General features: G+C 43.9%; 2 protein-coding genes, 6 long non-coding RNA genes and 1 pseudogene across 24 annotated transcripts, besides 41 other annotated features; 6 read left to right on the top strand and 3 right to left on the bottom strand.

The window, feature by feature from the left end:
- Positions 1-354: part of an enhancer, noted in NCBI's record as "MED14-independent group 3 enhancer chr2:238368147-238369346 (GRCh37/hg19 assembly coordinates)", that runs on past the window's edge. NCBI's record gives its function as "activates an origin of replication core promoter dependent on BRD2, BRD4, P300/CBP and CDK7 cofactors, and independent of MED14, by STARR-seq in HCT116 cells {active_cell/tissue: HCT116}" and the evidence as "EXISTENCE:reporter gene assay evidence [ECO:0000049][PMID:35650434]".
- Positions 3,969-4,028: an enhancer, noted in NCBI's record as "active region_17366". NCBI's record gives its function as "activates an Ori minimal core promoter by ATAC-STARR-seq in GM12878 lymphoblastoid cells {active_cell/tissue: GM12878}" and the evidence as "EXISTENCE:reporter gene assay evidence [ECO:0000049][PMID:35858748]".
- Positions 7,571-8,248: an enhancer, noted in NCBI's record as "H3K4me1 hESC enhancer chr2:238360253-238360930 (GRCh37/hg19 assembly coordinates)". NCBI's record gives its function as "activates a minimal SCP1, AML or CMV promoter by ChIP-STARR-seq in naive H9 embryonic stem cells {active_cell/tissue: H9 hESC(naive)}" and the evidence as "EXISTENCE:reporter gene assay evidence [ECO:0000049][PMID:30033119]".
- Positions 8,249-8,924: an enhancer, noted in NCBI's record as "H3K4me1 hESC enhancer chr2:238359577-238360252 (GRCh37/hg19 assembly coordinates)". NCBI's record gives its function as "activates a minimal SCP1, AML or CMV promoter by ChIP-STARR-seq in naive H9 embryonic stem cells {active_cell/tissue: H9 hESC(naive)}" and the evidence as "EXISTENCE:reporter gene assay evidence [ECO:0000049][PMID:30033119]".
- Positions 10,954-11,454: an enhancer, noted in NCBI's record as "H3K4me1 hESC enhancer chr2:238357047-238357547 (GRCh37/hg19 assembly coordinates)". NCBI's record gives its function as "activates a minimal SCP1, AML or CMV promoter by ChIP-STARR-seq in naive H9 embryonic stem cells {active_cell/tissue: H9 hESC(naive)}" and the evidence as "EXISTENCE:reporter gene assay evidence [ECO:0000049][PMID:30033119]".
- Positions 11,455-11,955: an enhancer, noted in NCBI's record as "H3K4me1 hESC enhancer chr2:238356546-238357046 (GRCh37/hg19 assembly coordinates)". NCBI's record gives its function as "activates a minimal SCP1, AML or CMV promoter by ChIP-STARR-seq in naive H9 embryonic stem cells {active_cell/tissue: H9 hESC(naive)}" and the evidence as "EXISTENCE:reporter gene assay evidence [ECO:0000049][PMID:30033119]".
- Positions 13,154-13,689: an enhancer, noted in NCBI's record as "H3K4me1 hESC enhancer chr2:238354812-238355347 (GRCh37/hg19 assembly coordinates)". NCBI's record gives its function as "activates a minimal SCP1, AML or CMV promoter by ChIP-STARR-seq in naive H9 embryonic stem cells {active_cell/tissue: H9 hESC(naive)}" and the evidence as "EXISTENCE:reporter gene assay evidence [ECO:0000049][PMID:30033119]".
- Positions 26,443-26,949: an enhancer, noted in NCBI's record as "H3K4me1 hESC enhancer chr2:238341552-238342058 (GRCh37/hg19 assembly coordinates)". NCBI's record gives its function as "activates a minimal SCP1, AML or CMV promoter by ChIP-STARR-seq in naive H9 embryonic stem cells {active_cell/tissue: H9 hESC(naive)}" and the evidence as "EXISTENCE:reporter gene assay evidence [ECO:0000049][PMID:30033119]".
- COL6A3 (collagen type VI alpha 3 chain) lies at positions 45,694-135,840 on the top strand. 5 transcript variants are annotated; one of them, NM_004369.4, is made up of 44 exons: positions 45,694-45,905; positions 63,011-63,131; positions 64,654-65,271; positions 71,674-72,276; positions 78,359-78,943; positions 80,623-81,222; positions 82,514-83,086; positions 84,838-85,446; positions 87,521-88,126; positions 90,681-91,295; positions 92,572-93,171; positions 93,823-94,160; positions 95,430-95,508; positions 96,460-96,605; positions 98,027-98,119; positions 98,684-98,737; positions 99,699-99,770; positions 100,470-100,496; positions 100,608-100,652; positions 100,770-100,823; positions 101,275-101,337; positions 101,976-102,041; positions 102,467-102,520; positions 104,924-104,959; positions 106,455-106,517; positions 107,274-107,336; positions 108,666-108,728; positions 109,649-109,711; positions 111,195-111,245; positions 111,474-111,509; positions 111,989-112,051; positions 113,293-113,355; positions 114,645-114,677; positions 114,764-114,800; positions 114,906-114,917; positions 115,015-115,508; positions 117,697-117,793; positions 118,708-119,406; positions 120,741-120,843; positions 123,326-123,723; positions 124,969-125,232; positions 126,310-126,408; positions 134,134-134,298; positions 135,044-135,840. In NM_004369.4, exons 2-44 carry the CDS (start codon positions 63,041-63,043, stop codon positions 135,082-135,084), a joined length of 9,534 nt encoding a protein of 3,177 aa, NP_004360.2. In that variant the 5' UTR covers positions 45,694-45,905; positions 63,011-63,040; the 3' UTR covers positions 135,085-135,840. The 5 variants fall into 5 exon arrangements, with proteins under 5 accessions (NP_004360.2, NP_476508.2, NP_476507.3 ...); NM_057167.4 differs by lacking the exon at positions 64,654-65,271; NM_057166.5 differs by lacking the exons at positions 64,654-65,271; positions 71,674-72,276; positions 80,623-81,222.
- Positions 92,515-93,014: an enhancer, noted in NCBI's record as "H3K4me1 hESC enhancer chr2:238275487-238275986 (GRCh37/hg19 assembly coordinates)". NCBI's record gives its function as "activates a minimal SCP1, AML or CMV promoter by ChIP-STARR-seq in naive H9 embryonic stem cells {active_cell/tissue: H9 hESC(naive)}" and the evidence as "EXISTENCE:reporter gene assay evidence [ECO:0000049][PMID:30033119]".
- Positions 100,338-100,632: a silencer, noted in NCBI's record as "tiled region #1020; HepG2 Repressive non-DNase unmatched - State 21:Repr, and K562 Repressive non-DNase unmatched - State 22:ReprW". NCBI's record gives its function as "represses a minimal TATA promoter and a strong SV40 promoter by Sharpr-MPRA in HepG2 and K562 cells {active_cell/tissue: HepG2 | K562}" and the evidence as "EXISTENCE:reporter gene assay evidence [ECO:0000049][PMID:27701403]".
- Positions 123,074-123,574: an enhancer, noted in NCBI's record as "H3K4me1 hESC enhancer chr2:238244927-238245427 (GRCh37/hg19 assembly coordinates)". NCBI's record gives its function as "activates a minimal SCP1, AML or CMV promoter by ChIP-STARR-seq in naive H9 embryonic stem cells {active_cell/tissue: H9 hESC(naive)}" and the evidence as "EXISTENCE:reporter gene assay evidence [ECO:0000049][PMID:30033119]".
- Positions 123,575-124,075: an enhancer, noted in NCBI's record as "H3K4me1 hESC enhancer chr2:238244426-238244926 (GRCh37/hg19 assembly coordinates)". NCBI's record gives its function as "activates a minimal SCP1, AML or CMV promoter by ChIP-STARR-seq in naive H9 embryonic stem cells {active_cell/tissue: H9 hESC(naive)}" and the evidence as "EXISTENCE:reporter gene assay evidence [ECO:0000049][PMID:30033119]".
- Positions 125,585-126,086: an enhancer, noted in NCBI's record as "H3K4me1 hESC enhancer chr2:238242415-238242916 (GRCh37/hg19 assembly coordinates)". NCBI's record gives its function as "activates a minimal SCP1, AML or CMV promoter by ChIP-STARR-seq in naive H9 embryonic stem cells {active_cell/tissue: H9 hESC(naive)}" and the evidence as "EXISTENCE:reporter gene assay evidence [ECO:0000049][PMID:30033119]".
- Positions 134,151-135,350: an enhancer, noted in NCBI's record as "CDK7 strongly-dependent group 2 enhancer chr2:238233151-238234350 (GRCh37/hg19 assembly coordinates)". NCBI's record gives its function as "activates an origin of replication core promoter dependent on BRD2, BRD4, P300/CBP, MED14 and CDK7 cofactors, with strong dependence on CDK7, by STARR-seq in HCT116 cells {active_cell/tissue: HCT116}" and the evidence as "EXISTENCE:reporter gene assay evidence [ECO:0000049][PMID:35650434]".
- Positions 143,228-146,681: an enhancer, noted in NCBI's record as "VISTA enhancer hs1951". NCBI's record gives its function as "enhancer in: somite[9/11] | heart[11/11]" and the evidence as "EXISTENCE:transgenic organism evidence [ECO:0001131][PMID:17130149]".
- Positions 144,028-144,628: an enhancer, noted in NCBI's record as "H3K27ac-H3K4me1 hESC enhancer chr2:238223873-238224473 (GRCh37/hg19 assembly coordinates)". NCBI's record gives its function as "activates a minimal SCP1, AML or CMV promoter by ChIP-STARR-seq in primed H9 embryonic stem cells {active_cell/tissue: H9 hESC(primed)}" and the evidence as "EXISTENCE:reporter gene assay evidence [ECO:0000049][PMID:30033119]".
- Positions 161,005-169,756, top strand: LOC105373954 (uncharacterized). 2 transcript variants are annotated; one of them, XR_924039.3, is made up of 4 exons: positions 161,005-162,016; positions 164,769-164,886; positions 165,110-165,222; positions 168,112-169,756. It is a non-coding gene; the product is annotated as an uncharacterized LOC105373954 (long non-coding RNA). The 2 variants fall into 2 exon arrangements; XR_001739961.2 differs by lacking the exon at positions 161,005-162,016 and having other exon boundaries at positions 163,447-164,886.
- A 32,425-nt stretch (positions 169,757-202,181) lies between these two features.
- Positions 202,182-246,552, bottom strand: LOC105373953 (uncharacterized). 4 transcript variants are annotated; one of them, XR_924035.3, is made up of 6 exons: positions 245,401-246,552; positions 237,590-237,698; positions 233,598-233,720; positions 224,579-224,750; positions 202,652-202,767; positions 202,182-202,428 (listed from the first exon to the last, which is right to left on the bottom strand). It is a non-coding gene; the product is annotated as an uncharacterized LOC105373953 (long non-coding RNA). The 4 variants fall into 4 exon arrangements; XR_924034.3 differs by lacking the exons at positions 224,579-224,750; positions 245,401-246,552 and adding an exon at positions 244,241-244,329; XR_001739959.2 differs by lacking the exons at positions 202,182-202,428; positions 202,652-202,767; positions 224,579-224,750 and adding an exon at positions 231,998-233,025.
- Positions 241,152-241,682: an enhancer, noted in NCBI's record as "H3K27ac-H3K4me1 hESC enhancer chr2:238126819-238127349 (GRCh37/hg19 assembly coordinates)". NCBI's record gives its function as "activates a minimal SCP1, AML or CMV promoter by ChIP-STARR-seq in naive H9 embryonic stem cells {active_cell/tissue: H9 hESC(naive)}" and the evidence as "EXISTENCE:reporter gene assay evidence [ECO:0000049][PMID:30033119]".
- Positions 250,144-250,644: an enhancer, noted in NCBI's record as "H3K4me1 hESC enhancer chr2:238117857-238118357 (GRCh37/hg19 assembly coordinates)". NCBI's record gives its function as "activates a minimal SCP1, AML or CMV promoter by ChIP-STARR-seq in primed H9 embryonic stem cells {active_cell/tissue: H9 hESC(primed)}" and the evidence as "EXISTENCE:reporter gene assay evidence [ECO:0000049][PMID:30033119]".
- Positions 250,645-251,145: an enhancer, noted in NCBI's record as "H3K4me1 hESC enhancer chr2:238117356-238117856 (GRCh37/hg19 assembly coordinates)". NCBI's record gives its function as "activates a minimal SCP1, AML or CMV promoter by ChIP-STARR-seq in primed H9 embryonic stem cells {active_cell/tissue: H9 hESC(primed)}" and the evidence as "EXISTENCE:reporter gene assay evidence [ECO:0000049][PMID:30033119]".
- Positions 258,443-259,114: an enhancer, noted in NCBI's record as "H3K27ac-H3K4me1 hESC enhancer chr2:238109387-238110058 (GRCh37/hg19 assembly coordinates)". NCBI's record gives its function as "activates a minimal SCP1, AML or CMV promoter by ChIP-STARR-seq in primed H9 embryonic stem cells {active_cell/tissue: H9 hESC(primed)}" and the evidence as "EXISTENCE:reporter gene assay evidence [ECO:0000049][PMID:30033119]".
- Positions 274,672-275,871: an enhancer, noted in NCBI's record as "P300/CBP strongly-dependent group 1 enhancer chr2:238092630-238093829 (GRCh37/hg19 assembly coordinates)". NCBI's record gives its function as "activates an origin of replication core promoter dependent on BRD2, BRD4, P300/CBP, MED14 and CDK7 cofactors, with strong dependence on P300/CBP, by STARR-seq in HCT116 cells {active_cell/tissue: HCT116}" and the evidence as "EXISTENCE:reporter gene assay evidence [ECO:0000049][PMID:35650434]".
- Positions 303,285-303,819: an enhancer, noted in NCBI's record as "H3K4me1 hESC enhancer chr2:238064682-238065216 (GRCh37/hg19 assembly coordinates)". NCBI's record gives its function as "activates a minimal SCP1, AML or CMV promoter by ChIP-STARR-seq in naive H9 embryonic stem cells {active_cell/tissue: H9 hESC(naive)}" and the evidence as "EXISTENCE:reporter gene assay evidence [ECO:0000049][PMID:30033119]".
- LOC124906127 (uncharacterized) lies at positions 312,482-326,050 on the top strand. Its single transcript, XR_007088143.1, has 2 exons — positions 312,482-316,138; positions 316,387-326,050. It is a non-coding gene; the product is annotated as an uncharacterized LOC124906127 (long non-coding RNA).
- Positions 321,236-321,738: an enhancer, noted in NCBI's record as "H3K4me1 hESC enhancer chr2:238046763-238047265 (GRCh37/hg19 assembly coordinates)". NCBI's record gives its function as "activates a minimal SCP1, AML or CMV promoter by ChIP-STARR-seq in primed H9 embryonic stem cells {active_cell/tissue: H9 hESC(primed)}" and the evidence as "EXISTENCE:reporter gene assay evidence [ECO:0000049][PMID:30033119]".
- Positions 321,739-322,242: an enhancer, noted in NCBI's record as "H3K4me1 hESC enhancer chr2:238046259-238046762 (GRCh37/hg19 assembly coordinates)". NCBI's record gives its function as "activates a minimal SCP1, AML or CMV promoter by ChIP-STARR-seq in primed H9 embryonic stem cells {active_cell/tissue: H9 hESC(primed)}" and the evidence as "EXISTENCE:reporter gene assay evidence [ECO:0000049][PMID:30033119]".
- Positions 331,197-331,756: an enhancer, noted in NCBI's record as "H3K27ac-H3K4me1 hESC enhancer chr2:238036745-238037304 (GRCh37/hg19 assembly coordinates)". NCBI's record gives its function as "activates a minimal SCP1, AML or CMV promoter by ChIP-STARR-seq in naive H9 embryonic stem cells {active_cell/tissue: H9 hESC(naive)}" and the evidence as "EXISTENCE:reporter gene assay evidence [ECO:0000049][PMID:30033119]".
- Positions 332,734-333,248: an enhancer, noted in NCBI's record as "H3K27ac-H3K4me1 hESC enhancer chr2:238035253-238035767 (GRCh37/hg19 assembly coordinates)". NCBI's record gives its function as "activates a minimal SCP1, AML or CMV promoter by ChIP-STARR-seq in primed H9 embryonic stem cells {active_cell/tissue: H9 hESC(primed)}" and the evidence as "EXISTENCE:reporter gene assay evidence [ECO:0000049][PMID:30033119]".
- Positions 333,249-333,764: an enhancer, noted in NCBI's record as "H3K27ac-H3K4me1 hESC enhancer chr2:238034737-238035252 (GRCh37/hg19 assembly coordinates)". NCBI's record gives its function as "activates a minimal SCP1, AML or CMV promoter by ChIP-STARR-seq in naive H9 embryonic stem cells {active_cell/tissue: H9 hESC(naive)}" and the evidence as "EXISTENCE:reporter gene assay evidence [ECO:0000049][PMID:30033119]".
- On the bottom strand, positions 359,384-373,969 carry COPS8 (COP9 signalosome subunit 8). Of its 2 annotated transcripts, NM_198189.3 has the most exons (9): positions 373,816-373,969; positions 373,062-373,126; positions 372,661-372,731; positions 371,205-371,253; positions 369,864-369,996; positions 365,661-365,768; positions 363,974-364,036; positions 362,989-363,036; positions 359,384-362,195 (listed from the first exon to the last, which is right to left on the bottom strand). In NM_198189.3, coding segments are annotated over exons 3-9 (483 nt in total). In that variant the 5' UTR covers positions 372,663-372,731; positions 373,062-373,126; positions 373,816-373,969; the 3' UTR covers positions 359,384-362,115. The 2 variants fall into 2 exon arrangements, with proteins under 2 accessions (NP_937832.1, NP_006701.1); NM_006710.5 differs by lacking the exon at positions 373,062-373,126.
- Positions 373,134-374,028: an enhancer, noted in NCBI's record as "H3K27ac hESC enhancer chr2:237994473-237995367 (GRCh37/hg19 assembly coordinates)". NCBI's record gives its function as "activates a minimal SCP1, AML or CMV promoter by ChIP-STARR-seq in naive and primed H9 embryonic stem cells {active_cell/tissue: H9 hESC(naive and primed)}" and the evidence as "EXISTENCE:reporter gene assay evidence [ECO:0000049][PMID:30033119]".
- Positions 373,134-374,923: a biological region, named in NCBI's record as "H3K27ac hESC enhancers GRCh37_chr2:237993578-237994472 and GRCh37_chr2:237994473-237995367".
- Positions 373,839-374,388: an enhancer, noted in NCBI's record as "active region_17365". NCBI's record gives its function as "activates an Ori minimal core promoter by ATAC-STARR-seq in GM12878 lymphoblastoid cells {active_cell/tissue: GM12878}" and the evidence as "EXISTENCE:reporter gene assay evidence [ECO:0000049][PMID:35858748]".
- Positions 374,029-374,923: an enhancer, noted in NCBI's record as "H3K27ac hESC enhancer chr2:237993578-237994472 (GRCh37/hg19 assembly coordinates)". NCBI's record gives its function as "activates a minimal SCP1, AML or CMV promoter by ChIP-STARR-seq in primed H9 embryonic stem cells {active_cell/tissue: H9 hESC(primed)}" and the evidence as "EXISTENCE:reporter gene assay evidence [ECO:0000049][PMID:30033119]".
- Positions 374,037-549,087, top strand: COPS8-DT (COPS8 divergent transcript). Of its 8 annotated transcripts, NR_187935.1 has the most exons (4): positions 374,037-375,702; positions 479,791-479,928; positions 505,875-505,953; positions 541,309-544,460. It is a non-coding gene; the product is annotated as a COPS8 divergent transcript (long non-coding RNA). The 8 variants fall into 8 exon arrangements; NR_187934.1 differs by lacking the exons at positions 479,791-479,928; positions 541,309-544,460 and adding an exon at positions 548,683-549,087 and having other exon boundaries at positions 505,875-507,237; NR_187936.1 differs by lacking the exon at positions 479,791-479,928.
- Positions 383,659-384,228: an enhancer, noted in NCBI's record as "H3K27ac-H3K4me1 hESC enhancer chr2:237984273-237984842 (GRCh37/hg19 assembly coordinates)". NCBI's record gives its function as "activates a minimal SCP1, AML or CMV promoter by ChIP-STARR-seq in naive H9 embryonic stem cells {active_cell/tissue: H9 hESC(naive)}" and the evidence as "EXISTENCE:reporter gene assay evidence [ECO:0000049][PMID:30033119]".
- Positions 393,042-423,184, bottom strand: LOC105373950 (uncharacterized). The gene is made up of 3 exons (XR_007088140.1): positions 395,070-423,184; positions 394,322-394,401; positions 393,042-393,469 (listed from the first exon to the last, which is right to left on the bottom strand). It is a non-coding gene; the product is annotated as an uncharacterized LOC105373950 (long non-coding RNA).
- Positions 398,781-398,830: an enhancer, noted in NCBI's record as "active region_17364". NCBI's record gives its function as "activates an Ori minimal core promoter by ATAC-STARR-seq in GM12878 lymphoblastoid cells {active_cell/tissue: GM12878}" and the evidence as "EXISTENCE:reporter gene assay evidence [ECO:0000049][PMID:35858748]".
- Positions 400,368-400,477: an enhancer, noted in NCBI's record as "active region_17363". NCBI's record gives its function as "activates an Ori minimal core promoter by ATAC-STARR-seq in GM12878 lymphoblastoid cells {active_cell/tissue: GM12878}" and the evidence as "EXISTENCE:reporter gene assay evidence [ECO:0000049][PMID:35858748]".
- Positions 402,753-403,252: an enhancer, noted in NCBI's record as "H3K4me1 hESC enhancer chr2:237965249-237965748 (GRCh37/hg19 assembly coordinates)". NCBI's record gives its function as "activates a minimal SCP1, AML or CMV promoter by ChIP-STARR-seq in primed H9 embryonic stem cells {active_cell/tissue: H9 hESC(primed)}" and the evidence as "EXISTENCE:reporter gene assay evidence [ECO:0000049][PMID:30033119]".
- Positions 403,691-411,259, top strand: LOC93463 (uncharacterized). Its single transcript, NR_135202.1, has 7 exons — positions 403,691-403,811; positions 404,132-404,469; positions 404,737-404,858; positions 405,367-405,511; positions 408,548-408,915; positions 409,678-410,446; positions 410,892-411,259. It is a non-coding gene; the product is annotated as an uncharacterized LOC93463 (long non-coding RNA).
- RNU6-1051P (RNA, U6 small nuclear 1051, pseudogene) lies at positions 444,553-444,654 on the top strand (annotated as a pseudogene).
- Positions 490,729-491,228: an enhancer, noted in NCBI's record as "H3K4me1 hESC enhancer chr2:237877273-237877772 (GRCh37/hg19 assembly coordinates)". NCBI's record gives its function as "activates a minimal SCP1, AML or CMV promoter by ChIP-STARR-seq in primed H9 embryonic stem cells {active_cell/tissue: H9 hESC(primed)}" and the evidence as "EXISTENCE:reporter gene assay evidence [ECO:0000049][PMID:30033119]".
- Positions 491,458-491,752: a silencer, noted in NCBI's record as "tiled region #9900; K562 Repressive non-DNase unmatched - State 22:ReprW". NCBI's record gives its function as "weakly represses a minimal TATA promoter and a strong SV40 promoter by Sharpr-MPRA in K562 cells {active_cell/tissue: K562}" and the evidence as "EXISTENCE:reporter gene assay evidence [ECO:0000049][PMID:27701403]".
- Positions 491,458-491,752: an enhancer, noted in NCBI's record as "tiled region #9900; HepG2 Activating DNase matched - State 1:Tss". NCBI's record gives its function as "activates a minimal TATA promoter and a strong SV40 promoter by Sharpr-MPRA in HepG2 cells {active_cell/tissue: HepG2}" and the evidence as "EXISTENCE:reporter gene assay evidence [ECO:0000049][PMID:27701403]".
- Positions 493,765-494,266: an enhancer, noted in NCBI's record as "NANOG hESC enhancer chr2:237874235-237874736 (GRCh37/hg19 assembly coordinates)". NCBI's record gives its function as "activates a minimal SCP1, AML or CMV promoter by ChIP-STARR-seq in primed H9 embryonic stem cells {active_cell/tissue: H9 hESC(primed)}" and the evidence as "EXISTENCE:reporter gene assay evidence [ECO:0000049][PMID:30033119]".
- Positions 540,978-541,272: a silencer, noted in NCBI's record as "tiled region #6837; HepG2 Repressive non-DNase unmatched - State 21:Repr". NCBI's record gives its function as "represses a minimal TATA promoter and a strong SV40 promoter by Sharpr-MPRA in HepG2 cells {active_cell/tissue: HepG2}" and the evidence as "EXISTENCE:reporter gene assay evidence [ECO:0000049][PMID:27701403]".
- Positions 549,751-550,250: an enhancer, noted in NCBI's record as "H3K4me1 hESC enhancer chr2:237818251-237818750 (GRCh37/hg19 assembly coordinates)". NCBI's record gives its function as "activates a minimal SCP1, AML or CMV promoter by ChIP-STARR-seq in naive H9 embryonic stem cells {active_cell/tissue: H9 hESC(naive)}" and the evidence as "EXISTENCE:reporter gene assay evidence [ECO:0000049][PMID:30033119]".

Below are 576,716 nucleotides of genomic sequence, written 5' to 3'. Positions count from 1 at the left end.
GTTCTCCTTCTTCACTAGGTGGGAACCAGCAGTTACTCAAGCAGCCTCCACCCTTCAGAGGAATGAATTCCTCTCCATTCCGGCCAACACCACAGAATACTCTGGAAACAAGATGAGAGGCTGGTGTTCTGATGTTACTAAGCCCTCGTTTTCTGGCTCAGTAATGCCCACTGACTTTTAGAGCTGGAAGGGCCCTGTACATGATGTATTCTCCAAACTCATCCTAGAGCAAGCAAGAAGGTGGGTTGGTCCTGCTGTCCTCCACGGGAGGCTGTCCCAGTTTACACTCCCACCAACAGAGTATGGGAATCTCTGCATATGCTGCGTTCGTCCCACAGAGGAAATAGATGAGGGAGCAGAGACACTTAAGGCCAACCAAATAGTCATCCACTCCTCTAACTTCCAAGCCTTCCTTGTCGTCAAGTGGGGATCACATGGTCATTCTGGTCAATGGAATGTGAGTGGAAGTGATATGTCACTTCTGGACAGAGGCATTTGAAAGTCATTGTACTTCCTCCAGCTCTCTCTCTTTGCCTCTGCTATGATGCCTTTGGAGACCACAGGATCCAAATGATGCTAGCTGTAAGATGGAGGAGGCCACTGGCCTGCCCAGAACTAACTTGAATGAGTATGGTAGCTGGTCTTCAAAGAGTGCCTCAATGAACCACATCTCTTGATATTCACAGCCTTGTATCATGCCCTCCTGTGTTGAATCTGAGCTGGTCCTCTGACTCCCTTGAAGCAATGGAATATGGCAAAAGGGGTGCTGTGCCAGTTATGGATCCAAGATGGATCCAAGCCCTAAGAAGACCTGGTAACTTTCACTTTTGGGAGCCTTAATCTGCCTCGTATGAAGTGTGGCTGAACTTACCAATTTGGAAGGGAGAAGCCCTGAGAGTACATGAAGAGAGAAGATGCTCAGCTATCTTAGTGTTCTTGCCATCTCTGTCAAGGTACCAAGTGTGTGAGTGAACCATCTTGGATTTTCCAGCCCAGCTGAGGTCTTAGGGGACTGCCTTACCAGCCAACATCCTGTGGAGCAGAAGAACCACAGAGCAGAACCTGCCTAACCCACAGAATCATGAGACATAATAGAATGGTGGTTGTTTTGTCCCAGTAAATCTTAGAATGTTTTGCTTATAGCAATAGACAACCAATGCAGTGAGAGAGTAGCTGGTGACATCTTGGCTACTATGACTTGGCAGTTTGTTGGGGCTGTTAGTGTCTATTTCCTTGAGGTAGCAGGTGACTAGTGCATTATATCGATCAAGAGATAGCCTTGAGCTCAGGCAAAGGTATAAAGACTGGGAGAATGTGCAGACACAACAGTTGCTCTCCTCATTTCCTGATTGAGTAGAAAAGGAGACTGAGAGCAGAGAAGTGACAGTGACTTTGAGAGTCCCAGCCTGTGACCATGAGAGGATTTATGGTTTTTAATGAGGGCTGGGGACCCAGGAACAGGAGTAGGTCTGCTTGAGGTAAGAAACAAGAAAAAGAGGGCATTCGAGTTTTGGATTTAAGGTGCTGATGGGCTCTCAATAGGAAAGTAACCATCAGGTAGAGGGAATTTAACTTTGCTGCTCAGACAAGAGGCCAAGGCTGGATATAAGAGGGGAAGTGAGAGCTGACTCCATGAGAGAATGACACCCATGGAGAGGGTGGAGGGAAAGGGAGAAGACAGAGGGATAGTCATGGAGAATGCTTCCATGGAACTGGCACCTGGGGAGCTAGCAATCAGGGAGGGAGACCAAAGAAGAGCTGAGACAAAGAGATGATTCCTCAGAGCCTGGGGTCAGAATTTTACTTAGTGAGAGGGAGTCAGTGGTATCAAAGCCTGTGGTAGTGCTAAGAGGGGCACTGACAGCAGAACCCCAGACTCAAGCCAGAGGCGATGGTGAGCAAAAAGTATTAGATCTTCATCTGTCCATCTGTCTATCCCTTCATTTGTCCATTCATTCACCCATTCACCCATTTACCCATTCACCCATCCACCCATCCATCCACCCATTCACCCACCCACTCATTCACCCATTCACTCATCCACCCATCCAACCACCCAGCCACCCAGCCACCCATCCACCCATTCACCCACCCACTCATTCACCCATTCACTCATCCACCCATCCATCCACCCATCCAACCCATCCACCCATTCACCCACTCATCCGTCCATCTATCCATCCATCCATTCATATATCCATCCATCCATCCATCCATCCATATATCCACCCATCCATCCATCCATTCATCCATCCATCCATCCACCCACCCATCAATCCATCCATCCATCCATCCATCCATTCATCCATCCATCCATCCACCCACCCATCAATCCATCCAATAAATCCTTGTCAGAGCCTGCCATGGGCCAGGAATGGGAATCGTATTAGGGTGCAAAGTAGATGTGGTTCTGTCCTTTGTTGAGAACATTTAATGGTTCCCCTCAAACCCTAAGATGCTCAGATTTCATGCTAAGTTCCCTCCTGCATATGAAAGGCAACAGTAAAGATAATAACCACCATTTGTAGAGCACTTGTTTGGGACCAACTACCATTCCTTGTGTGTTATATACATTGTACAACTTTATCCCCCCCACAACAGCAACATAAGGCGGAGACTATTTGGAGGTGAGGTGACAGAGTTGAGAGGTGACTGAGGCCAAGACATGGTGAGCATCTGATCAGAGCATGAGGTGGCCTTGGGAGTCACACTCATATTGTGGGTCTCCAAAGCTGATGGCCACTGCCTCATGTTCCTGTGAGTGCCTTACACCATCACCAGGCCCTCCTCACTGCCATTCACTGACAGGAGAAAGGGGCTCCCTTGTCCTGATCTGGACATCAGAATTTAACTTCTTAGGGAAGCAAAGCTATAGATGATGTTGAGGGGAACTGGAAAGGTGAAAATGGTAGTACATTTCAGATACTTTATTGAAGAAAGAGACATCTATGGGTTAACTTTATGACCAATGCACATAGTTTCTATGGGAAAATGAGTTTCAAACTCCAAACGACTGACTTGAAAACACAGTCCTGGAACTCAGCCTGCGTATAAATCAGGGTCTGTCTGTAACTGTAAAAATTGTTTATTTTGAAAGTGGACCTAACTGGGCTTTCCTTTCCTCACTCTTGTTCTTTCTCTTACGTTTTTTCTTTTCGTTATGCTATGCAAAGATCCCCAGACTTCCTCTTCTAGCTAATTGGCAAAAACCACATTGTCCCCTAGCTGAGTATACATTTTTGTAAATACCCCCTAGAGGTTCATTTCATCATGATGGAAAATGTAATTCTGTTTTCCTAAGTGACGGGATGTGTTTATCCAGGGACTCCAAGTGGGCTCGGGTGCTGGGGCCAGATGGCTCCAGATGTCCTCAGTGTAACCTGAGGAGCTGAGCCCGAAGGACCTCCCTGAGCCATGTGATGTGCAGTGAGGGCCAGTGTAGACAGAGCTGTCCACATGGTCCACATGGTTCTGCTCCATGGAGGCCTGAGATGGTGTTGCAGGCGGGGGAGGGCTTGCTCCCGCTGGAGCGGTGGTGGGGCCCTCCCAGCCAGATGTGAGTCATGCCTATGTTTAGCATTCCACTCACCCAGGTGGGCCCGGTGCCACCCAACTGCTCTCCAGATTCTATGTCTCTATTTCCAGTGTCGGAGGGCTAGACCAGTCAGGGATTTGGTGGCATTTTCCAGCCAATCCTTCTGTACGTGTGACTCTTAGCAGGGTTGGCAATGGAAAGAAGGAAAATTAGCCATTTTGGGAACTGGTGACATTATGAGAGTGACATTTGTTTTATGGCTCTCAGGGCTCAGTAAGCCAGGGGCTGGAGTAGGGATGAGAAGTAGCTGTGCACTTGCCACCACCCCAACTCTTCTACAGGGACAGAGGTGACTGACTGGTCACGATGCTCTTTCTTCCCTGTGTGTGAACACAGCTTCAGAAAGCACCATGGTCAATTAGACACGTCTGTCTCTGAGGGGTGGTGAGGAAATCCCCATGGCCACGCACTGCGAATGTGCCATCCTGGGTTGATGGGTGTTGAGACATGATTTACTTATTGTACAGAATTTACTTATCTCTGCCTTCTTGGCAGCAGTTTGTTAGTATGGACAGAATATCTTAATTTGGGGCTCCTCAGAAGCAGACTGAGACAAGAATTTGCGTTCAAATTTATTTGGGAGGTGATCCCAGGAGGACCTGAAAGTGGTCCAGTGAGACAGGGTGTGCAAACAGGCAGGTGGCCACTGTGGCCTGCTAGGGCTCAGTCTCATTGTGGAACTCATGGGGACTGGGTAGAGCATGGCCCAGAGTCGTCCCTCCCTAGGGCTGAGGAAGCGGGAGTCCCCATCTCCAGCCTGTCACTGAGTGAGGCTCCTGTGGCTGAGTAGCACCCTGGTGCTTTTGTCCTGTCTGCCTGGGGGCCATGCATGCTTCTGTGTCCAGAGAGAGCTCTCAGACTGAGCTGCAGGGGAGCCGGTGGGAAGCTAGGGAGAGGAGTTCCGGGTTCTGGGTGGGACACAAGAGTGTCTGCTATGGAAGGCCATTCATGACAGTGTCATGAAGTGGAGAGAGCACCCACTCTGGACTGCAAGAACTGGTTCATACCCCTGCCTCGCTGTGCCACAGTGGACAAGCCACTCAACCTCTCTGGCAGCTGTAATCCCTGCCCTGTTACCTCAAGGGGCTGCTGTGAAAATGTCACCAAACCAAACTTGGGATCTGCTCACCCAGGGCAGTAAGGCCACATGTCCACACTGAGGTTTTGCAGTGGGAGAACAGAGGGCGTTTATTTGCAGGACACCAAGCAAGGAGAATCAGACAGCTCACACTTAAGACCCTATGTCCTCAATGGCTTACAAGCAAGGGCTTTTAAAGGCAGGGGTAAATTTCAGGAAAGCAGAAATTACAGGCAAAATTGTAAATCAATACATGGAGGTTGATATGGTTTGGCTGTGTCCCCACCCAAATCTCATCTTGAATTCTAGATCCCACAATTCCCACATGTTGTGGGAGGGACCTGGTGGGAGGTAATTGAATCATGGGGGTGGGTCTTTCCTGTGCTGTTCTCATGATAGTGAATAAGTCTCACGAGATCTGATGGTTTTATAAAGGGGAGTTTCCCTGCACAAGTTCTCTCTCTTTACCTGCCACCACCCATGTAAGACGTGGCTTTGCTCCTCCTTGCCTTCCACCATGATTGTGAGGCCTCCCAGCCATGTGGAACTGTGAGTCCATTAAACCTCTCTCCTTAATAAATTACTCGGTCTCAGGTATGTGTTTATTAGTAGTGTGAGAATGGACTAATACAGAGGTTATACATTGGTTTGCCCTAAAAAGATGAATATCTTGAAACCTGGGGGCTTACAGTTCCTATAGGTGCATTCAAAAACTCTCTCATTTGCAACTGGTTAAGGAAGTGAAGCTTTGCCTAAAACCTTGGGGTCAGCAGAAAGGAACATTATGATCTGGCCCGTGGTCATGACTTTCTCCAGGTCTCTGTGGACAGAGTTCAGTCCTCACCTCCCCTCTTATCTGAGGCTGCATGCCAGCAGATCGATTTTGTGGGGATTTGGGCTTCTGAAAAAATAACTCAGAGACCTATGTTAAGATGCTGTCTTGATAGGAATCATACACCTTGTGGCTCTAAGTTTCTTGGTTATTGTTTTAAGTTGTTGTTACCTTCTTGCTCATCAGGTTGCTTATTTACTTCTGAGGGCCAGCTAGGTGCCTGCAAATTCCCTTGAAGGAACTCAAGATTTTCTTTTATTTCCATGCTTGGAGACACCTGGCAGACCCCTAAGAGGTGTCCCTGCTCTGTCTCAAGAATGAAATGAAGTAATGTCTATGAAAATGCTTTGTTAATTTTAGAGATCTCTGTAAACGTCTGGGTGAAGATAAATTTTGGCTGCCTGTTTAACTCCAGGGAAATGCTAATTATGATCTCTTACTTCCCACCTGCCACACAGGTGGCACATGGCCCAGCCTGGCCCAGTGGAGTGTTCCCTCCTCCCGACTGCAGTGGTCAGCTCAAGAGGAGCACGTGACCCATGCAGGGCCAACCAGGCTCTCCCTTGGGATGGATATGTGGGTCCTGGGAGACAGAAGACCTCTGTCCTTGCTGTAGGAGGCTGTAAGTATGGGGTTGCTGGTGGTCACTGTGTCACACTAGGGAGGCCTCCCTGGAGAATAAATCAAGGAGAGCCATGCAGGGCTGACTGGCAGAGAGAAAGACAGAGAGAGTCAGAGAGAGAGAGAAAGAAAGAGTGAGAAAGAGAGAGAGAGAAAGAGAGAGAACCCTAGCACAACCTTCACTGGGTCCCTGGTCCAGCTGTCACCAAATTTGGCACCATTCTCGAACTGTCCTGCTGGGTGAGTCTTTTTGCTTTCATCCATTCGAGCTGGGGTTTCTGTGATTCATGGCGGGAACCCTGTTAACTGAGGATAGAGACATTTGGAAGTGATGGGGAGCCTGCTGCACAGGTGCTGGGTTATATTTGCTGCTATTGAGGGATCTTAAGGCAGCTACTGCCTGGCCTGCATCAGGTGTGGAGTGGCTAGGGGTCCCACATTGACCAGATTTGCTCCAGGCACAGTGGGGATGCCCTTTCAACTTGTTGGCCAGGATTCTCCCCTCCCACCCCATCCCTGAGGGGCCATATCTACTTGGCCCCTGACCTACCCTTGGGCAGGTTCCTCAAGGCCCTTCCACTTTCCCTGCAGGGCCTCAAGGTTACTCAGTCTTGCTGGTGTCTGTGATTCACTCCCAGTTTTGAGGAAGAACTAGTGCCTGCTGTTGACTTAACAGGCAGCCTCTCTCTGGGGATGCATTCTCAGCTTTGTCGTAGAATCTGGTTTTCTTAGATTTTCCTCCCCAAGTATCTCCAGTTGGGGAGGACAGTGAATGAGCAGCCCAGACACCAGGGGTCGGGCTCGGTGGGCTGGGTGAAATCTCTCCACTGTCTTGACATTCATCCATAACAAGCAAGTGAAATTTGCTTTCTATGACATAATCTATCACCATTTTACTTACCATCAAATAATGTTTTCAATGACTTTAGTCTGCCACCCTCAACTTGGAGTTTAGCAACATTCCAGAGCGACGGGCGAGGTTTAGCCTGTGACCTCTCACCCTTCCTAGTTATGCTGGGGTACAAGGACCCTAGTGCCACACGCAGGGCCCATGTGAAAGGGCTAAACTGGGGTGGGGTCCCCGTGCCCTGGACGGTGTGTCCTGCCTCTCACTCCCTGCTCGTGCCTTTCCTCTCTCTTCTCCTGCTGCCATCTGATGTGCCTTCCTTCCGTCTCCTCTCAGAGGACACACTCCCCTTGGGGCCGTCTCAGGCACCAGCATCTCCCTCAGAATGTCCTAGTTTTCCTAAGGAGCCCTTACCCACATTCCCTCCGCCGCTGTCACGGGCATTGAGCTGTGGCCTGGCCATCTTTGGGGCCCAAGTTCCCGGGGAAAGGAAGGATGCAAGGTGTTGAATGCACCTCTGTCCCTGCAGCACAGAGCAGCCTGCTTGGCACATACATAGTAAGTGCTCACTAAGTGAGGCTGAGCGCCACTCCCTACGGGCCACCTCCCTCTCTCCTTTCTCTGCGTGGGACTGGTTTTCCTTTGTGATCCGAGAGGAAGCAGTTTGAAAAGGCCTTAGGGGAGAGAACCTCCCCGAGCATGGCCAGCAGGAACTGGGATGCTCAGGGGGAGATGGAACCAGCCATGTGAACTTGCCATTAACTCTGGGGAAGAGGTGGGGGTGGTGCAGTCCAAGAGCCTTGAGTGGGCTGTGTTTGGCGTGATGGTTCCCAGCTGTTTTTCATTTTCGCAGGGGACTGAAGAGGAAATGGGTCTCAGCTGCAGCAGGAAGGGTCTTGCATTTCAAAAGTAAGGGAGACGCTGTCATTCCAGAGACAGATTCTGGATGGGGCCCAAAATGCAGAGATGCATCTTTAGGGCCATATGATGTGGCTCTGGAGAGAGGGGTCAGGAGCCCCAGGGGTGCCGGAAGGAGCATGGTGCCTTATCCTCCGGCGGGAGTGAAGGAAAGTCAGCTCCGTCTTTCTCCCCACATGCCTCCCCGACTGGACCAGCAGAGGGGGCCTGCGTGGTGAGAGGGTGGTGATAGCAGGACATGCTAGTTTGGGCAGAGGTTTGGCCGGTTCCTTTTTTTGTTATGGAGGGCTTGTGTGTGCCTCCAAGGAGCTGCAGCGGCCACAGCGGGACTGGATGATGCCAGAAGAAACAGCCGTGGACTTGCTAAGGGTTCATCCGGGGCCCAGGGGAGCTCAGATTTTCTTTTGCGATGCGTGCTGTAGGGCTGCGTGCATCCCCGCATAGCAGGGTGAGCTAAGCACTCCACAGGTTCCTCGTGTCATTTGCCACAGCTCTGTGCGCTGTGCACGAACTTTGACGCAAATTTGCCGAACTGATTTTTGACAAAGGTGCAAAAGTCATCTTGTCAACAAATGGCGACGGAGCTCATGGCCATCTGCCGGCAAAAGAATAAACAGGCAATCTTATACAACATTAACTCAACAGGGATCATGAACTCGAATGCCAGGCATAAAGCTGTGAAGTGCTTAGGAAAAGCACAGGAGAGAATCTTTGGGAACCAGGAGGAGGTGAAGAGTTCTTGGACTTGGAATCAGAAGCACAACCCATAAAGTGAAAAAGTGATAAAGTGGGCTTCATCAAAATTAACAGCTTTTGCTCTGGAAAGACACTGTTTAAAAAAAATGAAAAGAACAGCTTCAGAGAAGGAGAAAACATTTGCAGATGGAAGATCCGACAAAGGACTAGTAACCAGAACATGGAAAGAACTCTCCATGCAGAATGTCGGTGGAGTGACCTCCCTAGAGGGCTGGGATGCCAGGCACTGCCCCTTCCTCTAGAACATTCTGCAGTGAAGGAAACATTTGCCGGCCCTGTTCACGGTGGTGGCCACCAGCCACATGTGCCTCTCCTCCCTGGTCACTGGGATTCGTCGAAGGTGGGCATGCAGCGCAGGCTGGCCCCTTACAGCACCTCCTTTTGCTGCCCTGTGGCCTTGGCCTGAGACCCAGGGTGGGGAGGTCCGTGCCCACCTGGCTGGGCATCACCACCTCCCATGCAGCTTGTGTGCCAGGCCGGGCAGCCCGGCGCCTTGCACCATTGGCCTTACTGCTGTGCTGCTGTTGTGCGTAGTTGGGGTGGACGAGCTGAACTGAGGAAAGGGTGAGGAGTGTGTGGGTGTTGAAAAGGTACTCGGCTCCTCGTCTCTCAGATGTGGGCTTTATCCCTCCCTCTGCAGGATGCGGAACGGGCTTGCTGGCCAGTCAGTCAGCCCCTGACCCGTGATTACAGCCAGACACCCCCTGGGGTCTGTTCAACGGTCGTTTATGCTTTTTCCCAACACCATGATGCCTGCTTTAAGAAAATGTTTTCAGCAAAAATGTATTGAGGAAACAGGCAGTATGAAAACTGCCTGAATTTGTTGGGACTTGGGGACATGGAAAGATACCACGTTATCCGCTGGAGGTCAGAACTCAGATGGCCACCACCACATCACATTGTCACGTGGTACACAGTCATCATGCACCGTAGGCCTGGCTGGGGAGCTCCTGCCTCCCTGGGCCTGCCTTTCCCTTGCTGGTGCCTCAACATGGGAATTGGAGCTGTCCCCCTGGACCAGGGTTGAACCTTGTCCTTACTGCCCATGAGCCCTGAGGCCTCTTCTCACACTCAGAGTGATGGCTGCAAGCTGGTTCCACTTTCCCACCTCACCTTCTAGAACTTTCTGTGTCATTTCTCTAGTCAGCCCTCCCTGGCCTCAGCCTCTCCCTCTAAAATGCCAGCCCTCCCCTCACACTTCCTCTGCCCCTCCTACTTGATTTTGTCCTAGCTCTTCTCACTTTAACACAACAGGGTCTCCCTTATGTATCTGGATCCCTCTCTAGAGTGGAACCTCCCTGAGGGCAGGAGCCTTAGCCTGTCTCCTGTCTCCCAGGGCATCAGAGAGCAGCATCCAACACAGGGAAGCTTCTCAACACAGGCTTGGTGAATAAACGATCAAATGGAGTGCCGTGCATATGACACCATGCAGTCATTTTTGGCACAAGAAGAACCAGTTGGATCCATAGCAGAAAGCAGGCAGGACGATGTGTTCCCTTGGCTGGAAAGCTACAGAGCAGCCAGTGCTCTAGTGAGTGACACACCAGACTGGCAGGGTTTGCAGGATCTGGTGTCATTTATGCAAACAGCATCAACAGCAGCAGCAGAGATGGACAAAAACCGTTAATGGCCTTTTCAATAAACGAACAAGAAGACCCTTGGACCGCACTTCCTTCTGAGCTGACTTCTGTAAACACATGCAGGTCAAGCCCGATTCCCTGCTCCCAGTTGGGGCGTTTCAGCCTGGCTTCTGCCAAACAGGAAACACTTGGGCTTCCTGAAAATACTTTTCTTATCTTTGACAAAAGTGCTAACTTAGAGGAGGTTGATGTGGGCATTGGGCAGTTGGGGGAGCTGTCAAGGATTCCACGGAGGCCCCTGGCACACAGGGCCTCTCTCCAGGCTCAGGTGCTGGAGAAAGGAGAGGGCACAGCATGCTTCCTGGCTGGGTCTGAGGGAGGATGGAACCAACTCGGTCCTCCCGGGAGTGGGGAGGGGAAGGGAGCGCGGTTGGGGGAGGCACTTGGAGAGGGTGAGGCCGCAGATCAGACTTGCCCTCACCCTGCTGTGGTGGGCAGAGAAATAACAATAAACAGTTGAATAAATAAAACTTTCCACTCAAAATGGGCCACAGACATATGTTTTTCCACTTTTTTTTTTTTTAGAATGAAGATAAATCTCTCCATCTTGGCATTCTGAAGGGGAATTTTATTTTCCTTCTTTTCTAAGTGGTCTCTTCCAGCTTGGTTAAAAACCTGCTCAGATCAGGAAATATTAAGGACCGTGGGTTTGCTTGTGCTCAGAACCTTCCAGATGTGAGGGAGGGGCTGCCTGGGCCTGGGCCTTTGTAGAGAGATGGGTTGGAGTCACTGTGGCCCGGCTGCTGGGCTTCTGCCCTTCCTCTTCACCTGAATTCTAACACGTCGGAGAGTTGGGGGTTGCTGGTGATGGACGAAGCTGTGATGGGGGCCCTGAGCACCTGGACTCAGCTCCCCTTCTCATTTTCTCAAGCACTTTCCTGGGTTGGCCTGGAAATACTTTACTAAAATGGCCCCTCTGCCAGCCCCGAGAGATCCATGTTTGCACCCTGTCTTCGAAATACTTTCTGGATTAGATGTGGGTCTTAAGCCCCTTGTCTCAGCACCCTCCTTGAGGAAGGACACCTGAAGGTCACAGCCTTAGGTCTCCAGCCCTCCGAGGAACTGGGACATGGCCTGGCAAGGAGCAGCTTGGGGTGCTCCCGCCTTTGGTGATGTCGCTCCATGAGCCCAGCGTGCTGTCCTCTGGGTCCTGCCCAGTCTTGAACCCCTCACTCAGCTTCAATCCCTGCCCAGGCAAATGGCACTGGGGACAGTGACTCAGAAGTTTCAGGTAACAGGACAACTGGCTGTCCTCAGGGGAGGGGTGGGCCCCTGGAGGGCAGGGAGAGTGAACGTCTTCTGGAGCTGGGGTGCAGGGGAGGACTGAGGCGTCCACCTCTGCCATGCCTGTGAGAGTGCAGGAGAGGTCGAGGGCTTGGGGTCTGATTCTTGTCACTTTCGAAGGGCAAGGATCTTGATCTATTTTGTCTCAGGCTGCGTCCTCAGGGCTGAGAACAGCTCAGGACTCATGGAATGAATGGGCAAACAATGAAAGTCCCAGCACCTCTAGTTCCAAAGTCTGGACTAAAAGAAAGCTGTGTGGATTACAGAAAAACCTTTGGAATCTCCAGATGTGGCTCAGATTTGGGCATTACTTCCTAGTGAGTTGTTGGATTCCAGGCCAATCTCTTGACTTTTCCAGCCTCAACTGCTTTATTGGAAAACGTGGGGACAGGCGGTGGAGCAAACGCTGTGGAAGGAGTGGCTGCCGGAGAGCATGGAAAACAGCCTGATGGGTTGGATGGGTTGCTTTTCACTGGGGAAGCCCTAGCTGGGGTATTTATTACAAGAGCAGGTTCCTTGCACATCATCCTCGAATTACCCAGGCCGCTGCTGTTTCTCCCTCTTTAAAAAACACTTGTTTCTTGGTGAGAAAGATGGTGTACACATGCCGCTGCTAGCAGAGCCTGGGAAGCAGCGTTTCTGGGAAAAATCTGAGAGGTCCGCAAAACCCACCTGAGGCAAGAGAGGCAAGAGCAGTGAAGGACCAGAGAGGCCTCGGAGCATCGCAGACAAGGTCTAGGGGAACCCTGGCCTCTACCAAATGCTGAAAATTAAACCAGCCACACGAGAGCGTCAGTGGTCCCCAGCATGGGAGCATCTTCTTGTTCTCATTGATTGGTAACCTGGTTCCTTCATTTTCATTTCAAAGGCTATTTTCATTTCCAGAAATGGGCTGTCTCCCCTCTGGAATAATGAATACACTGAAGTGTTAGGAAAAGGTCTTTGAATTTTGTTATAGTTACTAGCACTTGTATTTGAATTTTTTTGTTACTTGTTCATCAACTGAAATTAACTGTTCATCAAAACCATAATGTAATGCTGTCTTCATAGTAAGCCTTCTCGGGCTGTTTCTGATGACAACGGTTTTGGTTTTTCCTAATTAATCTGTTCCAAATATTTGTCTTTATATTTTGCTCTAGAGCGAAGAGGGCTGCTATGGTCAGAATGTTTGTGTTCCCCCAAATTCTTGTGTTGAAATTCTAACTCCCAAGGCGATGGTATAGGAGGTGGGGTCTTTGGGAAGGGGATTAGGTCATGAGGGCAGAACCCTCATGAATGGGATGAGTGTCCTTATGAAATGGGAGCTTGTTCATCCCTTCCACCACGTGAGGACACAGCGAGGAGGCGCCATCTATAAACCAGAGCGCGGGCCCTCACCACACCCCAGGTGCTGGTGTCTTGATCTTGGATTTCCAGCCCCAAGAACTGGGATGCACGGATGTCTGTGGTTTATGGGCCACCCAATTTATGGCATTTTGTTAGAACAGCCTGAAATAAGGGCTCTGTTTGTACAACACTATAAAGTGAAAGCAACTTGATAGCTGGGTTGAATACTCCTTGGTGTCTTTGGCAATTAATGTGCATTGATGTTAAACTTTCATCTACAAAAGTTGAATTCTACATTGTTAGCAAAAAAGATGGTTGCTTGACTCCATATTAAATCTCTTTGTCCCGCCTCTCTGATTAGGAAATGTTTTTATTTAGAAAGCCTAACACAGGCATAAAAATCACACCAGGACCGTTCCTCCTCCAACAGCAGACTCTGGCTGGGGGACTTCCCTTCTTGGAACTGCGCTGGAATCTGAGGCTCCTCCAACCAGGTCCTCAGGACTGGGAGTTGCTCAATATGTGGGAAAAATGCAGTTTTCTTCTCAAAATACGTGATCCACATGGCGGTCACCTGTCAGCATTCACTGAAGCCATGGGGAGGGCAGGACTGGAGTCAGCGCTGGGGCCGACCAGGCTCTCTCCGTCCTGCTCTGTCACTCTCCCTGTGCTAGTTTATCCCGCGAAGGCGCCACGCTCCCTGGCTTTCAAGCCTTTGCAGTGCGAGGCCCTCCCAGGAACCCCACCGGGGCAGGGATGGCGATGCCCCAGGCCATGCGGGAGGGGTCAGGCAAGGCCACGTTCCACAGGAAGCCTGGTGCCCAGAGAGCTGCCCGGCAAGGTGGGGCTAGCGGGAGCTGCCGCAGCTGGTAGGAACCCGGAAACCAGGCCCAAGGAGAGTGCCAGCCAATTCTCACCCAGCCATACCTGCCTGCTATGGGGCCATTGGGCCTACCCAGGTCGAGAGGGTTTTGTAAGCCCACCCACCCCTCAGGAGCTCTTTTCTTCATCGGGCACCTGAGTCAGCGCTGCCCACGACAAGCCTGGGTGGGAGGGCCCAGATGCAGCATCGCATTTATTGTTGGTGAGCGACCCTGGGGCTCTGTTCTTTGTGGCCACTAGCGCTTATGCCAGTGTCCCCGCCCTGGGGCTCCTGCACCTGAGCATGGCGCCAGGCTAGCCAGGGACTCTGCCCGGTGCCTGAGCCTGTGCCTCCCTGGGCTGAGAGGTCCTCCCCACCCAGACTCCTGGCGGGGTACATAGCTACTCCCACACAATAGCATAGATTTTGTTTCTCTGCAAAAAAGGAAAACCCCAATTGCTGGTGCTGGTGTGTGGAAAGAGATGAAAGTAAGGAGAGTTTTTTTAAAAAAAGGCTAGTTCTTTGAGAGAAAATTGCTTTATGAATCACTTTAATCTTGCATGCATTGATTATCATCTGAAGGCGCCGCTCAAATGTTCACTGAAGTTGTGTTTCATGTGATACAATGAATTATACGCTATATAATTACATGCACATTTTTGGGATTCGAGAAAAGTATCAGATGCAACACTTTAAATCTCCAGGGTGGAAAGCATCAACTTTTTATGTGTGTGAGTCTTCCTTTTCCCCAAGGGACCAAGTATCCCTTGAGGGGAGGAATTATTATTATTTTTTGAGACGAAGTCTCGCTCTGTCGCCCAGGCTGGAGTGCAATGGCGCAATCTCGGCTCACTGCAAGCTCTGCGAGGGGAGGAATTATTTTCTATGTCTTTGTGTCTTCACACCGTGCCTGACCCAGTGCTGAATATTTAGAGGTGCTTAATAAATGCTTATTAAGCGATTAAATCAGAAGCTACATGAGCCTTGGTTTTTGCTCTGCCTTCAGCATTCTGGGGGAGTGTTGGGACAGACAAAATGTACCCCCAGAAAACAAGATAAGAACATCTGGTACACAGCCACGTTAATAGTTGTAAAATATACCTGTGTTTCCTTACGCTATGGCATGTCCCAGCCACAGTGATTTTCTACCCACTCCACCAGCTCTGCTTCCTCCCAACCCTTCTCTCCCAGGTGCCCCAGATTCCCCAAGGCTGCTGCTGGCTGTATACATTGGGATGTGTGGGCTGGAGACTGAGCAAAGGGTCCAGGTGTCCTCTGGTTCCTTTGGTCTGTTCTCCAGGTGGGCATTGAGGCCTCCACTGGACACTGTCCCCTTCTTCACCAGCGTAGCCCTCTCCCGTGGACACTGTCGTCACTGTTGACCACACTGGCTGCCTCTGGCTGGAGACCCAGAATAGCGCTGCCATCTCTGGAGTCCCCAGGTGCCCCAGCCAAGCGGCCTTTCTAAGAGAAAAGGGATGGCGCCTCCTTTTTGGCTTTGGTATCTGTGCTTTGTCAATGAATGGCTGATTGTTCCTGTGGGGTGTGGTGACCCAGCCTGAGGAGGTAGCCCCCAGATGGTGAGGGGCGCAGGAGCCCCGAGGGGCCTGTGGAAGGGGTGGAGCAGGAGAGCTGCTGGGAGGGAGGCAGGCTGGGCAGCAGGCTCAAGAAGGCCTGAGAGTTAAGAGTATTCTTCCCTGGGCAGTTCTGAGAGACACAGGCGTGGACATTCCTGCTGCTTCCAACCATGTTTAGGCAGCTGGACTGTTTCTTTGGATGGGACTGTGTGTGGTATGGGGTGCAAGAGGAGGCTTCCAATCCTGTTTCAGAGGCAGGAGGACAACTGACTTTGAGGATAGCCATGCCCCAGGGGCTGGATCTCCGGAGGGAGCCAAGGGCAGGGTCAAGAGGAAAGAGGTAGGAAGCAATGAGAAAAGATAACAATTTGTAAACTTCACTATTGCAGTTTTAGAAATATAAACAATTTGGCTTGATTTCCAAAACACAATCTGAGAGGACTTAAGATAGCCATGCTCAAGCTTTAAGGCACAATGGTAAAGACTTCACATCAAGATGACAGATGGCTCAGTAGCTGTATCTAGTCTGTCTGCAGCTCCATTAAATGCAGTCAAGAAGTTTTTAATTTATAAACCCACAAAAAATAAAGAGATGGGAGAGGATCCTTCAAACAATGAGTGGGCCAGGTGTGGGGGCTCACGCCTGTAAGTCCAGCACTTTGGGAGGCTGAGGTGGGAGGATCGCTTGAGCCTAGGAGTTCGAGACCAGCATAGGCAACATGGTGAGACCCTGTATCAACAAAAAATACAAAAATTAGCCGGGTGTGGTGGTGTGTGCCTGTGGTCCCAGCTACTCAGGAGGCTGAGACAGAAGGATTGCCTGAGCCCAGTAGTTTGAAGCTGCAGTGAGCTATGATAATGCCTCTGTACTCAGCCTGGATGGCAGAGCAAGTTCCTGTCTCAAAACAAAAACAAAATAAAAACAAAAAAAAAACCCAACTCCCAACTCCCCATCTCCCCCCCCAAAAAAAAACAAACATAAAAAACACAACAAGCAATTTCAACAAATGTTGGGAAAGTGGAGAGCAGAAGAGGGTGTTTGGTGGAGGTGTCTCATATGAACACTTGCAGGGGGCAGAGCCCTGCAGAGCCCAGAGACGCCCAGAATTCTGAGTGCCAGGTGTGGAGAAAGCTGTGGGCCTGAAACAGGGGCACCACCCCATTCTCCTCTCCCTGGGGTACCTGGCATTTACCTATTCCTTCTCCCCAACCCCTGACTATCCCACCTTCCCCTGCAAATTCAACGAACCAACCAATCAACCAATTAACCAACAACCAGTTCAACCAACCAGTCCAACCAACCAACTAACTAAGCATTCTGCTCTAAGGAAATTTAATGGGTTATTTTGGGAGGTCTAGAAGTTATTTTGGAAGGCACCGGTATTCCGGAGCCAAGCCCTGTGCAGTTTGACATTTACTGACCCCTCCCCTGGACCCTGGTCCTGGGATCCTGAGCTGTTGTTTGCACAAGTGCCATCACCTGAAGTGAGATCTACCAGCTATTGGCCCCTCTCCCAGGCAGCTTCTATTACCTGCTCAAATAAATGAGCAGACAGCCAGGGACTGCCAGACACTTAAACTGGCAATGTGGAGGAGAACAGAGGAAAACACTCAGAAAGAAATGCAGAGGAAACGAGCATAAAGGCTGATGTGCCAGCCATGGAGGTGGGCCACTCCGATCTCCTTCCAAGGGAGCCTGCAGCTCACAGGCAGCTCTGACTGGGTGCCTTCAGGTTCCGCCCTGCTTCTGAGCCAAGACCACATGCTCTGCCAGCAGCCCCCAGCCAAAGATGGAGAACAGCGGTGGTACAAGGGCCACCCATCCCCGGCTCTGTGTTGTTTCTCTGAGGATATCATTGCACCAGAGCTCCCTGATGGGCTGGCAGAGGCTCTTCCCACCATCACAGTCCTTCCTCCCTCTCCCTACAGAGGTGTTACACCTACATCAATATCTAAAGATGTTATTTTTGCTTTTGTTTGCAGAGGACCTAAGAATTGGGTTTAGGAGCTGGATTTCCCACTGCCTGGTTGGCAAGGGAGACTTTATCCTAAGTGGTATGGGGCTAGGGATAGTCCCCAGCACAAGATAGTGGCCCAGCAGTAACAATTTTAATGGCGGTGACTTGCACAAATGTCCCACTCAAGAGGGAAAGCCCTGACGAGTGTGATGATTCGATCTTTTGAAACATACAGAGGCAACAGTGCACATGAGGAGAGTGAAAATGGCTGGCTATTACTGCATTGCATTTAATTCTGCATTCACTTCCCAGATATGTAACTGGGGTCAATATATTTGGCAGTGGGTTCAGCACCCATGCTGAATCTTGGAGTATGGAGTAAGAACAATTGTGATGAGGAAGACCAAGTAGAGTGCTCTGAAGTTCTACTCCCCACCCACCATGACAGTGAATCACAAATCCATACTCTGGAAGGGAGGAGGATGGATCAGGCTCAGCCTTGGGGATTTTAAGAGTGTAGGATTGGTGGTCAGACCCACCACATCATATAGCTGGGTGTGCCTGGGGAAGTCCATTTTCACATGGAAATGGCACAGCTGGCATGGAGCCTGAACAGGACCAGAGGACATAAGTGAGCTATACAAGCAGTGGTCCCAGATGACCACGTCCTCTGCCACGATGGGCCAGTGCCCTCCCCCAGCTAGCATCAACAGCCCTGTGGGTGGGTCTGATAGGCTCTGCCAGAGGAGAAACAAAAAGCTGAAGCCTGGTTTACAGATGGTTCAGCTCAGAATCTGGAGGCAGGCTGGAAAGCCTCCTTCTCCCTTTGATCTTAATCATCACAGGCTTTTCTGCCAACACATCTCATTCTCTCTGACTCTGTCTTCTTGTCTGCCTTGCAGATGACCCAATTCCCCCTCCCTCCTCCCACACATACACACAACCAGCAAGAACAACAATAAAAAAGAAATCAAACAAACCCTTAAACCCCATCTAAATGAGCAACTTAGATGAATTTTGTAAAAAGATAATTTACGAAGCGTGAATAGAGGGCTGTGAGAATAGGTCACCATGAGAAGGTGCAGCAAAATTAAAGTGTGGGAAAAATATCAGTACAAGTGTTGGAAGAGAAGTAGGAGAAATCTCCCAGAAAATAGTACAAAAAGACCAAGAAATAAAGAATATGGGAGAAAAGCCACAAAGGCTCAAGTCAAAAGCTCTGATGTTTGACTATCCGCAGTTTCAGAGACTACAATGTGGGGACAGCCTTTCTCTCTCCCTGATGTGGCACTCACACTTCCCTGCTCCTCTCCCAGATCTCTCTCCAGGAAGGGCCCTGTGACCCTTCTGATGGGTAAACGTTGGAAGGTTACTGGGCAGGGGCAGCTCTGTCTTTCTTCCTCTTCAGAGGGAACTGCCTCCTGCTAGGAGCATTTTCTACTCTGTCCCCCTGTCAGGAGGTCTGCTGTGACCCCAGTGCCACTGAAACTGGGTGGATGAGTCAACCCAGTTCTGGAGCTGTGTGATTTCTGAATCTGTCTTATTTCTAGAACTATAACATTTCTGGAGCTGTGCAATTTCTGGAGCTGTCTTATTTCTGGAGTTGTGTCATTTCCGGAGCTGTCTCATTTCTGGAGTTGTGTCATTTCTGGAGCTGTCTTGTTTCTGGAGCTGTCCTGTTTCTGAAGCTGTCCTGTTTCTGAAGCTGTCTCATTTGGTTTTCACCATGAGGCACATCCTCCAACTTGGCCTCCCCCAGTAATATAGGTGATGTTTTCTATCTCCCATCTGGCACTTCCTTGTTTTTCAATTTGTTTTAAATTTGTCTTCCCATGCCTCAAAAAGACAACAAGCAAGACCAGGCAGCATGGAGGGGAAGACATTTTCAATGACAGAAAGAGAGTGTGACAAAGATCACTCATGAAGAATTAAATACTAGGCTTCTCAGAATCCTCACCAGCAGCACTGGATGCTAGAAGCCAACGGAGCGAGTTCTAAAGGAAAAGGACTTTAGTTTATGACACCTTAAACTCAGTATTCAACATCCTTAAACTATTGCTCAAGTGTGAGGGAATAACAAAGATTTTTTCACGCGTGGACTAACTAAGCAAGTTTACCTCTCATGCATCTTTCCATGGGAGGTGAATGGAGGACATTCTCCCAAAAGAGAAGAAATTAAATCAAGAAAGAGCCAGACCTGACTTCTAGCAGTTGGTGCATTTGATTGTAAGAGCACCATACTCTCTGCAAGGATGGTGGCAGTGGGGCACAGGCTGGAGGGAAAGGCTGAGAGGAAGTCTCTGGGAAAGGAGGAAAGAGTAAAAGAGATAAAGCAATTGAGATCCTGGAGGGTCTTGCAAAGATATAAGGCAATTAGCAGAGTGCAAAAAGGACTCATGTCCAGAGACAATTCCTTTTTAGTTGCATTGTTGGCCTTCCAGAGAAGGAAATGCAACACCAGCACCCTACTCAGCTGTGCAGTGACACACATTTACATTGTGTGTGTGTGATATCTGTGTGTAGCAGTGATAGGTTTTTAACTTTCAGATTCAATTTTTGGATAATTTACTCCATATGGAAACAGCATTGAATGTTAATATTCCCAAATTTTTAAAAATAATAAAATAAGAGCAATGATTCCACAGAGTGGGGTGGTGGAAGGTGCTGAGGAGGGGCAGAGGGAAGATGAGGGCATCATGTCCTATTATAACATGGGATTCAAGAGGCATAGCAAGAGTTAATGGTTGGTTGTTTTAGGCCCTTTCTTTTTCCTTATATTTTCTTTTCTTTTTCTTTCTTTTCTTTTTTCTTTTTTGTTTGAGACAGGCTTTTGCTCTATCATCCAAGCTGGAGTGCAGTGGTCCAATCAAGGCTTATTGCAGCCTCGACCTCCTGGGCTCAAGAGATCCTCCAACCTTGGCCTCCCAAAGTTCTGGAATTACAGGTGTGAGCCACCTTGCCTGGCCACCCTTTCAATCTATTAATGCAAGTCGTTCAATTCTGGGAAGTTTTCTTGTGTTATTTCTTTAATAATTTCTTCTCTCCATTTTGAGGCTTCTGGAATAGATTGATCCTTTAATGGTCTTATCTTTTCCCTTCCATTGTAAATTCCTTTTATTTTTGTTCAGCCTTCTTGGAGATTTTCTCAACATTATTGTCTATCCTTTTTGCTATTTTTTTTTTTTTTTTGGTATGGAGTCCTGCTCTGTTGCCCATGCTAGAGTGCAGTGGAGTGATCTGGGCTCACTGCAACCTCTGCCTCCCAGGTTCAAGCAATTCTCCCTGCTTCAGCCTCCTAAGTAGCTGGGATTACAGGCTCCCACCACCACGCCTGGCTAATTTTTGTATTTTTTAGTAGAGACAGGGTTTCACCATTTTGGCCAGGCTGGTCTTGAATTCCTGACCTCAGGTGATCTGCCCACCTTGGCTTCCCAAAGTGCTGGGGTTACAGGTGTGAGCCACCGTGCCCGGCCTATTTTTTTTGCTTTTGATCCTTGTGTTTTTAACTAAAGTGGCAGTTAAATATTCTGCCTTTAAAAAAATTTAAAATAACATCCTGCTCTTGTTTTAAGAATGCATTATTTTTTCTTTCTTTGAGGTTATAAAATATAGTGTTTTTTGAAGTTTTATTCTGCTCTCTTTATTGCTTACTTTAACTCCTCCCCCTCCCCATTTGTTGATTGTCCTTGGTCTTTGACTTCTATGGCAGGCACATATGTAAATTTGGGGCCTCAGGATGATGGTAGGAGGGTTTCTAAACATGAGTAACTTGGGCTTTACTGCAGGGTGAGCTGCAGGCCAACTGGCTTGTTCATTAGGAACCCCCAGTGGTCAATCTCTGTGGCTGTTTTCTCTGGAGCAGTTTGGTTTCTGTAGAAAAGGACTCTCTGATTGCCAGCTGGGTTGGGGCAAGGGCTACTGGTGATCTGGGTGAGACGGCAGGACTGGGAATTTCCATGCTCGGCATGCACAATTTCCTGGCCCGCTGGGTTTCAGTCCAGCCACTCTTTTCTCCCAATGTGCCTGCAGGTTTGGTTCCTTTGGTTCACTTTCCCCAGAGAATAAACTTCCTGTCTCAGCATCTTGGGGCCACCTGGATGTGGAACCCAGGCCAGAGGGCTCCTTGTACAGATGTTTACACCATGCGCTATTTCCAGCAACCCCTGCCCTCGCCTCCTGGGTGGAGGATCTACAGGCTATGTCACCTGCAGTTACCTGCACAGGTACCTGTCACCTGCAGTTCCCAAGCCTTCCTGGATATGCTTCTCATTGTTCTCTCTCCCACCGGCCTTAAGTCCCGCCCTCTCTGGCCCTGCTGTAAGTTTCCCATTCATCTGCCTGCTTCCTGCTTTCACGTTGTGAACTGGGGTTATAAATATCTTTTGTGTCCCTATTTCCCTGTTCTCCTTGCTAAAATGTGCTTTTTGAGAAAAGTTGGGAGTGGAAAAGCTTCTACTCCAGTATCTTAAAACTAGGACTCCCCTGTGTATTTTTTTAAATTAGAAATTCAAAAATAAAATGTAACAGGGCATTCTCTGCACTCATGCCTGCTTTGAAGGGGTTTATCATGCAGCCTGGCCCCAGAGTTTAAGTACAGCAGCTCCTTTCTTCCTCAAATCCAGGCACAAAGTGGCCTGCGGGGCTGTGGGGTTGTCTCCCCGGGGTGCCTGAACAGTTAGGTCTGAGAGGCTCAGAGTGGATGGGGGCCTTGATGGGCTCACGTTGTGGATGGATGGTTGGCAGACACCATCTGGAGCTGGCAGCCTGCGGGTCACTCTGGTGATGACTGATGCCTTAGCAAGCTGTCCTGGACAGGTGCAGCACCCACCGGGCTCCTGGGTCCCCAAAAGCTATTCCATGGAGTGGCCTTTCTCTGGTCCACTGACCATGGCTGATTCTGGGGCTGCCCACAGAAATGGGCTCAGGTGCTTAGATCACCCCCAGCCAGTGCTGCTTCTCTGACCCTCCCCATGTCCTATTTGAGCTCCTGTCCTCACTGGGCAAGGTGCCATGGGACCCCTTCTAAGGGTGACATCCTCTCTTTGTTTCCTGTGGCTGCCATAACAAATCACCATGAACGTGATGGCTTAGAATGACAGAAATGTATTTTCTCACAGTTTTAGAGTCCAAAAGTCTGAGATCCAGGTGTGGGCAGGGCTGTGCTCCCTTCCAGAGGCTCTGGAGGAAAATTCTTCCTGCCTCTTCTGGTTCTGGTGGCTCTGGTGTTCCTCGGCCCCAATCTCTCCATTTTCACAGGACCTTCCCCTCCTGCTCCCCTTGCAAGTCTTCTCTCTTCCCCCTCTCTAAGGACACTATTTGTGGATTTAGGGCCCACCTAGGCAGTCCAGGATAATCTCATCTCAAAAATTTTTTTTTTTTTTGAGATAAAGTCTCTCTTTGTCACCCAGGCTGGAGTGCAGTGGCACGATCTTGGCTCACCGCAAACTCCTCCTCCTGGGTTCAAGTGAATCTTGGCCTCAGCCTCCCAAGTAGCTGGGATTACAGGCGTGTGCCACCACACCTGGCTAATTATTTGTGTTTTTAGTAGAGACGGGGTTTCACCATGTTGGCCTGGCTGGTCTCAAATTCCTGACCTCAGGCGATCCACCCGCCTCAGCCTCCCAAAGTGCTGGGATTACCTGCATGAGCCACCGCGCCTGGCCTCGAAATTCTTAATTACACCTGAAAGACCCATTTTCCAAATACGGCCATATTCTGAGGTTTAGGGATTAGAACATGGATATACCTTTCTGGGGCCACCATTCAACCCAGGGTACCCTGTAAACTCCTGACACATCCTCTTTTTGGCCTAATCCCTGCGGAGTGAGTTTTCTGCAGAGTCTTACTGATGACTATGAAGGAAACAGCCACCTTGTTGGATCTCCAGGTGACCATTCTGCTCCTGGGCCCTCACAGGTGGGATAGTCAACAGTATGAAGGGGTGACCTCTTCATTTGCGTTCATTTAGCAGACATTTACCCTCCATGTGGCACAGAGCAGGTGCAGTGGTGGAGCAGCTTCTCTTCGAGGTGTATCTGTTTTTCCCTTAGGATGGCGCCGCTGCCTGAACCAATCTTCAGGCTCATAAACCCTTGGCTGGACCCTACACTGCACTTGCTCCCTCCTGGGGCTGGCCTTCCTCCGGGGTTGACCAGCTATCTGGCATGGCCACACGCCCCACCCCATGAACGACTCTTTGAACACCCAGTCCCTGGTGACAAAGCAGGAATTCGGTGCCCCCTCCTGGGTGAGCATTTCAACAGGGCAGAACTGTACTCCAAGGAAGGGGCCAGCATGATAATTTTCAGCAGTGTGTAAAGTGAGAAGGGAGCATTTTGGCGAGGGGATATGTACTACTGAAGTTTAGTAAAAATACACACGAACTCTTAAAAGGAGTAGTAAAAATAAAAGAGCAAAGAAAGAGCAGAAACTAGATAAAGGAAAGGGGTGGGGAGAGAGTGTACCAGAAACACTATTTGTCCTCAAAAGTGCTAACATTTTCTGTTTGGAGCCTGTTGCCTAGTGAAATTCCACAACCAGGGTGTCATTCCTGCTGCGTGCAGGCTTCTCCAGAAGCCTCATGAGACCAAGGCCTTCTACTATTTTAATATATGGGTCAATGGAAAACAGTTGGAAATCAGGTAGTTGGTTAAAATTTCACTGGCCAGGCCCTTGTTTGAATAGACACATTTATAATTCAGTTAATGCTCTAGTAAAATTACACCGAGGTGGTTAGAAAATTTAAGGATTTTTTTTTTTATTTTGGAGAGGAGAAGAGGAGAGGTCAGAAATGTCCAGCTGGGAAGGCACTGAAAGACCCTGTGGCCCACCCCTCCCTTGTTGGTGAGCCAGGGGACAGAATTGAGACCTGTCCTCAGGTCTTCTGGCTCCAGCTTCTGTCCCACTTCCCTGGCAGAGGTCACGACTCTGCAAATGTGTTTTGCTTCAGAGAAAAAATTTGCTCCAACATGTAAAAATTCAAATCTCACAAAAAAGGTGGAATTTCTAGCTCCTTTGAGAATGCTGGAAGTTCTGCTGCCTGTGATGCTGTCCCTGTAAGGGTGGGCTGGCACAGCCATGCAGAAGCCAGGGGACCACCGTCCACCTGCTCTGGGGCCCCATGGGATTTGAGTCCTGTGGTGGCAGAGGAAAGCAGCTCACCCTTAGTTCAGCTGCACCTCACCCAGCAAAGACGGCCCCTACAGGTCCTAAAGGGGCAAGGGACGCAGCCAGGGAAGCTTCTTGCAGACTCTCTGAGGTCTCCGAAGTCATTGTTGACTCCCAGGGGCCTGACCCCCATGTGCACGCCTTCGTTTATTATCTCCTGGGGTGATGTGGGAGCACGTGGGGCATAAGGAAGGAGGGCTCGGGAGCACCCCTGAATATGGTCATTACTGGCATCGTGAGCCCCTCCCACCACTTCCTGCCACCCCCACTCGCTTTCTAGCCGTACGGAAATGTTTGTGGTTCTCTGCATCTACCACAGGGTTCCAGGGCCCACGTCGTGGCTCTCACAGTCCCCTGTGCTGGGATGTCCTGCCCCCGCACGGCTGCTCCATTTGAACAACTCCCACACATCCTTCCAGACCCAGATTAGGTGTCTTCTTCTCCAGGAAGGCTTTTATGACTCCAGCTGACTAGACTGAATTAGACCTTCAGGGGCGGAGCTAGGGAAGGGGTGGGGGATGGTGGTGGAGGGGAGCTAGCAGTTTTAATAAGCCCCCCAGTGGCTCTGACAGGCAGCCAGGCTTGCCAGCACTGCTCTGCTGGAAGCATCCTGCAAAAGCCGTGCTTATTTATTTGCTTTTGTGAGCTTCATCAGTTCTTCCAATTTTCACCCTGAAAATGATCCTTCAAACTCAGCCGCTGGATAAGACACCCTGAAATGGACATGCCTAATGTGAAACGTAGGTGCTTGATTGGGTTGGGCTGTGATCGTCTGTAGAAGGTTGACTAAATGGGTGTCCAGTGTCTTATTTGTAGCTCAGAGAGACAACCTTCTGGCTACAGTGGTAAGAACTGATGTCTCCTCCAGGTGCTTTTGATGGGCCAGGTGTGTTCCAATTACTTTAAGTGTTATGCACGCATGCACTCTGCACTGCACCCTTATGTGCAAGTGTGACTATTATCCTTATTTTACAGAGAAAGACAGTGAGATCTGGTGAGGTTGAGTACTTGGCCCCCGGTGACTTATCACACCTGGGATTTGATCCAGACCCTCTGGCTTACACCTGTCTTAGGTCTGGCTCCGTGGAAACAGTGCCTGAGACAAATTCTCAGTGCAAGTGACTGATCAAGGGATATGGATGCTGTGGGAGAAGCTAGCACAGGAGGGAGGGGAGCGGGAGAGGTCGGGGAGGAAGTGGGGCAAGGGGTGTGCAGGGGAAGTGCAGCCGAGCCGGCTCTCATGTTGCTCAGGGGCATTCATTAGATTTGCCCTGTAGTGCTTGGCAGCCTTCCCTTTGCCAGTCTTTGGCTTTGGGCCTTCTCTGGAGGGAGACATAGTTCTTGGGACCTCTGGGGAGGGGCCGCTGTTGCTTAGGGATGATTCTCCAGGGAAGGCTACCTGTGCGAGCGCTTAGCAGCACCTGCAGCAGCTGGGAGATGGGCTCTCCCGTGGACAATGAATCCTAGGGGCTGGAGGGGGAGTAGCCAATGATGTGGCCATCACCCATCACAGCCCTCATCCTTAGCCATGATACAGAGTGCAGAGCTGTAAGCCATCCGGGCAGCTCAGCCTGGCCCAGACAATTCTGGAAAGGGAAGGTTCCTGGGCTTTTTTCTCCTGTGCTCCGGGATCTCCACTGTGGTTGCCATCAATAGACATGATTACCAGGCACCTCTCTCTGGCGGCACCTGGATGGGCTTCCTTCCTTGGGAGTCTGAAGGTGGCAAAAGGGTGCAGAGGATGTCCTGAGAGTGCAAAGTCCTTCCCCTGCACTAAGAGTCACACGCAGCCATCTGTGTTCTGTACCTTCTGTACCTTTAGCCCATGGCACAGTCTGGCACATGGTAGCTCTCAGGGACAGCTTAGTGGCATGAATGAATGAGTAAAGCAATGATGCCATCAACCTTATTGCCACCAAGTTCCCGGCCATGCTGCTGTCCAGAAAGCCTATTGGGCAAACTTGAGGCCTTGTTATCTTCTCCTTCACTGTCTTTCTAAGAAACAGGCTTGCAGCCCACTCGCCACCCCTCCCAGAGTTTAGTTGGCAGATTTGATGCAGGTCTTGGGTGTCTGAGAAAGTGATCATGTGTGTTTCCTGGGGACGCAGACTGCCAACGTGCAGGTGAGAAGCTACGGGGCAGTTCTCCAATGCTCAGTGACCCCGCTCGGGGCTGGAGAGGTGAGTTGAGGAGACAGCGAGGTAGGGATGCTCATGCATGGTTACGGTTACTGTTTACAGCTTCTCGGCCATTCGTGGCTGCAGCCAGTGGAAAAAGGACTTCACCATTGCTTATAAACCATGAATCAGTGTCCGCCTTTGCTAACGGCTTCCTTGGTGAGTATCTCATTCACTTTGCCCCTGAGGGAGGATGGGGGGTAGCTGGAACAATGTGCGTCTGTGCCATTTCCTGTGAATGGCTGCCTGGCAGTCGTCTGCTCATCAACCCCAACGCAGTGCTCCGACCCCTCCCGGTCTGTGGCCGAGGTGGGCGGGCGGGAGGTGAGCCTGGCTCCTCTGCTGGCCTGCCTCCCCACTTACTCACTACCATGTCATCTACCCAGGCCTGTCCCCGCCCACTTGCCGATGGCATCCCGGACCTGGGACAGCCTGGCAGGGAGCCCATGTTCCTGTTCCTCCCTTCCCTTCCCCAGAACCTTCTTTATCTACCCCAGAGAGCCAGCATTCCTTCCTGCAGGGGCTCATCCTCCTGCAGTGCTGTGGTCAGCAGTGGGCTGGACACAGAGAGGTGAAAGCTCATGTCCTGTCTGCGAGAGGTGCATGGTCTTATCACAGTGTGCACAAGTGATGACACGGAGGTCGGGTACACTCCTGCTGGCAGCCCTGTTGCAGGAGGGCATCACTCTGTCTGGGTTGCCAAGGACGGCTGCACAGCAGAAGTGATTGTTAAGTGTCTGGGTGGAGAAGAGGGAGAGGATGTTCCAGGCAAAGAGAACAGTATGAATGGCTGTGAAGTTCCAAGGCTCTTTATTTGTTACATGTGCTAAAACATTCTGTGGCCTTTAATCTCTTCTACTTACTCCTCTCAACCAATCTCCATGATAACCCTGGGAGGCCGGAAAGATGAGGGCATTATTGTCATTTCACCACAGAGAAATTGGAGGTCAGATGGAGTAGCCAACAATCCACATCCTCTCCTTCAGACCAGTGACAGCCCCCAGCCTGCAGCCTGCCCCCCACTTCTCCATTGCTGGGTCAATGCACAAGATGCATGATTTCATTTCATCCTATTTCACTTCATCTCATCTCACTGTATTCCGCTTGCCTCCTGCTCCCCAGCTCTAGGCAACTACTGACCTTTCTGTCTTTACAGGTTTGGTTATTCAAACATTGCATAGGAATGGAATCATAGAACACATGATATTTTGTGACTGCCTTCTTTCACTTGGCGTAATGTTTCTGAGGTTCATCCACGTTGTAGCGTGTATCAATACTTCATTCTTTTTAATAGATGATTAATATTCCATTGCATGGATGTAATACATTTTGATCATTCATCACTTGATGGACATTTGGGTTGTTTCTACTTTTTGCCTATTAGGAATAATGCTACTAAAATAAACATTTTTTTTGTTTTGCTTTTGTGTGAACATTTGTTTTCAATCCTTTTGAGTGTATAGCTAGGGGTGGAATTGCTGGGTCATAGGATAACTCTATGTTGATCCTTTGGAGGAACTGCCAGAAAGTTTTTTTTTTTTGAGGTGGCTGCACCATTTTACATTCCCACCAGCAGTGTGTGGGAGTTCCAGTTTCTCTGTATTCTCATTAATACTTGTTATCTAAGTCATCCTAGTGAATTGGAAGTGGTAGTTCTTTGTGGTTTTGATTTGTCATTCTCTGATGACTGGTGACATTGGGCATCTTTTCATACACTTATTGGTCATTTGTACATCTCCTTTGGAGAAATGTCTATTTAGGCGCTTTGCCCATTTTACAGATTGGGTTTTTTTTATCTTTTATTGAGTTGTGAGAACTCATAATTTATTCTAGATACAAATCTCTCATGAGATATGTGATTTGCAAGTATTTTTTCCCATTCTGTGGGGTGTCTTTTCACTTTCTTAAAAGTGTCTTTTGAAACACAATAGTTTTAAAATTTGATGAAGTCCAATTTTTCTATTTTTCTATTTGTTGCTTTTTTTATGTGTCATATCTAAAAAAAAAACCATTGGCTAATCTAAGGTTGTGAAGATATACCCCTATATCTATTTCTAGGAGTTTTTATAGTTTTAGCTCTTATGGCTAGTTGTTTTTTTGTTTTTTTTTTTGAGACAGGATCTTGCTCCATGGTCCAGGCTGGAGTGCAGTGGTGTGATCACAGTGCAGCTTCAACCTCCTGGGCTCCAGCTCCTCCCACCTCAGCCTCCTGAGTAGCTGAAACTACAGTTGTGTGCTACCATGCATGGCTAATTTTTTAACTCTTTTGTAGAGACGTGGTCTCACTATGTTGCCCAGGCTGGTCTCAAACTTTTGGGCTCAAGTGATCCTCCCACCTTGGCCTCCAAAAGCATTAGGATTGTAGAAATGAGTCACTGCATCAAGCCACATTTAGGTCTTTGATTCATTTTGAGTTAATTTTTGTATATGAGGTGAGGTAGGGATCAAAGTTCATTCTTTTGGATGTGGATATCTTGTTTTCCCAAGAATGATGGAAAAGACAACTGTTTCCCTTGGAGTTGTTTTAGTGCTCTTGTTGAACATAAATGTAAAGGTTTAGTTATCAATTAAACATAAATGTAAGAGTCTATTGCTGGGCCTTTTTGGATTCATTAATCTATATGTCTATCCTTATGTAAGTCCCATGTGGTCTTGATTCCTGTTGGTTTGTAGTAAGTTTTGGAATCAGGAAGAGTGAGTCCTTCAGCTCTGCTCTACTTTTACATGATATTCTGGGTACCTTGTGAATTTTAGAATCAGTTTGTCAAGTTCTACCAAGAAGTTAGCTCTTTTTTTCCTTGTTATAGATCCAAATTTCTGACATCCTGATCATCTTAAGCCCAAGGAATAAGCTCAGAATGGCAATGGAAGAAGTGTTGAGAATGTCAGATGCTAGGTTGGGTGTGGTAGCTCATGCCAGTAATCCCAGCACTTTGAGAGGCTGAGGTGGGTGGATCACTTGAGCTCAGGAGTTTGAGACCAGCCTGGCCAACATGGTGAAACCCCGTCTCTACTAAAAATACAAAAAAATTAGCTGAGTGTGGTGACCCATGCCTGTAGTCCCAGCTACTCAAGAGGCTGAGGCAGGAGAATGGCTTGAATCCAGGAGGTGAAGACTGCAGTGAGCCAAGATTGTGCCACCACACTCCAGCCTGGGTGACAGAGTGAGATTTTGTCTAAAAAAATAAAAAAGTCAGATGCTATAGAGACAGAGTCACGGGAAGCATAGTCAAGAGGTGAGGGAGTGGTGCAAGCTGAGGGACTCCAGTGAGCATGGGCCCCGCCTCCTGGCTGGGTGCCTCCTTTCTGGGTTGTAAGTGGATTCAGGGCACCAACAATCCCCAGAGTCCCACAGGGCTGCTCAGCAGCCTTTGCAAAAAGTTCTCACCAAGCTAGGGACACACTTACGTTTATTTTGGGGCTAATAGGATAAAAGAATTTTGCCTTCAACCCTGTCTTTATTCTGCCTGTAATTTTTGTATCTGAAACTTGAGTTTCATATGTTTTCAGTATCTTGGAGACTTGTGATCTCAAGCAACTGTATAGAAGCTTCAACTGTTTGCATCTTGGATACAGGCTGAGGGCTGGAAAGCCAACAAGGACAAAAGGGCAGAAGAAGCCCGTTTCTTTCCCCATGAACATTGCAGGGATGTGACTCGGTGTCACTTAGGTGATGTGCATGACATGAGGGAAAAACCAAGGCTGATTTACAATAGGGAAGAAGCATCATTATAGTGTGTCTTCTACCAAAGATCAAAATAGTAAAAAAAAAAAAAAAAAAAAAAAAAAAAAAAAAAAGGAAAAACATGTTGACACTGAAAATATAGAGAAAAAGTCAATGTTCTCCTCAGGAAGTTTGTGGTTGAGGGTTAGAGAGTATGCAGCAGCCCACCTGGAGAACCACAGAAAGATGAGAAGGTCATCAAGAGAGCTGGGACTGGCAGGGAGCTGGAGGCTGAGGCTCTGCAGTGGATCTGCAGCTAGACCTTCCTGTGCCAGTCATGGTCTCTTCTTGCCTCAGTTTCCTCATCTGTAGGATGAAGATTTGCACTAGACGCTCTCTCAGGAGGCTTTTAATGATGAAATTTTTGAATTCTGTGGATTGACATATTTTGGTGTGACATGAAGCTCTCCTATTGCACCAGTGATTCAAAGAGACTCATGGGAAAGAGGAGGCTCAAGACACTCATCAGACAGAAGAATGAGTGGAGAACTCAGCACTTGCTTCCTTTGCCACCTGCCAACATCCAATCAAATTGTGAGGAGAAATGGTTTTGGTTGGCAAAGCATTTGTTCAATGCTAGGAATTGAGGAAGCTTGATTTTCTCCAGCTCCTTTACAGAATAATCCCAGTAAATGCCCTGATATTTTAAGAGGAGGGAGAGGGATGGAGAGTTGAGAGAGTTATGAATAGAGGAAGGATGCACAATGACTGCTTGAGGCTGTGGGGCTCTCTTCCCAGGCCCATCTAAATCTCAAGCACCTTTACGACTGAACTCTGGGTCTATTTGAAGTCTGTCTTCATCTTCCCCCCTTGGGAGTTTGTGCAGGGCTCAACTGTCTGGGTTCAAATCTCAGTTTTATCACTTATTAGAACAGTGAGCTTGGGCAGATTTCTTAACTGCTCCAAGCCTCATTTTCCTCATCTGTAGATGTCAATGGTGACAAGAGTGTCTCATGGTGTTGTGGTGAGGTTAGAGAAGGCAAAGCATGTGATGTTCCCACCATTGAGCCTGCACTCAGTGCTGATCATTGCCACTTGATGGAGGTGGCAGGGGCCCCCACAGAATGCACAGAGCCTATAGCAGATGAGGCTTCCTGACCTTGGGGCCACTTTCCAGAGAGTGGGGCTTCCCCATGATGATGAGTCAGGGAGGCACCTGGTGTCAGAGAAGGAGTTGGCATTGTTGGGTAGTGAAGAACATCAATACCAAAACCGAACCTCAAACCAGAAACAAGACCCGAAACTCAGCTTGCCTGCTGTCCTGCCATTAACGAAGCAGATCAGAGGGGACAGAACTGCATCTTTGCAGAGACTCACAGCCATGCAGGAACTTTACAGACTGAGATGGAGAGCCACCTTGCAGGAGATGAGGGTAGGACTTCACATCAAAGGGATGAACCAAAGCCACCCCAGAATGGCTGAGGGGCCACTGTGCTGCACTACATGGCCTTTCACAGCCAGAGTAGAGACACCACTGGAACCCAGTGGTAAGGCATGTGAGAGGGGCTGCTTGGCACAACCTCATAGACATCTGGAAGTACAAGTGTGGGGACTGACATTGACACTGATGAGGCATGAATTGGTGGTTTTCAGCTGCTGAGTCCTAACTCCCTTGGAGCTGCGTAATGTCCGTGTCTGAGAAGTGGGAGTGAACAACAATGATTCCTTGGTCTGCCCACCCCTCAGGACTCATAAAGCTCATCCCAATGTCCATCTTCAGGAGAATGAGGGCCAGTGAGGCATGACCTGGCCTCACATCTCTGAAGGATGGTTCTTGGAGCAAGCATGGCCTTACTCTCCTCCCCTTCCACAGGGATGGCCATGACTTTTGTATACTCTGGCCCATTTCTGTTTTGAAATTGTTAAATTTTATCAACAGCTACCTACAGAAGATTTGTTCATTATACATTTTCTTGGCCACCATATTTTTTAATGGCAAGTTAAATCAAAAGAAGTCTTAAATGGTATTGTGATTTGTTCCCTCCCTCCCTCTTTCTCTTCCTTCCTTTCTTTTTTCTTTTCTTTTCTCTCTTTCTTTCTTTCTTTCTCTTTCTTTCCTTCTTTCTTTCTTTCTTTCTTTCTTTCTTTCTTTCTTTCTTTCTTTCTTTCTTTCTTTCTTTCTCCTTCCTTCCTTCCTTCTTTAGATGGAGTTTCGTTCTTGTTGCCTAGGCTGGAGTGCAATGGCACAATCTCTGCTCACTGCAACCTCCGTCTCCTGGGTTCAAGCGATTCTCCATTTTCAGGCTCCCAAGTAGCTGGGATTACAGGCATGTGCCACCACATCTGGCTAATAGTGTTTGTTTTTTAGTAGAGACCGGGTTTCACCATGTTGGTCAGGCTGGTCTCGAACTCCTGACCTCAGGTGATCCACCCGCCTTGGCCTCCCAAAGTGCTGGGATTACAGGGATGAGCCACTGCGCCCAGCCCAAGTAGAATCATTTCTTTTAGAAAATAAGGGCTTTTACTAGACTTTTGGATTTAACTAGAAGTTTCAAAGAGCTCAATCCAGATCTTTGGGTACAGATTAAAAGTGAAGAGTAGAATTAGACCTTAAGAGGCGCAAGCCTGAATGTATTTTGGGAAAAGAGAGGATGTGGAAAGAGAAGATCCTTATGTTTTAGGAAACTATCTTCCACCATCTTTGCAGTACACAGCTGTTGCCATGGTACTACTAACCTGGTCTGTTAGTGAGCTCTGCTGTGATAACAAACAACCCCCAAATCTCAGTGACTTTGAACATTGAACATTTCTTTCTTCCTTATGTTACACAAAAAGTGGCCTTGGATTCGCTAACAGCTGGGCTGCTGCAGCTGGACTCTAGGAATCCAGTATCCTGGAAAAACAGCTCCTATTTCATATGTGCTCATTTTGTAGCATGTAGAAAGGAGAGTTGGGGGTTGCAGAAATTTGTGATGTGTTTCTCATATATCACATTTTCTCAAGTTCCATTGGCTCAAGCTAGTCACATAGTCAAGGCTGGCAGTGCGATGAAGAATTAAAATCTAGGCCGGGCACGGTGGCTCATGTCTGTAATCCCAGCACTTTGGGAGGCTAAGGCGGGTGGGGTGGTGGATCACCTGACGTCAGGAGTTCAAGACCAACCTGACCAACATGGTGAAACCCCGTCTCAGCTAAAAATACAAAATTAGCCAGGCGTGGGTGGCACATGCCTTTAATCCCAGATACTTGGGAGGCTGAGGCACGAGAATCGCTTGAACCTGGGAGGTGGAGGTTGCAATGAGCTAAGATCGCACCATTGCACTCCAGCTTGGGCAACAAGAGCGAAACTCTGTCTCAAAAAAAAAAAAAAAAAAGAATTAAAATCTGCATAAAGGTGGGTTCGGTAAATCAATGATGATTGGAGGGAATATATAATCTTCTACCAGGCAGGAGCACACATGGTAGAGGAACAATCATACCCTCCGCCACACCCAGCAGGTTGTCCTCTATTTCCTGTAAACAGGGGAAAAGTCACAGATATTGGAAATTTCAGATTGGCTTCGCATGGTGGATGGGACGCTCACCAGACTGCATCCCTACAGTTAATATAGTGCCTACTGCATAAAAGGTATGTTGAATGAGTTAAAGAATGATGGAACACAGACACAGTTGAGATGATCATGTGTCCTGTTCTTTAGTAGTTGTTTTATTTGTGCTGTCTCAGATTTTAAAACACAAAAGCCGCAGTTAATTTCATTCACAAAATATGGTACATCTGGGGAGCAACTCTCCAAATTATCTTTTGGATTTCCTTCCTAAGCAGGAAAATTTTCTGGGAACACAGAATGGCTGTTCATTTAGAATTAATGAAAAGCAGATATTTATAGTTTAGTCTTCAGAACCTTCCCTAACTAAGCCCCGTGTCTTAGAAGAATGATGAAAAACACGTTTGGAAGGCATATTGGCATGGCACAGCTAAAACTACCAGTACATGTAAATATCAGGAATGACCTGTGAACAGCATGGGTCTCCTTGGCAGGCAGTTCTAGTCCATAGGCACTGCCCCAAGCCACTCCAGAGTCTCTTCAAATCACCAAGGATGGGATATGCTTATCAGTTTGTGATAAGGTTGGAATCTGTTTCAGAAAACACAATCTATCTGTTTTACTTATGACCGAGGGACTCAGTAGAATAAGAACAGATGAGAAAAGGCATTTTAAAATAAATTTCTTCTTGCTTCGGCTTGCTATAGGGCAAATCCTTAAAACTGAGACACCAAGACAGAAAACTACACCTTGGAGACTGCACACAATTTCCTTCTACTGCTGTTTTGAAAGGTATGGTGGATTTCAAGAATGTGCCAATCCGTTGCTTTTCTTTCTTTCTGTTTTAAAATGGTAAAAAGGATATGTGTATATAAATTTATGTCAGAAAGTTTTAAACTTTAAGCCCAAAATTCCATCTCTCCAAATTGAAAAGTAGTGCTTGGGAACAAATAAACTTGATACTGTTGCTGGGACCCTTTTCCCCAATTTTCCACCCTTTAATCATCTTCAGAAATTTTGAAAACGAATTATTTGACAGGGAGCTACATTTAAAAAAATTTTTGTCTTGATTTTCTCTTTCTTTTTAAAAAGGGATTAAAAAAAATAAACCACAATCCAGCAACCCTCTGTCTTTCCTGAAGCCACTTTAACTCTTTTCACTTTTTCTTCTGTCATTTTCCTCCCTGTGAAATGCTTATCCTGTTCATCTCAGCTTCTCCAGTTATAAATATCTCTGACTTCCTTCTATGGGAATGAGCATTTCCTTGTCTTATGTCAGCCATTCCTCTCTCCCTGATAATTGTATCACAAGTGTTGTTTAAAGAATTCTTCAGTGTTTACATGATCACGAGAGCTAAAACAACCTCTTCTTTGGTTTGTTCGCTTGTGCATATATATATATTTCCCCCAAACTCTTCAATAATCATTAAATGCAACACTGATCCATCTGCTTTCTAAATTCATGGAGGCCTCCCTTTTGGGACCTCCCTATCCTCTTGCTCTGGGCCTGGCTCATTGATCTTGACCTTGTGCCCACTGCATTAGCAGTTGTTCTTTCTCATGTATTGGAAATGCACTGTCCCTGCGTCTTCTCTGGGATCCCTGTCTTCTAGAATCTTTGTTTTCCTTTTTCCTGATTTCTCTCTCAACTTGGTTTTACACATCCTTGGTGTAACACAGCCTTTAGTGAACTTCTGAGCAAAGATAATGGATAATAACTTTTGACATCTTACCTAGCAGTGAATTTGATTAATGGTTGGTTGTAAAATTTTAGGTTGGAAATATTTTCTTTCCAGGCTTTCAAAGGCATTGCTCCATGGGCTCTTTCCTTCCAGTGCTGCTGATGAGAATGTCTGATAGGCTTTCTGATTCCTGATGCTTTGTATAAACCCATGCAATCTTGTTTTTCTTTTTAGCTTTCTGTAAGTTGTTAGGATTTTCTCTTTATTATCAGTGTTGTGAAATGTGACAGGGATGTTTCCTCATGAGAATTCTTCTTCATTCACTGTTTCACTGTTCGATCGGGAAACTTACACTGTCCAATCCTGGGAATTTTTCCATATTATTTATTTGATCATTTCCTTCTTGTTGTTTTCTGTTCTTTCATTCTGTCACTTTTGTTTCTCAGATGTTGGACCTCCTGGATGAGCCTGTAATTTTCTAGGCTTCCCTGTTTTATTACCTCTCTTTGACTTTTTATTATACTTTCTCAGGGATTTTCTCAAGTTAATGTAAAAGCTTCTATTGACTTTTAATTTTTGCTATGGTATTTTTGATTTCTAAAAGATTTTTTTTTTTTTTTTGAGATGGAGTCTCACTCTATTGCACAGGCTGGAGTGCAGTGGCTTGAGCCTGACTCACTGCAACTTCAGCCTGCCAGGTTCAAGCGATTCTCCTGCCTCAGCCTCCCGAGTAGCTGGGATTGCAGGTGTCTGCCACCACGCCGGGCACAGTGGCTCATGCCTGTAATCCCAACACTTTAGGAGGCTGAGGTGCGTGGATTGCTTGAGGTCAGTTCTAGACTACCCTGGCCAACATGGTGAAACCACATCTCTACTAAAACTACAAAAAAGATTTCTTATTCTGTAAATGTTCTCATTTCAAAAGTAACATTCCTGTCTTGTTTCATGGATTATTATTTTTTCTTTGAGCCCTGTGAATATTGTTTCCCTGTAGAACAGTTTTCTCTTTTTTTCTGTGTTGTCTGTTTCCTCCAAGTCTGTTGGCCCTCCCTCCTGCTCTCCCTCCCTTTCTCTCTCTCTTTCTTCCTCCCTTCCTTCTCCCCTTCCTCCCTTCCTTCCCTCTTTTCTTTTTTTAGATGGAGTTTCACTCCTGCTGCCCAGGCTGGAGTGCAATGGCATAATAGCGGCTCACAAACCTTCGCCTCCCGGGTTCAAGCAATTCTCCTGCCTCAGCCTCCTGAGTACTTGGATTATAGGTGCCCACCACCATGCCCGGCTAATTTTTGTGTTTTTAGTAGAGATGGGGTCTCACCATGTTGGTCAGGCTGATCTTGAACTCCTGACCTCAGGTGATCTGCCCGCCTCACCCTCCCAAAGTGCTGGGATTACAGGCATGAGCCACCGTGCCCGGACTTCTTTCCCACTTTCATTTACATTTCTGCTGCTTATTTAGGGATATCCTTAGAGGGTGTGATTGACTGTTCATATTTGAGAATGAGTCCCTGAAAAGCTAGTCGGAGCTCTGTATTTATGGGTGGGACTTGGTGGGTAGTGAGTTTCCCAATGGCTGAAGACTTACCTATTTTTTTCAGGGTGGTGGTTGGGGGGAGACCTTATATATTAGCATCTTCTATCTTTCCTTTTGGTCCAGTCACTTTCTCCACGGAGGAACTTTGCCATTTCCGCTGGTAGAGTGGTACAGATTGAATTGTGTCCTCCCAGAAAGATTTGTTCAAGTTTTAGCCTCTAGTACCTCAGAATGTGACCTTATTTGGAAATGGGGTCATTGCAGATGTAATTATGTAGACGATGATGACGTCATGCTGGAGTGGGGTGCTTAATCAAATATGACCGGCGTCCTTACAGACGAGGAGAGACAGACACAGAGGAGAACGCCGTGTGAAGACAGACAAAGGGAGAAGCCTTATGGAGATGGAGGCTGAGATCAGAGTGAGGCAGCCACAAGCTAAGGGACTCTGGGGGAAGCAGAGAGGGAGCCTACCGTAGAAGCCTGGAGGGAGTGGGGCCCCGCCAACACCTTGATTTCAGACTCCCAGCCTCCAGAACAGTAAGAAATAAGTTTCTGTTGTTCTAGGTGACCCTGTTTGTAGCACGTTGTTACAGCAGCCCTAGCAAACTAACACAGAGAGTGTGTGTGCCCACTGCTGCCCAACATGCTGGCCAATGGGACAGGAGCTTGACGGGTAAGCACTTTCCCGAACCCCCTCCAGTTCCCGGGAAGAACTTTCCCGAACCTCCTCCACTTCTGGTGAAGCACTTTCCTGAACCCCCCCTCCACTTCTGCGCCTGCTGTAGGTCTCCCCGGGCCCTGTTCTGTGCTTGTTGTCCCCGGGTCTGGAGCTTCTCTGGTTTAATTGCTCTTGAAATTAATCCCAGGGTGAGGAGGGAGGAGAGGTCAGCGTGGGGTGGGGACCTAGGGGCCTAAGTCCTCCCTACTGAAACTCCCAACTCATCCCTGTGCTTTCAGCCTCAGCTCAGTCTTGGAAAATAACGGGAGCCTCCAGTTCCTGAGCGATCTGTTATCACTGCAGATCGGATTTCCAGTTTACACGTTCCTCAGGGCTTCCTGCCAGGTGGAAGTGAGGGCGCCCTCTTCTGGCGTCTCCAGCATCCTCCCGGCCCGTCTCGGCCGGCCCCTTAGCTCCGGTTCTCCGCGGGTCTGCAATGAGATCCTCGAGGTCCACGCCTGCTTCATTTTGGCGTCACCTCCACTTCCTAGGGCAGGGCTTCCCCACACAATAGCCCCTCAGTGCACATTTGTTGAGTAAGTGAAGGAATGAAGGAGTTGAGATGACTTTGAAGCTAAAATGAGTAGACATCTGACTTTGTGCCTAAGAGAAAATTCTTCCTAAGGCTAAGATTGTTAAATAAAGGAACTGGTCCACCCATCCTTTACACATGGAAATTTATATTTCAAACTGAAAAAGGCCAAATTGGCACTTTGGTGTCGTTCTATAATTATAAAACCAAACATCTCCTTGCTAAAATGTTTGCATTCCAATCAACTGCAAAAAGTTTCTTGGATCTTTTCACATTTGGGCTTGACATCCTTAAAATTAATCAGCTGAGCATGGTTTATAGCTCACAAAAATCTAGGGAAATTTTTTTTTTTTTTTTTTTTGAGGCGGAGTCTTGCTCTGTCACCCAGGCTGGAGTGCAGTGGTGCGATCTTGGCTCACTGCAACCTCCGCCTCCCGGGTTGAAGTGATTCTCCTGCCTCAGCCCTCCTGAGTAGCTGGGATTACAGGCACTCGCCACCACGCCCTGACTAATTTTTTTTTGTATTTTTAGTAGAGACGGGGTTTCACCACATTGGTCAGGCTGGTCTCGAACTCCTGACCTCATGATCTGCCCACCTCGGCCTCCCAAAGTGCTGGTATTACAGACGTGAGCCACCGCGCCCGGCCAGGAAAATGCTATATTTTTAACTGGGCAATTTTACACTGATTTTTCCTAGAGCCAGCTAAAAGCTGGCACATTCTCTTTAATGCAATCTTCTCATCCTCCCCAAATGTCCAGCTTCACATGTCCCCCCAAAATTAATCATTCAAGATGAATATAAAATTGTTTGTTAGACTTTCTTCACAAGAATGTTTATTTTCATAAGGTGTTTCCCATACACTCAAAGACTCACTTTAGGACCCCCAGTCCTCGCCCATATCTCCCTGGGTTGACGCTTTAGGACACATACTAGACATCTACTTTATATTTCAGGCTTTTGTGCTACTCAGAAACAAAGACTTCCCTTCCTGCCTGTTTCACTTATTTATTTATTTTTTTGAGACTGAGTTTTGCTCTTTTTGCCCAGGCTGCAGTGCAATGGCACAATCTCGGCTCACTGTAACCTCCACCTCCCGGGTTCAAGTGATTCTCCTGCCTCAGGATCCTGAGTAGCTGGGATTACAGGCGCCTGCCCCCACACCCAGCAACTTTTTGTATTTTTAGCAGAGACAGAGTTTCACCATGTTGGCTAGGCTGGTCTTGAACTCCTGACCTCAGGTGAGGTCCACCCATCTCGGCCTCCCAATCCTGCCTGTTTTGATGAGAAAAGTTTTTAAGAAAAGTCAAGGAAAATCAAGAATAGCTACACTTTTACCACAGCAGAAGAAATCATGGAATTACAGTGGGAATTAGTGTAATGGCTTGACTGATCTGCTAGTCCAGGACTTATTTCAGAAATGTGTCTTCTTCAAACAGATTGTATTAGTGCACCAGGCAGGACTTCTTTGGTTGTAAGTGTTGGGAACTTAACTTGAACTAGTATAGAAAGGATGTCTGAAATCAGAGAGCTGATTGCATTCTCTTTCTCTCCTCTCCACTTCTCTCTGCTTTGATCTCCCTGACTGGCTTCCTCCAAATGGTAGCAAATATGGCAGCTCCTGGTATTATCAGAGAGGGCTCAAGACTGGCTGGCTCTAAGATGTAAGCAGGCAGACCTGGGGATGAGCTTACCAACTCTGGATCACCTGGTAGAGGAGATGCTAGAAGGTTCTTCTGGAAGATGGCAGCTCTCATTTGAACCCCTGGTCAAAGTAGAGGATGGGCATTCCTGAAATAAGAGAAGTGTTGGTCTAGACACATGACCCAACAGCTTTCTGTGCATGGCTGGCACTACGTTTTCCTTCATAGCCTGGTGTGTTTTAGTAGCATAAAGTGAAGTGCTATTTGGTTTTAGACTCTCGAAAATCGCAGAAACAGCATCATTTGTGCAGTAGAATAGAGTAGGAAAAATTCACACCAACATGTCCATATGAAGTGTTTAGGGAATGGGGAGGGGCAGCTGGTCCATCTTTGTTCCTGAGCCCGGGTCTCAGTGGGACTGAATCTAGAGGTGGGAGCTTTGAAATGTGCAAATTGGGGCAGGGATAGAAGTTGAGGCTAGAAATGAGGCAGAGACGAATATGGCTGATGCAGCCCAGATCCCTGAGGGGTTATTGCTGGATGATTCTGGACATTATTGAGCACAGCTACCACTCACTCTGCAGAAGAGAAAACAGAGTTGCAGGAAGCTTAGTTGACGTGCCCAAAACCTGTGGTGAGTTAGTAGCAAAGAAGGCACTAGGGCCTCATTCCCAGAGATCCGCTCAACTTTCCACTCTGACACTCGAGGAGGCTTAAAACAGGCACAGGGATGGAATGAGAAACCCCAGCTGCCCTCTGGCTGTGGGGTCAGTGGAAGCCTCAAGTCCTCTTCCTTGATTGGGCTTCTAATCCTTCTTGTCTTGAAACAGGCCTAGTTGCCTCAGTGGAGCATTTTACTTTAAGCTGATTTTGGAATGTCACATACCTCCTCTTCAATAAGAGGAAACTCCAGCCTCACTGCAACAAGCAAATCTATTAACATGATTGCAGATCCATCACTGGGAGCTGGTTGGGAGGGTGAGAAGAGTGGACTTGAGCTGGCCCTCCAGGAATATCTCCCAGGATATCCCAGCATAAACCCTCTGGTCTATTCTGGGAGGCAGGGAAACAGGAGCCTGCCCCGGAGAGACTGAACTTAGGAACACACTGCACAGCCGCAATCCAGGGTTTACAGGACAAAGATCGAGGCACCCTTCAGCAGCTGTCTGGATGCTGGGATGCGGGGTGTGGCAGATGCTGCTGCTGTGGCTGCGACTTCCCTTTGAGTCCTGGAGACTGTGATGGAACTCGGATGCTTAGTCTGTTACACAGTCTGCCACTGCCTCTTAACATTCAGGGAGCTGGAGTCTTCATATTGGCTTCTCTATGACTGTGTGTATGTTCAAGTTCCTTCTAGCAGAGCCTGAGACAGGGTGTTGTGCAAGCGATTACTGAGGGAGAGCTCCCAGGGGAAACCTAGAAGGAAGGCAGGAAGAAGGATGAGGGCAGGAGAAGAAGCCAGGCAAGGAGTGGGTTCTGAGAAGTCAGGCTGGTCCCATGGCAGGTGTTCTGCAGTGAGAATCCTCTTGCCAAGTTTTTCTGGCCCAGAGGCAATGGACTGGAGTGTCACATCCCACATCAGACATCACTGGCTGTGGGCCACCCCAAGGGAGATGGGCTATAACCCTGTACTAGTTATCAACTGCTGTGTAACAAATTGTCACAAAACTAGCAATTTACGACAACATGCATTTAGTATCTTGGGTCAGGAGTTCAGGCTTGGCTTCACTGGGTCCTCTGCTGGGGTCTCAGAGGCTGAAACCTCCGTTTGGGAGACTACATTTCTTTCTGAAACACGGAGTCTTTTCAAAGCTCACGTAGATGTTGGCAGAAGTCAGGCCCTTGTGGTTGTCGAGTTGGGGTTCCTGCTTCCTTGCTTGTTAGGAGCTGCTCTCAGCTCCCAGAGGCCCCCACATTTCCTTGCCATTGGCCCTCACAGGATGGCGGCTCACTTTGTCAAGGCCAGTGTCTTAGTCCATTTGGATGGTTGTAACAAAATGTCTTAAACTTGGTGGCTTAAACAACAAAAATTGATTTCTCATGTTTGGGAGTTTGAGAAGCCCAAGATCAAAGTGCCCGCAGATTCGGTGTCTGGAGAGGTCCTGCTTCCTAACTCGTGCACTGCACCTTCCCTCTGTATCCTCACATGGTGGGAGGATGGAGCAGTCTCTCCATATCCTCTTTTATAAGGCACTGATCCCATTCATCAAGGCTTCTCCTCTACGACCCAATAACCTCCCAAAGGCCCCATCTCCCAATACCATCACTTTGGGGGTTAGAATTTCAACATATGGATTTTTGGGGGACATGACATCCAGACCCCAGCAGCCAGCAAGATAATCTCTCCCTGCCGTTTCCTAAGACAGAGTCTTCTGTGATCCCTGGGTGACTTCCCACGACCCAACTGTAACCTAATCCAGGAAGGGACACCATTCATTTTTGTCGTGTTCAAAGGCTGGAATCAGGGCTCAGCTTCCATTTGCACGCAAGGGGGGTGGATTACGCAAGGGCTTGACTCCTGGGGGTCATCTTGGAATTCCACCCACCTCACACACCCCAATGTGTCCAGAAGAGACAGATCCCAGCATCCACGAACAGTCCTCCAGGAAAGGGCGTGGGTGTGAACCACTAACATTTGACTCTCATCTGAGGGGAGTCTTGCAGAGGCACCCATGGGACCTTCCACACTGTCCTTGCCCGCAGGAGAAAGGGCAGCCAAAGTCTCAGAAAATCGCCATCCCTCAGGCCACCTTCCAATCCCATAGCCGTGTATCTGGATGGGGAGGCCCCATCCCCATCAGGGCCACAGCTACAAGGGAGCTTGGAAAATGGAGTTCTGAACTTGCTAACTTGTGTAGTTAAGGACAAGATAAGGGAAGAAAATGGGAAGAGGTGCCAAGAGCCAGTTCAAGCCTGCAGTGAAGGGGAAACAGAATTGAGATATTCCGTGACTTATGAGGTGAACTGAGAGATTCAGTGACTTATGAGGTCCCACCGATGGCCGGGCCTAGATCCAGGACTCAGGACGTTTAGGGCAGCTCAAACTTTTGAGGTTGTTTTCCTCCTGGGATCAGGTAGCAGAGAGGAACTGGAAATGTAAGTGGGAATCCACATAGTGGTGATTAAGGAAGAAAGCTGCCATAGAACCCAAATTCTCTCTTGTTAGCACAAGGGAGGTTTACCATGAGTTTCTGGAAGTTTCTAGAGCCATGGGCAGTGCTGAAGAGGATCTGGATCATCAATGAGTAGGTGCAGCTAAATATTAAAGATTATGGTTTCCTACTGAATGGGAGCTTTTATTTCTTTAAATCATGTTCTAAATGATTTCTTGCCCTTGCTGTTTAAATATAGCCATCCATTGGTATCCATGGGGGACTGATTCCAGGAACCTCCATGGATACCCAAATCCACAGAGGCCCCAATCCCTGAAGGAAGGTGGTGTAGTATTTGCACATAACCTATGCACATCCTTCTGTGTACTTCAAGCCATCTCTAGATTACTTATAATACCTAATACAGTGTAAATGCCATGTAAACAGTTGTTATACTGTGTCATTTAGAGAATGATGACAAGGAAAAACATCTGTACATGTTCAGTATATATGCAATCATCTACTTTAAAAAGCATTTTTGAACCACAGTTGGTTAAATCCATGGATGCAGAACCCATGGATACGAGGTCGACTGTAATAGAAACTTTCAATACCAAGGAATGCATCTGCCTAGCGATTTTGCGAAAAAGAGTGTATTTGTATTTGAAAGAAACCGTGGAGTGGAAACACCTAAAACGTGCTTGTTCAGTTAACCTCAGTTTGCTGAGCTGCTTGGAGCATGGGGTTGTAATCAAAGATTGTCTTCTTCGCAGCAGACAATGTTCTGGGAGAAATAGTCCTCCTTAGTGCTGAAGTTGCAGACTCTAACCAAGGGGGTGGCAGCAAGTATCCCCGGTCTCTGTAGGGGCTTGAGTCAACGCCTGCACTGTGCAGAGAGGATGAGGGCAGAGAATTGGATGCCGCTGGAGGGGCGTGTTGTCCTTCTACATGTCATGCAGGCAGCGCGGTTCTATACTCGGAGCCTCTGCTCAGCGTGTCTTCACCTAAGAACCCCATAATTCAGGTTCCATCCTTGTTCCCTACTCCAGTGCTCTGCAAGTGAGCCCTTTGGTTTAGAGATGGGTTGGGCTTCTTTATGGGAGAGGAAGGGAGCCCTGGAGCTGCAGAGGGGAGCAGGCATTCTCTCTGGGGTGCTGTCTCCTTTCTTCCCTAAATTGGAGGGAGATAATCCATGGAAAGGAGTTAATGATTTCTTTGCTCTTCAAACTTGGTTTGGAAGGATCTCTCAGTCAAAAAGAACCTTTCGGATGTCTCTTGATATTTCACATTAATGGACTTTTCATAAGGACCACATGATGGGAGAGCAGTGAGAAGTTTGGGGATGGCCAAAGCTGGGTTGTCATTTGAGCTCTGTTACTAACCCAGACTGGACAATGACGATGTCACTTACTCTCTCGGAACTTCTTTTCTTTTCTTCTTTTCTTTTCTTTTTTTCTTTTTTCTCTTCTCTTCTCTTCTCTTCTCTTCTCTTCTCTTCTTTTCTTTTCATTTCTTTTCTTTCTTTCCTTTTTCTCTTTTTTGGAGTCTCACTCTGTTGCCCAGGCTAGAGTGCAGTGGCGCCATCTCGGCTCACTGCAACCTCTGCCTCCTGGGTTCAAGCAATTGTCCTGCCTCAGCCTCCCAAATAGCTGGGACTACAAGCGCCTGCCACCATGCCTGGCTAATTTTTATATTTTTAGTAGAGATTTAGTAGGGGTTTCACCATGTTGGCCAGGCTGGTCTCCAACTCCTGACCTTGTGATCTGCCTGCCTTAGCCTCCCGAAGTGCTGAGATTACAGGCATAAGCCACCGTGCCCAGCCTGTTTCTTTCATCTGTAAAATGGGACCACAATTTCACCTAATAAAAGAAGACATCTTTCTATTTAAAAGGGCTTAGGGTGTTGATGTTTGTGATAAAGGAGAGAATGTATATTGAAGTGTTTTGAAATGTGCAAAGCTTTCTAGAAACAGAAGTTCTTACTCAAGTATTTTCCCGAAGCTTTGGCAAGATAACCATTTTTATTACCCCGTCTGTGCCTAGAATGGGCCTATAAGCGCCACAATCAGAATCATTAGATATAGAAATTAAGAGAAATGTAGCCTCCTTTTTTTTGCCGGTGAACAGAGCTTTGGTTAACAGAAAACCAAGGCGATTTTAATTGCTGGTTTTTCTATTTGAAGGGGGAAGTTATTAGTAGAAGTCTCAATTCAGAAACTTCAAGAAGAAATGGGAGGGTGTGGTGAGGGTAAGCGGGGGACTGCATTTCCTGTTTTCCTTTCAGATGGTGTTGGAAAACATTGCAGGAAAACCATGGATACCCACGAAGAAATTCCAAAATTTATTCTTTTTGACGCCAAGGGCCCAGCCCAAAAGGTGACGAGTAGGAGTGGTCAATTTTTTTTTTTAAGAGTTGGGGCTTGCAGGAGTCCAGCTAAACGCTTGTAGGGTGAAGACAGAATTCAGAGGGTGACATCAGCCTGAGCGGGGGCCAGAAGAAACAGAGTGGAGGAGTCTGGTTTCATTTACAGTTTTGGGTCAGTTCTGCAGTGAGGAGGGGGAGAGGAGGGGTCCGGGAGGGAGGAGGAGGAGGAGGAGGAGCTGGAGGAAGCCCTGACTGGTATCCCTGGCCCCAGTCCAGTTTGGAGCTCAGTCTTCCACCAAAGGCCGTTCAGTTCTCCTGGGCTCCAGCCTCCTGCAAGGACTGCAAGAGTTTTCCTCCGCAGCTCTGAGTCTCCACTTTTTTGGTGGAGAAAGGCTGCAAAAAGAAAAAGAGACGCAGTGAGTGGGAAAAGTATGCATCCTATTCAAACCTAATTGAATCGAGGAGCCCAGGGACACACGCCTTCAGGTTTGCTCAGGGGTAAGTGTGATTTCTCTTCTGTTTTTCCAGGTTTGGGGCTAGAAGGAAATGCTCTTAACCTGAAGTGATCCTTTCTAGGTAGCGTTAGTGGCTCTTACGTTCATGCTGATCGCCAGTTTTCTGTACATGTTTTAGGTCTCTGGAAGATTCCGCTGATTTTTCTTTCTCACTTTATGGCAATGGGATTTCCTTAAATTGGTTAAGGTCATGATTGCCTAAGAGTGTGAGCACTTTTCCACCGCGTGTCTGTGGCTGCTACACGCGCCCTGTGCATTCCGGGCGGCAGTGTGTTTCGGCCCATGATTTATTTAAGTTACTGCCGCCTTCTAAAACCCATTCGGGATCCGCTTTGTTTGCAGAAGCGTCTTTGCTGAGGACTAGCATAGCTCCCTGCCGGGCGGCTCCGCTGGGAGATGTTCTCTGAGCTCTCTGGGTGGTGACACTAGGTCAGGGTGCAACAACCTGCATGGGTTTTCTGCCCAGGGCCGCCCATGGGAAGGTCCTGGTGGAGCACATTTGCTGCTTTCACAAGATTGGAGTAACTCTGGTGCTCAGGATCAGGGCCAAGTAAAGGGTCGCTCAGTCATTGCCGTCAAGCTTTCGTCTTTCCAGGAACCTGAAGTCTCTATTGGAGACTTTGTCCCTTGGGGTTGCTTAAAGGAGTTGCAGGGGTCAGAGGAGAAGAAGGAATTGGGCATTTGGGCAGCATGCTGAGTGTCTAAGGCAGGGCCCCTGGGGCTGCAGGGCCAGCCCATGCTGCACAGAGGTGAGGCCAGTGCCGAGCTGGGAGGCCCCGAGGGCTGTTCTCTGGCCCGGAGGATGCAGGGTGGGGCTCGGGCCCTCTCTTGCTGAGGATGGACACGTTCGCTGACAGTGGCCAGCCTGTTTGGGGAACCTGTTTCAAGGGGCCTACTATGTTGGATAATGAACGGGTATTGAAGTATGGGTGGGGTCACTGGGAGGGACTAGGGAGTGGTTAAAGAAAAATCTGCTTCCACAGGAAGCCCCAGGAGCCAGTTTCGAGGCCGGTGCAGACCCCAGGAGCAAACCCCTCTGAGCACAGGGGAGTCTGCTGTGCTGGATGGGGAGGCAGGGCTGTGGCCCCGGCTGACTGGCTTCTCTCCCCACATACAGCTCACCCCGGCGAGGACCACAGGGTGCTAGAGCTGCAGGGTGCTCAGAGCTCACGGGGATGGTGGATGCTCAACCTGGGATCCCCCAGCTCCCCAGGGTCCCATTCTTAATGCTGTAAAAAACAACCGAAATGGCTTTAAAATCAAAGTTACATTGCTCCTAAGCAAAACTATATTGAAAACTGAGTGGGTGGCCGTTGATGACATTACTGGGACTTCTGAGGTTTTTGTTGGGCTAAAGATAATGGAAGAGATTTTTGGTCAGAAGCCACTGATGCAGTAGTTTCCTGGTTTTCAAAATGAGCAACCAGGGGCTCTGAGATGCGGAATTCCTTGCCCAGGCCAGGGAGCGAGTGCCTGAGATGGCAGTGAAATCCTTCCCCATTGAAGGAGAGCAGACAAGCCAGTGACGGAGGATCCCAAATAACTCACATCTCGTTGGGAAAACTGCTTTGGGCTCACTAAGACTCTACCAATGAACCGAGAAAGAAGGGAGGTGGACCGTGGGGCGGGGGCATCGGTTCCGTGACCGGAATACCGGGGCTGGCCGCCCTGCTCAGGCCACCTCCTGGGGGTGGAGGGCGCTGAAGGAGGGGACCTGTATGCTCTTCTTTCTGAAGTGGGCTTGTAGCTGAGGATGAAAGCCTGGGTGGGGAGGCGTGGCTTTTACAAAGATCAGGATGTAGGAACAGCTGCCTGTCTGGACTTCTTTGTTTAGGGGGTTTCTTGCTACCCAGAGGTTTAGTTCTCTCCTTTCCTCACTCATGGTCGAGAGAAGCCAGGAAGCAGACACTGAGTGGAGCAGAGGGCTTGGGAAGGAATTCCATGTTGGGGTGAAGTGAGGCTGTCCTGGCTTTTCCTATCCAGGCATTGGAGGGTGTGGCTACAGCACCTTTCTGGGAGGTGGCTGGGGAAGCCTCTAGAATGTTAGCCCTTGGCCCCGCTCTTTCCCTGCTTGGCAGGGAGCGTGTTCCACCCCACTATAGTTGTGGCCCACAGGTGAGGGGACATGTGGCAAATGTCCAAACCTGGGGTCTGAATGATATTTTTGATACGAGGTAGGCACCTTTCTGAAAAATTGTCTTTACTTCACACTTCATTTTATTTCTAAAGCATTCAGGACTCAGCAAATTGCACTGACTTTATCATCAGTGCCTTTTGTGATTTCCTATCCTAGAACTTAATACGTCCCCGATGAGAAAGTAGGAAGAAGCTCCTCTCTTCAGTCGATTGTTGATTTATGGTTCCAATGAGGCTGCTCATCCTGACCTTAGTTTCAGGAACGGAACCCATAGACCTGGATGCCTAAAGCCAGCTTGAAACAAGACCGCCTTCTTTGGAAGCTTTGGAAGCTGGCAGTGACTTTTTGCCAGCGAGGTTTCATTTGTTTCCTTGCTCAGAGTGTTCAGACAACTGGATCAAGCGTAGTCTTCACCAGCGGTTGATATCACCTCCCACTTATATGTGAAATTCCATGTTTAGGACTTAAAATTCACCGGCAAGTCGTGAATACTATTGCGTGACACTTCCTTGCAGGCGCAGTAACAGCTTTAGCAAAAATTTTTATTTGAAAGTTCAGTTTTGTCACTGCTCTTTTTGGAAGAAGCTGAAAATCTGCTATCTCTTGGGGGAAGGATTGCAGGCGGTTTCCATCTGACAGGGATGTTGTGTACCAGGCAGCTTTTCCACCCTGACTTACGGGAGCAAACTTTTCATGGTGTCCTGGCTGCAGCAAGCAGGCAGTAAAAAACACATCACTGCTACATAAATAGCTGACGATTTGAGGAGGGACCTGACATTTAAAGAAAATCCTATTAGCTCTAGCTAAGAAAATGAAAGCCGCAAACCCTCCAAATTTTAAAGTGGGGGAGCTTTAAAGTTTCCTACTAATTCAGACAGCCATGAACTAGACAAGAATGGTTATCTTCATTCTCCCGTTTCTAGATACAGCTTCTCTGTTTCCACTGTAAAACTTCAGTGGAATTCAGTGTAAAAATTCAGTGCAAAGAAAGGACAATCCTATTCTTTAAATAAAACATGTTGCTTGCCCCCTCTAATGTGTGGTCATGAATGTCTTATTTCCAGGGAGTATTCCACAGGTCCTGATTTTGCAGAGATATTCCCTTCAACAATTCACTTTGTTAATTTTGAAAAATATAATTTTTAATACATTCTGGTCTTATAGTCCATTTTGGGAAAGAGATGAAATTTTGAGGGCTGGGCACTGTGGCTCATCTCTGTAATCCCAGCACTTTGGGAGGCTGAGGTGGGCGGATCGCTTGAGCCCAGGAGTTTGAGACAAGCCTGGGCAACATAGGGAGACCTTGTCTCTACAAAAGCGTTTTAAAAAATTAACCAGGCATGGTGGCATGTGCCTGTAATCTCAGCTACGAGGCTGAGTTGGGAGGATCACTTGAGCCTGGGAGGTTGAGGCTGCAGTGAGCCGTGACTATGCCACTGCACTTCAGCGCCTGGGCGACAGAACCAGACCCTGTTTCAGAAAAAAAAAAAAAAAAAAAGAAAAGAAATTTTGAGTTAGCACGTTCATCCTGGTCTGTTTTTGAAAAGGCAGTTTGGTTTTCTTTCCTCTAGAGGGAGGTGTATCTCTGCGAGCTTCAGAAAAATCTCTGAAGTGGTGCCTGGAGTCTCCCAGGGTGGAGTTTCAGGGTTTGTAGTAACTCAGTGATGACCATCTCAGCAGAGCTTGCGGGCAGTTTTAGGACTGATATTTCAATACATGATTGTCATTATTATATTTATTGTGGCTGTTCATAATAACGGAAGTGTACATACGTTAGAGCTTTGTTTTTCTTCTCTGCTCAGGTGTAAGTGTATTGAGATGAAATTGTGCCATCAAAGGAGGCATCTTTGTTCCCAAACAATTGCATTACAAGGGTATTCAGCAAATAAGACATTTTATAGGAAGCATTTTACCCATATCTAATTACAGAGGTTTAAATGAACAGTCGGGTGCTTGAGAACCAAAGTAGGTTTGCATATTCATGCCATTGCGTATCCCTGTAGAATTACCGGATTTTAGAACTGTAAGGGTGCTCGTGACATGTCCTTTGATACTTTCCCCTAATAATGGACAATGGGTTTTAACATACTTTTAAAAATTCACACAAGCTATGATTATGAATGTCTCGTCTTGAATATTTATTAATACAAATATATATTACTGACTCTCAGATTTATGTCTGTTCGCTTGAGATAACCAGCATTAAGACTCTGAGGGAGACAATTCTAGCTCAGAGCAAAACAAACAAACAAACAAACAAACAAAAAAAACAAAAACCTAACCCTTTGGTTGGTCTTTGTGTTCTCATGTTTACTTAAGTTTAACAAGACCTATTGTGCATCATGGCCTTGAGCCCTGAGGTTCAGGGAGGGGATATATCCCTAATGCTAAATGACGAGTTGATGGGTCCAGCACACCAACATGGCACATGTATACATATGTAACAAACCTGCATGTTGTGCACATGTACCCTAAAACTTAAAGTATAATAATAATAAAATAATAAAAAAAGAGAATACATTCTTGGGGAATATTAAAAAAATGACTAAGACATAGCCCCCTCTCTTCTGGTTGGCAAACATATAATTTCTGTTTGGCTAATTGAAATATCAAAAAAACTACTACCTTGGTGGATGGTTTCTCCACGCCCTTTATGCTTCAGATGAAGAAAGAGAGCTCAGAGAGGTATGCCCAGTGACAGGGCCACAGAGCTAGTAGCAGAATTGTCTGATGTTTCCAATATGCAGACATCTTGGAATCTGGACATTTCAAGGGGGACAAGCCTTTAAGAGTGTATTTTAGGGTGCCATGTGGAGAAAGGTACTCTTCCCATTCCCAGTCTTCCTTGGAGTAGCCTCTTTTAAGTTGATTCAGCAGAGGAGTAACTGTTGCTTAAAAAAATCTGGAAAGAAAAAGGAGAGAAGAAAAAAACAAATACGAAAAGTTCTGCCAAACCTTCTCCCAAAGGCAAATTGTTAGTCTTGTAGGGGTCTGGCTGCATTCAGCATAGTATGATCCTACTGTTCTCCTGAAGTTTAAACTCATGAATTACAGAGAAACATTTGAGAATTGCAAGTGGCCAGGGAAAAGTACAATGGGAAATGTTTCTGTAAAACCCCCTGTGTGTGCTATACATTAGGTTTTCAGGAACCCAGAGCATCAGGAATTGGTCACTGGAAGGAAGAGCTCATGGCTCGGTTTAATTTCAAAATTAAAAATTGAACAGCAGCTGGAGTTGACTCAGATCTCAAGGGAAACCATTCCAGGAAACTGGTTTTTCACTTCTGGAATCTTCATTAGTTGATTCAGCAGCCCAGGGCCGGTACCCAGAGTTAGCGCCAACTCAGCTAAACCCACAGCCGGCCCGGCGGTGCACCAGGGTGCTCTGTTTCTAACTGGGGCTGCAGAAAACCCATCATTCATCAGAGCCCAGGGCAACAGATGGAAGAGAGCAGTCGCAGGACTATGGCCTGTTCGAGCAACAGGCAAGGAGCCTTCTTTTACACAAAAGGGAGGCTGGGAGAGATTGGCCGACCATTGCTGACAGAGGCAGTAAGGAAGTAGAATTTCCCAGGTTACTGCAATAAATCCAGCATGGATGATATTTTATCAGATGTTCCAACTTGATTTTTGAAAAGGTTTCTGTTTTCAAGAATGATTTTATCTTCTCTACTTGATTATAAATTAGACTAGAAAACAGACAAAATATCTAACTTTTCTCTTTACAAAGAGAGCACCTTTCAGCCACTTTAATCATTTACAGTGGAACACCACAGTTTTGGAAAGGTCAGTAGCACCTTAGTTCATTGCCAAGAAGGAAAAGACAGGAATAAGTGCCAAGCTCCAATTTGGATCCAGCAGCGTCACGTGGCAAGGAGTTGGAATGGAGTGGGCATTTGTGCAATATTTCTTGAAGCATTTTCTAATGCACCTTTCTTCTTTAATGTTGAAATGGAACTAGTCTCTGCCTGATGTTTATAATTAGCAGTATAAGTGCAGACAAAATCTTGTCTGGCTGCCGTATATTTCAGAATGTGGAATGTGTTTTACATTTGCATGGTGGCGTCTAGCTTTTCAAATCACACCAGATATGGAACTTTCTGCCTCATGGTTATTATCTGCAATGCTAGGAATATGTTTTAAAGTAATTTTTTCAAATATCTGGGTAATTAATCTGGAGTTTCTTAATTGCCTTTGTAATGGGAAGGAGACCCACCTCTGAGGAGCTTGGCCTAAGCCTGGCTGCAGGTCGGCATATTCTTACAGGTGCTCTCATTCACAGAGGGAGGGCATTGGTAGGGGATGTCCAGGCCTTCTCTTTCTGCATTGCTTTGTTATAATCCACAAGTTGCAGAACAGGTGTTGCTTTGTTAGATTTTACCAGGAAGAGTTGAAGATCTCGAATCCGCTACTCCATATCTAACAAGGACCCCCGTAAGTGACAAAGGACCCCAGTAGGTGACAAAGGAGGTCTAGTTACCCTGCCTGATGAGAAGAGTTTTAAAATGTTGCTATCACAGGATACACATTCAGTTTGAGTCAAACAGATTATTGTTCTAGAGTATTTTCATAGAATAGAAATTCAAAGGCCAGGTGTAGTGGCTCATGCCTATAATCCCAGCACATTGGGAGGCCAGGGCAGGAGGATCCCTTGAGCCCAAGAGTTTGAGACCAGCCTGGGCAATATAGTGAGATATTGTCTCTACCAAAATTCAAAAAAAATTAGCCAGGCGTGGTGGCGCACACCTGTAGTCCTAGCTACTTGGGAGGCTGAGGTGGGAGGATTGCTTGATCTCAGGAAGTTGAAGCTGCAGTAAGCTCTGATCATGCCACTGCATTCCAACCTGGACAACAGAGCTATACTCTGTCTCAAAAAAAAAAAAAAAAAAAAGGGAAAAAAGAAAGAAATGTGAAATCCAAGTTGTTAAATAAACAGTAAAAAAACAAAATTTGCTATATTTCTTTGGAGGTTTCTTGGAGCTCTTCCAAAACATTTTCTTTTGAGGATTCTCCTTTGGGTCTTTCAAACACCAAGAGCATATTAAATTCCACTCTCCTCCTACCCTAATTGCAGGACTTAATAAATCCTTTCTTAGCTTCCTCCCTGAGGAAAAGAACGGGGACTCCTTTCCCAGGATTCGTGCAAAAAGAGAGAGAAAGAGTGAGAAAAAGAGAAAGAAATGGGGCGCTCCTTCTTGCAGTCTAGGAATGGGCGTGGCAAAGGCAAGGGTGGATGAGTGCCTCAAATTTACTGAAATTTGACTTTCTATTTCACAGTCAGTGTGCACGGCTCTCCCACTGTGGTCTTTGACTATTTCCACTGCTCCCATTTTAAACAGGACAATTAGGAACTAACAGAAGTCCCAGAACTTGATAGGAGGGACAGGCTGATTTTAAAAAGCAGTGCTTGGAGAAAACCAAATAAATGACTTCAAAATGGAAGCTCTGGATTTATTTGAGTCTTTGTTTTCAAACTATTTCCTTGTGTGCATGCGTGTGTGTCTCTTTCTTAAAAAAGATTTCCAGACATGGAAAATGAAAAAGGTTTTGAGTAGGCTAAATGAAAACTAATTTACAGAATTGCAAAATAGCTTGGGAAATCATATTCATTGGAATATGATTGAATATGATTTCAGGTTGAAGGGCCATGTAGGGCAATCTTTCTGATGAAAGGTATCCTTTTAAATTTCAAAGGGATAGAAACTAAACGGAAAAAGGCACCTCAAATCCTTTTTAGAATGAGGCAGAGTAAACAAAAAGATGAATAATCCTAAACAGAAAGATGAGAATGAAAATGTGATGAATGTCTCTTATTGAATCTGTTTCCTTTAGGACACAGAATCTAGGATGAAGGAACAGACCCCTTCCAGCCCAAGGATCTCAAGCAGCCAATTCTGAGTCTTTTTTTCATATTTGAAAGAATGATAGTAGACAGCCGACTTCCATTGACATAGAATCTGTGGTGTGTCACCACCAAGGAAGTCTATTTTTTCCCCAAAAGGCATGGGGAGTTTCCTTGAGATCTGGGCCAAATCTGGCACAGCCTCTAGGGTTTCCCGGGGTTCTTCCCATGAGCTTTGGAAATGCTAACTTGGGTTAGGGTTCTGGTTCTATGTTGTTTTTATCTATGTAGCTTTGAACAATCACTTTGCCTTGCTGGGGTTTCAATTTCTCAGCTATAAAATGGAGGGAAATCAGCCATCGGATGGTTGGGAGGAGGGCGTGAAATCCCACCCACAAGACAGAAGCCCAGGAAACGTTACCAGCACTCTCCTCTCTCCTTCCTCCGGGAGGGTGGTGTCGGGGAATGAGCGCGGATGGCTGCCTCATTCCCTCTTGTTGAAGAGGGCGGGTGGTCATCTGGTGAGATGGTGTTTGACATCTTTTAATAATCTAAATGAAAAAGTTCTCCAAAATTTGCTGCCAGGGAATTTCGTTTTTTTATAAATGGAGACTCCAGGACATGACAAACAATAGAAGAGAGTTAATTGCAAACGAAAATATCAGCAAATATTCAACAGCTGGGCTAGGAGCCCACGAGCCACAAGACCTGCTTCCCGCATGATGGCAGGAAAGTGTGTGGGGCCAAAGGCGTTTTTCCCACCTGGGAATTCAGCTCAGTCAAACCATATGGGTTCTGAATCATCAGTGGAGCCTGGATAACGCATTGTCCTACAGGCATTATCTCCCGTCCTTTTCAGAGCTGGAAGGGCTCCTTTCCTTCTCTTCCCTCCCCTCCTCTTCCCTCAATATCTGGATATATTCTGGATAAAATAATTCCTGTGCACAGTGTATTTATCCCATTACTTTGTGTTCCAATGGGAAGTATCTCCACTGAGGGGGCTACTCCTCCAAAGATTCACATCTTGAAAATAAAAATCTTTACATATGATTTTCAATGAACTAAAAGTTCATTTTACTCAGAATGGTTGAAGTAAGTGAGTGATGTCTTAGACTTCCCGGATTTTATTTTGTAACTATTTAGATTGTATTGAGCACTCTGGAAGATGAGAAATGTAATTTTGGAATTGCTCCAGAGTGAGCCCACTCAATGCTTTATATGTGACAGAATCAGTGGATTCAAAGGCTTTCACTGTGTGAGGTATGGGAATGATTAAGAAAACCATTAGCAAAACCTGCTCAAGGCATAATTCACTTGTGCTCTTTGTCAATGCTCCCTGCACAGGTGTCTGCAGCTCTTCCCATCCCAGACTCAACAGTGAGGAGACAGCTCTCATCTTATCATGTCCTATTTTTTCCACCTGGATTACAAAGCCGAATGCTTTACAAAGAGCCTCTATAATACTCTTGTGTTCTCATTCACAAACAAAAATACCACTTAAAATCATGCCTCTTGAACATGGATTAAACATTTAAAGTAATCGAACTGGATCTTCCAGAAGATTTGCATTAAAATTTTTAATTGAAGCAGTGATGCTTAAACTTTTGGGGGGTGAGGAGTGGCACAACTGCCTTTTAGAATCACATACAAACATGGACCCTTATCTCCAGAAAAACCCTCATCCATAGATGCAATTTTGCACTCAACTGTGGGAGGATCATAGACTCTTTGAATCTGTTGATCCCGTATTAAAACATTGATCTGGACCAGTTACAATAATACAGGTTGTTTTGGAAAGAACAGGCCATTTTCTTAGAAAGAATCTAGCAGGAAGCTTACCTTTGCTAAAAAAAAATTGACGCTCAAGCTTGATAGAACGAATCAAGAATAGCACATATAAAATGTACTTTTATATTATTCTGAAGTGTATATCATTATTTAATTGAGGTCATACAAAAAATTAGATATTGCAATTGCTTTTTTTTTTTATTTGAAGAAACACTCAGGAATGGGTCTAACAGACTGTAGGGAAGAAAGGTAGAGCTTGGTGGAAAAGTCTGGAAGGTTCCCAGGGTTGCATGGGCTTGAGGGATTCCTAGAGAGTGAAGGGGCAAAGTTGGGGCTGTGGCACGGTGGGGGTAGGGTCAACCTAAGTGGAGGGAGGAGAACAGGCAGTCCAGCCTGTCGGGGGTCCCTGAGCCCTGCTGTGCTGCGACCGGGCTAAAGCTTGGGAGCATTATCAAACCACAGCACAAGCACTGGAGACTGCTCTTCTACATTGTGTTAACATATATCCATGTCCAAAAGGCAGTGACCATTGCAAGGGAAAAAAAATCGGGCTGAGCTTTTGCAATACTGCCGCTATCACCACTCATTGCTGTCACTTTGTTGCAGAAAAATATCTGTTCTGTTGATAACTGGCCTCCTGAGCATCATTAGAACAGCATTCCTTTCTCACTGTTGATGCATTTCCAAGAGACTGCTGTATTGACAGGTGGTTCTATTTTAGCTGCTGAGATCATGGCTTCAAGTTCTCAGAATCTGAATCACAGGGTACATTTGTTTCATCACAGGTGGTACTTTTTGTTGACTTTCTTTGGAAATCCAAAGCCACATGGGTCCTGGTGTTCATTCCCTTGTTTGTGGCTTCATCTGTCTCCATCTCACCAATTTTTGGCGGGTCAGGCCTAGGGCCCACACTGTGTTCCGTCTTCCTCATAGCTGGGCCGCAAGATTTGGACTCCAGCTTCTCCCTCTGGGCCTGACCTCAGGCAGGAGGAATTTCACGGCAAATCCACGGGACTGAGCTTCAGGTTTCCTTTGCACCCACTTAGCTCCTGTCCTTGACTGGCAGCCTCAATCACTCTCTGTGGCTCTCCCTGTACCTTTGCTAAGTGGTCCATCTGGACACTAGTCTGCTGCTCCATTCATGGCAAAGTTACATCACTCATCAGCCGGACAGACTCTCCTCTGCTATCAATCTTCAGGTGGCAAGGCTGAGAACATTAGATCATCCTCATCCCTGATTTCATTAGCTGTATGGGGAAAATGGAATTCCTGTGCTACACAACAGACAACCATGAAGACTTGCAGAGCCCATGGGGGCACCTGTGGAGAGAGGAAGATTAAGATAGAGATACAAAAGCTCAGGCCTTGGGTGGAGCCGATTCCAAAGCTCAGAGGATACTAGTCAAGGCAGAAGCCATGTTTGCACCAGGTCTGAATGTTCATATTAGATTCTTTCCCACTTTCATGAGACTCTGATCTTCTTTGCCAAACCCTAACATTTTGCATGACATATACTCTTTTCTTATTTCTTTCCAAATCTTATTTAGAAGTAAGGGCAAACATTGTGTTATTTGAATACAGCGGCATGTAGACACACTTTAGGATGTTTAGTTGTACTGTTTTTTCCTAGTAGCTCTTAAACTCTATCACACCTCAAAAAAGAGATGCTGCACTTACATCATTCCTGTTAAATTGATGGCTACATTTTAGGGGTAGTTACCCATGCTTTTAAAACCTGGCAAATGATATTTCCTGTCCTCATTTCTATTTTAATTGTGGTAAAAACCATATAACATAAAACATACTATCTTGACTATATTTAAGTGTACAGTACAGCAGTGTTAACTATACGCACCTTGTGCTACAACAAATATCTATAACTTTTTGATCTTGCAAAACAGAAGCTCTATACCTATGGGACAGTAACTACAACTGCCTCCCTCCTGACAGCCCATGGCCAACACCATTCTAGGTTCTTTTTCTAAGACTTTGACTACTTTAAATACCTTCACATAAATGGAATTATAAAGTAATGCATTTGTCTTTTAGTGACTGGCTTATTTCACTTAGCATAATATCCTCAAGATTCATCCATGTTGTAGTAGATAAAAGGATTTCATTCTTTTATAAAGCTGAATAATATTCCTTGTATGTGGCATGTATAAGACTTAGTATAATACAGTAGGCCGTGCACAGTGGCTCACGCCTGTAATCCCAGCACTTAGGAAGGCTAAGGTGGAAGGATCTCTTGAGCCCAGGAGTTCAAGACCAGCCTGGGCAACATGGCAAAACCCTGTCTCTACTAAAAATACAAAGCTTAGCTGGGTGGGGTGGTGTGTGCCTGCAGTCCCATTTACTCAGGAGGCTGAGAAGGAAGGATTGCTTGGGCCTGGGAGGTTGAGGCTGCAGTGAGCTGTGATCGTGACACTGCACTCCAGTCTGGGTGACAGAGGGAGACCCTGTCTCAAAAAAAAAAAATTACAGTATAAGTGGTGTAATAACAGTGCAAAGTCCTAGGAGAACTGTAGGAATAGCAGTTAATGAATTTAACAAATATTTATTATACACCTACAATGATACAGACAGGCATTTTGCCATACTCTGTGCTCAGAGTGTGGCTGAGCTTCACAGTCCTGGAAGACTCTTTGTTTATGATAAAGCAGCCTTGGAAATCTATAATCAATTTCATAATTGCAAAAAATTCCATTGTGTGTGTATATATACATATATATACTTAACCAAGGAAGAAAAAAACCTGTGCACTAAAAACTATAAAACACTGTTGAAATGAATTAATTTCTTTATTCATCTCATCTATTGATGGACTTTTAAGTTGTTTCCATCTTTTGGATATTACAAATAATGCTGAAATGAACATGGGTGTGCACATATATCTTTGAGATCCTGTTTTCACTTCTTTTGGATATACCCAAAAGTGGGATAGATGAATTATATGATAATTCTGTTTTCAGTTTTTTGAGGAACATTCATACGATGGAGGCTAGCCTTTCCCCACTGTGTAGCTTTGTTGAAGCTCAAAGATCATATACATGAGGTTTTATTTCTGGGCTCTCTATTCTGTTCCATTGGTTCATATGTCTGTCTTTAAGTCAGCATCATATTGATTTCATTACACCATTTTGTAATATGTTTTGAAATTATAAGTGTGAGGTCTCAAGCTTTGCTATTTTCCACCCCTTCATTCTGTTAATGTGGTGTATCACATTGATTGGTTTTCATACGTTGAAACATCCTTGCATTCTAGAAATAAGTTCCACTTGGTTAGAGTGTATAATCCTTTTAATGTGCTGTTGATTTGGTCAGCTAGTATTGTGTTGAGAATTTTTGCATCAGTGTTCATCAGGGATATTGGTCTGTATTTTTCTTTTCAATATTGGCCTTATAAAAATGAGTTTGGGGGTGTTCCTTTGTCTTTAATTTTTTTGAGAAAAGTTTGAGAAGGATTAGTGTTAATTCTTCCTTAAGTGTTTGGAAGAATTTTCCAGGAGAGACATCTGGTCCTGGGTTTTTTGTTTTTTTTTTATGGAAGGTTTTTGATTACCGATTCAACCCCATACTAATTTTAAGTCTGTTCAGAATTTTTTTTATTGCTTCATGATTCAGTCTTGGTGGATTGTATATTTCAAGCAAATATCTATTTTTTTTCTAGGTTATCCAGTTTCTTGGTGTGCTATTTTCCTCACTTCTTACAGATCTCATGTAGTCTTGTCAGTCTTTCCAAAGTCTTGTATAAACAATTTCACGTGCCTGATTTGCTCTCATTTCCCCTTGCTTTCTTCAGGGAATTGCCAAATTATTCCTGATGCAGGGGATATAAAACCAATCTGTAAGCATTTGGAGTTTTAGAATTATAAGATGAAAAAAGTCACATTTCAAAATCTGACATATACTTGATACCCAGAAAGATGTTTTTGATTTTCATTCACACTGATGCTGAATGCCTTTACATGCTGTAATCTGTGAAACAGACTTCTTTTTAACCTTCAAACCCTAACAGTGAAATGATGATGAAAACTCAATCTCCCTAGATTATATGTATTTCAGTTTCTTAAGTCAAATGGAATTTCTAATTTAACTGTAGTCTACACTATATCATTTCCAATATCAAATAATTCTTCCTGAAACTCAATATAAGAAAAAATGACAATATTAACTAGTGTCATGAAAGTTCATGCTGATAATGAGATTGAGTCTGGTCCTTCCCCTGGGCTTCTCCGGGGAAATGTCAGTCGTCTACCCATTCTAATTCTCTCACTTGGTCACAGGGAGGCAGTGAGCTCCACCATCAAGGGACATGGGTCCCACTTACAGTTAATGGAGTCCGAGAGAGCAGATATTTGCAAACCCAGTGATCTGGGCTCAGTGGAGGCCTGGGCAGGTGGAGATGCCTTTGGTTGCTGCTTCAGAGGAGTAAGAGCTTAGCAAAATTAGACATGGAGAGGAATAGCCCATGAAATGTGTTTGGGGAATTCTGGGTTAAATCAAGTACAGCAGGTTTCTTTACTTTATTTTTCAGAACTGCTATATATTAAGGTATATTGTAACTGTTCCAGAAGGAGGCTTGGTATTCAGCACTTTCCAAACTGCGTTGCTCATGGAATGCCTGTTTTTCCCCTTAGAACATCGAATGGAATGGGTGTTCCATGAAATGTGCTTTGGGAAATGCTGATGAATGAAACGTTGCTGGAGAATGGTAGTTAGAGTTCACTTACCATCCATTCCGCGTCAGGCATTTACCAAACAGGCTACCACATGCTCCTCACAGAGGGCTGGAAGAGAGGCATGGCTATCATTGTTCTGTGTTATAGAGGAGGAAATGGAGGCTTTGAGCAAGTATACCACCTGCCTGAGGTAGGGTATGGTGGATCCAGGATCCAGATTTATCTGATTCCAAGCACCTTGTCTTTCCCCAACATCTCTGGCTCCTTTTCTGATTCCTAAAAAGCCCAAATTCAGGCTGGTGAACTTGATTGAAAAGTTGCTATGGAATCGTGGGGTTTTCATGGAGAAATAAAAATGTTCTTCTTATCCTCTCATCTTATGAACCCTCAGTGTGGCAGGTGCTATTGAGCACCAAGGTGTCTGAATAGTTGTGCACCTTGGCCACTTATTCTCTGCACCCCCATTTTTTCCTGTAAGCATGAGGATCAGCATCTACCTCTAAGGATAATGTAAAGATAAATAACACACATTATGAAAAATTATGAAAAACTGCAATGATCACATAGTAGATGCTGAATAACTTTTGATAACATGGCACCCAAAACAGCGGTTTAATAACATCCTAGCCTACCTGTGTCGCCAATGGCCTTGTTCCCCAGTACTGTTACCCAAACCTCTGAAAAGGGAACCCCTGACCAGAGAGCTCCTAACTGGGGAACCCCTGGCCAGTCTGGGTAAGAAGAGTCACTGACATGCACATCATTGCAAAATGAAAATGAGCTTCTCGTTCAAATGTTTTAAGAATTCCAAGATAGCAACATCAAAGCATCAAACTGAGCATGGGGCCCTTCAGAGCACAGGGTCCTGTGGGCAGCCCCGTCTGTGGTCTAAGAAAAAGTTAAAGGAAACCAGAATCCTGCATTAAGGAGAGGAGAAAAAAGATGCTGTCCTGGCAAGGGGACTTCAGCCTAGACAGAAAGACCCTAGCTCTCTGGAGGGGTCTTAAGGGAGACCCCAGCCCCCAAGCTGATCTCTTAGATTGGAGATTGGAGAGTGAAGAGGCTGTCACAAGATCTTGTGGTAGGAAGAAAAGGTGTTGGCAGGGGAAAGGTCTGATGGCGCACGCTACTGAGCTGAAGTGAATGTGAACTTGGCTGGTGGGGCATCATGTGTGCGGCCCCCAGAGGCGCGTGGGTATGGGAGACTCTGCATCAGGGCAGTTAGCCTCCAGGTCTGGCTTCACAGTCTTACTAATTAAATCACCCCAGGCTCATTCCACTGTGAGATTGGAGGTTGGCATATGGCAGATTTTCCTTGGAGGAAAAGTGCTAAATATTAATAGAGAATATGGACAAGGCTTGACATGGTCCCAGCTGCTGTGGTTGGGTTGCATTTGGTGTAATTTGGGCAAAGCCCGTTCTCTCCATAAACTGAAACTTTCCTCTGAGGTTCTTTTAAACATGACTTACAAACTTAAGCTGGGTGTCAAAACCTGATGCCTTGTGCCTATGAGTGCTTTTACTCCTGACCCATTTCCATTCTGCTCTTTGCTTAGGAATATGCTATTTCCAAATTGCTGCGTACATCACTTAGGGAGGAAAAGAAGGTTTAATTGCATAGCTTTTTAGCTGTGGCCAAAGTAATAGTCACTAGATTCAAAAATTCTCATTTATATGTTTAATCAAAACTATCTTTCATAATGGATAAATTTTTCATTCATTAGTAATTTGAAAAAGAAAGAGAATATTTTCAGATTGTGGAGAAACTACTATGAATGCCTATTTTCTAAAAATGTAATTGTGTTCTTTGAACTATGTTTAAGAATGTCCAGAGAGGAGAGTGAGCAGTGCCATTACAGGTGACCTATGTTCTGCTAACAAGAAGAGGTCTGAGGTCCCTTTAGACAGAGAGCTCTGCCTATTCACTTCTCACTTACCTATTCTTTACCTTCCTCCCACCTTCCCACCTTGCCTCCTCCCTTCCTCCCTCCCTCCTTCCCTCTCTCCCTCCCTCCCTCCCTCTCTCTCTTTCTTTCTCTCTTTCTTTCTTTCCTTCTCTCTTTCTTTCTTTCCTTCTCTCCTCTTTGTTTTTCTTCTGCTTCTTTCTCTTCTTCTCCTTCCTTCCTTCCATCCTTCCTTCCTTCCCTCCTTCCCTCCCTCTCGCCTTCCTTTCTTTCCCTTCCTTTCCTTCCTTCACTTCTTCCTTCCTTCCCTTCTTTCACTTCTTCCTTCCTTCCCTTCCCTTCCTTCACTTCTTCCTTCCTTCCCTTCTTTCACTTCTTCCTTCCTTCCCTTCCCTTACCTTCCTTCTCTTCTCCCTTCCCTTCCCTTCTCTTCCCTTCCCTTCTCCTTCCTTCCTTCCCTCCCTCCCTCCTTCCTTCCTTTTATATATGCATATATGTGCGCATGTATGTATCTGTATAGATTTTTATCTATCTATCTATCTATCTATCTATCTATCTATCTATCATCTATCTAACTGTCTATCATCCATCCTTTTGCTGCTGGTTCAAAGAATGAATCAGATACAAAGTCTTCTTGGAAGTCTAAAAAGGACGTAGAAAGCATGGGATTTTGAGAGATTTTGCATAATGAGAGTCAAAAACTGATCATTCCCTTTGCCCTGTTTTCTCTTTTAGGTTCATATTTGGTGCTTAGACAAATTCAAAATGAGGAAACATCGGCACTTGCCCTTAGTGGCCGTCTTTTGCCTCTTTCTCTCAGGCTTTCCTACAACTCATGCCCAGCAGCAGCAAGCAGGTAAGAGCCAGAAACGTCCTTGATTTTGTAAAAAGGAATATCATTCTTTGATTTTAGATCTTAGACATCAGGCACTGACATAGAGCTTAGATATGTTCTTAAGGTAGCTAAGCCATTTATTATAGGATAGTCAGATAGGATAGTTCTAGGATTTATAGGCCTTTTCAGATACTCTTTATCCAGTGAGAGATGACCTATTTTTATTAAAACTTGGGTTTGGTATCTTGGAATTGGCTTGAAAATGATTTGTTTTTACATTGGATGTGAACGGAAAGTTTGTATCTCAAATGTTTTACCACCTGAAGGGACTTTCCACATTTCTGGCATTGGCTGGTCTCTGAGCACATAAAGTAGGGAGAAGTCAATGATTGAGAGTAAAAACTATTTTCCCTGAAAAATACAAAGATCACCCTCTCTCTCTAACTCCAGATGCAGGAAGGCATTTTTCATCTAGGATCCTTGAATCTTTAAGATTTCTGTTTCCCAAAACGAATTAAAAGCATGGGTTCTAATTAACTCTATTAAGAATTTGATTTCAGAGTTTTAGAAAAGTGGGAAATGCTTCATGCATTGCAAGCTGGAAAGGACTCAGGTGGGTCTCCCTCTCCTTGACCCAGAGAGCTTGGCCTCTGAGGGATTCTTCCTCCAGGCCAGGTTGCTCTTAGATGGAGGGAAGTCTAGTGTCACTTCAATGGAAGAAGAACGTGGGTTGGGGCATCAGGTCAGCCTGAGGTAAGTAGAGTCCAGCAGCAAGCCTGGCTCACAGCTGCAGAAGGGCACCTCCTGGGGCCACTGACAGCCTGATACCCTGAGCTCCCACCCTTGAGGGAGAACTGGGTTCATCTGGAAATGAGATAGATAATGTTTGACATCTATGGAGACTTTTCTGGCTCTGAAAAATATGCAGTAACTAATAGAGTACAGTTTGTTCATGCTCAAAAAATCTGGAAAAAATAAGTCTTTTCCCTTCTCTACATTTACACAAGTCCTCCTCGCTTAAAGAACATGTATTTATTATATTTATTTTTCACGCAAATTACCCAAAGCATTGGGGGTTAGTGAATGGAAAATAGCAATTTTTACTTTTCCTTTTTTGTCAAGGCCCGGTTTTGTATTCCAAACTAAAGAATGAATTTATAAAATGATGGTTGGTTGTCTGTGATAAGACTTCCTTCTGGTTTAATCAGGTGGGTCTTGGGGCTCAAACTGCCACAGGGAATCATACTTGAGTTAAAGACAGCCCAGGAAATTGTTTCCCCAATCTGGAGCATGCTACTGGCCCATTCATGATGGTCTCTGAGTATGGAACTTGGGCTAGTGACTGGGCACCAGCAGCTATTGAGTGCATGGGCTCAGGTCCCTGGTTCCCAGGTAAGTGAGTCTACCTTCCTGTATTATCAGTGAGGTGTGAAGTGTTTAGTAGCAGTATAGTGTAAACCAAATTTGTTTAGGAAGGCTTTGCATTGATAGGAAGTAATTGCTTACATAGTAGAAAAATCTAAACCAATGTCTTTTTTTAAAGATGTCAAAAATGGTGCGGCTGCTGATATAATATTTCTAGTGGATTCCTCTTGGACCATTGGAGAGGAACATTTCCAACTTGTTCGAGAGTTTCTATATGATGTTGTAAAATCCTTAGCTGTGGGAGAAAATGATTTCCATTTTGCTCTGGTCCAGTTCAACGGAAACCCACATACCGAGTTCCTGTTAAATACGTATCGTACTAAACAAGAAGTCCTTTCTCATATTTCCAACATGTCTTATATTGGGGGAACCAATCAGACTGGAAAAGGATTAGAATACATAATGCAAAGCCACCTCACCAAGGCTGCTGGAAGCCGGGCCGGTGACGGAGTCCCTCAGGTTATCGTAGTGTTAACTGATGGACACTCGAAGGATGGCCTTGCTCTGCCCTCAGCGGAACTTAAGTCTGCTGATGTTAACGTGTTTGCAATTGGAGTTGAGGATGCAGATGAAGGAGCGTTAAAAGAAATAGCAAGTGAACCGCTCAATATGCATATGTTCAACCTAGAGAATTTTACCTCACTTCATGACATAGTAGGAAACTTAGTGTCCTGTGTGCATTCATCCGTGAGTCCAGAAAGGGCTGGGGACACGGAAACCCTTAAAGACATCACAGGTAATGGCAACGCCACCAAGCTACGCCCTGCCCTGCTGTTCTTGGGAGATGAGCTTGGCAACTGCTGGCCTTAAAGCAACAGCTAGGATGGCGGGTGGGCCAGGGAAGAGATGAGTGTTCACAGGTTTAAAAACAAAGGTTTGATTTGGAATATTCTTCCATAGTCTTCTCCCCAAGTAGGGCATTCACCTACATACAAGAAGAGTCTTTTTTTAAACAACTAATATTTTCAGTCTAAAAAAACCCACATTCTAATATTATGATCCCACAAAATACCTCTGCCTTCCTTAGAAAAGAAAGCCTCAGAGTGGTGAGGTGTGCATCTGATCAAACTCCTCTATTTGGTGTTGGGATCTGTTTCCTTTAAGGAAAGCTCCCTGTTGGAGAGTGCGTGAACTGAGACGGGAGCGAGGGCATCTGTTTTTGTGTCCAGTGGACTAGCAGAGAGCTTCTCTCTTCTACTTTACGGAGTTAATTTAAGAGTGTTGGTAGAATCGGAATTACAAGAAACCTCAGCTATGATCCAGTCTAGATTGATTTTGGAAAAAATTTAGTCCTGAATGGTTAGTGACAGCCGGAGCTGGAGGCTGTGCATTTGGGCTGTGGGTCTGGTCTTCTTATTTCTTCTCCATGCGGTAATCATGGCTGTGCCCACAGAGACTCTTCTAATTCTAATGGAGTTGATGAGAACCACTCTGGAAGTATTGAGAGCACACGGACATTGCATCGATGTGTCATGTGCAGTTGCATGTACAGAGCTAATTGGCCGACAGGTTATTTAACCAGTTAAGCCTGTTAGCTCTCCTTCCAGGGCTAAGTGCCTAAATGGCCAATGGGGAAGGAATTTGACAAGTACAATTTCAAACTCTACCATACCACAGCAACTGTAATGAGTGCCCAGAGCTTACTCATCAGCGATGGGCAGAGCAGAGGGACCTCCCCTTGTTAGAAAATGAGTCCATGCAGCCATTTGATAGTTGGTAGCAGAGAATTCTGGGTGGAATGAGCAGGAAATGAGAGAGGAATCCAGGGGGAGAGTTGAGCTCCAGAAAGGAGACACACATGTTCTCTGAGATGGAGGGAAGGCATGAGAAAAGGGGCTGTGTTTCCAAGATATTCAGGTGGATAAGAGGCACATTGAGAGAGTTCAAGTTGAGTTGACATCCATCATCTCAATAAAGGAGGGAAGCAGTGGGGCTTGGGGGCTTGGAGGGATTGAAGTTATTTTTGATCAGCTGCTATAGGGATGTGAAGAGGGGTCACAAAACATTCAGGAAGCAACTGCTGATTTGAAGTGGCATCCAGTTGCTATCAGAGATTACAAGTCAGTGGGTGTCTCCATTAGTGTGGATCCCTGCCTTTCTGCAGATATCTCAGGCACTCCCAGGATCAAAGGAGTTCCCAGAACTGGAACTTGCAAAGAGGGAACAATAGAGAGGACAGAAGAAAATTTTCTCAGTAAGGAAATCCAGAGTGGTAGCTAGTAAATTCCTGAAACAGCCTGCCATGGTGTCCTAGCTGCATGGGGAGCTAATGAGAGCTGGAATGGGCCAGGAGACCTCTGAAGAGCCAGAGGATGAGAGGCCAGGTCTCGGAAGGAGAGTCCTGGAGACAGCTGAGTGTGCAAGTTGGAGACGCTGCTGGTGTGTAGACAGGGAGACCTCTGAGGGCCAATCGCGGGGCTGGAGGAGTTTCCAATGGTGCTCAGTGTGGTCCTCAGATGTGTAGGAACTATAGAGAGCCAGCCACTGCAGAAACCAGAGAGGGTGGTGCTCACAAAGGTTGTCCATACAGACCTTAAAGTCTGGAGATGACCACAGAGTCTGCAGTGTGAACGCAGGCTGAACATAATGTAACTAAATCATGTAGGAATGTTGGAGACTCTCTTCTGTGTATTTAGTAGGCATGAGGAAGTGGATAATTCTTTGAATCAAAAAAGAATGAGTGGGCAACCACATGGCATAGGGGAACTGATCATAGGAAGCAAGATTTATGAACAGATTTTTCTCCTACACTTTTAAAAATGGTTACCACCAAGATGGCCACTGGGACAGGAGGTAGGAGGTGAGGTGACTGATGGAGAGTCAGTCTCTTGTGAATACACATGGATGGTGGGGCAGGAAAAAGAGAGTTGAGGCTTGGAGGCACACATCACTCTACAGGACCACATCGGAGGGACAGCAGAAGAATTGCAAGATTGCAATCAGAATGCTGGAGCAGTTGCAGAGAAGCAGTACCAGATGTCAGTTTTTCATAACAAGGATTCAGAAAGCAGGAGCTGAAGAGAGATGACCCAACATCAGCAGAAAGGAACTAGCTGTCTTGAGCAGGCAGAACTTGATGAAGAAGAGGGTTTCAGAACTAGCCAGCTCCAGGGTGTTTCAGAAGTTTGTTCATAAAATGGTTTTCCCAGTGGTTACTCCTGATTTCAGCTTTAACGGGGCTGGCAGTGCTGATGCCCTTACCTGTGGGTCTGCTTCTCCATAGGAAAGAGTGAGAGGCAGTTCAAACACTGCAAAGTGTTCCCTGCTTCCAAATGACAGGCCTCACCCCTGGCATTACCACACAGGCATCAGTCCTGCCAAATGACAGGAAAAGCTGGGTGTCTCCAAGAGCACCCCAAACCAAACACTCAGGTTACCAGGAAATGACAAGAGGGTATCTACAATGAACTGCACTCCTCGCTACGATAGTCTCAGTATCATTAATTCCCTGATCCATCACATTTCGGAATATCGGGATAATAACAAAGACCTACCAAAAAATAGTGAAAGGGGCTCACGCCTATAATCCCAGCACTTTGGGAGGCTGAGACGGGAGGATCATCTGAGGTCAGGAGTTTGAGACCAGCCTGGTCAACATGGTGAAACCCCGTCTCTACCAAAAATACAAAAATTAGCCAGGTGTGGTGGTGGGCGTCTGTAATCCCGGGAGGCTGAGGCAGGAGAATCGCTTGAATCCAGGAGGTGGAGGTTGCAGTGAGCCAAATTTGTGACACTGCACTCCAGTCTGGGTGACAAGAGTGAAACTCTGTCTAAAACAAACAAACAAACAAACAAACAAACAAACAAACAAACAAACAGTGAAAGGGACCAGTAGAGAAATGGAACATCTTTTATTGACGTTTTGTTATACTCACAAAAATAGCTGAGTTTGCCTTTATGTTTAACCATTATGTAATGGACAAACAATGAGATTACCATAGTGAATGCTAAATGAAACTACCAACATCGTGTGTTTCCACACAGATGATAAAACCTTTGTTTTTATGCCAAGAAAGCATCTCTGTCTTCTAGTGTCCAAGCCACTAGCAGCACCAGGGCAGAAAATTAATCCATTCATGTGTCTTTTCTAATTAACATCACTCTGCAGTTCCTCCTAGTACCACGTCCCGCTGCATGTTCCACGGCAAAAACATAGGATAATAATCTTAGGAAGAACAGTACATCTCTGCTTATAGTTTTTTGGAAAGCCAGTTAGAAGAGCATTATAGAGATTGCTAATTAGTTAGGGCTGCCTCTTCTTACTACCTGTCTGCTGGGTAACTTCCCCATAGAGTGTTCTTGATTATAAAACACACATATGTGTAAAATATGAACGATCACCACTGTTGTCAATGAACTCTACTCAAATAATCAATCTCTAATGGTTGTGTTTTTAAAAATCCCTCTGTCATTCTTTAAAAAAATGAATATACCTGAGATATAAAACCTTTATTTTAAAACAAAAGCTAAAGGTGACAGGGAGGATTTTGGCATCAGCTTTCTTTTCTCTGTAAAGGATGAAGATTTTTAAAATTTGTAAAATATATATACAATTTTGTGTTTTACATAGGAAACAAGAATGGGAACTTGTTTTTCTTAATGAAAGGAGGCATCACATGAGCTAAGAAAGGCATTGTGCCCACACCAGTGAGCTCGGGAAAAGAGCTTCCAGGGATGTCAAAGGAAACTGTGAATTTTCCTTGGACACTGTAAAACTTTTCTGTAGAAAACACCACAGAGGATGTGATACATAAAGCATAGAAGCAGAAAACCAGACAATTTTAAAGCTTTTAAATTGTGCATAGATCTGATTCCTTGTAACATTAACATTGGTCATTGGTCCGCCTTGCTGTACACAAGCACACATGGCCCCTGTGTGCCCTTGAGGCTTCAGCTCTCTTGAATAACAAAGCATGCCCTTGTATGTCCCATTATTGTGTGTGTAAGAGGATAATGTTGTTATTCAGTGATGACAAATTATCCAACGTGTTTCTATGACTGGCCACTGTAGATGTTCAGTCTTTTACAAGAGAATGTTCAAGGATTTTCCCTCAGGGTCCATTTATCTTATTTGCATGACTATAAATTTCAACCCAAAAGTAAGTTACAAATGGAGAAGAAATAGTGTTATCCTGCGACTTAGGGATCATTTTTAAAAGCTTGACTGTATTGATCATATTTAATCCTTCTTTTAAACGTCTTGATATGCTGAGGAAGTGGCAAATCCTTCCGTGTCCTTTGAGGTCATTGGTTTAGGCCTGGGAAATGTTGAGGAATTTTGTGGAATTTGTGGAGCCTCTGTATTATGCAATGATGTAGGCCATTTCTATGGCCTTCTGTGTAATTCACACCCCCTGGCACCACACTCTCTTGAAGATCCTTCAGGAATCTTATATTTTGGCTGAACAGTGGCAAATGCTTTGGGCCCTAATCAAGGGCCTAGTCTTATATAAAACTTTTGTGTGGCAATTACTAAAAACACAAGATCTTAATTACTGTAGCACAACAATTATCCTACTCATTGTATCTTATAAGAAGGATTGTGATAGCAATGTTGCCAGGTTAATATATTTCCCTATGCAAAGAATTAATCTGCAAATATATTGTTAGGAACTTTCTTGTATATTAGGAAGGGAAGAGGGCAGTTCCGAACCTGGCAATCTCTGTTTCAGTTCACACAATGAGAAGAGCTTGGGTAAGAATGTAATTTCACTAGAGCAGAACTCTTCAATTTTGTGAGACAAGCTTTGGATCCTTTTCTACAGTGAGAACAAAAACAATTTTGTTGGCACAAGGAAACATTAATTTTAAATATAAAATGTTCACTGTCATTGAAAAGATCAGAGATCAGAGTGAATGGTCTTACCTATAATATTACCATCATTTAAAAATGATACCCTGAGTGTAGTTTTCTGGAATCCCAGAATATAAATAGATAAGCTCAAGCTCACATATAATCTCTTCTTGTCCCTAACACATACTCAAGTTATCAAAAACATCGACTAGAATAATTGTGCTCCTCCTTGAGTTTAAATCAGCCAAATTTAAACATTCGAACTGATGCTGTGAAATCTCTGGCCCTGACTTTTAGATTTCTCGATCCCTATTCCTCCCTCAGGGCTGCTATATAACCCCGTTCTCAGCATCAGGTTGGGAATTCTCTGTTTGCCATTATGGGGGAGAGAAGAGGTCTTGGTCAGCTGTTTTTCTGCCCTTTGTATAACCCCAGGCTAATTCTAATCAGGGTTTATTCGATGCTCATGGTCCTTCTAGGTAACTAGTTTAGGATGTCATAAAAACAAGGTTGGATAATTATGTCATGACCGGTTTCATATCACTCTGCTTAACATTGTTCTGCATTAAGTGACTGAATATAGAGGCAATGACAAAATAAATGAACAAAACATCCTGCCCAATCCCAGACCTGCATTTGAGTTTTATGCAACTAAACATCATTTGAGAAAAAAGAACAACAAAAATTTCATCAAAGTATTTTTTACATGAAAACTTTAAATGTAGTTTGAGTTCTGATTCACGAAGTTGCATGTACAAGGTCATTTTGGTTTTTAAAGAAAAGAGAAGAAACAATAGTTTCTGAAGGCATCCAGCAACATACTGGGTTGAGGAATCACCAAATCGTGACTCTGTTTTGTAGCTGTGGATTTGTATAAAAAATTATTCTAATCATTTGAGGAGGCAGGAGAAATGACCAAAAATTAGAAATCATCTCTAAAGTTTTGGTAACCTACTCATTGATTTTCCCTGGTAGGTTTGGTAGTGGACAATTCATGCTACTACTTTTCCCTCCAAATTTAGTGGAAATTTCTAGAATATGTACCCAAGATTGTCCCCTCAGAAAAGTGAATATGATGTTTGGAAATTTAACTATGAGGATGGCACAAATGAAAAATTGCTATAAATGTCCCTTTTTTACACCATGATTTCTAAGAGGTTGCCTCTTATCCATTCAGAATGCAGAACTGAAAGAGAATTTCACATTCCTTCATCAACATGTGTTTTGTTTGCCCATATTTCGTGTTTCTTATTGGTTTCCAAAGAAACATGTCAGAACACTGAATAATGCATGTGGTCACTTGTTCTAATGCTTTCACATTTTTTGCATTTCTTTCTTTTAAAGCACAAGACTCTGCTGACATTATTTTCCTTATTGATGGATCAAACAACACCGGAAGTGTCAATTTCGCAGTCATTCTCGACTTCCTTGTAAATCTCCTTGAGAAACTCCCAATTGGAACTCAGCAGATCCGAGTGGGGGTGGTCCAGTTTAGCGATGAGCCCAGAACCATGTTCTCCTTGGACACCTACTCCACCAAGGCCCAGGTTCTGGGTGCAGTGAAAGCCCTCGGGTTTGCTGGTGGGGAGTTGGCCAATATCGGCCTCGCCCTTGATTTCGTGGTGGAGAACCACTTCACCCGGGCAGGGGGCAGCCGCGTGGAGGAAGGGGTTCCCCAGGTGCTGGTCCTCATAAGTGCCGGGCCTTCTAGTGACGAGATTCGCTACGGGGTGGTAGCACTGAAGCAGGCTAGCGTGTTCTCATTCGGCCTTGGAGCCCAGGCCGCCTCCAGGGCAGAGCTTCAGCACATAGCTACCGATGACAACTTGGTGTTTACTGTCCCGGAATTCCGTAGCTTTGGGGACCTCCAGGAGAAATTACTGCCGTACATTGTTGGCGTGGCCCAAAGGCACATTGTCTTGAAACCGCCAACCATTGTCACACAAGGTATGTATCCTCTTCTCACCATCTGTGTGGGAGTGGGGTGTTGTGTGTGTTGGTTTACATAGACGTAAGGTGGGTACCAGCATGATTCGCCACGGGAGAAGCTGTAAGTACCCACAGTCCAGTCCTTCCCTGATGAGCTGGGTCCTGGATGTCATGTTTGTGATGTCATGTGTGCGGAAAAACTAAAGACCAATGAGTGAGTGAAAGCTCTTACGAGAGTATGAGTTGCTGAGAAAGCGTGCTTTTAAGGCTAATTCAACAAACCTGTTGCTTTGAGATTATTAAACATCACCGTATTAACTACTTATAATCCAGTCTTCCTAAAAATGGGCTTGAGGGGCTCATTACAGTTCTGAGAAAGTTACTCCAGGACTATGGCATTGAGCTCTAAAAGTCAGTGTTAGAAGTGTGCTCATAGACAGAGTATCTTTCCAAAAGCAAAGATGGAGTGAGGGTGTCTCCTCAAAGTCATTTTGTGCTAGGGTGCTGAGAGTTATACTTCTGAAGGTAAGAAATAACAGTGTAATCACTTGATGAAATATTTATGAAGTTTTTTTTTTCTTGTGCTTGTGAAGTGTAGGAGTAATTCTCCTGAGTGGCAATATTAGGATACAAGCTCAAATGGAGGGCCTTTGGCAAAACAGCCAATTGGAGTGGTTTAAAAAACAAAAAAACCAACCAAGTCACATAACAAATATGCACTTAACAAACATAGGAGGTATGGTGGGGGCATCAGGATGCATAGCCTCCTCTACCTTTTGAACTGTTTTCTGAGACATCAGTCACTTTTCAGACCTATCAATTTCATTACCTAGGTCAGGCCAATAGGATGCCATTTGGTAAATCAGGGACACAGTGGCCCCCAACAGTTTCCAGAAACACCCAACTCACTTCCAGTGTTGCTTACACACTGGGATGCTCTAATGAGATTAGTCCTTGACTATAAGACCTTATTCTTCATTTTCCTTCCAGAGTATGGGCTCAATGAAAATTGGTGAATGGATACCGAGGCTCCTATAAGACTCTGATTATCATCTGCAACCAATCATCTAAATTTTCTTGGGTGAAATAACACATTGTTACAACTCTTATTTGCTAACTTTATAAATAAAGTCTGGGTCTACAAGATAAATATTGTAATAAGATACTGCTTTACCCATTGTATCAATTACAATTGATCAAGGGAGGTTTTCCTTTGATAAAGGAGTGAAAATAATTTAAAAATAACCATTTTGGAGAATATGCCATTGTATGAAATTAAGAGTAGAAGATTTTAAAGTCTTAATTAAAAACATCACTATCTATTTATTTAAGGAGCTGACCTCTACTTAATAGTGCCTTGCTAATCATTAGTTCTAGTTGCTGCATTCATGTAAAGGCAACACACCACATTTCCTTACAAGGGTTACAAAATTCACACTGAGTTAGATTGAACTTGCCTCAAATGATTTTAAACCACAGCTTTTGTTGTAATAAAAATTACAGGTAGAAAGCTCAGGCTATGGCATCTCTACTTAATCTGTGCATTGGAACTGTGACCAGGTGATGTAGCAAGAAAAGTATATGTGAGTGTTGCCTTCTGGAGAAGGCTGTGTCTGGCATTTATTTAAGTTTGAAAGGTCAATTCTGTGTGGCTTAGCTTTTGCTGCATACAGTTTTCCAGCTTTTCCTCTCACTTGATGGGACCATAAAATTGGCCCAAATCCTCCAGATGAGCTAATAGAGAGACTAGAATTTTGAAAATAATGTTCTGAATGCAAATGGACATTGAGAAGCAATGGAAACAGTGTACAGGACTACATGCCCGGTGCCTGGAGCTGCTCATGCTCATTCCATCATGGTGCCGTTTTGTGACTCTGGCAATTAAGAAAACAATCAAGTGAAAATTTATGACCTGCTGAGGTTTCTCTGAGCTTGCATACTATTGGTGTGCATCCCAAAGTATAGAAGCCCAGAGATTTCCCTATGTTTTGCAGACACCGACGATGCAACATGGCTGTAGATGGGAAAGCTGGTCTCTGGTCTTGGGTCTTCTGTGGACCTGCCATGTGATCCTGGGCAGGTCATGCAACCTCTCTGGGTTTCGATTTCTTGAATTTATGACAAAGGAGTTGCACCAGATGAAGATATGTCTGTACCAGGAGAAGTTTCAACTTTTTAATGAAAATGGGCAGCACATGACCCTTGTTTCAGATTTTCCCTAGCCAAGTAGAGTTTCAACCCCTTGATTACAAACATCATGTTTAATATCAATGATTAACTTGTAAATATTCAACAAATATCCTTGACTATCTGGCATGTGCCAGACACTATGCCAAGCACTAGAGATATGGTGCTGTTTAATGAGACAGATGTGGCTGCTCGTCTGTTACAGGATAATGGGGAAAGAGACAATAATAATATAAACTAGTGACCAGGCAAAATATTCTGAGCATGATAAGTTGCATTGGGGCATTCAACAGGGCTGTGATAGGAAGACTGGGGAAGGGAATTTTAGATCAGGTGGATGGAAGGCCCTGAGAAGGTGTGGAACCGAAGGCAGATGAGCATGCGGAGAGCAGGGGGAAGAGTGGTCCAGGCAGAAGGAAGAGCAGGAGGGGTGGCCCTGCAACAAGAAGGCACTTAGTCCCTTCCCAGAACTGTCAGAAGGCAGTGTAGCTGGAGCACACTGGACAGGGAGCCTGAGGTTCAGACTCCCTGGATGCATGGAAGCTGGAGAAGCAGCTGCTGTAGGGGGATGAGAAGCCACAGGGAGTGGAGCCTGTGGGTTGGGAGCCAATGGCAGAGGAAGGTAGGCTGTGGGTTAGTGGTGGGGGCAGGGGCTCTCCTCTGAGGGCTTCTATTTTCTCAGAGACAGATGAGGAGGCCTTGGAGGCAGTGGCAGAGGGCTGAGCAGAGAGCACAGCCATGAGACAGTCATTCTGGAGGACAGGACAGCCAACTTCCCAAGGAGGCATGGGAGGATGGTGGGCAGGCACAGGTCTCCTGATGGGGGTCTGGAGTTCCGAGCGTGGCATGCAGGTACCTTGTTGTGTGGTCTTCTCCAGGAATGTCCACTGCTTGGGTGATGCATGAGGAAGACTGTGGGCCTGATGGAGGCTTTCAGGAGAGTCTGATGGAGGTGCAGGGATGAGGCATGGAGGAAAACAGAGAGAGGCGTGGGAGGAGGGCTGAAGAGGGTTGTGCCATGTTGGTGAGGAGTAGCAGGACCTTCAAGTTCATCTCCCAACAAGGCAGTGAAGTCAGGCCCTGCAGAGCCACATTAAAGAGATAAGACAGCTGTGTTTGGGTTGATATTTATGTCAAGTGGAAGGAAATGCGTATGCATCCCTGACGTGGCTCACAGAAGAGTCAGCTGTGAGAATCCCAAGGTTTTTATCACTGGGTCAGAGGAGATTCATGGTGCAGCCCCCAGAGAAATGAAATGATTCTGCAAAGCCTAGGTGAATTGCGTCAGAGTCATGAAGCAAACATAGGAATTCAGTTATTCTTCCAGTTACTCAATATTTTTCAGTGTTTACTATATTTGGCTAAGCATGGTTCTAGGCATATCATCTGTCATGAGCTCCCATGACTTGAATAAAAATCAAACGTAAATGACCTCTTACCTAATCAAAGGGGACTCTGGGACAGAGCCTCTGGGAACCAGAGGTGCATTTCAGGGTTCCCAGAGCTGAATCCTTGTTGGGTGCAAGGAGACTAGGCCACTTGTTTCATTAGATCTAGAAGGTATTCCTTCCCGCTGGCTCATCGGGAGAACTTTTAGTGATGCAGTGGTAGGGGGAGGGAAAACGTGGGAGGGTAGGGGATGATATTTATCTTCTCCCACCCCAAGAGTTGTGCCATTGCTGGTACTTATAAAGAAGAATATAACAATCTGGGCCACTTGGTATAGGAGCAAGTAGCTTCTCAGGTCATTGTTATATGAGTATTTGTCTATTTTTCTGTCATGTGTGATATACATAGTAAATACATGAGTGGTAGATTCATGGTATAGCATATATGGAATTTATATGTGTCTATATACGTGTATGTGTGTATCTATATACATATATATTCTCTCTAATGGTACAAAGGTATAAGTCTTCTAGAGATCTACACATTAGTTTTATCTGCAAAGATATTTTAAATCAAAATGAAGGGGTAGCCCAGAGAGACAGCATGTTCTAAATTAAATGAAGGAAGGAAAGCCCAGAATGGATGTTCATAACAATGACCATGAAATATTGAGAAAAGGTTCAATGATGTTCTGCACACATTGTTACACCAGTAGGCAACTGTGTTATTGTATTAAGGACGTTGGTGCATAACATGTTACCCTTCTCTTAGAACATAGACCTTGTCTTGATGCTACAGGTGAGCACCCAGATGAGGCACTGCTGTCTTCATTTGGCATGTATCAGCGATTCTCACCCCAGGCATCACGCTCCCAGCTTCTGGTCCAAACAACTAGAAATGAACTGCATTTCAAAAATGTGTTCTAGGCTGGATGTGGTGGCTCACCCTTGTAATCCCAGCACTGTGGGAGGCTGAGGCAGGTGGATCACTCAAGGTCAGGAGTTTGAGACCAGCCTGACCAGCATGGTGAAACCCCATCTCTACCAAACAAAACAAAACAAAACAAAAATTAGCCGGGCGTGGTCGTGCATACCTGTAATCCCAACTACTCAGGAGGCTGAGGTGGGAGAATCGCTTGAACCCAGGAAGCGGAGGTTGCAGTGAGCTGAGATCATGCCACTGCACTCCAGCCTGGGTGATAGAGTGAGATTCTGTCCTAAAATAAAAATAAAAATAAAAATATGTTCTAGAAGGTAGCTCTGATTCTTAGAAAGTTCTTCCTTACCTTCATCCCAAACTTTGTTTCCTTTGTCTGCTTTTACAAAATCAACTTGCCATGCAATCTATCTGATGGAATACAGTAACAGAGGACTCTTTTGCAAAACAGTCCATCTCAGGTTTAATCATTTATGTTCCTCTACTTCTTGGAATCTCTGTCAGGTTTTTGGGTTAGGTGTTGTGGTCTTAACAGAGTTCATGGTTCTTGCAATATGGGCAGGGTGCCTGCACATGGATACAGCAGTTCACAGTCACTGTGAGACAGTTATCTTATTGAGATGTTTTTGCTTTATGGTTTGCCTTTAAGTTATCACTGTCATATTACTTAGGATCTTTAAAAACAGGTTTTTTGTTTTTTTTTTGGAGATGAAATCTCACTCTATCACCCAGGCTGGAGTGCAGTGGTGCAATCCCGGCTTACTGGAACCTCCTCCTTCCAGGTTCAAGTGATTCTCATGCCTCATCCTCCTGAGTAGCTGGGATTACAGGTGTCTGCCCCCACGCTCGGCTAATTTTTGTATTTTTAGTAGTGATGGGGTTTCCCCTTGTTGGCCAGGCTGGTCTTGAGCTCCTGAACTCAGATGATCCACCTGCCTCAGCCTCCCAAAGTGCTGGGATTACAGGCGTGAGCCACTGTGCCTGGCCAAAACGCAGGTCTCTTAAGTGAAAAATGTTTGCGGCACTTGCTGGCTTTGATGCTGATTTCCTTTTTATACGTTTTATGTTAAGTAATTCTTTCGTCTGTCAAATGAAGACAGGGAATATAGAACTGAAGAGAACAGGGATGTGCAGGCTCTTTCAGCTTTTGCACTTGACAATGAGCATTTTGAAATGAAGACTGTGAGGCAAAGGGTTCTCTGAGCAGACATCAGTGGTTTCTTTAATTATTCAAGCAATGACTTCACTCTGGCCAAGTTGTGTATTTACGGCAGAAGAGAACTTATTGAATTTTCAGTGACAGCATACAAAACAGGTGGCTACTAAAACTAAATTTGTTTTTGTGCAACTATTTTGTAAAAAGTACTGACTGGGCAGGGTGGAAGGTGAGCCAGCTTTCCTCCAGCAGGTGGGGAGGCAACCATAACTTATGTGTTCATTAGGACAAATTCCCTTTGGGGTGGCCCTGTGGTCACGTTGGCCACAGTAAATGAGGGTGTCCTTTAAATGGAGTTAGCTTTGTTGAAAGTCATTGTTGATTGTGCTTGGTAAGGCCATTCTAATTGCCTTATAATGTTGCCACCTACAGTCATTGAAGTCAACAAGAGAGACATAGTCTTCCTGGTGGATGGCTCATCTGCACTGGGACTGGCCAACTTCAATGCCATCCGAGACTTCATTGCTAAAGTCATCCAGAGGCTGGAAATCGGACAGGATCTTATCCAGGTGGCAGTGGCCCAGTATGCAGACACTGTGAGGCCTGAATTTTATTTCAATACCCATCCAACAAAAAGGGAAGTCATAACCGCTGTGCGGAAAATGAAGCCCCTGGACGGCTCGGCCCTGTACACGGGCTCTGCTCTAGACTTTGTTCGTAACAACCTATTCACGAGTTCAGCCGGCTACCGGGCTGCCGAGGGGATTCCTAAGCTTTTGGTGCTGATCACAGGTGGTAAGTCCCTAGATGAAATCAGCCAGCCTGCCCAGGAGCTGAAGAGAAGCAGCATAATGGCCTTTGCCATTGGGAACAAGGGTGCCGATCAGGCTGAGCTGGAAGAGATCGCTTTCGACTCCTCCCTGGTGTTCATCCCAGCTGAGTTCCGAGCCGCCCCATTGCAAGGCATGCTGCCTGGCTTGCTGGCACCTCTCAGGACCCTCTCTGGAACCCCTGAAGGTATGGTGGTGATGGCTTCAGACACACAATGGGGTGGTCTCCAGGCAGGGCCTTTAAGAACAAAACAAAATGAAGTGTGTTTGTGTTTAGCTAAGAGACAACAAATGATGAAAACAGCAGCAACGAACATGATTTATTCCAGGTTTCCTTTTGCACTGGGTTCAGGATTGTATGGTTTACAATGTCATGCAATGAAATTTCATATAAGAACCATATGATTTAAACCACAGGACCATGGGCCACCACCTGTCTTTGAAGCTTCTGGCCGAGGAGGTCACATCTCAGTTCTTATCGCTTGTCAGATCCCTGTGTTCTTCTGTTTCTACTGGTGATTTCTGTCCAGTCTCCTCCTCATCACCAGGATGTAGCTTTCCTTTCCTGAGTTGTCCATCTACTTCTAAACAGCCCCAGTCTGAGCTGTTTAGGGCACAGTGTCCTCAGCTTTTAATCCCTCTCTTCTCTCTCGTTAAGGGATTACCCTCAATGGGAAAGCATATTGAATGGCTAAGTGTGGAGTTCAAACCTAGTGGTTCTTCAAATCCCTCATTTAATATGATTGCCAGTGGAGAGTTATTTTTAAAGACATTATACAGATCTATGAGCTAATGAGTTGAAGAAATACAATTCACTGCCCTTAATGAAGAGAAGATGAGCATCACAGAATGATGCTTTCCCACCTTGCAGACTCGATCACTAGAGGATTGCCTGATGCAGGCATGACCCATGCTGCCTGGATGCATGCTTTCTCTTCACACTCCCTGGTCTTCTATATCCATCTCTTTCTCTCTCTTTTAAAATTTTTCTTAAAACTTTTAATCCACACTTTCATAGCCAAAGTTCAACTTAGGATACAATTAGTTGTGAGGTCTAAATTACAGTAGGGCATCAGGGAAGAAATAAAAAATAAAATTTTAAAGGCACATGGTAAATGTGTTGGGTCAAATACACTATTTTGAGAATTATACTTTTTATTCTTGATGTGTATAAGTTTGGCCAAGCCTAGCAACTAGTCTCCTTCTATTTTGCTGTGTATTTACGGTCCCATCATCTCACTTTGGGGGAATTCCCCTGTTGGATGATTGCCTAGCAAGACTGTGACTTCCTAATAGGAGAAGAGTCCCAGTGGAGAATGACAAACGGGGAAGTCTGAAGAAGACTTCAATATGAGACCAGCCTACTTTTGCTATTTTTTTTAGCCTTAAGGAACTCGTTTTCTCAGGTTAGTGAGGGCTAACTGCTTCTGAGCTATGGATGGAAGACCCTCTGTTTGTGGGTAGAGGTGAGCCCCAGAGGATCCAGCCAGGCAAACTTAAACCTGGCTGGGATGAGTGATATGGACTGATGCAGCACCTTCATAGTATTCATTTTTAGGGAAGGAGTGTTTGGTTTCAAGGATTCTGATCACTTTTGTTGTCTGTAAACATTCTAACTTTGATGTTGTAGCTCTCTTTGAGCCAACTTGGTTTTGTAAACTCGGCTACCAATATGTCTCACAAACACCAGCCACCACCAGAGGAAAATATGCAGCCATCTGCCATATTTTACAAGATGGACATGCTTTGCCATGCTGACTTTCTCTGTGTTCTAAATGTTGGCATGTGTGCACGTGTTGTAGGCACACATGATAAAACTCTCCGTGGTTGTGTATGTCTCACTTTTTTTTCTGTGCTTCACTGCAGTTCACTCAAACAAAAGGGATATCATCTTTCTTTTGGATGGATCAGCCAACGTTGGAAAAACCAATTTCCCTTATGTGCGCGACTTTGTAATGAACCTAGTTAACAGCCTTGATATTGGAAATGACAATATTCGTGTTGGTTTAGTGCAATTTAGTGACACTCCTGTAACGGAGTTCTCTTTAAACACATACCAGACCAAGTCAGATATCCTTGGTCATCTGAGGCAGCTGCAGCTCCAGGGAGGTTCGGGCCTGAACACAGGCTCAGCCCTAAGCTATGTCTATGCCAACCACTTCACGGAAGCTGGCGGCAGCAGGATCCGTGAACACGTGCCGCAGCTCCTGCTTCTGCTCACAGCTGGGCAGTCTGAGGACTCCTATTTGCAAGCTGCCAACGCCTTGACACGCGCGGGCATCCTGACTTTTTGTGTGGGAGCTAGCCAGGCGAATAAGGCAGAGCTTGAGCAGATTGCTTTTAACCCAAGCCTGGTGTATCTCATGGATGATTTCAGCTCCCTGCCAGCTTTGCCTCAGCAGCTGATTCAGCCCCTAACCACATATGTTAGTGGAGGTGTGGAGGAAGTACCACTCGCTCAGCCAGGTAAACCTCCCCTGTTGCCGGGAACTCCCTCTCCTTCCTCAGACACCACCCTGGAGGGTAGTTTGCCAGTCTGAACTCAAGAGCACTGTGGACTGTACAAAGACAATTGGCTCCCTTCCATTGAAATAGTTTGAATGGGGACTTGAGACACTGTACCAGCAAGGCTGGACTCTGTCTAAAGGGTGTTCACGAAGGAAAGTCTAGAACATCCAGCTTATGTTCTGTCCATTTTGCCTCACCCTTTATTCAGAAGGATTTTTTTTCCTCTAATGACTGTGAGGATTCTGGAGTTCGAATCCAGATTTGGGGATCATGGGGTGGAGGGAGACAGAGAGAGATTTTTCTTACATGAATATGCCTTGGGATTATTTAAACGTTGAAATTGTATTTTTACATGATTTTTAAATGTTCAACATCTGCTGTATCTAGAAAATTATTTGTTATAAAACAAACAAAGGGTGCATCTTCATGCAATGGTAAAATGGTTTCTAGGGGAAGGCTAACTTATTATTATTATTGCAAATTATTATGGTGGTAAGATATGGTTGTATCAGATCTACCAGTCTGCTAACATCACACAGATGAATGGCAAGACTAAACCAATTGAAACCTAATCAAAATAGTTCTAAGAACTGTTTTAACTGAGAATGTTATTTACATTACACATTGCGGTGCCATAGGGCCTGTCATCTGTGTTTCCTATTGTCTCATTACAACAGATTGGGAAGCATTGACAAGGAGCCTGACCCACACAGCAGTAATGGGCACTATTGTGGGTCTTGGCCCGTAACCTCAAATTTAATGATTTGATCATTCAATTACAGCAGATTCATGGCAACCCAGTTATCTTTGAGTGGTTGACCCATATCAGCCCCCCCTTTTTTTTTCTAGAGATTGAGATCAATTTTTTTAAGCAAAGGTATATTAAGGGCCATGTTTTCAATACTTTTATTTGTAACAGTTTGAAACTGCTGTCTGTTTTCCTGGAGCGATTGCCACCTGATGTAAGAACACAACCCAGTGGGGCTTTTCCCTGGCTTGCTTTATTGAAGAAGCATGATGCTAGATGGGATAGGCTGTTCTAGTTACTAGCTTTGCAAATATGCACTGATTTGAAATAGGACATTTTCAAGACAAGTGGTATGAATTTGGGTTTTCTCTTCTCTTGCTGGCACAGTGGTCATCAGATGAGTTTCACCAACTCCTGTTGTCAAATGGTGCTGGGCTGAAGTCGCTTTGGTTCCTGTTATGCTCTCGTCCCTCATTGTATCCTAATCTACCTTCATTGCAGAGAGCAAGCGAGACATTCTGTTCCTCTTTGACGGCTCAGCCAATCTTGTGGGCCAGTTCCCTGTTGTCCGTGACTTTCTCTACAAGATTATCGATGAGCTCAATGTGAAGCCAGAGGGGACCCGAATTGCGGTGGCTCAGTACAGCGATGATGTCAAGGTGGAGTCCCGTTTTGATGAGCACCAGAGTAAGCCTGAGATCCTGAATCTTGTGAAGAGAATGAAGATCAAGACGGGCAAAGCCCTCAACCTGGGCTACGCGCTGGACTATGCACAGAGGTACATTTTTGTGAAGTCTGCTGGCAGCCGGATCGAGGATGGAGTGCTTCAGTTCCTGGTGCTGCTGGTCGCAGGAAGGTCATCTGACCGTGTGGATGGGCCAGCAAGTAACCTGAAGCAGAGTGGGGTTGTGCCTTTCATCTTCCAAGCCAAGAACGCAGACCCTGCTGAGTTAGAGCAGATCGTGCTGTCTCCAGCGTTTATCCTGGCTGCAGAGTCGCTTCCCAAGATTGGAGATCTTCATCCACAGATAGTGAATCTCTTAAAATCAGTGCACAACGGAGCACCAGCACCAGGTATGGTAGAGAAATGCTAGTTGCTCTGCCACTCAGTTCTCTAATGCATGAGTTGAGGGTAGGCTGCTGGCCACTGGTCCTTAGATAGAAGCCCTCCTTGAGTTTACAGGAAAGGTGGAAAATTAATCACCTGCTGGTTTCAGCAGGAACAATAGAATATGAGATGTCCCTCCTTACTTTGATTCTCTAGCTGCTCTCTCAGGAGAATGAGGGTGAGTATTTTTAAGGGCATTAGATTATTTCATAGTAAGACATGTTATAAAGATTTAGATATCAGTGGTTAAAATCCTTTTTTAAAAACAGTTTTTATGGTATGCATAATAAAAGCCATATCATATGGTTACATTGTACCTAAAACAGCCTTCATCTTCATATTCACCCAATGCCTTTATATTGTTATAATTCCTTCATTACATTCATTAAAAATTAAAGGAGTAGAAGAGGTAGATAACTTTCCACCATAAACTCTGCATTAAAATCCCCCAACTGCTAATTGACACTGCCATGACTTTTCATTTAACCCCTTTAATTTAGTGATAAAAATGCAGTGAAGAGAGTAATTTCCCCTGTATGCCTTTTGATGAAAAATGAAGACTCCAGAGCCTCTCCTTTGATTACTGGGCCCATTGGCCGTTGGCTTGGGATGGTAACTCCGACATCTGGGTTCCGTTTCCTCCCATTAACCCACTTGTGACTTGCAGCAACTCAATTGAAACCTCCCATCGATAAAATGCTAGTGGTTGTGCAGGTGCTGCCATCTCATGTCTCTCCTCCCATCCCAAGTTTTTTCTTGAATACATCTTTGAAAGCTAACAATACTCTTCAAGCATTGAAAAGTTCCAAAATAAAAGGGGTCCCTATATTGGTGTATTAGTTTCCCATTGCTGTTATAACAAAGTAACACAAATTTAGTGGCCAAAAACAAAACAGGCCGGGTGCGGTGGCTCACACCTGTAATCCCAGCACTCTGGGAGGCCAAGGCGGGCCCATTGCCTGAGGTCAGGAGTTGGAGACCAGCCTGACCAACATGGTGAAACCCTGTCTCTACCAAAAATACAAAAATTAGCTGGGTGTGGTGGCGGGTGCCTGTAATCCCAGCTACTCTGGAGGCTGAGGCAGAAGAATCACTTGAACCCGGGAGGCGGAGGTTGCAGTGAGCTGAGATTGCGCCACTGCACTCTAGCCTGGGCGACAAGAGCGAAATTCTGTCCACCCCCCGACCCCTCCACTGCAAAACAAAAACAAAAACAAAAACAAAAATCCTTATTATCTGACAGTTTTGAAGGCTGGAAATTGGAAACCAGTGTTGCTAAGCTAAAATCAAGGTGTCAACAGGCTGTGTTCTTTCTGCAGGTTCTAAGGGATTCTTCATCTGCTCACCTTTTCCAGCCTCCAGGGGCTGCCTGCATTCCTTGCCTCCTGGCCCCATCCTCCATCCTCATTGCCAGCAGCTTGGCACTTTCTCTCCTCTCTGACTTCTGTTTCCATCCTTACATCTTCTCTCTAACTCTGACCCTCTTACCCCCTCTTATAAGGACACTTGTGATTGATTACATTGGGCCCACCTGGCTAATTCCAGGGTAATCCCCCCATCCCCAAATCCTTACCTGAATCACATCTGCAAAGTCCTTTTCTCAAGTTCGGGGATTTGGACTTGGACATCCCTGTGATGCTCTTATGCAGCCCACCTCGTTGATATGAAATTGCTGCTCTGATGTCCTGTGTGAGTTACCAGGCTGTCCTCCTCCCAGTTTCAGGTGAAAAGGACGTGGTGTTTCTGCTTGATGGCTCTGAGGGCGTCAGGAGCGGCTTCCCTCTGTTGAAAGAGTTTGTCCAGAGAGTGGTGGAAAGCCTGGATGTGGGCCAGGACCGGGTCCGCGTGGCCGTGGTGCAGTACAGCGACCGGACCAGGCCCGAGTTCTACCTGAATTCATACATGAACAAGCAGGACGTCGTCAACGCTGTCCGCCAGCTGACCCTGCTGGGAGGGCCGACCCCCAACACCGGGGCCGCCCTGGAGTTTGTCCTGAGGAACATCCTGGTCAGCTCTGCGGGAAGCAGGATAACAGAAGGTGTGCCCCAGCTGCTGATCGTCCTCACGGCCGACAGGTCTGGGGATGATGTGCGGAACCCCTCCGTGGTCGTGAAGAGGGGTGGGGCTGTGCCCATTGGCATTGGCATCGGGAACGCTGACATCACAGAGATGCAGACCATCTCCTTCATCCCGGACTTTGCCGTGGCCATTCCCACCTTTCGCCAGCTGGGGACCGTCCAACAGGTCATCTCTGAGAGGGTGACCCAGCTCACCCGCGAGGAGCTGAGCAGGCTGCAGCCGGTGTTGCAGCCTCTACCGAGCCCAGGTACGCAGGGAACTCTTTGCATCCTCACTCAGTGTCATTGTCTGGGGCTACTTGTCTGGACTGTGGGCCACAAGGTGTTCTCAATTTTGCTTTTCCTGCCATGTGAAGTGAAAACTAAAATTACAGGAAAATTTAGGAACCCACATGCCCTTTTTGGCCTCGATGGGCAGAAATGGCAGAGGTTCAAGGGGGGAGATGCTAAGATTCATGTTTTGGGGCAAATTAAATTCTCCAAAAGGGACATATGTGCAGCTTGGAATTCAGGACTCCTTAACTTTGCATGAAAGCTTCTGTCTAGATATCCAAAGGGAGGGGCCGTCTAACTGATAACGCCTGTTGCGTATCAGTCCTGCGACCCCTGGTAGGTTTGGTCAGCAGCCTTCTGTGAGGCAGGAAGGAGTCTGACCAGGGACACTCTGCAAGCTGGGACATAGACTCTGAAATATTGGTATCTCCAGAGCCAAGGTGTGAAGATAATTTTGACTTTGCTTGGTGCTGAGAAGTGTCTTAACTGGCAGGAAGGCCACCTGGCTCTTATGACCATAGTTTATTCTATTTTCTTTTTCCTGTTCCCTCTTTCTAGGCCTGGTACAATAAACTAAAAAATGGTGGGAGCCCTGGTGCTGAGAAGGAAGGAGGAAAGATATATCTACCTCTCAATAAATGTCCTCCAAGGGCCACTCTCCCGGGTCACTCGGGTGGGGGGGGTTCACAGTGGCGAAGGAGGCAGATGCGGCCTTGCTCCCTCATATGCACTCACTTGCCTGCTCTTCCAAGAGGAGAGAAAAGAAGGAAAGTTGGGGAGGAGCGGAGGAAGGAGTAAAAGCAAGTGAAAGGAAATCACTGCAGGATACAGTGGGTGATGAGGGAGGTGAGGATGATTATTTGGGTGCAACTGAGAGGGGCTTGGTTTCTCCTCGCTGGTGCCTGGGGAAGAGAGCAGTGTGGCCCACCAGGTTTCTGTGGGATGTTCCTGAGCATTTATGATCAGGTAAATTTGGGCAACAGTGGGATAAACAAAGTGAAAGAGGCTTTCTTTCTTCCTAACTAAGGCGCTTTGTGTGTCTCCAACACAAGAAAGGAAATGCAACATTTCCAAAATGTATCTGCCTGCAGGAGGCCTCTGTGATGCTGTGTCTTGGCCCCAGATTGCCGAGGATGGACTTTGGGAATATTGTCACAGTGCGGGTGCAGCTTCTGTTGTCAGGAACGTACATTTCCACAACGCTGTGGCTCTTTGCCCACTCACTCTCCTGCGCTCCAGAACAGCCTCCCTCTTTCCCCCTTCTCCCCATTCGGAGGCTTCTCTCACACCTCTCCTGACCCACCTGACTCTCAGCTGGTAATCTTGAGTCCTATTTCTCCAAGAAAATGCAAGTAAACCCAAAGAGAGCTGTCCCCGGCCACGTCATCCCGTGGTTCCTTGGGTGGCCTGTCTCCGCTTCCTCAGCTCCCTTTCCTCTCACCTGCTCAGTGGCACCATCTGCAGTTCCCTTTCTTGCTCTTGTGTCACCCTTTCTCCACTGTGCTGGATGGTTCCATCCATGATAAAATGCATTGCTTCTTCTCTCTTAAACACCCTCTCTGATGCGCCACTTCCCCTGCCAGCAGCACCTGTCTCCTAAAGACTTATCTATACTCTAAAGTTCCTTTCCTCCCATCCTCTCTGAGCCCACCCTACTTTGTCATTCACCCTTGCTCCTCCCCCAAGTGCTCCAGTTGAGGTCACTCCATCTGACAAGGTCCCTGTCTCTGGCGAAGCCCAGTGGCTGACCCTCGGGTCCCTGAGCAGCACCTGATGCAGTGCAGGTCACGTCCTTCCCAAGTACCATCCTCGCTGGTGCTGATGAGGCTCTTCTGATTCTGCCTCCGTCGGGTTTTTCATCCTTTGCTCCCCTTCTCTTTGATGTGTAAACACTGAAATGCCCAGGACTCCCACTTCTTGGACTTTTAACAGTGGTGATTGGTGTTAGGATCCCCTGCCTGTGAATCCATGACAAACTGGGCGGTGGCTCATGAACGCTAAGAATTTGGTGACGATGAAGGTGAAGCCATGCTCACATTTGTTTCGCAGGTGTTGGTGGCAAGAGGGACGTGGTCTTTCTCATCGATGGGTCCCAAAGTGCCGGGCCTGAGTTCCAGTACGTTCGCACCCTCATAGAGAGGCTGGTTGACTACCTGGACGTGGGCTTTGACACCACCCGGGTGGCTGTCATCCAGTTCAGCGATGACCCCAAGGTGGAGTTCCTGCTGAACGCCCATTCCAGCAAGGATGAAGTGCAGAACGCGGTGCAGCGGCTGAGGCCCAAGGGAGGGCGGCAGATCAACGTGGGCAATGCCCTGGAGTACGTGTCCAGGAACATCTTCAAGAGGCCCCTGGGGAGCCGCATTGAAGAGGGCGTCCCGCAGTTCCTGGTCCTCATCTCGTCTGGAAAGTCTGACGATGAGGTGGACGACCCGGCGGTGGAGCTCAAGCAGTTTGGCGTGGCCCCTTTCACGATCGCCAGGAACGCAGACCAGGAGGAGCTGGTGAAGATCTCGCTGAGCCCCGAATATGTGTTCTCGGTGAGCACCTTCCGGGAGCTGCCCAGCCTGGAGCAGAAACTGCTGACGCCCATCACGACCCTGACCTCAGAGCAGATCCAGAAGCTCTTAGCCAGCACTCGCTATCCACCTCCAGGTGAGATGGGGGCGTCGGAGGTTCTCCTTGGAGCATTTTCCATATGAAAAATAACAGGCTCAAAGGCCATGGTACTCATAATAAATTAAATTAAAATAAAGGTTGTATGCCCTTACCTTTATGGTTTTTATTTTGAGACAGGGTCTGGCTCTGTCGTCCAGGCTGGAGTGCAGTGGCATGATCATAACTCATTTTAACCTCTGCCTTCTGGGATCCAGCCAACCTCCCACTTCAGCCTCCTCAGTAGCTAGGACTACAGGTTCATACCACCACGCCCGGCTAATTTTTTGTATTTTTTGTGGAGACGGGGTTTCACCATGTTGGCCAGGCTGGTCTCAAGCCCCTGAGCTCAAGTGATCCACCTGCTGCGGCCTCCCAAAGTGCTGGGATTACAGGCCTGAGACACCGCGCCCAGCACCTTTATGTTCTTCATGCCCACCAGCCAGACCCCACCAGGACACACCTGCGACTGAACAAGTTGGGTCTATTGCTCATGGCATCCAGGGAGAATGCATACCGTGGCAAAGCATGAGGGCATCTCCATAGGAGGGTGGCCGGAAGGACTGGGGGGACTTGAGCTAGTGGCAGGTCATTTTGTGGAAGGCTTAAAGAAATGGAACTGTGGCCTGGATTGGATGTTGTCAAGACGTGGAGGTGATTCTGTAGCTGTATCTTAAGTCTTACCTAGAAGCAGGATGGCCTTGGTATAGATTGGTAGAGAAGAGCAGTCACTCTTATTAACCAGGACAGGGAGTGTTTTTGTCCTTTTTGTGGTTTGCACCATGTTTTTCTTTTTGTCTGTGTTCAGATAGGGTTACAATGTGGTCTCATTTTCATCTTGCCCCATTGTGATCACAGAGTAGCCTTGTCTGTTGTGGGGGTCCTGTGAGATCATGTGTGCTCAACAGGAGAACCCCAAGGCCATGTGTGCTGGACCAGCTCCCCAATGCGGGGGCTGATTCTCTCTTTCTTAAACAGCTCCATCACAAGAGCTGCTCAGCTTCCACTATGCTGCATTTACACCGTAAATTGCCCAATTGTGTATGAGGCAAAGGGCAGGTTGAAATGTGTGGAGTAGCAACATACAAGTTTAATAAAATAGCATCTGAGGAGTACCTAAAATTCTAACTAATAGGAAAATGTGGCTCATCTTTCTCAGGATCTTTTGATTAATTTTATTGTTAAAAATGCACTAGGCTGGGCGTGGTGGCTCACGCCTGTAATCCCAGCACTTTGGGAGGCCGAGGTGGGCTGATCATGAGGCCAGGAGTTCGAGACCAGCCTGGTCAATATGGTGAAACCCCATCTCTACTCAAAATACAAAAATTAGCTGGGTGTGGTGGCACACACCTGTAGTCCCAGCTACTCGGGAGGCTGAGGCAGATGAATCACTTGAACCTGGGAGGCAGAGGTTGCAGTGAGCCGAGATTGCGCCACTGCACTCCAGCCTGGGCGACAGAGCAAGACTCCATCTAAAAAAAAAAAAAAAAATTAAACCAGTTATTTAATAGAATTAAATATTTTTAAAAATGCGCTAATGTAAAGAAAATGAGTCAGGGTGGGTGGGGGAAGCTGGGCATGGCGGCTCATGCCTATAATTCTAGCACTTTGGGAGGCTGAGGCAGGAGGATCACTTGGGCCCAGGAGTTCAAGACCAGCCTGGGCAACACAGTGAGACCCTCATCCAAAAAATTAAAAAAAAAAATTTTAATGAAATTTAAAAAATAAAGGCACAGGCATGGTGGTTCATGTCTGTAGTTCCAGCTACTTGGAGGATAAGGAGGGAGGATTGCTTGAGCCTGGGAGGTCAAGGCTGCAGTGAGCTGTGACTGTGCAACTGCACTCCAGCCTGGGAGATAGAAAGAGACCATGTCTCAGAAAAAAAAAAAAGAAAGAAAAGGAAATAGAGGAATAATAGTGAAAAATAAAAACTTCATATAAATGCTAGAGATGTGTGAGCAAAAAGGAAATACGAGGGCACAAATGCCTGGGGAGCATTAATGTGACCCCTTGGATATGGCACTGTGTTATACGTACCCTGCCCCCATGGGCTGAGATTGCGCAGCATGCTGGGATGGTGTTGGGCTCCTCAGGGGTCTCACTTGCTAAGTGATGGCCTTGGACAAGGCGAGAACCTTTGGCCTCAGCTGTTTCTCTTCTTGTACAACAAAGATATAGATCCCAGTGGCCTTGGTCTCTTCTGGTAGCAACAGTTCATGATTCTGTAGATTACGGTAGCCCAAGATTGATTTCTAAATGCTCCTTACATTTTAGAAATCAGTAGTAACCCAGACCACAATGCCAAAATTTAAATAGAGTAAATTCAGAAAGACACGTTTTGGATAACTTCAAATATTTCAAGGAGCAGAAATTGTTTTGGTGTAAAAGGTCCAATTTTTAACGGCTAATTTCAAAAAGCCCGAGATACAAACAACACAGGCATCTTGGGATATAATCTTAAGGTTGATTAGGATTATGGTGCAAGGTGCACACCAAACCTGGGTGAGGGCTACTTACACACTGAATGTTTCCCTTTTTCTTCTTTGATCTGCAGCAGTTGAGAGTGATGCTGCAGACATTGTCTTTCTGATCGACAGCTCTGAGGGAGTTAGGCCAGATGGCTTTGCACATATTCGAGATTTTGTTAGCAGGATTGTTCGAAGACTCAACATCGGCCCCAGTAAAGTGAGAGTTGGGGTCGTGCAGTTCAGCAATGATGTCTTCCCAGAATTCTATCTGAAAACCTACAGATCCCAGGCCCCGGTGCTGGACGCCATACGGCGCCTGAGGCTCAGAGGGGGGTCCCCACTGAACACTGGCAAGGCTCTCGAATTTGTGGCAAGAAACCTCTTTGTTAAGTCTGCGGGGAGTCGCATAGAAGACGGGGTGCCCCAACACCTGGTCCTGGTCCTGGGTGGAAAATCCCAGGACGATGTGTCCAGGTTCGCCCAGGTGATCCGTTCCTCGGGCATTGTGAGTTTAGGGGTAGGAGACCGGAACATCGACAGAACAGAGCTGCAGACCATCACCAATGACCCCAGACTGGTCTTCACAGTGCGAGAGTTCAGAGAGCTTCCCAACATAGAAGAAAGAATCATGAACTCGTTTGGACCCTCCGCAGCCACTCCTGCACCTCCAGGGGTGGACACCCCTCCTCCTTCACGGCCAGGTATGCACCGTGTGACCCATGACTACAGAGTGTGACATCAACATTTTTTTTTTAGTTAAAAAAGTAATCAGTAGTCATTTTTAATAATTTTCTTCTCTCTGGGTTGTTTCTTCAGATAATATTAGAAATTAAATACTGGAAAAGTAGTTCCATTGAAATTGCAGAAGGAAGCATATTATTGATCTTCCATCACTCCTGAGACTAATCATAGCCCCATTGAAAGGTTCTGCAGTGTTGCACTGAGATAATTACAAACTCATTGGCTCTCAGAATAGGATGGCATCTTTGAAATCAGCCAGTCCATGCCCCACTGAATGTGACTTTGAAGTTGGCCCATGCCTACTGGCCAGATGCCCAATATAGTCCAGGTCCCCTCATTCCTTGGCCTGGTGGGACCATCAGGGAGCACCTTCCTGGAAGACTTGCAGTCGTCCACCTCAGCTTCTACCCCGTGCTCCTGGTTCTCGTCTTTGGGGCTGCAAAAGCAAAGTGGATCTCTCCACCAGCCCATATTTTTCTTTGTCCCTCCTCCAAGTAATCGCCATGTAGACATCTGAAGCAAACCATTAGGGTTGGTTCTTCAAAGGGGAGCAGTATGCCTGTTTCCCTAGCTCACTGCTCCCTACCAGGCTGCCTGTGGCACATCTCACATCCCTCACACTGTCTCTCATCCTTTCTCCTCTCTATTCCAGTCTCAGTTGCTTAATTATAATCAAGAAATTACCCTCCACACCACTGATATTCAGCCAGCTCCTACAAAGCTCTCAGACCATCATCCAAAGGTTAAGGGGCCTCTTCCTATTTTCCAATCTGTTTCTCCTAGTCCTTCCTTGCTTTGCACCTCACACACATCTCTTCACTTCCAGGAACTATTTAAAATTCTTGACCACAAAGGAAACTTCTAGTGGCATTTCCTAAAACACTTGAGATCACAAATGTCAAAGCCAGGTCCCTATTGAATTCTTGTCACAATGCCATTTTGCACGGGATAACTGAAGTTCTCTGTCACTGAGTTTTCACAGAGTGTGACATCAAATAATTTTTCTCCTTTCCTTTTTGTTTAGAGGATTTATCATTCATCTTCTTGTATTTAGCATGTTTGGGAGCTGCAAATTCAGGAACTACAGGCTAAAGAGGCATGGATTTGAGTGAAGGTTTCACTGTGAATAAATTATTAGGAATGTCTTATTTCAGTTATTTAATTTTACCTTTTGTGTATTTATGTTCTGGGTCTGGAAACCTAATCTCTCCTTATTTTCACTTTAATCACTTCTAGAGAAGAAGAAAGCAGACATTGTGTTCCTGTTGGATGGTTCCATCAACTTCAGGAGGGACAGTTTCCAGGAAGTGCTTCGTTTTGTGTCTGAAATAGTGGACACAGTTTATGAAGATGGCGACTCCATCCAAGTGGGGCTTGTCCAGTACAACTCTGACCCCACTGACGAATTCTTCCTGAAGGACTTCTCTACCAAGAGGCAGATTATTGACGCCATCAACAAAGTGGTCTACAAAGGGGGAAGACACGCCAACACTAAGGTGGGCCTTGAGCACCTGCGGGTAAACCACTTTGTGCCTGAGGCAGGCAGCCGCCTGGACCAGCGGGTCCCTCAGATTGCCTTTGTGATCACGGGAGGAAAGTCGGTGGAAGATGCACAGGATGTGAGCCTGGCCCTCACCCAGAGGGGGGTCAAAGTGTTTGCTGTTGGAGTGAGGAATATCGACTCGGAGGAGGTTGGAAAGATAGCGTCCAACAGCGCCACAGCGTTCCGCGTGGGCAACGTCCAGGAGCTGTCCGAACTGAGCGAGCAAGTTTTGGAAACTTTGCATGATGCGATGCATGAAACCCTTTGCCCTGGTGTAACTGATGCTGCCAAAGGTAACTCCCATTATGTGCATATTTTCCATCCTTTCCTGTTGACATTTGTGCCTCTTTAGCTGTCTGGTCCCTGGTGCTGACCTCTGGAGTCCTTAGGCATTTGGTTGCTTCATACATTTACTTATACCCACTGGGACTGGTCCTGACACCCACCTCACCACTACCTAGGGCGTTCTTCCAAGACAAGAGTAGAAGTCTATCATATTTTGCTTTTATAAGATTTACTTTTCTCCCCTATTCCTTAATCCCTCAAACAATTCAGATTTATTGATTCCTGTGTCTAATTATAGATTTATTAGATCAAGTATTTGAGATCAGAATATTTGATTTTCAAGTGCTTTTAATTTAAAGCACAAACTTGGGGTGCATCTAAACACCAGTGGTGTATCATCACACCAAAGTTAATTAACACCACCAACAAAGCTGACTTTTTAAAATAGCTTACTATTTGGCACCTAACAGCTACCCTCATTTCTCTCTGTGAGAGGGGTGGATAGAATTGCTTCTCAAAGCTCACACACACAGGATCTCATTTTGCACTTGAGTGCGATGCCCTGGTCCTCTGCCTGGGTTGTCCCTACTGCTGGTATAAGTAGAGTTCGTCTCCTCAGCCCCAGCTGAGAACTCATCACCTGCATTTCTCCTTTCCAGCTTGTAATCTGGATGTGATTCTGGGGTTTGATGGTTCTAGAGACCAGAATGTTTTTGTGGCCCAGAAGGGCTTCGAGTCCAAGGTGGACGCCATCTTGAACAGAATCAGCCAGATGCACAGGGTCAGCTGCAGCGGTGGCCGCTCGCCCACCGTGCGTGTGTCAGTGGTGGCCAACACGCCCTCGGGCCCGGTGGAGGCCTTTGACTTTGACGAGTACCAGCCAGAGATGCTCGAGAAGTTCCGGAACATGCGCAGCCAGCACCCCTACGTCCTCACGGAGGACACCCTGAAGGTCTACCTGAACAAGTTCAGACAGTCCTCGCCGGACAGCGTGAAGGTCTGTGGGGCCAGTTGGTTCAGGTGCTCCCTGGGAAATTTCCAAATTTTTACTGGAAAGGAGGAAGCCCTTCCCCCAAGTTAAATCCTCTTCATGTTTCACTGGATTGTTAGTGTCTATATGGAAAATCCCTTAGTTATTAACTGATCTAATGTCATGTACTGTCTTCCTCATTTTGGTAGTCTTACGTAAGCTCTAAAAGAATCCTGGAAATCAGTAGTTTAACTTGAATGAGTTGAATTTGTGATTGATTTATGTTTAATTATAGTCCAGTCAGGTACGTTCTCCACTTTCATTTCTCTGTGTGTATGTGTGCATGCATGCATGTGTGTATATACATGCATATATATTGTGTAGACACACACACCATGTGAGTTTGCTAGGGATCATCATGAAGTACTACAGCCTGGCGGGCTTTTGGAACAGACATTTATTTTCTCACAGTCTTGGAGGCTTGACATCCTCGAGGTGTCGGCAGGGCTGTTTCTCCTGAGTCTTCTCTGCTTGGCTTGTAGGCAGGGGTCTTCTCCCTGTGTCTCCACATGGCTTTCTCTCTGTGCATGTCTGTGTCCAAATCTCCTCTTCTAAAAGGACATCAGTCATACTAGATTAAGGTTCACTCTAAAGATCTCATTAACCTTAATTACCTCTTTAAAGACCCTATCTCCAAATACAGTCCCATTCTTACGGTACTGGGGTTTAGGACTTAACATACAAATTTTGAGGGGACACAATTTAGCCCATAACACATGCACACATGCACACACGCACACACACCCACAGACATGCACCCACACACATGCACGCACATGCACCCATACACATGCACACACATACGCACCCACACACATGTACACCCACACACCCACACATGCACACACACGTGCACACACATGCACACACAATGCACCCATACACACACATATGTACCCACACACATGCACACACATGCACGCACACATGCATGCACACATATGCATATGATTCGCAGAAACTACATCTTAGAAATATGAGAATGAGATAAAAATTGTTTTTATTGTCATTGCTGCTTGTCTTTTTTAAAATAAATTAAGCACTCAAATATACTCCTCCATTTTAAGTGCAATATCAAAGTCTTGTGAACATGGGTAATCATTCCTCAACTTGGGCCCTCAGTTTCCTTAAGTGTAAAATGAAGGGCTTGAGACAGCGAGTCTCTCAGTTTTCTATCAGCAGTCTGCAACACTCCTTTTTAGTTTTCCTGGGATTTGACAGCTCTCTTATCTGCAGGTGGTCATTCATTTTACTGATGGAGCAGACGGAGATCTGGCTGATTTACACAGAGCATCTGAGAACCTCCGCCAAGAAGGTAGGTGCCAAGGCTTTCTAAATATGAGAAGTAAACCCTGGTGAGGCGGGGTGTACTGCTCTGCTGGAGAGAAACCTCTCTGCTAATGCAGCGCCCCAAGGGAGCAGCGTTGTCTTGGGAGACTCTTCCTCCCAGCGTTGTGGCCCTTCATCACCTGCTTGGAGCTGTGGGATGGAGCTAACAAAAATTCCTTCTGTACTTAGACAGCTTTACTGTTGTGTTGTGGCTGTTCAGGTGGTAGAATGTTCAGAAAGCATGATGCTTTTGCAAAAGATCATGACGTATTGATTCATTTAACTTCATCACATAAACTAGGAATTAGTTACTAATAAAAATACATTGCTCTATTTTTGGTTTGCAGTTATCACAGTTCAACATTTAATAACACTACACCCAAATAATACAAAGAAAATAATGTAAGCAATGACGTACCAAACATAAGGTGACAGCCATGCCTATTATCAGATGTGATCTTTGACTATTCACTTGCTTTGGCGTTTGGTAGCACTGACTATCAGAAAGTGGATGCCATTACAGAAGTGTAATTTATCCTAAGAACTTTCTATTTATTAGCTTACTTTTCCCAAGCAATGGAGATGAGGCTGCTATTATCTGATTTTGGAGGTGTTAGTATTTCAATACTTCCCACAGCATACTCGTGTTACAGAGGGCCTGAGTTTGAGAACTCATGCATGAATACACTTCATGGATGCCACTTCCTATATTTTTAGTAATAGGTTTAGTTATTGACATACCGGAAACAATTATTCAGCAGAGTCCAAAGTTTGAGTATTTCAACAATTCAGAGTAGCCAGTAAACTTGATTAAATATATTTAAGTTAAAAGCTAAATTTTACACTGAAGTTTTCTTTAAAAATGTAGTCAGGAAAAAAGGACATTGCATTTTCCACATGCCTAGGTGAGCTGTATTAAATGTGTCTTTCTTTGCAGGAGTCCGTGCCTTGATCCTGGTGGGCCTTGAACGAGTGGTCAACTTGGAGCGGCTAATGCATCTGGAGTTTGGGCGAGGGTTTATGTATGACAGGCCCCTGAGGCTTAACTTGCTGGACTTGGATTATGAACTAGCGGAGCAGCTTGTGAGTTTTTTTTATGTCTTTATACACAGACCAGTGTAGATACCACACCTTTTGGCATTTCAAGAGAATGAAGTTAATTATCAGCAGGTGAATGGAGGTGGGGGGGGGGCCTTGGTAGATAGTTAAATTTATTTAATTCACTTGGGAACTGCCTTGTTGCCATAACACATGTGAATCTGGAAATGGAGATAGCAAATCGCTGGAAATCCAGCGAGCTGGAAGGGGATCCTGGGCGCGCTGAGGTTGTGGCCTTAGCATTTTCTCTGCTCCCTTAGCAACGGCCTCTTTTAACACCATTGCAGGGATGCAAACCATCGAGATTGTCCATCCTCCAATTGGAAACTGTGTCAAGAGCATCTGAAATCTTGCATGATAAAAACAACATGCAGGAAAAGAAAGGCTGTTTCTGGGTGGAGAAGTGCTTTAATTGCCCTCCCTAGTTTCCCTCTGTGTCAATGAAGCTCCCTCTGAGGCTTCCTCATTCTCCCCAGGGCCAGCCTCTCTCAGCTGGAGGTGTGACCTCCTGGGTTTAGACTGGGGATGGAGCTTTTGGAAGATGTGGGGCTGAGCTGCGAACTCAGAGATTCTTTGATGGTAGCAACAGTGGACTGTGGCTATGAGAATGGGAGGAATGGACCTTCCTTTCTTCCATACTTCTTTGCAGGGTTAGAATCAGGATTTTTTTCCTAGTGGAAGTAGGTTGAGTTAGCTCACAAATCTGGGATATGGGAGAAAGGGAAAGCTCTTGGAAGCTCGTTGGAAGAAAGTGCATGTGCCCACCATTAGTTTAGCAGATGGAAATGTATTTGGGCATGCCCTTTCCCACATAAGGTCAGGGGCCAGATGGGATGAGAATGTAGAGGGTGTCTGTGTGACCTGGAGTTGAGAAGCTTTTGGCTCCGAGGCCAGGACCACTTGTGCCTGCTCCCACCATGGCTGCTCTGGAAGCCTCTTTCTGGGCTGGTACCATATCCCATGACTCTCACCCTGGTTCCAAGGAAGGGTGGTCATGGATATCTGTTCTGGAACCACCTTCAGTCTTGGCCATCTGCCATTTGCTTGGCTTTGCACTTTGGAACTGGAACATATGTAAGTTATAGTTAAGATCTGATGATGGAAACTTCTAGAAATAAGGTCCAGCCTGCAGTGATATTGTGGATAAGATCTATTTTACTTTGGTTGTTCTTTACTTTCCTATTGGTGACCTCCCATCTGCACCCCGACCGCCAGGAGCTGGGCCCTCCTGACTTCGCTGGCAATTTCTATCATATCGTCAGTCGTCCAGCAAATGTCACCTGGAGGGACTTCATCTCACACCGTGAAACCCCCACACATCCGATTTTGACCCTTAAAGCGCATTTATGATTTTCTGCTGGGCATTTCTTGAGATCTGAACATTTGGTTTCTCTTCCTTTCGGTAGGACAACATTGCCGAGAAAGCTTGCTGTGGGGTTCCCTGCAAGTGCTCTGGGCAGAGGGGAGACCGCGGGCCCATCGGCAGCATCGGGCCAAAGGTACGGTGGCTTTACCCTTGCCCACGCCTGAGATGAGGTGTCAGAAGCCCGACATTACTTTGGTGGGGTAATTTCTCTAACAGAAGAGTGTGGAGATGAAGGAGGAGACGAGAGACCATTTCTTATGTTAGAAGGAGGAGCTCTGAGGGGCAGACCTGCGTGCTGTTCTGCTGGGGCCTGTTCCAGTGAAGATGGTTCAGGCGGGACCCTCCTTTTGCACAGGATAAGGGGATCTGTGCTTTAACAGCTTGGTCCTTCATTTCATAAAATAATGTTAAAGGCAGCTGGCGTCCCTGACAGCAGCCTGGCTGCGAATGGCAGCTGGAACTCATAGCATTTGCTCTGAGTCAGTAGGAACTAACAGGCTTTCTTGGCAGAGCAGGAGCCTTAGAGATCCTGATAGAGAGAATCGTGACATGGTGTACTGAGGGGAAAAGCAGTAACAGGGAAAGCCATGCTGAGTTTTAGTGCTGCTCTGCCAAATGAAGGGGGACCACAGGGATTCTTACTGTAGAGCAAAGAAGACCACGGGATTAAACAGAGGACCCGATTACTTTGTTTCAGGGTATTCCTGGAGAAGACGGCTACCGAGGCTATCCTGGTGATGAGGGTGGACCCGTAAGTAAAAATTGTTTTAGTCCCTAAAATTTCACCCCCTCCTTGATCCTTACCCATTGGGATTGCATTGTGGATTTCATCATTTGTTCAGTTGCTGATGGCTTTCCCTTTGGGAGAAAAATTAATTTATACTTTTCTTAACAACTTTGCCTGGATGTCTAAGTACGATAATTGAAGTATGACAAATGTGGGCATGAAGGGTGGGATTTGTTCTTACTCTGTTTCAGAAGGAGGGATTAATTGGTTTCTGAGCCAGAGGGACACCGAATTTGCACACCCAGTATCTACTAGATTAAGACATGCAAGTAGAGATGGGAGTGAGCTGAGGGGCAGGGACACAGCAGGAGACCTCACCAGGGCTTTAGGGGTTACCCCGTTAAGGGTAGTCCCTGGAGGGGATGTTGCTGGATCAGATCATCAGTATCCGAGGGTCTTGGGGATGGACAGACCCCAGTAGCAGGGTCCATGGGAGCAATGCCCAAGACAGACACCTGTCTGGGGAGCTTTGGGACCCTAGATCAAGGTCCAGCCCTGGGATAGGGGACAGAGGGGCTCACGAGGAACAGTGTGGTCACCAGGGCCCAGCCGGCAGGGCTCGGCTAGAGAACTGGGAATCAAGCATCACTTGGAGGAGCTGTCAGCCCGGTGGGTCTTCCCGGGATTCAGCACCCACAGAGACACAGTGCTGGGGGCCACCCACCCTTGCCCCACAGGGCAGTGCTGTCTGCGCTGCTACCCTCCCAGATCTCATTCCCTTCAGGGAAACTGCAGGTTCCAGGCCAGGCCTCATGCAGGGGCCCAAGAGGCTCCCTGGCTCACGTAGCCTCGATCGGCGTTCCCCATGGTGAAATCTGCTTTCTGCTGCATGCTGTTCACAGTACCCTTTACGCTGCTGCAAGCCCGGCAGAGAAAGGGTGATGAAGGGCTCCAGCTTGCAAAATGCCTTTGTCTCTCACAACAGGGTGAGCGTGGTCCGCCTGGTGTGAACGGCACTCAAGGTTTCCAGGGCTGCCCGGGCCAGAGAGGAGTAAAGGTGAGGCGTGGGTGATGGGGTTGCTAGCGTGGGGAGGGGTCAGGTGACTCGCAGTTTCTCCAGATGCTGCCAGGGAGGGAGGCGCTGGTCCAGGCTTCTTGACCTCAGCATTCAGCAGCCCGTGACCTCTCATTGGAAGGCAGTTCTGAGCAGGGTGGGTTCAGGAGCAGGGGCTGCAGCTGGTGGGGAGCCTGAGAATGGAGAAATAGTTTCCTGTGGAAACATGAAGAAGCCAGGAAACCCTCACAAGGAGAGAACATGGGCCAGGGCGGAGGGTAGGCTGGTGCCCACGGCCCCGGCCCTGGACCGTGGGAGCAGTCAGGGAAGGGAGTGGAGTGAGAGGACAGCAGGTGGGTTGAAGGCTGGTGAACTTGCTTCTCTGTTTGCTGAAGTTTGAAGGCAGGTGCTGAAGGGAAGGGCTGCAAAGTTACAAAGTCAGCTCCTTGCCCTGGGTTTTGGGGTCCACCCCCGCCGGCCCAGGGAGCCAAGACCACCCAAGCATTCAGTTCTAGTTTTAGTTTTAAAACATCGCACGTGGTGGTGAGAGAGGAATCCAAAGGGGTAGGACTCTAATATTACATTTTCAGACACTGCAACATTCAAATGGGGTGGAGTGGGGGAACAGCCCTTGGCCTCTTCTGCCCGAGGGACCAGCCCTGCAGGAAAAGCTAATGCTTCCCCTATCGCCTTGCCTTCTAGGGCTCTCGGGGATTCCCAGGAGAGAAGGTATGCAAGCTTGGTTTTGTTTTACAAATGGAAAACTCTCCCAGTATTTCTCATTTCTTCCTTTGCCAGAATAGCTTTCTATACTTACCTGTCCGCCTTATTCCCTCTTAGGGCGAAGTAGGAGAAATTGGACTGGATGGTCTGGATGGTGAAGATGTAAGTGATTTTACTCTAAGTCCAAACTGCTTTTGGTTCTGAAGATTCCAGAAACTAACAACTCAGTCTGTGATAGAAATTGCAGCAGGTGTGACCTTTAATCCTTGTCTTTGGCAGGGAGACAAAGGATTGCCTGGTTCTTCTGGAGAGAAAGGGAATCCTGGAAGAAGGGTAGGTGTATTTCCACGGTGGTGCTATTATGGAAAGAATATCAACATTTCATTTAGGGAATAGTTATTTTCTTTCCTCATATACATCAAGCCCGCTTCCTCCAGGCAGCCTTCCCTGACCTCCCCTGTGAGTGCACCCATTACATCCCCTCTCAGCTCTGACACATTACAGTACATTTTCTTGTTTCGAGATCACATCCCATAGGGCAGGGACTGAGTTTGTTTTGTTATAAATAAATCTCCAGTGCCTGGCACAAAGTGGGTCCCCAATAAATATTCATGGATTTACTAAACGAATGAAAAATATGTGGAAGTGAATTTGCCTTCATGGTGAATGAGTAAATTGTAAACATTGTTCTAGTTAAGATTTATGAGTTGAAGAATGTGATTTTTAGGGTGAGATAAAAATGGAAACATCTAGTTTTTAGCATCCACTTGTGCTTTTTCTTTAGGGTGATAAAGGACCTCGAGGAGAGAAAGGAGAAAGAGGAGATGTTGGGATTCGAGGGGACCCGGTAAAGATTTCTTTATTGACGATTTCAGACCTGAGCCTGGGGAAGAGGGTTGTTGGGAAAGGGGGATGAAAGGAAGAATTCTACTTTTGAAATTGCTTTAAAACACGTTGATAAAATATGTGCTTTGTCTTTTTCTTGCAGTTTGGGGGTTTGGGGAGATGTGTTGGTTCTCTTGCTAACCAGATAATCATTTGCAAGTCCTGTTATACAAATATCTGAGAAGTTTCCAAAAATGTGGTATCAGGGCACTTCAAATTTGCTTTTGGAAAAGAGAAGAGTTTGCAGCTTTTCTCATTTTGTGTCTCTGTAAAACGTTTAAGCAAATGAGCAGTACAAGCTAGCCTCTTCTTCCAGTCCATCCTGCCTCTGTGGCCAAGGATAAGCAGGAGTGAGCCTGGGGCATCCTCCTCCCTGGGGAAGAACGATTGCACCTGTTTGGGGCTAAGAGTGCTTTGCTGATCCCGTGATTGGGTTTCGTAAGACCTGCATGGATGTTACCTGGATGGGTTGTGGCCGAAGGGCTTGTCCCTCGAAGCCTTGCATGCAGGTCCTTGCTAATATTTCCCTGACCATCCAGTCCAGTGGCAGCTGCTTTCCTTCCATATGTGGCTCATTTCCCTTTCCCATGTTGCTTTCAGGGTAACCCAGGACAAGACAGCCAGGAGAGAGGACCCAAAGGAGAAACCGGTGACCTCGGCCCCATGGTAAGGTGCTGCACATTCCTAGACTCTCCCTGTACTGAGGGCAAGAGAAAGGACACACTTCTCGGCTCATCAGCAGCCACAGAGGCCAAAGACGTGGCCTTTAACACTGCAACGTAGCCTAAGATTAGCAGCAGAGTCCCCGTGAAGGAAGTCTCCGTGGGGAACCAGAGTGACCCTTGCCAAGTGGGGCTTCTCAGCAGAATCTGTGCCTCTTAGATATTTACGGAAGGTGCTTGTTAAGCCAAAGGCTTGTAGAGGTGGGAGTGTACTGAAGTCCGGTGCATCCTGCAAAGTGTGCAACTGTCCTGCAGACGGGCTCTTCCTCTGTGAATCGACCCCTTTCCCTGCAATGTCTTGTGCAGCATTTCAGAGCTAGACATTCTTCTCTGCAGATGAGAATCTCATGCTAATTTTCCCCACACCAGGGTGTCCCAGGGAGAGATGGAGTACCTGGAGGACCTGGAGAAACTGGGAAGAATGTGAGTGCCATTAGGGCTTTGGGGGGCTCTGTGACAATTCTTAGTGCCATAAGATCTGCCCAACATGACCTGGTGCATGGTTAGTCCACAGCTCTGCAGTGAGTGAATGTAAAAGGATTTCTGAAACGGTTGTTACTCCAATCTATTTTCATTCTTATAATTTCCCTGGTGCTTCATCTCTTCTCTCTCCCCAATTCTTGCTCTCCCCAAAAACATACTGAACAGATACTTTTAAAAATAATATCTTTGCTACTTTCAAATATCGGGCCAGGTTTGATCCAACTAAATATTTAAGAGACCCAAATGGAAATCCTAATACTGGGGGAGGGAGGGAATAAGGGGCAAGAGGGCTGAGGGAGTTGTGGATTTGTTGTTTTTGTAATTATCTGTGGGTTTTTGGGGGGATGCTGTAAGTGAAATAAAAAAACTAGATTTCTTCTTTTTCTGGCGTATTGCATCTTGCAATTTCAAGACATTTCAGAAATGTCTGTAGCAGAATAGCTCCTTGTATGCCTAATCCTCAGTCTTGTTGAATAAATGCTAAAGTCAAAGTGATGTGAATGATCTTTCTGAAGCCAACCAAAAGCTTCCAAGGTCCTCGGGCACAGACAGCATCTGCCTTGTAGCTGGGAGAAGACCAGTGGTGTAGAAGTTTGTAACCTCTCAGAGGAAATTCAGGATGCTGGTGGGTGCCTAGGGGAGGTCTCTGCTCAGAAATGAACAGAGCACAAAGGCTGCAAGCTGGGGCTGGGTGCTGGGAACTGGGCCCTCAGCCACGCCCTGAGGGGCAGTGGCTCGTTCGGCCCGGCACTTGGGCCAGTAGAGTTCGCTGGGGTGAGGGGCTTTCAAAAGGAGCGACTCACCAAAATCAAATTGATGGACTATGGGCATCATTTTGCTTTGAAAATTCAGAAGAAAATAGAAATTTTGAAAATATCATTTTAAAATGTTTGAGCACTATTTATTTATTTATTTTTAATAAATTGTAAAGACCTGGATCAACTGCTTGGAAGTGAGCATTATTTTTGAATAATGCTATATAATGAAAAAGAAGCTATATAATGAAAAAGAAGAAATACTCATCAAATGTTACAATGGGCTATTACAACTCAGCGTGTGAGCAGAGCCAAAACTTGGTTTCATGAAATGACTTAAAATTGAGTAGTTCATACAATTAATTTCAATTCTACACACAAGGTAGAAACTGGATTTGAATTCGGTTTCAGTCACGGGCTCTTGAGGACTCAGTTCTTCCTTTTGTGGTCTAATGGCCTGCTATCCCTTCCCTTAGGACCACAGTGCCAGGCTCAGGCCAAGCTGAAATGTGTCCCTCCCACTGGGCTTCAGCATGCCTACATCCCCTTTCTAGAGTCTCCGCAGGCGGCCTCTGGCCTGAGCAATGTATCACTGAGTGCTGCTGGACTCTCATGGAACTCTAGCATGTCTCTTTTGGGAGGGGCCAGGCCAGATTGTTGGTTTGTAGAGGAGAACAGTGTCCCCTTGTCTCAAATTTTCCATGGAAGGTGGCCAAGATCTTCCGCTGAAGCAGGTGGCATTACAGCGAATAATGGCAAACTGGTCACCGCAGATCACTGGGCTGGTCCATTGGAAGTGGAGAGTGAGGTTCCTAGGTTGATGTAGCAGATGACTGAGCCCCACAACAGAGCTAGTCGGTCACAGCCTCTGCAACACCAACCCTAACTTTGCAAAGACCGCCTGGGACATTCATAAAGTCCCACCCCAAACCTTTCTACTGCTGAGGAAACAATTTTGAGGTGGAAATTAATGGATTACTTGTGAAGTAAGCCCACATGTTTGAACTAAAGGTCACCTCTGGAGCATCCAGGAAGATGTTGCCAAGTCGTGAGCCCTACCTAAGTACACGAGACGTTTAGGTGCACATGTGTGTGCTTCAGATATTTTACTTAACCGAGTGTGTGTTGTGTTTGGCCGGGATCACTTGGAGAACCTGGGACTCCCTTCCATTATAATTAATGTATTTCATGACTTCTCAGTACAGTTGGGAAGGTGGAAGAAAAATAGACAGGTTGACATTCCCTTTTCACATTCCTCATTTGAAACTGGCTGGGATCGTGCAGCCAAAAGGAGTCATTATTTTGCTTGGCAGGTCTGCAGTAATTCTCAAAACTTCCATTGGGTGATTAACAGGAGCAGCAAGGAAGCAAAACTTCACCCGGATGAGGGTGGAGGAAGGGTGTCTGTGTGTGCGAGTTTCCCCAGGGCTGATGAGGTGTGGTTTCTGGTTCTTGGCACGATGTGGGTGCTTGGGAAGATTCCCCTGAGTAACCGCAGAATAAGAGGGTGAAGTCTGAAAGAGCTCTAGGCCCCATGCCCAGCGTCCCATGCTCCCCCTCACAGTTTGTGGGACTTTTTCTTCCACAGGGTGGCTTTGGCCGAAGGGGACCCCCCGGAGCTAAGGTGAGCCTCATGCAGTGCCCCCTGGAGACTCTCTTCAAACAGCCCAGATGCCGCCCAGCCCAGGAGTGAAAAACACTCTCTCCTGTGAACCCAAAGCTTCGGAGACAGATACCAATCAATTTAGAAAGTTGATTTCGCCAAGGTTAAAGACATGCCCGTGACACAGCCTCAGAAGGCCCTGATGACACCTGCCCAAGGTGTTCGGGGCACAGCTTGGTTTTACACATTTTAGGGAGACATGAGACATCAATCAATATGTGTGAGATGTACATTGGTTCGGTCCAGAAAGGTGGGACAACTCGAGGCAGGGGAGGAGGCTTCCAGGTCATAGGTAGATAAGAGACAAAAGGTTGCATTCTTTTGAGTCTCTGATTAGCCTTTCACTGAATACACAGTTTACCAGAACAGTCACCTATGCCTTAGTTAGGCTTAGTGAAAAACAGGGCGAAGGAAGCAATTGGATATGCCTTTGTCTCCCATGAGCAGAGGGATGACTTTCAGTTCTGTCTGTCCTTTGTCCACAAGGAATTTCCCTGTGGGCAGAATGTGAGGGAGGTATTCAGCTTAAAAAAAAAAAAATCTGGCCAGGACGGTGGCTGATGCCTGTAATCCCAGCACTCTGGGAGGCTGAGACAGGCGGATCACCTGAGGTTGGGAGTTCGAGACTAGCCTGACCAATATGGAGAAACCCCGTCTCTACTAAAAATACAAAATAGCCAGGCGTGGTGGTGCATGCTTGTAAGCTTGTAATTCCAGCTACTCAGGAGCCTGAGGCAAGAGAATCACTTGAACCCGGGAGGCAGAGGTTGCAGTGAGCCAAGATCATGCCATTGCACTCCAGCCTGGGCAACTAGAGTGAAACTCCATCTCAAAAAAAAAAAAAAAAATTCTTTGTAGCTATCTTATTTAAGAATAGAATGGGAGGCAGCTCTGTCTGATGCAGTTCCCAGCTTGACTTTTCCCTTTGGCTTAGCGATTTTGGGGTTCTGAGATTTATTTTTCTTTCATCCTCCTTGGGCTGTTCTGGCTCCCGAGGCTCTGTCAGCCGTCTCCTTAAACAGCCTCTTCTGCAGAGTCTAGAGAAAATGGTGCCCAGTGGGGACTTGGGGTCCAAGTGCAGGAAACATGACTGAGGCAGTAGTGTCCCGGGCGGGCGCCTCTTCCAGAACGTGCTCACCTATCTGGCCATCAGCAACCCGCAACTTCCCGGTGTCTCGGTCCTCTGCTTTAGGTCTAAATGATCCCTGTTTCACAAAGCTGTCCGAGGAGAGGTGAGGCAAGAGTGAGGAACAATTGTAGAAGTGCAGGGAGACAGCTGGCTCCTGTGCTCAGTGTCTCACCTGGGGTTACCGCTTTGATCATCTGTTACCTCTGGAAGAGCTGAGTTTTCCCTGGTTGCTTTCCAAGTCCCTGGCCCAGAAATGACTGTAGAGCAAAGAGCTGACATTGACAGGAACCATCCTGACTCCTCCCTGCATCTTCTCTTATTTCAAAGGGCAACAAGGGCGGTCCTGGCCAGCCGGGCTTTGAGGGAGAGCAGGGGACCAGAGGTGCACAGGTGAGTGCTTCCGTGTGTGACTGTGTGCCCTCTGATATTTCACAAATCATTTAAAAAATGATTGGGTGGCATTTATATCCGGAAAGTTAACCATTTTAAAGTGAACAATCCAGTGGCATTTGGTACTTCCACAATGCTGTGCAATCATCACCTCTATCTAGGTTCAAAACACAGTCTCGAAGGAGACCTGTACCCATTAGCAGTCACTCCCCATCACCCTCCACCCCGAGTCCCTGGAAACCACTAATCTCTCTCTCTTTATGGATTTGCCCACTATGGATATTTTGTATAAATGGAATCATTTACTAGGCAGCTTTGTGTGTGTGGCTTGACGGAGCATCATGTTCTTGAGCTTCATCCACATTGCAGCATGTAGAAGCACTTCATTCCTTTACATGATGGAAGGATACTCTGTTGTGTGGCTACAGCACACTTTGTTTATCCACTCATTGGTTGATGGAGATTTAGGTTGTTGCCATCTTCTGGCAATTGTGAATGATGCTTCTGTGAAGATTCTCCTACACGTTTTTGTCTGAATGCTTGTTGCTTGTATACATTTTAAGCTCACTTGCCTATTCACGATCTGGATTGAGGCAGCTGCTACTGCAGCTAAGACAGGATAATTGTGGGTTTTGGTGGCCGTTTTTGGCCAGCAGAAGTGAGGTTCCAGGCCCTGTGGGATGGGCAGATGCCATGCAGAGGCTTCTCATGGAAAGTCACCTCATTAGCACTCACGATGGTCTTTTCCTTCCTCAGGGCCCAGCTGGTCCTGCTGGTCCTCCAGGGCTGATAGGAGAACAAGGCATTTCTGGACCTCGGGTAAGCCTGTCCTAATACCAGCCCCCTCTCTAGCTGAACAGAGGGCACATTGCCAAGCAGGCTGAGAGAGTTTCTCGGATGATGCTATTGTAGACAGACCTCCCTTTAGCTCTCCTCTTTGGCAACAAAAACCCCAGATTTAACCTCAGGCCTTGCAGTGACTGGCTACTTCACCCCAAGAAAGTAAGAGTTTCCTTTTTTGGTGCTCCATGGGCCTCTAAGTCTCAATTCTGCTCCTTCCAAGTGTCCCTGGGTGGAAATCAGGGGATATGCCTCAGGATGGAATCCTGGAAAATCTAAATCTACCAAAATGCTTAGATTCTGCAAGGTGTTTCCCCTTTGGTCCCTGGAGATAGCCCCTTGTGCTTATGTATTTTGTATAGTGAGTGCCTCAAGTTCACCCATGAGTTCAGCACAGAAGATGGCCCTTAAACTTGCTGTGACTGCAGATGTTATCTTGCAAAGCAGCTATCAGCAATGATGAGCAGAGACACACTGTCATTGCTGGGCTAGGATCAGGTGTCACGGAATTACGTATTCGGGTTTCCCTCATGGCTGAGATGATATTGAGGGAGGCATCCTATCATTTATTACCAAAAAATGACTAATAAACTGGTAACGAGCTCAATATGTTGCTACATAAATGTACAAAAATATTTTATGGTGGAAGCAGGCAAGAACTTGCTTAGAAAGTCCTTCTCTAGCTTGAAAGCTGATAAATACATATCTTTAGACGTTTTTAAAAAACATTTACTTAACTTGTAATTAATCAACAATTTAAGATGGTATAGATGCAAAGCTATTCAAATAGTTATCCAGTAGCTCCAGAAACATTTATTAATTTGCACTTTTTCACCATCTCTTTTATGTTATTTGTGGGTTGCGTAGACTGTACCACATTTTAAGAGTTAATTTCATCCATCAGTTTATTCATTCACCTAACAGGCTTTAACATGCCCATATGTACCAGGTGCTCACTGTGAGGGTGTGAAAAGGGAGGCAGAATAAAGTCACATAAAATCTGGGAGCTTGCCGTCCTGTCAGGAACCTAGGATATGTACATTAATAACTGCAACATGCATTAATTTGTGAAAACTGGCACTGAGAGGTAATACTCATGTTTTAAATTTGTGCATGCCATTTCTGTGCATGTTTATATTTGAGTCCGTAGCCCCGTGCTCAGAGCTGAGTGCTTGGGATTTGCAGGTGGGACAGGTTCCATGCCCCTGGCGGGCTCTGACTTCCATGCAGGGGAGAGTCAGGTTTCAGAGACCAATTTGCCTGGACGGTTGGCCACTTCACTGACACATTCCTCCCCTCCTGCTCCAGGGAAGCGGAGGTGCCGCTGGTGCTCCTGGAGAACGAGGCAGAACCGGTCCACTGGGAAGAAAGGTTTGTCTTTAGAAAGGTAGAGCTTTCCTGAGGACAGGGACCAGCCAGGCACACATGCCCCTCTCCCTCTTTGGTCAGTCTGTCTGTCCCTCCTCTTCAGTACTACTGGTTCCCACTCCAGCCTCCCCTGTTGATCGCGGCTTGGCCAGTGGAATCATTGTCCCCCAACAATCCCCACCATAATTCCCACCACCATCCCTGCCACCAACCATCTCTGCTCAGAGGGCTGGCTTTCTCCTGGCCACAGCCCTCCATCAGCTGCCAGGTTTTCTGCTCCTCTCTTGCTTGGCTTGTGCCAATAGTGCAGCACCCTCTGAGCCATCAGAGCAGCCGGGCAGTGCTTGGTACAGTTTCAGTATAATATGGAACGAGCAGTCTTTAAACATGGGCAGTGCACGCACAGTGGCTCAGCTAATCACATTTAGATCATCCAAGAGCCCCGACCCTGACTGTCCTGGATAACAGCAAGTCTGCTGTATGAAGGCTGCCTGAGAACCTCCTTTCTATCAGCTTTGAGATAAATTACAATTTGTCATAACCAGTCCGAAAAGACTGCATGTTCTCTGTAAAAGAAATGAGTTCCTGTGAATCCACGATGGTCTCTGCCTGGAGAGTGTTTTGGGGTTTTATGCTGGGCTCAATGCCCACCGCCTTCCGTGCCTTCTTCTCCCAGTTGTTACTCTCTCTTCTCATCAGCCCGTCCCCCATGCCACGCTGGTGAAAAGGACAAACAAAACCCTCCTGGATTCTTTTCCAGGAGTTTGCACATGAATGTTGCAATTTAGAAAATCATTCCACCGAAATCTCAAAGGTGAAGTCAGCATGTTGCAGCACCCTTACCTAGAGCAAAAGCATGGCTTGGCATCACACTGTAAGCCAGCCCCAGGCCACAGGGTCTCAGCCATGTTTCTCATGTCTAGGGTGAGCCCGGAGAGCCAGGACCAAAAGGAGGAATCGGGAACCGGGGCCCTCGTGGGGAGACGGTAAGGTCACAGCGCGCTTGGGGTCAGGCTGTCGCTGACTCTTTGCTGGAAGGTGCAGGAAGCCAGGAGAGGGTTCCAAATAAAGATGAGCCTTGCTTCTTGTATTATTGGGGATACGGCTGGAAATACTGAAACTTGCTCATCTGCGGCAAATTAATTTAACAAGTTTTATTTTATTGGCAGGGGTAGAGAGGTGGGGCGGGCCGTGGGGAGAGACATTTTTTCCCCTGTGTTTTTCCTGATACAAGAGAATGTAGAGGCTAATGAAGCTTAAACTACCTTCATCTTAGGTCCCGCAAATGCTTTGCAAGCATAACTAGATGAAGCTTTTCTGCAAAGAAGTAAATGTCATTTGGGTTAAAATGGAATTGGATTTGATTAGGTCTCAGTCCAGATGGAAACAATTTCTTTTGAATGAGACATCTTAGGAATAGAAATTATTACCTCAGTAACTCGTTTTTTAAATGCTATTTAAAAATGCCCCAAAAACTCACCAACAATAATTTTGTGATGTACATTTCTACGTTACAAAAGAATAAAGAAATCTACGGTCCATTGTGACTTTTTCCAAAAGGAGTCATGGCACCTAACACTGTATAAAAGGACCAGGTTGATCTGACTGTTTTAATTCCAAGCATCAAAATATTTTTCTGTCTTTCATTTTTGTCTTTTCAACTAACTGAAGTTTAAAAACGAATCTGTTTGTATTACTTTTAATCTCAGAAGCACAGGGAAAAAATCAGACTTCAAACCATTGAAGGAAATCTCTTCCTGATTCTGTTTCTAGTAATTTGGGTCAACAGATCTCTAGTTGTTGATATCTGTTGAAAACTGTAAATTAACTAAGTGGCAATTCCTACATATGTTAGAGATAGTAATGTACAATTCACACACGTTCTTCTGATTCTTCTGATTCATAATTAATGACGTCCAGTTCTGAATGCTCCTCATGAGAGAGCAACAGGAACAGATCTGAGCATGCTGGGGGGAGGTGTTGGAAAGGAGGGGGTCTAGGGGTGATGACTTGGAAGGAAGGGAAGGGATATGGGGAGGGGGAATATGACCTGGGCCTGAGAGATGGAGTTCAGTGTTTTGGTTTTGAAGTAGAATCAAAGACTTACGGATGCATAGAATCAAAGTAACCATCAAGATTCCTGTCAATTCTAAGATTCTTGGGGTTGACGAGTCTTTGATTCTACATCCAAACAGAATCTTTACCAAAAGCAACCAGCAGTTCTTTCTATGTTAGTCCGCCAGTGCCATTTTGCTACGGGAGTCCTTTGAGCCCACCGCCTACAGAAATGGTCTTGTTCACACTTGGAAGATAGGACAGGAGCAGGAAGTGTGCCTACTCCTGTACCTTAGTCTGCAAACATTTCAGGAGCTCAAGGATCCACTTCTCAGGGGCAGCGGCAGGGCAGAGACGGTGGTTATGGTGTGCCAGGCATGGCGACCTACAGTCACATCTCTTTCCCACTCTTAGGGAGATGACGGGAGAGACGGAGTTGGCAGTGAAGGACGCAGAGGCAAAAAAGTACGTATCTGCTGAGGATTATCCAAGCGTCCTTGCTGCCAGGAGGCTCCAAGGACAACTTCTGATGTGTTGTGTTTTAAAAGAATTATTTCTTTAAAAATTGTCTTTGTATTTGAGTGAGTGTTTTCGTTTGATGACTCAGCAGACATTTCTTTCTTTCAAGGTCAATTTATTTTAGATGAATTTAAATTAGAACCAAGTATTAAATAATCTATTTTTCCTTTATAGGGAGAAAGAGGATTCCCTGGATACCCAGGACCAAAGGTAAATAATCCCTGGTCGGTGAAGCATCATCATGATTTTGGGATGGCTCTGGTATGTCCATGGACTGAGAATCAGAATATCTTGGCATTAGTCTTGGGTCAGCCACTCAGTTAACTGGGCTACCCTGAGAAAGACCCTTCCTTCCCTAAAATACTCTCTCATCTGTCAAGTGGAGGTCATAATACGTACTTGTCCTGGTGTTTATGAGATTTAAATAAAATATGCTGCAATCAAAGTACTCTGTAAGCTGTGAAATGCTATAACCTACATGATAGTATCATTACTGATTAATTAAATTAAGACCATCTGCAAATACCACAAATATAGTAGTAACCCACTGGAAAAGTGAATCAAAACTAACCACTTGGCTGCCCGGGAAAAGTGTGACCCACACGTCTCCTGGATGTCTTACCCCACGGACCCTCAGTGAGATCTTCTGTTCCAAAGCTTACTGTGCCACTTCTCGGCTTTCTTCCCAGGGTAACCCAGGTGAACCTGGGCTAAATGGAACAACAGGACCCAAAGGCATCAGAGGCCGAAGGGTAAGTTTGCGTGGGCCTTGGCTGCAGGTGAGGAATGAGAACGTATGTCTCAATGTGATTAACTGCTGAGGCTTTGACAATTATCCTTCACTTGCACCCTGGCCAGGGATAGCACAGGGTGGAAGGAAGGGAATCCTGAGCCCCAGACCAATGTCCTCAGGGTGCCACCATGGCTGTGGTCCATGGCTCTCCTCCTGTAGGTGTATTCCTCTTCCTCCAACTCACCTCCAGGGTCGCCAGCCCAGCTCACTCCAGGCACAGCACCCACCTGCAGTCTCGAATCTCATTATGGGTGACTGGGAAGTCTGTGCAGTCACTTTGGGCCATGCCCACCCAGACGGCCAGGCAATGGGAGTGAATGAGGCATGGCAACTGCTTCTGAAGCCTCTAGGCTTGCAAGCGAGCCAGGCCAAGGCCATGGGCTCCTCAGACTACTGGTGCTGAGATTCCTCTTCCTTAAGCTACTTTTAGCCCTGATAGCTCTTTTCTTTTTATTCTTTGTGTGTGTGTGTGTGTGACAAGGTCTCACTCTGTTGCCAAGGTCTCAGTCTGTCATCTGGGCGGAGTGCAGTGGTGCCATCTTGGCTCACTGCAACCTCCATCTCCTGGGATCAAGCGATCCTCCCACCTCAGCCTCCCAAAGTGCTGGGATTACATGCATGAGACACCACACCTGGCCAGATTATTCTTCAATGGATGTTTACTCACCCTCTTAAAATGGCAGAGTCTTCAATTAGCAAATTGTGGCCTAGATCTGTGTAAAGGTTGCTAACAGTTATTTTCAGCCTGAAATGTAGTTTAAAAAGAAACATAATTATCTTATTAATTTGATCAGTGAAGACAGTCAAACTAGATCATTTAATATCCCAAAGAGCTTTAAAACATTGGATGATTATCTACACTGAACGCATTAGCTAATTCACTGTCTGTTACCTATTCTCCTGGGAGTCCTTAGTAATCATATTAGTGGTTCTTGGGAAAGCACCTGTCTTACCTTAGCCTGGCAGAGAACACAATATACAACACCTCTATAGTTGGTGGGGGACTCCCATTGGCTTTGTTGAGGTTGCTTGTCCCTAAACTTGAATTTAAGAGACATTTTAGCTCCCTTAAAGTGAGAGATTTTTCGTGGTGATGGAGTCCCTTGGGTTAGATCACTTTTACCGTACCTTCCAACTATAGGAGCCTTAAATTCTCCACTTTCTGACACAGTTGAACAATGTTTGTTCTGCTCCCTCTAGGGAAATTCGGGACCTCCAGGGATAGTTGGACAGAAGGGAGACCCTGGCTACCCAGGACCAGCTGTAAGTATTTATCCAGTTCTGACCCGGCCACCTGGGGCTGGGTGCTTTACACGTGGTCCCTGAAAACTTCCCACCATCTGCTTTGCTCACAAGAAAATGTGCTCTCTTTGTATTTGCTTGGTTGTCAAACCGCCTCTCTGACATCATGATGCAGCAAAGAGATTTTGAATTTTAGAGTAACAAGAAACTTTAAAAAAATAGGTTTCATGGGATATCCTGTCATCTAGGGAGTATTGTAATTTGCCTTTATAGTTTCCTGGCATAGGTGCATTTGAGGTTTGTGTAGAGGAGAAACCAAAGAGGGGAAATCTAAATACCTTTTGCTTGCATCTTGTAGAAGCAGTGTAATTATGCCAGGCCTTGGTTTGACAATGCTTCCTGTGGTCTATGAAATCCCCAAGGGAGCTCCTGATTTGTGGTTAAATCCCACTAGTCATGCTGCCACCAGGAGCCAGGAGGGCATCCTCCCACAGCCCTTCCAAACCTCTTTATTGCTAATACCTTTGTTTTCTTATTTGAATTTCTCCATATATTGTCCCTCAATATTGAAATTGGTGAGTTTCAAAAAATAATGGAAAAGATAATTCAGGAGTTGGAAAATCATTCCTAGAAGGAAAGGTTCAGGGCTTAGTTTGGTTGAATTAGGGAAAAGAAAGCTGGTCAGGTGGGTCTGATTGCTGTCTTTAAGTAGGTGAAGTGTTGGGGGGAGCACATTAAGCCAGTTCCTGCAGAAGACCAAGCAGGCAGAAATAGCCTCCTGGAAAGACAACTAATGGCCCATGAGATGCCTGCTGGGCTGTCAGGGTGGTGAGGTTTAGGCATGGGACACTGAGGGAAGCCACGAGTCAGTCCCTAGAGCTCCTCGGGGTGGAATTCAGCTGGGATGCTTTAGACACGGAGGGAGCCAGGGCAGCTCAATGATCTCTCACTGCCCCTTCGGCAGGGGACAGCGTATCAAGCGTGTGAAAGGGAGCTCTTTTCTCAAGAGAAGCAGAATCTAGACCCAGGTTCACTCGTGGGCTTTACATGGATTGGTGGTGAGCTTCCTGGTTTCAGAACATGAGACTATTTCAAAGGCCAAATGACCTCCCAGGGAAACACATTTGCTCCAGAATCTTCTCTTTTTTGCTTTGCAAGGGATAAGATCAGGTTTAGAGGGAGAGGCTGTAAACAATCAAGGTTATCCAGGGGCCCCTTTGTCTTGCTCTGTGTATTTCTGGGGGCCAAAGCCTGTTTATTCGAATTCCCCATCTGCTGTGCCTCTCACCTTTCGTTCCTTGGTTTTACAGGGTCCCAAGGGCAACAGGGGCGACTCCATCGATGTAAGTTGCATGTGTCCAGAATGACTCATTAACCTCATGAGCCTTTGATTTGCTCTCTTTACATATTCTTTTATTTTCTTTTAAAGCAATGTGCCCTCATCCAAAGCATCAAAGATAAATGCCGTAAGTACATGATTTTCTGTTGTCTCACAATGCATATTTTTACATTCGAAATTCTCACATGGTAGAGTAGTCTCTCACCCTTTCTTCTCTTTGCTTCTTTTCTAGCTTGCTGTTACGGTAAGTTGATTTTGGTGACTTTCTCCTAAGGAAAGGAAGCCTCCCTTTTGTAGTAAGTACAGTTTGTCTTTAACCCTCCACCCTCTACTTTCCACAGGGCCCCTGGAGTGCCCCGTCTTCCCAACAGAACTAGCCTTTGCTTTAGACACCTCTGAGGGAGTCAACCAAGACACTTTCGGCCGGATGCGAGATGTGGTCTTGAGTATTGTGAATGACCTGACCATTGCTGAGAGCAACTGCCCACGGGGGGCCCGGGTGGCTGTGGTCACCTACAACAACGAGGTGACCACGGAGATCCGGTTTGCTGACTCCAAGAGGAAGTCGGTCCTCCTGGACAAGATTAAGAACCTTCAGGTGGCTCTGACATCCAAACAGCAGAGTCTGGAGACTGCCATGTCGTTTGTGGCCAGGAACACATTTAAGCGTGTGAGGAACGGATTCCTAATGAGGAAAGTGGCTGTTTTCTTCAGCAACACACCCACAAGAGCATCCCCACAGCTCAGAGAGGCTGTGCTCAAGCTCTCAGATGCGGGGATCACCCCCTTGTTCCTTACAAGGCAGGAAGACCGGCAGCTCATCAACGCTTTGCAGGTCTGTGCTCTGTGCGTGCTGTTGGCATCTCCCTTTCTTCTGGGGCTCTGAGAAGGTTCTCAGACACGTCCATGCTCCTTTGTGGCTTCATGTCCCATAGCTCCTAAAACGTCCCCAATGAGGCCATCTGCCTGAGAACTTCTCTTGTGAGGTCTCCAGGACAACCTCGTGGCTCCAGCACTACAGGGACGCCTACATGCTTGTAGCACTGCCCCCAGGTCCCTCCTCACATGTTGACAGCTCTTGCCGGTTAGTGATGCTAGTGTTGGTGACACTCTCTATCTACTAACAAGGTGGTGTGACTTGTTTGCTTTATTCATGAGGACCTGGACGTTTGCATCCTTCCTGTCTCCTCCCAAGATGGCCCCCTGTGCACACTCTGAGCTGTGTCTTACTGTGTACTGGGCATTTGCTTCCCATAACTGGCTGGTGAGGTTTGTATCATCAGTCTCACCTCATGGATAGGAAGATCCTGCTGTTAGTGAGGTGCTCGTGAGAGGCTAGGACCCTAGTCCATTAGACTCTGAAACCCATGTGCTGATGATACCCATTCCAGTCTCCACTCTGTCCCAATCGGCCCTGAAGGTGAATATCCAGGGTGGCCCTGGAGGCCTGTAGTCTCTCAGTGAGGTCCCCAAAACTATGCCGACTCAGCACCCCCAATCTACACCACACCACTGTGCAAAGCTTTCTTCAGTGAGGCCCCAAGGGTCAGCCCACGGAGAGGCCAAGTGTCGCTTGTAATTCTATTAAATAACTGGTTTAATTGTGTGTTTTTTTTTTTTTTTTTTTTTTTTTTTTTTTTTTTTTTTTTTTTTTTTTTTTTTTTTTTTTTGAGACAGAGTCTTGCTCTGTCACCCAGGCTGGAGTGCAATGGCGTGATCTCGGCTCACTGCAACCTCCACCTTCCAGTTTTAAGTGATTCTCCTGCTTCAGCCTCCTGAGTAGCTGGGATTACAGGCACTCGCCACCATGCCTGGCTAATTTTTGTATTTTTCTTTCTTTTTTTTTTTTTTAGTAGAGACGGGGGTTTCACCATATTGGTCAGACTGGTCTCGAACTCCTGACCACGTGATCTGCCTGCCTCGGCCTCCCAAAGTGCTGGGGTTACAGGCGTAAGCCACCGCACCCAGACAACTAGTTTAATTCTTACATCAATTAATATTTATTCAGTGCAGTTCTGGCGATACTGTTCAAGACAGATGGGTGATGGGTAGGAAGGAGTCCACCCGGGAGTCAGGAGGCCTTGGCCTGGTTCCACACTCCCCCCACCCATTTAAAGTAATGTGCACGCCACTTAGCGTCCCTGCGTCTCAGATTTTTCACCTGTAAATTGAGACTGGGGCAGGATGATTGCTAATGTCTTTCCTTCCACATTGGATATTCTATGCTTTTACCACAGCCTGTGTCGGCGAAAGACATTGGGTCATCACTGCCATTCCTCAGGGCTTGTTCTGCCGAACACAGGATGATTTGTGCATAGAGCGCTGGGCTTGGGAATTCAGTGTTGAAGTTGGGCTACCGGCCATGTGCTCTTGATGGGGGGATTCATTCACATAAGTCTGTCCTTGTGTGGGCTGAGGGACCCAGAACCACGTGAGTTTCTTAGCATGGTTTCAACGAGATCAAAAAATTGTTCATTCATTAATTATTTGCTCATTCATTCATTCAAACTAGCTATTTGTTAAATGAATAATTACTAATCGTGTGCCAGGTACGGCGATAGACAGGACTCTTTGCACCCACTGGGAGTGATTTTGTTACTTGCTTTAACCACACCTGAGAGGGTGGGGAAGGGATGGAGCTCCCATATTGTTGCTAAAAATAACGATAAGATTAAGTTCCTACTATTTGCCAGAGGATACACCAGTTACTAACATTTATTATCTAATTTAACCCTCCAAATGACACCATTAGGAAGGTATTACCCCCCATTTTACAGCTGAAAAAAACTGAAACCCATTTGAACGGGATATGAACTCCAGCTCACCCTAGTAGAATAAAACCTATGTCTTTCTATTATACTCAGAGCCTAACCCCACCCCCAAATGAGAAGATATTCCCAATACTGCCCTATTGGGAAGTTAATCTATTTTATTGATGTAGCTTTGATTTACTCCTCTGCCATATTTTCAGATATTACTGATCATGTACGCCCCTACCAAAATTGTTCTTTTGTTTAAACCAGATCAATAACACAGCAGTGGGGCATGCGCTTGTCCTGCCTGCAGGGAGAGACCTCACAGACTTCCTGGAGAATGTCCTCACGTGTCATGTTTGCTTGGGTAAGCTGTTTCTCTAACAGGAAGATCTGCTCAGCTGCAATTGCAAAACATAATATCCATGGGAGAGTGAGAGAATAATGATGATCTGTAAAAAGAGCTTGAGTTCAATTGATTCACAAAGCCTCGTATTTACCAGAGTAAATACTACTGCAGCAGTTTCTATATTAAAAATGGACCTCCCAAAACAGAGCTTCTCTTTGATGGCGGATAATTCATTTTATAGGTAACAAAGGAGGAGGCAGTTTCTGCTTAAGTTTTGACATTAGAATCTAGAATGAAAACATTGGCACTAGTGACTTTCTAGAACATATTTCTTCAAAGAGTGGCAGAGAAGTAATATAATTTTTCATTTCTTTTAAAAATGCCAGCACATGGTATGCTACAAAGATTTTAGGTTAGTGATTTGTTTCATCTACTAAGTATTAGGTGATAGAAACTGAAATCTGGCCATAATCAAATCAAGGCAAGATATAAATTGGTTTTGGTTGTGATGTTTTTTTTTTTTTTTTTTTTTTTTTTTTAGACAGAGTCTTGCTCTTGTTGCCCAGGCTGGAGTGCAGTGGCACAATCTTGGCTCACTGCAACCTCTGCTTCCTGGGTTCAAGCGATTCTCCTGCCTCAGCCTCCAGAGTAGCCTAGATTACAGGCATGCGCCATCAGGCCCAGCTAATTTTTGTATTTTTAGTAGAGACAGGGTTTCACCATGTTGGCCAGGATGATCTCGATCTCTTGACCTCGTGATCCACCTGCCTCGGCCTCCCAAAGTGCTGGGATTACAGGCGTGAGCCACCGCTTCCGGCCCGCTTTTGATCTTATGTGATCATTTTAATCGCCCAAGTCTCCCAGCAGATTGATGAGCTGTGTATCCTGCTGTGGGTGTCACAGAACAAATAGGCTGCCATGCTTCTTTCTAGACATCTGCAACATCGACCCATCCTGTGGATTTGGCAGTTGGAGGCCTTCCTTCAGGGACAGGAGAGCGGCAGGGAGCGATGTGGACATCGACATGGCTTTCATCTTAGACAGCGCTGAGACCACCACCCTGTTCCAGTTCAATGAGATGAAGAAGTACATAGCGTACCTGGTCAGACAACTGGACATGAGCCCAGATCCCAAGGCCTCCCAGCACTTCGCCAGAGTGGCAGTTGTGCAGCACGCGCCCTCTGAGTCCGTGGACAATGCCAGCATGCCACCTGTGAAGGTGGAATTCTCCCTGACTGACTATGGCTCCAAGGAGAAGCTGGTGGACTTCCTCAGCAGGGGAATGACACAGTTGCAGGGAACCAGGGCCTTAGGCAGTGCCATTGAATACACCATAGAGAATGTCTTTGAAAGTGCCCCAAACCCACGGGACCTGAAAATTGTGGTCCTGATGCTGACGGGCGAGGTGCCGGAGCAGCAGCTGGAGGAGGCCCAGAGAGTCATCCTGCAGGCCAAATGCAAGGGCTACTTCTTCGTGGTCCTGGGCATTGGCAGGAAGGTGAACATCAAGGAGGTATACACCTTCGCCAGTGAGCCAAACGACGTCTTCTTCAAATTAGTGGACAAGTCCACCGAGCTCAACGAGGAGCCTTTGATGCGCTTCGGGAGGCTGTTGCCATCCTTCGTCAGCAGTAAGTCCTGCGTGGCACAGCATGTGCCCTGGCCTGGCTTTATGCTCGGGCCAGGAGAAGTGTAGGAACAGTCATGGAAAAGACAACCGATGTGTTGACAGGAACTGTTTCATTCATTGAACAGACATATATTGACACCTGCCATATGCCACAAATGCTTTTAGGAGCCAGAGTAAGCAGGGAACATGCAGACAGTATCCTTGTTCTCATTGATTCCTTTATTCCACCACATTTGACCAAGCGCCACCTAGTCATAAGGCACTCTTGGTGTCCTTAACAGTTTACAAATGGGTGGGCAAATGGATCAAATGCACATTTATTACGCATGACATAATAGGCTGGCATGTCGCGAGAGAAGTGATTTCTGTTAGGGGCACCGGGGAAAGCTTCTAGAAAGAGTTGCTTTGATCGGGGCTTAGCCACCAGCCCCGTGCTTGGATACCACTGGGTCTTTGCTCATGGGGCTCCCCCTCCCTGGAATGCTCTCCACCGCACTTCAGCAGCAAACCCATATTCATCTTCAAAGTTCAATTCCAATGGCTTCTGCTCGCCGTGGAAGCTGCTGCTCCCAAGGCCTGCTCATGGTTAATCCGGACACCCTATTTAGGGCATCTATTACCTGGCCTGTTGATCATTTATTTGTGGGTCTGTGGTCCCCTAGACTGCTCTTTGAGGAGGTGCAGCCTATTATAGTTTCCAGAGCCTGTGTACAGTGTGCAGCCCAGGGTCAGTACAGGCAAGGCTTGGAACAGATGAGGGGGATTTATAAAGTATAAATAAACATGTATATGCTAAATGTTTATTATTTAAGGCAATGTTGAGGTCTATGAAAACAGTATTCACATTTGTGAAGGTCTGGCCCCCAAAAGATTCAAAGAAAAATGTGAAGCAAAGGTAATCCCCCAGGTTCACCCACAGGTCACTGTTCCTGTCTTCCAAAGATTAAAAACAAAAGCTTTGTTCAACAAAGCATTGAGAAAATCTGAAAAGCAGTTGCATTATAATCTGATGTCCAAGAGTCTAGAACTTGTTGAACTCTCCACTTGATTTTTCTTCTATCCCTGTCTTCTCTCTCATGTTGGATAAATATATCTTTAACTTAATCACCCAAATATTGCCAAATAGAACATATTGGCTTACCATGTTTTATGGATCCAATGCCATCATACTTTATGTTTAAAATCACTGGACATAGTTTGTCTGATATAGTTAATTCAACAATAATTATGGGCTAAATAAATGTTATGTGATTCATTTAACTTGTTGACAGATTAATTTTAATTTTCATGTTATTAGCATGCGGTTCAATTGTTTTCTTTGTTTTTTTTCTTTAGGTGAAAATGCTTTTTACTTGTCCCCAGATATCAGGAAACAGTGTGATTGGTTCCAAGGGGACCAACCCACAAAGAACCTTGTGAAGTTTGGTCACAAACAAGTGTAAGTGATTATAATTATTGTCTTAAAAATTGTAGCGCTGCAGGGAATGCACAGGTCCTCCAACCACCTCCTGACTTTATGGGATGAGGACCTTGAAATCCAGAAAATGTGACTTCCCAAAGGTAATGTGGGTCATGCTTCTCAAATAATCTGTTTTATCAGTTAGCTTTTGCCATGTAACAAGCTACCCAAAACTTAGTGGCTTAAAACAACAACCACCTATTTATTTTCTTACTTAATTTATTTAGAGACAGAGTCTTGCTGTGTTGCCCAGGCTGGACTGCAGTTGTGCAATCTTGGCTCACTGTAACCTCTGCCTCCTGGATTCAAGCAATTCTCATGCTTCAGCCTCCCGAGTAGCTGGGACTACAGGTGCATGCAGCCATGCCTGGCTAATTTTTGTATTTTTTTTTCAGTAGAGATGGGGTTTCGCCATGTTGTCCAGCCTTGTCTAGAACTCCTGAACTCAAATGATCTGCCTGCCTCAGCCTCCCAAAGTGCTGGGATTATAAGCATGAGCCACTGGGCCTGGCCAACAACCACTTATTTAATTTGCAATTCTGTGGGTTAGCAATTTTTGTTTGGGCTCAACTGGGTGGTTCTTCTGTTTTCTCCTTGGATCCCTTATGTTTGTGGTCAGCTGCTTGTCAGCTATAGAGCTGCTGGTCTAGAGTGGTCTCAGATGGGCTGGCTCATCTCTGCTCCATGTGGTCTCTCATTCTCAGCAGGCTAGCTTGGGTTTGTTCACCAGGTGACCTGGCAGGGTTCCCTGAGAGAAGACAAGTGTGCAAGGCCTCTTGTGACCTAGGTTAGAACTGGCACACTGTTACTTCTGCCACGTTCTATTGACCAAAGCATGTCCAAAGGCTAACCTAGATTTAAGAATGGAAAACTAGGCTTGATGGAAGGACTTGCCACATTACATTGAAAGGGCATGGGCAGAGAGAAGGTAGATAATTGAGACCATAGTTCCAAACAATTTACCGTATCTGGTGTGAAATGATTACGTAAAAGAAGGATTGGATACATCAAAAAATAGACTCCATGTCTTCTTAAAATTATTAATGCTGTGATAACATGTAATGATGGTAATAATAGGAAGTCATGTGCATGTTCTATGAAGACTGACGGGAGGGGTGGGAGTGGGCAGGACTGTGGCACCCATGCCGATGCTGCTGCCTGGCCCATGTGCCGTGTTTCATGCCCTGCTCCATCTCGGGTGCCAACCCTAGGAGCAAAGAGGGCAGTGGGGGCATGTAACAGAGGGCTAGCTGGGGTGATGTGGCTGCAAGAACTGAGCCCCTGCAGCGTGTCAGCAATGTGTGCTCCTTAAGAGAATGTCACAGTGTGTCATGCTTTGGAGGGAAGTGCAGATTCTGCAGATTCTGAACTTCGTACACAGATGAGATGTGAACGCAAATGATCCTTGAAAAATGACTATCTGGCTTACGACTAGCTGACTCTCAAGATGGGGAAAGAGAGCCCATCTCTTCCTACTGCAGACCCTTCTGTCTATCACCACTTAAGTCCTTCAGCTCTTTCTTTTGACCTCAGAAGGAGTGGCTTTAAATCTCAGCATAGCAAGAATGAATATCATTGCTAAGGCCACTAGGACCCTTATCGTGGCACTGGATGCTTCATTTAGCTTTGTAGCCTCCATTTTTCTAGGCTCTAATGATTCGTATTTTTTCTCTGAAACCTTCCCTGAAATTGGCTCAACCTTTTTATCTTTAGGAAAACAGAATGAATGAAGTAACCTAGTATTTGAAGTCTTATGATATTAACTTGAAAATATATTAATACTTCCTAGGACAAGTAGCAAGATATGACTATAAAATAATATATTTTCTTCTAAGATCAAGAAAGCTATGAAGTGTGGGTCCTTGTTGTTATGTCTGTTTGATTAGGCTGCTATTCTCTCTAGATATTGGTAATAGATCAAGAAATTGTAAAAAAAAATACACATACACAAAAATTAAGAGAAATAAAAAATATATATACTCCCAGTAATAAGCCCTGGGAGCAAAATAGTACATGCTAACTTTATAATTTTCCAGCTCAACATAGCATTTGATTGAGTGGATATTTTCTTATAATGTAAGTAGCTAACTACTGATTTCATTTAATTTTTGGTGTATGTTTTGGTTGGTTAATTGCTATAATGAGAACATTGTTGGATATTATTCATTATTGTCTCTTATTTTCTCTCTGCCTTTATTTTAGAAATTGAAAGATGTTTTTGTAGAACAATATAAGCTTCATTTTTAATGGTTCTATTTTTCAATATGCTGTTCCATATCTTTTTTTAGGGAGGCACAGATCCTTAAAAGAAGGAATTTAATATATGCACTGCTATACATAATCTATAAAAACTATTGCATGCATTTTGCTAAAACAAATTTAATGTAGCTCATGGGGTTATGTCTTTATTTATTTTAGATAGCAGGTAAAAGTAGAGGTAATATTTAATTTGTCTTAACAGAAATGTTCCGAATAACGTTACTTCAAGTCCTACATCCAACCCAGTGACGACAACGAAGCCGGTGACTACGACGAAGCCGGTGACCACCACAACAAAGCCTGTAACCACCACAACAAAGCCTGTGACTATTATAAATCAGCCATCTGTGAAGCCAGCCGCTGCAAAGCCGGCCCCTGCGAAACCTGTGGCTGCCAAGCCTGTGGCCACAAAGATGGCCACTGTTAGACCCCCAGTGGCGGTGAAGCCAGCAACGGCAGCGAAGCCTGTAGCAGCAAAGCCAGCAGCTGTAAGACCCCCCGCTGCTGCTGCTGCAAAACCAGTGGCGACCAAGCCTGAGGTCCCTAGGCCACAGGCAGCCAAACCAGCTGCCACCAAGCCAGCCACCACTAAGCCCATGGGTAAGAAAGCCCTTGCTAGGGCTGCCATCTTGTGACATCCTCATTTCCTGCTCCAGGGTGTGTTCCTCAAAGCCTGCATGTAACACACTCAGAATACAGTCCTTGATCTGGGCTTGTACACCTGGATGATGTATTTTAAGAGGTGTTGGTTAGGGATTCCAGCCTCCCACTCCCCATCCTGTGCCCTCAATCCTGTCTTGCGATAGGGATGGGAAGCTCTCATTCTCTCTGGAATGTCAGTGGGGGCACAGTTCACCTCACCTGAAAATTGAGTTGTCTTAAACTAAAGGGAAAAGTTTCCGTGTTGAAATAAGGTTTTAGCTCCTATTTAGGGAGTGAGAGAGACAGAAAGAAAAACGCTGCAGTTGGTTCTTAGGCAGCAAGGCAGATGTTTCTGGGCTGGTGTATGGAGCCGGACTCGCCTACCTTAGAACATGCCTTGAAAAGGTCTGGGGGAGCCCTTTGCAACTGCAAACTTTGTCTCTGCCTCATACCCACAGAAAAGGGGCCCTAAGCTGTGTGCTGTGGCAATACTGGGTGTTCAGTCCAGCAGCTTGAAAAGTCAGAGCCTGGACCATCAGTCATTCCCCAAGGCTCAAATCTATGCTCATGCTGACCATGAGAAAAATATTGAAAGCAATGGCAAAAACCACAATGACTCTGCACCAACTTAATATATTTCAGACTGAATTAGATACAAAAGGTAGATGGCTTTAATGAGACCAAGAGTATGTTATTTTATCATTTTCCTAAAGAAGATACTGGAAGACACTACCGAATGTCACAAGCTGTAAAGGAAGGCTCATGATAAAATGGAAATTATCTTCATTTGATGAACAGTATGAGAGAGAAAGCAGAATTCCTTTAAAAGAATTTCATGTCATACCCTAAAATTTTATGACTTAATATATTTTAAATTATGGGGCTCATTTTGTAGCAAACACAACTTAGGATTAGTATGCTGCATTTCCAAAGTATCTTCTTAACAGGCGAGATTTTTAATAGAAAAAAAAGTTGATGAATAATGAGATTTTTCATTACTGTGAATTTCACATTTCATGTATGCTGATAGATTATAAGAGCAATGTTTTTTAGGGGCTTGAACAAGAAATTAGTTCCCCGCCTCAGCTAAATTTCAAGTCAATTTGTCTGTTAACACATCCCTTTCAGATTTCCTCTCTCGCTCATGCACTACAGTCATGGAGGATTTTATTTTTTATCTTCACGCTCTGATCTATCTTTCAGTTAAGATGTCCCGTGAAGTCCAGGTGTTTGAGATAACAGAGAACAGCGCCAAACTCCACTGGGAGAGGGCTGAGCCCCCCGGTCCTTATTTTTATGACCTCACCGTCACCTCAGCCCATGATCAGTCCCTGGTTCTGAAGCAGAACCTCACGGTCACGGACCGCGTCATTGGAGGCCTGCTCGCTGGGCAGACATACCATGTGGCTGTGGTCTGCTACCTGAGGTCTCAGGTCAGAGCCACCTACCACGGAAGTTTCAGTACAAGTAAGTACATGATCAGTACAAGTCGGTACCTGATTTCTATGTAGAGTATCAAATAGGACACAAAGGAGACACTTACTTATTGAATCTATTCTGAAATAACCACAAATTCAAAAAACAACAACAGCAACAACAACAAAACAACTCAGCCTGGGTGCTTTGGTGGCAGCCTAAGCTTATAAAACACAGAATGGAAATGGGATTCCATGTGGGATGCAGTCCTGCCCTCTGGGTCCTGGGCTACTTTTTGGAGGAAGCCAGATCCACGTCGCCTGAGCACAGCCCTTTCCAACATTGCACCCGGGAAAGATGGCCACGTCTCCCGGTGAGGGCTCCTGGTTGCCCACCACCCCGTCCAGGTTTCCATGTTCAGGAAAACACCAGCCAGTCACTGGCTCCTTAGGGAGTAATGGAGGTGTCCCTGAAGTCTCACCGCCCCGGGGGTGGAGGATGTCGATAGCTGAGTCTCCCTGCCCTGATCTCACCATAGTTGGGCTCTGCCCTTGGCTGGCTGTTGTCCCCAGGGGCCCCCCCATTTCACTGAGGCCTGCACTTGAGTGCTGTCACAGCTTTTCTTAATTATTCATGGTCCCCTCTCTCATCTTTCTAAATTCTTCTGGGTTCCCCCCTCCCATTCTTCTTGACCCCCACTGCTCCAGGAATGTGAAGGGAAGGCTCCTCTTTTCTTCAGGCCAATGCTATTCAGATCAAGGAACCAGCTTGAGGAAAGGGAATTCCCACCAGTGCCATGGATTAGGCCCATAGAGATATGAGTCCAAAGACCCAGTCAACCCTAGGGCTCTATTTTCCTGGACAGCAGCAGAAGAGGCTGTCTGGGAAGTGAGAGGATTTGTTCAGAAGTTCAGGGATCCCCTCCCGTCGCTTATTAGCTCATGGATCCAACTTGTAGCCCACAGCATAAGTCGTGGATGTAGAGGTGTCTTGGATCTGTGTCTTTCAATCACCACTCCCCAACATAAGACATTAATCACAGCAGGCAACCTTATATCAGTCACTAAGGATTCCCAAGCCCTCCTGTTTCTGATTTACCTACGAGTTGCATATATTTTTCTTTTATAGAGAAATCTCAGCCCCCACCTCCACAGCCAGCAAGGTCAGCTTCTAGTTCAACCATCAATCTAATGGTGAGCACAGAACCATTGGCTCTCACTGAAACAGGTGAGTTGTGAAACTATTAGGTCCATTAATGGCACTAAGAAAATACCCATCTTGATTCCAATTTAACTTCCTGGGTTCTAAGTCTTAGCCCAGGCATGACTTCTATGGGGGAAAAGGTCCACGTCAGCTCTGTGCAGCCCAACATCATCTTATTCTGCATAATCCCAGGTGTAAATGGAGTCTTACTTTACCTGTGATCAGACTCAGTGAAAATTTGATGGGAGGTGCTTTTGGGGCTATCACTAGAATTCACGTATCCATTAGACATTTCTCCTGTGCCTCATACTGGGACTCGAGTTGATTTGTGGTCTGTGATGCTGTGAAGATTGGCGTTTCATTTACTCAGTGATTTAATCTAATAAAAAAACTGCTTAGAAGAACACAAGACAAATTTGGCTGGAATCCATGAAATGCATGGGTTTGGATCTGACCCATGGGGTGTTCTGGTCCGGACATCCTAAGCACACACCCCAGCTTAGTGTGTGAGTCTGTGATACTGTCTCTCATGTGCTTGAACCCCAGAGTGTGTGCATAGTCTATGCTAAGTTAGTGACTGGTTAGGTGTAATTCAGGAACTGACAGCTGTTACTTGCTTTTGTTCTTGGGCAGTGAAACTCTGAGAGACCTGGAATCTCTCATTCAGCAGAATGTGGACTTGGCTTGTTCATCGGTGAGAAACTGATTATTAAAATAGTTGATAGGCTTTGCTTAAGAGTGTTCAGCAAAGAATGATGGTACTAACATAAAAAATGGAAATGCCATGGGAATTTAGATATAATACTGTTTTATACACCTGAAGCAAAAGCTTTCTGCTAACTAGGGGACAATTCATTATTTTTTGGTGTATCGTCTACTGTCAGGAGGAGGAAAGCATTTCTCTTCACAATGCTCATTTCTGTAATTGATTTTAAAGGTGTTTGTTGAGTGAGCCTGTTAGGCGACCCCACCATGGTGCTTGAGCTCAAAGAGAAGCCACAAAGAACACAGTAGATTTTCCCCAAAGGTGTGGGTCAGGACAGATTCAACTCTAACTTCAAAGTTGCTGAAATCTGTGTATGTCATTTCTCACTCATTGGTTAACTTCTCCCTGAATACAGTGTGGGAAATAGAAAAATTTTAGCCAATTTAGTGCTTCATTGAGAGAAAAAGACTTGGAGTAAACTAGAGATCAGAGATCAATAATGAGTAAACTAGACAGCAAGATTTGGGGATGTTTTTGATTCTCTTATGTGTGGTCCAAAAGGGACAAGATTGTATAAACAGTGCCTAATTCATATAAACAACAATGTCTTTCAGCAAGGGTCTGGCTGGGCTGTTTTGTTTTTCTTTTCATATATATATATATATATATATATATATATATATATATATATATATATGTAGAGAGAGAGAGAGAGATGGGGGGAGAGAGTTGTGAGGTTCAGAATTAAGAAGGTGCTTTTGATCCAGACCTTTAACACTGAGATCGCCTGTCTACCTGTGATAAAGAGAAAAGAGCTTTTGAAATTGGGGCTTGTGTTTCTTTCAAGGCTGCAAGTAGTTGATACAGATGAATCTAAATAAAACCTTTCTCCTTCATACTAATTGGGGCATAACCCTCAGACCCAGGATGTGAATGTCCTCTCACCATTTCATGTGTGTGTGTCTGTGTATGTATGTGTGTACACATGCATATGTGTGTTTTCCTTCCCAGGGTGAAGACATAAATTACCTTTTTTTTTTTTTAAAAAAAGAACAAGGCCCTGCATAATTGATCTCTGATCTCTTAAACTTAATGACTTCATAGTAACAAACAAGCACTTAACCTGCCTTGGCCTGATGAATATATGTTGGTGTACACACAGTTATGGCATTTTTGAGAGCTCTTTTTGAATTACTAGGTTGGTGCGAAAGCAATTGCAGTTTTGCCACTGACAGTAATGGCAACAACTGGAATTACTTTCGCACCGACCTAATAAATGGGACATTTACTTAAAAATGTCTAAAATTCAAAATGGATAACCAGAATTAGGAGAGGAATCCTTATCCTCCCCACCCCTACCAACCTCTCTCCCTCCCCTCCTCACCTTCTCCTATAATTGTCATTTTAACTATTTCCCCTGGGGTGGGGGGAAAATTTTTTAATGGTTTTTATATATTTGGATATAGGAAAAGGAGTGACAATGAACCACTCTTTATTAAATAACTAAAAAAAGATAATAACTGCATGCTTACTCAGTAGTTGCATGTATATTTTGCATCCAAATTCCAATGACCACGATATGCATTATTTCTCCAAATATACATTTTCTAGACCATTCAGGCAAAATGAAGTTTTAAAAATATATTTTTTATATTTACATGTGTCCATTTTCATTCCTCTTACTTTCTGCAGCATCCATTAATTAGAAACATGTTTACAGAGATGGGTCCCTTTCTTAGTATTAAATAGTAGATGCTACTGTTTGCTTTTTTACTTCTGTGAATAAAAGATGCTGTCTTAAGAATCTGTATTTTTCATAGTTTATCATGTTAGATTCTGGGAACCTGGTGACCTGTGTTTGAATCTGTGAAGGAATTTGTAGGTAGAAACACTCTGAAATGAAAAGGTTCCTAGTCCTGGGCACCTAAGGCAGGGGAAGAGGAGAGGACCAGTGTTACCATTGGTTTTCGTTTGCATATGTTAATGTTTGCCCATTTTGACAGTCACATTGAATAGATGCTTGTTTATCAGGAATGTGAGTCAGGCATGTAATGCGAGGGCAGTCTGGTTGGGGCATTTTTTGTCCTCCATAAGATCTGGCCCTGTTTGGTATGTGGCAGGGAGACTCTCGCCTTTGAGATGAAGGTTGATTCTGTTAACAGGCCTTGATTCCATTAATATACCTAGGGCATCGTTAGCAACCACTCAGGATTCCAGCTTTACAATATTACATGATTTGATTTTCAGTGGTTAATATTTGTATTTTTTTAAATAAAACCAAATGAACCCCCACAAAAACATCTCACTCCACTTTTTGCTTTGCTCGGCATCTAAAAGAATTATGCTCCAGCCACTTTTCTGTCACACATCTGCTGCCTGTAAATGGCAGTGAGCAGCAGTGGATCTTTCATTCGTTACCGTGGCCTCCTGAAAGCATGGGTGTGCTGGGCCTTTCTGCCACCTGCTTTGTCGCTGCTGATTTTGACAGTGCTACGTAGTTGCTAATTTTGGTTTCAGGCTTTTGTTACCACCTCCCTCTTCTCCCTTCTCATTTTTAGCTAAGGAAGCTTTGGATAGATATTTTCTATGCATATTACTATTAAAGCTAAGACTGTCTAGAATTTCTAAACAACAACAACAACAACAAAAATCTAACTTAAAATTTACTTTTTGCAGTATTGCAAAATGAATCCTAAATTATTGGCTTAATCACCTGTGTTAAAGAAGTTTCAATGCAGAAACTAGACAAAACAACTAACAAAATCACCATGTCCTTTATTATTTATTCTTGAAATTAGCAATCTGTAGAACTGATCACATTTTGTCCGAGTAGACATGACTGGGCCAATTGTATAGCCCTGAAGGAACCATCATTTTGTGTTTACTAACGTTTTACTTATTGATTCTAAGATGCACAATTTTCTTCTCATTGGGACACTTCTGAAACTGAAATGTGACTTAGAATTGACAATATATCATGGTTTATTGGTAGCATTTTGTGTTACTTAGTGGAACATAAAATAATGGTGCATCATAAAATTAAGAGCTCTTATATTGGATACAATACAGTATTTGGTTGGCCATGTTCCATGTGAATATATATCATCAATTAGCATAAAATGGTATATTTGGGGGAAATACCTGACTTTATGTTAATAATAATTTAAAGAACAAACTAATCCCACAGCTGAAGTAAGTTAAATAGCTACAGGGATTTAGGAAATGGTCCTCTCCAGGCTGTCTGTTGTTCATCGCTGTGTGAGGATGTTTTCTGGTTAGTTGTCATGTGTGGGTTATGATGAGCCCAAAGGAGTGTTTTTTATCTTGAAGTCTTAAAAAATAGAAGTCTGTTGGTCAAGATCTGAAAGAGTAAAATTTAACCACAGCTACATTTTAAAATAAAGTTAAAAATTGGCCGGGTGTGATGGCTCATGCCTATAATCCCTGCACTTTGGGAGGCTGAGGCAGGAGGATCACTTGAGGTCAGGAGTTCGAGACCAGCCTGGCCAACATGGTGAAACCCTGTCTCTACTAAAAATGCAAAAATTAGCCAAGCATGATGGCTCATGCCTGTAATCCAGCTACTGAGGAGGCTGAGGCAGGAGAGTCACTTGAACCTGGGAGGCAGAGGTTGCAGTGAGCTGAGATCATACCTCTTCATTCCAGCCTGGGCAACAGAGTGAGACTCAGTATCTAAATAAGTAAATAAATTAAGTAAGTTAAAAATTTGGTAAGTTTCCTTGGTACCCTTTGAACTGACCAATGCTCAAAATGTAGACGGCGGAAAGTGTTTTCATTCAGGCAAATCATACCTGCATCCAAGGTATGGAAGTACTTTATACTGTAACAACAATGCCGAGTGAGAAGGTGATTGAATTTTCTTGTTTTGGGGACCATTAAACTGATGAGGAACATGTTGATGATTGCAGCATAAACACCTCTCAGTCTGTCTTCCTTCAGTTTGCTCAAGGAAGTACTTACATCGTGATTTGGAAATCAATATGTTTGGGAAATGTCAAAGCTGATGCCTTTAAAAATGCATTGAAACACTATGGGAATATCAAACTATGAAAAAGACAAGATTTTCCAATCAATATGTTTTCCACTTTGAAGAATACATATATTTTTTGCTGATTATAAAGTTAACAGATATGCATTGTCAAGCATTCAGGAGGTACAGAGAAATATATTACACGATTCTCATTGTGACAGCATTGCTGGCTTTTGATGAAAACCAATAGTGACCCGATGCATAGCCTTCCTATTTTTTTCTATGAATATTATTGCTTGTGGGAAGGTGCATGCATCGCACATGCACATCCACTCCTGCACATCATTATTACAAAAATGGACTGTGGGGCTTAGGGTGCCTTGCGCCCCAGTGTTTTTGAATGGTTGTTTTTAGGATGTTCTAGGTAGGCACCTGTGGCTTCTGGGAACAGGTGGGATTCCCAGAACAGGGTTTTAACCTAACATTGTGCTTGCCTCCATTTCCTCTCTTCTATTTGGTTACTTTCCTGAAGCCCAGTGACCAATAGTAAGGAAGTTTCAGCAGACAGTGGTCTGAGTCAGGCAGCCTTTCCCCTCTCTGTTTTCCAAGCAAACTTAGTTACATTGGTATTCTAGGTTAGGAAGCCGGGGAAGGTTGTGGATAATTTTCAGTCCCCATTGTCTTTTAGGCTCCCACTAGGTTCTCAATAATAAAGAAGAGCAAATTAAGGAAGACTCAGCCATGCGCTCCTCTCACATAAAGAGAAGGCTCTAGCTTCCTACAGGTTATACCTGGGGGGCAGACTGATTTCAGAGGGAAAAGATGAACAACTATTGCATCCAAAGACGTGTCGTTCTAGGGAAAAGTCCAGGTTAAGTTCAACGAGGGCCAGCCATCTCCCTTGGTACTCCAGGACATTTAAATACTTTTTTTTTTTTTTGCTTTAAAACAGTTGCTTTAACATATGCACTCATAGCTGAGTAGAGTCCAGCCAAAACGACATGTCTCAGAAGTCAAGATTATGTGGAGTTTGCATTAGAAGCCTTCTTAAGAACATAAAATCCTCCGTTTTCATGCTTCAGAAGTAGAGAAGTACAGGTTTTTGTCTTTGAATAGTGCCGGGTTCTCACCTCACTAATATATTTCTCTTGGTTTTCCAAATATCTTCTTGTCCACAGTAACAGTGTCCTTATTTTCCACTAGTAAATCTTACAGGGTCTCAGTAGTGACTCTCACTGAAATAAGGGCAGAAAACACCAGTGCCGTGGTGTGGAACTGGAGGGCTAGGGTGGAGGGCCAAGGAAGCTGGAGAAGCCAATCAGACGGGGAGTGGAGTGTGCTGCTGTGAGGCCACTCATGGGCTGGGTGTCCGTGGCTCTGGGCAGACCTCTCGTGACTGGTTCAGCAGAGCCCAGGGGACTGGGAATTGAACAGCTAAACACAGATGGTCAGGACTGAAGTGCACTTGAAACAAATAAAATAGAGCAAATAGGGTCCATTGGCCAACGCTCTGGGAAGGAAGGAAGAATAGGGAGATCATTTGACGCCGGCCTCACGCTAACAGGGAAGCCACCAGTAAATGAGGAATAAATTTTGATGGTTAAATTACCTTGCCTTGTCAGTTCTCTCCAGGACCTTCCTTGACAGCCAGGCATTTTCCTTCAGTTATTGGCATATTTGAGAGAAAGAAGGTTGTTTTTGTAAATTGTCTTCATTTTATTCTGACTTCCTGGAGTCTTCAAAGGCTCTCGTGGGGACCACTGGCTTTCTGGGCCCTGAGAGCGTCTGCAACTAGGAGGTGTTGTAACTGTGGAGCCACCAGCCACCAGCCTGGAATTTGGGTGACAGCAGCAACCAGGAAATGTTTTAGACCAATTCTGAGCCTCAGTCCTGTGCACCTTTGAGTCTGGTCCATCGTGGGTGATCCAAGCTATGATTATCCACTGAAGACTTAGGTTTTCCTTGTCCTTTTTGGTATCTATCTGAAGCACAGATGCTCACCACCTCCGCAGCTGTGAGCAGCCTGCCTCGCTGGGGACAAAGGAGATGGAGAAGCATCTCTTTGTAGGGGAGAGCTGGATAATTCCAGCCTGTTAGCTACTCACAGGAACATGCAGAATTATTGGCTCCAGGGAGTTTTGGAGAAAGAAGGTTTACGTTTTCAAACTTACAGATAACAGTTGACATCAATGCTTCTCTTTCCCAGAACAATCTGGAGTTTGCCAGAAAACTCTGTAAACAGGAGTCGTGCTGTGTGTGAACTGTAAACTCTTCTCTCCAGGCGTCGAGGGGACCTTTGCTTTACTTTGCAGCTGGGCTACATCAGACGTGTGCATTGGAAACATAAACTTCCTTAACTGGGAAAAGAATGCTTCTCTGTCTTCAAAATAGTTCTGCTATGTGACATTTTTGCCATCATGAATTTTACATCAGTGCTAGCTCTTTGTTTTACGTGTTTCATTTGGCAGGTCACAAAGGCTCTTGGCTACCACACATACGTGCATACACACACACACACACACACACACACACTCATAAAGGATTTTCTTTTCTGCTTTACCTTTAATTTTCAGTCTACTTGGCTTGTAATGAAAGGTAGAGCCTTATTTTTGAACTATATCCCAACAGAATCGAATTTCCATTTTGCCAAGAATTATAAAACCCTGAGGTTTTAAAATTCAGTTTCTTTTCTGGGGATTTAACATGGAAGGACTTGGAGGGCAAATGGCCCAGTGATTGGAAAGGGGAAAAACAATTCATTTCATTTAAAATTATTCAATAACCATTGCCAGCATTTGGGATTCTGAGTGCTGTTTATGAAGCCCTTTCATTGATATAATTTCATCTATCTCTCACAAGGCTGTAAGCAATTCCTATGTCCATATGGCAGTGAGGAAATGGAGATTTGAGCAGGTTAAGGGAGTTTTCACCTGGAAGCTCTTCTTTTTTTTCCTTCTGCCACAGTAGGGTCATCAGACTGTCAGCCCCAGCACTGGGAGCCGAGTAACACGCATGTTCTCATTAATATCCTTTTCTCATGTTTTTATTAAAGATATATGCAAGTTGCCGAAAGACGAAGGAACTTGCAGGGATTTCATATTAAAATGGTACTATGATCCAAACACCAAAAGCTGTGCAAGATTCTGGTATGGAGGTTGTGGTGGAAACGAAAACAAATTTGGATCACAGAAAGAATGTGAAAAGGTTTGCGCTCCTGGTAAGTGATTCTTCCTTGTGTTTATGGCTTCTGCAAATAAGAGATTCAGGTCAATAAGTCACCTTGAAAAATATTAGAAGTGCAATGATTATGATACATGTGAAAAAGAAGATAAAGTGTATCCTCAGATAAGGAAGACGTTCAAATACAACCCATGAAATGTCTTTTTGAATTCCTATTTTGGGTTTCTAAAAACATATTGTCCCTTGTCATTCTTCAGAAATGTTACTAAGTTGCTGTTATTTGTAAAATATTGCACCAAAAATGATTCCTGGGAAGATAATATAATGAACAACTACAGATAACGCCAAAGATAAACAACCCCCACAAATTTATCTTTTAAATAGTTTTGCTTCCTATAAATAACAATGTTGTCACTGGGGCCATCCAGTATCTCCATTATATTGTGCAGTTCAACTGGTAATAAAATAAACACTTTGAACAGAGCCTGGGGTCAGTGCCAGAATGGGGAGAGTTCAGTTCGTATAAAGGCCTGGTAGATGGTGCAGGGCAAAAGAATGGGATCAGATTTCCCAGACATCCCTGGGCCCCGGGGCCCCAGGCCAAGAACGTCACAGAGGGCCTTTGATGGTACTGAGTAGAAAAGTGGGACAGGTGATGGAAACCAGAGGCTGCGGGACTGTGTCATGATAATGACAGTGCCCTTTTGGGTCAGTAATGTGGCTTTTCCTCTCTTCTCTCGGCTCCTCACCTCACCCCACCCACCCCCTCTCTCGACGCTCAGTGCTCGCCAAACCCGGAGTCATCAGTGTGATGGGAACCTAAGCGTGGGTGGCCAACATCATATACCTCTTGAAGAAGAAGGAGTCAGCCATCGCCAACTTGTCTCTGTAGAAGCTCCGGGTGTAGATTCCCTTGCACTGTATCATTTCATGCTTTGATTTACACTCGAACTCGGGAGGGAACATCCTGCTGCATGACCTATCAGTATGGTGCTAATGTGTCTGTGGACCCTCGCTCTCTGTCTCCAGGCAGTTCTCTCGAATACTTTGAATGTTGTGTAACAGTTAGCCACTGCTGGTGTTTATGTGAACATTCCTATCAATCCAAATTCCCTCTGGAGTTTCATGTTATGCCTGTTGCAGGCAAATGTAAAGTCTAGAAAATAATGCAAATGTCACGGCTACTCTATATACTTTTGCTTGGTTCATTTTTTTTCCCTTTTAGTTAAGCATGACTTTAGATGGGAAGCCTGTGTATCGTGGAGAAACAAGAGACCAACTTTTTCATTCCCTGCCCCCAATTTCCCAGACTAGATTTCAAGCTAATTTTCTTTTTCTGAAGCCTCTAACAAATGATCTAGTTCAGAAGGAAGCAAAATCCCTTAATCTATGTGCACCGTTGGGACCAATGCCTTAATTAAAGAATTTAAAAAAGTTGTAATAGAGAATATTTTTGGCATTCCTCTAATGTTGTGTGTTTTTTTTTTGTGTGTGCTGGAGGGAGGGGATTTAATTTTAATTTTAAAATGTTTAGGAAATTTATACAAAGAAACTTTTTAATAAAGTATATTGAAAGTTTCCTGGGTGTGACGTTCTTGGCAGTCTTGTTTCCATAGCAGCGATTGTCAGAATCACCCCTAGGCTGGGGAAACTGGGTTTGGTTCTGGCCCCATGGAGCTGTGCAACAGCCTTTCGTTTCCAGTGGAGGAGGCAAAAGAGCTTTATCAGCCAGTGTGCAAAGAGACCGGCTGGAGACAAGCATCCCCCGCTTTGTGGATTCAGCCCCACATGCTCCAGTGCTCCATGGCCGAGCGGAAGGTGTTCCTGCTGTTGGGTCCCGGCAGTGTTTCTGATTTTCAGAGTCAGGCTGGCTTCTATCTTTTCCTCTGACTCTTGGTTGGCCCTCAGAGCCTCAGCCTCCTCCTGTCTTCCTCTCCACAGTGATCCTTTCCCAGGGGGTTGATTTGCTTCCTCTCACAATGGCTGAGAGATTCAGTGTTGCCCCACGACCCCCAACCCCTTTTCTGGAGTCTCAAAGCACAAGGTCTTTCATTTTTTTGTTTTTCTTAAAGACTGTTTTTTTCTCTCTTCAGAAATAATACAAGAAACCAACAAATACATATTCAGGTGGCACTTGAGTTCCACTTACAAAGGAAACAACTTATTGGATAAAATACATATGTCCTGACAAGTGCTGAGGGTAGAATTACAGGAATCTTGGGTGTCAGCAGAAATGTTTTATGTAAAATCGGGATGAATTTGCCAGTTGGTCTATTGGGAAAGGAGAGAGGAGTGTGGCCCTCTTCAGAAGCGCCACTTAGTCCCCACAAGGTCGCCATGACCTCCTCCCCAGTCCTCTTCTATCTCGGCAGCTACCATGGGGTGCTCAGGTCAGTGTGCTCTGAGCTGTGACCCTTGGTGACCAACCCTGGGATCTGCCAGGCACCCAACACCAGCCTCTTGCAGGAACTTGCGGAGCAGAGAGCTGTGGGCCCAGCTCCCATAGCGGTGGGCTGAGTGCTCCACTTCCCAAGGGATCCCTGCCCCCGCCACCCCCATTGACTTGATCTGCTATGGACCTAAAATGAGCATCACAATCTGGTTTTACTTTTTGGGTTCCTCCGGAAGCAGCCCTTAGGACTAAGGATATGGGTGTGAGTAGTTTATTTGGGAGGTGAAGGAAGTCACTGAGTGGCTGAGAAGTGGGGAGTGAGACAAGCAAAGGGAGAGCACTGTTAAGAGGTGTATAGTCAGCGTCCACTGTGGGTGCCCAGAGCCCAATCCCTCGGGGAAACCCTGGGAGGTGCACCTGTGGCACTGCACCTCGTAGGCCAGCAGAGGGCTGAAGGAGTTTGGGTAGTCATACACCTGTTTCCACGGGTCACTGAGGCATTCATGCTCTGGTCCTCTTGGCTTGCAGGCACACTGGCAAAGGGGCCTTCTGTAGTGTAAGAAAATGTTCTTGGCAAAGACCTGCAGATACTCCCATGTGGAACTTGGGGGAGTAGTCAGGCCCAAGGTACAGGAGTAGGACACCAATATTTGTAACATACCTAGATGGTCTGCTCAAGGTGTGTTACAATAGACTGGGGCAGGGCCCATCACTAGGAGACTCACTTCCAAGGGCTCCAGAACCCTCTCTCCCTTTCCACCTCCTGTTGCCAGCATGCCCATCCCTGCCATTCTTGGTTCACTCTATCTATGCATTGCTTCTCTGTGTGTGTCCCTTGGCTGCTCAAGGTTGCTGGGACAATCACACCCACCATCTCACCTGACTCAGGAGAAGCAGGAAGTGATGTAAGTCCAGGTGAGTGGCTGGTTAAGCTGTGTGTGCTGCTAACTTAGGGTAAGGCAAGGTGCTCAGGTGGTGGATGGGCAGTTTCTCCCATTTATTCCCACAGAGCAAATAAAACAAAATCCTTTGTTACATTGTCTGTCCTAACTTAGGGTTCAGCAAAACATGATCTGAGCTGCAGGATTCCTGACCCCTTGACAGCTCGTGGATTTCTCTTCCCAAGACATTCTTCTGCCAGACTATGCCAAGGACTCTGTGTCCTTTCTTGAACCCTGACATGTCCCTGACCCTCATATCCACTCAGCTCTCTCTGGGGAAGCCTCCAGCCTGGCCCGTGGAAGGTGGCCTGCCAATAAAGAAAACCTGTTTTGGATTTTGTGACTAAGAAATAAACTTCTATTGAAGTAAGAGACTGAGGTCTTGGGCTGTTCTAGCAGCTGGTGTGACCGTAACGAACACAGCGCACCTTTATCCAGAAGCCTTTGTGGGTCAGGTGCTGTACTAGGTGTTTCACACACATCTTAGGTGGTGCCGTTCAGTAGCGGTCATTGTTCCAGTTTTAAAGATGATGAAACAGAGGGTCAGAGTGGTCCTTTTCACCCAGCTATGTTCTAATGGAGGATCTGGGCAAGTTATGGTGACCCAGAAGCCCTCTCAGAGTTCCAAGGTTGGCTCCTGTGGGACGCTCACTGCCATTCTCTAGATGTTTCTGGCTCTTTCTCTGGAAGTCAGATCTAAGCCATGTGTCTTTTCCCAGAACAAAGCATGCCCTCCACATGACCCTCCCCAAGACCTTCCGTCACTCTTTCTCAGACAGCAAGTCTCTATCCTTCTCCTTCCTTTCATTGTAGTCTTTTCCATCTCTTCTCATTATCCTGAGCTGCTCTGGCTTAGGAAAGAACTTGGAGAAGCTGGGGGCTCTGGCACGCATTGAGGGCTTGCGCAGAAGGTGGCCTGGGCTGAGTATGGCCTGCCTGGGCTCCAAGGCCGAGTCACGAGGACGTCTATTTGTGCTCAACTGTGAGCACATCTCAATCCTTTCAACAGCAGCTTTGCTGGATTTTTAAATACAAGTGCTTTATACTTTCATTCCCTCAACGATTTTCTGCATAATTAAAAAGAAATCACAGCACTTATGAATGGGTGCCAGGCTTTTTGTAGAAAGCCAATGTTTTGAACCCTCAAGAACCATTTTAAATTTCTTTCCCCATGGTGGTTCATTTTTAGGAGATGGTTCGTATTTTCCTGCCAAATTTCCATTGTTGTCAGATTTCCAGCTGGACCTAGCTGCTCTTCATGAGCCAGGCTCTCAGGGTTCCACCTATCTGGGTGTGGCTTCCGGAGAAGTTGGGGACTGCTGACACTGCCAGGCCAGGGGGCCCAGTCCAGAGGCTGCCCTCTGCCATACCCCTCCTCGGTTTAGTTTGGGTCTGAGCTTTGCCGCTGCCTGTGCCTCCCCTTCCCTGGGAGATGAATACTGATGGTGAGCTGCTGTAAGAGCCATGGGATTCCTGGGGTCTTCCTGCTTTCTTGGAATCATGCTCTCCAGCTTTGGGCCACCCCTCAGCATTCCTGAGATCCCATGCAGAGCCAGTTCAGAAATCCTTTTCCGTGGTATTCCCTAGTCTTCCACCCAACTTTATGGTGGGTATAAATCTGCTAAAGACCAAAACACCAAAGAAGTAGTATTTTGGAATCTAGTAGTCAAAGCTTGAAGGCATTTGGTCATGAGTGATGGGAAAAGGCCAGTGATTCAAGGGCCTCTGTGCATGATGGTGACACCACCCAAGTATCGCTCAACCTGGAAAACTGATATTGTTTTCCTGCCTATGTCAGATGTCTCTGTGAAAACCATGCTGCTGTTGCAAAAAGTCATCTAAGAGAAGGCATTTGGGCATCTGCAAAGGGAGCTAGCTATGCATGTTTGATTTCAAGAGACTAGTAAATTCCCAGCATTTACATGAATTTTATAAGAGATGTTAGAAACAGAAATAGCACAATAAAAAGAAATTGTCAGAACTTGTATATCTGGGAAAGAATATTTGTTTTGAAAGACCCCATTTAAAACAGTTACATTTGATAGGAGTTGTAGTTGAAGAAGCTGACTGGTCATTCATAAACCAGTCTTATGTTGAGTTCCCCGAAAGCAGATCCTGACCAAGTTTTGGCTGCAGTCATTTGTTTCGGAAGGTGTGTGGGAAGCACAAATGAGGCCACTGAGAAGCAAGACAAAGAAGTTGGCAAGTCAAGGGATGGTGCATTAACTAAAAGCATGTTACCCTTGAGAGCAACTGGGGCTCAGTCTCCCTGGAAACCCACTGAGAAAGTGGGGAGAATGCTACGAGGAACAGAAAGCTGGACGTTTATGGACTGACCCTCATCTCTCTTTGGTTGGAGGTTGTAGTAGTCACCATTATCTAGAGGGACAGGACTAATAGGATAGACATATATATGAAAGGGAGTTTATTAAGGAGTATTGACTTACACGATCACAAGATGAAGTCCCACAATAGGCCGTCTGCAAGCTGAGGAGCAAGGAAGCCAGTCTGAGTCCCAAAACCTCAAAAGTGGGGAAGCTGGCAGTGCAGTCTTCAGTGTGTGACCGAAGGCCCGAGAGCCCCTGGCAAACCATTGGTGTAAGTCCAAGAGTCCAAAAGCCGACGAACTTGGAGTCTGATGTATCAGGGCAGGAAGCATCCAGCACGGGAGAAAGACGAAGGCGGGAAGACTCAGCCAGTCTAGTCCTTCCACGTTTTTCTGCCTGCTTTTTTCTGGCTGCACTGGCATCAGATTAGATAGTGCCCAAACAGACTGAGGTGGGTCTGCCTCTCCCAGTCCACTGACTCAAATGTTAATCTCCCTTGGCAACACCCTCACAGACACACCCAGGAACAATACTTTGTATCCTTCAATCCGGTCAAGTTGACACTCACAGGGGTTGACCTGGGGGCGTTACACGCCAGCATTTTGAGGCTGCCCTGCACACACTGTTGCTAGAAAAGTAAAGCAGAGAAGAAGAGGGATGTGGGCCACTGAGGTGGAGTGCTGTCAGCACACCTGGAAGCAGCCAGCACAGCTGCAGGGGAGCACAGAGGCGGGCCGAGGAGCAAGGTATAAACAGCATCAGCAATCAGCCAGTTTGAACATGAACCTATAGAAATTGAAGTGTCTTTAACATGAAGTTGATTAGAGAGGGTTGCCTAGATGAGGATGATAATAGAGACATATTGTCCACTCCTGATTACTCTGATGGAAAGAAATGAGGTGATTTATGGATTAAGCACAGCTTCTGAGCTCTTAAACTGTAGCCCACGGTATGCCCAGCCCTCTACCAGATGGGGGTCAGCAAACTTCTGGTAAAGGACCCCACCAGCGTCCAGTGGTTTTGGGGCTCCAGCAAGAGCCATCGAGCCTGTGCTGTGTCTGTGAATTTCAGTGGTGGCTCGGGCTGCCCAACTCCCTTGTTCCTTTCCATTTGTGGAACTGAACCTGATTTGCTAGCCTTCCCATTGTTGCTATAAACTACTCAATATTTTTCCAATAATTCAATTTTCTTCATATGTTAACCAGAGTAAGTTTCTGTCCCTTGCTGCCTAGAGCCTGGACAGGTACACAGTCTTTCATTCAATCACTTATTCAACAAACATTTGCTGAGCACCTAACATGTGTCAGGTATTAGACAAGGCACTGGGGATGCAGGGGTGGGGTGGACAGCACACATGTCTTCCTCTTGTGTTCCTTACACGGCAAGGGAAGTAGGTGGCAAACACACAAAACCCTCGGTAAATAAGGACGTGTGAGCTGCAGTGGAGGCTGTCTGATGAGGTACTGCATGTTTAAGGCAAGCCTTTCTGAAGAGTTGATTTATGAGCTAAAAAAAAAAAAAAAAAAAAAAAACCAAGAGAGGCCAGCACGGTGGTTCACGTCTGTAATCCCAGCACCAAGGGAGACCGAGGCAGGTGGATCACTTAGGAGTTCAGGACCAGCCTAGCCAACATGGTGAAACCTCTCTACTAAAAATACAACAACAACAACAAAATTAGCTGGGCATGGTGGCACATGCTTGTAATCCTAGCTAGTAGGGAGGCTGAGGCAGGAGAATTGCTTGAACCTGGGAGACAGAGGTTGCAGTGAGCCGAGATCGCACCACTGCACTCCAGCCTGGTAACAGAACAAGACTCTGTCTCAAGAAACAAAAAACAAACAACAAAAAATCCCAAGACAGCCACCTTTGGGAAGACCTGAAGGAAGATTCCAGATCCAGAGAGGGCCTGGATCTGAGATCCTGGGTAGAGAAATGACTGTGACATGTTTGAGAAACAGCAAGATGGCCAGTGTGGCTGGAGTCAAACAAATAAGCGGATAAATTTTTGGAGTTGAAGTCTGAGAGAGAATGGCCAAGTCAGGCCCCAAAACTCTTTCATAACTAACGAGTTGTGGATTGTACTTTAATGTGATGGAAAGCCATTGGGAGCTTTAAGCCGGGCAGTCCTGGGTGTGACATGTGATTCTTTGAGGAGGCGGGGTAGTCAATCAAAAATTCTGCCATGCGTATTAGAACTTAGGATGCTATTGAACTTTGAAGCGGTGATATGAGGAAGACAGTTGAAGTTCAGAGGAGAGGGTGGGGCTAAGGATATACATTCAGCAGTTTGGAAATATACCATATTCGAAGCCTAGATTTATGGTGCGATTTCATTGCTTGAGAGTATAGATGAAGAGGGACAGGGAGTCAGGAGAGGCCTGTCTGTGCCCTGGCGGTTAGAGGTTGAGCAGAGAAGACAGGCTTGGTGAAAGAGGCTGAGGAGGAGTGTTTGTAGAAATAAGAAGAGAATCAGTAGAGACAGGTGTCATGCAAGGACAGCGTTGGCAGAAGCTGTGTCAAAATGAACAGAGCAGTCACCTGTGCTGAATGCTGCTCATGGTTTAGAAAACAGAGAGCAGGAAGGAGAGAGTATTCTTGGGGCTGTGGTATGTAGTGAGTTAGGATGCTCTCAGCAGCCAGGAACTGAAACCCCATCTCGCATTGGCTTAGATCACGAAGTCACTGGTTGTCCCCATTTCACAGAAATCCAGAGCACAGGCTGTGGGAGGAGTCAAAGATGCCATCAAGGACCCAGGTTTTCCCATCTCTCTGGACTATTTTCAGCTTGGGCCCCACTCTTAGGCTAGTAACAAGTCTCATGTGGACACAATGATATTTAAAGGAAGAAGGAAGACCATCCTTTCTGTGGCTTTTCTCCAGAAAGCTCCCTGGCAGATGTCCCCTGGCAGTCCATTGGTTGGAAATGGGTTGCATGCCTCTAAGCCAATGTTGGGAATAAGAATAGAATCCGTGGATCACCTGAGGTCAGGAGTTTGAGACCAGCCTGGCCAACATTGTGAAATCCCGTCTACTAAAAATACAAAAATTAGCCATGCATGCGTGGTGGTGCATGCCTATAATCCCAGCTATTTGGGAGGCTGAGGCAGGAGAATCACTTGAACCCAGGAGGTGGAGATTGCAGTGAGCCCAGATCATGTCACTACACTCCAGCCTGGGTGACAGAGCAAGACTTCGTCAAAAAAACAAAAAACAAAAAACAAAAACAACCGGAACCCCTGTTAGGTTAATTAAGCCCACCCCTGTGGAGAGACGCGGGAACCTGAGGGCTGTGGTGGGGAGGATATGGGAGGACTGCGTTCATCACTGCTCCCGTATAAGTTCATGTGTATGCAGCCATGACACACAGTCATCAGTGACATTTAAGAGTCTGTAGTTCACCCTATATAGGCATAGGTATAGGCATCACCTTCCCTACTAACTCCCTTGACAGTTTCCAAAAGAGGCAAAACAACAGAAACAAAGCTTTCTAGTTTTTGTTTAAGGGAAGCACTTAAAGTAATAAGACTTAATGACACGTAAAGTCTATTGTGGTTTCCTCACTGTGGGACAGGAAAACTGGGTCCTTATGTGACTGTCAACCTGACTGCCTCAACTAGACATGACTTTGCTGACTGTCTAGATTTGAATGTTGGGGGTCTGTGCCCATCATCCTAACCACACTTTTTTCCTGTCTTCTTCATTTGCTGGTGGCCTTCATTAATTCCTGGGCCAGGTCTAATGCTTGTGACCTAAGACAGTGATTTGGAAAACAGTACGAAGATTGAGTACAAGTTTAGGGCTGTGCAGAAGGACCTCAAGAGTGTCTCTATCTTTGTTTTTCTGTGAGGCAAAAGAGGACTTTGGCAATAGATTGCCTGGCCCTTATCTATACACAATGAGTCGTTTGTTGAATTTCCCACCTCATGGGGCGGGGGAACGAATGCTACTCAGTGTAAGATGCAACTTCAGGATAAGAAAGATAAATATTAACCGTTTCCAGAAAAAACTTATGCGTGTTTAATGATATTCAGAATAAAGGTCTCAAATTAGAATATATTCTAATTCTGTTTTATTCTATTCTATTCTAGTCTGTTTTAGAATATATTCAGAAAACTGTTTCTTTCCACGAGGTTGCCCTGGGAGAAGCTTGAGCTGAGGCCTGAGTCTGCTTAACATCAGGCTGTAACCAGCTGGCCAAACAGCTTTGATTTGTGAAGTCAGTGTCTGAGGGGAATTTATATGAGTGGCTCTAGGGTCTCTGCCACAAATAAATCACACAGGGACCTCTTTTCCTGAGACGACCGGAATGCAATGGAACAATCGGCTCAAATCCCTGTACTTATTTGAATTTCAATATAAAAATCCATTTTCACCTACAGCACGTTCATAAGCAGATCTCTGTTAGTTCACTTGCCCCTGAAGAGCTCTCTAGGATGGAAATCCGTTCCTGTCCCAGGATCCATGCTCCTGTCCCTGTGGCCATGTGATCTGAATTTCTCTTGCCTTTTAAGGAAACAGGCTCTGCTGCTGGCCTTGGTTCAGCCGCTGCATTCCAGCCTGCACACATGGAACGCATTGCCTGCCACTGAGCAGGACAGCCTCGCCAGCGTGGCAGAGAGCAGCACTAAAAATAGCGGGGTGCAGCTCAGCAGGCTCTGCCGCGCAGCCTGGCTGTCTTCTGTGGAAGTGGAGGCACTGTCTGCGGAGCCTCATCAGGACTCAGCTGATTCCCTTGTTTGGCTGAAGTTGTTACTCAAACCCCAACCCAAATTAATTGTTGATGTACAGAGAAAGGGCACCATTCTGGAGCCTCTCGGGGTCACTCCCTTTGTGACCTCCCTGAGCACAAGGCTTAGGCCTCCTTAGGCTCCAGGAGCAGGAGTGGGATTCTCACTAGACAATTTCAAAGTGGGTTGAATGTGTGATAACAGGGGATGTATTGGCAGCCAGGGCAGCCACTGCGATGGTGGCTCAGAGACCCCCCTCAGCCTCAGTCCCTTGGGGTCCTTTTGGAGCTCACGGAGCATACTTGGTCTAGGTGGAGTCACAGTCTTGTGTCTTCAAGGGCTGGGTGGGTCTCTTGGGCAGAGGAGGAGCAAAGCACTAGGGACTGCTGGGGCTTGAGGCAAATAAGGAAGAGGTGTCCATTCTAAAGGCATTGGGGTTTGAAGACTTGAATACACTCCTGCCAAATAAACGTCTTCTGGGCAACTCTGGCCCTTGAGCCACCAGCTTGCAATCTCTGGTTTAGAGGCACTGAGTTAAATGCACCTCTAAGTACATGTTTCTGTGTCTGGTCTTCTGTAGAGTGCTGCGCAAAGCTTCATCTGGCCTGGGAATGAATGCCCTTGCCCTTGACCAAAAGATCATTGAATGTGACCCCAACAGAAAGACTGTACAGATGACAGACCTAGGTTTTATAGTGAATGCATAGGTGTTTCGGCGTGAGAGTGGCCGGAGTTGTCTGAAGGTCCGGTTGTGTTAAGTAGCCTGTTTCTATGAAGAATAAGCAGAGTTCTTGACACAATGCAGATGCGCGTTCTGGATGTGCTGCTGAACCAGTGCCATGAGGAAAGAGGAGACCAAGCTTTATTAGGCACCAGATGCCGAGGAAGCTTCCATAAATGGAGAGCCTGAAGAAAGGAGCTTCTAGAAGGAATGCTTCAGACCAGGTCCTCCAGCTCCAACTGGCCTTGGAGATTTGGCCTATACTGGTCATCATCCTATCTGGTAATTAAAAAATCCAAGCAGATCCAAGAACAATCATGCTGGCACGGGCGTACGTGTAAGTTTTAATGTCTGGTAACCATTTTGGTGTGTAGTTAGCAAGCAATGGTCTGTGCTATGGGATGTGCATCCACAAGGATGAATGCATTAGAGTTTCTGTCTCTCTGGCCTAGCAGGGGAAACAGATGTATAAACAATGACTGCTGTGCAAAATGATAGGAGCTTTGATGAAGGCATGCGTGCCATCAAGAGACCCTCTGTGAACCACGCACTGTGAAAAGCAGTGGGGATAAGAAAATGAAAAATCTTGGCCCTTGCTCTTAAATAGCATTGAGAGACAGATGCACAGGCAAGTAAAGACAAGATAATATTTGTTCCAATTGAGGTGAGGGTGAAGCCTGGGAGTTGAGGAGAAACACATTCACGTCTACTCAACAGCACCTGGGGAGACTGAGTAGCAGGGCTGGCATTTCAGTAGGGCTGAAAGGATGAGACGTTTCTGCACGGTGAGTGCTTGTGCACGTGCAAACACTTGACGTCTCTGGAGAGAGGGGATTATTTAGGGGGCATGAGCTTTGTCATTGGGGCCCTTCCTGGGATAGTGGAGATCTGGCAGGGCTGATAGCTGACAAATAGGTCTTGAAGGGCCCTGTCTGTCATACAAAGGAGTTTATGTTTAAGACAGCACAGAGGGAGGAACATTGACTAAGTGTTTAAGGAAGCAGAGGACATGATTGCATTTCAGTATCCAGGACAATCTACTCTCCATTTTCCCTTATAATGAACTATTAGGTTTATGTCAAGTGGAGCAGGGAGGACGTGAACAGTCTAGAGAGAGAGATGTGAAGGCTTTCCTGAGGACTGTAGCCCTGGGCAAGGGAAGGGGTGGGGGATTGAAGAGATGGGAAGGAGACAATGAGGGGATCCGGGCTGGTGGCTGGCTGGATGTGTCTGGTGAGGAGAGGGCTGAGCGACAAGGGTGCCCAACTGTCTGGGTGCATGGTGGAACCGTTCTTGAGACAGGGAACACATGATGAGCTATGCAATGGTCAAGAAAATTAATGCATCCTGCTTTTGAGTCCTTATGGGGTACAAGCTAATTAGCCAGCAGTTAGATCTATTCATCCAAGCATGGCAAGGAAGCCTTGGATTCAAATGCTGTCACCCAGAGAGAATGTATAGTGAGCAAAGAGAGGCAAGGGCCACTGAGGAGCATCTGCCTTTCGGGATGGACACAGGGATGGGGCCTTCCGCAGGTTTCAAGGGGAATGGAAGAGAGGAAGAAGGAGGTGGGAGGGTGGATTCTGGAAACTGAGTGAGGGTGGGAGAGAACATCAAGGAGAAGAATGTGGCCAGCAGTGTCCAGTATTCGGCGGTCCTTCCTAATGAGATCACGGTTGTGTTTCTCGTGACTGAGTATGATTCTGCAGCTTGGTTTTCATAAACTCCTGATCTTTCATAGGTATGCGTGTACCACTGTCACGCCGTCTCATTTTCTTGGACACCTATGTCGTTTCTACTTTTTCACTCCACAGTGATGGCACACTTTTATCACAACATAGCGATGAGTAACATTTGCATAGCTATTTACCCAGTTCTCTTTTTGTTACTTCAGGACAAATTGCAAGAAATGAAATATGTGTGTCCAAGATGGCTCATGTTTTAAAGTCTTTTGGGATGCATCATCAAACTGCCCGCTAGAGAAGCTACACCAACTTATACGCCCACTAATGGTCTTTTATTGTATTGTATTGTATTTTATATTTTGTTTTTGTTTTTGAAACAGAGTCTCACCCTGCCATCCAGGCTAGAGTGCAGTGGTGTGATCTCAGCTCACTGCAACCTCTGCCTCCCAGGTTCAAGTGATTCTCGTGCCTCAGATTCCCGAGTAGCTGAGATTACAGATGCCCACCAGCATGCCCGGCTAATTTTTTGTATTTTTAGTAGAGACAGGGTTTTGCCATATTGGCCAGGCTGGTCGGTCTGGAACTCCTGGCCTCAGGTGATCCACCCACCTTAGCTTCCCAAAGTGCTGGGAATACAGCCGTGAGCCAATGCACCCAACCCACTAATGGTCTTTTAAATGTCTCATCTCTCATCTAAAAATATGTTCATTTTTACTAAATCTTTGTTGCTAATTTGATTTGTGAAATTGATGTTGCATTATTTTGATTGGTTAAAATTACTAGTGAAGTTAAAATTTTAAACAATTTATTCTAAACAACAACAGTGAAAACAAACAAACCAACCAACCAAACTAACAGCAACAGAAACAATAGCTCCTCTGGGATGGAGGGGATTGAGGGATTGAGCTCCATGCCTGGCTCACAGTGTCACGTTTAATTATTCCCACATTGATGGGAGCTTTGCATTTTGTAGATGGGCAACAGAGGCTCAGAGAGGTTTTGTAATTGCTCTTAGTCACACAGCTGCTTTTGAATTCAACCCAGTCTGAAAGTCAGACAAAGAGCTTGGGCCCCCTCTTTTTTTTTGTCTTTTCTTTTTCTTTTTCTTTTTTTTTTTTTTTTTTGAGATGGAGTCCCACTCTGTCACCCAGGCTGGAGTACAGTGGCGCAATCTAGGCTCACCACAACCCCTCCTCCCGGGTTCAAGCAATTCTCCCGCCTCAGCCTCCCGAGTAGCTGGGATTACAGTCACCTGCCACCATGCCTAGCTAATTTTTGTATTTTTAGTAGAGACGAGGTTTCATCATGCTGGCTAGGCTGGTCTGGAACTCCTGACCTCAGGTGATCCACCAGCCTCGGCCTCCCAAAGTGCTGGGATTACAGGTGTGAGCCACCGTGCCCAGACTGTTTTTCTTTTGGCCTATTTATTGTTCTACTTTAAATATTTCTTTACTGATTGAATTACTTTCACAAATATTGCTAATTTTAAAGTATTTATCATTTTCTTTTTATTTATATGGTTTTAAATTTTTCTGAACTCATACCTTTTAATTTTTTTTTTTCCTTACAAAGTTCATCTCTGCTGCTGTGCTTATAAATGCCATCTTTAATTCCAGGTTAAAAAACACTAGAGTGAATGCGGTTTGGGCGTCTGCTCAGCCCCTGGTTCCCCTTCTCTGAGAATGGCCCCCTGACATCCCGCCCCACTTCCCTAATAATGTGGGCTCCAGGAGCCAGGTTTTGCTCAATGAACCACAGCAGAGGACAACATCCGAGGGTTAACTCTGCTTTCTAGGAGCAAACTGAATCTCAATAGTTATATTAGGCAGTCGGGCTTAGGAGTGGCTGACGCTCAGAGATGTCAGGCTGTGACTCATACATGGATATCACAACCTGAAATTGAGAGGCAGCTCACCAGGGTTCCGCTGCCAGGGAAACCTCAGGTGGGGAGCTGAGGACCCAGGGCTCTCAGCACTCAGGTCATCCTTGGGTTCAAAAACCAGTGGGCCAACCGCAGCTCTAAGTGGCCTGCCAAGGAGAAAAAGAGAGGCTGCCAAATATCCCAAACATCAGGGCGCAGCACCACCATGGCGTAACAGCGCCCCTCACGGCGGGATGCCCAGACAGGAGCGTTTGCCCCTCTTACCTTGTGAGGGGCGTGGGAGAAGTGGCCATTGGTGTCCACCCAAGAGTTTAGGCTTCTTTTCTTTTTGTTAGGGTCTCGAAGAGTGCCTTATTTGGTTGAAACATGCAGGGACTAGGAGATCTAATAAGGCTGCTTGTGAGTTATACAAGCAGCCCAGAAGCTGTGCAGCAGAAGTCCTGGACTTACTGTGAGGTTGATGAAAAGGGAAGGGGAAGCGAGAGCAAAGCCATCTTCATTTCCCAAAACACTCCAGGTCTTATTCAGTCCCATGCGGGCCTTTAGTAGAAAGAGCAATGATAGTATATCATAAATTATAATGAATTCACTTTCTACATCATTTAGGTTGAAACCTTTTCTGTTACTTATAACCACATAGTAAACCATAAGAAATTGTCACCCATATTTTCTCCTAGTATTTTTAAATTTAAATTTTATTTAATTTTAAATTTAAATATCTGAGATGTGGATTTTTTTGGAGGGAGGTTTAATGTAGGAATTTTATTTTTTTTCCAAATTATCAATCAATTGTCCCAGCACCATCTGTTGGTATACTATCATATCATTTTGCTATAAATAGTATTTTGATATTAATTTCCAACATTTGTAGCTCTTATTTTTCTTATTTTATTAAACTTCCTAGTACTTACACATCATGGTGTGGTATTAAGCATTTCTATCTTCACTGAGAATGTCTCATTCATTGTTTTCTGGTATTAGGTTCTGAATTTAGACGTTAAGCAATCATGTTATATACTATGTTATATATATTTATGTTAAATATTTTTCTCTTTTAATGTATTGTTTTTTACAATTAGGAATAAATGTTGAATTTTGTCAAAAGTATTTTTTTTAGATTAGAAGTTCAGAAATGTTCTTCTTTATTTCTTTGACAATTTATTCTAACCTGTTCCTAACTTCTCCTCAAGGCAGAACAATCCTGCTGTGCAATTATTGTTTTGAAATATCTAGTGGGTCAGGCTAAGGCTACACTTCACGTGAGACCACGATATTGCATGATAAGTATGAAACATTCTCTCATTTGACTTTCTGGCAAGTTCGTGAAGAGAGTCACACTTGTCAAAATGCTCCAGGGATTTAATCATCTTTCCAAGGCCTCTCTTAATCCCTTAGATGTTTTGGGATTAAGTCTTGTTGCGAGTCACTGATAATGTCACCAATTTTGTTAACTTTTCCCTTTTCAGTGATAACTGTTCTACCAGACTTTGTGATTCCAGAAGTCCTCTAGTATGACTGTCACCTGCTACACAAAATCTTACATTCTTTGAAGAAGTTTGCAGTTAATTTGCATTGTATTTCTGTTGTATTAATAGCCTCCTCCAATCAGGAAGAGAATGGCTGCGCCTGACATGGTTTGACTGTGTTATGGCAGCTGCAGTGTTAAGCAGGGAGAGGGGAAGGCATGGAGGCTAATTTGGCAAGTGGTCAGCTCTTCAGTGAATGTTTTCTGGTTGAGAACAATTTTTGCTTCCCCCTGCCAACTGCTTGCTGAGAACACTCTGATACTTAGAGTTCACTCAGAAATGAGGAGGGAATTGTGTGTTTTTCGGTAGCAATTGGTATAAATATTTATACAAGGAGAGACCAGGAGAAACACCACTATGCTAAGAAGGACGCTGAATATTAATAGATGAATGGATAAACAAAATGTGGTCTATCCACACGGTGGAGTATTATTCAGCCTTAAAAAAGTAGGGGATTCTGACCCATGTTACCTACAACCTGGCTGAACGTTGAAGAGAAGAAAGCAAAATAAGCCGGTCAGAAAGGGACAAATACCGCACTATTCCTCTTATGGGAGCAACCTGAAATAGTCCAATTCATAGGGATAGGAAATAGAATGGTGGTTTCCAAGGGCTGAAAATAAAGGGTTAATGGGGAGTTCGTGTTTAATGGTCATGAAGTTTCAGTCTGGGGAGATGAACAAACTTCTGGGAATGGATGAAGGTGGCGGTTACACAGCAATGTGAATGTGTAAATGTACTTAATGCCACTGAACTGGGCACTTCGAGTTAAGATCTTCACCCCTGCAACCCCCGCCAACACACACGCAAGTGTGACCCTGGGGTGCTCGGCAAGTACAGAGAGAAAGCCACGAAGGACCAGGGAGGCCGGGTGGAGTGGGTGCTGTGGTGCACTGTCCAGACCCTCCTTCAGGATGGGACACTCATTTCTCTCACTGCCAGGAGTGGTGGCTGCTGGTGGCTTCCAGCTGACTCCCTCTCTGAGCGTTACCCTTGGTCCCAGGTCTTACCCAAGATTGTGCCCCTTCTTTGGGGGCAGCCTGTGTCCAGTGACTGGTCATGAGTGGGTTCCAAGTCATGGTCCCTCAATTGAGCCAACTCTGAAGCCCTTCCATTTTCAGGACTTCGTCTGAGATCAGCTGAGGCTCCATTTGACTGCACCATAGCCCACCTGTTCTCTGGGCCTAGCTCACTTCTTTCTCCCCATCAGTGGCATTGATGCCATGAGCACATCTCAAGGATTCCATGCCAATCTCCACACTGGCTCAGTGAGCCCAACTGCAGCAGTAAGAAGCACTTAGTGGTGGGAGCCAGACAGCACTGTGGTGAGTGGGCGGCTGGTGGGGGCTTTTCCAGTGATGTGTGGCACATGTAAGGCATTGCTTCCTGTGCGCCCATACAGTTTGAGTAAAACTACAATAAGGGGGCACAGTGTGAAATCAATGAGTTCAAAGTTGACTGGGACCAAAACAACAACATCCCATGCAAATGGGAGATCAAGACTGGAGGCTAGTGGGGTGGAGAAAGCAGACATTTGGGTTTCAGCCATTTTTGCACATAACTGTTATTCCTTATTATTCCTTGATGTCTTTGAGAGCAGGGTTTGGGTTAGCTTGCGCGTGCAGCCCTCACAGACCCAGAGAGCCTCTTGCCGAGCACATGTGCACGGCATGGGGAGAGAAGGGGCAGCTGCTGCTGCCTGCTGGACAGTGCAGGGCATTAGGGTGTCTCTAGGGATAGTTGCGGTTCTGAGCCAAAGTCCTGCAGAGGGCAAACTTGCCTCCACTGTAAAGACCACCACTTCCATGTCCTAGCTTGAGCAAGGCCAGAAGCCAAGTGTGTGATTTAATGCCAACTTGATGTCGCCCGGTCTCCTACTACACAGGAAGTCACAGGGGCCATTGCAACCATTCAGAGGGTGCTTTTAGTCTTTGTCAAGTAGGAACTGGAATCAAAATTGTCATCTTATTGTATCCCTGCCTTTCAGTTCTTTTTGGCTTTATTCCATAATCATAAGCCTCGACATTATTTTTGTTTTATTTCTCTTGAATCCTTGAGAAATTTTATTTTTATAACCTTTGGATCCTTTTTAATAGCTTCTCTTGTCCGTACCCTCGGTTCATGCTACGGAATTTCACTTTCTAAATTTAAAAGCTTTTTAGGTTGCTTAATTGTTGTTTTCATTTCCTTAAAAATTAACTTTGTAAACTTCAGACTTTATATTCTTTTTTAAATTTGTTACTGCTATTCCCTTGTTTTCCTTAAAGATTTTGTAGTTTATTATAAGACACACACATGAAATTAGCACATGGGGACCTGCTGTGGGTCCCATACATGTCTCTGAGATCCAGCGCACCGAACCCTTCTCAAATTCTTCATGGATGTGAGGAAGCTGGGTGAAACCTATGACAAATCATGACTGGTGGGGTCAAGGCAGAGTTCCTCAGGATTTTGGAGCTAATCCACATTTCCTTGAGCATGCAGGACTCTCCTTTAGGAAACAGCTCCTGACATGCACGACAGGCCACACCATCTAGGTTACCAGTCACAAGCCAGATGTGACCCAGCCCACCTAGTCACAAGTCAGGTGTGCCAGCATCACTCCACCATTCAGTGGAGTGAAGGCAAGACTTGCCAACACCATGTGACAACTGAAAGATGCCATGTTAAGCCCTTGCTCGGGATATCCTGAAGGACAGCAGAGAAGGAAAGGAGCTCCCAAAGGCAGAACATTGAGCAAGCATCTGTCCACTTGGTATGCAGTAATCCTAATGGGGAGGAAAATAACAACGAAGGGTCACATGCTAGGTACCCCGCCCTTCTCACATTTACTGCTTCTGTGGTAACCAGGGGTAAAGAAATGGCAGCAGGTGAGGATCTATGCAGATTTATGGGCTATGACACAGGAGTCAGGGACTCAAAAACAGTAGGACAGGGGGGTTAGAGAGGAGGTTTGGGGAAAATGGCCGGTCCTTTTGAAATGAGCCCAAAGCCGAGGATATTTGTACTACATCTGAAAGCTATAGGGGGTTCTTTCAATAAACAGTGGGTTGGGATGACTCAGCCTGGGATCTTTGTCAGCGTCTTTTCTCCAGTGATCATGGGCTCAAAATACCATGTGACCTTGCACTTAGGATGATGCCTGTGAGTGGGACCTGTGATACGGACTCCACTTCATCACAGCTGGTGTCACCTTTGCTGCTGCTGTATGAGTGATTTGCCAGCAACCATGACCACCCTGACCTCCTGACCTGGCACAGTGGGACTGACCAATGACCCCATAGGAGTTGATAGCACTGAACTTAGGCCACTACAAGAGAGCAATGATTTGTTTTACTTGGAGTGGACACAGTCTGAATGTGGATTTGCTTCTCCTGGTTACCATGCTGTCTGGACCTCCATCCATGGACTTACTGAATGGCTTATCCACTGTCCTGGGATGTCACACAGCATTGCTTCTAATTGAGGGAATCACTTTCCAGTAAATGAAGTCCCATTGATCTTATCCTGTCCCATGGCCCAGGAGCAACTGACCTTGTAGAAGAAATAGTGAATCAGTTACAATGGGTTGGGTTATGATGAAGTAATAAGTAACCCCAAACACAACAAAGGTTTATTTCTCACTCACCCTTCAGGTCCAACCCAGCCTGCACTCAGGCTGATGGAGGCTTTGCCTTGACAAATGCTTCCACAGTTACTAAGAAAGGGGAAAAAAGATATGGCAGTTCCTACCCCAGTGTGAGTTAGCATGTACCCTTACATGTCATTGGCCAAGTCATCACAAGGATGAAATTAGCTTCCAGGGTGTGATGAAGGAGAACCAAATATATATATATGTGACCTCCTAATGACTAACATAAATGGCTTACTAAAAACTCAGGTCTGCACCAGCTGGGGAACAGCACCGTGTGATTTTGTAGCATTGTCCTGTAGGCTGTGCCTATATTCTCTTAGCCAAAGACCAATATACTGGTGCTGGTTCTTCCATAACTAATAACTGTGGGTCTAAACACAATGAGATGGAAGGAGACATGGAATTTCCCAGAGGGTTATTGCTGATAATCCAGTTATAGTTTTGTTTTTCTTCTTGTTCCCAAGACACTGGAATCTTAGAGATTTTAGTATCTCTAAGATACTAAAGGGAGGACTGCTTCTACTAGGTCTTACAATAATGGTTCCATTCATTGATTAGGAAGCGATACTGCTACTTGGCCATTCAGGGTTCATTCTGCTACTAAACCAATCAGCAAAGAAGTGGGTTATGGGGGGCTTGCATGATTGATCCTGACCCTCAAGGGCAAATAAGCAATTTGCTTCAAATTGGGTAGAGAGGAGTATAGCTGGAGCCCACAGGATTTCCTGTTATGCCTCCCTGAACCACCAAGCACAGTAATTAAGGCTAATTGAAGACTATTACAATTCCATAGAGGCAGAATCACCAATGACTCATACCCCTTGGCCATGAAGGTTAAGGCTCCTCCCTGGCTGGGAACCAACCAACTTAGGTGCCAAGTCAGGAAAGTGGGACTCCAGAACAGACAGTAGAGGAGGAAAGTCCTGGCCATTAGCTGTCACCTCATGATCAGAGATGAGGACTGAAGCATTTTCCAGTATCTTTTTTTTTCTGTGCCATGCATTTACCTGCATGTTATAATTAATTTTTATTTCCTATCCTCTTATTTTCTTCCAATATTTTATATGAAGTGTATTAGTCTGTTCTCACCCTGCTTATAAAGACATACCAGAGACTGCGCAATTTACTAAACAAAGAGATTTAATTGGACTTAGAGTTCCACATGGCTGGGGAGGCCTCAGAATCATGGTGGGAGGAGAAAGGCACTTCTTACATGGTGGTGGCAAGAGAACATGAGGAAGAAGGAAAAGCGGAAACCCCTGATAAACTAATCAGATCTCATGAGACTTATTCACTATCACAAGAATAACACAGGAAAGACCAGCTCCCATGATTCAATTACCTCCCACTAGGTCCCTCCCACAACATGCGAGACTTCTGGGAGATACAATTCAAGTTGAGATTTGGGTAGGGACACAGCCAAATCATATCATTCTGCCCCTGGCCCCTCCTAAATCTCATGTCCTCACATTTCAAAACCAATTATGCCTTCTCAACAGTCCCCCAAAGTCTCAGCTCATTTCAACATTAACCCAAAAGTCCAAGTCCAAAGTCCCATCTGAGACAAGGCAAGCCCCTTCTGCCTATGAGCCTGTAAAATCAAAAGAAAGTTAGTTACTTCCTAGATACAATGAGAGTACAGGCATTGGGTAAATACAGGCATTCCAAATGGGAGAAACTGGGCAAACCAAAGGGGCTATAGGCCCCATGCAAATCTGAAATCCAGCAGGGCAGTTAAATCTTAAAGTTCCAAAATGATCTTTGACTCCATGTCTCACATCCACATGGTCTTGGGCAGCTCCATGCCTGTGGCTTTGCAGGGTACAGCCTCCCTCCCAGCTGCTTTCATGGGCTGGCATTGAGTGTCTTTGGCTTCTCCAGGCACATAGTGAAAGCTATCAGTGAATCTATCATTTTGGGGTCTGGGGGACAGTGGCTCTCTTCTCACAGCTCTGCTAGGCAGCACCTCAGTAGGGACTCTGTGTGGAGGCTCGACCCCACATTTCCCTTCTGCACTGCCCTAGCAGAGGTTTTGCATGAGCACCTGGCCCCTGCAGCAAACTTCTGCCTGGGCATCCAAGTGTTTCCATACATCTTCTGAAATCTAGGAGGATGTTCCCAAACCTCAGTTCTTGACTTCTGTGCACCCACAGGTTCAACACCACATGGAAGCTGCCAAGGCTTGAGGCCTGCACCCTCTGAAGCCATGGCCCAAGCTCTATGTTGGCTCCTTTCAGCCATGGCTGGAGAAGCTGGGACACAGGGCACTAAGTCACTTGGCTGCACACAGCACAGGGACCCTTGGCCCTCTGGCTCATGAAACCACTTTTTCCTCCTGGGCCTCTAGGCCTGTGATGGGAGGGGCTGCCATGAAGGTCCCTGACATGGCCTGGAAACATTTTCCCCACGGTCTTGGGGATTAACATTAGGTTCCTTGCTACTTATGCAAATTTCTGCAGCTGGCTTGAATTTCTCCCCAGAAAATGGGTTTTTCTTTTCTATCATAGTCAGGTTGCAAATTTTCCAACTTTTGTGCTCTGCTTCCCTTATAAAATGGAATGCCTTAACAGCATCCAAGTCACCTCTTGAATGTTTTGCTGCTTAGAAATTTCTTCTGCCAAATACCTTAAATCATCTCTCTCAAGTTCAAAGTTCCACAAATTTCTAGGGCAGGAGCAAAATGCCATCAGTCTCTTTGCTAAAATATAGCAAGAGTCACTTTTACTCCAGTTCCCAACAAGTTCTTCATCTCCATCTGAGACCACCTTAGCCTGGACTTTATTGTCCATATCATTATCAACATTTTGGTTGAAGCCATTCAACAGGTCTCTAGGGAGTGCCAAACTTTCCCACATTTTTTTGTCTTCTTCTGAGCCCTCCAAACTATTCCAACCTCTGCCTGTTACCCAGTTCCAAAGTTGCTTCTGCATTTTCAGGTATCTTTTCAGCAATGCCCCACTCTACTGGTACAAATTTACTGTATTAGTAAGTTTTCATGCTGCTGATAAAGACATACCTGAGACTGGGGAATTTACAAAAGAAAGAGGTGTAATTGGACTTACAGTTCCACATGGCTGGGGAGACCTCAGAATCATGGCGGGAGGCAAAAGGCACTTCTTACATGGTGGCGGCAAGAGAAAATGAGAAAGAAGCAAAAGTGGAAACCCCTGATAAACCCATCAGATCTTGTGAGACTTACTCACTATCACAAGAATAGCACAGGAAAGACCAAGCGCCATGATTAAATTACCTCCCACCGGGTCCCTCCCACAACACATGGGAATTCTGGGAGATACAATTCACGTTGAGATTTGAGTGGGGACATAGCCAAACCATATGATGAAGTATGTTGATGGAGACTAAACTACCTTTAGTGCATAGTTTGTATAATATTGAGGTGGAGTTATATTAATAGAACCGTAGAAACACTTGGCACACAGGTATCCCAGACCTGTAGCTGGGTTTAGTGCCCAATGAGATTTGGACCTCTCCTTTTTGGAGGAAGTGAACACGTTTTCAATTGCAAGGGATTTAGTTACATTGAGTTAGACTGGCCATTTTTGGGCCTAAAGGCATCTCTCACTTAAGTGAATGATTCATTCCTGAAAATCAGATATTCTGAATGAAAATGGTAACAAGGGGGCCTATTTATCATCGTTTTAAGTAGAAAAAAAAATGATGCATTAGATGTCAACACAAACCCCCCAATTTCCTGAAATACACTAAAAACATGGTAAAACACCCACATATAAGTAACAGACTATCACCTGCTTGAAGACTATATTGGGAAGAGCTCTCTTGTGGCCATGCAATGAGAGCAAGAAGTGTAGTTAGCTGTAGTAAGTTTTCAGGGTTAGAAGCATCAACTGCTGCTCAACCCAACCAACAAAATACAAAACCAAGAACATTTTTGAGTGGTAAACGTTGATTGAAATGTGACTGTGAACCAAGGACCAAGGATAGCGCCATCACCCTCATTGTACCTTCACATATATGCAGATAAATGTGTATTAAAAGCAGGAAAGAAGAACTTATCACAGTAGTGCCCCCCACCGCCTTATAGAAAAGTAGGTGATATTTTCTTCTTCCCTGTATCTTTTTGTTGCCAGATCCTGTTTTATTTTAATATTTTCAGATTTTGTTGTATTTATCTTGATTTTTAAAATATTGCATTAAAATGTTACTCATCTTGATTGCTAAGTTTTTTTTGTGTCCCCTTAAATTTTATGCCTAAGATGAGTAATTCACTTGCCTTACCCTAGTCCCACTGTCCCTCTGCCCATCACTGATATCCTCTCACAGCGTATACACCTTTGTGATGGTGTCGGTTCTTCATTCACTGTCATATAAGCTACCTAATATGGCCCCTGGTATCTTGTAGGAACTCAAAGCATCCTGGTTGATAAATGGACATACAATTATTTAATAGTAATGATAACAGAGCACAGGGGACGTGTCAGTGTCCTTGCTCATTGGCTTGTGGGCCCTGACTTGTACCTCTGCCAGATGTCCAACTCCTGCCTCACCAACATCTGGTATGACCTACTCGATGTGACAGAGCCCTTTCTGCCTGGTGCTGCCATTCAACCTGAGACTCCAGCTCAGCCTGATCCCTAGTCTCCTGGCTGAGCCCTGATCCCTGCCTGACGCCTGCTCCCACTGGGAGTGCTGGGTCTGGTTCTTCTGCTGCTCCAGTCCCTGTCTGCAGATCTCCTGAGCCACATCGTCTGAGGACATCAGCTCCTCCCATCCTGAGTGTGAGCTGATCTACTTCCAAGCTGACCCGATGGCTCTTCCTCGAGAGCTCATTTGTCTGGACCTGTCTGAATGTGATTTCCCCATTTGGACACTTGGCATGGGTCTTCCTGCCTTCCTTCAGTCTTGTCTGATTTCTCCCTGTAGCCTGTGTGATTTAGATCCTAGCCATGCTAGCCTAGTGTGCCTTGTGCCCAAGTCCTCTTGATAGTAACCAAAAAGGGAAACAGCAGTGGCGTGGGCTCAGGGAGGCATTTTCAGTAATACAGAAGAAAATGGCAAGAGGTGAGTTTAGAAATTGGCAGCAACTTGGCGTGCTGCAAACAGTCTGAATTGAGTGGGAAAAGGCAGGGGATTTTGAGTCAGACAGATTGGGTTTGAATCTCAACTTGGGCGTTGAAAATCTGTGTAGCGCCGAGGAAACTGCTTAACCTCTCTAAGTTTCAGTTTTCTCATTTGAAAAGGGGTTCATTGAGCCAATGTATGAGAAATGTTCTTCATAAACTACATAGTTCAATATAATTTGAACTTTTAAATATCTACTGAATATTTGCTTTTACTGCTGAAGAACACTGTATTTCCTCATTATCAAAAGGTATTATATATATTAACATTAAAGCTAGAAGCTACTGTGCTTTTGTTATTTATAACTTTAGTTAAGTGTGAGTGTTCTCACTGCACTCTGCTTTTGAATGACTTCTTATCTTAGGTTTGGGAACTTTGTTATTGCAAATCCAGACAGAGTCAGTTCATTTTCATGGATATATATTATGTAAGTGCATATGCATCATAGAGGGTTTTATTTTAAGAAGTAGATCTACTAGGGATTTAATGACTGGATATCTGACACCATGACAAATGTTAAGCTCCAGATCAAAGGCAGCTCCATCCATCCGCAGAAGCCGGTCTTGCATGAATTAGCCATGATTCATCTCAAGAACAACATCTGTTGCTGTATTAGGAAAAATCCTGTGGTGTATCCTAGCAATTTCATATGCATTATTTCACTTAACTTTCTTAGGAGACCTATGAAGAAAGTACAATGATGAAGAGCGCACAGTGGTGAACTGGTACAACAAACCCACTTTACAGTTGAGGAAATTAAGCTCTGAGGCTTGGCGTGCCTAAGTCATTGGTGCGTGAGGAGTACTGGTCTTCTCCCATCACCATATTTTCAATATGTCCTATGACCTGTGTGTGTTCAGGTGGGAGGCTGAGAAGCACAACCTCATCCTCTGTGTTGGTCATCTCTTTGGTTATAGGGTGGCACTGAGTAGTGGTGTGACTGGACATGTAGAAGTTCTCCTGACAGATCTTTCTGGGATCAGGGATGATGCTTTAGTGTATCCCTAGCCCTGAGCACAGGCACATACAGGAATTAAGTGATAAAAGCCAGAAAAAGAGCTGGCTAACTCTTTTCTTTGGCGGACCATTCAAAAGATGGTAGGGCTATGGCTTAAGCACTTTCATAAGTACAAATTGGCTTGTGGAGTATGAAACTTGTTTTATTAAAACAAAGCAGGATTAACATTTTCTTGGGATTAGTATTGTTATTGTTTTTGGTCCTATGAATTGTCCTTAACCTCAAAACTGTCCATATGTGGTAGGTGCGCGGTGTTTTTTCTTTTGTTTGTTCGTTTTTTGATGGAGTTTCGCTTTTGTTACCCAGGCTGCAGTGCAGTGGTGCAATCTCGGCTCACTGCAACCTCTGCCTCCTGGGTTCAAGCGATCCTCCTGCCTCAGCCTCTTGAATAACTGGGATTACAGGCACCTGCCACCACACCCCACTAATTTTTTGCACTTTTGGTAAAGACGGGGTTTCACCATGTTGGCCAGGCTGGTCTCGAACTCCTGACCTCAGGTAGGTGATCGACCCGCCTTGGCCTCCCAAAGTGCTGGGATTACAGACATGAGCCACCATGCCCGGAGAGGTGGGTTTTTAAGGAAGTTTTTGCAGCTAGAATTTCCCTGAGGTTTTCACCCAGATGCATGGCATTCCTGAGCCGGTTGAGGATTCTGAAGTGCCATAAAAAGTATTACTGGACCATGCCACGATTGCCTCACATTCGTAGCACTGGAGGGTGTGTGTGTGGTTTTCAAGCACATGTGCATGACCTCAGCTAAACTGATAAACATCATGAGTCAGAGAGGCAGGTAGAGACAGGTTCATTTCATTGACAGGAAACCGAGGCAGCTTGGGGCCATATCCAAAGGCATATGAAGTGGACATGTTGCAGGACTCTATGCTTCTGGTTCTGTATTTCCCCCAGCACTGCGGGACAACATTGTTGTTTGGGGTGAGCTGCCTACTTTGAGATCATTCCTATCACTGCGTTCCACTCAGCGGAGGATCTGAGGAAAATAAGTAGAGCTAAGTCTAGCTGCCACTACCCACCCATCTCACTCCTTTCTTTCACAGCAGTAGCCCTGGGAAATGCAGTGGACACAGCGCGTCTGTTCTTCATCAAGGCACTTGACAAGCTTTTTATGATCTACTTGTGGACACACTGCAGAAATGTGGGGTAGAGGCTGGGATAATTAGGAGGATTACTAACTGGCTAATGGTGTCCAAAGGAATCATTGACTCAGTAACCCAAAGGCTTTTGATCTTGTTTTCTAGGACTCTGTCCCTGATTCTAGACTGTTCAGCATTTTTATTAGTGCCATGAACAGAAATACAGAAGTTGCCATTTCCTCAATTACAAGGGTCATGGTAGTGGGAGGGAGAGTGGAGAGACCTTGATTGAAGCAGTCTGAATCAATAAAAGTACATTTTAATATGCATAAGTATAAATGCTTTTATTTGCATCCACCTACCCCAAATCCCACAAACTACTTCCCAATATAGGACAAAGTAATAGTTATTTAGTGGTAGCATGTTGCAAATATCTTAACAGTTTCAATCCATGTCAAATCAGTTAAATCTGAAATTAACTTGCACTATGATGCACCCACTGAGAAGCTAGTGTGATCTCACACGAGTTTATACAAATATGGTACTTAAGGGCAGGTTTGATTCGAGCACAACTGGGGAATTTCCACTCTTTAGGAACTGTAGGATGCACAGGGCGGTGTGCTGAGAGTGTGGAGGAAGTGCCAGTCCCTGGCCTGTGAAGATGGCTGAAGGAACAAAGTTTTTCCTCCTGGCAAAGAGAAGATGTGAAGGTGAGAGGTCACTGGTCATTTCCTTCATATTTGTGAAAGGCTTTCCTAGAGAAGCAAGATGATTCTTACCGAAAACCAGGTGGGTAGATGATAGAAAATGAGGTGGCTCTGCAGCACTGGGGGTGGTTCTCCATTCCAGATGCATTTGAGTCCAGACTGTGTAAGCACTGGGGAGGGAAGGCTCCACAGGGGCTGATGACCACATGACTTTGATGTTCACAGGAGAGTTTACTCAGGAAATGCTCCATGGCAGAGATGAAAGTCACGCCAAGCTTTGAAGAATGAGGCTTGGATGCAGGGATGCTTGAAGTGTCTCTAGAAGTCATTCAAGCGGCAGAAAAAGCAGCCTGGTAATGAGTTGAGAGGCAGGAGAATGTGAGGGCTATGCATATGAATATTCTAGTTAAAATTGTATTTGAATCCAAACTCTGCCACTGGCTAACTTGGCAACCTTGGGGCTGTAACTAGAATAATGTCCCCATGAAGACATCCGCATGCGGATCCCTGGAATCTGTGAATATGGTACATTACATAGCAAAAAGGAATTGAGGTTTAATGAAATTAAATTTGCTAAACAGCAGAGAGATTTTTCTTGGATTATCTGGCAGGCCCCATGTAATAACATGGGCCCTTAAAGGTGGGAGAGGAGACAGATGAGAACAAGAGGGGCTCAGGGAGCAAGGTGTGAGGCTCAGAGAGAAGCAAACCCAGAGAGAGGCTCTGTTGCTGGCTCTGAAGGTGGAGGAAGGGGCAGTGAGGGAAGGAATGTGTCAGCCTCTAGAAGGAAAAGACACGGAGGAAACTCTCTCCTAGAGCTTCCAGGAAGAAGAGCAGTCCTGCTCCACCCTGATCCCCACTCATTGAGGCCATTCCAGACTTCTGACTTCCAAAACTGTAAAGTAGTAAATCTGTGCTATTTTAAGCACTAAGTTTGTGAAATTTGTTAACCGTCAAGAAAAAAAAAAAAAACTAATGCATTTGGGTTAGTTTGACCTTTGTGAGTCAGTTTTTACATGTGTAAAGTAGAGATAGAAATAATATCTACTTCCCAGGATTCTTGCAAGTAAAGTAACTAATACCCTATTTGACATATTATATATATTCAGTAAAAAGATAGTCATCATTATTTCTATCAAGACAGTTTTATTTGTGAGGTTCCCCTCAGCATCATTTAGCTGCCATAAAAAAACTGCAACAGCAATTAACATATTCCTCCCCCACCTTGTGGGACCTCCTAATACTTTGCTTTCTTTCCTTGAATAAGGAAACGTCACCACTAGGATAGAGATCCACAGCTACCTGACTCCTTCATTCCAATTTCTGGGGAAACACTGACTGGCCCAGCTGCCCAGTGTGGGTCAAATCCCAACTCACCCTAACCAGATTACTGCATGGATAACAGGAAAGGACAATCCTAGAGAAGTGATGCTGGTCAAGCTGTCTGGTCTAGTCTAGAGTCCACTGCTGGGCTGCCTAGTACACACATAGGTGTACACACTCACACACACACACACTCATGCACATATAGACAGACACACACACACACACACCAGTCATTGCATCTGGAGGTAATATCACGGAAACACACACACACACCAATCATTGCATCTGGAGGTAATATCACGGAGCGGCTGCAGCTGTCTACGTACAGGATGGTATATAGTACCAAAATGTAAAAACCAAAATGGTAAAAACCATTTCTCCCCAGACACAGTCTTGATACAGTCCAGATGTAGCTCCTTACAGCCTGCAACCTGGGCATAACTGTCCATCACATCTGGTGTGAACTGGTAGAGAAAAGCAAGGTGGAAATGTTACCCGCACTGTACATCGGTCGAAGGTCCCGAGCACAGGCTGTTTTCTTCTGGACAGAAAAAGTGACACACGCGTCCTTGTTGACATGTTGCCCTGGATGTGAACTGAACTCCTTAATAAGTCTGTCTGGTGGGCACAGCTTCTGCCTGATTGAATGACTTCTGTGTTCCAGTGTGCTTCTGGGCCAGGCTTAAGAGAGAAAAAGAAGTGTTTTCATGTGATGTGTATGTATTTGTGCGCTACTCATCTTGGAGAGTGATGGAAAAATCTCAAGACCCTCTTAGCTAAGCTTGGGAGTTTTCTGGTGACATAACTACCTTTAATATTACTAAAATTCCTTTCTCTTCTATGTGTGAAGAATACGTTTATAAGTTTTCAATGCCAGAATTGTTGGATAAGTATGATTTTTATTCACCATGACCCACTAAAGTAAACTGTCCAGAGCTTTGGGGCATTTTAATTTCTTTAGTTCTAAATTTAATAATCTGCAGGAGGTTTGTGTGGTGAAAAATAAACAGAAGTGAGAGTATAGTTGAATCTGTCCCTAACGTGCCCTGGACTGTAGTCCCAGCCTTCTCAGGCTACATTCAAATCAAATTTTCTTATGTCCATTTTTTCAACTTCATTTAACATGAACTTATTGAATGTCTACTACGTTTCAGGCATTGCTGTAGGCATTGTAAATATAACAAAACAGACAAGTTTCTGCTTTCAAGTAGCTTACCTTTTAGTGGAAGGACACTGAATAGAAAGGGCAAGCTGTTCAGCAAAATCCAGTCTCCTCTACTTTGGACACACACCAAAACTCTATTTCCCAATATTTCTTAAAGTTATGTATGATCAAATTACCAAGCCCTTTCCAACCCAACGAGCAAAAGTGATGTGTTCCGGACCTGGACAATGAACACCTCCATGTATATCCCTTCATGACTATTAGCTTCTGCTTACTGGATTCAGAAATGATGGAGCCACAGAATGGAAGGAGTGTGGATCCCTGAATGACTGCATGGAGGAGAACCAACCTGCCAACTTCAGTATCTACCTAGGACTACTAGGTGAGCAGGAAACAAAGCTTACTGTATTGAGACATTACATGCTTGAATCTATTTGGTATAACATCAGTTTAACCTACTCTGAATAATATACAGAGATGGGCAAAGAAATATATTCTGTGTTGAGTGGTGATAAGTCTAGGCATAAAAATATAGCAGAGCAGGAGAAGTGAGAGTAATGTGCATGTTCATGTGTGTTTGTGTTTTATAAATGGTGCTGAGGAAGACCTTCCTGGAAATAAATCATTTGAACAGACAATTGAAGGAAGCGAAGATATGAGTCAGCCCTGAAAATCTTAGGCAGAGGAGAGAGGTGCTGAAGATGAAGGAAGAACCCAGGTAGGAGCCCCACAAACACTAAGGCTCTGAGATGGCTGTGTTTGATTGGGGCCCAGTGGAGCTATTAATAGCATCCTGAATTCCTCTGACTCTTCCTAGAGAGCCTTATTCTAATGACAAGGATCTCTTATTTTACTTGTTGGTACTTCAACTTTAGCTTTAGAAATGGTTAAGTTTTGCAAATGGCCTATTTATCTGAAACTTAGCAGTATTATATTGCTGGAAATCAGGAGAAAGGACTTCCCTTAATAAATAATATACTTGCCCTGCTGTTATTTCTCTCCCCCTCTCTCTTTTTCTTTCATTTTTGCTTCCAGGCAGTAACCTTGGATCAAAGCTCGTATTCTCATTTAGATTCTTACTAAAGGCAGTAAGAGGCAGTCAACACATCTTGATTCTATGACATTTGCCAAAAAATATTCTAAAGCATTGGCCTCAGTAGGCTGTTGGTTTAACAGGAATTACCAGCTTTCTTCCCAGGATGGAGGAATCTTGAGAACTATCATCACCCTCCTCCCTGCAAATTCAGCCAATTCCATATGTTTGGGTCAGCTACTTGCAATTAATTTCTGATTTTTCTTAGTTATAAATATTTTGCCTACAAGTAATAGAAACCACTAAGCAATAGGGGAATGTTTTTGACAATTACTCAGTTAGCTTATGAATTTAAACATGAGATGCATAGACTAAACACCATCTGGGGCTGTTTTCCTGTATAAATAGATAAATAGGTAAGTTTCTGTTTATTCTTCATGCACTTGCTTCACCGTGATATATGCATCCAACTGGGACACAGTAAATGTGGCATAAATTATATTAAGGAAATCAAATCAATGAAAAGGATATTTGCAAACTAAGAGAAAGACTGAGGAAAGGAAGAGCAGGGTAGCAAGAACAACCAAGTTTTGAGACATGCGCTGGAGATAAGGAGGGGGTAACATTGATGTCAATGATATATAAAAAACGCACAAAACCTTTTGCATCACTGTTTTCACACTGCATGGGATAATTGTTGAGAATATTGCATACAAGTTAATGCCACTGGCTTTGGGGTCCAATTGGCTAGTGTTCTAGTGCCAGATTTGCCACTTACGGGCTGTGCATCACTGAGCAAATCACTTCACTTCATAGGGTTGTTGTAAGGATTCAAAATGCTTTAAAAATACATGCCAAGGACTAGAATTTAGTAAGCTTCTGATAAGCAATATATTTTAATTACAATATAGTTCAGAATCAATATCTCTATCCAATTATCCCTCATTGAATATCTGTCTTTTAACTGTCACTGTTCCTAAAGGCTTTGTATTCTCTTACTTCAACTCTAGGGAGTGGAGAGTTGATGAGGCTAGGAAGTAAGCTTGATATTTCCCTTTTTCTGAGCCTTAGTTTCATTTCTGTGAACCCACAGTGGGATTCACCAGCTCCCACGAATATTCCATTCATATTGCAGGTAGTGGGTCTGGACAATGAATTCTGGCCAAGGACAAAAGATGAGTGTTCTTTCTTGTTGAGTTCATAAAAAGCCATGCTATTTTCTTCAGTCTCTCTATGCAGGCCCCATGTTTTTGATGGTTTAGGTACAAAACTGTAGAGGCATAATCACCTTGATCCTTGAGTGACTGTGTGGAGTAGAGGCCTCTGCTGTCCTATATAGGACTGGTAATGTGAGTGAAAAAATAAATTTGGCTGGATTAACCTACTGAGATTTTGGAGTTGTTGGTTACTGCAGCACAACCTAGCCCCCTTTCCCAACCCACCCCAATAACATACCAGTTGGAAAATGATGGTGACAGATCAGCTGATCCTTCACATTCAAAGAAACTGCATTTCTACAAAATGCTGTAATTGACAAGAATGTCATTCCAACCCTTATGTACTACCACTGCAGTGTCACTCTTTGCAGGAAGATAAATTACTTAATGTGTCTCTTTTCTCCCAGCAGCTGGCATGGTGTTTATCACTGAATAAACATGGAAAATGGTCACTGAGTATTCTTTATATTAATTATTTCCCAAAAATATGACTCAGAAATTAGAACAGCACTCAGTGCCCTTTATCTTATTTTATGTTTCCATTTTCATCGTTAAATTCCTCTGAAGTCATTGGCATTATGACCATAGGAAAAATATCTGATTTACTCCGTTCTTAGGTAAAAACATTTTGACATTCATTTTATTTCTCTTATAAATCATTTAAGAGAAATCTATGCAAGTCACATGCTTCTGTGAAAAATGGAAAAATTAAAGTAGTTTTTGGAAACCTTAATGACACATAGAGGAATTTTTAAACTTCTTGGGAGTTTACTGTAAACACACGCAGTACAGCACTAAAACACATTGGAAGTACTAAGGAAAGAGACAGTTTGGAAATATTTGAAAATAGCTGTTACAGCTTCATTTGCTTAACTTTTGGAGCCTCAGTTTCCCCATCTGTGAAATGGAAATGATTTTACAGTTGAAGAAACGAAGAAGCAGTTGAATCAGCTGCTTGAGAGAGCAGAAGCTCTGGTGCCAGACTGGGTCCTTGTCAGAGGATCGTCATTTACTAGCAGATGGGCACGTTATTAGTAGTTATGTTTTCTGTGCCTCAGTTTCCTCATCTGTAAAATAAGGTTAATAGCACCTATAGTGTAGAGTTGCCGTGAGCATTCAGTTAACATTTCAAGTGTTACCTGGCACATAGCTATGATTATGTGTTAACTCCCTCTACTTCTGCAAAGTTTACTTAAAATATCAAATATCATATGTTCTTACCACAATATGTATGTACTTCCGAATTTCTCGCCACTTTTATTAGAATAAACTCTTATGTTTGACCCAGCTGTACGTTTGATACAGCTCATTTAAATGCCTTATCACAGTGAATTCCTCTCTTGTCTGCTTTTCAAAGATAAAAATGGGGAAAATGATCAACGTAGAAGATGGCAGCCAGACTTGAAACGACACAGAAGGGAAGCAGTTCTTCTGAAAAAGGAGACGTGCTGAGTAAACAGTCCCTGAAGTGCTCCTGGCTGGGCTCCAGATGAGTAATGATTTATGAACGGGAAATCTGGGTCGGCCGGGCTTCAGTCCCGCGGCGCAGGGAGATGGAAACCAGATGCGGAGGCTTCATCCAGAGGCCCAGGAGCGGCAGCAAGGAGGGGGTGAGGGTGCAGAGAGGGACACAGAACCACGAAGGGCACATGTGGCGCGGGGAACACACAGAGAGGGGAGGAGGAGAAGACAGAAAAGAGGAGGGAGAGGAGAGAATCAACCAAGCCGTCACTCTTGGAAATAAAACACCCTTCAGAGTTAACTCAGAAAACGTTTCCTCAGCCAGAAAACCTGGTGCTTCCTCAGAATATACGTTTTGTTTTCATCTACGTTCCCATGGAAACCAGCTAAAAAAGTTCAGACACATTTGTTGACTTCAACTACTTGGAGTACAGAGACCGTGTCTGTGTGTGTGTCTCAATATACACAACGTGTTTCCAAATATGTTTCAATGAAATGCTGGTTCTCTTCCAATTAAATCTCTGCGAGAGTTCAGTTTCCTAAAAGCTAAAAAGAATTGATTTTTAATGCAATTCTGCCAAAGAGAAGAAAATTTAAGTGTGTATTCTTCCTATTGCCAAACTGTCCAATACAAAGCAAATCAGACATCTAGAACAGGGATCAGCAAACTATGGCCAGTGGGCAAATTTTGGCCCACAAACTCTTTCTGTATAGTCCACAGGTTAAGAGTGGGTTATTTATTTATTTATTTTTGGTTGTTGTTGCTTTGCATTTTTTAAAAGTTGTAACAAAAAACGAGAAGATTATAAAACAGGATTGTGTGTGGCCCACAAAGCTGAAAATATTCACTCTCTGGTCCTTTACAGAAAAGTTTGCTAAGCCCCGATCTAGAATATGATGCTTTTGCCAGTGAAGCTGTTGTACATGATAACAGGTCAGCTGGGTAATAATTTCTATAAATGAAACGATTCTTAGAAATATTGATATAGACCCATAGAGTGCTTTGGTGTAAACACTCATTTGATCACTTCACGCTAAGCCACTGAGCTCCGCCCTCGAAGTGGGGAAAGCTGGCGAGTAGCACGCGGGGGTAGACGAGCTCTCCCTGGCCACGCCGAGGGGAAAGCACATGACGTTCTGGGTCTGTGCAGAGCTGCAGCGGCTCCCAAATACAGTGCTGGCACTCATCTCTCAAACCTCGTAAAGGAGCATGAGCAATGGACAGTGAAAAGTCACAGAAGAATGTATCCTGGGCTTTGGAGAGACCCAAAGAATAAGGCACTCATGGAGAAGCAACAGATTGTACCCTGGCTTTGATCAAAGTGACCCTGACCAAATAATGATGAGAATAATAAACAAAAACAATAGCTAATGGTGACTAAAATTTATTGGGTGTTTATGGTGTGCCAGGCATCATGCTGAGCACTTTCCTTGATTTACCTTATTTAATCCCCATAATGACCTTCTGAAAGCGGAGGAACAGACTCAGAGGTAAAACAACTCTTTCAGAGTGAAATAGCTGTTAAGAGGCAGAGCCATGGTCTGAGAACAGATTCTTTTTTTAAATTTTTTTAGAAAAATCTTTTATTAAACTCCCGTAATCTAGAAAAATAGACTTCTTTTTTTAATAATTAATAGACTTTATTCAGAATTCAGCATGTCCTTTTCCCATCTTATCATCAAATGCAGTGTACTACAATATATTTAATCTTTGTCTCTTTATTTAATTCCTATGGCAATTCCCCCCCACACTGTTTTATTTATTTATTTATTGTTTTATTATTATACTTCTTAAGCACTGCCTTGATGGCTTCTTGTTTAGAAAGACTCATGGGGAAGTGTTATCAATATAAATATGCAGGGTACAAATGGAATTGAAAAACAGGTCTTTATGACCCATATTTATCTCCCCTTTACTTTCAAACCCCACAATAATAAAAGTCCATGCACCGAGGTATCACAACATTTCATTCTCGATGTTATTTTCCATAGAGTCTGAACTGTGCGATATGAGGCCGACCTCGGCATTTGGAGCTCTTTGGAGGCCTCGTCTTCCTGGGTACTCTGATTTTGATATTTTCTGGCTTGTTCCTTGGTCCCTAGGTCAGCTGACTCTATAATATATCTTCACTTGATTCAGCTTGGAAATCAAATTGATGTATCAATATGTGCATTTTTCTTCTGAAACGGCTTCAGCATGATCAATGGTTCCTTATCAAATAAGGGTAACAAAGTCCAAACGTGCAGAGGCACCGCAGGGGAGAGTCACACTGTGCTTGAGTTGGGGCAGGTGTGGTCCCTTGGCCACAGCCATGAGACAGCTTGACACGCCAAGCTTTGCTCAAACAAGGAGGACGGGAGTCAGCTGGGGCAGTCAGGAGTCACGCTCTCTCTCTCTCTGAAATTTAGTTTACATGGTTTTTCATAAGGAGTCTCCTATAAATTCTTACCGTTGTGCTTATGTTGGTAATGTGTTGGAGTACTTTCAAGATCTTTGTCTTTGTTTTTAAGAAGTTCATGCATAACGTATTGAGGGGTGTTTTTCTGCCCCTCAGTGTTCATCTGTCTCGTTTCTGGTTCCGCAAGTTTCACAGATCTGTGATCTAACATCTTTCACTGTTTTGATAAATTCTTGTCCACTATCTCTTCAAATATTTCTGTTTCTTCTCTCTCTCTCTTTCCTTTCAGGAATCTCGATTACACTTATGTTTGACTTTTTGCTAATGTCCCATGGCTTTTCATTTCCTGCTCTATTTTTCCCTCTCTTTTATTCTCTTTGTGTTTTATTTTGGTGATTTCCATTGAGTCACCTGTAAGTTCAATGATTCATTGCCTGTGTTGAGTCTAGTGATAAGCCTGATAAAGGCTTTCTAATTTTTAATTTAAATTTTATTTATTTACAATAAATAAATAAATATTTGGGGGTACAAGTGGTTTTTGGTTACATGGATGAATTGCATAGTGGTGAAGTCTGAGCTTTTAACATACCCATCACCCAAATAGTGTACATTGTACCCAACAGGTGACTTTTCATCCCTTGCCTCACTCCCATCCTTTCCCTTCTGAGTCTTCAATGTCCATTTCACCACTCTGCTTGCCTTTGTGTGCCCATAGCTTAGCCCTGCCTTATGAATGAAAGCATGCAGTATTTGGTTTTCTGTTCCTGAGTTAGTTAAGATAATGGCCTCCAGTTGTATTCAAGTTGATGCAAAAGACATTCTTTCATTCTTTTTTATGGTTAAGTAGTATTCCATGGTGCATATATATACCACATTTGTTTTCTTCATAACTATTTTATTTCCAGCATTTCCATTGGATGCTTTTTTATAGTTTCCCTCTCTCTGCTGAAAGTTGTCATCTGCTCATGCATGTTGTCCACCTTTTCCACTAGTCTTTAATATATTAATCACTATTATTTTTAATTTTTTGTCTGATAGTATGGACGTCTGGCTATCTGTGAGTCTGGTTCTATTTCTGCCTCTTGGCAGTGGGTTATTTTTGTCTTGTTTTTTTTTTCTGTCTCATAATTTTTGATCTAATGCCAGACATCATGTATAGAACAGAAAAGTCTGAGGTCAATAGAATTTATTCCTTGAGATGAAAATACTTTTTCTTTTGATAAGCTGTTAGTGTGAAGTTTGAGTCAGTCTTGTCAGGAGTTAACCTACAAACTGATGTTGCTGTTGCTAGGGTTATCACCACCAGCTGTGCACCACCAGCTTCAAATTCTTCTAATGTCCCCCTGTGCTTTGACTGGGTGTTTCTCAATATTCTGCTCTGCTTTTACCTTCTGTGTGAGATTGATCCTGAGATGGGCTCTCTAACTATGGTTTTGGCCCTCTCTAAACTGCAATTGCTTATTTCTCAGTGCTTTCTAGCTTAATGGAGGAGGGGATGGGGGGTTCTCTGTCCTCTGTTGTGCCTCACTCTTAGGCAGACCCTATGTGCTTGGGTCTGGAGGAAGGGTCTCTTTCAGTGATCCTTCCCCTCCTCCTCATGGCAGCCAAGCCACCTTGTACCCTTTTCCAGCAGCCGGCAGCACCAACCAACATTGCTATAGAATCCTGGGCCCAGGACTCTTTTTGTTTGTTTGTTTTTGCAATGGAGTCTCACTCTGTCACCCGGGCTGGAGTGCCATGGCGCAATCTCAGCTCACTGCAACCTCCGCCTCCCAGGTTCAAGAGATTCTCCTGCCTCAGCCTCCTGAGTAGCTGGGATTACAGGCATCTGCCACCACACCCAGCTAATTTTTTGTATTTTTAGTAGAGATGGGGTTTCACCATGTTTGCCAGGCTGATCTTGACCTCCCAACCTCAGGTGATCCACCTGCCTCGGCCTCCCAAAGTGCTTGGATTACAGGCGTGAGCCACCACACCTGGTGTGGACTCTTTCTTGACCTTCCCCCATGGATAGATGAGTTTTCCTCTCACTCTTCCCAAATGTACAATGGGGTTTCACTTATGCCCTGGGGGAGTGACAGGGCTTTCTGCCTTTCCCAAAGGAGCCTGAGGCTTTTGTTCCATATGCTAGACCTTCCTCTGTCCCCACCCAAATCTCATCTTGAATTGTAGTCCCCATGTGTCATGGGAGGGACCCAGTGGGAAGTGATTGGATCATAGATTGGTTTCCCTCATGCTGTTCTCATGATAGTGAGTGAGTTCTTATGAGATCTGATAGTTTTATAAGTGTCTAGCATTTTCCCTGCTCTTACTCACTCTCTCTCCTGCTGCCTTGTGAAGAAGGTGCGCCTGCTTCACTTTCCACCATGATTGTAAGTTTCCTGAGGCCTCCCAAGCCATGCAGAACGGTGAGTCAATTAAACCTTTTTTCTTTATAAATTACCCAGTCTCAGGTATTTCTTTATAGCAGCGTGAGAACAGACTAATATAGTCCTGTACTATCCATGAAGCTCTCTCTCTGATCTTCAACCCCACCCCCAACCCACTAATAAGCACCAGATGAGGGTCCATGGAGAAGAGTTCTCAAGTGGGTGCAACCTCCCTTTGTATCTGGGAATCCAGGTACTGCCATGCTAGCCAACACTAGGCCCTCAGAAGGTTATTACAAAATTTAGCTTAATTTCTCTCACCTACTTGTATGGTGTCTGGAATGTCTTTCTCCTGTGTTCGCATTATCTCTCGTGAGGATTTATAGCAAGAGAACCTCTCATTCATTGCTGGTGGGAATACAAAATGGCACAGCTACATTGAAGACAGTTGGTCAGTTTCCTAAAAAAATGAAACATGGGTGCCATATTGTACCAGTCAGGGTTCTCCAGAGGGACAGAACCAACAGGATATATGTATATATAAAAGGGAGTTTATTAGGGAGAACTGTCTCGCACGGTCACAAGGTTAAGTTCCACGATAGGCCATCAGCAAGCTGGGGATAGAGAGAAGCCAGTAGTGGCTCAGTCCAAGTCTGAAAGTGTCAAAACCAGGGAAGCCAACAGTGCAGCCTTCAGTCTAAAGCCAAAGGCTCAAGAGTTCTCGGAAAGCTGCTGGTGCAAGTCCCAGAGTCCAAAGGCTGAAAAACTTGGAGTCTGATGTCCAAGAGCAGGAGGAATGGAAGCAAGAGTCCAACACTGGAAGAAGAAGACGACCCAGGACTCAGCACCCCACTTATCCCACCTTTTTCCACCAGCTTCGTTCTAGCTGTGCTGGCAGCAGATTGAATGGTGCCCACCCACATTGAGGGTGGGTCTTCCTTTCCTAGTCCACCGATTCACATGCCAATCTTCTCTGGCAACAACCTCACAGACACTCCTAGAAATAATTCTTTACCAGCCATTTAGGCATCCTGCAATCCAATTCAGCTGACGCCTAATATTAACCATCACACTTATGATTGCATAATGGGCTCCTTGTTTTTTACCCAAAGGAGTTAAAAACTTATGACCACACAAAAACCTACATGCAAATGTTTATAGCAGCTTTATTCAAAATTGCCAAAATTTAGAACCCACCAAGATGTCCTTCAGTAGGTGAGTGGATAAATAAATGCAGTATATCTACACAAAGGAATATTAGTCAGCAATAAAAATAAATTCGTTTTCAAGCCATTGAAAAGACATGGAGGGAACTTAAATGTATATTACTATGCATTGTAAGATTGAAAGAAGCCAATCTGAAAAGGCTAAATGTTACATAATTTCAACTATATGTCGGTCTGGAAATAGCAGAACCATAGAGACAGGAACAAGACCAGTGGTTGCCAAGGGTTAGGGGGATGGAGGGATGGATAAGTGGCGCACAGAGAACATTTAGAGCAGTAAGACTACTCTCTGTATGACACTGTAGTGGTGGATACATGTCCTTATACATTTGTCTAAATCCATAGAATGCACAACACCAAGAGTGAACCCTAAAGTAAACTATGGACTCCAGATGATAATGATGTATCCATCTAGTTCATCAATTGTAATACATATACTTTCTGTTAGAGGATGTTGATAATGAGGAGGACTATGTGGAGAAAGGAGGTATATGACAAATCTCCATATCTTCTGTTCCATTTTGCTGTGAACCTAAAACTAATATAAAAAAGTCAATAAAAAAGGATTGAGAGCAACCTAGAATGTCTGGAGTGGAGAGAGTGGTGGTGGGAGCTGATGGAGAAAGCTGGGCCTGGGGGTGAACTTATGTACCATACTGAGAATTTTGGCCTCTATCCTGAGAGTGGAGTAGAACCCACTGAGATTCCATGTTGGAAAGTGACATGGATTGATTTGCATTTCATAAAGATGATTATGGATGTGATGGGTAGAATGGATTGACAAGGGGACAAACATAGCTGCATGGGGACCAGTGAGGAGGCAATCAGAGAAGTTTCACAGCACAGACAATTATGAGTATAGGGGAGAGAATGTGCAATATTGAAGAAATTCATAAAAGTGATGCTATATTGGACACGGAGAGAAAAGTCACAGATACCTTCAGATTTGAGTCTTGAGCAAGAGGCTGTATGATGATTGCATTCACCAACATGGTGCCTCAGGAGAGAAGCAGGGTTTCTCTGGCAACTGGAGTGGAAGATGAGCTCATGCTTTAAGCACATTGAGTTTGAGGTACCACTTAGTTACCTATGTGGAGCTGTCAATAAGATAGTGGGATTTTGTGAGTCTGGCTCTCAGAAAGAGGTGTGGACTAGAGATGGAGATTTTAGGATATTCAGTTCATAGATGGTCTCTAAAGTCATGACACAGATGGGATTGCACAGGCAGAGTTTAGTGTGAAGAACAGGATGAGGTGGTCCTCAGGGACCACATTTAGGGTTAGGAGAGGTGGAGGTGGAAAAGGAGACAGGGGCTATCGAGGAGCTGAGAAGACAATGTTGGGAGTGTGTGTCCTGCAAGCTGAGGTGTCCTGAGAGAGCAGACAGGGGCTCTGATAACCTGTCTTGGGGGTGGGGAGAAGAAATCAGCTTAAAGGGAATGAGGGAGTTGCACCAACGAAGAAGCATGACCGAGGCAGGGGCAATAGCAGGTATGACGCAAAGACATAAGAATGAGCAGGGATTGATACTGGCCATTGCAGATTAGTAAGAACCATGGGAGAGTAGGGTGCCGCATGAGGAGAGGCAAGAGTTGAGGCTACAAAAGAGGGGTGCAGGGCAGCTCCTAAACAGCTCTCTGCTCTATTTTAGTTAAGTGTGGATTCTGCTGAAATCTGCTGTGCTACGTTTGCGTAGGGACACAGCGGATCCCATTTGCAGGGACAGGAATTGCAGAGATATTTAAGAAACAGCACTGACAGGAATTACAGTTAGATATCTAATACCTTAAAAAGTTTAAAATTTTAAATTTCCATCAGGAAAGCATTACTCTTAGAGAAATAGATTATTAAAACTCATTGGTGATAGTCCAGATATGATTCATCAAAGTGGAAATGTCATTCCTTTAAAGATGTGAGTCATAGACATTGTTATAAGTTGGTGACACTGCAGCTGTTTTTGGAAACCACCATGTGTCTATATCCATTTTATGCATTTCACATACTACAGTATATCCAAAATTATTGGACGTTTTTCCTCAGCCACTGGGCACACACTACCTTATCTGTCATAATACCATTAGAAGTGGGTTGTCATTGAATACAAATGCCTTCGTGATATGAAAATTTACTAAAAAAAAATTATCTTTCCAAATGGAAAACACCAATCAGAATTACAAAAAAAAGAAAAAAAGAAAAAAGTACAAGCCATCAATGCTTCTAGATGGGTCATCTTAATACAGCCCAATTCCATTTCAAAAATGTAAATATCCAGCCTGATTGCACAAGTAGCTCACTACTTGGGTATAATGAAGTTGTTCCCACTGCATGGTGGAATTTGCTAAGGCCGTAGAGCAAAAATGTGATCACTTGCCAGCATGTGCTACAATTAATTATGTGAAATTTCCTGATATAAGAGCAAACACTATTGGATTACTTCAAACACTAAACAGGATCACTTTTAGGTTGAGCAAAAAAAAAGTGAAATGAGAATGGTGGGGCGTTGGTTGTGATTGTCAATCTCATCTCAGCCTGGATTGTTAGAAAAGGGCCAGACAGAAAGCTTCTCTTTTCTGAGGTCTTCACCTAGGATCCAGACAGACGGGGGAGGCTTTGGGCTGAAACTAAAAACCTAGGAACACCCAGTCATCATCAGAGGCTCTACCACTTATCCCAACTCTGCTCTGGGGTAGACAGACAGACACTGTCTCCTCCACCTACACAACTCAGTCACAGCTGCAGAGTTAATGCAGTGCTTCCCAAATGAATAAAGCTCTTGGCATTTCTGCTCCTCCATGTAGATGCACATGAGTAAATGGGACATTTCCATCCTTCCCTTCCCCTCCCCTCCCCTCCCTTCCCTTCCCACCCTTCCCCTCACCTCCCCTCCCTTCCTCTCCTCTCTCCTTCCCTTCCTCTTCTCCTTCCCCTTCCCCTTCTCCTTCCCCTTCCCCTCCCCCTTCCCCTTCTCCTTCCCCTTCCCCTCCCCCTTCTCTCCCCTCCCCTCCCTCCCCTCTCCTTCCTTCCTTCTTCCCTTCCTTCCTTGTTTTCTTCCTGCTTCTCTCCCTCCCTCTCCTATCCTTCCTTCTTCTTCCTTCTTCTCTCCTTTCTTTTTTTCCTGCTACAAATATTTGAACATCCTATTTTGTCCCAAATGCTGGGGACACACCAGTAAACAAATGGACAAAAATCCCTATCCTCATGGAATTCGTCTTCTAGTATGGAAGGTAATTTAACATGATTATCAGGCAGATTACATTTGCTTTGAAGTAAAGCCTGAAGACTTGAGTTGTAATCTTTTCCGTAGTCACTTGCTGTAGGATTTAAGTCGTTTCATGTCTCCAAGCCTTAGTTTACAAAATACCTAGGAGGATTAAGTGTTTGTCAGTTACTCAGTGCTCCATAAGTGCTCCATAAGTCAGTGTGATGAAACGTGCAGACATAACTGAAGCTGCAGATCTAGTAAGCTTTATGGCATTTAAACAATGGTTGGATTTGTAAATCCTATAATCCAATATTCTGTGTGTGGGCTCCTTTGTCCTTAAGATGAGACATGATTTCCAAATTGAGGTTGAAGAACTTTGAAATTCATTTCCTGGCATTATGCCCAAACCAGCCTGTCTTTGAGAAATCCTACCATCTAGAAGTGGCTGAGTTTCTGACTAGGTTGTGGTCACTGTGGCCTCCAGTTCTATTCAATTTGCCCTCTTGGGAAATGTGCCAGAGACTCCACCAGAGGCTCATCGCTTCCATCACTGCTGGTGTTCTCAATGCCACAGATCATTTTGGACGCAAAATGACAAGCATTTTACAGCAAAGCCTTATTAGCAAAAGGGAATTAAGTAAGAAGCTAAGGCAGGACTCATTTTACGTGCACATTAGGGCAAGGCTTTTGTCCTTTGCTTCCAGTTGCTTCCAAGTTACAATAATTTCCCTAATTTGACAGTATGTTAGAAGATGCAGATAATTTCCTTTAGGCCTCTAAAATTTGCTCACCTAGGAATCCCTCCCTGTCCTGGACTTTTCTTTACTTCATCCTAAACACAAACTTTCTCTTGCCTAGACAAACCTTGACGTCCGGTTCCCTGCCCACTCTTGCCAACAGCACCCAAGTCCTACCAAAGCCAGTGAGAGCCTCTGAGTTTTCCAACTGTGGTGTGGGTTGTTTGGATCTGTTGATTTTTAAAATGTTTTAATTCACTTTGTGCTTTGATTTTATGTAGACAGGGAGATGGTCATTCTCCGAATATTCTGATTTTCCATTTGAAAATAATTACTATTGTGCAAAGATGGTAAAGCTAAATTATTTCAACAAACCAATTAGAATATCCATTTTATGAACTGTTCTCTATTTTGGAAGAAAAATGAATTAAAACAAGACTAACATCAGGAAACTTTTCACATAACACATATTTATTACACACCCTCTGAACGAAGACGTTGTATTGGGCCCCAAGGCTCCCAGCCACTGAGCTCGTCGTGGCCTGTGGGGGCTGATTTGTCATCCAAGCCAAGATAGACATGGTTCCTGTCGTCATGGAGCTTGTCTCAGAGGAGAGGCATTGATCAGAAATGAAGTGGATTCATTAAGGGGGCCAATATTCGTTCAGGGTTAGCTCCACTCATTCCTGCCTGACCCCTGAGCCAGGAGGGGCTGAGAGATGCCCCAGATGGTGTTACCGAAGTAAAAAGGCGAACAAACATTTTAGGAAGCTTTTAACATGGGTTGAAACAAATTCAGTTAACCAGAAACCCATTCCCAATTTAATCCAGTTAATTGAGGTGTTATACAAACCCAAATATGCTTTTTGGGGAACGTCTGTATTTGCAAAGACGTCAGTGGTATATTTCCTTTGACCTGAAAACCTGGTGAGGTTGGTAACACAAGAATTGTTGGTCCTTATTTTACCATTAAGTAGAAACATGGCTTCTGAGTATTTCCTGTGTGCAGAGCCCTGTTTTCCCTGCGATGGGGTTTTTAAAAAATTGACATGAAAATGATTGGCCTTGATTACAACGTTAAAATGAAGAAGTTTCAGTAAATTCAAGTGCACAGGATGTACATTTTCCAGAGGGAGGTCCTCAGAGCCGAGACAGATCTAAGCAGCCTCAAGTGGCCACTGGGCTCAGCGTGGCCTGTGGGGGCTTATTTGTCATCCAAACCAGCGGTGTGGGTGGCTGAAGAAATTCCCACAAGCTGCAGACCACGGTTGACTCTCATGGTTTTTATTCGGTACTACGGAAGGCATTTCCTCCGAGATGATTCACTGGGGAAATTTGATATACTGTGGGGTGATGGGGCTGGTCTCTGACATTTTCATTACTGTATTAATTTTGTGTCCTCCCGACTCCTATCGGCTCCCACACGTACACAGCTGGCTATTGTTTCCCTTCATTCCAAACATGTATAACGTTTATTTTAAAAAAAACTCCAGAGCAGAAATTTACATCAATCCCTTTAAAATTCCATTCCGTTCGTTTTGGCCCGCTCTTCCAGTTTCCCACTCTGTGAATGAGCGACTTTGAGGGTGAAGGCCTTTGCAGTCCAGACTCTGCAGCTCTGTGTCACTGGGGTCCCACCATGTCACGAGCTTCTTTGCAGGTGCCCACGCGAAATGCAGACAAGACTCCGCCCAAGGTTCCAACAGACCGTCAATGAGTGGGGACAGCAGAAATCACAGGGACAAAGTTCACTTCTTATTTTTTTCTGCAATGTGTAGTGAAGTTTTTGTCTGAGAACAGATGACCATGTGGACAGCCAGCCCTGTACGGACTCCAAAGCTGGTGTTTGGAATGAGGGGCTTTGGCTTGCTGGCTTCCGTTGTGTCCTCTGTCCCCAACAAGCCATAGACCTTTTGTCTCTTTCCATGGATCCCCTTTCACCTGGCAGCGGAGTCCCTGCTGCCACCAAATGCAGACCCCCAACCTGTGTTCTGCGTCTCCCTCTGTCTCCTAAGCACCTTGACTCTACAAGTGTCTCCGTCTTTTGTAGCATCAGCATCTGTCTTCTGTGTCCTTCCCATCAGCCACATACTCCTTCATAGCTTTCGTCCTAAAACAAACAAACACCACCACCAGCAAGCTTCTTGAACTCCACAGATTACCCAGCTCCCTCTCGTTTCTCAGCTCTATGTCTCAGCCAAACCCCTCCTTCTAGCCTCTCTATAAACTGCTGTCATCAGGCTCTGACCCCACGGAAATGTCCTTTTGCCCCACCATCAGTATGCTCCATGCTGTGACTCTGTCCTCATCTTACCTAAGCTACCCTTGGTGGGCTTTAGTACCCTTGGCCTCCTCTAAAACCTTTCTTCTCCCAGCGTCCATGACTCCATGCTCTCCCGGTTTTCCCCAGAGTGGGAAGCCTTCCATCCTATTCACAGCAAAGCCCTGCCAGCTCTAGTCCAGGTCCGTCTCTGCTCTCACCTCCCTCTCCCCATCCTGCCTGGTGTCCCCTGACTTGGAGGGAGCACATGTGCTTGTTGCTATGGTGCAGGGTGGACTGCCAGGGAGGTAATGGTGGAGCCCAAAGAGCCTTCACATCTGAGATGCAGCAGGAGATAAAATGAGAGTGTTCCCCAGCTCCAATCTAAAGTAAAAATGTTACAGCAAAGGGCCTGGGATTTAGGTATGCCAATACAGGTTACAAATGTAATATGTGCTATGAAGCGAAGGCTCTTTCCATATTTAAATACACTACAAAACAATTCTGAAAGAATGTGACTAGGTTATATTCAAAACGATAGTGCAGGAGGCATCCCTCTTTCTTTAAAATTGCTTGCTTGAAGGTAGGTCATAAAATGAATCACTGGTCAGCATTTTGGCAGCCATGCTGGGGCTATGCTCCCGGGCACTGGCCTCATTTGCCTCCTTTGGAAACGAGTTGCAACTTAACTCAAGCCGAGCCAGGCAGCCTGTTAGCAATTATAATGCAATACTACAAGATTCATATCCTGTTAAGGGACTTTAAAAATCAGATCATCACTCAGAAAGCCTAGCAGTCAAGTCAGAGTTGTCAGAGCAAAATGGAACAATCAAAACCCCAGAGCGAAGCTTTGTAATTTTGTAGCAGGACAAGCCGCAGACAAATCCCCTCAGACACGGAGTTAAAGAAGGAAGGGCTTCATTTGGCCGGGAGCTTCCGCAAAACTCACGTCTCCAAAAACCGAGCTCCGCAAGTGAGCAATTCCTGTCCCTTTTAAGGGCTTAGAACTCTAAGGGGGTCCACGCGAGAGGGTTGTGATTGATTGAGCAAGCAGTGGGTATGTGACTGGGGGCTGCATGCACCGGTAATCAGAACGGAATGGAACAGAACAGGACAGGGATTTTCACAGTGCTTTTCCATACAATGTCTGGAGTCTATAGATAACATAACCGATTAGGTCAGGGGTCGATCTTTAACCAGGCCCAGGGCTCGGCGCCGGGCTGTCTGCCTGTGGATTCCATTTCTGCCTTTTAGTTTTTACTTCTTCTTTCTTTGGAGGCAGAAATTGGGCATAAGACAATATGAGGGGTGGTTTCCTCCCTTAATTTAGTTCACTGAACAAACTGGAAAAAGTGAGCCCGTTTCAACAGATACGATGAATTTGTTAAGTTTGTATTACTCTCACCTTTAACAATAAAAATCTTCAGCTTTTTACTAAAAATGTATGGAGAGAATATTCTAGATTCTATCACACGTTAGGACTGACAGATGAGAGATCTACAGCACCACACGGTTATTAAAATGATGAATGTGAGTAGAAAGCCACCATTACCCTAAACACAGCACAATGGTGGCAGTTTTCCTCTTGCTTAGGCATTTGGTAGATGGAGAAAATGAAAAGCTGGGTCAAAGTGTACATTTTTTTTTCTGTCAACATACATGCTTTTTATTGTGGCAAAGAATATTATACATGGCATAAAATTTACCACTTTAACCACTTTTGAGTGTACAATTCAATGCATTAAATATTCATATATTTTTTTGAAACTTTTATTTTAGGTTCAGGGGTACATGTGCAGGTTTTTTATATAGGTAAACTCATGTAATGGGAATTGTTGTAGAGATTATTTGGACACCCTGGTACTAAGCCTAATACCCAAATTTTTAAAAATTCTCTCCCTCCTCCCACTCTCCACCCTCAAGTAGGCTCCAGTGTCTGTTGTTCCCCTCTTTGTGTCCATGTGATCTCATCATCCCACTTATAAGTGAGAACGTGCGGTATTTGGTCTTCTGTTCCTGTGGTATAGTTTGCTACAGATAATGGCCTCCAAAAGACATGATCTCATTCTTTTTTATGGCTGCATAGCATTTGACGGTGTGTATGTACCACATTTTCTTTATCCAATCTGTCACTGGTGGGCGTTTAGGTTGATTCCATGCCTTTGCTATTGTGAACAGTGCTGCATTGAACATTTGTGTGCATGTGTCTTTGTGGTAGAATGATTTATAGTCCTTTGGGTATATACCTAGTAATGGAATTGCTGGGTTGAATGGTAGTTCTGTTTTTGGCAATTTGAGGAATTGCCACATTGCTTTCCACAATGGCTGAACTAATTTACACCCCCACCAACAGAGTGTAAGTGTTCCCTTTTCTCTGTAACCTTGCAAGCATCTGTTATTTTTCGACATTTTATTAATAGCCATTCTGACTGGTGTCATATGGTATCTCATTGTGGTTTTGATTTGCATTTCTTTAATGATCAGTGACATGGTTTTAATTTGGGTTCCCACCCAAATCTCATGTTCAACTGTAATCCCCCATGTTGGAGATACGGCCTGGTGGGAGATGACTGGATCATGGGGGTGGATCCTTCATCAACGGTTTGGCACCATCCCCTTGGTGCTGTTCTTCTAATGGTGAGTGAGTTCTCGTGAGATCTGGTTGTTTAAAAGTGTGTTGCACTATCTCTCTCTTTCTCTTGCTCCTACTCTGGCCATGTGATGTGCTCACTCCCCCGTACCTTCCACCATGATTATAAGTTTCCTGAGGCCTCCCCAGAAACTGAGCAGATGCCAGTATCGTGTTTCCTGCACAACCTTCAGAACCATGAGCCAATTCAAACTCTTTTCTTTACAAATTACTCAGTCTCAGATATTTCTTTATAGCTATGCAAGAATGGACTAATACAATCTGTGATATTGAGATTTTTTTCATATGCTTGTTGGCTGAATGTATTTTTTCTTTTGAAAAGTGGCTGTTCATGTCCTTTGCTCACTTTTTAATGGTTTTTTTTTTTCTTGTAAATCTGTTTAAGTACCTTATAGATGCTGGATATTAGACCTTTGTCAGTTGCATCATTTGCAAATATTTTCTCCCATTCTGTAGGTTGTCTGTTTACTCTCTTGATAGTTTCTTTCACCGTGCAGAAGCTCTTAAGTTTAATTAGATCCCATTTGCCAACTTTTGCTTTTGTTGTGATTGCTTTTGGTGTCTTGATCATGAAATCTTTACCTGCTCCTATGTCCAGGAAGGTATTGCCTAGGTTGTCTTCCAGGGCTTTTATAGCTTTGGGTTTTACATTTAAGCCTTTAATTCATCTTGAGTTGATCTCTGTATATAATGTAAGGGATCCAGTTTTAATTTTCTGCATTTGGCTAGCCTGTTATCCAATCACCATTTATTAAATAGGGAGTCCTTTCCCCATCACTTGTTTTTGTCAGTTTTGTCAAAGGTCAGATGGTTGTAGGTCTGTGGCCTTATTTCTGGGCTTTCTATTCTGTTCCATTGGTCTGTATGTCTGTTATTGTGCCCGTGCCATGCTGTCTTGGTTATGTTAGCCCTGTAGTATAGTCTGAAGTTGGCTAGTGTGATGCCTCCAGCTTTGTTCTTTTTATTTAGGATTGCCTTGACTATCCACGCTCTTTTTTGGTTCCATATGATTTTAAAGTAGTTTTTTCCTAGTTCTGTGAAGTATGTCATTGGTAGTTTCATAGCAATAGCATTGAATCTGTAAATAGCTTTTGGCAGTATGGCTATTTTAATGATATTGATTATTTCTATCCATGAGCATGGGATGTTTTCCATTTGTTTGTGTCATCTCTGATTTCTCTGAGCAGTGTTTTGTAAGTCTCATTGTAGAGATCTTTCACCTCCCTAGTTAGCTGTATTTCTAGGTATTTTATTCTTTTTGTGGCAATTGTGAATGGATTGCATTTCTGATTTGGCTCTCAACTTGGCTGTTGTTGGTATATAGGAATGCTAGTGATTTTTGTACATTGATTTTTGTACCCTGAAACTCTGCTGAAGTTGTTTATCAGTTGAAGGAGATTTGGGGCTGAAATTGTGGGGTTTCCTAGATATAGAATCATGTGATCTGCAAATAGGAATTGTTTAATAGGAGTGGTAAGAGAGGGCATCCTTGTCTTGTGCTGGTTTTTAAGGGAAATGCTTCCAGCTTTTCCCCATTCAGTATGATGTTGGCTGTGGGTTTGTCATAGATAGGCTTTTATTATTTTGAGGTGTGTTCCTTCAATCCCTAGTTTATTGAGAATTTTTAACATGAAGGATGTTGATTTTTATCAAAAGCCTTTTCTGCATCTATTGAGATTATCATGTGGTTTTTGTCATTAGTTCTGTTTATGTGCTCAATCACATATCTTGATTTGCACATGTTGAACCAACCTTGCATCCCAGGATGAGGCCTTGTTTGATCACAGTGGATTAGCTTTTTATGTGCTGCTGGATTCAGTTTGCAAGTATTTTGTTGAGGATTTTTGCATCAATCTTCATCAAGCGTACTGGACTGAAGTATTCCTTTTTTGTTGTGTCTCTGCCAGGTTTTGGTATCAGGATGATGCTGGTCTCATAGAATGAGTTGAAGAGGAGTCCTCAATTTTTTGGAATAGTTTCAGTAGGAATGGTACCAGCTTTTCTTTGTACATCTGGTAGAATTTGGCTGTGAATCCATCTGGTCCTGGGCTTTCTTGTTTGGTAGGCTATTTATTACTGATTCAATTTCAGAGCTCATTATTGGTCTGTTCAGGGAATCAATTTCTTCCTGTTTCAGTCTTGGGATGGTGTATGCGTCCAGGAATTTATCCATCTCTTCTAGATTTTCTAGTTTGTGTGCACAGAGGTGTTCATCATAGTTTCTGATGGTTATTTTTAATTATTTGGGGTCAGTGGTAATATCCCCTTTGTCGTTTCTAATGGTGTTTATTTGGATCACCTCTCTTTTCTTCTTCATTAGTCTAATTAGTGGCCTATCTTATTAATTTTTTCAAAAAACCAACTCCTGTATTTATTCTCTTTTGAGTGGTTTTTCATGTCTCAATTTCCTTTAGTTCAGCTCTGATTTTGGTTATTTCTTGCCTTCTGTTGGCTTTGAGGTGGTTTGCTTTTGCTTCTCTAATTCTTTCAGTTGTGATGTTAGGTTGTTAATTTGAGATCTTTCTAACTTTTTAATGTGGGTGTTTAGTGCTATAAATTTCCCACTTAACACTGACTTAGCTTTATCCCAGAGATTCTGGTATGTTGTATTTTTGTTCTCATTAGTTTCAAAGAACTTCTTGATTTCTGCCTTTATTTTATTATTTTTGCAAAAGTCATTCAGGACTAGGTTGTTTAATTTCCATGTAATTTCATGGTTTTGAGAGATTTTTTTTTTAGTATTGACTTCTATTTTTATTGCACTGTGGTCTAAGAGTGTGTTTAGTATGATTTCAGTCTTTTCGCATTTGCTGAGGATTGTTTTATGTCTGATTGTGTGGTTGATTTTAGAGTATGTGTGCTATGTGGTGATGAGAAGAATGTATATTCTGTTGTTTTTGAGTGGAGAGTTCTGTAGAGGGCTATCACATCCATTAGGTACAATGTTGAGTTCAGGTCCTGAATATCTTTGTTAATTTTCTGCCTCAGTGATCTGTCTAATATTGTCAATGGAGTGTTGAAGTTTCCCACTATTATTGTGTGAGAGGCTAAGTCTCTTTGAAGTGAGAGGCTAAGTCTAAGTCTAAGTCTACACTGTGAGAGGCTAAGTCTCTAAGAACTTGCTTTATAAATCTGAGTGCTCCTGTGTTGGGTAAATATGTATTTAGGATACTTAGATCTTCTTGTTAAATTGAACCTTTTACCATTATGTAATGCCCTTCTTTGTCTTTTTTGATCCTTGTTGGTTTAAAGTCTGTTTTGTCTGAAATTAGAGTTGCAACCCCTGCTTTTTTTCTGATTTCCATTTGCTTGGTATATTTTCCTCAATCCCTTTATTTTGAGCCTATGGATGTCACTGCATGTGAGATGGGTCTCTAGAAGATAGCATATCATTGAGCCTTACTTTTTTATCCAGACTGTCTCTCTGTGCCTTTTAAATGGGGGCATTTTGCTCATTTACATTCAGTGTTAGTATTGATATGTGTGGATTTGATCCTGTCATTGTGTTGTTAACTGGTTGTTATGCTGGCTTGTTTGTGTGGTTGCTTTATAGTGTCACTGGTCTGTGTACTTAAGTGTGTTTTTGCATTGGCTGGTAATGGGCTTTCCTTTCCATATTTAGTACTCCTTTCAAGATTTCTTGTAAGGCAGGTCTGGTGGTAATGAAGTTGCTCAGCATTTGTTTATCTGAAAAGGATCTTATTTCTTCTTTTGTGAGGAAGCTTAGTTTGATTGGATATAAAGTTCTTGGTTGAAGATTTCTTTTCTTTAAGAATGTTGAGGCTGGGCGCTGTGGCTCACGCCTGTAATCCCAGCACTTTGGGAGGCCGAGGCAGGCGGATCATGAGGTCAGGAGTTCGAGACCAGCTTGACCAACGTGGTGAAACCCCGTCTCTACTAAAAATACAAAAAAAAATTAGTCGGGCGTGGTGGCACGCGCCTGTAATCCCAGCTACTCAGGAGGTTGAGGCAGAAGAATCGCTTCAACCCCGGAGGTGGAGGTTGCAGTGAGCCGAGATCGTGCCACTGCACTCTAGCCTGGGTGACAAAGCAAGACTCTGTCTCAAAAAAAAAAAAAAAAAAGGAATGTTGAATATAGGTCCACCAATCTCTTCTGGCTTATAGGGTGTCTGCTGAGAGGTCCACTGTTAGCCTGATGGGGTTCCCTTTGTAGGTGACCTGCCCTTTCTCTCTAGCTGCCTTTAACATTCTTTCTTTCATCTTAACCTTGGAAAATCTGATGATTTTGTGTCTTGGGGATGATCTTCTTGTGTAGAATCTTACAATGGTTCTCTGTATTTCCTGAATTTGGCTGTTGGGCTCTCTGGCAAGGTTGAGGAAGTTTTCATGGACGATATTCTGAAATATGATTTCTAAGTTGTTTGCTTTCTCCCCGTTCCTTTCAGGGATTCCAGTGATTTGTAGATTTGGCTTCTTTTCATAATCCTATATTCCTTAGAGGTTTTGTTCATTCCTTTTAATTATTTTTTTCTTTATTTTTGTCTGACTGTCTTATTTCAGAGATCCAGTCTTCAACTTGTGAGATTCTTTCCTCAGCTTGGCAAAGTGTACATTTTCACATATTTATCTAACCTATGGAATTCTTGTGAGCATTTTTATATTGCAACACAAGTTCTTGAAACAAAATAGGTCATTATTCTATGTATTCAGCTTAACTTAAATATAAGGATTTATAACTGTAAACTAATCACTCTATCTGAACAATTTTAAAACCATATAATTTTGAGCTGTAATTTAAGAAAACATGCGTGCTTGCAGTCCTGTCTTCTAAACAAATACAGGTTCCCTCCCTTAAGTCCTGTCGTGTTTGAGTCTAAAGCCGTAGATAAAGGTTACTGTCATCATTCCTGTGGTAGAGGGTTGAGCTGATATTTTTGTGCTCCAGGTCACAGCTCTGTTCACAGCTACTAAATTTCGCAAGTTGAAAGTATGTTAAGTGTAGGAGTTTCTGGATATTAAATATGATCCAACATCCTCTGTGAAAATAGAGTATGATAGATGGATAATCAGGAGATCTAAATAGATAGATGATAGATCCATAGATAGATGATTAATGGATGGATATATGGATGGATGAAAAGATAGACAGATAGATAGATAGACAGACAGACAGATGGATAAGCTAGGACTAACTGTAGGAGGAGAACCAGGTATACTTGCATTTCTGTGAAAGTGACTTGTTTGTTTATTTTCTCCTGAGAGATCTTCTAATTCATGCACCTGATCAAGTATCTCCCTTCTGCTACTGGAAAGCACAGAACCATATCTAATCTCACTTCTATCAAGTGTAAGCTCATAGGCTTCATTTTGGGTGCTGATTTCACTCCTGGATGACATTATTTTATTATTTGTTCACATCTTATATGTGATTTTTCATTTTATTTAGCCTGGTGTTTATGTTTGTAAACTGTAATTTTAAAAAAGGGAGAGGTATTGGGAGGAGAAAGCAGAAATGCTGGAAAATGAAGGGAGGCCACCACCAGTCAGACACAGGACTTCTTCAGGCCCCCGTCCTTCTTTCCCAAGGCGTCTGTTTTCTAAATGAGGAAACCAAGGCACGCAGAGGATGACGAGCTGCCCAAGGGCATGCAGCCTAAGAAATCTTGAATCTGGATTTCGCCCAGGCTGGCTGACACTTACAGTCACGATCAGGTTGTGGTCACCATGGCTTCGTCTCTCCCCAGACATCAGGGTCATCTCAGGACCCCACTCAGGCAGCTGCCTCATTCTCAGTATCATCTCCTGCCATTACCTTTGTACCTGTTGGCTGTGGTGAGACATGCTGGGCCCACTCACCGTTTCTGGACTTCCTTACCTTCGTTCAGTCACTTCCTCTCTGCAAATGCTCTTCCTTTGACAAACTTTTTCATCCTCCAAACCCCAGCTGAAGAACTGCCTTCTCAAGTCTTCTCTGGGACTTGGTAGGTTTTCTTGTCTTTGCTGAGTCAGTGAATGGGAGGATAGATGTTTTCAACAGGAGGCTGCCTGCTGTGTGCTGGGAACAGCCTCTCCCAGGCTGCAAAGCTCTAAAGATGCACTGAAGGCAAAGTGCTCAGCTCCCAGGGCACCTGGGAAGCCGGGGTGTGGTGTCCCTTGGGGTGTATGAGAAGCTGCATTCACATGTCAGGAGACCTTTCACTGTCAGCAACTAGCAGGTCCCGGGTGTTGAAGTTTGCAAGGAGACAGGGTCCAGTGGACTTGTATTTCCCTGTGTCTCAGAGGCATTTGCTCCCTGTTTGGCCGGCATAGCAGGGGCCCACCCTGGAATGGCTGCAGGAGCTGGCTCTTGTGCTGCAACTTCATCTGCTCTGCTGCTTCAGCCGTATGCCATTTTTCATGGCAAAAAAGTCCCATTTCCCCTCTAGCTACAGAACTGCTGGGCTTAGGGGTAGATCCCCCGGTTGTGATAATTCTCTGCCCCAGAGGCCTGAACAGGCACAGGCTTCCCCATCCTTTCTGCTGCTCAGTTTCTGCTGAAGATGAGCTCAGACCCTCCCCTCCAATGCCGCCGAGGGCTGAACAGAATCTCCTCAGCTCTCCTAGATAGTAAAGTTCAGGTCTCACTTGCTAGAAAGCAGGGGAGGTGGGTGGGAGGCACAGGTGGGACCCCCCTACTCTGCACAATACAGCACTAAGCACAGACCCCGCTGACCACTGGAGCTGGCGGCAGTGTTTGCCATTGGAGGAATAATGGTAGACGGCAGGCTGGGTGAGAAATGGATATGCAGTTGTCAACTCTGCAGAGCACATGCACTGAAACAGTCTTAATAGGACATCGGAATAGTTATGGAGATCCATGAAGATAGGATGGCAGCTACTCTGCAGGTGAGTTGTTGAGGTGAGAAGAGGTGGAGGGGCCCAGGGTCAAACACAAGTCAGGGAGAGTCGGAGCCTGCTCCTGGGAGTGACAAGATACCTGTGCCTTCACCCTCAGGACACGTTTGCAGGCATGTCCCCATCTTTCCAGAGAAGGCAATGGTGAGAGAGAAGAATGACCTTTTCTGGGATAGGGGCTGAGGAGCCCTAGCCTCTTCTCCCCAGGCAGAATGCATGACTACCAAGGATTCTGCCAGTAGGCGCCACAACAGAGACTTCCAGGCCAGTTTCTTTCCCACTTGGCAGGGAACCACCCAGAATGGAAAAAGAATTCAAACTTCAATTTAGAGTGTTGTGACTAGCATTTTACAGATGAAAGCACAATGAAAAAGTCCTAGCAAACTGAGTAGCCCCTTTGCCTATGTTTGTAGGGAAAAACACTAATATTTACTAAATCCTTTCAAACATAAGACTGTGGTGTTTGTCTTCAGTGGCTTCATTTACATATTCATTAATTGGGATTTCTTTTCACAGAACTGAGATTATTTATTATCCAAGTGAATAAATATCACAGCTCAAAGCATTTAATCACATGGTAATTGCATCCGGCTGACTGATGGTTGTTTTCTTTGTGTATACCCAATGCTGTGCTTGGGGCAGGCGTTATGTTTAGGAAGCCTCTTTATTGTTTGAATTGAAGGACATGGAAAGCAGGGAAAAGAGCAGAGGTGTGGGGCGAGTCATGCCTGGGATCCATGAGCTCCTGCCTTTGGGAATGCCGACACACCGGAGAACTTTTCTGGGCCTCACATCACACGTAATATGTCAGTAATCTCAGTCTCAGAGGGTTGTTGTAAGAGCTGCCTAAGGATGCATACAGAATGTCAGGGTCGGGCCCAGTGGCTCACGCCTGTAATCCCAGCACTTTGGGAGGCTGAGGTGGGTGGATCACCTGAGGTCAGGAGTTCCAGAGCAGCCTGGCCAATATGGTGAAACCCCATCTCTTTTAAAAATACAAAAATTAGCTGGGTGTGGTGGTGGGTGCCTGTAGTCCCAGCTACTCAGGAGGCTGAGGCAGGAGAATCACTTGAATCTGGGAGGCAGAGGTTGCTGTGAGCTGGTATCATACCACAGCACTCCAGCCTGGGCAACAGAGTGAGAGTCCGTCTCAAAAAAAAAAAAAAAAAAAAAGTCAGTAGCTACCCTGCAAATGAGGATGCTTGGCTTTTCTAACTAGGGTAGGATTCCGCATGTGCAGGTTGTGGGCTCAGTGTGATCGTGGTCTAGCTCTGTTATTCCCAACACCGCTTTTGTGGAGCAGGGTCCAGTCATGATTCCCTTTTACAGAGACGGGGACTGACTTTCCTAAGATCCCACAACCAGCTTTGGGCTGAGCTGGGAGTTGAACCTGGCAATGTGGACCCAGAGTCTGAGCTCTTTGTCTCTCCAGGATCACATGCAAATAAGAGGTCTGGGCAAGTGTGAGGCTGTTCCCTGCAGCCTGCCCAAGAGGACACAGTAGGAGGCAGGGCCAGAGAACGAGGGTGGACCCAAGTCTCTGGGCACCAGGGAAAGAGGGTCCCAGAGGGGTAGAGGAAAGTGAGGAGAGGGCAGCAGAGGTGAGGGAGAGAAGGCAGGGCCTTCTCAGGGTCCCCCAAGACCCCACTGAAGGAGCTTCTGGGATCTCCTTGTGCTCTGTGAAGAGGCCCCTCCTTCCAAATCCCTGCTCATCAGCACTGACTGCTTGGCCAACGCTGGATCCAGGGTGTCCAGTTGGAAGCTATTTCAAGAGTTGTCCTTGATACGTTAGAGACGAGGTCTGGAAACTTCCAGAAGAGGCAAAGGCCTTACCCAACATGACAGGTTCTGAGATATTTTCTTTGGCATACAGTACTTAGTAGTTGATCCAAACTTATCATCATTCATTCCTAACAATTCCAAAAAGTGCACCAAGTATAGAGATGACATTGAACCTGGGCAGCCAGAGGGCTCTATGAAAAAGCTATTTCCATAGAAATAGGCTCTTTACCGTAGAAACTGCATGAGGTCACTTGGAACAGAAATAGAACTGTTTTCACCTTATTTGTTCCAGAATAAAGTGTCTTTTAGGCATTTCTGTCGATTTTTAGATGAATAAAAAAAGCTGTGCTGTTATGTATAAAGATAAAAAGCATAGACAGTCCTCACTATGCTTATGTACCTTACTGGTCTTCCCAAAGAAAATTGTTAATCATTTTTTTTTTTTGCAGATGAAGTATAACTGATTAAATATCAAGGAAAAATAAGATTCATGATTTACAGCCTGAAAAACAATATATTTGGTGAAAAGAAAATCTATAAACCTATAAGCCAAATAATTTGTTTCACATGATTATGGATATCTTGTCTGTGTCTTTTCCCAAGGATATTTCATTTTTTCGTAAAGAATTGGAGAGAAAAACTATTTTAACAATATGTTTATCATAAAAGTAATCACTATTCCTTTAAGGAAGACTGGAAGAATAGAGTATAAAAGATAAATTAAGGGCCAGGCGCAGTGGCTCATACCTGGGAGGCCGAGACGGGCGGATCACCTGAGGTTGGTAGTTCAAGACCAGCCTGACCAACATGGAGAAACCCCATCTCTACTAAAAAATACAAAATTAGCTGGGTGTAGTGGCATTTGCCTGTAATCCCAGCTATTCAGGAGGCTGAGGCAGGAGAATCACTTGAACCCCGGAGGTGGAGGTTGCAGTGAGCTGAGATTGCATCACTGCTCTCCAGCCTGGGTGACAGAGTGAGACTCTGTCTCAAAAAAAAAAAAAAAAAAGAAAGAAAAGACAAATTAAAAACCAGCCCAAACTCTACAATGTATTGTTGACTCCAGGTGTGATTTTGATGTCTCTCCTTCTACTCTTCATTCTATGTTTCTAACAAAGTGTAACAATGTAGCTAATATTTTGCTTTTTTTCTTAAGTTTATATTCTCAATATTGATATTCTCTTCTGTTTTTAAGCAAAATTATAATTGTATGCGAAACAAAATTAAAATACTATTATATTGAAATAATTTGTAAATTTTGTGCTTTTCTCCACATAACATTAACATATATATTCATTTCCATGTCATCGAATTGGCTGTAACCCATCACTTCCATCATTAATATTTGGTGTAAAATCTTCAAGTGTCTGTCCATACATGGATGTACCAGTTGACTCTTGAACATCACAGGGGTTAGGGGTGCTGATCCTGTGCAGTTGAACATTTGAGTATAACTTTTGACCCCCCAAAAAGCCTAATTACTAATAGTCTGTTGCTAACTAGAATTCTTACCAATAACATACAAGGTCAATTAACACATATTTTGTATGTTTTATATATTATACAGTGTATTCTTAAAGTAAGCTAGAGAAAAGAAAATGTGATTAAGACAATCATAAGGAAGAGAAAATACACTTACAATTTATTAAGTGGAAGTGGATCATCCTAAAGGTCTTCATTCTCATCGTCTGCATGTAGAGTAGGCTGGGGAGGAGGAGATGGAGGAGGGGTAGTTCTTGCTTTCTCAGGGGTGGCAGAGACAGAAGAAAATCCATGCATGAACCTACCTGCACAGTTCAAACCCATGTTGTTCAAGGGTCAGCTGCACAGGGAAATGCATTGCTATTTTACTTAATGTTGGAGGGGAACTGTTTCCTCAACTGACTCCCCATCAGCACAATTCCTGTAACGTTTGCATGAAATCCCATTACTGGGACTTCTTCCAGTTTTTCGCTGTTTTAACAGTGAGGTGGTGACCAGTTTCGTCTCCATGACTGACTACCTTTAGAATAATTTTCTAGAAGCCTTTCAGCTGGGCCAGAGGACATGTGGCCATATTGCTCTCTAAAAGGCTTAAACCAAATTGCCTTCTCCCAGTTAGAGAATAGTGAAGTCCACTTCTCTGTTTTGCCAACCAAAAGATTCATTCATCTTTTTTCATTTTTTACCTAGTATTTTAGAAATGATTATCTTAATTGCTTTAAATTTCAATTCTTTGATAAATGAAACATTTTTCATGTGTTTATTTTCCCTTGTATTTTACCTTTGTCATCAAGTAGTTTGCCTTTTAAAGAATTTGTATATATGTATCTTTGCCTTCATGATTCATAAATGATTTTGATATAAGAATATCAAACCTTTGCCATTTATTTTGGTGCAATTCTTCCTACTTAGTTATTTGCCTTTAAACTTGATTATAGTGTTGCTAGATATGCAAAAAATTTATAATTTATGTAGAAAATCATTTTTTCTATGGTTTGGCCTGAGGTTTTGTTTTGAGAGGTTTTTGTCACCCTTGGATATCATAAAGTCAGCTAAGTCTTCTGTAGTTTTGTATTAATACCTTTAATTATTTAAGATCTATTTAATGTATTTTAAGTTAGAGAAACAAAGACATAGTCTGTAGGCCTAGTGTGAAACTAGAATATTTTTTGGGAAATAGTTAGTTTTCCTGGTAGCCTCCTTTACCTGTTCATTTCAAGTATCACATTTCTCTACTATTTATGTGGGAAATGAATTCCTGACAGTGTACAAAGCTGATGTGAACCCATGGGCACTGAGACATGCTCTCTGGTCACATGTGACCCTGCACACTCCTCTTTTCTAGGAAAGGAGTTAAAGAAAGTCAGGGACTCTAGGCAGATCTGATTTTTCCTTTGCCCCTGATACGCTGGGTGGCTGTGAGTGAGTGCTCTAGCTTTTCTCAGGTCCAGTCTCCTCATCTACAACAATGAGAGGCAGGACATGAGATATTTCTGTTACCTTTGGCTTGAAAGACCCAGGATGCTGGACCCAAGAGGCGAGAGGAGCCCAGGAGCGGGCTGGAGGCCTTGGGGAGCTGGTGGAGGGATCGTCAGCTCTGTGAGTCAGTGCTGTGGCGGGTACCCAAACCAGTAGCTGCAAAGGCTGGTGTGAACTTCTGTTCAGAGGATGCGTTGACGGAGGAGCCCGGGTGACTCACTGTGCGCGGCTTGCACCCACCTGAGTGTTTGCATGCTTCCCGCCATCGTTTTTCTATGAAAGGATCTCAAACACGGGGCCTGCTGGCCACATTCTGCCCCAAGAAGTTTTATTTGTTTTGCAGATAAAAAAGTTGGTCCACACGGTGGGGATTTTTTGGGTTCAATTTATCATGAAATTTGTTGCAAGGTTAAAAATCACAAAAATCTCGATTGTGTGTTTCTCTTTAAAACTGGCAAAGTTCAGTAGACACAGAGCCACGTTCCCCCACAGCCACAGTTGTTGATGAGTGAGACATGAGCTGTTCATTCCCTGCAGTCCCCACCACCCTCTACTGTTTCCCAGCACCGCGTATTCAGTTGCCAAGGATCATCATTATGGGCCGTTTCTCTTGCAGTAAAGGGGGAAGAAAAGATTTCCTATATCCTTCTTGTGCCCTATACAAAATGCAAACATAAAAAAGCTAGAAGACTATAGGTTCCAAGAAGAACAATAAAAGTAAACCAACTGAGGTGTAAAAGTGAAAAAGAATTTGGTATGTTTACTTTACAAACAAAGCATATCTGTGTAGAAGGAATTCAGTTAAAACATTGTCATTAATATAACACAAATACAGCAATAAGGTCTATGATCCATATAAGGAAGAGATGCATGGTGGAAAATTTAACAAACTATAAAAAAGAACACTTCCATATATTTTGTTTTTTAAAAAGAAAATTCAATAACTAATGTGACTGAGAAATACACTTATGATTGAAATGTAAAACAATTGCCCAGACATAAGGGCAAGTTCATAAAAGGGAGTCTTGTGAGTGCAGTAGAAATCGTGTGTTCTGAATAGAGAGAAGTATTTGGAAATGTGAACCTAACTAGAAACCTGCTGTTCCGTCTGTGTAGACACAGCTAAGAATGCATAGGACAAGTTATAAGAAAAAGTGAATCATTTGTAGCATTATTTTTTGTAATGATGAGAGTCCAGATGTAAATAATGCTCTCCAATAAGCCCTGTGTGTTCAGGTGTCAGTGAGAATATTTGTAAATACTTTTGAATCTGTCGTGCAAGGAAGACCAGATCTTCAAGCAGTGACTTGGTTTGAAATATTGAGATAAGGCTTAAAGTTTAATGCAGACTAGTCAAAATTTACATATGTGACCACGTTAGGCTCCTCCAATAATTGCTTCAAATGTTGGGTAACTAGCCAATCCAACAAGTTCAATACAAAATGACAATACTTTCTCCAACAAGGGACTTGGGTTGTCCATCGTGGCATGTCCTAGAAAATGCTTTGTGCTAAACAGAGAAAGCAGACATGTGCCATGGACATGTAGTTAACTCGGCAAATTTCACGCATGCCTGTGCTGAGCCCACTGGCCACTCGACATCAGGATTGTGGAATTAGATGTGCAATGTCCCTGTTGGCTGTGCTACGGGAAAGCAGGTGCTTTCGCCTTGGCATGGTGCCAAAAAGATGTTTTAAATTTAAAAGGTAACATTTTTCAGTGAAAAAATTTCTGTCCTTAACAGATAATTTGGGATCAAGACTCAGCTTTTTCATAAATTCAACAATCCATCTCACACTTGGAATCTTTTTCCTCTGCTCAGGCATTAGCCACTTGTTACACAATTTTGTGATTCAGTTCCTGTATTGCAAAATTGTCTTTGAAAAACTCACTTAGAATAATATGGCTCATGTATTAGTCCATTCTTGCACTGCTATAAAAAATACCTAAGACTGGGTAATTTACAAAGAAAAGAGGTTTAATTGGCTCACGATTCTGCAGGCTGCACAGGGAGAGTGGCTGGGGAGGCCTCAGGAAACTTATATCATGGAGGAAGGTGAAGAGGAAGCAGGTATGTCCTCACATGGCCAAACCAAGAGGAAGAAGCGAGAGGCGGGAGGTGCCACACACTTTTAAACAGCCAAATCTTACAAGCACCCAGTCACTATCATAAGAGCAGCACTGAGGGAAAAATCCGCCCCATGATCTAATCACCTCCCACCAGGCTCCACCTCCAACACTGGGAAGTACAATTGGACATGAGATTTGGGAACTCTGATGACCCATTTTCCTTTGCTCTACCTGAATGATAGCCTCCAAATTGTGGCATTGAAAGTTGAAGTCCAAAAAAGATTTTCTGATTTAAAACTTTATGAAAACAACCTGACATTGTTCAGTTTGCCTTCCTCTTTATACGGCAGTGGGAATGAAAAGCTATGAATAGAAGTGATTGAACTGTTCCTCCATTTTAACATAGAAAACTAAAGGATACCTTAGAGTCCTAAAGGATGGCCTTGAAATACCAGAGTTCTGCCATTACATTGGCAGAAAGCCATCCTGCAAAGGTTACCCCTGTGTTCGGAAGGCCCACACGTGTGATCAGCAATGCTGAACACAAGGTCTGTTGTTGATAATTCAGAATAGTGGATACCCTGCACCCCATTTCCCCTAATGGTAACGTCTCACCTTAGAATAGTACAATTGTTAAAATTAATGAGCCGCATTATTATTAATTAAAGTTCACACTTTATTCAGAGTTCCCCAGTCTTTGCCTAATGTCCTTTTTCTGTTCTAGGATCCTGCATGACATTGAGCTATCATGCTTCCATGAGATCTTCTGAGCTATGGCAACATCTCACCTTCCTTGTCTGTTTTCTTTTGATTCTTTTTGATGGCTTTGTCAGTTTTGAGGAGTATTGGTTAGGTATTTTGTAGAGTGTCCTTTAATTGGGGTTTGTCTGGAGTTTTTCTCTTGATTAGACTGGGATTATGTGTTTTTGGGAGGAAGGCCACAGACTTAAGGTGCCATCCTCATCACATCATGTCAAAGGTACATACTGTCAACATGACTTACTACTGCTGACCTTGATCGTCTGGCTGAGGTCGTGTTTGTCTACTGTAAAGTGACTCTTCCCCATCCCTGACCCCCCTGCCATTCTGTCCCCTTTGGAAAGAAGTCACTATCTGCAGCCAGCACTTTTAGAGTGGGGATGTAGGCTTCACCTTCTGGAGGATGAAGCATCTACTGAAATTGTTTGGAATTCTTTATATAGGAGATTTGCCTCTCCTGTCTCATTTATTTTGATTCAGTGATTTATTTGTGTCAGTATGGACACATGATATTTATTTTGCACTTTGGGTTATAATCCCATATTATGTGATTTTTGTTGCTCGGATTCTTCAGCTTGTACAGTTGGGAGCTCTTACAGTTGGCTCCTGTGCCTTTTGACAGAACCCCATTGTTCATTTGTTTTTACTTTTTAAAATTTTTTGAGCACTACCTTACTTTAGGCCACTACAAGATGTTCCAGGCTTATTTTGTGTATTTTTGCCAAATTGGCCTGACATGGTTAGGCTTTGTGTCCCCAACCAAATCTCATCTTGAATTTTAATCCCCAGGCGTTGAAGTAGAGACCTGGTGGGAGGGGATTGCATCATAGAGGTGGTTTCTCCCATGCTGTTCTTGTGATAGTGAATGAGCTCTCATGACAGCTGATGGTTTTATAAGGCAGTTTACCCTGCTCTTGCTAGCTGTCTCTTTCCTGCCGCCACGTGAAGAAGATCTTTGCTTCCCCTTTGCCTTCTGCCATGATTGTAAGTTTCCTGAGGCCTGCCCAGCCATGTGGAACTGCAAGTCAATTAAACCTCTTTCCTTTATAAACTACCCAGTCTTGGGTATTTCTTTATAGCAATGTGAGAATGGACTAATGCACAGCCATTTCTCTAAGGAGTTCTGGTTCCTTTTATTGGAAAGTGATATTAGAAACCAAGATCTGGGCACTAGGTGTATGGGTTACACTTTAAAATTATGATTTTAAATTTCTATCTAATGTTCTTTACCAGGTATCATAATTTATTTAAACATGTTGAGTCTTTTCCATTTTTTGCTATTATGAACTATGACCAATGCATCCCATAGGCAGGTGTAATGGAGAAATTTTAGAAGGATCGACTCCAATCCTTTGTTTCACAATAATAACCTCTAAAAGGTGTTGTTCAGTCACCTTCAGTCATAGAAACCAGTGTGTGAAAATGGACATTGGATCCTCCTGGCTATAAATGGGCTCTGCAGCTCCACCCATTGCTCTCCACCATAAGCAGAATGGCCACCCACTATGGGGTGGGAGGGAGATTACAAGCAGGCTCTCAGCTGTGCTCTGGTCTGCAGCTCCCGCAGGGCACCTCGTCACCTTTGTTTTTTCTCCCCTGATCATAGGATAGAGTCACATTTCCTCATTTGGGAGCAAGGAACTCATTAGTTATCCTCGAGGTCTCTGGGCACCCAGAGCTTGCCTCCCAACTTTGCCTCACATTCACTTTTAAATATTTTATTTAATGCTGTCCTGAAAGATCCAACTGTGTAGGCCTCCATTTATAGAGTCCCATGTTATGGTACCAGTGGCAGGATTGTGGGGTGGGAAAACCAACCAACCAACCAACCAACCAACCAACCAACCGGCAACCAAACAACCATCAGATTAAACTGAGTTTTGGTCTCTGACAGACTTGAGGTGGACGTTACAGTTTTATAGCTCTATCTTTCTTGGAACTGATCCATTCTTGCAGAGCTGGGAATTTTTAGTAATGCATATGAAAATAATTTATATGTTACAAACATGACTTTTTTTTCTGCTTTCCTTTTTTCTTTTACTCCCTGTCTTTTTTTTTTTTTTTTTTTTTTTTACTTTCTCTTCCTTAGCTTATCAGAGGACATAGAATGAGAAGCATGTTTCTCTAGGGAATTCTCAGACTTTGGAGATAAGATGTCTCAAAGGTCTGTTATGGCTGTGGAAGTCTGGCTCAAGTCTTTTCTGTCTAAATCCCTGCTAATAAAATCACCCCTAGCAAAGGCAACCCTGAGACCTGGTTATAAGGAATACCTGCAAGAATCATTAAAAAAAAGTTTCTAGAGATCTGGAGTTATTATACCAGACATTAAAATTTGACCCCATTTTTCCTTTTCTCTTTCTTTCTTTTTAGGTTGTGACATTAATGATGCTTATAGAAATAATAAGTTAATCTTTTAACCTTTTGGTTTTCTACAAGATATGGAGATTCACAGTTGTCTGCTAGGTGGGCTTATGATGATAAATAAGACAATAAATGCAGTGCCAACACATGGCATGGCATATAGATTTTTTCAACTTTTCTTTTTATAGGCAATAGTGTTTTTAAAAGATTTTTAAAATTTTAATTTCTTAGTTGACAAATAATACTTGTGCATATTCACGGGGGTACATCATGATTTTTAGGTGCATGTAATGTATAGTGATCAAATCAGGGTAATTAGCATATACATCATATCAAACATTTATAAGCTCATTGTGTTGATAACATTTGATATCCTCCTTCTAGCTATTTGAAACTGTATAATATTTTATTGTTAACTATAGCTATCCTACAGTGGTATAGACCACTAGAACTTATTCCTCCTGTCTAGCTTTAATTTTTTCATCCTTTAACAACTCTAAAAAAATGCAAGTTGGAAAGTTTGAAAAATCAACATCGAATAGACACCACTCTGCTTGCATGATTACAATCTGAAACATTCTTCGTTGATTTACATATTTGGTTGCTGGGTGTCTTTTGCTCTGCTTGCATTCCTAAAATAGCCTCATAAAATAGTAGGCCAAAGCAAGACTCCGTCTTACAGGATGCATTACATATTTTGAATCAGAGACCATGATGGCCAGAGCCCATGGGTCCAAGAATTAATCGCCATCCTAGCAACCTGGGATTCTGAGGGCTTGGGGATCTCAGACAGCTGTGCAGAAGCACTTGCCCCCCCATCAAGGGACACAGCAATGACTCTACTGAACTAGAAGCAGAGACTCCGCATGGCCATTGTGGGGTCCTAGAGGCCACTGGACAAACAGTCACAAAAGGAATGAGTCTATAGCTCGGGTGGTTGATCCTGGTGACCAAGGGGAAACTGGGTTTCTGCTGCGCAGCAGACGGAGGGAGGAGACTGTCAGGGGCAATGAGTGCCCCTGAGTACTTGCACGTAAAAACTAACCAACAGTAAAGTTTAGTAGAAAACTAGAGAAACTAAAGAAAAGGCAGGCTGATCAAGGACATAACCTCCTTGTAAAGAATTGGAGCAGCCACGGTCTGGCTTAGGGCAAGGGGAATATGGAAGAGCCAGAGAAGGAAGCCACACATCCTAACATGGCTCAATGCCAAATTACAGAAACAAGGATTATAGAAGCTCTGCAAATGTTCTATTTGTTTATGACAAGTATTTTTTTCTACATGATAACCATGTTCATCGTTTTTCCTATTTTTATTTCATGTACATGTTGTTAGAAATTCATTTTATAATATATGCAGAAAACATGAGTTAGACTACGATTGAATTTGAGAAGTGATTAATATAGCCCATCACCAATATAATGACCTTGAGAACTATGGGGCTCCTGATTTGAGGGAAAGGCTAAGAATTTCTTCATTTTTGTCCTCTTCAGTTTGGGGAAATGTCTTTCCTTCGATTTGAAGAAAAGAGGCCCATTTCTAGCAAGTTCTGCTGTTGCAACACCACAGCACTTGCAAAAATTCCCTGCCACCCACTGAGCTATGGCTGTGCCCTCTCGGCATGTCTGAATCTTTTCAGCCCTGGAAGCGAGGGCCCTTCCACGAGCATCCATCTCAGCTCCAGGGACGGAGAGTGGCGGCTCCCTCTATCTGCTGCTTTGTATTCTTTAGAGTTCACTTCTCACTAGCCAATCCCTTGTTACTCCAGTTCTACATTTTACTTATTAATTCTTTATACTCAACTTTCCCCGTTTAAGTTACTGTGTGGTTTCTACTTCCTGCTTGAACTGCAACTGATACAGACCATAATCATCTGAGGAGAAAAACATACATACAAGCTTAAAAATTATAAAAATTAACACTGCCTTGAATAAACAACACTACTCACAATATTGCAAGGTGAAACACAATCTTCATTGCTTTATACCCTTGATTCCTGGGTGTATTTTGTTCTGCTGCTAATCCTAAAAGAGCTTCATAAGATATTACTTAAAGGCAGTTAGGGTGCCCCATTCTCCCCGGTGTTGATCAGCTTAATGCATAAAATACCTCTGTTTCAGGAAAACGTAGTCAACCAGATCCCTGAAATGCTTGCCAGCCTAAGCCGGCTCAAGCTGTAAACCATCTGGGCCTCAGGACAGTTTAAAATGGGGATGTGGAGGGTGGAATGTTTCTGAATCGAATGCGTGTGTGTTTGTGAATTCCTTATGTCTCATTTTCTGACCTCAAAGTGTAATCTTAAATGAAAAAAACAAAAAACAAAAAAACCCCAGAACTTCAAAAGAAAATTGCTTTTTAATTTCTTGGTGGAATGGCAGGAAGAGCAGAGTCCGCACAGCTGTACCGGATGCAGGATCGGAAAATCACTTCTCTTCTTGATATCAGACTGGTCAGCACAGCAGCCAGCCCTGCCAAGGTTCAGGTCTTCCCGCTCTGGGGCAGCCAGACCGGGTATAGCTGTCTGATTTTGATTTCTGAGGGTTGTTTTTTTTCCTCAGTAAGCCTGGCTTCACTTTCCTCCATCTGTTGAATAAAATATTATCTGGATTACTTAAAAAAATTTTTTTAAGGTAGCTGCATTTCTTGTTGAAGAAACAGATTTTGAATTTATGTGCCTGAATCACCCTTGAGACCTTTCCACACCCTCGTGATCAGCTGAAAGCCCCTTCTACATCTGCGCATGTGGATCTGGGGCCAGAAAGCACTTAGATGTGTGCATCCTGTGTCTGTTCAGGAGCTTGTGTACCTGGGGAACTCACTGAGAGTAAAGAGCTGTCACCCTCACAGGTGATGTCCACGAAGCTGCAAATCCATGTGCTTTTCTGTAGCATTGTCATTCTTCCAAAGGAGCCTGGAATTTGCCTGGAAAAAAAGAGGGTGTGGTGTGCAAGGAGGAAAATATTATTTTCACTGGTGACTAACTCACCGTGTGATCTTGGGACGCTGCCTCCCTGCTCTGGGCCCAGCTTCCACAACAGTGAAGGGCTGGAGTTCCTTCCAGCTAAAGAATGGTACTGCCTGAAGCTTCCTCCTACATTTCTCTTGAAGAACCCACTCTAGAGGGGCTGTGGTAGCAGCAAGCTGTGGATTTCCCCTGCCTAGTGTATGCATAGCTACTCAGTGTATAAAAACACTGCCTTCTATCTGGCCGTTAGAATAACGATAACCACGTTTTTCAAAGGGTGATCCACAGAATGCAAGTCCCACAAAACAGGCTGAAAAAAATGGAGGGTTTTGTGATCAAGGCTTGGGAGGTGAAGCTGGCAGGAGGTACCAGCCGGTCTGGGAAAGGAGGGCAGTTGGCTGCTCAGAAGTGAATCTAGCCTGGGCTGGGAGGGAGACGGTGGAAGTGGGTCACTGCCATCCCCACGTGTCCACTGGGCATTCAGAGTGTTTGCCAGAAGACCCTCCTGTGCCTCATTCCTCAGCCTCTAAGTGGACATCTTGGAAGGGCACCAGCCTTGTAAGGAGATGGCAAGACCAAACCCCTGGGGAACCCCTCACAATCTGGCCTGATCCTGCCATTTTCCAAAAAAGAAACAGGTTACACAAGGTTGTTGGTGGAGTTGTGTCCTGATTCCTGGTCACGCGGGGCAAGGCTGCCTCTCCAATCCCTCACCTTAGTCTTACTCCCACTTACTCTGCCTCTGGTCACAGCTTCTTGCAAGCTCTAGATCCAAACAAATGGGGAAAACCAAAGGTGCTTGGAGACGTGTGGTCCAGTGGGAATGGTTTGGTTCATGTCAGCAAAGCACCTGTCACATGGAGGCTCCATGCCTAGGCTTTGGGCTTGTTAGCTGAGTGACCAGGGGCCATCACTTGCCTTCTCCAATCTTAGCCTTGTCTTTGTAAAATGGTGATCATACTCCCTTTCTCGTCTTATGAAGATTAATGAAGACAGTGCACATGGGACTGAATGAATGACCTTAAAAAGCTGTTTATAACTAACAATAACACTTGAACGTTGATTGATAGACTTAACTACTGTGTACGGAACACTCACTTAAGACAAGAGGGACAGAGCAGTGCACAAGGAGGATGGAAAACTCACCCACAAAATTCTCACATCCTAGTGACACAAGCTACAAAATGAAGATATTCAAGATCCATGAACGATGGGCATGATTTCTAAAGGTTTTTCAGAGGCTACAAACTGGCTCTAGAACTAAAATTGAGGATCACAGAATGCTGGAACCCTCACTATCCATTTGTGACTGTATGGGCGTCTTTCCTAGTGGGTTACATGCTTACCTCTTAAAATTCACAAGGATGGGTAGAGAGGTTTTTTCAGATGGAAAAACATTCTGAACTCCTTTGTGTGCAGTCTACTCAGTATTATATTTTATCATACAAGAACCTGCTGGGTTTTTTGTTTGGACATTTAGAAACATAAACCGACATTTAAGGCCAATTTAGATTTAAACTAAATCTAAGAATTTTATTCTTATACTTTCTGGTGCTCCTGGTCTAATGAATAGTTTTGGATGTGGGAGGAAAAGACATCCCTGCATTGTTAACAAAAGAGACACAACAGACAAATACCAAAGTGACTCACCAGCACACCGCAAATGTGAGTGGCCAGCTTCCCCCACTCCATCTGGGATTGTCAGGGGCTTTGACAACATTCAGCACTTTATGATAACTTCATATATGGGCTAATCTTTCCATTAAAAAAATGGACTCAAGAATGCAATTGGTTTGAAATTTCTTTGGGAGAAAAAAGCCTACACATCTTGCTTGGTGTTTGGACCTTAGAACTAAGAGCTATTTTCTGGCCTTAGTGATTCCTGGGAATCTTTTTGTAAAAATGACATGGCAACCTCTGCTTAAACACATAACATTTATACATTATTCATCCTGAACCAAGTCATGGCTGACTTGCTTTAAAAAAATAATAAGTGTAATGGTGGATACCTTGGAAACAAATAAACAAGATATCTATCCATTAAAAAAAAACTAAATTAGGATAACAGAATAAATTGTTTCCAGTACATTTAGTTCTTGAGAAGCAGAGTACTAGTACTTGACATTTGATTGTAACAATCAATGAGCTGTTGAAATGACTATTTAAGACAGTATATTCCCAAAGATTACCTTTCATTCAAGGGAGGCTATTTTTGGTGTGAGTTTCCAGTGTAGTAGGCTCAAGGATTGTTTACTCTCTTCTAGTGGTTTGTGCCCAGTGAGAACTTCGGTGATGTCTGTGGGTTTCATTTCCTAGAAGGAACACCCCTAAGGAATTCTGCCTAGTCCCACGTAGATTTTTTTTTTCTTGAACTATTTAATCATCCCAGTCAATTTGTAATTTGGGGAAAAATAAAGGAATTTGAGCTATTATTCAGAATTGTGTTGCTTAATTTTTGGTTTGCTGGTAATTTAAATGGTGATTTAGATAAACAGAATTCCATGATGAAACTTATCCAGAGGACAGGGAAATAATGATTATAGCTAACATCTGTGGATCACTTAACAAGTAGCAAGCTTGTTCTGTACTTCCCCACTAAATTCTCATGACAACCCTATGACTTGGAGACCCAACTTTTCTCTGGTTACAGTGCCCTTAGGATCTCAGGAAATTTTCCCTGTGGCCCCAGGTCAAAAGAAATACCAGTTTTCAGTAGTTAGGTCCAACCAACCCAAGAGTTGCAGTATTGCAATAGACATCATGATTATGTCAAAGCTTCATGCAGTATCTGATAGACATCTCCATGTTTCCTCCTGGAGATTTAAAATGTGCATTGGTGCCCTTGTGAGTTTGTTGTGGCATCTTGGGGTGCCTTGGCACACAGCTTGGGAACCATGGCCTCATGAGGTAAGTCTTATCAATATCCCAGTTTGACATATGGGAAAACTGAGTATAAGAAGGTCTAGGTACTCAGTCAAGATTACCCAGCTGGCAAGAAGGGATGGAGCAGGGAGTCAAACCTCCGGTGGGTGATTCCAGAATGCACCCTTCAGCCTCTGTGCTCCTCACCCCCAAGCCTGTTACTATGGGGAGAATTTCAGGATTCCAAAGCCTGAATGGCATAAGTGGAAAGAAGAATTTGGGATGCATATCAAGGGAGTCTTGCAAAAAGGTGATCTAGAACTAATTCATTCATTTTTCTTTCCCTTTTTTCCACTCATTTATTCATTTCATTCATTCAAAAAGCACATGTTGCCAGGCACTGAGCCATGCCCCATGGAGCTCAGTCTACTGGGGAAGATGGAGAGAGATGACTGATCAGAGCTGGGATGGAGTGTTCACCAGGTGCGTAGAACACAAAGCAGGCTCTGTCTTGGGGCAGGGGGCAGAGGGGCATGTAGGTTTATGAGCAGCAAGGACAGAACCAGTCATACCAAGCAAAGCCAGAAGAGAACAGACCATCTGCCTGGAAAAATGTGACACAGCCCTGCCAAGGCTGTACTTGTATTTCACGACCAAACTACCCGTGCCCTGCTGATTCATTCACATTGTCTCACCTTCTCAGACGGCTACAATTACACACTCATTAAATTCAAACTTGCATGATATGCATAGTCTGCAAGAGATACAATTCCTTTAATACGATGGTGATGGAATTCATACTTGACTCCATATGATATTTAAAAATAGAAATTCAATGCCTTAGCAACTTTTACTTATGTTTATGTGTGTGTATTTTTCCCTTTTAAAACCAGTAAGTCATGTACAGCTCCACCCTTTGATCAAATAATGCATGACTTTTCCTTGTTGCCAGAATCACATTTTCCTCCTCCAAGGCTATATTTCACAAATGCAGCATTCAGCTGGCATTCATTGAGCACCTACTTGCAAGGTGACTCAGAAACTCATTTCTCCACTGAAGTCTCAGTCTGGTGAAGGAGAACGAAAAGGACCTACAGATTCAGGGCACCTGCTAGAGGGTATGGATTTGAGCAGGGTCTTTAGGAATAAATTAGGGCAGGAAGCAGAAGAGGGAGCAGGATCCAGCCAGGAGGAGCACCGTGTGCAAGTTCTAGGGCCTGAGGTAGCACAATCCTCAAGCAAACCATAGCCACCAGGTCCTGCAGCAGCAAGCAGCTGGGGATGGCTGGAATGGAGGAGCCAGCTAGGGAGTGTTTGGAGATGAGGCTGAGGAAGGCAGGGATGCAATTATCAGGAGCTGGGTTCCTTTGGTGGGAAATTGGCATTTTTTGAAGCCACTGAAGGATTTCAGCAAATGAGGGTGGTAATCTTGGTGACCTAGTCCCTCAAATGAGCCAGATATGCAAAGTCAGACCTGAGTATAAATTGTACCATTTAAACTAATTTTTTATACCCCTTGCTATTCTCCGTTTTCGATAAACAAATATTGACTAGGCTTTGATTGTATATCAGGTGCCATGTGGGAACCATCTCTGAGGACAGTCTTCTTTCTGATCAGCAAGGCTCGAGGGTCGCTAATGATAATCAAAAGAGTCCCACTTGTCCTGCTCTCCCTCTGCATCCACTTCTACCACACTGATAAGTAGAAAGAAAGAAAAGTCAACAACCTCAGGATGCTGGCGACGTCATGCAACCCCTTGATGAGTTTTTCCAAGCTGAAGACAGTGAGTTCTGTTTGCCTCAGTTGACAGGAATGGAGCCATCATCTCACATAACTACATGTCCCTGTCCTTTGGCTTAAAAGAAAAGTTAGTCTGTTGTGTGTATTTTCCAACATTTAACAGGGCATAAGAACGTTTTCCTATTTCCTAAGAAAGGCCCAGAGACTATCTCTTCATGCTGCCAGACTCGGGTGGATATGCACTTCTGCTCTCTGACACAGTGCTGACCTGCCCTTTTTCCTTGATATTATCCCATTCAAAGTCCAGGTGAGATAACTGTGAGGTAACTGTGTGTGTGTGTGTATGTGTGTGTGTTTGTGTGCATTAGAGAGTCTGTGTTAGAGAGAAAAAACATTCTAGGGATATTTATTTCCTACTTTGGGTATACACCACACTGCTTCATTTCTTTGCTCTAATTGCTCTGGTTCTGGGCATTGGGAATTCTTTAGGTTGACTCCTGTGCTCTTTTGACATATTCCCATCAATATGATTCTTCCTTATTTTTGAGCATTTTCTTATTTCTGGCACTACAAGATGCTCCAGGCTTGTCTTGTATAATTTCTTGCCAGTCCTGGAATCATCCATTTCTCTAAGGAGTCTTAGTACCTTTCACTAGAGTACCTTTCACTTAGTATTCTACACTAAGATCTGAGTACTAGGCGTGCTGATTGCTACCCTGGGTGTCATTTCTTTTAGGTCCTCTCAGCTGACACAGCAAGGACATATATGCGTGCATGCTAATCTATGTAAGTATACCTATCAATAAATAGTTCCATATGTAAATATCTATACTAAGATAACATGTGTTCATATTGATGTCTCCAACTCTAGTCTGTTACCACGGGCATCACTGTTGTCTCTCTTCCTTGCTTAACTGTGCATTCCCACTCCAACAGTGAGATATCTTGTTCCTGCCATTTGCCATCCATTTACTTAATTGTTCAGTTTTAATATACATGTATAGCAGTATTAGAATTGTTAACCTGTGTTTCTTGGGAAACAACTTTATCAACTAGAGCAGTGGTCCCCAACCTTTTTGGCACCTGGGACCAGTTTCATGCAAGATAACTTTTCCACGAACCAGGGGAGAGGGGATCATTTCAGGATGATTCAAGTGCATCACATGTATTTTTATTATTGTTACAGTGTAATATGTAATGAAATAATTATACAACACACCATAATGTGGAATTAATGGAAGGCCTGAGCTTGTTTTCCTGCAACTAACGGTCCCATCTTGGGGAGAAAGTGACAGATAATCAGGCATTAGATTCTCATAGAGTGCACAACCTAGAACCCTTGCATGGACAGTTCGTGGTAGGGTTCCTGTTTCTATAAGAATCTAATGCACTGCTGATCTGACTGGAGGCAGAGCTTAGGCGGAAATGTGTGCAATGGAGAGCAGCTGTAAATACAGATGAAACTTCACTTGCTCACCTGCTGCTCACCTTCTGCTGTGAACCCCGGTTCCTAACAGGCCATGGACCATTACTGGTCCAGGGCCTGGGGTCTGGGGACCCTTGAAGTAGAGTACAGTCTTATATAAGGTTCCTTTTACCTTTAGTCTTATGTACTCTACTCATTTCCAAAGTTACTTAGGTCAGCACCTTTTGACCTACCACCTTCAGTGAGGTTGTTTCATACATTAGCAATGCATTTAGATTTTTTTGGTCTGTCGGCATTTCTTTCTGAGATTTCTCAACCTCCTAAATACTTTTTAAAAATTTATGTACATTAAAACTCACTTTTTATGCTGTAAAATTTATGGATTTTTACAAATGCATCATACCGTAAAACCACCACTACTGTATTATACAAAATAGTATTACTGCCCTAAACATTCCCTGTGCTTCACTTATTCATTCTTTCCTCCTCCTCCTTCTCCTCCCTTGGTAATTACTGATCATTTTACTGTGTTGATAGTTTTGCCTTTTCTATAATGTCCATCATGATGGTTAATGTCATGTGTCAACTTAACTGGACCACAGGGTTCCCAGACATTTAGTCCAACATTATTCTGGGTGTGTCTGTGAGGGTGTTTCAGGATGAGATTATCTTCTTTTTTATTTTTTGGGTGGTGGGGGAATGGAGTCTCACTCTGTCACCCAGGCTGGAGTGCAGTAGTGCAATCTCAGCTCACTGCCACCTCTGCTGCCAGGGTTCAAGTGATTCTCCTGCCTCAGCCTCCCAAGTAGCTGGGATTACAGGCGCCTGCCACTGTAGCTGGTTAATTTTTGTAGTTTTAGTAGAGACGGAGTTTGACCATCTTGGCTAGGCCGGTCTTGAACTCCTGACGTCATGATCCACCTGCCTCAGCCTCCCAAAGTGCTGGGATTACAAGCGTGAGCCACCACACCCAGTCGAGATTATCTTTTGAATCTCTAGACAGTAAAGCAGATTGCCCTCCCTATTGTGGGCCTCATCCAATCAATGAATCCTAAGTAGAACAACAGGATGTGTGAGAAAAAGACTCCTTCTGCCTGACTGTTGAGCTGAGACATCAGTCTTCTCAGGTCTTTGGACTAGGATTGGAACTACACCACTGGCTCTCCTGGGTCTCCAGTTTACCTAATGCAGATCTTGGGACTCCTCAGCCTCCATAATCACATGACTCAGTTCCTTACAACAAATCTAATCTAATCTAATGTCTACATACCCATGCATCCTGGATAATACAGATATTTGTCCTGAGAGTGATTCTAGAGAAACAGAATTTTAAGGATGAGTTTTCTAAAGCTGTAAATAACTTTTTTTTTACAGTAGTAAAGAGAACATTGACTGTCCATGGTAAGATCTGGAAATATGGATACACAAAATATCACTATAGCATACTCCTAATCAACTACTTATATAAAGCAAGGATACTGATGACCAAGAATATGATACACTGGAAACTTTTTGGCAAACTAACAAAAATAATGAGATTAGCTGGTTGCTTCTAATGTCATTGGACAAGGTGGGAAAAGAAAGAGATCAGATCAGGTATTTGAATTCCCAGAAAAATGATCTAAAAGCTTCTGTGTGTGCCCTAAAGGAGACCCTTATCTCCTGTAGTTGCAGGGCCGATATTGCTGAAAATTAAACCTAGAACCTCATATTGTGGTGGGCTGAATTATTTAATACAATGCAAGTTGAACTCCCAGTCTTGTAGATGTCCACTGTTAAAGCAAAGGTATTGATTGGGAAGGAATAGGGCTCTGAAAGTTGGAATGGGGATGTGTAGGAGGACCCTGATAAGGCTGGAGACATTGACATTGAGCCTCTAAGTTCAGATGAGTTTTTTTTTTGCCCGTGAAGGAGACCCCCCCCACCTAGTGGGAGCAGCTTTTCCACTCCCATCTGAGAGGCTTAACACTGCTTTGCCTGAGGAAACTTTAATGACCTCCCCTGAGGCAATTGCCATACAAGACTGAGTCCCCTCAGGAACCACCCCCACCACCCCTCTTTGCTCCTAGACTTCTAACTAGACTCAAGTTCCAGCAAGCCCCTGAAGGTGGGAACAAAGTATGCACACTTTGTAGCATAGGCATGCTACATTAAAATCAAAACAAAACAAAACAACAACAACAACAAAACCCTTGAATTTTCTAATTTATACAGACAGAAATCCAAAAAAATATGTACAGGAAAGAATATTAGTAGGAAGAATCAATATTGTGAAAATGGCCATACTGCCCAAGGTAATTTATAGATTCAGTGCCATCCCCATCAAGCTACCAATGACTTTCTTCACAGAATTGGAAAAAACTACTTTAAAGTTCATATGGAACCAAAAAAGAGCCTGCATCACCAAGTCAATCCTAAGCCAAAAGAACAAAGCTGGAGGCATCACGCTACCTGACTTCAAACTATACTACAAGGCTACAGTAACCAAAACAGCATGGTACTGGTACCAAAACAGAGATATAGATCAATGGAACAGAACAGAGCCCTCAGAAATAACGCCACATATCTACAACTATCTGATCTTTGACAAACCTGAGAAAAACAAGAAATGGGGAAAGGATTCCCTATTTAATAAATGGTGCTGGGAAAACTGGCTAGCCATATGTAGAAAGCTGAAACTGGATTCCTTCCTTACACCTTATACAAAAATCAATTCAAGATGGATTAAAGACTTAAACATTAGACTTAAAACCATAAAAACCCTAGAAGAAAACCTAGGCATTACCATTCAGGACATAGGCATGGGCAAGGACTTCATGTCTAAAACACCAAAAGCAATGGCAACAAAAGACAAAATTGACAAATGGGATCTAATTAAACTAAAGAGCTTCTGCACAGCAAAAGAAACTACCATCAGAGTGAACAGGCAACCTACAAAATGGGAGAAAATTTTCGCAACCTACTCATCTGACAAAGGGCTAATATCTAGAATCTACAATGAACTCAAACAAATTTACAAGAAATAAACAAACAACCCCATCAAAAAGTGGGTGAAGGACATGAACAGACACTTCTCAAAAGAAGACATTTATGCAGCCAAAAAACACATGAAAAAATGCTCACCATCACTGGCTATCAGAGAAATGCAAATCAAAACCACAATGAGATACCATCTCACACCAGTTAGAATGGCAATCATTAAAAAGTCAGGAAACAACAGGTGCTGGAGAGGATGTGAGAAATAGGAACACTTTTACACTGTTGGTGGGACTGTAAACTAGTTCAACCATTGTGGAAGTCAGTGTGGCGATTCCTCAGCGATCTAGAACTAGAAATACCATTTGACCCAGCCATCCCATTACTGGGTATATACCCAAAGGACTATAAATCATGCTGCTATAAAGACACATGCACGCGTATGTTTTTTGCAGCACTATTCACAATAGCAAAGACTTGGAGCCAACCCAAATGTCCAACAATGATAGACTGGATTAAGAAAATGTGGCACATATACACCATGGAATACTATGCAGCCATAAAAAATGATGAGTTCATGTCCTTTGTAGGGACATGGATGAAATTGGAAATCATCACTCTCAGTAAACTATTGTAAGAACAAAAAAACAAACACTGTATATTCTCACTCATGGTTGGGAATTGAACAATGAGAACACATGGACACAGGAAGGGGAACATCACACTCTGGGGACTGTTGTGGGGTGGGGGGAGGGGGAGGGATAGCTTTAGGAGATATACCTAATGCTAAATGATGAATTAATGGGTGCAGCACACCAGCATGGCACATGTATACATATGTAACTAACCTGCACATTGTGCACATGTACCCTAAAACTTAAAGTATAATAATAATAAAAGAAAATTAAAAAAAAAGAGTGTGAGATAATGGTTGAAGGAACTTAAGGTTTGACCAGGCCTAATATATTGATATGGGCTCACTACACAGAGATTCTGCATTTAATGTTGGAGCTATGGGAGCTAGAGTTCTAATAGTTTGCTTTCAGCAGGCAAGGCTAGCAATATACCTTTACTGTTTTATCTCAGGGGTCTATCAACTCTTTAGCCCTATGTCATAGTTCACAGGGATCCTGATTGTCTTTCCCTTCCACAAGATGAGTCACACTGGTCCATTACATTGATGACATTATGCTGATTGGACCTAGTGAGAGAGAAGCACCAATGACTCTATGACATTTGTGTGTCAGAGGTTGGGAAATGCATCTGACAAAAGTTCAGGGGCCTTCTACCTCAGCGAAATTTCTAGGAGTTCAGTGGTGTGGAACATGTGACAATATCTCCTCTAAAGTGAAAGACAAGTTGTTGCATCTGGCCCCTCTTACAACCAAGAAAGAGACACAACACCTGGTAGGCCATTTTGGATTTTGGAGGTAATGTAGTCCTCATTTGGGTGGGTTACGGCAGCCCATTTACCAAGTCACTGAAAAAGGCCCAGAACAAGAGAAAGCTCTGCAAAAAGTCCAGGCTGCCATGCAAGTTGCTGTGCCATTTGGGCCTTATGATCCAGCAGATCCAATGCTGCTTGAAGTGTCAGTGGCAGATAGGGATGCTGTGTGGAGCCTTTGGCAACCTCTAGAGGTGAATCACAGCACAGGACCTTAGGATTTAGAGCAAAACCTTGCCATCCTCCATGGATAACTCTTCTCCTTTTGAGAAATAGTTCTTTCCCTGCTACTGGGCCTTTGTAGAGATTAAATGCTTAACCACCGGCCACCAAGTTACCCTAAGACCTGAGCTGCCCATCATGAATTGAGTGTTATCTGAGCCACCAAGCCATAAAATTGAATGTTCACAGAATCAGTCATCAAATGGAAGTGTTATACACAACACCAGACCTGAGAAGCCTCTGAAGGCATAAGTAAGTTGCATGAAGAAGTGGTCCAAATGCTCATAGTCCCTCTCTTATTTCACCATCTTCTGTTTCCTAGCCAACACCTATAGCCTCATGGGGAATTTTCTACACTCAGTTGATAGAGGAAGAGAAGACTACAGCCTGGTTTACAGACGGTTCTTCATCTGAAAGCCCCTTTCTGGAGAACTCTTAAAGAACAATGGTGAAGGGCAGTCCTCCCAGTGGGCAGAACTATGAGCACTGGACTGGTCTATCACTTTGCTTGGAAGGAGAAGTGGCCAGATGTGCAATTATATATCAATTAATGGGCTACAGCCAATTGTTTGGCTGTATGGTTAAGGACTTAGGAAGAAGATGATTGAAAAATTGAGGAAAAGAAAATTTGGGAACAGTGGTATGGATAGAACTCTCTGAATTGACAAGGAAGATATTTGTGTTTTATATGAACACTCACCATAGGGTAACCTCAGCAGGGGGGAATTTTAATAATCAAATGGGTATGATAACCCATTCTGTGGATGCCAGTCAGCCTCTTTCCCCAACCACTCTTGTCATCACCCAATGGGCTCATGAACAAACTGGCCATGGTGGCAGGGATGGAGGGGATGCATGGGCTTGGTGACATGGACTTCCGCTCACCAAGACTGACCTTGCTATGGCCACTGCTGAGTGCCCAACCTTCCAGCAGTAAGGACCAATACTGAGTTCCTTATATAGCACCATCCTTCAGGATGATCAGCAGCTACCTGGTGGCAGGTTGCTTACATTCCATCATGTAAGGGACAGAATTTTGCTCTTACTGGAATAGATAATTACTATGGATATGGATTTGTTTTTCCTGCACGCAGTGCTTCTGCCAAAACTACCATCTGTGTTCTTACACAATGCCTTACCCACAATGATGATATTCCACACAGCATTGCTTTTGATTAGGAAATTCACTTTACAGCAAATGAAGTGCAGAAATGGGACCATGCTTATGAAATTCACTGGTCTTACAATGTTCCCCCCCACCCTGAAGAAGCTGGCTTGATATAGTGATAGAATGGCATTTTGAAGACTCAATTACAACACCAGCTAGGCGGCAACATGTCATGGGGCTGGGGGAAGGTTCCTCAGAAGGCTTTATATGCTCTGAATTCATGGCCAATATATGGTGCTATTTCTTCCACAGCTGGAATTCATGGGTCCAAGAATCAAACAGTGGAAATGGGAGTGGTGGCACTCACTATTATCCCTCACAACTCACCAGCAAAATTTTTCCTTCTTGTTCTCATGACCTTATTCTTTGCTAGCCCAGAGATCTTAGCTCCAAAAGGAGTATGCTTCCACCAGGAGTCATAACAATGAATCCACCGAACTGGAAGTTAAGAGAGCTGCCCCACCACTTTGGGCTTCTGGTGTCTCTGAATCAGCAGGCAAAGAAGGGAGATACTGTGCTGGCTGGGGTAATTGATCTTGAATGCTAAGGGGAAATCAGACTCCTCTACTACAGAGGTTAAGGAAGAGCATGTCTGGAATACAGGAGATCTGTTAGGACATCTCATAGTATTACCATGCCCCAAGATTAGGATCAATGGAAAATGACAACAACCCAATCTAGGCAGGTCTACTAATGGCCCAGACCCTTCAGAAAAGAACGTTTATATTATCCCGCCAGGCAAAGAACCAAAACCAGCTGAGGTGCTTGCTGAAAGCAAAGGGAATACAGAACAGTTAGTAGAAGAAGGTGTTTACAAAAGCCAGCTGTGACTATATGACCAGTTACAGGAACAAAGACTGAAATTGTCATGAGTATTTCCTTATTTTATTATAAATATGTTTCTCTGTATGTGTATATAACAAATAGCTTGGTTTTCTTTTTCTTTCTTATTCTGTTATCATGTAACATAAATTGTATTGACTTTATATCATAGTATTTAAGCATTATTAATTATGCATCATATGAGATATCAAGGAGAAAAGTAAACATCACTCAAGGACTTAACCTCCTCTTCTGGGGAAGAGGTTAGTGTGATTTTAGTTGAATGCAGGATAATTGTACTATGTCAGGCAGAATTATGACCTTGTTATTGTCTTTATTTGGAGATTAAGTACGATTTAGGAAGATGTGTATGGGTGTCAAGTTGACAACAGTGGACCTGTGATGGTTCATTTTATGTGTCAACTTGACTGGATCACTGGGTGCCCAGACATTTGGACAAACGTTATTTTGTTGTATCTGTGAGGGTGTTTCCAGATGAGAATAAAATTTGAATTGATAGACTGAGTAATACATAATGCTTCCCTAATGTGTGTACTCCTTATCCTATCAAGTGAAGACTTGAATAAGAACAAAAAGGTACGGAAAGAGGTAACTCCTGCCTGACTTCTGGACTGGTATATCAAATTTGTCTTTTCAGCTCAAAATGAAACCTCAGCTTTTTTTGTTTTCAGATCTTGCCAGCTCTTGGACTGGAACTTACACCATCAATTCTCCTGTTTCTCTAGTTTGTCAACTGCAAATCTTGGCACTTAGCATCCACGATTGCATGAGCCAATTCATTATAATAAATATCTGTCTCTCTTGGTCTGTCTTTGTCTCTCTCTCTCTCTCTTTCTCATACATGTACATTTACACACACACACACATATCCATACATATCCATCCATCCTGTTTATTCTGTTTCTCTGGAGAACCCTGACTGATACAGCCATATAATTGGAATAATACAGTATGTATTACTTTCAGGCTGGCTTCTTTTAATTAGCAATATGCATTTAACTTTCCTCCATGTTTTTTCATGGCTTAACAGCTTGATTCTTTTTACCATTGAATAATATTTTATGTGTGCCTGCACAATGTTTGTTTATAGATGCACCATTTTGAGTAATCAGAATTCTTTGGGATGTTCTATGTAGGCCACCACATCATCTGTGAATAAACTAGAAAACTAAAGATGTTTTTATACCTTCCTTTTTGACCAGTTGCATTTTGTTTCTTTTACCTGTCATATTACACTGGCTAGAACCTCTAGAATGATGTTGATTCCAGAGGGGAAGACTTGATAGAAAATTATAGGATATAACTGTGGCCATGATGTAGGCTCTTTCCCATGTTATGACACCTCCTTTTCAATTAAAGACCTTCAGTTTTAGAACTGGTGAGAAGTGAGGACTTCCCATTAGATAACTCAGTCATATTTTTCTCACTGGCTGCAGAATTTTTCTAGTTACAGGTACCATCTATTTTATCCACAGGAAACACTTGATAACTTAGCCATGGCTGTTAATTCTCTGCTGTACAAAACATATCACCACCCTGATCCTACAGCCTATTAGGGTAATTATTATGGTAACTGCTGCCCTTGATCTTGAGGGTTTAGTGTTGCTATCTGGCCTCAGTCACACTGGGATTCTCTCATTCCTATGGAAATCAGGTCAGGGAGTCTATTAAGTCAATGGAAGGCTCACCTTTCATCCTCTCTTGCAGAGGATGCTGTGACAGAGGCTTCAAGGATGCTGATGCTCAATTCCTTGTTGAGTGTCTTTTGAGTCCAAAAGGAAATAGTCAATATGGGTGGCTTCTACATAACAACACCTACTTCTTTACCCCCATCTCTCTAAGCATTTGGATCCCTTCACACTAAGCTGCAGAAGTTCTGACATTCTGACCTCATTGAATGTAGGTCACCATTAAAACCAAGTTTCAGTCAATGAACAAAGCCAACTAGTAAAGCCATTCCAGCTGTGAAAGCTAGAACATTAAATTCTGAATCTTGTAAAAGTGTTCCCATATTGGCAAGTTCAGCTTGATCCAGTCATATTTCATCCTTGTTCTGATACCCTTTAAATCTTCATGTTCCTTGGGGTTCTGCCAATACAAATTATTGCAATGATTTTGGTGCCCAAGTCATTTTCTTCTACTGGAGGCCTTGTAATTGTCCCTGGGCTATGCTGGTTATGAGTCATAGGCCTGAAGGCAATGAGAGGTAATGAGGATGGGCCCTGAGGAGCGTGGGTGTTTCAACAACCTCCACAAGTGACATGATCACAGATTCTTTAAATAAGGGAAGGATAACCTTCTCAGACACGAGGAAAGGTCTCATTCTCGTGGGAAGGAAAACTCAAGGGCATTTGGGAGTTCAAGGTCCCATATTAATCTAAGTCTATCTAGCAGCCCCATTCCAAGTCTCCATGCCCAACTTCTTTCAAATATTAGTAAGTGCCTTTTCCTTAATACAGGAAACTTACCACTTCTGTGCTACCAGCTTGGTTGTAATTCTGCAACTGGATTAGATTTTACAACTAAATTTCAGCTCTGTCTGTCATATGGACACATAAGAATAAGTACTTCTCTTAAGTCTACCAGAGAATACTGACTCTCTGTACCTGCTTGAGCTGAGAGTTGAAAGCCCTGAGCATATCATTTTCTTCTTCAAAGATCTGTAGCTCAGTGAGAAGCACCATTCTATCTCCTCATTGAAGGCTGCAAGTACCTGGATAACCTAGAGCCTCTAGGTTTCTAGAATCGGAAATATGTCCTCTGGCATTTCAGGGAGTTAGTAATCCATGCCTTACACCCAACTACAGCAGGCATCAGGGCGACCACTTAAATGGAGAGGCAACCTCATTATCCCCTCAGAATATTGTCAAGGCAATGCTGATAGATTAGCTGGTAAATATTGGGGAAACCTGCCCCCAGTATTTCAACGTAGGTTGTTCTATTTTCCAAAAGTCTCAGCCAGCTGAGAAATAAAGAGAAAGAGTACAAAGAGAGGAATTTTACACCTGGGCCGCTGGGGGTGACATCACATATCAGTAGGACTGTGATGCCCACCTGAGCCTCAAACCAGCAAGTTTTTTATTAAGGATTTCAAAAGGGGAGGGGGTGTAAGAACAGGGAGTAGATCATAGGCTTCAAAGGACAAAAAGGAGAACTACTGATAAGGGTCTATGTTCAGTGGTGCACTTATTGTCTTGATAAACATCTTAAACAGAAAACAGGATTCAAGAGCAGAGAACCGGTCTGACCACAAATTTACCAGGGAGGAGTTTTTCCCCACCCTAATAAGCCTGAGGGTACTGCAGGAAACCAGGGCATATCTCAGTCCTTATCTCAACCGCATAAGACAGACACTCCCAAAGCAGCCATTTATAGACCTCCCCCCAGGAATGCATTCCTTTCCAAGGGTATTAATATTAATATTCCTTGCTAGGAAAAGAATTTAGTGATACCTTCCCTACTTGCACGTCCACTTATAGGCTCTCTGCAAGAAGAAAAATATGGCTCTTTTTGCCCGACCCCGCAGGCAGTCAGACCTTATGGTTGTCTTCCCTTGTTCCCTAAAAATCGCTGTTATTCTGTTCTTTTTCAAGGTGCACTGATGTCATATTGTTCAAACACACATGTTTTACAATCAATTTATACAGTTAACACAATTATCACAGTGGTCCTGAGGTGACGTACATCCTCAGGTTGCAAAGGTAACAGGATTAAGAGATTAAAGACAGCCATAAGAAATTATAAAAGTATTATTTGGGAACTGATAAATGTCCATATTAAAATGAAATCTTCACAATTTATGTTCCTCTGCCGCAGCTCCAGCCAGTCCCTCCATTTGGGGTCCCTGACTTCCCGCAACAGGTAAAGAAACAATGAAACATTTTAGGTTCAGATAGTTTATTGCTTACATAGACAGAAAAAAAAAAAAGCCAGAGTAGCAAAGACTAGCGACCTTTCTGGTCTCACAGGATGACACCAAAACATCAGAGAGTCATTGGCGCCCTGTTGCTGAGGGCCTTATTCCACACTGCAGCTAAGTGTTTTATAGGCTACGACTGTTCCCTAAAGGTGGGGGTTGGGAATGGAGTGGGGCAGGGGGTAGAGGCAGAGAGCCTCAAACTTCATCAGAACAAGGGAGGCAATGAGAGACAGTCTCATGAATCAGGAATGGTCTGGGAGCAGCTCCTCCCCAGCCTCCCATAGTAGTGCTCTAGTAGGATCACAGGATGCTCTACCAAGCCTCATGTCAACTCCGAAGGCTTGCCTTCATGGCCGATGTGGAGATGCCCAAGGTCACCAGGACCACACTGGAGCCATTGCCCTGTACATATTTGTCAATCCATTTCTGCTGAAAGCTTTTCTACTGATTGCCCTTTGGAACCAAATATGTCCATTCGTATAATTCTACAATCTTCTGCCTTCTAGCCCAGCAACAGGCTCCTTTATTGCTGCATCCAGGCCTATTTGAAGCAACCAAACCCAGGACACTGAGTGCATGGTGGAAGAATTGCTGGGCTCCTTTTGCTATGAGAAATACTTGTATGCTTTTCCAGTCAGGCTTCTTATATTATAGAAACTCATACTTAGTCGTCTAGGTGGCTGCTTTTAGAGCTAAGCTTGCCTGTTATGAGCAAGCTTTCTTGCTAAGAATGTAGAACCCCTCCTGAACTCTCTCATCCATCCTTGGCTACTGGCTTGGTAGGGGCCTTACCCGTGGGGATGTTTTGCTAAACTATGAGTTCCCATATAGCTACCCCATCTTTTAGGTAGGGAAGGTTCCTACACAGTTCCCCCATCTTTTCAGAGGATAGTGGCAAGGAGTGCTATAAATTATCTGTATGACATTACCAATTCACCCACAGCACACACTCAAGGCAGCTCATGGAAGTGAGTACTGAGCAGGAAAGTTATTACAGGCTATTGCCTTGACTTCTGCTATATTACTCAGAGTTCTGCTGCATGTGATGTTTCATCCTGGTCCTAGGCTCCTGGCTCTACACTTGAAAGCTGGTGCCCAATTCTTGAAGATTCCCTGTGTCTTTCCAGATCTCCTATTTCCTGCATAATTATTCTTGATCCATTCATTTTGAGGCCTTTCCTTCCAACAGTGAGTCTTAACCGACAGAGTCCCCAACCCCTGGGACCATCACACCTGTTGGGCATGGCTTTGTTCCAGCAGGCAAGGAAAAAGTTATATAAAAAGTAGCTCTGATGGAGAAGTAGTGGAAAGCAGGTGGGAAATTAAGCAGAATCCCTAATCCTGATGAAAATGTTTAGGCAGATGACCCCTTACTCTAGTTCACACCGGTCTTCTGCAGAACCAGCAGTTAACCAGCCCATCTTTTGAGGAGGGGAGTAGGATGGAGGTCCTCTTTTAGCATCAATTTTACCTTCAGTTATTTGACAGTCACTTTTTACACTTGATATCCTCATTACCTTGTTGGCCATTAATTTCTCAAACACTGAAAACTAGATTCACTCCACCAAAACTGTTCCTTTCAAGACTACTGAAGATCCACTGAGGCAAGTTCAATGGACTTCTCCATCTTCATCCTATCAGAACTTTTCACTATATTTGACTCTGTTGCTATTCCTTCCTCTGGGAACTTTTCTCAGACCTAAGTATCCAGCATATCATATTTTTTGTCATCTAATTCCTTTCTTCTTATGAACAATGCTAAGCAAGATGCAGGGTTGACCCACATACATAAAAAAGGGTGCTGGCGTGGGGAAGCCCAATCTATTATCTTGATGCTTGGAGTAAATAATGAAGTGTGGGAGCCATGATTCAGAGGAGGAGCTGAATGAAGGAGGAAAAATAGTTATCAAACTAGAGGTATACAGCTAGGAGGAGGTGGTAAGGCATGAGAAAATGTGAATGGGGATGGCTGGGTGTGGTCAGTGAGATGTGCTCTCTGGGTAGTTCCAGTGATATCATACCATGTGCCTCTAATTCTACATCCCCTGACCACTCCCCTTACACTGCTTTGGGCAGAAAGGGACGACCCAGTCCTTGCTATATCATTTTGTGTTTGGATGGAAGAGGTTTATGTTCATCTTCCTGGTCTTAGGGGTGTTGATATCTTTGTAAAAATCGAGGTTATTATAACCTCTGAGATTCTGGGCTGCTCTGGTCTCATACATCCTGCTCCCTATCTGAACTAAAGCCCTATAATCTGGGAAACTGGGGCACACAGAGCACGTCCTGGGCCACCGGCACAGGCAGCAGAGCCATTTTATGTACCAGGTGGGGTGTGGGTGACCTGAAAGGCCAGATGCTCAATTTCTAGAAGGATGTTTCCCTTCCTCCTAGAGTAGGAATTCCTCAGGCAATCCATCCTGCAGCTTCCTTCTGATAACTTCTGAGCACAGAAGGCAAGGTATTTCCTTCTAGCTTCTGCCTGAAGGAGCCAAGTCCATGGGTGTGATGGGCTGCCAACTTCTTCCCCTGCCCATCATCCACACTGCAGTTTTTTTTTGTTGTTGTTTTTGTTGTTTTTTGAGATGGAGTCTTGCTCTGTCACCCAGGCTGGAGTGCAGTGGTGCAATCTTGGCTCACTGCAAGCTCTGCCTCCTGGGTTCACGCCATCCTCCTGCCTCAGCCTCCTGAGTAGCTGGGACTACAGGCGCCCACCACCATGCCCGGCTAATTTTTTTGTGTTTTTAGTAGAGACGGGGTTTTACCATGTTAGCCAAGATGGTCTCGACCTCCTGACCTCGTGATCCGCCTGCCTCCATCTCCCAAAGTGCTGGGATTACAGGCATGAGCCACCATGCCCGGCCCACACTGCAGTTTTTAAGTGTTTGACAACCTCTGGGAAGAAGGCACAGGCAAACAAGCTACTAAGTCAGAAATCTTGTGGGGAGTCTAAGAACGAGGTTACTGGCTTGCAGGAAGGGGGTCCTGCCACATTACTTCTCTGCCAGCCTTGAAACCAAAAATGCTGCTCATCTGGGTTGCTCAAAGACCTATAACTTAGCATCTCCATGGAAAGCCATAAGAGTGGAGTTAGGTTTGTTCTTTTCCCTGCCAGGGCTATAGTGGTGGCAACTGGGGAAAATTGTTTCCTGATATTTGGAGGAATAGATGCTGGTGTCGGGGCAGTGGAAGACCTGCCTAGGCTTCCAAAGGACTCAGCACCATGGTGGGCCACACCCTGCAAGGTTCACAGCTTGATCCTCATGCAATAAGAGTTCAGCTTCGGAACTCTGGTTGATATTTTTAGACAATGCAAAAAGCTTGTTTCTCTTCAAACTTTGAAATACTAATTTCAGCATTCATCAGTGGATCTTGCCTGCAACACATCCTATCATGTTGTTCTAATGGTGATTATATATTTCCTTCAATCCTTATACATTTACCAGCTGGAATTCTTTAAGAGTGGTCCCCAATTAATTAACTAATTTATTTATTAAATTATTTATATCAGCATAGACCCATGGATATAATTATTGCTATTACTCTTAATATTTGCTCAAATATTCGTCCATTGGGGGTTCTTTCAGGTTGGCGTCTGTGCCCAATGGACCTGTCCCTGTCCCTTTTTGATCCGTTTCTTATATCTGTCATCTTATCAGCTCTAGGCTCATCAACCAGTCCTGAAATCAACCACTTTCCCGGGATTATTTTGTTGGAGAACAGTATTTAGAACTCAAGATCTGGGTGCTAGATATGCTCATTGGCCCTGTGGTGCCACTGCTTTTAGTCTCTTCCCATTCAGTTCAAAGTTAGGGAATGTATGTTTGTGCACACATTCATGCATAAACACACATCTATATTTATTTTGCCTATCTATCTTCATCAGCACCATTGTCCCTCTATACTTATCTATCCATTAAAAATCCATGAGTTCATACTGATGCCTCCAATTCCAATAGAATAGCCGAAAGATGATTCTAGCTGTCACCTCTTTGTATTCGTAACTAATTTCTCTGACAGTAAGACATGTGGCTCCCTTTTTCTGTACTTTATTTACATATTTGTTCCCTACTCATAGTATGGTTTCAGAGTAGTGACTCATTCTCTTGTGAAAAACAAATGTACTAACTAGAGTACTCTATTTGTGTGTAGATTTTGTTCTTAGTCTTAATAAATTTTTTTGGCATTATCTAGGTTAGTTCTTTTCTTCCTCATCCCTTCCAGTGTGGTTATACTATTTATTTATAATAAAGTTAGGTACATTTACTTTTTCTCTGTGTATATTCCATTTTTGGGTCCCTGAACATTGTAGCTGATTTTAGAAAAATGTATATACATTAAAATTCACTTTGTGGTGTCCATTTTTATAGGTTTTGACAAACGCATGGAGTCATGTATTCACCACGCTAGCCCTTTATCCCAGGGCTATATTAACTCTCCTGCTTTCTGTGACAAAAAAGTAAGCAGGGGCTTTGATCATCTTGGCAACCCATAGTATGATACACTAGTCCCTTATATGAGTCATAATGTTAATTCCAGTTGGTGGGCAGAAAATGACAAGTACTCTGGATGCCTTCGTAAGACACATTTGTACCAGATAGTGGAAGATAAAACCTACAAAGAGTCAGGAGTCTCTCACATTGATGACATTTTAAGGGGGTCACTAGTCTAGGACATGCTGTGATCTCTTCCCAATAAAAAATTATTGTATCTCACACCCCCTACCACCATCAAAGAGGCAAAAAGCTATGTTGTTCTCTTTGGAATTGAAAGCCATTTACACTGTGCTGAACACTGCCTTGACCTATGTACTGAGGGATCTGCAAGGCTGCCAGTTTGGAGTAAAGCCCAGAACTAGAGTCGGCTCTGCAGCATGTTCACAGGTCAGGCTGCCCTACACTTCAGGCTATCTGACGCTGCAGATCCAAAGCTTGTGGTGGAAAAGAATGTGGAGTTGTGGTTGTTACAAGCCCAATAGGTGAGTTGCAGTGTCGACCACTGGAGTCCTGGAACAAAGCTGTGCCTTCTGTGGCTCACAGGTATTCCCCATTTGAAGAGAAGTTCCTGGCATGCTACTGGGCCTTAGTAGGGCCAGAGCATCTGGTCTTGGGGTATTAAGTGACTGTGGACAAACCATCCATTATGAAGTGGGAAGTGTCAGACTCACCAAGTCATCAGATTCAGTGAATGCTGTAGCAATCCATTGGATGATGGTAGGGGTACGTATGGGAGCAGGTCCAGAAGGCACCAAAATGCAAGAAGAAGTGGTCCAGATGCTTCTCAGTTCACTTTCATCCACCTCCCTGTGCCGGGACCTAATTTCATCAGGTCCTAATCACCTGATGCATAAAAAAAATAACTCAGACTTGCTTCTAAGATGGGTTGACTAGAAATGCTGGGGGAGCCAAGAATGGACTGTTTTCACACAGTGGCCATAATCAGGGTGCCCCTAAAGAATAACGGTTGAAGGGAATCATCCCAGTGGGTGAACTGCAGTAGACTTGGTCTGTCACTTGTCCTCTGACAACTGCCATTCTAGAGTTTACTGAATGCCTGTTTACTGACATGCAATTCTACAAACCATGGCTTTGGACCAGAAGACCTATTTTACGAATCTGCTGGTCTTACCATATATCACATCGCCAGGGAACATCTGGCATACCAGAATTATGCACCTATTAAAGGACCAAGTCTTCTACTTATTTAGGGGTGTTGTACCCCGGAATGCAACATATGGAGTAAGCTCACAGCTGATGCACGGGTTCCCCATTTGCTACAATATTTAGGCTTGTGCAACAAGGAGTTGAAGTAGAATTGCCTCTGGTCCTGTAGCTTCCATTAATCCACTGTGGAATTTGTGCTTCTCATTCTTATAACATCAGACCCTGCTGAAGCACAGGCCCCAATTTCCTGGGATAGAACTTCCTCCAGGGACATGGTGTTCACTGATTCAGAGCCTACGAGTACAGCTTGTTCATTTCGGTCTTGCTATGCCTGCAGATTCACAGTCAAGTAAGGAGGGGTAACTGAGTCTGTCATCAGGATCTAGAGGTGTTCCTGGGGTGGAGCCTACAGAATTCCCTGGAACATCTCTTAGTGATTCTAAAACAGTAACAGGCAATTGCAGCAATCATGGCCTGAAAAAAGAAAGACAGCCAAACACTGAGACCCATCAAGGGGGAAGGTTTAGGTCATCTAAGCTTTAGGTCTAGGCAAGCAACCTAGACCAGCTGAAATGTTAGCTGAAATAGAGGGGAGGATCTGGAAAGGATGGTGAAGGAATGAGGTGAAGAGTAACAACAGAGGCCTCTGGGTCCATTGCAGCAGTGGGGACTGTGCCTTCTTCCACTGACCCAGTGTGTTGAGTCTTTGGAAGACTTTGGTTCAACTACCACCTTGAATATTTTGTCTTGGTGGAACTGGATGTAATGTGAGGCAGGAGTGGATCTGAGGAGTTCAAAGGGTCCATGTATCATATACCTCCAGACCCCCTCCCTGCACCTTCCTGGCTTCCCTTAGATTGTAGTTCTGATGATGGGAAGCTCTGTGGGTGCTTCCAGTCACATTTGCTGACATCTCCGGCCTCAGGCATGAGCTTGCCTCCTTCACTCTCTGCCCCGGAGCCTCTCTGTTGCTATGGACCTGGCAGGTCCCCACTTGACAAACATATAGGGGCATCTAGAAGTGTGGGGTGGTAATGCCCCTGGGGGCACCCAATGTAGTATGGGGGCTCATAGTAAGTGTGTTCCCTTTGGGTCCTCAGGAGGCCAATTCTGGAGGCATTCTGCAGGCTCCTCCTAGGTCCAGGTGGGACTGAGCCCCTGTTGCCCACAACAACTTTATAGTGCACTTTTCATAATGGACTGTTGGCCCATTATGGGCTTTTCCTCCTTCCTTTACTCTCCCTGATCCCTTACTTCTATTCTCTGGGATTACATTTTAAATAAAATACCTGCACACAAGTCCTTGGCTAAAACTCTGCTTTCATGGCAGTGGGGTGGAGAGAAACCCAGGCTCAGACAACCTCTTTTCCAAGGTAGGTTAATAAGCCACCCATGTAATGTTGCCAGAAAGGACAGTAGCAATGTTGCAGCCAAGGTTGCACTGGAGATGGATTAATAGGACCAGGCATTGGGAATGCTTTCTCGAGTTTCTTGCTCACTTCTATTCAATGCATCCTCTGGTGAACATATTAGTCCCGCAACTAGTATCAATCAAGTGACTCCTGGCACACTAGACTCAATCTCTCTCTTGATCTCCAGCATGCACCCCCCGCCTACCTGACATATGCATTTAGACATGTTCATGGCCAAAACCTAATGTGTTGCCTTACACACTTGTCTCCATTGCTGTTGGTGTTGCCACACTTAGCCTCATGATGTGGAGAGATCCTTGATTTCTTCTTCTTCTTCCTGACAACTAATAATCAATTCCAGCTCTTAAAGGTCTCTACAACCCCTCCGCATCTTTAATTCCACTTGTGCTTGTCCCAGTCCAGACCTGCCCCATCTTTCTTTTTTTCTTTTTTTTTTGAGATGGAATCTCACTCTGTTGCCCAGGTTGGAGTGCAGTGGCACGATCTCAGCTCACTGAAACCTCCGCCTCCCGGGTTCAAGTGTTTCTCCTGCCTCAGCCTCCTGAGTAACTGGGATTACAGGTGCACACCATCATGCCTGGATACTTTTTGTATTTTTAGTAGAGACGGGGTTTCACCATGTTGATCAGGCTGGTCTCAAACTCCTGACCTCATGATCCTCCCTCCTTGGCCCATCTTTCTTAGTGCGTAACAGTTATTTCAGCAATGTGCCTGCCTGGGGCATCCTCTCTTTCCTTCTCTTGTCAAACTCACTCTCCATTATTACCCAAATTATTGTTCTAAAACATTTCAATCATTCATTCACTCAACAAATATGTGTTGGTTTTCCATCTCCTCCAACAGCAGCAAAAAGAGACAAAATCTAAACTCCTTGGCTTAGTTTTCTAGAAGGTTCCAAAGCTGACTCATGTCTGTTCCTTTGGCACTTGTTTTCAACCTTCCTTGCTGTGACTCCCTTGAGCCATGTGGTGACAACTAGGCCTTTTCTGTTTTTCAAGTGCCAGTATTTGGGTCAGTAACCCCAAGTGAGAGAGAAGGAAGATGTTTTCTGACCCAGTGCTATTCTTAGACATAGAATGAAAGGCTTCAGTGGCATTGAAACTTGGTAGACACTTGGAAAAAAAAACTTTGACTTGGATGAAGAGTTGGGACTGAGCCTTGCAACTTAAAATAAAAGCATCTGGAGAGGGAGAGGGGAGCGAGGTGTCCTCCAGCTCTCGGGGACAGTTTGTAATGGTGTTACCCTGTGGCCGGCAGAAAGCATCTGGGCTGTCACAAGACTCCAAGCCCACAACCCTCTGGCAAGGGAGGCATTCTGGAAGACTCACATCATGGTCCTTCCTCCATCTGTTGACTTCTTTAGGATTTGAAGCCTGGAGCACTCGGCGGTCTGTCTCATCATCTTGTTCCGACATTGCCATTGTGTTTGCTGTCCTGGAGTCAGGACTCTGGCCGCCTTCCTGGCTGCGCCCCTCACTTGGCTGGAGTGTCAGTCATTTGCTCATCCGTGCTGCTCTGGTGTCTGACTCCACATCTGCTCCCTGCTCTTGCTCCCAGTTTTCCCAGCGTATGTGTTGATAGCCCAGATAGACCCACCCTGTAACAGGGCCAGCAATGGCAGCCTTGGCAACCCATAGTATGATACATTAGTCCCTTATATGAGTCATAACGTTAATTCCAATTGGTGGGCAGAAAATGACAAGTACTTTGGATGCCTTCATAAGACACATTCGTACCAGATAGTGGAAGATAAAACCTACAAAGAGTCAGGAGTCTGTCACATTGATGACATTTTAAGGGGGTTACTAGTCTAGGGCATGCTGTAATCTCTTCCCAGTAAAAAATTGTTGTATCTCACACCCCCTACCACCATCAAAGAGGCAAAAGCTGTGTTTTTCTCTTTGGAATTTGAAAGCCATTTATACTGTGCTGAACACTGCCTTGATCTATGTACTGAGTGGTGGCACTACGGACAAGAGAAGTGTCTTCCCAGCTGAGACAGCCTGAGCAGGGGAAGAGCTGTGAAGGGCCAGGGGTATGGAGTGGGGGTTGGGGCACCCAGAGGAAGATGACAACATGAACCTGAGTGAAGGGCAGAGAAGGGTCAAGGCTGTAGAAGACCCAAGAGCAGGTCACATGGCCAAGGTCAGAGCTGAACGCTCCATGGGTCTTGGCCAGGACAGCTTGTGACACCTGACTGCTAAATGACCTGAGTGTTACCCATGAGACTGCAACATTGTGGGGGCAGACAGCAATGGACTGGGGACAAAAAGGTGGGGTTTTATTGTGATCATGTTAGCAATAAGTCCAGTAACTTCCCTCCCCCAAACACTAGGGCATCCGATAGTGGACAGCTGGTATTTGGTCACCTAAGAACCTTTGGGGTTTCATTTTGGGGCATCACTTCTTCCACATAGGACCTGATTCATCTCTGAGTGGACCCCCAGGTGACTCTACTGATTATCTCTTACTAGCTAAGCCATTGGAACTTCCCTGATTACCCCTCTAAGCCTGATTTTTCAGCTATCTTCCAATTCTGTGAGCCACCTCTATTTTTCCAATAAACTCCTTTTAGGGTTGAGGTAGTCAGAGTCTATTTCTGTTGCTTGTAACCAAATAATCCAAAATGATGAGGACTCCTCTGCCTCTGATCCTCTGGAATCACAATCATCAGGGTGGCATGAGTTTGGAAGGGAGACGGGACAGAAAGGCTCTTTGCCTGGAAGATGCTCCTGGAGATAGCGGCTGATGAGGCTGAGCTCCACCTTCCCTGTGTCCCATCCCGCACTACACCTGGCTGTCACCTGTCTCTAGTTAGGCTCATGCTTCCATGCCTTTTAGGGAGACTGCTGTATCTCCAGAGTGATGGTTTTAGGTGTTCTTGGGCCATTTGATTCCTTGGTGGTACCTCTGGGGTTATTTGGGGAGAGGGGCTGGGGACTGATTAGGCCACCATGCCTCTCTGCCACTTAATCAAAATTGTTCCTCCTCTATCTGTTTTATATATTTTCTTTATAAAATTTTATTTGAAAAATTATATTTTCTCACTAAAAGTTTAAAAGCCACTACTTTAAAGAATTCTTGAGAGTTTTCCCAGATGGAAACTCACAGGATGTCTAGTTCTACTTTGTCACCATCACTGGCTCTCCAGGGCTGACAACCCTCCATTGGCATCTTCTGTGGGCATGGATATTATTTTCTGAAAAATGGGATCCAAGATCTCAATTATACTGGCCATGTACCACCATATGTTCAAGCATGACTCAACTAATGGATAAAGTTAATAAAGTTTAAGTGTTTGCAAAGTTACTGCCAAGGGAGTCAATGAAAAGGAATCACTTCTGGAAGGACATGCAGAGCAAGCTTGGGGAAGTCCAGCACCTGAAGCTGCTGGGTGGTGCGTGTTGCCCAGAACAACTCACGTGAGCCCAGGGTGCCCAAACTCCCACCAATGACAGCAACACAGTGGGCTGCCCTAGCCTCTGCGGTTGCAGCAGCAGAGGCACAAAAATGGCAGTGATTCTGGAGAGGCCAAGATAGGGTGGCAGACAGAGGAAATGAGAAGGCTTTTCAGGCATGTTGAGGCTGCAGGGATTGAGAACCTGAATGATAACCAGAGGAAGTGGGGAGTGGAGAAGTTGATTTTGGAATTGCCAGTGCAAGGCAAGATGAGAACAGGTGAGCCATGTAGGACCAACAAATGCAAAAAATGAGAAAGAAGATTAAACCATAGTCTAAAGAAAGGATGGCTTTGGGATAGTGATTTAAGCAAGGTTCCGGATTAGTGATCTGTAAACACTACAAATAATAGATGTCTTTTTTTTTTCACTTATCTTTTTATACCAGGCACTACATCTGACACCTTACAGCCGTGATCTTATTCCATTCTTGAAAAAATAACGACTGCCACACACACAAAGTACAGGTGACATTAACTCTATCTACAGATTTATTTAAAAAAAAATACAGGCCGGGTGGCGTGGCTCACGCCAGTAATCCCAGCACTTTGGGAGGCCAAGGTGGGCAGATCACGAGGCCAGGAGATTGAGACCATCCTAGCCTACATGGTGCAACCCTGTCTCTACTAAAAAATACAAAAAAAAATTAGCCGGGTGTGGTGGCGGGCACCTGTAGTCCCAGCTACTCGGGAGGCTGAGGCAGGAGAATGGCGTGAACCCGGGAGGCGGAGCTTGCAGTGAGCCGAGATCACACCATTGCACTCCAGCCTGGGCAACAGAGCGAGACTCCGTCTCAAAAAACAACAACAAAAAATACAACCTGGCAACATTCAGTGACTTGCCGAAGGTCACCTTGCTAGTAAGTGGCAAAATCTGATTAGATGCTGATCTTGCTGATTCAAAGGCTCTTACATTTTTACCTTCATGATGAAAATGAAAATTTTAACATTATATAGTGTATTAAAAATTGTTTTAAGTGCTTTTAAAATGTATTAAAAATCCTTCTCACCTAAAGAAAATTACAAATAGCAAGTGAAGTTTCTGCACAAATTATACAAATGATATGTAAAACTTCCGACAAATTGTATTCATCTCATATATTAACTTCCAAAAAATTGAAAAATCCCTATTTTAGCAGCTCTCAAATCATTTACCTTCTCTTCCTCTTACCTGCCACCACTGTATTTGGTACCATCTTCATCTTTGGCTTAGATCACTTGAATGGCCCTCTAATTAGCCTTCCTGCATGATCCTGACCCCTAATACTCCTCGCATCCATAGACAAAGTCATCTTTGAGGAATACTCTACTCAGAGCCCTCCAGAGGTTTCCTGTGGCTCACCGGATAAGTGCTCAAGGTTCTTCACAGTTGGGTTCTTGTTCACTCCGCCAAAGTCTTTTTCCTCATACTCCTCTCCAATCTCTCTGTTCTCTCCGCTTAGCCATTAGCCCACTAGGGCTGGGCTACTTTGAATTCTTAAAAACACCCACCTTCACTTGCCTCCAGCCCTTGGAATCTGCTGTCTCACTTCCCACCATACTCCCTCCTTTTCTCCTGCCTCTTCCCAGGAGTGGTCCTATTCATCCTTCAGGTCTCAGTGGAGAAGCCCCTTTTTAGTTCCCTAGATTAGGATATTACAATCTGAAAGCACTCTGTGCTTCTCCTTCACAGCATTTATACTTGTAATGATTTATTTGATTATTTTCCCAGTTGTCTCCAAGCCTACCATGATGCTTTGCACACAGGAGGACTTAATAAATCTTTGGAAGGAATGCATACTAGCTGGTTACAACACTGTATTGATCTGTCTTAGCCTAAGTTCTTTCGAAAAGAAAACCTGAGAGAAACACTGTTGATCAAAGCTTTCATTGGGAATTATGATCCCAAGAGCAAAGCTAAGGAACAGGGAAAGCATTTCAGCAAAGAAGAGTGAGTCAATGCAAGCTACACTGGCCGCTGAGATGGGAGATTGTGTGTTTAACACCACGATGTCTTCCGAGAAACCACAGAAAATGTGACTCAGAGTCAGTGCTGTGGCGTGGGGTAGGAAACGTTTATTTATTGGTTCCTTTCTCCCATTGTTTAAAGAGCTTTCAAGTGGAGCATTAACTATCCTGCACAACTGAGTCATGTATATGTGGGCACCAAGGGGTTCCTGTGGCATCCCATGCCCTGGCATTATCAGAAGTCACAGGCTGGTAGCCAAGAGACGTGTGAGCAGATCTGAACAAGGCACTGTCAGGGTGCACTCAGATGAAGACTGCACTTGGATGAAGCTGATTAGCCCCACACAAAGCTGCCATCACTTGGTTTCTGGAATTGGAGATGGGTGTGTAAGTGGTGTCTGAGCGTCCACCATCTAGATCACTCATATCATCTGATGCCCTATATTATATCTGGTTCCAGTTCTAAAAATGTTATCTCATTGATTATGAGAACAATATGCCCTCACTCCTCCTTGGAGAGGGGGAGAACTAGTGCAATCTGAGACATAGTGCACTCAAATATGCTGGCCATACCCAATCTCTGTTGACTTAACCCAAGAGGGTTACTGGTATAATGTATGGTGACTGAAACTGCAGATGAGTAAGACCGAACTGATATTCATATCTCCTTTTTCTTTTCCTCAATTTACATTTTCCTACCTTTCAAACACACTTTGCTGGGTCTGGGTTGCTTGCCTGGTTGAGGGACTTAAACTTGTAACCCTGAGGGGTCTGAGCCCTTGTCAAGCAATAGTGGCTGCAATAATCCTTCCACAGTGATTTCTAGGGAATCCTGGAAGCATCAAGGTACACGCAAGTATAGTGCCCAGGTTCCAGACACATCCACCCCTGCCTCCATTGCATGGAATGGTGTTTCTCTAAGTATGGTCTACAGACTTCTGGGGGTTTTCCCGAACAGCCTTTCATGGTTCTGCAAGGTCAAAATTATTTTCACAATAACATTAAGAAAATATTCCATGCAAAAGAATTTCAAATAATTTATGTAGATAGTTCATCCTCCAGGAGGCGGGGCATAACTCTCCACTCATTAAATGTAGGCTGCACATGGTGACTTCTTTTCAAAGGGTGCAGCATGGAAAAGAGAGAAGGTAAGTTTGCACTGTAGAAACCTGACAAACACATTGATCACCTGGCAAACCTGTCAGTTGATCAAAGTCAACATCAACAATAACAAGTCAGGTTGAGGCTGGGCGCAGTGGCTCAGGCCTATAATCCCAGCACTTTGGGAGGCCGAGCAGGTGGATCACCTGAGGTCAGGAGTTTGTGGCCAGCCTAGTCAACATGGTGAAACCCCGTCTCTAATAAACATACAAAAATTAGCCGGGTGTGGTGGTGCACACCTATAATCCCGGCTACTCGGGAGGCTGCGACAGGAGCATCGCGTGAACCCAGGAGGTGAAGGTTGCAGTGAGCCAAGATCGTGCCACTGCACTCCAGCTAGGGCAACAAGAGCAAAACACCATGTCAAAAAAAAAAAAGAAGTTAGGTTGATAGTATCTACCCTTAATATGATGCAGTTAGAATGGTGCTTCTCTTCTGTGGTGTTTCTTCCCCAAAACCCACAAACCCAGTCTAATTCAGAGAAAACATCAACAAGCCCCGATGAAAGAACATTCTACAAGATACCTGACCACTGTTCCTCAACATTGTCAAGGTCACCAAAATCAAGGAAGGTCTGAGAAATGGACAGTCAAGATGAGCCTAAGGAAACATGACAAGGAAGTATCATGTGATATCCTTGACGGGATCCTGAAACAGAAAAAGGACATTGGGTGAAACTCAGCAAATCTGAATAAAGCATGGATTTCAGCTAATGCTAATGGTTGTGACCAAAGTACCATACTAATAAAAGATATTAATCATCAGGGAAATAGAGTGTGGGGTTCATGAAAACTCTGTATGACCTTTGCAATGTTTCTGTAAATCGAGGCTGCAGTTAATACCACTGTAGTGCACACTTGAAATTTGTTAAGAAAAGGGTGGGCGGTGGCGAGTGATAAAAGACCACACATTGGTTACAGTGTACATTGCTTGGGTGATGGGTGCACCAAAATCTCAGAAATCACCACTAAAGAACTTATCCATGTAACCAAACACCACCTGTTCTCCAAAAACCTATTGAAATAAAAAAATTAAAAAGTGATTTAAAAAGTGGATCTTAAATGTACTCAGCAAGCACGCACAAATGGTAGCTACGTGAGGTGATGTGTGTGTCAATTAGCTTGATTGTATCACAAAGTGTACACATATCAAATCATCACATTATACATCTACTTATATAATTTTTGTCAATTATACATTAAAAAATAACAAATATTCCAGAATAAAAAACTTATTTAAAAACTCCACTAAGACATTTTTGCCTTCTCTACTGTGTTGACATTTTCCCTAAGGGTGCAAAAACCATGGTTCCAGCACCTTGGCAGGAACCCAGGCAGTGACATCAAATTCTACCAGGACACCTGAGCTCTCCATTGCCACAGCAGTATTTCATAAATAAATTTTATTTATAAAATCAATAAAATTATTGATTTTATTAAATTTTAACTTTTGAGGACCTGTCCTTTGAATATTCTGAGTGCCAAGATGGGGAGAACACATATGAGACCTCCGTACACCAACTACAAGGGTTATCCCAAAGAAGAGCTCTCATGCATTGTTTGTGTTGTGAGCTGAGCTAGTCTCTTTTTTCATAGAACACCAATTTTCTTTTTTTTTTTTTTTTTAGATGGAGTCTCCCTCTGTCGCCCAGGCTGGAGTGCATTGTGCATTGGTGCGATCTTGACTCACTGCAACTTCCGCCTCCCAGGTTCAAGTGATTCTCCTGCTTCAGCCTCCCGAGTAGCTGGGATTACAGGCGTGTGCCACCATGCCTGGCTACCTTTTGTGTTTTTAGTAGAGATAGGTTTTTGCTGTGTTGGCCAGGCTGGTCTTGAACTCCTGACCTCAAATGATCGCCCGTCTCTGCCTCCCAAAGTGCTGGGATTACATGCGTAAGCCACTGTGCCAAGCCTAGAACGCCATTTTTACTTGAAAGAATAACTGAAAGACAAATTATGGTTGTTCGGACTTAGGTATTTGCCAGAGAGTTGCTAAAAGAATTAATGGTGTGGGCCTGTCACTTCAAGGAAAACAATTGACCATGAAAATTCGAACTTTCAAGCACAGATTAGAACTTTATACAATGGTCACTAACTCAAGTGACACCCTGGAACCCTGAATGAATCTTTGTTGACTGGCACATTTACTTGTAGAACTTATTTTCAACGTCTTAATGTTCCATGTTTTCCTAATAATTATCATCATATTATTCATATCTAAGTGAATTTTTAAAACCACAATTTATGTACATTTTCTATTCCTAGTCTCCAGGTCTAGTGGAGTCTGTTTGCCTGGGTTTGGTGAAAGCAGAAAATAATTTTGTTGCAGGGCAGGGTGAAAAAAACAGAATCTGTCCCAATAGCCTGGAGGGTGTGGAGACTGTCACCGTCCTTCCTGACTGAGGGGAGTTTGATGCCTAAATGAAAGATGCCATGAACATGAACATACGCATGCATGTACCTTTGTAGTCCAGTGATTTATTTTCCTTTGGGTATATACCCAGTAATGGGATTGCTGGGTCAAATGGTATTTCTGGTTCTAGATAAGTGGGAGCTGAGCAATGAGAACACATGGACACAGGGAGGGGAACAACACAGTAGGGCCTGCTGGTGGGTGGGTGGCGGGGAGGCAGAGCATTAGGAAAAATAGCTAATGCATGCTGGGCTTAATACCTAGGTGATGGGTTAATAGGTGCAGCAAACCACCTTGGCACACGTTTACCTATGTAACAAACCTGCACATCCTGCACATGTACCCAGGAACTTAAAATAAAAATACAAATTTTTTATAAAAGAAAGACGCCAGATGGGCTCAGTGATTAAGATGAGGGATTTCTTAGGCAGAGTCTGAGACGGGGGTCTTGTGGAAATGATCTATTGTAGGACCTGTGGGCAGAAAGGGAGTGAAGGAAGCCAAGAAGCCTGGAGAAGGGTGGAGCCAGGCAGGTTCTTGGCTGGGGTCCAGTTTCTGCCTGATCCCCGGGGAAGTTGGGGAGTGTGAATTGCACCACGGAGTGGTCCCACTGTGAGGGAGGGGGCCTGGGCTTTTGTCCTAGTCAGGCTTGGCCCTTGGCTGCCTTGTGTGTGGGAGAGTAATCTTCTGGGCCCAGAAGCTGTTACTGTCCCAAGGGAACTTCTCTGGAAATGGGCAGCTGTGAGCCCTCGGCAGCCAATGCTCACAGACCTAGAGGATGGGGCACCAGCCCAGAGATCTGGGCAGGGAACAGAGAGTATCCACTACAAGGTTTCAGCAGTCCCTGTTTTCTCTGAACAAAAGCCCACAACCCCAGAAGCCAGGATGACTTGGGGCAACCCGTGACACATAAGACCAACACATTCTTCTTAGGGGAATTCCTGCAGGGAATAGTTGAGGTCCTGGCTGCAATTCAAGAATGAGTTGCATCTTGGAGCTCCTTCATGAGGCCAGCCCTTGGGACCAAGAGTTCCTTTCTACCCTCGCCACTTCAAAGCCATCCTGGAAGAGTGCATGTGCATGTGTGTGTGCATGCAAGGTGCGTGGATGCATGTGTGCACATGCATCAGGTAGGCACATGGATGGCTTCTAGTCAAATAAAAAAATCCACACGACTGTATGGAGCTTCTCTGATCCATTTTGGCTGGCTAGATGTGATCATGGATTTTTATGTAAAATACAATTAGTTTTACGTATTGTTGCACAGTTTGGACCTATTAGAAAAGACCATTAAGGCTAAAAATAGAACCAGAAGAAAAAGGGGACTGACAGCAGACAAATCCCCTAACTTAATTCTCTCCGTGTAAGGTAATCTAGAAGGGTATGGAGGGAAATGTTAGGCAGGGGCCACTAGAAGGCAAAGGGATTTTTCTGCCTGGACATCTAAGTTTAAGAAAACATTGCTTGGGGGTGCGCTGGTGACAGCAGCTGCTGTACAAATGCAGCCATCCACCCCGGGTCAGTTTGCTTTTTGATTGATAACTTGGGAGCAGACTCAACACATCTGGACCATACACATCTGGAAAGAGAGTTGCCAAATTAAACATGCACTAACTTCACACTGTCTCCCAGATTGTTTAGTTTTGGGGAAACTGAGGAAGCAGTGGGAAATGGGGGCCCCAGCAGCTTTGTCTGAGCAGTTTGTTTTCCACTGAAAATCCAGGTCCCCAAAGAGGTTTTCAGGTATTTCAGTTTTGAGAACCGTAATATTGGAATACGATTGTTTTGGTGAAACCAACCTGACCGTAAATGAACTTTGCTTTCAAAGTTATCGTATGCCAAGATTCTTATTGTCTAGAGAGTAACGGCATGTAGAATGTTTAATCAATATGTAGTCAAGCCAATCAGTTTCTCATCAGACAAAAATGCTGTGGTAATATTCTGTCTCTGTGGTCTATTATTTTTCTTTACCCAATAAGATAAAAAATCTTTTTTCTTCATGAGCAAAATGGTCATTTCCCCAAGCACGTTATAAACAGGAAATGCACCATCTGCAGTCACTTTTTCTCCCTTGGGTCCGCAAACCACCTGCATTCCAAACTCACCAGGCTGCACTCTGGGACGTTGCCACGCTTGCTAAGGGAAAGTTTGGCTTTCCGTGGGGATGTTTTGTGAAGAGATGACAGCGAGCTCCCAAAGATGCCAATTTCAATACTAAAGAGAAAAAAGAAACATGATCTTTTAAAAGAAACAATATAAATTTCACTAGATACCAACCCTTCAACTGAATAAAATTAGTAAAATTGATCTCCACAGCTAACATTTGCAATCACTGTGCTAAGCAAGTTACTCAGGTTAACTGAGTTCACCTCTACAAGCTCCTATGAGTTAAGTCTGCTTGTTATCCTCCTTTTTGAGATGAGAACCGGAGGCACAGAAGAGGTTATTCAAGCCAGAAGTGGCAGAGAGAGATTTGAACCCAGACAGTCTGACTCCAGCAATGACCTATGTTCCTATTAGGCTCCTAGAGTCAGGGGCACTGGCCCTTATGTGCAGAGAAGGGTGTGGGTCCAGGTTCTCCAGCCAGGTAGACCGTCTCCCCAGCCACTCTCTGGCTGTGTGTTGTGTAGGGCAGCACATTTGGAGCCTCACAGAACACAGAGACTCACAGAACAGAGCCTGGGAAGTGGAACAGCCTTCAGACACAACGAGAGAGAGAGAGTGCCACCGCCTGCGGGAGGGTCGCCACTTCCCCTTCTGAGCAGAGCTTGGGTGGATCAGGTGGGGAAGGGTAGGGTCGTTATTCCCCATGTACTAGGAAGCCTGGTTGAGAGGACATGTAGCTTAGGGAGAGCCTGTGCTGGAGGAACAGGGGTGGGCGAGGGCCCCCACCCAGGTTCTGCCCCGCTACCAGCTGTGTGACCTGGGACAAAGCAGTTATCTTCTCTGGTCTTTGTTTTATTCCTCTATAACAGGAGAGGTTTGGTGGACAGAATCAGATGTAGATATAAGTACAGGTGAAGATAGGCCAACATGCAAAGACTCATCTAGACTAGATGATAAAACCCACTTTGTTACGGATTTGAGCAGGAAGGATTGCACCATGTATAGTGCTGGCAACTAATGAAGTATTTGGAAATGAGTTAATTCGGTCCTCGCCTTATATCAAACACTAAAGTCAACTCTAAATGTGTTAAAGAGCTACATGTTAAACAAAGAAAGAAAATAAATCCCTAAGAAACCATAAGAATTATAAGTAAATGTTAATTTCAGAATGGGAAAGGACATTATTCATAAAAGCAAAAAAAAAATTTACAAAAGGGAAAGATTTAAGTAATGCCTAAATGAAAAATTTAACCCAATAGAAATTTAGGGGAAATATTTATTAAAAAGGGTTTTAATGTCTCTTGACTATCTTTTAAATGGTTGCTAAGTTGATAGTAGCTTCATCTATCTTCTTATTGATTTTATTTGTAGCTCTTTGCTAAAGCACGAGGTTAAACCTCTTCAAGTGTTTGTTCATGCCCTTTACCTATTTTTTAATTGGTATATTCATCTTTTTTTAATTTAAAAATTCTTTGTATATTAAGGAAATTAATCATTTATTTATTATATACTGTAAAGAATTTTCTGTTAGTATATTGCTGTTGATTTAAAGTGTGAAAGTGTAGTTTAAAAAAAGTTCTTTTTTGCTAAATAATATGTATTTGAATCCACTTTTTTTCCTTTATACTTTTTGGTTTTGAAATCACTCTACTTCAGTATTATTAAAGGTTTCACCAGAAATGATTCCTCATAATTTTATGATTTTGTATTTTGCTTTTAAATATTTTACCCATCTGGAATTAATTTTGATTCTAAGAGTGAGCCAAAGATCTGGCTTTATATTTTTTTTTACAAAAGTCCCCCAAATATTTATTGAATAATTTTTTTCTCCTCATTTGAAAAGATACTTTTTATCATAAAGTACATCGTGACATACATATTTCTATTTCTGGACTCTCATTCTATTACATTGATCTGCCCATCTATTTCAGGGTCAGTTTTATACTCCTTTACTATCATTTGATAATGCACTTGAGTATTTGATAGGATAAATCTGATTTAAACGAGTCTCCTTTTTCCTCACCCGAGAATTTTCTTAACTCTTCTATGTCTCTTCTTCTTGTCATTCTAACATGCTAAATTCCTACTGGAATTTTTATTGCATTACTTGGAATTTGTGGATATATTTAGAGATTGCTAATATTCATAATAGAGACTTCTCTGCAAAAACAAGGGACACATTTTATTTTACACTTTACGGAATTTAAAAAATTAAAATGGTACATGCCCACGAGTTAAAAAGTCAAACACCACTACAATATTTAGCAGTCATTGAATGCACTTACACACATATTTTTCAATGGTATTCATACTACCATGTCTATTGTCTTCTTACTTGTGGTAAGTGAGTGAGGAGTGAATTATTTCAATAGATTCAGGGAAAATTTTTTAAACTTTTTTTTTTTTTTTTTTTTTGAGATGGAGTCTTGCTCTGCCGCCCGGGCTGGAGTGCAGTGGCGCGATCTCGGCTCACTGCAAGCTCCGCCTCCCGGGTTCACGCCATTCTCCTGCCTCAGCCTCCCGACTAGCTGGGACTACAGGCGCCCGCCACCACGCCCCGCTAATTTTTTGTATTTTTAGTAGAGACGGGGTTTCACCGCGTTAGCCAGGATGGTCTTGATCTCCTGACCTCGTGATCCTCCTGCCTCGGCCTCCCAAAGTGCTGGGATTACAGGCGTGAGCCACCGCGCCCGGCCTGGGAAAACTTTTAATAAAATTCAGCACTCACTTATGATAAAAACTCAGGAAGTGAGCAACAGAAGGAGACTTTTGCAATCTCTTAAAGGGCATCTAAGAGAAATCTAGTTTAGCTAGACTGACCCCCTATCATCCAAAAACGAGAGACAGAGGACTCAAATTACTAAAAGCAATGCTGAAGTGGGGAACATTACTACTGACCTCAGAGAAATTTAAAAAGTATATAAGGGAATCCTATACAAAACAGTATGCCAACACATTAAATGACCTAGATGAAATGAACCGATTCCTCAAAAGATACAAACTGCCAAAACTAAATGGAGAAGAAATTTTAAAAACCTGAATGTATCTATAACAAGTAAAGAGATTGAATTGGCAATCCAAAATTTTCCCACAAAGAATGTCCCAAGACTAGGTGGCCTCACTGGTGAATCCTCTCAAACGTTTAAAGAATTAACACCAATTCTTCACAAACTCTTCCAAAAAAATAGAATGTAATGGGTCATTACCCAATTCCTTCTATAAAGTCTGTGTTAATTGAAACCAGATGCAAATATCACAAGAAGAGAAAACTACAGATGAATATTCCTTATAAATATTGATGCTAATGTCTTAAAACCTAAAGCCAACACATATAGGAAGTGTTCTACACCATGACCAAGTGGGATTTATTCCAGAAATAGAATGCTGGCTTAACATGTAGCATGTCCACGTGGACCAGTTTTACATCTCTATTTCTTTGCTGAGACTTTGAGTTTCTTTGGTGAGACCTTGGAGTTTCACATTTGTTTCACATATGTTTGTAATCTCTCTTTGAGACATTTTACTGATGGCTGCTTTAAAATCTTTGTCAGATAATTCTAGTCTCTGCTATTTTGGTGTTGGAACCTATTGTTGTTTTTTAATCGGTTTAAGATCTTCCCGGTTCTCTGAGAAATTTTTGATTGAAACCTAAACATTTTGGGCATTTTCTTTGAGACGGTGAATCTTATTTAAATTTTCTGTTTGAGCAAGTTCCTCTGACACTGCTCTGGCAGAGGCAGTGGGTGGGGGCGCCTCATTCCTGCCAGGTGGGGGGTAGAAGGACAGGTTCCCCACTGAGCCTCCTTTCATTCCTGAGGGTGGGGGTTGTCTTTTCTGATAGGCGGAGGTGGGAGTTCTAGCTTCCTGTTGTATCTCCACTAAAACCTCCCTGACTGGGAGAAGTCAGAATGCTGACTTCTGCTGGTTACTGCTTGAGTGCGTGTGGCCTCCACTGACAAAGGGACGTGAGGGGTGGCCCCATTACTTCTGGGTGGGGTTGAAAGCTCTGCCTATCCACCAGGCCTCCCTGGACACCACTCCAGCAGGGGAGGGAATGGGCACTGCGTTATTGCTGGTGGTGGCAGGAAACCCAGTTCCCCATTGGGCCTTCTCTGCCACCACTGCATGGGAGACCAAGGTGCCTCCTTACAGCCTGGCAAGCCAGGGTAGAAGCCTAGGTTCCTGACTCAGATTTTGCTGGCGCCATTGGGAGAAGGACCACAGGTCTTTGTTCCTGATATTTGGCTGCTGAAGAGCAGCTATTTACTACAAGCTTTCAGTTTTTCCCCCTTTCCTTGGGCTAGAGAAAGCAGGCTGTTTGGAAGGCTCTTTCTGCCTGTGCCCATTAGAGTTTTTAGCTTGCAGCTTCTCCGGCACCAAGTTGGATATGTGAAGCAAAAAGAAAACCCAGGGAACTCAGTGCCATACAGCTCTAAAGTCCCCGGCCAATCTGCAGTCTTCTCTCCACTGTTTGAAGTCTTCTTATATTCAGTTTACATCCAACACCCAGGGATTTAGTTGGACTTAGAGGAACAGAGAGAAGCATGAAGGGAGAAAAGTCTTCCACTCTCAGGTTTTAATTGAGCATTTCATATGATTGCATTTTATCTCCTCTTGTGATTTATCATTTATACTTCTTTTTACAACTTTTTAGTAGTTACTCTTGGGTTTACTATATATGTATATTTAAATAATCCACGGCCACCTTTAAGTAACACCGTACCACTTCATGTGAATGCAGGTAACTTGTAGCCAAGCATCCCCAATTTTGACTATTGTTGTCATTCCTTTCTCTTACCCACTGACATGGTTTGGCTGTGCCCCGACCCAAATCTCACCTTGAATTGTAATAATCCCCACATGTCGTGGGAGGGACCTGGTGGGAGGTAATTGAATAATGGGGGTGGGTCTTTCCTGTGCTGTTCTCATGATAGTGAATAAGTCTCACGAGATCTGATGGTTTTATAAAGGGAAGTTCCCCTGTGCAAGCTCTCTTGCCTGCCACCATGTAAAACATGACTTTGTTCCTCCTTCACCTTCTGCCATGATTGCAAGGCCTTCCCAGCCATGTGGAACTGTGAGTCAATTAAACGTCTTTCCTTTATAAATTACCCAGTCTCGGGTATGTGTTTATTAGCAGCATGAGAACAGACTAATACCCCCACATTATAAAAACCAGATACATTGCTATAATTATAACTTTAAACAAATAATTATCTTTTTAATCAATTAAGAATAAGAATAGGAAAGCTCAAGATTTTATTTTAGATTCATTTATTTTTTTCTCCAGCACTCTTCCCTTCCTTATATAGTTCCAACTTTCTGATCAAGGTTTAATATTTCCTGCAGGGCAGGTCTGCAGGCCATTAATTTTCTCAGTTTTTGTTTGTCTGAGAAAGTCTTTATTTCTCCTTAATTTTTGAAGGATAATTTTGCTGGGCATAAAGTTCTAGGTTGGGCTATTTCTTTCTTTCAATACTTTCAAGATTTCCTAAGTATAGTGTCCCAGATGGACCAGAAGTAGAATTGCCAAGTCATAAGGTCTGCCCATCTTCAACGCTGACCTGCTTTGCCAAATCGCACACGAAAAGGTTTTATCAATCTACACTTCAGCCAACAATATACAGTCATGCCTCACTCAATGATGAGAATATGTTCTGCAAAATGTGTTGTTAGGCGATTTTGTCATTGTGTGAACATTATAGAGTGTACTTACACAAACCTAGAAGGTACAGTCTATTACACACCTCGGCTCTATGGTATAGCCTCTTGCTCCTAGGCTACAAAAGTGCATGGCATGTTAGCATGCTGAACACTGCAGGCAACTGTGATACAATGATGAGTATATGTGTATCTAAACATAACTAAATGTAGAAAATGTACAGTAAAAATATAGTATAAAAGATAAAAAATGGTACACCTGTATAGGGCACTTACCATGAATGGAGCTTGTAGGACTGGAGGTTGCTCTGGGTGAGTCAGTGAGTCCTAGGACACAACTGTATCTACACTACGGTAGACTTTATAGGCACTGTATCCTTAGGCTACACTCAGTTTATTAAAATTTTTTTCTTTCTTCAATAATAAATTAACCTCAGCTTTCTGTAACTTTTGGCTTCATAAACTTTTTTGTTTTTTGTTTTTGTTTTTGTTTTTGAGATGGAGTCTTGCTCTGTTACCCAGGTTAGAGTGGGACAATCTAGGCTCACTGCAACATCCGTCTCCCAGGTTCAAGTGATTCTCTTGTCTCAGCCTCACGAGTAGCTGGGATTATAAGCGTCTGCCACCACACCCAGCTAAGTTTTATATTTTTAGTAGAGATGGGGTTTTACCATGTTGGCCAGGCTGGTCTCGAACTCCTGACCTCGTGATCTGACCACTTTGGCCTCCCAAAGTTCTGGGATTACATGCGTGAGCCACCACACCTGGCATTCACAAACTTTTTAACTTTGTTTTAAGATTTTTGGCTCTTTTCTAATAACACCTAGTTTAAAACATAAACACATTGTATAGCCATGTAAAAATATTTTTTCTTTATGCTCCTATTCTATAACTTTTTTTCTATTTAAATATTTTTATTTTATTTTTACTTTTAAAACTGTTTTTTGTCAAAAATGAAGCCAAAAACACACATATTAGCCTAGGCTTACACAGGGTCAGGGTCATCCATATCACTGTCTTCCACCTCCACCTCTTGTTCCATTGGAAGGTCTTCAGGGCAATAACACACATGGAGCTGTCACCTCCTATGATGACAATGCCTTCTTCTGGATACCTCCTGAAGGGCCCGTTGAGGCTGTTTTACAGTAACTTTTTTTTATAAGTAGAAAAAGAACACTCTAAAACAACAATAAAACATGTAGTATAGTAAATACTAGGCTGTAGGATTTTTGAGCTCCATTATAATCCTATAAGACCGCCATTGTATATGTGGCCTGTTGTTGAGCAAAATTGTGTCATTTGGTGCAAGACTGTGCCTAAGTTCTACTCCCACACACATCACAAAACCTTGTTCAGGACTATTAGTTTTAGCCATCTGATGGGGTGCAATTGTGTCTTATTGATGTCATTAGCATTTCCTCAATTAGTAGGAAGTTAATCCAAATTTTCTTTTCTCATGAATCACCTACTCACCTCCTGAGGTCATTTTGGATTGCTTAACTTTTTCTGGTTGATTTGTAAGAATTTTTATACATTTTTGCATATCAATCTTTTGTCAGTTGTTTACACTACAAATACCTTTTTCCAATCTGTAACTTGCCTTTTCTCTTCGTTTTGGTACAATGTTGTACCAATAGCATATGTACTATTGTTATACAATGTTTTGCATTTTCACGAAGTCTAATTTTTCATGTTTTTCCCTAATGGTTCGTGTTTTATATCTCATTTAAGAAATTATTTTCTTTTTCATGTTATTCATCATGTCTTTTTGCCATTACTAATTTAATCAGCTTTGGGGTGGTAATTTAATTATCATTTTGCTAAATCTTGAGTTTAATGCTTAATTTATTTTATTTTTTTACTTTTAGCAACAGTTGTTTAGGATAATTTTATTTTTTTTTCCATGTAACAGGGCTTTCTTTCTTTTTCTACTTACATTACGACATTGATTTTATTGCTTTATAGTCAGAAAATTTGGTCTGTGTTTTTCATATCTTTCTCTAAGCCCTCATCTAAATCATGGGATCTCAGCATTTTCTACCGCCCACATGGTAGAAGAGGCAAAGTTATAACCGCACATGTGTGTGTGCTTGCATGGAGAGAGAGAATGGTGAATGCCAGACCCTAAGGGGAGTCACATGCAACTTACAGTTTCTGCTGTGTGGTGCAGAAGAGGCTCACGTAGGCGTTCACAGTGACCCTGCCCACTCCAGAAGCAACTCAATCTGTGCCTGGAATTCAACTGACTGGTTAGCAAGTCACCCCTCAACATTCTCTCCCCATGTATTTATTTTTTGTTTTCCCAGCCCGGTACAATCCAGCTTTGGCCCTGAGAGGCTCTGCACGGGAGAAAACAGGACATTAATTGATGGCCATGTCTACTGTCTTCAGCAGGGAGCCCACTCTCAATTTCCCTCCACAGCTGGTTTGTTGGTCAGTCTTGCTGGTGATAAGCACCGCCCTATGGTAAAGGCAAAATAACCATAAGGCCTGAAATAGAAAATGGCCCACAGTTCCATCATGTGGACCTTCCTTAATTATTAAATTTCCCTAGAGACATTATAGTCTCAATCTTCCCTCCCCACTGGGAAATGAATGTCCTCCAAGAAAATCTCCCCTGCCCACAACCTCAGAGGAATTAACATCCCCCCGCCCCAACCAATGGCCTCTCCTGGATCACAACCCGCTGTGGCCTGTGCAGTGCCTCTTGCTCCTCCGCAGGCCAGGAGGCTCTGAGTCAGCCGTGCAGAGCGGGAGGGGTGTAGATGACAGGAGCGGCCTTGAGTCGTGCCTTGTGTTAATGCTGTCTCTAGGATACTGTATTTTCCCAAGGTCCTGAACCTCACAGAGTGATCTATATCCTGTTGCTTAATACATATTTATTGAAAATTAATGATGATAAGCAGCTGCTTTCTATGTCTGCCAAGTGATACATTTTCATAAGTCTCTTCTATTTTGAAAAGCAGCTGATTTATCCGTGAGAGACCTCCAAGTGTAAGATAATGGAGCTAAGGTTTCTTGGTGCTGTAAAACCCTTATGTTCAAACCTCCCCTGCTCCTCCGGTGTCACTCTGCCATGGCACAGCCCCAGGCTGCACTTCCAGCTCACACAGACCCTTGGTCAACCGTGAAGCCTCTCTGAAAACTTTATTTTCTTGAAAGTAGAAGATAGGAGAGGGTTACACTGCAGCCCTCAAAGCAAAAATATCAGCAAATATCTCCCTGCAGCATCTCTGTCCTTTCCCCAAGTGCCACATTGCACTCTTCTTTACTCCTCTTCCAAACACACACACACCATACATACCTTACACACACGTATCACATACACATCACACACGACACACATACCTTACACACATGCCACACACGTATCACACATGCATCTTACACACCATACATACCTTACACACATGCCACACATGTATCATGCACACATCACACACACCACACTTACCTTACACACACATCACACACCACACATACCTCACACACACGTATCTCACACACATCACACATGACACACATACCTTACACGCATGCCACACACGTATCACACATGCATCTTACACACCATACATACCTTACACACATGCCACACATGTATCATGCACACATCACACACCACACTTACCTTACACACACATCACACACACACCACACATACCTTACACACACGTATCTCACACACATCACACATGACACACATACCTTACACACATGCCACACACATATCACACATACATCACACACCATACACACCTTACACACATGTATCACACACATCACACACACCTTACACACACGTATTACACACACATCACACACAAGACACACATACCTTACACACATGCCACACACATACACACACCACACACCACACATACCTTACACAGATGCCACACACGTATCACACATATGTCACACACCACATACCTTACACACATACCACATACATATTACACACACATCACACACACCACCCATACCTTACACACATGCCACATATGTATTACATCACACACACCACACACACCACACATACCTTACACACATGTATCACACACATCACACACACCACACATACCTTACACACACGTATTACACACACATCACACACAAGACATACCTTACACACATGCCACACATGCATCACACACATCACACACATCACACCACACACACCACACATACCTTACACACATGTATCACACATCACACACACCACACATCTTACACACATATATCACACACATCACACACACCACACACCACACATACCTTATACACACGTATTACACACACATCACACACAAGACATACCTTACACACATGCCACACACATCACACACACCACACACACCTTACACAGATGCCACACACGTATCACACACATCACACACACCACACATACCTTACACACATGCCACACACATCACACACACCACACATACCACATACATATTACACACACATCACACACACCACCCATACCTTACACACATGCCACATACGTATTATGCACACATCACACACCACCCATACCTTACACACATGCCACACACGTATCACACACATCACACACACCACACATACCTCACACACATCACACACACCACACATACCTCATACACACATATCACACACATCACACACGAGACACACATACCTTACATGCCACATATGTGTTACACACACCCCACACATACCTTACACACATGCCACATATATATTACACACACATCACACACACCACCCATACCTTACACGCAAGCCACATACATATTACACACACATCACACACACCACCCATACCTTACACACATGCCAAATGTATGACACACACATCACACACACATCACACATACCTTACACATTACACACATGCCAGACACACAACACACAGACTACACATACCACACATAACATACACACACCACACACATGCCACACACGCAGCACACAACACACATGCACACGTGCATATGCACACAGGTTCTCCTAGCATTTGAGGTATCTAGTCCAAGACTCTTCCCCCAACTCCCGAACCCCATCCTCTCTACTTCAGCCTCACTCAGGAGAACAAAATGTTGGTAGCCATTAGGTCTGTGATCAACGCAATGGAATCACATCTTGGTTGAGGACCAGGTCCTAATTATCTCACAAAAATCCATGAGTAGAGTATATTGTATCTGTTAGCCTCGGTGTGTCATTAAGCATGGAAATCACACACAGTGCAGTGAGATGTCACATGGGATTGAGCCCGAATGAGGGAACAACAGCTTGGTGGCTCCTGTTCCACTCTTGGGAGTATAAAACCAAACCGTGCTCCGACCACGCTGGGCACATGTCGTCAGGACCTCCTGAGGCTGTGTCACAGGCACGTGTCCTCAACCTTGGCAAAATAAACTTTCAAAATTAACTGAGACCTATCTCAGATTTTCGGGGTTCACAGTAGCAAGGAAGTGGGGTCTGAGAGACGCCCCCATTAGACATAAAGACCTAAGGATTTGTCCTGGGAAGGGGCGTTGCCCAGAGCTGGCAGCCCCATGTCCCTGCTGCTGCGTCACAATGGCAGTGCTCCCATGCCCAAAGCTGAATGTGAGTGTGAATGACAAAAACAATCCCCATGACCTTCCTGGCTCCCTGATGAGCCCTGCTCCTCTTCTTGGATGCAGCCAGGCTCGCTCCAGCTCAGCAGCTTTGTACTGTCTGTTCTCTCCGCCAACAGTGCTCTTCCCTCAGCTGTATTTGCAGGACAAGCTCCCTCCCTTCCTCCATGTCCTTGCCCTTCCCCTCCAGCCCTTCGTGTCTCCCTTTCCTACTTTACTATCCTTCCTTTATACTTAGGATGCAATTAAAAGTAAATTAATGACTTCTTCCATGCCTTGTCTGTCTCAACCCCTAGAATGGGGAAGCAAGAGTTTTTGTCTGTTTTGTTCACAGCTATAACCCCAGAACCAAGAACAGTGCCTGACACACAGTCAGCACTCGGTAAATGCGGAATGAATGAATGAGTAACAACTCTGGAGCCTAATCATGGACAGTGTGAACCAGAGAGAGGGTCATGCTGGTGGCAGTGGACACTCAATTTGAGCTGTCAGTGGATAGCATCTCCTCACAGTGATCATACTTGCGTGATGATGGATGACTAGATGCCATGTATCTTTCCCACTGGGTGTTGGGGCTCACGCTTGAAGCCTCTTTGACTGTGTTCCAGGATAATTAGAGGAGGGACGGGCATGGCAAGTACGCAGTAGGAAAGATAATGTTCTAAGCGATTACTTGGACACATAAAGGAAATAAGATCATGTCTGTATTTTGAGAAAGTGGAGTGGGTTATGCTAGTTTATTACTCTCTCCTTATGTAATATTATGCTCAGCTCAATACCTTATACGTGGAAGTCCTCCTTCCTAATGGAGAATGACTGATTCAGAATGTTCAGTGTGGAAATAATTCCTTGGTTTTACCATGCGTGAAAACGAATAGCCTTGTATTTCCTTTACTCATCAGCATTTGGATCTGATTTTAATCAGCACACGATTCAAATTGCATCTTCTGTGCCCACAGATCAAGATTCCTGACTTGGGGGTGTTGTTGACTAACTCCCACAGTTGACCCTGAACCGGGTGTCAATGTTTCCTAGAATGTAGGTCATCGTTCTCCTTTCTTAACTTGGTCTTAGGTGCTGTCCCTGCAAAGAATCTCTCTTTTCACTGCTCTTCTGTGTCCAGGTCAGGACTGCCTGCCTTTTTATTGTTATCCTATTCTATACATATGTTCTCCCCTACCCAGAGGTTATAGTTGTATTGCTTCTTCTGAAAGAAAATGGACTGTTTTTAACGATATAGTCTAGGTCAGAGGAAAGAGGGTCAGAAGTGGTGGCAAGGATGATTTACCTTTTTCTGGAAGGAATCATCTTAAAAACCTTCCTGGCATTAGGAAAAATAGCTAATGGATGCTGGGCTAAATACCTAGGTGATGGGTTGATAGGCGCAGCAAACCACCACGGCACACGTTTACCTGTGTAACAAACCTGCACATCCTGCACATGTACCCCAGAACTTAAAACAAAAATTAAAAAAAAAAAATTCCTGAGGCTCACTCTCCTGTGTGCCTCATCAAAGAGCGCCCCCATCCAGCTCCGTGTTTCTCCTGAGGGGTGCACTGAGAAATCCCCTCCAGGTCAGCACCAACCTTGGGGCAAACGATTCTGGCATCTATGATCCGTCTTTAGGAATTCCTTCCTTTGCCTAGAGTGTCTCGCCCACATTAGGCCCAGTCCCTCCTGGGCTGTCTATGCTTCGAGTACACTGATTCCTCAATTGCTCCCACGGGAGGTGTCCGTGAGTTTCCTGCGTGAAGGGCACAGAACACTCTGGAGGAGGCAGGTGAGGGCCTTCACTAGGGGAGATGGGGACACGAGAGAGGCTGGGGCTGGGGCCAGCCCACCGTCCTGGGAACCTGTAGGCGGAAGACTCTGCTCCCTTCCCTCCTCCTTGCCAGCTCAGCCACGGGGCCTCCAGAATAACGAGAGACAGACCATCTCCAGGCTGGAGACTAAGATTTTTCCAGTCCCATAAAGGGGAAAATACAATCAAAAGCCGCAGATGACATTAGGTTTGGCGCATGTGTGTGACCACTAATCAAAGCCATGTGCAGTGCGAATACAACTTTAAAAAGCAAAACAATCTCCAATTTGTTTGCAAAGATGCAAGGCAATGTTGATGCTTACTGAGATGGCTAAGGGGACCAGGGACCTTCAGAGTCTGTGGTGGGGAGAACCCTGCTGTGTGCATACACGTATTTTATTGGCCTTGTTGGCATATGTTTGCAATTTTCAGAGATCATTTCCTCTTTCTTTCAGGGGGATATTTTTTTTTCATAAGACCTGCCTGTGATGTTTCTCTGCCGTGAATCATGTCTATATCCTCACAAAGGATAAAAACCAAAGCCACTAGAGCAGAGTCTTTGGATTTTTCTGAATATGGAAAGCAGCCATGCATTACATTGAAGCATATTCCAACGTCAGGGAACAGAGCACTGCTTCCTGTCCATGTCACCGCAAATTCTGTGCTGAGTGTTACTGCGCCAAAGGACATGTTAGGATGCCACAACGGTTCTCATCTGGTCCGTGATACTCACAGGCTGATGTAGTACACTAGAAAGGGAGGGCTCTTTCCAAGTTACAGAACTTATTTTGCAATATTTCCTGGGAAAGAATTCTGCTACAAGTTTTAATCAATGTAAGAAATGCTGTAACTACATTAAAGTAAACTGTACATGAAGCAGTGTGTGTCTGTGTGGTAGGGAAGAATTCTGTCGAAAATAAGATCTGTTCCATGTAGTACCGTGAAAATCCAAAATGCACCAGCAGCCCCTGAACCAAGTGTTTCCTGGGAATGTCAGTGCAGTGGGGGAAACCCTGCTGTCCAAATCTCTGCTTCCTCCTGCCTCCTCTTCCACAGTCTCATGAAGAGTGTCTCTAACTGAGCGTGCACGTGGTGCCTCCTGTGACAATACATTATTAGAATGGTTAGTGGAATAATACATATTGGTTGCATGCAATGGGGTAGATGAAACATCTCCTTTTGTGTCAAAAAAGAGTCCAGAAAAGAGGGATTATTTGCAGCTTTATAAGGAGCAGTTTCACAATCAGTTTGCGTGGGTTTTTATGTCAGTTTTATCTGGACTGAGGGGCCGGTGACTCCAGCCACATGGTGAGCACTGGTCTGGTTCATGCATCATAATCACAACACCATGAAGCTAATCGGTGACAGTGACACTGTTTGGCAGTGACCCTGCCCATTTCGCAACCTCGTTCCTCCACTTGAGTTCCCAGGCTCAGAGGAAACCATCATTCCATTGTACTCTTGGACTATAAAAAGTAGACTTTAATATGAGTGTGCGTACAACTCTCGACAAAAAAGAAACAGGATTTGACATGCTGTTTTGTAGCCCTTTCAATTCAGTAGAAAATTCTGCAGACAGCTCTCCAGGTGCAAGGTGTGCCTCCACATCAGCATGCGCATCGCCTGCCTGCCATCCCATCGCCCGGCTGCACTGCTCATTTGGTCAAAGCTGAAGGTTCAGGAGCCCCCCTCCATGGACCTCCCAAGGCTCTCTTGCTACTTTGTATTCCTAATTTTATGCTGTTTTCTTAAATAGGGGCTTCCTAACATGTATCCGCCTCATGCCCCACAAAAGATGTTTTCAGAGCCATTTTCCATTTGTTTATCTGCACCATGTAATTCCATTCCACTCCTTACCCTTTTTTTCTTCCCTGTTTTCAGGAAGCAACACGCCAGGTCCTGTCACCTGTCAATCACACTGGGAGAGTGCAACTTTTCTCTTTCAGTGTGGGGAAACAAGCAGTGCCCACCCACATGCAACAGGGGGGCCCCTGGGTGGGTTCAGCCGTGCTGACGATGTGGCTCCCAGGATGACATGGAGATCCTGTGTGCCCTCATTGGGGTAGGTAAAATAAAACAATATCTCTAATAGGAAAAACCCCTACTTGGAGGCTATATAGGTAGAGTCCCAGAATCAATGGTTCTTGACCCTGGCTCCACTGAAGCACGGGAAGCTTTAAAAACACCATACCCTGGTCATGCCCCAGAGCAAGCAAATCAGAATCCCCAGGCAGGGCCCAGGCATCAGCATTTTTAAACTCTCCAAGTGACGCCAGTGGGGAACCCAAAGTGAGAACCGTTTCTACACAGAGACTCCACCTGCTACAGAGGAGCTAGTGGTGTTCATAGCAGCCATGAGACACTGTGGCAGGATAGCGGAAGAAGGGACAAAAGGTCAGTGCAGAAGGCTCCCAGACCTGGTTCTCCACCCTCCGACTGAAGGTGCCCTTCTGAGCCTTCCCCAAGTTTTCTAGAAGGAAACCAAGAAAGAGGCTTTCCTGCTGGGAAGAAGAGAATGGACTGAAGATTTCTCATTCGGATATTCATGTACATGGACCACAGCCTCCTGTGTGTTGTTACAAAGCTTATGATTCTCTTAGGTGTTCTCTCTAGTTCTTAACAATGAGGACACCTGTGTTCCAGCCTTTGGAGTTGTGAAGTCTAGCCAACCTCAGAAAGCTCAGCCAATTCAAACAGATTTCATTCTAAAGTAGCATGGAACATTCTTCCTCTCCACCCAGAATTAGGGGTGTCTTCCCTTTGGTACAACCAATTATCAAAACAGCTTCTGATTGGTTTCAATCACCAGTGGGTTTGAAGCTTATTAATTGGTCACCGCTCTAGGCCTTTCCCCTGAGGACGATCCTGAAACCATCAAGCTGGGCAAATCCAGGGGCCATCCCCTTCCTTTTCCAATTACCTCCTCTGTGCAATTGCCTCTGTGAACACTAACTGGCACTGGCTGGTGGAGAATCCGTTCTCTAGACATTTGATATGTTACTCAACCCTTTGATTCATCTTGATTTTTTAGGATCATTAATAAAATAAAATAAAATAAAATAAAATAAAATTCCCCCAGAAAGAATGGAAACCCTCCCTGTGTGCTCTTTGATTTTTAAAGTAGGATGCAGAATCACATTTCCAGTCCATGGGGAACAGCCTCGGGTCTCCGGGCAACACTGCTAAGCAGAGAAAAAGCTTTGAATTACAAGGGTTTTAGTGCTGGTTTCAGAAAAATGTGGAAGCAGAGAGGCCAACTCGAGAACGGGCATGTTTCACTCAAAGCCCCATCTGAATCAAAAGCGTACGTGATAATGACTCCTTTTCAGCACTGTGGGTTTGGTGACTTTTCCAGTGAGGAGCTAGCTAGTTCATGGTGGGTTCTGTTCACAATGAATTAGGATTTAGAAACCAGCAGGAGGTGAGGTTTGACAGAAAACATTTGGTCACATTCATGCAAAATTACAGGAGTAATCGAAACGAGGCTTCATGGTGAGAATTTTCCATTTCCTTTAGAGGCAACATTAGATTCTTGCTAAAGAAAAGAGAAGGCACCCTTAATGACACCAGTGGGGTAATAAGTGGCTTCTTTTGCCTTCCTTTCATCATAGAAACTCGGATAATTTCCTAACGCTATCCAAGACAGCTGCAGTTTCCTACTGCACAGCTCCCAGAAGCCACAAAGAATGGCAAGTCTCACAATGCAGGACTTTCTCTGCAGCTCAAGGATCTCTCCCACGCCCTGTGCACAGGCGCAAACCCCTTCCTTGCAGGAATACTTCATTTCCTGGTATGTGGCTGAGCCAACAGAGCCAAAAGTCCAGATGTCACCCAACACTTACAAAAGCCGACCCGCATTCACAGCACCTGTGCTGGGTGCCGCAGGCCAGGGCTCCACCGCTCCAGAGAGATGCATCTTCACCATGTGCATGAAAGTCCAGGCTGGCTAGGGACTGCGGCACATGACTCCTTCATGCTTCCCTCCTGACACACCGACTCCATGCTGGGAATGAATTACTTTTTATTGCTGTCTGGGATCTTTTGCTTCCCCTCTGCCTTTTGTTGTTTCTTATATCAAGAGTGTCATGAATGGTGAGAGGGCCTCCCTCCCTCCACTTTTGGTGAGAGCAAGAAAATTATTATGCATGAGATGCCCAGGACACGACAGAGCCTGCAGACAGTTCCAGCCCCCCCATCCCCGGAGGAGATCTGTGATACAAATGAAAGAACAAAGCAAGGAAACCGACTTTGCAGATCAAGCCAAGAGGCTGAATGCCCCATACACCTGTGATCCTGACCCAAACTTCCCTGGGGGAAGTCAGTGCCTCCTCACGGAGCAGCACCTTCCACCTGTCCTCCAGTGTCACTGCGACATCAAGGCTCAGGGTTATACATGGAGTCCAGCCAAATGCAGAGGGTGTGGACTGTGGCAGGTCCAGGCCTTCCCTCCTGACCCGGGGTAGCTGGTGGGCTGGGAGAATTCAGCTCTCCAGTTCAGTGTGAAGGCCAACAGTGAAGCTATAGATTTGGGGATTGAGGTAGACTCAAAAAATGCTCCCCACGGCCAGATGCAGTGGCTCACACCTGTAATCCCAGCACTTTGGGAGGCTGAGACAGCGGGTAGATCACCTGAGGTCAGGAGTTCAAGACCAGCCTGGCCAGCATGGTTAAACACCATCTCTACTAAAAATACAAAAATTAGCTGGGCGTGGTGGCACGTACCTGTAGTCCCAGCTACTGAGGAGGCTGAGATAGGAGAATTGCTTGAACCCGGGAGGTAGGGGCTGCAGTGAGCTGAGATTGTACCACTACGCTCCAGCCTGGGACACAGAGTGAGACTCAGTTAAAAAAAATATATATATATACATATATATATATACACACACACACACACACACATATACACACACATATATCACACACATATATATACATGCATATATATACACGCATATATATATATATATATATATATATATATATAGAGAGAGAGAGAGAGAGAGAGAGAGAGAGAGAGAGAGAGAGAGAGAGAGAGTTCCTCCCAAAATTCCACATCCTAATCCCTGGAACCTGTGAATGTTACTTTGTGTGCTTCCCCTCACCCCCAAAATAAGGCTCTTTGCAGATGTGATTAAATTAAGCATCTTGAGATGGGGGGATTATCCTGGACTCACCAGGTGGGGTCTGAATGCAAACACAAGGATCCTTATAGGAGGGAGACACAGGGATACTTGATACGAGAGAGGAGAAGGCCACCTGAGCATGGAGGCAGAGGTTGGAGTGATGCAGGCATGAGCCAAGGAGCACTTGAAGTCACCAGAAGCTGACAGAGGCAGAGAGGAATCCTTCCCGTGACCCTCCTGGGGAGAACAATTCTAACACCTTGGGTTTAGCCTGCTGATCCTCATCATAGGCTTCTGGCCTCCACTATGATAGGAGAATAAACGTGTGTCATTTTAAGCCACCAAGTGTGGAGAAATTTGTTATGGAAGCTGCAGGATGCTAAGGAGGATCACACAGGATAGGTACCAGCATGGAGCATGGGGAGTTCACTTGCATTTGAGCGAATGATGGTGAGGATGCTACGGGAAAAAGCCAGTGTCAGAAATTGAGAGGTCACAGAAAGACAGAAAACAGGAGCAGGATTACAATCTCCCTCCTCAAGGGATCCAGCCCAATCCAGGTCTCCCTCTGATATTCTCAGGAGCCTGGTGATGGGCTCTGCATCCAACTGCCATGGCCCAAATCCTGGTTTCATCTCAACCCAGATGGGTGCACTCTAGGAAGCTGCATGGCCTCCTGGCCTCAGTCTGCCCTTGAGAGGAAGCTGGTGATACTAACAGCTCTTGTGAGCGCTTACGCAGCTGCTGAATGGCTAAACGCAGAAGGGAAAAGCGGCTCTTGTGAGATGGGAGCAGTAAAGTGATTTGCAGATGATAGAAGCAGCTGGTAGTGCCAAGGGATTGACTTTCAAGCAGCAGGAGTGACGGCTGGGAGGTGGCCTTGTGGAGAGAGGAAGCTACCGGTGCCACTTCATTTACAGCTCTGTCCAGAAAATTCTCTCCCTTCTCTCTCATGTCTCATGCCTTGGAGTCAGGAATTGGAGACTTTCACTGACCCCTCAAGGACTTCTATGGACCCTGCTTCCCCAAGATTCCACCTGGCTGGGCTAGAATTCCCCCCACAGGCTGCTAAACATGCCCCTGCCTGGTGCTGCCCACAAGAGGGCTGGCCTCTGCTTTCTGAACTCCCAGGCTTCGTACAGTGAGATGCAGTTAGCCACGCTTCTTCGTCCCAACAGCACGGTGAGGGTTAAGACCCAGCTGAGAGTTTCAGGCAACCCATGGAAAGGGCGTCACTGACCTTTGGGTATCTTAGATGTGGGCAAGGTGTGGACCCTGAGAAATGGAATGGGACAGGGCTGATGGGTCTGTAAGTGTGAGCTTCCTGTCTGAGGCTTGCGAGCCACAGGTCACCGCTCCACGTCCCCTGTCTGGGGAATGCTATCATCGCAGACTCATGGAAGATTGCTTTTCCTTGCCTGAAAGCAAAGCCATCTGAGCTCACTGCCCATTCGCTTTCCCCCTTCCTTGGAACTTGGGCAACTGCTCTTTGTCCCTTCGTTCTCTGGTGTTGAATTGCCTGGAAGCCTTTGGCAAAGGAGCTGAGGAAATATCCTTTGATTCCCAGAGATAATGGAATACCCATAATGTCCGCAGAAGGCTGCTCAGCTCTTAATTCAAATGCCAACAACATAAACACTTCCATTCTCTATGTTGAAGTCTTCAAAAGCAAAAATAGTTCTTCCTTAGGTCAGCAGTCCTTAGCTTGTGGTTGCACCCCCAGTGGGAAGTTCCAGTCACTTACAGAGTGGGAGGTGGGTGAAAGATTAGGAACAAATGTCCGGACCCTGTGGACTGGGAGAAATTCAGCTCCGCAGAGCCCCAGAGGCACTAAGGCTCAGTGTGACTCATCCCAGGGGCAGTGACAATAGCCAAAGGTCTGTGACCGCAAGGCAGCAAACCGGGTGACTCACCCTCAGGGCCTCCTGCTATCCACCCACAGCTTCTTGGTTATGGGTTCTCCCCTACCCCACCCCCAGAAGGGCCGGCCAGACAGGGTACCACCACATGCTATTTCCCACAGTTCCAAGACAGTACCCACGGCTCAGAGCCAGAGCCGGGCACGTGCATGAATGTTTTCAGATGACTTTTTTTTTTCCACTAAAGAGTTAAATGCTTGAAAGTAGAGTTCAGGCTTGGCCAACTCAGTTTAGAGCAAGAAATGGAAATGTTGTGGTTGTGTTTAAAGGGTAATTTTATTTCCCTCAGCGAAATAAGCCTGAGTATACCAGCCTTGGGAGGCCTGTGCAGGCCATTGAACTTCTAGAAACTTTAACAATCACCCTCGAAGGGCAATATTTCCTCTCCAGCCAGCCGGACTGGTCCTCCTAGGGCACTCCCAGAGCCCAGCTGCCTCACTGGTGGTGCGTGTCCTCCTGGAGGGAGGGAGACAGGGGCCCAGCTCCTCTGTAAAGACGGCCGAGGAATGCCTCAGGGTCCCTGTGGAGTCAGCTCAGTCCTCTGAGTTTTCTCACCCTGAGTCCTACCCGCACATTTGTATTTGTGAAAAGAGAAAAAAGGAAAGTCACTAACAAGGAGGAAGGCAGGTTCAATCCCTGCTTCCCTTCCCCCTTCCCTCTTATTATGTCTCCAGGTGCCACCACAGCTTGGAGGTGAAGCTTCCCAATGACCAGTGAGCAGAAGCCAGTGCTAACAAGGGAGGCAAAACTGGGACCAGGACCCTGGAAACATCACCTGGAAAAAGGGGCTTCTGAGGGGACCTGGGTGAGGCGCACACGGTGTCTGCTTCAGATTCTGAAGCTGCTCTGGGCTCAGGTGAAAGACAGCGTGGATGGTGTAGCGGGCAGTGGGATGCAGAGAGCCAGGTGTTCAGCATCCTAGCTCCAGGGTGACTCTTGCTCCAGTAGCACAGGCCTCCCGGCCAGCAGTGTTTGGTTGGTGAATGCTCTCGGACTTCCCTCTAAATCCTTGGAGACTTAAGACAGTGGCGGGCTTTGGTATTTGTGACTTTTTTCCAATGTCCCCCAACATTTTTGAAATACCTATTATATGCCAGATGTCGTTCTAGATGCTGGGGAAACAACGGCCACAACCAGAGTCCTACCATTATCGAGCTTATATTCTAGTCAGAAAAAACCATAGTAAAAGACAGCATGGTGGGTCAGTAAATTTCAGCATGTCTTTGTCAAAAGTCACACAGCTCCTTTGGAACTCTCTTGTCTTGCTCTCAGGGGCCCAGGAAGCCCTCCTCTCATAGGCTCAGAAGTGCCTGCTCTCACTGCCTGGCCTCTCACCACTCCCGGCACCTGGCAAGCAAAGTTGTGGCCAAGCCGGGGCATTGTCACAACCTGGCCAGGTGTGCACATGCTCAGGGCAGTGCTGACACACCAGACCCCTGCCACCTCGGCCTTCTCCGGACTTTGGGCACCAATGAGCATGGGAGAGAGGCCTAGGGGGCACCAAGGTGGCTAGACATGGGTCTGCAGGTGCCCTTGGCACGAACACTCTGGGCACTGTGGACAACATGATTGATGGCGGCAAGAGGCAGACAGGCTCCTTGGTGGAAAGGGGCTGGTTCCTGGTGAAGCCCCACCTTCAAACCAGGGATGGCCTGAAGCATGGAGGCCGGGCTGTCAGTTCCAGGTAGAGTCTGCAGACAGGAGTGAGAACTGATGGTGCTTTTTCCAGGCCTACCCCTAGCCACCCATGGACCAATCAGCATGCATTTCCTCCCTTCTGAGCCTGTAAAAACCATGAACTCAGCCAGACTAGAACAGAGGTCAGGACTACCAGCTGTGGAAAGGAGCTACCTACTGTGAGTCTCCTCTCTGTTGAGAGCTGGACACTCATCAGGAGGACCTGCCTGCAGAAAAGAGCTACCCACTTCGGGTCTCCTGAGAGCTGTTCTGTCACACAATGAAGCTCCTCTCCACCTTGCTCACCCTCCAGTTTTCCATGTACCTTATTCTTCCTGGACATGGGGCAAGAACTTGGAACCCACCAGATGGCAGGACTGAAAGAGCTGTAACACAAACAGGGCTGAAACACCCCCCCGCCCTGCTTGCCACATTGAGCAGGTGATGAGAGGAGAGCTAGAACCCTTCGGGGATCCCAGACCTAGGGGCTCCCCATGCCAGGGCTGTGACACCCTCTTTGGGGCTCTGCAGTTCCTGGCATCTCCAAGCTTCCAGGCACCACCATGTTCCCCTTGTCTAGATGCAGCTGCTCACAGCAGAAGCCACATACAGTATATCCGGTCCAGCTGCAGCCTCACATGGAGCTGACACCTGTGCTGTCACTATGCACCCTGTCACAGCAGCCAGTGTGCCTGGCTGTGTGCAGTGGCTGGACCCCATGTTTGCTCACACACCCTTTGCCACTCTGTGCCTGGCTTGCCCTAGGCAGGTGTGGAATCTGGGCCAGTAGCTTGGGCCAAGTGCAGCCTGCCAGGCTGAGTGGGCAGTAACAAGCCCAGTGGGCATGAGCAATACTCAGGCAGAAGGTGCCGCCAGCCACAGAGGTTTCTGGCTGGCAAAGCAACACCTTAAGGATCCTGTGACAACATCAAGGATAGAGAGAAAAGAATAACCAAGGATAATTCCCAGGTTTTTGGCTTGAGCAACTGTAAATTATAATTACATGAATAACAAAAAGTGGTGCCTGAAGTTGTTAGAGAAAATGTTAATTTCCCATATGTTAATTTTTAGGTTTGATTGTTATTCTTTACCAAGTCATTGATGACTCAGCATAGCTGCCATTGACACTGGGACCCTGTTGGGAAAAATGTGTTCTAAGAAAATCAGATTCCCTCCTCTAAGTCAAAGCAGTTAAGGTTAATTTGTAAAACACATCTCTGTGATAATGCAGCTGAATTATGAGTAACTCTTTTAACGAAAGCAAGCCTGGAAGGAACAGATCAATCCTCCAACCTCCAGGAGCTGTTGCTTAACTTCTTTACCCATCTGCTTTCCCTCTCCAAAACCAAAGGTTTAGTTTGATTTCTAACTAAAAGGCAAATTGAGTTAGTGTCTCACACACCCCTCCACTAGATAAGTTAATAAATAGTAAAAGAGCCCTAATTTAAAAACAGAGAGGACAGAGACAAGCTGGATAAAGTCCAGAATGAGTGATGGAGAGTGGACCCAAGTGCTGAGGTCCTTCTTATCCTTATAAACCTGTCCCCAACCCAGAAAACAAGGCCCTTCTTCTTGTTGGAGGCTTAGAAATATTTCTGCTGACACCTGGACTTGATGAGGAGGAAATAGCATGGGAGGAGGCAGTCTGCAGTTGTGGAAAATGCATGGAATTTGGAGCCAGACATAATTGGGTTCAATCCTGAGCTCTGCCTCTTATCGGTGATATTTTTGAAAAAGTAACTCAACTTCTCTGAGCCTCATCTGCAAATCCAGGTTATACAACAGACCTTATGGGCTGTTATCATGACTCATGGGTGTGTATACAAAGTACTTAGCATAGTGCCTGTCATGTTTGAATAACTAATAAATACTCCAACTCCACTCCAGACCCCCCAAAGAACTGCAAATTAATGACAGAAATCTAGAGATTGTGGAACACAGGAGTAATTTTAAATTTCTTTTTCAGATGGGAAAACCTCTTTGTAGAAATTCATGAGATGTCTAAAAATATGTACACATAACATTTATTGTCCCATGGAATTTTAAAAATCAAAATAGAGATCAAGAGACATCTGTTTTTCTACCATGGAAATACCATAAATATTTCCTTAATGTACGTCATGAGCATAAGAAAGAGAAGTTCACAGTAAATGGATGGAAATGTAGATACAAGCAAATTAACCCTGAACCTCAGCTTAATAAGTGCTCTAGTTCTCAGCAGTCCTTCTATTTGTCCTAAATTCCTCCTCCACACCATTTTCTCCACATGGTGAGATGAAAAGGGTATGGGTCAAACAGGACTCCTAGTAGGAGAATGGATAGTTTTTATGTGAGAACCACCTTTTGTAATTTTCTTATTTCTGTAAAATATTACTATTTTTACACTGAGGCATGTGGATTTTATCTACAATGTTGAAAACAGAAATTTCAGCCAAGTTTAAATACAAAGATAACTGCCTATCAACATGTTTTAGGTTCACGAATAAAACACATCAATTAGCATAGGTGTGATTATTTAACTGGGCAGAAGGAGCCAAAAAGTTCATGTGGAACATCCTCTGGAAACCTAAATCTAGGGAGATTCATCAACAAACCCTTCTACTGCATAATCTCCTGTACAATGTTTCTCTTTTGCCTTAGACTACCTGTACACTTCAGTACCCAGCTGCATGGTAGAGATGACTGTTCCCCAAACTTGTAACCTCCAGCCTGTTTGTTCTACATGGGAAAATTAAAAGAGCATGGGATTTGGAGCTAGGCAAATCTGAATGCTCAGAATCAGACTTCTCCTTGACTTTGGTTAATTATACAACCTTTCTGTAATAACTGCTACTGCTGTGTGAGATAACATGTTAAACTTCTGTGGTTTGTTACAAGTATCATTTCCCTCATGCTCATGAATCTACATGTTGAGTGCAGCTTAGCTGATAGCCTGGGACTCAGTGGGCAGCCCTGCTTCACGCTGTGGTTCAGCTGGGCATGGCTCTGGGCTTTGATCAGACTCAGGTCTGCGACGCGTGTTTTATTCTAAGGTTCAGGCTTCAGGGCAGTGGCCACTCAGGGGAAGCTCTTCTAATGGCAGGTCTCAGTGCATAAGAGCCAAGCAGACTGCTCAAGCATTGAAGGCTCATTTCACATCTGCCCACTTTCCCTTGGCCAAAGCATGTCCCACGGCCAAGCCCAACATCAATGTGGAGAGGAAATATACTCCTCCCAAGGAGCTGGATGGGGGCAAAGTAGGTAAATATTTGAGAACAATAATGCAAACTATCAGACTGCTTAAAGCCCTTCTGTGAAAATCAGAGACAGCACTTCCCACCTGCTAGGGCTGCTGTGTGAGTGTTGGATAGATATGGTGTCTGTCCAGTGGGTGGGGTCAGCATTGTACTGGTCTAGTTGTCCAAACACAGGAATAATGAATCAGCTTCACTTACACACAGAGCTTTTGTGATCTAACTTCCCTGGGGCCTTTTAAAGACATGCATCTGCTGCAGTGCCTGGGGGTGCTCATCGGGCTGAGGTCCACCCTTCCCCTACCAGCTCTTTCACTTTGTTTATATCTCCTTACCTCCCCACCTGACCCTCTGTGATTAGAGGGATTTGATAGCTGAAGTTGCTTTTTTACTTTTACTTCCTAGGAGCTAAAAAAAGGCCGGGGTAGATGTTGCTTCCTTTGGTCACTTTCTTTCTTCTCTGAAATCTACCCCAAGAACAATGTTCATCCAAAGCACATCTTTGATAATGTGATGTAAATTTGGCACACAAGTGGGTTTCTTAGAGAATTTATATTATCGTTTTAATAATGGAACATTCCACAGTGACCTCTTTAAAACTTGTCTTATTTAATTCAGAGTGGTTTAGAAATCAAGCTGCTTTAGAAATAGACCAGCCTGTAGTCAGCAGCCATGAACATGACTATGAGCTCTTTAGCTGGGGACCATGTGAAGCCTGGTTTGTGAGGATGATTGGCTCATTTAAGGGCAACAAACAAATTGTTGTAGAATTGCTGGGGAGCCAGTTAGGAAGGATCTTTCCAGTGCTCTGTGATTGTCAGCAGTTCTGGTGCAATGAGGCAAAGACTGTGCTTTTGACCCTGCTCCTGTTACACCAGAGTCCATAGCTTTCAATCCATCCTGATGTGGAGGCACTGAGGTCTTTAGCTTGAAGCTTTGGTTGGACAACTGTTTGGAAAGTCTAAAATCAGGAATAGACACAGCCCGTGAAGAGCACAGTCACAATGGAGATTCTCCTCTACCCAAGCCTGGAGGATGGGGTCTGCTCGCCCCAGCGAGGAGTGAAGGTTTGGATGCTGCAATGGTCATATGGAAAAGAATGAGGCTCTTGAACCTTCGGGGGTCAAATCTTGTCTCTCCCAGGTAATGTTGTGCAGTCTCAGATATGCCACTTACTTGCTCCGAACTTCAATTTCCTCCTCTCTAAATGAACATACGAAACTTGTGGGAATTTGAGGTTATGCAGTGAAGCAACCACACAAGCCGCCATCCCAAGAGGCCATAAATCAAAGGTGTAAAGGCCCAGCTGTTGGGATCGTCCAGCTGGATCCATCTCTTACCAACTGTGTGGCCTCAGGAATGTGGCTTCGCCTGTCTGAGCCTCGGCCCCTGAGTCTGTAGAATGGAGATAATTACATCATCTGCCTTACAGGTGTTTGTGGAGGTCAGCTAAGATGATGAGGAACAGAAGGTTGCATGGCAGGTGCACAGCACGTAGTCAGTAAAGGGGAACCTTATGACATGGACCACTGTCTGGAGGAGGAAGGGCACAGACAACATATCAGAGCTTGGACCAGGGCTTGGACTAGACTTCACTGAGAATCATGGGATCCCAGGGGGAAGGCAGGCTTGACTCAGGTGGCCAAACAGCTGTCTCAAGAAAGGCCTCTCCAGGTTGCATTGCTGATAGAAGACAGAGCTAGCCAGTTTGCTCTACCCCCTAAAGTAGGCTCCTCTCCTGCACAGTGTTTTCATATGCCTCAGGGCCATGTGACACTGAAGACAGCCCCTGAGTGCAACGTCTTTAGGACATCCGCACAAAGCTGCCCTGAACATGCACCTCGAAGACCATCTGGGAGCCTGCCAGAGCTTGGGCAAAAACCTGTAGAGAGTGCCCACATGCTGGTAAGGCAGAGGCTAACTGTTTTTCCATGGAGATGGAGTCCGGCTCTGTCTCACTAAACCCTGATGCCTTGTTCTGGAAAAGCATTCCTGGCCTTTTGTTTCTCCACTTTCCTTGCAGGGAGGTTGCTGTCATTTCCCTCTATTTTTTTTCCCAACATTTATCCTCAGGCAGAACACAGTCACATGCCAGTGGCTGCAGCCCCACACTGGGGGTTTCAGTTGCAGGTGGGAGGTGGGGAGCATGCCAAGAAATGCCAGCCCCAGGGCGAACGAGGGAGGGCTAGCTGGGGAGCACCCCCTCCCCACCCATAGCCACAGCTGGAGCCCCTGAAGCCCATCTCCAGGGCTAGATCAGGGACTTTTCCAGGCAGCCGAACCCTACAGGCATTTTCATACTGCGACCTGACGCCTTTCAAGGGTTGTGCTCCTGGGTGACTCTAGCTCAGCTACACCTAGACTGTCTGTTGCTGGCAGACTCACTCCTTCAACTGATACTTTCTAAATTTCTATCAGGTGCCAGGCAAGACCCACCTAGTCCCTGCCGTCATGGAACACACGGGCTAGGGGAAACAGACATTAGTAAAAAGTCATACAAATAACAGAGCAATCAGTGCTGCGAAGAAAAGTACAGGGAGCCACGAAACCATCTAACAGGGGCCTGGATTTATTGCAGGGAGACTGAGAAAACTTTTCTAAGAAGGTGGAATTTTAGCTGAGGCCTGGAGCATTCATGTGTTCATTCATACAGTGTGTGTGCTTGGGTTTTCTGGAACAGAACCAAAGGTGGGAAGCTGCCTGAAGAAGGTTTACTGAGAATTGCACCCAGGAGACCCCCACGTACTGGAAGGGGGAGGCAGGAATGGACACAGTGGGAGCTGGCCCATGGATGAGGCTGCAAATAAAGCCCAACAAAACCTGCCCGTAGCTCTGCAGCTGGGAGGGTCTCTCAAGGTTGTCCCAGCTTGGGCCAGGGATTGTGCCTCCATGTTCTGTGTCCCCAGGCTGCCAGGCATTGGCTGTGGAACACCTTTGGGAGCAGGAGAACTCTGAGTCAGGCAGCTCCTCAGGGGAGTCCCCGGCAGGGTATGCGGCCAGGAGCCATCAGCAGCCCATGCTCCCAGCAGCCCATGCTCCCAGCAGCTGGGGCAGGTGAGTCCCTCCAGGCGACGGAGGCTGGGCCCAGCCCCATGGCACCACTGCATCAAACAAACCCTCACTGAGACCTGCCATGGGTGGAATGCTCTTCTTCATGTCTTACACCAGCTGTGAAGAGAGAGAAGGTTTTCTGTCCTCATGCCACCCACATTCTTGGGGCTGAGCTGGAGTGAAGTGGGCCGCAGAGGGAGAAAGCACCCCGTGAGGTAAAGCCAAATGTGTGCAGGTGGAGCTGGGTAGCTGGTGGAACCATGCAGCCGGCAGAGCCAGTCATGACCCCTGTAGGCCTGGTACATGTCCCTGGTCTATGATCGCTGGAGTGGCCCAGGGCAGGGTCCTGAGACTGCTTCTCTGTCCCCTCTCCCCTAAAACCCAGATGATCTCATCCAGCCTCAGGACTTGGAATATCCTCAAGGGCTGATGGTTCTCAAGTATTAGCCCCCGGCTCCTCTCCCCTGAGCCCTGCCTGTGTCTGCACCTACCTGTGTGTGCACCTACCTGTGTCCGCACCTACCTGTGTCTGCACCTGCCTGTGCCTGCACCTGCCTATGTAATGCCCCCTCTCTGGTGGGCTTACACACACAGCACACTTAACACGTGTAAAACTGAGCTCCTCATCACCCGTCCCTGCAAACCTGCTCATCCCGTAGCCTTCTGCTTCTCAGCTGAGGGAAAATCCGTTCTTCCAGGGGATCCGGCCAGAAAGCCTCACTTCCACCCTGTCATCTCTGCCCTCACATAAAGTCCAGAATCTGACCACCTTGCCATCTCCACCACCTCCACCACAGCCCAAGCCTCCATCAGCGTTGGCTCTGGCCTGGATTCTTACAGCAAGCTTCTTACTGAGTTCCCATTTCTGCCTCTGCCCCCATCAGTCTGTTCTCAACGAGCTCTCACTGCGATTCTGCTACACACATTTCAGGTGATGCCATTTTTCTCCTCAAAACCCAGCAATGTCTTCCATTGCATTCAGGAAATAGCCAAAGCCCCTGCAGTGCCCCGCACCATCCTGCTGCCAGCACCGACAATGCTCACCTTGCCTCCTGCAACCTTCCCTCACTCGCCCACTCAGGCCGGGAGCTCGCCATGCAGCTGCTCACACATGACAGGCGCAGTCCTACCTCAGGGCCCTTGCACGGGTGGCTCCCCCAGAGCATCCTTTCCCAGCTGGCAGCTTGGCTCCTTCCTTGCCCTGGCAGGGCATGCTTAGAATTACCCCTGGGTGAGGGCTCCCTCTGCTTCCTTGCTGCAGTTTAAACATCACCCCCTGCTCTGCTCTTCACGCCCACTTTTCCTGCTTGTTGTACTCAGTTATTTTATTTATTGTCCATCTTTCCTATTAAAATATAAGCTCTGTTGAGAGGAGAGGGATTTTTAAAAAATGATTTGATTCCTATTCTATTCCCAGTACCTGGGAAACCCCTTAGTGGGCTTTTTTTGTTGTTGTTTGTTTGTTTGTTTTTTAAGATGGAGTTTCGCTCTTGTCACCCAGGCTGGAGTGCAATGACATGATCTTGCTCACTGCAACCTCCGCCTCCCGGGTTCAAGCGATTCTCCTGCCTCAGCCTCCCGAGTAGCTGGGATTACAGGCATGTGCCACCATGCCCTGCTAATTTTTTGTATTTTTTTTTCAGTAGAGATGGGGTTTCATCATGCTGATCAAGCTGATCTCGAACTCCTGACCTCAGGTGATCTACCTGCCTCAGCCTCCCAAAGTGCTGGGATTACAGGCATGAGCCACTGCACCCAGCCAGATAGTGGGTTTTCAATACACAGTTAGTATCTAAAAGAATGACTTGATTGCCTAAATCTCTTTGGGGGAAATGACAGCATTTGAACTGGAGCTCAATACCTCACGTGAGCAGAGGGATGTGCTATACAGCAGCCCCTCCTGAGACAGAGCTCAACGTACAGCACCTGGGACCACCAGGTGCTCAGAATCTGTAGGAATCCAGGATGCACTGCCTTCTTTTTGATATTTGGTGACCGACATGGGGAAGATTTGGGCTGCTTGGAATACTTCTGGATTGTTTCACTGAATGGACTTCATGCTGAGCTTGGACAGCTGAGGCCCAAGTTTTGCTTGAGTTAAATCACAGACAGAACTTAAAGATGCCTCACAGACCCTCACTGCCGAGCCGCTGTGTTGAAGGGGAAGGTGAGGCAGGGAGGGGTATTTCCCAGCCCGGGTCTGGTCATGGGAAATCCCATCCCCGGGGGCGGTGGGAGTAAGAAAGAGGAGCCAGCTTCTGAGGAGGGGCTGAGTTCCTCCTTCCCCGCATCCCACAGGCTGGTCTTAATCACAGAGAACTTGAAAGGAAGAACAGTCAGTCCTGTGAGCAGATGGGGCAGCCCGGCCTACAGTGGCAGTGGAGCCACCGTGAGGGCTGTGACTGCTCCAGCCCTTGGTGTAGATTGAGGCCAGACACTGCCTTCACTCTAAGTTTTATACAGTCAGAAAAACAGATTCCATTTTTACAGCAGAATATATATAAATTTCTAGTTATGAGTATTCTGAAAAACAGACTATTTCCTCTAGTGAAATAAAAAAGTGGAATTTGTCAGCCTTTAGCTGAACTTCTCTGAAAACAGCTTGGTTTGTGAGCTTGGATATATGTCCAAGAAGAGATATCTATGAGGTCCAGCCAGCTGGCCTTGAAAGAAATCCTCGGGGCTAGATTTACAGAAGCTTCCTTCTCCTCCTGTTAACAAGATAAGTCAGCAACTGGACTTTTGCGTTTCCTGAAGATGGAGGGCGACTTCCAAACTATTTGTTTTCTGGGATTCTGTCATAACACACATTTTATTCTCAAAACCTATGAAATTAATTTTTCCAACTTGTCTGACACCCTGAAAAACAGAACTGAAATTAGATATTGAGGCAATACCAAAGGCACTTGGAGAGCTGTAAGGGTGCTGCTGTCTCTGCCTGGCTGAGAGCAGAGAAGATCGTTTGTTGGGGAAGGCCCTCACGTGGATGGGCCCTGTGGGCGCAGAGCACAGCCTGCTGCTCAGGGGTTGGGCTGCCTCTCCCACTGGTCTTCTAGCCTGGAATATTCGCTCCAATTCTCAGGAAGCAAGGCTCCATCAACCTGATCCAAGAACACAAGAGTCTCCCTGGCCAGGGCAACACCCCACTGACTTACAATCTGGTCCTGCTATTAAGGGATGAGATGTTTTCCTTATGATCCCAGAACTGGCCATTTCTCCAATTAAGTGACAAGAGCTGAGAAGACTTTCTATTCAGATGTTGAGAAAAGTAAAAGCACAGGACTCTGGCCTGGGCACATGGCTCACACCTGTAATTCCAGAAATTTGGAAGGCTGAGGTGGGAGGACTTCTTGAGCCTAGGAATTTGAGACCAGCCTGGGCAACATAGCAAGATCCCATCTCTACCAAAAACCAGAAAAATTAGCTGAGTGTGGTGGTGCCAGCCTGTGATCCCAGCTACTTGGGAGGCTGAGGCTGGTGGATTGCTAGAGCCCAGGAGGTCAAGGCTGCAGTGAGCTGTGATGGTGCCACTGCACTCTAGCCCAAGTGACAGAGCAAGCCCCTGCCTCAAAAAACAAAACAAAACAAAACAACAACAACAACAACAAAAAACATGGGAGTCCATACCTACAGGAAGAAGGCCCTGGACATGGCTGAGGACACAAATCCTTCAGTCCACCCTGATGAGGTAGTTTCAGGCAGATAACTAGGGGGCTTCAGCCTCCAGCCATGCTTGGGAGGCCCAGGAGAGCTGCCTGTGGCTTTTCTCCATCACCCTCACTCCAACCGTCCATGCCCATAAATTATTGCAAATAACATCTCAATATTCCAGGACCAAGGACTGTTGTCAGTAGGTGCCTACAGAGAAGCAAATGCACCTCCCTGACCTCAGAGATGATTTTCCTCCACTAAGGGAAAGCCTTTCCATCCACCAGGCTCCAGGATGCAGCCAACAGTAAGGGGAAAATTTGAACCCTCCCTCAGTCACCTTGGGGAGCTACAGGGGACTCCGTGACAGAATTCCAGCCCTCTAGGCATTCAAGACTTGATTTCCAATGGGAGGAAAATCTCAGGCCTAAAGTTCATCTTCTGTATTCATAAGCATGACTGCTAGATTTTCTCAGCCTCTGTGGGGAGATGATCCTTAAAAGTGTGATTTGACTTCTTTAAAAAGGAGAGATAGTGAAGCCCCAGACGGTGCAACTTGCCTAAAATAATATGGTGAATCGCAGAGGGAATAAGAAGGAAAACATCATCCCCAGACTTGCCGCCCAGTTTTTAGCCCAGGAGAATATTTTTCTTTTCTTATTAAAAGAAAGACACGAATTAAAAGGAATCCATGTAATCCTATGAAATGTACTTCACTGAGAATATTGCTCTATTTAAAAAGCATGAAGTGGTGGCTCTAGGAGAGAACTTGCCCATCTTAAATGCATTTATATGGAATAAAATTAGATGGATTTTACAGGTGGAAAAAGATTTTGTGCACTTACAGACTAGTTCATTTTTTGTTTATTCAGATAGAAATATTTCAACTTCCTATCATACACAAAACATCATATGTGTAAATAATTTCTTTACCAAATTGTTAACATTAACCTTATAAAAGGTACTCAGATATGTTAGCCAGAAATGGAAGAGAGAATACACACAAACAAAACTGGAAATAAAAGAGAAAAATCATTAAGTAAAACTTTTGGGTCAGAAGATCATTTTGCACAACTCCCTGCAAATAAATTAGGGTTAATATGAGGTTTTTTTTTATTATACTTTAAGTTTTAGGGTACATGTGCACATTGTGCAGGTTAGTTACATATGTATACATGTGCCATGCTGGTGCCCTGCACCCACTAACTCGTCATCTAGCATTAGGTATATCTCCCAATGTTATCCCTCCCCCCTCCCCCCACCCCACCACAGTCCCCAGAGTGTGATATTCCCCTTCCTGTCTCCATGTGATCTCATTGTTCAGTTCCCACCTATGAGTGAGAATATGCGGTATTTGGTTTTTTGTTCTTGCGATAGTTTACTGAGAATGATGATTTCCAATTTCATCCATGTCCCTACAAAGGACATGAACTCATCATTTTTTATGGCTGCATAGTATTCCATGGTGTATATGTGCCACATTTTCTTAATCCAGTCTATCATTGTTGGACATTTGGGTTGGTTCCAAGTCTTTGCTATTGTGAATAATGCCGCAATAAACATACGCGTGCATGTGTCTTTATAGCAGCATGATTTATAGTCATTTGGGTATATACCCAGTAATGGGATGGCTGGGTCAAATGGTATTTCTAGTTCTAGATCACTGAGGAATCGCCACACTGACTTCCACAATGGTTGAACTAGTTTACAGTCCCACCAACAGTGTAAAAGTGTTCCTATTTCTCCACATCCTCTCCAGCACCTGTTGTTGCCTGACTTTTTAATGATTGCCATTCTAACTGGTGTGAGATGGTATCTCATTGTGGTTTTGATTTGCATTTCTCTGATGGCCAGTGATGCTGAGCATTTGTTCATGTGTTTTTTGGCTGCATAAATGTCTTCTTTTGAGAAGTGTCTGTTCATGTCCTTTGCCCACTTTTTGATGAGGTTGTTTGTTTTTTTCTTGTAAATTTGTTTGAGTTCACTGTAGATTCTGGATATTAGCCCTTTGTCAGATGAGTAGATTGCGAAAATTTTCTCCCATTTTGTAGGTTGCCTGTTCACTCTGATGGTAGTTTCTTTTGCTGTGCAGAAGCTCTTTAGTTTAATTAGATCCCATTTGTCAATTTTGGCTTTTGTTGCCATTGCTTTTGGTGTTTTGGACATGAAGTCCTTGCCCATGCCTATGTCCTGAATGGTAATGCCTAGGTTTTCTTCTAGGGTTTTTATGGTTTTAGGTCTAACGTTTAAATCTTTAATCCATCTTGAATTGATTTTTGTATAAGGTGTAAGGAAGGGATCCAGTTTCAGCTTTCTACATATGGCTAGCCAGTTTTCCCAGCACCATTTATTAAATAGGGAATCCTTTCCCCATTGCTTGTTTTTCTCAGGTTTGTCAAAGATCAGATAGTTGTAGATATGTGGCGTTATTTCTGAGGGCTCTGTCCTGTTCCATTGATCTATATCTCTGTTTTGGTACCAGTACCATGCTGTTTTGGTTACTGTAGCCTTGTAGTATAGTTTGAAGTCAGGTAGTGTGATGCCTCCAGCTTTGTTCTTTTGGCTTAGGATTGACTTGGCGATGTGGGCTCTTTTTTGGTTCCATATGAACTTTAAAGTAGTTTTTTCCAATTCTGTGAAGAAAGTCATTGGTAGCTTGATGGGGATGGCATTGAATCTGTAAATTACCTTGGGCAGTATGGCCATTTTCACGATATTGATTCTTCCTACCCATGAGCATGGAATGTTCTTCCATTTGTTTGTATCCTCTTTTATTTCCTTGAGCAGTGGTTTGTAGTTCTCCTTGAAGAGGTCCTTCACATCCCTTGTAAGTTGGATTCCTAGGTATTTTATTCTCTTTGAAGCGATTGTGAATGGGAGTTCACTCATGAGGTTTTTGACTTGAGGAATTTTTTTACCCTGATGATATTTTGAATAGAAACATTTAAATCAGAGTCACAAGAGCACTGATGGATTTATTGTGAAATAGTTATTTCCTAGAGTCAATTCCATTAGAAATATAATTCTTTGTTCAATTTCCTATACATCAAAATGAAATGCTCTTCCTTTTTTTTTCTATTCTCATTTTACTGAAAATATTTTTCTCAAGGCCAATTTTCTTCATTTATGTGGAAAGGTTTATCCTGAAGATCACTATCTGAATCCTCAACTAATGTTAAGCTCACCTGTCATTGTTTCTGATATTATAAATTTGCCTTTTGTGGCCATTATCCATTGTTTCTATCCAGTCTTATTTTTATACCAAATTTTGAATGTCTAAATTTAGGAAGGAAGATTTGTTTTTTGCAAATCTTAAAATTAAAAAAAAAAAGCATAAAGTGGTGCATCCAGGAGAGAACTTGTCAATTTTAAATGCATTTATATGGATTCACCGTACTATTTTAGGTAAGTTGCACTGTCTAGGTCTTTACTGTCTCACCTTTTTAAAGAAGCCAAATCATACTTTTTTTTAAGGATCATCTCCCACAGAATGATATGCTTTAAATGTTTCTATTCAACGTTTCAGTCAATAACAACTTTTACACTGTATGGTTTTAGTTGTCAGTTTAATTTTGTGTTAATTTTTCTGCAAATGTTATGACTATAAATTAGATAAAGGACTTCTGTGAATTTGAAGATCTATAACAACATTTCAAGCAAGGTTTTTTTTGAGAGAGAGAAAAGATTAAGATTAAAAGATGAAGATAGAAGAGAAAGGGAGGGAGCTGGAGAAAAATCAGAGACATACATAGAATTTGAGTCAAAAGAGACAGAAAGTCTGCAGATAGAGTGAAAAATCTCTAGGGCTAAAAGTATAGTCAAAGGGCAGGTTTGCATGTTGGGGTGAAAAGATGGAGTCAAAAGAATGCTTTCTGCTTCACTTTTGTCCACTCCATGATGAGGGAAGCATATTATTTCCTTAATGTTTGTGATAACATATTCTCCTGGCTTTCTGCCTGACTTTACTGACATTTCTCACTTTCTTGTAGGCTCATCTTCTTCTGCCTAGATATTTCATATTGATTGCTGAATGCTTCGTCCTAGTTGCTCTCCTACTCAGAATATACAGTTCACCGTGGCTGAGCTCATTCACACCCATGACTGCAAAAGCCATGGGCCTGCCTTATGAATATCTCTCAAATCAGTCGAATTCTCTTCATCTCTATTGGCATTACCCTGGTCAGTGTTACCCTGCTCATTGCTCACCTAAACTCCTGCAACAGTGTTCTAATGTATAACACCCACCCGCATCTGTCTGATTCCCTGCTTACCCATGGCTGCCAATTCTTCACCACAGGGAAGCAAAATGAGCTTTCAAAATCCCCTTTGGAGATCCCAATTACACATATATTGGAAGAATATTTGAAGAAATATATTTGAAGAATAATATTGAAGAAATGGACAGAAATTATCAAAACCAATGAAAATTGAGACCCAAGAAGCTCAACAAATTCAAGAACAAAAGCCATAAAAAGTACTACACCCCAAAATAAGCTCAAATTGTTTTAAACGAGGGATTTAAAGTGTTGAAAGGCAGCCAGCTTTTCTCATCAGCCAGAATGATCTTATTTCATCTTTACCACTTTCCCAGGACCTCAGTGAAAATTTACCCAACATAAAGAGCACCTTTGTCCCTAACGTTACTTATAATTGCTTCTTAAATAGATAACAATATGTCTTGGAAAATTGAAAAGTAAGTGTTGGCTTTCAAACAACTCTCTCTAAAGATGTTCCCAGAGGGGATTAAGGGTGAAAGAGAGAAGTAACAGTGAAATACTGAGGGCGTGAGTCCTGTGAGACAAACAGGAACCATCCAGCTATTGTGCTTATTCGCCCATCTCAACATGAGAAACAATAGATAAGTTCCTTTTCTTTCCTCATTTCTTCATAGTCAAAGAAGATACACGTAAGAGATGTGGAGTTTCATCAACAGCACGGTTTGAAATTGAGTGTCTTAAGTATCAGGGGACGTGTCAGGCTCCGTACATGAATTATCAGATAAATTTCAAAAATTACTCTTTGGGGAGGACATAGTTACCACCTCCGTTTGCAGATGAAAAAAATAAAATCTCAGGAAACTTACACAACTGGTTAAAGATAACACATCTGAAAGTGTCAGCGTTTGCATGAAAACCCCAGTCCGTCTGACATCAGAGCCTCAAATCTGTGCTCCGGATGCAGTCAGCTTTGAGATCTGCGGCTACAGGTGTGCTATCCGGTGCTCTCTTGTCTTTATAGACTTTTCTAGGATATATGAAAATACAAAGTACTACTCTGGAATATTTGGTTAAATTCCACTTGGATAACAAAATTTTAAAAGCAGACATCCAAGTTCAGCTCCTAAGAAGGAAGGCTGAACACCCCCCAAATTAACCCGTGTAACTCCCTTTTCAAATCCATAGTCCTTCTCCTTCCCTACATTCCAGACGGATCTCAAATGTGGAAGATGGAACTGAAGCCCTGCTCACTGCTAGGCTGAGCATCAGGCTGCATTCTTGAGGAGTGGCCAATTTATTTCCTGACCTGAAGCAAGGATATCTTTTAATTTTTTTTCTCTTCATTTCCTCAGTTTGAATACTCCCAAGAAGAAGAGCTAATCCACGTGTTGGTACAATCTCTTCTGGAACAAAGGAACTGGAGCAGATGGGAAGTGTTTGATAGGAAGTTGTTTATCCTTGCCGAATAGCCCCAAAACAAATCGATAATGGTGGGAGTTTTTCTCTGGCATGTTCAATAATGACTCCACGTCCCAAGTGATCTGTGCCGCTCTCTCATCTACACCGCGGGTGCCACACCCTTCCGTAGCTGAGGGTTTCATGTCCTCTCCCTCCTTGCTTCTGCCTTATCAAAACCTGGTCTCAGAAAAAGAAAGTCTGTTCCCAGTCAATGAGTATAATTTTGTTTAAATGTCATTGCCCCTTTTCCTCTTTGAGTTAGGCAATTCAGTTTCCTCTTTGAGTTAGGTTTGGTAAAAAGTTTTGTCTCCTGTGTAAATAATTTAGCTGTATGCTAACTGGAGGAGCTACCAAGTGTACCAGTGGTGGCCACTTACTGCATTCAGTGAGGGCCTCCTCTTTCCACTCCCTTCGTGACTAAGAGTGAGGGAATCAGAGGTGACTCACATTAGGCCTTTACTGTATATCTCAGTATACTTAAGAATGTTGACCTTAACCTCGGCAAGGGCGGAGAGACGCATGGTCCACAGCAGCGCATCTCCAGAGCCTGGACCGAGCTGAGAGCATGCAGAGCCTCCATAACTGGTCAGAGGAACTGAACTCCCGGCCCCAAAAAACCCTATACACAGCAAAGGAGAGGCATAGATGGGAGGTAACCTCTTCTTAGAAACAGCAAAATGATGTGCAAAAGAGACAGAGACATCCTACAAAACTCTATTTACTTTTCTCATATTTGAGGGGAAAAAAACCATTCAGAAACCCTTCCCTGAAAATTAAGGCCTGGACCCAAGTGGAGATGGAAACCTTTGATTCCAACTGACCCTACTGCTGTGTTCACAAGGACAGGACCACGTGATTACTCCGGGATCCCTGAACACACAGGTGGGGAAGTTGGAGAATTTGGGGGAAAGGAGGTGGAAGGTTGTGAGGAGAATGGGATGGACTTCTTTGGAGGCTATTAACTCTGTGTCATTGGCAGCAGATGGGCTCAGTGCACACTGAGAAGTGGCTGGGGGATGGTGCTTGCACCCGAAACTGTGGAGAACCAGTCAAGTTATACTTACTGGTTTATTTCTTTAGATATTATTTGGCCTCTTGGTTAGATTGCCAAGGGGGAAAGGTCGTGTACTGTAAGGGAAATCAGGGAAATGTCTGTCAGCTCACACAGGTTTCTCCTGAAGTTTTTCCTAAGGGCTGGACAAACACCCGGGTCCAAAATTTCTGGACTTCTTGGGAAGCGGTGCATTCTTAGAGTTTCTGTCTTTGTTTGTTTGGATAATAAGCATTTAATCACAAGACACTACTCTAAATGCTTTCAAATATTAATTGACCTTCAGAACCTACTAGTATCACCTGCATTTTACTGATGAGGAAATCAAAGCCTAGAGACAGAAGCCGACTTCACAAGAACACAGCACTAGTAAGTGGAGAGCCGGGATTCAAACCTGAGTCCACACTTGTAGCCGCCATGCTGTGCTGCCGTTCTCAGCACTGGATCGTAGATGTCCCTGCCCACAAGGTGAAACTTCTACCCACTTTGTTCACCTCCACCAAGAAAAAATTTTTGCTCTTTTGTGCCCACTGGCAGAGAGATTGTCCATTTGAATTTATTTCCACAGAGATCAGTCAGAATAGGCTAGGTTATTCTACAGGTACGACCCCAAACTCCAGTGACTTACAACTCACTAGCTAGCCAACAAGCTAACCTAAGTAAGCAATAAGACGGAAAAGTCGCTACCTGGGGCATTGCTGGTCTTGGGCAGGATGTGGCGGAAGCAGTCAGTCCCCCACCTCTGTTCCCTCAGCCCTCACTGTTCCCTTCCACGCGGACAGCCTTCTGTTGCAGGGGCTCACAACCTTCCGCCTGCAGAGAGTCGTCAGCCAGAAGCATGTCCATCCATGGCATGAGGCAGGCCAGGACTTCATGCAGGGAGTTAACACCCTGGAAGCCACCCTAAGCCAATGGCGGGTAGGAGGTGGTGGTCCAGTCCCCAGGCTCCTTGCCCCTTCAGGCCAGCTGCATACAGCTTCCCCATGGGGCTGAGTTTCCATTGCCCATCATGGAAACTTGCTCACTAACATGCCCTGTAGCTGCTTCTTCTGTGTCCACAGTGGACTGTGAAGTCCCACAGTCCCATGACGTGAACCTCTCTCCTATGCCAGACTTCCCTGCCTGGTTGGTAGGGCTGAGGGATGTTGCTGAGGCACAGTCGTTCCCATGTAGATCATCCTGGACGTTCCAGCTGCTTGTGCTGCACACATGCGGCTATGATTATGACGCAGAGGGGGACATCCCCAACACGACTGGCCTCGGAGCATGTTCTCCCTGAACCCATAAACCTATGAGTTTTGATCTGGACGTTTTGTTCTGCGATGTTGCAGATCATTTCCCAGAAACTGGGAGACTTTTTTACATAACTCAAACTTCACTTCTGTGCTGGGGAGAGCTTAGTGATAAATAAATAGCACATGCCACAGTTCTTCTCATACTCTACCTTTATCTGGCCTAGACCCAGTGGCTGTGGGGTGGCCACATTTCCCCAGGTGGAGGAGACAAGTTTTCCTAGCATTTGCTGTGGGCAGAGCTGGCAGTCAACTCACCATCTCTGTCCAGGACCGGGGGGTTTCTCGTATAAGCAGCACCAAGGTTTGGGCTTTTTCTCTCTTGGAAAAAGTCATGATTAAAAACCTATTAACTCCAGGAATGATTGTAGATTTTTTTTTTCCCACAGCCCTTGGCCTGAGGAATGATCCAATTGTAGCTTCCCTGACCTGACCTCAAGAAAGATGCAATCCTCCTGTATGACATCAAAGCTTCGTTTGCTCCCACAGCTCTCACCCGCGACTTCCCTAACTCCCAAGGCTTCCCCTAAGCTGTGGAGGACTTCAGCAGTGAGTCATCAGTGATCTGAACTCTCTGATCTCTTGCTATGTTTGGGGCCCTCCCTCTGTCTCTGAAGACTTTTAGTGACAACCCAGAAATTAAGAACTTTCCCCTATGCTTTTATGTTTTCTAATATCACATAGCAAAGAGCTACACAGCAGCATTTGAGTCCAAATGCTACTTAATCTGAATGATCACTTGCCAATCTCTAAGTGTTATTTGGAGCATCACATAGAGCAATAACAACAAGTGCTCATTCTTTTCCACTAAGAGGGTCCCTTGCATAAGGACCCCTTTTCCTCAGTATTCATTATGAAGGGTGTTCAAAAAAGTGTTTTCAGAAGTCTGTAAATGTTCTACAAAAATTTTTATTTGTGCATTTTTTTTTTATTTTTTTAGAGAGGTCTTGCTATATTGTCCAGGATGGTCTTGAACTCCTGACCTCAAGCAATCCTTCTGCCTCTGCCTCCCAAAGTGCTGGGATTACAGGCACTAACCACCATGCCTAGCCTGAATATTTTTTTTTAATTTGAAGATTTTACTTTTATAACTTTGGCATACTGAAAAAAATAATATGGTTGTAAAGTTTTGTTCTTTCTCCCATTGAGAGACAGAGTCTATTTCTCCCTGGAAGCTAAACTTGGTCACACCACTTGTTTTGGCCAATAAGTCACTAGCAAATATGGCATGAGCAGTAGCTTGAGAAAGGTTGTCCCCTTAGGGTTTGTCTTCTCTTGCTGACTTTGGAACCCAGCAGCCATGGGAAGAAGGTAGGGCTGGTCAGCTAGAAGCTGGACTTATGCCATCCCAGCCAACTGCCAAACACATGAGTGAGGCCATCTAGGATCCAGTGACCACAGCCACCTAAGAGGGCTATGGCAAGTCTAGTAGAAGAACTGCCCAACTGTGCTCAGCTTGAATTGCCAATCCACAGAATTACGAGCTAATGAATAAGCGTTGCTTTAAATCACTAAGTTTTTTGGGGTAGTTTCCTACTTAGTGAAACCTGAGATGATGATAACATAACGAAATGAGCATAAGCATCTCCTGGAGCATGTGTATAACCACCTTATGCTGACGCTGTCACACGCTTCCTATGTGCATGTTTGAGATTGTGTCTATGATCTTATTAATTGCATTCACTTTGCTTATAAACTAATGAGATAAGAGCAGTGCATGTAACACATTTGTTCCAAGTGAGGTAAATGAAGTCCCAGCCCTTTATACAAACGGGGTAAGAGGTGAAATGGGGAAACTGGGAGAATTGGTGAAGAAGTCAGTCATAATGAGGCACACAATTTTTCCACAAATCATAATTTTGTCCATGTGGTTTTATAAAGGAACTTGAGCCATTAAGTATAAGGAATTTGTACCTATGCTTTTTTTTTACATGTTCATGTGCTTAAATAACATGATAATAAATGCATATTTAAATAACATTAAAATGGAAGTAATTTAATACATTTTGGGAGTCAGCAAGCATTTTTCCTTTGAGAACAGTTCATGCACGAGTCAAGACTGAAGAACACTGCTATATTGTGTAAGATTAACTCAGGAAGAGACAGCGGCCAAGAGGCTCCCAGGAAAGGGAATAGGACCCGGGCTCGGGCAGCTGGGTTTCATGTTTATGTTGGGTCTTTCTCGGTTTTCTCAGTGGCTTGTAAAGTTTGAGATGCAAAATCTGTTACATATACCCTTCATTATCATCTACTGAGGAACACATCTATTATAACTTTTAATATGACCAGTTATCTAATCTCTATTAGATTAAATAGTCCCCACAAATCCAGCATCTCCTCCCTTCGCCTCACGGCTTAAAACTGGATTTCCTCATGTATATGCCTTGGCCCGCAAGTTCCCACCTTCAAAGCTTCCATGACACACCAGTCCCTCAGCCATCCATGGAGGCTTCCCCACTGACTTGGCCCAGTTCACCCGGCCTCCAGCAGGCTTCCTTCCTTCCTCCCATAGTCAGCCTCTTGTCCTAGTCTCAGAAGCAGTAGGGTGTTCTCCAGTTGCGAAGGTTCTGCCTCTTCTTGAGGATGTGGTGTCCCCTCTGACAATCCTAGGTACGTTTTGAGATCACCCCCTGATCCCATGCCCTTCTCTCTGATTAGGGGCTGCCTGTGGTTCATGTCTTCCTGACAGCTCACTTAGTTGGGCCCTCCCCGGAGAGCACAGGCCTCCTCTCCTTCCTTGGGCCCCTTCTAGTTTTCCATCTTCCATTGCTCACAACCCTGGACATGGGGCCCTGTTGCTTGTGTGCCAATTTTACATCTCATTTTGGGCTAATACATTATTTTTTTAACACATGCTTTAGATTTTTTTGAGTGAGGGCCCCAAAGTCATGGATACGAAACCAGTGAGATCTGGGTCTCCCAATATTAATCACTGTTTAAACAAAGTCGAGCCCACCTTCCCTCCCAGAGTAGTAACATCTAATGTCCAAATTGGACCTAGACTTGACCTCTCCTGCTTCCAATGGGCACTGGAAGCATCTTACCTCCTCCGGGCCCTACTTAGTAACCAACTCATCAGAGACAGAGGGAACATAGGTTTATTGCATAAATCAAGACACTTTCGGGTATGAAAGGGAATATAAAAAATTGTGCTGTAACAACAAGTACAAATGAAGACATAAAGTCAAATAGGTTATTTGTCAGCATCTTAGTCAGCAAGGACTCTAGAAGATGCGTCAGTTATTTTTGTAATCGAGGTGAAATTTATGTACAGCAAAATGCACATAACTTTAGTGTATACTTCATTGACCTTTGACAGACATATATACCTGCGGAGCCAATACCCCATCAAGACAAACCATCTCCATCCTCCAGAGGGTCCCTTTATGTCCCTTCCATTTAATCTCTCCCCGTGGCAACCACAGTTCTGAATTCTATCAGCCTCTTCTTGAGATATGCTAAGGCTTTCTAGATCTTCTATTTTCACTGACTTTTAATTCAATTCTGTTGTGACCATAAAACAGGCTCTATAACATTTCACTCAAAATTTTTATTTTGACTTAGTTCATGGCCCAGCATAGGGACCTTCTTGGAAAAAAAAAACCCACATGCATTCAAAAGCAATGTGTTCTGCAGTGAATAGATGGAGTTTTCTATAAATGCCAACTGATTCAAGTGGTTTGAAAGTGTTGTTCAAAGAATCTATATCTTTTCTGATACGATGTCTATTTTTTCCAAACTGTCACACTTTGCTCATACGAAGAGCAGCTGTTTTGAAGTTTTGGGTTCCCGAGTGAGTCAACCAACAACCTTTCCATTCCCTGTCCTTATGTTTATTTACCTTAGGCTGTAGAATTATGCCAGATGTTAGTCATGTCTCTGTCTGGAATGTATACAGAGAGACATACAGCACTCAGAACTCCTAAATTCTAGACCACCTGTTTACACAGGCAGTCCTGTAAAATGAGCGGTGATGCCCAAATCCCGCTGTTTACTCCTTCTCCCCACTGTGGCCCTTCCAAGGGAATGATTCACATGAGGATCCACAGCCAATGGGAACAGCACGGGGTCAGGAGAGCTAGAGATAGCAATCTTCCCCAGCCCCATGAGATGCCAGGATGCCCCCATCGACACCAAGTTAGAGGATGTGGCTTAGGAAAGGTGCTCCCACCTCACACTCATTGTCTGTAGAGGAGACTTGAAGTCCACCTGGCCAGCTGGGAGGCAGAACTGAGCAAGGGACCCTGATCTAAGCCGCTGATGTTCTTGACTCCCAAGGCAGGAAGGCAGAGGAGGAGTGAGGCGAGGGGAGCCTGCCCACCTCTACTGACCCATATTGTCTGACTCAATGTGGGCTTCTGTAACAAATACCATAGGCTGGGTGGCTTAAACAACAGAAATTTGCTTCTCATAGTTCTGGAAGCTGGGTCAAGGTGCCAACAGTCAGTTCCTGGTGAGGGCCCTATTCCTGGCATGCAGATAGATGCCCTCTTTCTGTATGCTCACAGAGCAGAGAGAGAGAGGAAGCATGCTCTCTCTTCCCATATGAGCACTAATCCCGTCATGAAAATTTCACCCTCATGACCTAATTAACCCCCAAAGACCCCACGTCCAAACACAATCATATTGAAGATGAAGTGTTCAACGTGGAAATCTGCGGGGACACAAACATGCTACCCGTAATACCTCATCATATGACAAATGTGTTCAAAGACAGTTGGGATCTGACCCAGTAGGTGATCCCTCTCCAGTTAAAGAGGAGCTAGCGAGGGAACAGAGAGGGAGAATACTTCCTTTCTCCCACTCCCAGCCCTTGACATTTCCAATGAGGAGACAGAGCCAGAACTTACTGCCTCCATGGATGAAGAGAGAAATGTGGGGAAAGGAAGAGAGAGGTTAACCTTTCCTGGTGGCCCCTATACTCCTCTGATTCTGGTCTCTTGCCACCCACTGGGCTCAACAACAGCTTGTCAGAAGGCTACTACTGAACTTCCTTACAGGTGAGTCCACATCACTGTATCAGACCAGACCTGCTCCCACCTGAGGGGTAACTGTTTCACTGTCCTCAGAACCTTTTGAAATAAGTCAAAACAAGGTATTAATTAAGTCTATGTCCAAATCATACCCCAAGTCAAAAGTTTATTCATTTTCTCTTTCTTTGCCATGTCCTTCAGCATACATTGGGCTAGGCAGTATACTGGATGCACTGTACCCTGCTTCACACCCTCTCAGCCCACCTCTTAGTCACCCTCTGTGGCATCTCTCTCCCTCCACAGATACATCACATTTATTTGTTTTTTTTTTTTTTTTTTTTTTTTTTTTTTTTGCCACAGGGCTAAGGTGTGGGTGCCTGGCATTCAGCTTTGCTTCAACCTGGAAGTGCAGATGAGTTAACATCCCCAGGAGGAAATCTTGACCCATAGGGAATGAGAGCTGATGCATAATACCGCTATCCATCTATTCAGCAGACAATCCTGAGGCCCATTCTAATGGCTTCTCAGAAGAATCTAGTTAGATCAAATTCTAATTACCCATAATGGTGAGCAACTTAGTAATCTCACCTGTATTGGTTTTCCCTCTTTCTCTGGTTCACTCTACTCTGTTATCTATTATTGCTACCTGGGATCACATCTCTGATCTAACTATTTGCATACAAGCCTTGTCTTAGCTCTGTTTTCTGAGAGGGACTCAGGTTAAGATGTATAGTGATGTCAAATAATCATAATACAATAAAGAGTGTTTCAAATTTGAGTAATATGAACCTTCTCTTACTATTCTCTTCTGGGAAACAAAATCCAAATAAAATATTCTTCACTTTATAAATTAAAAAGCAAAGAAATGTCTGAAATTCTCTTTTCCCTGTTGTTGCATAGAAGACTCACTTAGGGAAGAGTGTGAATTTCTTCTTTAGCAAGTTTATTCTAAACCATCATCCAGTAGGATGGATATGATTTTGTTAACAACGCCAGAGTTGAATTAATCCAACATTCTGCTGTAGTTACTTCATATTTCCTTTAGGTAGAAAAATACAATATAACAGATATAGCCAGAGGATACTCATTCTTTCCTCTGCATTCCCTCCCTCTCCACAAGTAACCCATTTCTGAAGTTGTTGTGAATTCTACCCATAAGTAAATAGTTTATATGTAAACGATAAGAAGAATATCAGTGAAAGGTTTTTGCAGGAAACAGGATGATGAGACATTATTATGTGTTTGCTTTTCCTAGGTTTCAAAGAGTCCAAAATAACAAATATGAAAACAATACTATAAATGTTCACTATTTCATTACTACAAATATTAAAATTCAGTATGAACACTGAATATTTCAAAATGTGAAACCATGGGACAAATACTAAACCCTCATGATTTATAACTAAATTTGTACTGTGCAGCAACACCATTTCTCCCAAGAAATGATAGTCCTTTATTGTTTTGCCAGATATGAATACTAGCAGAGACCTATGATTATTAGAAGAAACAGGATAGAAGTGAAATGAAAGAATAAAAAGAATCTTGATTTGAGCCTCCCTTGGAGGTCAGTTGTTCACAATCAAACTCAGAGGGAAGAAATATACCATCAAGAGGTTGGTTTTGGATACTATGCCCCCTAGATCCTTCCAGAACAAAAAATTATGCCCTCTCTTTCAGATAGTGCCATGTGGAACAGAATTTGAGGCTACTTTCTACCAACTTTTTGACGTAGCCAAAATCCCATAGATTAGCATTCTGTAGCTCTTTCAGAACTGAGGTTTGTTTTTGTTTTTGTTATTTAACACTGACTCTGTGTTTTGGTAAAGAAATATTACAAATCAACCAACCAACCAAGATAAAACATGTCAGCAAGAACTATGTCAATCCAACAATGCCATATGAACTGTACATAAACTCTAAATTTTGTGAAATGAATCTTAACTAGAATGAAAAGTCTGTCTCCCTAAGACTCTCATACCAAGCTTGGCCAAGAAGATATACCTGTGATATACATTTACATACTTAATGGTAGACCACTAAAGCATATGAAGCAAAAACTGACAGAATTGAAGGAAGAAATAGACAGTTCTACAGTAATAGTTGGAAACTTCAAAAGCACACTCTCAATAATGGATAGAATGACAAAAAAGATAAAGAAGGAAATAGAAGACTTGAATAACACAGTCAACTAGCTGTAACAGATATACACAGAATCATCTATTCAACAGCAACAGCATACACATTCTTCCCAAGTGCACACGGAACATTTTCTGGGATATGCCATATGTTAGGCCACAGATTAAGTATAAATAAATTTAAAAATTGGACAGTTTGATCCACTTACATTTAAAGTAATTACTGTTAAGTGAGGACTTCTGTCACTTTGAGATTTATTTGAGATATCATGCAAAATATATTCTCCGATGGCAAAAGGATGAAGTTAGAAATCAGTAACAGAAGTAAATTGGAAAATTCACAAATTTGTGAAAATTAAACACCACACTCTTAAACAACAAATAGATAAAAAAGAAATCACCAAAGAAATCACAAAAGAAATCACCAAAGGATATATTTAAGCTAATAAATATATCCATCACCTCTCATACTTATTTCTTTGTGGTGACATTTAAAATCCACTATTTTCAAAATTTTGAAATATATGATACATTATTATTAAAGTATGGCTACCATCCTGTGCAGTAGATCACCAGAATGTATTTCTCCTGTCTATTATCATTTGTTAATTAAAAATAAACTTTTAAAGAAGAAAATACTTAGAGACAAATAGAAACAAAAATACAACATAACAAAACTTATGCAATGTAGTGAAACTAGTGCTAAGATAAATTTGTAGAATACCACCCTGCTCTCTTTTGATTACTGTTAACATACAATGTCTTTTTCCATCCTCCACTTTCAAACAATTTGTGTCTGCGGATCTGAAGTGAGTCTCTTGTAGATCATGTATAGTTGAATCATGTTTTTTTCCCCTAATTTTGCCAATCTGTCTTTTGATTGGACAGTTTAATCCATTTACGTTTAAAGTAATTACTGTTAAGTGGGGACTTCTGTCATTTTGAGATTTATTTTCTATATGCCTTTTTTTCCATCATTTACTATATTATAATCTTAAAACTACAAAGCTTTAATTTAAAAAATGAAAGAAGACATAAGTATATCCATGGGATATACTTAAGTATATTCATGGATTAAAAGACTTAATGTTCTTAAGATGTCAATAATGTTGTTAAGATGTCCATACTACCCGAAGTGATCTACACAGTCAATGTATTCCCTATCAAAATCTCAATGACGTTTCTGAGGAAGTAGAAAAAACCATCCTAAAAGTTGTATGAAATCTCAGGGACCTTTAATAGCCAAAGCAATCTTGAAAAAGCAGAAGAAAGCTGGAAGACTCACAGTTCCTGGTTTCAAAACTTGCTACAAAGCTATAATACTCAAAACAGTGTGGTACTGGCATAAAAACCAATGGAATTGAATAGACAGCCCTGAAATAAACCCTGTATGTATGGTCAAATGATTTTTGACAAGGGTACCAAGATGATTCAATGGGGAAAGGACAGTCTTTTCAACAAATGTTGCTGTGAAACTGGGTATCCACATGAAAAAGAATAAAGTTAGACCCTCACCTAACACCATATACAAAAATTAGCTCAGAATGGATCAAAGACCTAAATGTAAGACCAAAACTACAAAAATCTTAGAATAAAACATCAGGAAATCTTTATAATATTGAATTCTGTAATGATTTCTTGGATATGACACCAAAGGCACAGGCAGCAAAAGTAAAAGAAACAAATTGAACTTCATGAAAGTTAGAAGTTTGTGCATCAAAAGACAATATCAACAGAGTAAAAACGCAACCAACAGAGTGGAAGAAAATAATTGCAAATATATCTGATAAGGGATTATTACCCAGAATATATAGAGAACTCGTAAAACTCACCAATAAAGAAACAAATAGATTTTAAAATGAGCAAAGGGCTTAAGTAGACATATCAGCAGTAAGCACATAGAAAGATGTTCAATATCACAAATTATAAGGGAAATGGAAATCAAAACTACAATAGGTTACCACCTCACACCCATTAGGATGGCTACCATTAAAACAACAACAACAACAACAAAAAATAACAAGTGTCAACAAGGATGTGGAGAAACTGGAACCCTTGTGCATTGTTGATGGGAATGTGAAATGATACAGCTGCTGTGGAAAAGAGTGAGACAGTTCCTTAAAAATTAAAAATATAATTACCATATGGTTTAGCAATTCCACTTCTGGGGATACACCCAAAAGAATTGAAAGCAGGGTATTTAAGAGGTATTTGTACACCCATGTTCATAGCAGCATTATTCACAATAACTGAAACATGGAAGCAACCCAAGTGTCCAATTATGGATGAATGAATAAGCAAAATGTAGTATATGCATATGATGGATTATTATTTAGCCTTAAAGAGGAGGGGGATTATGACACATGCTACAAAATGGATGAACAACATGTCCACGGTGGACTTTCTGCTAAGTTAACTAAGCCAATCACATAACGACAAATACTGTATAACTCCACTTATACGAGATACTTAGTCAAAATTAGACACAGAAAGTAGAATGGCTGTTTTCAGGGCTTGAGGGGATAAGAGAATGGAGAGTTGTTGTTTAATGGGAATAGAGCTTTAGTTTTACAAGATGAAAAGAGTTATGATGATGGAAGGTGGTGATGATTGCACAGTGTTATTAATATATTTAATACCACTGAATTGTGAACTTAAAAATTTTTAAGATGCTAAATCTTATGTGTATTTTACCACAAAAACATGAAAAAGTAGACACGCTAAGGAAAAAGAAAAAAAATAGTATAGTTATTTTGGAAAACAGCTTGGCAACTCTTAAAGTTAAAACACACTTACTAGATGACCCAGTAGTGAATAGCTATTCATCAAAGTTATATTCATAATTGCCCCAAACTGGAATCAAAGTGTCCCTCAACTGGTAAATAAATTGTGATACATCCATATGACTGAATACTGGGTAACAATCAAAGGAATGAATTCTTGATACAAGCAGAAGAATCTCAAAGGCATTATGCTAAGTGCAAGAAGCCAGAATTGAAAGGCTACAAATCTGATTCCATTTATATGATATTCAGGAAAAGGCAAAACCATAAGGACAAAACAGATCAGCAGTTGCTAGCCCTGGGGATGGGGAGAGGGGATTGAGCAGAAATGGGCTTGAGAGGAATTGAAATATTTCTATGGAGGAATATTTCTATGGCAATAGAAATACTCCATATCTTGACCATTGGTGGTGGTTAGTCAACTGTACACATTTGTCAAAACACATAGATTTACTGTTTAAGTGGTAAAATGTACAAAAAAAGAGTAGTGATGAAAACAGTAACATAAATACGGCAGTTCAGAAGAAAGTCGTAAACGTAAACTGTGGGCAGAACTTCATTGCTGGCTGCAAAATATGAAGCTATATATGGGCTGAAGATAATTTAAATTGTGATAATGCTCTACAAGTGTAAACAGGAATAAAAATGCTCAGTATGATTTTTATTAGACTTTCCAGAAAGTGGCCTATTGTAAAATATTTTCAACTACTGGCGTGAAGCCATTCAAGTTTGAGGTTGTTTTCCAACAAAGCACAGTGACTTTTCTTAAAAATTAATGACTTTTGAGGTTCTAGGAAACAAATAGTAAACAATTATTTGGGGTGTAAAATACATTTTGAAGTTAAAGACAGAGAAGAAAGTAAAAGCAGGGGGGTATTATCCAAAGCTGCAGTCTTGTAGCAACACAGACGCTGTTTTCTCAATTCCTGAGATTCTTGCACAATCAGTCACAAAGTCAAGGCATTTCGCTTAGAGAGAAATCTGAGATTTCTGTTAGCAAAATTCTTTGATCAAATGACACCATCTGGTGTTGCATGATATCAGTGGCGGATACCAGTTAGAGTTCTGTTTTACAACTCGACAAAGCCTGTGATACGCGGAGGATCAGTTTGCTCCTGGTTGCTGTGTAGGAGGGAGAAGTCCAGGAAGACTGCTGGTTCTGTTCCCACTGAAAGCCAGAGGCTGTGCAAGTCTTGATGTGGCCTGAAAATCGTGCATGGCCACGGTACTGAGAGTAGAGTCGATATTGGTCTGCAGCAAGGGAGGTACGGATTTATTAATACAGGAGGGGAACCCTGGATGGCCAACCCACACGCTCCTGAGTTCATTCAGCCTCTGGCTCCTAATTCAGTGTTGGATAAACATGGGTGAAAATGGAAAAAAAATCAAAGTCCAGCTACTGAATGTAATATCAGCACAACCGTCTGAAGAAATAAGCAGAGAATGTCAGAATCTGCTTTCTTGTGCTAAATTACAATGATCTTTCAAGAAGAAAATTGTCAACAGGAATTTTTGAAATGAGAGATATTTAAAACCCCATTTGCATTACCCTAGTTGTGCCCGCTCAAATCATTCTAGGATTTCAAGCGGCTTGATCAGATAAAATGGTGTATTTAAACAATATCTAATGTCTTGGATATCCAGAATCTAAAACTGTGGGTAGGGCCTTTTTTTTTTTTGAGATGGAGTTTCACTCTTGTTGCCCAGGCTGGAGTGCAATGGCATGATCTCGGCTCACTGCAACCTCTGCCTCCTGGGTTCAAGCGATTCTCCTGCCTCAGTCTCCTGAGTAGCTGGGATTACAGGTGCACGCCACCATGCCTGGCTGCTTTTTTATATTTTTAGTTGAAACAGAGTTTCACCATGCTAGCCAGGCTGGTCTCCATCCCCTGACCTTCTCCGTTCACCTTAGCCTCCCAAAGTGCCGGGATTACAGGTGTGAGCCACCATGCCCGGCCAGGGTAGGGCTATTTTTAAAATAAGATACCAAGGTTTGTTAAGGAAAGCCACCTGTGGGCAGATGGTTGGAATGCTGATAGTTTGACTCTTCTTTGCTTGGGTGCTTTACTGGTCAGAGAGCAAAATTAATGAATAATCATTAAACACTCAAAACGACATCCAAATGCTGCAACCAAAATGAAGAAATACTCCCCAGAAACGAATGTATCTGTTGAGTGGATGTGAAATTATTGCAAAAGTAATACATGTTCTTTGGAAGTGTTTTAAGCAGAATATAAAATATAAATTAAATCCCTTCCCCAACCCCCCACCACTCTCCTGAGATAACCATTCTTAATAGTTTCAAATGTTCCATTCATGCTTTTCTTCCGTGCATATGCAGATACTCACATACACAAACTCTCACACACAGGCATGAAAACCAGATGTCAGATGAGGAAATTTTTCCTTTGGGATTCAAATAAAATTGGCTGGGGCCTCTTTCCACATGTATTGGGAAGTCCATGTTCCTCCCAGCCAGTCTGGGAGTTGGTGAGAAAGGGGGATGGACACCATGTTTCCTTCTGCTTCTAGGCTTCATTTTCACCTAATTAGTTCAGGGAATGACTGCTTTGTTATCCCAAATATTTTAATATTTCTCTTAATCCTCAGGTGCAAAAGTTTGATTTAATTACTCTTTAGTTTATGGGCCACCATTATAAGTGGTCTATGCTGGGTCCTCAGTCTTTCTGTCTGTCTGTCTATCTATCTATCTATCTATCTATCTATCTATCTATCTATCTATCCATCCACTTATTTAATCTGTCTACCTGTCTACCCATTTTTTTCCTGTCTACCCATTTGTACATCCACCCATCTATCCCTTTTGCTTCACTAAAAAATTTATCTTATTCTCCTGCCGTTTGTTAATTCTGTTTTCCCTAATCTGCATCCTCTAGTTTATGTGTGTTATTCTACAATGTGTAATTGTGCATTGCAAGTGCATTTTTAATTTACACAAATGTTATTGTGTCAAATATCTCACAGCTCTTTCCCCTTGGTTTCCACTCACCCTTGTCACTGAAACAGCACCCAGATTAGCAGATGTGCTAATTATCAGACAACTGAGGAATTGCATATCCTGTTGCTTAGCCCTCTCTCTTCTTCAAAGACTTTAACATCTACTATTTTGAGGTCCCCCCCGGGTTCTCTACAAAAGTTCTGTACCCTCTCCTGCACTTGGACTCACATGTACTGCATGGTTGATAGTGTATATTTAAAGTCTCATTCATGCTGTGCTAAACAATGGCCTATACAGGCCCCTTTTTGACATTGGTGAGAAGTAGTGATGGGTGTCTGGAAGGTTTCCTATCCACTTACTCTCTGTAAGTGGATCCCAATCTCTGTAAGTGGAAGGGGCACTGTCCGAATAACCAAGGCAATCCTAAGCAAAAAGAACAAATCTGGAAGCATCATGTTACCTGACTTCAAACTATACTACAGGGCTACAGTAAATAAAACAGCATGGCACTGGGACAAAAACAGACACATAGATCAATGGAACAGAGTAGAGAGTCCAGAAATAAGGCCACACACCTATGACTAACTGATCTTTGACAAAGCTGACAAAAACAATGAGTAAAGGACTCCCTATTCAATAAATGGTGCTGGAATAGCTGGCCATATGCAGAAGATTGAAGCTGGACCCCTTCCTTATACCATATACAAAAATCAACTCAAGGGGATTAAAGACTTAAACGTAAAATCCAAAACTATAAAAACCCTCAAAGACAAACAAGGTAATAACATTCTGGATTTAGGAACAGGCAAAGATTTCATGATGAAAAACCATCAAAAGCAATTGCAACAAAAGCAAAAATGGACAAATGGGATCTAATTAAACTTAAGAGCTTCTACACAGCAAAAGAAACTATTAACAGAGTAAAAAGAAAATCTAATGAATGAGAGAAAATATATGTAAGCAACACATCTGACAAAGGTCTAATATCCAGCACCTATAAGGAACTTAAACAAATTTACAAGAAAACAGACAACCCTATAAAAAAGTAAGCAAAGGACATGAACAGACACTTTCAAAAGAAGACATACATGCGGCCAATAAGTATATGAAAAAAAGCTCAATATCACTGATCATTAGAGAAATACAAATCAAAACCACAATAAGATACCATCTCACATCACTCAGAATGGCTATTATTAAAAGTCAAAAAAATAACAGATGCTTGTGAGGTTGCAGAGAAAAAATAACACTTATACACTGTTAGTGGGAGTGTAAATTAGTTCAACCATTGTGAAAGGCAGTGCAATGATTCCTCAAAGAGTTAAAACAGAAACCCCATTCGACCCAGCAATCCCATTACTAAGTATACACCCAGAGGAATATAAATCATTTTACCATAAAAATACATGCATGTGGATATTCATTGCAGCACTATTCACAATAGCAAATACATGGAATCAACTGAAATGCCCATCAATGACAGACTGGATAAAGAAAATTTGGTACGTATACACCATGGAATACTATGCAGCCATGAAAAAGAATGAAATCGTGTCTTTTGCGGGTACGTGGATGGATAAAGAGGCCATTATCCTTAGCAAACTAACACAGGAAGAGAAAACTAAATATTGGATGTTCTCACTTATAAGTGGGAGCTAAATGATGAGAACTCATGGACACAAAGAGGAGAACAACAGACACTGGGGCCTACTGGAGGGCGGAGGGTGGGAGGAAGAAGAGGAGCAGAAAATATAACTACTGGGTACTAGGCTTAGTACCTGGGTGATGAAATAATCTGTACAACAAACCCATGTGATGTGAGTTTACCTACATAACAAACCTGCACATGCACTCCTAAACCTAAAATAAAAGTGTTTTAAAAAAAAGAAATTTATCTCCCTACAGATTTGGATGTTGTTGCTGTTACTAAAAGGAATGAATGGCTATAGACAAGTTTTCACATTAAATAACAATGTCTCTCTCTGTTCCAACTACATATAGACATATTCATTTTCTCACAAAAATGAAATCATATAGTTTATGTGCATTCTGTTTCTGAATATATTTAGAATTACAAAACCCTCAAACCCAGTAGGGAGTACTGATGGGAAGTAGAGAGCACTTAAGTGCTGAAAGTATCCTCTCATATGGAAATAATATCAATTACCAATAGCGCATCCTTAGATGAAATGAAGAAGTAATCAGCAGACACCTGTGCAAAGATATTTATGACATCATTACAGTGGATATTTGTTACTGAGGCTATTCAACATCTAAACACCACATATTTTGGGGGAAATCTTAAGATAGTGGCAGGCAGGACTCCACCTTGCACCCAGACAGCAAATGAATGCAGCGAATCAGGTGGCTTCACTTGGAACTTTGCATTGTGAGCCGTTCTGGCCGCAACAACAAAAGGTCGCTGCAGCAAGGCCAAGCCAAACATGGTGGTGCCCACTGCCCCCAGCCCCATGCAAGTACATATCCCCTATTGAGATGCTGGCAGTGGTAAACCTCTCCTGGTTTCTGCCTGAGTCTGGTTCTGCAGATCTTTATAGGATATCAGAGCTGCCTGATAGCCTTTCATTTTGCCAGAGTGGGTTTCTAATGTAACTCCTCCAAGCACAAACTTTGGAAAATTGGATTAAAAGAGCAAAAGGCATCTGATTAGCCAGGAGATAAAATGATGAGAAGAGAACAAAAACAGGAGTTAAAAGTCTCTAAAAGCGAGATTCTGGTTCCCAGACCATGAGCAATCACTTGGTGAACGTCAGGACTTAACATAAGGAGGTAAAGATGAGACGGTAATCAGAAAGTGGCAACAGCAGGACACATCCAAGTCAGAAGAAAGAGGCCTTCTGAGAGCGTAAGAGCAGATGGTGTGAAGAGTGTGTGCCTCCAAGGAGGTCAGAGCTCAGGAGAGAGCTTGGGCTGTGGGCAGAGAAAGGAAAGAGTCCTTAACTGCCATGTAGACATCCCCATGGCACAAGATAGAGGGTGTGGATAATTCAACTCTCACATCAACCTCCGAACATCCAGATCGAGAGATAAATGTCCAGAGAGAGGCTGTAAGGGAGTGGAAACAGTACCCACCAGACATTTGCTGGAGCCTTGGAGATTATGTCAGGGAACCACAGCTCTGCTTGAATTCTGACCAAAAAGTCCATTAAACAGGTTTACAAAACTTAGAGAAAGAACAAAATGAAAAATTATTGACCCATATACTCAACTTAACCTTTTTGTTTTCTTTTACCTTATTTTTTGTTAGGATGTAATTCTAGGAGCCATGTCTTTTTGCAGAGTTTATGTATCTGTAGATGGCTTCACAATGAAAATATTTCTTACAATTATCAGAAATATTTAGGTAGCTCTTGACTATTTTTGTGCCATTTAGAAAAGAAAAGGAATCACTGGACTCTCTGATACTGTCAAGAGGTCAGGTATTAGATAACTGGTAGAGATGAGTGAGCTCTCAAAGGAAACTAAGCAAGATCAGCCACCAGGACTAGAGGAAAATGAGGGCGTGTTGTGGAAGTCCTGAGAAAAGTGTACTCAGAAGAATGGGAGCCACCATCTGGAATGGTGCTGAAAGGTCGGCCACCAGGAGGCTTAGCACAGGGCTGCTGAATTTAGTGGCTGGGAGTCATTGGTGTTTCGGGTCTGCAGCCACTTGGATAGAATGGTGCAGATGGATACAGGTTCTAGGATGTTAAGGAGTGAATGGAAGGACGTCTGGAAGCAAGGTAGCTCAGCCTGATGTGTTCTCCTCCACTATTGCACACAAGGATTTTGGATCAGGAGAAGAAAATGCTCATAATAAATGCACAGCCATGCTTAAAAGCAAGAAGGGGCAGTGTCCGATGCCCCAAATGTAAAGAGGGCTCAAAGCTAAGATGACACTCTACAGCCAATGCTGGGGCAGTGTGACTAAGTGGCTTGAGCACTGTGCTTGAGTTTTCATGCCCATACAGGGCAGGAGACAGGACTGTGGGTGCATTCCAGCTGGGGAGACAGGAGTGATATACCTGCATGAAGCAGGGGCCCTTGAATGGCTGTTCTTATGTAAGAAGGGACCTAGAAAAACTTAGCTCCCTATGGAGAGGGCAAGGAAGACTGCCCTCCAGTGGAGGAAAAGCTGTCCCTCTGGGAAATCACCTCAAATGCTGAGCCTAGAAATGAACAGAATAATGGGTCTGGGTCCAGTTAATCCTCTTAGATCCTGAAGCAAATAACATCCTGTGCCAGGAAAGCTTCCTAGCTGGGGACTCAGAGATGCGGCCACATCCACCGACCATGAACTCACAATTAATAATACAAAATACATAAGGAAATTCACCACCAAGGATGGATCAGTACCCGTGATGAATGGTTAAGAAATAAAAATCACAGGACAACCTATTAAAGATGACCCAAAATGGCATATTTATAAACATTACAGAGATAAAAGAAGACACACAAATCATAAAGGAAAAGCTGGTAGTTTATAAAAGAAGTCAAATAATAAACCTGCTGAAGTTGAAAAACATAGTCATTCAAGAGAAAATTCAATGAGAAGATTAAGCTATAGATTAGAAAAAGGGGAGCAAACAAAGATTTAAGGAAATCATTCCAAATGTAGCACAGAGAGAGGGGGAGGTGGAGTCGATGAAAGTGTGAAAGTATAAGAGAAGCGAAGACTTAAATGAGAACAATCACACACACACGTGCTGTGCTCGATAAAGGCATGAAAGGAAGCACAAATGTGGAGGTAGAAAGGGGAAAGGCAGATCCCATCCATCCCACAGCAGTCAGGAAAGGGATGAGCGGAAGAGGGAAGTTAGGAACCCACAAACCAGATGATAGGATTAAACGGGATCAGTGTCCATAAACATGGATCAAATTCACTTTTAAAAGAGGCTCATACTGATTTCGACATTAAAACACAGCATGAGAAAAGAAATACACGGGCCAATCTCACTTTCAACAATTTTACGGGAAGTTATCTCAAACAGAAAGAGAACAGACTATCCATGTCTTCTGAACTGTTCCAGAAACCAGACGGAGTGGGAACATGTTCTAACTCATTTTATAAGTTAGGTCACTGAAATCAGATGAGTATGATACAAAAGAAATTATCTCACTTATGAACATGAAAACAAAAACTCTAAATGACACATTAGTAAACCAAATCCATCAATGTGTTTAAAAGATTTTTTAAAGTATAATTAAGTGATATGTATACCAATAATACAAGGGTAGTGAAACATTACAAAATTATTAATATCATTCACTACATTATCAGATGAAACGAGAGGATCATATGATCAACTCAATATATATAGAAAATACATTTAGTAAAACTTATCACCAGGAATACAAGAAAATTTCCTTAACCTGGTCAAGGCTTTAGGAGATCACAAGAAACCCCACATTAAATGGTGAGGCTATGGAAATACTCTCTTTAATTCCCTTAAATGTCAGAGACAAAAAAAACATTAACCTACTGTCTCAGTTTCTATTTATCATTTTACTGGAAGTTCCAGACATTGAAATAGCAAAAGAAAAATTAAATAAGAGGTAAAGAAATTGAAAAAGAAGAAACCAAATTGTCATTATTGGCAGAAGAAATAATCACTGACATATGAAATCAAAAGATTCTATGTACTATTATTCTTAAAAGATGAATTCAGCAAGCTCTGGGATAGCAGATCAATATTCAAAAAGCAACAACATTCCTGCACACCAGAAAAGACAAATCACAGAATGTAACAAAGTTAAATACTGATTGCACTCACGGTAACATAAAGTTCAAAAGCTTCAAGGAATAAGTAAAAATAAAAGATGTTTGGCAAGAAAATAATAAAATTGCATTGGAGGATATCAAACATGCCTTAAATAAATGGTGAGAGGGAGAGAAAACCAGAGAAGGAGAAAAACTATATTCACGGATAGGAAGATTCAAATTATCTCCCAGATTAGTGTGTAAATTTAATACTAGGGCAATACAACTCTTAACAGGGTTTTTAATAAATGTGACAAGTTGATTCTAAAGTTTGCATGAAAAAGTAAATAGGCCGGGCATGGTGGCTCACGCCTGTAATCCCAGCACTTTGGGAGGCCAAGGCAGGTGGATCACCTGAGGTCAGGAGTTCAAGACCAGCCTGGCCAACATGGTGAAACCTGTCTCTACTAAAAATATAAAAAATTACCTGGGCATAGTGGCAGGTACCTGTAATCCTAGCTACTTGGGAGACTGAGGCAGGAGAACCACTTGAACCTGGGAGGCAGAGGTTGCAGTGAGCCGATGTCATGCCATTGCACTCCAGCCTGGGCAACGAGAGCGAAATTCCGTCTCCCCCCACCAAAAAAAAAAGTAAATAGCCCCAAATGGCCAAACTATTTAGAAAAGAATGCGAAGAAAGGACTCACCCAAATATTGAGACCTAGTATAAAGCTCTAACATTTCAAACAGTGAGTTTCTGACTCCAGTAAATATAAATATTGCTGATGGAGCAGAACCAAGAGCCAAGAAAGATACCCACACACACACAGGAACTTAGATATGACCACGATGGTATTTGAAGATCAGTGAGAGAGGAACAGAAAGTTTAGAAAATAGAGCAAGGACAACTAGATCAAAGACTTAAATGTAAATCGTATAACTTGAAAACTTTTAGAAGAGACTAAAAGAAAATATTGTAACTTTAGAGCAAAAGAACACTTCTTAAAGAAAACACACATGGAGAAAAAGAAAGATAAATCTGACTAACTAGAAATTGAAAACTTCTTCACAACAAGGAAATGCCAAAGTTAAGTCACTGTTTAAGGGAAGCTACATAAAACATTTATGATCTAATCAAAGATTAGTGTTTGGATTCTATAAAGAAATCCTTCAGGCCAGGTGCAGTGGCTCACACCTGTAATCCCAGCACTTTGGGAGGCCGAGGTGGGCAGATCACGAGGTCAGGAGATTGAGACCATCCTGGCTAACACAGTGAAACCCCATCTCTACTAAAAATACAAAAAATCAGCCAGGCGTGGTGGCGGGCACCTGTAGTCCCAGCTACTCGGGAGGCTGATGCAGGAGAATGGCATGAACCTGGGAGGCAGAGCTTGCAGTGAGCCGAGATCACACCATTACACTCCAGCCTGGGCAACAGAGGGAGACTCCGTCAAAAAAAAAAAAAAAAAAAGAAAAAAAAGAAATCCTTCAAAATAGGTATAGATGGATGGGTGGATAGATAGATAGAAATAGATATACTGAAAGATAAACACTCTAATAGAAAAACAGACAAAAAGCATCAGTAGTCAGTTGATAGCAGAATATACCAACATGGCTAACAATCTTTTGAAAAGATATGCAGCCTCACAAGTTGTTAATTAAAACAAGCTGAGATACTACTTCTCATCTTTCCAGATGGCCAAATTTTAAGACGGGGCACTAAAAAAAACAGAATAATCAAACAAAACTAGTTTTGCAAAGGTTTTCAACTAGTTCTCAAATATCATCAGACCCACAAATACTGTATGTGGCCTTAGTGTACCCGCCACTGAAATTGTTGAATAGGATGCCCTGGATCTACCACTGCTCCTGTTTTTACTCCTTCCCTGACATGCCCTGTCCCTCCCTGAAGCCCCACAACTACCAGCCTAGGTTCTCAAAACAAAGCTTTTAAAAAAAATATCATGCCCTGTTGGGGGCAGGTACTAACTTGTTCCATTTTGGGACAACCACCCTTCTCCAGATGAGGACAGATGACCTTCCAGGTAGCATGGTCACAGGCAGAAGGGCTCTCCAGTAACCTCATTCAAAGGAATGTCTAGAGTGGGGGTTTCAGACCCTAGCACCACCCGTGAAGCAGATCTTTGAAAGACAGGAGATTCTTTGGGAAAACCTCTTAAATCGCACACCTAAGCTGAGGGCTGTCATGGAGCCTGGCCTCCCTCCTCTGGCAGCTGCTGTCCACGTCGCAGAGCCACAGAAGGTCCAGGCATCACCAGGCTCCCATCCCAGCTCCCATTGTTCATTAGTAAGGGACTCCTGGGTGTCCTGCCCACCTTCCTTCCTAAAGCTCCCATTACAGAGGGAGAAGACGTTTTTGGCTTTTCAATCTAACTTTGCTTCTTTCCTGCTCCTGCCCTGCCAGATGCTGTCATCCCTCTGGACACATCACGCCTCTCCTCCAGATCCTAGCCTCTTGGGGGAGGTCTTTCATCATTTGGACACACTGAGGAGGCTCCAGAAGGAAACAGTGTGCAGCATTTGGACCCTGCGGTGAAGTTGCTGGGTCAAAGCTGGATCTGCCGTTTCCCGATTCCTCCTGATGACTTCTCATGTGATGTTGGCTGGATATTCATCGTTTATTTGTTCCAAGTTTCTGTACTAAACTATATGGGCCAGTTCTCAATTAAAATCAGCTGTCATGTGGCATGTCTTCTTCCAGTTTTCACAGAACCTAGGGATGGGCCACCACAGGGGTGTGGGAAAGTGGTACAAAGGTGTTTGTGATTAGTCTCCATCGGGAACCTCCCTCAGGAGCCCATATCCTTTCCTCCAAACCTCTCTCTTCACTCAACAAATGACTCTAACTTAGTCCTCATTTTGGTTGTTTACAAAACAGTCTGATAGAAGAGAATATAAAATGAAGGAACTAACGATCATCCATAATTCAAAATAATCAAAGGAAAACGTTTTAAATCTTTTGGAGCATTTTTCTTTCTCTGTGGGAACTGCCCCACAGCGTGTATGAGAACTGCACCTCACATTTCTCTTTATGAGCCTGAAGTTCTCCTCTACACCCCTAGGCTCCCCACACCACAGCCCCCTCCGCATCACAGCTATTGGCTTAGCCTCTGGGCCTCACTGCTGGCCTTGGCCCGTGGTGGCACCGGTCAGGACCTTGGATCTAGGCCCCACCAAGGCTTGACCAGGGGCCTCCCGCCAGCCTCAGCAACCTGCGCCTGCCTTTCCCTAGTCAGCATGGAGTTCTTTACTTTGTCTCCCAAAGGGGAAGCCATGTCTCTCCATCTCCTTCCAGCCCACACTCTGAGGGAACCTTGCCAAGGCCGCACAGAAGTGGTCTGGAGGATCTTTAGGGCCTGTGGATAATCAGGATTGGGCCCAAACACCTGGACTCTGCTCTCAGGAGGAGTTCTCTAGCCACTCCCAAGGAGTCCAGGTGGCCAGGCCTGGCTGCTTGTATCTACTTCCTCTTCCAGCCATCTTTGCCTTGCCCCACCCTGGTCTTGGCCGTACCCCCTGAGTGCATGCAGACAGCATTCTCCTCCTCCCTCACTCCCCTGGGACTCCCCGGCACCTTGTAAGGCCTCTGTGACTTTCTTACACAGGTCGGGTCATCAAGAAACACCTGAGAATTTAGAATGAGGCTTTGTTAAATTTGGACTTTTCTGGACAGGCACAGTGGCTCATGCCTGTAATCCCAGAACCTTGGGAAGCCAAGGCAGGACTGCTTGTGCCCAGGAATTCGAGACCAGCCTGGGCAATATGGTAAGACCCTGTCTCTACAAAAAACACAAAAATATTGAGTGTAGTGGTGCACACCTCTAGTTCTAGCTACTTGGGAGGCTGAGGCAGGAGGATCACTTGAGCCTTGGAGGTCGAGGCTGCAGTGAGCTTTAATGGTTCCACTGCACTCCAGCCTGGGCAACACAGTGAGATCCTGTCTCAAAAACAAAACAAAACAAATTGGGCTTTTCTCAAAACAACAAAAGCTGTGAAGAAGGGCACCTTGAAAGAACTCCAGTCCTATTATCTAGCATTTTTCTCTTTAAAAAATAATAAAAAAAAAAATAGGCAGCTGTCTTGTACTCAGAAAGCCCCGGGGGCCTGGCCTCACTTCCTGCTCCCAGCTGCAAGCGCTACTCTGTCCTCATTTATCTCTTTGCTCTTGCATTAGAGAGAATTGTCTTCATCGCCTTTTCCAAGGTGGCCACATACTTCTGTGTGCCCAGTTTCCACCAACTGGGTGAGTCTTATGACTAAAGCCCAGTGATGTCCAGAGTGGAGGCAGGAAGCCCTTCAGGGTGGCCCCACAGAAAAATAATTTGTAATTTCCTCTGGAGCCTTTCAAAGGGACAACCCCAGAACCCGGTCCACTTTCTTGCTAATGAACACGATGTACCTCTGGTCTGATTCATCTGCGCTGAGGAAGTCTGAGCCTCTGAGAGGATGCTGCTGTCATACCCAATTTGGGGCTCACTCAAGAGCCCTTTGAGAGGGTAGATCTTGTTGACCTAAAAGGAAGAGGTTGAGGTATAAAATGTCATTGAGAGTTGACTTGAGCCAAAGCGGGGACAGCTGCCAGGGAAACTCAATCACAAATGACCTTGGATGAGAGCTTCACGAGGCCTTTGTTACAAGCAGGTTTCTAAAGACAAAAAAAAGGGGGGGGGGACAGGAAGTGGCCTGATGCAAAGTCATTTGTCTGACATTATCATTGGCTTACAGAAATCACACCGATGAGTTGATTGGCTATCCACTGTTCAGCTATAGCGTGTGGGTTGTAGTGTCTGGTGCAGCATTATTAGGTTAATTTACAGCCACCTGTGGCAGTGCCAAGCAGTTTCAAGAGGGGAAGACATAGCTCCAAGTGGGGAGTAGGACCTGATTGCTGTCTCATCTTAATGTCTCTCTGGGTCTGATAATTTAAGAGGACTCTCACTCCTCAGATAAAAGTTCTTTTCTTTTCTCATTCACTTCCCAAGGTTAACTGTAGGAATGCTGTGAGGATTATTTATTTTCCCAATCTTCAATTACAATTCTATAATCTTCAGTTAGACTTTCCAAAAGTCTAGATTTCCAGATTTAAGAGTCATCTTTCTATCCATGTTTACTTATGTGGATGATATTGTAAATGCTGTTTTGAATACAAAAGACATTGCGTGCACGTTATGTCCATCGGGGTGCTAATAAATGTTTAATAACCAGCTCTCCAGGAAAAATGGAAAAAAAACCCACCTGATCTGTAGTGTTTGCCAATTTCCATGGTGTAAATACTTCCACCGTGGCTGATTTTAAGCTACCAATGTGTATCATTGACACAGAGTTGGGAAGAGACACACCATATCACACCATTATATAGTATTTCAGCGTTCAGATTTAATACATAAATAATAGACAGGGATGTGTCCTGAGAAATGCATTTTAGGTAATTTCATCATGGTGTGAACACTAGAGTGTACTTACACAAACCTAGGTGGAATAGCCCAGGGTCTGCAACCCTGGGGTTGGTACCAGTCTGTGGCCTGTTAGGAACTGGGCCGCACAGCAGGAGGTGAGCAGGGGGTGAGCGACATTACCTCTTGGGCTCTACCACCTGTCAGATCAGCAGCAGCGTTAGATTCTCATAGGGGCATGAACCCTATTGTGAACTGCGCATACAATGGATCTGGGTCGTGCACTCCTTATGGGAATCGAATGCCTGATGATCTGAGGTGAAACAGTTTCATCCCAAAAGCATTCCTCCACACCTGCCCTGGGCCTTGGAAAAATTGTTTTTCACAAAATCGGTCCCTGGTGCCAAAAAGTGGTGTAGCCCACAGCGTACCCAGGCTATCTATTGCTCCTACACTGCAAAGTCCTACAGCATGTTACTGTACTGAATACTGTAGGCAGCTGTAGCTCCATGCCCTGTGTGTGTTTATCTAAACATATCCAAATGTGGAAAAAGTACTATAAAAATATGGTATAGAAGATAAAAAATGGTATACACTTACCATGAGTGGAGCTTGCAGGACTGGACATTGCCCTGGGTGAGTGAGTGAGTGAGGGGCTGGTGAATGGGAGGGCCTTGGGGATGACTGTACACTACTGTAGATTTTAACCCAACCACTGTGTACTTAGGTTAAATTAATTTAAAAAATACAGTCATTGTGCTAGAATGTTACAATGGCTCTGATTTAAAAAAAAAAAAAAAAAAAAGGCAGCCTTCTTGTACTCAGAAAGCCCCGGGGGGCCTGGCAATAGAAATGTTTTAGTTCCACTATAATCTATGGGACCACCTCCCTATATGTGGTCTGTCACTGTGTGGCACGTGACTGTGAATTGTGCCAAGTCAAGCAATGAACAGCCCTGTGGAAAAGCAGAGCATGGTGTGAGAGCACATTTATGCAAAGGCAGCTCAGTGTTCTCTGCCACAGGTGCAGGCAGCCTTGGAGGGTCAGAGGAGGGAGGAACGCCAGAATTCAGCAGGACTGCAGATCCTGGAGCCACCAGCCCTCTGTTCAGATCCTGGCCCCGCCACTCAGTAGCTGAGTGATCACGGCCCGCTCACTTATCCTTTCTGATCTTCAGTCTCCTCACTTGTAAGTGGGGATAGCGAGCCTGCCCATCGCCGAGGGTTGTTGTAGGACCGGAGGTGACAATATGTGCAAAGTACAGGCACAGACCTGGCAGTGGCTCCTGAGGGAGGTGGCATCCTTCCCTCTCTAAGGAGGGCACGGGGTCTGGGAACGCTAGGAAGCCTGTTCGAGGTTGGAGGAACCTTGTGCTCCTCTGCCCTGGGCTGAGTGGGCACTTAGCCCTTCTGCTGCGTTCAGCAGTGACAGCACTCGCATCTCTGTGGCCATCGCCACCGGAAGAAGCTGGGACGTGTGCGGCATACGGCCGTTTGGGAACTGCGATCGGTGAGCTGCTGGGGATGCGATGCCTGACGCGACCCCGCTTCAGAGCGTGGACTCCGAGGGCAGAGCCCTGGAAGCTGATGAGCGGCCGGGCCAGAGCTTTGACCTTGCTTCCTTCATGTGTGAAATGGGTCTGCGAGGCGCCCTCTTCTAGGGGCTGTGCTGAGGACCAGGAGTTACTCCGTGTCCCTGATTTGCAGGGACCTTGTCCCCTAAGCTGTGCTCAATCAGCCTTCCTCAGTGTTACCGGCAGCAGGAAAGCTGTCATCTCACTGCGGGCACAGGGAGCCCTTGGACACAGTCTGAGCAACGTCCTGGGGGAAGAGAGGACTGAAAAAACTGAACGTCCAGTGAGAAACTGTTCCCTGGACAGAAATGTGAAAAACAGCGCTGGCAGCACAGCCTGTGACTCACCGGCGTGTGCCCCCACACTGCAGCTGGGCCAGCGCGGGGCCCTCCTGATTCATGTTTTCCGTGGTTATCCGGGGAAATGGAAACCGTCTGGACGCGGCACCCACTCGCACGCCGGCGCTCACGCTGCGCTGATCAGCTTGGAAGTGCGGAAGGGCCTCCTCCCAGCCTCCTCCCCTACCTGCAGCCGCAGACGCTGGAGTGGGGAGGTGGCTGTCTTCACACCCCAGACCCACTGCCCAGGGCATGCTTCCCCGTAGGAAGCAAAACAAAGACCCGGTTCCCTGTCTGTGGGCAGGGGCAGGGGCCACTTTGAGGTCTTTTCTTATTTTTTGTTCCCTTGGGTAGTTCCCTCTGCACACAAACCACCGCGTGCTCTTGATGACTGAGCGCATGCCCTCAGTGAGGCATCCTAGGGCTGATGTGGTAAGGACGGTTAGGAGCCTACTCTAATGACATCTGAATTTCATGAAAGGGGGAGGGAGGGGACATCACAGTGCCGTGCTTGTGAAGTCACTGAGTGTCTTTTATCCTTGGAAAATTGTTCTCTGGGACATGCAGCTGGTTGCTAAAGTTTTCATTTTTCTGTGTCTGCAGATGTGCACAGAAGTTTCCAGTTAAGTTCCAGTTAAGCCCTAACCTGCATTAGGAAAAAAAGAAAAAAAGAATGTGTTTGCATGGCCTACAGAAGTGCTCAGTATGACCTGAAGCCGAATCACAGGCACTTTTCTCATTAGCTCCTGGGGCTGCGTCCCCTGGGCTTGTGTTCTGATCCTCTGGGCCGGCTGTGTGACCTTAGGGAACTTCCTTGCTTCTCTGAGCCTCGGTTTCCTTCATGGTAAAATGGGGAGGGTAATGATGCCTCCTGAGGTTGCTGGAAAGACTGACTGAGACAGTCCTCAGAAAGCACTTCACAGGGGCCAGCCCAGGGTAAAGGCACAGGAAACGCCACCCACCGCTGCAAATCCATTGCTGTTGAGTCCTGGGGGGACTTTCTTGCCTGTGCTGGCTGTGAGGCAGCCTGTGTGCTACCCCCTCCAACAGCCACACAGTGAGTTTTATTTTCGAATTGCATTGCTAATCCCTGAGGGGAAACACAAAGGCTAAGCAATAAGGCAGGTGTGTGAAACTCTCATTGCCATAAGAAACCTCCAGCATTCTCCCCGTCTTTGTGCACAGCCTGAACTGTTCATGTCACACTTCCTGGCTGCACTGTGGGCTTCTGTTCAGCCCCAAGATAGAGTTCCTCATACCTCCCCGCTCTTCTGACTCCTTCAGGCTGGCCCATCCCGAGGAAGGCGACCCTTCTCTTTTGCTTGCCACTTTCTCATGACCTTGAGCAGACAGCCCCTCTTGCTAGGATCCCGCTGTCTGGGTACATGGAGATACTGTGATCTGAGCCAGGGTTCCTGTCTCTCAAATGGCAGATGAGGACTCTGATGGGCATGTCAAGAGGCTGGGGCAGAGTGTGGGTCTGCAAGTCCCATTGCCTGAGGCACCTGTGTGGGGAACAGAAACCCAGGGACACATGATTGGCAGCTAGTGGAGGGAGGATGGAGCTGAGGGACTGATGGGGAGAGGCCAGATGTGAGCGGATATAGGGAGGAGCCAGGACCTGAGGCCAGATGAAGCTGGGAAGACCCAAAGTTTCTGAGAAAGTGGTCAACACCATGCACAGCAGAGAAGTCACAGGAAGAAATTGGAATGAAAATGTGAATTTGCAATTAGGAGGCCATGAAGAAAAGGAGCTTCCGTGTGTGGAATTGTGGGTTGAAAGTCAGAGTCAATAAATAGCAGAAGCAGAGGCAAGAGTGCCCTGCTCCTTCTAGAAATCTGGTGGCAGAGGGAAGGAAGAGAGGTAGCGATTTTAAAATCAGGTGCACTGGCGGGTACCTGTAATCCAAACTATTTGGGAGGCTGAGGCTGGAGGACTGCTTGAGCCCAAGCGTTCGAGTCCAGCTTGGGCAACATAGTGAGACCCCATCTCTTAAAAAAAATAAATAAAAGGTAGTAACTCTGAGTGCAGGGACCAGGGTTTTCTGTTTTGGGTGGTGGGAGACTGAACGTTTTGGAAATTTGGTGGAAAGAACCAGGTGAGAAAGGGGCTAATTGACCCAACATGGTCCAGGGCCAATCCTTTACTTAGGGACTGTTTATAATGATGTGCAGCTGCTCTGAGGACTGGAAAACGCCTGTTTGGCAAAGAGCTTGCCTGTCAGGAGGGGATTTGCCACTGGAAGGGAAAAGGAAATCATATCAATATAGTCTTTTCACGAGACGACCCTTCATGTGGAGACCTTGGCCCTTTAAAGTTTGAAATACATGTCCCCACATCCTTAGCACCTTTTTCTAGCTGCCACAACAGGCCACCTGCAGCCACCTCCCTGTGTTTCAAGGATGCCATCGTGTGGAAGGCGAAGGGAACAGCAAATATAAGACCCCTTTTATTCAAGGCAATTCACTTCTCGAAGACTAACCACACTAACCACCTTGCCTGACATTTGTATGTCTCCAGAGAACTTTCACAATTTTTTTTTCATTTGATCATTACAATAACCCTGTTTTACAGTCCAGTAAACAAACTCAGAGAGGTTAATTGACTTACTGAAGGTCACACAGCAGAGGGAAGGCATGGTCAATTGCCTCACTCCAAGTTCTCTTCTATCTTCACTGGGTCACTCTAGGCAATGTCATTCAACAGATATTCTACAGCCATGTTTTTCCAAATTTGCCCAACCTTTAGCTCTGGAACCCTGTAGACACATTTGCTTGGGTATGTAGACCTGTAGATGAGTATTCCTGAGATAAATTTCACAAGGCAGCACTTACCTGTATCAAATGTGGTGCCTCTGATTATTCTATTATTCTATTCTATCACATTTTTATAAAAATGCTATTTATGATCCATTAAATTGCTCTCATGACCCATTAGCAGTCAAGACCTATGGTTTGAAAGGCTGAATGATGACCCCCCAGCCAATGATGACTACATCCTAATCCCAGAATCTGAATGTCACCTTACATGGAAGAAAGACTTTGCAGATGTGATTAAGTCTCTTGAAATGAAGAGATTGTCCTAGAATATCTAAATGGGCCCTATGTCGTCACAGGGTCCTTATAAAGGGGGAAGCCAGAGGGTCAGAGTCAGAGGGAAAATGGGACCACTGGAGCAGACATTGGAGTGATGCTCTTTGAAGACGAAGAAGGGGCCATAAGCCAAGGAACACAGGTGGCCCCCAGAAGCTGGAAAAGGCAAGGAAATGAATCCTCCCTAGAGCCCCTGGAAGAAATCAATCCTGTCGACACCTGGACTTCAGCCCAGTCAAACTGTTATCGGAAAGGGGTCCGGATCCAGACCCCCAGAGAGGGTTCTTGGATCTCACTCAAGAAAGAATTCAGGGCGAGTCCACAAAGTAAAATGAAAGCAAGTTTATTAAGAAAGTAAGGGAATAAAAGAATGTCTACTCCCTAGACAGAGCAGGGCATTCCTGAAAGCAACAGGAGGAAGGCACCCACCTTAGGTACAGTGCTTATTTATACACAAGACAACAAAGTCAAGGAAATTATGGGGCGATGTGCTCTACTACGAGAGCTTGTGACAAAGGATTGTTCGTCTTTGTGTAACTATTGTCGTCTGCAAGAATCTATATTAATATCTTTAAAGTAAACTTATTCTTTTTTTTATTATACTTTAAGTTTTAGGGTACATGTGCACAACGTGCAGGTTAGTTACATATGTATACATGTGCCATGTTGGTGTGCTGCACCCAGTAACTCATCATTTAACATTAGGTATATCTCCAAATGCTATCCCCCCCACCCCAACCCCTAAAGTAAACTTATTCTTAAACTAAGAATGCTTTTGTACTTAAGATATCGGGCCATTGGGGCAGTTCCTGGGTCTGTGAAGTCCTGGGTCGGCTGCGTAAACATTATTAACTTGTTCCCTTAACCATAAACATCCTGTGGCTAAGAATCCCTAACTTCCTGGGAGTGCGGCAGAACAGATCTCAGCCTCAAGCGGATCTCAGCCTCATTTCACCCAGCCCCTCTTCAAGATGGAGTCGTTCTGGTTCAATGCCTCTGACAAAACTAGTTTTGGACTTTGGGCCAGCAGAACAAGTGATTCGATCTGTGTTATTTTCGGCCACCAAGTTTGTGGTAATTTGTTGCAGCAGCCCCAGGAAACTAATGTGGATGTTGTCTCAGCATGACTATTAGAGGCGTTACCCTGGCACCCTGAGGGGCATATGGCCCGCAGACCTGGGATGTTTGTTTGTGGCCTTCACGTTCTTTTAAAGTCTCTGTTGAATTATTGGCCACCATTTAAAAATCATGATGTTTCATGTGTAAATCAGAATTTTTGGCTTGTCTTTGTCTATCCAAGGCCCATGTTTCCACATGGCAGCGTCTGGCTTTGACCGGTCAGAACCTTCTTCTAAATCCTCTTCTCTTCCAATTCACTTCAAGAATTAATTTGAATTCTGGTAATATGTCACATGCACAGAATTTAGAGACACCGGGCAGTTCTACAAGGTTTGAATGAAAACTAAGTATCCAATCACCCAAACCTTTGAATACTTCTATTCTTCAATTTCCATATAATTTGCTCACTTTGGTATCTCGTGGGTAACAACACTGGACATCATCTTTCCACCGAGTGTCTAGAATGAAAGATAAGGGTTTAGCTCTCTGAGCCCCACCCCAACTCCATTTCCTTTCTCATCTTCCCAATGGGATTCAGTCGCAAGATTTGGACTTTAGAAAGTCTTTGCAGGGTAGTTAGAAAGGAGGGCATGGAGGAACACCAAGGTCAGGCCCAAGGTCTCAGAGTCTGTGGGCAGTGGGGAGCCTCGGGCCCTGGGGCTGGGGACTAATTCACAAGGCCATGTTGCATCTGACTGAGAAAAGGGATAGACCAGGAGAAGGTAGAGAAAAACTGGGTAGACATTTAAGGGAGGACAAAAAAGGAGGAGCCAGCGAAGGGAGTATTTTCAGGAGGGTGAGCTATGGAAAGGTGGGGCAGGCAGGCTGTGAGCAGAGAACTGTGGAGATTCAAAGGATCTGTGAGCCTGGGGAGAAGGTTCTTAGGAGGGTGGAATCCTCTGGGAGCCTACAGGTTGCTGGCACAGAATATGAGCAATCTCAGTGCTCCCAAATAAGTTGTGTAGGGTCCTGAAATGAGCCACATCCGGGGGTGAGGGTGCGGTGGAAAGAAAAAAGAGAAGAGCTAGTGATTCCAGCCTGGGAGCCCTCTCAGTTCTGGAGAATCCCTAGGAGTCCAGCCAGGTCTCCCAGCTCTCCCTTGAAAGAAGGCGCCCACCCACCGTGGAGGGTGGCAGTTGCAGCCTCTCTGCCCTGCCCTGTCCACCCTGCTCTGAAGCTCAGACTCCCCCTAGCACCAGGCTGGAGCACTCAGGGACAGCCACTCTCCCTGGCAGCTGCTGCTGCATGGCTTTTGTGCCCTGAAAGCAGGTTAATTACCTGTAACAAAAGCGTGTGCTCTGAAGCTCACAGCAACAAGCTTTCTGGGTAACTTTCTGCCTGTCGTTGTAATGCAGGAGTCACTGGGCTACATGTCCAAACTGGAACTGGGGACAGAAGAGCAAGGCAAACCCTGTAGAACCCAAGAGTGTCTAATTGCACTCCCCACCCCCACCAGTTGAGTTTCAGTGGAAGAGAGGTGATTATGGAAGGTGGAATGGAGAAATGAGAATGGGCCTTATGCTACAAGGTTGTCCAGACACAGAGTCAGTTCCTGGTGGTGCCGCTCACTGGCTCTGTGGCCTCCCGCAAGTACCTTCCCCTCTCCTGGACTCAGCCTACTCATGTACAAAATGGGAGTCATAAGCACTGCCTACCAGGCGGTTGTGAGAATAAAAGAAAAATACTGTGCTTTGGACGAGGGCTCTTTAGGTTGCAAGCTAACTCAGGAACCCGGGGAATCTCCCCCACATGCACGGACACAGCCCAAGACTGCTGGGTCCTGGCGCACAGATCTGGAGTTACCTGTCCATTTGTCCATCTGGTTCTCACGCAACATGGTCATGGCCTCTTTTCTCCAGCCTCTCTTCCATTCTCCTCTTTTTCCCAGACGACCCTTATACTCCCATATCCCTGGTTTTCTCAGGATCATAAGTACCTGGCCTGGGCCTCCAGGCCTGGACTCACAGCCCTTTCCTGAGGTGCCCATGATCCAGTCTCATACCCCAGGTTTCTCTAATTCACATTTAAAGGGAAGCACTTGTTGGCCAGCTCAGGCCTAGGAGCCAGGACAGGGTCAGGTCACTGGCCTATCCATGGATGGGCTGCCCTTGCCCCAGTGTCTACCCTGTGTTCAGTCATTTGCAAGAGCCCTATTGGGGTCTCTAACCCTGGGAGGAGAGGCTATGGACAAGTGAGGCATCCCTGGCAGGGGCCACATGCAGGTTGGATGGTGACCACAGCCCTGAGACATGGATATGTGAAAGTGTTACTCCTCTTCCTCCCAGCCAGTCACAGGACTCCCGGGATGGGAGAAGGATTTCCTTTCCAATTGGCTCAGCTTTCCTGGGAAGGTTTTCAGTCTGTCCCCTGAGTTTCCTGCCCCAACACACACTGCCTAAATACATTTTCTAAAGTTCCTCTTAGAGAACTAGTCTAGGAAATACAGGCCACACAATGGTGGTGGAGAAGACATTTGCTCTGAAATTAGGAAGTGCTCTGGAAACAATACCAAATAAAACCAAACAGAAACATCTTCCTGCATAGACCTGCATTGACAGCCTGCCTGAATGGGCTCTCAGGAGAAGGTGAGCGCTGCCTTGAAGGAGTCATTCTTGGGGTGGGGGGTATTTTTCTTGCTCCCTCCCACTCCCACAGTGAGGAGCAGCCGGGTAAGGCATGGGCATGCATGTGTGTGCACACACACACAAGCGCACACACATACACACACACACAAACATGGCCCTCTTAGGGATGCCAGCAAAGGGTGGGGCCCAGCACCCAGCCCTACTGCTCACTGCAGAAGCCATGCTGTGGCTCAGTCTGATTCAGACATTCTAACCCACTGTCCCCAGACACCTCAAAGTCTTACCCACACCAGCCCACACGCTCTCTCTCTTCTCAAGAATTTCCACACCCACCTCAGCAAACACTCAGAGCAAATCTGCCTACTTTCCAGTGCTCTCATAAATCAACTTGTTCTTTCAAAACGGTGAGGACAAGAAGAGGAGCTAAATGCATGTATTTATGTTGAGAGAAGAGGAGTGACACTTGCTACCTTCTTGCTCCTCAACTCTGTTTGTTTGTTTAAGTCAGACTTGCCCAGAAGTCAGTGTCAGCTACTAAGGAACACTCTTTTCCATTTCTCTTACCCTGTCAGACACTGGAGGCCTAGTAATAAGCTCAAATGCTTCTACCTGAGTCTCCCCATGCAGTCTGAGAAGGCTCTTCTGTTCCCATAGAGTCATGGTGGGCTGGTGACCAGCCCATGGAAGTTGGTGTGGAGGATGGGGAACACATGGAAGCAGCTCAAGAAAGATGAAATCTGCACAGTCCCTTCCTCCACAAGTCAGTGAACTCAATGATTTATTCCACTTATATTTATTCTGGAACTTTCCTACAATGCCAACTACTATTAAATAGCCATTCAGCTTAGCCGATTAACAAATAATAATAATATTAATAGAAATGTGAAAAGTGGCCTCAACAGGAGCCAGGGCACAGACTTACAGGTGCTGCTGTCAGAGAAGTGAGCTCCCCACCCTGACCCTGTGCCTCTGCTCAATGTCAAACCCTCAGAAAGGATAACGTGATTGGACCCCGGGTGTGGCAGGAAGTGCAGATGGCACACAGGGACAGTCTCTCCAGGAGCACATGGCATAGGAGAGCTTCCCAAAGGAAAAGTAGGGAGCTGGTAACAAAAGAAAGGGTATGGGTTGCAGGAAGCGCAAGTGTGCTCCCAGGAAGGCCTTCCTGTGTGTGTGGGAGGAGTACATGCTGGCTGGCCTGGCTGAACCCACCCATCTGCACAAAGGAACATCTGATCAGGAAGATTGAGACCTTGCTTCACTGCACATGGGGTTAAGGTAATGGCTGGTAGAGCTGGGCTGCCTCATGAGCTGAGACACTTCCCTGCCCCTCACGTACCTCACAGCAGAACTGCAGATGTCATAACCCATGGGGCTTAGCACTGTGCCAGGTTCATAGTAAATGTTTCACTGACATCAGCTGTTGACGACAATAAAGCCTTAGTACAAAGTAGACTTTTGTTCATTTCTCTTTAGTGGATAGGGAGTCTGCTTTCCTTTCTGCAGTCAGTTTGGTGGAGCAAAGTGGTATCCAGAGATGGACTATAAAGGAGACAAGATCTGTAAGGAGATAGGAGGCTCAGCCTGCTCCTTGGGACCACCAGCGGGTCCTGATTAGTGGTCTTGGGAGAAGAATAGCCAGAAGCCCTACACTGAGGTGAGAGAGGAGAATCTGCAGGAATAGAGTTTAGGGCCTTGGACTTTGGAGCCAGGCTACTGTACTTAGTGGTGAGAGTGAGCAAATCACTAATATCTAGAAGACTCAGCTCCCTCTTCATCAATGAGAGATAACAATAGCAGCTTCCTCTTAAGGTTGTACAGTTTTAATGTAAGAATGATCCAGAGGGCAACATGGTGCAGTGCTTCTTGGGCTGAAATTTCATGGAGCACTGATTTATCATCCCTCTCCTCTGTGGCCCTGTAATCAGTTGGTAATATAGACCCCTCTCTAATATTTCCAATGCTCTAACATGTACATTAATAAGGCTGAGAAGAAGGACAGTAAAGAGTCTTTTAAGTTATATTTAACCCAGTATTCCCCATAGTTCCTTAGGACCCCATAGGTCCTTAACCAAGGACCTCTTGAACTCTTAGAGAAAAACATAGGGGAAAATCTTCATGACATAGGATTTGGCAATGATTACTTGAATATGACATCAAAAGCACAGACCAAAAAATAAAAATAAAAATAATTTGGATTTTATCAAAATTAAAATCTTTAGTGTAACAAAGGACAATTGCAACAGAGTGAAAAGGATAGTTTTGCTGGATACAGAATTCTTAGTTGACAGGCTTTATTTGTGTGTCAATCTTTTGGACCTGTCATCCCATTATCCTGTGGTCTCCATTGTTTCAAATGAGAAATCTGCTGATAATCTTATAATTTTTCTACACATGATGAGTCAGTTTTCTCTTTCTGTTTTCAAGATTTTCTCTTTGACACTGGCATTCAAAAGTTTGACTATATGTCTAGTTGGGGAACTTTGTGCTTATCTTACTTGAAGTTCATTGAGCCTCTCTAGGTAGATTAAGGTTTTTCATCAAATTAGAAAGCTTTAGACCATTATTTCTTCAAATATTTTTCTGTACCTTTCTCTCTCTGCTTTTCTTGTAGAATTCCCATTGTGTGTATGTTAGTACACTTGATGGTGTCCCACAGGTCACTGAGACTCTGTTCATTTTTCTTTATTACTTTTTATTGGATAATTTCTATTGATCCATCTTCAAGTTTGGTGATTCTTTCTTCTTATATTATCTCATCTCTGCTGTTGAGCTCCCCTAGTACATTTTTAATATTAGATACTGACATTTCCAACTCTATAATTTCTATGTACCTCTTTTTAAAAATTTCTGTCTCTTTATTGATAATCTGTATTTGATGAGTCATTGTCATCATACTTTCCTTTAATTCTTTAAATATGGTTTACTTTAAATTACTTGAACATATGTATAATAGCTGTTTTGAGGTCATTGTCTGCTAACTCCAACACCTGGGCACCTCAAGAGATAGTTTCTACTGACTGCTTTTTATCTTATATGTGCAACACATTTTTCTGTTTCTTTGCAACTCGCATATTTTTGTGGAAAACTGGGTATTTTAAATAATATATTGTAGCAATTTTGGATTCTGGTTTTCCCACAATCTTGGGTATTGTTCTTGGTACTGTCTTTGTTTTTTTGTTTAGTGGTTTTCCTGGACTAATCCTTTAGTTTGTCTCCCCATGAATGTGGCTGCTAATGTCTCTGCTCAATTTTTTAAAAATTATTGTTGTTGTTTTTATTTTGAAGCCTGACTTCCTCAGAGTCATCCCTTGTTCAGCAGAGCACAGTGATCATGTAATTATTGGTCAGAGTTTGCGCTCAAACGTCTTGATCCAGTAAGCTTTCCAACCTTTGCTGACAGATCTGTTTATGGGTTTGAGATGCACTCAAAGTTCAGGCAGTTTACATGTTTTCTTGGTTGTTACTTTCCTCAGGACCATCTCATGTTCTGTCTGTATGTGTTCCAGCTTCTTGTTCAACCAAGGATGTGTAGATAGCTAGGGCCCTCTCTGTTCTTTCCTGAACATGCTCATACCTTTGCACATGTGCACACTCTTCTATACTTTCAGGTATACGGAAAAGCTTATCAAAGTCCACTATGAATATCTCATGACTTGGACCTCCTTGTTAAATTTCTGGCTAGTCTGCCAGTCTTGGTTGCTCCAAGCAGTATCTAAACTTTGAGCTAGCCATGACATTTCCTTTCTTGTTCATTTGCCACTGAGATTTCTACTTATTTTCAGCAACACATCTGAGCATGGGGTCTTTCTGTGCACAGCTTTTAACCAAATAAGCCACCTCTAGCAGGTGAGGTGCTGGTTTTTAAGGTATGCTTTCCCTGGTAGAATTACTGCATTGACTAAGCTGGGGGATGGGAAAATGAAGTAGCCCCAGGCTTAAAAATACCACACACTATTTTTCTTACCTGAGGTTCAGTAGTTTATCTTGAGTAAATGCTTCTCAATTTGTTGTATGGCTTTGGTCAATTTTCAGTCCTGAGATGGTTGTTTTTGATAATTTTGTCCAGTTTTATTATTACTTTTTGGGGAGAGGATTTGACAATCTCCTCATTCTGCCATTCTGGAAATGAAGAAGCTGACAAATCTGAAAATTACTGAGCACACTGGCAAATCTCTTAATTGTAGATTTATTTTAAAACATTTCATATAGATTCAGTTGCATACCCAAGTTGTATAACAATTATTGAAACACCAGGACTTAGAAAAATTGTTATTAATATTAGAAAAACTTCTCTTTACATCCTGGAAAATTTATTAGTTCAATGGCTCTCAATCTCCATTGTTTAATCTCTCTCAGACTTTAATCCCTAACTTTAAAAGTGGGTCTGGGGAAGATGGGAGTGCAGAATACTATTATGGTAAAAATTACATGCAATATTTATGCAAATGTGTTTTGAAAATTGAAATATTCTATACAAGTGTTACTGTCTTAAATGTGTTGGGGGCTATGCTGGGTGCTGAGGAATCAGAGTGGACAATACGGAGGTAGTCTCTGACCTCATGGAGTTGACTGCCTGGTAGGGCAACCGGACAGTAATTATGTATGTTGGAATTTGAATACAACCATAAACAATAACTCGTTCTTCTCCTTTAAAATTTAAGAGATAAGGCACAGGTGTCAGATGGAAATAAAAAAATATGTTTTATTATTGATAAAACTGGAAAGGCTGACTCAATCTGTGCCCACAATAGGGATCCCTAATATGTACTCCTACTATCCCCCTCAAGTGCTCCCATTCAGCCAACTCAGGAAGAGCTGGTGAAGGGTGAGTAGAGGAGGAGAATGTCCATAGGAGGAGATGCCCCAAAGAGAGGAATACTGTTGGGGTCTGAACTGCTTGGATGCATTTTTTTTTTCAATCCATCTCTCCTCAGACTATTGGAAGTGAGAGGAGAAGATTCCGTTAAGAGGGTGCCTGAGAAACTGCAAAGCTTAACGGTTAAGCAGAGGAGGGAGGAGTCTGTCTAAAAGGCAAACCAAGAGTGTTTAGTTCCAGAAGCCTAGATAAGAGATGGTTTCTACACACAAGAGTGTAGTCAGTAGTGGAGACTGCCACAGAGAGACCCAGCATGATGGGAAGGACCACAGGTGTCCACTGGATTGACTGAGGACAACAGTGGGAGCAATTCCAGTGAAGTTATGTAGGCAAATACTAGATTGAAGTGAACTGAGGAAGGAGTGAGATATGAGAACGTGGGGACTGTAAGTGAAGACAATTGTTTAGGGCAAGTTTATCTGTGAAGGGAGCAGGAAGACAGGACAGTACCTGCAGGGAATCAGATGGGAGTGGTGGGGGGTACAGCCTGTGTAGAGGATTATTTGTACTGGTGTTGGTGGTAGTTTTGATTGGTGTTGTTGATGGGGATTTCTTAGGTGCTTTTAAATATGGGAATGGCATGAACTGTTGAAAAGGGGAAAATACAAGCAAAATGTCAAAGACAGACAGCGGTGGGGGTCGACATGTTAGTGGTCCTTGGAATGAAGAAGTGGGATGGGATCCAGAGCAGGCAAAGAGGAGCTAGCTGCAGTCAGAAGAGGGACCACTCTTTCATTGTAATGGGGAAAAGGAAGAGGAGATTTTAAAAAAGACACAAGGGGGAGTGCCGATTTGGTGGTGCAAAGGTGAGAGTGCTCCATGTGACGGTTCCTATTTTCTCTGAGAAGGATGCAAGGTCATACATTGAGAGTAAGGGGTTGAACAGGGTCAGAGGATGGAGTAGACTGGAGACCATAAAGCCAAGTGAGGGAGATTCCCTCCAGACACTCTAAAGTCTGTGCTTCCACCTCTGTTCTTCTTTAAAACCACATATCATGGGTACCTATGACACTGATTTTCACAGCCAGTTTTTTTAAGTGCAAGAATTTTGCAATATGATATAAATTTGATGAATCATTGAATAGTTCTTTGTGTTCTGTTTCTCATGCTCCATCACTAACCCAGCCAAGATTTTCATTAAAAAAAAATTTCCAGACGTTGTTTATCAATCCAGGAGCTTGGCAAGAAAGGTCCACCTCTGTTCACACATGGGACAGACAAGACCAGTTTCTGACTGCCAGTAACTTTTACAAAAGGTGGGTATGAAGCTTCTCTCTCAAATTCTAATAATAAGAAGAACAATAATGTGTCAGATTTTATGTTCCAAGGACACATATTTGTACTCACATGTATTTATCCCATTTCATCCCTCCCAATGGGATGTGGGGTCTAGTTTCCCCCACTCAAATCTGGGCAGGGACTGTGATTGCCTGACCAATGGAGTATGGCAGAAGCTTGATGTTCCTGCTGGTTCTCTCTCTCTCTTTCTCTCTCTGGGTGTCAGGATGCTCACCTTTGGAACCAAGACACTATTATGTGAGGAAGCCCAAGCCACATGGAGAGACCCACACGGAGGAACAAGGCCTTTGCCAACAGGCAGCACCAATTAGCTAACTACACAAATGAGCCACCTTGAAGGTGACTCCTCCAGCCCCACTCTAGCCTTCGATGACTGCAATCCTGGCTGACATTTCACTGAACCTTCCTCAGAAAGCTCAGGCCAGAGCCACCCAGCCAAGGTGCCTGGGATTCCTGATCCACAAGAAACCATTTGTGGTAATAGTTATATTTTGTTGTTCTAAGCCCCTATGTTTTGGGGTAAGTCACTAGGATTTGTTTTGTAGCATCAGATAACTGAAATGAATGATAATAACAAATTTAACAAATACTATTTAAACATCTACCTCTGCCTGGGTTCTCAGTGCCTAGCACTGAATCTAGGGGAACTAGTTTGAAGTAGTAATCCTGAAATCACTAAGCTACGGTGCCTTACACACATCACATGTAATCCTCACAAAAATCTTATGCAGTAGGTGCTGAGATTAGACCTATTTTAACAGATGAGGAAACTGAGGTCCAGAAGTCACACAGCTGGTAAGTGGCTGGCCTGGCACAAGAACGGATGCATTGCTATCTCTGAGTCATATCTAAGATGATCTTCAGGATCTAAAGATATCCTTTCCCATTCCTCAGACTTCTTACCACAATCTGTCCCAGCTCAGGATACATACAGGTGAAGGATGGCATGTCACCAACTAAGGGGGATTATCCTATGAGCTTCTGGATAACTTGCCACCTTTGCCCTTGCCCTGTCAACTAACTGCCCCACTGCCAGTCCACCTCAATGTTGCTGTGCCTTTGAGGGTGTTGTCTGTGTCTGAATTAAGAAGGTAGACTGTGGGAAGAAGAAGACAGATCCTATAGGGAGCATCATGCATTAGGAAACAGAACACAGCTCTCAGGGTCCCCCATTGGTGATTTGTGCTTTAGCTGATGTAAGCTGAGCCACTCAGAGCACCCACGGCTTCCACCCACCCATGTGCTAAACCCCACCACCCTTTCCAAAATTGTTCCACAGCCCCATGCCCTTAGGAGCCTAGCATTCCAAGCTTGAGGCTCTTTGGGGCCTCCACTTTCTTCCCAGGAGGGGTTTTCCAATACATGCCCAATATGCACGAGTTGGTACATCCTTCCTTCCATCCAACCCATCTATGCAGTATGTTGAAGACACTTTCTGAAGCCTGTGGAGATCAACCTTCTCTGTTTCCCAGCACTAATTCACTTTTCAGCACTCTTCCTACATTTGTTCATTTTCCATGGGAATTTTGGAGAGAGAAAGTTTGACTTATGGGCTTGCCATCTTGAACCATGAATTGTAGATTTTTAATGGTAAAAGTATCTCCTCTGATGAGTAAGTTAATTTGGGATGGAGACCAGGGTTTTGGGCAGCCTGGCACAGAGAAGAGAAGCTGGGAGCGGCCCTGCCCAGGGCCTTTCTGACCTCACACCAATTTTCCACTTGGCTGCAAAGTAGCAGCTCTCCCAAGAGAACATGAGGACCTGGGGGCAAAGACTTGGGGTGTGGCCATGGTTGGAAACTCTAGCTCTCTAGATGGTTTTGCCTTTCACTGTGGTTAGAAAGGATACATAAATAAAGAGTACTAAGTATTCTATGTCTTGAAGATGCAATTTTCCCGCCCACAGCTAAGGGCTACTAGCCAACAGCAGTTCCCTGAAACCAAGGAAAAGATGGCCTGTGGGAACATGAGTCAGTGGCCTTGGCCTTGGGGAGGGCTCCAGTTAGGATCACTCAGCCTGTTCTTCCTCCCACCTCAATCTACTGGAACCTGCGTGTCAGGAAACCCACGATGATACAGTATTTATGGAAGAGCACATAGGTCTCTAAGGAACTACAGCGACATTCTGGGAGTCATGGTCTGCTCTGGGAAGTTTCAATGTGAATGAGACCAGTCTCAGGCTCAATCCCTACACCAGCCAGTTCACTCTTCCCTGATCTGTGACCGAAGGCTGTACTGTATCCCCACCCCAACGGCCATGTGCTACTGGCCTAATCATCTGTTGCCTCCCCCAGCCCATGGTCTTCTCAACCATGCAAGGAGACCCCATCACCACTGGGGCCAGCTCAAAGAGGCAGAGTAGGTCTGGCCTCCATAGCCCTCTGGCTTAAAGAGGAGTAGGATCACCGGAGGTCTTGCTAATGACCATTTTGGACAAATGACTTGTTTGTAGGCCTTGAAGCTGAGCCCATACTCTGGCCCTTCTCTCAGAACTAGGAATTCCAGAGCCTGTCCAAGGAGTCCTAGAGGCCTCTACTGGGGACCATCCCCTACAAGTCAGGCTTCTCCCAGGTCCACTTGGATTGGTGGGCTGCACCTGGGACCTGCTCTGGCCTTGCCTGTGGCCCCAACCCAGCCCTGTCCTCTTACACTCAGCTCCCAATCTGAGATGAACTTCTCAACCAGTATCTCCACTGTTGCTCCCTCAGCTAATAGCATCCTTGGCTGTCCACACTCAGCACTAACTTGACATTGTGCAGCTGCCTGACCTTCTGGACTAGACCTTCCCTGGTTTTTATAAATCAAAGAGCATCTTTCGGTAAAGGGATGATGGTGAACATTTATAAATGTCCCACAGACACAGGCCATCAATAGCAATGACGGCAGTGGGAGGGCAGCCCAGCTCCTGCGGGTTTCCACCAAACAGGAAAACAGGCTCAGGATTGTCAGATGCTCACAGTATTTCAAGAGCCATGAGAAATCTGGAATTTTCTGTGAAGTCTCCTGCTTTTTAGTTGTTAATTCATTAATATTTTAAAACATGGTGAGAGGCCCAGGCGTGGTGGCTCACACCTGTAATCCCAACACTTTGGGAGGCCGAGGCCAGTGGATTACCTGAGGCCAGGAGTTCAAGACCAGCCTGACCAACATGATGGAACCCTGTCTCTAGTAAAAATACAAAAAAATTAGCTGAGCATGGTGGTGCACACCTGTAATCCTAGCTACTCAGGAGGCTGAGGCAGGAGAATCACTTGAATCCAGGAGGCCGAGGTTGCAGTGCGCCGAGATCGCACCATTGCACTGCAGCCTGGGCGACAGAGCGAGACTCAAAAAACAAAACAAAACAAAACACGGTGAGAGCCAACCAAAACATATCTGCGAACCTAACCCAGGACCACCATTTGTGACCTCTACTAGGAGTACAGCCATTTGTTTAGTAATAATAATGAAAGGGATGATGTTAATAATAAAAGGTATTGAGTGTTCACCATGGGCCAGACATTATTCTAAGTGTCTTATATGGGTATCTGTTTTCAACCTCACTACAATATTATGAGGTCTATAGAAACTATTATCATCATATTTTGTTCCAAAAAAATAGTGACAAGTAACCTGAAAAAGGCTAAGGAATGTGTCCAAATTCAGACACCTAAAAAATGTCAGGACTGGACCCAGCCCCAGCAGCGCATGGGGCCATGACCAAAGCACCATGCCTCATTCCTCACAAGCACAGGAAGGAATGGGGAGGGGGTTTGTTTTAAGGGCTAGGATATATTTTTTTCAAAAACACTCCTATAAAATACACAAAAATGCAAACTGGTCCCTCTAGACAGGTAGGACTCTAAGTAACTTCTTTCTTTTCTTTTGTTTCCAAATATTCCTTTATATTTTTTAAACAAATGTGGTAGGATTATTAGTAAAGGCCTGCATAAGCCCTGGTCTGTCTCTGTGTCCCCCCACCCTGGGAGGAAGGTCACCCTCTCAGCTGAGTTCCCCAACTCCTTGGTGATACAACCTTGCAGCGAGGAACAAGCACTGTGGGTCTTAGTCCCAGTGACTGAGTGTGTGCACGTGCATGTGCCTTTGTGTGTGTGTGTGCATGTGCGTGTGTGTGCATATGTGAGCATGTGTGTGCATATGCGTGCATGTGTGTGCGTGTGCATGTGCATGCATATGTGCATGTGTGTGCGTATGTGTGCATGTGTGTGGGATCATGTGTGCGTCGGTGCATGTTTGTGTGTGCATACGTGTGTGTGTGCATGTTTGCACGTGTGCATGTGTTCATATATGTGCATGTGTGCATGTGTGCATATGGGTTGCATGTGTGCATAGGTGTACGTGTGTGTGCATGTGTGCATGTGCACGTGCATGTGTGTGTGTGTGCATGTGCACGTGCATGTGTGTGTATGTGCATGTGCACGTGCATGTGTATTGGGTGTGCATGGGGGCTGGATATGCAGATGTGTATTTTGGAAAGGTGTTCCAGATAATTCTGCTAGCCAGATGGCATTTTGGCTGAGAACAATTATTTTAAAAGTAAATATTAAATCTAATCTTTAATACCCCTAAGACATCTATTCTTACAAGAAATGAAAAACCTTATTTTATTCACTCTGTTATCAAAGTAGTTTGGGCTCCTTCAAGAAGATTTACAAGATACAAAATGTAGAAGGAAAAGAAAAATACACAAAACACCATAACATAACTACTATTTATACTTTAGTTCTTTCCCCCTTGGTCTTTTATGTATTCATAAATAACTGTGTGTGTGTGTGTGTGTGTGTGTGTGTGTGTGTTGTCCAAATGTACAACTAACCTAGTATCTTCCTTTTTAAATTTAATATATCATAAGTGCTTTTCCATGTTGCTAATATTATTTATTGGGAAAATTGTTTAATGACTCTATAATATTCTATCAAGTGCATTTGTAATAATTTTTCACCTTTCCTATGATTGACTATTTCAGGGTTTTTCTACTCAAGTTGATTATTATAAAAATGGCAAAATAAATCTTTGCCTATTTTTTCATATTTTTTGTTTAGTTTTCAGAATAGATTCCAAGAGAAGAAATTAATGAGTGAAAGCATATGAACATTTTTAATCTCATAAAACGTGCTGCAAAATGTATTTCCAAAAAAGTTGAAGAGATTTCTTTTCCCTCCAACAATGTATGAAGGTGCCTATTGTATATACCCTCACTAGCTTTGGGCAATCTCACCTAAGCACAGCGGGGAGAAAAGAAAAAACAAGCTGCTATTTTAAAACAATTCCACACAACAAGATGTACGGTGTGATGGTACTATCCATCCACATATTTCAACAGGAAATCTCCTTCCCAAGCCCAAGGTTTATAGTTGTTTAATCAGGTGAACTGAAGCAAATCAAAGAAACAAAAAACCTAAGGTCCACTGATAGTTGAGCCATCCTAAATCCTATGGATTAGGACAGCTTTCCCTCAGCATGACGAATCCTTTCCCTTCCTTAGAGCTGTGTCTGAGGCTGGCACTGAGCCGCAGGCACAGGGGCAGGTGGCCGTCTGCTGGGCTCTCAGGCCACGGCCTGCGGTCGACGGGCAACCCCAGCCTGGGGGCAGCCTGTCACTGGGACCAGGCCCCACTCAGCTCCCATGAGCTGCATGAGATTTGTCAAGTGTACTTTGTACTCTGGACCTAGAGTGGCAGGAACGCAAGAAAGTGGGGAAGAGGGGCAGGAGGGGTGGCACTACTGGACTCTGACTACAGTGGACAGAGGTAAAATGCAGCTTCGGTAAAGGGACTGGAGAGTGTCTCGCCTTTCCCACACAGGCAGAATGTTGAGGGGTCCAAGGCAGAACACACAGTGACAAATGGACCTCAGGGACAAAGGGGAGGGCCGAGTAGCAGTGACGCCCTGGCAGCAGTGAATGCACCTAGTGCCCAGGCCTTGGACTCTAAATAACGATCTCCAGTTAAAGGAACCAGGGCTCCTGGGAGAAATGGCTGACACCAGGGCTGACACTGGGAATGAGCAAGATTAGCCAGGAATATTTTGTGGTGCTAGAGAGTAAGAAAGGGATCCAAAAATGACAGGGCCATGCCAGAACAGGGGCCAACCGGAAGGCTCCCCCAGTGACTGAGCCTGGGATACGCAGAGCAACAAAATGTATAATGATGGCAACACATGACAGTTCCTAGAATCTAGAAAACACCCCTGAGTCCACATGGATACGAAGAATAACTGAATAAATAAACAGGAGGGGAAGTTCAGCTCTAACTTCCAGTAGAATTCCAGTAGAAAGAATGATGGAAATAGAAAAATCATTACTCGGCAAACACCGTAGTACTCATTATTGCAGGCAAAGGTCGTTTGATGGATGCTAAAATTAGTGAGTGAAAGATTGATGAAGAACAGAGTATTTATACAGCCTCTAAGTATCCCCCAACCAGATACTTACTGATTACAAAGGGAAGAACAGAAACTTTACAGTGGAGAAACCTAGCGGACACCACTTGAACCAAATCGAGTTACCATTACTGGTAATAAGACATATTGACCTCACGTACCCACCAAGCACAATGCACTGAGAAGGGCACAGCGTTGCTCCTGGGGTACCCTTGGCAAAAATGCATAATTTCAGCGTCACAAAGAAAATATCCGCAAAATAACAGATGGGCTTTCATCATTGGTGTGAAGATTATAAAAGGCAAAGACTGAGAACTGTCCCAGATTAGAGGACCAGGGAGATCTGACAACTAAACGTGGGCTTCTGGATTGGATCTGGGACCAGCAAAAGGCCACAGGAAGGACACTGATGAAATCGGAATGAGGCCTACAGATTAGTTAACAGTGTTTTATCAGCGTTAATCTCATGTTAATAATTGAACTATTGGTTATCTTGGTATTAACATTTGGGGAAGCTGGCAGAAGAGTATAATACAATTTTTGAACTATTTTTGTAATTGTAAGTCTAAAATTATTTCAAAATAAAAAGCCAAAAAAGAAAACAAAAAGTGATAGAAGCAATTAATTGCTGCCACAACCAAATACTGTGTTTAGCTTTACTTCTTCCCCTCCCTTTTACAAGATACTATTTTTTTCAATAAATTATGTATTAAAGACATTTTAACATCGAAAACCATCAAAGACATCACTCCTCACAAGGCTATGGTCTACAGTAATTGGCTGTTTTCCTTTCTCTCCATGTCTATCTTGAAGAGGCGACAGGTTTTTAAGGCATATTTTGGACGGGCATTTAAGGAAGTCCTGTGCCCTCCCAGGGCCCCGGTGGGCAGCACTATAGTGGTCAGTCGGTTTTTCTGACTGCCAAGATCTTTTACCTGCTTAACGAATAATGTGCTTATTTGTTCCTTCGTTTTTAACTTTGTATAAAAATCACAAATTCCAAATTATCTCCACCTGTAAAAAGAATTAACTATCTCCTTTTTTTTTCAGAACTTTCTTCACTTGTTTTGTTTTGCATCAATCAATTAACGTTCTATCTGTCTATACACATGGTTCTTTTTCTTCCTCAAAAATGTCATTGGAACAAACAATATTGACTGCATAATGGTTCAAAAACACAGAAAAGCACAAAGAAGAAAATTAAAATCCCCTGTACTGTTTCCCCTGGAGACATCCATAGCAATACTTTATTGAAAACGTATTCCCACGTCATTAATCTAAAACGTGACTTTAATGGCTGCATATTGTTCCATTTTACGGATTGACGACTTACTCAAACTTCTATTGCTGAACATTTAAATTGTTAGAAATCTTTTCCTACTACAGATAACATTCTAAAATGACTGTTTCTGGTTTGTAGATATTTTCACATCTCTATTTAGATGGAGTCTTATAGTTGTAATTATAGTATTAATAAATATTTACTTGTTTAGGATATCAACACCCTTCAGAAAGATGGTCTTTTTTGAGTCTTCATTCTTGGTACCTTCACCAAATTAATTACTATTTTAAATCCTTGTCAAATTTATTTGCTATGGCTATGTTATTTAACAATTTACCAAGCACCCTTTATTGAATAGTATTTCTTTTCTCCACTAATTTAAACTATTATTTCTGTCTTGTCCTAAATACATATGTGTACTTGATTTTAGATTTTTCTCTTCATTTTCTCTTGTTTTTTTTTGCATCAGTATCACTATATTTTAATCAGTATACCTTTGATATATTTAGTTCAGTATTTGACAATGCCAATATCCCCTCATTATAATTTGATAAAATATCACTTTCTTGACTATTTTTATCTTTTCTTTCCTAAAGATAAATACTGACATGATTTTGTAGTTTCAATTTTTTTTCACTGGGAATCTGCTTTTGTTAATCACTTTGAGAAAATTGATATGTTAACAATACTTTGTCCTTCCTCAGGTCATGTGGGTTGGTCCCTTCCTTAAAAACTAACAAAATGGAGTTTATTTTAAAATCTCGGGAGTAAACTTAGCTTGAAGAGACTACATTTTTCTCGGGGTAAACTTAGCTTGGAGGGACTACATTTTTCTCGGGGTAAACTTAGCTTGGAGGGACTACATTTTAGTGGTGAGCCTTAGAACTAAAAGTCATCTAAAGTCAACAGGATTAACTAGAGAAAGGTCAAACTGAGCTAATTATATAAATCTTTGACATGCTGTCTTGATTAAAAAAGAACTTAAGCTAGCATTTATAGGCACACTTAGGAAAGTTAGTCTAGAATCTCACAAGAGTGTGCAATCAAGACATTTTCAGAGATTTGTCTGTGAGTTCCTACAGCTGAATTAGGAGCTGGTCAATTAGTTCTCCCAGCTGAAGGTCAGCTTCAGTGTCATGAACAATTAAGCCAGGGCTGTTGGATCACTTGAGTAAAATATGAAGTACAGACAATTTGAGAATGAGCTAATAAGGGAGAAGCTCCAACTGGCTATGGGTTTTATCATAAGATGAAGCAATGAGCAAAAGTCTAGATGTCAAGTTGGATTTTAATTGCATTTAGTCCCTAATCTCTGAATTTACTGTTTGGCATATACTTAAAACTACAGATGATTTCTATCACTGAGTTTCCACTTAATTTTCTTGCTCATTTACACTCTCTAGGGGTGCTGCAGATTACTGTGGTTCAGTTAATGGGGACAAATTTCTGTTCAACTGCAGCCCCAGGCCTGAGGCAACCTCAGGCTACAATAACCACCTGTAGAGAAAGGTGGGGAGGGTGCCTCAAGTGGAGCACAGCAAATCTGTTGTGTCAGCTGCGGCTGAAGTCGGCCCCAACCAGGTCAGCTGGCAATGGGAGATAAAGGCTCATCACCCTAGCTGGCTACAGAAGTCCAGGGCCAATGGCAACCAGAGAGGAAACTGCTCTGGCACAAGACTTCCAAGTCCTTGCTCCTGCTGACTAATTGCAGTTCCCACCTTGCACATCAAATTGCATTAAATATACCAAAAAGAGAGGTCAAGAATTTTTGAAGCTGCTTATTCTTTTACCTGAGATGAATTTCCCTTTGTAAGGCTAAAAGAAGCATTGAAAACTCATCAGTTTTGGCAAATGGAACGATGGCAAACAACCCATTCGGGAAATTTGAACCTGTGTGAAACAGAGCTCTTTCAAGAAACAAAAGAAAACTTACAGAAAAGAAATCAAGGTTAAGAAATTTGAACTGTATATTCTAAAAGAGATTTGAGGAGATAATATTCTTTCTTCATGACTGTTGCACTGATGCAATCTGAAAAAAAAAGAGAATTCTTAAAGTATTACATACCCAACTAAACTACCAATAAAGGAGGAAGGCAAAATAAAGACCTGTTAACAGTCAAAAAATCAGAATATTGTCTTCTATATGTAAATCATGAGGAGAGGAAAATGTGATTAGCAAAAATTCCTGCAAAAAAAAAAAAAAAAGAGGAAGCTAGGGAAAAGGAAGATATCAAATTCAAGAATCAATGGAGATAAATCAAAAATGCAATGAAAAGAAACTCCAGCATATAAGCATTAAGATGAACGACATATGAAGAGTAAAAAAACAACCCACAGGATGGGAAAGGATATTTGCATTCCATATATCTGACAAAAAAAATGATCAAGAACTTATGTAGAGCTCTGAAGAATCAATAATAATAAAATGCTAGAAACCAATCCAAAGGTAAAATGGGCAAGAGATTTTACAAAAGAGAGTGTCCAATGGCAATAAACATTTGAAAAGATGCTCCAATTTATTAGCTGTTAGAGTGGTGCGAATGAAAATCATTGTGATGTTACACTGTACATCCCTCAGAATGAATAAAATTTAAAAAACAAAATAGACAATACTAAATGTTGACAAGGATGTAGACCAAGTGTAACTTTCATCCACTGCTCATGAGAATGTAGATTGGTAAACCCACTTTGGAAAACTTCCATAGTGGGATGGCAACCCTTAGATCAAGGATTTGGAATCCCAGATCTGGCCTCTTCCTGCTGTTTAACAGAAATGTATTCTGGTGCTCTGTGCCTTGGGAACAGCTCTGTGAGAAGTTTGGCTTAGTGTCAGTCGGGTTCTTGGGAGGAAAAAGATGGCACACACAGGCTCTGCCTCCCTGGCAGCCCCATATGGGCCAAGCCTACAGCTGAAATCCCATTCCATGTCCTTGGCCTTTGTCCTTCTCGCCACCACTCAGGGAATTTGCGTTTCCTGTAGAGTTGCAACGTCACTCTCTACTGGACTGGAGGTTCTGCTTCCACTAGAGGGCAGTGTAAGAGTTCCACCCAAGTTGAGACTCCCGTCATTTTGGGTTCCTCATGCCAGCCAACCAACAGACAAAGAAAGGAACTGCCCTAGTGATATTTTGAGCCAGATAATTCTTTGTGGCAGGGTCTGTCCTGCACACTCAGCAGCATCCCTGGCCTCTACCCTCTAGATACCAGTAGCACCCTCCACCTCCAACTGGGACAACCTAAAATGTCTCCAAAAATTGCTAAATGTCCCTTGGAGGACAAAATTGCTTCTAGTTGAGAACCACTGATTTAAAGACATTGTCCCCAATGGTGGACAGATCACAAGGCTTTGGACAAATAAACTCTAGTTATGATATTGCAGAGTTTCGTTGGATCTGTTCTATAATAAGGGGCTGAGCAACAGTGAGGGCAGGCAAAATGAGGATTTCAGATCGACCTTCCCATAACTGCTTCCATAGCCCAAGGCTATTTCACCAGATAAGCTTTGGGTCATGCTTTAGTGCTAAAGGTAGTTTTTCCTGTAAAATTTATGAAAAAGATAAAGCTATATATTTTCTTAATACTTTAAATATATTTGAAACCACTTGGTATTAGGGAAAGAGAATGTACTAGAATCTGACAGGGGGAGTTTAGAATCCTGGCTGCACTGTTCCCCAGCTGTGTGAGGTCGAGTTCCTGACTTCTAGGGGTGGGGACAGGGGTGGAGGCAGCTTCCTCCGCCTGTAAAAGAATACCTAAGCAGTGGGCTTCTTGGAGGACTCAATGACAGAACACTTGGAAGCATTCAGTAATGCCTTCACTAAACACCTTTTCCTAGTTTAGGGTGTAGGGTTTCTTCTTGCCCTCTGTTCTTCATTTTGTGTGTCCATCTCTCTGCCTTACCATGGTAGATGAGACACATAACCTCCCAGGCAATGAAATCATTAGTCCTCCTGACCAAGGCAGAAATGACAGCTTCACCCAACTGGAAAATAGAACTTGAGACTTTTATAAACATCTCCGGAATTAACAAGGAATAACCCCTGACAAACAAGTAGGTGTGGTCCCCTGAAAAAAAAGACGGTTTTGTGGAGTCTCACAACCCACTCGGACCAGCCTGGCAGAGGAGGCAGGGCTGAGGGTGGGGAGGGGAGCAGGGCCAAGGTGACCACTGATTCTGTAGAACTGATGGAAATTGGGAGCCGGGTGAAACAGTCTTGTTTCAAAGCCTCTCCCTGAGAAAGCAGTTTGGGAGAAGGTAGAGGAAACAGAAGGAAGCATGTGTGTGTGCATACACACATGTACACATGCACACAGACATACACACACACAGACTCTCACAAAGACACACACATGCTAACACATCTGTTCATACTCTCACACGTGCACACAGGCACCCATACTCACACTCATGTACGTAGGCTCTTACACAAAAATTCTCACTGATTTTCACGCACACTTGCTCACGCAGACCCTTTGACACCCATATACATGCATACATATCTGCACACATAAATGCACATATGCACACACACACTCATATGTACACATACACCCATCACTCTCACAAACTTTCATGCACTCATATCACACAAGCATGTTCACTCACACTCACACACATCACACACATTTGCATGCACTCACATACTTGTGCACACATCACACACAGACATGCATTCACACACATCACATGCACTCAGAATCATACACTCACAGACTCACACTCGTGCATTCGCTCACACATCACATGCACACTTAGACTCATGCACTCACACACACAAACATCACATGCACAGACTTACAAGCACACACTGACATTCGCACATCATATGCACAGACTCATGCACTCACACACTTGCATATCACATGCACATGCAAAGACTCACATTCACTCACTTGTTCACATATCACATGCACACTCAAACACACATGCACACAATTACACTCACATCATATGCACACTCAGACTCACATGCACTCACACTGGCCCACACACATCACATGCACACTCAGACTCGTGTCTTCACACACTTGCTTACACTTACAAACATCACATGCACACTCAGGAACTCACACAAACACATCACATGCACACAGACTCACATGCACTCACAAACTAGCTTACACACAAACATTGCATGCACACTCAGACTCACAGGCACTCACTGACACTTGCACATCACATGCACACTCAGACTCACATGGGCTCCCACACACTTGCACATCACAGGCACATGCAGACTCACGTGCACACACACTCATTCACACAAATCACAGGCACACACGTGCTCACACAATTACACTCACATATCACATGCACACTCACAGACTCATGCATTCACAATCACTGACACATCACATGCACATTCACTCATGCACTCATACACTTGCTTACATTCACAAACCACTCACGTTCACGAACATGCACTCAGAAACTTGCTTACACTTACAAACATCACACTCAGACTCACATGCACTCATTTAAACTCACACAACACATGCACACTCAGACGTACATGCAGTCACTTACATACACATCACATATACACGAACACTCATGCATGCACACACTTGCTCACACACACACTGAAACATTTGCTTACATCAAACACACTGAGACTCACATGCACTTGCTCACACACATCACATGCACACTGACTCATGTACTCAAACGTGCTTACACTCACATCACCTGCAGACTCGTGCACTCATGCTCACTTACACACATGCCACACACACAATTCACACTTGCTCACACATATCACATGCAGTCACAGACTCATGTGCAGTCACAGAATTACTCATGCACATTACATGCACAGACTCACATGCACTCACACACTCACTAAAACACATCACACGCAGGCATGCACTCACACACACATCACATGCACATACAGACTCATGCACTCACACACACACTGCATGCACAGACACATGCACTCACTGTCGCTTACACTCACACACCACAGACTCATGCACTCACAGACACATCACATGCACACCCACATGCACTCACACTCGCTTACATATATCACATGCACACACACACACACTCAGATGCACATGCACTCAGTTATACACACACATCACATGCACACTGACATGCACTCACCCACTCATACACATCACACACACTGACTCACATGTGCTCACAAACTTACTTATACATCACACCCACACTCAGACACATGCACTCGCTAGCTCACACACATCACAGACCCACATGTACTCACACACACAGATCACATTGACAGACTCACATGCACTCACATGCTTGCTCACACATATCACATGCACACTCAGATGCACATACTCACTTGTTTACACTCACACACACCCTCAGACTCACATGCACTCACACACACATCACATGCACTCACACACATAGATTACTTGCACACTCAGAAACGCACTCAGACATCACATGCACATTCAGACATGCATGCACTCAGTCACACCCAAACACATCACACACACTCAGACTCATGCACTCACACTCGCTTACCCTCACATCACATGCACACTCAGACACATGCACTGAGAAACTTGCTTACACTCACATCACACACACTCGGACTCACATGCACTCACACTTGCACATCACATGCAGACTCATGCGCTTACACACATCACACAGACTCGCACTCACACTCGGTCACATCACACAGACACATGCACTCAAAAACTTGCTTACACACATCATATGCACACTCAGACTCGTACTCATGCTTGCTTACACGTACAAGCCACATGCATTCACACATGCTCTCGCTCACACATCACACAGACACATGCACTCACAAATTTGCTTACACTCACAAAAATCACACACACAGACTCCCATGCACTCACATGCATCACATGCACACTCAGACACATGCACTCACACACTCATCACATGCACAGACACATGCACTCATGCTCACACATCACCTGCACAGTCACATACTCATGCACTCACACACATGCATCACACACATGCATTCACAAACTTCCTCACACACCACATGCACACTCAGACTCACATGCACTCACATTCGCTTACACACAATCACACCCACTCAGATTCACATATACTCACACATTTGTTCACACATGCCATGCACACTCACATGCACTCACACTTATCACACACAGCTCACATATATTCACACTCACCTCACACGCACCCTCACGCTCACTCTCACAAATATCACACACACGCACTCACACACTTGCTCAGAGACTCACATGCACTCAAAAATTTGCTTACACTCACAAATGTCACACACTCATGCACTCACACTCATCACACACGTGCTCACAAACTTGCTTACACCCACACATACATACACTCACACATTTGTTCACACAAATCACACAGACTCATGCACTCATACTTGCTCACACACATCACACTCAGACTCACATGCACTCACACACACACATCACACGCACACTCACAGACTCACATGCACTCACTCGCTTACAGCCTCCTCAGCTTTCATCCCTGAGGACGCCACCCCTGCTGCCCTGTGACTCAGAGGCTCACAAGGAAGAGGCACCACATGACGGATCTGGCAAGGTCCCTCCCCCTCCCGCCACCCCATGCTGAATGAATCACAGCCTCCTGTTTATTTAACCACTTCAAGAAGCTGGGTTTCTTCCAGGGGCTTTCTTAGGCAGCAGGGGGCATGCAGGGGAAAGGGGTGGAAAGAAAGCAGGGCCCTCTCTACTAGTGATGTAGAGAGGGGAATGCAGGGAGGGCGTGCAAGGAGCGTCCGTGGGGAGCTGGTGTCCCCATGTTGTGCGTGGGCCTTGGGCATACAGGGCCCATGTCGCAGCCCTCAGGGTCCCGATGGGGCCTCCTACATCCAGGACTGGAGAGGGGCTGCCACTTACACAGGAGTGTGAAGCTGCACTAGACTAGGGTCCTGGCCCCAAAGAAAACAAGAAGCTGGTTCAAGCCTGGTGCCAACACAAACCCTTTATCTGCCCTAAAAGTGAAGCTGAGGCCACCAGGCTTTCAGGTGGGCTTCAGCAGCCCCCAATGCTGATTCACACCTGCACCAGGCCTGCTGAGGGGGCTGCTGTCCCAGAGAAGGTGCGGCTTCGGGTTGTGCTTTAGTGCACAGACAGCAAGGGTACAACAGGAAGAAAAGACGCTGTAGGGAGAGAAAGAAGACAGGGGAGGGAAAGAAGATTTGATCCATGATTTCTGCCATGCAGTCAGTGCTTCCATACACAGATGTGTGCACACGTATATGTACGTAGGTCTTGATTTATTTGAGTATGAGCACATTTAGAATTTGGATGACACCAGAGTGGCTCAAGGCTTGCACTCCAAACTTGAAAGAAACAAATCTTTTTCTGTGCTAGAAAAATTTAGCCAATTAAACAAAAACACCAGTTCTATCTTTTTTTCTTGTAATGCTGAAGAAATCCATTTTGAGACTTGGGCATTTTTAATTTTCAATTTTCCCAAGTGCAGCAAATTTCTTTTCAGGGATTGACATTAAGGATATGTGGAGTGTCAAAATTCACATACGCAATGGTTCTTCAATTCTATTATGAAGTTAGAAAACAGATGAAGTACTTAGTGCCCCTCCCAATATTTGTCTAGACCAAACTAGACACAAAAAATGACAACAAAATAATTCAATTAACCAATACTTTTGAACAATGGAAAAACCTTCAGTTATTTGTGTTTTTAATTACAGGATGGATTTGTAAATGCCAAAGGTTCTGAATGTATTTTGAAGTTAATTCAATGATTAGTTTCTCCAATAAAACTTTTGCTCCCCTGGCAGACAGGAGCACAAGGAGAAAGAGGACCCTCGCCTTAGGGGTGACAAATGCTGGCATCTACGCACAGCCATTTGCTCTCATTGTCCCTGAGTTCTGGTTTCTCTTACCAATGTTTGCACATCCGAGTTACAGAGAGAAAGAAAGGAAAGCGCTGTAGCAGGAGCCGGGCTGTGATTTAGGCAGATCATATTCAGGTTGGTGTTAGCCAAATTCCATAACACGCAGACCCCTGGAGATAGGAAAAGGAGCACAGATTCCCTGAACAACTGATTCAACACACCAGCTCTGTTTGTAAAGCATTTCTATGCCCATAAACAGACCTGTGGATCTAGCATCCCAGCACTTTTACTTAGATGGAAAAAGTCTATGCTCTCATTCCAAGCAGGCACCTCCCTTCTTTCCTGTCCTCTGAGAAGACACACAGACAAGGGTGCTGGGGTTACAGCACAGGAGAGGTCGGAGGGTGCGTGGCTGGCACGTAACCGTCAGTGACTCTGAAAGGATATCTCCTGTCCGAGCCTTCAGCCTTGCCAATGTGCATGGGGCAAGCCCAGGGACTCTGCCAGCCCCTGGTGAGGGTCTGTGGAGACAGGGCCAAGAAACGGCTAGAACAGCCTCTCAGCCTGGCTGCTGAGCCTTGGTACGAGCAAATGTAAGGGGCGTGTGGCTGGTCCTGTCAGGTCAGCAGCCAGGGGACTCCAGGAGCCTTCCACAGCCAGGGCAAGCAGCTGCCCAAAGCAGAAGACACAGAACAGCCTGCAAGTCTCCTCAGCAGGCAGAAAAGTTGCTCATGGGCCTCTTAGCAAAAGAGAAGATGCTCACCAAATGTGCTGTTTTGGCTGAAGATATGAAAGCAAACCCAGTGTACCTTTGGAGGGAGAATATAGCTTCATGTAAATAGCCAGTAGCTTTCTAAATGTGCTCTCCAGAGCTCTGGGTTTCCTGAAAGTCCAGGAACGAGGCAGGAGCTTGGAGGAAATGTTCTTTGGTTTTCTATGCATGCATTGGTCTCTGAAGGGGCAGAGCAGCTCTGTGGCGCTGGACCCAAGACCTTTGGACCGTGGGTGGGGAGCGCCTGAAAAACAATAGCACGGAGCTGGGCAGAGCTCCCCTGGCCCAGCCGCTGTCTCAGGTTGAACATCTGAGACCTTGTGAAATGTTTGTAGGTAGCCAGATGGCCTTTGAAAGGATCTGGAGAAAAGGTCCCTTACATCAGTGTAAGGTAAACTCTGGGATGTATTTTTCTACCATTATCCCTGAACTCTCAACAAAATTGTATTAAAATATGTAGACTGGTTTCTGCTGTACTATGTTGGATTTGGGAAACAGGAGATGAGGTAGATCAATGTATCTGCCAAGGCCAGGGTGACGGCAGGACCAATGTCACTGAGAGAGCACAGCTTCACAGAGGAGCATGGTTTCATGTCAGGACAGCAGGGTAGCAGGTGATGCTCCAGACACCACTGGGAGACCTCTGTCAGGGGTGCTGTGCTTACAGCAGGCTGGCTTAGTTAGAGCAGTTCAAGGTAGCTCTGGCGGCAAGAGTGATCTGTTATATACAAAATGCGTAGAGATGGAAGGGCAATTAAGATTAAGATGATGACAGGCAAGACAGTTCAGATAGTGATTCTTTTGCTTTAAAGACATTGAAAACAATGGGTTTCCTTTCTAGATATCTTTCTTCCTACTCTAAGTTAAACACCAAAGAACAAATTCAACTGGAGAAGTGCGCCATCAAAGCATGCCTGTCTCTTTTCAGACGTCTGGAACTGGTTGGGGAATCAGGGCTCTGGGGGAGTATGGATGGAAAATCATGCGAGGAGTCATCGGGTGTCTGAGGCTGTTTTTCTAAAACCATAAAGACTTGGGTTCCCAAAGATGGTTTTGGAAGTTGAAGTATAAACCAGCCAAGGCTGTTAGAAGCCATGCTTCAGAGACTAGAAGACACTGTAATTTTTCTGCATCATTTTATAAACACATGCACATTGATTTTTAGGTCTGTCATACACACAGTGGGAGTCAGAGGACCTGATGTCCCCACACCAGAAAGCCAACTTTTCCCACTCTGAATGTCCCCGCATTCTCAGGAACAAACCTGCAGCAATGACCCCGAATGGTTTATCTCAGAGGTTTATTTTGGAACCTGAAGACCAGAAACTAGTTCAGTCCCTGCTCATCTTTCTCGCCCCGAAACCCTCTCCAGAGGAAGAAGAGCCCCCACTCATGTCATCCCCGCACACTGAGGGAGGCTGCGTTGGGCCCATCCCTCCAAGATCCACTCCACCCGTGTGGACTCCTCCAGGAATATTCTTCACAAGAGCAGTAGCTGCTCCTGGGAGTGCATTTTCTCTCAGATGTACCAGTGAGGGTCACCTGCATGAGTGGAAGCAAGACCATGAGATGCAGAGGAGGCAACCAAAGGGCTGCCCTTTTTCTGCACTGGCTCCCTGGGCAGCCTGTGGTGCAGCCCTGCCCTCAGCGGCAGCTCTGAGACATCGGACATTGCCTCTGTCACTTTACAGAGTACAGACTGATTATAGTTCAGGACTTCTCCCTTCTCTCCAATGCAAACAACACACAGAAAAAACGAACGGACTTGCTATTAAGTAAGAAGGAGGGGCACAGATGTAGCTCCCAGAATCAAAGAAAGGGATCTGCATGAGCTTCCAGTGCTGCTGTAACAGCTACTACAAATGCAGTAGCTTGACAATATCACATTTATTTGCTTAAAGTTCTAAAGGGCAGAATTCAAAAATGAGTCTCACTGGGCTAAAGTCAAGGTGTCAGCAGGGACATTTCCTTCTGGAGGCTTCAGCGGAGAATCAGCTTCTTTATCTAGCATGGTTTCGAGAGGATGCCTGCATTCCTTGGCCCATGGCCCCTTTTCTGTCTTCAAAGTGCATTGCTCTGACCTCTACTCCGCTCCCATCATCACGTGGCATTCTCATTTCTCTCTATCTCCTCCTGCCACCTCTCATAAAGAACTCTGTGATTATGCAGATGACCCATGTGGATAGCCCAGGGTCTTCCTTTTTTTAAGACCCTATCCTAGTCCATTTGTGCTGCTGTAACAAAATGCCACAAACTAGGTAATTTATAAATAATAGAAATGTATTTCTCACAGTTTTGAAGACTGGGAAGTCCAAGATCAAGGTGCTGGCAGATTCAGTGTCTGGTAAGAACTTCCTCTTTGCTTCTAAGATGGCATCTTGCTTCTGTATTCTCACTTGGCAGATGGTGGAAGGGAAAGAGGGACGAACACTGTGTCCTCAAGTGGCAGAAGAGATGGAAAGGCACTTTTGTAAGGGCACAGACCCATTCATGAGGGGCTCTGCTCCATGACTTAATCACCTCCTAAAGACCCCATCTGTTAATGTTGCCACATTGGTGATTAAGCTTCAACATATGACTGTTGAGGGGGCACATTCAGGCCATGGCAGATCCTTAACTTAATCACATCTGTAAAGTCTGTTTTGCCATGTAAGGTCTCATAGTTATAGGTTCCAGGATTAGGATGGGGACATCTTGGTGGGCCACTGTTCAGTTAACCATAGGTTCCAAGGTCAGAGATTTCAGGGACTGGACTCAGACACAGATCTCAGAGTCCCTGTTGGCAGGGGTCCCTCTCTTTGTCCCCAGTTTGCTGTTTCTCTGTGCGCGTTCATGATTTACACAGTTCTTGTACCCATTTCAGATTCTCCTGGTCTCATCTGTCCTTGCCGCCAAGATGGATTATCTGCAGGAACTTGGACCAACTTCACGGAACCTTCCTTATGTTCTGTTCATACTGCCCAGACCTGCCCTGGCTTCCCTGTTGCTCCTGAGGCAGAAGAGGCCTTTGGACTTACTCGGCCCCACATCTGTACAGTCCAGAGATGCTGGGGGAATTAACACCACAAAAGGTTGACTTTAGATCAATGTGAGACAAGTATTTCAACTATGATTGTGTATTTGTCAGTGCCTCTTTGTAATTCTGTGAGTTTTTTCCTTCATTTATTTGATAACATACTGTATAATAATGCACATTTTAAATTCTCATGTCTTCCTGGTTAACATTTTTATTTAGTCCTAATGTCGTGGGCTTCTTTGCTGGGGATTATGGTGTCAGCATCCTTTTAGGGATCATTTTTCTGCCTACCACAACTATGATTAACTTTTTGCCAACAATTTTGAGAATATAGGTGAAGTGTGTATTTTCTTGGGAAAAATCTGGTTGCTTATTTTAATTGGTAATACAGTAACACTTCCTTTTTGTTGATTCTTGATCTGGGATGTAAACATTTCTTCTTTCAGTGTTCAAATTTTCTTGTCATTTCATGTTATGTGTTTCTGTTGTAAAGTGTATATATATTTGAATTTTGTTTTATCATCCAATATGAGAGTCTGTTTTGTGAGTTTAGTTTCTTTATATTTATTGAGCGGCCATTAGCTTTGATTACTTGATACTTCCTTAAGTTGTGATTTCTAATGGCCATGTTTCTTTTTCCACATTTTTTGTTTCCTTCTTTTTTCCTTTTACTCCCTTAATGGTTTCAGAGTCACACACATTCTCTTGTCTACTGTATTATGTTCAGTATATTTGGCTCCTCTCTCTGCAGAGCTTCTGCTTCAGGAGGATTAGACTTACTGGCTCTATTGAGCCAGCCATAGCTGACTTTCTCTGGCTGATGAAACATATGTGAAAGTGACGGTGTCACTTCCAAAGAGAAGCAACAAGAGCCAGCACGTGGCTCCCCAGGTCTCTTCTCCCTCTGCTGAGTGGCACAGAGAGGCTGCTGGGTGGCCGGCATCCTAGAGTGATGCTGACAGAGAAGACGGCCTCTGCTGACCCCCAGTGGACAGGCAGCAGAAGCGTAAAAGAAACATTTGCTAGTAGTGTAAAGCACCAAGATCTGCAGGCCATTTGTTAGCGCAGCGTGGCTTAGCTTATCCTGACTGGTATGGTAGTTCCGATAAGCAAGTAGGAGGATTTTAAATGCCTTTATTTCACAATCATCTTAGATTGCTAGTTTAGACCGCTAAACTTTTAAATATAATTCAAGTGCTCTACAATGACTTTTCTGCTTCTAATAAATGTTTGACTATATTAAAATTGTTTATCAAAAATAAATTTGAAACTGTTCAATAAAAAGAGATTGATAGTTTAGATAAGGGTAGGGTTCTAGATTTACAGTGATTTTCATTCATCCCTGAATCTCAAATACCTTTCCAATAGCTACCACTAATATTAACTGTTATGATTACTTATTGGCTGCTTCCTAAGAACCCATCACTTTGCTAAGAGCTCCACATTGTTTTCTCATTTAATCCTCACAACAACCCAATTTAGCAATTGAGGAAACTATGACTTAGTGGCAGTTAAGGAACATATATATGAGCACAGCTAGTCAATATTAATAGCAGAGCAAGAACTCAAAGTCAGGGCTGCCTGATTTCAAAATTGTGTGCCATGCTGTTGTACCAATAAGCCCCTTCCATGGTACTCCACTGAAGAACAATGTGTGCCAATGCAAAGCAAATCTAGATCACAGTTGTTATTTCTATGATCACTCATCAAATATATACTTGCCCCTGTCTCCCATTATGAGTGGAGTCTACTTCCCTGCCCTGTGGGTTTTTCCCTTGTTCCTGTGCTTACACAGAGCATGGGATGTCAGCAGTCTTGTGAGGGGAGGATTGGCACAGGGCTGTGAGGTTTAGCTTGCCCTCCAGTGCATGGCTGATCCACTGGGAGAAGAATGTGGCCAGACAGCTGTGGAGCAAAACTGAACCCAGAATAGAGCTCAGAGTCAAGTCCCCCTGAAGGTTAGGCTGAAGTTGAGCCATCCATATCCTGCCCCATCAGCCAAGCCGTGGCTCTTGTGCTCACCCATGAGCATGAGAATACAGCTTTTTGTTGTAAGCCATTGAGTTTTGCCTCCTTTACAAATGTTATTTTAATTTTTTAAGTAGCACAGTAATGATTATTCCTGTTCCCAAAATGTTTTGTCACATCCTAGATTACTTCTTTAGAAAGATGACTAAGAGAAAAATTACTGGGCCCAGTGAATGGGATTCTTGAGGCATTTAATATGCTCCTTTCATCTGAACGTTTGACACTAAGGATTTCAAGATGTCTCTGTTTTCTTTCTGAAACTTCATGTCTAAGTGATCATTATTATCCATGGCCTCAGGCTCAAGGAAGCTCTCTGATTTCTTTCCTCTGTGTCAGTCGGTGAGAGAACTAAGACCACTAAGGTCACTGGCTTTGCCTTGATGCATCCACCATGCCACTGCGGGAACCTAGGCAAGCAAACACCTCACTTCCGCCATTTACAAAATGGAGACACCCAGCCCCATAGTTTTGCGAGGATGAAGTCACATATATTGAGAACACAGCAGTGTACTAAACTAAAATAAAGAACTTAATTCAAGCAATACATACACAGGCAAAAAATCACCAGCTCTCCGAGTTGGAGTCTCTCTTCCCCTTCTGATGACGAAAGGACTAATGACCACAACCTACTGGTGCACCTGGCATATCCACACCTGACTCCCAGCAGCTGCTGTCAGGGTGGACGTGAAGGCCAAAGGCTGGGGCTGAGCAATTTAGCATGTGGTTCTTTGAGAAATCTCACAAAAGCTTCTTTTATCACTTGAGGACACATCACCATCATCACCATCAGAGATGACCATTAGTTTTCATTAATGGCATTAATATATTAATATATTTCCCCACTTGCTTTACAAAAAATATGGAAGGTAGTTACCAAAAAACATTCAGGAGAAAGAGAATTAAGTACAAGAGCTGGGTGTGTGGGCAGTAAGTAGAGGGAAAGGGGAGCTGGCAAGTTGAACAAGAAGGAAAATGAATGCCACGTGCCTGTGAACAGCTGCTGGGCTCTGTATTCAGTTTGAGCTCTCTACAAGCCAAGGCAAAATGATGGAAGTAACCAATTGTAAGATACACAGTATCCACAAGGCCCTCTCTTGACACCCATATCAGAGAGCAATTTCTCACTTAAAACATTACTTGGTGATACAGGGCACAGCCCTTTCCATATTTCAGTAGAATACACGAGTCGTTTTCTCTGCCTCCTTCTCATACTGTCGCCCCAGAGGCACAGGCCCCAAGCAAGTGCACAGTGAGGGCTGAAATGGAGAGACTGTAAATCCTCAGAGCTGCTGCCCCAAGCATCAGGGTGCTCAAGAATCACTGGGGTCTTGTTAAATGCAGATTTGATTCAGTGTGTCTGGACTGGGGCTTCCAGGCGATGCCCAACTTGTGGTCCAGGAAGCACACTTTGAGAATATTTTTCACAACTGAACCTTTCATAAAACCTGGATACAGAGTGTTTGGGGTTAATTTTCTGATGAGAGCTGGGTGCTCTCACATTCTATGCGGCAGTCAAAGGCAGGGCCACATGGTTTGAATGTGCAGGGCCAACCTAACGGTCTCTGATGATATTAACAGGCTGGACCAGGGCTGGAGCTTGCAGCTAAAGCCACTGCACTTCTCCAAGCAGAGGGGCCATGGCACTGCTCACCCCCTAGCCATTCCCTTATGCCAACACTGCAGGTGACCGGCTTTTATTCTTAGTCGATGTCCAGGATAATTTTGTTAGGTTTTGTATATTTTAATTTTTGCTTAAATTTAGCATACATGTGGATTTGATCATTTAAACTGGTGAGTGACAAGTGTGTGACAAGCCCCTAAAATAACGCCTTGGCTGGGTCTTTTAAATAATTTTTGTTCTCTTCATCCTCACAAAATAACTAATGGGTACTGCGCTTAATACCTGGGTGATGAAATAATCTGTATAAGAAACCCACATGACACAAGCCTACCTATGTAACAAACCTGTACATGTACCCCTCAACTTAAAATAAACGTTAAAAATTGTTCTTAATTATTAGGAATTCAGCCTCTAATTCCCCATAGATTTTCTTCCTTGCCAAGTCTTAGTAAACTTATCCATTCCACTCATATGACAAAAGAACTGACGACTCAAGGGCCAAACAAACTATTTAAAAAGCAAGAACATGAAGAAAACCTTTTTTTCAAAAATATCTAATAACTCAAGAGCACTTCTTCGGCCCTTAGAAAAGACTTATTTAAGCCTTTGAAGGGACTGCGTTTCAGCCAGCAGTGATGGTGATCGGACATTCAAGGAATGAAGTGGTAGGAATGACCCTACACACCAAGTGAGTTATGGCAGCACATTGTAAACAACAAGACACCGGGTGACAGCGAGGAGTGAGAATCAAGCAGATGTTTGGCTCTGGCTAAGCACATGCTTTACACATCTCAACTCAAGAGGGTTTTCAAACACAGCATCAACCCCATGTGTTTGGTTTTCCTTGTCAGAGCCCTTCTGCTATCTTGAGGAAGGGATGGGTGGAAATACAGAAAAGCTGCCCTGCACAGATTCCTGCATCTACATCCACAGCTCCAGTCACATGAAAGACACCAGACGCAGCATCAAAACATTTAGCCAAGATAATGTTGACAATGTAAGATAATGTTGAAAACTAAAGCTTCCTAATCTTTTGAAGTTGGTCCATATTAAATTGCCTCAGGCAAAGTTAAGGCAGTTGAGGCCACACTCCCATATTTCCATTTACATTCTTTGTATTTTATGACAGAAATACATTGAAAATCTTGTTCACCAGTCTGCTAAAAATCAGGGTTATAAGGGGAGACATCCAACAGGCTTAAGGCTCCCAAATGGATTTGGAATTTTTTGGACCTTACTCGATTGACCTCATTCACTGCCCAACCTCACAAACAACCTAATTCAGTTTTCAAACCATGTTATTTAACCGACACAGGATAGCCATGAAGAGGTTCTTATTACCTTATGCATTATTATGCACTGGGCATTTTGCCCTTTGTCCTGAATTGCTCTTCTTAGAGATCAGGTGCAGGTGCACAATTAGGAGAACATTATTCAATCAAAACTGTTTTTGGCAATTCCTCCCATCATGTGACTCACAAGTTAAAAATGGTCCAGTTCCTCTTTCATTTAGAATGAAATCTTTTCCTGCAGCTCCACCCAGGAGAAAAAATCATGATTCACATTCAGGATGCACATATGCTGGTCAGGTGGGTGCACACAACATGCTCATTCAAGTCCACTCATTTCTTAAAAAGATGTCCAAAGACTCCTGGCTTCCCACTATCTCAATTGACCCAGGAGAATGTCATCAATCATTTACATGAATAAAATGTCCACCCTGGTTTTAGCTTGTCTTTAGATATTTGGATAAAACTACACAATCTTTTCCACTAATTTTGAAAGCTTCCTTTACTTAGAGAAGCAACAAATTCAGAGGAAAGTTACTACTTTGCTCAACCACAAATATGATGCAGATTACTCAAAAGTTATTGACTCTAGCAAAACGGCAAACCCTTACCTTTCTCCAACTGCAGTGATAGCAAGGGTTCTCAGGTGAGAGGAAATCCAGGCATGGCATTTGTTAACAAGGAGGTACTTACTCCAGTTCATGGGCTGCTCAGCTAAGAGGCAATAGATGCCTTTCTTCCCCCTGCTTTTCAATGCAGAGTTTAATTGTGGGTTGTAAAAATCCCCCAGACACACTAAAAGCTAGAAGACTCCTGGAAAACTGCTAATCTCTCCAGGAGGTGTATTTGCCCTTGCTGCTATCATTTGGATGGATGGGGGCAGTGGGGATGGATGCTATCAGGTGGAATTCTGTTCTTCCTGCTTTTGCTATAAAAGGTGGAGACAGGTTAAGGGGAGGGGAGTCCTGGTAACTGTCCTAACATAACCAGTGCCTGAACATTCCTTCAAAACAGCCTTGATCAGTGGTTATTGAACTTGGCTTCAACGGTATCTGACTGATGGGATCCTCACACTATCTGAGACCATCTAGACCATCACCAACTGATACGCACAAGTTGTGTGGCTACTGAGCACTTGGAATGTGGAAGTCCAAATTGGGCTGTGCCACAAATGTAAAATACACATGGGATTTCAAAGATGTAGTATAAAGAAAAGAATGTAAAATATCTCATTAATATTTTTGTATTGATGACATGTTGAACTAATAATATTTTTGATTGGCTAAATAAGATTGTTGTTAAAATTAATTTTATCTGTTTTTCTTTTTCACCTTTTTACTGTGGCATCCAGAAAATTTAAAGTTACATATGTGAGGTGTGTCTTCTAACTCTATTAGACAGTGCTGGTCTAGGCAGTTAAATAGCTCTTCTTTGTGTTGAGTCAAAACTGGTCTTTCTAACCTTCTTGATTTTGCCTTCTGAAGCAATAAACAAAATTATTCCACATGGTGGTCAGTCCAATATCTGAAGACAATCATCATCCCCACCCATCTTTTCTTCTCATGCTGAATAGCCTTTCCTTTTGCAAACATTCCTTCTATGACATGTGTTAAAAATTATTTATCCAAAACTTGGAAAATGTCAAAATGATTGTTGTTATCTTTCTGAACAATTTCTTTAATAAGCCCAGTTGACCTTCATTGAGCTCTCTCAGGGAGTGTAACTTTGATTTTACAGGGCTGTAAAACATCTGGTTCCTTATCAGTTACGGATAGTTGCTCTGAGTTTAACTTGCAGAAAGTAGAGAGTGAGAAATGTTCTTATAACCTGAGATGAAAGGCAAAAATTCTGCAAATGGATTTCTGGGAATTATGTGAGGACATTAAACTGAGCTTCTTCTCATGCCCCTGCATCTAGCTGTTGGGGACCTAACTCCATATTGGTTGTGGCTCAGTTTAGTGCATATTCCATCTCTTGGAAGAAAGCATGCCAACCCGTCATGCTAGTACAATTGCTGAGCCTTGAATAGGCCATTCCACCATTCTATTAAGCTAGATACTTCTGTGTAAGGAAAACTTAAAACCAATGAAACGGTCATGCACCCATTGTCACATCTCCCTGTTCATAAAATGGGTCTCTTGGACTGACGTGATGCTCTGTAGGATTTATTGTTAATAGATGAGACTTTTGTATGTTCTTAGAAGGTGGTGCTGGAGAAGGCACTCACAGTGCATGTAAGGCAAACCCATACTTGGAGTAGGTGCCAATTCCAGTAAGGATGTGACGCTGTTCTTCCCATGGTAGAAGGGGCCAATATAACCAACTACTGGTATCTTCAGTGCTGCCAAGTGGTATCTAGTTTCCTTCTGGAACAGTCATAGTTGACGGCTTCACATCACTCTGCACTGACTCCAGGTCCACAGAGGAAGAAGCAAGATCAGCCTTGGTGATGGAGAACTCACGCTGCCTGGCCCATGTGTAAACCCCATTCCTGCTACTATTATGACTCTATTTATGGACACATTGTGCCAACACAGGGATGAGTGAAGACAGCCTGGCCCACAGGCAAAAGACAAGTTAACTTGTCCACTTCATAGATGACTTTTTCCCGGTCTGGTGAGTGTTCTCTGGTGGGCATTGATGTGAAACACATAGATTTACTTACTGTGCGCCCACTCCTACAAGTCCATTCGTGATCTCTTTCCCAGACCTCTTTATCTCCAATTTCCTGATCTTTCTCCTTTCAGGCCTCTGATACACAAGCCTAGCCACTTGCCACTGTCTTATACCTAATGTTAAATGACGAGTTAATGGGTGCAGCACACCAGCATGGCACATGTATACATATGTAACTAACCTGCACATTGTGCACATGTACCCTAAAACTTAAAGTATAATAATAAAAAGAAACAGATGCAAAAAAAAGACAAAAAATAAATAAATAAAGTTCATTCTGCTGGCTGCTGCTACCTCTGTTCAAAGTGAATGGCCAAATGCACGGCTCAAAAATCTGTCCACTTGGAGTATTTCCCCTCACTGCTATCCTTTATGTCCACCACTGAGTGGGCTTGAAATATGGCAGGAGTGCATTTTTAGGCTTGTATCAACATGTCAAGCTGACCTGTTTGTGAATCAGGCCTGGGTTTTTGCTTCCTCCATCAGCAAGTCAGAAGAAACCTCCAATAAAACTATACATGTGAATTGAGAGAGAGGTGTTGGTACAACAGAGGTAAGAGCTATGAAAGTCTAGGTCACCTGATTAGCTATTTGTAATTGTACGTGCTTGGATCTGCTATCAAATTTACCATTTTCACTGACCAATAAATTTCTGCTGTACCCACAAACTTTTAAATCTGAAAATAGGCAGTTACAGCCCACCCATTGAAATCCTAATTTTGTTTTTCTTTTGGAGAAATTCTAGTTAATTCTTTTTCATATATGCCAGGCATGTTTTGATGTCTCTTGCTCACTCTTCATATTTTAATGTCTTGACTTTTAAAAATATTTGAAAAAATTATTTAAACATACACTTAAATAGTTTCGTAAAATAAACATGTTGTTAAACATGCTTTAACATACTTAAACATATAAAACATTTTCATAATTATAATTTCACACCCAATGTCTTTGAGGCTTTAATTCTATGGCTTTTAATTTATGCTGATTCCTATTCATAATGGCTTATTATGCACTGTTTAGTTTTGGATTGTGAACTCATCTTTCTTGGAACCCTATCTATGGCAATTCATTCAGGCATTGAGCTAAATATATTGCCAGGTATTTGCTTTTGTTTCCAGACAACCTTCTGAAGACAGACTTGTGTACTCACATCCCCTTCCCATTACTTCTTACTTGCTCCCCTACTGCAGAATCTTCTAGAGTGGAAGGATTTTTCTCTAGTTCATCTTTCCAAGGCATTATCTTTAAGATGTCCTACTGTATGTGAGTTGAATGATCTTACTTACCTCATCAAATATAAGGTTTTGTCTCCTGCGCCCTTCATATCAGTGGCCCCAAATAACAGAGGTTCTAGGCCATCAAGATTGGTGGCTCCAGTGCTAGAGTATAGTTGTTTCTGGCCTTTGAGAATGTCCCTATTTTACTGTCAGCTCATCGATGTATATTTAAAAATAACTTTAATACTTTAAATAGCGTTTTAGTTGTTCTAGACTGGGAGGTTTTCTCCAGACATTTAATTAACTATATTAGCAGAAATAGATGTTAACCTTATATTTTAGCATGCACATTTAACTTAAAGTTTAAAATTAATTTGTATCTTTTCCCCTACATGAACATTTCAAAGATTTAGGATTAACATACTGGACAATAATAGTTACAAGTTTGGAGGCATCTTATTTTTAAATGGTTCTAATTTAATAACTCTCAATCAAGGGTAGGGACGATGAAAATCTTCAGAAGACTTTTTCAAGTGTTACTACATGTAATGAATGTGTCGTATATGTTAATAATATGAAGGCCAAACAATGTTGAGAATTAAGTGTTCTCATTGATGAAATCATCTTCTTATAAAATTGGCTCTAGTATTACTGACCTATACATCCAACAAAAATATATATAAATATATATACAAAACTATATATATGTATATATTCTAAATTTAGTTTATGTTCTTAAAAGGAAACTTTCTTTTACAACCACAGTAAAATCAACAAAATCAGGAAAATCAGTGTACTATAAAATGATCTCATCCAAAGGCTGGAAAACTTTCTACATAGGGTCAAATAGTAAATATTTTAGCCTTTAAAGAACATACAGTTTGTGTTACAACTACTGAATTCCACTGTTGTAGTGTGCAAGTAGCTACAGATGATGCATAAATCAATGGGTGTGGCTGTGTTCCAAAAACACATTTGCAAAAATAAGCATTGACCTGGTTTGGTCCCACAAGCTATAGTTTGCCAACTCCTGATCTAATCTACAGAGTTAATTCTGATTTTGCTAATTTTCCAATCATGCGCGTTATAGCATTGCGTTGAGTTGTGCCTCTTTAGTTTCTTTTGATCTGGATAGTTTTTCAATCTTTCTTTGTATTTCATGAAATTGACATTCCTGAAGAATGCAAGATAGTTGTTTTTGTAAATTATCCCTCATTTTGGGTTTGTGTGATGCTTCTTCATTATTAGATTCAGGATTTACATTTTGGACATGGATACCACAGAATTGATGTGTTCTCTTCAGTGGTTTGTAGTAGAAAGCACATGATGCTGAAGTGACTCATTACTGGTAAAGTTAACTTGGTTAAAAGGGTCATCCACTAAAATTTTAGTATATTCTTCTTTAGAAAATACTTGTGGGAAGGGAGTTTGGGTCTGTAAATATTCTTAATTCCCAAGCTTTAACCCACTAGTTTAACGTCCATTGATGAACCTTTCCTGTATTAATTATTATCATTATGGTTTCCCAGTGGTGATATTACAAGTCCATTCATTCTACATCTGTTAGTTGGAACTGTTCTTCAGTGCTATTTATTTGTTTATATCCATATGGAATAATGAATTCTTATGTAATTGAACAGGTTATAATCCTTAACTATCATTTATTTTGATGCTCAATCTGTCCCTAATTTGGCCAGACAGATCCCCTTTCAAGCTGGCTCTAGTGTCCTGTTAGTATGTCTTCCAATTCTTTAAGTTCCTCCTTGCTTTCTGGCACAAGCTGTTTTAAGCGGTTCTCTACTTACAGACCTGAAACCAACTATTTCTCCAAGGAGTCCTGTGTCCTTTTAAAGAAATAGCCTTGGTTTCATTGATTTTATTAATTGTAAGGTTTTTATGTTGCTTATTTCTGTTCGCTTCTTTATCTGGGGCTTAATTTGCTCTTCTTTTTCTAAGTTCTTAAGATAGAAGCTTAGATAACTGATTCTAGATTTTATTTTAATAAAATAAGCATTTTAAAACATGAATTTCACTCCAAGTAGGGCTTTAATCCCACAAATTTTGTTATGGCTGTTTTGATTTTCATTCATTTCAAAATATTTCCTCGTTATCCTTGTAATTTCTTCTTTCACCCATGGGTTATTTAGAAGTACATTTTAAAATTATTGAATATTTGGGGATTTAAAATATATCTTCTGCTATTGATTTCTAATTTAATCCTGTTATAATCAGAGAACACATAATGCATGATTTCTAACCTTTTAAATGTATCGACACTTGCTCTGTGGCCCAGCATATGGTTTATCTTTGTGAATGTGTTATTCTGCTGTTGTTCGGTGGAGTGTCAAGTAGGTTTGCATGGTAATAGTGTTGATCATGTCCTCTATATCCTTATGTATTTTCTAATGTTCTGTTAATTACTGAAAAAGAAGTATTAAAATATCCAACTGTAATTGTGGCTTTGTTGGTTTCTCTTTTCAGTTCTATCAGCTTTAGATTCATGTATATTTGAAGCTCTGTTGTTGGAGGCTTATACATTCCGGATTATTATGTCTTCCTGATAAACAGGCCACTTTATCATTTTGAAAGGTCTCTCTTTATCCTTTGTAACATTCCTTGTTCCAATATTGACTTCATCTGATATCAACATAGCCACTCCATATTTCTTCTGTTTAGTGTTTCCATGACATATAATTTCATTTATTTTACTTGTAACCTCTTTTTAAGTATAACAGATTTCTTGTACACAGAATATAATTGGGTCTTGCATTTTTAGTCAGTATGACAACCTCTTTTTGGTTAGAGCGTTTGTAATTATTCATATGATAGTTTTAAATCTCTCATCATGCTATTTGTTTTCTGTTTGTTTCATCTTAGTTCCTTTCCCCCTCACTTCTTGCCTTATTTTGAATGGAATGTTTTTTAAATTATTATTTCATCTATATCCACTATTGGACTTATTTGTTATATCTATGTTTTCTTTACTGGTAGTTATTCAAGAGCAGTGAGGTCCAATAGAATTTTCAGTAATGATGGAAATGTTCTATATTTATGCTCTCAAATATGGTAGCCACATGTGACTACTGAGCATTTGATATGTAGTTGGTGCCACTGAAAAAGTGAATAATTAATTTTATTTCATTTTCATTAATTAAAATTTAAATTTAGTCAGTTGTGGCTAGTGGCCACCATATTGGACATTTCACGCTAGGCTTCAATATCTTTTCCTTATTATAATTTAACTTTACTGTATTTTACCACTTACTATATAAGACCATTACAAAAGTATATATCCATTTCCCTCTTCAATTCTTTGCACTATTGTTGTCATATATTTTACCTTTACATATTAAAAATCCTACATTATTTTTGCTTCAAATAGCTATCTTTTAAAGCAATGAAAAAATAAAGACATTTTACCCACATATTTACTATTTCTGATGTTCTTTATACCTTCATATAGATCTAAATGTATCTGATCTGATATGATTTTATTTCAGTTGGAAGAACTTCCTTTAACATGTATTTCAGTGCAGATCTCTTGTTGATGAACTCTTTAAGTTTTTGTTTGTCAAAAAAAAAGTTGTTTTTTTCCTTTGACCTTAATTTTTCAGGACATTTTTACTGGCTTTAGAATTCTAGTTTGACAGTTGTTTTCTTTTAGGCCTTTAAAGATGTCATTCCATTATCTCATTGCTGTAAATTCTTATCTTTCTTTTTATGTAATGTGTCTCCGCCTACTCTAAGATACAGCAACTCCTTTAAAATTTTAAAAAAAATTTTTATCGGTTGTCCAGCAATTTTATGATGTATTTTGTACAACATATGTGTGTGTTTATTCTAGTTAGCATTGATTGAACTTCTTGGATCTGTGAGATTATGTACTATTCATCAAATTTTTGGCTAATTCTTCAAAAAGCTTTACTTCATCTTAGCTTGTGGGGACTCTAATCACACTTGCATTAGACCTCTTGATATTAATCCACTCATTTTTAATTCTTTCTTTTCCTCTAAACTTCCTCTGAGATATATCCTGTTCCTTATAATTCATTGATATTTTCTTCTGTAGGGTCTATTCTGACATTAAAACAATCCAGAGAAATTTTCATTTCAGATCTTGTATTTTTTTAATCTGTAAAAGTTTCACCTTGGTCTTTTATATCTCTTCTATTTCTATACTCATTGTGTTTATGTTTTCCTTTATATCCTTAAACACTTAAAGTATATTCATCATATCTGTTTTATCATCTCTGTTTGCTATTTCCATCATTCCTTTCATTTCTGTGTCTGTTTCTAGTAAGTGATTTTTCTCCTAGTTATAACATTTTTCTTATTCACATAATGTCTAATAATTTTTTATTTGTTGTTGAGCATTGTGAGGTTAGGTTGTAGAGTGCTGAATTTTGAAGTATGTCTTCAAAGAGTGTTGCAACCAATTATGTAACTTGTGGATTTAGCTGTTTTGAAGCTCTTTTAAACTTTTGTACAGAAGATCTATATTTACCTTTAATTTAGGGCTAATTTAGCCCCACTACTAAGGTGTGGCCCTTCTGGAGTCTCTAGTGAACACTCCATTTAGTCAATGAGGTCTTCTTACTATAGATGAAGGGATCTTGAATGATTTCTAGCTCTTTGTTAATTTTTTTTTCTCATAGTTTTCCAGTAATTGTTCTTTCCTTGGAAGCTATTCTTGCCCACCTCATGGGATTTCACCCTACACATGAGCAGACTGGCACTCAACCAAAGACTCAAGCAGATGTCTATGCAAATATATACAACTATTTCTCTGACTAGTCCCCCACCCTTTATCAAACTCCACCCTACAAATTTTAGCTCCCTCAGCCTTTTGAATCTATGCTCTTCAATTAGTAAGATTGCCACGCTCTATTTGAGCTCCACTTTGCTGAGCTGCAGTGTTATTTGCCCCCAGGCAGAAAGCATAGTAGACTTTAAGGCTTACCTTCTTTGTTCCTCCTCTCTCCAGAATTACATCTAGTATTTCCAGTTGTCTGATGTCGGAAAATAATCATTTCCTATACTGCATGCATTTTTTAAATTTACGATGGGAGGATAATTCTGAATCCTATTAGTCCGTCAGAGCCAAAGTGGAAGTCCCTAATTCCTTTTAGTGGAAAATGCTTCTAGAAGCAAGGATCTGAGGGTTAGGTGTGCTTTTTGCTACACAGTCATCATTTTTGTGGTGATAGCACATAACATTGCTCTATACATTTTTCAAGAATACAATATACCTTGCTGTACAACAGAGCTCTTGATATTTATTCCTTCTATCTAATTGTAATTATGTATGCTTTGACCAACATGTCCCCAGACTACCTTAACCTAACTTCCCCAGGCTCTGGTAACTGCAATTGTACTCTCTACTTCTATGAGATCACCATTTTTAGATTCCACATATGGACAAAATTATGAGGTATTTGTCTTCCTGTGCTTGTTATTTCACTTAACTTGATGTCTACCAGGTTCATCCATGTTGTCATAAATTTCAGTTTTTATGGCTGAATAGTATTCCATTCCACATATATACCACATTTTCTTTATCCATGCATCCATTGATGGACACTTAGGTTAATTCCATATCTTGGCTATTGTGAACAATGCTGTGATCAACAAGAAGGGCAGATTTTTTTTAACATACTGATTTCATCTCCTTTGGATATGAACATACTATTTTACATAAAGCTGTACCATTTTACACTCCCACTAACTGTTTTTAAGCATTCACTCTTCTCCTCATCCTCATCAACACTTGTTAGCTTTTGTCTTTTTGATAATGGTCATTTTAATTGGGGTGAGGTGACATCACTTTGTGGTTTTGATTTGCATTTCCCTGATAATTTGATAATTAGTGATGCTGAGTATTTTTTCATACATCTATTGGACCTTGTATGTCTTCTTTGAGAAATGTTTATTCACGTCCTTTGCCCATTTTTTAAATGGGCTATTTGTTTTTTGTTAAGATCTTTGCGTATTTTGAATATTAGCCACTTGTCATATGTATAGTTTATATGTATTTTCTCCCATTTCTACAGGTTGTCTCTGAACTCTGTTGATTGTATCCTTTGCTATACAGAAGCTTTTTAGTTTGATGTAAGCCCATTTGTCTATTTTTGCTTTCATTGGCTGTGCTTTTAAGGTCTTATCCAAAACATCCTTGCACAGACCAATGTCATAAGGAATTTCCCGTGTTTTCTTCTAATAGTTTCATAATTTTAGATCTGACATGTAAGTCTTTAATCCATTTTTTATTTTTTATACGGTGGAGATAAGGGTCTCATTTCATCTTCCACATGTGAATATCCAGTTTTCCCAACACCATTTATTGAAGAGAATGTCCATTCTCCAAGGTGTGTTCTTAGAATCTTTGCCAAAAATCAGTTGGCTGGGCTCTCTGTTCTGTGTGTCTGTTTTTATGCCAGTACTATGAGTTTTTGGCTATTACAGCTTTGTAATATACTTTGAAGTCAGAGAGTGTGATGCCTCCAGCTTTTTTTTTTTTCTGTCAAGATTGCTTTGGCTATTTAAGGTCTATTGTGGTTCCATATCAATTTTTGGATTCATTTTTCTATTTCTGTGAAGAATGTCATTGGTATTTTGACAGGGATTGCACTGAGTCTGTAGGTCACTTTGGGTAGTATGAACAATTCAACAATATTAGTTATTCCAATTCATTAAACACAGTGTATCTTTCATGTATTTGTGTCTTCTTCAATTTCTTTAATCAATGTTCTGTAGTTTTTATTGTAGAGGTCTTTCACTTCCTTGGTTAAATTTATTCCTAAGCATTTTTGTAGCTATTATAAATGGGATTGCTTTCTTGATTTCTTTTTCAGATGGCTCACTAATAGTGTACAGAAATACTACTGATTTTTGTATGTTGATTTTGTATCATGTGACTTTACTGAATTTGTTAGTTGTAACAGTTTTTTTAAGTGAAATATTTAGGGTTTTCTATATATGAGATCATGTCATCTGCAAACAGGGACAACTTAATTTCCTTCTTTCCGATTTTGGTGCCTTTATTGCTTTCTCTTGCCTAATTACACTGGCTAGGATTTCCAGTATTACAATGAATAGAAGTAGTGAAAGTAGGTATCTTTGTCTTCTTCTAGATCTTAGAGGAAACGTTTTCAACTTTTCCCATTCAGTATGCTGTTAGCTGTAGGTTTGTGGTATATGACCTTTATTGTGATGAGGTACATTCTTCTATACCTAATTTGTTGAGAGTTTTTATCATGAAGGAATGTTAAATTTTGTCATGCTTTATCTGCATCTATTGAAATGATCATATAGATTTTGAACTTCATTCTTTTAATGTGATGTATCTTATTTATTGATTTGCATATGTTAAACCATCTTTGCATCTCTCTTGCATGAATCTTACTTGATCATGATCTTTATAATGTGCTTTTGAATTTGGTTTGCTAGTATTTTGTTGGGAATTTTTGCATCAGTGTTCATCAGCATATTGACCTGTAGTTTTCTTTTTTTATTGTATCCTTGTCTGATTTTGGTATCAGGGCAATGCTGGCCTTAATAGAATGAGTTTGAAAGAAGTTTTTCCTCTTCAGTTGTGTGAAATAGTTTGAGTACAATTGATACTAATTTTTGTTTAAATGTTTGGTAGAATTCAGCAGCAAATGCTCCTTAGTTTTGCCAGGTGACAGGATCACAAATATTAACTCAGTGTATTTTTCATTTGCATTTATCTTATTTTATTGTAAATGAAGTTGAACATCTTTTTCTATGTTTAAGGACCACTTCTGTATTGTGTGTGTGTGTGTGTGTGTGTGTGTGTGTGTTTGTGTTTGTGTGACTTATCTGTTAAAATCTTTTGTCATTTTTTCCCATTGGTTGTTGTTTTTTAATTCCCTCAGTTTTTGACTTTTTATATTAGAAATATTACTAGCCCTTTATGTTGTAAACATTTTTTCTCAGTTGCTAGATTTCCATTTAAATTGCTTGTATTTTTGGCCATGCAAAATTTATTTTTATTTAGTCAAATGTATTCTTCTTCTTTTAAAATTTATTTTTTAATTGACAGATAATAATTATACATATTCATGAGGTACACAGTGATGTTTTAATACATATAATGTATGATAATCAGATCAGGGTAATTAGTATCTCCATCATCACACACATTTATCATTTCTTTGTATTGGGAACATTTAATAAACTCCTTCTAGCTATCTGAAACTATGCAATATGTTTTGTTAACTATAGTCATCCTACAGTGATACAGAACACTAGAATTTATTCTTTCTATCTAGCTGTAATTTTGTGTCCTTTTATAAATATCTCCTTATATCTCCCTTTCCCTTACCCTTCCCAGCCTCTAGTATCCTGTTACTTTTTTACTTCTATAAGATCAACTTTTTTTTTTTTTTAGCTTCCACAGAGGAGTGAGAATATAGAGTGATTAACTTTCTGTTCCTGGTTTATTTCACATAACATAATGTCCTTCAGTTCCATCCATATTGCTGTGAATAACAGGATTTCATTCTTTGTTGTGGCTGAATAATATTCCATAGTACACTATACCACATTTTCTGTCGTTGAACACCTAGGTTGATTCCATATATTTGCTATTATGAACAATGCTGCAATAAACATGGGGGTGCAGATGTCTCTCCAATGTAATAATTTCCTTTCCTTTGGATAAATATCCAGTAGTGGAATTGCCGAATCATATGGTAGTTCTATTTTAGTTTTTTGAGGGACCTCTATACTGTTCTCCACAGTGGTTGCACTAGTTTGCATTCCTACCAACAGTGTATAAGAGTTCCCTTTTCTCTGCTTTCTCACCAGCATTTTTATTTTTTACCTTTTTGATACGAGCCATCCTAACTGGGGTGAGATGATAACTCCCTGTGGTTTTGATTTGCATTTCCTTGAAGATTATTGATGGCCAACATTTTGTTTTATTTATCTGTTGGACATATTTAAATCTCTTTTTGAGAAATGTCTGTTCAGATTATTTGACCATTTTAAAATCAGATTGTTTTCTTGATATTGAGATGTTTCAGTTTCCTGTATATTCTGGATATTAATCTCCTGTCAGATGACTAGTTTGCAAATATTTTTCCCATTCTGTAGGTTGTCTTTTCACTCCACTGATTGCTTTCTTTGCTGTATAACAGCATTTTAGTTAGATATAATCCCATTTGTTTATTTTTGCTTTTGATGCCTGTGCTTTTGAGGTGTTACTCATTTTTCCCCGACTTATATCCTAGGTTTTACTCTCCTAGACCAATATCCTGAAGTGTTTTCCCTCAAGTTTTCTTTGCCTAGCTTTGTCATTTTGGGTCTTACATTTAGGTTCTTAATCCATTTTGAGTTGATTTTTACGTAGGGTGAGAGGTGCGGGTCTAGTTTCAGCCTTTTGCATACGGATATCTAGTTTACACAGCACCATTTTTTAAAGAGACTATCCTTTTCCTAAAGAGTGTTGTTGGCACATTTGTCAAAAATCAGTTGGTTACAGATATTTGGATTAATTTCTGTGTTCGCTATTCTGTTCCATTGCTCTATATGTCTATTTGTATGCCAGTATAATGCTGTTTTGGTTACTACAGCTTTGCAGGATATTTTGGCATCTGGTAGTGTGATACCTCCAGCTTTGTTCTCTTTGCTCAGGATTGTTTTGGCTATTTGAGGTATTTTGTGATTCTATACAAACTTTAGGATTAATTAAATCCAGATTGGGAGCCAGAGAAGCCTTTCCTTTGCCTAGGTTAAAGAGGAATTCACCCATTTTTCTTCTAGTACTGGTATGGTTTCATTTTTGTTTAACATTTTCTTCAAATTTTATTTTATTTTTTATTTTCTTCTTCATCTTTTAGGTTAAGGGGTACATGTGCGATAAACAGTTATTATGATTAATATAGGCTAATTTAATCTTTGCTTGTATGGTCAATGTTTTTAGCATTTATCCTAAGTTTGGAAGAATATTCTCCTATGTTTTCCTTAAAGTGTTAATAATCTTATGTCTATAATGCATTGGAGTTAAAAAAAAACCTGTATTATTCTAAGAGATATCTAATTAAATAGCACAATTAAAATAAATAATCTTGTCCCTCCCTGCTCCCTGTATTGCAATGTTACCTTTGACAACAAAAGTCAGTTCTGGTGTGACTTTATTTGGGGTCTGTTTGGATCTTTCTATATTCCCCTGGTCCCTTTGTTTATCCTACATATGTCTTCACTAATGTAGCTTTAAAAGTCTTGATCTCTGGTGATGTAAGTCATCTAACGTCCTTTGTAAAGACTGCCTTGGCTATTTGTGGTCTCTTATAGTCATCAATAAATTTTAAATTCAGCTTGTCAGCCTCCCAGGTAGCTGGGACTACAGGCGCACGCCAGCATGCCTGGCTAATTTTGTATTTTTTCTTTTATTAGAGATGGGGTTTTGCCATGTTGGCGGGGCTGGTCTTGAACTCCAGGCCTCAGATGATCCACCCACCTCGGCCTCCCAAAGTGCTGGGATTACAGGCATGAGCCACCACACCCAGCCCTATTACCAACTTTTTTGCTTTTTCACTACTGCTGTGTATAATTTGTGTTTTCTCCTTATTATTCTTGCTAGAGACTTAACAATTTTGTTCCTTTTCAAAGCCCCAATCTGTGGTTTTGTTGACTTATTTCTATTGTATTTTTATTTACTATTTCATTGATTTTTGGTCTTAATGTTTCCCTCCAACTTTATTTGTATTTGATTTGTGATTATTGGTTTTCAGCCTCTTTTCTAGTAATTGCTTTTAAGTCTATACATTATCTCCAATCTTAGCCTTGGATGAAGTCCTTAAATATTTCTAATTTATGTTTTCTTTTATGTCTCTCAGGTCATTGAGAAGTATACTACATAATTTCTTTCTTTGAGAGATGGTCTTACTCTGTTATCCAGGCTGGAGTGCAGCGGCATAATCATGGCCCACTGCAGCTTTGACCTCCCAAGCTCAAGCGATCCGCCTGCCTCAGCCTCTCAAGTAGCAAGGACCACAGACATGCACCACCATGCCCAGCTGACTTTTTAAAATTATACTTTTGTAGAGACAGGGGTCTATGTTGCCCAGGATGGTCTTGAATTCCTGGGCTCGAGCGATCTTCCTGCCTCAGCCTCACAAAGTGCTGGGATTACAGGTGTGAGCCACTATGCCCAGACAACTACATAATTCCTAAGCAGTTAGAGATTTCCTAGTAATCTCTATGGCTTTATTGATTTCTAGCTTAATCCCACTGTTTTCAGAGAATGCACTCATTTTGATTTCTACTCTTTGTAATGTATTAGGGCTTTATGGTCCTTTATGTGTTCAATTTTGGTAAATGGTTTATACAGCATAAAATGAAATTATATTTTGTCATTGTTGGTTAGTGTTTTATGTATCCCAATTAGATCAAGTCTGTCACCTTTGCTATGTTCTTTGTGATATTGTCTGTTCATGCCATCAGCTAATGAGAGGTGTATTATGTCTTCCAGTATGATTATAGATGACTCTTTTCTCCTTTTAGTTCGGTAAACTTCCACTTGATTATATTTTGAATATAAAATTAGAATTGCTACATATTCCTGTTGCCTTTTGGACTGATCTCTGTAGAATAACGGACATCCAAAAATGTCTATATTTGAATCCGTAGAATCTCAGGTTATATGGGAAAAGGAAATTAAGATAGCAGACAGAACTAGATTGCTAATCAGCTCACCTCAAAATAGACTGAGTATCCTGAGTTTCCAGGTGGGCCCAATATAATTACAAGGGTCCTTCAAAGTGGAAAAAAGGAGGCAGAAGAGAGAACCAGAGATCGAGCAGTGTGAAAATAACTCTACCCAATGTTGCTGGCTTTGAAGGTGGAGAAAGAGGGGCATGAGCCAAGAAATGCGGGCGGCCTCTAGAAGCTGGAAAGGGCAAGGTAACAGCTTGTCCCCTAGAGCCTACAGAAAAATATGCAGCCCTATTGACATAAGCCCAGTGAGACCCATTTCAGATTTGTGGACTGCAGAACTGTAAGATAATACATCTGTGTTGTTTTAAGCCATTAAGTTTGCAGTAATTTGTTACAGAAGGAAACTATATGCAATCTTTTTCATTAAAAATTACTTTCTATCTCTAATAATGCTTCTTGCCTTGAGGTCTACTTTGCCTAATACAATCACCCTTCGATATTCACAGGGGATATACTTGGCTTCAAGACTGCCAAGTATACAAAATCTGTAGATCAGAGTCCTTTATATAACATAGTATTTGCAAATAACCTATACACATTCTCTCGTATACTTTAGATTTAATACCTAATACAATGCAATGTATAATTGTTATGCTGTATTTTTTTAGAAAAATTTCAAATATTTTTGAGCCACAGTTGATTGAATCACAGATGTAGAACCCACAGATATGGAGGGCCAACTCTTACTATCAAAGGTGCACCAACTTTCTTTTGGTTAGTATTTGCAATGGTATATCTTTTTCCAACTTTTAAATGTAAGAACACAGAAATATTAAAAGAGGATCTTTTGTATATAGCAGTTAGGATTTTATTTTTCTTTCAACATGTTAAAAATGCCATTTCACTGTCTGGCTTTACCACTACTTCTTTGAAGATAATGTCCCCCCGGGTCCTCCCTCTGTGCTTTTAATATATTCTCTTTGTCTCTGGTTTTCAGTAGTTTTACTACTGTTGTCTGGGTGTGGTTTTCTTTGCATTTATCCTCTGTGGGGGTTTTCTGAGCTTTTTGAATCTGTGGATTGATTTCTTTCATCACTTTCAGAAAATTCTGGGCTGGTACTTCTATTTTTCCACTCTATATTCTCGCTCTTCCTTGGATTCCAATTAGATAAATGGTAGATCGCTATGCTGTGTACCACATGTCTCCAACACAATTGCCAGTTAAGTTCCACTGTTTCATTTCTGTACTTCAGCTTAATATTTTATATTGACCTGTCTTCCAGGAGCAGTTTTACTAATATTCTACTTCTGGTTTATATTTATAAGCAAACACCTTCCCCCACCCAACAACCTTGTTTAATGGAGCGCTGACATAGCAAAACTCCAGGAAAACGGAACTGTTTCTCAAAGGTTTTTGACTTGCTTTTTGGTCTCCTACCCTAGGCAGCTTAAAAGTTCACCAAATGTTTTGAAGGGTAAACAGTGTGGTTTAGCCCTCTCAAGTCTCCATTGTTATCACCCCAGCCCTTTCAAAGTGCCCAAATTCCACAGGTTGTTAGGTTATTCAGCAGCAGGCCCCTCACCAGGCAAAGCTTGAATCTTGCTGTGCCCTGTGGAATCAGCAAACACCTGCCACCGACCCTGCAAAGAGCTGCTGCAGATGACCTCATTGCAGTACTCTCAAATCTTAGCTCCACATTCCTCATTGATTTAGGGGCTGATGCCTCTCAAGGGATAAATGTGGGTATTCACCTATTAGTTATTGACACAATTCTGAGTTGGCCTCAAGGTACTTCAACCCAGGAACAGACATTTTCATACTTACTACCACCCCCTGACTTTTTGTCATTTATTTTTCAAGCAAACTCACTAATCCTGTTAAATTTCCCACATTCTGGAACTGGCTGTTTCTTAGTGGGATGTTTAACTTGTTCCATTAATTCTCACATTTTATGTAAAGTAGCAGATCTAAACCTTTAAATATATATATATGTACATGTATATATGTATATATTTATATACTATATATATGCATATACGTATTATATATATATATATATATATATACACATATATATATATACTTATATATATAAAATTAAATTCAGGTGCTTTCAGTCTGATTCATGTGTTACACACTTCCCTTTGATTTGACTAGGTCCCCGATCCCCGCCCCAAGGCAGAATAGCATAGGTATGTAAAGATATGTAGACAGATCACTTCTATTGATCTCCGGGAACAAGAGACAGGGAACCAGGAAAAGTAAAACAAGGAATGAGGAAAAAACAATTGAAGGCTGCATTAGAGAGCTTATGACCATGGGACACCACAGCTCAATTTTTTGGGGGTTCTTTTTGAGGATCTAGGTATAGAACACATTGGAAATAGTCTGCCCTGAGACAAGGAAGAGAGTGTTTATTCACCATGTCATGTTCACAACTGCTGATGGGCTGCCCAATCAGGTTTGTGTGGGCATCCTGATAGTAGTGCCAGGGTAAGTCCCAGAGCAAATTTTAGAGATATCCAATGGATCTGAAACAGGGTGCTGTCAGGCTACACTTGTACACAGATGGCTGGCTCAGAAATAGCCAGAGCACAAAGACAGGCTGATGGATGTACTGGACATATTTCATGCTCAATCTCAATTTCTTACCCTGTGGTCTCAACAGCATTGATATATATTTCCATGATCCCTTCTTTGTTTCATTAAGGGCTGCAAGTACCGTTTTTCTAACTTTTATCTTTATTCGGTGGAATTTTCCAGCATGAGCTTTTTGACTACCCTACAGGTTCGATTTTGTTGCTTTAGAGATTGGCAGCATATCAATTTGTCCTGAGAACTGATAATAAAGGGAAGTGAAATCAAGCACTTACCCTGCCTTTCTTGTACAGTGATGAGGTTATTAAGAGTTAAAAACAGACACATATACAAATATTTCATGCTCAAACTGTCTCATTTTTACATGGCCTGTAGAAATCCCTTCAAGTTGGCTTGTATAACCCTTTGACAGAATCCCAAGTCTTTAAGAGCCTCCTTGAATCCTGGACATCTTGTACCAGATATGAACTTGTACACTTACTGCCCTGGAACTATTAGCTGTTTTGCAAATAAGTTCTGATTCCTTTTAATTGCAAATGAAAATGAAAGAACACCATCTGGGTACTAGTGGTGCTCATTGTTACTGAACTGTAATTACTCTAGACCTTTTCATGTAGACAGGAGTGGGAAATATTTACTGTTTACAAAGAAAAATAAAGCATATAATGAGGTTTCCATGTCAAATTTAAGATTACTGGGGTCTAATGTTACATGATTATTAATTTAATCTATACTTTTAATAATAAAAAAGATATCAAGATTTTGTGAAATTAATCATGAAAAACCACATTCATTAGTCTAAGATTTTTTTCTGTCCTTAGTGTATATCCCACTGACAATGTAAAATTGAAATATTGTGTTTGATCACTTGAGATTATTTTTTCTCTATGTAGTAGTTCACTGTCCTCTCCTTCCTCTTTAGGGAACTATTATATTCATTTTGTATATATCCCCCAATTGCTTAGTTTTGAAATATAAGGAAATATGTACATATATATAATTGTAATCATTCTCCTTTTGTTACCCTCAAAATAACCATATAAACTACATGTGCTTTCTATGTTCTCACTCTGGAGATCATTCCAGTTTAGTATAGAGATCTTCACTCCTTTTACACCTGCGTAGTCTACACTGCTGTTTATTCAAACAATCCCCTATTAATGAATATTTGGATTGACTCTAATCTGCTTTTAAAAAATAACCATGGATACAATTTGTACTTAATACCTGGAAGTTAAAAAAACTGGCACTGTCATTCTCTTGATCACTCTCCTGATCCTCTGACTTCTTGAATTCCCATTTCCTCAACTGTAAAACAAGGAATTTTAATATGACTTACCTATCCGGGTTAAATAAAATTGCAATTCAAAAAGTATTCCCATATATGTTAAGAAAAACTGAAATAGCCACTAAAATGCATTCAAAATAAATAAATTATATAATTATCACTACACAGATTCACCATACAACTCATTTCTACTTAAGAGATTCATATAGACACAATGACAAAATAGATTGTGTCCACAGAAAGATCGAGAGTGAAATTTCCAGAAACTATCTTAGATGAAATAATTGAAGAATTCAGTTAAATATTTATTGAACAAATGCAGAGTAAATGAACTAAGGGCTGTTATAACCTTAAGTTACAACAAACAACTTCAAATATTCAGAGGGCTGTCACACAGAGAATGAAAGACTTGCTCAGTATTTCTCCAAAGGGCAGAACTTGAGCCAAGCGATAAATATAAGCAACCAATGGGCTGCAGGATAGTTGTACAAAGTGTATCATGTATCTTCATAGCTTCTTTGCCCATATAATGCATTCCACACTTAAGTTTCTCCTTCTAAAAGGCGACAGCACAAGTTAATATGTCTCATAAATGTCTTAAATAAGTTGCATTTTCATGGCAAGCCCTCCACTGCCAGCAATGGATATACTCACACTATTGGAAAAAATCTAAAGTTAACAAACTGGTTTAGTATGGAAATGGTCTATTTGTTCCTCAGCTATGTTTCTGTATCTTACATTAGTGGCTCTCAGGAGGTGGGGGGTGAAAAGAGAGCATGTTCTCCAAAGAGGGTGAATCATAATCCCCAGTGATTCAGATACTGTGCCTGGGGACAATCTTTCTTCAAGTCCAAATGAATCATTATAATTATCAACCAATGGTACATATAAGAGTACGGCATGTGCTGGGACAGAGAAAAGACAGTTGACAAACACTATTCTACATGAAACAGGAAATCTTATTTTATGAGTCACTAGAAAACTAACTGTAATACTGACAGGCTCCATCCAGATTATTAAATACTACAAAATGAGAACTGTTTCAACAACTATTCAGCATAACGTTTATGGACAAAATGTATATAGTATATCTTATATTCTATATGTATTTTATCACATAGTAAGGAATGCTGAGGTGCTTAAGCCATCCAATAAATTGAAAATACAAACTTTACATTTCTACGTTTGTCAGTATACAGGATTCTGAAGATGAATCTTGAACTCAGAGTGATAAATCAGTTTTCAAGGAAAGCCACATAATCCGTCAGTCTGGCTAACTGCTGTTCATTGGGTATTGGGGGAACTGGAGCAGGCTCTGTATGTTAAAGAAACAAACACACTTCATGTTACATACCACAGTAACAAAGCTTTGGCCCCAACACCTACCTCCCCTAATGCCTTCAATTTTTAACAGTAAGTTAACTTTCTTAGATTTGTCCTGGTTTTAGACAAAATCTTACATCATAGAGGCTTGGACATTTTTGAAAAGCAAGCCAAGAAGTTGCAACTTTTATGAGTATGGTTTTACCTAACTGCTAGTAAAGGCATGTCTCATGTTGTTGTTACTGAAGTATTCTATGTAAAGGTTAAAGACACTTTTATCATGCAACATGTCTTTTAAAAGATCACAGCTCTTCTTGAAAACATCCTTACCCATGCAACATTAAATTCAAGAAATAGAGTGCTTCCCATGCCCCAGACATCACTGAAGAATATTAAATTGTCAACAAACCAAAAAAAAAAAAAAAAAAAAGAAAACCCACAAAGAACCTCAAGGAATTTACATTCCAACATTTAAATTACTACACGTCAGCCTGGGGACGCCTTCTGAATAACAGTACTGGTGAACAGCTCTGGCAGGCCTCCCTGACATGAGAATAAGAAGGCTCTGCAGCTGGCCCAGAGGAGGGCACCGCCTCAAGGCAAGCTCTGGGGGAGCCCAGTTTCACTCTTGTAACCAGATGTATTACTACGCATTTATGAAATTTAACCTCTGTTTACAAGGTAAGAAATAGATACACACACTCACACACACATATACATATATACTACAAAAAAGAAATTAGGAACAATGAGACATTAAAAAATGTGCATATGAAAATACATACCTGATAAGGGAATAAACTTGTTAAAGGAAACATCCAGGGCCCCTGCAACTAAATTCAAAAAAAAAATGTACAGCTCAATTTACAGAAGTCATTGTAAAGATCTTTCATAGAACATGCTATTTTCAGCACAACATGCATTTAACGGCCATTTATTTCTCAAACAGGGATAACAACTGTGCTCCATTATAATTCTTTATTATATTACTCTTCCCCCACTATCTCACTTGACTGGGATCATGTCTTCTCACTCTTTGTAACTCAAAGGGCTGAGCACATTGAGAATCCTTTACTGTATGTTCAGCAATGTCTAAACATAGGCATTCCGAGTAGGTGGAAGGAAATTTGGGCTGACGTGGATGAAGGCGGGTTTATGGAAGTGGGCATTAAGCTTGGCTCTAAAGACCTGGCAGAAAAGACACTCCTGGTCAGCAGGAGGAAGAGAAACTATCAGGCGGGAATGAGTGTGGCTCACTTCCAACAGGAAGACTGAGGGGCTGGGAATTCAGATAAAGACAATGAGGGCAGGTCATAGAAATTAAGGCCTTAAAAGGAGGGCTAGAGAAGTTAACTCTGTGAAAGTGGAAGCCACAGGAAAAGTGCCTGTATGACTTGAGTGCAAACAGAAAAGGGGGGCAGTTGAATATTTAAACATTTTTTTTTAATACAGACAACAGCTTGGATATGAAGGATAAGCTCAGTTACAAATGGCTCCATAAAAGGATGGAGATTAATATTTAGTAAAAACTAAGGTGTAAGGACCATGAAAAACCTACGTAAAATCATTTATATACAGGAAATACATTTTTAAGAGTTTAAACTAGGTGATCCTTTCTACCCCGTCTACTACGCTTTATTTAAAATGAGTTATTTCCATTGTGTTAGTATAGCCGAATTTTACATCCAATTATCAAAAACCAAAGACTGAAAACCTGAAGCAGTCTTAGAAGAGTCCAGTGCTGCGTAAATGGGTGAAAGCTCCACCTACCTGGCTTTCTGGGCAGAACCATTCTTGTGGTGGAATCAGCTTGCCATCCTTGTTCTAATATGCCTAAAAAAGTATATTACACATAAAGATCCGGAAAGAATAAAACACCCCACAAAATCCACAACTTGTCCATGACATTAGTTGTACAGAAGACCTGATGTGTTTAGTATAACCCGTCATATGCATTTTTACTAGAAAGGTATATTACAAAGAGCATGGAAACTTATTATTGAAATATTTCTGAAACAGGTATCAAAGCCTCATTTTACTCTATTAGGTTGCTATAATCATTAAAAGATGGTTAGTTTTCTGTCAAGAATATATTATAGTATTAACCTAATCAGTATTATTTAAAACAAACAGAAGGAAAACTGATATGGCGCCTTTTGTGACCATCATATCAGTAATAACAAAGATGGCAATAATAAAAACAGCTTCCATATATGGAAGGTTTACCTGTAGGTACCAGACTACGTGCTTTTATAGGGATGATTTTATGTAATCACCACAACTCTATGAAGTGGGATATAGGGCCATCGTTTGACAGGTATGGAAAATAAAGTTGAGGGAAATTCAAGTGATTTGTCCTAAGTCACATAGCCACTAGCATCAGGGACGGGTGGTACCAGCATTCACATCCAGGTGGTCAGCTGAGAATACGAGCTCTGAAGTATGTTATATATAGAAAATAAATGATGGACCAATTTTAAGAGCCAAAAGAAATAAATGTTTGTATGAGTAAATAAAAGTAATAACTTAGAACTTTCATTAACCTATCTTCATGTATCTACAACTATGCTAGGCCCTGGAAATTTAGGATGTAGTGCGTGATGGTGCTCATATTTTAGCTGGAGAATCAAAAATGTCAATCATGGCAAAACAATGCAACAAGGTGTATACGATATATATATATATTTTTGATATGGAATCTCACTGTGTTGCCCAGGCTAGAGTGCAGTGGCACAGTCTCAGCTCACTGCAACCTCCACCTCCTGGATTCATGCGATTCTCCTGCCTCAGCCTCCTGAGTAGTTGGGATTACAGGTGCCTGCCACCACACCTGGCTAATTTTTTGTATTTTTAGTAGAGACGGGCTTTCACCATGTTGGCCAGGCTGGTCTCGAACTCCTGACCTCATCATGATCCACCCGCCTCGGCCTCCCAAAGTGCTGGGATTACAGGTGTGAGCCACTGCACCTGGCCAGGTGTATACAGTATTCTATAACAACGAGCAACAGGAAGGATTAGTCTGGGCATCAGCTGAGAAATGAAAATGCAAAGTTACATTTGGAGAGACCAGCAGGTATGAGTGGGGAGCAAGCAAGCGCCTAGGGTATGGGTCAGAAATGGCAGGGAAAATGAAAAGGGACGTGGGGATGATGCTGCCTTTATCAAATAAGGGTGAAATAAGGATTTCCAAATATGAGTAAAGAGACCAATTAAGACATATTTTTGTAACCAACTGTGTGGATACTCACACATTTGCTTGCTATAGAACTATTAATATGCTTGACTGCAGGGTGCCTGCTGGGTGTTCCACAACACCTGTTTCATATCACCTCTCAAAAAACACAGCCTGGACTCCAAAAGCATATTCTGTTCCAAGTGTTTCAGAGGAGACTGTGAACCTACAATTCACACTTCTATTTTCCATTTTCCTTATAAGTAAAAAGTAAGCCAAAATTACCTTTCACAGCCTCTTCTACAGGAAGTCCAACAAAGGCTGCAAAATCATCGGCGATGATTGAAGTATACGCTTGAGAGACCAGGGCAAAGGCGCGTCTCCTTGTTGCATCTATTGTGGGAGTGGTGGGTTGGCAGAGAGTGAACCAGGGAGCAGCATTTTCAAAGCACATTGTTAAATCACACCACTGTCCTTGTCTAGTTTTCATAAGCAAGGCCAGATGAACCCAAAGATTTCTGTGCTTATAGATACAAATACATATGCCCAGTATGTACGGGGGGTTCAAATATTGCTGGAAAAAAATACATTTCTTACACTTCCTCTTGGATGAAAAATCTCAGATAATGAAAATTACAAAGATGGAAAAAGGTTACTAAACACAAGGCTCTAACCCTAAGAAAATGCAGTATGTTTATGCAATGGGGATATAAATTTTACTTATCTTATTTCATTTACAAATGCTGGAATCAAAGGAGCAGAAAACTGATTTGCGTAATCAGCTGTCCTTTTCAAAAACGTCTCTAATACAGGACCACACCTGGGAGTTACAGAACAAATCTTGTAACTGGAGCATTCTTCCAAGTCTGCATCAAACTCTTGACTGAATTAAGGTTCAAAATCCTAAATTCCCACCTTGAAAGAATGACTCTAAGAAGGGACTGCCAAACAATACCAGCAACGAAAACTTTCCTGAAAGTGGCATTTAGGATTGTCCCCAGGCTTCCATACCCAATTAAATAAACTCAGGAGTACGGTAGAGTTGAGCACTGTGAAACCAGCTGGCCTTTCTCCCTGGGCATTGCTCATTGGTAATGCAAGAGCTCCTCCACCTGGTGGTCAACATGCTTAGGAAATATTCTGGATTTTACTTTCCATATTTAATAGGCCAGTGTACATATGTAAAACAAACACCCTAACATATTTAAAATCTTCTCTCCATTCCTGGGACATTGTCAAACTACACCAATTCCCCCAGATACCCTTTGTGCCAAACGAGTCCACTGGCTCTCAGACAAGTCTTACACCTTCTCCCCCTGGGGCTTTTGGTTTATGCTATCCCGTGGCCTGAAATGCCCTCCTGTCTGCTCTCTACCATTCCTAAGTCTGTTTATAATTCATTACGATCTCTGCCCTTCTCTAAACTCAGCAGTATTGTTTACACTTCTACTTTAACAAGCAACTTTCCACTACGGCAGACACTGTTCCACCTATCCCCTTCTTTTCAATTATATTCCAAACTTCTCGACAGGAAGGGGTATCTCTTATCCTCAAAGTCCCCCAAACACCTAGCATCTCCAGTGAAATATATGCCAAATACATGCTTGTTGATGGCATCACGAGGACCAAAATGGGGCACGACTCCAACACTTAGGCTTTGTTTTCTCAGATTCCTTAAAAACTGCCGACACTCCCATCCCTTCCCCTCATCTGAGCCCGACATCCTCTCCAGCTTTCACTCAGCCACTGTCTGCTCTTCCTTCTGTGGCTTTACACTTATTATTGTAGGTTCCTTCCTTCCTTCAACCAGCCTGTAACCTAACAGACTTTGCAATACCAAGAAACGTTTTCTATTAAGGCTGCATACATTCAATGGAAAAGAACTGAGCCAACAATGGAAAAGAGCCAACAATGGAAAGTATACTTTTTTTTTTTAGAGAAGTAAAAGTATACACCATAAAACTATATTCATTTGGTAAGTCAACTGTATTTCAAAAACATTTACTTCAGTTCAAATATTCTGGCCATATTTTCAGAGTGGGGAATAAAACAGGAATACAGTAAGAATGGAGGAGATAAAAGGGAGAGAAAAGTAAAAAGATATCACTGGAAAAGGAAAGAAAAACATGTGATGGGAGAAGTGAGTTGACAAAGCAAAAATAAAGGCTAAGTGTTCTCTGTCTCAGAAGCTGCAATATCCACTTGGCACGAATCACATCTACATTCCGACTAGTCACTCTGTGATCCTCAAGTTGTGAAATCTGTAACCTCAGGCCCTAGAATGACACGCTGGAAGGTGGAATAAATTGAGCCAGCACCTAATATCTGTGGCAGTAGTTGATGGAACACATTTTTGGTGAAAACAAATGCTAACAGAATGCAAACTCAGTTGTTCAACAAATACTCAAGTGCTGCTCATCCATCACTGCCAGTGCTGGAGACAGAAGGGAAGATGAACTAGTCACTCCCATCCTTTCGAATCCTCTTCTGTCTTTCCCAGCCATGCTGTGTGCCAGGGAGGTTGGCCGCCAATGCCTGTTGCACCTGAGCTCTCTTGCTTTGGCGAATTGGGGCTCTATCAGGTCAGAGGCTGGGAAGGAAGGTCAGGGAATTCACTTCCTATGCCCTTTCCCTGCCTTGCTCCAGCTGACCTTCTGTATCCATCCTGTGGGGCAGCCCCAGTAACACTGGCCCCTCGCCTTGCCCTTTCAAGCCTCAGATGAGAATGGCTACTGTCTACCTAGTTTCTAAGTACTTCCTCAGCCCTTGTTTCCTGCAAAAATAGTTTTCACTAGCTTCTCTTAAGTCATTTTCAGTTTTCTAATAGGACTGTGCCTAATTTAGAAGAGAATGGAAAGAGATCTAAGAAAGTGATTGTTCTCAACTAGAAAATAAGTTTCTAATAAGTTAAGAAGCAAAATGTTAAATTCATCAGTAAGACCAATCTGTTAAGAGACTATCCTGACCTGGCTGCATTTTACAAAGGAAACCACAGTACCATTCATGAATCTGGAGATTTGTAAAAGTCTCAGGATATGTTCAGGAATACTGTAGTGCTTTAGAATAAGGTACATGTTTATATATTAACTCATTTACAACCTGAAAAAGTACTATTTCTAATCACATTTCACAAATGAGGAAAATAAGACACTGAGGAGTCACCCTAGTAAGTGACAGAATCAGAATTTGAACTCCGGAAGCAAGGACCCAGAGCTTAAACTCCCGCATGGTACGCTATATAGCCTTTCCTGGGTCTACTGAACTGCTTGCCAGGAATTCTCAATCTCATGGAATTCAGTGAGAGGCGGCTCCGGGAAGGAATAAAACTACGGACCCGACGGTGCACAAGAGAATGCTTGCTGAACGAGTAAGGAGTTCCCAAGCCCAGTCCTGCCAATCAACCCGCTGTAAAACACTGGGAAAAGGCACATGGCCTGTGACCGCCCCACCACAATCACAAGGCTGAATCACGAGGATACTATGGAAGTCCACTATAACGCTAATTCCTCAGGGCTTATATGAAGAGGTTTCTGGTGCTACTTTCTGAAACTGCCCCTGCTGTACCTGTGCAATCTTCTTCCACACTCCTCCCTTCCCATCTATCTGCCTGCCTTAGGACTCTGCTCATTTCATTCACATTTAAAGTAGCTGCCTCCTGTTCTGTCACTTACATTGTTATGTTTTATGCTGCTAAGAATTTTACCATTCCAAGGGAATTATGTGCATTTCAGAAACAATCTCTGCTGTCTGCTGCCCTGTAAAGCTGATATCCCTTAGCAGAGTGATGAACAGTTATTAAAAAAATTCCTGCTCACTGACTTCCTCCACAGCAGGAAGGCATACAGTGAAGGTGGATATTAACTATGGAAGTAAGGGTAACAATAAGAAATAACAGTACATGACAACATAAAACAAGATTATATAATTTTATAAAGAGTGAACCAGGAGGACTGGAAGCAAATGCTAGGGGTGAGAGACTGTAGAGAGGCAGGGAATGAGATTTTATTGTGGGATCAGTGCTCTGTCACACCAGGCTTGTAATCTTTCAAAGCAATTAAAAACACATTTGAGCATCTATGTATTAAACTGATAAATTATAAAATCCAGAAGCTTAAGACAACACCTATCAAAGGCTGAGGCTGACAAAATTCAAAGAGCAGTCTCTATTTTCACATCTCTACAAACCCATACCTTAAACTTATTAGAATATTACAAGATCTCGTTTTAATAGCAAAAAAAACTCTTAAAACTGACGAGCAATTTCTGTCTAGAATTAAGAAACAACAAAAGCACAGCAGCCAATGTAATCTCAAGCAACAAAAAATGAAGAAGCATGATTAGGGCAAATCTAAAAAATTCTGAAAACTGCTCTTTTCACCTATCAAAAATATCTACTTAAACACACACCACTGATTTATTACTTCAACACTGCAGCACTTAGGGACTAAGTCTCATCTAATTTCATTTTTAACCACAAAGAAACACTACCTCTAAGTGCTTCCATAATTGGCTGGACCGTCTCAGACCACTGGTGAGCGTTGATGGTTGTATAGATCCCAGGGAAATCTCTCTGCCAGATTCTTTGTCCTACTGACCAAATTCCCCCAAGTTCAGAATTTGCCTGCAATAAATATTATTGCCTTAGAGGGTATTCACTCTGTAAATGCACCAATGATTGTATCTTAAAACAAAATACCAGAAATGATATAAAAACTTGTTAGCTACATCATTAAAACCTAATTCAACATTTATTTTAAAAGATGCAATTACTTTTTCAGCCCAATCACTATCAAAAGGTTTTTAAACACTATGAGCAGTAAGGTAAAATTTATCTGTAGGGCTGATATAAATTTATTACAATAGCAAATTAAGGCATGAGAAAGTAGTCAAAAAACATTTCAGAATTAAGCCTGGGGACTAATTAGCTTAAGGATTGTTTTTAAAGATGTTGTATTTGTATTTCATAGATATATTATGAATATATATTTAGGTCAAAAGTAATAGCAAAATGGTTAACAATAGAGACTCTCAATCTAAGATGTCATACATTGTAGCCTCTCTAAGGATTGAGTTTCCACTAACGCCATTGAAACTTATGTGCATGATTTATAGTACTTCTTTATTTAGCCAAAGAAGCTGAGGAATATTCCAATCTTACTTAACAGAACAGAATGTATGAGGGAAAAAAAAAGAGTAAAAATACTAATCCGATCTCTTGATGAATATCAATAAACAAAAGTTTAGATGAATTCTTGGTAATATCCCGAGAATGTTAAAAATTTCACTTGACACTCATGTTAGACACATGGAATCATTTGACATTAAAATTTTACTTCATTCCACTTTGGAAGAACCTTTTCACAGGCTATTTCTTCTAATCTCCCAACCAAAATAAGAAATTTAAAATCCTAATTAACAAAAATAATCTTATTGCTGTCAATCATTCTTAGAGTATTCTTGTAAACGATGGCAGTTTCAAAATAAGTACCATTATAGGAAGCAACATAAACCAGCTGAAAATCACCTCAGCTGCCTCCGCCACCTCCAGGAGCTTCCTTCATCTAAACTGGCTCAGCTGTTTAACTAGGGAAGCTGCACATAAAAGCGTCTCAAGAAATCTAATCAGTAGGAACTGAGCAGAAATTCTACACCATCCCAGCAAAATTCAAATTTCTGATTAGAGGACTCTGAAGATTTATTTCGAATCCTTAATACCAATCTGATGACTATTACTAGGACGTCAGATAGAAAACATAAGCTTATAAAAGGTTGCCATTTAAGGGAATGTCATTACATTAAAGCAGTAAAATAGGTTTAAAGGATACTTACAGATTTTATAGCAGGTGGTATTCTTTTCCAAAGATATCTTGCATTATTCCTAATTTACGCCACCACAAAGAAGAATAATCAATTAAAAACATAATCATCTCAGGAAATGTTAAAAACTACCAGGTCCCAAGCCAAACATACAGAAGTATACTTCACATAACACAAAGTAAAATTTAGTTTTATATGAATTTGTTTTGGGGAAACAATAGTGGTTTTCCAGATAAAAAGGACATGAAATATTTTTACCAAAGTAATATTTTGCCATTTCTAGTGAATTTTTTAAAAATAATAATCCATATCCTAAATTTAGGCAACAGCACACTAAAAACACGAGGATTTATAGACGGCCCAAATTATTTATTAGGATATAAAAGTAAACAAATTTATGTACTATCAAGGCTGTAGCATTCCCTGACAATAAGCCTGGTACACAACACTTCTCTCCCGATTACAGCCCCTCCTACCAGTGGGACACAGCTTCTGAGGCAGGAGTTTTTATGGGTTTGGAGGCTTGAACTACAACAAACATATAATGACAGTTTTACAAAACAAAAACAAAAACCTTACATATGTGTAATAAAAATTTCAATTTAGTTTTTAAAAAGATATAAAAGAAAGGTTTTGGAAGAGTTTAAAATAAAATGTTATCAGGAATCATCAGTGAGTCACAGAACTATAGGAGACTTTTTTTTTTTTTTTTTGCAGTTATGCTTTCCTTTTGAGACAGGGTCTCACTTTGGTTGCTCAGGCTAGAGTGCAGTCGCGCAATCTTAGCTCACTGCAGCCTTGACTTTCTGGGCTCAGGTGATTCTCCCCACCTCAGCCTCCCAGGTAGCTGGGATTAGAGGCACACGCAACCATGCCCAGCTAATTTTTTGTATTTTTAGGACAGACGGGGTTTCACTATATTCCCCAGGCTGGTATCAAAACTCCTGGACTCAAGCCATCCACTTGCCTTGGCCTCCCAGAGTGCTGGGATTACAGGCGTGTGCCACGGCGCCCGGCCTAGAGTAGTTATGCTTTCTGACTTTTCCATGTGAACGTGAAATAGGAATAATTAAAAACAAAAAAAACTTAAAAAATCTCATACATGTTTGTAACGAATTCCTCTTGGCTGCAATCTTCTCTTTTCACTTCTTTTGTTTTATTGATTATATATGAAGTTAAGTAAATAGAGGTCATAAAAGTTTCTTAAAAAGACAAAAAGGTTAAATGAATTTACTGACGTAATTTGTCATAATAAATTGAAATGTTTTCTAGAAAGTATATGTAAGACAATGACGACCTAATCATAATTCATTAACCTATGATTCAATAGGAAATAGACGTTAACAATTACTGTAATAAAAAAGGTAGCTCGTTGTGCCTATGTTTAGTGGTGCTACTTCAGTGCAGAAATATTTCCATATAACTTTGAGAAACCTGTTGCTCTTAGCTTTAGGTTAAACATACTTACATGTCATTATGGAGCAAATATAAAGCTAGAAGCTGACCATACACTGGGGGTGTAGCAATTCCTCCAGGGGCCTAGAAGGCCAAAAATGAAAACAAAACAAAACAACACAAAATTTTAAAAACCTCATTTACCCTTTAACTTTCATTTTTAAAATAATATTTTATAAATGCTAATTTTAAAAGTAAGCCTTTTTAGTCTAAGACTATAAGTAATCTTATAGTCCTATTATAGATTTAGAAACAGCTTAGAGAAGTATCAAACACGAAAATTCTGAGTATTAAGTTTATATTCGTCATCAGCTTTGATTTATCTCCCTTTGGGCTTCAGTTTCTTTATACATTCAAGAATATGTAAGTGGATCCCCTTCCCCAGTTCTCAAATTCCCATTTAAATGATCTTACTATTATAAGAAACAAATTCGACAGATTCCTGAAGCATTCTGATTCTGCCCATTACATCAAGCGTCCTGAATAAGAGACAGAAAATCACCACAGCTGCGTTGCAAAGACAATTCTTTCCATTTTAACTCAACTGGAAAGTATCTATTATCTATTAGTGAGCTGCTGCTTCTGGATGTTGTCTCCTTTATTTAATTTTAAAACTAATGATATAAACCCTTTTTAAGTGTCTAAGAAAAACATTAACTTTAACAGCTGCATAACTTTCATCTGTCTTACTGAAGACAAAATGGCAAGCTAACTTGACAACATTACGAGAAAGGCTTTGTGAGTTAAAAAAAGGTTACAATGGTCACATTTTTCTTGGTGTGCGTGTGAGTTGCGGTGTGTGTGTTAGTGTGTGTGTGTATACCAAGATCTTTAATAAAACCCACTTTACTACCCTCTCCCAACCCGATACTGGGAAGGAAAGATGCCTAATTAATATGAGCTCATCGGTAGGTGCTGGAGCAAAGACGCACAGGGTTTTCGGGCTCACAAGCTGAAGACACATAACAAAAAGGTCCCGGCGAGTTCGGGGAGACCGGGCCCGGTCGGAGCAGGTTGCGGCGGTCAGGGATCCACACGTCCACCTCCCACGCCCGCCCCGTGAGCTCCCAAAGCCCGCTAGCCTCAGACCCCGTTACCCTGGAAACTGGTGCCGCCCCAGGGCCTAAGACTACTCCGCAGTTTCTCCCAGCGCGACGCAAAGGGTTACCTCGAGCTCCTGGTTCTCGCACTGATCCAGCAACTTTTTGAAACTAAAGGCGCTTTCCGCCATCACCGCCACTGGCATCTTCGCGGCCGGCCTCGCCGCTGCACCGTCCGGACAGCCAAACCCCAGACTGTCCCTCAGGCGTCGCGCCCGCGATGACGTTTAAAGCCGCCGTTGCCGCCGAGCGCCCCTGCGTACCAGACCGTCAGTTCCGGGGCGCCGTCAGACATCGCTGCGGCCGGGATAGGGCGCCGCCGTTCTGGCCGGCTTTCTCGGTGCCCTGGAGGACCTGGCCGGCTCCGCGGGAAGCTGTACTCAGAGCGCGCGGCCGCCCTCTGGCAGGGAGGAGTTCGTTGCACTTTTGAGGGTTCTTCACGAAGACATCCAATACATAGAAAACAAGTAACAGCAACAGTAACGAATTTTTAAATATTAAAATTGCTGGGGAACACGACGGATCCTGCAGCTGCTCGGCTGTCCCGGTCGTCAGTGACGCTAGGGCTCCGCACCGTACCCTGCATACCGTAGGTGCTCACGAAACGTTCGTGAGTTCCCTGCTCTGAGGAAACAAGCTTAAAAACTCAGAATCTAAGGTGTGAGTCTCCGCAAACCTGCTTGTTGGGCAGCGTCCCCCGCCCGGGCTAGCCCTGCACGCCCCACCCCGGAGCCACGCTTCTCCAGCCGGGACCCCTGCCTCCTTCCAGGCTATTCTCGGAACCGCAGCCAGAGGGAATTTTTTTTTCCTTTCCTGAAACGTAGAGCAGATCTGGTTACTCTTCTGCACAACGCCCTAAAATCTAGGGCCCTTCCCATCCCTCAGAATTTACATCTAATTCTCAGCTCCCCTCCGGCTTGCTGTAGCCATCCTGGCTTTTGTTTAGCACAGCACTTACTGTTAGTGACATTATATTGTATATTATTAACATATTTGTGTTTTACATCCCTCACTAGACCCCCAGGAAAGAGGCTTTGATGTGTTGCCTGCTGCAAGGCTGGCTGCATAATTTGTGGAGCTCAGAGAAAAGTGCGGAGCTTCCTTGTTCAAAAAACAGAAAGAAAGTGCCTCTGAGGTCATAAAATATAAAACTTTCTCTTTCCTCTCAGTTTCTCTCTTTTCATAGTGTTTTTATGTGTTATTTAATATCATTCCAAGAAAAATTTAGATTTAAATTGTTAGCATGAAGTTCACCATCCATCTTTACGTTGTGCAATGCCAGTTTTAAATACTAATATAAGTGCACTGATCTCATATGTGGAATCACAGAAATTATGCAATTTGTACTTCATAGCTTATACATGCATATAGATTTTGTTTTTACCAGAACCACGCTGGTAAAAACAGATGCTGCACAAAGTGAACTTGCCCGTTTTCATCGCACTTTACGTGCACGAATTCTACCTCTACTCTCGACCTGGGACTCACCGATGCGTAAGGAAGGACTGAAAAGCAAAAGAACTATGGACTGGCCTTTTGGCATGATCAGGTGTCTAATATAAAGAAGTGCATGAATAAGAAAATATATGATATGAGTGATGGTTAATACTGACTGTCAACTTGATTGGATTGAAGGATGCAAAGTATTGATCCTGGGTGTGTCTGTGAGGGTGTTGCCAAAGGAGATTAACATTTGAGTCAGTGGGCTGGGAAAGTTCGACCCACTGTTAATCTAGATGGACACCATCTAATCAGATGCCAGTGCAGCTAGAAATGTAAAGCAGACAGAAAAATGCGAAAAGAGAGACTGGCCTAGCCTGCCAGCCTACATCTTTCTCCCACGCTGGATGCTTCCTGCCCTCGAACATCAGACTCCAAGTTCTTCAGTTTGGGACTTGGACTGGCTCTCCTTGTTCCTCAGCTTGAAGACTGCCCATTGTGGGACTTGTGATCATGTGAGTTAATACTTAATAAACTCCTCTCTCTCTCTCTATATATATATATATAAATATATATATCCTATTAGTTCTGTCCCTCTAGAGAACCATGACTCATACAATATGGTTTCTTCATGCTTCTTAAGACACCATTGCCTTCTTTCTGCCTTCGAAACAAGTTTACTCTCTTAAGGGGAAAAGTGCGGCCTTTTGGGGTGTCAGCACCCAGCTCCCTCAGTTGTAGATACAGCACGAGTACCTTGTGCTCACTTTGAGTCTTGCTGGCCTCGCAACATCAGGGGTCCACAGGGAATTCAGTGTGCATGGTGCATTATGAATGCTGTATGGAACATCAGTGGCCACACGTAGAGGCCCGTTTCCCTGGCTCATGCTCCATTGTCTTAATGGACCTCACTTACAAACCACAAGTTTACAGATAAAATTATTAAGCATTTCAAGACAGAGACAGCCATCCTTGATTTTTTTTTTTTTTTTGGCGTAATCCACAACATCTCTGTGTGGAAATGATTGTTTAGTAATTCCCTGAATGAAATGTAAAGAAAAAAAAAAACACTTGTGTGTTCCTCAAGGAACTGCCAACATTAAATAGAAGGGCACATAAGTAGTTAGCAGAACTAGAGAGATCTTGGAGTAATAAAGCAACAGAGTTTCATCCACGGCTGCAAGGAAGAGAAGGACTGAGGGCAGTATGATTCTAAGATCACTTGACAGAACTATGAGGAGCAGGATTTTGAAGCTTGTAATAATGGTCTCTAACCCTTTTCGGGCAAAGAAATATTCAATAGAAGCCCTGCTTGGCTATTTGATCATTTAAAGGGAAAACTATAATGTGAACGCTTTGGCAGGTGCTTTGGGCCTCTAAGAGGTGGAAACCTACAAAGGTGGCTGTTTGCTGAATAGGAAATCCCGGTGAGGCTTTTGATACATATCACAGGTTAGAGGTGGAGATGGGGTGTCACTTAAAGGACTAAGCTGTTCTTTGGAAGGCCAGTACAGGAATTTGGGAGTTGGAGCCTGGATGCCAGAGAGGGTAGGAGGAGAGTCCTTGGGGGGCAGAGAGGAGTCTCTGGGAGCAGTTGGGGTCTAAGGTGAGACCCTGGCCTGGACACTGGGAACTCCAAGTGGCAGTGAAGCACTGAAGCGTCTTCAGGGCTGTGATGGTTGACATTCAGTTTTAAGTTGTCACTGTACTGTGCTGGAGCCACCTTTCCCCCCAGACTTTTGATAGTAAATGAGAGAAGTGAAGGGGGACAGGAAAGAGCAGTGTGGTGTAAAAGGCTGTCATCTCCGGAGGTGCGACTCAGAAGAGGGATCGAGACTGGGAAGAAGCAAGAAAGTCAATGAGAGGCACCCACAAGGACCCTCTGTTCCTGGAGATGCTGGCTTTGGAGTGGGAAGGACTGCGTTTCTCTCTGCTCTTGCAACGAGGGATGGGGTCAGCGTGCTGAAGGGAATCATGCACTCCGGAGGCTATAGGATGGGGGTCTCAGACCCATTACCACACCTGGTCTTCTCCTTGTGCAAACTGGCCCTTGTCCCATAACTCTTCTCTGGGAGAAGCACAGTGATTGAGGAGGTTGGAAATTGTACTAGGATGGCTGATGCAGTTTGGATGTTTGTCCCCTCCAAATCTCGTGTTGAAATGTGATCCCCAGTGTTGGAGGAGGACCTCATGGGAGGTGATTGGATCATGGAGATGGATCTTTCACGAATGGCTTAATGCCATCCACTTGGTGATGAGTGAGTTTTCACTCTAGCAGTTCACGTGATATCTGGTTGTTTAAAAGAGCACGATATCTCCTCCCTCTGTCTTGTTCCCTGTCTTGCCATGTGGCATGCCTGCTCCCCCTTCACCTTCTACCATAATTGGAAATTTACTGAGGTTTCCCAGAAGCAGAAGCCGGCACTATGCCTCCTGTACAGCCAACAGAATCATGAGCCAAAATAGACCTGTTTTCTCCATAAATTACCCAGTCTCAAGTATTTCTTTATAGTAACGCAAAAATGGACTAGCACAATGGCTAATTCAAAACTCTGAAATTTGACGTTTTTTGGTCCTATTTTCTGCCCTTTCAAAGTCTTCTTCTCCATTTGCTCCTGGGAACTATAGAGTCATTTATTATGAATAAGGTCCCTGAAGAAGTGATGTCACAAGGGCCTCAGGTGTGCTCCCGCCAGTTTCACACTGGTTGCCCATTTGCTTCGGGATCACAGTTTCCATGGCTGGGTCTAGGACCACATGATCTGTCTGATTCATGTCGTGAAGAAACCACAGCAAGCATTCATCAAGTGGCCCATCTCCCTTCCTGGGGCTCTTTGGCCCATGAACCTGCTCTTGAAGCTCTGGGATGTGGATGAGTCGGCCAGTGTGGGAGAAAGAGTGGGAGAGGAGAACGGATGATGAGCCCGGGTCACCTCTGTGCCCACAACACTCCCATTGTGTCGGTCTGGATTGTAGCAGGAAACATATGGAATACTCAGTGTATTCATCTGTTTTCACACTGCTGTAAAGAAATACCCAAGACTGGGTAATTTATAAAGGAAAGACGTTTGATTGACTCACAGTTCAACATGGCTGAGGAGGCCTCAGGAAACTTACAATCATGGCAGAAGGGGAATCAGGTACATCTTACATGGAGGCAGGTGAGAGAAGAGCAAAGGAGGAATTCTCAAACACTTATAAAACCGTCAGATCTCGGCCGGGCGCGGTGGCTCACGCCTGTAATCCCAGCACTTTGGGAGGCCAAGGTGGGCGGATCATGAGGTCAGGAGATCGAGACCATCCTGGCTAACATGATGAAATCCAAAAAAATACAAAATTGGCTGGGTGTGGTGGCACACACCTGTAGTCCCAGCTACTCAGGAGGCTGAGGCAGGAGAATCCCTGGAACCTGGGAGGTGGAGGTTGCAGTGAGCCAAGATCGCACCACTGCACTCCAGCCTGGGCAACAGAGTGAGACTCCATCTCAAAAACAAACACACACACACACAGAAAAACCCCGAAACCGTCAGATCTCATAAGAACTCACTATCATGAGAACAGCATGGGAGGAACTGCCCCCGTGATCCAATCACCTCCCTCCCTTGACACATGGGGATTACAATTCGAGATGAGATTTGGGTGGGGACACAGAGCCAAACCATATCTCAGATTGGGCAATTTGAGGAAAATTTAATAAAATGGCTATTTACAAAGGTATTGGCAAGATACTGGAAAACTACAAAGGATAGTACCCCAGGGCTCACAATAGTTGACATCATTACCACCCCTAGAGTTTAAAAAGTGCACGAAGGGGAGTTCCACTTCTGTGGAGACACTTCCCACTGAAACAACCATAGCTGGAGAAAATTTCTAAGAAAACTTAAAAGTTTCTGGAAATTATCTTAAAGGTATATAAAAAATGAAAAAAAAATTTATTCAATAAAATCTATCACAACTTGGTAAGAACAGAGAGAGTGTGTGGCATTTGAGCCATAATCTGCTCTTTCCAGCCCCGCACCTAGCTCAGCTTCATAGAAGCTCCACTGTGGGTGGATGTGGTCAAGAAGATGGGGCTCACTCTCCCTTCCTCTATCAAACAAGGGATAAGGTGTCTCACAAGAAGGCGAAGGTTGCAAGCATTTCTCATCCACTCCAACTCCAAGTTTAACGCTAAATTCTAGCTAACTGTGGCCAAGAGGCAGGAGGCTCCCTTCCTCCACCAAGCTCCCACTCATGGATGGAGACTATACACTAGGCATAACAGGTCTGGAATACAGGGGTCCTAATTGCCCTCACTCCAGCTTGCTTTCTGGGGTAAACATATATTCTGTGTCCAGTAGAAAAGCTGAGAAGATCAGAGGCTACCATTCCTGCCATGTGCCAGAGTAATGGCTCTGGCATCCAAAAACCAATCAGTGTAATAAGCCATATCAACAGAATAATGGATCAAAACACACGTTCATCTCAATAGATGCAGAATACATATATAAAACAAAATCCAACCTCCTTTTATAATAAAAACACTTACTGAACTAGGGAGAGAAGGGAACGTCTTCAAACTGACAAAAGACACCTATATAAAACCTGCAGTTAACATTACATTTAATGGTCAATGACTGATGGCTTTTCTCTATGATCAGGAGGAAGACAAGAATGTCAGCTTTTGCCATTTTTATTTAACAGTGTACTACAGGTTCTATCCAGTGCAATTAGGGAAGAAAAATAAATGGAAAGCATCCAAATTGGAAAGGAAGTAGTAAAGCTATATCTATTAAAGATGACATGATCTTGTATATAAGAAATTCATCAAAAAAGAAAAAAAAACAGGTAGAACTAATTGTGAAAGGAAAATAAATCTTGGTATCCTAAACTTACTAAGCCAAAGGGAAAAGTCAGGCTGGGAAGTGGGTCATGCAAGCCTGCCTCCCATTTTGGTTCCTAAATAAGATGGCTACACACGTGAAAAGCTACACACCTCCCCTGTGGGCCCCAAGATCTTTACCCTAAAGCATTTATGTTAAAGTTCACCATGGCAATGTAAATTAATAGCTTATCTTCACAGGTGCGGGGACATAGGGCATAACTCAAAGCGATCCCTCTGCCCACCTGAAACAAATGCATATCTGATTTTTTCCTCTCCCCTATCCTCTGTGTTATCTTAAGTAAAAATGCATATTCACAGAGCCAAAGACACGAATGACTCTTTTCCTCCCCCGCAACATGAAAATTGTGCATTTCTCAATATCCCACACTTTCCCCTTTAAACATTGAAGCTCTCAAAATCATCTCTCGAAAAAGGCATAGACATGTCTCCCAGGCACACCCTTAACTTTGGCAAATACACCTCCTTAAAATGATTGAGACTTGCTTTGGTCATTTTCCTTGATTGACATAGTATTGGGTCCAGCGAGGTTGCAGGATACAAAATCAACATGCAAATATCAATTTTATTTCTGTATATTAGCAATGAATAAGCCAAATATGAAATTAAGAAAACAATTTCACCTGTTATATTAGTCCATTCTCACACTACTATTAATATAAAGAACTACCCAAAACTGGGTAATTTATAAAGAGGTTTAAATGACTTAGTTCTGCACACCTGGGAGACCTCAGGAAACTTACAATCATGGTGGAAGGTGAAAAGGAAGCGCAGACCTTCACACGGCAGCGGGAAAGAGACAGCAAGAGCAAGAGCAGGGAAAACTGCCTCTAAAACCATCAGATGGCTGGGCACAGTGGCTCACACCTGTAATCCCAGCACTTTGGGAGGCTGAGGCCGGCAGATCACCTGAGGTCAGGAGTTCGAGAAAATCCTGGCCAACATGGCGAAACCCCTGTCTCTACTAAAAATACAAAAAAAATTAGCTGGGCGTGGTGGCACACGCCCGTATTCCCAGCTACTCGGGAGGCTGAGGCACCAGAATCACTTGAACCCGCGAGGCAGAGGTTGCAGTGCACTCCAGCCTGGGCAACAGAGTGAGACTCCTCAAAAAACAAACAAATAAAACAACAGCAAAAGAAAAACCATCAGATACCTTGAGAACTCACTCACTATCACAAGAACAGCATGGAGGTAACTGCCCCCATGATTCAGTTACCTCCCCCCAGGTCCCTCCCATGACACATGGGGATAATGGGAACTACAACTGAAGATGAGATTTGGGTGGGGAACACAGCCAAACCATATCACCTGTAATAGTATGAAAAAGAATAAAATACTTAGAAATAAATATAATAAAAGAAGTGTAAAACTTAAACTCTGAAAACTACTCAACAATGTTGAAGAAAATTAAAGACCTAGGTAAATGGAAGACATCCCTTGTTCATGGATTGGGAGACTTTATATTATGATTGCAATACTAAAATTCACAAGCTGATCCTAAAATTCATATACAAACTTAAGGAATGCAGAATACCCCAAAACAGTCTTGAAAACAAAGAACTATGAGGATTCATACTTTCTGATATCAAAACCTACTGTTAAGCTACAATAATAAACATTAGATAGACATTTCGGTAAATGGATAATAAGAGTAGACATAAAGATCAATTAAATAGAATTGAGGATGCAGAAATGAGCCCTTGCATTGATAGTCAATTGATTTTCAACCAGGGTATCAAGACCATTCAGTGGGGGAAAGAACAGTCTTCTCAACAAATGATGGTTGAACAACTGTATAGCTACATGCAGAAAAATGAAGTTGGACCTCTATCTCAGACCACCTACAAAAATTAACTCAAAATAGATCTAAGACGTAAGTGTGAGAGCTAAAACTATAGAAAAAAATAGGATAAATCTTTATGTCCAGGCATTGGGCACTGATTTCTTAGATATGACACCAAAAGCACAAGGAACAAAAGAAAAAAATCGATAAATTGGACATTATCATAATTAAACTTTTGTTCTTCGAAAGACACCATCAAAAAGTGAAAAGAACCAAGAATTGAAGAATATTTTTACAAGTCACATGCCAGATAAAAGACTTGAATTTAAAATATATTGATAATTCTTAAAACTCAAAAATAAAAAGGCAAATAACCTGATGTTAAGATGGAGTAAGGATTTGCTCAGATGTCTCTCCAAAGAAGACAGATGTTCAAAACACACGTGAAAAGATGTTCTACGTCATTAGTCATCAGGCAAATGCAAATCAAAATCACAGTGTGATAGCACTTCACACCTACTTGGGTGGTTATAATAAAAAGGCAGCAGCAAGTGTTGGTGAGGATTTGGAGAAACTAGAGCCCTTATGCCCTGCTGAAGGACTATACCATGGTGCTGCTTTGGAAAACAGTCTGGTAACTCCTCAGAAGTTTTCATAGAGTTGCCATATGTCCACTCGTAGGTGTATTCTGTAGGTATATTCCACTTTCATTCCAAGAGAAAGGAAAACGTATATCCCCACAAATGCTTGTAAGTGAATGTTCATAGCAAGCTTAATTCATAATAGCCAACAAGAAGAAAAAAACCAAATGTTCATCAACTGGCGATTGAATAAATAAAATGTGGTATATCGATGCAACAAAATATTATTCACCCGTAATGAGTAATGCTGTGCTGATACATTCTACAATATTGTTAAATCTTGAAAACATATATTAAGTGAAAGAAGATAGATGCACAAAGCCCGTATTGTATGATTTTATTTACATGAAGTGTCCAGGATAGCAAGTCCATAGAGAGAAGCAGATTGGTGGTTGCCATGGGCTGGGATGTTTGGGGGAAATAGGAAATTACTGCTAATGGATCTGGGGTTTCTTTTTGGGGTGATGAAAATATTATTATTGTTTTACAGTCTCACTCTGTTGCCCAGGCTGGAGTGCAGTGGCACTATCTCAGCTCACTGCAACCTCCACCTCCCTGGTTCAAGTGATTCTCGTGGCTCAGCCTCCCAAGTAGCTGGGATTATAGGCATGCACCACCATGCCTGGCTAATTTTTTGTATTTTTAGTAGAGACAGGGTTTCACGATGTTGCCCAGGCTGATCTGTAACTCCTGAGCTCAGGCAATCCGCCCACCTCAGCCTCCTAAAGTGATGAAAATATTTTAAACTTCTATTGTGGTGATGTTTGTACAATTGGAAGCTTTCAGTGGGTGAATTTTTGTAAGACAATTGGAGGGAATATTTAGTAGAGCCCAGCAAAGACTGCTTGGCTGGGACTCTGATCTTTCACTGAAGGGCCAGCCAGGCAGTGAGGGAGTGAGGAATCAATACTCAGAGGACCTTCCTACCATCTCTCCCTCTGACCTCCTGCGGGGGATCCCCATTGGCTGAGCCCAGCCGGAAGCCGAGGGCAGGAAGTCTGCAGCAGTTGCTTATACGGCTGGCCTTCTGAGGCATAATGGGGAGGAGAGCATGGAGAGTGGATGGGAGGGACAAATGGAAGACACTCAGCGCACCTAGTCTGGTGACTGTGTGGTTGGGGCCCCAGTGATGGTAGAGTGGCCTCTGTGCTGCAGGGCATGTGTCACCAAGCCCCGGAAGCCCCAGGCAGGAAGGTCACCTACAGAAGAGAGGAATGTGACATTAGCCCCTGCCAAACCCACAAGAAGAAAAGTAAACACAGATCATTTGCAGCCATGAAGTGTATCAGGTTTAGAGTCCAGCCAGGCAGGCAGGCAAGAGGTGGAGAGTTCATGGATATCAGTGAGAAAGATTTCCAGATGGTTCACCTGGCTGGAGGCCGCAGGACCTGAGGCTAGAAGATGGGCCCCAGGCGATGACGATGGCTCTGCCAAAAAGGGTCTGTGTCAGAGTTGCTGGAAAGCAGCTGCAGAAATAGGCCAGCCCTGAGCCAGCCCTCCTTGTGGCCAGGAGTCCTGGGCTTTCTGCTTAGGGTGGAAACCAACCCTGCCCCACAGCATGAGTGGCTGCCTCTTGGAGCAGGGGTCACTGGGGTGAGAACAGATAGGGAAAGAATGGGATGCATTTATTATTATTATTATTCCTGAGGCATTGAACATTCAGCAGACTAGAGGAGATTACTAATTCTGATGAGTTGTCCTCTGGAGGAACTGGAGTTTGGGGGATGCTGCCATTGGACCATTGCCATTGGACATTGATGTCCATGACCAGCGAATTTTCCAATGGATCTCTTGGCAATGTCATCCCCAGTGGCAGTAGATGCTACCCGTTTGGAAAGCCAGGTAACAATACACAATGAGGGCAATGAAACAGACTTAGCCTTGGACTTAGTGTTCTGGCTCTGGGAAGTTATCCTGAGGAAGTTATTAAAAAGAGGAAATAAGCTACAGCTAAAAATGGGACAGCAGCATAAAGTACAATAGCTATTAAATTCATAAATATGAAGTCTATGTAAAAGTAGTGTTTCTGAAATAACTTTGAAAAAACATGAAAAATAATATTGTGTATACCTCTTGGTTATTATATATCATAACCCAGACTAGATTTTTGGGGAAATGTTGAAAGGAAACATGCAAATGAACATTACGATAAGCTTAAAGAGCTAGATTATGGGTGAAAAGTATCTCCTTACAATATTATAAAATCAATGAAGATTTTGTTCTTCTAATCTTAGACAACTTTAACATTTCAAACTTTAAAAATAGGGCACTTTTCTTTCTTTTTTTTCTCCTCCTTTTTACTAATGCTTGTGTTGGCAAGTGAATAATAAAAGAGAACATTTTTGCAAAACTTCAGAAGGGCCCTGGAGCTAAGGGCAGATACATGTTAGGGGAAATTTGGAGGAATAAAGAAAAGCTGTGAAAAATGATGGCAGTGGTAGAGGCAAAGGCAAAGGGGTTATAAATAAAGCATGGAGGAAGAGCACAGGCAGGCAGCGACCTGAGAGCAGAGCGATGGTGCTTCTAGAGCAGGGTGGCTTCCAGGCACATGACATCATTGAAGGCCGCTCTCACACTCATTAGCTGTTTCCTGAGTCAGGACATATGTCGTGGCTAACGGCGTGAGTGGAAATATAGAACAGGTCATTATGCTTTTGATTTCTAGTTTTATTTTAATTCTGTGATCTCAATGAAGCTTGCTGTATTATGAGGACTGCACATAGCAGGCGTTGCATAAATGTTTGTTGAATGAATGCTAAGTGTGCTCACTTTTCTTTACTTTATTCCCTGAGCACAGGATCTCACCTTGCTTTTACCTTCCTTGTTTTCCATCCACTCTTGCTCTTTTCCTTTTGCCTTCTATGACTCAAGCAGTGGGATCCTGTATGATTCTGTTCTCACACTGCTATAAATACCTGAGACTGGGTGGTTTATTTTAAAAAAGAGGTTTAATTGGCTCACAGTTCCACAGGCTGTAGAGGAAGCATGATTCTGGCATCAGCTTGGCTTCTGGGGAAGCCTTAGGAAACTTACAATCATGGCAGAAGGCAAAGGGGGAACAGGTGTCTCTCATGGTGGGAGCAGGAGCAAGAGAGAGTGAAGAGATGCCACACACTTTTAAACACCCAGATCTCAGGAGAACTCACTCACTATCGCGAGAACACCACCAAGGCAATGGTGCTAAACCATTCATGAGAAATCCACCCCTGTGATCCAACCACCTCCCACCAGGCCCCACTTCCAACACTGGGGATTACAATCAGACATGAGATTTGGCGGGACAGATCCAAAGCATATCAGCTGGGCAGATGCTTTCAGCTCCCATGGCAATTCTGACAAAGAGGACAAAAGCATGTCCAGATGCTGCTCTCCCCTCATAACTTGCTCTCCTGGATCTCAGTTCAGGGGCCGGGCCAGGAGAGCCAGGGACAGGACAGCCATGTTGACCTCCAAGGAGTCCCCTTCTCTCTTTATAGTTGCCCTCCCCAGTATCATCTGTCTGCCTGAGACATCTGTTTTCTGTCCTGCAATACTTCCTACTTGTTTATGCTGATTACTTCTATCTTCCACATTCTTCCATGCCCACAGAATCACTCAGAACCCTATCCATTCCCACTGGGTTCAGGCTCTAGTACTCTTATCTCGTTCTCTCGGATTTTCTCCTGTTGTGTTAGGTCATTTCCTCCACGCCCAGCCTTTTTGCATAGTTTTCTTGTGTGCAGGCAGCTCTCTTCTAGTCAATCACAGCTGACTTTCCCGTGGAGCCTGGGCATGGCTTCAGAGTCCTCCCAACAAATAACTTCAGCCTGCTTCTACCAAAAGATCAGAGTGGGCGTGCAAGAAGAAACTTGTCGGCATTTCTGTGCTAAAATGAAGGCTGCTACCAAATTATTTGCCCCAGATTTCTTGTGGTTGCCACGTCCCGTGTGCTTGATCAGGGGCCCTAATCCTGAGCATTGCCCGTCCCTCCCCTCTCCTGCCTTCTGCTTACTCAGAGCTCTCCAACTCCAAGTACACTTTGCACCCAAGCCCGTCTGTATCACAGTGACCCCCCAAGCCTAATCCAGTTCTTATACTAGCGACACACATTGATTTCAAAGCTTGGAGCATCTCAGCGTAGCCTTATGTCAGAGTCACCAAAGTCACCTTAGGTTATTGGGAGCCTCCCGCCAGTGGACTTTTCCCACAGTGCCTAGCCCAGCCACCTTGAAAACAGTATGTGATCAGTAAGCTTTCTCAAAGGGATGACTTATACTTTCTTAGAAAAACTAGGCTTTGGAGTTGCTTAATGGAAAGTCAATATTCAGTGAGAAAAGAAACATAACAATGTTGGGAATCAAAAAGAATTAATCATGTATTTTGAGGGAACCAAGCAGAGACGGTCATGTTTTTCCTAGGCAGTTAATAGCGATGCGTTTGAGAGCCCAGGCTTGAGAATCCTGGCACTGACCGCGTGACCTTGAGCAAGGCCATAGCCCCTCTCCGAGTCTATGCCTGCACCTGTAAAACTATGGTTAACAGACAGGCTGCATGGTAAGGCTGTCTTAAGCATTGCGTTAGATTATTCTTGGCTCAGGACGTGGGCAAATAAATGGTGATTTTTGTTAATTATAGGAATGCTAGGTTGGGATGTCCCACGACCTTATTCACACAGGGTTTTAAGACATGTCTTTTTTACCTTTGATAGTGGAAATCAAGCATTATACTTAACTTGAGGGAATGCAGTCTTGGGAAATAATTTCCAATGTTCTTCCCTCCCAAGTAGAGGTGAGAGGGTAAAGCCAGACATGGATGTCTGGAGATCTTCAGTGCAATCTCAGTCTTTCCCACCAGGGGGCGCTGTGGCACCATGCAGGATCCTTAATTTCCCACTGGCTGAGGGAAAGCGGACAGGCCTTGGGTTGGGCCTAACTTTTCCTCCTCTCTTTATTTTTTCTTTCCCCAAAAATTACTTTTTAAGTGGCAGTCCCTTTAAGTGTGCTTTCGGGGAGTCCCTTTCCAGGTGCTGTATGTTTGTCTAAGTCTTGACAGGCTTCCTCGCGCTGCATCCCCTTCTTGGCTCCATCCTGAATCAGGTTGTCCAATCCGAGTGGACCTCGTCCTTGTCCGTGAGGCTGGGAGAAAGGTCGTGATCAGCCCGAAGCATCCGTGGAAAAACTGGATGAAGTTCCCGGGAGAGTAGGAGGGGAAGGTATCAGGAAGGCTTTCCTCTGGGCACCGCTAGGTCTTTGCGCTAGGAAGGGCGTTCTGCAGGGAGCACAGTCCGGTCCCTACAGAAACGCCAGGCGCTTCTACTGCAGGTTCCCGGGGAAATAGACTTTTTGTTCATCATAACTTTACACAGCGTTCATGGCCTTCTCAAAGGGGTGTGTGAGCCCCAGGGGTACTGAGTCCCTGGCCTCTATAGAAAACTTCCATGGCCATAGGAGGGGCCGACAGGAACCAGCTTGAGGCTGTTGCATGTCCTGGGAGGTACCTGTCTGATAAGAGTTGAGGATGCTTTTTAAACTGGATTCGGCTGGATTTGAATGACCATTTATTAAGCTACCTCATTTGATTCATCTGCAATACTCATGACACCAAATGAAGAACCGAGGTTCAGAGAAGTCAGATAACTAACCCAAGGTCACACAAGTCTCAGGGATTTAAACTCAGGGCTCTCTGACTCCAAAGCCCATGTTCTCAGCAGCACTGCACAGATTGAGGAGGCCCCACAGCACCAATGAGTGTTCACCCCAGTTATGTCCAAACTCCTGGGGATCAGTGCCAGAGACAGCCTGGAAATGGCTTTATACCCAGTCACAGCAGAATATCTGAGGCCACACTGTGAATCCATGTTCTTCCTGATAACCCTTTCAATTTCAAATGGACTCCACACTGGGATCCACTCTGCCTACTTCCCCATTCCAAGTTCTACTCATTCCCACCCAGGTCTGTTCTTCTCTTTCCAGGAGCCATTTTCTTATTAAGCACCTACTGAGTGCCAGACACTTCACTAAGTGCTGGGATACAGCGGCAAATACACTCAGCCCTCACACTAGAGTGAACCATATTGCCTTGAGGAATTCCTTTAGTTCTCTTGGGGTTTTCTAGAATTTACTAGTCTATTTCTTTATCAATTAAGATTACATATCAATCCCAAAACTTAGCAGATTAATACAACAGACATGGGTTATCTCATGCTTTTTGTGGCTCAGGAATCCTTGTGTAGCTTAGTTGTGTTCTCTCTATCAGGGTCACTCATGAGGCTGTGATTAAGGTGTTGTCTGGGGCTGTGGTCTCATCTCAAGGCTCAACTGGGGAAGGATCCCATTCCAAGATCACTTATATGGTTGTTGGTAGGATTCATTGTACCCTTCCCCAGCAGGATTTCTGCGATATTCTGGGGGAAGGGTACACAAAATGTTGCTGATGAAAAAGAGTCAAACTGTGTAAAATATTTGAAGCGATTCATTCTGAGCCAAATGTGAGGAATCATGACCTGTGACACAGCCCCAGGAGGTCCTGAGAACATGGGCCCAAAGTGGTTGGGTTTTATACATTTTAGAAAAACATAAGATATCGATCAATACAGGTAAGATATGCATTTGTTTGGTCTGGAAAGGTGGGACAACTCAAAGCACGGTGGGGGTGTGCTTATAGGTCATAGATAGATGAAAAGATTTTCTGATTGGCAATTGGTTATTATATTATCTAAAGACCTGGAATCAATAGAAAGCAGTATCCAGGTTAAGATAAGGAGCTGTGGAGATCAAGGTTCTTATTGTGGAGAATAGATGGTATATGTCTCTTATTAGGCCTTAAAAGGTGCAAACTCTTAGTTAATTCTCTCCTGGATCAGAAAAAGATCTGAAAAGGGGAGATGATTCTGTATAGAGTGTAGGTTTTCCCCACATGAGACAGCTTTCCAGGGCTATTAAAAATATGTCAAAGGAATATATTTTGGGGTAAAATGCTTTGATTTCTTTCAGTGCCTGCTATCTGTCATGTGATGGTACATTAGAGTCAGGTTATCTTATTGCTACAAAGAGTCTGTTTTGTCCATCTTTTTTTTTTTTTTTTTTTTTTTTGAGATGGAGTCTGGATCTGTCGCCCAGGCTGGAGTGCAGTGGCACAATCTCGGCTTACTGCAAACTCCGCCTCCCAGGTTCATGCCATTCTCTTGCCTTAGCCTCCCAAGTAGCTGGGACTACAGGCACCTGCCATCACGCCCAGCTAATTTTGTTTTTGTATTTTTAGTAGATGGGGTTTCACCATGTTAGCCAGGATGCTCTTGATCTCCTGACCTCATGATCCACCTGCCTTGGCCTCCCAAAGTGTTGGGATTACAGGTATGAGCCACCATGCCCGGCCCCTGTTTTGTCCATCTTAACATTCCTGTTCTAATGTTAATGCTGGCTAGTTGTGCCTGAATTCCAAAGGGAGGAGAATATAATTTGGCATGTCTGAACCCCCCTTCCCATTATGGCCTGAACCATTTATTCAGATTTACTTTGGTATGCCCTTAGCTGAGATGGGGATTCAATTCAGTCAGTTGGGGGGCTTAGAATTTTAGTTTTGGTTTACCAAGGTTTCAGCTGTGGTACATGGGTCATCATTGTCTTACTCTTTGAACTTTTTTGTGTATCTTTTAATATTTCATAATGAATGTTTTAAAATGAAAGTATTTTAAAAATAAACCTTACGGTATTTGTGCATGACTAGACAGACACATCAGTGGAATAGAATAGAAAGTCTAGAAATAACTCAAGTACATATGGAAATTTAATGTATGATAAAGATGACATTTCAAGTGCTGGAAAAGTGATTGGATTTTTGATAAATGACGCAGAGAAAATTAAATAAACATATCTCACATGATACACAATAAACTCTAAATGAATTAGAAATGTAAGTGTAAAAGATGACATCAAACAAGCACTCGGAGGCAACATGAGTGAATTCACCTATGGGGAAAAGCTTTTTCATTATGACTCAAAATCCAGATGAGATGCCAAGAAAGAAAAAACAAACAAAATTGGACATATAAACATTGCAAAGAAATTTATTGTCTTAGTTCATTTTCTGTTGTCTATAATGGAATACCTGAAACTGGGTAGTTTTTAAAGAAAAGAAATTTATTTCTTACAGTTATGGAGGCTGAGAAGTCAAAGGTCAAGGGGCTGCATCTTGTGAGGGCCTTCTTACTGTTGGGGACTCTCTGCAGAGGCCCAAGTTGGGGCAGGACATCACATAGTGATGGGGCTGAGTGTGCTAGCTCAGATTTTCCCTCTTCTTCTTGTAAAGTCACCATTTACCCATTAATCCATGAATGGATCAATCTATTTGAGAAGGAAGAGCCTTAATGACCTAATCATCTTTTAAAGGTCCCACTTCTCAATACTGCCATATTAGGGATTAAGTTTCAATATGAGTTTGGAAAGGACAAATATTCAAACCATAGCACCTATGTATACAAAAAAAATTGCCACAGCTACTGTTTTTAAAAACATAGTGGAAAGTAGCTGCAATGTATATCAGAGACACTGGGTTAATTGCACTAATAAATAAAGAATTCTTAAAGATTGGGGAAAGACAAGTGAGGAACTGCCATACTGATGATAGTATAGTTTTTGAAACTCTCTGAATTCCCCCATAAGAATAGACAGAAAACTAGATAGAGAATCAGAAAGCCATGGATGACATAAACAATAAAGCTAGGTCACAAGGCATTCTTAGGAACATCAAAATATAAGCAGATGGGAATAAACCATTAACAGCCTGAAGACTTGTAAGTTTGTGTGTTTGTGCAAGAAATAACATAAGAAAGCAACAGGACTGAGAAGGGGAGAACCCCAAGGTAGCCAAAAGGTTTTCACCATAAAGCATAGAAAGATGATTTGAGCACAGCCGCTGAAGCTGAGAGGGGCATTGCCAACTTTAGTAGCAATGATTGCAGTTGTCGCTGCTAAAGTTTGAAGGGACCAGAGCTGTCTAGACCCTGTTGACCCTCAAAATTACTTACAAGGGCTTTCTTCCAGGACAGGGCCCCATGCCCAGAAGAAACATCTAGGGGTGGAATAAACAGTTTGAAGAAAAGGGGCAGTTGAGAAACAGGAAAGAGAAGGTTCAGATACGGCTGGAAGAAGGAAACAGCCAGGAAATTTCTAAAGCCAAGCTGCATGTTTTTAAAACACACCACAAAAATACACAGCAGAGGGAGCTCTGTGGAGTCAGAAAAGCTGGTGAGCCATGATTCTTTCTAAATGATCAAGGAAACAACATCACATAAAAATGAACAACAGAAAGAGATTAATAGAAAATCCCATACAGATTCTATATAAAAAATTGAGGAAAATAGACCAAAAACCCACAAGAAAGATGGGCAAACACATGAACAGATTATCCCCCACCAGTGTACAAATGAATACATAAGAAAAAATGTTCATCTTTATCCATAACATAAAATAAAAGACTGAGATATTGGTTTTCACACATCAGATTGGCAAAAATTCAAAAGCTTGACCACAAGTTGCATTACTGTGGCTATGGGGACAAAGCTGCTCCCTTTCATCCTTGGGGGAGAGCAACATGGTACTATTCCATGAAGGGGAACTTGACACCATATAACCACCATATGCATGCCTTTCCTGTAAGAGGTTGAAGAGTGTTTCCCCCCAAATTCATGCTCACCTGGAACCTGTGAATGTAACCTCATTTAGTTATAGGGTCTTTGCAGAAGTAATCAAGTTAAGATGAGGTCATACTGAATTAGGGTGGATATTAAGCCCAATATGACTGGTGTTGTAAGAATTGAAAAACAGACACAGACACACAGGGAGATGTTCATATGATGATAGGGGCAGAGGATGGAGTGATGTGTCTACAAGCCAAGGAATGCCAGGGATTGCTGGCAACACCAGAAACTGGAACAGGCAAGGAAGGATTCTTCCCTGTAAACTTCCTGGAGAGTACAACTTGGCTGACTCCTTGATTTTGGAATTCTAGCCTCCAGAGCTGTGAGAGAGTAAGTTTCTGTTATTTTTAACCACAAAGCTTGTGGCACTCTGTTACGGCAGTCTCAGGTAACAGATACATTTATCCTTTGGCCCAACAAACCTCTTCTACAAAATAGCATTCACAATTGTATTCACTAAGGCATTATATGTAATTGAAAACAGCCTAAATACTGAGACATAGAAGATTGGCTGAACTATGGCACACTCTCTCAATAGAGTGCTATATAGCTTTAAAAAGGAGTGAATAATATCATCATCAGCTGTGAAAAATTGACTCCAAAGATGGTGCCCTATGCACGTGCAGCCAATCACATCAAGAGCCTGAGCTGACCTTGCATTTTACTTTTCCCAGTAGAACATAGAAGTGAATTCAGTTCTTTAAGAAAACTAGTCTCTAAAAGGACTGACAACTTCTACCTTCTCTCTCAGATATTATATGAAAGATGAGGAAAGATATGGAATATGGCCAGTGCATCTGTAGGGGTGGAGAGAAAGCATTCCTTCCACCCTCTCTGAAGTTTCACTGAAGTGACTGACAATAGACAGATTCATAGGAGAAAAATGGCTTACACATTTATTAAGGTGCATATGGCCATGGGAGTCCTACAAATAGGAGACTCAAAGAAGGGCCAGATGGTTGAGGCTTATATATCCTCTTCATAGGAGACAGGGAAGTGGGGGACTGTAGGAAATTTTAGAGGGGTAGTAAATGATTTCTAAGGAAAATGAGTGAGCCCAAAGAATAGATAATAGCCTGGGACAAAGTTCCTCTGAGTTCTGGGGCAGGTGGCAGGAGGGTGAGGGGCAGAACTACGCTGTGAACAAAGGTTGTCTTCTTATGCAGGTAAAGTCTCCCAGGTCATCTCTTGGAGCTGTCCTCAGACGAATAGGTGAAAAGTCTGTCTGGCATGGTGATGATTCCCAGTCTTTTCTCTTCTCCAGTAGTTAATCTTTCCTGGTTATTTGATGAGATTCCTAGGAAGAGTGTCTTAAGACAATTACATCTCTAGCCAGGCGCAGTGGTAAAACTTAGATAAAGAAATTGCAGAAAGAGTCCTTGCTGGTACTTCAGGAAAGAAAGAGGATCAGATAGACTAGACAGGGGGTTGAAAGGAGACTGGAGAAAGACCTTAGTTCTAAAGCTTATTTTTGAGGCCTTTTAATTTCCTTTAACTCAAAAACCCTCAGCATACCAAAGTGCCATATTTTGGGGTACTGTTTTCTGAGCCTCAACTCATGCAAGAATGTCTTGAGGTATCATGGTCAAGGACATTGAAATAATGGTCTCTTTGGCAAGTGTAACCCTGAGGGAAGACAGAAAAGCCCCTGACTCTCCTGGCCAGGGGTAAGGAATGTGGTGGGGGCCTTTAAGATCATGTAAGTCCTGGCAGGGCATGGTGGCTCATGCCTATAATCCGAGCACTTTGGGAGGCCAAGGTGGGAGGATCATGAGGTCAGGAGACTGAGACCATCCTGGCCAACATGGTGAAACCCTGTCTCTTCTAAAAATACAAAAATTAGCTGGGCATGGTGGTGCGTGCCTGTAGTCCCAGCTACTTAGGAGGCTGAGGCAGGAGAATCGCTTGAACCCAGGAGGTGGAAGCTGCAGTGAGCTGAGATCACACCACTGCACTCCAGCCTGGGTGACAGAGCAAGACTCCATCTCAAAACAAAACAAAACAAAACAAAACAAAAAACATCATGTAAGTCCTTCATTCCCACTCTGTACCACCCACAATGACCTTCTGGTTGGAAGTTGGTTCTCAGGAGGGCATCCACAGGCAGGAATGGACTGGTGGGAGGTGTCTGGTTAATCTGAGAACTGACCTGTGTCTTCAGCTGCCACCATCTGCTGAGGTTCTGTCCCGAGGCTCTCTGGAGGGCCCTGTCACACCCAGCCCTCCAGCCTGTGAAGTCAAGGTGCATTTCGTTTTCCTTCCCAGAAGGCTCAAATCCACATGATTTGAATTCTTTGAAGAGTTCAATCATTGGTGAACATAATTTGGGTGGATAGTAAAACGTCGTACCCTTGCCCAAAGGAAGAGGAAAGTGCTCATGTTTTTACAAACATAATAATTTCCTTTTGGAGCTACTTATTTTGCAATAGTCTATAAGCAGAACTTTGTGTTAAATGACTTTTCTGATATCCACCAGCAAATCCTGTGGCCCACTCACACACATGCCAGCTTAGATGACTGTTGATACAATGTTTTCACTTCCCTATCAAGGGGACAAACCAGGGTGAAGTTCTGAAATTTGAGATGATTGATAACATAGCTCTGGTAAAACAGATGGTCTTCAATGGAATATGATACTGATATTAATTATGGGATGGGAAAATAAAGTTCTTTACAGAAAGTGAGTAGGCCAAAGTGGCATTATGCATACAATTATAGGATTTTGATGATTTTGCTGTTTTGTTAAATAGCAATCTCACTGCAGAATTTAAATGTAATTGCTCCTATCATAGAGCCCTGTTCTCCTAAAGGGAGGTCAGTTGCTGGTTTGTGTAATAAGGATTCTGGTTGGCCTTTGTGGCAGGTTCCTCAAAAGAACCTCTAAAGCTTAGGATTACCTCGCCCGGTAATCTAATCTGCTTTCTTTCTGTCAGTGGAGCTGGAAGGAACCGAGAGGCCGGTGAGACATTAGCCCGGCCTTGAAGACATCGGCTCCACCGAGCAGCAAGCAGGCCCCAGTGGTCTCTGCTCTGCCTGGAGGGGGACAAGGGTGGGGATGCATTTTGGGGCTGAAGCTTACACCCCAGTGCTTCCCTGAGAAGCCCCGATGCTATGGGCCAAGATAGGGTCCCGGCTGCAGGCAGGCTTCCTGCGTGGGCTCACGTGAAGTCACACAGCTGGTGTCTCGTTGTCCATTGTTGACCCAGTTTCCTCGAGGTTGGCTCCCTCTCAGACAGGCCCTCCGCCCGGTACTGCGGCAGCGATAGCCTCGCATCGTCTCAGGCTAGTCCAGCAGGAAGAAGGGAGACTCTCTTTTTGGGGAGTCCCAGCCCCGGCAGTGTCATGTGCCCACGTGGACCAATCACTGTGGAGACGGTAGTGAGATGCTCTGATTGGCTTAGACCCAGGTCATGTAATGGACCCTGCCCAGAGTCCCCGGACTTAGAGGCAGGGCGGAGTGCTTTCCCAACTTAAGTGTGGATGGAGTTACCAGGCGAATCCGTCGTAGGCGTCAAGATCAGCGGATGGCAACCAACATTTGTAGAGTGGTCACTGCCTGCAGTAGGGATAATGATGTCCAACCTCCAAGTTGTTGAGCGAGTTCAATGAATTAATACATGTAAAGTAGTTAGAACAGTGCCTGGTGCACAGCAAGCTCTCAGCAAATGTCCACTGTTTGCCAAGCAGCAGTCTCAGCTCCTCTTGCACCATATTACTTCATCCTTATGGCAGCCCCATCAAGTGAGTGCTGTTTTCTCCACTTTACAAATGAGGAAACCAAGGCTCAGAGGGGTTAGGTAACTTACCTGAGGTCACACAGCTAGTGAGAGATGGAGTCAAGATTTCAACCAGGACAGTTTGACCTCAGAGTGTGGGTGCTTAATTCTTCCACAATGCTACTGCAAGAGGGATGCCCGTTCTGTATACATGCCCGTTCTATATATTAGAGCCAATGGCAGTAGGCTGGAGGGAAGTGTATTTAAAGCACCCCATAATATAATAGTATAAATAGGATTCTCCCAGTGGTCAATTTTCATCCTGGTTTTAATTTGGAAACCCTTTAAAACTACATTAATGCTTTTCAGATACAATTCTGAAACATGAGGACTAGCAATACCTGTCATCCCAGCAGCCAGAAAGAGTTAATGTAGCTTCCAAGGCTTTGTAACTTACAACGAGGGAGGAACTTACATGCTGGGAAAGTGTAATTCAGTGAATAATGGGAATCTGGATTAATTCCCAAATAAAGTTGTTATCATAAGAATTTATGAAGAGGGAAAAAAGAAATTTAGCAGAATCTCCAGGGGCAGATATTAGACATGAAAATCAAACTTTGCAGTGCTTTAAATGTTATTTATCACGTCTTTTTCTTTTCTGTGTCCGGCATCTGGAGCCCCAGGCCTGTGATCATATTGTTTTAAATGGACAGGATCACAAGTGGCTGCTCTCACGTGGAAGTAAGGGCAGGGAAAGACAAATGAGGCACAGATGAGACACGAATGTGTTCTGTGTTTGTGAACACAGAACACAGGATGTAGGTGGTATGCCCAGCTCAAGTTCAGCACTGAAAACCCTTTTCTGGGAGCTTAACATCAGGATTTTTTCATTAAGTCAATCAGAGGATACTGGGAAGTTAAACAAAGTAGTCCTTTCCCCCCTTTATCTACTTGTATCCCAGGATCAGTGGGGCTTAACTGTGTGTGAATTGGGGTGATGAGGTGTCAGCTTTTGTTCATCCCCTGCAGGGGTCCTGGTCAACTTCTAGGAGAAACCTTCAGCCAAGGGACATGGGGAGCTGCTTCCCATCTAAACAGAAGCCAAGCCAAAACAACTGCCATTGTGAGCTCAGCCGGGGTCAGCGTGTGCCATGCTGTCATTGCGTGGGGTTTCAGGGAGGCCTCTAATGACACCAGTAATTCCTTCCAGCAGGTTGCAAATCCTGAGATTCCTTCAAAACTAGTCCATTGGAGGCCAGGCGTGGTGACTCATGCCTGTAATCCCAACACTTTGGGAGGCTGAGGTGGGTGGGTCACATGAGGCCAGGAGCTTGAGACCAGCCTCACCAACAAGGTGAAACCAGGTCTCTACTAAAAGTACAAAAATTAGTGGGACATGGTGGTGCACGTCTGTAATCCCAGGGAACCCAGGGAACTAAGTTCAGCCAGCAACCTAGCAGAGCAGGGACGGGCCTTCCCCAGAGCTCCAGGAATGGATGCAACTTGCCAATACTTAGATTTTAGTCCAAAGAGATCTGTACTGAACTACCGACCTGCAGAACAGATCACAAACTTAGGCTGTTTTAATCCACAACGTTTATGGCAATTAGTTACAGCAATCAAAGATTCACACTGGGGTACAGAGGAAAGCTGTGCCTGCCTCAAAGTGGCCCCATAGCCTGAGCCCTGTGGTGACAGGGCTTTGGGCAGAGCATGATGCAGCAGTTTTTGGGTGTGCCCAGGTTCCCAGGTATGATGCCCAGTGGGTGACAGGGCGTTTTGCCTACCTTGGTACGGAGCGCAGCCTGGCCACAGCAAGGACAGGTGCTCAACACCATGGGGTCCTCAGGAGTCTGCCCCGAGTGTTCTCCCAGAGGGCATCTGCAGCCATGGTGGAAGGGGGTGCAGCCCTCCTCAGCTCTGTGACCAGCAGGTGGTAACAAAGAGAGCTCAAGAAAAGATGCTCAGAGATGCACAAATCTAACTGTGGGCCTTGGCAGGGCAGCTTCGCTGCTGCTTTACATGGAAGGAGTTAGAAGCTAGTAGAACTTGAATATCTACAGCAAGCTGATCATGTTAGGGAAATTCAAGATAAACAAGCACATTTTCAACCTCTGTGAGCCTTGGTATCCTCATCTGTACAATGGGAAAAATAATAGTTCCCAAAGAGTTATTATGAGAATGAATTAAACACCATGAGCCCAGGTGCCTGCCTATACCCGGTGCATGGAGCCACTTTGTTCCGGTTCCTTCCTCCATCTCCCCATCTTGTCTCTGACTGTGGTTTATTCTGGGATGACACCCCGGCTGTACCTGTTTGCTTCAGACCTTGGCAGGGCTTATCATGGCACTTCACGAGGCACCTTTGTTTGTCCAATGTGGAGCTATGCCAGCATCTGCAGTTGCCTTGGCTGAGATGCCTCCACTGCTCCCGGGTGCAGGATGGGTCCTCATGTGGAGGGATGCGGAGTTTCCTGGTGGGTGGGGCAGCGCTTTCCGTGCTCCAGGTGTTTGTGGTTGAAGTCGACTGTGATTATAGACTAGGGGTGGTGGGCTGCTGGGAGGGTTCCTGTTCTGGGGATTGCCCAGACCCACTACGTTACGCCGAAAAAATCCCAGCAAGTTGCTGAAGGGGGGTGTAGGAGTGAGGAGAGAGAGATTTTGAGCAAAATGGGCATGTGGAGGGACTGTGTGTGTGGGCGCTGTGTAGGGCAATGGTCCCCCGGGGGTGGCCCCAGACAGACCGTGTGGGTGGCACATCAGCTGTAATGGGACACCTGGGCCTTGGGCTCAGGCTAGCAACTTAATGTTCAGTCTTAATTCCAGAAAGTGGGACGAGCCTACTGGGGCAAGCCTGAGATGGGTCTGAGCCCTCGAGTGGGAAGGGTCTGGTAGGGTGGGAAGAAGGCAGGATGGGCTTGGGAGGAGAGGCCAGCCCGAGTGTGATAACCAGGTTTCAGCAAGCACGGGGACCCTGACATTGTGTTCTTGGGAAATGCAAAAGGCAGACCACAAGGTGGTGCTCACTACAAAAGAATTCCAGGACCAGGCAAAACCCGGAGAGTGCCAGCTTTTTATTCACCCCGGATTTTCGAAAACAGCAATATGGACAAAAGATATTTGAGGCTCTCCTGGGCATGCTTTCCCTTTTCTTCTTTTATGTTGTTTTTCTAGTTTGTTTCAGGCAATCTCGCCCTGCATTATTGGAAAGTCTTGTTCAGAACAGTTGGTGTCTTCACAGTGACCGCAAGCACTAATGAATACACACACACACATACACACACCCTGCGATAGGTGGCTTTCTAGATCGATACCCCCACCCCAGGGCACTGAGAGGGGTAAAGTCAGAGCCGGGCAGGGTGTCCTTCAGGATGTGACCCTGTGATTTTGTCCTCTTCCTGAAATTCTCAGGATAGGGAGGATTTCAGTTTGATGCAAATACTCTATTTCTATAACACATATTTTTGCTTTTTTGTACCACACAATCCTCCATCGTCTCTCACTTTCCCCACACACCATTACATGTGTCATTAACTCTCAAGGTCCTGCCAAGACAAGCAGCTCCCCTTCAGCTGTTGAGAGCGATATGGGACTCACCCTGCCCAGCGCATTGCCGTGAGGTGAAGCCCGGGGGACGGGGGCAGAGGTGTGCTGGGAAGGAGCCCAGACCTTGTTAACTTTGCATACAAGAGTGTTTTGTATCCATGTGGAAACTCACATAAGCAGCAACTTATCATAGTTTTTTCCTTCTTATGTCTCTTGGTGTATTGTATATGTGTGAATGTGTGTAAATAAAATGTTAATTTCAGTGCAGTCTGAGATACCCTCACTGAATCCTACCCACCTCTCCCAGCCAGGCTGATTCAAGGGGGCCCTGCCCCGCATCCTTCCTGCTCTACCGGCCATCGCGACGCCACCTTCCATGAGCTCCATTTCCAGGACTGGCCCATCTGGGCATCACAGTCCCAACCACAATGCGTGTTTGGTCCTTGGGGCTTCCTGGATAACTTGGAGCTTTGTGAGAACTCCAAAAGGATTTCTTCTGAAGAACCAAACCCATGTTTCATAGGCGACACGCAGTTTGCTCCTTTCAACATGCACACAAAACACACATGCATGAAACAGCAAATGAGAGCAGCCTCGGCATGATCTGAGAGTCTGCCAGTCCCTTCCTCACCAGAGCAGGGCTCAGAACCATACTCCTCACATCCTCGGATTCTGGGGTGCAGCCCTCAGGGACAGCTTGGGGCTGAGGCCAGAACACAGTTGGCAGGGCCCAGAGCTTCTCCCCTGACCCCACCTAGCACGTGGCTCAGAGCCAGTGGGGCTGGCCAAGGGTTGCTTTTCCAGTATGGTTTGCTCATTTTCTTTTGCTGCTCTTGTTCTCGCTCTCACCTGTACTCTCTGCTCTGTCCCTGCTCCTCAAGGGTTTCAAGATCAAGATGCTTATTGTCGAGAACTGTCTTCCTTTCAAAAATGGCTTACAGTTCTGGCCTCCAAATGCAGGATTTTAGCTACACTGCCACATCATTCAACATTTAAAAAACAAAACAAAAATAGTTCACATTATTATAATTTTTCCATTTGCTAATGGGCAAATGAGGAGGGTCGAAAGTGCAACTGCCTGCAGAACACCTTGACAAAATCTGCAGAGAAAAGGTTTCATTTCTGTTTTTAGTCAGGAACTAGAAAATGCTGTGCCTCATGACTCCTGTAGACGCTCCTTCACCACTGAGCTGGGCTTCGCTTTATAGTGGGCTCATGGGTTCCATTTAAAATATTAACCCTCAGCAGAAACTCAAATTTCAGGTGGATTTAGAGTTTCCTACGGCTGTTGCTTCACATGTCATCTGGAGAAGGCCCCCTGTGCAGTCTTTGCAACTTTCCACAGATAAAGGTGAAAATAATGCAAGAGGAAAACAGATGACGGCCTTTCCCTAAGGCAGAAACTGGGAAGAAGGGAAGCCTGAGAGGAGCAAAAGGACCTGATGCCATGAGTGGCCTCAGTGTGAAATGCGGAGGGCCTCAGTTTGTGTCCCAGCACAGAGACTCTCTACACAAGGTTTTGTTCTTGTTTGTGTTTTTAACTTTTCTCCCATCCCCTGACGGAGACACCTGTGCCTGAGCTCCAGGGGAACTCGGCAGCGCCCATGCTCCATTCCTTGGATGCTTCTGTGAGTTGAGCAGAAAGACTTTCTTCTCATTTCTATCAATCACCTTTCTTTGCTCTCAGCCCACTCACTTCCCCATCTTCTACACCTCACGGAAGCAGGAAGGAGGGGCTGCCGAGGACCCCAGGAATGCGGCCCCAGGAGTCACCATGCAGATGAAGAAGGGAGGCGCCCTCATATTCGGGCAGCCTGGGAACTGGGATGTGTTCCATGCAGTGACAGCTCCCAGCGCTCTGAAGCCATGACAGCGGAGGAGGCAAGGCAAGACCCCTCCTGCAGAACAGCCACCTGCAGGGGAGATCTGGCGAGGAGTAAGAATCGGGTAGATTTACGCCAGGTCCCCTAAGAGCGGTGCAAAGAAATGGATCAAATAGGCAAGCATTTCATCAGGGAAAATGCCTAAGAGAAATGCGGGGGGAAGCTGGGTGCAACTGGAATAGCCTTCAGACTGTGGTGTGAGTCTGACCCCAGTGAAGGAAAGAGGAGGGATGGCTGCGAGGAGGTGGCCCCAGGAAAGTTCTGCAAAGCCACCGGGCATCCTCAACCCTGAACCAGAGGACTCAGCCCAACCTCTCCCCAGAGTGGACCTGCACTGCCTTGCTCAGACACTGGCTGGGAGCAGCCTGTGAGAAATGTGGCTGCATGCAAATATTTAACCGTCAACAAGCCACAGCTGAGGAAACATGGCCACACAACCGTATTAGTCCATTCTCGCACTGTTACAAAAAATACCTGAGACTGGGTAATGTATGAAGGAAAGAGGTTGAATTGGCTCACAGTTCCACAGGCTGTACAGGAAGCGTGGCAACATCTACTTCTGGGGTGACCTGTGGGAGTTTTTACTCATGGTGGGGGCAATGAGGGAGCAGGCATTTCACCTGGCAGGAGCAGGAGGAAGAGAGAGGGGGGAGGTACCACACTTTTTTTTTTTTTTGAAAAGAAGACTTGCTCTTTCGCCCAGGCTGGAGTGCAGTGGCATGATCTCACCTCACTGCAACCATTGCCTTCTGGATTCAAGCGATTCTCCTGCCTCAGCCTTCCGAGTAGCTGGGATTACAGGCACGTGCCACTAAGCCCGGCTAATTCTTTTATTTTTAATAGAGATGGGGTTTCATCATGTTGGCTAGGCTGGTTTCAAACTCCTGACCACAAGTGATCCACCCACCTCGGCCTCCCAAAGTGTTGGGATTACAGGTGTGAGCCACTGCTCCCAGCCTGCACACTTTTATACAACCAGATCTTGTGAAAACTCTTGTCACTATACAGTACCAAGGGGAGATGGTGGTAAACCATTCATGAGAACTCTGCCTCCATGATCCAGTCATCTCCCCCAGGTCCTCCCTGACACTGGGGATTACAATTCAACATGAGATTTGGGAAGGGACACGAGGCAAATCATATCAACAACCATTTGGAAAGTCATATGCAATGGGAGAGAGAAATCATGGGAAATAATATAAAATGAATTCTTTTCAGCAACGAAATCTGCTGACATCAAGATAAATACATATATACATGCATATATACACACACGCATATATTTAATATGAAGTCTGCTTCAAACTCAAACAATAGAGAGATGGATTTATGCATATCTGAAAATGAGCACTATACCTCTATTAAATAGGTAATATTGAAAAATACCCGATGGCATAGAATAATGTTCTGAAATGAAAATAACGGGTGAAAAGCAGTAAATACAAAGTAAAATGTCATGTTTCATAAAACTTCTTACCAGTGGTTCTCTCTGTGTGATGGGATTACAGATGATTTTTGTTTTTTACTATTTTCTTACAAAAAGATCACATGTCGTTTTGTACCTTCAAGAGATTTTAAGAGCACCATCGCATGCGTCTGGCTCTCCTAGTATGTCAAGGTGCCTGCCTCTCATCTGTGGGGTTGCAGGTCGGCACCGCTGGGGGAGTGGAGAGTCTGTGCTCCTTCTGTACGCTGCTGCCTCTGCTGCAATGAAGTTTATGAGGGAGCCTCCAGCCACTGGGGACTGGGGTCTTATTGTCCCTCTGCTCGTCCTCTAGTCAGAACTGAGTGCCCCCGGAATTGACATCTCCCAGGGATGGGGTTGAGAGTGCCGGGAGGCAGGATATGCCAGCCTGAGTTCACAGCCCTTGCTGGCCCCTCTGGGTAGGGGCTGAGCTGGGCTTCATGTTATCCACCTCGGGGGTCAACCAGTGCTGCCCCCAGCATGGTTTGCAGCAATCCCCTTCTGCTTGTCAAATCTCCAATAGCCCCCTCCCTCTGCAGGCTGCCCAGCGCCAGAAAACACGCTGGGCAGGTTCTCCCAGGTTGTACTCCAGGCTGAGCACAGATGCATGTGGCGTCCCCACTGCCAGCACTGTTAATTAAGCCATGTCCAAGGACCCACAACACCACACAACACCTAGGTATTAAGCAGACCCATTGGAATGTAACTCCAGTGAATGCATTCCCGTCCTGTTACATGACTCCGTGAGGTTCTATACGCAAAGACCCTAATCTGTTAACTACTCTTTGGGGCTATAACGTAATCTCCCTGCCAGTGATCTGGATTTTTAAAAAAATGGATTATTCATCTCTAAGGTTTTTGGCCCCTGTCTTTTCTGACCATAGGGGGAAAATGTCTGGCAGAAGCAAGCCTTGGCTGGCCATGTGCACCTCATTCCATGCCATTCCAACAGTTGCTGTGCTCCCAGGCTTATATAAGAAGAACCAGTTTTCCCACTTCATGATTTTGCAGCTTAATGGGATGGATATGGTATGGCTTACTTAGAGGCCTGGTCTCATTTTGACAGTCTTTTGTGCACTTTACATATTCCAGGCACTTTCATTATTACTGGAAAAGTGAAAGTGGACATTGGCAATGGGTTGGCCTCCACAAAAAGCCATGAGAATCAAACTGTATAAACCAAGCTAGGAACGCCCAGCCAAGTTTATTCTAAAGCATTACCTCATATTGCTGGACAGCTGTCTTTTGGCTAAAACTGGGGAAAATGTCAATTCAATTCCTATTTTAGGGGTCAGAGTTATAGAACATTAATGAAAGCACTGAGCTGTACTTACTGTATCCATCAACAGGAAGAGAATAACTTAGCTTCTAGACAGGCACAATCGCAGACGTACACAGAGGCTGGAAGACGGTGCACACCATTGAGATACGTGTCTCATCCAGCCCGCCACATGCAGCCGGAACCAGGCCACCGCCTGGGTGTCCCTTGTGTCCTGTCCTCCTACCTCTTCTCTCTGGTCCCCACATTCCTTCCAGAGTTTCTCATACATGGATTGCTCCCAGGCTCCCTTCCATTGGGGGCCAGAGGTTCTCACAGAGCACAGAGAAGGGGACCATTCGCCCCTGGGACCATCAGGGGAATGATCTAGAAGTCAAGCAAATGTTCTAGCCCTTCAGGGTCTTCAAGGTGAGTCGCTTGGGGTGAACGAAACATTTCTCATGCGCACAATGGCTCTCTCATAATGATGAGGCTGCATCCTGCCTGCTAAGTCTCCCTTTCTTTACTCTTTGTTACTGAAGATCTTCCTACCGGGAATGAGAGAGTGAAGGGAACAAAAGTTTAGCTGAGAAAACACGTCCCTTCATCCACCTCATATCCCCACTGTGATTGCACGCACCACCCCCATCTCTAGCCTCACTTTTTTCTCAGCCGACTTGTACCCGACTGTTCTAGGGAGATTACGGGGGAAGAAGGCTGAGGTAGAGAGCAGGGCCTCTATACATTTAAGCTCATAGAGATACAGAGCATATGAAGATATGGGAATTCAGAAGAGTTCCGTCCAACAGAAATGTAATGTAAGTCACATAGTAACTTTGAGTTTTCCATTAGCTGTATTCAAAACAGAAAATATAAAACAGGCAAAATGTATTTAAATACTATAACTTATTTAACCCAATATATCCAAAATGTTATCATTTTGTCATGTTACCAATTACATGATGAGCTTATTAATGATCTTTTATAGTTTTCGTACCAAATCTTTAGTGTGTATTTTCTACTTATTTTACATCTCAAGGCAGATGCTAAATTTTCATCAGAACTACTTGATCTGTATTTAAATTTCATAAGCTTTGCAGTTAAAAACTCAGATTCACACACCTAAGTGTCTCCAAAGATACTTCAAAGTTTTCCAATAACTGAATCAAGTCCCAGTTTTAATTTACAATTAAAGTAAAATAAAAATTAAAAATTTAGTTTCTCAGTTGCACTAGTCACACTTTAAATACTCAGTAGTCACGGGTGGTTAGTGGCTGCCACATTGAGCATGTGGATTCAGAATCTACATGTATTTTGTTTCCAAAGATTGTAAAGTAACAGCAGCAGCAGCAGCAGCAGCAGCAGCAGCACTTGAATATGATACCAACAAACAGGAAGTGTCAGGAAGACGCCTTGCAGAACTGTCAGCCTGTGGAGTTGTTTCCCCAAGAGAGTTTGGAGTTAGAAAGAGGTATCCAAATCTGGGAGGTTCAATTCCTAAAGTTCTTTGTCCCAGAACTGCTACCTTAAATTGCATAGGTCCTACGACAAGCTCAGCTTTCCCACTCACTGCTCCATCAGCTCCTAACTCACTTTACTGAAGACCTGTCTCACTTTAGATTGCATGACCTCTGAGGGCAGCAACCATTTTTGACCTCTGATGCTGTGGGTAACTTGCCCATATTGCTTTCGGGTCATTAAACTTCTTGCACAATTTGAATTTTTATATGAAAATTGGGGTAGACAAGAAAGCTTTCTGGCAGAGCAGATAACTCTCTTGGAGTTAACCATGCCTGCTCTTGTTCATTCAACATGTATGCGTTTGTAACGGAAAACCAAGAGGTACTAGAAGTACCTCTTTCATGCAGAAATAGTTCACTCCTGAATACTGATACAACAGTTTTTCCACCGGTCCTGCCTCAGTTGCTGTCAAAATGAATCAGTCCTCAATAACTGTTATAAGTGTGTTCAAGGCCCTCTTTGCTTTAAGGTGTTGGTTATTGATGGTAGAGAGAGGGTTGAGAACTGAGGTGCTACAACTGCTCCCTAGTGAGAGGTATACTATCTGCTCAGGTTGGGCAGACAGTGTGAGTCATTTCCAAGTTACCTTTTCTGCCTCCAGTGTGTGTATGTGTGTGTGTGTTTAAGGAGGGTATGATATGCCCTAAGAAAGCCCCACATGCCAGCAGTTCCATTGATAATCCAATACCCCCAGGTTAGCAACTATCTCCCCACAATGTCCTTCCCCGAGAGCAGATGACAGCACTCGTCACTCATCCAAACTCCTGAGAATCTCCTGGGATCCAGAGGGTGGATGGTTTTTTCTCCAATTCCTTCCTGTTTTATGTGCCAATTCCCACCACAGCACAGCAAGGTGATGAGAGACCCCAATAAAAGCTTGTGCTTTCTCATCCTTCAAAAATCATGCCTTATATTTTTAATTTTGAGGCCAAGCATAATTTTGACTCTAATTGGTTTCAGGCTTCAATCAGTGACATGACTCATTATCAGGATCCTTGAGTGCAAACCCACAATCCCATCCCCTAGCCCCAGGCTTCCTTTTCCAGCATCCGTGGGAATCCTTTTGTCCTTGATCTTTCCTGTAAGGTATTTTGAAGACTTTGATCTGTTAACTCCTCAGCCATCTCTCTCCCCTAATTTTCATTTTTTTCCTGCAATGAACCTTTAGTCTTTTGCAAAATTCCCTTTCCTTCATGGGTGTAACCCTCTGGGCCGGGGAGAATCCTGGGGCCCCTTCAGCATTTATTGTCATAGGTGCCAGCTATCTCCGTTTGCACTCAGATTTTTAAATAAACACACAGGGTGCTCAGGTCGATTTGAATTTCAGATAAACAATGAATAAATATTTGTATAACTGAGTACCAAATATCGCATGAAGCATAGTTATGCTAAAATTTTTTCATTGTTTATCGGATATTCAAATGTAACTGGGCATTTGTGTTTGATCTGGCAACCTCCCTCTTCGAATTGATCCCTGCCCTTCCCTACTCTGATCACCATCACATGAGATGCCCCCTCTCAGCTCCCTTGCCCTTCAGATCCTGGAATGAATTTGGTTGAGACTGGTGGGCCAGAGGCCAGGAAGAGCCAGGCTGCATCTCCTCTCTGTTCTTCTTGTGGAGTCCCCAGCCACAGCTGAGTATCTCCATGGCTCTGACTCTGTCTGAATTTTCCTGCCTCTGTTGCAGTTTCCACTGGGTGGTCTGGATCCCCGGGTGCTGCCAGGATGCTCCTCCCTGTACATGCCCAGCACTGAGATGGTGGCAGCAGCTGCCCACTTTGCTAGTCTTCGCATTGTCTGCTATCCCCTGTTTAGAGATTCCACTTGCCCAGTACCTTTTTAAGCAATTTCCTGTATTAGATTTCATCTATTTGAAATACATAGTTTGGCTGCTATTTCCCTGAATAGCCCTTGATTGAAAATGGCTTTGCTGTTTATTTCTCCAGTTCTCAGAGCCCCCTCATCCTTCTTCCTTCAGCCTGTCAAACACTGTCTTTGCCTATTTCCTCTCTTGTTTTCTCCTCAACTGCCTTTGCCTGTAAAGACGGATCTGTCGTAGGCCATGCACAAATAATGTGTTATTAGTATTAAAGTGCCAAAAGTTCCTTCTTTGTAAATATCTAAGATGCAAGCCTGTGAAACAATGACACCATCCCTCACCTGCAGTCCAATATTGTCATCAGAAAAGTTTAGTCACGGTTCTTGAGGAGAAAAGGAAGAGTTGGGATGGGAGCGAATCCATCTGGCTCTGTTTTCACCGTGCAGTGTGCATCCGATCAGCTTGTGTGAAACAAGAAAGGCTGCACTGTCCTGCTGCAGCGCAATGAGCTGGGCTAACGTTCAGTCTTGGACTCCTGTTCCTTCCCAGAGAGGGGCATCCACATATCTGCTCCTCATCAATCCATGACTATAAAATGAAACCACATTTTCAGTTAATAATGAGATGTTAATGTCCTGAGAGATCCCTAATAATTTAATTGTCAAAAAAAGCCCTTCTCAAATTATTTCCAAGTAACATTGACAAGTATCGGAGACAGCTGCCCTGTGTGTTCAGGAGTGGGCTCTGTGATCATCTGTCGAGTCTCCTGGTCATGCCATTCTGCTGCCTCTGCCTCAGTGACTTTCCCGAGGACATGGCTCTACAGGGCCCAGCTGGGATCTGCCGTGGGTGCACAGTGTCCTCCATGGCCTGCTTTGACTGTGGAATGCACTTGCCCTTAATTCTCCAAAGTATAGCAATGATCAGCCTGTAGTTTTAAAATTGTATGGAAATTTGTGAGTTAATGGAAGGGGAAAATATTACAAGAAATGCATATGTTACCTTCAGAGCCCGCCTGCTGAAGGCTTCCTCTCCCTGTTCCGCATGGCAGGAGCCTGTGGACTCCATTGGTGAATTTTCAAAACATCTGTTTACCTCTGAGTCCAAACCAGACTGGCAAAAGCTCCTACAAAAAAGTTATGCAATTCCTTACTTTTTCTCCCTAGATTGTCCTCTTCCTGTCACATGTGACACTGGGACTACTCACTCTCATCAAGAGAAACATGACACTTCTCACAGGGGTGTAGACTAGCCCCCCACGATAATCATGCAATAGCCCTAACATCAATTCATGCACTGGGATGTTCGTGAATTAATATTAAATAATATTACAGAATGGACAGCAAGGGAATTCAATTCCTTCTTATATCACCCTGAGAGTGGAGCCTACAAATCCTCCTGAGTCTTTGAGGTTCTCTATTCCTGTTATCCTTGAACAAGAAAATGTGCACATGTACACACACACACACACACACACACACACACCACTAATTTCCCTGAAAACACAAGAATGAGCAATAATAGATATGCACAGGTCAGTCTAAATGAGTATTTATCAAAACAGATTTTTCTATTTTGCAGATGAGAATTTAGAACTCTGCCTACATTTAAAAAAAAATCTCCAATAACCACCCACAACAATTTAACTCCTTAGAATTATATTATTGGATATTTCCTTCTTAGAAGAGGGTTTTCTTTTTCCCGAGGAAGACACCTCTGTGAACTGTTTAATTATGCAAATATGAGCAAGGATGGTGAGCAGGGCGGTGAGCCTGAAAGGCAAATTCAATATCTATTCTCCACAGTAGAAGCTGCTAATAACCTAAATAACAGATATTTTAAATTAAGAAATAATTGGGAGACATAAAAATATATAGTGAGTATTCTTTTAGTCAACCATTAGCTCTAAGTAATGCTAATATACTAACATTTTTACATGTTTGTTTGATGTTTTTATTTTAAATAAGACATTATAGATAAAGTTCAAACCCCATTTTATTATTCCCTAGTCCTCTCCTCCAATTTTCTCTTTCCTGATGCATCATCTCCCTTACATTGGCTTAGGTGTTTCTCATACATATGTTTATGTTTCTCTGTATAAAACTGGTATACAGGATACCTTTGCATGTTTTGAAATTATGTAAACAGTTTCAGACAGAATACACTTTTCTTCAAATTGGATTATTTTTACTCAATATTTAATGTCAAGGTCTGTGTTACTGCATATAATCCTAATTATTAATCTAGTTCACTTATGAAAGCTGCAATATTCTATCAAATGCACTTGCTTTTCCAGACAAAATGAAGTGATGGGGATTTTATTTACCTTCTACCCTGAAACAATCAAAACACAGACAAAATATGTGATATAATGTTTTCAAGTCACTGGACATCAAACAATGAAGGGCAGTGAACCCTCTGAGATAGCAAATGAACAATAATGAGGCCTCCAATTGCTCAGTCTGTCTTCCTTGATAGTGTTTCCAGGCTCCTGTTCAGAGAAGGGGGAACCCAGGCAGAGCTCAGTGGAGTCCCTGAGTTGGAGAGACACAACTGAGAGTATAGAGAAATCCCAGAGGCAGGAGCTCACAGGACAGAATTCCAGCAAGGAGAGTACTGCACAGGAAGAATGACCAGGAGGCATACAGAGGGTGCAGAGGGTCACCACTGAGGGTTCCAGTGAGTACTTATGATCACATGAAAACCTCCCAAGTTTGGGGAAGGAACTACTCAAAAAGACTGGAAGTAACTGGAGCTGACCAAGGCCTGAGAACAGTGCCTGTTTCTATTAGCCAGACTGAAGAACTTCATGATTCACAGGACATTTGGTTTGAATACACAGAGAGCCTTCCCTTAATCAGTGGGGAATAAGTAGAAATAGACTCAGCATTGTTATGGTCCTACCTAGAAAATCTTAAAAGCCAGACTCAAAAGGATCAATCTATTTCCAGTAACTTAATTGCATCCCAGAATAAAGCTCAATAATATTGAAAGGACTACAGCAACTTTCAGCACCCAACACCAGGCATTCAGGGAAGCAGAAGAATATAACCCTCAATGGAGAGGTCAGTCCATCAAAATTGACCCAGAACTGGCACCAATGTTAAAATTAGCAGACAAGGACATTAAAATATCAGTATAATAACTGTATTCTATATGTTCAAAAAGTTAAATAGAAGCATGGGAGATATAAAAATGACACAAGACAAACTCCTAGAGATGAAAAAAATACAATGTATGAGACAAAAAATAAATTATAGGATTAGCAACATATTAGACACTGCAGAAGAAAACTTGGTAAATTTTAAGATCTAGTAATAGAAACTATCTAAAATGAAACAAAGAGGGAAAAGTACAGAAAAAAACCTCCAGAACATCAATAAGCTGTGAATCATGTCAGGTGTTTAATATATATGTAATTGGAATCACCAAAGGGAAGGGGCCAGGAAAAATATTTATATAGATAATGGCCAAAATTTTCCAAGTTTGATGAACATTATAAACCTATAGATCCAATAAGCACAGAGAACCTTAAGTATAGGAAGATGTGAAGAAAATTACACGAAAGCACATACTAACCAAATTGGCTAAAACCAATGACTAAGAGAACATCTTAAAAGCAGTCATACAAAAAAGACAAAAGGAAAAGACAGACAAAATAAAGAGGAGGGAAGATAAGGGTGACAGCAGATTTCTCAGAAGAAACAATGCAAGTGAGAAGCCATTGGAGCTGCATTTTAAAAGTACTGAAAGAAAAAAATTGCCAATCTTGAATTCTGTTCCCAGTGAAAATATTTTTCAAAAACAAAGATGAATAAAGACTTTTTTCAGATTGGAAAAGCAATTCCATCAAGTGAATATATTATAATTTTTCTATTGATGGGCATTTAGGTGGTTTTTATTGTTGTTTGTTGGACAGCACTAGAATGAGCATCATACACACATTACCTTTTGTTCACATGAGAGTTTTTCTAGAATACGCATCCAAAGGGAGAATTGTTGGGTAAAAAGACATGCACATCTTCCGTTTTTGCCAAGGTACATACCAAGTGCCTGGAGAGTATGAGCACTGGTATTGTCAGATTAAAATGTTTACTTTTCTAATGGGCCTGTTTCTGGATGTTCTATTCTGTTGCACTGGTCTGTTTGTCTATCATGGGGCTAATATTAGGCTGTTTAAATTGTATAGTTTCACAATAGCAATTGCACAAGACCCTCTGCATCAGTTTGCTAGGGCTGCCATTATAAACCCTATTGTAGTAGGGCTGCCATAAATAACAGAAATTTTTAAACAGCAGACATCTATTTTCTCACACTTTTGGAGGCTAGAAGTTCAAGATCAAGGTGTTGGCTGGGTTGGCTTTTTTCTGAGGGCCATGAGGGTAGGATCTGTTCCAGGCCTCTCTTCTTAGCTTGTAGATGGCCTTCTCCCTGTGTCTTTACATCATCTCCTCTCTGTATGTGTCCGTTTGTGAATTCCTCTTCTTATAATATTCATTAATATTGGATTAGCCCCACCCCATCATGACCACAATTTTAACTTAACTTCTGCAAAGACCCTATCTCCAAATGCAGTTACATTCTGAGGTACTAGGGGTTAGAACTTCAACATAGGAAATTCGAGGGAATGCAATTCAGCCCATAACACCCTCTCTCTTAGTTTTTCATCAAAAGTGAATTTTAGAATCAGTTTCTCAAGTTTCACAAAGAAAAGCCCACCAGGACTGTAAGTGAGAATTGCATTGGATTGATTAGGGGAGAAATGACATATTTGTGACATTGTGCATTCCCTTTCATAAACATGCAGGTCTGTCATTTGTTCAGGGATTCTTTTATGTTTTTCAGTAAAGTTTAAATTCTACTCCTAATGGCCGTGCATTAATTTCTTCCCCCTGGCTTACTACCATAGACCTTCCATCCCTGGGGGGTTCACACAACCTTTTTGAGAAGCTCTTGTATTCAAACTTCTGGCTCCTGTATAAATTTTTCTATCCTTATTTCTCAAGACTCACTGCCTCAAACTCTTCACTTCAGCAACACCAAAATTCTTGAGGTTTCTCAAACATACCATGTTAAATCACACCTCTATGCTTTTTCATGTTCCCTCTGCCATTCATCTATCTATTACCTATTAAAAGATGAGGTACATTAAAGACTCAGCCTAGACAAAACCTCCTCTAGGAATTCAACCTCAGCCCAGACCACCACCCAATCAATAGAGTTAGGTAGCTTTCTTCTCTGCTCTTCTAGCATATGACTGCAGTGCCACAGCATTTTCTAAATGTCTTTATAATGCTAGAGACATTTAGAAATGGGGTTGTATCTTATTCAAATTTGGATACCATCAAATAGTAGCACAGTGCCTGGAATATAAGAAATGATTCCAAATATTGCTAGAATAAGTGGATAAAATAAACCAGAATAGCAATTGGTTAATTTTTTCATGAGTGATATTTCCTTGTTAGAGATTGCTAGCTGGAACCTCCTTCTCAGGATTAGTGGACTTGGGAATGAGAGTGATATGGAAGTTGGGAAGTGAACATGGATTCAGGAAAAATCTCGGTGGACATGATGAACACTGAAAACCCGTCTCCACTTCTTAATAGAAAGCAGCTAACGAGTAGCCCCAGTGTTGGTGTCTGCCTTATTTAACATCTCTCGTTCTTGGAAAGTCTTGGATAAAGGCCGTCGGGTCCGTCGACTTCTCCATTGCCTCACAGTTTCTTTGAGACTCAAGAGCAGCCTTTGTAACTGTGGTCACGATCTCTGTTGCTGCGTTGCTGAGATTACAAACAGCCCCTGAGGAACGACACCATGGATGTTCCCGGGAGGACCGAGGCCTGATTTCTAGACCCTCTCTTTCCCCAAGCCTCAGGATTTTCTCTCCGTCCGAATTCTTGGGGGAAGGAAGCACCTCCCTCTTGTCCTCAGGTACTGACTCCACTTAACAAGAAATATGCAGTGTATTCCCAGGCCTTTTTCTCTGAAATTAGTGAGCTGACTGAGGGTTTCAAAACACCCCCAAGAGGCCACATGGTAAAGGTGACTCTTCAAACATGTTTTAAGTTCCTGGCTTTTGATGGCTTTTATCTCCTCAAAAGTAAGTGAGAGCTTTAGACAGAGCTGTGAGGACTATTCAGTAAGTGTGAGCATATGAGCTGGGGGCAGGCTTCTTGCGGAGAGCTTTTCTGTCTCATATCATCCATGCTGCAGCCTTGCTTCCTCTACAGGTGGAGGAATTTGGAGGGGATGTTGACCTCCAGTAATGTCTCCTAGACATTCTTGTGTAAACCAAATTCTCCAGGCACTCTCCCCTCGAGTTCAGTCTTGCAGGACACTGGACCCTGGAGATTTGCCATGCTTGCTGTTGGGACAGTGATGCTATGGAGATAGCCTCCCTTTGCCCTGTCCTCTGCATAACTGAGAGGTCTCCCTTTCTACCTGCTCGAAAGGCTGTGGGACTCAGGTATAGCACTCAGATGAGAGTCTTCCAGGAGGGGAAAGGATGTTCTAGAAAATGCACCATCTTTGTGGGGAGCATCCACTCTCCCCTTGCTTCCCCTCTCCTGTTGGTTACAGTCTTCCTGTTTTCCTTAGGAAACTACCCTTGGCCTGCCCTTTGCAGCAGGCTGTTTTTGTGGACATCCTAATCAATCCCCCTCCTCCTGAATAGCTCCTCCCAGGTCATGCTTGAAATGCTCCTCATGGAGGTCCCTTCTGGGGATGGTGAAAGGCTACTCGCCTGTTCCAAAGAACTTCTCCTAGCCCCACCATCTGGGGAGGATTTAGTCTCTGTTTGTGGTTTTCACGAGTCAATGCAAGTATTCTAGGAATGGGTGGCAGCACCTCGTCATTAACTTCTTGGGATAGACTTCCATAATGCCTCTGTCATCTGACATCCTTGGGGGCATATTGCTTCACATGAGAAAAACTACAAGATCACTGCACCGAATTTTTTCAGAAAAACTTTGCCACATCATAATCTTCTAGGAAACTTTGAAATGGAACATAGTGGAAACAAAGCCTGATCTAGCTTGTTCTTAGGAGTCATGATGGTCCTTCTGCAAATCAGGTCTCTCCTCAGTGTTGTAATGTTATATACCAAAGTTCTTTGGCCCAGGGAGCTTCAGTGGGAATTCTTATGAATGTTTTCCTTTGTGCTTTTGAAACTTCTTTTTCTACCCAACAGCAATTGGCATTTCTTGCCAATGTGAGTATTTCCCTTCTCAGAGGCTGTTGCCTGCTGCCAGGTAAGCAAAGATGTCTGAGTCACCCTGAAGGCAGAGAGGGTAACAGTGGTGTGAAGAGAGCCAAGGTGGCTCTAGGAAGTTTGAGAGAGAGGGCAGGAGATCCACAAAACATCATCTCCAGCCAGACTAACCTATTTTCCCAAATGTTAGTTCAATAATTGAACACATGAATGAAAGAGAACACAGTACAGTTTTCTAAGAGGAAGCAGATCTTCCTGGAGTTCTCAAGTCACATTAGCACACATTTCCTTTATGCAAGTTTTATAAATTGTGTGTGTTTCCTTGGTTGGCTTCTTAACAGCATCATTCAAATAATGAACATTGAAAAAAATGCCAAGAAAACTGTGTAAGCATCATATTGTCAGATTTCTTTGGGAAAATATATTGAACCAAAAATGTTACTTTGATTATTTCTTTGAAGGGGCAGGTTGTTAGGTTTTCAGATTTTTTTCCTATAAAAGTTGGTTCACTTTCATCTTCTTGTAAAGGAGCTAAACATATCCCAGGAAAAAGAAAGTACACAATTGTAGGGTGTCTGATATCAGGTATGCTTATTTGACATTATTATAAAGTAAACATTGAGTTCTGGCATGCCAGATGAGGCCAGGCTTCCTTTCCACCCTCTATGTCCTAGTTTATGTCACTCTGTCTTTTCTAAGAAACCGATACCCATTATCTCCCTCCCTGCCATTCAAGTCGCTTTTCTTTGACATCAAAGATTCTTCTGTGATTTCCTTTCTTGGCTGTGCTGCTGACAGTGGAGAATGTGGACTCAGCAGCAGGGAAATCTGAAGTCATTAAACATTATAAATTCCCCTTTGGATGTACGCAGTGATTTTTTGGCAAGTACTGCATTTCCTGTGCCTTTGTAAAAGAAAGGAAAATTAAAAAATAAATGACAAATGTCAAAGTAATTAGGTCATCCAATCACAATCCAAATGTTTACATTTGCATGATTACGGCAGCAACATGGGAGCATCCAGGTGATGCTTTGAAGTACAATTGAATAAATGATATGTCACGGTAAAAGTAAATATTTTAAATCACTATTATGTTATCAGATTAATCACCCTACAACTGCAGCGAGATAAACGGAGATGGAAGCATGTAATGTGCATTCATTTGGAATATCTCCAGCAACCTCCACAGTGTTCCATGGGGCAGTTGATGAGGCACTCTAGGTTTTGATGAGAATGTGCCATCTGTTGCTACATGACCTAAATCCTCTATTGGGGTCAGTTCTCACTGAGCATTAGTGTAGTGACTTAATCATCTGTACGGCCCGCACTGTCCAGGCATTCTTGTATAGACCATATCAAAAAGTGGTTCCTTCACTGAAAAAGTAGAAATAAAGACAATAATTAAAATAAATTTCAACTGTACTGTACGTGGCCACGTACGTGGAGTGATTTAACGAACAAGTAACTTCAAATTGAGATGACTGATCATGCGTGCAGACAGACTGAATGGGGTTCTTCCTTGGACCGCTGGCAATGCCTCCAGCCTAGCCTGGATCAGACACTGGGAATTCCAAATCTCGTTTCAGTTTTATCATCATCGCCAGCTTAACATGGACAATGGGCTATTTCACAGTACTTTACATACATTATCTCATTGATTTCTTAACCCAGGTTGGGACTCTGTGTTACATTCTTCAATGCCATCTCTATTCCTGGGACTCTCCCCGCTTTGTAATTATACATGCACTTTTGAAATTAGTTAATTGATATCTCTTTTCCCCTAGTAGGTGGGAAGCTCCATGCAGGCAGGAATCAGTCTGCATTACAATTAGCATCTGATCATGAGTAGGATCCATGCATACCCAGGTATTCTGCAGTTCTTTAATTGGAAAACGAGAAATAAGGACATTGATCGAAAGTAACTATATTGCATATGGATGACAGTGTATATACAGAGATTTATTAGACAAGTAACTTAGAGGTGATTGCTGAAACACGCATATGGCAGGGACTGGGGTTCTTGCTTGGAACTAGGACCCAAGCACAGTTCCTGGTATCCCATAAAAGGCATTCAATAAATGTCTGTGAGTGAGTGAATGTCAATATTCACAATAACACAGTGAGTCAGGAGATAGTATTCCAAGTGTGTATAAAAGGAAACTGAGGCTTAAACAAGGTAGGCTCTGTGTTCAGTAATGAAGCTGGAACCAAAGCCAGGTCTGCAGGGCTGCAGAGTTCTGTGTGGTTGACCGCCACACTAACTGCCTTTGGCATCCTCCTCTCCTATGACCACACTCTCTTCCTGTTGGGTCCAGAGTCATCACTGCCCATTGCAGGAACTCATCGCCGTTCAGCTTACATTAAATCAGTATTTCTCATGTGCAGCCGCATCCCATGGGTGCTAGTTGGGAGGATTTTATATGACAGATGGATACATTTTTTTTATTTTTAGTTATATATTTAATTTGAATTTGAGAAATATAAATGGAGCATTAAATCAGTTTTTTCCCATGGATATTACTGCCTAGGACGGGAAAAAGTATTTAAATTTTCAAATGAGTCAACCTAAAGAAAAACATTAAGTGATTAATATGATAGAGGAGACACATGGACAAGGCACACCTCATAAATTGTGGGAATGTTATGTAAGTTTCACCCGAAGTGGAAAACATTCTCTTTGATCTATTTCTCCCTCTTGTCAAAATTTCGTCTCACCTGCTTCAGACAATGTTGACAGTCTTCTGATGGCAAAGGAGGGACACTCCTTTTTGAGAAGGAAAATCCACTGCCTTATCTGTCTGACAATAGGAAGGCATATTTTTCTGTCCCATGGAGAAATCCCAGACTTTCCAGGGGAAGAGTTTGCTTTGAGAGGTTCTATTTGCAAACCAATCCCAAAGACAAAGCAGCTCTCTGCTTGCTATCTTTCCTGCTTTCTTTGCAAAAAGTTCCTGCTGCCCTGGAGTGGGAGGATGAAAGGGAGTTTCTCCTCCTGGAGTAGGAATGGGCTATCGCTCCTTTGTAGCAGAGATGAGGGCCAGGTCTGGGACAGGACTGGATTCATCAGTGGTTTAAGAGCCAGCAACCTTGTCTTAGGTATACTTAAATCTTTCCCCACAAAATACATGCAAAGCATGTATCTTAGTATTTAAAAATGCTAACTGAATGAGAAATGAGTGAATAGTTCTTTTATTTTTCCCTCAAAGTAGCACGCTTTTAGAGTGATAATATGTTCTTTAATAATTTGAAAACAGAGCTGACCTTCGTGCCCAGATAGTACGAGTATGTGTCCTTGTACTTTCACACTGGAATATGAAATTTGGGAAACCAAGAGACATACCATTTTTTCTTATATGTTAAGCAGGTGCTCAGGAAGTATGTGTGGACTTTTGTCATGGGTTGAATAGTGTCCCTCGCAAAGTTCACGTCCACATGGAACCCGTGAATGTGACCGCTGTGGTTTGAATGCTTCTGTCAAAACTTAATCCCCAATGCAACAATACAAAGAAATAGGGTCTTTAGGAGGTGAGTGGAAGTCGACGGCCTTATAAAAGGCTTGACTGAGGGAGCTCACCCCTTTTTGCCCCTCCTGCCCCTTCCACCATGTGAGGACGCCGAGGCTGCATTATCTGTGAGGAATGGACTCTCCCCAGACGCTGGACCTGCCAGCATCTTCACCTTGGACTTTCCAGCAAAGACTAGAAGAAATAAGTTTCTGTTTTTTCTACATGACCCAGTTTCAGATATTTTTTAGAGCAGCACAACCGGACTAACACAGTGACCTTAGTTGGAAATCGGGTCATTGCAGATATGATCAGGTTAAAGACACACAGGGAGGGGCCACCGTGCGAAGATGGGGGCGGAGACTGAAGTGACCTGGCCGCCAGCCAGGCAACACCAAGGACTGCCAAACGACTGGACTGTGTCGCTTAAGAAATTAATTCTGTGGAAATTTCACATCCATCGGCAAGTTCTCCATGAGAATTTTGTATCGTGTTTTCCATTCTGATGAAAACTTAAAAAATGATCACAGGCCTTCTTGGAATTATCAGGACAACGACTTTTGTCATGTTATTTCAAGGCCACACTTAAACGTTTGCCTCCACTTCAGTGCCCTGTGGTTTCAAAAAATGTATCAGGTCCTAACAGCAGCATCCTTCCCTGTTTCACATTGTGTCAAGTTGAATTCTTTAACCAGCTGTGAGGGCAAAATTTCTCGTAGATCATTGGTAGAGCATTTTTATAGACTTCACTTTCTTAAGTTACTTAGTAAGCAAAGACTTTGATTCGACAGAATTTAAAAGACCTAGTATTGCAAACTGATGCTTTCTTTAATTGTCCTGGATTAATAGGAGCAGAAGCATACTTAATGTTAAAGAGATACTGCTGCATCAACAAGGCCAAATGAAGTCATGTTTTACCTAAGCAATAAAGGTAGCAGAGGTTAGACAGAAAAGCGTGCTGGGTGAACTGAGACCTCCTCCCACACCGGCTGTGGAGCCAAGAGGACCTGGGCCTCTGCTGTCAGCCCAACACGCTCCCCTCCCAGGGATGTGTCCGCCAGATCCCAACATCATATACTTCCTCAGAAGCAATTGCAACAGTCAGTTCTCAGTCAGTGTAGCGGGAGATGGCCCACAAAGAAGTTCTCATTCAATGACATATTTTTATTTTTCATGATTGCATTTTGGAATATATTTTAAAATGATTGGCCTGTCAACATAATGGATTGGCAGTTAAAAATAACCAGGAGAATATGTAAAAAATAAAAAGGGTAAATTATGACAATGATAATGTTGGTGATGCCAACAGTGGTCCACCAAGCTGAACATAAAAACACGTTCCAGGTAGTGACAAGTCAACAGAAAGCCACCAACACATCGTTTTCTAATATTCAACTCAGAACTAGCAATTTTGTTTTAGCAAAATAATGCAATCTGTCATATCAAATGAGTATGGTTGATTTAAATTCTATTAGTTTTTAAGTTAGGGCCTTTCTTTTGTTCCCCCTGTAAATGTACATTGCTAGTGAATAAGGGCTTTATAACTAGTTTTATATTTGTACATATTTAAATAACGTTATGATGAAAGAATTTCTCAACCATGGGAATTCGTGAGAATCATTTTCCTTTCAAAGGAAATCACTCAAAGTGGAGTAGTGTAGCCTTAATAGCATTGTAGCCTTTTCTATGTTTTATTTTCATGTTTTGAAAAAACACATTTTCAGTGTCTATATGTCATTCTAAAGGTGTCCATTGTGAAAAATAATTGTCACATACAGAGAAGTCGCTCATAACTCCACTACCCACACCATTTTAACACCTCTTTTTTAGGGGATTTCTATAAATATTTAATTTATTTATGCAAAAACGATGTGAAACTATAAACCTTCTTTTACCATCTGCTCTTAACACTTAGTCGATATCCATGCCAATCATAGGGTGTTAAAATGAGAATTTTCTGTCTCAGTGTTTTAGCTGAGAACACCACAACAAACCCGAGAATACATTTCCTAAGGTAGAGGAGAGAACAGATCACTGGAGTGACATGATGTGACATGAAGTGTCTTTTCCCAGCATTATCCTGGGCCAGAACCTGTGTGATATGAGGCCAGGTCGGGGGGCAAAGAGGGTGAGCTGGCTCCTGGAGGGAGAGTTGTCAGCGTGCTGTCTGCCCCTCCCTCCTGCCTGGGACAGAGGGGATGCTTCCTGCACACCTGGAGCCCGGTGAGTGAGGCTTCCATGGGGCCTGCCCGGAAACTTGACCCCCTCCTCCAGAATCTGGGGTGCAGGAGGCGTGGCTCACACTGGAGAGGCCTCAAGGCCTGAAGCTGCATTAGGTGCCTCTGAAGAGGCGGAGCTCAGAAGCTGTGGGCAAAGATAAATGTGCCCGGAAGTTCATCAGTACCCGAAAGGGTTTGAGCCGACTCCGAAAGATGACACTTCCTACCTGTATGTAGATAGATTAAACATATGCACACACACCACGAAGTTGATAAAGAAGGAAGGATGGTTAGAGAGGAAAGGAGGGTACTAGGGGGAGGTGTCTATGAAGGAAATTCAAGTTTGCCCCTCTCCTCTGAGGTCATAAATTGAAAGTCTGTTGATCCAAGGAAATGCCTGAGATATTAGGTGTAAGTGATGGGCTGAACGCCATCTTAGCAGGCATGATTAGTAGGATCATCTTGACAGGGTCGGCCTTTCATGGGTCAGTCTTCTTTGTCAAAAAATAGCATTGAGGCCAGGCACGGTGGCTCACGCCTGTAATCCCAGCACTTTGGGAGGCCAAGGTGGGTGAGTCACCTGAGGTCAGGAGTTTGAGACCAGCCTTGCCAACATGATGAATCCCTGTCTCTACTGAAAATACAAAAGTTAGCCGGGTGTGGTATGACCTGCCTGTAATCCCAGCTACTTGGTAGGCTGAGGCAGGAGAATCGCTTGAACTCAGGGGGCAGAGGTTGCAGTGAGCTGAGATCTCAGCCCTGCACTCCAGCCTGGGCGACAGAGCGAGACTCCATCTCAGAAAAAAAAAAAAAGCACTGAGAAAGCAGTCACATGAGAAGGCTCTTTTCCTTCTCTGATCAGTTGTCCCAGGAAGAAATTCTCTTGGGCTCTGGCCACACGGTGATTTCCTATCAATAAACACAAGCATGTCTAAACAATTTTACTTCAAATTTAAAAACATAACCTTACCACTGTCAGAGGCATATAATAAAATTTCAACTTGTTGCTACTTCTAAATGCCCCTTGCCTTCTCATTTTTCTATGAACCTATGTCTATTGCAAGGCTGTTCTTTTTTTTCTTATTTCCTGGAAATAGAGAAAGAGAAGTGTCTAGCTACAAAATACAAAAATGCAGGTTGTTGTTTTCCTAATGTTAGTATTCTTCGGATGGATTAATAAGAGGAGCAGTTTTGGAACCTGACATGCATAATTTTTCACCTGTTTAAGCATCGTGGCTTTGGGAGCTTGGCACTGCTTGACGCTGAGTCAGCCAGCATCCTAGGGGTTGATGGGGTGGACTCCCCAGTTCTTTGACACAGGCGAGATTATGCATTTGGAGGTGCTGACATGCCATCAGGTGAATGCTTTAAACTTCATCAGTAATTTTTAAAGATATGATTAAAAATGGGGGTATAAATAGCATCCAGCATCCCCAAGGCGACAAAGCATTCCATGAAGGGAGTTCTTACTTCTTGCAGGTCTGCTGTTTTGTTCTGTTTTGTCTTTTCCATTAATTAAAATCAAGGTAGTCTCTAGAGCTCAGAATTGAGCGAAAGGTTGGAATTTAGGTCAGATGCCCTGGGGTGGATAAGTCGGCCTTTCTGGGTTTGGGAGACGATTCTCTGAATTCTTGCTTAGAACTCTGCTCTCAGATTTCTAAAAGGCCTTGCGGAGGGGAGGTCCATGGGGCTCCCACCAGGAGGAGGGGGTTCTGGGCCTAGGTGAACCCCCTCAAATGGGTGCCCATGAGGCTGCAAGAATCAGCTTTGCAACTTCAGGAAACCTTTGCTAGCACTAATGGACAAAGTGAGGAGGTCATGTCAGACTTATTTGCTTCCCGAGAGTCTACAAAGTCAGTTCCATGTGGTTGAAAGAGGAAACTCGTACATGTACAGTGCAGTGACTGGGTTCGAATTCAGACCTACAGAAGTCTAAATCCTGGCTTCACTGCTCTCACTATGTGACTCTGGACCGTCAGTTCCCTTATCTGTAGAATGGGAATAGCAACCCTCCTAGGGCTGTCCTGCACATCAAATGCAGTGCAGCTGCTAGCATGAAACATGCCCTCCGCTGTGACAAGCATCTGCTGAGAGTCATTGCTGCGGACACTAGCTGAAATAAAGAACAGGGTCAAACCCAGCAGGGGACACCACCACTATTGTGGAATCATTCTAGGACCTGGCACAGGATGTAGGGTTTTGTTTTGTTTTGTTTTTTGTTTTTGAGACAGAGTCTTACCCTGTCACCCAGGCCGGAATGCAGTGGCATGGTCTCGGCTCACTGCAACCTCCGCCTCCTGGGTTCAAGCAATTCTCCTGCCTTAGCCTCCCAAGTAGCTGGGATTACAGGCATGCACCACCACGTCCGGCTAATTTTTGTATTTTTAGTAGAGATGGGGTTTCACCATGTTGGTCAGGCTGGTCTCGAACCCCTTACCTCAGGTGATCCGCCCACCTCGGCTTCCCAAAGTGCTGGGACTACAGATGTGAGCCACTGCACTTGGCCAGGATGTAGGTTTTGATAAGTGCTATACTGTGAAATCGTTTAACATATTGGATTTGGAAGAGAAATGATTCATGCAGTAAAATGGATCTAAAATATCTTTTATAAGAAAAAAGCTAAGGAATGCAAAGTCTGCTTCACTGTTTCCTGGAGGGGACTGGTATTTAGCATTTTGTTGTAAATTAATGATTCTGTTAAGATAAATGTTCACACTGGATGTCACATTTCCAATCATAGTTAGTGACAGAAGCTTTTGTGTAAAAAGTACCTTCCATAGGGTGGAGGAAAAAAGACATAATGATGTTAAATAAAATTGAAAAAAGAAAAAAATGAATATTCTAAGGAAACAATGAGAAAAAATAATGAAGAAAAAATGAATATTCTAAGGAAACAATGAGAAAAAACAATGAGAAAAAAAATAAGGGATAAAAAGGCTTGTACGGAGGATACAATACAGTTACATAAGTAAACCTTACCCAAGTATCTTAAAGGCCATGGTCTCAGAATCTCATTACTCCACAAAGGGCATTACTAAAAAATTATTGTCAGAAATATCTTAGCAAACCAGTGCAGTTAGAGAAAAAACCAACTTACTGTATACTGAACACATCCAAACTGTAAATGAGCCATTACTTAGAGTTTGGATTGAACTCAAGTTCATTAGGCTTAAATGACCTTGGCAAACTTATAAAAATTACCATCAACTTTGAACAATTATTAGATGCCTAATTGCACAAGGCAGTGGATTCCTGATTTAAATAGGTCCAATTAGGAAACATGCGAAGAGGAGCCGCTCATGTGGAAAGTGAGACCCTCCCGAGGGTGGAGTCCCTGACACTTTGCAGAAAGAGCTGTGGGGGCAGCAGGGCAGGGCGGAGGTATCAGGAAAAGTTGAGAACAAGCTCGGAGGGCCGGCTGGGAAGCCGACTGTGGGTCTCTCTGGAGTCTGTCTCCCTTTGCTTATGCTAAATTATTTTGGAATTCTGGGCTTTCCTCTCTTTATGTTTTGTTTATTTATTTAAAAGAACAAAGGAAAAACAGAGCTAGAGATGTCAAGCAGAAGTCCATTCTTTCTCAGGGTGACAAATTGCCTTCACTTTCCTCCTTTCCTAGCAACATAACCCCATGACTGTTTCTTTTTGATTTCCTTAGGAAAACAATCTTTCACTTTTTATATTTCAGGGTTTTTTTTCAAGACAGGGTCTTGCTCTGTCGTCCAGGCTGGAGTGTAGTGGCGCCATCTCGGCTCACTGCAGCCTCCGCTTCCCGGGTACAAGTGATTCCCGTGCCTCAGCCTCCTGAGTGGCTGGGATTACAGACATGTGCCACCACGCCCAGCTAATTTTTGTATTTTTAGTAGAGTTGGGGTTTCACCAGGTGTCCCAGGCTGGTCTCAAACTCCTAGCCTCAAGTGATCCACCTGTCTTAGCCTCCCAAAGTATTGGGATTACAGGCGTGAGCCACCATGCCCGTCCGGAAACAATCTTTAGCTTGCTAGAATTTAATTCTGTTTTAGACCCCATATGAAGCCCCTCTTGTGATCATCCTAATGTTCTCATTATGTATTTCTCATTAAACAGGTATATCCTATGCTTTGGCTTGAATGTTTTTCCCCTCCCAAACTTATATTTGAAAATATTAATTGAAAACAAGCTTGTAGATCAGGCTGATCCTCTCAACCATCCTTTAGCATTGGGAGTACTGACGATATCATTCCCATTTCCTCCACCCCCAGCACAGCAGACATAATGGCAGTGATCAAATGCTTGCTCAGGGCCACTGGGGTAGTGTACTAGGGTGAGGACTTGGGTGGGGCCAGGTCCCTGGATTCTACCACCTGTGCTGCTTCTCCTCTGACCCACCCCATCTTCTCCAGGACACCAAGGGATTTGTGTTGCTGCTTTAATTGCTTAAAAAAAAAAAAAAAAAAAAAACCTGGATGGCTGCAACATGTATAGGTCCCCATTAGTTCATTCTTAAAACAAAAATAGGCTCTAGAATTAATTGCAATATAGTTGGCCTTTTAATCCCTCACAAAATAAATGCATTTTGACTCAAATAAAGCAATTTATTTATGCATCAGTGAAAATGTAGATGAGGGCAGTGGATTTCAAACTTCTTTAGCAGCCCAACTTTTGTACACACCTAAATACATGGATAAAGGCATAAACAAATTAGATAGACTGATGAAAATGGCCTGTATTGAGAAAAGGGGAGGGGCTGGGTCCATACTTCTACCTATCTGTTTGGTTCTCCACTGTCACACCCTGGTGGAGAAGCCACTGCCTCACTCTAGTTGAGTTTTCCCACCAGGGTTATATAAGGCTGAAACCAAGCTCGACAGAGTTGCAGCAATGCACAAATGGTGAAATGGTGAGGTCTGTATCTGTAACACACACACATGCACATAGACACACGCACACGTCTTGATATTTATGGGTCTTGAATATCAAAGGTTGCGATGAATTTAGCAATGCTCTTAAATGAGTTGATATAAAATGTCAGTGCCGATTCCTTCTTTCAGATGTGTTCGATCTTGTCATACTTGTATAGAGATAGCCAAAATTAGGCACTAAAATCACTTCCATGTGTTTTCCCTCTTCCTGCCTGTGTTTGGAATTCCCACATACGTCATCTCTGTGCCTTCTAGAACTAAGACCCCCATGAAGAGTACTTGACTGTCCACCCATTTGAGGGCAGCTTTATTCAGAGGCCAACATAGAGAGTTAGAGGACAGATAAAGCAGTCCCTCAGAGTGATTACAATGCCTGCAGAAGTCGTTTTTCCCACAACCCTTGTGCTTTAATTAAAAGTGAGCAGCAAAGTTGCCAGTGCAGCATTAGGAACATAGTATGAAGTGAATGCAGAGAGTGAACTTATTGTAGTGTTGCTGGATTTTTAGAACAGGGGAAGCTAAACATGAAGTGAGTTTCATATCAGGGAAGAAACTTGACCAAAGAAAATTCCTAGTTAATTGCTTGCTATTTGCACTGTCTCTTAATGTCTTGCAACTGAGCTTTTGTTTCATATGTCTTTGTAAACTTCTGATGATAAATATCTCCATTAGAATATATTGTATTCTCCTAAAGACTCCAAATTATGGAGAAGCTGTTCTAAATTTTATAGAGCACACAGATCCCTTTGAGGTTAGCTATTTGAGAGCCTTCTGCATGATAATAGGTGCAGTTTGATTGAAAAATACCTACTGTCAAAAGCATATGTGAGGTCATAACTTGTTGATCTCAAAGTCCTGTGAGGACACATTTACATGACAGTCAAGCCTTGGTGCACAAGACTGTTAGTTAGTATGCAGGAGGCACTTGGCGCCTACAATGACTGCGAGACTCCTTGAAGAAGGATGGGGCTTGGAGTGTCCCCCAGGGCTCTGCTGCCCACAAATCAGGAACCATTGCTCCAGGAAACAGAAATTCTAGAATGTCTGGTTTCAGAGTTAATTTTCCATTAAGAGAGAGAATTTAATCTTCTGATGTTACCATACCCGTTTATTCATCATGATAACAATATGACCAAAGAAGTAAATATTGCTGCAAATCTCTTCTACTAGAGTGATGTGATACAGTTAAAATATGTTACCATTAAAAATGGCAATTACACAGTAAGCAGGCCAGATAGGAAGCTTGGGAAAGCTGATGCATTTTAAGCTTATAGCAGTTTACTAAGAACAAAAAGTTCACATAATTATTCTAAAAGTGGACATAATTTTGTTTCTTGCTTTGAACTTCCATAGGAGCCGTAGCTAGGATGTTGACTCAGGGTTCTATGAAGTGTTTTGGAGAAAAGTTAACAAAGTAGGAACAGGGTGCCTGTATCTGATGATCTGAATCAATTTTGGTACAGAGCTTAAAAAAGAGGGGAAATAGGCAACCAAAACCTCCACTGGGCTTTGTCAGGAGCGTCATCAGCCATGTATGGTTGGCATCCACAGAGAGAAACTCAATACAGGCACCCCAGGGGCCAACTGAGAGGGGCTCCTCCTGCTTTAGATGTGCAGCTGGGGAGGACGCTTTGTGTTCATTCATTCCATTCATTCAGCAGTCATTTGGGGTTACAGCAGTGAACACATCCAAGTTCCTGCCCTCGTGCCACCTAAGTTCTAGTGATGTGTGGGGGGGATGCGGATATACAGCAAGCAAATAAACAAGTTAGTGTAGATTCCACATCATGCTGTGTGTAGACTTCACATGGCATCATGTGTAGACCCCACATGGTGGTGTGTGTAGACCCCACATGGTGTTGTGTGTATACCCCATATAGTGTTGTGTGTGGACTCCACATGGTATTGTGTGTAGACTATATATGGTGTTCTGTGTAGACCCCACACAGTGTTGTGTGTATACCCCATATAGTGTTGTGTGTAGACTCCACATGGTGTTGTGTGTAGACTCCACATGGTGTTGTGTGTAGACTCCACCTGGTGTTGTGTGTAGACCCCACATGGTGTTGTGTGTATACCCCATATAGTGTTGTGTGTAGACTCCACCTGGTGTTGTGTGTATAACTGACACAGTGTTGTGTGTGGACCCCTCAAGGTGTTGTATGTAGTGTGTGCACTCCACATGGCATTGGTGCATGGAGAAAGGAAGCAGAGCAAGGAGAAGGTGACTTGGCACAGGCTGGTCCTAGGCACCTCCTGAGAAGGTGGCATTTGAGGAGAGACCTGTGTTGAGTAAAGGAGTAAGCCATGCAGCTCTGCAAGGGAGGGGAGTTTCAGGAAGGGGCTGCGCCATGTGCAAAGGCCCTGAGCTGGGAGCTCGGGGGCCCACAGGATGGAGCAGAGTGAGGGGAGTGGAGGGAGGTGAGTTAGAACGTGGGGTCAGAGGGGTCTCTGGGCCATGGTAACAAGCTTTCTGAGTGACATGGGGAGCCAGGAGAAGCTTTTAAATAGGAAACGATCTGACCTTTGTTTCAATAACACCACTTGGGCTGGAGGGGTGCACATGCTGTGTCCATGGCACTCACACAGCGAGACTTTCACTCTGTCTGGGAGGGAATTCAGACCATCCCTTTACAGAGTCATAGACATACCTCCAGCAACTCCTGCATCTCCTTTTCCCAGCCCAGAATCCATCCACGGGACTGCTGCCCTGGGGCCAGGACATGGAACAAGAGCCACCTCCCCTGCTGGCGGTGTGTGTGTGAGGGGGCCCTGCCAGCGAATTAAACCCAGGCTCAGCCTCTGGCTTTTGACTCCCTCCCTCCTTCCTCTTTCCCCATACCATGAGAAAATACAGCATAGGGGTTAAGAGAATGAGCCCAGGAGCCACGCTGCTCGAGTTTAAATTCCAACTCCACGAACGCTAGCCTGGCAAGTTACTTCATCTCTCACTGCTACAGTCTCCTCATCTGTGCGAGGGGTTTGATGCTATTCGCACTTCCCTCACAGGATTGTTAGGAGTTCAATGTGTCATCATATGCCCAGCATGGAGAAGACTACCTGGCTCACAAGAGTGCCACATGAGTGAATGCCACATGAGTGAGTGACATGGGAGTGAGTGCCACAGGAATGAGTGCCACATGAGTGAGTGCCACCTGGGTCTCAGTTCCTGCCTTTGTTGTTAATGTCAGCATCTCTGCCACAGGGATGGCTTTGCTTGGGTCTCCCTGCAATACTGCAGCCATCTCTGTGGGCCTAGGGTGAGGAGCCGGCCTTCTCTGTGGCCTAGGGTGAGGAGCCAGCCTTCTCTGTGGGCCCAGGGTGAGGGCTGGCCTTCTCTGTGGCCTAGGGTGAGGGCTGGCCTTCTCTGTGGGCCTAGGGTGAGGAGCTGGCCTTCTCTGTGGCCTAGGGTGAGGAGCCAGCCTTCTCTGTGGGCCTAGGATGAGGAGCTGGCCTTCTCTGTGGGCCCAGGGTGAGGAGCTGGCCTTCTCTGTGTGCCCAGGGTGTGGGCTGGCCTTCTCTGTGGCCTAGGGTGAGGGCTGGCCTTCTCTGTGGGCCCAGGGTGTGGGCTGGCCTTCTCTGTGGGCCCAGGGTGTGGGCTGGCCTTCTCTGTGGCCTAGGGTGAGGGCTGGCCTTCTCTGTGGGCCCAGGGTGTGGGCTGGCCTTCTCTGTGGCCTAGGGTGAGGGCTGGCCTTCTCTGTGGGCCCAGGGTGTGGGCTGGCCTTCTCTGTGGCCTAGGGTGAGGGCTGGCCTTCTCTGTGGGCCCAGGGTGTGGGCTGGCCTTCTCTGTGGCCTAGGGTGAGGGCTGGCCTTCTCTGTGGGCCCAGGGTGTGGGCTGGCCTTCTCTGTGGCCTAGGGTGAGGGCTGGCCTTCTCTGTGGGCCCAGGGTGTGGGCTGGCCTTCTCTGTGGCCTAGGGTGAGGGCTGGCCTTCTCTGTGGGCCCAGGGTGAGGGCTGGCCTTCTCTTCGGGCCTGGGACCCTGCCCAGCTCCTGCAGCCACTTCCCTGGGAGCCCCGCTTGGGGCCATGGGCTGCTGCCAGGCCTCCATCACCTCGAAGCGGACCTTGAAGAAAGCACTGAGCCAGCCCAGCCCTGCTTCTTGGGTGTCTGACTGCCCCTGGGGAGCCCTGCGGCAACAACCTCCTGGCTGGGTACCTGGCACTACCTGCTCCACTGAGGGGTCAGCCACTCCGGACCCTGAGCCTCGTGCCCTCCTGCACCGGCTTGAGTTTGGGATTGCTGTATTGTTTTGACCAGGACAGCCCCCCAAAGGGCCCTCCCTGGACTGGCCCAGATGGGGACCTGAGTGTCCCCACGCCTTTTCAGCACATCCCAAATGCCACTTTGTTTTCCTCCATGCTGAAGGCTGGCATGCCTCCTTTTCCTGGGTTTCAAGATACCTGATGAAGTCTTCAGAAAACTTGGTTATTGAATAGCATGTCTACTTCTTAGATGTTATTACCTTTTTGACCACCTGTGACATACTTTTACCTGATAATGGCTAGTCTAAATTCTGCACCTTAAACTATGGACTCTGGGCTCACCATGCACCCCGCGCCCCCCAGCTCCCTCCCTCACCCTCAAATCCCCTAGGTCCTCTCAGGGCCTCCTGTTCTCCCAGCCTTTCCTGTTCCCTCCTCCCTCCCAGCACATCCCAGCGCCCCTGCCTCCATTAACCCCAGGCCCTGCCTATATAAGAAATACCTGTTTAAAAAACAGCTTTATTGAGCTGTTTTTAAAATTAATATACAAACCTGCACTTATTTAATGTACACAGTTCGAGGAGTTTGATATGTTCATATCCATTGAGACCATCACCACAATCAAGATAATAAATGTACCTATTGCCTCCACAAATTTCTTTGTGTCTCCCCATTTTTTACTGTGTTAAGAGCACTAAGCATGTGATCTATTCTCTTAACACATTTTTAAGTGCACAAAGGAGATATAACCTTAAACCAGGGGCTTACATCTTGGCTCGGGTCCCGTAGGATGGAATTACCTTATGCCAAAGTCTACTGTAAAACTTTACCATGAGAAGCGGACACAGTTGGCTTTCAGAAGAAGAGCTTTAGCAAGCTTTCAGAGCATTGGGGTGCTTCACATTGGGGTGCAAGGACTCATTAGACCATGCACCACTGTGTCATTTTAACAGGCCTTTGTAAAATAACTTTTGCTCTGAGTTTTGAAGCAGCAAATGACTTTTAATCACATTGGAGAATTACGAAACAATCAAAATTGGTGCCTGAGCCATTTAAGCATCCATTGGCACAAGTGGTATTTACTAAGCATCTCTGGGCTGCCAGGCAGTGGGAAGTGCAAGGGACAAGGTGTTGTTCCTATGCTGTCGAGGGACTCACATTTTCCTAGGGGAGAGACCCAGGTAGACAAGGAAGCAAGGCTTTAACCGGAGTGTCAACAAAATGCCATGAGGGCCCAGAGGATGGGTGAGCGCTGGAGCTTGGCTTGGACAGGGAGGAGGGTTTACTTCAGGGAAAGGAGTGGGGTGGGGTGAAGTGGGGGTGAGACCGATGTTACAAGGCGTCGCCATGGCCTTCCTTCAAAGGCTGCAGAAACGGGCGTAGAACTCTGTGATATACAGCTGAAATTTGCCACGTATCTGCTTTGTCCTTGAGTCTGTTCAGAAGATCAGGGTTTCGGCCAGGCACGGCGGCTCACGCCTATAATCCCAGCAGTTTGGGATGCAGAAGTGGGCAGATCACTTGAGGCCAGGAGTTCAAGACCAGCCTGGCCAACACAGTGAAACCCCATCTCTACCAAAAATACACAAATTAGCCAGATGTGGTGGTGCACACCTATAATCCCAGCTACTCAAGAGGCTAAGGCAGGAAAATCACTTGAACCCAGGAGGCAGGAGTTGCAGTGAGCCAAGATCATGTGACTGCACTCCATCCTGGGCAACAGAGTGAGACTCCATCTCAAAAAAAAAAAAAAAAGAGCCAGGTTCTTAAGGGCTTCTTAGTCTGAGGTACAGGGAATACTGACTGTCATAAAACTCCACAAATTATATGTAGAAGTTTTCATGCATGTACATTTTCCTGGAGATTCCATACTTCAGTTTTTAAGGAGTGTGTGTCCCTAAAAGCACATAACTATTGTATCTGTGCAAGGCTGCTCCCCTCTGCCTGGGAAGCCATCTGTGGTGGTGCTGGTTGTCCCTGGACTGCTACCCAGAGACCCGGGCCTTGTTTGACCTTGGGAATGTTAAATCCCCATGCACCATTTTGTCCAAACAGCTCCCATTCTAGGCACCTAGAAAATATTGGTTGAAATGAACTGAATGCTTATCTAAGTTGTATTTTCATTTCTTCAACATACCCTGTATGACCAGTAAGAGCATCTTTACCCAACTCAATAACTGCCCCACTGGCATAAACGAGAAGGCGGGAGGCCTCCATGTGAAACCAGCAGGAAGTCTCCATGTTCCTGGTTGAGGTGCACCTCCCAACTCAACTAGAAAATGAACTTTTCTGGTAATCTTTGGGGAGTGACTAGTTCCCTCACACCTCACCAATAATGGAAAGCTGGAAAAGACTCATTGGAATAGACGCTTCCAAAAGACATCAGCAGAGTTTCTGAAAAGGCAGTAAAAGGGAAAGAAACAAAGAAATGAACATTGTTGATTACAAGGAAATTATTCTTGACATTTCACATAGCATAAAAAAAGAGGACCGTGCACAATAAATTAAACAATCTTCAGGCTCCCATTGCAAAGGGTCACTTTCAAATAACTTTCATTCCAGCTGTGTGTCTTTGGGCGAGTTCGTTAAATCTTCTTTTGGCCTCAACTTTCCCATCTTTGAGAGGTCAAGTCTCACATGGCTATGGTGAAAATCAAATGAGGTGAAGGATGTTGAAAGGACTTAGTAAAAGATCCAGTCTACACAAATCGGAGCTTCCATGGCCGTCATTAATACTGACCATCTTTGATAACTTTGCTGCAACCTATCTTGAAATCACTTGAGATGATAGTACTGCCTTCATGTCACCCACCGGCCACCAGGTGGACTCAGCTGCCCTGGCTTGGTGGCTGCATATCCAATTTCTCACTGCTTCCTAAGTGTCCTCCCGTCTCTAAGCCGCACCTTCAGAAGGGGAGAATGACTTTCCTGTAGAGGAAGACTGTTCCTCAGTCAGGTGGTCAGATGCAGTCCCCTTACCCTGTAACCTCTCTCCTCCCCTGTGTTTCAGGGCTCACTCATGGAGCTCATGGAAGTGGGCAGATGGCAGGTAGGGTAGAGGTTGGGGGTCGGGAGCTTTCCTCCTTCCCTAGGGCTCTGGCACAACTTCTCCTGTTCACCCCTTTCATGGAAGAGACATTTCCCCTGAAGTTCTACCCTTGAGTCTCCTGTCTCTTAACTCATGGTCTCCTGGGCAGTCTCATCTACTCTGTGACTCCGGCTCTTGCCCCCTAGGCCACTCTAAATGCCACCTCCTAATGTGCCCAGGGCTCCGAGGGAGTGCACGGTGCACAGCGGCCTCTCAGCAAATACCCCTGAAATGAATGCACCCTGGGCTTCCCATGCCTCCTTCTTGTCCCTGGACACACTGCACTCCCCCATGAGCTCCCTCAGATCCTTCCTCCCTTCCTTGCCCTCCCCAACTCCATGTTTCCCACCAGGGTTAACTCTGTCCTTGCCAAGCCCGATCCTGTGGGCCGTCACTCCATCCTCTTTCATGTTCCTCCCTTCAGTTTCTTTTTCCTCTGGTGACTTCTCGGCACCGATACTCTGCTCATCCATTCCTGGGCCCCCTGCTCTCGGGCCGCTCGGCACTTCTGGTAGACACAGCCCACCTGGTCTCCATTCCCAATGAGGCCATCTGCGGCTGCTCAGTATCTCCCATACCCTGTTCATCTCTCTCCTCCAAATGACCTGGCCTCCTGGCCTCCTTCTTAGTAAGTTAATGAAATTTCTCTCGCCACTCTTCCCTTCTTCCTTTGGGAACAGAGCGTGCATCTCCTTCTTCACTCAGGTGAGTCCCTCTGTCTGGCTCTGAATTCCATCCAATAGATCCAGGCTCTGGGGCTCCCAGTCATCCCCTCCTCCCGGTGTCTGTTGCTTCTTCTGTCACTGCCTCCTTCCCTTCAGCCTGTCCACCTGCTCTGTGGTTTCAGGTATTTGCACACACACCACAGCCAAAGGCACACACCTTTCTGGGACCCGGTTTAGTGTCAGGAAACCACCTTATCTCTTTGTGCTGCTTTCCATTGATTCAATGCATGTAAAGTGTTTAGAATAGATGATGGATATTAGTGAGCGACCATCATCATCATTGTAATTTTTGTAGCAAACATTCTTAAATGTTTGTCCAAGTTCACCACCTCCATTTCCTCCTCCTCCAAAAGCCCCTGAAATCTCAGAAGCCACAGCCTAGCTTTGATTCTGCCACACCCTGAAGGTATTCTGACTAAGATAATCACTGGCATCCCAGTCACCAAATCTAAAGGAGGATTTTGGCCCTCGTCATACTCTACCTCCCCATCAGCTTCAGATCCAGCTGGAGCCTCTCTCTTTTTTCCCTGAAATGCTCTCCACCTTCCTCAGATTGGGCAGCCCGTACCCACAGCTGACCCCACCCCCAAGCACAGCTGAGGCTCCTCCTCATCTCTCTGACCTTGAAAGTCAAGGTAATCCTTGGTCATCGTTGGAGTCATCAGGGCTCAGTCCTCTGAGCCCCTCTCTTTTCTGTCCTCACTCACCCCTACGGGACCTCATGCTGTTTCCTGGCTTTAGATATCATCTATATCCTGACCACTGGCAAATATACTCGCTGGCCCTGGCCTTCCCCTTGAATTCCAGACTGGTGCACCTGAGCTTCTCCTTGACATCTGCTGCTCTCGGACATTCAGTGGGCATCTGAAGCTCACCATGTTTGAATCAGACTTCTGATGTTTCCACCAAACCTGTTCTTCACATCTGTCTCCAATTTCAGTGAATTCTTCCAATTGCTTAAGTTTGGAGCGAACGTTCATTCCTCTCTACTTCTTACACCCCACATGAAACTACCTAGCAGATTATGTTGGTTGGCTTGAGAATCAGGTCACATTCTCCCCCCTATACTAACCCACCCTGCTCCAAGCCCCTATCAGCTTCTCCCAGCTCCCCACAATAGCCTTTTAATGATCCTCCTGCATCAGATCTAGCTCCCCTGCCCTCTCCCCTCTGCATTGCTATAGCCTTCTGTCAACATCAGTAAAATTAATATCAGTTTTGTCAGTTAAGTCAGCCACAGGGATCCTGTTACAATCAGATCATGTCATTCCTCTGAGCAAAACTCCCCCCTGGCCTCCAGCTCACTCCTTCCAGACCAAAGTCCTCATGACGTGCGAGGCTGTGAGTGGCCCTGTCATACTGACTCATCTCTTACTTCTCTTCCCCATTCCTTCTGTTCAAGCCAACTGCCCTATGCACTATGCCCTGAACACGCGACACACCCCTGCTTTGTGTCTGTGCACATTCTGTTCCTTCTGTTCCCGAAGGTATTTGCATGGCTCCCTCCCTGACTTCCTTCGACCCTTCATTCACACCTTCTTAGTGCATCCTTCTCTGGCCAGGGACACTATGATTTCACCCCTCCTCCCTTCACTACATAGCCACTTCTCCTCTTTGCTTTAAATATTCTTATACTAACACTTAATAGCTAACATTCTACGTGTTTTATTATTTATCTTGTATATTGTTGGTCTCCCCAGTGTCTTACTAGAATAGAAGCTTCATGATGCAGGGTTTTTTTTGACAGCTTTCCCACCCCAGAAATAGAAACAGAGCCCAACCCATAGTTGGAACTCAATAAATAGCTATACAATCAATAAGTGAAGATTCTTTTTAAAACCTTTTTCATATGCCCATCTTCTGCTCCATAGACTTTGGTGTCCCCTTATCTCATTGATATTTTCTTTAGGGTATTTTATCCATGCCCTGGGCTTCACCTGGAATGACACCATGTGATGGAGAGCAATATTGTCCCATAGCTTTTATTTCTTCCTGAAACCACACCCTTTTCAATACAACTTTGAAGCAGAAGCAGAATATACATTCTCCAGCCAACTGAAGATGGACTCAACTATGTGATTTGCTTTGGGAGTCTTAACAAACATGTGGAGCCTGAGTCCAGCCAAGCTTAGCAGCAATGAGCAGAGCCCCCACAGCTGACCATCTCACATGCTTCTGAGTTTGGGGAGGTAGTTTGTTATGCAGCAGTAGCTGACTGATACATATTTTAGTAACCCCCAGGTTCATTCCTGAGTCTAAGTCTCTATCCTGAGTTCAAGGTCCAAGTTCCACTTTTTAACTGCCTCCTGGACATGGGTCCTGAACATCTTGCAGGGATTTAGCAGCTGTCTTTCTCATCTTCCACCCCATTCCCAGCCAGCTCTGAATTAGCCAGGACACTTTAAATTATCAGGCAATTAATTGGCTCATTAAACTGGAAAGCCCAGTGGCAGGATAGACTTTGGGTCAGCAAATCCAGTGGCTCCATGCTGCCATCAGGGATCCAATTTGTTCCTGTCTGGCTGCTTGGCCTTCTATTGTGTTGGTTTCATTCCAAGGCTGGCTGCCTTCTTGGACCTAGGATGGCTGCTGTTGCAGCCTGGGCTTCTTTAAATACACACAATAGCCGGGAGGAGGTCTTCCCACAACTCTCAAGCTCAAATCTAGAGCTTTATGCTGGTTGGATCACCCTTGAAGTGAGCAGTGTGGCCAGGGGAATATCATTTGCTGAATGGCTCAGAACTGTGCTGTTTGAACCACATCAGGTGGATGGTGTCTGGCTCCTTGACAGAGACCTGTGGTGGGGTGGGGACCTGTAGAACTGGCATGGAGTCCATTGCCCCAAAGAACTCAGTTACTGAACAATGGGAGAGGAAGAAAGGATGTCAAGGAGACCCTGGCATCTGCCACATGTCCCTTCTGTAATTCCAATATTTATATGCTGTCTAGTGGTTGTTTTGGTTGGTGTTTTCCTAGCTCCTGGTCACTCTCTTGGTCACCAGGTCTAGGACTCTCTAGATACTCTCATATCTTTTTCTTTCTCTCTCCATTCTCACTGCCACTGCCTGTGTCAGTCCCCCATATCTCAATTACAATGAATAACTTATTGCAAAATGCTAATATGATATTATAGGAACATCAAGCAATACTGCTAAGTAAAAAGAAAAAGAGTGAATATCACCCACACTACCCAGAAATCACAGTTCACGTTTCGATATTTGTCCATTTGAATTATATTCTTCAAAGATTTTAATCAAACTGTATGACTGGGTTTAGAACAGCAGCCTTGTCTGGACCCTGCATGGAGTTAGGTGATTCCACACTTTCTAGAACCCTTTCTGGGTGTTGAGCTGGCAAATCCATCCATGTGCTTGTGGGTATTTGGGGACATTGAAGCGGATGCACAGCCATTTTTTTTTTTTTAATTTAAAGGAGGCTCAGGAGCTCAATAGGAAGTGCTGAAGCTTGGCCACAGAGATGTAGAGATGTGTCTGACCTGGAAGAGTTGGTGGGAAGGGGATAGAAGACAAACTGCCGAAGGATAGAGTGATTCCTGAGAGAAAAATCACATGAGTAAGAAGGCTGGTGGGGGGAGGTGTGAGGAAGCAGGGACATTTCAGGTATAGTGTGGGGGTACACTGGAACCTTTTCTGACCCAGTTTTCATTTTCCTTGAGGAAACAACTTCATGTCCTGAAAGTGCAAAACTGAAAGAGTTATTTTGGTAAGGTCCCCAACTCCCAACCCCTTCTCCCAGAGGAGATCCAATGGAGGAAAGAAATCAAACGAAAACATGTAACGATGAAAGCATTATCTGACCGGATGGAGAGAAAGATGAGAACCCAAGGTTGCCAGCAGCCACTGAGATGCGACTAGTTGACGGTGGCAGCAGAGGGTGGCAGAGGTACTACTATTACCATGAGCACTAGCGGGCAGATCGGGAGAAGGTAGGAAGTGCCGCAGATGGGCTGTCAAAGGTGGCTTCTCCAGCTCTAGGTGGACAGCTCTCTTCAACTGTGTCACCTCAAGTGGGAAGATAGTCCAGAGGGCCCAGTGATAAACAGCTAACATGATAACATGAGCCTTTCTTTCTTTCTTTCTCTCTTTCTTTCCTTCCTTCCTTCTTTCTCTCTTTTTCCTTCCTTCTTTCTTTCTTTCTCTCTCTCTTTCTTTCCCCTTCCTTCCTTCCTTCTTTCTTTCTTTCTCTTTCTTTCTTTCTTTCTTTCTTTCTTTCTTTCTTTCTTTCTTTCTTTCTTTCTTTCTTTCTTTCTCCTTCCCTCCCTCCCTCCCTCCCTCCCTCCCTCCCTCCCTTCCTTCCTTTCTTTCTTTTTTTTCTTCTTTTTCTTTTATTTGAGACGAAACCTCACTCTGTTGCCCAGGCTGGAGTGCAGTGGCATGATCTCGGCTCACTGCAACCTCTGCCTCCTGAGTTCAAGTGATTCTCCTGCCTCAGCCTCCTGAGTAGCTGGGATTACAGGCATGCACCACCACACCTGTCGAATTTTTGTACTTTTAGTAGAGATGGGTTTCACTATGTTGGTCAGGCTGGTCTCGAACTCCTGACCTCAGGCGATCCATCCACCTCGGCCTCCCAAAGTGCTGGGATTACAGGTGTGAGCCACCATGTCTGGCCCTAACATAAGCATTTCTAACAAACATAAAACAAAGATAGTCAACCCCCCAAATTCATACTCAATATACTGTCATACAAACTGAATCTTTTCAATTTAAAAGTGTTGAGAATATTTTATAGTCAATTTGAAACTTGAATAGAGAAGTTAGTGACCACGTGGTTCATATAATTTCGTATTTCTCGGTCCTTTCCTGTTGTAAAGAGCCATGACCCTTTACGCCAGCTCCACGCTGGTGATATATAGCACTCAATGAAACCAACACCTTATTGAACCATCAAATATGTCAAAAGGAAATTTAGAACAAGTGGCAGGAAAAGCTTCATAGCAGGAAAATCTTATGGGAACATAAAATTATTTCCCAAGGAAGTTGTTAAAAATCCATTATGCAAGCCATTTATAAATGTGTTATTTATCAACATCTTGCAAAAAAAAAAAAGTGAGACAGCACATTACCAGCAAAATTCTTATACTGGCAAGCTAGACCACATGCCTCAATAGCACCTTTTTTCAAGTCCACTGATGATTTAATTTATAGCATTCCTTTTTTTCACGTGATAAAGAATGTTATTTGCTTGCAATATGATATGTAATACCAAAATGAAACAGTTGCTTTCTGAGAATGAATATGGAAAGATATTTTTTGTTATCCCTCATAGCTCTCAATTCGTAAATCAGTGCAAAATACATGTGAAAAATCTGTGCAACTTCAAATAAATGTAATTTTTTAATAGTCAGATTAGTTATGCGAATATGTCCTTAGATGATACAAAATTGATTTATTGCTGATTAACATGATGTATTAATATTAACGGGGTTATTAGTACATATTAATTTAAAATGACCCAAGGGAAAGTTGGTTGGGAAGGAAGGCATCATAGGGAAAGCCTCTGGTTGGGGAGGACAATGGAGAAGGATGAGGTGGAAGAAATGGTGAGCAAAGGGCAAGTACAGTCTAGGATTGGGAGGGAATGGGTTTAGGGCATTTCATATAATAAAGATTCGTACTCAAGGCTGAATGAAGATGGTACCACTGAAGACCACTGGCAGAGATCTTTTAAAAATCTAAAATATGGCTGGATGCAGTGGCTCACGCCTATAATCCCAGCACTTTGAGAGGTGGGTGGATCACAAGGTCAGGAGTTCAAGACCAGCCTGGCCAAGATGGTGAAACCTCGTCTCTACTAAAAAATACAAAAATTAGCCGGGCATGGTAGTGGGCACCTGTAATCCCAGCTACTCGGGAGGCTGAGGCAGAGAATTACTTGAACCTGGGAGGTGGAGGTTGCAGTGAGCCGAGATCACGCCACTGCTCTCCAGCCTGGGCGACAGAGTGAGACTCCATCTCAAAAAAAAAAAAAAAAAGAAAAAGAAAAAAACCTACAATATGATTTTTAATGTGAGATCCCACCATAGAGGATAAATTAATTGGAAAAAATTCATTCATATGAGCCACCCTGATCTATGCTTCAGGGATATCTCTATACGTGCCTAAGGCCTAAATAACACAATGCACTTTTAGACATCAAAGTCTGAGAAAAAAAAAATGGTGTGTGGAGCCCACAAGATATCAACTACCAAGTTTCTAATTTACAGAGCAGCCTGAAAGGATCAGAGAACATTCTGTAACCATGTCTGAAGTGACCACTGTAAAGTTCTTCAAGCTATGGAAAATATTGAAGTCAAATATTTACAGTACTGAAGGGCCCACATGCAATGGAAAATAACCCCCAAATTAAGAACATCTGGGGGAAAAGTCTAACGAGAGCCAAGCAATGAAAGCAGCAATAAAGATGCAGAATGCATTCGTGGAAGGCTCATGAAGAAGGGAGCCTTTTTTTCTTTTTCTTTTTCTTTTTTGTTCTGTTTTTTAGGTAATGAGGCTACCTTCCTGTGGTGAGCTTCAGGGAAGTGATTTGATTCTGTCTGACTGAGTTTACAAGCTGCCAAACGAAAAAATTGCTACTTCCCATTTCATGAAATACAGTAATTACTGATGTATAGAACTTGTAGACGATCTTAGACATTAAAACACTGGAGAAGTAAAACATATGCATATATAATTATCTAGGATCAATCAATTGAGGAATGTTTTATCTGGGTTATAGAAAAACAAGAAAGGGAGACAATTTAAAGAGAAGAAGAAAAATATTGGCTTTGCTGTAGTCAAGTCCTGGATCCATGTGTTACTTATCATTATTTTAGGCCAGTTGCCTAAACCTCTCCCAGCCTCAGTTTGCACATCTTTAAAATGGGACTCTGATAAAGATTAATTGACAGAATTGCCAGGCATCGTGGCTCATGCCTGTAATCCCAGCACTTTGGGAGGTCAAGGCGGGTGGATCACTTGAAGCCAGGGGTTTGAGACCAGCCTGGTCAACGTGGTGAAATCTCATCTCTACTAATATTCAAAAATCAGCCAGGCTTGGTGGCTCATGCCTGTAATCCCAGTACTTTGGGAGGCCATGGCAGGTGGATCACTTGAGTCCAGGGGTTTGAAACCAGCCTGGTCAACACGGGTGAAATCTCATCTCTACTAATATACAAAGATTCGCCAGGCTTGGTGGAACGTGCCTGTAACCCAGCTACTCTGGAGGCTGAAGCATAAGAATCGCTTGAACTTGGGAGGTGGAGGTTTCAGTGAGCAGAGATTGCACCACTGCTCTCCAGCCTGGGTGACAGAGCAAGACTGTCAAAAAAAAAAAAAAAAAGATTCATTGACAGAATGCAGATGAGGCACACAGCCTATAGAAAGTGCAGACCACCTGGTGTTTGCCATTACTATTATTGTCATTGTGTTGTTGTTATTGTTGTAAGTGTTGTTATTACATTTTTACTTAGGGAAGCAAGGTGTCAGAAGGAGGTTAAGATTCTATCAAACAATAGTGGCCTAATGAAAAGGACTTATAAATTTTTAAGGGTTGAAACTCTCTTGGAAGCCACATAAAATAATGGGGTGAAGTATTTTTTTTCCTTTGATGAGAACAGTTGCATGAATGCACAGGAATGCCCCTGGGGTATGTTAAGATGCTCTCATGTTGAATGTACTTGGGGGGGGGGGCGGGGAAATTAATAAAACCCAATATGAATGAACAAGGCCTCACTCCCCAAGTTTCCTCTAATCTGATATTTATAATAGGACATCATACAAGGGTAGATTCTCACAGCTGCTGTCTAGCTTAATACAAATGGTTTTGAAGTCTTGGATGCCCTTGGATGTGTGTTATTTATACTGTGCATGGTATACTCATTTAGCATTTCCACCTTGAAAACCTCCTGTTACTTAGGCATCGAGAAAACTTTGAAGTTAAGAAAGTTATAAACTTCAAAAGATTGTTATTGGTTGAGTGTACAGGATTATGGTAGGGAATCAGAAGAGGACAAAAGAATCCAGTGGTATTCAAATCATGTTAGAGACCGTTTGATGTCTGCCTGCTGTTTAGGGGCTCAATAGCAAATTGCAAAGAGCTCCTAATCATAGGTATGGTCTAAGTGCCTATTAGAATGCCTTGAGCAGTTAACAGTAGCAGCAAAAGTCTATTAAAAAAAAAAGTCAGAAACATCCAAATTTGTTGTTGGTCAAACAGGTTGGCTTAGTTACTGGCATTGTCAATGACACCAGTGGCTAAAAAACCATGATATATAATGATACGATAGAATACATATAATCATCCTTTCAGAACTGCAAGGGATGGAAGGAGATACCATGTCTGTTCAATGCCTGATGCAAAGCTAATGACTAATTCAAGTTCTTTTTGTTTTTCCTCTTCTTCCCTTCCCAGAAAACCAAATAAGTGTCCCAGTGACATTTTGCCACGGATGTTCCCACTGTTGGAATTACTGTCAACGATACGTGTTTAGTGGGTGAGGACCCAGTTTTCTTCCTGACCTGTAGGAGGGATGGAGGAAGATGGCTCTGGGTGCGGGCAGACATGTGATGGTCAAACCCTGAGGAGGAGGAACTTTCTATGCCTGGGACTGCATCAAAGCCCCTGAGTTACCAGTGATTGTGCATTCCTCTGGAATCCCTCTTTTTTCTGAACCCCAGGTCTTAGAATGGCTGCTCATAATCTAGAACAGGGTGGGACAATCAATAGCACATTTGCACCTCATAGGCCTGAAGATGTAAGTTCAGGGCCCCGTGTTGAGAAGAATCGTAAAGCTCAGTTGGAAAGCAAGCCATGATCAATTAGTGATGCCATTTAGAACTGGGTTTTCATCCACTAAACAAGTAACATTGACAGCAATTCCAACAGTGGAAACATCCATGGCAAAATGTCACTGGGACCCTTATTTGGTTTTCTGGGAAAGGAAGAAGAGGAAAAATAAAAAGAACTTGAATTAGTCACCTGCTTTTCATCAGACATTGAACAGGCACTTTCAGACATGGTATCTCCTTCCCTGCCTTGCAGTAATCAATTATGGAGAAATCAATTAGTGATGTCTGCCACAGGCTAGGGCTAAAGGAAGGCAGCACACGCCAGCTTGTGAGAATTCCTTTCCCTAGTGCAAGGTTTGGTTCAAATACCATCTTACAACCATATCCCAAGATTTAGAATTAAAGCAATATATGAGCTAAAGGGTAATGAGATCATCCCTATCATTGTTTCTATAATGTAGGCAGTTAATTTACTATACTACCTTATATTATAATTTTTTCTTATTCTTACCACCAGATTCTAAGCTCCTTGAAGGCAGGCACTTCTTCTAAATCATCCTTACGTAGCCATGATTCCCCCTCCCTCTCTCTCACTTCCAACTCTAATGCATGCATTCAGGCTTTCTTCTGGTGACACATTCAAAAAATGTTTGCTGAGCCCCTATTAGGGACTAGAAGTGACAACAAGAGGACAAGGCTCAGCTCCGTGGACCTTGCGGCTCGGCACAAGGCAGGTGCCCCGAAGCTCTGCTGCTAAATCTGCCTGCTGGACTCATGGCATCCTACTCCTAAGGCCTGGCCAGTGGTGACTTGGGCTGTGGCCGAAGCTGAGTGAGCATTAGGGACCAGCACTGGGTGTAGAGCAGCCTTCCGTGGCAGGGCCTTAGTGAGAGGAACTCAGAAGAGATGCTAGCAGAAGGTGGGAGGTGATTGAAATGCCAGAGACTCAGGGGGTCCCAGGGACTAGTTTGCTAGCAGAGGTGGTTGCATTTTCTCAAATTTCTACAAGTTTCTGGAGTAAGCTTGGAAAGCCAGGCAGCTTCTGATGAGTAAGCAGAGGCTGCCACCGCACAATGTGGGGACTCTAACTCCCGCCGGTCAGCGCAGAGGGAATGCCCGTCTGTCCTGCGGTGCAATGATCAAAGGCTTCCTTCATGGAATTCTCCCCCTGCATTCCTGCTTTCTTGTGAGAATTAGTTAGACATTTCACCTTAACTTCACTTATCGGAAAAATTGAAAGGATAAGACTAAATTATTTTGTATCTATTGAGCTAATGTTTGCATTTCTAACTTCCTAAATCGTCTTACCTAGGCTGCTTGAAAGAAGTGTGTCCTAGACTTAGAATAATGTTTAATTTTTAGAAGATGCCATTCTCTTTCCATGGAAGGTCAGTAATTCCAAAGAAGTCAATATAACATTATCCAGTCCTTCTGTTAACATTTTGATTGCTTTCTTTGTCAGAGTCTTCTTGTCTCAATGGTGAAAGGTATAAACGTTTCAACAGCTGTGGAAGAAATGTTTATTACCCTTCAGTTAGGCAAAGAGATCCGTCTTCCCCAAAACAATGCTTGGGGTTAAAGACTTGCCTCCCCTTTGCAATTTAGTTTGCACCTTTATTTCTGAGAATGACTTCAATTCAGGCAGTTGATAAATCAAGGATCTGACTACAAGAAAACCCCCTCCTTCTTGTCCTCTGTGGCCAAAAAGGATGGTGTTCTGGTTTGTGGTGGTTGTTTTGGGAATGAGTGTTGTTTGATTTTCCTGTAGAGGTTTCTCAAAGAAGCTGACTTGATTTTTCCAGGTGCCCCAGTCTGTTACATCACTCCAAGGCATCAAGAACAGCTCAAAACCTCTATACTGCTGGAGATGGCAAGTTAGGGTAGAAATCCCCCTGGTAGAAAATCAAATAGCTTCAGGTTCCTTGAGGTTCTCACCTTTTGCCTCAATCTTCTTTACCTGTTAGTTCCTTCCAGTATGGGAAAACCCCTGGAGACACTGCAATGCCAGTGGCACCAGGAGACCCCATGTGAGGGCCATTCTCATTAGGAGCAGTCAGACCCCCTTGGCAGTGCCACTTTCATCCCGTATCCCATGCTTGGAATCCTTCCAGTCTCCCCAGTGTCAGTGGGACAAAGTGGAAACACTAGAGTCCTCCCTGGGAAGGCACAGGTGACTCCAGCCAAGTGCTCTCTCTCCCACCTTCCAGCCTCTCTGGTAGACATGTCCTGTTCCTGGCGACCTCGGGCATCTGGGCTTTCCATGTTCTGTGCTGGCAATGGCCTCCAGTGGCCTCCGGGGCCCTGCCCTGTGAACATCTCTGACTATGACCCACACTGCAGAGCCCAGCCTCTGTCACACACTGAATGGCCCAACCACCTGTGCACACACTTTTTCTGCACCTCCCTAAGTTAATTATTATGTACTCCATAAAGGGATCTTGGAGATCATGTAGTCTGACACCCCATTTAGTAGGCAAGAATATCGAGACTTAACAGGCAAAAGAGTTAATTCACATAGAACCCAAGGGTCCTGGTGTATACTTGAGCAGTACATACACTAAAATTGGAACAATGCAGAGAAGATGAGCACGGCCCCTGCACAGGATAACATACAAATTCATGAAGCATTCCATCTTTTTATGTTTATTCCAATAATGTTCATGATAGCAAAGTCAGGAAATCAACCTAAGTGTCCATTAATAGATGAGTGGATAAAGAATATGCGGGGCCGGGCGCAGTGGCTCATGCCTGTAATCCCAGCACTTTGGGAGGCTGAGGCAGGTGGATCACCTGAGGTCAGGAGTTTGAGATCAGCCCGGCCAACATGGCGAAACTCCTTCTAAAAATAGAAAGAAAATTAGCCGGGTGTGGTGGTGCACACCTGTAGTCCCAGCTACTTGGGAAGCCGAGGCATGAGAATGGCGTGAACCCGGAAGTGGAGGTTGCAGTGAGCTGAGATTGCACCACTGTACTCCAGCCTGGGTGACAGAGCGAGACTGTCTCAAAAAAAAAAAAAAAAAGGAAAAAGAAAAAGAATATGTGGTGTATATATTCAGCCATAAAAGAGAATGGAATCATGTGTTTTGCAGCAACATGGATGGAACTGGAGGCCATTCTCCTAAGTGAAATAACTCAGAAACAGAAAGTCAAATATCATATGTTCTCACTTAGAAGTGGGAGCTAAACAGTGGGCCCGCATGGACATACAGGGGAATCCTTGGAGACTTCAGAAGGTGGGGAGGATGGGAAGTCGGTAAGGGCTGAAAAATTACCTGTTGGGACCAGTGTTCATTATTTGGGCAGTGGGTACACTAAAAGCCTAGACGTTACCACTATGCAACGTAGACATGTAACAGAACTACCTTCCTACCCCCGAGATCCATAAGAATAAAAAAAATACAGTGGGGAAAAAAGGAGCCCCAGGGTCATTTCTACTACACTGCATTGTCTTTTATTTTGTTGTCTTATCAGCCTTTTTTTTTTTTTTTTTTTGAGATGAAGTCTCACTCTGTTGCCCAGGCTGGAGTGCAGTGGTGTGATCTTGGCTCACTGCAACCTCCGCCTCCCAGGCTCAAGCGATTCTCCTGCCTCAGCCTCCTGAGTACCTGGGATTATAGGCGCATGCCACTACCCTGCCACTAATTTTTATATTTTTAGTGGAGACAGAGTTTCACTGTGTTGACCAGGCTGGTCTTGAACTCCTGACTTCAAATGATCCACCCACCTCATCCTCCCAAAGTGCTGGGATTACCTGCATGAGACACCACACCCGGCCCTCTTATCAGCTTTTGTTGCCCATCTGTGAATCTGTCTGATTTCTCCAACCAGATTCTCAGCCCTTTGAGAATAACTATGTCTTGTTTCCTTTGTGCTACTACTTATTTCCTTTGTAACAGTCAGCAGAGCCTGCAAAGAAAGATCCTCTGGCTGAATTGATGGATAACAGCTGTGTGCTTTATAAAACAGCAAATCACCAGGACACCCATCTTGGAGACTGTTGTGACACTCAGAACAGGGGCTGTTGAGCTGCTGATACCGGAAAGCAAATCGTGCCTTATCATAGAGCAGACCTGCTGGACAGAGATGGAGCGGTCACTTGGTCCAGTGTTGTAATTGTTCAGTGCAGACGCCGAAGCCCAGCATGCTGAGGTCATACAGGTATCTGGTACTGAAACCGGAATTGGAACAATGTCCTGCCCTGCGTTTGTCACTTCAATGCCCCCCAGTTTTCCTGGACAAAGGTTTGCATGAATAGGAGCTGAGGGAGGTAAGGAGGAAGGCAGAGAAGCTGCTGCACTGAACAGAAGTCAGGGTGCTGTGCCTCTGCGTGTGTTCCTGCAGCAGGACCCAGCAACCGAGGCCAAGGAGGCTCCCAAACTTCTCCAGTGTCTTTCCCAAGCTTCTGCTCTTCTTTCTCTTTTCAGCTAACCTCCAGGCTCTCTATCTTTTTGTCCTTAGGCTATAGTCTCTGATTAAGATATACTCGCTTCCCGCTTAATGGAACTCATCACATCAGGTCCTACCTGTCCCCAGAACTCCCTTTTCAATTACAGAAAACGGCCCGCTGATCTTGGAAAGGGCTGGCAGGCGAGGGACCCTCCTCAGACTCATTGATTCTTTTGGTCCTGCTTTTCCAAAACTGCTCCCATTTCTGTCTCTGCCTTCTGTCTCTGTCAAACAACCACTGTCAACAGTTCTTTAAACCAAAAATCATTGCTCAGGAAGCAAATTTGTTTGCGGGAAGAATGACAGTCTGTCGCCGTGCAGAGGGTGGCGTTCATGACGGTGCTTGAAGGAGTTCACAGGTTAGGCCAGACAAAGCCCAGCGCGTTCATCAGGCAGCTTGAGCACGGGTTGTCTTTCGCCTTCTTGCTGGTTTGACATCGTGGGTAAAACCTGGTCATTTTTCCAGAAGGATTCTGAAGAGATTGTGTAAATTGAAGAAATGGCTTGCTCTTGTTAGGAAAGCAAAGCCAACTTTTGAGATATTCAGGGAATGTGAGGTCTAGTGGACTCTTTTACTGCCAAGTTTCTTATCATGAGAAACCGCTCTCAGCTCCTTAGTGGAAGGAAATGAAATGTATGCAAAGCATTATCGGCTTACTCAGATAACTGCACCAGCGTAAACCAGGTTGTGACTAATTTGCAAACTTAGTGCAGGGAAGGTCCTTAGACGTGATTCTGGAATTGCCAACCCTATGAGCTTCCACAGATGCTATGGGCCACTTTTAGAGCCCACGGATTCAGCATGTGGCTGTTGGGAACAGGCTTTGCTATGAAAATCAGTGATGGCTTATAATGCCTCTAACTGCCATATATGTTTTCACAGGATTATTATTTATGATCTCAATTAATATTTCCATCTGATTAGCAGTGAAACAAACCAGGATGTGAGGAAATGGGAACTTAATTAAAGGTTGCTGCCCAGTCAGGGTGGCATTCCAGATCATGGATCCTGTTATGTAGGAGGGACGCCCAAATTCGCCCTGAGCATGCCTCCCTTCCTCTTCTCATGCAGCCTCTAACTCGGGGTGTCTCTTGCAATGCCACTTAGAATAGTTTCGCCGAAGATGTAGGTGATTAATCAAGGCCCCGGGTGTCACAATGGCCCATTGTCCCAGAAGGCATTCCTTTGGCCGGCTTCTGACCTTTTCTCTTGGGGCAAGTGTGCATTTTCCCAAACTCTTAATGGACAAGAACTCACAGACAATGGCCCTGCATGTAACTTTCATTTGCAGGATGGAACAGAGAATGTTCGGGTTGCTGGAAGGAGGGAAAAGGGCATGCATTAACTCAATCTTTGTATTCTCATCAAAAAACAGACACGTATTTTGAAGAGGACAGCTTTCCACTCGGTTTTTTATATTTAAAAGAATCAATTGTTCATAAGCCCATCGTGATAATATTAAAGGAAATTAAAATAAAAGACTCACTCACAGTCCTATCACTCTGACACTCTGGAAATCTAATTATTTCCGTTTACCGTGTTTCCCTCTAATCTTGTCCATATACAAAGTTTTTACTCAGTTGTCATCAAAGCTCCCCTGGCTTTTAAAAGAATTACATTGTGATGGAGATATCTCTTTTAGATAGTTACGTACCATTATTAAAGATTCAAAATATCATTAATTTCCGTCAAGCTCTATTATGTTTATCATCTATCACTGTGTCAGCACACTAATCACCTCCTCAGCTGCCTCAGGACTGCAGCTTAACTATTTACTTTTAATAGAAATCGGACCACTGCAGCCTTTCTCTGCACCAACAAAGACATGCCATTTCATGAGCTGTTGATCCCTTGAAGCAAGTGAAGTCCTTTAATGGTCTCCTACATGGTCGAGATTTTTTTTAGATGATGAAAATGAAAGGTCACAGAAGTCTGTGGAAACAAAGAGATTCATCCCTATTCTCCTGTAGTCCCTGGATGATGAGCAATTGTGGACAGCAGCCAGCCTTTACACAGTAGTGTGGAGAATTCTGCAGGAGGGATGCTTCCTCCAACCCTGTGTCCCCAGGCTTGGCTGACAGCTGCCCAGGCAGCTGAGATGAGGGAATTGGCTCAGGTTACCCTGAAGGTGCAAGCTTGGACCCTGGCTCTTTCTACATGCACGGTCCTATCCCTGTAAGAAAGCATGAGAATAGGGGCTTTGGAATCAGATACTCTGGGTTCAAGTTCAGACTTTCACATTTACTTAATATGTGATATCAGGTAAGTTATGTGACCTTCCTCATTCTTGTTTCTTCATATTTGAAATAGAAATTATATTGCTCATTCATTCAATAGATATTGATTGGGCACAGTTCTAGATACTGGGAATATAACGGAGTTTACAGATGAGGAATGGGGAGGGGGTACAGATGCTGATCTAATTGTCATCCTGTGAACTGCAAGTGCATTCATTAAGGAACAGAATACCATGCTATGAGAGCCCATTAAGAGGGAACTTGAACTTGTTAGGCACGTCAGAGAATGAGTTCACCAGCTGGGGACTGGAGGGAACAGCATTCCCATTACAGGGAACAGAAAGTAGATAGTCTCTATACTAAGAGGAAGCATTGTCACCAAAGGTTCCACAGAAGTAGGGGGGCCAAGAAGCACAGGGGCCAACGGAGATGTGGCGAAGGGGTAGGAGCCGTGGTCCCTGTTAAGAATTCCCTCCCTGTGATGGTGAATTTTAGGTGTCGACTGCATTAAGGGTTGCCCAGCTAGCTGGTTAAGTGTCATCTCTGGATATGCCTGTGAAGGTGTTTGCAGAAGAGGTTGGTGTTTGAATCAGTAACTGAGTAAGGAAGGTCCACCTTCACCCAATGTAGGTGGTCACCATCCAATGGGTTGAGGGTTCAGATAGAGCAAAACACACACACACACACACACACACACACACACACACACACACACACAACGCAAAGGAAAGAAGAATCTCTTCTCTCTCTTTTGGAGCTGGGACAACCTTCTTCTCCTGCTCTCCTGCTCTTGGACATCAGAATTCCAGGCTCTCCAGCCTTCACACTTCAGGATTTTCACCAGTGGTCCTGGTTCTAAGGTGGTTGGCCTCAGACTGAGAGTTACCCTTACCCCAACAGCCGACTGATTCTCAGGCCTTCAGACTTAGATTGAGCTATGCTCCTGGCTTTCCTGGTTCCCAAGCTGGCAGAAGGCCTATTGTGGAACCTCTCAGCCTCCATAATTGTGTGAGCCAAGTCCCCTATTAAATACCTTCTCATATATCTATTTTTGTATCTGTCTATGTATCAATCAATCTATCTACCCATCTATCTATTTATCCATCTATTTATCTTTTCTGCCCTAACACATCCCCTAAGAGCAAAGAGAAGCCATGGAGGGTGTAGCAGTGCCTGCTATAACGAGACACGGGCACTGAAATGTCTCTCTCACTGCAGCTTGAAGCTGGTATTCCCGGTGAGTTGGAGCAGATGCAGGAAGACCAGTGGGTCTCCAGGGAATTCACCTGGTTTCCTCTCTATTCGAATCTGGCAGCTGGCTTAGTTCTTGGGATAGCGTTAGTGCTGAATAAATATTTGTTTCAGTGAATGAATGATCTAAACTGATGATTGTGGAGATGGGGAGACTTAGACGGATTTTAGGCATACTTAGGAGAGAAGGTTGACATTTGTTGCTGCCTGGTCTGGGGAGGTCACCATCCAGGCACCCTTGCTGATTGTGGTTGGGACTCCATGTCTGGGTTCAACTTCACAGTGACCTCAGCCGGGACGACTGGAGCCCGTTGGCTCTGCCCATGGTTTCCATATAGAAGATTAAATTTTCTCTCATATTTCCCTCCTGGCCTTTTATTTCTGCCTCCCGCATTCCCCAGTGTTCCCCAGTTGTATCCTAGTCAATTTAGAATTAACACCCACTAATGAAAAAAACAAAAAACAAAAAACCCAGAAGTGGCATGTTGTTTAAATTCCATATCCCTCTGCCTGATATGTTTAACCTTAATATTGTATAAGTTCATTCCTAAGACCATGAACTCTTTCTTAATGAATTGTCGTGTATTTCATGGACAATGTAAACCACGCAGTACGTATTCATTGCTGAGTAATGATATATTCAGCCTTGCAGGTTCATCCTCAGTCAATATCTTGGACCATTCTGTAAGCATCATTGTCTCCAGAATATTCAGTTTGAGCCTTTGCTCAGTCTCCAAAACGTTCTCCGTTGTTGGCTACATTCCAGAAAACACATTTGCCCCACATAATAACAATAATAATAACAATAACAATAATAACATCAGCAGCAGCTGAAAACTATGTAGTGCTTCCCATATGCCAGGCACTGTTCTGAGTGCTTATTTCACAGAAACATACCTTCTACACTAATCCTCCTGCAAGGTTATTGAGTTGTACGAAAGAATTAGCTCAAGAGGGCTTTACAAAACACATCCATACTATGTACAAACACTATATATTTGATAAGACACTATCAATAGAAAATGAGCCTAAACACTATTTACTTAAATATATGTTTAAAGTCCTTCTGTTTGGTTTGTAATATTAAAGTGTTTTTTCTATAAATGGTACATTCCTTCATTTAAAAATTAAAACACTTAGGGCTGGGCATGGTGGCTCACGCCTGTAATCCCAGCACTTTGGGAGGCCGAGGCGGGCGGATCATGAGGTCAAGAGATCGAGACCATCCTGGCCAACATGGTGAAACCCCATCTCTACTAAAAATACAAAAAATTAGCCAGGCATGGTGGCACGCGCCTGTAATCCCAGCTACTTGTGAGGCTGAGGCAGAAGAATCGCTTGAACCCGGGAGGCAGAGGTTGCAGTGAGCCGAGATCGTGCCATTGCACTCCAGCCTGGGCAAAAACAGCGAAAGTCCGTCTCAAAAAATAATAATAATAAATAAATAAAATATTTACAGTAAAGGATTCTATAATATTTTCTGTTTTGAAGAGCCTGAACTCAGGTGGAGATGCACAGGTAATGGACCTAGCCCCGAAGACTGGTGGCATCTCAGGGCTGTCCCATCCGACCGACGATGATGAAGGAATGTGTGATAAAGCTGAAGACTGTTAACGATTTTACAGTGTTTCCACTCTTTACTTTTAACTGTGCTATAAAAATTCATTTCCCTACTGGAACTTGGCTCTGCAGGTTTAAGTTTGAAAGGCTAAAGTCACATCAAGCCATATTTCTCCCCAAGTGGAAAATAATAGACTACTTGATGTAGAGTGGATCTATGATGAAGAATGAGAGTGTGAGAAGAAAAGAAACTCTTTTAAGCAAATGAAAGTAAGACTTTGGTTTTTATTTGGAATTCCTAGAGCACTCTTTTGATGTTTAAAAATTGCCTGCCAAAATCTCGTGGTTTATATGCAGGTAATGGACATCTTCACTCTGGTTTTGACATTTAAGAGGGTCTCGTCCTAAAAGGCAGAATCTTAATAGAAACACACTATGGGTTAAAAAAATAAAATATGGGAATCCACTGTTTTCTTACTTAAAGTAGTTATGATATCTGGCAATTCCCATTAGTTCTGAGCACCAACCGCTACACCCCCTCTCCACCCCAGCCACACACACATCCCAAGGGCCAGAGATGTTGAATCTAACTACTTCTTCTCTACTCTAATGGGTGGGTGGATCGGGTAGGCATTTGTTCACCTTGGGTCTGTGTTCACATACTTGATTCATTTTATATTATAGTGTACACTTGCCTGAGTTTCTACATGGTCTTTTAACTGTTTTGTTCAGTTCGTTCAACGTGATTCAATCACATTGAAGTACCAGAATTTGCTCATCTATTTCTTTGTTATTCAACATTTGAGTTGTTCCTATTTTTTTCTCTAACAGATATCACGGCAACAATTAATTTTTAAATATAAATTATAGCTTCTTTTTTTTTTTTTTAAGATGGAATCTCACACTGTCTCCCAGGCTAGAGTGCAGTGGCACTGTCTTGGCTCACTGCAACCTCTGCCTCCCAGGATCAAGCAACTCTCCTGCCTCAGCCTCTCCGAGTAGCTGGGACTACAGGCGCATGCCACCACATCCAGCTAATTTTTGTATTTTTAGTAGAGACGGGGTTTCACCATGTTGGCCAGGCCGGTCTCTAACTCCTGACCTCAGATGACCCACTTGCCTTGGCCTCCCAAGGTGCTGGGATTACAGGCGTGACCACCATGCCCGGCCAATTATAGCTTCTATTTAATTATTTCTTTAATCATTCCTGCTAGATAAATTTCTAAATGTGGGAAAACAAGGTTAAAAAATTTAGTTGCCAAAGCACAGTGATCTAAAAAAGTTTGTATTAATGTACAATGCTATCAACTGTGTATTACATACACACAGATGCACACACACATCTATGTATATATTAGTTTTATCCCAACTTCACCACCAACAGATGTTATTATTTAAACTATTTTCTGATTTAAGTTTTAAAAGTTCACATATGCTGTTATGTTAATTTTTATCTTATGTTATTTTATATTTTATTTTACGTTATTTTTATCTTACTTTATGTTTATTCAAGTGCTGGTTTATTATTTTTATCTGCTTATATGTGTATATTTTTTGTAGTTGGCCTTGACTCATTTTTTTTATGAAGGTCTTAAGTCTTTCCAAATATGCATGAGTATTTTCAAAGGTTATTATCAATATTAATCATATTTGTTGACATAATTCAGGTAAATATTTTATCTTACATGTCTCCTCCTACATTTTAGTCTAGTTCTTTTTATTTTAATCAGTGCAGTCAAAATTTTCAACATTGCATTGCCCATCAGTCTGCTTTACATTTCCTTGAATTTTGAAAAAAAATATTTATTATTTCTTGCAAGGTAGGATATTTTCTGCTGATTTTTCTCTACAAATATATTTGTAATGATGAAACAACCTTCTTTATTCAGGGATTATGGTGTAAAGTATGGATATAAATTAGGTTTTCTCCAAATTGCTCCCTGATTATCCCAACATTATTTATATTACAATTCCTTATCCTTTTGTTTTGAGAAGATTGCATAATAATATATTATTCTGGGTCTATTCTGCCATGCCTATTCTATCCTTTCATCTTTATTTTCATTTCTTTGCAATTCTACTTGGCATTTTATTGCCATGGGAGCTAATATTATGTTTTTTAAAAAGGCTAAGGTTTATTTTCTTCTACTTGGAATATTTGTTAACATACCCACACAGGGAAGACTATGTGTTTTGTGGAACACAAAACTTACACCGTATGAGTGCCCTCTTAAGAAAAACAAGACAAAATAATTAATACAAAACATCCAAGCTCCCTCTGTGAAAGAGAGCAAATGAGGGGCCCTGAAACCTCTGTGTCCTTAGCTTCGTGGCAAATTCACCTCTATTTTATTTTTGCTGAATGAATTTAACAATATTTGGCTGAGTTATTTTAAAAAAAGGTCTTTATTTATATTTCAGTTGGAATCACGTTATATCTGTGAAATAGAACACGATGTTTCTCTACTTTATTTGTCTTCTTTTTATACTCCTGATAACACATTCTAATTTCGCTCATTCATCCAGCAGCAATTTATTGAGTACCTCTTCAATAACTTTGCAAGGATTTTTTTTTTTTTTTTTTTTTTTTTAGATGAAACCTCACTCTGTTGCCCAAGCTGGAGTGCAGTGGCGCGGTTTTGGCTCACTGCAACCTCCACCTCCTGGGTTCAAACAACTCTCCTGCCTTAGCCCCGCTGAGTAGCTGGGATTACAGGCACACGCCACCATGCCCGGCTAATTTCTGTATTTTTAGTAGAGACGGGGTTTCGTTATGTTGGCCAAACTGCTCACGAACTCCTGACCTTGTGATCCGTCCGCCTCGGCCTCCCAAAGTGCTGGGATTACAGACGTGAGCCACCGCGCCCAGCCGCGAGGTTTTTAATAATGATGATATGCAATTCTGTTTATTATGATTTCAGATTCTTGAATGTTTTATAAACGGGATCTTGAATTTCACAATGGTTTTGTTTGTTTCATATAATTAATGACTTTGCTACTCTTTGTATATTTTTCTTATATACAGAGGGGTCTTCTTCTTCAGAGGGTTTTTTTTTAAATTCTGTTTATGTTTTCAGTAAGTTTGTCTTTTAGACTTTTTGGGGGTGGAGTCCAGTCATCTTAAACTAATCATATTTTTAAAAATCTAAGTGTCTCTGCTTTTCCACAGTTCCCCATTACCCGTTTTGAAAATTTTTAAAAACTATATTTTTAATTGTTATAACAAAAAAGTAACATAAAATTTGCCATCTTACCATTTTTAAGCATATAGTTCAGTAGCATTAAGCGTTCCTGCGATATTGTTGTGCAACAGATCTCCAGAACTTGTGCGTCTTGCAGAACTGAAACTCTGTCCCCATTAAACGACCCCTCCCCATCCCTTCAGCCCCTGGGAGCCCCCACTCTGCGCCTGTCTTCATGAATTGGACTGCTCTAGGGACCCCATGTAAGTGGAATCATACCGCATTTCTGTTTTGTGACTGGCTTATTTCACTGCGTGTGATGTCCTCAGGGTTTATCCACGTTGTAGCAGGGGTCTGGATCTCCTTCCTTTTTAAGGCTGGATAATATTCCCCTCCATGTGTGTATATTGTATTTTGTTTATCAACCTGTTGCCGCATCCCCATTGCCCTTTGACGGACCCCGACTCCTCTCCCTGCACAGCCCAGTCTCCTCTCTCCTGGCTTCATCCTGGTTTGTCCTCCCCCGTCTAGCGCTGCATCCTCACTGCTTTCTTCCTGTCCCTCAGAAGATGCCAAGTGTGTTCCTACTCCAGGAACTTTGCTAGCACTTTCCCTCCACCCTTGATGTTCTTCCCCCAACTTTCAAAGGGCTGGCTCCTCTCAGCATTCAGGTCTCATTTCCAATATCACTTCCTCGCAGAGGCCTGTTTACTACTTAAATAGAGGCTCAATCTCTGCCGCTTTCTGCCATGCTACCTTTAAAACCCGTATTCATTACATTTACCATGACCTGCCATTCACCTGCTTATTTATTCCTGCAAACCTTGTTTCTGTCCCTCCATAGGTGTATTAATCTGTTCTCACATTGCTGTAAAGAACTACCTGACACTGGGTAATTTGTGAAGAGAAGAGGTTTAACTGACTCACAGTCCCACAGGCTGTACAGGAAGCATGGCTGGAAGGCCTCAGGAAACTTAAAATCATGGCCAAAGGCAAAGGGGAAGCCATCACGTCTTCACATGTTGGAGCTGGAGGAAGAGAGCAAAGGGGGAAGTGCCACACACTTTTGTTAAGCTTGTTCTCGTGAGCACTCACTATCATGAGAATAGCAAGGTGGAAATCCGCCCCCAGGATCACCTTCCACCAGGCCCCTCCCTTAACATTGAGAATTACAATTCAACATGAAATTTGCGGGGGGACGCAGAGCAAAACCATATTAGAAGATAAACTCCATGTGGGTCAGAAGATTACCTAACTAACCACTGCCTCCCCATGCTTAGAGCATCTGGCAGCAACTTATTAAGTATCTCTCCAATGAATTCATTCACCATTATTTATTTTTCTCTTGTGTTATTGCATTGCGGGGTACTTAAAAATATAGGAAAGTAATGGGATTGGTGGTTATCTTTGTTTCATTTTTGAACTTGAGGAAGTCTTTAGATTGCTTCACTCTTATTATGTACATGATTATTATTATTATGAATAGTTATGCATATTATGAATTATATTATGAATCTTATTATGAATGAATTAAGAGCATTTAAACATTTTAAGGAGGGTTTCTTAAAACAATTTTGCTAGAAATCCATGATGAATGATATTAATTCTGCCTCAGCGTCTATTTGAAATGTTATTCTTTGTTTGTCTATCCAAGCCTAAGACAAACCAGCCCCCATAGGAAGGCCTGGATTAGAGATCTTCACTCTGAAATAATGGCATGCTGGAGTGTTCTCAGTGGGATCAGTTGTCCGGCGCTGTGTTAGACAAATTAACTGCTTTGTTTAAAATGAGTCACCCTTGCATTAAATGACTCTCTAAAATTATTTTGATATTGATTGGAACAATTAAAACTGACAGTATCTCTTTGACTGCAAAACAGGGGTGCATAAAGCCTGGACCATTTGGAGATGCTGAAATACGGCACTTCATGCATCTGGCCTCTTTGTTTACAACTGTTTGCCACTGACAGCAGTTAAATTATCTCAGCAATGTCTTTCCCAGACATATGCAGACATCCTATATGGCAGGACCCTGCCCCATCAGAACAAGAAGGCCTGCATTGGAAATCTTCACTTATAACACCAAGGCCTGGGGCTGTGCTCAGCTCTGCCCACTGCCTAGGGCTTCCTGGGTCTCCTTTCCAAAATCCTGCTATTTGGAGGAGGCAGCACACCATGATGGGAGCGGTGTCTGCCTCTAAGTCAGTTTAGAGTAGTAGGGCATCCTGCTAGCTGTACGGCCCTGGGCAACTCATTTACCATCTTCGTACCGCTGTCATGGTATATAGGTCTTGACAATGCTAACACATGCTTATCAGGGAGGTGGAGAGTATCCAACATGGGAGTAGAGTACCTGAGCCAGAGGAGGTGTTCCGCAAACAAGAACTATTCTTATCATCATCAGAATCCTTCCTTGCCACTCTTCCAGTTTTTACCAATTAATTACCCCGGTAAAAATACACCTCTCTCTCTCATCTTCTTTCTCTCCTCTGTCTGTTTCTTTTTTTTTTTTTCTAATGTTCTTGCAGCTGAACAGATTTTTTTATTTTTCAGTCTAATCATAGCAGTGCCCATTTGAATCCATATTGAAGCTATTGTTTCAAAACATTAGCCTGGCCCACAGATTGAATTTCAGATTTGGAACCCTTCTGTCACACAAAGCTTTTGATGAAATCAGTTGACTCTTTCTGGAATTATTCTGAAGCAGACCGAAAAGTGAACATGAAATGTCAAGTCATTGGACTGAAACTGAAATCTCATTTTAGTCAATGAAACCAGATGTCATGGCTATCCTGGAAAACCTTGATAAGCTGAACACATAGCGGAGCCTTGGTTACATCTCAAAGAAGGAACCCATGATGAGAAAAGCCAGTCTAAGTGATGGCACACTCCAGCAGCAGCCTGTGCAGGGGAAAACCATGGTGTTTAATCATGGGAATTCACACTTGGTGATGAGCCCGGAGGATGTCTAACCCAGAGCCATGGTGTATGAGGCTGCAAGGGCTACCATAACTCAGTTCCATTGACTGGGTGGCTTAAACCACAGATATTTACTGTCTCTCGGTTCTGGAGGCTGGAAGTCTGAGATCACTGTGTCTGTAGGCTTGGTTCCTTCTGAGACCTCTCTTCTTGGCTTGTAGACAGCCATCTCCTCCATGTACCTTCATGTGGTCTTCTTTCTGTTGAGTCTCTGTCCTAATCACTTCTTCGTATCAAGAGACTGGTCATGTAAATTAGGACTTACATGAATGACCTCATTTTAACCTAATTGCCTCTTTAAATAACCTGTCTCCAAATATGGTCACATTCTGAGGTACTGAGGATTAAGACTTCAGCAGATGAATTTGGGGAGGGCACAGTTCTGCCTATGACACATGGATTTCCTTGTCTCTCCTGGTGCTCCGTGGCCTGTTTGGTTTCTTGCAAGTTCTCTAACCTACAGAATTAAGTGACCTCTGGCTTGTAATGTGTTAATCAAATGGCCAATTGCCCTGATATTATAGTGGGGATGATTCAGTACTTTTCCCAAACTTTGAATCATTAGTGCATGAGACTTCACATTCTTAAGTTCTTTTCCTTTTTTTTGAGACAGAGTCTTGCTCTTTTGCCCAGGCTGGAGCACATTGGCACGATTTCAGCTCATTACAACCTCTGCCTCCCAGGTTCAAGTGATTCTCGTGCTTCAGCCTCCCCAGCAGCTGGGATTACAAGCATGTGCCACCATGCCTAGCTAATTTTTGTATTTTTTAGTAGAGATGGGTTTCACTATGTTGGCCAGGCTGGTCTTGAACTCTTGGCCTCAAGTGATCCACCTGCTTCAGCCTCCCAAAGTGCTGGGATTACAGGTGTGAGCCACCGCACCCATCCGGTTCTTTTCCTTTTCTTTCATTAATAATTACTTTAGGTAGTCTGTAATTTGAATTTACTTATTTTTCAAGGGAGTGTTTCTGAAACACAAGTTTGAGAACTAAATGTTTCTATATTTTGTATAATGTTTTATGGTTTATTAACACATTTTAAATACATATGTTTTGGACTCTGAAAAATAATGCAAACCTTGCCACTTCTGTATCTGTATTGATTTCAATTTCCTGGATTGAAGTGACAATAACATGGAGGGAGTTTTTTTTTTTTTTTTTCATTTTTCACATAGACCCAGAAGACGATGAGCAGGTAGCCCAATTTAACCTTTTGTTTTTTGAATGAAGCTAATAAGATTAAATGTTGGAAAACAAAAGATATTACATTTATTTAATAACAATGCAGGTCTAAAAATCCAGGCCAGTATTAAAAGCTGAGCAAAGAAAAACAACAGGAAAGTCAGGTGGATAAAATTGGCCAACACAGCTATAGACTCCAAAAGAGAGGACCTTGATTTGGAGCAACTAGAAAATGCCACCCTCTGAAAGAGAAGCTCACAGTGACCAATAGAAAATTAATGAGCTCAGGCACCTGTATATATACACCAGGAACTGAGTCATTTGCCAGCGTGCTCAGAGGTTCAGTAGTGTTTCCGGCGGTGTGTGCTGGAGAAGGTCACTTCTGTAAGGTAATACAGGGATTGAGGGTGCCTGAGTATGCAGACCTCTGTATATTGTTCCCCTTTCTTAGAGAGCTGAAATGCTCAATAATGCTTTAAATGCCCTGAGAGGCCCTACAAGGAAAACAAGCAAATCCAGGTTAATTTTATTTAACCTAGTGTTTTCTACAAGGGGTTTGACTCTAGGCCTCTCATTGTAGGACCACATTCACAGGAGGTTAGCGTAAGCCTCTCACATGCATTATCTCATTGAATTCCCTTATAGCGCTACACAATTTGCCACTGTTAGTACCCACATGTGATGAATAATGAAACAGAATCTAACAGCGATGAAATAAACTAACCTCAGGGAACAGTGAGTGCTGGAACCTGGGCTGACTCCCTGCAGCCTGCACAGAGGCTGTGTCCCACACACTCCCCACCCAGGCACACCAGCAGGCTCTTCTGAGCTGCCGCAGGAGCTGCCCAGTTCCCATGAGAGGTCCATCCCCTGGGTGGAGATAGAGAAACTGGGCATTCAGAGCCCAACAGCTCTCAAGTACTGTTCCTCTTAAGGCCACTCCCCAACCCCTCATCCTCTGGTTGGTGCTCACCAGTGGGTCAATGGTAGAAATTTTGTTTTCCAGATTGGTTTATCAACTTTGAGAGAAGAGTGTGCTTTGCAGACTGGCCTCTGTGAATGCATCATCCTCCTCACAATCTGAGCAGGGCTTCACAAGGTCACAAGGGAAGCACTAACTGTGGACGTTCGGGAAGGGTCGTACGTCATCGTGGGGGCTGTCTTGTGCACTGGGGATGCTTGCGAGCATCCCTGGCCTCCACCTACCGGAAGCCAGTAGCACCCCTCACCCTCCCCAACAGGTTGTGGTGACCAAAAATGTCTCCAGCCATTGCCAATGTCCCCTGGGGGGCAGAATTGCCTGGTGAGAATGACTTGAGTTAGAGCATTATGTTAATTCACACCCCCCATCCATTTGCATGTCTGTGAGCATGAATCAGGCCGCGGGAGCACCCCCCGGTCTTGGGTAAATAGAGAAACTTGGGATTCTGAAATTGCACAGTATTAGGCTGTTCTTGCATTGCTATAAAAAATACCTGAGACTGGATAATTTATAGAGAAAAGAGGTTTAATTGGCTCATGGATCCTCAGGCTGTACAGGAAGCATGATACTGGCATCTGCTCAGTTTCTGGGGAAGCCTCAGGAAACTTACAATCGTGGTGGAAGGTGAAGCGGGAGTACGCATGTCACACATCACATGGCAAAAGCAGGAGCACTTTTAAATGACCAGATTTTGCAAGAACTCACTCACTATCATGAGGATAGCACCAACGGAACGGCACTAAACTATTCGTGAGAAATCCACCCCATGATCCAGTCACCTCTCACCAGGCCCCACCTCCAGCACTGGGGATTACAATTCAACATGAGATTTAGACAAGGACAGAACCAAACCCCATCACATAGGAAGCTGAAACTTAGCGACTGAACCCCAGGGCACCTGGATCAGTCAGTGCCCCAGGAGGAACCAGAAGGCCCACTAGGACTGGGGAACTGAGGTAAGCCTAAGGATAATCAAGATAGCGCCAGCGGAGTTGAGGGACATCAACAAAGAATGATGCAGCATGCTGGGCTCAGCTCAGCTGGAAGTGATTGTCATCCCTGCACTTGCAGGGGCAGATGAGTAAGCAATTTCCCGAACCTGGAGAGTTGTATGGAAAGACTGCCCAAGCCAAGCTGTAGCCCTTAGGACAGAGACACAGCCTTCTGGAGCAACCTGGCATGGAGTGCCGGGGAGAAATGACTCCCTTCATACTCTTCCTCCTTCCTGTTTTTTGCTGTCTTCCTCCATTGGCCAAGGTGATAGAAAGCCAAAAGACAAGAGAGTGGCGAATGTGGAATACTCGCTCTCATTCTAGATCAGTTTTCTCCAAATTACTCACAAGCCATCCCAGCATCATTTATTGTGTGATTCTTTTCCCCAAATGGAGTGCTTATTTATTGTCTATTGAATTGTTATATAAAACAGTCTTATTTTTGTTGATTCTGTTATGCTACTCTATATATCTTTTAAAAAATGAGCTCCTCATTATTTCAATTATTTGCTTTGTGACATGGTTTAATATGTAATGGAACTAGCTGGACTAATTTTGCTGCCAAACTACAGTTTACCATTCCCCCTTCCTCCTTCTTTGTTTATTTTCCCATTGTGTGTCTTAAATGACTAACAGCCCAAACCTTTCTGATTGCAGTGGGCAGATTGCCTGAACCTTACTATAAATTTAGTACTCTTTAACACTTACCCAGGTTTTCTTTGATTTGCTTTCCTTTTCATTAAAAACAAAACATTCTTGAAAATTATTCCTCGGCATGTTTGCTAGAATGGTTTATTTCAGCTTGGATGTATGCATTTCTCTCCTTTCCAAATGGAAAATTCTATAAAACTAAAAAACAAGCATACCACACTCTTCCTTTTTTTAGACCAGTATTTCCAACAGTAGCCTCAGCTTTGTTTTGGTCTCCAGTTCTGTCCTAAGTCTCGTTTGAGCAGTGTTGCCTTCTTGAGACCTGATGCTTCACCCGGACACGCACCATTTGTTCAGTGTAAATGTTTTGTTTTTAATGAGAAAAATTTAGTCTCAATATCTGCAAGGAAAAGTAAGATTTTGGTATCCAACATTACTACTAATCCTTTGGGATGTGTAAAATGCACGACATCTGGGTACAATAAACAATAATATGGTCTAATAATGTTTTCATTGCTCAGCATCCTTTTAATAAGCTGTCCACAGGTTTTTTTAAAAAATGTCTTAAACAAATAATAACAAGGAAATTTCAGAACCACAGACATCATTAGCTTGTATTTCCTGAGAGTGATTCCGCAGAGTGAAATAGGGACATACACAGGTGAGATAAAATTTCTGGTTGAGAGAGACATTTATCATAGCACAGGGGGAAATGCCTAATGAGTTACACGAAAGCAAAACATCCAGACTCTTGCAATTTTGACTTCTGCTGCATCTTGAAGCAGGCGCTGTGGACTGAAGGAAGGGTCGTGATGATTAAGCTCCAACTGGAGCCAGTGGAACAATGTAAAAAATTTACCCTTCAATTTGGTTAACTTTCCTTTTTTTTTTTTTTTTAAGTACCTTTTGGTTTCACACAGCTTTAAAATGTACTAAATAACACTAGCAAGAATTCCACCAATGCAGCAATGAGACAAGACCATAATTTATCTGGGAAATTGACCAAAACAAAAATACATTACTGAAAAAGGTGAAGAATGGCTTCCCCTTTCTCTTTCTCTGTTGGCGGAGTGATTTTGTGTACTTGGCTCCAGCAGGGAAAACAAGCGTTGATAAATTAGGTGTTGCAAGCACCCTCCTGCCAGGTTAGCAGGCGGGACCTGTGGCATGCTTTCCCTCACTGGCTGTCACGCTCTCTCTCTCCTTGGGGACATCAGGAAGCTGTCCAGAAAAATAATTGCTTGACATGGTGGGTGGGTCAGGACCCTTTCCAAGCGACCTAGAAGAAAGAATAAAATATTACATTCAAATATCTGTCTAGCAAACATGCCTATATTTTGTATTTTCCATAATTCCACCATGCAAACAAGTCAGTTGATGTATTACCTTCGAACAGTGTAAGTGTTAAGGGGAATAAAAAGTAGAAATGTGTGGTCTCTTCCTTAAAGAGGTACAAGTAACAGAACATTTCTAATTTAAAATTAGCCAGTAATATGAGATATTGTTCGTGTTTATATGTGAATTAAATACTACAAAGAATATGACCTACTGGGGATACATCCCCCAAGCAGATCAGAGGACAGGCTCTGTGGCAACTCTGAAAGGAACCTGGCTCCAGGGGTCAGGAGCCTCTCAAGATCCTCAGCTGAGGGCTCAGGAACTAACACATCTCTCCACTGGAACACCCAGCAAACTGGAAATTGTGAGATATCTGAACAGCATCCATGGTTTTAAAGAAGGGACCAACCTGTACAAATACCTCCCTATGCTGACAGCCTGCCTCAGGAGCACAAGATAACTCTGAAATAACCAATTCACATTCTCAAAGAGATTTGAGGACATTCTTTAGAGAGAAAAGGGAGTAGTATAAACTGGGAAGGATGCTTCGTAAGTTTTGTTTTGTTTCTAATCAAGTAGTCAATAGTAGATTGGCTCCTCCAGAAAACTGAGTATTTATTACTTTTATAATCAGAAAAAAAGTGAAACGATTTGCATTTTGGATTTTAAGAAGAAAAGCATACAATTAGATACATCTCTGTGAAGATTTCAAAATTCCAGAAATACAGGCAACCTGCTGAAACAAAACAAAACAAAACAAAACAAAACAAAACAGGCATTTCACTTCTTTGCAGCAAGATATATCAGTCACAGTGGACCCGCAGCTTCTGAGTGTTGAGGGGACATCTGTGGCCCCAGCATCCAATCTTGCCAAGTATCGTCCCTTCCTGTGGCCACAATCACAACGATCTCAGGAAGGGCCCCTTCCCCCACTGTGAAAGTTGCCAGGAAAGATCTCCTGAGAACTGAGCAATGATCAAAATGTGGAAGGTAATAACAGGGAAGATTTGTATAAAATAAACCACATGAAATGGACATGAAGGAGTAAGTAAACATTGATAACAAGTTTATAAAACTCAATGCCTCAAGGCGGGCAGATCACCTGAGGTCAGGATTTCGAGACCAGCCTGGCCAACATGGCAAATCCCTGTGTCTACTAAAAGTACAAGAATTAGCTGGGTGTGGTGGCACGTGCCTGTAATCCCAGCTACTCAGAAGGCTGAGGCAGGAGAATCGCTTAAAAGTGGGAGGTGGAGGTTGCAGTGAGCCGAGATAGCGCCACTGCACTCCAGCCTGGGCAACAAAGGCGAGGCTCCGTCTCAAAAAATAATAATAATAATACTAAAAAGAAATGATCTGTAATGTAAAAATAGTTTAACGATAATCATCTGCAATTTAAATTCTCACTGACTTTACCAACAGCTTGGAAGGGAGATAGAGCAAAAGAAAAAAAAAACAATATAACATGCTACATGCTTTCATCCTACGTGAGAAAGGTAAAAGACCAATAACAGGCTACATGTTAACATCTCATCCTACATAAGAAAGCTAAAGGATGCAGTTTATACAAATGTTGATTTATATATATATATGTATATATATGCAAATCAAACTTAAGCATTACCGTTGTTAGTGAAGTAAACAGAAAATGCACAAATCATCAAGAAAAAAGAGAACAAGTACTGCCTGGCAATATGGCAAAAGGTAGGGAAGGAAATACATTGGAAGCATGAGGGAAACATAAATAAACATCATAAATTAAGATGACAGAATTAAGACCAAGCAAATCAGTTAATATGGCAAAGTAAATGTTTAAACTCTTCTGTTAAAAGACAACTCTTAGACTGAATAAAAGCAAGTATAAACTTTTATGTTCCTCTGAATGATCCTTTTAAAATGTAAGCATCCCTATAAAGGCAGGTTCTTGGAAAAAGAATTTCCTGGAAGTGCATGTCTTCTGACACCTAAAGGACAGAGAGAAAATGAGCAAAAGCCCATGAATTCACCCATCTGCTTTCACTCAGCCAGCATCTCCTGAATGACCCTGGACACTGCTTGGGTTGTGGAGAATACGAAGGTGAGCAAGACACTACGTCTGCTCTCGGGAGGTGCCATTCTGGAGAGGAGCACAGACGTGGGAAGAGGTGGTGACCCCATGAAGGACACATGCCGTGAGGGGAAGAATGGCAAGCACAGGGCCAGCCTCCCCCACCTCAAGCCAAGAAATCAGTTTGAAGCAGGATAGGGTCATTATATAATTGGTCATTTGTGTCTGTAGCTCTCATAGAAAAACTCAGATTAAATAACTAATCATGCCCACACACTCAAAATGTACCCCATTTTGTGTACATTTCAGTTGTTAATATTTTTTTTCAGCCGGGGTCACTTCCCTGTGTAGACGCACAGAGCCTGATTCTCCTGCACAGCTCTCCCGAGTGGGTGATGCTTGGGAACTGGTTGAACAGAAAAAGGCGCTGAGCTGCACAAGGGAACTTTTCCTACAGCAGCAGAGGAGTCAGAAGATGAAAATAAGGATACAGGAAATCACTGCACAGAGCAGGGAATTGAAGCATTACCCTGTCGGGGGCGGAGGTGGTCGTTGGAAGCGTGCAATTACTTTCAACTATTTTTATAACTGGTTAGCCGTCATGCCAGATCTGAGGCTTTCTTTAGTCAATAGCAGGGTTTTTACTAATTCTGTACATTTTCAGAGGCCTCAGAGACAATGTGAGACGATTGCAGCTTCTAACGTGTCTCACATCTGTGCAAGTGACTTAGCTTATTCCAGTTGGGGACTGGCTTAGGTTGGGCTCCCCCAGAAGCAGACCCCCAAACCAAGATGTGAGTGCAAGTCATGTATTTTAGAGGTGATCCTAGAGAGCCATGGCAAGTGAGTCGGGAAAGGGGTGGGGGAGGGTGGGAAACCAAGGCAGGGAGTTCTTGTAAGCAGGTCCCCACCACCCCCCCGCCCCGAGGGCATTCGGGCTCATCCGCTACATTCTGCTGGGGGAAGAGGAAGCTGGGTATTCACCCACTCGCTGCCTTCCATCATAGTTGAGAGCAGCCCTGGGATATTAACTCCCCAGCTTGGTCAGCCATGCCTGGCCCTGCAGCCATTGAACTCTTTCATGCAGCAGGCACAGGGGTTTGAAGGTCACAAGCCATGGGCATGTGTATGAATGGAGAGTACCTAGGTGATGCTGGTGGGGTGCTGGCAGCATCCATTAAACAGCTGTGCCTCCACTCTTCTCGCTATCCTCTGCTACTGCTTATCATTTCACATCTTTGTTAAATTAATGCTTGTATATATTTTTTAATTTTTAAAGATACTTTTATGTTGCTCAGGCTGGTCTCAAACTCCTGACTTCAAGTGATCCTCCTGTCTCAGCCTCCCAAAATGCTGGAATTACAGGCATGAGCCACTGCACCTGGCCAGTGCCTTGTGTCTTATTTCTGCTAAACTGCTGTGGCTTCACGCTATTACACTTTCCCTCCCTCCTTCCTTCCCCCTACTTTCTCTTTCCTGCCTGCAAACATTTAATGAATGACCACTCATTTCAGGCCCTGGTGATGAAAGATGACTGGACCTTTATGTGCACAGATTCTTCATGACACTGTATTGGCAAGGCTAGGAGACAGGCATGCATGAAATACTGTGGAACATGGAGCTAGTGTCTTCTAGCTTGAAAGTAACTGCCAGGGAACTGGATGAAGTGACTCCTGAAAAGGCAGTGCAAAAATGTGCGTCAAGCTCAGAGCATGCAAGGTGCTGGTTGAAGGTGACGTTTGATTATGACAGCAGGTGACAGGTGGGCTGATGTGTTATGAGGAGTCTCTGCTGCTGCAAGTTCCCATCACTTTCCCAGCAAAGAAGTGAGGAGATGAATGACCTCCGCTGTTGAGGATGGAGGAGGCTACAGTACATGCTCTATTGATGCATTTTCCAGGTGGAATTTGGGTCATAGCGTAAACAGTTTGTGAAAGCTTGAAGGAAGACATATGACAGACGACATGCTCTTCAAACAAAGTAAGGCCACTGTCACCTCTCCTTAAATCCCGTCCTTCCCAGAGAATGTTCCCTGAGTGTCTAATGTGTACATAACATATCATTCAGCCAGATGTTCAAGCCAACCTTTTGTGGACCTCTCTGTCATCCCTTGAACTCAAACTTCACTGTATATGATGAACCCTGGGGAGCCTATTATAATGATATTCCTAGGCCCTGTTCCAAACCTACTGAATCAGAATCTCCGCTGGTGGTCCCAGTACTCTCGAGTTTAGGCACTTCTTATGCAGCCAACTGTGCTTTCTCTGGGTTAGAGGAATGATACACACTCATTCATCCATCTATTTATGTATCTGCCCATCCATCCACCCATCCATTTATCCACCCATCCACCCATCCATCCATTTATCCATCCATCTATCCATCCATCCATCCATTCAACCATTTATCTATCCATTATCCATCCCCATCTGTCCATAAATTCATCCATTCGTCTATCCATTTATTCATTTAAAAATATTCATTGAGGACCTGCTATGTGCAATGCACAGTGCTAGGCAGTGGAGCTACCGAACAAAACAGACAATAACTCCTGCCGTCAGAAATGTCACTTTCTTGGGAGGGAGGCAGAGAAGAAAGTGCCAGATAGGTCAGGTGTGTGGTATGTCAACAGTAGTAAGTGTTATGGGAAACCTAAAGCAGGGGAGAGGGATGTGGAATGTAAAGGGGCAGCTGAAATTTTAACAACAGTGGTTGGAAAAAGTTCCTCTGAGAAGGTGACATTGCATTGAAGACTTAAGGCAAGACAGCCCACCATCAACATGCTCACTGGGGAGAGAATTCCCCACAGAGGGACCAGCTACATCTGGCAAGGCTCTAGAAATAGAGAGAAAGCCAGCACACCTGAGCTGGGTGAGTCAGAGGTGAGGGTTGGGTGTGAGGTCAGAGAGGTAGGGAGAAGCTGAGGCCACTGGGGGACTTTGGGTTTTTCCCTGGTTGAGATGAGAAGCTCTTGGAGGAACTGGAGCCATGGAGTCCCATGATCTGATTCATGCTTTAACAGGATCTCTCGGGCTGCTGTGTTTAGAATAAACAGAAAGGTAGGGAGGTAGATTTAGGTAGCCTGGTTGGGAGGCAACCACAATGAAGTTCTAAGACCAGCAGAGAGTGTTCAATTTTTTTTTTGCTTTAACAAAAGGATTTTCATTCCGAAATGGATGTGACAAATAAGCAATAAAACATACGAAAAATACAAAATATACTCCAGGTAGAAGATGCTGGGTCTATTAGTCCATTCTCATGCTGCTATGAAGAAATACCCAAGACTGGGTAATTTATAAAAGAAAGAGGTTTAATTGACTCACATTTCTGCAGGGCCGGGGAGGCCTCAGGAAGCTTAAAATCATGGTGGAAGGGGAAGCTAACATCCTTCTTCACATGGCGTCAGCAAGAAGGGCAGAGTGAAGTGGGAGAAAATCTCCTTATAAAACCATCAGATCTCTTGAGAACTTACTCACTATCATGAGAAGAGCATGGCAGCTACCACCCCCATGATTCAGTTACCTCCCACCAGGTCCCTACCATGACACATGGGGATTATAGGAACTACAACTCGAGATGAGATTTGGGTAGGGACACAGCCAAACCATACCACTGGGTATCACAAGGCCACCCCAGGCTGACTGTGCACCCTACAATCCTAAGGGCACCGTTGCACACATGTTGGAGCTGTGCATGCAATGGCCCTGCTTGGGCTGGGGAATTAGCAGGAAATGAGGGGAAAGGGCTGGGACTCTGAATATGTTTGGAAGGTAAAGCCAACAGGCTGTCTAGCAAGATCCCTTTCACCGTGGAAACGGAATCATCTTTTGTCATTTACCTCATGTGGGTCCCCTTTGCAGAGCAGGTTCAGGGTAGGACTTTCATTTGGATTCTCAAGAACCAGCAGAAAGTCACCGAGTGCTGCCCTGTTTTTGTCATCAGTCATCAATCTCCCAAAAGCCTAGGGAAGACAATGTGGAGAATGAGCCCAGATGTATCTTTGGAGACAAGGTGCCCATTAATAGAATGTCATATTTAGTCAATGACATTGTAAGAATTTGTAAGTGTTTTCTGAAGGGAAAAACATTTTGTCTTTGATGGATTTTCTGTTTTACAGACATAATTAATCACATGTGTTAAGAAATCAATTTCTTTAATAGCAAAAATAATCTGTTTTGCCAACTGGAAACACCACTTTCATTTAAGAAACACTCTCCACCAGTTGATTGTACTTCTTGGCGCCAGAAGCAAGGATGCTGTCCGTGTGCTCAGATTATAATGATTTACTGAAGAAATATGAAGTTCTCAGACCAGCAGAGAGTGTTCAAATGCTTTTGCTTTAACAAAAGGATTCTCATTCATAAATACATGTCACAAATAAGTAACAAAATACAAATATACAATACACAAAATATACAATTGTATATTTTGTACAAAACAACTGTTTTCTAACTTCTGAGGAATAGACATTTTCTGAAGACTGTTGTGTGATAATCTAGAATCAAAGAATTTGAACTCATAGGCAGATGTTAACCTAGTCCCCTTCCCCTGCCCGCATGTTAGGACCCCTCTTCAATGTCCTCAGGAGATGGGCTTCTATGCCCTCTCCCAGCATGTCAGGGGAGGAAGAGGCTGACACGCTGCCTGCTGCTTCCTATCTGAATACGGGAAAGCTGGCTGCGGGAAAGCTCTGCTTATTGTGGATCTACCCTCTTGCCATTTCCCCATTGGCGCTGGTTAGGTCTTCTGGAATTAGAGTTCTTTTCTCAAAAAGGTGAAGCTGGCTATCAAGTCAGTACTAAAAAATCACTTTTCTGAGCCCCCACTTTCCTAATTCCATCAGCTGCAACAGGAATCCAGTCTTGGTGATTTGTTGTTGTTGTTGTTGTTGTTGAGACGGAGTCTCGCTCTGTCACCCAGGCTGGAGTGCAGTGGTGCGATCTCAGCTCACTGCAACTTCCGCCTCCAGGGTTCAAGCGATTCTCCTGCCTCAGCCTCCCGAGTAGCTGGGATTACAGATGTGTGTCACCACACCCAGCTAATTTTTGTATTTTTTTAGTAGAGATGGGGTTTCACCATGTTGGACAGGCTGGTCTCAAACTCCCGACCTCAGGTGATCCACCCACCTCGGCCTCCCAAAGTGCTGGGATTATAGGTGTGGGGCACCATGCCCGGCCTCAAAAAGGTGAAGGTGGTTATCAAGTCAGTACAAAGAATTCACTTTGCTGAGCCCACACTTTCCCCATTCCGTTAGCTGCAACAGGAATCTAGTTTTGGTGATTTCTTAAAGAAGCCACTTGAACCAAGGCACAGCATCCTAAAGTCGCATGGCCCCCACAGAGCTCACCACGTGCTTTCCACATCTACCCCAGGTTTCCAGAGGGAACGAGGGCTGGCACTTACTAAGAGTCACCTCCTTCTTGCCCTGGGGTTGGAGTGGGGTCACCTTAGGGGAAGAAGTCCTACTTCTCTGAAAACAGCGAAGGAACTAACACTTGGCTCACCCCGACTCAGCTGTGCAGGCTCTGTTGGAAGAGAAAACCCAGCATCCCTAATCCATCAGGGTCTGGAAGAAATCTCGCAAGAGAGAATGACTTGATTTTAAAATTCTGACTGCCTTTGTCATCCTCCTGCCAGGCCTGACCTTTTGCAGATATGCTTTTAATTAAGCAAGGGTTTTGCTTAGCCTCTTCCCACCTTCTTCAGTTTCCAGCGACTGTGCCAGATTGTTCAGTCAACTTCTTAAATTAACACGAGGGCTGCTGGTGCATTGGGGGCTTCGACAGGAGGCACCAGTGCCTGCCTTTCTGTGCTTGTCACAGCTGCTTCTCTGCAGACTGAGGTCCAGGGCGCTGGGGTGACAGACAGCACACAGCCACACCGGCCGGTCACAGGGAGGACCTTGCTGTGTGCTGCACATATTTGTGACCTGACCAATGACTGGCAGGCTGCATCCTGGACTGAACCTAGAAGACACGCCTCTGGGGTGAAGAGGGGTCAACAAAGCAGCTCGTGTTCCCTGCTCCAAAGGACGCAGCTGCAGAGTGTTTTGGTCATGGAGAATTGCTACCGTCCCCAACTCAGAACTTGGAACAGACTGTCTCGTCTCCAAAATACAAAATAAAAAAAAAAAGATCAACAGGAACCCAAAGAGAGGTGAGGAAAAGTGCAGTTGTGCAACAAGCCCGCTGTTCTTGCCATGAGGAAATGCTGAAGTCACTTAGAACTGATGACTGAAATGATTGTGGCAAGTGCTTTCTTGCCACACTGGGTAAGGGGGCATTTCCCTATTAAAGTCCCTTACCATTTTCTAAGGGGTGCAGTTTAAGGACGTCTTTCCGTAAAATACCCAATTGTACTAACTAAGCTTCCTTTTGGAGAGAACTGACCCTGCTTTTCTCCAAAGGTAAATATTGAATGTGACAGTGGGAGAAAATCATTCATTTCAAATTGTTATTGACACGCTCTGATAAACACTCGGCAAGCAAGAATCTGGTTTGAGATCCAGACACCCAAAGTCCTAGGCTGATCACTGTGTTCATCTCTAACATGTGTACCTGCAAACAGCAGTCTGTTACATGGGTTTCCTTGGAACTAGGAAGGCTGGCATCCTTCCAAAGGGCCACTGGCTCTAAGGTCCAGCTGCCCACTTGGTTCCAAAACCTTCTCTTGTGTCTAGAATGTTGGGAGATATCATGGCCTTCTTATGCCCATTGGCCAGCCCATTGGTTTAGAATGCACTTAACAAACAGAAATACAGACATGTTTGCTTCTAAGGTTTTAGGAATGAAATTCCCATTAGAGCTCACCTGAAATGGAGTGTTAAGTGCCTCCTTGCAGAAGGGTTGGTCCTACATTTGTCCTGTTGTGATGCATGCATTTGACACACAGCAAACGCCTAGGATCCTAGAATGTCACACCAGCAAGGCCCTAAGACATCACACTTCTTCTGATGACAAACCTACAGCCCAGGGTGTTATGTGACTGGCTCAAGGACTCACAACAAGTTGACCTCAAAGCTGCGCCCAGGCTCCTGGGCTGATAAGACCACACCCCCCATCCTGCCCTCCCAGGATCCTCCAGACCCTTTAATAGGAGGAGACGCTGACCTGGGCATTTGGAGAGACACAGTCTTCCTGGACTCGGGGTGGGAGGGGTAAGGGCAGTCACCGGGTCACTGACCCTCTTTACAGTCTCAGGAATTGTACCTGTTTAGGGTCCCTCAGTTTTGCAGCCAATGCCAAGGCAGGTGAGGAAAACAGTCCCTGCCTGCCGTGTGTTGCTGGGACACTTTGCCGCAGATGTCACCTTCGCTCTCCTTACTCACCTAATGCTGACAATGGCGCCCGTGGACCAGGCGTTCTTCCCACACCTCCTGAAATGCTCATTTATCAGTGTAAACTCCCTTTGAAGCACCTCAAGGAATTTCCCCCTTCAAGGGCGGATGAATGGCAGCCCGAGCAGCCTATTGTATACGGTATTGTCAGACTGAAATACAAAGAACTATCGCCCAATGAGTGGTATTAGACCTGCATGGGGTAGTGCCAATGGGAATTGGAATTCCAGCCCCTTATCTTCCAGAAGAATTCCTCAGACTCCATGGAAGGCCATCGTGCCACAAAGCAGTTCACTGCTGCTGCTTCCCTTGGAGGGCTGTGTCTCAGTGCAAGATGCAAAGAAGTCAAGTGGACGGGGAAGCATGTTGTCCAGCGTTGGTCACCTCACCTGCCCAGGTGGGTACTCTCTTCTGCAGCTGTCCCCATGGCTTCTCCACATGAGGGTGGACACCCAGGCAGTGTTCCAGTGTTCACAGAGGCCACTGGCTCAGGAACAGTGCCCCAATTCATCTCCACCAAGCAGGAAGGACAAAGATCTACTTGCATCCTAAAATAGCATACTTTCAGATATTAGGAGCACTTTTCTATGGGAAATACTGGAAATGGACTTTTGAACCTCTAGGAGAGGAAGAGAGAGAACAAGTCAGGCTGAGAAACGTGGTTCCCAGCAAGCAGCAGCCCGCCTGAACGCCCGCGCCTACACGTGGGGTGGGCTTCTGGTGGAAGACTGTGGGAACCAAGACTAAATAAATGCTAAGTGCCCTCAATGCTTCTAAAACACAAGGCTGGCAACAATACAAAATACAAGCTGAAAAGAAAAACAAACAGGTAGCCCTGCCAGCTGGGCATTGCCCCAGGTGTCTGAATAATTTTGTGATTGAATCAGGCACCTGGCTGTAGCACTGTAGTTTATTCCTCCTCAGCTAAAGTGACATACTTATGAGAATGTCGCCTTAGTGTCTGGGCTTCTTCAAAAACAAAGGTAAATAGAAGAGTCAAGAATGGAACAGGTCATGTGGGATTTGCTCAGGACTGTTTGCTTTTGCCCATGGAAACTACAGTGGCCTCAAGAAGCAGTTGAGTGTGTTGTACAACCCTCAGTTGCTTCGGTCTCAACAGGGAAAATACTGACCTGGGTAAGCACACCTTGGGTTTTTTTTTTTTTTTTTTTAACTGAATCAATTTCTTAGAAAAATGAAGTCTCCATAGCATTTGTTTTCCATTTTTAAGTTGTTGTAAGAGCAATGGAGTGAAATGGAGATGGAACTGCCTCCCAGTGCCTGCGATCTTCCCCCACCTGCATCCTTCATCTGTCTCCATATCATTCCCCCTTTATCACACTCTGACCCCCTCTCTGATCACAATCTTTAGTTATACTATCATTACTCACCTCCCAGACAGGCTCTGTAGATTTCAAATGTCAAAATCAAGGAATTCCCCACATGATCATTTAATCAGGAAAAGAGAGAAACGTAAATGACGTACAGCTCACATTTTCCACACCCTCTGCACCCTCTGTGGATGCTAGACTTCAGCCAAGTCCCCTTCCTAACCATGTGTGCTGCTTGTTGAACTATAAACTAAAAGGTTTGTTTCCAGGGTTATGTTACTGTTGGCTGATAGCATATCATTTCAAGGGGGTCCATTTTTCTCAGTGCGGCTCAAATCACTTTGGCAAGTTTAATCTTGTCTAACAGCTTTGCTATTTACTGCTGGAATTTCTGTATCTTAAGAGCACCCTGGGAATTTAGCTTAGTGGCTAAAAGATTGACTTATAGCTCCAAACCAGGTGGAAATCGGAATGCACTGAAAATATACACAAGGATATGTTGCAGAATTATCTCCGCTCTGAGAGCATTCCCATGGGCGCGGAATTAATTTCTGGTTTTTAAACTGTGCAAAAGTTACTGTATGAATCTAGAGATTTAGAGCATTCCTCAGGTTGAAAGTGGAGAGCTAGGCTGGGGAAGGAGTGGGGGCTGGGACACACACAGACCTGGAATCTGTGATTTACTAGTCCTGTGATCTTGGGTGTGTTCCTTGATCTCTTTGAGCTTTCTTCTCCTCATTTGCGCAAGGGGTTAATAAATCTCCCATGGAGAGTTGTCCTGGGGATCTAGTGAAGCAATGCTCTGGGGATACATATTTGTAAGTCTCTATCTCTATTTAGAGGACTCGCCATCCCCTCCTCTATCTAAATCACTCTTGACTTCTCTCCATTTACAAAATCTGTTTTAAATGTCAGAGAGCCTGAGACTTATGAGGACCATCAGAGTAATAGTGACCCAGTCTTTGTAGATGGGACCAATGTTGATCAAGCTTTTTCACAAATTTGTTTCATCCCACTCTTCCAAGCATCCTAGGAAGAGATCATTCTTACTTCTGTTATCTAGATGAAGAAGCCATGCTACATAATTGAAGATTAGCAAAGCAGGGACCTAATAATCATAAGATAACAACAATGGCAACGATGACAAGGATGATGATGATGATGACAGCTAACCTTCACTGAGGGCTTCCTTGTACCTGATATTCTATTAAGTGGCCCAGCGTAGAGTTACTCATTTAATACTCACAATACCTTATTTGATAGGACTATTATGATCCCTATTTTATGGATGAGATTATCATGTTTCAGAGATATCCAAGGTCACCAAACAAGTGAGAAGCAGAACAGGATTCAAATCCCATCTTTTTACTCCATCCCCATATCAAACCATGGTCTAATTATCTTTCTACTGTCTCAAGTGATAGATGACATTAGAGAAGAAAGGTTACCTTTGTAGAAAATAAAATCATTAGCAAGATTTTTAAAGGAAGAAACAGTAAGATCACTCAGCAAATACTTTGGGTGTCTATTAAGATTAGGTGCTGGATTGGGCATTGGGAAGCCCTTGAAATCACCCAGGTGAGAGATGGCAGTAGCCAGGTGTATCAGATACTTTCAGTTGTTCCTCTTCTATTTCCCGCTTTCAGCTACTTGGTCTGTATCAGCCACTGCCCTAACCAACTTTCCATGGAGTACAATGAATCACACAGGCACAACAAAAATTTCATCCAGAATATATACAGAATCCATACAAAATAAAGACAAAATAATCAGATTTCAAAATGGGCAAAATATTTGAAAAGTCATTAAGCAAAAGAGGAAATCCAAATGTCCAATAAACTTATATAAAGATGCTCAATTTCATTAGTTATTTTGGAAATTCTCGTTAAAACCAAAATGCAGTGCTCCTACATACCCATCAAAATGGCTACAATGAAAAGAGTGGAAGGGGTTTGGAGCTACAAAAACGTTCATACACTACTAACAGAAGGATAAACTCACACAATCACTTTGGAAAATTGTTTGGCTGTATCCACCAAAAACACATGTGTGCCTTATGATTCAGCAATTCTGCTCCTGGGTGTATACCAACAGTAATACATGGATATGTTCACCAAGAGGAATGTTCATTGTGACACTATTTGTAATAGTCCTAAATTGGAAGCTTGACAAAAGCCCATGAATAGAAGAGTAGATAAATGAAATATGTTAGCATCATGCAATTGATTATCACACAGCAATGAAAATGAACATTATACACAGTAGTATGGAGAAACTCACAAACATAATGTTGGCCAAAAGAAACCATCAATAGAAGCCATTCATTCCAGCACTACAAAGTTTTAAAATATCTTTAAAAATTAATGAATGTTATTAGCAGTCAGGGCAGTGGGTCTTCTGGGTTGGGGAGAAGTAGGGAGTGCCTGAAAAAGGGTCTAGGTGGGGCTTCTGGGGTGTTGGTAATGCTTTGTTTCTTGATCTAAATGCTGAGTACCTGGTTGTATTAGTCCATTTTCATACTGCTGATAAAGACATACCTGAGACTGGGCAATTTACAAAAGAAAGAGACTTAATGGACTCACAGTTCCACGTGGCTGGGGAGGTCTCACAATCATGGTGGAATGTTAACAACACATCTCACATGGTGGCAGACAAGAGAAGAGAGCTTGTGCAGGGAAACTCCCCTTTTGAAAACCATCAGATCTCATGAGATTTATTCACTATCAAGAGAAAAGCATGGGAAAGACCTGCCCCCGTGATTCAATTATCTCCCACTGGGTCCCTCCTACAACACACGGAAATTCAAGATGGGATTTAACAATTTTTTTAATCAATAAAATGCTAATGCAACTGATATTGATTAGTGTGTTGCATTTGGCCACTCTTTGTGATACACTTACTCAAGTAGCCCAAAAGTACAATAGCTCCTGGCATTCTTGATCATATGTAGCCCCCTCCTACACTGTCTCCAGACTTGGCCATGTGACCAGCTTCAACAAATTGGACGCCAGCAAGTGTGGTGTAAGTGGAGGTTTAATAAGCTTTTGCACACTGAGTTTGTTTTCTTGGAATGCCCCTTCTTGGAACCTGGCCACCATGCTGTGAGGAAGCCCAAGCAGCCATCTGGAAATGCCTATGTAAAGTTCCCACTTCTTATGTGCGGATAAGCATGCCAACCTTGTGAACTGTAGAGGTGATTAAGTGAGTTAATATACATAGGTGGACACACAGTGAAAGGCAGGCCCTAGCTGCTGACCTTGACCAAAAAGATTTCATTTCATTTCTACAAACTCATACATTTCCTTCTTCCACACTGCTCAAAGTTTGCCTTTTCTAGGAAGCTATTTGGTACTTCTTAATCCTGCTCTATCAGTCTGCACAGGCTGCACAATTCAACACAGGAGTATTTGGTCTGTGCTCTGGGGCTGGGCAATACTTTAACTAGTGAGTCATTGCATTATATGGCACTGAGAAGCAGTTGTACCCTTATCTCATCTGGGCTTCACCACAGTGCTATATGAATTGGGCAGAGTAGACACTATCATGTCCATTTCAAAGATGACAGAACTGATGCATGGAGGGCTGCCGTTCCCTGGCTGGCCCTATGAGAGGAGTGGTGGGATCTGGAGCTGGGCCTTCCCCTTCTCCAGCTGTCTTGTACCCCAAGGAAGGATCTGGTGCTTCATCTCCTTGGAATCTCCTCTCAGGCATCTGCTCTTCCTGGACCCACCAAGACACTCCAGTGCTCTCACCAAAGCTGAACAGGACTTTGCTCAATAAAGCTTCTCGATTATGATACTAATAATGCAGCATTGATAATGGATAGATAGGACACTCTGCTGTGAATCAGAGGGATGGGTTGTCTCCACATTCACTGAAGAAGGTGCTTCATCATCTGCGCAGGTGTCAATCTTTAAGCACAGCCTGAATGCCACCTGCTGTTGCTGCTTCTGCTGACTGCTGCCTACTGGCCACTGGTTCTGTGGGCTCTGTGGTACAGAGATGGAAACATCCTTTCTCCACTGGGGCGTCTCATTGTGACCAGGACTAAGACAGGGAAACAACCAGAGGATAGTGGGATCAGAGCTGTTGACGGCACACACAGGATGCTGTGCAAATCCACAGATGAGAAGCTGGGTGAACTATGTGATGATGTTCATCTTCATTTTGCCTTCCAAGATCCCCCAGGAGAAGGAAGCAAGGATACACCTAGCAAGATCCATAGATGCTCTCCAAAACATGTTTATCTCACCTACTTTTCCATTCCCATTGAGGTGGTCCAGGCCCAAGGCCTGTAACCCCCAGCCAGAGTGCGGTGCCCTCCCCAGCCTGGCTGCCTCCTCCAGCCCTGCACTTCCCCTGCACTGGCACATGGCTGCCAGCCTGGCCTCCAGCACAGTCTACTCTTCCCACAGCCTCCTCCACAGGCTGTCACAGCTCCTGCAGCCTTCAGCAGCATTTCCCTACTTTTTTCTCACTGCAAAGCTACATTTGGCCCCAAAGTGTCTTGGCAACATGACCTCACAGGGAACAGAGGCAGCTGATACAGATTTGTTTCTTTGATCAGGCTTTAGCCTAAGCTTGATGTAGTCAGGAAAACCCTCTCTGGGCTGGTGGCCTGGGGCCACATGGGCACTGCACTGTCTTCCTTCAAACTATGGGTGCTCACATGGGGGAACATTCCAGGCATTTGCTTCCCGTGTTAAACAGGACCGTCTACAAAGGCAATGGTGGTGTCTATCCTGTTCACCATGACAGGCTGCATTGAGCAGAGGATGGGGCCCGTGGCTGGTGTTTCCTAGGGGGCAGCTATCCAGCTACTGGTTCCAAGATGATTCTCTGCATTTGGAGGTCTCTGTCCAGGACATTCAGGCTCCCCTGTGTCAGATTTTATGCTAGAAGCAAAAGGAAATTCAAACAGGTTTGAAATGACAGGTTGGTGGCTTATAGGTTGGTGGAGGAGACAGACTTTATTAACAAGAGCTTCAAGTCTGGGCTCCTGTGTGCCCCTGCAGAGCACGAGGCCATCTCTCATGCTGGGGTGCCTCTCTACCACCATTGCCCCATGCAGCAACTCCTTCACTGGCATTTTCTGTGACTATTCTGAGTAAGTTTGTTGAAGCTAGTATTTGTTGAACACTCATCTGAGTCAGACACTGTACAGGCAGTTTCATGCCCGATCCATACAAGAGCTCCAGGTCAGAGGAAAGAAGGTGAGAGTTGGAGATGTGAAGTCACTTGTCTAACTAATGTCCAGCAGAGAGAAAATGGGAGAGGCTGCAATGGAGAAAGGTCTGTGTGATGCTGCGACCAAATATGCTTCAGTTACAGAGAACAGAGTCATGCTTGCCAGTTTAGATAGGGATTTACCTCTGTTACAAAATTGATAACAGAATCATTGAGGAGCTGAAGAATGATCCTAGGTGAGCCTCCAGGACCAACTATGACGCCACAGAAGTAGGCTGTTAAGGAAACTGCCTGTCGAGTGGGGCCCCCAAGATGTCATTGCTGCCTCCAGAATGCTGCCCTCCACCCACTGAACTCAGTTCTGAATGCAAGTCTTAAACAGTGTTTCTAATTGGCATGAGATCAATTGCAACCAGAATCTTGGCTATAAGGATATCTGGGAAGTAGTGTTTTTAGCTCTCTAGCCTCTGTAGAGCAAAAAGGCACATTCAATAGAGTCGGAGAAAAGAAATCTTGGGCAAGGTAAGTCAGAGGTAGCCTCAAATATCAGTCCAACATTAAATGGTGATTGTGTGTGTGTATGTATGTGTCTGGTGTGGTGTGAGTTTGGGTGGGGTGGGGGTGATCGTGTGTGTGCACTCTCTCTACCCTCCTTCCATGCATATGCATCCAGGAGAAAGGGGTCCACCTTCCCTCCTTCTGGCGCATGCCCCCGTATTTCATCTTATCTAAAGATCTTTGTATCCTGCCAACCTTCTGACTGTGGGGGCCACTGCTCACTGCCTATCCCGAAGGCATTCTCTACTTCCTTACTTCAAACACCCAATATACACTCTCCCTTTTTCCTGGTGACAGAAGGCCAGTGTATCTCAGAATGTGTCCAGGACCTCTTGCAGCTCAGGATAGACTTACAAAATAGTTCTGGCCAAGAAGATTTAAGTAGAAGTTTAAAAGGTGAAGCTTATAGAAAAGCTATTGCTTTCCTAATTAAAAGGGACCGTTAGCTTGCATTTCCTTTTGATTTTTGTCCTTTCCTATTCGTTCTTACTACCTGGAAATGTAACATGTTGCCTAGAGGTGGAGCACCTATCCAGTGAGGCTGTGAGGAAGGCCTTATACCAAGAATAGGAGAAAGCTAGAAGGAGCCCATACCTCTGACTGCCCTTGACTGCCCACGCAAGAACTCATGCTGGAAAAACAAAGCCCTGTTTAGGTAAGCTCGTGTGTGTTTAATTTTCTGTTTTTCTGATACTGATGAACCCCAAAGAGTCTTCCCTGAACTCAATGTTTGTATACTTAGTTCCATGGCCTAATGGAATTTCAGGGTCAAAACAGGGTTTAGAGATCACTTAGCTATAGTCATATACTGCCTTGTAGATTATTAGCATTCGATGTATATGTGTCTAGTCTACATGGTTAGTATTAAGCTCTCTGAGGATGGAAATTACATGCACATTTAAATGTTTGTGTTAAAAATGTTTCTCAAAACCTTGCTAAGTGAATGAATCCACAGAACCCTTGGCAATGTTTCTGGAGAACTTATTTTTGAAAGTACACGGATTATATGAAAAATTTGGGGAGGATAGAAAGAAAAAGAAAAATCTTATGGAAAGGTTAAATTTTGAAACTCTTTCTTGAATTGTTAAAATAAAATCCTTAGCCAAATTAAATTTAACAGAGTTTATTTTATTTTATTTTATTTTTGAGATGGAGTTTTGCTCTTGTCACCCAGGCTGGAGTGCAGTGGTGTGATCTCGGCTCACCGCAACCTCTGCCTCCCAAGTTCGAGGATTCTCCTGGCCCAGCCTCCCAATTAGCTGGGATTACAAGCATGCACCACCACCTCTGGCTAATACTTTGTCTTTTTAGTACAGACTGGGTTTCACCACGTGGGCGAGGCTGGTCTCGATCTCCTGGCCTCAAGTGATCCTCCCACCTCAGCCTCCCAAAGTGCGGCGGTTACAGGCACGAGCTACAGCGCCCGGCCTAAATTTAACAGAGTTTAATTGAGCAAAGAATGATTCATAAATCAGGTAGCCTCCAGAGCCAGAGTAGGCTCAGAGAGTCCAGCACAGCTAGGTGGTGGAAGATGATTTATAGACAGAACAAAGGAAAGTGATGTACAGAAGATGGAAGTGAGGTACAGAACTGGCCAGATTGGTTACAGCTCAGCATTTGCCTTATTTGAACACAGTCCAAAGAGTTGACCACCATAGATTGGGCAAAACTCAGTGATTGGCACAAGAGTAGGTTACAGTCTGTTTGCACTTCCATTTAGGTTATAGCTCACGATGTACAGAGAAACCTTAGGCCAAACTTAAAATATTGGCTGGTGACATTACTTTTAATGGCAAAAACTGCAATTACTTTTGCACCAACTTTTGCACCAATAGGTAAGGAGGCAGTTTTAGGCTAAAGTCAATTTAACAGATTTATTCTGAAAACTTGCTTTATCTGTTGCCACATAAAAAACAACCTCCAGGCTGGGCGTGGTGGCTCACGCCTGTAATCCCAGCACTTTGGGAGGCCGAGGCGGGCAGATCACTTGGGGTGGGGAGTTCGAGACCAGCCTGACCAACATGCAGAAACCCCATTGCTACTAAAAAATACAAAATTAGCCAGGTGCAGTGGCGCCTGCCTGTAATCCCAGCTACTCAGGCTGAGGCAGGAGAATCACTTGAACCCGGGGGGGCAGAGGTTGTGGTGAGCCAAGATCACGCCATTGCACTCCAGCCCAGGTAACAAGAGCGAAACTCCATCTGAAAAACAAAACAAAACAAAAAATCAATCTCAAAATGTAGCAGATTCAAACAACCATGGTTTTATTTGTTCTTGATTTTCTGGGGCTAGAATTTGGGATGATGTTTCTTCTGCTTCACGCAGGTTGGCTGGGATAATTCACTCGGCTGCATTCAGCTGGTGCCTGGGCTTGGCTGGGAGGCCAAGAAGGCTTCACTCACAAGCCCGCCCGTGTGTGCTCCTGCTTCTGCCAACTTCTATTGGTCAAAAAGGTTGCAGGACCTGCCTGAATTCAAGGGAAGGGGAAATAGACTCTTCTTAAGGAGAGACAGCAAAGCCACAATACAAAAGAACATGTGTGATGGCAGAGAGTGCTGTCACCATCTCTGGAGACAAATCTACCACTCTAACTTTCACTTCTTTACAAGCTGAGATTACCCTGCAAATTGGAATTTTTATATGTGAGGAAAAATTAATATTTATAGGATCCCTACCATATGCTGAGTGCTGTGCTAACTACTTTCACGTAGAATTTCTCCTTTGCTGCGACCTATATTTTCTGTAGACCTAATCTCTGGGTTCATTTGAACCATCTGCTGATGGAAAGGCAGTAGCTCATAGCTGGTCCGTCCATAAAGGAGGATGCATGACAATTCCGACAGGTGGAACCTCTCTAGCTTCCTTCCACACGCAAGAACAACCCTAAACTTGTTCTCTTTGTCCCTGGGGATCACGGGATACCGACTTGCATTCCTAAAACAGCTCATATCACACTGTTGTTCATTTGGCCTCCCAGGGGATGGAGGCTTATCTCTTTAGAGATTCTGTTATTATTGAAAAGAAATCATTTCTATGACTCTGGGTATCCAACTAAAACTTGTACAAACAGAAGATATTGGATGGGCAGCTCCCTGGCAACTCCCTCCTATTCAACTGTAATACGCCCTCCTCCAGCTATTCAGAAACTACAAACTAAGGCGGTAGCCCCATGATGTCTGTATAAGAACTGATGACAGGCACACCCAGAGGCTTACAGGGTGTTTGTACGGAACATCAGCCCTGCGGGACCTTCCTGATTTATCCCTTTTGAAACTCTTGACTGTGCTTCAAAAGTAAAGAATAAAACAATAACCTGCCTGTGTACCACAGGGCAACTCTACTGCAGTAAAAACAGCAGAGGCAGGGAAATTGCATCCACCAGAAATTAACCTGCAGTCAGAGGAGAGTTGTGACATCAGCAGAGTTGGTGTCTCTGGAGTCAAAAGGGAAAGTTCTGGGACCTTCTAGCAGGGAGGTCGTGGAAAAGGCAGGAGCGGCCCCAGATTTCTAATAGGGGCAATTTGCTTTTAAATGTTGTAGACACTTTAAGAGTAGTGTAGGGATTTCAAACGTTTATTAGGCAAATGAGGAAAGAGAGGCCCAAGTGGGTGAGGCAACTTGACCAGGGTCAGTGAGCTGGAGTGTGGCAGAGCAGCTTCTGGACCCCAAGTTTCCTCATCTCCAGCCCAGCCCTCTTTCCAAATACACCCTTCCTCCAACCCTGACTTTTCTGCCCAACTAATCTTTACCAAGTGACCCTGAAGTGGTGAAGGGGAAAATTCCACTTGGTCAGAGCGTGGAGAACAAGGAGGAGGGGGAAGGGAAGGGACAAGGTCAGGGGTTTCTGAGGGATCTTTAGGCAGCCTCAAGCTGGAAGGTGTGTGTGGTGGGCAGGGGAGGTCTCTCTAACACCTCCTACCTCTCCTGATAGCAATAGAGGAGGAAAGGAGTCATTCCTGGCCAGATCGAGGGAGGCCTGCAGCAGCCGGGCCTTCAGGGACGCAGCCGTGTCTAGTGGTTGGAATCTGGTCTCCCATCAAACTGACACAGAAAGACAGAAAAGTCTCTTTGACTGTGAGGTCCTGGTGAGGACACATCTGTGTGAACTTGAGCAACCCAGGGAAGAGGAAGACAGTGGAAAATAGTGCCTGGAAGACAAAGAGAAGAGAATAGAGGCCAGTCGTTAGTCACAATTATTGCAAAAGATCATTGTTCATCTGAAATCACCTCCCTCTTAAATGCAGGTTGGGGCATTTATGAGTGAATTTGTACGTGTGAATATTGCAGAAATAGACAGCTAAGGGCAGAATTCCCCTTGGCCTTGTCTTTGGGACTGTGCTTTAGCAGAAAAGAAAAGAAACAAAAGAGAGCCACGATTGGTTTGTAACTCAAAGGATAAAGGCTAGAGGGGATGGATACCTCATTCTCCACGGTGTGCTTGTTTCACACTGCATAGCTGTATCAAAACATTCACATAATCCATAAATATATATACGCACTATGTACCCACAAAAATTAAAAACTAAAAATGAAAAGGAGAACAACAACAAAACCCCAAAGAGAGCTACTTCCTCTGCATTAGAAATACATAGGAAACTCAGTGTCGAGAGAGAGTGAGGAGAGGGAAAGCGGAGGAGGAAAGAACAGGAAGGAGATCCTGAGACGCACACTCAAGCTTTGGGGTTAACTGAAGGGCTTTTTAACTAAAGGAAGATCTGACATTAAGATGCCAGGAATGCTGGCCCAGACCCCTTTCTGGCTCCTAAATATTCAGTAGGATCTGTGCTGCCCCTACCAGCCTTGAGGATTTTTTTAAAGGGTAGGTTAGGTGGGGTGGACAGAAGGGAAAGAGGTAGAGTCTCACTCTGGCTAAACTTGGTGAGAGGGAGAGAGGGTCTGCTGGACAGTAAGATGCTTCTTCAACTGGATTGATTCAATGGACTCAGGGCTTGGCTTGGGAGCTCCTAGGAATGACCCATCGTTTGAGGAGCTCACTCGTAGGGGAGGGAAGGTCAAGTCAATGTCATCTCCAGCCTAAGAGCCGAGGAACCCCAAATGATGTATTGTTTTGTAGATTGATATGGTTCATTTAGTAATGATAGTTCTAGAACTTTCTACCCATCTTTTGGTGGTCCTGAGGTCCAGGGCTGTGCTTACAGAGACCTTAGCCTGGACAAGTCTTGGCTGGATAGACACTCCTTGCACCAAGAGGCAGGAATTCTATATTAATTCTGTTCTAAACAGCCTTGTGCCTGGAGTGCCTTTGTAACCACCCAGCAGGTTCTTCCTGCCTGCTGTACAAAGAAAATCTACTCACTGAGATTGGTACAGATCCCATGAGTGGAGGAACACCAGGGTTCTTCATCTCACGTTGAATTAGATAAAATGACATGGACACACATGGAGTGGTTTTAAGGAGCAGAGAGTTTAATAGGCAAGAATGAAGGAAGAAGCTCCCCCATACAGAGACAGAGGGAGGGGTGCTCCAAAGCCGAGAGAGGAAACCCTGTGTGCAGCGGAAATGTGTCTGCTTACGTGAGGAAGCTGGAGAAGGTGGTGCCTGATTTGCGTAGGGCTCAGGGGATTGGTTTGACCAGGTAGGTCACTCACGTAGCCCGTGAAAAAACTGGTCCTCCTGCTCTAGCCTTTTAATATGCAAATGCAGGGTGCCATGATGTTCTACACGTGTGGGCATAAAAGGGGGCGGCCATGCTGTCAGGCACATGTGGGGGCAAGGGCAAGAAGAAGAGAGGGGGAATCTCCATGTTTGGGGGTACCCAGTTTCTAATGGCCTGCATTTGCATATCAAAGGTTGCCAGCCCAGCTCTAAGACCAGGGGCTTTCCTGCCAGACAAGAAAACTTTTCTGGAACTGCTTTAAAAGAAACAAAAACTTTCCAAGGACCCCTTTTCCTCTCTATCTGCCTAAAATAATTTCTTAATAACTCCTATAATAAGATCACAGCATTGCAGTAAAGAAAGAGTTTAATTGATGTGAGGCCAGCCCGGCCACCCCACATGGGAGATGGAGTTATTACTCAAATCAGTCTCCATGAAGGCTTGGAGGCTAGGGATTTTTCAAAGATAGTTTGGTGGGCAGGGGGCTGGAGTAGGGGGCAGGCTGATTAGTTGGGTTGGAGATGCAGTCATAGGGAATAGAAGCTGTCCTTTTGTGCTGAGTCAGTTCCTGGGTGAGGGCCATAGGATTGGTTGGCAGGTCCAGGTGGGGGTCATCAGTGTGTCAGAAATGCAAAAACCTAAAAAGACATCTCAAAAGGCCAATCATAGGTTCTGCAATAGTGATGTTATCTGCAAGAGTAATTGGGGAAGTTGCAAGTCTTATGACCTTTGGAATAATGGCTGGTAATTATTTAGAATTCAAGCCCTTCTCATCCTCCTAACTTGGTGGTCTTTCATTAGTTTTACAAGAACTGATGAGACCTAGAACTAATGAAACCAAGAACCCTAACCCTAAGTTGAGTTTAGGGGAAGGGCTATCATTATTTAAACTGGAAACCAAATTTCTCCCAAATTAGTTTGGCCCACGCCCAAGAATGAGCAAAGACATCCAGCCAGTGAGGCTAGAGGCAAGATGGAGTCAGGCATGTCATATTTCTCTCACTGGCATAATTTTGCAAAGGTGGTTTCACCTTCCCCACTCCCAGCATTCTCTCTGTCGCTCCCCTCCCTCCCCGCAGACACTTATGTAATTCTGTTGTGAAGTTTCCGAAATCCTACCGTCAGCTGAAGAATGACAAGGTTCATGCATTTGGAAAGGAGAGCTTTATTTCTCCTAAAGGGTTGTATCCTGCAGGGTGGCCATTCTGATAGGCTGGGAAGCAGAGCCTCCGGCCAGAAGCTGGAAACAGGCACTTTGAGGGTGGAGAAAATAAGACAGGAATTTATGCTGAAGCAGGTGGCCAAATATACATATTCAATAAGTATAAGAGGAGTCATGAATATTTATGAAATATTTATCCCCTGGCTGCCCCTTGCTGAAAAGACTGGGAGAGTGAGCATTTAGCTCTTTCAGTCTCCTCTTGGAGTCAGGAAAAAGAGAAGTGATTTGGGAATGGACGTTAGGTTTGCCAAACCAGAGTCCACTATCCCTTCCCAGATTGATCCCAAGGCACTGTGGCCATATGGCCAAGATCAGAAGGAAACAGACAGAGATTCAAATGCATACGTGCACAAGCTCACACACATGTGACAACACAACCTCTCAACCATGAAGCAAGTTTAAAAGAAAAAGGGTTCTTTTCCTTTACCACCCTCAGCTTGCTTTCTGATTTGGGAAAAAGCCACAGCCTCTCAACTTGGAGGTTTTCCAGCCCGTTACCCAAATAGAAAAGAATAATGCTATGAAAATAAAGCCAGGTGGACGTGGCAAGGTGAGCACCAGGGGCCAAACCTATGATCTTCTATTGATTCGGAAACAAACCTCAGAGTGTGGCATGAAGAATAATCATGATAATGAAATAATAGCTGTGTTGTAAGAATGCAAAGTTGGATGCTAACATTTGTCTGAGATCATGAAGAAGAGGAATGGGAAGTTCATGACATCTGTGAAGTTAGTGACTAAGGCTGTATGGTAAGGAAAGACCTTGGGGATTTCAGTGAAATTCTGAATTCAAAGAGCATGATGAATGTGGGGTGGGGCTGTGAGGCAGACAGCAGAGAAACCTGAGAGCAGATGAGGCTGGGAGGAGGAGCTGCCCCCGGTCAGGAGGAGGGAGGGCCCGGCTCGGGGAATTCTGTGGGCAGAGTCCAGGGATCTGCTGGTTACAGTCGTGATGGATATGCCATGACCTTCGTACCAGGAGGGGCTGAGCTGGGGCAGTGCACAGGCAGCGGCTTCCTCAGTGACCCCAGAACTTGGAAGAAAGGCAGCGGTCTCCAGGGGAGGTTGGTGGTGAAGCCAAACTAGAAGTGCTAGGAGAGTGAGAAAAGCCAGGTCGGTCTCCAAACATACAGCACCCTCAATGCACAGAGATGTTGCCCTCAAAGACCCTTGTCCTGCTGTGAAATGCCTTGCACCCTCCAGGGCTGCTGGCTGAGTGCTGAGGGAAGTGTCCCAAAGAAGGGAAATGTCAAGAAAACAGGGTCCCGGGGAAGCCTCCATTGTTGTTTGGCAAATGGCCCATCCTTTGGGGGACAAAAGGATGAAATAAGGGAAGCAGCAACAGGTCAGGCCCACAGCCTCCTGCTCGGCTCACCCTGAGCCAGCCTTGGTGATAAGAAGGCAGAGGTGGCGATGGTATCTGATGCATCTGACCCCATAGACATGCGGTCGAGGTGGTCCCGAGGCCCCTGGAGGCCCCACCATGTGGAGTTGGGAAAGAAAACGGGCAGGAGGCAGATGTTTTTGACTCAGGACTGGGTTTCGTCAGCCTCGGCGTGAGCCCATCCTGGGCTGGTGGGCTGGCAAAAAAGAAACCGGGTTTTGAGGCAAGAGCTAACTCCAGGACCTCAATGTTGGAACACAAAAAACCCCTTCCTAGCTGGTAACGCTCAGCCCTCATTTCCTGCCACCACACACATTCTGCCCCGGGAAACGCACGTTATAGGAAAGAATGCTTTCGGGCAGTATCGGGGAGAGGAGGGGGGCGGATCGGCTGAAACGCGAGCATGAGTTGGAATCACAGGTGCAGAGTTTGTGCCCCTTCCTCCTGGGAACGCCTCTGTCCCTGGACTCAGCCCCCTGCCCTGGCTCCTGGTTGCTCAGGGCTCCGTCCATAATCTAACACATAATAATGGGCTCTTTTAAATGGCCTTACCCATATGTTTATTTTACAAGGTACTTTCTGAGCAAAACTTAGCTGTACAGCTTTTATATCAAGTTGACCTCCTCCACTTCTCACTCGAGGGCACCGAAGTGAAGTAACTGCGTGGTGACTGATGCAAGACGCTGCTCAGACGTGGGCTACTTCCTCAAGGAGTAGTCCATGCAGGGAGCGAGGAGATTTTGTTACATCTGCCCAGATGAAAACATTCATTGTCACCCAATTCTGGGCCTCTTCTGCCAGATGTGCTGATCTGTCTCCCACATTATCCATCTGCTTAGCTGATGGCAGCCCACGCTCGCTCCAGAGCACAGAGTTTTGTGTCCTAAATGATCGGGAGCAGGCATGGAGGTGAGCTTATCCATCATCAAACACACCGCCACACTTCCAGTCCTGTGATAGTCAGCCCGGGGGCTTGGCAGATAAAAGGTTTGTAAGTGTAGGAACTTTCAGCAGCAACAACAACAAAATGAGGAAAAAGCTGTAAATAGAAAATGGAGTTCCCAGTCGGAGCCCAGGCAGCCAGGAGCTGCAGCCTGCCGGATTAGGTCCTATGAGCAGCTGCCCCGGGGTTTGGAAGTCAGTCTCCCCTTCCAGAAAGAGAGTGTAAGAACATACATGTGGAAACTCTCCTTTTGCTAACTCGGGTTTGACTTTTAAGTCACCAGGTGTAAAGGTGATGGTATGCTTTTGTGAGATTTCAGAACCTAGTGGGTAGTGGGTCATTGGAGATGCTGATTGCTCTTTCTTCTAAGTGCCAAATGACCTGCTGGGAGTGTGTGCTGGTCAGTCTGATGTGCACCAACGTGGGCAGACCTGTCCAGGGTGGGTTTGCTCTCAGGCTAGAATGACTGCTCCAGCCCCAGCCTTTGCATCCTACTCAGTCCTGTGCCAGGTACTGGGAATACACAGAAAAGTAAGAAAAAGTTTCTGTCTTCCAGAAGCTCAGTTTGGAGGAGTGTTTTGCAATCTTTTATGTGCACTGGAATCCCCTGGGGATCTTGTTCAAATGCAGAATCTGATTCATTAGGCCTATTAGGTCTGAGATTGTGAATTGTGAACAAGCTCCCAGGTGATGCTGATGATGCTGGTCCGTGGACCACGATTTGAGTAGCCAAGGTTAGAGCAATGGTTCTGAAGGGTGGTCCCCAAGAAGCAGCTGCAGCCAAGAGCTCCATATTAGAAATACGAATTCTCAGGTATCTCCCAAGACCTACAAAATCAGAATCTCTGGGAGTGTGGCCCACCAATCTGTGCTTTAATCAGCCCTTTGGTGATTCAGATGTGCCAGCTCACCACCTGGTTACAGTAGTGATTAGCTTAGCTGGACTAAAAAGGGAGGTGGCCTGAACTAGTATCAGAGCTGGCTCTTAAGGACACATAGGAGAAACCAGGCAGACAGAGAAGGCTGTGCAAAGGCCCGGAGAGGAAGTTGGAGGTGTCTGGAGAGAGACAGCCCAGGAAAGAGGCTGAGAATCACCCAGAAAACCCTTGAAGGCCACTGTTTGCAGACGCAGAGCTTTGCTCAGCCATTGGCCCTTCGAGGTTGAGCCTCGCAGGGAGTCTGCCTCCCACCTCCCCACGCTCAGCTGTGGTTAAGCTGGTTCACCTTCCTGAAGAGAAAGGCTGCTGATACTGAAAACGATTTCCAGTCTGATAAAATCGAGATGGCGCCCAGAACTCACTTTTCACTCCAGGAGAGTCAAGGCTGTGGAGACCTAGTAATTATTGGTTCCTATAGGAGCCAAGGCAGGAAAGAACTAAATTGGAGAGAGTGACGGGGAGAAAGGTGAGGGGTCGGGGGGAGAGCGCCTGAGGACCTCGTCTGTGGTTAGCATTCTAAGTGTAGTTGTAAAGAACGGAGGATGGTTCCTGTTGACATTTGTGGTTTCTGTCGGCCTGAATCTTTTAGACATTTTTCACCAAATTATCCCCAACGGTGGTGCATGTGTGTGTGTGATCCCAGGAGCTGGAGGAGTGGCTGGGGGGCAGCCAGCGAGAAGCTGAAGTTGTCTCAATTTTGTCTTTAAAAATGTGTGTGTCTGTATTTTTGTTTTAATATAATCAATGGCTCAATGCTTAGTGAAATAAATAATTCTGTGATCCTAGGGTTTCATCCCAGGCAGTGTGCATCTCGTCCTCTGAAAAGCAGAGGGGCAGGCTTTAGAAAGGCATTGTCTTCTAGGGAGGTGGAATTTCCATGGAGGGGACATTTTAGAGGAAGAACTATTAATAAATCAACCATCTGTGTGGTGAGCACACAGGGGTTGGGGTGAAGGGAGGGTGCTTGGGGTGTCCTTTGACATGAGGCTGTGGCAAGCAGCTCTTTTTAGTTAGTGTCCCAACAAGTCCCAACTCATAGTCCCACCCAGGAAGGGTGGGCGGGAGGCCCAAGGCAGGTGGAAAGCAGGTAAGGCAGGCACAGCTACGGGAGCCACAGCTGGTGCTCAGACACACACTCAAACCCACGCTAGCCTAAGAGCATGCTCAGGGCCTCTGGAGGGGCTGCGGTGCTGGAAGGGGGCTCTGTTACTTGAGAATTGAGCAGTAAGATGAACTCTTTGAATTCAGTCCTCAGGGCATGTCTCCTCTGCCCGAGCCTGGAGCCAAATCGGGGAGGGTGGGCTCTTGGGGAATGTACTAGGTTAACTCATTAGAAGGCCCCAGAAGACACATCGGACTCAAGCCCAGTATTTTGCAAATGTGCACATTTGGTCAGAAGGATCAGGCACAATCTGTAAGAAAACGGCATTCATCCAGGGGTTTCCACTGGCAGAGCCACCTCGTGTTTGTACTCTGGTGTCAGCATCTCCTCCTTCCTAAACCCTTCCCCCAATCAGTTTCTGCAGTAACACTGCAGCGCCAGATGCACCTTATTTCTAAAGCCCCATAAATGTCTAAAAGGTGGGGCATAGAAACTGATTTTCAAAACGTTCTTCTTTGCAAGCAGAATTGTAGGTAAGCACCAATACCTGGGAGAGATAAGAGGAACTTTCTGATGCTGCAGGGCAGTGGGCCCCTTCCACCACGCAGAGTCAGACACAGTGGCAGCCCTAGTCTGTCTTTACCAGGACAAATGGGCACCGTGGGATGGGAAGGCCCATAGGAGTGGGGAGGTGGTTCAGGACATGCAGTTGACATGGGTGAGGCTGACTCACCCGGAGGGGTCCCAGTTCCAGGAAGGGTGCCCAGCCCAGGAATGAAGGCACTGGAGCCCTCCGGAACCAGGTCTGGATCCCTGACCCCCAGGCCAGCCTTGCTTCGGGTGGACAGATGCCCTTCAGGAGCTGCCCAAATGCTGACAGCCAGGCTTTGGAAGGACACAGATTTCCAGAGCAAACCTTCCTCCTTCTGACCCTCTCAACCCTGGGCTCAAGGAGAGGTCTTCTGTCACTAAAAACGTATGTTCATTTAAAACAGATGGGGACTTTGGACTTTCTGGAAATGGATTTATAGGTTTCCGTTTGGCCCCACCTCTCTGAAAGCCAGGCTCCAGTGGGGTCACCCATCTTCCTTCCTGGGAGGGGCCTGAGGCCCTGGGGGTTACATTTTAACAGACACAGGGTGAGCATTTAACAACGCACTTCCTGACCTTGGTGACGTTCAGCAGAGCACAGGGAGCAGAAAAGTGTTTGATCAAAACTTGTCCTATTGCTGCATTGTTACTGAAACTGATGGAACACAGGTTCTGAACCTAAAAAAAAAAAAAAAAATCAGAGGCAAAGTCCCTCACCACAAGTTCCTATGTTCCCAGGTCGTTACTGCTGAAGAAGGCTGATTGCCTTTGTGGTTCCCACACTTTAGCCTGCGTTAGAATCGTCTGTGGGACTTGTTAACTCAAGGCCCCCCCCGCCGCCTTAGAGTTTCTGATTCAGAGGGTCTGGGGTGGGCCTGAGAATCTGCATTACTAACAAATTCCCAGATGAGGTGGAGTGATGCTCCAGCGACCACAGTGAGAACCACAACTCTACAGCCAGCGCTCCAGCACTCCGTGCCCCATGCTGCCATTTTCTTACTGGATCATGTTTACATCACTCTTTCCCAAGACAACCTTTCTCTTATGCAGCGCAGGCAGACTGGGAGGCTGGGGCTGGTTCTGCAGGCCAGTGTCATTCCTGAGCCCACGTCCTAAAATGGGAATCGGCATCTCAGACAGGCTCCAGCTCTGTCCAAATGCTCCAAGATGCCTCATGAGAGCACTGTCCAACACTGGTCAACCAGGCTGTGCCATTCACACCTCCTATGCCAGTTGGAAATGCCATTGAGATGAGCATCAGCCAGGAGGAGAGAGGCCATCGTCCAGCCGTCAGAAGTGTGTGAACCAGAGGAACTCCATCTTGAATAGGAGCTGGTACAATGAGGCTGAAACCTACTGGGCTGCATTCCCAGATGGTTACGGCATTCTAAGTCACAGGATGAGACAGGAGGTCAGCACAAAATACAGGTCATAAAGACCTTGATGATAAAACAGGTTGCAGTAAAGAAGCTGGCCCAAACCCATCAAAACTAAGATAGTGATAAGAGTGACCTCTAGTTGGCTCACTGCTACACTCTCAGCAGCACATGACAGTTTACAAATGTCGTGGCAATGACAGGAAGTTACCCTATATGGTCTAAAAAGGGGAGGCATGAATAATCCACCCCTTGTTTGGCATATCATCAAGAAATAACCATAAAAATGGGCAACCAGCAGCCTTCGGGGCTGCTCTGTCTATGAAGTAGCCATTCTTTTATTCCTTAACTTTCTTAATAAACTTGCTTTCACTTTACTGTATGGACTTGCCCTGAATTCTTTCTTGCTGGAGATCCAAGAACCCTCTCTTGGGGTCTGGATCGAGACCGCCTTTCCTGCAACACAGCCACCAAAAATTCCAAGCTCAGGGACCATCAGCCCCACCCCTCCAAGCACAGGTCCACACAAGCAACATCACTCCTCTTACACGTGGGAGGAGCATCTTGGAACAAACTCCAGGCAGAGAGGGCGTGCATCTCAGAAATAGTGTTTTGATTTTCTCCAGTAAAGAGGCAAAACATTTTTTTGAAATTATCAGATGGAATTGATTATTAAAATAGAATGAACATTGAATTATTTTTCCCCAAAACCAGTGAATGGTGACTTGAAGGGTAGGTTAGTAATAATTCACCCTACTTACAGGTCATAATATGAGTTGAATTTCTTTATGTCACTGCTTTTGCTTTAATTGGTGGCCATCTCTCTAGGGGCCTGACCAACCATTAACCAATATTCCTGATGTCCTGTGATAGCAAATGTTGATGGGAATTTGAAGGATGGTCAATCATCATCTGCTGTCTAGTTTTTTGTTTTTTGTTTTTTTTAACAGTTTGTTAACTGTTTTTTTAACAGTCTCAGACAGAGCATTTTATCCTAAAAAAATGGGGAGCAGGTACCACATGTGACCAGCCTCAGCTCTGGAGGAACCCCAGAGAAAGAGACGGATGCCTATCTGTTCCTGACCCCCAAGGTCCCTCAGGATCTGCTGGGAGGGGTTAGTTGTGAGATGTAGCCCCAAGACTGCACAACTTAACCTGTGAAAGCATTTATTTAGAATTGAGCATTTGCATTTTGGGAGATGACTGCAAACACAGCTGTTTTCTTTTTTATGCAATTAAGATTGAGGCATCCTTAGTGACAATGGGTACCAGACTGGATGCCTATTGAAGCCACCCCTCCAATTGTAAAAAGGTATCCTCAGTGAGGAGGTGGTACTCACCTTCCTCTTGACTGCAAGCATTGACCTAAAAGTTCTGTCGGATCACAAAGGCCCAAGTTATGGGGAAACAGTAAGATACAATGGCCTCTGAACTGTGAAAGACTTTTCTTTCTAGCCTCTTTTTAGAGATGCATTTAAAGACAGCTTTGTGGGATCCAGCATTCATTCATTCATTCATTCATTCATTCATTCAAATGCAATGTTTATTGAGTTGCTACTGTATGCAGATCCTCACTGGGATCTGTGCTGAGCTTGAACAATGGGCTGCTTTCACATTCCAAGATCTCCCTTCACAATCCCCACAGGAAATACGAATATTCCACATTTGGGGTCTTTTCTTTTCTCTGGGAGTGCTGGGATCATGCTGTCAGTGTGTCTCCCATCTAGGTGGCTGCGTCTCAAACTTCTGTGATCCTTTTTTAAGATGTGAGAACAGGTGTTGTTTGTACAGCATTCGTGCCCGCTGGCAATGAGTCCTCATCAGCAGGTTACCTTGGGAAGGGGAGGATGCCAGGTCAAAAACACGGCCTCAGGTGCAGCCATCCCTGCAAGACAGTTCTCTCCAACCAGCATGGCTAACCGATGAGCCAGAGACACAGGGGTTGAAGGGGTCCAGCCTCTCCTACACTCCTAACAACGCTCTCTTTTTCCTAAGAACTTGAAGATGGAGCAAGAGATGCACAGGTGGCAGGGAAGGGACTGGGATGAACCGTACACCCACTGCCTGTGCAGTTTTTCTTAAATTAAACCTTTTACTTTGAGATAATGGAAGATTCCCATGCAATTGTAAGAAGTACTGTAGAGAGAGCCGAGGTACTCTTCGCCCAGTTTCCCCGCGTGGTATCATCTTGCATACCTATCCTACAGTGTCACAGCCAGGTAATTCCCCCATGCAGTTTTGTCTAGCAGACGTGATGAGCTTTCCTGAAGGCCTTTGTCCTGCCATACTTCTGGTTCCTATGGGCCTAACCCCTTCCTGTTCCTGGGTTTTCCTGCCAAGCTCAGATCTTTAATTCTTTTCTATTTCCCTACTTTTCCACTATGGATTCATTTTGGAAATTATAATGCTTAGTGACCACAAAAAAAGTTAAGCCAATGAGCCAGACAACCCTCGGTTGCCTTATACTTTTAATAAAAGACATAGTTCTGAAATTTTACTGGTCTTTTGCAGGTCATACTATCTTGCATTTGATAGGAACAATTTTATGGATAATTTCAGAGCTTATAGTCCAATAAAGATAGGGCAAAACATTTTAAGTTGCTTTTCAAATCCGTGATAAAGTGACAGTCAAGAAGAGCTGTACTGATGGTGTTGTATTGAACTTCTTGGGGTGGCCCTAGAGGAAGTCAAATAACATTACCCTGAGCCATCTGCTCAGTTTGATTCTCAGAGGATCTTCTTCAGTCTTGCTCAGACTGTGCTAAGAACAAACAGGGTGACTTTATTTTCTATCATACATATGCTGTCCAGAAGGATGGATGCCTTGTCCTGCCCCGTGATACCAACAGGCAGAGAGAGCCGTGCTGCTTGCCACATGTTTTGGAATCTCTTCCCCCAGCTGCAAGTGTTTCATAACATCTATTGACCTCTTCTGAGAATAAACACCCACTAGAGTTGGCTACGTCTCCTCTGAAAGAGGTATCCACCCCACGGTGTAATCCCACTTCGACAATAGGCTGTGCACAAACTCTGCAGTGTGCTTGAGGCATTTGTTGCCTGAGCCACATTAAGCCCAATGGGTTTTAATAGATCAATGTACACTGATGTGTCCCAAATAGAGGTGTGCCAGCCTCACACCCTGAAGGGGAGGAAGGTGCTGGACATCAAAAGAACCTACACGTGGCTGTCAAAGTGCACAATTCCTTCTATTTGTTCCAGAGATAGCTGAACAGATTTTTCCTACCATACCTTGCATTTCAAACCAGCTCTTGACATGGCTGAAAGATAAAGTGCATGAAAGAAAAGACAATGAATCTGAACTCTCACTCTGCTGTCATGAATGATGTCACACTAGCCTAAGAGCACGCTCAGGGCCCCTGGAAGTGGGAGAGCTCAGGAAGGCGAGCGCAGAGGGGAGCAGCCTGGGTCCATCCCACATGTCCCAGAGGCACAGGAGGACACCAACTGTGCAGGGATCAGAGGCCAGGGAGCCCATCAGGGTGAGGTGATGTGCTGGGGTGGGCCTCGCCTTAGCTGAGAATGCAGATGGGAATTAAGATGCATTGTGGCAATACAAAGAAAACATAAATGTGGCCCTGGACCCAGGGAAGATGACACTCACAGCCCCCTATGCAGGTCGAATACAGGTGGCATTGGGCCTCCAGACCTGGCCCCAAGGAAGGCAGAGAGAAAAGTCATCACCCAGCGTCCCTGGGGGTGCTGAAACAAGGAGACTTCACCCTGGCCCTCGTGGGGCAAAGGCCCTTGAGATGGAGATGTGCTTGTGGGCACTGAGCCGGGCTAACATCAGAGGCCTGTGTGTGCTGGGGTTTCCCTTCCCAAGGGGCACTCTCAGGTTTGAACCGAAAATCTCAGGAATCCTACGATAAAATGGTGCTGCTCTCAGACTACCCAGACAGTTTAGTCAGGATCTTCTAGCACATTTGTCTTGAGGGTTCGTGTAAGGTTTGATGACTCTCTTGCTTACAGGACAAGTTAGGATCCTGTAAATAAATAAATATATATATATATATGCCTATGCAGCTTTGCAGCCAATAACGGGGAAGTTCTCTTCTGACCTCAGGAATTGTTATGGGCTGAACTGTGTCCCCTCCAAAATTCACATGTTGAAGTCCTAACCCCTCAATACTTTGGAATGTGGCTGTGTTTGGGGATAGGGTCTTTACAGGAATAACTAAGCTAAAACGAGGCTGTTAGGATGGGCCCTAATCCAATGTGACTGGTGTGCTTATAAGAGGAGATGAGGACACGAACACACAAAGGAAAGGCCATATGAAGCCACAGGAAGAAGGTGGCATCTACAAGCCAAGAAGAGAGGCCTCAGGAGAAACCAGCCCTGCTAATGCCTTGCTCTCAGACTTCCAGCCTCCAGAATTGTGACAAAATCAGTGTCTGTTGTGTAAGCCACCCAGTCTGCGGAATCTGGTGATGACAGCCTAGCAAACTGATACAGGAGTGGTCTCTTGTTCCCAAGTTTGGGCTGGGAGAAGCTTTGTGAGCCTCAGAAAATCCAACCCAACGGTTTTTGATATTGACCTCAATTCTTCATATTTAAAACCCCTCTCTCCCAGCAGTCATAGCATCCACTGGACTGACCCGTGATGAAGTGTCCTTCTCCTGTGATCTGTGCTGTCTGTTCTAGAACCAGAACCCAGACACTTCAGGGGCAACTGAGCAGACCATCTCCTGCTCCTCCTAGGTGCTGGAAAATGGTATAGTGACAGCAAAGAGTTATTACCCCCGATCATGCAAAGGCTGTTACCACAATAGTTTATTCAGGTTTTGGCTTTCGGTTAGTAGACGACAATGTGAAGAGTGAGTGCAAGACATTAATATACCCGGTTAAAAAAACTATAAAATAAAAATCACTATATTGGCTGGGCATGGTGGCTCACACCTGTAATCCCAGCACTTTGGGAGGCTGAGGCAGGCGGATCACGAGGTCAGGAGTTTGAGACCAGCCTGACCAACATGGTGAAACCTCGTCTCTACTAAAACTACAAAAATTAGCTGGGCATGGTGGCACATGCCTGTAATCCCAGCTACTCAGGGGCTGAGGCAGGTTCTCACTTGAACCTGGGAGGCTGATGTTGCAGTGAGCTGAGATCGCATCACTGCACTCCAGCCTGGGCAAGAGAGCGAGGCTCCATCTCAAAAAAAAAAAAAAAAAAATTACTGTCTCATCGAATGGAAATATCCTGTAGTGCATTGAACCTTTGGCCAGAGAAAGTCTTTAGGGCTTTTGAGTACCTGTTTAAAAGGCCTGGATAGCCAGCAAAGCTTTGGACCTACAGACTCTGATGTCAAGTAGAAAAGAAGGCTCAGGGAATTATTCCCTGAGCTGGTCTAAGAGTTTCTGATGGCCAACCCTCCCACCATCCCCAGGTCACGAGCCAGGTGGAATTCTGACGGCACACCTTAGTCTTTGTGAGAAAAAAAGAAACTGCTTTTTTACTTTAATGTTTGGTAATTCTAAAAGAAAAATATGCTAATGACCCAAGGGAACCTTAAAGAGAAGAATATATTCACATCGAATGCTTTTTTGTGTGTGTATTTCTTTCCAGTTATTGTTCAAGTGTATTCATAATTGTATAGTCAGCGTAATGGAATAATACACTATTTCTTATCCTTTTTCCTGTCTTTATTTTAAATCATTACTCTTCGGACAAAACCCAGGAATTATTTTATTGGGTCAACAAGTATAAGCATATTGCTAAATTTCCACTAAGAAATTCCACTTAGCACATTGCTAAGTTTCCACCACCAGAAGGGTCATCTTATCAGTGGAACCACATTCTCATTCTCACTAAGTAATTAAATTTTTAAGTCCTATTTTTTAGAAGTGAAAGTTTATTCTTAATTTTTTAAGAATTTTCATGTAAAAATTCTTAAAAGGACAAAAATACTCTTCCAAATTTGTTTGGTAATTGTAGGTCCTTCTGTACAAATTATTTATCACATCCTTTCCCTATTTGCCTACTGAGATTTTGATATTTTTCTTACCAGTTGAAATGAGTATTCTATATTCATACCGGCTTTTTCAGATTGGTGAAATGGTTCTCCCAGTCTGTTATTTTTTCTTTTTTCTTTTAATGTTAGTTATAAAATGTTGATGTTGTTAAATCTGTTGAACATTTCATTGACTTTTGTCTTTTACTTCTGTCTTCAGAAAGTCCTCTCCCTTGGGTGGTTCTGGTGAACACCCCCGCCACCGCCCGGGTCAGGGCTCCCCCACTATCTTCCTCTTCACTTCCTTGCTACACCTGCTGGGCTGGGCCCCTTTCCTTATCCTTTGGCCAAGGTTGTCCAATTTAGCGAATAAAATGGTAAGATAGTCAGTTATATTTGGATGTCAGATAAATAGCAAATAACTTTTAGAACAAGCATGCCCCCTGCAATATTTGAGACATACACTAAAAAAATAATAATAATAACGTTGCTTATTGGCATTCAAATGTAACTGGGTGTCCTGTATTTTATCTGGCAACTCTATCATTGGGTCCCATCTTCCACCGAGTCGAGTGGAGTCTTTCCAGGCACGGATTCAACATGACTTCCCAATCCCCCAGTGGGCAAGCGGTTTGCACAGGACACAGTGGGTGAGGCTCCTGAGTGGTTCGCCCGCCCCAGCCGCATGGGCGGGTCCGCACACCAGGCCTGAGTCTACCGTGGCGCTGTGGGGACGAGGGCCTCACTGGTGCAATCTGCAGTTTCAGCATCTGTAGAGTCAGCTCAGGCTGCCGTAATGAAGCACTGTAGACTGTGTGGCTCCAACAACAGACATTTATTCTCTCCAGGATTCTGCAGGCTGCAAGTCTGAGATCAAGAATGTGACAGGGTGGGTTTCTCTCGAGGCCTCTCTCCTGGGTTTGTAGATGGCCGACCTCCCTGTGTCTTCACATGATCATCCCTCTCCACCTGTGTCCAAATTTCCTCTTAGTGGGTCCAGCCCAATGGCCTGATTTAACTTCAGTTCCCTCTTTGAACGCCTTGTCTACAAATACAGTCGCGTGGGAGGTATTGAGCTTAGGCCTTCAACACGTGAATTTTGAGGGGGACACTCTTCAGCCCATGGCAGCGTCTTCCACTCCTGCAGTTATTGGTCCCCTTGTTCTCCCACTTGACAGCACTGTGTGTCTGCGGCCTCTGAGATCTCACTTTCCCGCTGCGATTGGAGCTGCACACACGACCCTGATGGTTCTTTGGACATCCCGACTTCACCAAGACCTTCTCCCCCAGGCTCGACTCCAGCTGTCCTTGGTGGAGCTTCCATGGGTGGGGACCTGTCTACTGTGGATAGATTACCCAACAGTGGCCAACACCCTGTTGCACTTCCAAATTGGACTAGTGCCTGGAAACTTCTGCTCCACTGCCTCAGCCTACCAGGCCTGCCTGATCCCACCCGCTGTCTGAATCACTCTAGAATTGGCCTCTGGGCCTTTGGTTCCCGGGTCTTGGACCCCTGGCCGTCTTTCCCAGGCTCTGCCCACACACAGGCCACTCACCTCCACAGTGTCTGATGCCCCCACCTTCTCCTCCTTCTCCGCAGGCCTGTTTTTCCTGGAACCAGCAGGACTCCCATCCAGGTCCACTCAAGTTGTGACACTGCTTGGCTTACTGTAAGCTTTTCTGCTTTTTAGTTTTTAAAATAGTTTGATTTACTCCATCTAGATCTTACTTTGTCAGATGACCTATGGTGTGGGTTTAACTCATCGAGATACATTTCTGCATTTTACAAGTCATTATAAGGACATATGTCATTTATTAAATATCTATTTCCTTCTCCATGGCTTTCCTGATACCTGTTCAATAACATATAGCATTCCCTACCTGTAATCTATGCTGTAAGGAGGTCATAGCCTCTAGCCACATGTGGCTATTAAATATGTGGATAGTACAAATTTCAAAACTTGGTACAAAAAAAGAATGTAAAGTATTGTGTGAATATTAAATAATTTTTTTCAAGGCCTGGCGCCATGGCTTTACAACTATAAATCCCAGCACTTTGGGAGGCCAAGGTGGAAAGATTGCTTGAGCTCAGGAGTTTGAGACCAGCCTGGGCCTGGCAAAACCTTGTCTCTGCCAAAAATACAAAAATTACCTGGGTGTGATGGTGTGTGCCTGTGGACCTATACTCGGGAGGCTGAAGTGGGAGGATCACTTGAGCTCAAGAAGTCAAGGCTGCAGTGAGCCGTGATCGCGCCACTGCACTCCAGCATGGGTGACAGAGTAAGACCTTGTCTCAAAAAATAAAATAAATAATTTTTTCAATTGATCACATGTTAAAATGATGTCATTTTGATATATTAGGTTAAATCAAATATATTATTAAAATTATTTATTTTTACTGTTGTTAAATGCAGCTACTAGAAAATGTCAAGTTCCACATGTGACTGTCTGTATTTCTGTATATGATTGTCTTTAGCTCAAGGTTTCTTCATTGCATTCCTTTAGTCTCTCTCTGTCATATTTTAAGCCAATATTCTAAGGTTTTAATGAATGTTCTTCTTAAAATATATTTTAATATTTGCTGGGACTGCAAACTTCTTCCCTCTTAACTCTTACTTTTCAAGCAATCTTTTTGGAAGTCTATGTCAATTGTTCTTTCAGGTGAATTTCAAAATTATTTTTGCCAAATTCATAAAAAGTCTATTTGGACTATTCATCTGTACATCTAGAAATAGTTTTCCTTTCTCAAATGGATGTCTTTTATGACTTCCTATAGACCTTGGAGGTTTTATTTACATTCTGCACATTTTCTCAAAATCACTTCTATGTTTATAATATTTTTGATACTATTGTGAATAAGATCAATACTCAGGTGCTATTGGTTTTTCCATATTTGTCTTTTAAAGTCACTTAAGCTGCTTTGAAATAATTGTATATTTTCAATTATTGTTATCTGTGAAGAGTATTTTTCTCCTTTTACCGTATGCATTCATTTTATTTGGTTTCCTCTATAGTTACAATGTTACAATGACCAAGGCCCCCAAACCTTAATAAATAATTATGGTGGTAGTGGGCTTTGTTCCTGAAAATAATTTGCTAATATTACTTTTTGGAATATTTACTCTTAAACTTGGCAATGCTTTTTCTTGGCTTTGACTGCCTTCAAGGACAGCCATTAGAGAGGCATTTTCCCTTTCCAAGTAAAATAAGCAGTCTAGAAAACAGAATTTCCTTCTGGCCTTTTGCAACCCACCCACTATAAAAATAAAACAAAACCATTATGTTTTTGGTTTTGAAGCATATTTTCGTAGGGTGACATGCCAGATTACAAACAATCCATAACGCTTTGCAAAAATGTCAGTGGATAGAAGAGCAGTTAGGTCTTCTTTTCTCTGGAATCAAGCTCAAGAAATGTGAGTTAGGGTCAAGCTTTGTGTTAGGGTTAGATTCAGAGGTAGGGTTAAGCCTAGAAAAACCTGGTTTCAAAGTATTCTTGTATTGCATGTCAGTTTTAAAACTCTCTTGAAAACAAAACCACAAACACACTTTTAAATAACTTGAATTAAAGATGAAGTTAAATTGACATTACAAATGCCTTAGAAATGAAGGATGATGAGAGACGTATACATCCAAGTCCGTTAGATGGAGATTCAGAGAAAAACATGGCCTTAAATTCATGTATTAGAAATTACTAACAAATGGAAAATAAATGAACTAAGCTACCAAAAAAATTAAATAAAATCCCTGTAACAAATGTTTTACATTACTAAGTCCTCAAAACATCATTTAGAGGTGTCTTATGTTTTGCATTAACAGATAAAGAAGCTACTAGGATACTTTTTAGAGAAAATGACAGGCTTAGAATTTTCATAGGATAAGCTACAGGAGCAAGCAGGTATCTCTAGCTCTTACACAAAGACAAAAGATGGAAATACTGTTGAGTTTGCCGTTAGCCAGGACTAACGTGACTCCTGGCTCCTCTAGACAGAGGGACTGCTGACCCTGCACATGCAGGGCTGGGGGTAGCTGGATACTGTCCCATTCCTGAGCCTTGGGGAAGTGCATCCTGGTTATGTCTGGAGCTGAAGCAGACAAAACTGGGTGATGAGAAGCATCTTCCTTGTTCTTCAAGGCTTTGTCTGATGAAGATCCAGTGTGGAATCTTTGGCTTAGTCTGGGATTTCTGGGCTGTGAAAGTTCTGGATATGTCTCCGTCCTGAGAAGCATGCTCAGCGTGGCTTGTCATAGACACCGTACACTCTGAAACTGACAAGACATTTTCAGATGCAGCCTCCCTTAAGGGAGTGTCCCTGGGACGGCATTCTGTTCCATAAAATAGTGACCCTATTCCTTGGCTAACGGTCTCTAGGAATTGATATAGTGGAAGGGACATCTTGGTAGGGACCGATTCCAGGAAGATTCTTCTTCTCCCAGCACTCTGCATCATTCTTGCCATTCCTTAAACTGCCCTCCAAGATCCAGCCCCCACCCCAAGTGGATCTCTGTTTTTTACATAGTAGCTCCAGCAGGGCCAAGATGCAGCCCCTCAGGGACTGGTGGATGGATGCATGGGAGCTCTGTGAATGGGGATCTGGGCATGTGAAATGCTGAAATTGAGTTAGGAGAGATTGGTTTGCTGGAGATAATGGCTGTGAAAGGAAAAGGGAGGAGGAAGGATGGAATGGGAGGGGCCATCACACAGTGGTGGACCTGACAGAGCCTCCACCTCCCCAACAGTAAGCTTGGAGTGAAGCTTCCTTGTTCAAAGACTCCCGTGTCAGGTGGAGGTGGCCAGGAAGTCTTGCTCAGTCACCAACTGAAGCCACCCCAAGAATAATATGATCTTAGCTTCAAAGCTGAGGGTGATTTATGAGCTGTCATCTTCATTTGGAGGCTGTTGGCTAACCACACTCCTCACAGCGTGAAGGGGAATCTGAGCTCCCCACACATCTCTGTGCCTGCCACACCCAGTGTGGACTATTGATTACCTCTCTGTAGTCTTGTCAGACACAGATAATATCTTGCTTCTACTGTCGTCAAGCCAAGCTAATCCACAGTTCTAGTAGGAAGATTCCTAACCTCTTAGCACGTTATCTATACTGGGATCCGGTTCCATTTTGAAACAAGAAACCCTATCACTTGCCCCTTTTTGACTCACCACTTAGTGGGGTGATGCTGTGGGAAGACCCCTCTTTCTGACCTCTGGGGCATCCCAGCTGTGTGGGGCCCTCAAGCAGGGTAGAAGCTGTTTCACGGAAGTCTGGGTTTCCTCACCCATTGGGAGTTAAGATTTAATTATCTTTAGAGTAAACCTCCTTCCACCACACTAGGCTGAGAAGAAGTGATAATGTGTTATCTCTTCTGCTAAGCCCTTTTTAAACACGGGCATCATTCAGCTGATCCGAGACAAGATAAAAGAGGGACACTTTGAAAATGGTAATGAATCCAAACAAGAATTCTTGGATGAATCATTTCTGCTCTGGTTTGTATTAGCTACGCAATTAAAGGGTTTACACAAGGGGACCCTCAAAGGGGAATTCTTTAACCACATGAAAGGCGGAAAGGTCGACTCCTAAGAGAAGGCATTCCTGAGCTTTTCTTGACTATTTTTCCCAGACCTTGGAAAAGGCCTGTGCTTTTCAAAGGAGAGGTCACTTGGAGGGAAGACAATCAGAGGCAGGCTGCAGGGGACAGTCCTTCCCAAAGCAAACGGCTTCCTCCTTTTCCCAGTCCTTGAAGCTCAAATCTGCCTTTTGCAGAGCAGAGGGAACGGGGAGCCAGATGGTCGTTCTGAGAGGACTACAGTGAGAAAGGATGACCCAGGGTGTTACTGGTGGTGAATCCACATGGTCTGGAGCAACATCAATTCTTGCCTCCTCAGAATAAAGAATTTGACTAAAGGGGCATAAGGCAGAAGGAGAGACTGAGGCAAGTTTTAGAGCAGGAGTGAAAGTTTATTAGAAAGCTTTAGAGCAGGAAGGAAAGGGAGGAAAGTACTCTTGGAAGAGGGCCAAGCAGGTGACTTGAGAGATCAAGTGCACTGTTGATCTTTGACGGGGTTTTATACGTTGGCATGCTTCTGGGGTCTTGCATCCCTTCTCCCCTGATTCTTCCCTTGGGGTGGGCTGTCTGCATGCACAGTGGCCTGCCAGCACTTGGGAGGGAGCATGCACAGTGTGTTCACTGGAGTTGTGCGCATGCTCACTTGAGACGCTCTTCCCTTACCAGTCAAATGTCCCCGGAAGGTCATAGACCAGTTAACTCCACCATTTTGCCTCTTAAGGCGCATGGTTGAGCCCACTCGCCCAACTCTTGAGATATTATCAAGAAGCTGCTGATCACCAGTTTCCGGTGTTTTCATCTGTTAGGAGACTGTCTTTCTCTGGCATTGGCTGTGATAAATTATTATTTTAGAGAGACAGCATAACAACTGCCTGTCCATCACCTGAAGGTTGCCTGACATTCCTGGTGTGTGTGTGGAGGGCAGCCGTCTCCCGCCCTGCTCATGCCTAACTCCCCACTGGAACAGGGAAACTCCCCAGGTCTCCCTGTCCTCTGGGACCAGGTAAGACTGCCAATTCCGAACATGGTGGCAGGAGCTTGCTTACTCCATCCAGGTTCTAGGCACAGCCTCAGAAGAAGGAGGGAAAGATGTCCCCCACCACCCAAGCTGGGGGCACTCCAAGACAGTCCTTCTGCACCCCAGCCCTGCAGCTAAGCTCCTGTACCTGCTGCTTCCACCTCTAAGATGTTCTCATCTCACATGGACCCTGAGGGGTTGGGGTAGGACCAAGGAGAGGAGAAAGCTCCAGAGCCCCTCAAGGTCAAGTCTACCCTTTTCATGTTTCTCCTCCAGGATTTCATACAGTGCCCAGCACAAAGTAGATGTCCAGTGTGTATATCTTAAAAGGACCCTTAGAAGGTTCTCGGAGAAAAAAAAGGTCCTTTTGTGATCTTCCTTTTCTTAAGGTGACAAACTCCAAATTCATGCTGTAAAAAGCCTGAAATCAAACAACCATGTCTCCTTTTTCCTTTGCATACTTAAGAGGTGAAATGAACTGCAGGGTGGCCTCCCAGGACCTGCCATCCCAACCTCCTTGTGTCAATTCAGCAGCTGTGGAGTTTTGGGAAGAGCAACTCCATCCCCAATTCCTTGACTGGACAAGCCTATTCCCAGTACAGTGGATAGGGCAGGTCAATTAGGCCTTGGCTAATCAGAGCCTGCCTTTCTCTGGGATATGGGGTTGGTTCAGGAGTGTTCCAATTGACTCAAATCTTATGGAGGTGAATGAGGACACGTGTAGACTTGGTGACTGCTGCCATCTTCCAATCGTGGATGTCGGAGGTGGCAAGTACAGAGAGATGGGCAGGGCTGAGAAAATGGCAAAGAAATAGAGACAGAGTTAAGATCAAATATTGCCTAAATGTCACACCCATCTCTGTTTTCTTTTTTTTAGGTGCCATGATAAATAAGCCAGTTTGAGTCACTTGGTCTAATATCGAGACCACGAACATATTGATCACAGAATGTGTTAGGTAAGCATGTTGTTGACTGAAGTGTAAGTAAGGTGCTCACCTTAAATGCATGTGCCAACATCAGCATCTTCAGAAGAGTCTCTTTCCCTTTGGGACATCGAGGTGACTGACAGTTAAACAAGCCGTATTTGGAGTAGGTGTACAATCAGCCTCCTTCCAGTTCTCCTTGGCACTTTCCAGTTCACAAAGGACACTTCACTCCTTTTTGGTTTTTTTGAGACAGGGTCTCACTCTGTCACCCAGGCTAGAGTACGGTGGTGAGATCACCCCTCACTGCAACCTCCGTCTCCTGGGCTCAAGTGATCCTCCCACCTCAGCCTCCCAAGTAGCTGGTACCACAGGTGCATGCCACCACACCTGGCTGATTTTTGTATTTTGTGTAGAAGGGGGTATTGCCCTATCGCCTAGGCTGGAAGGCTGTTAAGAGGAGAACTGAGCAATGAGGATCCCATCCTGGACTTCGCAGACTTGCTGTGCTTTTGAATGCTTCTCTCACGGTCAGAGCCTGCACTGGAAAAGATGGCATTTGGGACAACACACCTGGCTGCTGCCCCAGGAAGAAAGTAGTGAACACTGGAGGACTGTCAGCCCTGTCAGTTTCTGGAAATGTGCCCTGAGTTTAAGTTCTGGTTTCAGATTATGAGGAGCAAAATTACTGAGTAGGCCTCCTCCTAGAACAGGAAGCTCTTCCCGCTGTGGGCCAGTGGCTCTGACATATCACAGAGCCTGCTCTGATGAAGGCAGCAGGAATGATTTCAAAACAAGCAAAACCAAAGAAAACTGTTTGACAATGGAAGTAATAGAGGCTCATTTTAGAAAACATAGACATAAAGAAAAAAAGAAGAATCTTCCATAACCCACAGATTATAACTACTTACATACCTTCCAGGCTTTATTTCTCTTTTTTAAAAAACAAATGTTAAAGTGGAATTTACCTATAAAAAAGATACAGGTCCTAAGAGCACAGCTTGGCTTGATCAATTTTCTCAAGTTGAATGCACCTGTGCAATCAGTGCCAGGCTGAACACACAGCCTCAGCAGCGCCTGGAAGCTTTTCCAAGCCTCCTTATTGTCATCCCTCCCTCCCCAGGGGTAGCTGCGATCACTGTAGCTTTGGTCTGAACTATATATAAATGCAATCATGCCACGTTATGTTTCTGAGACTCACCCACACCCTGGCAAGCCATTGCAGTTTGTTTATTCTCAATGTTCTACAAGCAGCAGTCCCCAAGCTTTTTGGCACCGGGGACCAGTCTCATGGAGGACGATTTTTCCGCAGACCAGGTGGGGATGGTTTTGGAATGATTCAAGCACATTCCATTTATTGTGCACTTTATTTCTATTACTGTTGCATTGTAATATATAATGAAATAATTATATAACTCACCATAATGTAGAATCAGTGGGAACCCTGAGCTTGTTTTCCCCCATCTAGATGGTTTCATCTAGGGGTGGGGGGATGAAAGACAGTGACAGATTATCAGGTATTAGATTCTCATAAGAAGCTTGCAACCTGGATTCTTCGCATGCTTAGTTCACAGTAGGGTTCACGCTCCTATGAGAATCTAATGCTGCCACAGAACTGACAGGAGGCAGAGCTCAGATGGTAATGCTCACTTGCCCACTGCTCACCTCCTGCTGTGCAGCCCTGTTCCTTACAGGCCATGGACTGGTACCACACAACTATTTGGCCATAGCTACAAAAGCTGATTACAGGTGTAATTACAGATTACATCACTATTACATAGCCTACAAAGAGGTTTAATTGGACTTATAAGTCCACATGACTAGGGAAGCTTCACAATCATGGCGGAAGGCAAGGAGGAGCAAGTCACATCTTACATGGAGGGCAGCAGGCAAAGAGAGAGCTTGTGCAGGGAGACTCATTTTTCAAAACCATCAGATCTTGTGAGACTTATTCACTATCATAAGAACAGTGTGGGAATTACAAATTACATAGCTATGTAGTTACAAATTACATAGCTAATTACACCTGTAATCAACTTTTGTAGCTATGGCCAAATAGTTTTCCCAAGTGGTTGCACCAATTTACACTCCCACCAACAGTACATGATCCTGCTGGCAGCTCAATCTACATTCTTATTAACTGCATTAGTCCATTTTCACGTTGCTGATAAAGACATACCTGAGACTGGGCAATTTACAAAAGAAAGAGGTTTAATTGGACTCACAGTGTGTGACTGGGGAAGCCTCACAATCATGGTGGAAGGCAAGGAGGAGCAAGTCACGTCTTATGTGGATGGCAGCAGGCAAAGAGAGAGCTTGTGCAGGGAGACTACCATTTTTCAAAACCATCAGATCTTGTGAGACTTATTCACTCTCATGGAACAGCATGGGAAAGACCTGCCCCCACAATTCAATTACCTCGCACCAGGTACCTCCCACAACACATGGGAATTCAAGATGAGATTTGGGTGGGGACACAGCCAAACCATATCATCGACCCTTTGTTTTTCCCCATCTTTTTCATTTTAGCCATTCTTTTCATGTGTATTAGACATTTGGATAGCCTCATTTGTGAAATGTCTCATTTTTTCTACTAGGCTTTTCATCTCTTTATTGATCTAAAACATTTTTAATATATTAGACATATGTATTGCAAATCTCTTCTTCTACTGTGGAAGTGGCTTTCATTTCTATTCATTTCAGACTGTTTTAATGCTATCTTATTTCTTTCTTTATGATTCAGCACTCTTTGTGTCCTGCTTAAGAACTCTTTGTCTATTTCATGTTCATTAAAATGTGATTTTTTTCTACAGTCTTCATTATTTTTCCTTTAACATTTAAATTTATAATAAATCTGGGTGTGATTTTTATACAGTGCATTTTTCTTCCCAAGATATCCAGTTGTCTCAGCATCTTTCCAGTCTTTTGCTAAAAATATTTATACAATGTTATAATATGTTATGAATATATATGCATGTTTACTTATTAAGAAATATTAAATTCATATAGAATATTTTAATATTTCATTTAAAATTAATATTGACTAATTGTCAGTGAAATCTACCAAAACATTATTTTTAGTATCTGTATTATATCCCATTTTATGGAATTTAGCCATCCAAATGCTATTAGACATTAAAATTGTTGCCAGATTTTCACACGTAAGAAACCATCCCAACTACTCAGAAGGCTGAGGTAGGAGAATTGTGTGAACCCAGGAGGTGGAGGTTGCAGTGAGCTGAGATCACACCATCGCACTCCAGCCTGGGCAATAAGAGTGAAACTCCATTACAAAAAAAAAAAAAAAAAGAAAGAAAGAGAAAAAAGAAAAAAAAAACACCATTGTAAAAAGCTAGGTATAAATATTTCAATGAGTGTACTCAGGATAGATTCCTAGAAGAATTGATCCAAACGAACATCATAAGGCCTCTGATCATAATTGCCAAATTGCTTTCTGGGAGGTTTCTTAAAACTTAGAATTCTATAAAAACTGAGACTACTTTTCTTTCCCCATGTCACCACAGATTTGCTAACATTAATGATTATCATTAAAATCTTTAGACAATTATACAGAAAGTAAATTACATGTTGATGTGGAATTTGGTTTTCTTTCAAAATTAAATTGAAATGCTTTATGTTAACCATTTTTATTTCATCTGCAGAGAACAGTCTGTTTAATCATCACCTTTTACATTAAACACATTACCGTTCTTTTTATTGCTTTGTCTGAGCTTTATATAAAAGGTAGAAACCAGTCATGTTTAATATAGATTATTCCCAAATACACTGATTGTCTTTAAAAGTTGCCCACTTATATAGGAGTTTCATATTTTTATGTAGCTGAGCCTCTCAACCTTCATTTTATTATTTCTTCCATTACTTTTAATCTTAAATAGCTTGGATCAAGTATTGACTTCTATGGAACATTTTTGCATTTCATTCCTTTTTCTATCTGAACTTATTCTGCTACTTTGATGTAAGATATGGATGAATCTAAATTACATCTTCTCCCCATCCCCAGATACCTAGCTAGTTTTCCCAGCAGCTATTAGTATCTCCCAGTAGCCCAGGAATGCTGTGAATAACGCTGTGTCTTCTTAGCTGCTGCTGCTGCTAAGAATTCCTCTTAGGTGCAGAACCAACATTGGGAGAGTCCCCTGAGAATTGTCGTGTAAAAGATGAGCCACTGGAACGCAGCTCAACCCTGCAACAGAGGCCCCAGAGGAGGCAAGAGCTGCTCCGCCATTCCAATGAAGGAATCTACCGCTTTTGGGGAAAGTTAGGGAGAATGAGGAAGACGTGGTGGTGGTGGTGGGGGTGGGGCGGGGAGGCGGTGGTAAAGAGGAAGAATGGAAGAGTCAGAGACATGAAAAGACGCTGGACAAGCAGAAGCGTCAGTGAAGCTTGCTGGTCTTGGGGCAGTTACGTGGACAGCGCGGGTCAATGTTCGCAGGTGTTACTCAGTTCTTACTGCAATTCCTTACATTTTGGCTATGAAAACCCCTTCTGTCACACTTCTGTTTCCCCAGACTCCAGACTGTGCTCAAAAGGACTTTGCCTGAGTTTGCATGTGTTTTGTGAGGCTCCGAGAGGTGCAGCATTCACATGTGTGCTGTGTGCACACAGAGCAGAAGCCGGGCTGCGGGGGCTGCGGAGTTGTCCCTTGGGCTTGTAGGGGCCTTGGGCAGGGCTCAGGCTGTCGCAGGCCAGGGACTTCAGCATGAGGTGGAGCTAAGCCTGGCCCACATCCGGATTCATTTTGCTGGCCTTGTTGCTTTGCCATTCATTTTGGTTTCTTCTTTTATCACCAGGGCTGATATTTTGAGTTCTATTGGAAGTCTAAATATTGAGGCTTCTTGTATTAAAAATGCAGTCAGTTCTCTGTCTCTCTCTCTCCTTTTACTGTCTTCATCGTTTTTAGGTGCACATTTTAGTGTCATTAAGAACATTTACATTTTTGTGCAACCACACCACCGGATATCCAGAAATTTTTCATCTTCTCAAACTGAGACTCTGCACCCATTAAACACTAACTCCCGATTTACCCCTCTCCCCAACCCCTTGAAACCACCATTCTACTTAATAGCTCTATGAATTTGACTACTCTAGGGACCTCATATAAGTGGAATCATACAATATTCATATATTTGTGACTGGATTATTTCATTTGGCGTAATGTCCTCAAGGTTTATCCATGTTGCAGCATGTGTCAGAATTTCACTTATGTATTTATTTATTTATTTATTTATTTACTTACTTACTTACTGAGACGGAGTCTTGCTCCATCTCCCAGGCTGGAGTGCAGTGGCACAATCTCGGCTCACTGCAACCTCTGCCTCCCAGGTTCAAGCAATTCTCCTGCCTCAGCCTCCCAAGTAGCTGGGACTACAGGCGTGCATCACCATGCCCAGCTAATTTTTGTACTTTTAGTAAAGATGGGATTTCACCATATTGGCCAGGCTGGTCTCGAACTCCTGACCTCAGGTGATCTTCCCGACTTGGCCTCCCAGAGTACTGGGATTACAGGCATGAACCAATGCACCCGGCTTCATTCCTTTCCATTTTAATACTTAATAATGTTCCACTGTGTGGAGAGACCCCATGTCGTCCATCCATTCATCCATCCAGGGACACGTGGGTTGCTTCCAGCTTTTCTCTATTATAAATAACGCTGCTATCAGACCGCTCTTTGTATCCTTAAAATCAAAACAGCAGCCCACACTGGGGGGCTCATGGGGAGAAAACCACATGGCACTCCATACTGTGGGGTCTGTCCCGTGACTCTCAAGCCCTTGGGTCTCCTTCGAAAAGATGGACCTAGTCCCAGCGTGGGGGTCATTATGGAAGAGCACGATGACACAAAGGAATGCCGTGACTTGATACAGCCCCTCATCCCACCAGCATAGGAGGAGGCGAGAGGAGCCTGACCTGCCCTGCCCTCCTGCCTGAAAGCCGCACCCTGGCCTGGGTGAGCCCTAACCTAATCCTTTCACTCAGTTATTTCCAGAAATGTGAGGGCCCAGCTGACCCAGTCCCTCTCTTTGTATCTAGATTTTCTTTTTTCAGTGGGCTCCAAAGAGAGATAACTTTCCTAAAACACAGTACAGTGATGGTAGGAGAGACCGCCTACCCGAGCCAGGTGGCTTCCTTTCTCTCGGGTGCTTTCAGTGGAAAGGGGCCCACCTTGTGTTTTGTGAACATAGAATCCTCTAAGATTGTGGAAGTTAGCCTCTGAGATACAGAGCTTATTATACATGAGTCCTTCATTATTCTGGGTATATCAGACACAAATATAAATGAGAATCCCTGCCCTGGAGGAGATCACTGTGCACCACTGGGGAAACACACACAGTGAAATGATCAGTGTACATTGTGATAAAACCCCAGATGGAGTCACAAATAGCTTTGCACATGGTACAGCTTGGGCCTTTTGGCTGTAGTTTCAGAAAAGGGTATGACAAGGAACGTTACCTTAACAACTAGCCTCGTTTTCAAGATGAGCACATGAGGCCCAAGGAGATGAATTGATGATCTAAAAACATAAGCTGAGTCGTGGCAGACCCAGGGCCAGAATGCAGGCATCACTCCAGGTCTAGTCTCACCTGAACTAGGTGGCCCACTTCTGGGCTCCAGCTTAAAGGTGGTCTTGGGCTTGCTGGGTTTTGAAAAGAGAGGCTGAGCTGTGGAATTTCAGTTAGAAATCCCATTCTTCCTCTATCTCATTCCCTGCTGAAATGACACACTGTTTAACACTCACCCTTCCTGAAGCATGTGAATTCTATCTCATATCCTGCGGGACAATAGCTGGAGTGTGGCTGCAAGATTACCACGTGGTCAGTTTCCATAAACAACATCCATCAGCCTTGCTCCATCCTGCCATGTGGGGTTAGCACCAGCTGACCCCAGGGAAATTTGCTTATCAATCTGGGCTTGTAACATTCAACAGACAGGACTGTAGTTACATTCAGAAGTGTTCTTGCTCCGTGGGAATGTTCTCTGGTTTCTCACTGTGCCTGTGTCCTGTCTGAGGCCTTCCGATGGACATATGTGCTTCTACCTGCCTGGCATCCCTTCCCACTTCTCCTAGTAATAGGACCTTGATGTTCCTTTAGGGACCCACCGTCTCCCATTTCCACCACCACTCTGAATGCATCCAACATCCAAAACTGGGAACAGGGCCCAGACCAGACCAATTAGATTCTCTTGAACATTTGAACATCAAACTGAGGGGTTCAAGGTCAGAAATTGGCTGGGGCTTGTTTGCTGTGAGAACTGAGCCCTGAAGAGACCACCTGGCTACACAGTAGTTCTTGCACCCAGAGCCCCCTCCAGCTGCTTGGTTCTTAGCTGTCTTTCTATTTTGTGACAGATTCTATATTTTTTTCTATATAATACTATTTTGCTTCAATTAGCCAGAGTCTACGTCTGTTGTTTGCAACTGCAGAACCCTGACTGACCAGGGTTGAAACTGAGTAGGCAGATGAAGGGCTCCAGATGAGCGTCAACCAGGAAGGAGTGAAGGGAGAAGTTAAAGGGAGAGGAGTCGGCAATGGTGATGAAACCTCGGTCCAATGCCAGTGAGGAGCCCTAGACAGAATAGATCTCAAAGAAATAAAGAAGAGGTAGACAGGAGGGAATGGTTGTATGGCTTGTAAATGGAGCTCTGTCAAGGGATGGAGAGATTGAGTTATCGGTGGAAAGGTTCCTGGAGATGAGGGGTCGTGGAAATATGAGGCCCAGGAATTAAGGGCTCTGCCATCCTGCAGCTCAAAATCCCTAAGGAAGATGCTGGGAGAAGAAAACGATGACCCAGAAAGTGGAACTGTGGGAATTTGCCCAAAGTGGACCCTTGGCAGTCCTCATACAGTTACCACATGTGGACTAGATTAGGACATCTTTGAACTCACTTTCTCCAAGGGGTTTACTCTCCTGCACTTCGGTCCACATGGATAAGACTGCCCAGGGTACATGTCCAACTGGGAATTTACATGGCCGCAAGTACTGAGGGCAGATGTGTGCTCTGACTATGAGGGTACTTTTCGGAACAGAGTTCCTTGTGACCTCTCTCCTCCTCCCAGGATGAGGTAGGCCAGGCAGGCACATGCAAAGTCCTCACAGACTCATTTCCTCCCCTATATCCCCAGGGCTGAGCTATAGCTGGCTACAACGCAATTTGGCTTTATAATGAATGAAGTTCATATCCCAAGTGACAAGGCCTTTCCTAGCCCTGCTCTCTGGTGAAGTGTCCAGGGTTCTAAACGCTGACATCCATCCTTTCTTTCCTGCTTCCTGCCGTGGGCCCTTTTCCCACAGCTGGGTTGGAAACTATCCTGGCTCCCCAGGCACCCTGGGCAGGCTGGAGCTCCCCTTGCTTTGATTAATCCCCTGCCAAGGAATGACCCTAGCCCAGACCTTCAACCTCAGGCTCTGTTCCTCAATGGGCAATAGTACCTCTTTACTCTGGACTGCTGCCACCTACAGTATGTGAAATGGGGTTTTCCAACAATTATTTTAAAAGCAGTCCAGGAGAAATGCCAGTGAACCAGAAGTGTGGTTAAACTTACAGGAGAAATAGGTTTCTAACCATTTCTGGGTCATTGACCCCTTTGAAAATACTATGGAAGCTGTGAACACTTAAAAAATCACACAAATTGTTCCCCACAATTTCAGGGGGTTCCTGGAATCTCCTAATTGCACACGTTGACTGTATCCAAGGTTCAGAGCCACCTTCAGACCCATGAAGTCCCCCACCCTGTCCCCAGGGTTTCAAATGTGTCCCAACTCTCCTGCAGGAGGTGGCCAGAGTGTGCACCCACCTGCTGGACTCCAGAGTGTGCACCCACGTGCTGGGCCCCAGAGTGTGCACCTGTGTGCTGGACTCCAGAGTGTGCACCCATGTGCTGGGCTCCGGAGGCTGCCCCCAGATCCCTGAGTCTGTAATGTTTCAATGAAAGAGATTGAAGATCCCAAAGAGCTGTGAATGTCACGTGGGAATCATAGCAGATGGCGAGGGGGCCACTCTCCTATGTCACTTATCACCTCTAAGTGGGACCTCATATCCAGCCCCTGGCCCTGAGAAGAGCCCTCTACAGGCCTGTGGTGGCCGCCGTAGCCCGGGTGTGGGCTGGGACTGGGGCAGACCTGAATTTGAGCAAGAAGCTCCTCACAACTCTGACAAGTCCCCATCCTCTCATGTAAAGGAAAATGATCCTGAGCTGGAGGAGCCCTGGGACTCCAGCCTAGCACCATCATGCCCCAGAATCAATGACAGAGAAGAAGCATCCTTGGGCAGGGGCTCCAGGAATGCCTGGTCTCCCAAGAGGGTGGGCACTGGAGCATGGGGCGGGTTTGTTAGGAGCCCACCTGCCAGCATCACGTCTCTGCTGGCTCCTAATGTGGCTGCCAGTCACTCCTACAACCAGGAGATGGCTTGGGGTCAAGTCTGGGCTCTTCCAGGGACACAAGCCAGTGACCCATCTTCCACTCATCTCTCTGTTGCAGAACACCATATTTCCCACTGGAGCCAGGGCCCTGTAGTCCCCACTGAGCCAACCAGCCCCTACCTGCTCACTCCCAGCCCTCACAAACCCAGCACATCCTACGCTCACACCTCTGTCCCTTTCTCTTCATAACCCAGCACAACAATCAGCACGTGGAATTCTTACCTGCAGGACTTCTGTTCATACCTGTTCAGCTTCCATACCATCCCCTCCCCCAGCCCACACCAAGCAGGCAGGGGGCAGAGCCAGTTAGAGGAACCTGGGAGTGACTTCTGGCTCTTTCCTCTCTGCCTCACTCCCCTTTCCAACTTATCCTGCACACCACTGCCTCATGATATTGTACAGTGCAAATCAAGACCTGCCACTCTGGCTCAAAACCTTCCCCTGGCCAGACCCCTCTCTCCCACCACTACCCAGTTAATGTCTGAATGCCTTGAGCCAGCTTACAAGGCATCCATGAAATTGACCTTGTCCCACTGTCAGCACATCTGTCCTGCCCTCCTGTGACTCCCGGAGTCTTTGCTGCAGCCACCTCAAACCAGCTGTGTGTCCTGAGCATATTATTCTGGAATCCCATCCTCTTATCCTCTGTTCCTCCCCACCGTTCGGTAATCCTCCATCCATCCTCAGTCTACCCTGGAGGGTGGCCACTGATTGGGCCCCTTCTCTGACTCACCCACATAAGAGCAGGTGCTTCTGACTCTTGGCTGTCTGAGTGTCATCCCCAGGGGAGCCCTTTCATCCTGATGCTTGGCACTGGGAACCATCTGCTTTAAACTACAATATCATCTCATCTTTGAGATTGAATCTTTTCATTTTAGTGTCAAGAGGCACATTGTCCATGCCTAAAGTGCTCAACAAATGTTGGACAACTAGCTAATTAATTAATGGAAGTCATAGGAGTCTCTGGAGCAGGAAGGTGTGTAGGAAGGCACACAAGCTTGTAAGTCATGCCTCCATCTGGGTTGAGACTACTCTAACTCAAGTGTGACTTGGGGCTCGTTGTTTAACTTATCTGAGCCTCCATCTCTTCACGTGCTCAATGAATGAAGAACCTGCCTTACTTTGAGGTTCAAATGTGACAATGAGGTGCCCAGAACACTATTACATAGTGAATCAGTGTATGCACACGTGTCCTACTTGTGCACACACACATGTACACACACAGGCACACACAATCATGCATACGCACATATGTGCACATGCATGCACACACGTGTCATGCACACAGATGCACATAGAGACTTGAACAGAACATGCACAGACACAGATGCACACATGTACATACATACATGCACAGAGACACACATATGTGCATGTACGCACACAGACACACTAAAGGTACATTGAATACACTTATTGGCTACTGAATAAATGGTAAAATCAATAGTTGACTAAAACTGAGGTTGAAGCATCCAGGGTTTAATAATAAAAAGAGTAAAATGGAAATATTTTTAAGCTTCTGTTTATGTTTACTTATCATTATTATGTTCTTAAATTTTGGAGATCAAAACTTTAAAGTTTGACAGTAAAGTGCAGGAACAGTGATTTCTCAGTACTATCGGCTCTCCTGCTATGCATTTGCAATACAAAATAGAGAAATATGAGGCCCCCTAAAATACTTTGTTTCCTTAACCAACCTCAGCTGAAAGTGGGTGGGTGAGTAAGACCTGTTTTCTTCATCTTCTCGATGCTGTTGACGCATATGTTAAGATCATGATTTGGGGGTTTTCCCTTCTTTTCATTATTTGAGATGGCAAACTGTTGATATTTTGCTTTTAAGATGTGACAAATTATCAACAGGATTTTCCCTTGAAAGACGTATAGCCTAAATGGAGTTAAACAAGAAAAAGTTAAATACAGGTATTTAGATTATGTTTACTTTGATGAATACCAATACCCAAATAGTTCTACAAAGATTAGAACTATGATATAATAATCTCTGGTATCCTGCCTGTATTCCTATCTAAGATTTTTATGAATACTTTTGCCAGGTCTCACTCTGTCACCCAGACTGGAGTGCAGTGGCACGATCTCGGTTCACCACAACCTCCACTTACCAGGCTCAAGCGATTCTTCTGCCTCTGCCTCCCGAGTAGCTGGGATTACAGGCACACACCACTACCATCCAGCTAATTTTTGTACTTTAAGTAGAGACGAGGGTTTCACCATGTTGGCCAGGCTGGTCTCGAACTCCTGATCTCAAATGATCCACCCGCCTTGGCCTTCCAATCAAAAGGCTTTAAAACAAAGTTATTATTAACATTTTCTAACACATATGATCTTTTTATGCATTACTTGCCAGTCTATTTCCTTATTTAACTATAGGAAACATTTTAGTAATAAGTTTTATGTATAAAATTAATAGATTTCAAATGGTCATTTATTCTAGAATTTTACTCATGCAATATGAATAAATATGCATTTATATTTCCGTGGCCTGAAAGAATTTTGAAATATAAAGTACTCAAGGTGACTTTTATTCCAGGTTACATGTAGAATGGTTATCTGTGTTTAGAAGGGAATGAACATATATTAGCAAAAGTCCTATGATACGCCTTGTCAATTTTATTACTGTTGTTACACTGATCAGATAGGAAAGTAACCTGCAGGGTCACCCGATCCTTGATCTGCAGGCTGCCAGGAAAGCCAAAAAGGATGTTGAAATGGGCTTCCAGCTGACTGCCCTTCTGAAGAGCAAGGCTGAAGCCAAAGCTGAGTGCGGAGTCTGTCCCTGAGATGAATTCCAGTGCATCCTGTATGCATGTGTGTGTAATCATGTAGCAGAAACAAAAGCTCTGTGGAACAATTCTTATTCTTTATGTATAAAGTATATGTATATACACAACACATACATAAACACATATGTACGTACACATGCATACACACACATACATGCACACTGTTTATCTGTCCATTGCACTGTATTCTATCCAACGTTTTATTCCACTAAACTAATGCTGGCCACCACCTTCTAAGTTGTTTCACAACCCACAGTTTGACAAGCATTGAAGGATACTTCTTAAATTCCACTTCCCTTGTGCCTTAACGCACCCCATAAAGGAGAAGGAAAAGGCCCCACCGCTATCGCAAGCCCCACAAGAGGGTAGGGCTCCTCCATCATTTTCATTGACAGCTTCCTCCCAGGCACTTTGCTGAGTGTGTATTTTGTGGGAGGCTCCAGGAATGTGAAGACTTAAGTCCTGACTTCATGAATCCCATACTCTAAGGACTGGGGGAATCACTAACAGCTACTCCCATTGCAGCATGGTAACGCCATTTTTAGCATAAACGTGACACATTAGAGGGGCACAGAGAAGGCTATCTCTTCTGCCTTAGGGGCTAATGATGTTATCCCTGAGAAGGCGAAATCTGAGCTGAGCCTTAATGGGTAGAGGAGTCCCAGGCAGCCAGGAGGGAAGAGCCAGGGGGAGTTGGAATGGAAATGGGAGCAGAAGGTGGGGCTGGATAAAGTAGGCTCTCAGTGCAGAGATTTCTAAGCTGCTTGAGTCTCTGGAACCCTGGAATCATTTCTCTCCTTTCATCAGGAAGGGGGTACAATAGGGATGGGGTGCACCTCTCCCAGGCCTGGGAGCCTGCATTCGAAGCAGGCTTGTGAGGTGCTCCTTGAGGCTCTGCAGAGTCCAAGTTAAGAGACTGAGCTGGTGGGAGCTCCACCCTGACTCTCTTACCTCCCTTCTCAGTGGAGTAAGCCCCAGTGAGCCATGAGCCCCCCATGAGCAGAGGCCTCTTTGGGGACTGTCCCAGCAGGGACTCTGAGAATGCTCACCTTCACCAATAACCACATGAGGGAGTCCCTTCTGCTTGCTGGGTGACACTGAGTCCAGGGACAAGCCACCACATGAGGGGTCCCTTCTGGTTGCTGGGTGACACTGAGCCCAGGGACAAACCTCTTTAGGGCTGTCAGTTCTCTGTCTCTTTGTCCCTAATCGTAAGACAGAGTCCCCAGGTGCTACCCAGGGCCCGTGACAGTGCCAGTAAAACCAACGAGAAGTTCCCCGAGAAGCAAAACATATGATCATGAGTTGAAGAAAAGCCCGCCCATCCTTAAAGAAGGAGCACGTGCCTGCAGGGCCATCAGCAGGAATATTATTGGGAGTAATGGGAGTGAAGGGCTGGGTCCGGCAGCCTGGACCCCCACCCTGGTCCTTCTGTGGGCTCCCTGCAGCCCCCACCAGACCCACCTCCTCAGCCAGAACACAAAGGAAGGCTGTTTTCCCTGGGCCTTGACCTCATCCCAGACACCAGCCCCTCCCGCCTGCCCTGCCAGCCGCATCCTGAGATGACACAGGAGGGACTTTGCCAAGGCTGCACTGGAATCATTTGTTAATGGCTACACGTGCAGCGTATCAGCAAGGAAATGGCCCATTAATCACTAGAACATTTTCCCCAAACAAATCTATCAAAGGAGCAGAATGTGTATATATTGTCCCGTTTGCCAGGCCTAGCTCAGCTGCTCCTGGTTCTGAGCAGATGGCTTAGGTGAGTGACAGTGTTTCCCACATCACGTGACTGTTGAAAACAGCCCAGACAGCAGTATTTATGACCGGCGCCCGTGATGATTAGACAACCCAATCCACCCGCACTGAAAGATGAGATCCACATAAGTAATGATGTGCTTGCTAGTAGGCGTGGTTCTTTGGGGTATGGTGATGTCACAATTAAGGATTCCTCCTACCCAGTGTCATGGGGGCTGGGAAGAGGAGGGTGAAGACTTCTGGTTTCAGGACATTTAATGGAGAGAGATGCTCCCTCTGGGACATCTTTGTACTTACTTCAAAAATGTAATTCAAATCCATAGCTCTGTGTCTAAAATTTATCTCATCTACATATTCTCCTCTCCATGGCCACCTCCCAGGTCTAAACCTCTCGCCAGGTGCAGTGTTGGTGCCTGTCTTCTGTCTTGACTCACTGAAGTCTCTCCACATCACAGTAGCCAGAGAGTGCATGAGCAAGGCACCCAATGCAACAAGCCTTCAGTGAGGCCAGGGGATGCCAGGATGCAATGCAGACTGTGACCCAAGAATCTAACTTGCAAATGTATGGCACGGCCTTGCTGAAGGGTGCAGGGTGCTGACCCTAGTGACTTTGCAAAGGAGTGGAGTCTGTAAGACCACAGTCAAAGAGAGCTGCTCACAAGCACTCTGCTTTAGATGGTAGCGATGTTTCTTATGGGGTTAGGGGTTAGCAACTCTGCACCACCATACATGGATATAGAATGGGACACTTAAGTAAATGGGTGCAGAATGTCAGGAGCCAGGTTTCTTCCCGTTGCAGTGGGAGATTAGAGATAAGCAAGGGGAGGAAGCTGGAATGATTTGTGTGATACGGAATTAGAGCTGGAAACATCAAACTCATGTTTAGCCTCATATAGATACAGATGGATCAATGGAGAAATAAGTATAGGTATGCATATATGTACACATACATTTCTAAGCGCTTTTGGCTGCAAGGGCCTAGAAGCAATGACATCCCAGTGGTATCAAGCATGCCTAGCACCCACATCTTGGTTTCTAATATCACTTTCCAGTAAAAGGAATCAGGGCTCCCTGGGAGAATTGACCGATTCTAGGGCTGGGGCAAGAAATAAACCTGTTGAGCCTGGAGTATCCTGTAGTCAGAAAGTAAGGAAAGGCTCAAAAAAGACAACTTGTGAATACTGAATAATAGTGTGTCCTTGTTGGTTAGTTGGTTGTGACAAATGCATGATTCCAATGTAAGATATTAACAGTAGAGGAAAATGGGTTCAGGGTAGATGGGAACCCTTGGTACTATCTTTGCAATGTTTCTGTAAATCTAAAACTATTCTAAAATAAAACGCTTGATTTTTAAGAAGTCTCAAATGACACTCCTTGCCCTTCTCTAAAACCGCATCCACTCTCTCACCCTTGATCACTTTGCTCCCACCACAGTGGTCACCTTTCCTTTGCACCTGCCTTTATCATCCCATGTCTCCTGTGCTTCCAGGACTTTCTGTGTGCTGCTCCCTCTGGCCAAAATGTGCTTCCTTCTGTGCCTGGCTCCTCCCACATCAGGGCTTAGCTGAAATTTCTCTCTCTCTCTGGGGATGGGTTCCCAGCCAGCCTTGCCAAAGTGGTTTCCTCCCACTGTCCAATGCCGCCACCACACCCACACCACACACATGCACACACACCCACACATGCACACTCTCTCCTGGTCCTCTTTCACACAACCTTGTTTATATTTTTCACTGCGTTTCCATTGTGTTTCATAATCCAGCTCATGTGTCTCCCCAGGAAGAGTTTCTGATCCGTGAAGAAGATGTGTTCCAACCATCACTGACTGCCCAACATCTAGTTCAGTGCCTGGCACACAGTAGGTGCTTAGTATATATTTGCTGGAATAAATAGATGAGGGTACTAGTTAATTAACTTTAAGCCAGGCACGATCGCTCATGTCTGTAATCCTAGCACTTTGGGAGGCCAAAGTGGGCAGATCACTTAAGGCCAGGAGTTTGGGACCAGCCTGACCAACATGGTGAAACCCCATCTCTACTAAAAATACAAAAATTAGCCGGGCATGATGGCGCATGGCCTATAATCCCAGCTACTCAGGAGGCTGAGGCAGGAGAATTGCTTGAACCCAGGAGGCAAATGTTGCAGTGAGCCAAGATCCCACCACTGTACTCCATCCTGGGTGACAGAGTGAGACTCTGTCTCAAAAAAAAAAAATTAATTAACTTTATGCTATGACAGTCAGTTCCACATGAAACTGTGTATCACAGGCTCTCTTCATAGGCAGGTGATAAAGGCAGGTGCAATGGAAAGGTGGCCACTGTGGTGGGACCAAAGTGATCAAGGGTGAGAGAGTGGATGCGGTTATAGAGAAAGGCAAGTGAGGACAATACCCACACCCCGCTGGCATCATGAAGCTTTGGGGCAGCATGTTTGGCACCTGTCTGACTCCAGGCAGGACATGATCTCTGCTATCAGGGATTAGCAAACCTGAAATTGTCATGTGATCAAAATGCACACTGACAGCACACAGAGAAACAGAACTTTTCACACTTCACTGAAATAAGTCCCATATTTTTTCCCAGAAGCTTAAAATCAAATAAAAACCTCCAGTACACTAAGCGTATGGCAACGTGATATAGCCCAACCGCCATGTCACTATTGTGTCATGGTCAAAATGAAAGAGATGTGGGATATGAAGGGTGTAAATTAAAGGCAACAAATGAAAACAATAGTTTGAAGGGCATCATATGATCAAATAATATAAAAACGGGCTTTTATTAAGCAATAGATTAGTAAATGGCAGTAAAATATGTCAATTTGAGTCTGCTCTGCTTCCACATGAAAATCCATTGAAAAAAAGAACGAAGCTCATGTAGCATTGGGATTCAAAGTGGATTCTCTATTGCTGCATTGCAGAGTCTATGATGTTGCTTGAAAAATAATGACATCAACAAGGACACCAAGCCCTCCACCTGGGTAGACAGCCCAGGACTTTACATGGGCAAAATTTCACCTTTAAGTTTATATTCTATGCAAATGTTGAAACATAGGGACTTTTCATATGTCCTGGCTTTAGGATTGGCTTGGATTCTGGTTAGGTTCGCCTTCAGGAGAGTGCAGGAAGGAGCCCTCCTGGAAAAGTGTCGTCTCCCACCGGACAATAAAGCTGCCTGGCTCCCGTCCTGGGAGAAGGACAAGCTCCGAGTTTTGGGAGGAAACCCTGGGGGTGGCCAGCAGCTCTGCCCCTCTCTGGTTGGTCCTTTGGAGGAGTAGATGCTTCAGTGGCTCAGAGGGAAGTGTCTGTTTCTTCCCCGTGCACCCTCGGGAGGAGGCCAAGTGGATCAGGCAGGGGCACATCTTGGCTCCAACCTTTCCAGAATCATTTCCACAAAACTCCTGGGGGAGGGGAACCAGGCTAGGGGCCTGCATGGGCTCTCCATACCCTAGCCCTGCCTCTTGTCATTCCCAGATGAGGAAGATGGGCAAAGTCTTCTGGAATGGATCAGTCTCCCATCCTGGGTGTTTGATTCTGCCCACCAGGTAACAGAGGCACCCGGAGGTGGTGCCGAAGTGGGCCAGGCACCCCAGGTCCTGCAGGGGCCCCTTATTCCTCACCAGACCCTGTGCTCCCTGCTGTCAGGGACAGACACTCCCTACTTCCTGTGGAATGAAATGGGAGTGCTCACAAGTTAGCTACCTTGGGGAGGTCCCAGCGTCACTGTGTCAGTGGTGCTTTGCTGCCTGTCAGGTGTATTGGAAAGTCAGATTACACTGCTTTCAAAAAATGCTTCAACAGAAACTGCACCTGGAATGTGAGTGGATATATGTCAGTCAGCAGCAGGTTGAACCATGTTTGCTGTGAGGATGTCCTTACTGCTGCCAGCGTTCGGTTCTCCCTTCCCCAGCACCACTGCACTCAGCGGACGACGTCTTGTCCAGTAGGGCATCCTCCTCAGGCCTTTGCAGGTGTCTGTGCCAATGGGGACTCCTGGGCACTGAAGACCCACTTGTGAGCCCTGCAGCCACCTGCCAAGTGCAGAAACTCTGGCCCTCTCAAACACTCACCCAAGGATGCCTGGGAGCCCAGTGTTGTCCAAGCCTGGTTGCTAAGAGTTCCTGCAGGTACTTCTGCTCTGGTGTGCAGCGCTGAGATCCACTGCCAGGAAGACCTAAAGCCCAGAACCTTGTGGCTGCTGTGGGGAAGACGCTGCCACCTCCAGTGCTGCTGGCTGCAGGAGCTCCTCAAAGAGCCCTGCTGTCCTCAAGTCCCCAAAGCTGCACTGTGTTCTCAGAGGAAATGGGGAGGATGCCCTCTCCACTCAGCCACTCTTATCTATGGGCTGTACTGCCTGTCTGACAGGGACCCTCCTCCTTCCCACAGCCTCTCTCCATGGGACTCCCAGAGCAGGGTACATTTCTGTACCCCTTCCCCCCACCAGCATGCATGCAAGAGACGCTTTCCTCTTCATCCTTAGCCAGCCCCCCAAACCTCCTCCATGACATTCTGCATCCATACTGTGTGGTGTGAGACTCACTCTGCTCCATACTACATTAGTTGAGGGCAGGGACAGTCTCTGCTGCTCTCAAGCCTAGCACAGTGCTGGCTCAGAGAAGGGTCTTCGTCAATCTCCTCTTAAGGCACAACTAACTGGACATGTCCTGGGCTGGACCCACCATCTTCCCCTGCAGCCTCCTTTTCTTCTGGTCTCCAGCTAAGACAAATGCACCGCCATCCCTGAGTTACCCAAACCAGAAATCCGGGAGTGATTCCAGATCCCTACCTCATTGCACTGGAGCTCTCTGTTCACACGTCTGTCTGCCCTCTCGGGCTCTGGGATTCTCAAGTGCAGAGACTGAGCTGTATATCTCTGTATTTCTATTATTTCACACACATCTGGCACTTGATAGGGGATGAACCAAGGTTTTGCACTGAGTGACTGGGGAGTTGAATGAAGACTTCATGTGTGAAGTCACACTCTGCACTCCTGGAGGGCACGTCTCTGCACCATTCATCTGATTCTCAGAAGAGTCTCTCTAGGCATATTTTAAGTCATTTCAAGACAAGAACCCCTGCTCCATGGAATCTCTTGTCACCACTTTCACACACACAGCCCCTTATGTGTTGAGAAGAAGGGATGGCGGACCACTCACCACACTGAGTAGTCTACAGCTGGGGAGGAGAGAGCTGCATGTGTACTGTGTAACCGTTCATGGATTCTGCACAGATCTGGAGTGCAGGAGGCCACACAGTGAACCTTCCACAATTGAAGACCAAACCATGAGCCACCAAAACATGTATCATGTGAGTCATTTTATGCATTTCTCTAAAATATATTTGACAAGTTTTATTTATTTATACCAAAAAATAACCAAAATGGGCCACATCAGGAGACTGTCCGGGACTTCTCTATGTGCACACATGACTCTGAGTAGAAGCCTATTCTTAGATCTACTGACTGGCCAGCTTAGAGGTATCTTTGGAACTGTGGGCTGAAGAAAGGGTCCTAAAGGAGGGGCCGGTGGGTGAGAAGAGGGAAGGGACATCTAGGGGAATATATGTGTGTGTGGGTTCCCCGGGAGCCCCCAGCCTTATCCCAGGAGTCTACTTATGCTTGGACTAAGAATCTGTTCCCCCATCCCGAGTGTCTAAAGCATCTGATAGACATAAAACATCGTGATTTCCAGGGGATAGCTGAGACAGCTGGTTCAGAAAGGGGCCAGGAAAGCTGGGCTGATGCCCGAGCTAATTTCTAAACAGATCATTAATTTACCCAAGAAATATTTATTGACTAGAAAATGACTACTTGGAGAACGTCTAGGTCTTTGAAATTTCCTCATATATCTATTTTGTCACCCTCTCTGTTTTCTTTTTCTTTCTTTTTTTTTTTTTCTGGCCCCAAATCCTCATAAAACCCTTGAAGAGAAAAGGTCCTTGAGTTTGCAGCTAGTCTGAGGGCTAAAAAGATGGCAAGGTGGCAGCTGTGTTTGGATGGCCTATTCCTGGCTTCTGTGGGAGAGAAACCTTTTCCCAAAACTCTGATTTCATCTCCTTTCGCCCCTCCACCTTGGAAAGGCCATGCTGGTATTAACCAGAAGGGACCCTTGGAGCCTCAGAACTCTCTCAACTTTCTTCCTGCCTCTACACATACCTGCATGAGCACACAAGGGCACCCCAGGAAGTTGGATGGCCAAGGAGGGAAAAGTGGGCTCGGGGACTCCCGGGATCAGACCTCGGGGGTCCCCAATTCAGATGAAATGAACTGTTTTATTATGACAGAATTCCACAGAGTTCTACAAGGTTAGAGCAGAGTAATGGCCGCAAACCATATGTCGTTTCATTTCCTAACTTTTCTGTGTCTGCCCTCAGCTGTTTCTGATGATCCTATAAAGTGGCAGCCTCTCGTGTTTCTCTTCCCTGGCCCCTTTGTGACTTGATCCTTTTGATTTATTATTCCCTTTCTTCCTTTTAGTGTTTAACAGCAGAACCTGCAATTTTGCTCTGGGTTAGGAAACCAAACAACTGAACTTTGTTACAATTTGCCTTAAAATAAAATAGGCTGTGGCTGATATCCAGCAAGTAAAGCCTGTGGGCTTTGTGACATTGATTCTGGCTGTCTGGGGTCCTGATGTGTTCCCTCTACTTTCATTCCTAGGATCCAGATAAGTGAGGCCATAGGAGCGCAGACTCTGGATAATGGAGGCCAGGCAAGGTATTTCTAGACTGTCAGGAAAATGGAGACACTGTCGCTTCCAGGAAATACAGGCGCGTAAGGCAATGTACAGCTGGAACATCTGGCCTTATAAAACTAAAAATAACACCCCATAAAATACATTTTACTCATTTATTTTGACAACTGGAACACACTTTCCATTACTTATGACTCTAAGTCTCCCTGGTGCAAGAGTCCTGCCATTATGTGCTGTGGGATCAACATCGCCTTGGTCACATAGATTCGCCGCTGTCCCTTCCTCCTGGTTTCCCGATGGTCAGGAACTCTGACTCTGCTCAACGTACAGCTTCAGCTTAAAAGGCCCTTCCCCCTCCTGTGTTTATTGCAATCCTATTTCTTCCTTGAGACTCCCTCCCAGAGGCTACTCTCTCTTCTTTGAGACTCACTCCCCGAGGCTACTCTCTCTTCCTTGAGGCTCCCCCTACCCGAGGCTACTCTCTCTTCTTTGAGACTCCCCCCTCTACCCCGAGGCTACTCTGTCTTCTTTGAGACTCCCCCCACCCCCAGGCTACTCTCTCTTCTTTGAGACTCCCCCCCTCCCTCAGGCTACTATCTCTTCTTTGAGACTCCTCCTGCCCCCAGGCTACTCTCTTCTTTAAGACTCCTCCCACCCGAGGCTACTCTCTCTTCTTTGAGACTCCCTCCCCGAGGCTACTCTCAGGCTACTTCATGAGCTCTTATATAGGAAGATGCTGCCATCTTGTTTGCCACTTTCCACCCTTTTTCCTTGGTCATTTATTCAGTTGAGTCAATGCCCCATATTCACAGAAAACATTCACACTGGGTGTTTGTCTCCCACTTCGCTCCAAGACTCACCCTTATTCTGGATGATTTGGATGTCCCTTGTCCTTGACCAGATGGCCATTGTTCTTTAAGCTTCTGAACCCATTGGCACGTTCTTTCACTTCACTTTGGACATTTGGTATCAAGGCCCTATTTTGGACATGTCCCTGTAATTTATCTACTTCTAAAATCTTAAATTCCTCTGCCCTAGGAGTTCTCTGACTACAATCTCCCATCATCCCAGCTCTTTCTTTCTCTGGTCCCTTTCCTTCTGTTCGAGACTCAGAAAAATCTCCAAGAAGTTGTTCCTTTGGTCATCTCACAATAGACCTGCTCCCCTCTCTCTCACTTTCACTATTCTGATAATATTCAGCCCAGATTTGGGCTGCCACAACATTCATATTCTTGCACAGATCCTCAAGTCATTCTCTTCTTTGTCTTTGTCCCTCTATTTCTCCCTTCCAGGAAAGCCCAATGATGATTCTCCCTGCTCTACATAGCACTGTGGAGCTTCCAGATTCAACCCATACTTCAGAGCTGCCTGGCCATCCCTCTGTGTGGTCCTTGGTGGCAGCCTCTTCTCATATTCTGCAGAAATCTAGGACAGCTCTCTCAAACTTTTACCCTTTTCCCCAAACTCTGATTTCGTCTCCTTTTGCCCCTCAGTTTGGAAAGGCCATGCTGATATTAACAAAAAGGGACCCTTGGAGTCTCAGAACTCTCTCAACTTTCTTCCTGCTTCTACACATACCTGCATGAACACACAACCTTGCATCCTTGCTTCCTTCTCTCCAGTCACGAAATAATAGTTGACTCCTGAAGGAATTACCCTCTGCACCTGTTCTGGATCTCATTCCTTTCCTGTCTCTAGGGATCTGCACTCATCAGTCATACTCACTCCATCCTCAGTCCACAATCATAACTACTGAGTCTTTTTATTCAGTATTTGAATATTCTCAAGACTCTTTTATCTTTAAAATAATCTGAATTCTTACTTCACCTGTCAATGGATAGACTTGGGCCTTTATATCTTCTTCAAACCTTTACATTCCAATGCTTAACAGTCACACATTCACCCATTTTTCTGTTTATCCATTTAGCCACCTCTCCATTCAAACAAGTAAGTTTTTAATATCTCTACTATGCCTGGAAACAACTGGAAACATGTTTATACAGTAATGTTCATCACAGCATTATTAATTATAATAAAATTAAGCAAACTGCCAGAATGTCTGAAAATGGAATGGTTAAATACAATAGGGTAAAAATCAGATTTTTAAAGGCATTTAATGATACAGGGGAGAATTCAAGCTACAGCAAATAGCAAATGACAAAGCAGGACAGAACAATTTATGCAGTGAAATCCATACTTGTGCTAAAGAGAACATAAACATATAATTAGAAGAAAAGATTCCAAAAAGGTCTTATCTACGATTATGAAAATCTTAATTTTTTTATATACTTTAAGTTCTGGGGTACATGTGCATAACGTGCAGGTTTGTTATATAAGTATACATGTGCCATGGTGGTTTACTGCACCCATCAATCCATCATCTACATTAGGTATTTCTCCTAATGCTATCCCTCCCCTAGCCCCCCACCCCCTGACAGGCCCCAGTGTGTGACATTCCCCTCCCTGTGTCCATGTGATCTCATTGTTCAACTCCCACTTACGAGTGAGAACATGCAGTGTTTGGTCTTCTGTTCTTGTGTTAGTTTGCTGAGAATGGTGGTTTCCAGCTTCATCCATGTCCCTGCAAACAACATGAACTCATCCTTTTTATGGCTGCACAGTATTCCATGGTGTATATATGCCACATTTTCTTTATCCAGTCTATCACTGATGGGCATTTGGGTTGGTTCCAAGTCTTTGCTATTGTGAACAGTGCCACAATAAACATACGTGTGCATGTGTCTTTATAGCAGCATGACTTATAATCCTTTGGGTATATACCCAGTAATGGGATTGCTAGGTTAAATGGTATTTCTAGTTCTAGATCCTTGAGGAATCACCACACTGTCTTACACAATGGTTGAACTAATATACACCCCTACCAACAGTGTAAAAGTGTTCCTGTTTCTCCACATCGTCTCCAGCATCTGTTGCTTACTGACTTTTTAATGATTGCCATTCTAACTGGCATGAGATGGTATCTCATTGTGGTTTTGATTTGCATTTCTCTAATGACCAGTGATGATGAGCAGAAAATCTTAATTGTTTTTAGAAGTTTTAGTTTGAAAACTTCAGTGATCATATATTTATAATGAACAATAAATATTAACTAGTTCTAAATATTGACTGAAAGAAGGTACAGCTTCAGTTGGAAACAACAGTAGTAGTAGCAAACACATATTTACTACACAATGTTTACTATGAGGCAATGCATAGTAAGATTAACTCCTTTAAACCTTATAGCAATCCTGTGGTGTGAGAATCATCAATAGCTCCATCTTAGAGATGAGGAAACTGAAGCTTATAGAGACTACGCACCTGGCTTTTGGTCATGCTGGAGGTGTGACTGTCAGGATCCAGGTCACTGCTCTGTATGTATAATTTTTTGGTATTATATTTGTTCAAAAATATTATATGTAAATATATTTTTTCATGTTGTTAATTATGTTTTTTGGGGTTTTTTGTTTTTGTTTTTTGGCTTTTCTGTTGAGACAGAGTTTTATCCTGTCACCCAGGCTGGAGTGCAGTGGCACGATCTCCACTCACTGCAACCTCCACCTTCAAGGTTCAAGCAATTCTCGTGCCTCAGCCTCCCAAGTAGCTGGGACCACAGGTGCATGCCACCATGCCTGGCTAATTTTTTTTTTTTTTTTTTTTTTTTAGTAGAGATGGGGTTTCACCATGTTGGCTGGGTTGGTCTTGATTTCCTGACCTCAGGTGATCCACCTACCTTGCCCTCCCAAAGTGCTGGGATTACAGGCATGAGCCACTGCACCTGGCCAGGTTTTTTGTTAGAAAGATATTTTAAATTTTTGTGTGCTCACATTTATTGATTTGCTCCTTTGTGATTTGTTCAGGAACTTAGGCACTTACGTCTTTGACTATCCAAAGATTAGCTGTCAAAATTATCATCTATTTGTGTGCATGTAAATCTTCAAGATCATTAATTTGTTTTTAATCTATTAGAAATAAGATACCAAATAAAGAATGGTAAATAAGTTCCAGTTAGATGCTAACTCCAGTTGATTGGTAGTGGCCATCCTGAATGTGGTGTTGAGAAAGATTCTGAAGGGGTCGCATATTTTTTTAAATCTAGATTTTTCCCTCCCAGATAACTAGCCAATGGTCCAACCACCATTTAATTAATTAATTAATATTCAATGAAATTTGTTTTGCTTTTCAAGTTCTATTGGCATTGTTACTGACAAAGCTGGTTTCCCAAAACTAGAGTCTTTTCCTGTTCAGTGTAGTGAAGCTGACACATGAAACTGAAAGTGAGTATCAAGCAGGGCAGGCTTTTTATTCCACGGCCATGGAATGGAGAAGCAGGAGCATGGCTCACAAAGCAACTTCTCCACTAGTGAGGGTGAGGAGGTTAAAATACAGAGTTCCTCTAACGAATGGGTTGGATATTAAAAGCCAGGAGAGGAATATTCATGCCTTTTCTGGAAACGGGCAATGAACTTCCTGGAACTGGAGTGCTGCCTTCATTTTTCCCTTTTATGCCTCTTGCAGTCATTGTCATGGTGACTGGCAACTGTCATGGCACTGGTGAGAGTGTCATTTAGCATGGAAATGAGATTATAATGAAGCCCGAGGTCTTTTTGAAGTCCTATGGTCAGCTATCTTGGTTCTAACCAGTCTCCGCTGGTCTGTTTACAAAGGAAAACTTTTTGTCACAGGCATCCTGCTTCTTAAAGATCAGCAGAGTTAGGGCAGGGTAGAGCTTTAGCTCTGTCACACAGGCATTACACTGGGTGACCGCGTGTCTATTTAAACGGGGGTCTAATTTCAACTATAGTTTTGTTTTTGTTTTTAGTGCTAGAGGACTTTCCTATATGTCTACTCCAGATTGTATTTTCCCTGAAATTCATTCTGTGGCTTGATTTGTTGATTTTTGCTCTTGTAGCTTAGAGAGTTTGGGAGACCACTTTAAAAACCCTCCCTAGCAGCCTGACCCAGGAGAAGCTCACTTGTTCATTCATTCAGAAAATAATAAATACAAAGAGATAAGACAGGCATGGCTATTTTATTTTCAGAGTTGAATAAAAAATGGAACAGTGGGACAAACTACTTTTAATTCTTATTATCCAAGCTATTTGAGTGTGGTGGGACTTCTATATGTAGCCAGACTGGTTGAGCTACTCATTACCGTTGTGGACTCATGGCAACCCCAGACTTACGTGTGTGTTAAAATCCCCTCTGGACATGTAGAATCAATTATCATTGCCTTACTCTTATTGATATGGTTTATAAATGGTTATTGGAATAGAAATGGTATTTAGAGTTCTAGCCACAATGTCCAGCTTTAATAAAAAAAAGTTAGGAAGCCCCCCACCACCAAAGACACACAGACTGCAAGAAAAAACAACCCATTTAGGGGACACAAAGCAACTAATAGTCTGGACTCAAATAATACAGTTTTTAGGACTGTGATATAGAGACTTAAAAATAGTTGATTAATATGTTTGATAATCTAATAAAAAAGCAGATCATGTGTGTGCACAGATAGAAAATTTTATTGGAAAGATGAAAACTACAAGAAAAGGTTTAATAGAAATATCATAAATTAAAAACAAAACCAAAACCGTGTTAGTGGAAATGAAATAAATGATGTCTTTGACAGGCTCATTAGTAGATTTGACATAGCTGAGAAAAGAATCAGTGAAGCTGAAGATAGGGCCATATAAATTACCCAAGTTGAAACACAAAGAGAAAAATAAAAGAAGGGGGAAAGAAAGACATAGACAGAGAAAGAAAACCAGAGAGAGAAACAGAGAGAAAGAACATCTGAGACCGAGACCGATGGAACAATCACATTTTTTTAAACATGATTACAACTGGATTCCCAGAAAGAGAAGAAAGACGGAGAGAAGAAATACTTGGAAAGATAATAGCCACAAATTTTCCAAAAATAATAAAATACATCTAAGCACAGACCAAAGAAACTCAGAGAATCCCAAGCAGGGTAATTTTCAAAAAAACACATCTAGATATATTATAATCACACTTCTCAAAAACAAGTAGAAATAGAAAGTCAGAGGCAGTCAGACAAAAAAAAGACATAAAACATACAGAAAAATAAAGATAAGAATTACAACCAACCTCTCAACAAAAACTATGCAAACTGTAAGTCAATGGAGCAGTATTTTTAAAGTACTGAAAAAAACACAACTGTTAACCCAGAGCTCTATATCCAGTGAAATTTTTTTTTGTCAACAATAAAGGTGAAATGGAGACTTCTTCAGAAAAGACAAATAGAGAGAATGTATTACCCAAAGACCTGGAATAACACATGGAATGTTAGAGTTCTTCAAGCAGAAGGAATATGATACCCAACAGAAACCAGTATCTATAGAAAGAAAAGCTAAGCTCCATAAATAGTAAAAATGAGGAAAAGAGCCAATAATGCCTAAATAACAAGCCCTTAAGCTTCAAGTTTGTGTATGTTCTACTGTATAGATCTTGTCAGATATCCAGCCAAGACAAGTAATATAAAAGAAGGATGCATGGCCCCAGGAACATATTAAGCATTCAAAGCTTCCAATTATTTAAGCCTTTCCCTAGATTACAGAAGATCACAGAAAATCTAGACCATGCACATCAAACTGAATCTCTTTGGAAAAGCCTTTTCTATCAAAATTGTTTTATCTCACCCCCAAAAGTGTTTATTTTTGCTTGAAAAATTACTATCAGTATTCAGACTCAGGGCCATAATGATTGTCTCTTATTTTCAGTAATAAATTATTATAATCAAAGGGGCTTTTAAAATTTTCCACCTGAGAAAATTGAAGCCCATGGATGTAAAGAATTGTGGAGAAGCTGAAACAGCACAGGTTTGGAGCCAGCCGAACTTGATTTCCAACACTGACTTTAAGATCTTTGGCCTTCCATAGGTTATTTAACCACTGTGACTTGTTAGCTGCCTTATCTGTAAAAAGAGCAATACGTAGAATACATTCCTAATAGAACAGCTTGGATAATTATAAAAGGTGCTCAATAAAAGATATGATGATAAAACTGATAACAATGAAAATATTTTTATGGGTCTGTGATCTATCTTTTTTAGCAATGTAACCTGGGAATTTCACTTAATCACTCTGTGCTTCTGAAAATAACAACTCTTTATGAGGTTATTGCGAGGTTGAGTGAGTTAATGATTATGTTTAAAACCGTATTTTACAAAATAGTAAGTGCCTTTTGTTATTATTACTACTTCGGGAATACAAATTTTAGTGGCAATCTGAATTACAGATTTTGTGGATTGAAAATTTGCAAACTGGAAATATGCTGTGACAACATGTCAACAGCTTAAGGACCTTAGATGCTCTTTTGATAACTTCTTTAGTAGCCCTACTACCTTTTATGCTGATCTTAGGAAGGTTCATTTTACTGATAAACCTTACAACCCATATTTTAAACTATGACAAAAGGATTGTGAACAGAGAATTGTCTGCCTCTAAGTACAAAAGAAGAAAGAAAGAACTTGAATGTTAGAATGATGTAAGCATGAGAAAACAGTCCCTTGAAAATGAAAATACTAACAAATGAATAGACAATATAATGTTTGGCTAAATGAAAGCAAACAAAGTAATTAAACACACTCACACCACACACAAAAAATATGAGAAAAGAAAGGGAAAGGAAATGTCATTTAGAGGAAAATGATACCTTGACCTCTCACTCATTTTTAAATGCTCTTATCCTAACATAAACAAAACACAAAAGAAAGAGAGGGGAAAAAAATACTTTTGAAAACCTTGTGGCCAAACCAATTTTAGTCTCTATTTTCAGCAGGCTTAATTTAAAACTCAACCACACTGTAGAGAATGGTTAAAACCTAAAGGAAACCCTGTAATTTAAAAACTTAAATGGAAACAAACACCCCCCAATGAGTGAGTGTCTCATTTGGCAGAAAACGTTTAGTGCAGATTACCAAAATACCCATTCGACATTTCAGGGCAATATTACATTTTTCCTTTTTTGAAACTGAAATGTCTCTATACATGAGCTATCACGTTATCTTTCATAGGAAGTAACATACTCAAGGTGATTCGTAGTAGACATGCCCATGTGCTAGACAGTCATCACCATCATTCTCCCAGTGCTGTGAGAGGTGCGCCAGCACTAGAGTGACACCCGAAACCGTCACTCGCACCCATGGGCTGTACCTGGGAAAAGTCAAGGGGGCTAGTCCTCAAGAGCCCAGGCTAGGGACAGGCACAGTGGTGGGTCACGCCTGTAATCCCAGCACTTTGGGAGGCCGAGGTGGAAGGATCCTTTGAGGCCAGGAGTTTGAGATCAGCCTGGGCAACATCGCAGGACCCTGTTTCTACAAAAAATATATAAATTAGCCAAGCATGGTGGTGTCCTATAGTCCCAGCTAGTCGGGAGGCTGAGGTGGGAGAATACGTTGAGCCCAGGAGTTCAAGACTGCAGTGAACTATGTTTGCACCACTGCACTCCAGCCTGGGCAACAGAGCAAGACTCTATCTCTAAAACAAACAAAAAGAAAGAGCCTAGGTTAGGAAGCTGTAGTACCTGGCTTTGCATTTAGCTCCTTCATGCATGCTGGCTAATCTTGGGCAAGTTATTTAAACTCTGTGTGCCTAGGTTTCCCTACCTTTAAAATAGTGATGATGAAGGCAATGACGCCCGGACGTGGTGGCTCATGCCTGTAATCCCAGCACTTCGGGAGGCCAAGGTGGTTGGATCACCTGAGGTCAGGAGCTTGAGACCAGCCTGGCCAACATGGCGAAACCCCATCTCTGCTGAAAATAGAAAAATTTGCCGGGCATAGTGGCAGGCTCCTGTAATTCCAGCTCTGAGGCAGGAGAATCGCTTGAACCCGGGAGGCAGAGGTTGCAGTGAGCCGAGATCATGCCACTCCACTCCAGCCTAGGCAATGAGAATGAAATGATAGAAAGAAAGAAAGAGAGAGAGAGAAAGAGAGAGAAAGAAAGAAAGAAAGAAAGAAAGAAAGAAAGAAAGAAAGAAAGAAAGAAAAAAGAAAGAAAGAAAGAAGGAAAGAAGGAAGGAAGGAAGGAAGGAAAGAAGACGATGATGGTGTTGGTGATATGTACTTCGAGAGCTGAGGTGAAGATTACATGAGTTGATGTGTGTACATACTTAGAACGATGCTTATGCATTCTGTATAAGTATTAGTTCTTATTGTTATCAAAACATGTCTAAATATTAATGTGAATTTGTTGTTTTAAGTGAGAATTTTCTGTCAGCTCAGTAGCAGTGGGTGAGAGTCAAGAATTACTCTCTCTTGGATTAATCAGAAATTGGCTTTGGCTGGTCCTGCCTTCATATCTAATTTACAAATCTAATTCACACAAACATCATTAAAATGAAAACCCAAATCCTAACTCCACATAAAAATACACACTTCATACTTCAAAACCAAGTATAACAAAAGGAGTGTGTTCTCCTTCTGACTAAAAAATACTTTTATACATAGTCTACTCTTTCTTACCATATGAACAAAATTGTGATGCAAATTAGGCCTTTTAATTCCAAATCTAAATTTATGAGGCAAACCTGGTGAATGTTTTACGAGACAAATGGTTACTATTGGAATAATTGATCTAGTCTTTCAGCTTAAGAGCTTAATATGCATTATAAAATTTTTAGAAACTACAGCAACCCGTGTACTTACTAATCTTATTTATTAACTATGAAAATGTCTCCAAGCAATATAGTCATGTATTCCAAATTAACAACAGGTGATTGTTAAATATATTACTTTCCCATTTTAATGTTTCCCCTAATTGTCTAACACTTCTCTTAATTAAATATGCATTTGGTTAAATAGTGTATCAATAATATATTTAACTTGTTCATCATGAAATGCCATACATTCATTTTTCTTAAAGTATTTTATGGTACCCCTTGCATGTACAACAGTTCCTTCCAAAAGGTGAAGGTTAGGTTTCTTAAGACATTTCTCATTAGAGAATTGTTGATTGTGGAATTACAGATTCCATGTAGAACATTGTGTTGGAAGAACTTTATTACTGCTGAACCAATGGAAGTCCTACAGATAGGGTTTTTTTTTTAAAATTATGATCACTAAAATAGGACCAAAAATACAGCATACTCAATAAATAAATTAATAATAGTGGAGATGTATTAAATTGTAGCCATTGATACAGTTACATTAATTTCCTTTTAACTCTGATACCAAGTTGTCCACCCAACATCATGACAATGATAGAAGAGAGGAAGGAGGAAGGGAGGGAGGGAGGTGGTCACTGTTGAAAAGAGAAAGCCACCCTTGGACTTTTCCCCAGAAATCCACACACCTGTCCTTAATTTTATTCCAAATGCTCAATTTGTACTTAAATCTGTAGTGACCTCAGGGCCGTCTGGTAAGTTTGAAGGAAGTAAGCTTTCCTGAAGCTCTTTCGCCACACATCCGAAGGAAGTGGAAAGTAAGCAATCTTTCTTTGAAGGGATTTTGTCCTCACAGGGATGCGGCAAACAACTACAGTTTTGTCTGAAGTTCAAGCTTTATTCATGAAAAACATGGATTTTACTGCCTTCTCAGTAAGGTTTTAATAGTGACGTTTTCTCCAAGTTTGGATGTAAATGAAAATGATTTGATGATTCATTGAACTTTCCAGGGTCCTCCTCAGGTAACCCCAGGCCTAGGTAGATTTTGTAAATGGGGGGAGAGTAACTAGCAAGATCAAAGCTAATTTTGACTGATTTTTGGTCAGGCTGAATAAATAGTTTCAATGCACTACAGCTTTCACATATTCTCTGACCAAGTTTCTTCATTTAGGGACTCTCTCAGGCACAAAGGTTTGACCGATAGGTCATGCCAACAGAGGAGAAATCTCTCCAACCTTCCTCTCCATCCACTGGCAAACAGCGCAATTAACAGCTGCTTTGAAAGCCATGGCATGCCAGGATCACCCTTGGTGACCACCAGCAGGGCCAGGTTGAAAGCAGTGCTTGTGGCAACAGCTTGGAAACTTCAGTGGTTGCAGGGGAAAGAGTGAGGACCTGCCAAGGCCTGGCCAGGAGGAGGAAGCCTTGGTTGCGATGGCTCTTCAAGAGAGACAGGTGATGCCACATGGGAGGTTATCAGCGAGGCACCTTCCAGACCTGAGTCAGCCTCCTGAGCCGGCAAGAACCCCGTTTTCAGTGCCCCTGCGAAAATTCTTCTTTATTATTATTTATTTATTTATTTATTTTTGAGACGGAGTCTTGCTCAGTTGCCCAGGCTGGAGTGTACTCGCATGATCTCAGCTCACTGCAACCTCTGTCTCCCAGGTTCAAGTGATTCGCCTGCCTCAGCTGCTGGAGTAGCTGGGATTACAGGTGTGCGCTGCCATGCCTGGCTAAGTTTAGTATTTTTAGTAGAGATGGGTTTCTGCCGTGTTGGCCAGGCTGGCCTCGAACTCCTGAATGCAAGTGATCCACCCGCCTCAGCCTCCCAAAGTGCTGGGATTACAGGCCTGAGCCACCGCGCCCTGCCGAAAAATCATCTACTCAGGGCTCTACTTATACCCTTCGTGCTCAAAGCAGGTAGTGCCTACAGAAGCGAAGGCTGTACCAGCAATTTACATGAAATATACATATGTTGCTACTCTCATCCACTTTATAAAAATCTTAAACAAAAGCCAAATAGGTGAGGATTTAAATAGGTACATTTCACAAGATTTGTGATTTCATAAATGCTCATTTTTATATACATTTGTAGGAGTTTAATGTCATCTAGAGCATTTTTTTTGTTTTAAGCAATAGCTTAGAGATCATTAAAGCCAGAAGAAAAAGGCAATCTAAGTCATCAGAGGAAAATTTATTTTCAACTAGCATTAGAGAAAGATTTCCCCCTTTGCTGTACTCTGTTTATTAAATCAGATGCCTACCTCCCTTGATTTCCCCTAATCCACTGCCTAGAGCCCTCAGCTTTACGGGGCATCTCATAGATTCCTGTCGGCACTTCATGTAATTGGTATTTTCTGAGGGTTGTTGACTATCCACAGCTGGCGTTCTGGCTGAAGATACGAAACATGCTGTCAAAGGTGGAGCGAACATCTATGGAGCTTCTGCTCTATGCCATGCACTGTGCTTGAAGTTTGCTTTTGGGTGGAATCTACCATTGTCACTGCCAATAATAACCATATACCCTTTCCAGTGGAAGCATTAGTAGTAGACAAGGATTCTTTATTTACAAGCTCTAATAATACAAAGATTGAGCCTATCTGAAATGTCAGGTTGCATCTCTCAATAAACATCTGGATGCTTTTTTTAGTAGGTCGATGCAACTAAACGCCACTTCCCAGCACTCACTGAGCACTCACATGCCAGGTACATGCAATTCTCACCAAACCCCATGGACAAAGCTCTCTTGCCTCCACTTGACAGATGAAGAAACAGACTGGAGAGGTTCAGTGAATTAGCTGCTGTTTCACAGCTAGGAAGAGGCAAAACTGGCATTTGAACCTTTTTAACTTCAAAGCCCCTCCCATGATGACTGAAGCTATAAGGGCTCCTTGAAAGAGAGAGAGAGAGAGAGACAGAGAGAGAGAGACAGAGATTTAATCATCAGAGATTGTAAAAATAAGAAAATTTTTTTGTGAAACTGAAAGCGTTTTGATAAAATTGGAAAATAAGATTTTCTTCCCTGTCTTCCCATGGCCATCCTGCCAGCCATCGCCTAGCGCTGTCTCTATCCCCAGTTGATATGAAAGGAAGTGCTGGGAAGGGAGGTGCGTGGTCCCTTTAAATGATACAGAAGGGCTGGGCAGGCGCAGTGGCTCACGCCTGTAATCCCAGCACTTTGGAAGACCAAGGTGGGCGTATCACTTGAGTTCAGGAGTTGGCCAGCCTGGCCAACATGGTGAAACCCCGTCTCTACTAAAAATACAAAAATTAGCTGGATGTGGTGGCTCGTGCCTGTGATCCCAGCTACCCAGGAGGCTGAGGCAGGAGAATGGGTTGAACCTGGGAGGCGGAGGTTGCAGTGAGCTGAGATTGTGCCACTGCACTCCAGCCTGGGCAACAGAGTGAGACTCCGTCTCAAAAAAATAAATAAATAAATAAATAAATAAATAAATAAATAAAAATAAAAATAAATGAATAAATAAATAAATGATATGGAAGGGGGAAGGGAAGTGCTGGGTAGAGGAGGGAGTGGTCCTTGGCTAGGGCTCCATCCCCAGGCCTGTGCCCCCGGGCTTAGATGAGGACTGGCAATTTTGTTTTCCTGTCCAAATGTTGCATTTCCCAAGACCCCCCTGGCTGCCACACCCCCATCTTGTGCCTATAAAAACCCTGAGACCCTAGCAGGCAGACACGCAAGCAGCTGCACGTCGAGAGGAACACATCAGCAGAACACACGAGTGGCTGGACATCAACAGCACACCGACAGGCACCGGCAGAACGACACAGAGTTTGGCTGGAGCAGTCAGAGAAGGGGTGGGCCACCAAGTGTCCCTATTCCGGGGGAAAACCATCTCCCTTCTGGCTCCCCCATCTGCTGAGAACTACTGCCACTCCATAAAACCTTGCACCCATTCTCCAAGCCCACGTGTGATCCAATTCTTCCAGTACACCAAGGCAAGAACCCCAGGATACAGAAAGCCCACTGTCCTTGCGATAAGGCATGGGTCTAATTGAGCTGACTAACACGAGATCCCTATGGATGGCTAAACTAAAAGAGCACCCTGTAACACACGCCCACTGGGGCTTCAGCTGTAAACATTCACCCCTAGTCACTGCCGTCGGGTTGGAGCCCCACAGCCTGCCCTGTCTCTATGCTCCCCTAGAGGTCTGAGCAGCGAGGCACTGAAGCAGCGAGTCACACCGCCATCACACACCCTGCGAGCTGGACGGGGAAACCTTTCCTGTTTCACAATCATAGCAACAGAAAGAAAGCCCTTGCTTGGGCTGCTCTCCACCACTTAGAGGTCTCTTGAACACTCTTCCCACTTTGACTTCTTTCCTCTGTGCCCTTTTCTCTAATTCATAAGCACTGATCAGCTAATAAGCTGTCCCTCTCAAACAACATATTCTATTTCCAGTAGGCTTTTCTGGAGCCATTATTCCTTAATCCAAAGACATAACTGGAACATCAGATATCTCCTGAAGTGTGTTGTTTCAGTATGATGTGCATTTTGGTTAGCCTGGCCATTCAGTCTCTGCAATTCATTGCAATGCATTGCTTGTCTCAGTCACCTAAGCTGGCCGGAATAATTGTATGTCTCTAGGGAGATGGTAGCTCCCTATCTTTTCCCACCATCTTCTAGAAGAGTTCAGAGGAGAAGATATATCTTACTTATCACAAGGCTACTAAACTTGTAAGTAGCCAACACTTTGTACAGAAAACACCCCAGATGTTTCCAAGTGAATCTTGGGAAGTGAGCATTTAGGAGGCTCTGTTTGATCTACGAACACTCATAATACTTTGACTTTCTCTGACCCTATAAATAATACAGCTCTGGTAGATAAGCCGAACAACCCTGGGAAAAGCTCTCGAGGTCTTCGTGGGAGCTTTGAAAGGACGCGGGGCAGCACGGCTTCCTTTCCTACAGCCACTGTGCTCCCGGGGCTCTCCCGTTGATATCTGCCACTACAAACAAGCTGAGTTTCCTGGAAAAAATGTCAAGCTCCCTGTAGAAGAGGTCTGAAGCAGGGTTCTTCATTGTGCTATCTTTCTATGTACTGTTTGGTTTGTCTTCTAGGATAACAGAAGTTCAAGAGGAAAGGACAGTGAGAGACCATGACTAAAGAATTACTCCGTGAACAACTCAGGAGGACCAGCTATGATTTCACTCTCATTCAAAAAAGAGAAATAATATTTCTTTCAGCTGCTACCCATAAAATATTTTTGAATGTGTGTACAATGTTCATGCTGTAATGGCTGCTCTATCATGAAGGATGTGTTGACACCTCGTGGGTGGCTTTTCACAATCCCCTTGGACACAGATTGGGGGATTGACGGCCCCATCCCCTCATTTTCCACACCGAGGGGCAGTTGGGATATGCATAAAATCTTGTTCTCTAGTTAGGACCTGTTGCTATAAATCTAGCATCAAGAGTATCACTATTTTCTAAACACTTTGCCAGACAGCCTTCGGAGTATAATTTTCTGAAGTTTATAAAGCATAACTCATACACACACCTAGTGACCATGTTCTGAAGGTATATTTAACTCCTGCATGAGGGAACAGGCAGGATGAAAGTGGGTTCTAAGGAAGAGACTAGCATATATGATCAACGGGGAAAAATGAAGAGTAAGCTTGAAACCGCCTTTGCAAAAATTATAACCGAGGAGATTATGACAGTGAAGGAGATCAGACCTAACCGACCCCATCTTGCTTCTAACCTTTAAGCTGTCCTTGTTCATTCCTGGGTGTAGGCCGAACTAACTTTGGGAAGGAATTTGTTCGTGGTTTGACTCTGAAACAAAAAAATTGATAATAGCCCTTTCCCGAAAAGACCGCCTTCTTGCCTGGGGACCAGTCTGCCTTTGCAGGACCAACAAATTAACTACGAGATTAGAAATTACAGTTTAGGGGTCCTGCAGCCTCTGACTCCAAGAGTCTGACCCTCCCCACATTGCTTCTGGGGATAACATCACTATTATAAAACCTAAGATCAGTGCTTGAGATATTTTGCAGACCCTGCACTGGATGGATCAGCTGACACCACCCAGACCCGTAATCTGGATCAACCAGTTCTGCCATCCCACCCAGGAACAGAAGATGCAAGAAAAACTCACTTTGACCCTCTATGATTCCATCTCCAACCTGACCAATCAGTACTCCCCACTTCCCAAGCCCCTGCCTGCCAAATTATCTTTAAAAACTCTGATCCCCGAATGCTTGGAGAGGCTGATTTGAGTAACAACACAACTCTGGTCTCCTGCACAGCCAGTTCTGTGTGAACTACCCTTCGCCCATTGCAATTCCCCTGTCTTGATAAATTGGCTCTGTCGAGGCAGTGGGCAAGGTGAACCCACTGGGCAGTTACAAGACTGCAAAGTTAGAAACAAAACTGGCAATGCCCCATGGGTCAAAAATAATCAATTAATTCATAACATTTGACTTGATTAAGTTTTCTACTGGACAGAAACAATTTGCAACTTATCCTTCCTCTACATTGTTTGACTGCCATGTCAATTGTAAGTATTAGATCAAATTTTAAAATAATTATTTTAGAGCTTCAGATGCACCTTACATGGGCTTGTTAGATTGTTAGACACTGCTTAGTGACATTGAAAGAGGGCACAATACTTTTTTTGCCTTATTTCTAAGTTGTGGGTATCCTTTTCTTAACACTTCTTTTCTGTGATTCTATGCAAGACAATCGTTGATGAAATGGGATTTTCTGGATGGAAAGTCCGTGTACTTTACTGAAACCTCTTTCTACAGTTCTGTCTTTCAAGTGGGATTCTGTGAGCTGACTCATGACAGCTGAGCATCATCGGAGATTGGCTTCAATGGTCCTCAATGTGCAGAACATAAATAGCAATTTCTACCATCATTCAATAGCATTTGTGGGTCCTTTTATATGGAGTATATAAAAGTATTTGCAGGTCTTGGTTTATCTGTCCCCACGTGACATACCTATAGAACAGGTATTTTCATCCCAGCTACTTATTATAAATATTTAATAAGTAGGCTAATGGTTTGGAATTCTATTTCTCTATTTGCATGAGTCAAATAATAGACCAAATTCTTTCAAAAAGAGGAGATGTTAACATACCAAAAGAAACTGAAACAAGAGCATTGAACCCACGGTGCCCTTCAGAAACACCTGCCAACAATGGGGCAGAGTGTCCAGCTGCCTGGACAGTGTGTGCAGGGGCGGGGCCCTTCCTGTTCACAATGGCTTTGCCTGGCAGTTAAAATGCAAATGGAGGGCAGACTGAGAGTGCATCACCCTCTCACATCTCAGAGTCTAAAAGGCGGCCTTTCAGTGCCTTCTGTTCAAATTGCAAATGCTCTTCCTTTATCCCCCAAGGCCTGGGAGACAGTTCTGAATAATTCTTCCCCAACAAATTGGCTTTCCTCTTCCCAGCAACAAAAGCCCTTATTGGTTTTAAAAGTGCAAAGAACAAATTTTATTCAAGGGTCTTAAGGCAGATGAAGGTTCACAGAAACTACAAGGGCAGTTCCAGGGCCTCCACGTACGACCGTGTCCCTATAACGACTGGTCCTTATAAGAGGCCAGCAACAGTATCTTATTTTCCTGTACAGGCCTGGGATTCCCAGTAATTTCTTTGCATTGGCTTTGTAAGCACAATTACCCAGAGTTTCCGAGAATTGGGACATTTCCAAGAAATTGCCCAATGGGTCAGTGGAGTGCTGTCAAATGAGATGGACCATCTTAAAATCAAAACGTGGGTGGTTTCTGCTCATTGCTGAGCATTTCACTTCCATTCTGAAAAGTCTAAGAACGTCACTCCAGGAGATACAATGTCAAGGGCTCCCGCCACTCTTCATCATTGCCCAAGTCATAAGAATCATCCCCCAAATTCCTTCTATTTCTCCAAGGTAGGGTAACCCAGGGCTGGGTAAGCCTGTTAGGGCAGGTCAGGTTGGCACATACCGAGGAGGAACTCAGACAGACAGACAGCGCCAGGGGACCAGCGGCACTGTGTGCTCATCACCACCCTCAGGGATTCAAGGGCCTTGTCCTGGTACCTGGGTCACCTTCTGAAATAAGTGCTACTGAGGTTCATGGCCAAGACCCTTCCAGGAAATTCAGAAGGAGGTTGGCTTCAGTGGGAAAGTAGTCTGTGACCCAGAAGGTGTTTATTCAACAAGGTGCAAGCTGACAACATGTTTCTTTGCTCTGGACACTGGAATTAAACTCCTAAGAGACCCTATTCTTTTCTGATGACTGCTTCTTTGGAAATGGTACAGCTTGGATTTTCAGGGCAAGAAACTCATGTTTTCTTGGCTCGCTGAACTGAATAACAAAAGAAACAGACATGGGGACCTGCCTGCAGCCTAAAGTTGGTTGTCAAAAGAAATAATTAGAAGAGAAAAGTGCTTCTTCAATTTTTAACCATCCAACTGATCCCACGTGTCCAGCTCTTCCCTAGGCAGGGGAGATCACAAGGACTTTATTACCTGTGCTCTCAGGGTAATGAGGCTTTTGTCCTGCTCACCCACAGCCTCCCATGGTCAGGTCAAGGCCCCACCTCTTCAGCTTCTCACTTACCACTCCCTCGGCTGCAGTCCTGCCCTGGGTAGGAGGAGTTGTATAGGATGAGCCAACTGTCTTGTTTTGCTTTGTGCACACACCTGGCCAAGGTGGTGGTCTGCTTTCTGCTCAGGGTCTCATGAGTGTTCCATGAACTCACACCCATCAATCTCTGGCCATCAAGACTCAAACAAGCCCCTCAGGTTGGCAGAGATTGGGGAACTGACCTCATGTCATCCCCCCCATTTTCCACATTACCTCCAGTTGAGAATTTTAGCCCCCATGATCAGATGGGTGAGAAATAGCCCGTCTTCATTTTCTTCAAATTAGCCTGACTCTGACTCCACAGGTCCCACCCACCAGGCAGGAGAGGACTGAGCCTCATGGCTACTGGCCCTTCCCCATCTTTCGAGGCTTCCTCTTGCCCCCTCCGGAGAAGGGCCTTAGACATTCCACCATTATGTGTGTGGTCTGGCAGCTTTCTGCCCTATGCTCCTGTGGAGCTGGGAGCCTTGGACAAGACAGAGTGTCTGATGCCGAGACCTCAGCCTTTTAAATGTACTCACGGGTGCTGAGGAGGCCTGGCCTCCTCCTGGGGATGCAGACAGGGAGCAAGACGCAGGTAACCCCTGCCCACAGGCTCCGTGAACCTCAGATCTGTTCTCAATCCAAGAAACACAATTCCACTTCCCCTTCACCTCTCTTACTCCGGGAAACTTTGCACTACCTTTTCAATGGGCTTAAAAGAGTGGAGGAAAAATTGTCTTCAGACAACTTTAAACAGTTTTAAAACAGAAAATTTACTTACAGGGACTCCCTAGATGTTAGAAGAAAGCTCCAGGTAGCTGCAGGTAGCTAGGAAGTAGGAAGAGCCCACCTCTTCTTGGAATGGGGAAGAACACACATGAACTCTTATCTCATGAAATCCAATAGTCAACTACAACATGGTTTGTGTGAGTGAAAAGACCCCAGAATAAGACCACCTGGGTGAGCCTGTGCCTGGTGGTCTCAAAGCATCCCCCTCCTCCCATCCACCCCTGCTCTGCCCTGTATCATGGGGGGTCTGGCCTCTGCAGGCTATGAGCCCCGGGTTCCTGTGTCTCTGGCTTCTGACTGGGTTGGACCAATGGGAAGCCTGGAGGGACATGGGTGTGTACAGGAGTCTGGGTGGGCTTCTTGACTCTGTTTGTTGGGCTGTCTTGCCTGGAGGCTCTTTCCTTCTACAAGCCAGCTCCTGCCACAGAGACCCACCCTGGTTCTAGCTTCCCTTCAGTGAGTCTGATTCCTGGGCTCTGATAACTGCCTCCTTCCTTGTGCATCTGAGAGGTGGTAGCCACTTCCTGATGCTGTGGACACCAGGGTTGCCTCAATGTCCCTTGTCTGACGTTTTGGCTCTTCTACCATCTAGGAAGTCCCTGTAATTAAATTTTCTGTCTTATAAAACTTAGGATGACTGTTTATCCTCACTGGGTCCTGACTTAGTCACTTACTACTGTGTGGTTGTGGTCAAGCTTCTTTCTCCTGCTATGTTCAGTTTCCTCATCTGGAAAGCGGGATAATAATGGGTTCTTCCTTAGAGAACTCACCCCAGAGTGAGTTAAATAAGATAATACTCAGAGTTTGTTACTTGGAACTCACACAGTAAGTGGTAGATTTTGGAGTCTGTACCAGAGGGTCCTGAGGTGTGGGCTGAGGGTGATCTTTGGTGGTGCCTGTTCACTGGATTCAACAACTGCCAATCACAGAGTGAGGAAGTTGTTCACTTTTCAGGTGGTTCTGTTTTTTTCTGTCTCTCTTCTTCTGGATACAATAAAAGCTGCTCTCTGTTCCTAGTATGTCTTTAGAACTTGGAGTCTCCATGACCACGGGAGAAAGAGCAGGTCTCAGACTGAGGAAGTAGGACCCAACAGCATTGTTCTGTTTACATGGAATTTGCTTTTACAGCCAAATTCTACTGATGGCAAATGATACAGTTTTCCATTTCTGGAGGTGATAAAAAGTTTTTTTAATAATGAATTCATTTAAGTTTTTTGTTTTTTTTTAAAAAAAGATCGACTTGGAAAAACAGAAGTAAAAGAGTGCAGTTGGGAGGAGCTTGATGACCTGAGCTTAGAAGGCCTTTCCTGCAGACGTGCTCTGGGGCTAGTGGGTTGAATCAGGACACAGAACAACAAAGACAGTTTCTGCTTTCAAGGAGCGCATGGTTCTCAGCCAAATTCAACAGGAATAATATGACAGAACATAATTAAATAGCAAGTAATTTGTTACAGATGCAAATTCTGCAAAAGTTCAAAGACGCATGGGCCAACGGGGTCAGGAGAAGGCGGGATGGAGGAGGCGACTTAACAGGAGAGATTCCCGGTGGTGGGCACAGGTGCAGAGAAACGGGGACCTGGATTAGGGGAGCAAAGGAGAGCTAGCGTGACGGTGTGGCAAAAATGGGTTTTGAGTTTCTGGAGTAGAGATCCAGGTCGGTGTCAGAGGTGCTGGGGGTTCTGGGAAGGAAAATGATGACAAGTTGACGACAGGAAACGTGGAGTTCTGCATCATTAAGCGTCAGTTTCACGGGATGCTGTAGTCCTGGCAGAATCGTTTTTGGCTGTGGTGTGCAGGAGGGGTCTGCGGCTGAGCCACTGCAGAAGGGCTGGCCAGCTGGGAGGCTGGGAGGCAGATGCTGTAACCCTGGTGTGACCCTGTCCCTGCAGAGAGAGAGCCAGGGAAGGGGCCAGGTGAGCAGGGCCAGGGGGCAGCAGCACCATCATCCAGGGCACTCAGGGGTTAAAGCCTCATCTGGGGACACAGTGAGGAGCTGATCCCGGAAGGAAGAGGCTACGTAGTTCATATCAGACCATGCACACACACACACACACACACACACACACACACACACACACACCAGAGATCCAACTCTTCCTACAGTTTCTCACCAAGAAAGGTCATGGCTGGGTTGAAGAAAGTGAGGCAGGAGTGTTTTCCTTGCAAGGAACATTTGTGTGAAGAGGTCTCTCCCAAGGGTGCTCATATCAGGCAAAAGGTTCTGTCTGTGGGATCCCTGATCCATCTGATCTCCATCCTGCAGGAGCCTTGCTCTTCCTCATGGAGACGCGTTTGCATCTAGAGGGAAAATTGTGAGTAAAAGCCATGACTACAAAATGCACATGTGGATTCCACCGTGGAAAAGTGGGGAGCCCGGGGCCGGGCACAGCATCCGAAATGAAGGTGTGTCACAGGACAGTCGCATGCTCAGGCTGCCTCAACAGAGAAATAGGTGAAGGAGAGCATTTCTCTTTCCACAACTGACAAGAATTCTGTCTTAACGTGGACTGTTTTTGTCGTTGTTGTTGTTGTTTTTTATTTGAGACGGAATCTCACTGCGACACTCAGGCTGGAGTGCAATGGCACGATCTCAGCTCACTGCAACCTCTGCTTCACTTCCCAGGTTCAAGCAATTCTCCTGCCTCAGCCTCCCAAGTAGCTGGGATTACAGGTGTGCACCACCACATCTGGCTAATTTTTGTATTTTTAGTAGAGATGGGGTTTCACCGCATTGACCAGGCTAGTTTCAAACTCCTGATCTCAAGTGATCTGCCCACCTCAGCCTCCCAAAATACTGGAATTACAGGCGTGAGCCACCGCGCCCTGCCTGTTTTCCTTTGTAGTTTTAAATTTGGTAGTCAGGATTTTATATTTTGCTGCAAATGACATGAGAAAATTCAAAGAATCACATAAAATCACGCTCTCCTCTGCCTGCTGTCACTTGCCATCTATCAGTGGCACCAATCTTCAGCGGTGGCCATAACTAAATAGCCCATGCTCCTCAGCGGGGCCACACACGTGCAATGCAGTTACAATGTGTAACACGAATACACAACATTTACAGAACAAATTTTCCTCTTTTCCAGAAACTATAAACATTGAAAGGAATGCTGGGGCCTCCAAAATCTGCGATTACATTTCTCGTAAATGGCAACTCATTGTCATCCTGCAGACATGGATTAAACCACAGGATGGGGTCTGAACCGGGAACACTTGCAGGTTAACAGCAACAACATCCACTCCAACAGAATCACCCCCGTCACAGTGAGCAATGAGCAAAAACATGGCTCAGAAACAGTTTCCCCAGATGTTCAATAAAGGACATTTAAATGAGACATTTACCATCTGGTTAATAACATAGCATTGAGTGGGACTTGGTAACAATATCCCAATACGTAAGCTTTTAAAATCAGTTCTTTTCCCTGAGCATAAAACTGCTTCTCCATCTGCCCTATGAAAACAGGCGATAAATAAATGTTTGTTCAACCTCATTCCTGTCAAAGTCATTGTTCTTTAGGGGGGAAAAATACATATATATATATATATATATATATATATATATATATATATGTATATATGTGTGTGTGTGTATATATATATGTATATATGTGTGTGTATATATATGTATATATTTGTGTGTGTGTATATATATGTATATATTTGTGTGTGTGTGTGTGTGTATATATATATATGTGTATATATATGTATATATATGTGTATATATATATGTATATATATATGTGTATATATATATGTATATATATATGTGTATATATATATGTATATATATATGTGTGTATATATATGTATATATATATGTGTATATATATATGTATATATATATGTGTATATATATATATGTATATATATATATGTGTATATATATATACGTATATATATACTGTCTCCACTGTGGGTTAAACAAAACTATCTGCAACATGTGCAATGATCGGCCTTTGCCACAGCACATGGGAGACAGGAAGTCAGAGCTGCCAACAAATCCCCACCTTGTTAATTTTATCAGAGCCACGGATAATCTGAAAACAGGAAAGATGCTATAAATGGTGGTTCTGTTTGTGGATCCATCTTGCAGTCGGTTTTACCAGCATCTACCCAGCCAGAGGCCAGGAGAGGGCAGGGCTTGAGATATCTCTAAATTCCTCTTTTCCTTTGCTTTCTAAGTCCTCATCCTGCTGGGCTTGCAGCCTGTCTTGGGGTCCCTTCAGCCTCCCCCCATTCCACCTGTAGGCCAAGTGGTGCTGAGCCTTCCACTATGGGCTGTGGTCACTCTCGGGCCACTACACATCCAAGGTCTGCAGCCTCGAGAGGGTCCTCTACACAGCTCATCCACCCTTCCCGCTCCACACAGGCCCTTGCGCCAGTGGATCAGAGTGGATGAGCAAGGTGACGTGGAACATGCATGTGAAGTGCTGTGAGCAGGGCCCAGCACCCAGCGTGCACACCAGGGATGAGGAGGGGGAAGGGGACTCCTGCAGTCACCCTGAGATGACAGGCACGGACGGTATGGTTTTGGTCAAACAGGGCCTGTGTTCACTCTCTGTGTAAGCACTAGCTATTATTGCAATTATCCACCTCGTCTCCCTCAAATCTCCTGCCCATACCTGCCCCATCCTGCTGTGCATTGAGCATGGACTCCACCTCCTGGGGGAATCAGAAGCCGAGACTGGAGGGGCCCCACACATGCCTGCCGCGGCCTACACTACCTGCTCCCTGTGTGAGGGGTTCCTCCTCCCCCGATGCCCTGCTCTCTCTCCAGTTGCCACCAGCACCCCATGCAGGTCCCCGCAGCCTTGTCTAGGGTAGGATTGGGAGATGGACGGGCACAGGGCCACTCACAGCATGGGAGCTTTGGGCTGTGACTAAGCTTCTGCTGGTGTCTGCTCCCTAAACTGCACAGGGAGGACAAGGGTGGGACCTGCCTGGCGGAGGGAGGGTTCAAGTATCTGGAGGAGCACGTGGCTGCAGTGAATGCTCAATAAACACGAGCTGCCGGCAGCACCATCTCCTCCCTGGGAGCATCTCTGGGTTCTGGCTCGTCCCCCACATCCCTGGCTCAGGGTATTTTATTTCCTCCTCTCCACTGCTCTATGCTATAAGTACCGCGAATTATCTAAGAAACGGTGCAGAGTAGCTCCTCCACTCCTGACTCTGGCTTGGTGCTCCAGATACAATCGGGGCTGAATCATCCACAATTCCTGATCCTGGGGGCGTCCATGTGGCAAAGGAACAGACGGGAAGTGGGTGGGCAGGCATCTAATCTCATGAGGACAAGAGGGGATGTGTGGGACAGTGGGTCCAGAGAGGGCTTCCAAGGGGGAGGTGATCAACTGCAAGGCAAGGAGAAGCAGCAAAACTTTTCTAGGAGGATTCAGCAGCAAATGCACAGAAGCCCGGATGGTAAGGATCCCTGACCACTAAGGGGAAGGGAAGGATAGAGAGGCAAAGGCTGAGTGAGCCCGTGGGAGCAGGGAGAAAGCAGCCCTCTGTGTCTTCAGTGGAGGCTCCGACAGCTGCAGAGTGTCAGGAGGTGGACACAGAGGAGCACCGAAGCCCACCGCAGTGGACTGTGCTGAGTCGTGCTGGAGAGGTGGCTGAAGGGCAGCTGCTGTGTGGCTGGAGGGAAGGCGGCCACACTCCTTGGCTGGACTGGCCAGTCTTGGACAAAAGCACCATAGCCATGGCTATGATGGACCTTGGCCATCTGGAGCCAACCTTAGGGAGGGTGGGAGCACGAGAATGCATGGCCGGGCTCCGTTACTCACCAACCCCAGAGCTCCAAGAGCTTGATCCAACCTAGAAAAATAAAGGGAGTGGCGTGTCTTACTCCCGTGTCGCATGGACACTCTGACCCAGCTCCGCTCCTCTCACCCGATGTTTGTGGTCACCTGTGGTCACTCCACCCCATCCCTGGGTTTCTTCCGTCTCCCAGTGGCTCCCCCAAATCCTGCCAATCCTATGAGGCCAGTTCACCTTGCTTACAAAATCTTCTCAGCCTCTACAGCCACACTGGCTTCTCTAGTCTTTGAGACTGTGGTTCACACCATGTTAACATTAATCCCAAAATGCACCATCCCCATGTCCAGGTATCCAGCATGTGTGTTCTCATTTCTACTGAGAATGTAACTGCAGACGGGGCCTCAGACAGTGTAGGAACTCAAAAAATGTGGGTCTGATTTACAGAGGCCACAGTGTAATGATCCACTGTATACTTTTATGGACAGAAGAGAACCGTCTGCAAAACACTGATAATTCTTTTAAACTGCATTCATTCATTCACACTCTCATTCATTTATTCATTCCACACGTATATTTTACAGTCTATTATGCTCCAGTCATCACATGCAAGATGTTTTTCATAAGAAGATGACTTTTAAACTGAAAAGAAGTATTAAGGATGTTTTGGGGCTTTTTTAAGTGGATGGTATTTTGAAATGCTGTCCTCTGTATCTAATTTCTTAGTACCCTCAGACTATACATCTAAGCCAGCCAAAGTTCTGTGACTGACCAGCATGGCACAGAACATGGCACAGTGTGGGCTGCACAGCTGCCAGCTTGCCACGAAGCAGCTCCCTCTGGGCTGCTTCGTTTGTTTGTTTTGAGACGGAGTCTCACTCTGTCGCCCAGGCTGGAGTGCAGTGGTGCAATCTCGGCTCAGTGCAACTTCCGCCTCCCAGGTTCAAGCAATTCTCCTGCCTCAGCCTCCCGAGCAGCTGGGATTACAGGCTCCTGCCACCATGCCCAGCTAATTTTTGTATTTTTAGTAAAGACGAGGTTTCAACATGTTGGTCAGGCCAGTCTCAAACTCCTGACCTCAGGTGATCCACCCGGCTCGGCTTCCCAAAATGCTGGGATTACAGGAGTGAGCCACCGCACCCAGCCAGAGCTTTGAGGATGTTAAGGGAGGAATCAGGGAAGTCAAGCCCAGAGTTATCTCCATTCTAAAAAGGAAACAGCAGGATTCAGTAAAACCTTAGGAAGTCCTTCCAATAAACAAGCTCCATCCTGTCAAATACAAATCCCCTTCTGAATAAAATATTTCTTCCCCTTGTCCCCCAACCCCACCTCTCCACGTCTTCCTAAACAATTTCCCTCCTCCGCATTTTATGTGAGCATAAAACACCACTGCTGGCCACAGGCCTCCCCATCATGCATGCACCTCCCCACTGGCTTCATATAAATATTTAATATTCTTTGTTTAGGATCTGCCAATTGTGTATCCTACAGTCATTCAGAGTATGTTCTGATTAATATATAGTTTGTCAATAGTGCCTGTGGCAAAGGGTAACTTTGGGTCCTAAAAGATCCAGCCCCTTTCATACACTTAACTTTTATTTTCTACAGTAAACAAAACTTTACTGTAGAAAATACAAAACTGTTTACTGCAGAAAATACAAAAACTGTAGATAAGCAAAGGAAACAATTATCTACAATCCCAATAGTCTAGAGCAAATCAGTGTTAGGGAAACTCTGGAAGACTATTCAACAGAATGCAACTGTCTAAAATGCAGTTCTTTTTTTTTGTTTTGTTTTGTTTTGTTTTTTTGAGACAGAGTCTCGCTCTGTCACCCAGGCTGGAGTGCAGTGGCATAATCTTGGCTCACTGCAACCTCTGCCTCCCAGGTTCAGGCAATTCTCCTGCCTCAGCCTCCTGAGTAGCTGGGACTACAAGCGTGCGCTGCAATGCCCAGCTAATTTTTGTATTTTTAGTAGAGACAGGATTTCGCCATGTTAGCCAGGCTGGTCTTGAACTCCTGACCTCAGGTTATCTGCCGGCATTAGCCTCCCAAAGTGCTGGAATTACAGGCATAAGCCACTTCGCCCAGATGCAAAATGCAGTTCTTACAAAGGATGTCAGTTCATGCCAGTTCATACTACTTAGCGTGCACGCTCCTTTTTTAACCAGGAGTCATAATCCTCTCACAAAATTTTCGTTCATATTTGCTGAATCCTTGGAATAAAGGTCTAAAAGGAGGAACTCTGGGTCCGGATGTATGCCACTTTAAATGGATTTTGCTACAGATTGTCAAATCGCCCTCCAGGACTTTATTCCAATTAACACCCTTGTCAGCTGTGAGCCCTCCGATTTCCTTCTGTTTGCCTCACACTCAGCTCATCCTCCGTGGTCTTTCCAGGCAGATGTAAGAAATGATACCTTATTGTTTTCATTTTCCCTCTTTTTTGTTAAATGCCAGTTTATGTCTGGAGAAGACTTTTCTAAGGCAAATCCATGTAAAGAAGGGGTCAGGTTAAAAATTGACGGAAATGGCAGCGGTTCCTTCATGAGTTTAGGAATACACACGACAGATTGCTTGCCGTATTCCAGGCAGGACCCTCTCCTTGCCCCCAAAACTTAGACATCAGTGTTGAGCTTAGACCAATAGACCAGGGCTGAGTGTTTTCTCTACAAGGCATTTGCAAAGCCATTTATTTCTGTTCCGAAATTGTGAATTGAAAAAGAATACCTTGGCCAGTTCACTGACTGCAGCAGTCTTAATGGGGTGCCCACTCTGTTCCGGGTGCTTTTCTTTTCTTTTTTTTTCTTTTCTCTTTTCTTTTTCTTTTTCTTTTTTCTTTTCTTTTTCATTTTCTTTCATTTCTTTTTCTTTTTTCTTTTCCTTTTTTTCTTTCTCTTTTTCTTCCTTTTTCTTTTTTCTTTTCTTTTTCTTTTTTTTTTCTTTCTTTTTTTTTTTTTTTGAGACAGAATCTCGCACTATTGCCCAGGCTGGAGTACAGTGGCACGATCTCAGCTCGCTGCAACCTCCTTCTCCCAGGTTCAAGCGATTCTCCTGCCTCAGCCTCCCATGTAGGTGGGACTACAGGCACATGCCACCACGCCCGGCTAATTTTTATATTTTTGGTGAAGATGGGGTTCCACCATGTTTACCAGGATGGTCTCAATCTCTTGACCTCGTGATCTGCCCACTTCAGCCTCCCAAAGTGCTGGGGTTACAGGCGTGAGCCACTGTGCCTGTCCCCAGGGGCTTTTCTATCGATTACAATCTAATTGGGGTTGAAGGGTGAGAAGCAAGTAAGCAGATCAACAAAGAGAAAATACAAACACCTAACAGTGAAAAGTACTGGGGTAGTTGGAACTGGGGATGTTTGTTTTCTTGTCAAGCAAAGGGTGGTTTTCAATGAATTTACTGAGCTGATGAGTGAACTCAGTAAATATTTACAGAATATCTACTTATGTGCCAGGGGCAAAAATGAACAAGACTTGGCCTCTTACCTAAAAAGAGTTCTAATTTGAGGTATAGAGAATGAGGAGAAAATAGAAATTGAAGAATTACTTTTGCATGTCTTACTGAACAGTAATTTATGCTTCTTAGGCTGCTCCCTCAGGGCCCCACACTCCCATCCTCTCATGACTCTGTGTGGCAACCAAGGTAGACACGGTCTCCACTTTGCAAAGAAAGATGGGGCTCCTGGGAGGTGAGCCTCGCCCAGGGTCACAGCGTTGGTAAATCACCCAGCTGGTGTGCACACAAGACCTTCTGACGCCAAAGCTCGTGTTCTGGCCATTACCCCCTCCCACTTGGAATGGAGTGAAGAACTGGGAGAAGAAAAGGCATTGTGGAGAGGGAAGGAGAGGTGACGCAGCCATTCGGTTGATTTCACAAACTGAATCTGATATTCAAGACTGTCTGCATAAGGCCAAAACAACCAGTCAATGTATCCAACAGTCTGCCGTGTCCTGGGGAAATAGTCATTAAATCCATGATCTGGTGTTGAGTGCTCAAGCCTGGCTCACACTTGCGTGCTTTGCTTTTTTTTTTCGTTTTCATCTGGCTCTACTGATGCTTGGGGTGACTGGGCTTCAGGTCGGCACGTCTGGGGAGGACCTAACACCACGGCCCGTCTTCTGCACAGGACAAAGATCTGATTTATTAATTATGCTCTTCCCTGAGGGAACAGAAACAAGGGCATTTTAGAAGGCAAAGAACAATCCTGTTGCTAAAATGATGAAGCCCGTGGAGAAGAAGTTGAAGCCAGAGTGTGAGAGAGCAGAAACATGCAGTTTTGCAATCCTGAGCGGGAAGTCCTCACCTCCCCGCGAGCCTCTCAGCCTGATGCCAAATGGATTTTCCTCCAGACATGCTGGGATCGACGTCAGCTTCTGTTTCAAATGCCCCTGAGTGTGCCAAGGCTCTTTTTCTTTCTGTTAGCAAGTTTATCGTGGAGACCACACGTGCTTCTCGTGGGCCCCTAGAGCAGTGCCCTGGATTCCCAGGTCCATCCGAAGTTACCAGTGAAGACGACAGGCAGATAAACAGCAGGTTGCACCTCTTGCTAGCATCTCTCTGTATCTGGTCTTCATAAGAGAGTGGGGATGAGGGACGGAGGGAAGTGGAGCAGAGAAAAAGTCAGGAGGGAGCAGCAGAGCGAAGGGGAGGGGAGAAGAGATGTCCTCCAAAGAGTCGCGGCTTCAGCCCGGGCTTGCCCACCTTTCACATGGGGTAACTCCAGGTTCTGTACACAAGATCTCTATGTTCACCTGTTTCAAGCTTATAGATACTTGAACAGTGTTTGTTTTCTATACCACTTTATCCACAAAGAAGGCCACCCTCAAATTCAGGCTCTCCTCCGAGCAACTATTAAAGGATCCATTTGATGAGGGGGTGACATGTACAATTTATGATTTGTTATCATGTTCAACTAAAGAAATACTATGGCCTTTGCTTTGTTTGAATGAAATTAAGTGAAATCAGCTGGTCCACAGACACTGTGCCAATGGCATCTGAGATGGAAGGGCCACGGGGACCAGGAATGAACCTCAGCCCTCCTGTAACTCTCCCGACAGAAAGAATGGGCTTAGGTGTTCACAGAGCAGGGAGAGTGTGCTCTGAGACAATATTGGGCAGAAAGTACAGAGATTTCTTGTTACCCCATCTCCCTACACACACACACACACACACACACACACACACACACACACACACATTCCCCTGCTATCAAAATCCCCGCCAGAGTGGGACACTTATTACAATCAATGAACCTACATTAACACCTTACTATCACCCCAGTCCACAGTGCACACTGGTGCTCATTCTTGGTGTTGTACATTCTATGAGTTTAGACAAATGTAGGATAGCAGGTGTCCGCCATGATAGTATCATACAGAGTGTTTTCACTGCCGTAAACCTCCTCTGTGCTCCATCTGTTCATCCCTCCTTCCCCACCAACCTTTGCAAACCACTAATCTTTTTCCTGTCTCCATGGTTTCACCTTTGCCAGAATGTCACATAATTGGAATCGCACAGTCTGTAGTCTTTTCAGACTGGCTTCTTTCACTGAGTAACATGCCTCACCTCTAAATGGCTTGAAAGCTCATTTCTTTTTCGTGCTGAATAATATTCCGTTGCCTGATTGTGCCACAGTTTACTTATTGATTCATCTACTGAAGGACGTCTTGGTTGCTTCTGTTGGAAGTTTTTAGGGAGGGGACTGAAATTCTTTAATATGGGCTTGGGTGATCTATTTGTAGTTATCTTCAAACCTCCTCTTAAGACTCTTTCTTACAGTGTTATTCTCCCAATATGTTTAGGATAATTATGAATTCTATCACATATGACCATAATATAATTATATATAATATAGTGTTTTATAAAACATCAGACATAAAATCCCATGTGCACAGTGGTTACTGGCATAAAATCTGCAGAGAGCGGATAAATCCTGGAGGGTACATAGAACCTGAACATGGTCACTTGTGTGAGGTGTAGAATCACAGGGGATGTTTGCCTCTCAAAATTGTTTCCACATTTTCCTGTACACATAATTTCGAACTGACATAAATAAATAAGAGGAATCTCCAGGTCTGAAGGTTGATGGCTACATCTGTAAGGTCTCTATCTAGCCCTGTAACTTATGTAGTGAGAACTTGCCTGGGGTACCAAATAACAAGTACTCACCTCATTTTCTTCACCTAAGAAAATACTATCCCAAAAATTTATGCTGCATATTTGGGAAACAGATACAGGACCCTCCATTTGTACAACTGGTTGAAAACTGCTGACGGGAGAATGTGAATGTCACCATAGCAACCAGCATGGAATGGCCTTCTGATGCCCATGCCTGCTGCTTCCCCTGGGTGCCCAATTCTATTCTGTGGACTGTGCTTATTAAAGAGACGAGCAGATGTTGAAGTTCAAGTGTGATGGGAGGAGCAGAAGCACAGAGTTCAGGAGCCATCTCTCCCTGGAGCCTGATTTTGAACATGCCCATTTGTGTAGACGTCTGTGGTTTCCAAAATGCCCACGTGCACACTCAGTTATGTGACCTTCACACAAATTCATTATGATGCACGGGGACTCCGATTTGTAGAGGAGGAAATTGAGATGACTCAGGAATATTAGGTGCTCTGTTGAGGTTCTCAGAACCAATGAGAAGAGCTTGGGAGGGAGCCCTGGCTTCTGAGAACCAGCTTGCTGCCCCTTCTTGCCTACCTGACTAGCCACACCATCTCCCCCCTTGCGCTCCAAAGAACTGCTACCACCTCACAGGTAGAGCCTGCACACCCAGACGGGCATCTGCTGGAGACTTACCAATGAGGGTGGCTCATTTCGTGTGCAAATTCGTAGATGTAGTGCAAAGCAAAAGACAACACACAGCTAAAGGAAAGCTTATCAATAGTTTTAGTGCAAGGCTAATTGGAATAAATCGTCTATTTCAAGTTGAAAATTCCTTTGAAGTTGAAAATTCCTTTGAAGGATTAATTTTAAGAAACTTATTATGGTATAAAACTTAGTAAACAAATCAGAAGTATACAGCTTGATGAGTCTTCATACAGTGAATACACACATTTACCTACCACGCCGGATCAAAGAGTACAACATTGTTGGCCTCAGAAAAGCCCTTCCCATGCCCTTCTCAGTCACCACTCCCTTCCTCACCCCACAGGAGCTGCTGTCCTGGCTTCTGACATCATAGGGTTTTTTGTTGTTGCTTGGTTTTGGTTTTCTTTGGCCTATTTTAAACTTTGTGCAAACGGAACCTATATTCGTTTTTGTGACTTATTTCTCTTTGTCAGTATTAAGTTTGTGATATTCATTCATGTTGTTGCATAATCAGTGGTTTATCTCTTTTCATTGAGATATGGTTTCCCATTGTGTGTAGGTGTGTGTATGTTTGTGTGTGCTGAAATGTATTCATCTATGCTACTAGCTATATTTGACTTTCAAAATTGCTTCCACATTTTCCTGTACATATAATTTGGAATGGACATAAGTAGATAAGAGGACTCTACATCTCTGAAGTGGATGGCTTTGTCTGTAAGGTCTCTATCTGGCCCTTAACCTACATCATGAGAGCTTGCCAGGGTACCAAATAACAAGTCCTCATCTCATTTTATTCACCTGAGAAAATACTCTCCAGGAACTCTATGTTGTATATTTGGGAAGTAGATACTACAGACAGTGGACATGTAGGTCTCTAGTTGTTAATACTATGAATAGTGCCATGAATAAGCTTGTATGTGCCTAGGGCACATGCGTTCATGTCTAGCTGGGTAGATCGGTGGGGTAGGAGAGCCGGGGCTGTGGTCAACACACCATGCTGAGCCAGTAATCAGGAAAGAGGTGAGGAGACATGGAGCAGGCAAGGGCAGGAGGAGGAGCAGTCGAGGCAAAGGAAAACGTCTTTGTATCTTTGGGTCGGCTCTCCCTGCTCCTACTTTCCCTGCACTTCCATACTGAGTTAAACTCTGCAAGTCACTCCCCATTTAATCAGCACAAACAGCCCCCAAATCTCAGTGGTGTACACAACAGCAGCTTGTTTTTCCCCTCCTGTTACGTGTCCAGCATGGTCAGTAGTGACACTGTCTATCTCAATCTCTCAGGAACCCTGATTGAAGGAGGAGCTACCTTGATCACCATGACAAGGCAGGGTCCACAGCCATGCCCAGCCTACATGGGAGCAGGGAAGTGGAGCCCTGCCATGTGCTCTGGAGAAGGAGAAGGTTTGTTAATAGCTGTAATAACTATCATGTCCCTAACACCTGAGGGCAGAATTAATGAGCTCCAAGAGCATTTTGTACCCATGGCTACTCTAAATACTTCCCGTATTGAATTGCCCTCCTGGAGGTCCCTGACACTAAATTCCTGAGAGCAGAGGTGGAGTATCTATCTGCAACTCTCTAACCACAGGACCCAGCAGAGGCACAGAGCAGGTGCTGAGATGTGCTGAAAAAAGAAACTTTTTTTACCTACTGAAACGTTTCCTTATCTGATATTTTTACAATGTGTATTTATAAGTCAAATAAATTAGTCCTTCCTCTCCTGGTTTTCCTGAAAAAATAGACATCTTTTAGGAAATTACTATGACTCCAGGAATCCCAGAGTAACTACAGAAGACTCATCGCATGTAACTGGACAGATGGCCAGGAGAGTTAGGAAATAAAAATATTATCAGCAGCAAACCTGCTGTCAGCTTGCTAACTGGAGAAAGGTTACGCTGAACAGGTGACCAGGAATGTCTCAGCCTCTTCCCGGGCTTCAGGTCCCTGCACCGTGCTCACTTTATTTCCAGAAACACTCTGAGTGTGCCGTCCTCAGTTACTGGGATAGCGTTTGCGTAACTCTTTATACAAATGTATACTCAACTTTGTATTTTAGTAAACCTTTGTCTTTGCTAAAATACAAAGGCTAAATGTCCATCTTCCTTAAAAAGTATAAGGACATCCTGGAGGTGTTAAGACCTCCATAATTTTCCTTCTTGGTTTACTGTTTTCATAGCCAGAAAGAGCAGATGGGAGCGATTAATGAATTCCATTAACAACGGTAAATTTTTAACAAGGAAACCTCCCTTCCCCTCAATCCACTCCCTTAATCTCCTTATCAAATTAGTACCTTTATTTTCACAACAAAAATGGTATTCCTCCCCGGTAGTTCATTTGTAGTTCAAGCCCTAGTGGGATTCTAATTTACTCCTTACTGCTCGTCAAGAAGAATCTGAACGTCACGTGATGCATTTGCACAGCTACTTATCTGGGCCATATGTGTTCATGGAGATGAAGCTGACAATTGTGTGACCCAACAATGTTTCTGATGCCTTTATTTGTTTGCATATATATATATATATATATATATGAGATATATATATATATAGGAGATATATATATATATATCTCCTACAAAAACATTTTCTTTTCTTCAGTTCTTCCAAATTGCTGTGCAGTACAAAGGCTGGATTCAGAGAGGTGAATTCTAAATTACTTTCGCCATCTGGCACTAGAGTCATTGAAAAGAAACCGGACCAGAAGGAGTCTGATTCTGTTGGCCACAGGTCACACGACCTGAAGCCTGGGCTGCTCAGTCTCCGCAAGCTGGATGGGGCTCCCCAGAGTGGGCAAGGGGTCTGCAGAGGTTGCTGTCTACTCTCTCTCCATATATTTAGCCTTGCATTTTAAAATCACTATCAAAGTAATATATGTACATGTACAAAGACGGGAAAATACAGAAACTATGCCAAACATCCAGAAGTTAGTGCATTTAACATTAGGTATATTTTCTTCTATACATTTATTTTCTCTCTGTCTCTATCTCTCTCTCTCTCTCCCTCCATTCCCTCTATATGCTTGTATATTTAGTCATACACAAAAAATAGGAGATAAACTATAATACTGTGTTGAAAGTCACTTTTTAATCTTAACAATATATCCCATTTTCCTATAAAACTGAATCTTTTTTGAAAAACTTATTTGAACATTTGAGTAGTATTCCATCATGATGTAGTTGGATTATTTAAATACGTTACTATCATTGAGCATACAGAGATTCCCTATATTTTACTTTTACAACTTAAGAAACAACATACATCCTTGTATGTAAACATTTGTGCACATCTCTGATCTTAGCTGAGGATAATTTACTTAAAGTGGAATTATAATTTAGAGGGTCTGACTATTTTCCAGTATTCAGATGTGCTCTAGATAATCTGTACTGCTTTACATTCTGCCAGCAGTAAAGCAGTGTTGACTTCCCCGAACACTCGTCAATAAGAGGCCTTGTCATTTTAATTAAATCTTTGACAATGTAGTTTGTGTAAAATGGTGTTTCTTTGTCGTAATTTGCATTTCTTTGATTGCTAGTATAGGTGAAACTTCTTTTTTTTTTTTTTTTTTTTTATTTATTTTTTTTGAGACGGAGTCTCACTCTGTCGCCCAGGCTGGAGTGCAGTGGCGCCATCTTGGCTCACTGCAAGCTCCGCCTCCCGGGTTCACACCATTCTCCTGCCTCAGCCTCCCGAGTAGCTGGGACTACAGGCGCCCGCCACCACGCCCGGCTAGTTTTTTGTATTTTTAGTAGAGGCGGGGTTTCACTGTGTTAGCCAGGATGGTCTCGATCTCCTGACCTCATCATCCGCCCGCCTCTGCCTCCCAAAGTGCTGGGATTACAGGCGTGAGCCACCGCGCCCGGCCCGAAACTTCTTAATAATTATTTTTTTAATTACAAAGGTAATATATGATACTTGTAAAATTTACAAATATTAAAATCTTTGAACTGGAATATTCAGCTTTTAAGTAAACATTTTCTATTGTCTCACGGTCGGTCCTAAATTAATCAGAGTTTAATACCATGCGGCACCCTCTTTCAGGTATCTTTTACCCCAGAATATATTATCTGAGTTCTTCCTTCTAAATCTGAGTTGATTAAGCCCTTTCCCCCTAAACAGAGACAAATTTCTCCCCAAGAGGAATGCAGGTGCCAGTTGTCAACGTATTGGTTATGTCATTCAACTCTGTTTTCAGTTTCTACTCTGAATATTATTTCTTCTCAAAGGATTGCTGTCACTCACACAGTTGAAATTTCTGTCCTCATCCTGTTCTCCATGTAGACATATTAAGACTTAAATTTTCAGAAGAATTACTGTGTAGTATTTTATAAATATGGCAGAATTTACCCATTTTCCCAGGTATGGACATTTTGGTTTTTTTCTAATATTCGTTTTTATAAATAACGCTTTAATAAAAGTCCTGATATGTGAGATTTTCTGTGGACTATCTCCTGAATTAGTAAAATGTAGCATTATAGGGTATTGCCATCATCAGCTTCACCAGAAGAGACAAACTGTCTTCCAATAAATTGTCCCATTTACACGTCCCCCTCCTCCTTCCCAAACCTCTAAACACAGGGCAGAAGAGTCATCTTTCCTCCACATCTTTACCAACATTGGCCATTGCCCTGTTCTTTCTCCTACAAATCTTAAAGCTTTACTTTTTAACCTAAATATACATGGACCAGCTTCTGAGCCCTCAAAGCCGTATCCTTGGTCTCTGTTTATCTCGTGTGTTGATGTCATCCTGTTCTAATTACTGTAATCTTATAAAGCCGGGATAAATGGTCAGGCAGTCTCCCCAGCCAACATCCTTCTTTAGGACATAGCTTCACTATCGTTAGACCTTTACCCTTTCGTAAGGATTTTATGATAAAGATTAATGTCAAGTTTTATTAACAACCCTGCAGGGTTTTGACTAGAATTGTATGGACTTTATCATAAGTTAAATCAGAGAGACTTGATATTGTTTTAAGGTTGGCTTCCCACTTGTAAATCCAGAACAAATTTCCACTTATTTAGTCATTTTCAAATTGTGTTATAATTTTCTCAATAAAAAATCAGGCTTGCATCATGTTAGATGCATTCCCAGATACTTGTAAGTTTTGCTTTATGGTTGGCAGAAACCTTTATAATTACATTTTCTAATTCATTGTTGCTGGAAATAATATCTGTGTTTCTTTCTGATTCTTCTCTCTGTATATTTTATCTCATTTGGAATTTGTTTAAGGCAGGGATTCTTTTCTTTGACTGATACTTTCTAGAATTTTAATATAATATTTATCAATTAAAACAATGGTAATAGACAACTTTTTTGTTCAAAAAACAAAACAATGCTTCTAATGTTTCACCACCCAAACGAGATGATGTCTAATTTTGTTGAGCCTTTTTAAAATCAAGTTAAGATTATTTGCTTATTGGTTTACTAAGAGTTATTTGATCACATATGAGTATTAAATTTAATTGAATTTTTTTCCTGTATCTACTGAGATGACCATATGTTTTCTTCATAAATCTGTCAACAGAGTGAATTATGTTAATAGATTTTCACATATTAAGTTATCAGTGCTCCTCATTCTTTTTGGTCAAAATGAAATACTTTCTCTTTCTTTCTTTTGTATCTTTTGTTTTCTGTTCAGTGTTTTTTCAGAATGTGATAGTTTCAGAGCTATATAATTTGTCCTTACTTCTCATAGTGACTAATTTTATAAGAACATGGATAGATAGCATTACATTTTCTTTTCAAAACTTCAGGAACAAAATTTTAAAATGAAATAATTCTACCAAAGCTACATCAAAACAGTGGAGGAAAGACTAGATGATTTGATGTTGGTACTACTTCTTCCTTTTGTTTATAAACCCAGGAATTTTAGTTTCTGTATATTAGACAGTATTTTAAAATTTTACTTCCCAATCTTTTCCTTCAAATGATTGACTTCACAGCATTGCATAAGTAGAATTATCGAGTTGTTTACCCTCAGTTCCACATGTCAGTGCTCACCGCCAGCCCTGTCATGATACCTTCCCTTTGTCTGAAGTCTTCATTTGCAGTCATTTCAAATATGGCTTACTAGTTTTTTCAGAAGGGATTCATTGACCTTTTTATTATGATTTTTTGTTGAATTTATACATGAAGAAAAACTTCACTGGGTACAAACATTAGGACTCTCATGTTCTCCTAAAGCTACCGTGAAATTTGCTTCTGCGATAGAGCTGTGTCGAGGACAAGTCTAAGGTCCATGTTGCTCTGCATTTTTCCTCCTTTAGGCCATGAGCCTTTTCTTCTGCCTGAAAGCTTGTAGTATTCTTTCTTAATCCTTAGAGTTAAATATTTCTAGCAAGACATACCTTAGGATTTATTTTTGTTATTAAAATTTTCCAGGAATATGATGTGGCCTTTCAAGCAGCAGATTGAATTCTTTGCTTGAGCATGATTTCTTCTCTGGTCCTTCTGAACGTGCTTGCCCTTCTCTTCCACTTGTTCTGTTCCTGACGTTACAGGCACCCACTGTCTACATGTTAGCTCTCGGTGGCCTGTGTTCTTCTTCTCACATCTTTTTAATTTCATTTATCTCTTTTTTTATTTCTTTACTTTGTGCAAATATTAGCTTCACAGTGAAGAATGTGGGTTTGACAACAGATAAACCAGGGCTCAGTTCTGGCTGTGCACTTACTTTCTCTTTGATCTTGGGTGAGAGGATTAAACTTCAGAGCACAGACGTCCATCTGTATCCTGAGAATTACCTCATCAGACTGTGTTAAAGAAAGAGTCAGATAACGTTGTTATAATAGACCGCTCCATATCAAAGAGTAAGCAATCATTAATAGATTAACTCATGTCATATTATCAATATTCAACTATTTTGTAAACTACGAAATGATGTTTTCCTACGGCTCAACCTAATACATTTTAGTTATTACAGGATTGTTTTTATTATTATTATATCTTAATGCCTGTCCCTTACGCTATTATTCAGCTACTGCTATGCTATGTCTATTCCTTAATATTTTAATGCATTTATTGCTTCCCCGTATTAATGTTTTGGTCCTCATTTTTCCCCTAAATTATGCATTATTGCTATGTTGTTCTATGCTTTTTATAGACCCTTTATTCGTAACCAGACAGTGGTTTTCCTTGGGACCGTCTGATTTGACTGGGCATTTCCCTGATACAACTTGCATTGAAGGCACATGCAGTAACAGCTTATGTCCTACAGCACAGGGTTTCTCAACTGCAGAACCACTGACATTTGGGCCAGATAATTCTTTGTTATGGAGTGTGTCCTGCTCACTATGGGATCTCAGGCCTCTACCTTCTAGATGCCAGTAGGACCTTCCTCCCCTACTAGTAATAATATAGCACAAGACATTTGAAATAGTATTCTACTGCTAAAATTTTATTCTAGATATTCTTGCACTGTGTGCAAAAAAATGGTCATAGTAAATATAATTTTAAAAATAAAATATGAGAAGTAGAAAAGTGAAAAAAACTACATGTTCATAACTAAAGTATTTGTATCCAAAAAACTATGCAACCGTGAAAAACAATAAATTATAAGTAATGACATGAAAAAAAGTTTCCAACTGTTATGCTTCTTCTTGTGTAGATGATACTGCCATTTGTGAAGAACATTCTGGAAGAATACACTTAATCTGGAAATGACAGACTGAGGATCTGGGTGTCTACAATGAGAGAGAAACTTAACTTTTTCTGTATATACCTTGGAATTAATTGAATTTGTTTTTATTATGTGCATTTATTATATGCATAATTCCTTCAAATTAACAAAGTAATTAAAATAAATTAAAAGTCATACTAGAAGAAATGTAAAACATACTAGAACAAAAAAGAATAACCACTGAAGAGGATACTGCCAAGGACATGGTAGATAGGCTTGAAGATTTGTACAAAATGAAAACAGACAAGAACAGGGATAATTATAATAAAAGAATAGAACACACGTTAAAACATTCAAAGATTTTTTCTTAAAGCTTACCTGACATAAAAATAGCCCTGAATCTGTATATGAAATAGACATCATGTTTCAGGAAAAGTCAATGCTGAGAGATCAACAGACATAACCCACTGAAGTTATTTAATTAGATTTCAGGAATAAAGAAAACAAGGATGATAATAGTCACATTATACAGCCTTTACAATGTGCTGCTAGGCAGTTGTTTGTGTGTGTGTGTGTGTGTGTGTGTGTGTGTGTGTGTGTGTAAAATGCAGTTCATATAACAACAAAGAACCTTATGGGAATTGCATAAGTGTCCCTGGCCACAGTAGTGTTCTTCTAAGGGAGATATTCATGGTGGCTTCCTCCTTCCCCACTAGAACACTTCCATGGCTGGAGGCCTACAAGTTTGTCAAGGAAAAGGAAAGCATTACCAATTCTTTTCATGCAATCACATCGCTCTCCAAAAGCAAAGGCAACATGTAGACACTCTCAAACACAAGTAGACTTAGAAGCTGCAGCATCCATGAGCTGCTGGTGCAAAGCCCTGCTAACCAAATGATGAATCCAAATAAGCAACTCAAGAACGGGAAAGTCATGAAATATTAACTCTTGGCAAACACCGCATATATTTAACGGAGAGTCAGGACGAGGCTGTTCTGGGAATTTTTGCTGCAGAACGCATCGTAGAGATTATACAACTTTAAAATGAACCAGTAATAATGCAGCTACTAAAACCTGGTGGGTAGGTGAGACCCAGGGGGATGGAGGGTGGGTGCACCCATTTCATCATCTTTCGTAGCAGCAAATTAACAGGCACTGTGACAAGTTCCAACATGCAACTGAAACAGTGCTGTCATTCTAACCTATTCATTGTTTATTCTACTTCCCCCCGCCTTTCTAATGTTCTAGGGGTCTTTTAGAATCCAATTGGTTTTCTCATAGTGAGGGAGCAAAGAAGCATTTGTTTGAAATACAGCAGTTCCTTAAAATTAAATTTGATGCATTTTTGACAAATACTTATCATATGATCCAGTTTTTATAAAATTACTTCTATCCATCTGTAAGTATATTGGTCTATCTATCATGACATTTCTAAAATTATGCTCAACCAATTTTATTTTTTTAAAGTAATCGTTTGGATCATCTATATGAAGATGTATATCACTTTGTTTTCAAAACACTGAAGTCATTTCCCCCAAACTTAGTAAAGTGAAAACTCCTTCCCGCTCCCAATCTCCCCAGCAAAGATTTAATAATTATCATCATTTTCCCATCTATTCTCCTAGAAAAATGTTAATCTGCAGCTGTTCTCTGTACACAACGGTATCACACTCTACATACTGCTCTGTAACTTGCTTTCCCCCCAAAGACTGAAACTTGTCAGTTTTCCAGGACTTCCCCTTTGCCTTAACATGTCAGCTTCATTATGCGGAGAGCACTGGCGTCCCACAGGTATTTCAGTCATTTCTGTCCCGTGTATTCAGCTCAACAATCCTATCTATTCATGCTCCGGTGCAAAGTGCTCTGACTTTCTGGAATAACTCAACATTTTAATAACCGGGCAGCACAGGCCTATATTTAGACCATAGACTAAATATATAGTCTAATTTAGGGTAATTTATTTCTTTACACAGTTGAGCCTCCCCTTCCGAGGACAAGAAGTTATCTCATTTACTTACAGAAAATACTCCTCATAGGGTTTATGTCTCTCAGCAGAATACAATATTTCCCTCACATTGGTCCTGCAGTTGTTTTATAAAGTTTATTACTGGCTATTCAAATGTTATTGCCATTCAGATGGGTATGCTCCTTCTGTTACACTTTCTAAATGTTTATTTTTTCAGATAAAGGAAAGCTATTGATTTTGCATAGTAATTTTAAGACCACCTAACTGAATTCTCCTATTGATTCTAATAATGTTTTCGCTTGATTTACTTTGTGTTTCTAGACACACACTAATGCCATCTTCAAATGATCTCTTATCTAATTGCATTGGCTGGTATTTCCAAAACCATATTAAATAACAACAGTGAACATAGGCATCCTTTTCATTGTCTTGACTTTAATTTGAATGGCTTTATTGTGTCACAGTGAAGCATGACAATGATTTTTGTTTTGAGATTTTTTAAGAACCACATTAGAGAACTGCAACAGAATCTCATATCACATGGATTGTTTGTTTAGTGCATGTGTAGGTGAAATTAATTAAGATAGGTTGGATTTTAGCCAAGGAGCTCTTTGGCATTTATTAATTGATCATATTATCTTCCTCTTTTGACTTATTCAATGGATGTTGAATTAATTAATAGATTCAGATGCCTAGTTGGTTGTGGTTTATGTGCTTGCTTTTATATTCTTGCAGAGGGAAGTCTGTGCCTGTCCAGGGTTGGGCAGAGATGGATTCTGAAGTTGTCGTAGATCTCAGACTAGTTCTCTGAAGGTCAGATAGAGGAAAGGGAAGAAATTTTAAATTGCTTGTAGTTTTTCTCTGCCAGCTTGTTACTGTGCAGAGGGGTGTTCAGGATGTGGGGGCAAGGAAGCTGGGGGCCACCTGGGGGCTGTGCCTCTGTGTATTTTGGCAGCCATAGCCCCCCTGTTTGTTTATGTGTTTGTTTGTTTGTTTGGCTTGTAGGCCAAGGCCCTCAAGTGAAATTGGCTCAGAGGAGTCTCTACATGGTGTGGCCCCACTCTTCTTTCCATCCTTGATCACCAGGTTAGATGCTGGCACGGAGACCTTTCTCTGCCCATCTGTATTAGTCCGTTCTCACATTGCCAGTAAAGACATATCTGAGACTGGGTAATTTATAAAGAAAGTTTAACTGACTCACAGTTCTGCAGGGCTGGGCAGGCCTCAGGAAACTTATAATCATGGAGGAAGGGGAAGCAAACACATCCTTCTTCACATAGCGGCAGCAAGGAAAAGTGCTGAGCAAAAGGGGAAAAGTCCCTTATAAAACCATCAGATCTCGTGAGAACTCACTCACTATCACCAGAACAGCATGGAGGTAACCACCCCCGTGATTCAATTACCTCCCACCGTGTTGCTCCCACAGCACATGGGGATTACGAGAACTACAGTTCAAGATGAGATTTGGGTGGGACACAGCCAAACCATATCACTGTCTTCCTCTGGTTAAGTGGCTCCTGTGGGGAAGTCACGTGGGGGAGTATCTGCTTCCTTTGCCCCATCCCCTTCTGCACCTCATCTGGCAGAGATTCATCGGGGTTGGCCCTGGGGCACTCTCCACTGTTGGCAAGGCCAGGGTGCTTTCCTCCAAGTTTGTGTCTCCGTAGCCACTCAGTGACCATCTTCAAGAGAAGGGAGTAGACAAGGAATAGTGTTTGCTGAGAAGATTCCTAGTTGTTTTAAAAAGTGCATGTGCTGGTGTGCACGCGTACACACACACACACACACACACATATACAGTACACTATAAATTCGTATACAAAACCTTCTTGGCCAAAGTTAGAAACGTCGGAGCCTAAGTTAGCACAGAGACCCAGAAGAAACCCAAAGCCAGCACTGTGAGGCGCAGGAGCCCGTAGGGTAGAAAGCTACATTCCGCCACTCCCGAGAAAGACGACTGGGCCTGGGCAGGCGAAGGTGACTGTGGCCCTTTCTCTCAAGCCAGGGAGCCAGCTCCAGGGGCCCTACAGCCTGACCTGCGCCCCTCCAGCTGGGGCCCACTGCTCCCCATCCCGAGTCCTGCTCAGAGACAGAATCTTCATTTGTCCTCTATTTCATTATTCGGGGTCAGACTCTGGGTCTTCCAAGCTGACAGCAGGGAACCTGATAAGCGAATCTTCGCTAATAAGAGAAGCTCCGGCTAATTTGGCCTAAATTCCCCATATCCCTGGCACCCTGCTAAGGGAAACAGTCACATCAAAAGCAGCCAAGATCATGCCTTCTTTTTCTGTGTTTTGTTGTTATTGTTGTTTTCAAAAACACTTTCACGCAAGCTATTGTCATTTATCTTCATATGTGAGCATGGTCGAAATGATGGCTCCAATTTTCCAGATAAAGCTGAAGCTGCCAAGAGCCCAGGATCTGGTTCCCAATCTCTGCACTCCTGGACAGCTACGCCGGGTTATCCAGGGGCCCCCAGGTCTTTCTAACCTAATCTGCTCAGGAGGAGAAGCAACCCAGGCTGTTCCACATGCATCTTAAAATTTTAAATATTTAAACGTATCCCTTCAGACTAGCTTTCGTGACACCAAGGTGGAAATGAGTAACAGACATCTTTCCAGAGAAAAGACCACTCTCTCCTTCTGTGGCGTGGCTTTCAGGAAATGGGAGGGGAGTGCGAGGAAATCAGATCTAAAGGAACACCGAGAGTCCATAAAGAATAATTACAACCATGAGCCACGGGGAAGAGGAAATGGACTCCGGAGTCTGATAAATAGGATTTTATTAACTTATTAACCTCGCTGGCCTATCTAGGAAGCTAAAAGCGAGACCTTTCAGCCCAGCAGTGACCAGTGCACACTGGGAACCGACAAGCAGATGGAACACACAGGGCCTTGTTTAGACAGAGGCGGAAAAAGCAGCCCAGCAGTGTGGGCACTACATGTCTTTATTCCTAGGGGAATGTTTGCTGGAAGGGAAATTATCTTGAAATATGAAGCTGGTGATATTTCATCCATAGTCATACTAGAGATAAAAGATCTGATGCTTTAAAAAAAAAGTAGAGAGAGTAACATGAAGTGAAAAGTATTTCTTCCTTTCATGGGAAGATTAACTCACGTTGGGGGAATATAATTTTGAACCTGGAAATTGGCGATGTCTGGCTATCTATGTCCCAGGCGGCCATTGAGGCTCAGGAGGAGGCAGGGACCACATGGTGCGTTTCTAGACAAGCAACCGCCCAGCCGTCCCCTCGCCATAAACCCAGCCCGTTATTTGCAGCAGGCCACACAGACGCAGGGGAACAGGGCCTCTGCTTCTCTCTCAAGGACTGGAGTGGGGCTGTAATTCTTTGAAATCCAACAGCCCATTTAGTCATTTCATTTTTGCTGATCCAGCAGGCGGAATGGAGGCCCAGGAGTGAGCCTGGGTCTCTGGCTGCAGAGAGAGGAGTTCCAGCAGCTCCAGGCTCAGGTGCGTTTGCGCTGTGGCCCCCACAAACGGGGGCCCGCTGCCCCACATACTGAGTCTCTCTCAAGCTTCCTGAAATGACCGTGTGGGTTGTCTGGGCTGCAAACCTCCCAGTGACTACTCATCTCTCAGAGTAAATTCAAAGTCCTTGCAATGCCTCCATGCCCACATCCTCAGACCCTTCTCACCTTGTGGTTCCTCCCACTCCACGGCACGCAAGGCCCTCGCTGGTGGCAGGGCCTGTGGGCAGAATTCTCTTCTCCCAGGGGAGCACCTGGGGAATCCCCTCATTACCTCCCAGTCTTTGCTCCATTCCCTTTGCACCAAGGCCCACCAGGTCGGCTGTACTGGTCTGATGCTTCACTCAAGGCTCTATTCCTGTTTCCTTGGCACATGTCACCTTTTGGCTCATGAAGATGGACTGACACCTCCTCGATGGGGTATGTGCATTCCTTGTTTCCTCATAGCACATAAGTGCCGTGAGGACTGGGGCCTTGTCTGCATCTCACTCGTCTATTCCCAGCACCTAGAAGAACCATGGGCACACAGGGAAACAGGCAGCGAGTGTGTTTCCATCCAAAACAGCATCTCCAGTGTGTTTTTCTCTCTCAGCCCTTCCTTTCCAGAGTGGGAGAGAGGCCAGGACAGGCAGTCTATGCGCAAAAAAGTCCTTTAAATAAGGAAGGTAAAGATCCGGTTTTACGGCACTACCCCTACAGGAATTCCAGGCTTTCATAGAAACAAGTCCACATCCCTGTGCTGAAGTCTGCCGAAAGGAGGCCTCTCAACAGTGGGTGATAGTCCACAGTTTACAAGCGCTGGCTCCAGGCCTGACCAGAGAGGACCCCGAGCCGTGTTCCCCCTGCCTTCACTCTGCATTTTCTGGTTCAATTCAGGTCATAGCAGACTGTGGCTGTTATTCTAGCATGGTTACTAGCATATAAATATTTGTCAAGTGTTTCATTCAAATGCCTCTTCCAGGAAAAGAGGGTGGAGGGCCAGCCACGTGCCATTGGATGTTAAGGAAAGGTTGTTCCAGCAAATAAAACATGTGGCCTGAGACTTATGTACGAGGATGTTCAATACAATCTTACTTATAACAGTGAGAAAAGTACAAGCAACTTAAATAACCAATGGCAGAAGCATGGCCAAATAATTTATGGTACAACCATAATACAGTGTATTATGAACCTATAAAAATTATATTCTCATGGAATATTAAAGGTCATGGGGAAAGTCTATGAAAATGCAAAAGAAAAATATTAAAATATTCTCAGAAGCTATATCTGAATTGTATGTTTATAGGTAATTTTATTTTCATTTTTATACTTTTCTATTTTTAATGTTTTTTATAAGACTCATATATTACTTTTATTCTCTGGGGAAATAATGAATGCTGTCTTAAAATAAAGTGAACACAGTCTTGAGTAATAAGCTATGATGGATTATCCACACTACTTTGTTGAATTCAATATTTGGGAACAATATAAGCAAGTAACCAGCAGTGTCCTGTGCACCAACCTGGTTGGAAACTGCCCAGGTCTTATACACAATGTCACTGTGTCCTTGGGCTGAGGGGAAGCTCCCTGAACTTTGGTGGGTGATGATTCGGAAGAGGGTGAACTTCCCTTCTTAGTAGAAGAAGGTGCCCTAGGCCCTGGATGGGGCCTCAAGACCAGCCTTTTCCTCGGCTGTTCCTTGTATTAGGTTGGTGCAAAAGTAATTGCACTAAAATGCATTAAAAAATGGCAAAACCCGCAATTACTTTTGCACCAACCTAATACCTTAGAGACCCAGAATTCTCTCCCTCGCCATGTCCTAACATTCTCTCAAGCTTCTTTCCTCCTGCGTTGTCACGAGACCAAATGGAAATCTGGAAGAGGTGAGAGTTTGTCTTCAGAGCTTGGTGATAAAGTGGAACCAATGGCATCGCACTTTCTGGCTCCGAGTTTGCTTTCAGCCAGCAAAATTCCTGCCGACAGAACCCTCTGTGGCTCCAGCAAACATAAACAATATCTCTAAGAAACAACTGTTTGATTAATGCAGCCAATTCCAGCAAACAATTTCAAAATTCCATGGAAAAACAAAAGCCAGTAGAAAGGCCAAGCCAGATGCTGGACCTGGGGACACAGCAGAGGCGTCCCGGCTGCCATTCTGCCCACCATGACCTGTGGACACCACCAGCCACAGTCAGTGCAAACAGGTAGACTGTTCAGCTCAGTCGGTGAAGACTCCATTTCCTCAATTCGTTTTATTTATTGCTTTGGAAAACACTCATTGGCCAGGAAAATGGGCGTGTCCAGTAATGATTAAGCTCTGCAGCATAAAATAGAACCCATGCGCCTTACAGATTTATTACAGATTTATGGAAATGATGAGAGAGCTCCATGTACTTGAGCTCCAAGTGAGGGCAACCTGAACCAGCAGTCGCCACCTGCCCCTGCAGTACTGCCTTCTCTTCACCAACAGGCCTGGGCTTTCCTCCATGACTCCAGCACCACCCTAGGCATGGGAGGAGCATATAAGGAGATGGGGTTCCTGTTCACAGACCATCCCAATGACCTGATACAGAGGAGAAGCTATTTCACCGGCTGGCCATATCCAGTTAAGAAATGTCATAATCAAACGTCAGACTTGACATTGGTTTGCTTATTTTTATATTTATTGAACAAATATTTATTAAGCATCTTCTCTGTTAGGCTTATTTACACAAGAAGGTGTAAAACAGTACAAGTCAGTGGAGATGGTAAGAGGCAAAAACAAGATTATAAAGGGGAGAGCATGAAGAGGCTACTCCCTGTCAGTGGGAACCCGTGGCCGTGTCCAGGCACAGCCACTGCGGAGAGGCTGACAGTCCATCCTACCAGGTGGAGTCTGCTACTCATGCACACTTACTGATTGTTTTGGAAAACGTTCATTAGCCAGGAAGTGGGAGTGCCCATGAGTGTTAAGCTTCAGAAAGGCCATCTCAGAAGAGATGGTCAAAGCAAGCTTATACCATGGGTGAAGAGGGTGGATGGTGTTTCAAGCATGGCTGGAAGGCTGGAAAGCACAGTACTTTTGGTGAACCTCAAAGTCTACTGAGGCCCAGGCATAGGATACCTGGAGGAGAATAGAATAGGTCAATGGGCTGGATGTGCTGCTGAGCTTTTCTCAAAAATTCTTAAATAATTTGCCTTCTTTCCATCTGCACTGGCTTCGTTCTGGCCCTCATCAATTCTCTTCAGGACAATTTTAGCAGTCTTGCTCACCTCTCTACCCGAATCTCTGTCCTCCGTACATGCTCCACACAGGACAAGAGTAGCTTCTTCCTAATGTGGAGGGTGACCCCCTGTCCTAGTTGGCTTGGGACAGTTGCACCAGCTGTCCCCACAAGCAAGGACAGGCAGGTCCTATCCGTGGTAGTGGTGGATGTCATCTCTACTGACAGACCCACATCTTCCCTTGGGGTGGATACAAAACTCCACGGGACAACTCTGTCTTTGGGGTAAACCCATCTTGACACTGCCCTCCAGCCCTATGACGGGGGCCAGAGACTACGTAGAGACAGGTCATAAATGAAATGTGTCTCCACGTGAATTATTAGAACTCACACAGCAGCCTTCCCCAGGAGCATCTAGTAGCAGAACTGTGACCTGTGATGGCATGTGCCACCTGCCTTAGTGCCAGCAGCCAACACTGGATGGGCCTGGGCTCTGCTTCCTCTGTAGGACCCCCTCCCTGAGGGTCCAGCAGCAAAAGCCAACAGCAGCTCCTGGCCTGCCTCTCACCACACTCCCTTTCAGCCACTCTACCCTTCAGGACAGGGATGCAGAGGCATCTAGGACACAGGCCTCACAGAGGGGACCTAGGAGACCAGAGTCTGCACTCTATCGGGCTGTTCTCCACAATTTCATCAGGTCAGGCCAAGACCCTGAGCCAAAAGCACAGGCTTCCAGGTTCCACTGTTTGAAACTGAAAATAGCCCTGCATTAAGTATTGTTTAATGAAAAAAACAAGAACTACTAAATGAAACCTTAAAAAATTAAAACAAAAAAGATAAATATGGTTTCTTTATGAAACATTTCTCAAGCCTTTAATATTCTAGGGTGCATTATGACTCTCCAAGAAGATCCAGCATGCAACAGTTCCATACTTACTCCACCACGAGCCCTCTTCTTACAGAGCATCTACATAGACTTCTCTTTTGCGGAGTTCACATTGGGGAAAACTGGAGTAAATTATTAGATAAGATGAGGACAAAGACATCAGGAGGACACCTAAGCCCAAAATGTTTTTCATAAGTCTGGAAACATTGGAAATAATCTTAACGCTCTCTAGAAAAATACATGAGGTTATATTAAAATGCCACTCCAGATGCTAGTCAGGAAGCCTATAAAGTACATAACGAAGATAAAAGATTAGATCAGTTTTTTTAAAAAGGTGCAAAATTGTATAAATGACTATTATATCTACATATAAAAATTAAATATAGCTTCTGACTATGAGGGACTAAAATAGCTGAGACTTGTTCTGTTTTAAACAAGCAAAAAGTTGAAGTATGAAACAACCAATTTTGGACACCAGAAAATAGGAAGTGCAAAAACTTTGGTCCCTAAGCAAAAGGAAGCAAACAAGATGAGTCCAAGGTCTCCTCAGCTATTTCTAGAAGCAACTTCCAGACCTTAGTACAGGGAGAATAATGCAAAACAGCAAGTCCATATTGTTGAGTTGAGGAGATGGAAATCACAGTTTGGGGAAACTGAAGGCTTTTTACAGCAGAACACCGAAGAAGAGGAAGCTAAATCTTCACAGGTGTGTGGATGCCTTTGAGGATCTGGATGAGTAAGAGTCTGCACATACATAGAGTAAATTTCCCTGAGGTTAGATGAAAGCTTCCAGGTGCAGAAAAGGTACGAAGAAGCCCTGTGTCAAACAATCCCCAGAATTACCCAGACAGGGTCCAAAAGCCTTTCACTTGCCACCAGCCAGAGCGGAGGAAATTTACTGAATACACAGAGTCTTCATTAGAGCTTCCAAAAAGGTCATGCCATAGGAGTTGGGCTAAACTAACCCTAAAAGAACCCCCCAAATGATTAAAAATATGCCTCAAAAATATTGCATTAGTACACAAATAACGGCAGTATTTGCCAAAACAAAGCCTAGCCATATATATATATATATATATATATATATATATATATATATATATATTTTTTTTTTTTTTTTTTGAGAAAGAGTTTTGCTCTGTTACGCAGGCTCGAGTGCAGTGGTGTGATCCCAGCCCATTGAAACCTCCGCCTCCTGGGTTCAGGTGATTCTCCTGACTCAGCCTCCTTAGTGGATGGGATTACAGGCACATGCCACCATGCCCAGCTAATTTTTATATTTTTAGTAGAGACAGTGTTTAACCATGTTGGCGAGGCTGGTCTCAAACGCCTGACCTCAAGTGATTCACCTGCCTCAGCCTCCCAAAGTGCTAGGATTATAGGCGTGAGTCACCATGTCTGGCCAC

The sequence above is a fragment of the Homo sapiens genome, chromosome 2 (assembly GCF_000001405.40).
Source record: "Homo sapiens chromosome 2, GRCh38.p14 Primary Assembly".
Taxonomy (NCBI): Eukaryota; Metazoa; Chordata; class Mammalia; order Primates; family Hominidae; genus Homo; species Homo sapiens.
The sequence above is the reverse complement of the archived record's forward strand: the minus strand, read 5'-3'. Positions and strand labels throughout refer to the sequence as shown.

Coding starts and splice junctions, on each gene's coding strand:
- COL6A3 (NM_004369.4), top strand. CDS start 63,041: ATGAGGAAACATCGGCACTTGCCCTTAGTGGCCGTCTTTTGCCTCTTT. Junction 72,277..78,358: donor GCCAACCATTGTCACACAAG/GTATGTATCCTC, acceptor TGCCACCTACAG/TCATTGAAGTCAACAAGAGA. Junction 106,518..107,273: donor AGGGGACCAGAGGTGCACAG/GTGAGTGCTTCC, acceptor TTCCTTCCTCAG/GGCCCAGCTGGTCCTGCTGG.
- COPS8 (NM_006710.5), bottom strand. CDS start 373,893: ATGCCAGTGGCGGTGATGGCGGAAAGCGCCTTTAGTTTCAAAAAGTTG. Junction 372,732..373,815: donor GCGAGAACCAGGAGCTCGAG/GTAACCCTTTGC, acceptor TTGGCCTTCTAG/GCCCCTGGAGGAATTGCTAC. Junction 365,769..369,863: donor AATTATGGAAGCACTTAGAG/GTAGTGTTTCTT, acceptor CTCCCACAATAG/ATGCAACAAGGAGACGCGCC.